At 45.8% G+C, this 539133-nt stretch overlaps 63 protein-coding genes, 5 long non-coding RNA genes, 1 other non-coding gene and 6 pseudogenes across 107 annotated transcripts; 37 read left to right on the top strand and 38 right to left on the bottom strand.

The window, feature by feature from the left end:
• Positions 1-36764: 36764 nt before the first annotated feature.
• Positions 36765-41035, bottom strand: LOC117836713 (uncharacterized). The gene is given in 3 exon segments (XM_034716190.2): positions 36765-37008; positions 37917-40459; positions 40462-41035. Coding segments are annotated over 2 exon segments (2469 nt in total). The 5' UTR covers positions 40589-41035; the 3' UTR covers positions 36765-37008; positions 37917-38117.
• An 18970-nt stretch (positions 41036-60005) lies between these two features.
• On the bottom strand, positions 60006-63184 carry LOC117835376 (protein AE7). Its single transcript, XM_072291075.1, has 6 exons — positions 62920-63184; positions 61990-62159; positions 61775-61875; positions 61581-61680; positions 60639-60684; positions 60006-60506 (listed from the first exon to the last, which is right to left on the bottom strand). Exons 2-6 carry the CDS (start codon positions 62116-62118, stop codon positions 60406-60408), a joined length of 477 nt encoding a protein of 158 aa, XP_072147176.1. The 5' UTR covers positions 62119-62159; positions 62920-63184; the 3' UTR covers positions 60006-60405.
• A 3036-nt stretch (positions 63185-66220) lies between these two features.
• Positions 66221-72276, top strand: LOC117839514 (uncharacterized; annotated as a pseudogene).
• Positions 72277-73317: 1041 nt separating this feature from the next.
• LOC117835346 (protein SWEETIE) lies at positions 73318-107320 on the top strand. 7 transcript variants are annotated; one of them, XM_072291224.1, is made up of 48 exons: positions 73324-73553; positions 73932-74139; positions 75899-76005; positions 76459-76695; positions 76790-76879; positions 76956-77043; positions 77403-77467; positions 77916-78020; positions 78467-78556; positions 78636-78716; positions 79618-79686; positions 80715-80840; positions 81868-81971; positions 83391-83523; positions 83615-83721; positions 83978-84094; positions 84173-84340; positions 86629-86715; positions 86957-87050; positions 87538-87606; positions 87705-87827; positions 87914-87985; positions 88070-88174; positions 89195-89283; positions 89757-89913; positions 90420-90569; positions 90712-90761; positions 90889-90988; positions 91061-91117; positions 91791-91858; positions 92941-93034; positions 95858-96081; positions 96210-96357; positions 96461-96529; positions 97421-97477; positions 97995-98081; positions 98204-98332; positions 98427-98627; positions 98709-99152; positions 99912-99965; positions 100724-100821; positions 101001-101094; positions 101180-101315; positions 105010-105320; positions 105406-105549; positions 105635-105799; positions 105895-106020; positions 106245-107320. In XM_072291224.1, the coding sequence occupies exons 1-48, from the start codon at positions 73389-73391 to the stop codon at positions 106926-106928; spliced, it is 6546 nt and encodes a 2181-aa protein (XP_072147325.1). In that variant the 5' UTR covers positions 73324-73388; the 3' UTR covers positions 106929-107320. The 7 variants fall into 7 exon arrangements, with proteins under 7 accessions (XP_034570601.1, XP_072147325.1, XP_034570597.1 ...); XM_034714706.2 differs by having other exon boundaries at positions 101177-101315; XM_034714709.2 differs by having other exon boundaries at positions 81865-81971; positions 101004-101094.
• Positions 107321-108795: 1475 nt separating this feature from the next.
• On the bottom strand, positions 108796-111633 carry LOC117835349 (protein TORNADO 2). Its single transcript, XM_072291230.1, has one exon. The coding sequence runs from the start codon at positions 109862-109864 to the stop codon at positions 109046-109048; it is 819 nt and encodes a 272-aa protein (XP_072147331.1). The 5' UTR covers positions 109865-111633; the 3' UTR covers positions 108796-109045.
• LOC117835840 (protein NRT1/ PTR FAMILY 7.3) lies at positions 110556-112858 on the top strand. Its single transcript, XM_072290569.1, has 4 exons — positions 110556-110561; positions 110634-110808; positions 111107-111324; positions 111413-112858. Exons 1-4 carry the CDS (start codon positions 110556-110558, stop codon positions 112856-112858), a joined length of 1845 nt encoding a protein of 614 aa, XP_072146670.1.
• Positions 112859-113407: 549 nt separating this feature from the next.
• On the top strand, positions 113408-114621 carry LOC140221510 (ribose-phosphate pyrophosphokinase 1-like). The gene has a single exon (XM_072291229.1). It carries the CDS (start codon positions 113408-113410, stop codon positions 114524-114526), a length of 1119 nt encoding a protein of 372 aa, XP_072147330.1. The 3' UTR covers positions 114527-114621.
• Positions 114544-117364, bottom strand: LOC117835348 (uncharacterized). 5 transcript variants are annotated; one of them, XM_034714711.2, is made up of 8 exons: positions 117089-117362; positions 116839-116966; positions 116424-116731; positions 116228-116342; positions 116073-116153; positions 115574-115711; positions 114904-114991; positions 114544-114819 (listed from the first exon to the last, which is right to left on the bottom strand). In XM_034714711.2, exons 1-8 carry the CDS (start codon positions 117321-117323, stop codon positions 114695-114697), a joined length of 1218 nt encoding a protein of 405 aa, XP_034570602.1. In that variant the 5' UTR covers positions 117324-117362; the 3' UTR covers positions 114544-114694. The 5 variants fall into 5 exon arrangements, with proteins under 5 accessions (XP_034570602.1, XP_072147329.1, XP_072147326.1 ...); XM_072291228.1 differs by lacking the exon at positions 114544-114819 and having other exon boundaries at positions 116073-116146; positions 116424-116569; positions 116660-116731; positions 117089-117363; XM_072291225.1 differs by lacking the exon at positions 114544-114819 and having other exon boundaries at positions 115574-115714; positions 116073-116146; positions 117089-117364.
• Positions 117365-117466: 102 nt separating this feature from the next.
• Positions 117467-118366, bottom strand: LOC117835350 (probable pterin-4-alpha-carbinolamine dehydratase, chloroplastic; annotated as a pseudogene).
• A 1188-nt stretch (positions 118367-119554) lies between these two features.
• On the top strand, positions 119555-127896 carry LOC117836804 (uncharacterized). Of its 2 annotated transcripts, none has more exons than XM_034716307.2 (5): positions 119555-120002; positions 120394-120492; positions 126591-126635; positions 127138-127275; positions 127351-127896. In XM_034716307.2, the coding sequence occupies exons 1-5, from the start codon at positions 119619-119621 to the stop codon at positions 127690-127692; spliced, it is 1008 nt and encodes a 335-aa protein (XP_034572198.1). In that variant the 5' UTR covers positions 119555-119618; the 3' UTR covers positions 127693-127896. The 2 variants fall into 2 exon arrangements, with proteins under 2 accessions (XP_034572198.1, XP_034572199.1); XM_034716308.2 differs by having other exon boundaries at positions 119654-120060.
• Positions 127839-132546, top strand: LOC117836803 (DNA repair endonuclease UVH1). 3 transcript variants are annotated; one of them, XR_011897325.1, is made up of 9 exons: positions 127839-128967; positions 129090-129319; positions 129407-129516; positions 129924-130073; positions 130247-131050; positions 131303-131413; positions 131504-131561; positions 131687-131764; positions 131844-131905. XR_011897325.1 is itself a non-coding variant. In XM_034716304.2 (9 exons), exons 1-9 carry the CDS (start codon positions 127985-127987, stop codon positions 132398-132400), a joined length of 3084 nt encoding a protein of 1027 aa, XP_034572195.1. In that variant the 5' UTR covers positions 127839-127984; the 3' UTR covers positions 132401-132546. The 3 variants fall into 3 exon arrangements, 2 of the variants coding, with proteins under 2 accessions (XP_034572195.1, XP_034572196.1); XM_034716304.2 differs by adding an exon at positions 132190-132546 and having other exon boundaries at positions 131504-131764; positions 131844-132067; XM_034716305.2 differs by lacking the exon at positions 130247-131050 and adding an exon at positions 132190-132546 and having other exon boundaries at positions 127974-128967; positions 131504-131764; positions 131844-132067.
• Positions 132547-135830: 3284 nt separating this feature from the next.
• LOC117837489 (uncharacterized) lies at positions 135831-148587 on the top strand. Its single transcript, XM_034717132.2, has 34 exons — positions 135831-136051; positions 136145-136229; positions 136330-136424; positions 136508-136986; positions 137074-137281; positions 137400-137729; positions 137931-138081; positions 138166-138303; positions 139167-139248; positions 139690-139958; positions 140039-140152; positions 140275-140516; positions 140670-140897; positions 140969-141121; positions 142481-142618; positions 142738-142968; positions 143068-143195; positions 143653-143773; positions 143969-144133; positions 144715-144862; positions 145011-145111; positions 145315-145464; positions 145738-145785; positions 145879-145986; positions 146104-146178; positions 146304-146354; positions 146426-146572; positions 146654-146784; positions 146972-147059; positions 147196-147255; positions 147327-147558; positions 147637-147788; positions 147872-147942; positions 148038-148587. The coding sequence occupies exons 1-34, from the start codon at positions 135887-135889 to the stop codon at positions 148408-148410; spliced, it is 5457 nt and encodes a 1818-aa protein (XP_034573023.1). The 5' UTR covers positions 135831-135886; the 3' UTR covers positions 148411-148587.
• LOC117837495 (oleosin 16 kDa) lies at positions 148516-149447 on the bottom strand. The gene has a single exon (XM_072290635.1). It carries the CDS (start codon positions 149104-149106, stop codon positions 148666-148668), a length of 441 nt encoding a protein of 146 aa, XP_072146736.1. The 5' UTR covers positions 149107-149447; the 3' UTR covers positions 148516-148665.
• Positions 149448-149610: 163 nt separating this feature from the next.
• On the top strand, positions 149611-157210 carry LOC117837490 (plasma membrane ATPase 1). 2 transcript variants are annotated; one of them, XM_034717134.2, is made up of 19 exons: positions 149611-150067; positions 150159-150278; positions 150402-150518; positions 150588-150725; positions 150807-150941; positions 151087-151266; positions 151497-151703; positions 151788-151907; positions 152488-152607; positions 153073-153195; positions 153687-153791; positions 153869-154013; positions 155217-155381; positions 155443-155681; positions 155786-155818; positions 155912-155993; positions 156093-156253; positions 156330-156542; positions 156657-157210. In XM_034717134.2, the coding sequence occupies exons 1-19, from the start codon at positions 150020-150022 to the stop codon at positions 157110-157112; spliced, it is 2907 nt and encodes a 968-aa protein (XP_034573025.1). In that variant the 5' UTR covers positions 149611-150019; the 3' UTR covers positions 157113-157210. The 2 variants fall into 2 exon arrangements, with proteins under 2 accessions (XP_034573025.1, XP_034573026.1); XM_034717135.2 differs by lacking the exon at positions 149611-150067 and having other exon boundaries at positions 150656-150725.
• On the bottom strand, positions 150280-154014 carry LOC117837497 (uncharacterized). The gene is made up of 3 exons (XR_004636367.2): positions 153876-154014; positions 151098-151154; positions 150280-150997 (listed from the first exon to the last, which is right to left on the bottom strand). It is a non-coding gene; the product is annotated as an uncharacterized lncRNA (long non-coding RNA).
• A 176-nt stretch (positions 157211-157386) lies between the features above and the next one.
• On the top strand, positions 157387-159559 carry LOC117837494 (deSI-like protein At4g17486). The gene is made up of 4 exons (XM_034717140.2): positions 157387-157867; positions 158146-158433; positions 158521-158601; positions 159009-159559. Exons 1-4 carry the CDS (start codon positions 157669-157671, stop codon positions 159143-159145), a joined length of 705 nt encoding a protein of 234 aa, XP_034573031.1. The 5' UTR covers positions 157387-157668; the 3' UTR covers positions 159146-159559.
• On the bottom strand, positions 159008-167505 carry LOC117837492 (hexose carrier protein HEX6). The gene is made up of 3 exons (XM_034717137.2): positions 167057-167505; positions 166211-166533; positions 159008-165231 (listed from the first exon to the last, which is right to left on the bottom strand). The coding sequence occupies exons 1-3, from the start codon at positions 167193-167195 to the stop codon at positions 164143-164145; spliced, it is 1551 nt and encodes a 516-aa protein (XP_034573028.1). The 5' UTR covers positions 167196-167505; the 3' UTR covers positions 159008-164142.
• LOC117837493 (uncharacterized) lies at positions 159943-163497 on the top strand. The gene is made up of 12 exons (XM_034717139.2): positions 159943-160077; positions 160160-160244; positions 160336-160387; positions 160483-160503; positions 160583-160636; positions 161064-161114; positions 161301-161363; positions 161604-161669; positions 161772-161810; positions 162419-162541; positions 162751-162843; positions 162916-163497. The coding sequence occupies exons 1-12, from the start codon at positions 159984-159986 to the stop codon at positions 163180-163182; spliced, it is 1008 nt and encodes a 335-aa protein (XP_034573030.1). The 5' UTR covers positions 159943-159983; the 3' UTR covers positions 163183-163497.
• Positions 167506-167661: 156 nt separating the features above from the next.
• LOC117837496 (uncharacterized) lies at positions 167662-169593 on the bottom strand. The gene is made up of 4 exons (XM_072290633.1): positions 169121-169593; positions 168636-168803; positions 168453-168561; positions 167662-168308 (listed from the first exon to the last, which is right to left on the bottom strand). Exons 1-4 carry the CDS (start codon positions 169571-169573, stop codon positions 168088-168090), a joined length of 951 nt encoding a protein of 316 aa, XP_072146734.1. The 5' UTR covers positions 169574-169593; the 3' UTR covers positions 167662-168087.
• Positions 169594-170318: 725 nt separating this feature from the next.
• On the bottom strand, positions 170319-172073 carry LOC140220129 (uncharacterized). The gene is made up of 3 exons (XM_072290632.1): positions 171538-172073; positions 170912-171396; positions 170319-170826 (listed from the first exon to the last, which is right to left on the bottom strand). The coding sequence occupies exons 1-3, from the start codon at positions 171926-171928 to the stop codon at positions 170509-170511; spliced, it is 1194 nt and encodes a 397-aa protein (XP_072146733.1). The 5' UTR covers positions 171929-172073; the 3' UTR covers positions 170319-170508.
• A 243-nt stretch (positions 172074-172316) lies between these two features.
• On the bottom strand, positions 172317-176276 carry LOC117837491 (uncharacterized). Its single transcript, XM_034717136.2, has 4 exons — positions 174818-176276; positions 173865-174008; positions 173634-173750; positions 172317-173190 (listed from the first exon to the last, which is right to left on the bottom strand). Exons 1-4 carry the CDS (start codon positions 176198-176200, stop codon positions 172570-172572), a joined length of 2265 nt encoding a protein of 754 aa, XP_034573027.1. The 5' UTR covers positions 176201-176276; the 3' UTR covers positions 172317-172569.
• A 5217-nt stretch (positions 176277-181493) lies between these two features.
• Positions 181494-182993, bottom strand: LOC117836983 (homeobox-leucine zipper protein ROC3). 2 transcript variants are annotated; one of them, XM_072290634.1, is made up of 3 exons: positions 182563-182993; positions 181972-182242; positions 181494-181880 (listed from the first exon to the last, which is right to left on the bottom strand). In XM_072290634.1, exons 2-3 carry the CDS (start codon positions 182143-182145, stop codon positions 181500-181502), a joined length of 555 nt encoding a protein of 184 aa, XP_072146735.1. In that variant the 5' UTR covers positions 182146-182242; positions 182563-182993; the 3' UTR covers positions 181494-181499. The 2 variants fall into 2 exon arrangements, with proteins under 2 accessions (XP_072146735.1, XP_034572403.1); XM_034716512.2 differs by having other exon boundaries at positions 181972-182993.
• A 20277-nt stretch (positions 182994-203270) lies between these two features.
• Positions 203271-208877, bottom strand: LOC117840993 (uncharacterized). Its single transcript, XM_034721550.2, has 11 exons — positions 208287-208877; positions 207853-207909; positions 207074-207139; positions 206601-206771; positions 206402-206521; positions 205778-205854; positions 205633-205688; positions 205443-205537; positions 205027-205335; positions 204674-204911; positions 203271-204569 (listed from the first exon to the last, which is right to left on the bottom strand). The coding sequence occupies exons 1-11, from the start codon at positions 208860-208862 to the stop codon at positions 203656-203658; spliced, it is 2679 nt and encodes an 892-aa protein (XP_034577441.2). The 5' UTR covers positions 208863-208877; the 3' UTR covers positions 203271-203655.
• A 1857-nt stretch (positions 208878-210734) lies between these two features.
• LOC117837712 (probable helicase CHR10) lies at positions 210735-218550 on the top strand. 3 transcript variants are annotated; one of them, XM_034717447.2, is made up of 17 exons: positions 210735-211049; positions 211127-211134; positions 211366-211444; positions 211544-211710; positions 211808-211933; positions 212694-212874; positions 213398-213533; positions 213625-213742; positions 214330-214419; positions 214737-214844; positions 214949-215149; positions 215323-215448; positions 215536-216221; positions 216722-216867; positions 217515-217673; positions 218034-218148; positions 218245-218550. In XM_034717447.2, the coding sequence occupies exons 1-17, from the start codon at positions 210869-210871 to the stop codon at positions 218315-218317; spliced, it is 2700 nt and encodes an 899-aa protein (XP_034573338.1). In that variant the 5' UTR covers positions 210735-210868; the 3' UTR covers positions 218318-218550. The 3 variants fall into 3 exon arrangements, with proteins under 3 accessions (XP_034573338.1, XP_034573340.1, XP_034573341.1); XM_034717449.2 differs by lacking the exon at positions 211127-211134 and having other exon boundaries at positions 210848-211049; XM_034717450.2 differs by lacking the exons at positions 210735-211049; positions 211127-211134; positions 211366-211444 and having other exon boundaries at positions 211644-211710; positions 211848-211933.
• Positions 218551-218763: 213 nt separating this feature from the next.
• On the bottom strand, positions 218764-220585 carry LOC117837716 (acidic endochitinase). Its single transcript, XM_034717455.2, has one exon. It carries the CDS (start codon positions 220052-220054, stop codon positions 219032-219034), a length of 1023 nt encoding a protein of 340 aa, XP_034573346.2. The 5' UTR covers positions 220055-220585; the 3' UTR covers positions 218764-219031.
• Positions 220586-220694: 109 nt separating this feature from the next.
• LOC117837718 (cell number regulator 6) lies at positions 220695-223352 on the top strand. Its single transcript, XM_034717458.2, has 4 exons — positions 220695-220905; positions 220967-221081; positions 222475-222740; positions 222854-223352. The coding sequence occupies exons 1-4, from the start codon at positions 220786-220788 to the stop codon at positions 223103-223105; spliced, it is 753 nt and encodes a 250-aa protein (XP_034573349.1). The 5' UTR covers positions 220695-220785; the 3' UTR covers positions 223106-223352.
• A 139-nt stretch (positions 223353-223491) lies between these two features.
• LOC117837714 (phosphatidylserine decarboxylase proenzyme 1, mitochondrial) lies at positions 223492-227211 on the top strand. 3 transcript variants are annotated; one of them, XR_011897308.1, is made up of 13 exons: positions 223492-223840; positions 223941-224032; positions 224264-224317; positions 224402-224467; positions 224574-224634; positions 225053-225162; positions 225258-225508; positions 226033-226139; positions 226209-226276; positions 226373-226450; positions 226520-226642; positions 226719-226960; positions 227073-227211. XR_011897308.1 is itself a non-coding variant. In XM_034717452.2 (12 exons), exons 1-12 carry the CDS (start codon positions 223528-223530, stop codon positions 226872-226874), a joined length of 1470 nt encoding a protein of 489 aa, XP_034573343.1. In that variant the 5' UTR covers positions 223492-223527; the 3' UTR covers positions 226875-227096. The 3 variants fall into 3 exon arrangements, 2 of the variants coding, with proteins under 2 accessions (XP_034573343.1, XP_034573342.1); XM_034717452.2 differs by having other exon boundaries at positions 224273-224317; positions 226719-227096; XM_034717451.2 differs by having other exon boundaries at positions 226719-227096.
• On the top strand, positions 227178-229342 carry LOC117837717 (formyltetrahydrofolate deformylase 1, mitochondrial). 2 transcript variants are annotated; one of them, XM_034717457.2, is made up of 7 exons: positions 227178-227312; positions 227385-227497; positions 227608-227832; positions 227936-228095; positions 228540-228638; positions 228721-228807; positions 229130-229342. In XM_034717457.2, the coding sequence occupies exons 1-7, from the start codon at positions 227211-227213 to the stop codon at positions 229274-229276; spliced, it is 933 nt and encodes a 310-aa protein (XP_034573348.1). In that variant the 5' UTR covers positions 227178-227210; the 3' UTR covers positions 229277-229342. The 2 variants fall into 2 exon arrangements, with proteins under 2 accessions (XP_034573348.1, XP_072147357.1); XM_072291256.1 differs by lacking the exon at positions 228721-228807.
• Positions 229343-229362: 20 nt separating this feature from the next.
• Positions 229363-232057, top strand: LOC117837715 (2-oxoglutarate-dependent dioxygenase 11). 3 transcript variants are annotated; one of them, XM_072291254.1, is made up of 4 exons: positions 229363-229796; positions 230552-230937; positions 231032-231607; positions 231679-232057. In XM_072291254.1, the coding sequence occupies exons 2-4, from the start codon at positions 230713-230715 to the stop codon at positions 231925-231927; spliced, it is 1050 nt and encodes a 349-aa protein (XP_072147355.1). In that variant the 5' UTR covers positions 229363-229796; positions 230552-230712; the 3' UTR covers positions 231928-232057. The 3 variants fall into 3 exon arrangements, with proteins under 3 accessions (XP_072147355.1, XP_072147354.1, XP_034573345.1); XM_072291253.1 differs by having other exon boundaries at positions 230393-230937; XM_034717454.2 differs by having other exon boundaries at positions 230272-230937.
• A 1741-nt stretch (positions 232058-233798) lies between these two features.
• Positions 233799-266513, bottom strand: LOC117837544 (uncharacterized). Of its 3 annotated transcripts, XR_004636370.2 has the most exons (16): positions 266118-266511; positions 265955-266028; positions 265732-265765; positions 265574-265632; positions 265284-265398; positions 265147-265184; positions 264892-264989; positions 264691-264746; positions 263601-263910; positions 263190-263305; positions 262841-262897; positions 262299-262364; positions 262090-262164; positions 261472-261640; positions 260864-260974; positions 233799-233978 (listed from the first exon to the last, which is right to left on the bottom strand). XR_004636370.2 is itself a non-coding variant. In XM_034717215.2 (14 exons), exons 1-14 carry the CDS (start codon positions 266346-266348, stop codon positions 261587-261589), a joined length of 1383 nt encoding a protein of 460 aa, XP_034573106.1. In that variant the 5' UTR covers positions 266349-266511; the 3' UTR covers positions 261365-261586. The 3 variants fall into 3 exon arrangements, 2 of the variants coding, with proteins under 2 accessions (XP_034573106.1, XP_034573107.1); XM_034717215.2 differs by lacking the exons at positions 233799-233978; positions 260864-260974 and having other exon boundaries at positions 261365-261640; XM_034717216.2 differs by lacking the exons at positions 233799-233978; positions 260864-260974; positions 261472-261640; ... (1 more) ...; positions 262299-262364; positions 262841-262897 and adding an exon at positions 262904-263081 and having other exon boundaries at positions 266118-266513.
• Positions 240677-261295, top strand: LOC117837543 (uncharacterized). The gene is made up of 51 exons (XM_034717213.2): positions 240677-240872; positions 241265-241565; positions 241651-241879; positions 241977-242316; positions 242401-242514; positions 242585-242713; positions 242790-242966; positions 243051-243239; positions 243423-243560; positions 243680-243802; positions 243890-244134; positions 244639-244742; positions 245569-245663; positions 245746-245982; positions 246176-246373; positions 246509-246608; positions 246703-246800; positions 246888-247033; positions 247122-247230; positions 247309-247455; positions 250039-250086; positions 250195-250323; positions 250413-250652; positions 250731-250874; positions 250960-251045; positions 251128-251233; positions 251307-251402; positions 251527-251679; positions 252043-252219; positions 252316-252551; positions 252632-252761; positions 252834-252947; positions 253452-253496; positions 253682-253759; positions 253869-253985; positions 254157-254283; positions 255080-255180; positions 255259-255387; positions 255491-255559; positions 256448-256594; positions 256669-256806; positions 257336-257383; positions 257471-257608; positions 257676-257737; positions 258879-259032; positions 259124-259315; positions 259406-259510; positions 259615-259746; positions 260192-260440; positions 260687-260788; positions 260878-261295. Exons 1-51 carry the CDS (start codon positions 240678-240680, stop codon positions 261013-261015), a joined length of 7344 nt encoding a protein of 2447 aa, XP_034573104.1. The 5' UTR covers position 240677; the 3' UTR covers positions 261016-261295.
• A 302-nt stretch (positions 266514-266815) lies between the features above and the next one.
• LOC117837545 (expansin-B8) lies at positions 266816-268052 on the bottom strand. Its single transcript, XM_034717217.2, has 2 exons — positions 267698-268052; positions 266816-267605 (listed from the first exon to the last, which is right to left on the bottom strand). The coding sequence occupies exons 1-2, from the start codon at positions 267867-267869 to the stop codon at positions 266968-266970; spliced, it is 810 nt and encodes a 269-aa protein (XP_034573108.1). The 5' UTR covers positions 267870-268052; the 3' UTR covers positions 266816-266967.
• Positions 268053-272867: 4815 nt separating this feature from the next.
• LOC117836230 (expansin-B7) lies at positions 272868-274974 on the top strand. Its single transcript, XM_034715618.2, has 3 exons — positions 272868-273404; positions 273502-273686; positions 274061-274974. Exons 1-3 carry the CDS (start codon positions 272970-272972, stop codon positions 274401-274403), a joined length of 963 nt encoding a protein of 320 aa, XP_034571509.1. The 5' UTR covers positions 272868-272969; the 3' UTR covers positions 274404-274974.
• A 3870-nt stretch (positions 274975-278844) lies between these two features.
• Positions 278845-281285, top strand: LOC117838538 (protein NRT1/ PTR FAMILY 6.3). Its single transcript, XM_034718601.2, has 2 exons — positions 278845-279801; positions 280349-281285. The coding sequence occupies exons 1-2, from the start codon at positions 278894-278896 to the stop codon at positions 281145-281147; spliced, it is 1707 nt and encodes a 568-aa protein (XP_034574492.1). The 5' UTR covers positions 278845-278893; the 3' UTR covers positions 281148-281285.
• Positions 281286-281530: 245 nt separating this feature from the next.
• Positions 281531-285455, bottom strand: LOC117838539 (oxysterol-binding protein-related protein 2A-like; annotated as a pseudogene).
• A 978-nt stretch (positions 285456-286433) lies between these two features.
• On the bottom strand, positions 286434-290214 carry LOC117838537 (uncharacterized). Of its 2 annotated transcripts, none has more exons than XM_034718598.2 (5): positions 289988-290214; positions 289721-289864; positions 289471-289581; positions 289028-289376; positions 286434-288245 (listed from the first exon to the last, which is right to left on the bottom strand). In XM_034718598.2, exons 2-5 carry the CDS (start codon positions 289832-289834, stop codon positions 286801-286803), a joined length of 2019 nt encoding a protein of 672 aa, XP_034574489.1. In that variant the 5' UTR covers positions 289835-289864; positions 289988-290214; the 3' UTR covers positions 286434-286800. The 2 variants fall into 2 exon arrangements, with proteins under 2 accessions (XP_034574489.1, XP_034574490.1); XM_034718599.2 differs by having other exon boundaries at positions 289721-289858.
• Positions 290215-297815: 7601 nt separating this feature from the next.
• TRNAG-GCC (transfer RNA glycine (anticodon GCC)) lies at positions 297816-297886 on the bottom strand. The gene has a single exon. It is a non-coding gene; the product is annotated as a tRNA-Gly (tRNA).
• Positions 297887-301335: 3449 nt separating this feature from the next.
• Positions 301336-302400, top strand: LOC117836448 (uncharacterized). The gene has a single exon (XM_072291115.1). The coding sequence runs from the start codon at positions 301405-301407 to the stop codon at positions 302107-302109; it is 705 nt and encodes a 234-aa protein (XP_072147216.1). The 5' UTR covers positions 301336-301404; the 3' UTR covers positions 302110-302400.
• Positions 302401-307869: 5469 nt separating this feature from the next.
• On the top strand, positions 307870-310454 carry LOC117836965 (scarecrow-like protein 6). Its single transcript, XM_034716494.2, has one exon. The coding sequence runs from the start codon at positions 308896-308898 to the stop codon at positions 310222-310224; it is 1329 nt and encodes a 442-aa protein (XP_034572385.1). The 5' UTR covers positions 307870-308895; the 3' UTR covers positions 310225-310454.
• Positions 310455-312251: 1797 nt separating this feature from the next.
• LOC117838835 (uncharacterized) lies at positions 312252-316394 on the bottom strand. The gene is made up of 10 exons (XM_034719007.2): positions 316239-316394; positions 314976-315950; positions 314205-314289; positions 314018-314113; positions 313762-313914; positions 313565-313672; positions 313106-313225; positions 312866-312991; positions 312663-312746; positions 312252-312575 (listed from the first exon to the last, which is right to left on the bottom strand). Exons 2-10 carry the CDS (start codon positions 315938-315940, stop codon positions 312450-312452), a joined length of 1863 nt encoding a protein of 620 aa, XP_034574898.1. The 5' UTR covers positions 315941-315950; positions 316239-316394; the 3' UTR covers positions 312252-312449.
• Positions 316395-316917: 523 nt separating this feature from the next.
• On the top strand, positions 316918-318731 carry LOC117837829 (tubulin beta-2 chain). Its single transcript, XM_034717604.2, has 3 exons — positions 316918-317419; positions 317501-317770; positions 317865-318731. The coding sequence occupies exons 1-3, from the start codon at positions 317026-317028 to the stop codon at positions 318545-318547; spliced, it is 1347 nt and encodes a 448-aa protein (XP_034573495.1). The 5' UTR covers positions 316918-317025; the 3' UTR covers positions 318548-318731.
• Positions 318732-323112: 4381 nt separating this feature from the next.
• On the bottom strand, positions 323113-323520 carry LOC140221251 (pentatricopeptide repeat-containing protein At2g34400-like). The gene has a single exon (XM_072290568.1). It carries the CDS (start codon positions 323518-323520, stop codon positions 323113-323115), a length of 408 nt encoding a protein of 135 aa, XP_072146669.1.
• A 453-nt stretch (positions 323521-323973) lies between these two features.
• On the top strand, positions 323974-325852 carry LOC117837830 (uncharacterized). The gene is made up of 2 exons (XR_011897156.1): positions 323974-324588; positions 324675-325852. It is a non-coding gene; the product is annotated as an uncharacterized lncRNA (long non-coding RNA).
• Positions 325853-326238: 386 nt separating this feature from the next.
• Positions 326239-330317, bottom strand: LOC117837828 (uncharacterized). Its single transcript, XM_034717602.2, has 5 exons — positions 329896-330317; positions 329685-329740; positions 328920-329042; positions 328680-328829; positions 326239-328181 (listed from the first exon to the last, which is right to left on the bottom strand). Exons 1-5 carry the CDS (start codon positions 330263-330265, stop codon positions 327219-327221), a joined length of 1662 nt encoding a protein of 553 aa, XP_034573493.1. The 5' UTR covers positions 330266-330317; the 3' UTR covers positions 326239-327218.
• A 1851-nt stretch (positions 330318-332168) lies between these two features.
• On the bottom strand, positions 332169-334956 carry LOC117837449 (voltage-dependent chloride channel 1, chloroplastic). The gene is made up of 4 exons (XM_034717077.2): positions 334224-334956; positions 333666-333833; positions 333359-333565; positions 332169-332716 (listed from the first exon to the last, which is right to left on the bottom strand). Exons 1-4 carry the CDS (start codon positions 334857-334859, stop codon positions 332513-332515), a joined length of 1215 nt encoding a protein of 404 aa, XP_034572968.1. The 5' UTR covers positions 334860-334956; the 3' UTR covers positions 332169-332512.
• Positions 334957-335513: 557 nt separating this feature from the next.
• LOC117837448 (mediator of RNA polymerase II transcription subunit 12) lies at positions 335514-347226 on the bottom strand. The gene is made up of 12 exons (XM_034717076.2): positions 346513-347226; positions 346094-346153; positions 345751-345856; positions 345477-345548; positions 344583-344636; positions 344346-344453; positions 343786-343935; positions 343350-343700; positions 340952-343254; positions 337559-340099; positions 336642-336960; positions 335514-336404 (listed from the first exon to the last, which is right to left on the bottom strand). Exons 1-12 carry the CDS (start codon positions 346620-346622, stop codon positions 335967-335969), a joined length of 6612 nt encoding a protein of 2203 aa, XP_034572967.1. The 5' UTR covers positions 346623-347226; the 3' UTR covers positions 335514-335966.
• Positions 347227-352830: 5604 nt separating this feature from the next.
• On the top strand, positions 352831-359145 carry LOC140221368 (uncharacterized). The gene is made up of 3 exons (XR_011897131.1): positions 352831-352991; positions 356548-358471; positions 358909-359145. It is a non-coding gene; the product is annotated as an uncharacterized lncRNA (long non-coding RNA).
• Positions 355341-360627, bottom strand: LOC140221363 (uncharacterized). 2 transcript variants are annotated; one of them, XM_072290896.1, is made up of 7 exons: positions 360403-360627; positions 359836-360007; positions 359346-359404; positions 357046-358588; positions 356854-356966; positions 356524-356767; positions 355341-356416 (listed from the first exon to the last, which is right to left on the bottom strand). In XM_072290896.1, the coding sequence occupies exons 2-7, from the start codon at positions 359990-359992 to the stop codon at positions 355869-355871; spliced, it is 2664 nt and encodes an 887-aa protein (XP_072146997.1). In that variant the 5' UTR covers positions 359993-360007; positions 360403-360627; the 3' UTR covers positions 355341-355868. The 2 variants fall into 2 exon arrangements, with proteins under 2 accessions (XP_072146997.1, XP_072146998.1); XM_072290897.1 differs by having other exon boundaries at positions 359836-360025; positions 360403-360541.
• Positions 360403-365565, bottom strand: LOC140221364 (protein PAIR1). Its single transcript, XM_072290898.1, has 11 exons — positions 365406-365565; positions 365073-365310; positions 364208-364358; positions 363972-364109; positions 363807-363859; positions 363519-363716; positions 363144-363203; positions 362668-363059; positions 361916-362090; positions 361735-361819; positions 360403-361643 (listed from the first exon to the last, which is right to left on the bottom strand). Exons 1-11 carry the CDS (start codon positions 365462-365464, stop codon positions 361513-361515), a joined length of 1680 nt encoding a protein of 559 aa, XP_072146999.1. The 5' UTR covers positions 365465-365565; the 3' UTR covers positions 360403-361512.
• Positions 365566-365770: 205 nt separating this feature from the next.
• LOC140221367 (small ribosomal subunit protein eS19-like) lies at positions 365771-367818 on the top strand. Its single transcript, XM_072290904.1, has 4 exons — positions 365771-365946; positions 367082-367172; positions 367265-367448; positions 367542-367818. The coding sequence occupies exons 1-4, from the start codon at positions 365857-365859 to the stop codon at positions 367612-367614; spliced, it is 438 nt and encodes a 145-aa protein (XP_072147005.1). The 5' UTR covers positions 365771-365856; the 3' UTR covers positions 367615-367818.
• Positions 367819-368347: 529 nt separating this feature from the next.
• On the bottom strand, positions 368348-373072 carry LOC140221365 (branched-chain-amino-acid aminotransferase 5, chloroplastic-like). 4 transcript variants are annotated; one of them, XM_072290901.1, is made up of 10 exons: positions 373007-373072; positions 371479-371567; positions 371167-371344; positions 370853-371029; positions 370615-370746; positions 370247-370345; positions 370039-370155; positions 369718-369813; positions 369378-369490; positions 368348-368759 (listed from the first exon to the last, which is right to left on the bottom strand). In XM_072290901.1, exons 1-10 carry the CDS (start codon positions 373046-373048, stop codon positions 368642-368644), a joined length of 1161 nt encoding a protein of 386 aa, XP_072147002.1. In that variant the 5' UTR covers positions 373049-373072; the 3' UTR covers positions 368348-368641. The 4 variants fall into 4 exon arrangements, with proteins under 4 accessions (XP_072147002.1, XP_072147003.1, XP_072147000.1 ...); XM_072290902.1 differs by having other exon boundaries at positions 371167-371341; XM_072290899.1 differs by lacking the exon at positions 373007-373072 and adding an exon at positions 372244-372559.
• Positions 373073-373934: 862 nt separating this feature from the next.
• Positions 373935-374964, top strand: LOC140221366 (expansin-B11-like). Its single transcript, XM_072290903.1, has one exon. It carries the CDS (start codon positions 373954-373956, stop codon positions 374758-374760), a length of 807 nt encoding a protein of 268 aa, XP_072147004.1. The 5' UTR covers positions 373935-373953; the 3' UTR covers positions 374761-374964.
• A 433-nt stretch (positions 374965-375397) lies between these two features.
• Positions 375398-377573, bottom strand: LOC140221250 (protein FAR1-RELATED SEQUENCE 5-like; annotated as a pseudogene).
• Positions 377574-378551: 978 nt separating this feature from the next.
• On the top strand, positions 378552-379685 carry LOC140221333 (expansin-B11-like). Its single transcript, XM_072290827.1, has one exon. It carries the CDS (start codon positions 378599-378601, stop codon positions 379403-379405), a length of 807 nt encoding a protein of 268 aa, XP_072146928.1. The 5' UTR covers positions 378552-378598; the 3' UTR covers positions 379406-379685.
• A 7261-nt stretch (positions 379686-386946) lies between these two features.
• LOC117866174 (tubulin-folding cofactor A) lies at positions 386947-389070 on the top strand. Its single transcript, XM_072290805.1, has 4 exons — positions 386947-387101; positions 387808-387961; positions 388647-388733; positions 388812-389070. The coding sequence occupies exons 2-4, from the start codon at positions 387809-387811 to the stop codon at positions 388908-388910; spliced, it is 339 nt and encodes a 112-aa protein (XP_072146906.1). The 5' UTR covers positions 386947-387101; position 387808; the 3' UTR covers positions 388911-389070.
• A 533-nt stretch (positions 389071-389603) lies between these two features.
• LOC140221321 (uncharacterized) lies at positions 389604-393849 on the bottom strand (annotated as a pseudogene).
• Positions 393850-400613: 6764 nt separating this feature from the next.
• On the bottom strand, positions 400614-401800 carry LOC140221331 (expansin-B11-like). The gene has a single exon (XM_072290823.1). It carries the CDS (start codon positions 401574-401576, stop codon positions 400770-400772), a length of 807 nt encoding a protein of 268 aa, XP_072146924.1. The 5' UTR covers positions 401577-401800; the 3' UTR covers positions 400614-400769.
• A 1405-nt stretch (positions 401801-403205) lies between these two features.
• Positions 403206-408180, top strand: LOC140221256 (branched-chain-amino-acid aminotransferase 5, chloroplastic-like). Of its 2 annotated transcripts, none has more exons than XM_072290575.1 (10): positions 403206-403362; positions 404968-405056; positions 405194-405368; positions 405506-405682; positions 405789-405920; positions 406190-406288; positions 406380-406496; positions 406723-406818; positions 407046-407158; positions 407778-408180. In XM_072290575.1, exons 1-10 carry the CDS (start codon positions 403321-403323, stop codon positions 407893-407895), a joined length of 1158 nt encoding a protein of 385 aa, XP_072146676.1. In that variant the 5' UTR covers positions 403206-403320; the 3' UTR covers positions 407896-408180. The 2 variants fall into 2 exon arrangements, with proteins under 2 accessions (XP_072146676.1, XP_072146675.1); XM_072290574.1 differs by having other exon boundaries at positions 405191-405368.
• Positions 408181-408719: 539 nt separating this feature from the next.
• LOC140221257 (SKP1-like protein 20) lies at positions 408720-413247 on the bottom strand. 2 transcript variants are annotated; one of them, XM_072290576.1, is made up of 10 exons: positions 413077-413247; positions 411988-412132; positions 411640-411864; positions 411353-411544; positions 411166-411276; positions 410984-411059; positions 410595-410695; positions 410366-410514; positions 409907-410025; positions 408720-409210 (listed from the first exon to the last, which is right to left on the bottom strand). In XM_072290576.1, the coding sequence occupies exons 2-10, from the start codon at positions 412021-412023 to the stop codon at positions 409194-409196; spliced, it is 1026 nt and encodes a 341-aa protein (XP_072146677.1). In that variant the 5' UTR covers positions 412024-412132; positions 413077-413247; the 3' UTR covers positions 408720-409193. The 2 variants fall into 2 exon arrangements, with proteins under 2 accessions (XP_072146677.1, XP_072146678.1); XM_072290577.1 differs by having other exon boundaries at positions 411640-411837.
• A 165-nt stretch (positions 413248-413412) lies between these two features.
• Positions 413413-418048, top strand: LOC140221254 (ATPase 9, plasma membrane-type-like). Its single transcript, XM_072290572.1, has 14 exons — positions 413413-413528; positions 413636-413761; positions 414118-415176; positions 415257-415388; positions 415512-415616; positions 415695-415812; positions 415911-416057; positions 416149-416387; positions 416496-416525; positions 416614-416695; positions 416787-416947; positions 417029-417202; positions 417431-417554; positions 417663-418048. The coding sequence occupies exons 1-14, from the start codon at positions 413493-413495 to the stop codon at positions 417800-417802; spliced, it is 2673 nt and encodes an 890-aa protein (XP_072146673.1). The 5' UTR covers positions 413413-413492; the 3' UTR covers positions 417803-418048.
• Positions 418049-420145: 2097 nt separating this feature from the next.
• LOC140221255 (silicon efflux transporter LSI2) lies at positions 420146-422538 on the bottom strand. The gene is made up of 2 exons (XM_072290573.1): positions 421162-422538; positions 420146-420793 (listed from the first exon to the last, which is right to left on the bottom strand). The coding sequence occupies exons 1-2, from the start codon at positions 422303-422305 to the stop codon at positions 420519-420521; spliced, it is 1419 nt and encodes a 472-aa protein (XP_072146674.1). The 5' UTR covers positions 422306-422538; the 3' UTR covers positions 420146-420518.
• Positions 422539-428809: 6271 nt separating this feature from the next.
• Positions 428810-436839, top strand: LOC117835882 (uncharacterized). Of its 3 annotated transcripts, none has more exons than XM_034715205.2 (9): positions 428810-429263; positions 429772-429969; positions 430123-430245; positions 430428-430465; positions 430567-430705; positions 431490-434681; positions 434759-434868; positions 435839-436082; positions 436208-436839. In XM_034715205.2, the coding sequence occupies exons 1-8, from the start codon at positions 429180-429182 to the stop codon at positions 436032-436034; spliced, it is 4080 nt and encodes a 1359-aa protein (XP_034571096.1). In that variant the 5' UTR covers positions 428810-429179; the 3' UTR covers positions 436035-436082; positions 436208-436839. The 3 variants fall into 3 exon arrangements, with proteins under 3 accessions (XP_034571096.1, XP_034571095.1, XP_034571094.1); XM_034715204.2 differs by having other exon boundaries at positions 430567-430741; positions 436193-436839; XM_034715203.2 differs by having other exon boundaries at positions 428811-429263; positions 430567-430741.
• A 6047-nt stretch (positions 436840-442886) lies between these two features.
• LOC117838461 (uncharacterized) lies at positions 442887-447470 on the top strand. Its single transcript, XM_034718503.2, has 7 exons — positions 442887-443722; positions 445278-445396; positions 445588-446103; positions 446194-446482; positions 446628-446796; positions 446899-446995; positions 447087-447470. Exons 1-7 carry the CDS (start codon positions 443087-443089, stop codon positions 447202-447204), a joined length of 1944 nt encoding a protein of 647 aa, XP_034574394.1. The 5' UTR covers positions 442887-443086; the 3' UTR covers positions 447205-447470.
• Positions 447471-447587: 117 nt separating this feature from the next.
• On the bottom strand, positions 447588-450761 carry LOC117838462 (uncharacterized). The gene is made up of 4 exons (XM_034718504.2): positions 450495-450761; positions 450292-450359; positions 449394-449515; positions 447588-448299 (listed from the first exon to the last, which is right to left on the bottom strand). Exons 1-4 carry the CDS (start codon positions 450604-450606, stop codon positions 447762-447764), a joined length of 840 nt encoding a protein of 279 aa, XP_034574395.1. The 5' UTR covers positions 450607-450761; the 3' UTR covers positions 447588-447761.
• Positions 450762-450861: 100 nt separating this feature from the next.
• On the top strand, positions 450862-452811 carry LOC117838463 (UPF0548 protein At2g17695). The gene is made up of 4 exons (XM_034718505.2): positions 450862-451020; positions 451695-452006; positions 452095-452302; positions 452384-452811. The coding sequence occupies exons 2-4, from the start codon at positions 451732-451734 to the stop codon at positions 452582-452584; spliced, it is 684 nt and encodes a 227-aa protein (XP_034574396.1). The 5' UTR covers positions 450862-451020; positions 451695-451731; the 3' UTR covers positions 452585-452811.
• Positions 452812-455026: 2215 nt separating this feature from the next.
• Positions 455027-456328, top strand: LOC117837688 (cyclin-dependent protein kinase inhibitor EL2). The gene has a single exon (XM_034717418.2). The coding sequence runs from the start codon at positions 455748-455750 to the stop codon at positions 456144-456146; it is 399 nt and encodes a 132-aa protein (XP_034573309.1). The 5' UTR covers positions 455027-455747; the 3' UTR covers positions 456147-456328.
• Positions 456329-456806: 478 nt separating this feature from the next.
• LOC117837686 (phosphoglucan phosphatase DSP4, amyloplastic) lies at positions 456807-462179 on the bottom strand. 3 transcript variants are annotated; one of them, XM_034717417.2, is made up of 15 exons: positions 461860-462026; positions 461713-461767; positions 461547-461591; positions 461269-461377; positions 460714-460790; positions 460564-460640; positions 459911-459991; positions 459516-459648; positions 458980-459039; positions 458656-458712; positions 458441-458536; positions 457697-457756; positions 457371-457478; positions 457147-457298; positions 456807-457065 (listed from the first exon to the last, which is right to left on the bottom strand). In XM_034717417.2, exons 1-14 carry the CDS (start codon positions 461883-461885, stop codon positions 457164-457166), a joined length of 1119 nt encoding a protein of 372 aa, XP_034573308.2. In that variant the 5' UTR covers positions 461886-462026; the 3' UTR covers positions 456807-457065; positions 457147-457163. The 3 variants fall into 3 exon arrangements, 2 of the variants coding, with proteins under 2 accessions (XP_034573308.2, XP_072146957.1); XM_072290856.1 differs by having other exon boundaries at positions 456807-457298; positions 461860-462027; XR_004636417.2 differs by lacking the exon at positions 456807-457065 and having other exon boundaries at positions 457237-457298; positions 457371-457474; positions 461860-462179.
• Positions 462180-463330: 1151 nt separating this feature from the next.
• On the top strand, positions 463331-466038 carry LOC117839174 (probable glucuronosyltransferase Os03g0107900). Its single transcript, XM_034719450.2, has 3 exons — positions 463331-464045; positions 464460-464704; positions 464912-466038. The coding sequence occupies exons 1-3, from the start codon at positions 463368-463370 to the stop codon at positions 465375-465377; spliced, it is 1389 nt and encodes a 462-aa protein (XP_034575341.1). The 5' UTR covers positions 463331-463367; the 3' UTR covers positions 465378-466038.
• A 650-nt stretch (positions 466039-466688) lies between these two features.
• LOC117839175 (arsenate reductase 2.2) lies at positions 466689-468266 on the bottom strand. Its single transcript, XM_034719451.2, has 2 exons — positions 467896-468266; positions 466689-467118 (listed from the first exon to the last, which is right to left on the bottom strand). The coding sequence occupies exons 1-2, from the start codon at positions 468118-468120 to the stop codon at positions 466948-466950; spliced, it is 396 nt and encodes a 131-aa protein (XP_034575342.1). The 5' UTR covers positions 468121-468266; the 3' UTR covers positions 466689-466947.
• Positions 468267-471799: 3533 nt separating this feature from the next.
• Positions 471800-477267, top strand: LOC117838821 (uncharacterized). Its single transcript, XM_034718995.2, has 13 exons — positions 471800-472266; positions 472644-472722; positions 472824-472913; positions 473690-473734; positions 473851-473889; positions 474181-474234; positions 474310-474384; positions 475056-475166; positions 475273-475406; positions 475524-475563; positions 475995-476057; positions 476137-476318; positions 476455-477267. Exons 1-13 carry the CDS (start codon positions 471896-471898, stop codon positions 476948-476950), a joined length of 1779 nt encoding a protein of 592 aa, XP_034574886.1. The 5' UTR covers positions 471800-471895; the 3' UTR covers positions 476951-477267.
• A 559-nt stretch (positions 477268-477826) lies between these two features.
• Positions 477827-479156, bottom strand: LOC117838822 (probable xyloglucan endotransglucosylase/hydrolase protein 32). The gene is made up of 3 exons (XM_034718997.2): positions 478829-479156; positions 478628-478728; positions 477827-478536 (listed from the first exon to the last, which is right to left on the bottom strand). The coding sequence occupies exons 1-3, from the start codon at positions 479058-479060 to the stop codon at positions 477967-477969; spliced, it is 903 nt and encodes a 300-aa protein (XP_034574888.1). The 5' UTR covers positions 479061-479156; the 3' UTR covers positions 477827-477966.
• Positions 479157-486892: 7736 nt separating this feature from the next.
• LOC117837325 (uncharacterized) lies at positions 486893-488001 on the top strand. Its single transcript, XR_004636310.2, has 4 exons — positions 486893-487122; positions 487218-487272; positions 487542-487605; positions 487741-488001. It is a non-coding gene; the product is annotated as an uncharacterized lncRNA (long non-coding RNA).
• A 7671-nt stretch (positions 488002-495672) lies between these two features.
• Positions 495673-498399, top strand: LOC117838166 (uncharacterized; annotated as a pseudogene).
• Positions 497788-500237, bottom strand: LOC117838163 (uncharacterized). Its single transcript, XM_034718081.1, has 4 exons — positions 499787-500237; positions 499165-499535; positions 498707-498994; positions 497788-498291 (listed from the first exon to the last, which is right to left on the bottom strand). Exons 1-4 carry the CDS (start codon positions 500039-500041, stop codon positions 498030-498032), a joined length of 1176 nt encoding a protein of 391 aa, XP_034573972.1. The 5' UTR covers positions 500042-500237; the 3' UTR covers positions 497788-498029.
• A 3435-nt stretch (positions 500238-503672) lies between these two features.
• On the bottom strand, positions 503673-507564 carry LOC117838164 (uncharacterized). 4 transcript variants are annotated; one of them, XR_011897229.1, is made up of 3 exons: positions 507066-507394; positions 506164-506505; positions 503673-506077 (listed from the first exon to the last, which is right to left on the bottom strand). It is a non-coding gene; the product is annotated as an uncharacterized lncRNA (long non-coding RNA). The 4 variants fall into 4 exon arrangements; XR_011897228.1 differs by having other exon boundaries at positions 503673-505660; positions 505919-506505; positions 507066-507254; XR_004636532.2 differs by having other exon boundaries at positions 503673-504302; positions 505229-506505; positions 507066-507246.
• Between the last annotated feature and the right edge of the window lie 31569 nt (positions 507565-539133).

Genomic DNA, 539133 nt, shown 5'->3' with positions numbered 1-539133 from the left:
TTTCTTGGCCGAAAACGGGTCCGGAGGTGATTTTCACGGCTTCGGACCATCCCCCACGTTTTCGACCCCGGTGGCCTGTGTGGCCGTTTTGGGGCTCCCGTGACATATAGCACACGTTTTCTTTGCCGAACACGGTCCGGAGGTCGTTTTTACGGCTTCGGACCATCCCCCACGTTTTCGACACCGGTTGCCCGTGTGGCCGGTTTAGAGCTCCCGTGACCTATAGCGCACATTTTCTTTGCTGAAAAGGGGTCCGGAGGCCGTTTTCACGGCTTCGGACCAGGCCCCTTGTATTCGACCCAGGTTGCCGGTGTGGCCGTTTTCGGGCTCCCATAACCTATAGCACACCTTTTCTGGGCCGAAAACGGGTCCGGAGGTCATTTTCACGGCTTTGTACCATCCCCCACGTTTTCGACCCCAGTAGCCCGTGTGGCCGTTTTGGGGCTCCCGTGACCTATAGCACACATTTTCTTGGCCGAACACGAGTTCGGAGGCCATTTTTACGGCTTCGGACCATCCCCCACGTTTTCGACACTGGTTGCCGGTGTGGCTATTTTCGGGCTCCCGTGACCTATAGCACACGTTTTCTTGGCCGAAAACGGGTCCGGAGGTGATTTTCACGGCTTCGGACCATCACCCATGTTTTCGACACCGGTTGCCCGTGTGGCCGTTTTGGGGCTCCCGTGACCTATAGCACACGTTTTCTTGGCAGAACACGGGTCGCGGAGGTAGCCCGTGTGGCATTTTTACGGCTTCGGACCATCCCCCATGTTTTCGACACTGGTTGCCGATGTGGCTATTTTCAGAGCTCCCGTGACCTATAGCACACGTTTTCTTTGCCGAAAACGGGTCCGGAGGTGATTTTCACGGCTTCGGACCATCGGCCCCGTTTTCGACCCAGGTTGCCTGTGTGGCCGTTTTCGGCTCCCGTAACCTATAGCACACCTTTTCTTGGCCGAAATCGGGTCCGGAGGTCATTTTTACGGCTTTGTACCATCCCCCACGTTTTCGACCCCGGTAGCCCGTGTGGCCGTTTTAGGGCTCCCGTGACCTATAGCACACGTTTTCTTGGCAGAAAACGGGTTCGGAGGCCATTTTTACGGCTTCGGACCAGGCCCCTTGTTTTCGACACTTGTTGCCGATGTGGCTATTTTCGGGCTCCCGTAACCTATAGCACACGTTTTCTTGGCCGAAAACGGGTCCGGAGGTCATTTTCACGGCTTCGGACCATCGCCCACGTTTTCGACCCCGGTGGCCTGTGTGGCCGTTTTGGGGCTCCCGTGACATATAGCACACGTTTTCTTGGCCGAACACGGGTCCGGAGGCCATTTTTACGGCTTCGGACCATCCCCCACGTTTTCGACACCGGTTGCCGGTGTGGCCGGTTTCGAGCTCCCGTGACCTATAGCACACGTTTTCTTTGCTGAAAAGGGGTCCGGAGGCCTTTTTCACGGCTTCGGACCAGGCCCCCTTGTTTTCCGAAAACGGGTCCGGAGGTCATTTTCACGGCTTCGGACCATCCCCCACGTTTTCGACCCCAGGTGGCCCGTGTGGCCGTTTTAGGGCTCCCGTGACCATATAGCACACGTTTTCTTGGTTGAAAATGGCTATTTTCGGGTCCGAGGCCTTTTTTCACGGCTTCGGACCATCGCCCACGTTTTCGACCCCGGTGGCCTGTGTGGCCGTTTTAGGGCTCCCGTGACATATAGCACACGTTTTCTTGGCTGAACACGGGTCCGGAGGCCTTTTTTACGGCTTCGGACCATCCCCCACGTTTTCGACCCCGGTTGCCCGTGTGGCCGGTTTAGAGCTCCCGTGACCTATAGCACACGTTTTCTTTGCTGAAAAGGGGTCCGGAGGCCTTTTTCACGGCTTCGGACAAGGCCCCTTGTTTTCGACCCACGTTGCCGGTGTGGCCGTTTTCGGGCTCCCGTAACCTATAGCACACCTTTTCTTGGCCGAAAACGGGTCCGGAGGTCATTTTCACGGCTTTGTACCATCCCCCACGTTTTCGACCCCGGTAGCCCGTGTGGCCGTTTTGGGGCTCCCGTGACCTATAGCACACATTTTCTTGGCCGAACACGAGTTCGGAGGCCATTTTTACGGCTTCGGACCATCCCCCATCGTTTTCGACACTGGTTGCCGATGTGGCTATTTTCGGGCTCCCGTGACCTATAGCACACGTTTTCTTGGCTGAAAACGGGTCCGGAGGTGATTTTCACGGCTTCGGACCATCGACCCACCTGTGTGGCCGTTTTTGGGCTCCCATATCCTATAGCACCCTGGTCCGAGGCCTTTTTTACGGCTTCAGACCATCCCCCACGTTTTTGACCCCGGTTGCCCGTGTGGCCCTCCCGTGACCTATAGCACACGTTTTCTTGGCCGAACACGGGTCCGGAGGCCTTTTTTACGGCTTCGGACCATCCCCCACGTTTTTGACACCGGTTGCCCGTGTGGCCGGTTTAGAGCTCCCGTGACCTATAGCACACGTTTTCTTTGCAGAAAAGGGGTCCGGAGGCCTTTTTCACGGCTTCGGACAAGGCCCCTTGTTTTCGACCCAGGTTGCCGGTGTGGCCGTTTTCGGGCTCCCGTAACATATAGCACACCTTTTCTTGGCCGAAAACAGGTCCGGAGGTCATTTTCACGGCTTTGTACCATCCCCCACGTTTTCGACCCCGGTAGCCCGTGTGGCCGTTTTGGGGCTCCCGTGACCTATAGCACACATTTTCTTGGCCGAACACGAGTTCGGACGCCATTTTTACGGCTTCGGACCATCCCCCACGTTTTCGACACTGGTTGCCGATGTGGCTATTTTCGGGCTCCCGTGACCTATAGCACACGTTTTCTTGGCCGAAAACGGGTCCGGAGGTGATTTTCACGGCTTCGGACCATCGCCCACGTTTTCGACCCCGGTGGCCTGTGTGGCCGTTTTGGGGCTCCCGTGACATATAGCACACGTTTTCTTGGCCGAACACGGGTCCGGAGGCCTTTTTTACGGCTTCGGACCATCCCCCACGTTTTCGACCCCGGTTGCCCGTGTGGCCGGTTTAGAGCTCCCGTGACCTATAGCACACGTTTTCTTTGCTGAAAAGGGGTCCGGAGGCCTTTTTCACGGCTTCGGACCAGGCCCCTTGTTTTCGACCCAGGTTGCCGGTGTGGCCGTTTTCGGGCTCCCGTAACCTATAGCACACCTTTTCTTGGCCGAAAACGGGTCCGGAGGTCATTTTCACGGCTTTGTACCATCCCCCACGTTTTCGACCCCGGTAGCCCGTGTGGCCGTTTTGGGGCTCCCGTGACCTATAGCACACATTTTCTTGGCCGAACACGAGTTCGGAGGCCATTTTTACGGCTTCGGACCATCCCCCACGTTTTCGACACTGGTTGCCGATGTGGCTATTTTCGGGCTCCCGTGACCTATAGCACACGTTTTCTTGGCCGAAAACGGGTCCGGAGGTGATTTTCACGGCTTCGGACCATCGCCCACGTTTTCGACCCCGGTGGCCTGTGTGGCCGTTTTGGGGCTCCCGTGACATATAGCACACGTTTTCTTGGCCGAACACGGGTCCGGAGGCCTTTTTTGCGGCTTCGGACCATCCCCCACGTTTTCGACACCGGTTGCCGGTGTGGCCGGTTTAGAGCTCCCGTGACCTATAGCACAAGTTTTCTTTGCTGAAAAGGGGTCCGGAGGCCTTTTTCACGGCTTCGGACCAGGCCCCTTGTTTTCGACCCAGGTTGCCGGTGTGGCCGTTTTCGGGCTCCCGTAACCTATAGCACACCTTTTCTTGGCCGAAAACGGGTCCGGAGGTCATTTTCACGGCTTTGTACCATCCCCCACGTTTTCGACCCCGGTAGCCCGTGTGGCCGTTTTGGGGCTCCCGTGACCTATAGCACACATTTTCTTGGCCGAACACGAGTTCGGAGGCCATTTTTACGGCTTCGGACCATCCCCCACGTTTTCGACACTTGTTGCTGATGTGGCTATTTTCGGGCTCCCGTGACCTATAGCACACGTTTTCTTGGCCGAAAACGGGTCCGGAGGTGATTTTCACGGCTTCGGACCATCGCCCACGTTTTTGACCCCAGTGGCCTGTGTGGCCGTTTTGGGGCTCCCGTGACATATAGCACACGTTTTCTTGGCCGAACACGGGTCCGGAGGCCTTTTTTACGGCTTCGGACCATTGCCCCCACCTATAGCACACGTTTTCTTGACACCCGGAGGCCTTGCTTCGGACCATCCCCCACGTGACCCCGGTGCCGGTTTAGAGCTCCCGTGACCTATAGCACACGTTTTCTTTGCTGAAAAGGGGTCCGGAGGCCTTTTTCACGGCTTCGGACCAGGCCCCTTTTTTTCGACCCAGGTTGCCGGTGTGGCCGTTTTCGGGCTCCCGTAACCTATAGCACACCTTTTCTTGGCCGAAAACGGGTCCGGAGGTCATTTTCGCGGCTTTGTACCATCCCCCACATTTTCGACCCCGGTAGCCCGTGTGGCCGTTTTGGGGCTCCCGTGACCTATAGCACACGTTTTCTTGGCCGAACACGGGTCCGGAGGCCATTTTTACGGCTTCGGACCATCCCCCACGTTTTCGACACTGGTTGCCGATGTGGCTATCTTCGAGCTCCCGTGACCTATAGCACACATTTTCTTGGCCGAAAACGGGTCCGGAGGTGATTTTCACGGCTTCGGACCATCGCCCACGTTTTCGACCCCGGTGGCCTGTGTGGCCGTTTTGGGGCTCCCGTGACATATAGCACACGTTTTCTTGGCCGAACACGGGTCCGGAGGCCATTTTTACGGCTTCGGACCATCCCCCACGTTTTCGACACCGGTTGGCCGTGTGGCCGGTTTAGAGCTCCCGTGACCTATAGCACACGTTTTCTTTGCTGAAAAGGGGTCCGGAGGCCTTTTTCACGGCTTCGGACCATTTTCGGGCCCCCTATAGCACACATTTTCGACCTAGGTTGCCGGTGTGGCCCCGGTAGCCCGTGTGGCCGTTTTCGGGCTCCCGGACCTATAGCACATTTTCTTGGCCGAAAACGTTCGGAGGCCATTTTTACGGCTTCCGACCATCGCCCACGTTTTCGGCCCCGGTGGCCTGTGTGGCCCTTTTCGGGCTCCCGTAACCTATAGCACACGTTTTCTGGGCCGAAAACGGGTCCGGAGGTCATTTTCACGTTTGTACGATCCCCCACATTTTCGACCCCGGTAGGCCGTGTGGCCGTTTTGGGGCTCCCGTGACCTATAGCACACATTTTCTTGGCCGAACACGAGTTCGGAGGCCATTTTTACGGCTTCGGACCATCCCCCACGTTTTCGACACTTGTTGCCGGTTGCTTGGTTTAGAGCGTGACCTATAGCACACGTGGCTACGGCTTTTCGGGCTCCCGTGACCTATAGCACACGTTTTCTTGGCCGAAAACGGGTCCGGAGGTGATTTTCACGGCTTCGGACCATCGCCCACGTTTTCGACCCCGGTGGCCTGTGTGGCCGTTTTGGGGCTCCCGTGACATATAGCACACGTTTTCTTGGCCGAACACGGGTCCGGAGGCCTTTTTTACGGCTTCGGACCATCCCCCACGTTTTCGACACCGGTTGCCGGTGTGGCCGGTTTAGAGCTCCCGTGACCTATACCACACGTTTTCTTTGCTGAAAAGGGGTCCGGAGGCCTTTTTCACGGCTTCGGACCAGGCCCCTTGTTTTCGACCCAGGTTGCCGGTGTGGCCGTTTTCGGGCTCCCGTAACCTATAGCACACCTTTTCTTGGCCGAAAACGGGTCCGGAGGTCATTTTCACGGCTTTGTACCATCCCCCACGTTTTCGACCCCAGTAGCCCGTGTGGCCGTTTTGGGGCTCCCGTGACTATAGCACACATTTTCTTGGCCGAACACGAGTTCGGAGGCCATTTTTACGGCTTCGGACCATCCCCCACGTTTTCAACACTGGTTGTCGATATGGCTATTTTCGGGCTCCCGTGACCTATAGCACACATTTTCTTGGCCGAAAACGGGTCCGGAGGTGATTTTCACGGCTTCGGACCATCGCCCACGTTTTCGACCCCGGTGGCCTGTGTGGCCGTTTTGGGGCTCCCGTGACATATATCACACGTTTTCTTGGCTGAACACGGGTCCGGAGGACTTTTTTACGGCTTCGGACCATCCCCCACGTTTTCGACACCGGTTGCCAGTGTGGTCGGTTTCGAGCTCCCGTGACCTATACCACAAGTTTTCATTGCTGAAAAGGGGTCCGGAGGCCTTTTTCACGGCTTCGGACAAGGCCCCTTGTTTTCGACCCACGTTGCCGGTATGGCCGTTTTCGGGCTCACGTAACCTATAGCACAACTTTTCTGGGCCGAAAACGGGTCCGGAGGTCATTTTCACGGCTTTGTACCATCCCCCATGTTTTCGACCCCGGTAGCCCGTGTGGCCGTTTTGGGCCTCCCGTGACCTATAGCACACATTTTCTTGGCCGAACACGAGTTCACAGGCCATTTTACGGCTTGTTGCCGATGTGGCTATTTTCAGGCTCCCGTGACCTATAGCACACGTTTTCTTGGCCGAAAACGGGTCCGGAGGTGATTTTCACGGCTTCGGACCATCGTCCACGTTTTCGACCCCGGTGGCCTGTGTGGCCGTTTTGGGGCTCCCGTGACATATAGCACACGTTTTCTTGGCCGAACACGGGTCCGGAGGCCTTTTTTACGGCTTCGAACCATCCCTCACGTTTTCGACACCGGTTGCCGGTGTGGCCGGTTTAGAGCTCCCATGACCTATACCACAAGTTTTCTTTGCTAAAAAGGGGTCCGGAGGCCTTTTTCACGGCTTCGGACCAGGCCCCTTGTTTTCGACCCAGGTTGCCGGTGTGGCCGTTTTTGGGCTCCCATATCCTATAGCACACCTTTTCTTGGCCGAACACGGGTCCGAGGCCTTTTTTACGGCTTCGGACCATCCCCCACGTTTTTGACCCCGGTAGCCCGTGTGGCCGGTTTATAGCTCCCGTGACCTATAGCACACGTTTTCTTGGCCGAACACGGGTCCGGAGGCCTTTTTTACGGCTTCGGACCATCCCCCACGTTTTTGACCCCGGTAGCCCGTGTGGCCGGTTTAGAGCTCCCGTGACCTATAGCACACGTTTTCTTTGCAGAAAAGGGGTCCGGAGGCCTTTTTCACGGCTTCGGACAAGGCCCCTTGTTTTCGACCCAGGTTGCCGGTGTGGCCGTTTTCGGGCTCCCGTAACATATAGCACACCTTTTCTTGGCCGAAAACAGGTCCGGAGGTCATTTCCACGGCTTTGTACCATCCCCCACGTTTTCGACCCCGGTAGCCCGTGTGGCCGTTTTGGGGCTCCCGTGACCTATAGCACACATTTTCTTGGCAGAACACGAGTTCGGAGGCCATTTTTACGGCTTCGGACCATCCCCCATGTTTTCGACACTGGTTGCCGATGTGGCTATTTTTGGGCTCCCGTGACCTATAGCACACGTTTTCTTGGCCGAAAACGGGTCCAGAGGTGATTTTCACGGCTTCGGACCATCACCCACGTTTTCGAATCCGGTGGCCTGTGTGGCCGTTTTGGGGCTGCCGTGACATATAGCACACGTTTTCTTGGCCGAACACGGGTCCGAGGCCTTTTTTACGGCTTCAGACCATCCCCCACGTTTTCGACACCGGTTGCCAGTGTGGCCGGTTTAGAGCTCCCGTGACCTATAGCACACGTTTTCTTTGCAGAAAAGGGGTCTGGAGGCCTTTTTCACGGCTTCGGACAAGGCCCCTTGTTTTCGACCCAGGTTGCCGGTGTGGCCGTTTTCGGGCTCCCGTAACATATAGCTCACCTTTTCTTGGTCGAAAACAGGTCCGGAGATCATTTTCACGGCTTCGTACCATCCCCCACGTTTTCGACCCCGGTAGCCCGTGTGGCCGTTTTGGGGCTCTCGTGACCTATAGCACACATTTTCTTGGCCGAACACGAGTTTGGACGCCATTTTTACGGCTTCGGACCATCCCCCACGTTTTCGACACTGGTTGCCGATGTGGCTATTTTCGGGCTCTCGTCACCTATATCAGACGTTTTCTTGGCCGAAAACGGGTCCGGAGGTGATTTTGACGGCTTCGGACCATCGCCCACGTTTTCGACCTCGGTGACCTGTGTGGCCGTTTTGGGGCTCCCGTGACATATAGCACACGTTTTCTTGGCCGAACACGGGTCCGGAGGCCTTTTTTGCGGCTTCGGACCATCCCCCACGTTTTCGACACCGGTTGCCGGTGTGGCCGGTTTAGAGCTCCCGTGACCTATACCATAAGTTTTCTTTGCTGAAAAGGGGTCCGGAGGCCTTTTTGACGGCTTCGGACCAGGCCCCTTGTTTTCGACCTAGGTTGCCGGTGTGGCCGTTTTTGGGCTCCCGTAACCTATAGTACACGTTTTCTTGGACGAAAACGGGACGGAGGTCATTTTCACGGCTTTGTACCATCCCCCACGTTTTCGACCCCAGTAGCCCATGTGGCCGTTTTGGGGCTCCCGTGACTGTAGCACACATTTTCTGGGCCGAACACGAGTTCGGAGGCCATTTTTACGGCTTCGGACCATCCCCCACGTTTTCGACACTTGTTGCTGATGTGGCTATTTTCGGGCTCCCGTGACCTATAGCACACGTTTTCTTTGCCGAAAACGGGTCCGGAGGTGATTTTCACGGCTTCGGACCATCGCCCACGTTTTTGACCCCAGTGGCCTGTGTGGCCGTTTTGGGGCTCCCGTGACATATAGCACACGTTTTCTTGGCCGAACACGGGTCCGGAGGCCTTTTTTACGGCTTCGGACCATCCCCCACGTTTTTGACACCGGTTGCCGGTGTGGCCGGTTTAGAGCTCCCGTGACCTATACCACAAGTTTTCATTGCTGAAAAGGGGTCCGGAGGCCTTTTTCACGGCTTCGGACCAGGCCCCTTTTTTTCGACCCAGGTTGTCGGTGTGGGCGTTTTCGGGCTCCCGTAACCTATAGCACACCTTTTCTTGGCCGAAAACGGGTTCGGAGGTCATTTTCGCGGCTTTGTACCATCCCCCACATTTTCGACCCCGTAACCCGTGTGGCCGTTTGTGGGCTCCCGTGACCTATAGCACACGTTTTCTTGGCCGAACACGGGTCCGGAGGCCATTTTTACGGCTTCGGACCATCCCACACGTTTTCGACACTGGTTGCCGATATGGCTATCTTCGAGCTCCCGTGACCTATAGCACACATTTTCTTGGCCGAAAACGGGTCCGGAGGTGATTTTCGGGTCCGGAGGTGATTTTCACGGCTTCGGACCGTCGCCCACGTTTTCGACCCCGGTGGCCTGTGTGGCCGTTTTGGGGCTCCCGTGACATATATCACACGTTTTCTTGGCCGAACACGGGTCTGGAGGCCATTTTTACGGCTTCGGACCATCCCCCACGTTTTCGACACCGGTTGGCGGTGTGGCCGGTTTAGAGCTCCCGTGACCTATAGCACACGTTTTCTTTGCTGAAAAGGGATCCGGAGGCCTTTTTCACATCTTCAGACTAGGCCCCTTGTTTTCGACCCAGGTTGCCAATGTGGCCATTTTCGGGCTACCGTAACCTATAGCACACATTTTCTTGACCGAGAACAGGTTCGGAGGTCATTTTCACGGCTTTGTACCATCCCCCACGTTTTCGACCCCGGTAGCCCGTGTGGCCGTTTTGGGGCTCCCGGACCTATTGCAAACATTGTCTTGGCCGAACATAAGTTCGGAGGCCATTTTTACGGCTTCCGACCATCGCCCACGTTTTCGGCCCCGGTGGCCTGTGTGGCCCTTTTCGGGCTCCCGTAACCTATAGCACACCTTTTCTGGGCCGAAAACGGGTCCGGAGGTCATTTTCACGGCTTTGTACGATCCCCCACATTTTCGACCCCGGTAGGCCGTGTGGCCGTTTTGGGGCTCCCGTGACCTATAGTACACATTTTCTTGGCCGAACACGAGTTCGGAGGCCATTTTTACGGCTTCGGACCATCCCCCACGTTTTCGACACTTGTTGCCGGTGTGCTTGGTTTAGAGCTCCCGTGACCTATAGCACACGTTTTCTTTTCTAGAAAAGGGGTCCGGAGGCCTTTTTCACGGCTTCGGACCAGGCCCCTTGTTTTCGACCCAGGTTGCCGGTGTGGCCGTTTTCGGGCTCCCGTAACCTATAGCACACCTTTTCTTGGCCGAAAACAGGTCCGGTGGTCATTTTCACGGCTTTGTAGAAACCCCCACATTTTCGACCCCGGTAGCCCGTGTGGCCGTTTTGGGGCTCCCGGACCTATAGCAAACATTTTCTTGGCCGAACACGAGTTCGGAGGCCATTTTTACGGCTTCGAACCATCCTTCATGTTTTCGACACTGGTTGCCGGTGTGGCTATTTTCGGGCTCCGGTGACCTATAGCACTCATTTTCTTGGCCGAGAACAGGTCCGGAGGTCATTTTCACGGCTTTGTACCATCCCCCACGTTTTCGACCCCAGTATCCCGTGTGGCCGTTTTGGGGCTCCCGGACCTATAGCAAACATTGTCTTGGCCAAACATGAGTTCGGAGGCCATTTTCACGGCTTTGTACCATCCCCCACGTTTTCGACCCCAGTAGCCCGTGTGGCCGTTTTGGGGCTCCCGTGACTGTAGCACACATTTTCTGGGCCGAACACGAGTTCGGAGGCCATTTTTACGGCTTCGGACCATCCCCCACGTTTTCGACACTTGTTGCCGATGTGGCTATTTTCGGGCTCCCGTGACCTATACCACACGTTTTCTTTGCCGAAAACGGGTCCGGAGGTGATTTTCACGGCTTCGGACCATCGCCCACGTTTTTGACCCCAGTGGCCTGTGTGGCCGTTTTGGGGCTCCCGTGACATATAGCACACGTTTTCTTGGCCGAACACGGGTCCGGAGGCCTTTTTTACGGCTTCGGACCATCCCCCACGTTTTTGACACCGGTTGCCGGTGTGGCCGGTTTAGAGCTCCCGTGACCTATACCACAAGTTTTCATTGCTGAAAAGGGGTCCGGAGGCCTTTTTCACGGCTTCGGACCAGGCCCCTTTTTTTCGACCCAGGTTGTCGGTGTGGGCGTTTTCGGGCTCCCGTAACCTATAGCACACCTTTTCTTGGCCGAAAACGGGTCCGGAGGTCATTTTCACGGCTTTGTACCATCCCCCACATTTTCGACCCCGGTAACCCGTGTGGCCGTATTGGAACTCCCGTGACCTATAGCACACGTTTTCTTGGCCGAAGACGAGTTCGGAGGCCATTTTTACGGCTTCGGACCATCCCCACGTTTTCGACACTGGTTGCCGGTGTGGCTATTTTCAGGCTCCCGTGACCTATAGCACACGTTTTCTTGGCCGAAAACGGGTCCGGAGGTGATTTTCATGGCTTCGGACCATCGCCCACGTTTTAGACCCCGGTGGCCTGTGTGGCCGTTTTGGGGCTCCCGTGACATATAGCACACGTTTTCTGGGCCGAACACGGGTCCGGAGGCCTGTTTACGGCTTCGAACCATCCCCCACGTTTTCGACACCGGTTGCCGGTGTGGCCGGTTTAGAGCTCCCATGACCTATAGCACACGTTTTCTTTTGTAGAAAAGGGGTCCGGAGGCCTTTTTCACGGCTTCAGACCAGGCCCCTTGTTTTCGACCCAGGTTGCCGGTGTGGCCGTTTTCAGGCTCCCGTAACCTATAGCACACCTTTTCTTGGCCGACAACGGGTTCGGAAGTCATTTTCACGGATTTGTACCATCCCCCACGTTTTGGACCCCGGTAGCCCGTGTGGCCGTTTTGGGTCTCCCGGACCTATAGCACACATTTTCTTGGCCGAACACGACTTCGGAGGCCATTTTTACGGCTTCGGACCATCCCCCATGTTTTCGACACTTGTTGCCGATATGGCTATTTTCGGGCTCCTGTGACCTATAGCACACGTTTTCTTGGCTGAAAACGGGTCCAGAGGTGATTTTCACGGCTTCGGACCATCGCCCATGTTTTCGACCCCGGTGGCCAGTGTGGCCGTTTTGTAGCACACGTTTTCTTGGCCGAACACGGGTCCAGAGGCCTTTTTTACGACTTCGGACGATCCCCCACATTTTCGACACCGGTGGCCCGTGGGGCCAGTTTAGAGCTCCCGTGACCTATAGCACACGTTTTCTTTGCTAAAAAGGGTCCGGAGGCCTTTTTCACGGCTTCGGACCAGGCCCCTTGTTTTCGACCCAGGTTGCCGGTGTGGCCGTTTTCGGGCTCCCGTAACCTATAGCTGTAACGACCGACCCCTAACCTTTCCCAGTTAGGTTTGATCTCAGCCCTTAACCTTAGTCAGCTGCTTTTTTGACCGCACCTAAGTGCTCAGTTTTTCCGCCAGTTCCGACCCCTGAGATCCGACCCCTTCCCGCTTCGTTCCTCTTCCGACCCCGGCGAGTTCAGCCCGCCGTCGGATCCGCAGATCTTCCTCACCCGTCCGATCTTTTTCCCCGGTGGACCCGCGAGATCTTTTTCCGGATCCCCGCGTCAGCCGCACTCGAGTTGCATGGCCGCTTCAGAGTCTTCCTGCCGTGTGGCTTGTCTTCTCCGACGCCATCGCCCAGTTTTGTCTCTGGCAAGCAACAGACTTGGTTCCCGCGCCCCTTTTCCCCAATGGCAGCGGAAGCCCTCTGCACCCTTTCTGTAGAACCTCGTCTCCCGCGCCCATCATCACGCCACAGATCCCGGCCCCAGAGCCCGATGTCGCCCGTCTTTTCCATCCCTTCCAGCAACAGTTGCGCCGCCCGGTCGTCGCTACACGACGATTCCCCCACCGCCAACCCCGACCGCGGCCGCGACAGTTCCTTTCCCCGCTCTGTTAGAAGCCGCCCGACAATCTATTGTTCCGCGCTCTCCCCCGCGCCGCGTCCGCTTGTCTTCCCACCTGTGCGCCCTCGATCCTAGCGCCGTTTAACCGGTCGCTTCTATCACCTCTTCCGCACGACGACGCCCGCTCTCCGCCAAATCCCAACCACCGGTCTACCCGCGCCTACGCCGCCCTGACGGTATAGCGCAATGATCGCTGGCGTCACCCCCGGAGTTCTGCCGCACCGCCCTGTTTGCTCAATCGCCGCCACGGCAGAGCACTCCATTGCTTCTCCCCGGCCTTCGCGCCGCTCCCCTTCTCTCTCTCCGCGACGTTTCCGTTCCTCTGCTCCAGCAGCTATAAAAGGAATGCCCCCGTCACCGGAGTTCCCTCCGCCTTTGTTGCCTTTAGCCTCCTCTAGCTCCCTGCTCAAGCTCCTAGCGCCACCCACCCAGTTCTTGAGAAGTTCTTCTTCCAGTTCCTTCTCAGTTCCTCCAAGTCACCCAGCAGCTCGCTCCTTTGTGCCATAGTAGAGCTCTCTTGTGATCCGCAAGAAGCAGCGCCGCCGGAGCCTCGCCAGTCTTAGTCCTTGTTCGAAGCTTTAGTCCCTCCGCCCAAGTCTGCCTCTTCCCGACCCCAAGCTTTCCTTTCAGGAAGAAGGTGAGTTGCCGACCCTAAGTCCGCTTCGCCCGACCCCTCCTATCCGCCCGACCCCAGTTCCGTCTCGTCCGACCCTTTCTGTTCCGCCGACCCTTGTCCGCCTCGTCCGAGGGCTTGGCTGTGATCTTTTTCTTCAACTCGAGGGTGTAGGTGTAAAACATGGGAACCCTTCAGCGCTTGCGTCTGAGGACCCCGGTTATCACATCCTCTAGTTCAAGGATCAGACCACCAGTTTTCCTTCCTACCCTCACCTGTGATCATCATCAGCTCTCTCGAACCACCATAACCTCCTGCTCTTTGTCGCAAGTTTCTGGACTCAGGCGAGCCAGTGTTGCTGTTTGAAATAAACGTTTAAGCTAACCCTTGCATTGCATTCGTGTAGAGCTGCACCTCACCGACGGCTTCTACGAGTTGCACCCGGCGCCAGAAGAAGAAGCTGTAGCCGAGTTCCTGCCCGCGGAAGCCGAAGTCGCCCCAGAAGTCGAGCAGTTCCCACCCCCTTTGCTTGCAGGCAAGCCCCGGTTGCATGAGAATCCTACGTGTTTTGCCAAACTTGCGCATGCCTTCCGTATAGCATGATTGTGCATTTACGTTTAGGAGTTGTGTGAAACCCTAGATGCACGACTTAGTAACCCTTGATATGAGCACTAGCTGTTGGACCGAGTAGCTGCATTGCTTAACTAGGAGACGGTAAAAGCCGAGTGATCTTCTGTCAAACGCGAGTTGTAGGAGTTGCATGTCTTACTCTCCTGTTACAACTATAAGGATGATGGACGGGGCAGGGTTTGGTAACTCTTTGGTGGTCGGATGGACGCCGCGTCTGTCTATGAAAACTGGTTAAGGCCCGATAGTGGTGGTGTTCGTGATCAAGTGTTTGAAAGTACTAGCCTTATACTTAGTATGGGATGAGAAAGCCTAGTACCTGATTGAACCTAGACGTGAGCGGTCGCCCCATTGTTCTTGGAACGGAGTTTCCCCTGCTGGTTGTCGCACGTGGTGGCAATGTGTGGTCACAGAACAGCAGAGGCCGGGTCTGTGGAACCTTGCACCAAAGGAAATGGGCCCGACACGGGTTAGGGGATTGATGGGGAAGGCCGACACAGGAAGCGACCTCCGGGTGCGCGGATGTCGTGGGGCTAGGTTCACCATGCATGGTTAAAGAACTCGAATCGATTCGTCTGCCTCTCACAGTCTGAGATTTCTTGATCACTATGTCACCCTGAGTAAATGAGGAATCTGATGATGGCAATGTTGTTGTTATATCTACACATCTTGTTTGGCTCTATGATTGCTTAGAATAGGTTGCACAACCTAGACTGGTAAGTGAACCTAGAACCGGAGCTAAAACTTGAAAATAAGGTTACTTAGTGCTTTTGGCAAACAAACCCCTCAGCCAAGAAGCCTTGCATGTCTAGTTGGAAGAGTAGCTGACTCCCCGGTTAAGTCTTGTTGAGCTTAGTAGCTCAGCCTTGTTGTGGCTCCTGTTTTTCAGGTGAAGTTGCAGTTCCCGACCCCTCCCTTGCTGGCGCTTGGCCACCCCAGCTCCCGCCAGGCTGGACGGTCGAGTGGGACCCCTCCTCGGACGGCGAGGAGAGGACTCAGTGATGTTCTGGTTGGCCTCGCCCGGACATCCGACCCCGACGAAGTCTTCCGCTAGTGTTTTCTCTGTCGTTTTCTTTGAACTTGTAAAACTCTGATGCAAATTTTTATGGCCGAACTAATCGAGTAAGACTTGCTTAACTCAGTGGACTTATAGCACACCTTTTCTTGGCCGAAAACGGGTCCGGAGGTCTTTTTCACGGCTTTGTACCATCCCCCACGGTTTCGACCCCGGTAGCCCGTGTGGCCGTTTTGGAGCTCCCGTGACCTATAGCACACATTTTCTTGGCCGAACACGAGTTTGGAGGCCATTTTTACGGCTTCGGACCATTCCCCACGTTTTCGACACTTGTTGTCGATGTGGTTATTTTCGGGCTCCCGTGACCTATAGCACACGTTTTCTTGGCCGAAAACGGGTCCGGAGTAGATTTTCACGGCTTCGGACCATCGCCCACGTTTTCGACCCCGGTGGCCTGTGTGGCCATTTTGGGGCTCCCGTGACATATAGCACACGTTTTCTGGGCCGAACACGAGTCCGGAGGCCTGTTTTTACGGCTTCGGACCATCCCCCACGTTTTCGACAGCGGTTGCCGGTGTGGCCGGTTTAGAGCTCCCATGACCTATAGCACACGTTTTCTTTTGTAGAAAAGGGGTCCGGAGGCCTTATTTACGGCTTCAAACCAGGCCCCTTGTTTTCGACCCAGGTTGCCGGTGTGGCCGTTTTCGGGCTCCCGTAACCTATAGCACACCTTTTCTTGGCCGAAAACGGGTCCGGAGGTCATTTTCACGGCTTTGTACCATCCCCCACGTTTTCGACCCCGGTAGCCCGTGTGGCCGTTTTGGGGCTCCCGTGACCTATAGCACACATTTTCTTGGCCGAACACGAGTTCGGAGGCCATTTTTACGGCTTCGGACCATCCCCCACGTTTTCGACACTGGTTGCCGGTGTGGCTATTTTCGGGCTCCCGTGACCTATAGCACACGTTTTCTTGGCCGAAAACGGGTCCGGAGGTGATTTTCACGGCTTCGGACCATCGCCCACGTTTTCGACCCCGGTGGCCTGTGTGGCCGTTTTGGGGCTCCCGTGACATATAGCACACGTTTTCTTGGCCGAACACGGGTCCGGAGGCCTTTTTTACGGCTTCGGACCATCCCCCACGTTTTCGACACCGGTTGCCGGTGTGGCCGGTTTAGAGCTCCCGTGACCTATAGCACACGTTTTCTTTGCTGAAAAGGGGTCCGGAGGCCTTTTTCACGGCTTCGGACCAGGCCCCTTGTTTTCGACCCAGGTTGCCGGTGTGGCCGTTTTCGGGCTCCCGTAACCTATAGCACACCTTTTCTTGGCCGAAAACGGGTCCGGAGGCCATTTTCACGGCTTTGTACCATCCCCCACGTTTTCGACCCCGGTACCCCGTGTGGCCGTTTTGGGGCTCCCGTGACCTATAGCACACATGTTTTCTTGGCCGAAAACGGGTTCGGAGGCCATTTTTACGGCTTCGGACCATCGCCCACGTTTTCGACCCTAGTTGCCAGTGTGGCCGTTTTCGGGCTCCCGTGACCTATAGCACACGTTTTCTTGGCCGAAAACAGGTCCGGAGGTTATTTTCACGGCTTCGGACCATCGCCCACGTTTTCAACCCCGGTGGCCGGTGTGGCCATTTTGGGGCTCCCGTGACCTATAGCACACATTTTCTTGGCCGAAAACGAGTCTGGAGGCCATTTTCACGGATTCGGACCATCCTCCACGTTTTCAACCCTGGTAGCCATTTTGGGGCTACCGTTTCTGGGCTGAAAACGGGTCTGAAGGCGAAAACGGGTTCACGGCATCGGCTTTGACCATCCCCCACGTTTTCGACCCCAGTGTCCCCTGTGGCCGTTTTGGGGCTCCCGTGACCTATAGCACACATTTTCTTGGCCGAACACGAGTTCGGAGGTCATTTTTACGGCTTCGGACCATCCCCCACGTTTTCGACACCGGTTGCCGGTGTGGCCGTTTTCGGGCTCCCGTGACCTATAGCACACGTTTTCTTGGCCGAAAACGGGTCCGGAGGTGATTTTCCGAGCTTCGGACCATATCCCACGTTTTCGACCCCGGTGGCCCGTGTGGCCGTTTTGTGGCTCCCGTGACATATAGCACACGTTTTCTTGGCCGAACACGGGTCCGGAGGCAATTTTCGCGGCTTCGGACCATCCCCCACGTTTTCGACCCCGGTGGCCCGTGTGGCCGTTTTGGGGCTCCCGTGACCTATAGCACACGTTTTCTTGGCCGAAAACGGGTCCGGAGGCCATTTTCACGGCTTCGGACCATCCCCCACGTTTTCGACACAGGTTGCTGGTGTGGCCGTTTTAGGGCTCCCGTGACCTATAGCACACGTTTTCTTTGCAGAAAACGGGTCGGGAGGTGATTTTCACGGCTTCGTACCATCCCCCTTGTTTTCGACCCAGGTTGCCGGTGTGGCCGTTTTCGGGCTCCCGTGACCTATAGCACACCTTTTCTTGGCCGAAAACGGGTCCGGAGGTCATTTTTACGGCTTCGGACCATCCCCCACGTTTTCGACCCCGGTGGCCCGTGTGGCCGTTTTGGGGCTCCCGTGACCTATAGCACACATTTTCTTGGCCGAACACGAGTTCGGAGGCCATTTTTACGGCTTCGGACCATCCCCCACGTTTTCGACACTGGTTGCCGGTGTGGCTATTTTCGGGCTCCCGTGACCTATAGCACACGTTTTCTTGGCCGAAAACGGGTCCGGAGGTGATTTTCACGGCTTCGGACCATCGCCCACGTTTTCGACCCCGGTGGCCTGTGTGGCCGTTTTGGGGCTCCCGTGACATATAGCACACGTTTTCTTGGCCGAACACGGGTCCGGAGGCCTTTTTACGGCTTCGGACCATCCCCCACGTTTTCGACACCGGTTGCCGGTGTGGCCGGTTTAGAGCTCCCGTGACCTATAGCACACGTTTTCTTTGCTAGAAAAGGGGTCCGGAGGCCTTTTTCACGGCTTCAGACCAGGCCCCTTGTTTTCGACCCAGGTTGCCGGTGTGGCCGTTTTCGGGCTCCCGTAACCTATAGCACACCTTTTCTTGGCCGAAAACGGGTCGGAGGTCATTTTCACGGCTTTGTACCATCCCCCACGTTTTCGACCCCGGTAGCCCGTGTGGCCGTTTTGGGGCTCCCGTGACCTATAGCACACATTTTCTTGGCCGAACACGACTTCGGAGGCCATTTTTACGGCTTCGGACCATCCCCCACGTTTTCGACACTTGTTGCCGATGTGGCTATTTTCGGGCTCCCGTGACCTATAGCACACGTTTTCTTGGCCGAAAATGGGTCCGGAGGTGATTTTCACGGCTTCGGACCATCGCCCACGTTTTCGACCCCGGTGGCCTGTGTGGCCGTTTTGGGGCTCCCGTGACATATAGCACACGTTTTCTTGGCCGAACACGGGTCCGGAGGCCTTTTTTACGGCTTCGGACCATCCCCCACGTTTTCGACACCGGTTGCCCATGTGGCCGGTTTAGAGCTCCCGTGACCTATAGCACACGTTTTCTTTGCTAAAAAGGGTCCGGAGGCCTTTTTCACGGCTTCGGACCAGGCCCCTTGTTTTCGACCCAGGTTGCCGGTGTGGCCGTTTTCGGGCTCCCGTAACCTATAGCACACCTTTTCTTGGCCGAAAACGGGTCCGGAGGTCATTTTCACGGCTTTGTACCATCCCCCACGTTTTCGACCCCGGTAGCCCGTGTGGCCGTTTTGGGGCTCCCGTGACCTATAGCACACATTTTCTTGGCCGAACACGAGTTCGGAGGCCATTTTTACGGCTTCGGACCATCCCCCACGTTTTCGACACTTGTTGCCGATGTGGCTATTTTCGGGCTCCCGTGACCTATAGCACACGTTTTCTTGGCCGAAAACGGGTCCGGAGGTGATTTTCACGGCTTCGGACCATCGCCCACGTTTTCGACCCCGGTGGCCTGTGTGGCCGTTTTGGGGCTCCCGTGACATATAGCACACGTTTTCTTGGCCGAACACGGGTCCGGAGGCCTTTTTTACGGCTTCGGACCATCCCCCACGTTTTCGACACCGGTTGCCGGTGTGGCCGGTTTAGAGCTCCCGTGACCTATAGCACACGTTTTCTTTGCTAGAAAAGGGGTCCGGAGGCCTTTTTCACGGCTTCGGACCAGGCCCCTTGTTTTCGACCCAGGTTGCCGGTGTGGCCGTTTTCGGGCTCCCGTAACCTATAGCACACCTTTTCTTGGCCGAAAACGGGTCCGGAGGTCATTTTCACGGCTTTGTACCATCCCCCACGTTTTCGACCCCGGTAGCCCGTGTGGCCGTTTTGGGGCTCCCGTGACCTATAGCACACATTTTCTTGGCCGAACACGAGTTCGGAGGCCATTTTTACGGCTTCGGACCATCCCCCACGTTTTCGACACTGGTTGCCGGTGTGGCTATTTTCGGGCTCCCGTGACCTATAGCACACGTTTTCTTGGCCGAAAACGGGTCCGGAGGTGATTTTCACGGCTTCGGACCATCGCCCACGTTTTCGACCCCGGTGGCCTGTGTGGCCGTTTTGGGGCTCCCGTGACATATAGCACACGTTTTCTTGGCCGAACACGGGTCCGGAGGCCTTTTTTACGGCTTCGGACCATCCCCCACGTTTTCGACACCGGTTGCCGGTGTGGCCGGTTTAGAGCTCCCGTGACCTATAGCACACGTTTTCTTTGCTGAAAAGGGGTCCGGAGGCCTTTTTCACGGCTTCGGACCAGGCCCCTTGTTTTCGACCCAGGTTGCCGGTGTGGCCGTTTTCGGGCTCCCGTAACCTATAGCACACCTTTTCTTGGCCGAAAACGGGTCCGGAGGTCATTTTCACGGCTTTGTACCATCCCCCACGTTTTCGACCCCGGTAGCCCGTGTGGCCGTTTTGGGGCTCCCGTGACCTATAGCACACATTTTCTTGGCCGAACACGAGTCCGGAGGCCATTTTCACGGCTTCGGACATCCCCCACGTTTTCGACACCGGTTGCCGATGTGGCCATTTAGGGCTCCGTCAATTATAGCACATGTTTTCTTCACCGAAAACGTGTCCGGAGGCGATTTTCACGGCTTCGTACCATCCCCCACGTTTTCGACCTCGGTGGCCGGTGTAGCCGTTTTAGGGCTACCGTGACCTATGGCACGCGTTTTCTTGGCCAAAAACTGGTCTGAAGGCGATTTTCACGGCTTCGGACCATCGCCCACGTTTTCGACCCCGGTGGCCCGTGTGGCCGTTTTGGGGCTCCCGTGACCTATAGCACACGTTTTCTTGGCCGAACACGGGTCCGGAGGCCATTTTTACGGCTTCGGACCATCCCCCACGTTTTCGACACCGGTTGCCGGTGTGGCCGGTTTAGGGCTCCCGTGACCTATAGCACACGTTTTCTTTGCTGAAAAGGGGTCCGGAGGCCTTTTTCACGGCTTCGGACCAGGCCCCTTGTTTTCGACCCAGGTTGCCGGTGTGGCCGTTTTCGGGCTCCCGTAACCTATAGCACACCTTTTCTTGGCCGAAAACGGGTCCGGAGGTCATTTTCACGGCTTTGTACCATCCCCCACGTTTTCGACCCCGGTAGCCCGTGTGGCCGTTTTGGGGCTCCCGTGACCTATAGCACACATTTTCTTGGCCGAAAACGGGTTCGGAGGCCATTTTTACGGCTTCGGACCATCGCCCACGTTTTCGACCCTAGTTGCCGATGTGGCCGTTTTCGGGCTCCCGTGACCTATAGCACACGTTTTCTTGGCCGAAAACAGGTCCGGAGGTTTTTCACGGCTTCGGACCATCGCCCCATTTTTCGACCCCGGTGGCCGGTGTGGCCATTTTGGGGCTCCCGTGACCTATAGCACACATTTTCCCGACCGAAAACGAGGTCTGGTGGCCATTTTTTACGGATTCGGACCATCCCCCACGTTTTCAACCCTGGTAGCCATTTTGGGGCTACCGCACACGTTTCTTTGCTGAAAACGGGTCCGAAGGCCTTTTCACGGCTTCGGACCAACCCCCACGTTTTCGACCCCAGTGCCCCTGTGGCCGTTTTAGGGCTCCCGTGACCTATAGCACACGTTTTCTTGGCCGAACACGAGTTCGGAGGCCATTTTTACGGCTTCGGACCATCCCCCACGTTTTCGACACCGGTTGCCGGTGTGGCCGTTTTCGGGCTCCCGTGACCTATAGCACACGTTTTCTTGGCCGAAAACGGGTCCGGAGGTCATTTTTACGGCTTCGGACCATCCCCACGTTTTCGACCCCGGTGGCCCGTGTGGCCGTTTTGGGGCTCCCGTGACCTATAGCACACGTTTTCTTGGCCGAACACGGGTCCGGAGGTGATTTTCACGGCTTCGGACCATCCCCCACGTTTTCGACCCCGGTGGCCCGTGTGGCCGTTTTGGGGCTCCCGTGACCTATAGCACACGTTTTCTTGGCCGAACATAGGGTCCGGAGGCCATTTTCACGGCTTCGGACCATCCCCCACGTTTTCGACACAGGTTGCCGGTGTGGCCGTTTTAGGGCTCCCGTGACCTATAGCACACGTTTTCTTTGCCGAAAAGGGTTCCGGAGGTGATTTTCACGGCTTCGTACCATCCCCCACGTTTTCGACCCAGGTTGCCGGTGTGGCCGTTTTGGGGCTCCCGTAACCTATAGCACACCTTTTCTTGGCCGAAAACGGGTCCGGAGGTCGATTTTTACGGCTTCGGACCATCCCCCACGTTTTCGACCCCGGTAGCCCGTGTGGCCGTTTTGGGGCTCCCGTGACCTATAGCACACATTTTCTTGGCCGAACACGAGTTCGGAGGCCATTTTTACGGCTTCGGACCATCCCCCACGTTTTCGACACTGGTTGCCGGTGTGGCTATTTTCGGGCTCCCGTGACCTATAGCACACGTTTTCTTGGCCGAAAACGGGTCCGGAGGTGATTTTCACGGCTTCGGACCATCGCCCACATTTTCGACCCCGGTGGCCTGTGTGGCCGTTTTGGGGCTCCCGTGACATATAGCACACGTTTTCTTGGCCGAACACGGGTCCGGAGGCCTTTTTTACGGCTTCGGACCATCCCCCACGTTTTCGACACCGGTTGCCCGTGTGGCCGGTTTAGAGCTCCCGTGACCTATAGCACACGTTTTCTTTGCTGAAAAGGGGTCCGGAGGCCTTTTTCACGGCTTCGGACCAGGCCCCTTGTTTTCGACCCAGGTTGCCGGTGTGGCCGTTTTCGGGCTCCCGTAACCTATAGCACACCTTTTCTTGGCCGAAAACGGGTCCGGAGGTCATTTTCACGGCTTTGTACCATCCCCCACGTTTTCGACCCCGGTAGCCCGTGTGGCCGTTTTGGGGCTCCCGTGACCTATAGCACACATTTTCTTGGCCGAACACGAGTTCGGAGGCCATTTTTACGGCTTCGGACCATCCCCCACGTTTTCGACACTTGTTGCCGATGTGGCTATTTTCGGGCTCCCGTGACCTATAGCACACGTTTTCTTGGCCGAAAACGGGTCCGGAGGTGATTTTCACGGCTTCGGACCATCGCCCACGTTTTCGACCCCGGTGGCCTGTGTGGCCGTTTTGGGGCTCCCGTGACATATAGCACACGTTTTCTTGGCCGAACACGGGTCCGGAGGCCTTTTTTACGGCTTCGGACCATCCCCCACGTTTTCGACACCGGTTGCCCGTGTGGCCGGTTTAGAGCTCCCGTGACCTATAGCACACGTTTTCTTTGCTGAAAAGGGGTCCGGAGGCCTTTTTCACGGCTTCGGACCAGGCCCCTTGTTTTCGACCCAGGTTGCCGGTGTGGCCGTTTTCGGGCTCCCGTAACCTATAGCACACCTTTTCTTGGCCGAAAACGGGTCCGGAGGTCATTTTCACGGCTTTGTACCATCCCCCACGTTTTCGACCCCGGTAGCCCGTGTGGCCGTTTTGGGGCTCCCGTGACCTATAGCACACATTTTCTTGGCCGAACACGAGTTCGGAGGCCATTTTTACGGCTTCGGACCATCCCCCACGTTTTCGACACTTGTTGCCGATGTGGCTATTTTCGGGCTCCCGTGACCTATAGCACACGTTTTCTTGGCCGAAAACGGGTCCGGAGGTGATTTTCACGGCTTCGGACCATCGCCCACGTTTTCGACCCCGGTGGCCTGTGTGGCCGTTTTGGGGCTCCCGTGACATATAGCACACGTTTTCTTGGCCGAACACGGGTCCGGAGGCCTTTTTTACGGCTTCGGACCATCCCCCACGTTTTCGACACCGGTTGCCGGTGTGGCCGGTTTAGAGCTCCCGTGACCTATAGCACACGTTTTCTTTGCTGAAAAGGGGTCCGGAGGCCTTTTTCACGGCTTCGGACCAGGCCCCTTGTTTTCGACCCAGGTTGCCGGTGTGGCCGTTTTCGGGCTCCCGTAACCTATAGCACACCTTTTCTTGGCCGAAAACGGGTCCGGAGGTCATTTTCACGGCTTTGTACCATCCCCCACGTTTTCGACCCCGGTAGCCCGTGTGGCCGTTTTGGGGCTCCCGTGACCTATAGCACACATTTTCTTGGCCGAACACGAGTTCGGAGGCCATTTTTACGGCTTCGGACCATCCCCCACGTTTTCGACACTGGTTGCCGATGTGGCTATTTTCGGGCTCCCGTGACCTATAGCACACGTTTTCTTGGCCGAAAACGGGTCCGGAGGTGATTTTCACGGCTTCGGACCATCGCCCACGTTTTCGACCCCGGTGGCCTGTGTGGCCGTTTTGGGGCTCCCGTGACATATAGCACACGTTTTCTTGGCCGAACACGGGTCCGGAGGCCTTTTTTACGGCTTCGGACCATCCCCCACGTTTTCGACACCGGTTGCCGGTGTGGCCGGTTTAGAGCTCCCGTGACCTATAGCACACGTTTTCTTTGCTGAAAAGGGGTCCGGAGGCCTTTTTCACGGCTTCGGACCAGGCCCCTTGTTTTCGACCCAGGTTGCCGGTGTGGCCGTTTTCGGGCTCCCGTAACCTATAGCACACCTTTTCTTGGCCGAAAATGGGTCCGGAGGTCATTTTCACGGCTTTGTACCATCCCCCACGTTTTCGACCCCGGTAGCCCGTGTGGCCGTTTTGGGGCTCCCGTGACCTATAGCACACATTTTCTTGGCCGAACACGAGTTCGGAGGCCATTTTTACGGCTTCGGACCATCCCCCACGTTTTCGACACTTGTTGCCGATGTGGCTATTTTCGGGCTCCCGTGACCTATAGCACACGTTTTCTTGGCCGAAAACGGGTCCGGAGGTGATTTTCACGGCTTCGTACCATCGCCCACGTTTTCGACCCCGGTGGCCGGTGTGGCCGTTTTGGGGCTCCCGTGACATATAGCACACGTTTTCTTGGCCGAACACGGGTCCGGAGGCATTTTTTACGGCTTCGGACCATCCCCCACGTTTTCGACCCCGGTGGCCCGTGTGGCCGGTTTGGGGCTCCCGTGACCTATAGCACACGTTTTCTTGGCCGAACATGGGTCCGGAGGCCTTTTTTACGGCTTCGGACCATCCCCCACGTTTTCGACACCGGTTGCCGGTGTGGCCGGTTTAGAGCTCCCGTGACCTATAGCACACGTTTTCTTTGCTGAAAAGGGGTCCGGAGGCCTTTTTCACGGCTTCGGACCAGGCCCCTTGTTTTCGACCCAGGTTGCCGGTGTGGCCGTTTTCGGGCTCCCGTAACCTATAGCACACCTTTTCTTGGCCGAAAACGGGTCCGGAGGTCATTTTCACGGCTTTGTACCATCCCCCACGTTTTCGACCCCGGTAGCCCGTGTGGCCGTTTTGGGGCTCCCGTGACCTATAGCACACATTTTCTTGGCCGAACACGAGTTCGGAGGCCATTTTTACGGCTTCGGACCATCCCCCACGTTTTCGACACTTGTTGCCGATGTGGCTATTTTCGGGCTCCCGTGACCTATAGCACACGTTTTCTTGGCCGAAAACGGGTCCGGAGGTGATTTTCACGGCTTCGGACCATCGCCCACGTTTTCGACCCCGGTGGCCGGTGTGGCCGTTTTGGGGCTCCCGTGACATATAGCACACGTTTTCTTGGCCGAACACGAGTCCGGAGGCCATTTTTTACGGCTTCGGACCATCCCCCACGTTTTCGACACCGGTTGTGTGGCCGGTTTAGAGCTCCCGTGACCTATAGCACACGTTTTCTTTGCTGAAAAGGGGTCCGAAGGCCTTTTTCACGGCTTCGGACCAGGCCCCTTGTTTTCGACCCAGGTTGCCGGTGTGGCCGTTTTCGGGCTCCCGTAACCTATAGCACACCTTTTCTTGGCCGAAAACGGTCCGGAGGTCATTTTCACGGCTTTGTACCATCCCCCACGTTTTCGACCCGGTAGCCCGTGTGGCCGTTTTAGGGCTCCCGTGACCTATAGCACACATTTTCTTGGCCGAAAACGAGTTCGGAGGCCATTTTTACGGCTTCGGACCATCCCCCACGTTTTCGACCCCGGTTGCCGTGTGGCCGTTTTCGGCTCCCGTGACCTATAGCACACGTTTTCTTGGCCGAAAACGGGTCCGGAGGCATTTTTTTCGGCTTCGGACCATCCCCACGTTTTCGACCCCGGTGGCCCGTGTGGCCGTTTTGGGGCTCCCGTGACCTATAGCACACGTTTTCTTGGCCGAACACGGGTCCGGAGGCCTTTTTTACGGCTTCGGACCATCCCCCACGTTTTCGACACCGGTTGCCCGGTGTGGCCGGTTTAGAGCTCCCGTGACCTATAGCACACGTTTTCTTTGCTGAAAACGGGTCCGGAGGCCTTTTTCACGGCTTCGGACCATCCCCCTTGTTTTCGACCCAGGTTGCCGGTGTGGCCGTTTTCGGGCTCCCGTAACCTATAGCACACCTTTTCTTGGCCGAAAACGGGTCCGGAGGTCATTTTCACGGCTTTGTACCATCCCCCACGTTTTCGACCCCGGTAGCCCGTGTGGCCGTTTTGGGGCTCCCGTGACCTATAGCACACATTTTCTTGGCCGAACACGAGTTCGGAGGCCATTTTTACGGCTTCGGACCATCCCCCACGTTTTCGACACTGGTTGCCGATGTGGCTATTTTCGGGCTCCCGTGACCTATAGCACACGTTTTCTTGGCCGAAAACGGGTCCGGAGGTGATTTTCACGGCTTCGGACCATCGCCCACGTTTTCGACCCCGGTGGCCTGTGTGGCCGTTTTGGGGCTCCCGTGACATATAGCACACGTTTTCTTGGCCGAACACGGGTCCGGAGGCCTTTTTTACGGCTTCGGACCATCCCCCACGTTTTCGACACCGGTTGCCCGTGTGGCCGGTTTAGAGCTCCCGTGACCTATAGCACACGTTTTCTTTGCTGAAAAGGGGTCCGGAGGCCTTTTTCACGGCTTCGGACCAGGCCCCTTGTTTTCGACCCAGGTTGCCGGTGTGGCCGTTTTCGGGCTCCCGTAACCTATAGCACACCTTTTCTTGGCCGAAAACGGGTCCGGAGGTCATTTTCACGGCTTTGTACCATCCCCCACGTTTTCGACCCCGGTAGCCCGTGTGGCCGTTTTGGGGCTCCCGTGACCTATAGCACACATTTTCTTGGCCGAACACGAGTTCGGAGGCCATTTTTACGGCTTCGGACCATCCCCCACGTTTTCGACACTTGTTGCCGATGTGGCTATTTTCGGGCTCCCGTGACCTATAGCACACGTTTTCTTGGCCGAAAATGGGTCCGGAGGTGATTTTCACGGCTTCGGACCATCGCCCACGTTTTCGACCCCGGTGGCCTGTGTGGCCGTTTTGGGGCTCCCGTGACATATAGCACACGTTTTCTTGGCCGAACACGGGTCCGGAGGCCTTTTTTACGGCTTCGGACCATCCCCCACGTTTTCGACACCGGTTGCCCGTGTGGCCGGTTTAGAGCTCCCGTGACCTATAGCACACGTTTTCTTTGCTGAAAAGGGGTCCGGAGGCCTTTTTCACGGCTTCGGACCAGGCCCCTTGTTTTCGACCCATGGTTGCCGGTGTGGCCGTTTTCGGGCTCCCGTAACCTATAGCACACCTTTTCTTGGCCGAAAACGGGTCCGGAGGTCATTTTCACGGCTTTGTACCATCCCCCACGTTTTCGACCCCGGTAGCCCGTGTGGCCGTTTTGGGGCTCCCGTGACCTATAGCACACATTTTCTTGGCCGAACACGAGTTCGGAGGCCATTTTTACGGCTTCGGACCATCCCCCACGTTTTCGACACTTGTTGCCGATGTGGCTATTTTCGGGCTCCCGTGACCTATAGCACACGTTTTCTTGGCCGAAAACGGGTCCGGAGGTGATTTTCACGGCTTCGGACCATCGCCCACGTTTTCGACCCCGGTGGCCTGTGTGGCCGTTTTGGGGCTCCCGTGACATATAGCACACGTTTTCTTGGCCGAACACGGGTCCGGAGGCCTTTTTTACGGCTTCGGACCATCCCCCACGTTTTCGACACCGGTTGCCGGTGTGGCCGGTTTAGAGCTCCCGTGACCTATAGCACACGTTTTCTTTGCTGAAAAGGGGTCCGGAGGCCTTTTTCACGGCTTCGGACCAGGCCCCTTGTTTTCGACCCAGGTTGCCGGTGTGGCCGTTTTCGGGCTCCCGTAACCTATAGCACACCTTTTCTTGGCCGAAAACGGGTCCGGAGGTCATTTTCACGGCTTTGTACCATCCCCCACGTTTTCGACCCCGGTAGCCCGTGTGGCCGTTTTGGGGCTCCCGTGACCTATAGCACACATTTTCTTGGCCGAACACGAGTTCGGAGGCCATTTTTACGGCTTCGGACCATCCCCCACGTTTTCGACACTTGTTGCCGATGTGGCTATTTTCGGGCTCCCGTGACCTATAGCACACGTTTTCTTGGCCGAAAACGGGTCCGGAGGTGATTTTCACGGCTTCGGACCATCGCCCACGTTTTCGACCCCGGTGGCCTGTGTGGCCGTTTTGGGGCTCCCGTGACATATAGCACACGTTTTCTTGGCCGAACACGGGTCCGGAGGCCTTTTTTACGGCTTCGGACCATCCCCCACGTTTTCGACACCGGTTGCCCGTGTGGCCGGTTTAGAGCTCCCGTGACCTATAGCACACGTTTTCTTTGCTGAAAAGGGGTCCGGAGGCCTTTTTCACGGCTTCGGACCAGGCCCCTTGTTTTCGACCCAGGTTGCCGGTGTGGCCGTTTTCGGGCTCCCGTAACCTATAGCACACCTTTTCTTGGCCGAAAACGGGTCCGGAGGTCATTTTCACGGCTTTGTACCATCCCCCACGTTTTCGACCCCGGTAGCCCGTGTGGCCGTTTTGGGGCTCCCGTGACCTATAGCACACATTTTCTTGGCCGAACACGAGTTCGGAGGCCATTTTTACGGCTTCGGACCATCCCCCACGTTTTCGACACTTGTTGCCGATGTGGCTATTTTCGGGCTCCCGTGACCTATAGCACACGTTTTCTTGGCCGAAAACGGGTCCGGAGGTCGATTTTCACGGCTTCGTACCATCCCCCACGTTTTCGACCTCGGTGGCCGGTGTGGCCGTTTTAGGGCTACCGTGACCTATGGCACGCGTTTTCTTGGCCGAAAACTGGTCTGAAGGCGATTTTCACGGCTTCGGACCATCGCCCACGTTTTCGACCCCGGTGGCCCGTGTGGCCGTTTTGGGGCTCCCGTGACCTATAGCACACGTTTTCTTGGCCGAACACGGGTCCGGAGGCCTTTTTTACGGCTTCGGACCATCCCCCACGTTTTCGACACCGGTTGCCGGTGTGGCCGGTTTAGAGCTCCCGTGACCTATAGCACACGTTTTCTTTGCTGAAAAGGGGTCCGGAGGCCTTTTTCACGGCTTCGGACCAGGCCCCTTGTTTTCGACCCAGGTTGCCGGTGTGGCCGTTTTCGGGCTCCCGTAACCTATAGCACACCTTTTCTTGGCCGAAAACGGGTCCGGAGGTCATTTTCACGGCTTTGTACCATCCCCCACGTTTTCGACCCCGGTAGCCCGTGTGGCCGTTTTGGGGCTCCCGTGACCTATAGCACACATTTTCTTGGCCGAACACGAGTTCGGAGGCCATTTTTACGGCTTCGGACCATCGCCCACGTTTTCGACCCTAGTTGCCGGTGTGGCCGTTTTCGGGCTCCCGTGACCTATAGCACACGTTTTCTTGGCCGAAAACGGGTCCGGAGGTGATTTTCACGGCTTCGGACCATCGCCCACGTTTTCGACCCCGGTGGCCGGTGTGGCCGTTCGGGGCTCCCGTGACCTATAGCACACATTTTCTTGGCCGAACACGAGTCTGGAGGCCATTTTTACGGATTCGGACCATCCCCCACGTTTTCAACCCCGGTGTGGCCATTTTAGGGTGACCTATAGCCGTTTCTTTGGCTGAAAACGGGTCTGACACGGCATCGGACCAACCCCCACGTTTTCGACCCCGGTGTCCCCTGTGGCCGTTTTAGGGCTCCCGTGACCTATAGCACACGTTTTCTTGGCCGAACACGAGTTCGGAGGCCATTTTTACGGCTTCGGACCATCCCCCACGTTTTCGACACCGGTTGCCGGTGTGGCCGTTTTAGGGCTCCCGTGACCTATAGCACACGTTTTCTTGGCCGAAAACGGGTCCGGAGGCCATTTTCACGGCTTCGGACCATCCCCCACGTTTTCGACCCCGGTGGCCCGTGTGGCCGTTTTGGGGCTCCCGTACCTATAGCACACGTTTTCTTGGCCGAACACGGGTCCGGAGGCCATTTTTACGGCTTCGGACCATCCCCCACGTTTTCGACCCCGGTGGCCCGTGTGGCTGTTTTGGGGCTCCCGTGACCTATAGCACACGTTTTCTTGGCCGAAAACAGGTCCGGAGGCCATTTTCACGGCTTCGGACCATCCCCCACGTTTTCGACACCGGTTGCCCGTGTGGCCGTTTTAGGGCTCCGTGACCTATAGCACACATTTTCTTGGCAGAAAACGGGTCCGGAGGCCTTTTTCACGGCTTCGGACCATCCCCCGTTTTTCGACCCAGGTGCCGGTGTGGCCGTTTTCGGGCTCCCGTAACCTATAGCACACCTTTTCTTGGCCGAAAACGGGTCTGGAGGTCATTTTCACGGCTTTGTACCATCCCCCACGTTTTCGACCCCGGTAGGCCCGTGTGGCCGTTTTGGGGCTCCCGTGACCTATAGCACACATTTTCTTGGCCGAACACGAGTTCGGAGGCCATTTTTACGGCTTCGGACCATCCCCCACGTTTTCGACACTGGTTGCCGGTGTGGCTATTTTCGGGCTCCCGTGACCTATAGCACACGTTTTCTTGGCCGAAAACGGGTCCGGAGGTGATTTTCATGGCTTCGGACCATCGCCCACGTTTTCGACCCCGGTGGCCTGTGTGGCCGTTTTGGGGCTCCCGTGACATATAGCACACGTTTTCTTGGCCGAACACGGGTCCGGAGGCCTGTTTTTACGGCTTCGGACCATCCCCCACGTTTTCGACACCGGTTGCCCGTGTGGCCGGTTTAGAGCTCCCGTGACCTATAGCACACGTTTTCTTTGCTAGAAAAGGGGTCCGGAGGCCTTTTTCACGGCTTCGGACCAGGCCCCTTGTTTTCGACCCAGGTTGCCGGTGTGGCCGTTTTCGGGCTCCCGTAACCTATAGCACACCTTTTCTTGGCCGAAAACGGGTCCGGAGGTCATTTTCACGGCTTTGTACCATCCCCCACGTTTTCGACCCCGGTAGCCCGTGTGGCCGTTTTGGGGCTCCCGTGACCTATAGCACACATTTTCTTGGCCGAACACGAGTTCGGAGGCCATTTTTACGGCTTCGGACCATCCCCCACGTTTTCGACACTTGTTGCCGATGTGGCTATTTTCGGGCTCCCGTGACCTATAGCACACGTTTTCTTGGCCGAAAACGGGTCCGGAGGTGATTTTCACGGCTTCGGACCATCGCCCACGTTTTCGACCCCGGTGGCCTGTGTGGCCGTTTTGGGGCTCCCGTGACATATAGCACACGTTTTCTTGGCCGAACACGGGTCCGGAGGCCTTTTTTACGGCTTCGGACCATCCCCCACGTTTTCGACACCGGTTGCCCGTGTGGCCGGTTTAGAGCTCCCGTGACCTATAGCACACGTTTTCTTTGCTAAAAAGGGGTCCGGAGGCCTTTTTCACGGCTTCGGACCAGGCCCCTTGTTTTCGACCCAGGTTGCCGGTGTGGCCGTTTTCGGGCTCCCGTAACCTATAGCACACCTTTTCTTGGCCGAAAACGGGTCCGGAGGTCATTTTCACGGCTTTGTACCATCCCCCACGTTTTCGACCCCGGTAGCCCGTGTGGCCGTTTTGGGGCTCCCGTGACCTATAGCACACATTTTCTTGGCCGAACACGAGTTCGGAGGCCATTTTTACGGCTTCGGACCATCCCCCACGTTTTCGACACTTGTTGCCGATGTGGCTATTTTCGGGCTCCCGTGACCTATAGCACACGTTTTCTTGGCCGAAAACGGGTCCGGAGGTGATTTTCACGGCTTCGGACCATCGCCCACGTTTTAGACCCCGGTGGCCTGTGTGGCCATTTTGGGGCTCCCGTGACATATAGCACACGTTTTCTTGGCCGAACACGGGTCCGGAGGCCTGTTTTACGGCTTCGGACCATCCCCCACGTTTTCGACACCGGTTGCCGGTGTGGCCGGTTTAGAGCTCCCGTGACCTATAGCACACGTTTTCTTTTGTAGAAAAGGGGTCCGGAGGCCTTTTTCACGGCTTCGGACCAGGCCCCTTGTTTTCGACCCAGGTTGCCGGTGTGGCCGTTTTCGGGCTCCCGTAACCTATAGCACACCTTTTCTTGGCCGAAAACGGGTCCGGAGGTCATTTTCACGGCTTTGTACCATCCCCCACATTTTCGACCCCGGTAGCCCGTGTGGCCGTTTTGGGGCTCCCGGACCTATAGCAAACATTTTCTTGGCCGAACGCGAGTTCGGAGGCCATTTTTACGGCTTCGGACCATCCCCTATGTTTTCGACACTGGTTGCCGGTGTGGCTATTTTCGGGCTCCCGTGACCTATAGCACACGTTTTCTTGGCCGAAAACGGGTCCGGAGGTGATTTTCACGGCTTCGGACCATCGCCCACGTTTTCGACCCCGGTGGCCTGTGTGGCCGTTTTGGGGCTCCCGTGACATATAGCACACGTTTTCTTGGCCGAACACGGGTCTGGAGGCCATTTTTACGGCTTTGGACCATCCCCCACGTTTTCGACACCGGTTGCCGGTGTGGCCGGTTTAGAGCTCCCGTGACCTATAGCACACGTTTTCTTTGCTGAAAAGGGGTCCGGAGGCCTTTTTCACGGCTTCGGACCAGGCCCCTTGTATTCGACCCAGGTTGCCGGTGTGGCCGTTTTCGAGCTCCCGTAACCTATAGCACACCTTTTCTGGGCCGAAAACGGGTCCGGAGGTCATTTTCACGGCTTTGTACCATCCCCCACGTTTTCGACCCCGGTAGCCCGTGTGGCCGTTTTGGGGCTCCCGTGACCTATAGCACACATTTTCTTGGCCGAACACGAGTCCGGAGGCCATTTTCACGGCTTTAGACCGTCCCCCACGTTTTCGACACCGGTTGCCGATGTGGCCATCTTAGGGCTCCGTCAATTATAGCACATGTTTTCTTCACCGAAAACGTGTCCGGAGGCGATTTTCACGGCTTCGTACCATCCCCCACGTTTTCGACCTCGGTGGCCGGTGTAGCCGTTTTAGGGCTACCGTGACCTATGGCACGCGTTTTCTTGGCCAAAAACTGGTCTGAAGGCGATTTTCACAGCTTCGGACCATCGCCCACGTTTTCGACCCCGGTGGCCCGTGTGGCCATTTTGGGGCTCCCGTGACCTATAGCACACGTTTTCTTCGCCGAACATGGGTCCAAAGGCCATTTTTACGGCTTCAGACCATCCCACACGTTTTCGACACCAGTTTCCGGTGTGGCCGGTTTAGGGCTCCCGTGACCTATAGCACACGTTTTCTTTGCTGAAAAGGGGTCCGGAGGCCATTTTCACGGCTTCGGACCAGGCCCCTCGTTTTCGACCCAGGTTGCCGGTGTGGCCGTTTTCGGGCTCCCGTAACCTATAGCACACCTTTTCTTGGCCGAAAACGGGTCCGGAGGCTATTTTCATGGCTTTGTACCATCCCCCACGTTTTCGACGTTGGTTACCGGTGTGGTCATTTTGGGGGTCTCGTGACCTATAGAAGATGTTTTCTTGGCCGAAAACGGGTTGTGAGGCCATTTTCACGGATTCGGACCATCGCCCACGTTTTTGACCCTAGTGGCCAGTGTGGCCGTTTTGGGGCTACCGTGACCTATGTCAAACGTTTTCTTGGCCGAAAATGGTTCCGGAGGTTATTTCACTGCTTCGGACCATCGCCACGTTTTCAACCCCGGTGGCCGGTGTGGCCATTTTGGGGCTCCCGTGACCTATAGCAGACATTTTCCCGACCGAAAACGAGTCTGGTGGCCATTTTCACGAATTCGGACCATCCTCCACGTTTTCGACCCTGGTAGCCATTTTGGGGCTACCGTTTCTGGGCTGAAAACGGGTCTGAAGGCGATTTTCACGGCATCGGACCAACCCCCACGTTTTCGACCCCAGTGTCCCCTGTGGCCGTTTTAGGGCTCCCGTGACCTATAGCACACGTTTTCTAGGCCGAACACGAGTTCGGAGGCCATTTTTAGGGCTTCGGGCTATCCCCCACGTTTTCGACACCGGTTGCCGGTGTGGCCGTTTTAGGGCTCCCGTGACCTATAGCACATGTTTTGTTCGCCGAAAACGGGTCCGGAGGCCATTTTCAGAGCTTCGGACCATATCCCACGTTTTCGACCCCGGTGGCCCATGTGGCCGTTTTGTGGCTCCCGTAATCTATAGCACACGTTTTCTTGGCCGAACACGGGTCCTGAGGCAATTTTCACAGCATCGGACCATATCCCACGTTTTCGACCCCGGTGGCCCGTGTGGCTGTTTTGGGGCTCCCGTGACCTATACCACACGTTTTCTTGGCCGAAAACAGGTTCGGAGGCCATTTTCACGGCTTGGGACCATCCCCCACGTTTTTGACACAGGTTGCTGGTGTGGCCGTTTTAGGGCTCCGTGACCTATAGCACATGTTTTCTTCGCAGCAAACGTGTCGGGAGGTGATTTTTACGGCTTCGTACTATCCCCCACGTTTTCGACCTCGGTGGCCGGTGTTGCCGTTTTGGGGCTACCGTGACCTATAGCACATGTTTTCTTCGCCGAAAACGGGTCTGGATGCGATTTTTACAGCTTCGGACGATCACCCACGTTTTCGACCCCGGTGGCCCGTTTGGCCGCTTTGGGGCTCCCTTGACCTATAGCACACATTTTCTTGGCCGAACACAAGTTCGGAGGCCATTTTTACGGCTTCGGACCATCCCCCACGTTTTTGACACTGGTTGCCGGTGTGGCTATTTTCAGGCTCCCGTGACCTATAGCACACGTTTTCTTGGCCGAAAACGGGTCCGGAGGTAATTTTCACGGCTTCGGACCATCGCCCACGTTTTCGATCCCGGTGGCCTGTGTGGTCGTATTGGGGCTCCCATGACATATAGCACATGTTTTCTTGGCCGAACACGGGTCCGGAAGCCTTTTTTACGGCTTCAGACCATCCCCACGTTTTCGAGACTGGTTCCGGTGTCGCCGTTTTCGGGCTCCCGTACCCTATAGCACACCTTTTCTTGGCCGAAACGGGTCCGGAGGTGATTTTCACAGCTTCGGACCATATCCCACGTTTTTGACCCCGATGGCCCGTGTGGCCGTTTTGGGGCTCCCGTGACCTATAGCACACGTTTTGTTGGCCGAACACGAGTTTGGAGACCATTTTTACGACTTCGGACCATCCCCCACGTTTTCGACACCGGTTGCCGGTGTGGCTATTTTAGGGCTCCCGTGACCTATAGCACATGTTTTCTTCGCCGAAAACGTGTCCGGAGGCGATTTTCACGGCTTCATACCATCCCCCACGTTTTCGACCTTGGTGGCTAGTGTAGCCGTTTTGGGGCTACCATGACCTATGGCACACGTTTTCTTGGCCGAAACGGGTCCGGAGGCGATGTTCACGGATTTGGACCATCTACCACATTTTCAACCTCGGTGGCTCGTGTGGCCGTTTTGGGGCTCCCGTGATCTATAGCACACGTTTTCTTGGCCGAAAACTGGTCCGGAGGCCATTTCCACGGTTTTGGACAATCCCCACGTTTTTGAGTTTGGTGGCCGGTGTAGCCACTTTGGGGCTAGCATGACCTATGGCACACGTTTTCTTGGCCAAAAACGGGTCTGGAGGCGATTTTCACAGCTTCGGACCATCGCCCACGTTTTCGACCCCGGTGGCCCGTGTGGCCGTTTTGGGGCTCCCGTGACCTATAGCACATGTTTTCTTGGCTGAACACGAGTTCGGAGGCCATTTTTAGGGTTTCGGGCTATACCCCATGTTTTCGCCATCGGTTGCCGGTGTGGCCGTTTTAGGGCTCCCGTGAACTATAGCACATGTTTTCTTGGCCGAAAACGGGTTCAGAGGCGATTTTCACAGCTTCGGACCATATCCCACGTTTTCGACCCCGGTGGCCCATGTGGCTGTTTTGGGGCTACCGTGACTTATGTCAGACGTTTTCTTGGTCGAAAACAGGTCCGGAGGCGATTTTCACAGCTTCGGCACCCACGTTTTCGACCCCGGTGGCCCGTGTGGCCGTTTTGTGGCTCCCGTGATCTATAGCACATGTTTTCTTGGCAGAGCACGGGTCCGGAGGCCATTTTGACTGATTCGGACCATCCCTAACGTTTTCGACACCGGTTACCGGTGTCGCCGTTTTAGGGCTCCCGTGACCGATAGCAAATGTTTTCTTGGCCGAGAACGGCTCCGGAGGCCATTTTCAAAGCTTCAGACTATCTACCACAGTTTTGACACCGGTTGCTGGTGTGGCCGTTTTCGGCCTATCGTGACCTATAGCACACGTTTTCTTGGGCGAAAACGGGTCCGGAGGCAATTTACACGGCTTCAGACCAGCCCCATGTTTTCGACCCAGGTGGCCCCAGTGGCCGTCCCGTGACCTATAGCACACGTTTTCTTGGCCGAAGACGAGTCTGGAAGCCATTTTTACTGTTTCGGACCATACCCCACGTTTTCGACCTCGGTGGTCGGTGTGGCCGTTTTGGGGCTCCCGTGTCCTACAGGAGATGTTTTCTTGGCCGAAAACGGGTCCTGAGGCCATTTTCACGGATTCGGATCATCCCCTATGTTTTCGACCCTGGTGGCCAGTGTGGCTGTTTTGGGACTATCGTGACCTATGTTTTGGGGCACACGTTTTCATGGCCGAAAACGGGTCCGGAGGCCATTTTCACGGCTTTAGACCATCCCTCACGTTTTCGACACTGGTTGCCAATGTGGCCATTTTAGGGCTCCCGTGAACTGTTTGCCATAGCACATCTTAATAGTGAGGGATACAGTCAGTAGTTCAGCATGGCCAGTATAACTCAGTATGGTCACTTGGTCAGCAACTATGTACACAAGTATGTGCAAAGTATAAATTATGTCTAAGCTAATATCCTACAGGGAGAAATACCTAGTTCTGAGTGATATGTGCAAGCAGCTCAATTTGCTTACCTGCAAGACAATCCAAGAGTACGATGGTATCTTAGAGAGAAACATAAGCAGGAAGCAAATGTGTCCAGATCAACAGCAGTATAGATGCTTGGATTTGGCTCAGCAAGGCATTTCAATGTTCTTGAGATCTAACAGTTGCAATCATAATTCCCTAGCAATCGATCACTATGTCATATCCCTGTGTTATTATGGGGGGCAGCCGGTGCACGTAGCTCCCACTTGCGCAGGGTCCGGGAAGGGTCTGACCACTTGGGTCTTTTGTACACAGCCTTTCCCTGTGTTATTATGGAACAGATGTAAATATTATTAAAATCAAGCCACTTTTACCTTGAAAATAAGTTTAGCAGTAGATCAATGTGCAGCTATATAATAAGAAAATTGTAGGATTGGATTGATAAGAAACCACTATTGAGAAATGAGGACAAACAGAGAATACGGAAACAATAGCATGAGAAGGAGAAAAGCTCCTCATAAAAAAGCTGTCCCAACAGGGCCAAGAAAAAAATTCTCATATATCTCCAGATATTGTATCTATTAACATATAGGCAGTTTCTATACGACAATGTTGTATAAAACAATGTTGTTGCTATGTGAGTGATAAGCAGACCACAGTAAAGAGATATCTATAGACTAGCATAATCAATGAATTAGAGAAATAGCAACGGCTAGAAGACATTGGGCAATTGGACAAGTAAAAAGTTAATAGCTTATACTGTAAATAGTGCATCTCAGTAAATGAAGGAATAGTTCCAAGCTACTAACATAAGACTATTAATTCATATGAAAATATTCTAGAAAATATCTATACATGCTTAAGTTCAAGATTTGGTCTGGAAGGCTGATCAAATATCCATACATTTTACCAGGCATCAAAAGAAAAACAAATGCACACTAGAACTTTAGATTGATTCAAATGGTCACTATCTAAACTATGAGGCAGCATCTGGCAGTACTTTTGCCTTTATGAAACAGACTTTCACTAATAGCAAAATACTAGTTGATATAATATACTTGCAGAATGGAAAACATTATTTGCTGGAAGACCAGGAAATTAAAATTATGCATAAAGCAGCATTACTTTGGTTGTCAGTTGTCATGAAATGTTTGGCAATAAGCAATGAATTTGTGACAAGCATTATCAAAAGTCAAAACTGAATAAATCTACGAATATCAAGATTAGTACCTCCAGGTAAGAGCTCAACTAAATATATTGTCTTGCTAGTTGGTAATACAGCAACCAGTCTTGTAATTCAGTGCTCAAGGAAATTGTCTCTTAGCAATAGAATAGATTGCTATGTTCCTCTCAGTACCCAGTTTCTGGAGTCAAAATTCAAATCACAGCTAGACCTTTTTCCAAAATCAAGGCAAAGCATAGTTCCGTGAGTCAAGAACCAGCAAATCTCTTCTCCAGTTTCTGTATAGACAGAAACTCCTCAGCATATAACTGTATAATCCTAGAGACTTCGCAGCTAACTGTGTCAACGGCATGCTGGTCTAATAACATCTTGCACCTAAAGATTGTCTCAAATTCATTCTTCTGAAATTCATTAGGAAGGATGCGCCCCCAGTTCCTCGGTTTTCCAACAAAACAGAAGCCATAAGGAAGTGAAAGGAAAGTAATAGGGTCTGACGAGTATCCTTTACTAACCATCTTATCTTTCAAGTCCAGTGCCTTCCCAAGCATATTATGCCTACAGAGGCTGAAGATAATAGCATTGTATGCTGAAATCCTTGGGTCCCATCCATCAGAAACCAATCCCTTGAACACATCTAACAGAGCATTCTTGTCATGCAACTTAACACTGTTGCTACAGTTTGAGTTGATGATCCAGGTCACACTGTTTGTGAGCCCATTAACTAAATAATTTGATGTGACATCATTAGGAGAGCAACGGTTAAGCAACATACGTTCAAAGTATGCAGCAGCTTTGCTTACTTTATCTTTCTTGAATAAACTACCAATTAGGATTGTATAGTGTATAACATTAGGAAGGAGACCTTCAGATTGCATATTTTCAAAAACAAATTCTGCAGTGTCTGTATCGCCAATCTTGCAATATCCACTTATTAATGATGAGTATGTAACAACATTTGGTTTGCATCTCCGCTTCATCATATCGCAAAGCAAACTCAGAGCTCCACTTATGTTGCCTTGTTTAGCACAGCCATCAATAAGCGTAGTATATGTAAACTCATCTGGAATGCAGCCAACCTTTTTCATGCTGCTCATGCATAGAATTGCCTCATCCGTCATTCCAAACTGACAATATCCTTTTACCATAGCATTGTAGCCAACAACATCAGGGCAGACTCCCTTTTGTTCCATGAATTCAAATATTTTCTTTGCGTCACTAATATTCCCACTCCTGATGAAACCATCAATCAACGTGGTATATACATATTTATCAGGCTGGACATTATGCTCAAGCATCTCTGCAAGAAGGTTCTTAGCTGCGGGAAGCATTTGTTTCTTGCATAAACCACTAATCAATACATTATATATGTTGACATCAGGCATCACCTGTCTCTCCATCATCTTATCCCTGACACTCAGGGCCTCAGTTACCTTCCCAGAAACAACAAGGCCATGAATTAGTGCTCCAAACGTGATGACATCAGGAGTATGCCCTCCTTCCATCATTTCCACGAGAAAATCTGATGCAACCGTCACATCTCCTCCGATGCAGAAGGCATGAATCAAAGGAGTGTAGCTATTTTGATTTGGCTCCAACTCTCTCCTAATGGCCTCTCTCAAAAGTTTCTCAGCCTCGTGAGCACGACCTTCTCGGCAAAAAGCTGATATCAAAGTATTAAACGTGACAACATCTGGATCACAACCGCTCGCAAACATTTGCTTCAGAACAACCATTGCCTGCGATGCTGAGTGGCGTTTGCACACAGCATCAATGACAGTGCTGTAAATCTGCACATTGGGGGACAATCCTCTCACCTTCATCTCGCCAAGCAAACCCCCAATCCTCTCCAAATCACCTTTCTGCCCGAGCCAGGTAATGATAACTCCATATGTCACCTCGGTCGGCAAGAATCCCTTCATCTCCATATCACCCAACAGCAACATTCCCCTCCGAATTTCCCCGCGCTGGCAATACCCATCGATCAGTACATTGTAGAACACGGGATGCGGAATGCACCCCGCTCCCCACCTAGCCTCAATCAGCTTCCTCCCTTCCTCCACCCGCCCTTCCAAGCACATCCCTCGCAACATCACGCAGGTGCTGTAGTCATCCGCGCCGCCCTCCTTGGCAAGCATTTCGTCGTACAGCTTCCGGGCGTCCTCCCAGCGCCGGCGCTGCACGAGGAGCCTGAGGAGGCGGTTGCAGTCTGCCGCCCTGGGAAGAGCGCCGTACAGCTCCCTGGCGCGCTGGCACATCTCGGCGGCCTTCCCGTCCATTCCGGCGTCGGCGTAGGCGGCTGCGAGCTCGCCGAGGCAGGCGAGCGTTGGCGCGGCCGCCACGACGCCGTCGCCCGCGCGGGACGACATGGACTTGAGCGTGGCCTCCGCGGCGTCGAAGCGGCCGGCGCGGGCGAGGAAGCGGAGCAGCGCGGAGTGGGCGAGAGGGGTGGCGGCGGGGCCTGGGAGCGAGTCATGGTGGTGGGTCTGGGACCAGGCGAGGAGCGCGAGCGCGAGGTCGGGGTCGGCGAGGGAGGAGACGGCGGCGGCGAGGCGCGCGTCCGAGAGCGGGGAGGGGAGGAGCGCGGCGAGGCCGGGTTAGTGGAGCGGGTGGTGAGGATGTGCTCGACGGAGGCCGCGAGGGCCGGGGTGATCGGAGGTGAGCTCGGGTTGCGGCGGCGGCGCGGGAGCGGGGTGATACGGGGCAGGAGCCTTCTTGACATCAAATCAAACGATGCGGTGGGCGGCGGCAAGCGGAACGCTTAAGGGCCTGTTTGGGCGTAAAGATTAGGTCGGATGTTTAGATCCTGATTAGAAATATTAAATATAATCTAATTACAAAACTAATTACACAGATGGAGTCTAATTTGCGAGACGAATCTATTAAACCTAATTAGTCCATGATTTGACAATGTGGTGCTACAGTAACCATTTGCTAATGATGGATTAATTAGGCTAAATAGATTCGTCTCGTGAATTAGTATAGGGGTTCTGCAGTTAGTTTTATAATTAGCTCGTGTTTAGTCCTCCTAATTAGCATCCGAATATCCGATGTGACCCCTCCTAAAGTTTAGTACCTTGTATCCAAACACCCCCTAATGCAGCATCCAAACCGTCAAGTGCGAAGAACTGGAACAGAGGCGCCAATTTCAAGTCTGTGTCTTTAACCACTCGGACATATCAAGCTTCTACTCTTCTTTTTGAAATATGCTCCTTTCGTCCCAGAATATATATCATTTTACGATTTATCAAAGTCAATATAACTCAAGTTTTTCACATCTCGAGAAAAAATGCAAGAAATGTCTGAGCTAAGATTGATCACAGATTGAGCAACATGATTAATTTACCGTGGAGTAGAACAATGTCAACAATCAACGCGGTGAGTTTTCTATTACGAGATGAATAACTAGGACGGCAGATGAATTTTTTCTTCCACTCGAAATAATCTGGAACCGGAAAGAGCGTACATGGAAACAATAGATTGTCCGAGAACAGACCCGAGCGCTCTCCCAGTTTAGTATATAGATGAGGGATACTCTTTCCAATTCAGGAGGCGTTTGTTTATTATTATGAGACAATAACTCACCATTTGAGTTAACCATGCTCACACAAGCACGGTGAATGTGCTTGGTGCAGCAAAGGCGAGTAAAACTACAGTACAATCACAACAAACACATGGACATGTGTGGAAACCATGTAGTCTGATTACATGTCAAAATGGTCTAACGGCATGACAGTTGTTTTCTGTAGTAGCCGTACACGTACTTCATGGCTTTAGTTCTTATAACCCAATGGAAATAAGTTTTAATGCTGAAACTGAACATGCGAAATTTAGGAGTGCAGCTCTGACTGAACAAGACAATCCTACATGAATAGGCGCTAGATCCTGAATCTGTCAAGCATATCTTCAATAGTTATGTTTTCCTGAAAAAGGCACAAGGACAAACATAAATAAAATAAGTGAAGAAAAAGCTGGGAGCCAAAGTTGAAGCTTACGTCGTCTTCAATGATCAGCCATTCTTTCAGTATTAGTTTGATTGTTTCAGTGGAAATAGCGAGCGAAATCTGCTCAAGCCAGCAAGCAATCACGCCAAAAACGCCACCACTGCAGATAATAGGACCTCCCGAGAAACCCCTTCGGTTGTACAACTTGTAGGAAATAGAAAAGGCATGATGTTGATATAAGTTAGTTGGCAACAAAGTGTAGACTAAAGAGTTAGAAACATACCTAATGGCACCAGGAGACACAGCAGGTTGACTTAATCCACAAATCACATAATCGGGGTTGCTGTAACCCACGGCAATGGCACACGTCCCAACTGGTAAGTCATCTCAAGCAACAAACTAACTGCACTTTCTTAGCCAATCCAATCACTTTAATTATAGTCAAGTTGACAAATGAATGCTTTTTTAAGTAACCTTATTCCAGACTTCTCCTCACCCATTCCCCTAAAAAAATATCTTCCTTCTCCTCACCTATTCCCTAAAAAATATCTTTCTTCTCCTCAACCATTCCCCTAAAAAATATCTTCCTTTTTTATATCAAAGCCAAGGCTTTTGGATCCATGAAGCCACCTCCATGAAGCACATGCTCGCAATAGATGAAAAAATCGAAGCCATACCTATCAAGTACAGTAGCATCAGTTCATTTTTTCCTCAACGAAGACTGTCACAACACTCTTCTTGCACCTATTACTTTCGCTAGAGTGGCAGGATCAGGATATGTATCCATTGTTAATGAATTGCAAAGGGAAAATAGTGATGATAAATGTACGCTGATATTTGTTTTCAGAAAATTTAGTTAACCTAAAAAAACCCAAACTCAAATGACACTCAAACAACAGAAAAAGAGTCGTATGAAGATGCGCATATATATGAAACTTCAGCTCCTGCACTTTCTTAGGCAATCTAGACAATTTAATTATAGCGACTTTGAGTGCCTTGCCTTTGGGTGACTTGCCTTTGTTGATTATCATGTTGTGAAGCTGGAGTGCCAGGATCATTCCGAATAACTTGAAGTAAAACCAAGAGCTGCAAGAGAAAATGAACGCAAACATTTCATAACTAATAACTTCCAAAAGAACCTACAACATCTGATAATTGTATAGTACACTTACTAATGAAATAAATAGTAAAACTAATAACTTCCAAAAGAACCTACCGATGAGGATATGCCCAAAATAATTTTGCCCAACCTTTCACGGTACAACAATAAGCTGAAATTATTTATCTCTGAACAGGTAAATTTGACGAAGAATAATATGCCAGCAAATTAGTACTTTATGGTCTGCGTAATATAGTACTCCCAAGTTGCAATGCTAAATGTTCTGTTTAGCTAGCTCGTAATCTGTATGAACAGTAGCAGCAGAAGTAATATATGTATATTCGGCCAGCTACCAACATGCAGAGTTCTGGGATGAGCAATAGTGGTCGGCAATCAAGAAACATACAGGACCTACTGACCACGATTAGGAACTAAATCCATCTGAATCTGAAACCATGTTTACATCACCAGATAACTCCACAACCAAAAAAAGGAAGACAGCTACTGAAGTCGACCAGCAACTGCGGTTGCTGCTCTCTCAGGTAGGCTGAAGCGCCTCCACCATTTGACGACAGATGTTATTATCTTGTGCTCTAAACTGATTAAATGACTCCTCAACTCTGGTAACACAGCTAACCATGGCATTGACTGCTGGCACATCTCCAGAGAACTGGTAGTGGATTACTACCCAGTTGGCAACCGAGCTGCATATATAAGATGAAATAAATTTATGTTTCTTATAAAATACAAAGTGTAGTAGCTCGAAGATATATTACCTAGTTTGGTAGACTTTTTTGGTCCACCCTATATCTGCCTGGCATTGATAACTGGTATAACGAATCCTCTCCAGCCCAAACTGAAAACAGTAGTACCAAATATAAGCAAATGTGAGGAAGAAGGAAACTGAAAAGTCAAATCGATCACATGCAATTACAAAATTACCAACCTGCTGTAACTGCGTTTTCGATTCCATTGGTATCCATCTGCTCCACCATCACTCACCACCCTGTCCCCATCATGGTTCAGATTCAGCCCCGGTGGTACATGGTAGAGAATCACTCCTTCTACAAAACATAATTAATGCGCAAGTTAAATGGACCTTCAAAGCAAATGTTTAACAGTTCAGGTATCTACCTTTAAGATCAAGCATCGGGGCATCCATAACATCAAAGTGAAGCCTATTCCTCATAATACACATATGTTCTTTCAGTGTTAAATCCTTAACAGCTTTAAATCTGACAGTAAACTTGTTGAAAGCTACATATGGAGAGAGAATATATTGCATCAGAATCACAGCTTCAGGAACAAAGACTAATTATAATCTAACTTCAGGATAGGAAATTCACCTTGTCTAGTTAAACCATGTATTTCATGGCCGTCGTATGGCTGGTCATTGGCGTTGACAGCCTGCTGGTTGTTGCCGACGACGTCGACAGCCTGCGGGTTGTTGCCGACGACGTTGACAGCCTGCAGGATGTCGGCGGTGGCCGGCGGGTCGGCGGCGGCCGGCGGGATAGGGTCGACCGCCGGCGAGTTCAGGTAGTTCTCGTTGTCGACAGCGGGCTCGTTGGGGCTCGACGAGGGCGCTGGTGGAAGCTCGACAGTGACCCGCGGGAGGCTGGCTTCAACTGGCAGGGGGTTGGTACTGCCTCTCAGGTGGCCAGAGTTCTGCTGTCGTCCAGGTAAGCCTTGCCTTTGAGTGCCTTGCCTTTGGGTGACTTGCCTTTGTTGAGGAAAGGTTGTTGTAGGAAGTCCCACCTAACCTTATCATATAGGCTTTCTCGAAATCAATTTAAGGATCACTCCATATTGCTTTCTTTCTATGTAATTCATGGATTGTTTCATGGAGAATAACTGCCCCTCCATTAAATTTCTACCCAATAGTTAGTATTTTTCATGGAGAATAACTGCCCCTCCATTAAATTTCTACCCAATAGAAAACAGGTTTGTGAGGGTCTAGTATTTTTCTTGGAAAATTGCTGATATTCTATTAGTTGCCACCTTGGTAAAATGTTTTGAAGCTAACGTTCAACAAACAGTTTGGTCTATATTGCTGAATTTGCTTCACTTCAATACCCTTTGGTAACAGCTATTGCCCCAAAATTTAGCCATCGAAAAGGTAAAGTCCCATTGTGAAAGTACTCAAAAAGAGCCATCAAGTACTCTTTCATTATGCTCCAAAAGCAATGGTATAAAATTCTAGAGGGAAACCATCAGGACCTGCTGCTTTATTATTTGCCATCTTAAATAATGCATCTCTCACCTCTTCCTCAGTAAATGTTGATGTTAACAACTCTTTTTTCAGCTCGGACCCTTGAGGGATATCCGGTCGAGACTAGGAGTAGCAGTAACTTAGTTCCTCGGCGAGTTCTTCGGTGAATATGGCTGCATCATCTCGACCTCTGGTTTGCTTGTAAGCACCGTTACTTATCGAGTTTTCTAGGCTTTGATTAATGGCGTATCGCTTTAATCTCGCCTAATTTACTTACCGATTATTGATTTTATCCTATCTCGTAAGGCTGTCGTGTGACAATTCAAAACTCATTCAAATGCTAATAACATGACGCTTAATTATGCACTAATGATGCTCATGATGGTCATGGTTATGCATTGATCATGTTTTAAATTTTGGGATCGTGACACCTAGGAGCTCTGCCTCGTTGACGGCGGCGAACCCCAAGAGCCTGACCTCGTCAGCGGCCTCCTTGGTGTGTGTCGTCTGCGAGCGGGACCGGCCGATGGGCTAGCGCGCTGGTGGAGACCAGCAGGGCGGGTGCTATGTCTGCGTGCGCCGCGAGCGCGGCGGCAAGCAGAGGCTAGGGCATGCTGCAAGTGCTGCAGCATGTTGGAGGCGATTGTTTTTTTTGACTTATCTATTTCTCATTTTTTCAATCAAATTCTGTCTTAGTCTTCTTCTTGTGTTTTTGGATGATTTCTTTCCCATTTTTCAGGCTGTTTATATTTTGATTATGTTTGTTTTTAGTACTGATTATTTTTCAGGCAGTTTATATTTTGTTTTTAGTACCTGATCCACCAGTGTCATATCCACAGGAGAGCCCATGATGGCCCAATACACATCGGACCGTTGATTTGCTGACCTGTTCGGTCTACATGTGAGTCGCTCAATCTCGGGCTAAAATGACCCGTGGGGCAGTAGAAGAGGCCCCCCCACAGTCATTCGCGACCTCAAACCGAAACCTGCCACCTCCCTCCTCCCCGCTTCAGCCACCACCACCAAGGCACCACTCTTCAGTCCAGCCGCCACACCTCCAACACTCGCCTCGTACCCGCACGGGCAAGGGCCTGCTGCTTTATTATTTGCCCTTTGAAATAATGCATCTCTCACCTGTTCCTCAGTAAAAGTTGATGTTAACAACTCTTTTTTCAGCTCGGACCCTTGAGGGACATCCAGATATCATCTACCTGAACTTCATCCGCGGTCACATGGTTTGTCTCGGTGGACCAAATAAGTTTTTTGTAATGAATTATTTTAGCTCTCCATCACCACAAAATTATCCCTTCTCATGTTCCAACCGATAAATACGAGTCTTTCCATGCCAAGGTGTATAGAGCAATTATACTTAGCGGCCATAAGTTGCCAAGGAAAATATTAGAGAGAATAATCTATTTGGCACTGAAAAAAAAAAAGTCTTCCGTATGTGGCACTTGGAAATTTGAACTTCCTTATCTGGCACCAAGTTGAAATTTCTTTCCGTAAATGGCACTGCTGTCCATTTGGGCCATCCATCCGTGAGTTGACTCTGTTGGCCATCTTAGTTTTTTTTTTCAGAAATACCAAAATGCCCCTCGCTTGGTCCCACGCGGCAGGTCTCCTGTTATAATCACAAATGGACAGACCAGTCCTTGACATGTCGGCATCGAACTCTTTGCCAACTTTGATCAGAGATTAAAATTATAATTTTTTATGGGTCTATAAAGGAGGTCACATAACTCGAAATTTAATTGTACCAACGCATATATAGTATAAAATTAAAGGTCGCATATACTTACAAGTAAATATTTTTGTTACTTGCAACGGGAGAAAAAAGTGTATCAAGGTTATATTTTAAATTTAATACATGCTTAATAGGACATTGCCAATTTGTTGCCAAGATTAGTTTATATTATGGATGTTATAGTCATTATAAAATAAATTATAACTTTAGCATTTTATAGAAAAGGTAAAACATAAATATACATATGTATCATGCTGGTCCTCGTTTCTCGTAAATATTTGACAGTTTTTTCCTCTCTCGACCCAATGTATGGGTATATTTGCTAGTCATGCACGTGGAGCGAGGATCCTGCACTCGTAGCAGTACTTTGTACCTCGTGTTTTAATGTTTTTATAGTTATCTATATCTAATAATAAAGAGGCAATACCTCGTGTTTTAGTGTTTTTATAGTTATCTATATCTAATAATAAAGAGGCAAAATTTCTGCATCTTTTTTTATCTAGCTCATTTTTTCGTCTGGCCCATTCTATTATAGCAAAAAAAAGAAAAAAACACGGCCCGCTCGCTCCATCCCTCTCCCCGCACGCCCTACACCCCTTTTTCCCGCACCGTTTGCCTGCTCCCGTCAGGCCCTCTCTGTGTGCTCACAGGCAACGCCTCCACCTAGGACTCTCACCCAACAATCCGAGTAGGCAAGACCAACACGGACCAGATCGAGACAAAAAATAGGATGGACCGGATCGAGACAAAAATCAAGACACCACGGAGGAACTCGGATATCAAATCAACCATAAATCGAATACAACATCTAGATCAAGAATTACATGTGCCCACACCTGATCGACAATAAATTGAATACTACGAGGCCCAAAATCAAAAAAAAGACTGATCGAGTCAAATCGGACGAAATCACGACGCAAGCACTAATACCATAGCCGTCCGAGTCCCAGCCATTGGAAATTCAAGAACAAAAAAAAGGCGATGCAGACTACCAACTCCGGATTTACATGGAAAATCAAGAAAAAAAGTGTGACCCCAGATCTTTGAAGCTTTGGAGAGCCACCATGGAGATGAGTTTCGACGGAAATGTCTCACGCGTGGGCAGCCAGAACCGCCATCGACTGGAACGCCTCGCGCTCGGGACGCCAGAGCCGCCGTCGCCTCCCACATGCGTGGGACTCCAGAGCCGCTGTCGCCTTCGACGCGCGTGAGCCGCTGGAACCTTGCTCGCGCGCAGGCCAGGACCGCTGGTGTCGCTGGGGCCGCTCTCGAGGCTCGCATGCTGTGGAGCGGTGGCCATCTCACGCATAGCAGCTGGGCGGAGGGGATAGGATAAGCGTGCACCTCCGTTCTCAGCCCAGATATGCGTGCACCTCCCTTCTCTGCTTGCCGTGAATCCATGGTTTCAGTGCGCCTCTCCTCCTCTTCGTCTTCTCTACGATTTGGGGCCATCAGCTCCAGTTTCTAGCCCCAGATTTGGGATCAACATGATGATTTTGTCATTCTGCTCTGTCTCGGCTTCCTGTTCTGATCCTTCGCTGCGTATTTCTGCTGCGGGGGACTCCATTGAACCAAGCAAACCTTCGCAGCCGGCGGGCGGGCCGCTGGGCAAAGCCTTCTGTCCAAGCGTAGAAAGAGCTCTTTTACTGTGGACAATACTACCGGTTGGTAGTATAGAGTATAAGTCCTTTTTTAGTATGGATAAAATTGTAATTAGCGCGGTATATATTATTCGGAGTATACTTTGTTCCGCCGGTCATTTTCCCGCACGCCAGTCCCCCGCGATCCATTCTTCACGCGCCGCCGGCCTCCCGTCGCCCGACGCCGCTCCGCCCCCGCCCGCACGCCACGCCGCCGGACTCCCGTCGCGGGGGCGCCGCTCCGCCACCTCCTGCACGCCGCCCCGACCCCGGCCGCACGCCGCGCCGCCGGACTCCCGTCGCGGGGGCGCCGCTCCGCCACCGCCTGCACGCCGCCCCGACCCGGGCCGCACGCCGCGCCGCCGTCTCCCGTCGCGGGCACCGCCGGCACGCCGCCCCGACCCCCCCCCCCCCCCCCCGACCCCGCCCGCACGCCGCGTCGCCGTCTCCCGTCGCGGTCACCGCCGGGACGCCGCGCCGCCGTCTCCCGACCCCGCCCAGACGCCGCGCCGCCACCTCCCGCACGTCGCCCCGTCCGTCGCGCCGTCACCGCTCGGCCACTGCCACCGCCGCCTCGCCGGCACCGCCCCACATGCCGCCACTCCCCCACGTCCCACATATCCAGTAACATTTCCAGGAGGTATTCATTTATGCATCTATGGAATTCTTTGTTAATTTTATTTACGAATAAGTGAAATATCATATTCATTGTTCCCTTAATAGGAATTTACAAGTTTCAGCTATTTCCTAGCCTACTGTAGAAAACTGAGTTTCATTGAACTTGTACTTATTTAAGCGAGAGAAATAGCAACAAAGCTTTAACTTACATAAAACCTAGCACTGCAAACTTTTATTAGAAGAGATTAGAGAGCTGTAGCAAATGGAACCACAACTGGTCTAAAGCTACCAGTCCCAATGAGGTTATCAGATGAAAAACCATTAGTTGCATGGGCCAATTCATGTGTTGTTCATCAATGACTGAGCTCTGTTGGTTTGTTTTTATTTTTTTATTCTCTCTGTATAATGAAGATAGTGCAAATTCTAAAATGCAACAAAAACACAACCACTGCATATGGCAACTATTATGGCAAGTTTTTGCAATGGCTTATTCCTTGAGTGGTTAGAGCAGGGTGGCAATTTCAGTTGGGGTTTACCACCACAAAGGCCATCATTTCCAGCATTGGTTAGGTCAGACGGTGTATTGCTTAGCTAATTGCTGCTGATTATTTTAATATTAACCTGCAATTGCAGATGTGGTAAGCTTTGTTAGTTAGGTTGGGATGAAGGACTTCAGTTCCGTCCTATGTTGATACGAAGGTATTATTTGAAATGGTTGAAATACCTGTAATTTTTTTTGTTGCAGGTTACCGTAATGGAGGCAGAAGGGTACGTTAGCCTGGAGGAAACTAAAGAATATAAGTGTATTGTAGATCAGACTTTTATGAGGGAGGAAGATTTCTATGAGTTTTACAATGATTATGCATACCATAAAGGGTTCAGTATCAGAAAGGGCAGAGTTAGGTACAAGACAGGCACCAAAGAGGTGATATGGAGAAGACTCATGTGCTCCTGTGAAGGATATAGATCTGTTAAGTACTTTGAAAGGATGGATCAAAAAAGACAGCCGCGTGCCCTCACCCGTTGTGGATGCACTGCTAGGCTTGATGTGGAGTGGAGTGAAAGTATTGGCACCTGGTATGTGAAGGACTTTGTGGATGTCCATACACATCCCCTTGCAAAATCAGAGCATGTTTTTGTTTTGCGGTCTCATCGAGGGCTTAATGATCCTCAGAAAGCGGAGGCAGTAGAACTGGGACTAGGTGGGCTGCGTCCATTTCAGATCATGGACGTAATGGAGGCCAGCCATGGTGGTCCATGGGAGACTGGATTTCTTTCGCAGGACTTGTACAATTTCTTTTCAAGGTACAAGAAGGGAAAGGTTGAAGGAAGCGATGTAGAATTTGTGTTGAATCATATGCGTCAGATGCAAGAGAAAGATCCGGAGTTCTTTTTCACATTTAGTGTGGATGCACAAGGCAGGTTGAAGAACCTATTTTGGTCAGATGCACAGTCGCAGATAGACTATGGTGTTTTTGGAGATGTCGTTGTATTCGACAGCACTTACCGAGTGAACCGGTACAATCTTCCGTTTGTCCCTTTTATAGGAGTTAACCATCATCGAAGCACAGTTGTCTTTGGCTGCGGTATTTTATCGGATGAAACTATCTTGTCATACGTGTGGCTCCTCGAGGCTTTACTGGAGGCAATGCACCAGAAGCATCCAAAATCCTTAATTACTGATGGGGACGCAGCGATGATGAGAGCTATTGAGATTGTCATGCCTGATGCAGATCACAGATTGTGCAGTTGGCACATAGAGCAGAACATGCTGAAACGGTTCCGTGGTTCGAAGCTCAAGGATTTCAGGAAGTTCATATACCATGCAATGGAGGAGGGTGAATTTGATAGGCTTTGGAGAGAGTTTAGAGGTACCCATAATATCAAAGAAGATAACCTATGGGTAAATAGGATGTACGAACTTAGAAGGAAGTGGGCTGCCACGTTCACAAGAGGGAGACATTTCTTGGGCATGCAAAGCAATCAGAGGAGCGAGAGTCTGAACTCAAGGCTTCACAACCATTTAGACCGAAAGATGTCCTTGGTTGATTTAATGGAGCATTACGAGTTTTGCCTATCACGCATTCGTCGGAATGAGATTGAGCTTGATGCGAGGGCTCTATGCTCTATCCCATTCACTAAGATTTCTGCTGATGTTCTTGAGAAAAGTGCTGCGCAGATCTTCACACCAACTATATTCCAGAAAGTGAGGTTCCAGATAAAAAAATCAAGTAATTGGTCGGTGACCGAGGTGACATTGCAGAATGGGTGTTTGAGGTATGAGGTTTCATTGCAAGGCAACAACAAGCGTTTGTTTCATGTGACTTGTACCTTTGGGTCATCGTTGGTTGATGCTAGATGCCATTGCCGGAAGCTGGAGCGGGAAGGAATTCCATGTGCTCATACTTTCTGTGTCATGAAGTATTCTCGTATAGAGAGCATCCCTCCTTGTTGTGTTTATGTGAGGTGGACTATGAATGCGAAGAGTGCTTTCCCAACGGAGATGCGTACCAATACGCATGTTTGGACTGAACAAATGGATCGTTACCATTCCCTTCGCTCAAAGGGCAATCGTGCTTTATTCAAAGTTTCTAGGAGCCAAGATGAGACGGATAGGGTAATGAAGTTACTTGATGATATTTTGAAAGAAGACACGCAGGAGCAAGGGATGGAAGAGGAAACCACATTTGGGCCATTGCCGGCTCATTTCTCAGCAGCCAACCAGCCTGGTGGCACCAAAGTACTTGATCCGGTGAAGATTGTTTCGAAAGGTGCTCCGCGATCCAACAAGAGGTGGAAGGCAAGCCATGAATTCTGGGGAACTTTTTGAAAATGTGCAGGTTAGATAGATAAATTTTTTATTTATGCCATTGGGCACGCAGGTGTTTGGTTTTTGTTTCCAGAGTTAGGATGTTTCATGTTCTACCTGCAACAGAAAGATGTGCACAGTAGCTAATTCATTCTGATGTTGTCTCTGGGCAGATTGTTAGCTCAAATTATTATTCTGTGCCTCTGTCTAGGGAGAGATGTGTGCTCCTAATTTGACTATTTGAGTGCCATTTTCAGGGGGAGGACTTGGATTTTGCTTTCGACAGTGTTTCTGCCTTCTCAGATAATGGGGAGAACCAGGATTACACTTTTTTGTCGGAAGAAAGTCTTGAAGACATCCGGTAGGCTATCTCATTTGATACTGGAACTAACTGATGAACTAGCATTCTGTGCACTGCTTTTGCAGAGCTTCACTTTCCTTACTCAACCCAGGCAAAAAACCAGATACAGTTTTTCTTATAAGAACTTGTTTTACTTTGGCTTGCCGTTTTATTTCTAGAGTTTTGTCTGCTTGAGTATGCTGTTTGTAGTTATAGGTAGTTCATTTCATTTTGCAAATGATCTATGGGGATTGGGGAATAGGTAACATTTGAGTATTTGAATAACATTGTTAGTCTGACTTGGCTTTGATATCGGACAGTTTAGTGAGTCATACAGCGAAAATATGACTAGGTTCCCTTCATATTAGAGTATATACTTGTCTTGTCAACTGTTTGTTTTGATCTCTCCATTTACCAAGGGTTTTCTTTTTATTCTTCTAGCGACTCAAAGCTTGGTCTTAGAGCTGAAGTTTCTGATTTGGAAAAGCAGCTTGCTTCTCTGGAATGGAAGCTTGATTTACTTACAGCACAAGCTAACACCATTACCCAGGGAAAGAAGTACCGCTCATCTGCAGCTAGTGGAACTCGAAGAAAGCAAACACAAAAGGTACTGTCTTCTAGAAGTTCAATGTTTGGTTATCCTTGGTAGATGAGATGAAAGGCCTAATATGAATGAGTTTAGCAGGGGGCTGTTAGCTTACATCAGCCGAAATGTGCATTGCATTATCCTTGTTGGGTTTTGAGGAGACAATTTTAGACAATGGTTTGACTTGGGCGATACAAGGATTCAGATTTAAGTATTTTGTTCTTTTGAAAAGAATATTAAATGTATATATTCTTGAACTCAGGATTTCTTATATGGGCAGAAACTTTGCTCTTCAATTGCTAGGATTATCTTAGTCGAGACCTTTTCTCAACATTATCAAAGTCCTTTATGCTTTAGCATGCACTTGTTCTTCTTAATCTACAGGTAAGCTCTTGAACTACTAAAAATGGTAGCTTTTGCTGTGTAAAATGTAGGTAATTACCACCGCGCTGAATATAGGTCCCATCTTTGCACTTCTGCTTGTTTGATCAATTAATACCCCATTTTAAGACCACCCATCTCGTCTTTTGATTACCGAGTCCAATGGTGCCTCTCAGGAGTTTTATTTTACTGAAAACTAATGCATGTGCTCATATTTGCTTTTCAGGAGGGTCAAATTGACTACGCCGAATTCGTAGCCATGATGCAAGGCAACAAAGTTGGACTTGGGTGGCAACCAATGTAAACCACTTTGAATGTAACCTTGAGAGATGCACCTCAAGTACACTGATGCATACATGATGTACAGATTTTGTTCTCTTTTGTTATTCATCATTTCTCCACATTCGTTTTGTTATCTGTTTCGTTCTGTTACAAGTTCTATTTTGTGGCCTTTTGTTCAAGAAGACTTGGAGATATGCCTATTTCAGCCAACTAGAGCCATTATAAAATTATTAGAGGTGAAGTTAAAATTTAGAGATTATAATATGTGGGCAAATGGTTTTACATTTTGTGATGTTTCGTTTGTCCCTTCTGCGCGCCCAAGATGATGTGCACTAGCAGTCAGTGATGGTAAGCAAATATTAGGTGAAGCGATATCAATGTCAGCATCAGTGTGCACATGTTCTGGAGCTCGTGGCTAGCTGTTCTTGTTTGTTGCCCCGAAGCTTGGGCACATGTGCGGCTTGTGTTTTTGTCTTGCTGTTGGCTCTTGCCAATTGCCAGCATGCTGGTTGCTTGCATCGCAGGTTGCAGCAGTTCTCGATCCTTGATGAATTCTTCTTCGTCGGCTTCTTCCTCAACAGGAACAGCAGCAGCAGCGCGACAGGAAGAGAAAGACCGAAGCAGATCATCTTGTGCTCAAATTCTTCAGGCCAGGCAGATCCACTACCAGGAGAAAGATCCCCGCAGCAGCTGAAACCCCATCATGTTCGTCGACATCGATCACATCATCTTGGCCGATCTGATCAGTTTCGCGCTACAGGACACACACGAGATCAAATTCAGGTCGTCCACAACCATGTTAAAGTACTTTCTCAAGGTATAAAATTATGACGTCCCAGAAATTCAGAACCGGCAGTCAATCTGACAATAGACCTTAACAGATATAGAACTCAATTTGAAAACTAACTCTATCCATCATCTCCAAAGATAATAAATTCAAATTACAGATATCCGAATAACCACACAGGACAAATTCCTATATAAATAAATACCCCCCATCTATCTCCATCTCCATCACGCCTCCATCTCCATCTCCTGACGTCTCCATCTCCATCCCCTCACGCCTGCATCTCCTCACGCCTCCATCTCCTGACGCCTCCATCTCAACATGGAGCAGAACCATACACCTGACGCACAACACAAGGAGCATGCCCCACCTGCGCGACTTGATCCAATTACACCTGCGCCATCCTATCCAGTAAGTTCAATCTTGCAGGAATCAAGGGCAGTGGTACAACATACAAATGTCGTGCTTGAGGCGACGGACACACATATAGGCAAGCCTGAAATCAACATAAAGGAGGATAAGGCACAACCAAAGCAAAAAACTACAGCAAGGAATCCATCGAATCGTCAAAAAAAACCCATCCAACAAACAAACATCCAGTATGAGTACAATATTGGCACAAAACGTCATCGACCCAACAAGAACAAGGAAAAGGAAGAGATCCCAGATGTTGCGATGTCTGATGAACCACTATCAACTGATAGCACGTCAAATGGTACTACTCCGTCCGAATTTCTTTGCCAATACATAGAAGATATTATTCATCTAACTATTATGTGCAGAGTATTTGATCAATGCAGATGAGTTGTCCACTGTCCAGTACATCAATTCAACATCACAGGATAAAGTTTTGGTTGATATTGGTTTTTACACAGCAACAAAGAAGGATCTAGAGTGCCTTCTCAACAGTGAAATGTTCCTGAACGATTCGGTTAGTATATCTCTACATAAAAATGTTCCTATTTCAACAATACAATCTAAAAAAGTTTAACTTGCAAGTGAAGGTTATGAATGCTTACATCCGAATACTAAAAGCAAAACCTAGTATCAACGAAAGGGAAGATGGATATGCCTATCTAGAGACAACTTACAATGCCAACATGATATGTGGGGATACCATCGCTTCATTGCGAAATAAAGAAGAAGGCAACTTCCGTTTATATCGGACATTAACTTATCTCAACAATGACATGGTACAGCTTGCATCCTGTTACATCTATAAATAGTTGATTTGGCGCAGGCAAACATCTAATGAAATAAGTTTTTTAGGTCTTCTTTCCAATCAACATTAAAGATTGTCATTGGTATTTGGTGGTCATCAATGGTCGTAAGGGTGTCGTTCAGGTACTTGACTCCAAGGGGACTGCCACTCGCCGGCCACAACTACATCAACTGGTGATACACTAATAATCTGATACCGACTACTTAATAACAAATTATAGATGATTACCTCAACCACTGATGATTCTATTGAACTCAGTTGCAAGGGTTGCAGAACCGTATGACACGCCTTGCAGACCTGCAATTGATCAAAGAACATAGGTGGAAGGACACCCAAGTCAAAGAATGGCCAGTCATTGAATGCATCAAAAAGACAATCCAGACTGACAAGTACAAGCACATCAACACCTGTCAATATACTCGGGTTCCCATAATTACTACTTCCTAACTTGTGTAAATACAAATAAACTCGCAGTGCATCGTGTGGACTATTCACGGTTAAATTCATGGAGCTTTGGACCGGAAACAAATTATCTTCCTTATTCACACAGGTAAGTTGAACAACAAAAATTCAGCAACCCAATCAATGCCCATCTTAGATTAAGGCTAACAGGCATTTGTATTTGTTATGTGCAGAAGGATATGACTAATTTCAGGCTCAAGCTAGCTGTCACATTGGTTAACTATGCCTGGAACAAAGTGAAGGGAAGTCCAGGATACAAAGCTACCGATGCCGAGGAGACATACACGAAGCAAGATAATGAAAAATAGATTACATTCCATTATTTCCGTGTTTCACTTCATTATCTATGATGATCGAGTATTCCAAACCAATCAAGTTATTTTCATTTCTATGTGCAGATCCCTAGTTTAGATGTTAATAGGAACATATCATATACCTCAAGGTAGTTTAACTTTTGTCAGGACACACCAACTGCCCTACAGGTCTTGAACAGCACCTATTTCCTCCCGGTCCTCACCATCTGCGCTATTTTTTTCAAAAAAAAAAGAACCATCAGAGGCGTTAAACAATTACACCTATTACCTGATTTAGCCAATTCTGAAAAATCATAATTGGATAAACAATCACCAGAGCTACTGTTAGTTTCAACATCACAGAGGTGCCTGCCTAAATCATGCTAGTGAATTCTTTCATTTCTTCATATTACTCAAGCATCTTTATTTAAGCAATCTTGCAGTGATTCAGAGCAGCACCAGTTCCTTTCCTAGAATCAGTAAGAAGCACAATAACCATACCTCGTCTGGATCGGGTACTTTGGGAAGAGCTCCGCGAGGATCCGGCACAGCTCACCGCGGTGCAGAGTCCGCTCGGCACAAACTGGAAAGGAGGGAGGAGGAGGAGGACAAGGAGGAGGAGGTGGCGGACTGGAAAGGGCTAGCGGCGGCGGCGGTGGTGGCAGCGAACTGGAAAGGAGGGAGGAGGACGAGGACTAGGACGAGGCGGCGGCGGACATGAAAGAGCTGGCGGCGGCGGTGGCCCAAGCGAGAACGACGGGAGGCGTCCAGACGGCGGGGGGCGTGCGGGAGGCGGCGGCGGCCGAGCGATAGGAGGAGGCCTGCGGCCTGGAAGATCCGGAGGCGAACCTTGCGGCGGGAGTCGGCGTGGAAAAGCCGGAGGCGGCGTGCGTGCGGGAAGACCCAGAGGAGGCGAGCATATGCTAAGCCGCGCCGCCACCCGCCGCCCGCCCGTAGTCGCCGCCGACCCTTGGAGTCTCCGGCGCCCGCCGCCGCGGAGTCGACGCCGCCCGCCGCCCGCCGCACGCCCGTAGTCGCCGCCGACCCTTGGAGTCTCCGGCGCCCGCCGCCGCGGAGTCGACGCCGCCCGCCGCCCGCCCGTAGTCGCCGCCGACCCTTGGAGTCTCCGGCGCCCGCCGCCGCGGAGTCGCCGCCGTCGCCCCAATTCAACCCTAGGTACCGCTCGCCCCCGCCCGCCGGAGTCTCCGCCAACCGCCGGATTCGCCGCTACCGCCGCCGGGGAGTCAGCGCCGCCGCCCCGTTGCAACCCTAGATGAGGCTGCGACGGATTGGAAATGAGGAGGCCCAGTGAGCAACCTCCGACTGATTGGAAATGAGGGAATAAAAAGAAATAACATTACAATTAACAAAGATTTCATTTGATCTATTACAACATTGCCACTTTACATCTTTCCAATAATACCCTTATACTACCTATACTACCCATGTATACTACCTATACTACAGTTTAAAGTTTGAGTAGTATACAATTAATCTCAACCGTTGGATCCTTCCATACGAGTCCTTTTCGAATAGTAGTATAAAGTAATATTGTCCACCGTAAAGGAGCTCTTCCAGAAATCACTAAAGTCAACAGCAAGGCCAACGTTTCTGATTGTGAACCTGTATAAGCAATTGTATGAAGATATCACAAAGAAACGTCAATATAGAACTGGAAAGGATATGATGATTTCAAACAAAAAATATATATTCATAACAATCATTGTTTTTAAACACATCCATCCAATTGATCACTACACTAAACTTGACTGAAATGCTACTCCAGATTACAAAGTACATTGATCATGTCAAATCTCTCTATGCTAAAATTCACATGTTTGCTGTTTACAAGGCTGGTTCAGTTTCGCATTCTTGCCATTGTAGAGTCCACCTTTGCATTCTCCTATCTTCAAGTAGCAGCATGCAAAATGCTTCTCAACATTCATGTGGAAAAGGAGAAATAATTCAGTTATGCTTAAAAATTAAGATAAGATTACTACCTCTATGGCATAGCTATAGCCAGAAACTGCAAATTGTATCTCATTTCTGAACTTGTCACTTGAGAATTGATCTACACATTGTAGATGAGACGTGTTCAGTACCAAATTTTTGTAGTCATGAAGGATGTACAATCTTGCCATTGAAGGTGTCGGTTGTGTCAGATTGATCATCTATTTTGGTAAACAATGGTGCTCAAACTGAACCAGCCAACCGAAGATATGAAAATGGCGTCCGGATGCGTGTTCGGCCATGAAATCGTGTGCTATAGGTCACGGTTAGCCCGAAAATGGCCACACCAACAACCGGGGTCGAAATTGAGTAGGGTGAATCGAACAGATGAAAATGGCCTCCAGACGGGTGTTCGGCCATGAAATCGTCTGCTATAGGCCACGGTTAGGCTGAAAACGTCCACACCACCAACGACGGTCGAAAATGTGGGGATGGACCGAAGACATGAAAATGGCCTTCGAACGCGTGTTCGGCCATGAAATTGTGTGCTATAGGTCACGGTTAGCCCGAAAACAGCCACACCGACAACCGGGATCGAAAACAAGGGGGATGCATCGAAGACATGAAAATGGCCTTCAGACGCGTGTTCGGCCATGAAATCGTGTGTTATAGGTCACGGTTAGCCTGAAAACGTTCGCACCACCAACGGGGGTCGAAAATGTGGGGATGGACCGAAGACATGAAAATGGCCTCCGGACGCGTGTTCGGCCATGAAATTGTGTGCTATAGGTCACGGTTAGCTCGAAAACGGCCACACCGACAACCGGGGTCGAAATTGAGTAGGGTGAATCGAACAGATGAAAATGGCCTCCAGACGGGTGTTCGGCCATGAAATCGTCTGCTATAGGCCACGGTTAGGCTGAAAACGTCCACACCACCAACGACGGTCGAAAATGTGGGGATGGACCGAAGACATGAAAATGGCCTTCGAACGCGTGTTCGGCCATGAAATTGTGTGCTATAGGTCACGGTTAGCCCGAAAACGGCCACACCGACAACCGGGATCGAAAACAAGGGGGATGCATCGAAGACATGAAAATGGCCTTCAGACGCGTGTTCGGCCATGAAATCGTGTGTTATAGGTCACGGTTAGCCTGAAAACGTTCGCACCACCAACGGGGGTCGAAAATGTGGGGATGGACCGAAGACATGAAAATGGCCTCCGGACGCGTGTTCGGCCATGAAATTGTGTGCTATAGGTCACGGTTAGCTCGAAAACGGCCACACCGACAACCGGGGTTGAAAACGAAGGGGACGAATCGAAGACATGAAAATGGCCTCCAGACGCGTGTTCGGCCATGAAATCGTGTGCTATAGGTCACGGTTAGCCTGAAAATGTCGACAACACCAACGGGGCTCGAAAACGTGGGGATGGACCAACCAACGGGGACTAACCCTGACCTATAGCACACAATTTCATGGCCGAAAACGAGTTCGGAGGCTATTTTCACGTGTTCGGTCCATCCAAACGTTTTCGACCCCGTTGGTGGTGTGGACATTTGATTCCGTCGGCTGCTTGTATTCCTGATATTTTCTCCGCTGCGAACTACTGAACTGGCAACACCCAGCCTGATTTCTTTTTTTTTATCGGGAGCGCGTACTCTGCTTGCGCTCCGTCCAGGTCCAGCGCCAAGCCGTCCAGGGAGCGTCAGTTCGTTCATACCAAATTCAAATATATATTATGCAATCCTCATTCAAACTCATATTCAATAGATAATTAATTCTGTAGATACTATGTATATATAATGGATAAATTGTATCCTACTTATATTCTACCCTTCCCATTTCCAATGGGTGTATATATTTTTACCCATACCTTCCCTATTTGTGTGGGTATACAGCCACAAAACGCCGTGGCACTGACAACACTGTGAAAGCTACAGCACAAGACCTGATTACATCATTTCCCCTTCACTCAGGGAGGTCACAAGCACCAAAACAGTCGGTAACAATATAATAACTGAAAGGGGCGGCGAAACAAAATTCATCCACACGTCCTGCAACAGCCAAGGGCATCCCAATTCTCAAAAGATAGGAATAAACTCCATGGGGCCATAAGCTTGTGTGGGTTCTGAACATTAACACCGTGGCGCCCAGATATGTCCGAGCCTCAGTCAAATGTTGGCGACAAGCACTCCTCCACCATGTCCAGTAGGTTTGGGTTTTCCAATGCAGCCGCGACGCGTTCCTTATCGTTTAGTTGCTTATTCACTGCGACAAAGAACAAATTTATACACTGAGATATTGAGACTGTAACACAGAAGCTTATTCACTGCGACACATTCTTTGTCATTCAGTTGCTTATTCTTAAAATACTGTAATGCAGAAGCTGAAGACATATACCAGCAGCTTCAGTTGAATGTGATCCAGGGGCTACCCTTATGTCCACCTACAAAAATTAGATTAAAAAACAACTAAATCATCTCATCAAATTACAAATTATAGATAGCAAACAGCAATATGCAAAAGAAAAAAGGAGCAATTTCCCTACTATGTTGACCAGGAAAAAAAACTAAGTTTCCTCATCGGTACATAAGATATGTACATGAGCTGGTAAATAGTCTACTTGACTACAGAGTGTACAACAGGCATGTACATGAGCTATACAAATTATATAACAATTTTATCAGTGACCAAATTTTATCCAACAAAGTTATAAGGGCATGCAGAATGGTGTACATTTCAGGAACATGTGCCACATCTGAAAACGCACCAAACAACAGTACTAATCCTTTCTGACAAAATACTACGTTTATTTACACATTACTAGGATGATCAGTGGGATGACTGGTGTCTCCTGATGGTGGGCGTGAAGATATGATCGTCAACAAGATGTGCTAATAGTAGCTCCCAGCTGCTGCCAGGGCACCAAGGGCAAGTGCACTGGCAGAAGGGTTTTGAGTAGGGTGAGGTAATGGATAATCTGATAGGAATTGACTGGTTTGGAGGTAACCAAATCTGGTAGTGAACACGGAGGGGAGCTCCTGAGGTTGGTGTTTAGCTGTTTTTTTAATGAAGTTAAGTCATGTAACGATGAAAAGAGTGTGGTGGTGTGAGCCCCAGCTTGGATCAAATCTGCTGTAAAACAGAATTGAAGCCTGATGATCCCTGTCGCAGTGCATACAGGCTGGGGAATCTTTTCCCTGGAACTCGAAAAAACTCACAGATTACTAGAACTTGATAAACAGGAGTACAAGACATAACGTCAGCATATCAAAACCTAATTGCTCTCGCAAATAATCGTAACAGAAATTCTTTGCCACAATGAATACACTGATATCATACCTTGTAACGAGGAGGGAGACTTCGTATGAGTTTTACGCGGATGCAAAGGCCAATAACAGTTGCCATGCTGCAGTGCTCCACTGTTGGGGTGAAAGTAACCCTGATGCAAAGCATATACAAGTTCTCAAGAGTGAGTTTCATAATAGCAATCCTGAATTGTAACATCCAAATCAACAAACCTTATGAGAACCTACCTGACATGATTACTTTCATCATTGAGTTCAATTGAGTCTTCAGTTACCACATTAAGCTGTTCCAATGAGTATGGGTGCTCTGGATCCTTTATATCTCTAATGTGATGTAAGAATGTTAAGGACAAAACAAAACGTCTAGAATATAAAACTTCAGATACATGGTATAAGAGAAAAATAAGGTTCACTACATTCATATTAGGGAAATCATAAAGAAGGATATCAAATATTTCCAGCTGGTCTATAGGCTCTACTGCATTTTCATCTGTGGTCTCTGGTGCTTGTCGTACACGCCTCTCTTTCTTCTCATGAATTACAGGGTTAGCATTTATCAACCCCATAACCATTTCCTCGAAGCACAATGCACTAACTTTAGACAAGACAAATCCTGCAAAGTCAAAAGGTATGAAAATGTTTTACGAACATTATATGTTATTTAAATTGCACAGACTAGTTAAATCTCACAAAACTGCCCATTGATAACTCAGTTTTCGAAATAGGAAGCAACAGCCTAGTTGTACTTAAATACTTGCAGCCTATGCAGCACGGATACGGATACGCGTATCGGTATCAGAAGGATACGGATACGCGGATACGGCAATTTCTTAAACAACCCAATACGCGGATACGTTTTAACTATTTTTTTAATAAATAAATAACAATGCATATTAAATTGCAAAATAGATGTTCAAATTCAACATAGAGACATTTAAGGTCTATTACACTGAGACTAACATGATAGCAGGTTCTAATTTAGGAGAGGATGGGAGCCTGGGACTGCAATCAATCAATATAAACTCATATCCAGATTCTGGAGATTGGCCAATTATCATCACGTTACCTCCTACTTGCAATCTATTCTCCAAGCAATTGTATTTGAACCAGTTAAGTATTGAAAAGAAAGGATAATCAACAACTGTGCAATAGCCAACATTATAAAGATCACACTGCCCCTGACCTTAATCCACCATCCATGCTTGCATGGGCCCTTATTCTGTAGACTATGGATTATACTTCCAAATTGCCTGGATACGCTACACAGAAAATGTAAATCTCTATGCACTTTACGGATGCTATGCTACCATTACTGGGAGGAACTCACGGTTCACGGGAGGCCTGCACTACCACTATCAGAGGAAGTCACGCACCTGAACAGGGGCTGGGGCTCCTTACGCCGGAGGCCGACGGGAGTAATCACGAGCGGACGGAGGCCGACGGGAGGCAGCCTGCGGCCGGCGGGAGGCGGCCTCGCGGCCCGTGGCCGCGGGAGGCGGACGGCGGCTGGCAGGAGGCGGCCTCACGGACGGCGGCCAGCGGACGACGGCCGACGAGAGGCGGAGGCGCTGCGTCAGCCGTCAGGTCGAGCGGGAGAATGCGACGATGCGCTGCGTGAGGCGGCTGCGCGTGGGAGAGCCGACGCCCGACGGGTCACGGGAGTAGGGCAGGAGGTGGGATGTGCTGTGATGTTGGGCCTCCTGGGCCGAATCCAGGCGCGGAAACGTTTCAAGTTTTCGGCCCATTTAATCGGGGATACGTGGATACGCCACGGATATGTATCCCCAGGTGGAGTATCCGTGTTTCGTAGCTTGCAGCTATGCGCACAACGGATATGATACGGATACGTGGATACGGCAATTTCCTAAAAAAAACCTGATACGCGGATACATTTACTATTTAAAAATAAAATAAAAAATAATAATGCATATTAAAATTTTAAAACTGATAACAATAAATCGTTGCAATTAACTACTTAAGTGTACTATTACTACAACACAGCAAGTCTCATTCTCAAGTCTCCTCAACTCTCAAATATAGTTGTCTCAAATTTAGAAAATTAATAAAAGGCTTGCAATTCATGCAGCAGCACTGCTCATATTTGGAGACGCCATCTACTGCATACAAGCAATGAAGCAACAAGAAGTCACTGCAGAAATAGAATAGATCGAGAATGGGGAGATATCGATTGAGCCGAAACGTTTCGGTTCCTTAGTTTCCGGCCCAATTAAGAATCCATGTTGACATCTACCACGGCATTTGAGATGATGGTGGTCGGAAGCGGATCCCTGACCTTGGCACGCGCCTCGCAAGCTGCCAACCAGAGGACACGGATCTCGTACCCTGGCACGCCGTTTGTTGCTCATGTGCAGAGAGAAGGCTGCAGCAGCTAGGGACGATATGCGCTGGGGAGGGGAGTAGCAGCGGGGAGGCATGGCCGCGTGGGGCGATTCGTGTGACATAAGGAGGAGAGGCCCCGATAGCGAACTCATCGCATGCGAGCAAAGGCCGCGAGAACGAGATATGGAGGGACGAGGGCGAAATCTGAGAGAGTATAGGGCGGCGGCGTGGTGGCCCTGGCGCCGGCCATGGTAGGGCAACGAGGTGGGCGTGGGCGTGGCCGGCCTCCGGGCGCCACGCGACTCCGCCGACATGAGCTGGGTGGACTCTCAGCGCACGGCGGCGCGCGCGTGGAGTGGACTCTGACGCCGTCGCAGGCTACAACGTCGAAGATTAGCATCGCGCCATTGTTGCTCTGCTTCGCTCCGCTGCCCGTCCTGGTAGCTCACGGCCACTGTGGCGAGGAGGGGTCACGGATGAGCGGGCGGAGCCACTGCGGCCCGCGAAGGTTCGTGATGGGCCTGATGGCGACTAAGCGGGTAGCAGACCCGAGCCAACCTGCCATCGGACGGTCTGAAACGAGCTGGACGCTTTGATGCTGGTGGATGGCGTAGATCAGTCCCAGGGTTTCTCGCTTGAATGGTTGCTAGAAGAGTTGGCAGGTGGTGATATGACTCCTTGTAATTACCGAACCTCTTCTCCAAGGCCAGCTGTTTTGCTCTTCAAGCCATGTCATAAGACATCTCGTAGCCATATCTATTCTGAATAGCAAGCATTATCCGACATGCCAACTTTTTCAACTATATATCTCGCCGTACATTACATTTGCCACGAATTCCGCCGTCATGTTCTTATGCTTGATCAGCGTTGTCTGCAGCAAGCAACTATGTGGTTGAACAATAGTGGCTATGAAGTACATTACATTTGCCACCGTCATGTTCTTATGCTTGATCAGCGTTGTCTGCAGCAAGCAACTATGTGGTTGAACAATAGTGGCTATGAAGTTAATTGCTCTCGATACGTGGCATATGACCATGAACACACCAAGTACGTACAACCTGGGGTCACACACTTAACGTCCCACGTCGTGGGGTTAGAAATAACTAACTTAAAGTACGGCTTCTTTTTCGAAAAATTAAGCCCACCGCCGAATTGCATACTGCAGACGAACTGTCTGACCTCGATCCTTGAATATATACTCCACGAATGATCCTTGACATGGATGCAATTTAGGCACCAACATACTAATCTTGAAACGATGCTGGGAGGGTGGAACACCCAAGTATTCATGTAGCCAGGCTAAAACTTGTTTCCGGCTATAATCTAGCGGCGAATTCAGTTCTTCCGGGTCAAACACCGGCGTGAAACTCGCTAAGGTCTACCCCATATCTGATTTCACCGTTGCCATGGTAAATTCTAAAAGAGACTAAATCGGTCGACATTCCTAGTCGCATCGTGCAAAGTATCGTATCAGTTAAAAGAAGTACCATCCAAAACTACTCTAACTAAACAAAATAAACTAAGGCCTCGTTTGGATCATTGGAATTGAATTCCATCATAATAATTATAATTTAGACACAAATTAATTAAGCTAATATAATTGTATGTGGAATATAGTTGTATATTATAGTTGGTGATATGGGAGAGATACTTATATGCTGCACTTCTACCATAGAGAAACGAGTCTAAGAGCGTGCTATAAGAATTGAATTCCATTCTAATAACCATAATCTATAGAATCAATTTCCATCTCCCACCCCATGAATTTAAGATAGGCTTATATATAAACTTTGGAAAGTTGTGGAATGCCACATTCCAACATAAATTAGCCTACTCCATTAAATAGATTCCAATTCTTTCCTACCAAACGGGGCCTAAAAGAAAACTAACCCTAACAGCAAACGACTAACTAAACTAGCCATAATCCAAAAGAATTATCCGAAACTAAACCATAACCCTAAATAAATTGAACCATAGAACCTAACTAAAAATAACTAACCCTAAATATCTAACTAAAAAAACTAATCTACAACTAAAACTAACCCTAAAACTAAACTAACTAACTAAACTAAACTAACTAAATATACTAAGTAATCTAACTAAACTAACTAAAAAACCAAAATCAAACTAAACTAACCCTAACCCTAACCTTAAAATTAACCCTAATCTACAACTACAAACTAAATATACTAATTAATCTAACCCTAACCAAATCTAGCTAATCTACAACTAAAACTAACAAAATCTAACTAAAGTAACTAAAAAACGAAATCTAAATTTACTTAAAAAAACCCTTACCTGTCGGCCCAAGGCCGGCCGAGGGCGAGCAGACGGCGCGACGTAGTCCAAAATCCTCTTTCCACTTCACATCCGCCGCTCCCACTCTCTCTCGCCCTCCTTTCCCTTCGCAGCCGCCACCGCTCCTCCTCCTCTCCCAACCCAGTAGCTGACCTATGGCGCATTTGCCCGGTGGGGGCGGGGGTGGGGGAGGCGGGGCGACGTCCTGCCGGTGGCGGATCCTCCGGTGAGAATTTTTTCCTCAAGCCACTACATTTTAATATGCGTTAGCTCAGCCCAATCCAGTGCTAGATTTTGGTTTTGAGTGTAGTTGTGGGCTGTGTCAACTTGATTACAGCTTTGGTTATGTGAGTTGGGGTTGTGCTCGTGGGAAGTTGTTTATCTGGCCAATGTAGGTCACTTTTTTTTTATCTTTGGAGGCTCTGCGTTCTTGTACAGTTACACCTAGGTCTTGTTTGGATGCAATTGAATTCACATCAAACCACCTGTGTTGTGGTGGATTGGAGTGGAACTTAAACTAAAGTCCACCCCAACACATGTGGATTGAGGTGAATACGACAACATCCAAACAAGGCCTAAGAGATTTTTAGTTTCCTTAATCCTGAGGACAAGCAGGATGAATGAATTGGTATATTGCTTTCTTCACCGTCTGAGTCCAAAATGCTACTATGTGTCCCATCCCATACCCTGTTCTATTTGAGCATTATCTTGCTGCTAAGTTGAGAACTAGGAGAACTGAGATTTGTTTTGGTAAGCTTCATTCCTGCATTTCACAAATCATGATGTTAATGAGCTTACTTAGTACATTCCCACACTGCAAGCGCTATGTGCGGCTTTAGGATTAAGCCACGAGAGCTGACTGGCTGCGTGTGCTTGATTGGTTCCGGTTTCAGCCATGAGAGGGCAAGAACACTATTTGCTCTCGATGGATTGGAGTAAGGTTGATGCGTAGCTTACATGCTAGATTTTGGTTTTGCGCGTAGCTGTGGGCTGTGTCAGCTTGATTATAGCTTTGGCTATGTGAGTTGGAGTTGTACTTGTGGGAAGTTGTTTATCCGCACAATGTACATCACTTGTTACACCATCTTGTGGGGCCTAATCCAACCCTGCGCCGATTGGCCTCCTTTTTTTCACGTTAAGCCTTCCAAAGCATTAGTCATATTCTTATTACTAAACTTATTTGAATGTGATCTTTTCTATAGGATGCTGTCAAGAAGATTTTTTTCACTGATGATGATGGTTCAGAAAGGTGGGAGACGTTGATGCAGTACGTCAAACCCGATGAAACAGCAAGGCTTGTTATGGAGATCCATGTGCCCGGGGATGAGAGAACCTACCTCAAGCGCTCTAATCGTGCGAGGCGGGGCACATCTGCTCTGGTTGCATGGTTCTGTCTACTTCATGATTCAGGATATTTTCTCGACGGTAACTTCACAGTCGAGGACTTTGGTATTGACCAATTGGGAAGTCTTAGAGGCAAGATGTCTCTGCTGGCGTTGCTCAAAAAGTTCACCGACACGGGGATCGTAGTGAAGGATATGGTGGTTGTTGTTGGCATTATCAAAACTGACATTCATTCAGATCCTCAAATCCCATCAGATTTGACTTACCTCCTAAAGCAACTAGCGAAACATAAGACAAGTTGTTCTCCTCTTGTACGAACCATGCCTCGCACGAGGAAGAGGATGTCAAATCTGCACTATTCCTCAAAATGTTCAATCGTTTGAAGGCCATGGAGGTAAGCAACCCAACAACTTATTGAAGAATCATAGAATAGCTGGGATTGATTCCTGATGTTCCTGGCTGGGTGGGCAGCGTGATGGCGAACAACCACCTCCATGCCGTTCTTCGATATAGACCGTGGAAGCCCAATAAACCCAAAACCTTGCGAAATGTCTTGATTGCATTTGTTGAGGCAGGAGTGCGTTATCCTGGAGATGTAGTTGGGCTTCTTGATTTTTGACAAAACGGTCATGCGCACTTAGAGACTGATTATTCTATTGATACAATTGGAAATCTTGAGCCTGGTCTGTTTGGAACATTGGAAGGTCGGAAGATGTGCAACCACCAGTAGCAGTAGCAGGCAGCAACACCACCACCACCACCACCACCACCAGCACCACCGGTACCACCACCAAAACCACCACCACCAGCAGCACCAGCACTGCATCTGCAGCTGCCGCCAATATTTTCGAGAAACTCATGGATTGCACTTATTGTTAATAATTTTCTGGTTGGTGCACAACTGTCTCTAGCTGCCGCTAGGGCTGGAGCAAGAGCAGCAGGAACCTATATCTCTACTGCAAATGTATTTGACTCGGTGGCGGAGTCCCAAGCAGCATTAGTTGCAGCAACATTGGCAGCAGCCACGCAGGGCGGAGTGGCACAGGCTGGCCCACCATCAATCATGTTCGATGCAAATGATATTGACCATATGTTTGATATCATGGCTCTGAATCTCTTAGTTGGCTTCCAGAGGATCATGTTGGTGGAAGGCGAGTGTTTCCGCTAAGGCGATGACACAAAAGTGCCAAAGTTAATTGACTAGACTTTCTTCAGTTTTAGCTGAGTAGATGGTAGTGTTGCTAAGTTAACTGCTTTTTGTTGGTGCATGCTGGAAAGCAGCACTTGGTGATGTATGATTGCCTGTGATGCGTTTGGTTGTAGTCCTGAATACCTAGGCGAACGAAACTGAGCGCCTGGCTCCGGCGTGAGTGTTGCCTGGCCTAATCGCCGTGATTAGCTAATGGACTAGAGTCACGTAGCGGCATCTTTTGGTCTTTACTGTTTTGCCTAGTTCATGTTGTTCTCTAACGAATTAGATGGACGTATTTTATTTCTTCCAAGGTTTGTGTGTGTATCTGTCTGTAGGTTGTTGTTACTTGTTTATTGCATTGCATGTTCTACAAACTGTTCAGCCAGAAAATCATGAAGAACCTGTTACCTGTTTCTTGATTAAGCACCACGCACGATTAGCCATCCTTTGAAATATAAAAATCCATCCTTTGAAATATAAAAATATCAGTCGGATACTTTGCAGTTCCTTTCCTTCATATTAGTAGCCATACAAATATAAGTGCCTTTTGACTTGAGTGATTCAAGTGGCTGTATTTTGGCTTCAACATGGTGCATTGATTTTTTTCTGCCACGTATGTTCCTTTCGTCCAAGGGCAAGAGGGGGCACCTAGCCACCACTCATAACATATTGCTTGTGGTTTTGCTAGTTGCTTGGCCCTTTGTCCTTTGATCATATCTGTGAGATGGTTCATTATTTGATTAGGGGTTACAAATTGGAACTTCTCCATTAGTTCATATGTTTGAGCCACTACACCATTAAGTCATACATATGCATTAGCTTTTTTTTTTTTTACATTTTCCTCTATTCTATCCTACCAACAGGCTGATTTTTATAATTTGGCTAAAGTAACCGATGACACTTACTCAGTGTGCACTGTAGATGCTGTCAGGTTTATTGTTGTTAGGTAATACATTTCACTTAGTTTATTTTTCCACATTTGAGGAGCATTTTTTGCATTATTCAATACTTTCTGTTCTTCATTGATACTTTACTCATAATATTTGGGTGATCGCTACAGTTATTCTAAATACTGATAGTAAAGGGAAACCACGGGAGAATGTTGCTTATGACCTTTTGCCTTTGTATTTTTTCTGTTTTCTTTCTTCCATTTTTATGTGCTATTCCGCTCGTTGTATTAACTAAGTTTATAAAGAAGCTTTTAAAAGTGTGGACTTGTTTTTACTGTATTCAATTCAATAACCAAATAGTTTATTACGATATGGTTTGTTTGTTCTGTTGTACCTATTTGCTCCTGAAAACCTGGAACTACTGTTAATTTCTCATGTAGTATATGTTGAAGAATGGTTTGGAGCTGACAATACAGACACTAACTTTTGGTAATAATGGAGTGTGGTAATGAATCTCTAATTGCTCACAATATAACCAGATACCTAATTCCAAGAACAAAGAAGTTAGCTAGTGGTGATATGCGATAAAGTTTTCATATAAACAACATTAAAATTGAAATTTGTGGTCTGCAAATAACACAGTTTTCCTTCTCCATATGTATTGTACTTAGAGCAACCAATCGTAGTGATTAAACATGGCCAATTTAACCCAATTCTCAAGCACTCAAATTATGCTATTTCACAAATTACTTGATCATCAAACTGTCCTTTTGTTTGTTTTAACATATACATTTACACTATATTCAGGTGTATGTTTGGGAGCCTTATTTGGATCCTGGTATTTTCCATAATCAGTCATATATATAATGTTGCTGATATTGAATCTCTGTTTCATTATCTGACAGATTTATGCTTGGAACTTCTGCAGAAAAACAGGGCAGGACCATATGTCTCCTATAAAGGTATCTTAGTCTGTCCTTTAAGTAACATGTTTAGGTATATGATCAATCAAAACATCCTAATTTTTTCTGTGTTCTTTTCTTTGAATTCAGATGCATATCAGCATATGGCAGAAGGTTCTTTTGGTGCTTTGTCTGCTCCATGCTCCAATGTCTCCATAACTTGTGATTTTGCAAGGACTTATCTTTATTTTGGAATTTCAAGAAGACATTATATTACATATTTTATGTTCCACTGAGTTGGTGCAATCCACAAACTAGTCATGAAGCTATTTTTCTGACACATTTCATGTACTAGTGTTGGTTGATAGATATCTTTTCTCATGAATTCTGGAGCTAATATACTTTTAGTTTTGCGGTGTTTTGCTATCAGCTTTTTCTTTGTTTGCTATTTTGTTTCATATTTATATCAATTGTATTGTGTTTTATACATTTCTAATATATTGATTTCCTCTAAACAGAAAGGAACCGGTGCCAGCAACCTGGGTGCAATGAGGTTGTCGATGGAAGGGTAGTGTACTGCAAAACTCACAGCAGAGAGTTGTCATGCCAACAGTGAGTCACCTCGAGAGCGGATTGGGGAGCTCAGGTTTATCAGTGCCCCTGTTAATGACAGCCAGTTTAAGGGATCTGTTTCCATTGCAGTGCCATGCACTGAGCAAGAGTTACACGTCAAGCATGAAGGGAATGATGGAGGTAAACTAAAGGATAATTCTGGGGTCAGACTGCACAATTTGTCTTCTCTGGGGCAGGCATGCTTTGCAAGAAGGAAAACTGCAACAAGCAAGCACATGAGAACTCAATCTACTGTAAATTGCATAGCAAGGGCTGCATGGTACGAGAGGTGCACATGGAGGCACACCTTTGTGCATTGGGCATGGAGGTGCCCTCAATGCCCAAATGCAGCATGTGGTCAAGGACTCAAGGCTGTAGTGACCACTGTGCGAGGCATGATGGTGGTAATATAAGAGATGTAAATTTGTAGGGTGTGCAAAAGGGCGCACAAGGGAACACCGATTACTGCAAAGACATGGTGGGGGAAGGCGGTGCAAATTCCAAGGAGTGCACAGGGATGGACAGATTAAGCATGGTGGGGGCATGTTCCAAGGATGTGGTACAAGCGCAAAATGGGGAACTGATTTCTGCTCCGTCCACAGGAAGAGCTTGTTGGGCGGTGACAATGCCATCCCTGAAGCCTAAAATGGCGGCGAAGCCGTCTGAGAGCTCCCAAGAGAATGTCACAATAGCAGCTATTGCTGGTAACAGCACGCAACACATGAGTGTTCTTCTCATAGCTACCCCTGTAGTAACCATGACATATTAGCCAAGGGTGTGACAGTGACGGGGCAAGCTGCAATAGCGCCCGCGCAGATAGTGGCGCCGCTGTCCATCAAATCACAAACACCATCTGGATCAGTGGCTGCCGCAGTAGAGAGAGATGGTGGCAGTGTATAATTTGGGAGGCTTGGAGACACCTTACCCAAATAGTTCTCTGATTATTGCTTTCTAGACTGAGAAGAAACCTCGAAACTTTAGGAGGGTTGCAATTTGACGTCAACTGACTCTCCTTTCTCATTTGTAAATTTGTAATGCGAATCTCTAGTACGTTGTTCTTGTGTATGTTCTCTTGTGCCTTGTAGCGTGGAAACGGTCAGGGGACCATTTGTAACTTTGGACAATAAACAATAATATTGTGTCATTGCCTAATTTCGCAGGTCCGGTTGAACTTTTTAAGCAATAATCCTTGTTTTGCTTGTTAGGATGCAAAAAGGTCCATTTGTAATCATATATACATTATGTTTGTTTTTGAGAAGAGTTTGATCATATAGAAATGGTGGTTGTCTGAACTCTTTTAAATTTCCATTCCTGACTCTGATTAGAAGAGGCAGGTTCTATCTTGCTTGTTGCCAGGGCTGGATCGGAACAGTCGTGAAGCCTGCTGGGCCGTATAAGGATTGGCAACCAATAGGCCAGGCGCGGTATCAGGAACAACGACATCAGAGGAAGGAGGGGGAGGTTTGTCCTGATTCATTTGGTAGAAAGAATCTAGAAAAAAAAAAGTTCCGATTCACCACGTCACCCGCGCCGCCCCCTCCCTCCCGGCCAGCAGCCTCACCCGCGCCACCTCCCTTCCTCCCGGCGGCCGGCGCACCCTCCCGCCTCCCGGAGACCTGGAGTCCCGGCACCCCCCTGCGACGGCCGACCTCCCGCGGCGCCGCATCCCCACTCGGAGTCCGGCGCGCCCTCCCGAGTTGCTGATTTTTTTGAAGCCGGAGTTGGTCGGTTAGTGCAACTCCAGGAGTACCTTAAAAAATTCTTCCCCAAAACTATGTATTGGGGTTCTCCTAAAAAATTTCCCCCAAAAACATATCAATCCACAGCAGATCGCTAATAAATTGCCCCTAATATTTCAAAACAGGCCATGTCATCGTATTGGGCCCATCAGAAGAGACGCGCAGGCGTGTGGGAATCAGGAATGAGTCAACGCTAAAATATACGTGATGGCAGGCTGTTTTTTAGCGTCGTTAAAAAATTAAGAAATGTTTGGGTGGACTGTTGGAGTTTATTTTTTCTCCTTTTCTTCCTAAAAAATATTGAATTAAGATTAGCATACTTTGGAGTTGCTCTTAGTTCGGACCGAAACCGAACACCGATTTTTTGTTGGAACAACCGATCGGTGCCGGCTTTTCGGGGAACCGAAGAAGCGAGGAATCGGTTCGTTTCGGTTCGGCCGAATGCCCAGGGCTACTCGTGTAGATCTCGCTTGAACAAGACGACCCCCAAACGCCCGTCACGAGCTCCCGCCCCCACCCCTCACCATGGCGAAAGGCGGCGGCGGGGAGCCCATACCTCTGTCGCGGTTCGGCGCGCTGGTGGCGCAGCTCGAGTCCGTGGTGGCATCGGCGAAGCAGAAGCCCCCCGACGCGCTCCTCTGCTTCGACCTCCTCTCCGAGCTCTCCTCCGCCATCGACGAGGCCTCCAAGGTCCGCCCCTCCCCTGCTGACTTCATTCACTAGCGCGCAGATCCTCGCGTTAGAGCAATGCGTGCGCCTGTACGTCTGCTGATGTCGCTGTGCTTGTGCGGGTTCCTACCCATCGGATCTCTAGCGAGTTGCAAATGGTGTTGCTCTGCTGTGATCTGCCCGAATTGGCTCACTAGCTCGTTGGTAGTTTCTGCGCTTGTCCTTGCATAGCACTAGTGATCTCCACTCTAGCAACTTGTTCTGGTCTTGTGGTTGGGTTTAGCTGTGGTTGAAGTGGTAACAGAAGAACAGACTTACACATGCAGCGATCGTGATTTGAACAGAAGACTGGCTGGGTAACACTGATGCTAAGTCGTGTGTTTTGGTGGTGCTATGCAGGAGACCATACAACTTTGGCAAAGGAAATGCGAGGATGCTCTCCAATCCTTGCTTGTCCTTGGGGCCCGGCGCCCTGTTCGGCGCTTGGCATCATCAGCGATGGGCAGAATAATCGAGAAAGGCGATGCGATATCCGTATACTCAAGGGCGAGTACCTTGCAGGGGTGGTTGGTAGATACGAAAAGAGCGGAGCCCATGGCATGTGCAGGTTAGGAATTGCAATTTTTCTTTCTAGATTTCTTGTTTGAATTGTTATGCATCTTTTAGAAATTCATTTATTCTGCATTGTATTAACGACGAAGTGAAATCGTATCAGATCAGTCTACTGATCTTGCAAAAAGAGCATGTACAATGCAGTAATGCACTCCTACAATGCATCGGGTTGCGGGTTGTGGCCAACCGGTCATGGACCACCCGGGTTTGAAGCCGCTGCAGCCATTCTATTTGCTTTTGCAGCCAATGAGTTCACAGCTTCCAAAATGCCTCCTCTCAAAGCTGTAAGAACTTTAGCTCAATTTGCCTAGTGAAGATGATAGCTTGATTTTCTCACTTAAGCTGCAACCATTCAAGCCTTCACAATCTCCCCTGCTTTACTCAGTTGAAAAAAAATTGGCAGAGAAGTGAATATTTTGGGAAGTCCAAGAAAAAAATTGATAGGTAGCATCGTTTTTGAAAATACAATGTTTTTTTCTCTTTCTAAACATGATTAGCACAGAAGGGACCATGTAGCACAGTAGGGTGGTATTGTGGTAAGACTACTGCTAAAGGTTGAGAAAGATCATGGATGATAAGAAAAAAAATGAAGAAAGAATTGACTTTGATGCAAGAGGAAAAACTAACACTTCACTTATCAGACAATGCTAAACTTTGTGTGCGCTTATATGATTCATCTGTATATATTTTCTGGATTAAGCTATCCTTAATAGGCTCAAAGTTTCAAACTTTAGTCATGAATACACAAATCTGCATGGACCTGTACCCTTTGGCCCTTATTCTATGAGCCTAACTGAAAGCAGTGGAGATCAGTGGATGTTCAAAGTTGTCCTTGAGGAAATAACTTCCATTCTAGTAAATTCACAACTCTTTGTTGAAATAAGGCATGGACAAACTCAAAGACAGAGGTGCACTCCTGTTCCTCTCAACTCGCTTTGGTTAGAATTAAAGATTAAGGCCATGGGCCTGTTCGCTTCAGCTTATAAGCCGGCTGAAAAGCTGAAACGGCTGATTTGTTGTGAGAGGAAAACACTGTTTGGTGGCTGATAAGCCGGCTGAATAAGCTGAAGCGAACACTGTTTGGATCCAAGGGCTAAAGTTTAGAACAGGAGGGCTGATTGGTCGGCTAAACTTTAGCCAAGTTCCAAAAGGGCGTAAAAGCATTAGCTAGGAGAAGTGAGCTAATGGGAACTAGTAGCTTGGGAAAAGGCCAAACCAACCTTAACTTTCAGGGGGATTTTTGCTTTCCACAGCTTCTTGTTTATATAGCCACCATCATTCCAGAATCCAGAATAGATGGTGATAGACCGATTTCAGAGTGAAAGTTCCTTTTTATCCCAAACCTGAAAGAGATATTGTGGCGAGGAATGATTAGATTGATTATACGGGAGCACAGGCTACAACCCTTGACACGCCTGGGCCGGCGGCGCCCACAGGCGGGCTGCCAGCCGGCCTATAAACACAACAGGGGCCGCAGGCCCATTAGTACTAATACATTCTAACAAAACCCATTCAGGTTTTTCTTCTTCATGACTCAAGGCACAGGCTGAGACTAAGTCCATTAGTCTTGTCTGCTGAAACAGCACCCGCATGGAGTAACGCATTTTCTTCTTACATGTGTTGTACAAGGAGATGCTGATTTCTCAATTTCTTTGAGGCCAGACTATAGTGCTGCAAACTATCTCATGATCACCTTATTCGATTTTATTTTTTGTTCTTTTTTAATTTAATAGAAGCCAATGATTTCCAAGCAGGTGCAGCACAATGTCTGGGAGAAATTTACCGTTTATTTGGGCGCAAGATTACAGCAGGGCTGATCGAGACATCAAGCATTGTAGCCAAACTTATGAAGTATCATGAGGTTGTATGCTTTTCCTGCAATTCAGTTACTGTTCTTTACTTCCTCATTTTTGCGTCTTCTTTAGTTAATCTAACTGTTCTCGATTCTTTGTTCTTCATGTGCATTTTTCCAGAATTTGTTTTGCAATACATCATTTGGATTTAGATATATGGAAATTTTTTAATTGAATATCAAGAACAGTGGTTTCTATAAGATGGGAAATTGGTGCAATAGGTTACCTGTCGATTTCTTGTTCAATGCTTTCTTTCTAATCTCTTAAGAACCTCTGATGCTTGTAGCTTGTGATGTCCAGCCTTGCTTTCTTTCTAATCTCTAAGGATCTCTGATGCTCTCAAGCTATTGCTTGTGATGTCCAGCCTTCTCCATTTTGATGAATATGTCATGGACTCAGGGTCCTATTCATTCTCTACTAGTAAAAGAAATTCTGACAGTGCTCTCAAACAAAAATGTCAGGACTTCGTGAGACAAGATGCTCTTCTCTTGCTTGAAAATGCATTGGAAGGCTCTGGTGGTGGTGGTGGTGCTGCAGCTTACCAGGATGCTTTTCGTATCATCATGCGAGGAGGTGTAAGTGATAGATCGTTCATTGTCAGAGTAGTGGCAGCACGATGCATGAAGGCATTTGCTAATATTGGTGGGCCTGGGTTGGGGATGGCTGAATTTGATACTTCAATGTCTTACTGTGTCAAGGTATTGTTTATTTCCCTTCTTTCCCATGTTTACTGCAACTCAGCTTGCTAAAAACCATGCTGTACCTGTTCCTTTTATTGATCGTTTATCACAGGGTTTGGAAGATAGTGTATCTTCAGTTAGAGATTCATTTGCTGAAGCACTTGGTGCATTACTTGCTCTTTCAGTGAACCCAGATGCCCAGGTAATTGTGTAATCTTTTCACATTTTTTAAACTTTTTTATTTTTTTATGGTTTATATATATGAGTGTATTTGATAGGTGAAGAAAGGAGGGAAAAAGCAAACTGCTTCTGCAAAAAAATTTGAAGATGGTGTGCAGAAGCATTTGATTGTGCCATTTGTCAAAGGTAAAACAAAATTCTGTCCTACTCGTGCATGATCAAATACATCTAACTACATGAATGTAGTATTGTAGTTCCATGAAAAGGAATTTTTACATTTTGATTATCATTCTTGAATGAAAATTTTAAAATTTCTTGTGTTAGGAAAACTCAGAAATGACAAATTCCGGGCTTTTATGTTTTTTCTTTTTAACTTTTCCATGCGCCTTCCTATCTGCACTTTCCTTGTTGCTTGTGATTAAGATGAACGATGTTGCAAATGTAAGTTTAGGGATTGTTCATTCATTGCTCAAGTTAGCTTCGATGTTTAACACATGTCCAATCTTATGTGCACTGAGCCAGTGTTTCTCGATTTCAAATTACAGCAAATGGGGCTAATGCAAAAAAACTCCGGATTGGTTTGGCTTTGTCATGGAGATTCTTTCTGCAAGTAAGTTTTGTTCAGAAATAGTTGAGCTAAACTAGGAAGTACGAAAGATAACAAGAGCAAATGACACTAGATAATTACTAATTAGTAACATGGCACAGTTTGTGCTCGAAGAGCACTATAGTGAGCTATTTGATTGTATACAGTATTATGCAAGCAAAAGCAAAATAACACTTTACTATTAGTTATTATGTATGCGCAGAGATATGACAACATAGACACTGTTTTGTTTTATTTCTTTATCCGTTCTATATGATAATTCTAAATGAATTGCATTACTTGTATTCCTTATCCATTACATGCATCTTTGAAAGAGTCCTCTTAACTGCAAGTGTTGCTTCTGATCATTGTATAAATTCTCATGTTTTAATGTGTCTAGATTGGTTACTTGCTTTTATGATGTATTGGCGTTTCATTTTGCTCCTTTATTTACAATGGTTATGTGGCACAGATGATGCATATGAAGTATGGCACCCCAGATAGTGAACTCCAAAACTATGCCATACAAGCGATGGAAATTCTCCAAGGGAATTATTCTCCTGATCCACATGCACTGGTATCCTCTTTTGTTGATCTAAGGTTTCTTGAACTGGTTACTGGCATCCTATTATTTAGTTCGAATGGATTATGCATGGCACCCAAGTGAAAACATTTTTCATCATTAGAAGAGAATTGTGGAAATAGCAGGTTCACGCCTCTAGCATTAGTATTGGATTAGGAAATTTAGTTTATTGAGGAGAAAATATATCAGACACAAGGAAGGAAATTTTATTGCACGATGATAGTATACAATTTAAGAATTGTGCTATGCGTACGATGGGTTTGTACGACCCATGCACGCCCGCACACAACCCACCACTTGCAGGTCTTATCAGCAGCTCATGTGGCTCAAGGCAAAAAGACAGGATCTGTTTAATTGTACATGGGGTTTGGACACAGTGGTCATATGCATACCATCTTCCAAAATTTGAGGGTTCTGATCGCTCATTATGTAACTACCAGGCATGTGTTCTGTATGTTCTCCGAGTTGGTGTCGCGGATCAGATGACTGAGCCGGCACAACGTGAATTTTTGGTATTTCTTGGAAGAAAGGTATGGCAGATTCCTTCTTGTCATAAACTGTTAAGAAATATTTGAGGTTACTACTTTACATAATGCAATTTTGTTACAGCTGGAGTCTTCAAACTACACAGCTCCAATGAGAGTGGCAACATTACGGATTTTGTCTTACCTTTTGAGAAGCTTGGGTGAGGTATTTGCGGTTACATAGCATTATTTCTTTGTTTTGTATGTCCCTTGTTTATTGCCACCTCCATCAGGAAGAACTTGAGCAGTGTAAGGAACACAGTGGGGTAACTGTTGACATGGGTGGTTGAGTTACAGGACCCTGGTGGGTTGGAGGGGGGGGGGGGGTGCAACATTGTATGGACGTGGTGGGTTTTGGGAGGGAGGGCCAGATATAACTTCTTGCTTGCCTTCAAATACATTGTCTCACTTTCTTTAAACCAAATCTTAGATCTATCATCTATCTCTGATCCATCTTGGGGCCACTATGGGAAAAGATTAAAAAAAGTAGGAATAGGACAGGGATCTCTTGCCAATTTGTGATGCATGGTGCATGCTCACAGGATCTGGAAAGTTCAGGTGCTGTTTTGGATCATTGGATGTACTATCAAAATGCTGAAGGAAAATTTCATGAGTGAAGAGAATTGTAGAGAGGAAAAAGTAAAGTTGCTTTGGACTTAACAAAAGAACTCCAACATGTGGTTTGAGCTCATATTTGGAATCCGACTGGCACCGTAGGAAGAATTTTTATACGATTCACCTTTTACAGAATTCCTTCAGGGACCCTTTGTTCCTGAACCCCTGTTATTTCTAACTTATGTTTCCATTCAGTCTAACTCGTTTGAATGAACTTAGAAACAAATGGAAGATTAACTGGGTTATCTCTAAGATGGGTGTGGTGTGGCTATGGGCATGCACCTGAGCCTGTGTAGGTGCGCCCCCATGACAATTACTGAAGTATACCTGGTGCATTTCCAAATAAATTTAGGACATCTTTATGTTTTATTTGCACTCAGGAAAATGTTCAAATTCTTTCTGGTTAACTTTTGCACTAATGCTATGAATACATGGTATTTGTTTTTTTGCAGGTTCCAGTTGAATTCAAGGATGTTCTTGATAACACAGTTGTTGCAGCATTATCTCATTCCTCAGCTCATGTATGTTGTTCACACAATCTCTGTTATAGCACTTGCTGTGGAACTATCATATTTGTTCAGCAAATACACACTATATTAGACTAAATAATCATGATAGATATATACTGTTGAATTGTGCCTTTTCAACTCAGCACGGGTAGGCTAAAGCAACTGTTTACTCCCTCGTTTTTTGTTTGATTGACAAAGTGAACCTTGAACACAGACCAAGGCAATGATTTGTTTTTAACTTTTTGATCAAACTGCCCCTTTTTGTACAGCACATAAAGCAGATCATGAAATAGGCAGCATGGTGAGAAGTTCAAAATTCCTGGCTGAGAACATGCCGCGTACCACAGTATTAGGAAAAAATTTTCCACTGATGTAGGCCGTTGGGGTGCTGGGCTGGGACAGCTGGGTTAAATTTGGAAATTCTGTATTGCGACCATGCCTTGACAAGCATTTGCGTACAAAATTTTTGGTGAAAACTGTCAACTATACAAAATGGAGGGAGTAGTTTCATAGGCACATGAGAAACTTGATTAATTGCCATACTGTAATCTATCTTGAATGTATTTTACTTTTTCAAATGGTATAAACCGGTGATGATGAAAAGATTATGCAAACAATTCTTTACTAGTAGCACCCTGTTCCCTGTAATGAAAACCCATAGTTTAGCACCCTTACAAAGTTTACATTAATTTCTTAAAGCTCATTTCAGGATTTGTTTTGTTTATCAGTTCCTACAGAGAAACACTTGCTATGCATCTAACCTTAGTGGATGATGAGGCAAATTGAATGCAAATTTGTCTTTCATTATTTTCTGTAGCATTTGTTTCGTGTTAATGACTTGAAAGTTGGATGCATTGGTTATCACTTTTGGTGCAGCCTGATTTGATGTACCTGGGGGTGTTCTTTTTGTGCATTTGATTTCCTGAAAGGACAACTTGAAACTCCATGCTGCATTGTTTTTGTTAATTATGTTATCATTTTTTCTTGTTCTGTTTTATGAAGCTGTTGGTCGACCCTGATTTCTTCTTAACCTTGTATAGGTCCGCGTGGAGGCAGCTTTAACATTGCGTGCTTTAGCAGAGGTTGATCCTACATGTGTAGGTGGTTTAGTTTCATATGGTGTTACAACATTGCATGCTCTTAGAGAGACTGTATCATTTGATAAGGTATAGTTTTACTTCCTATCAATGACATGGCTATCCTGGCCATTGCTATACTTTTGGTTTAATCTTTGCTGTGTTAAAGCTTGTATTAGGGGATATATTGAGGGTGCAACATGATCGGCTATATTTTTCAGAATTTATAAAACAACTATCGATCTTAAAATGGCTGAAGTTAATCACAGCCAGTCAGTGGCTGAGCTTGGCTAGAATTGCAGAGGGGGCCAAACTAAAAGAAGCATGCTTTTCTTTTCATATTTTTATCGAGTGGCATTATTTGCTTTCTTAAGAAATTCGAAAGAGGGGACATGGCTCCTTTTGGCCTAGCTTATGCTTCGCTACTGGTGCCAGAACTATGTTTTGCAGTTGAAGTTAGAACAAGTTCAAACTCCTAGTAACTGCATCTCTTATGCAGTTTCACAGTCATGTTTGGTTGTCTCAAAAATAGCAAAAATTGGTGCACAATACAGCAGAAGACTTGACGGCAGGTCGATTTGAACTACCCTTATATTTTTATTTTTCTTTCTATATTCGTGGGAAACAAACTATTGGCAGTACAAGCAGAAGTGATTGACCGGGTCGTGTACTGTTGTCTTGCTCAAGTTACTTCCTCAGAGGTCATTGCATACGCTCATTGACCTAGTTATTTACTTACAATTCCTATGTGGATGAACTGGCACTAGCTGTATACTCCCTCCATCCCATGAAGAGTGCAATCCTATTTTTTCTCAGACAGATTAGTAGGGGCATGAAAAGACTCTCACGCCCTCATTTGTTGGCCGCATGCAGTTAATTTTGGCATGCAAATCAGATCTAACCACTTAATTAGGCAGGTAGTTGGGCTTCAATTCCTAGGATTGCATTCTTTTGTGTGATTTTTTTTTCAAATACTAGGATTGCACTCTTTATGGGACGGAGGGAGTAACATATTGGGTTTATCTTATGAGTTGTTTGTTCGTTGTTGTATTTGCTATGTTTTCATGATACAGTTTTGATTTAACCTTTACTCTCCTGACAAATTTGTCTATAGCAGGGCAAAAATTTGAACGTTGAGCTCGACTCCCTACACGGACAGGCTACTGTGTTAGCTGCTCTTGTTGCGATCTCGCCGAAATTGCTTCTTGGTTATCCTGCGAGGTTCACCTCACTAGACTTCACAATGCTTGGTTTAATCCCTGATTGTAAATTTAAACATTCACATTCTGAAAATGGTTGGAATCTAATCTGACAACATCTTGGAAGCATATTTCCGGAGATCATGAAATTCAAAGAAAATCTATTGAAATGATCCTGGCAGCCTGGCAGGACCATAGTCGAAAATATATGTTTGACCAAATAGTATATCGGGAATCATGCCATTAGTATTGCGTCAGCCTGTCGACACCATGTCAAAAGGAACTTCCCTGCAGCAGACCACGACTAGCCTGATGTATTCCTGTTTATGCATCTAGTTCCTGAGTTTTACTTTCCGTGGTTGAGACTCAATTGGCAACTAACCTTGTGATTCTTGTGAAGACTAGACAAGCACTAGATAAAAGCAACAATCTGAAGCTTGAATTATGCATTTGGCATGCAAAAGAAAACATGCATGGCTGTATCCTGTAGGTTTGTACCATTATAATGGATGCCATATATAAGTTACAATTGTCGTGCATAGTTGGATATGTATGTAGGTGTGCCCATGTTGATGCAACCTTACTGGGTATAACGATTGCTAGTATGGGTATTTGACATTGTCAACAGTGCTTGAATCATGTGACCCCATGCAAGAGCTAGAAGATTGTGTGCATTTTGAAGTCTTCGTGACAGATAATCTTATTTTTGTTGTTCACTGAATTATTCTTTTTTGAATGGAACTGATGTTTCAGAAAGTACGAGGAGCTAGGTAGGTGGTCAGGCTCCGCGTATGCATTCCTAGGCAGTAGTACCTTTTCAGTTCCATTCTAATTAGAGGAATATGACATACTTAAACAAAAAAGTTGACATTGTTATGTATACATGAGTTGCATGACCATAGTTCATCTTCCTCCATCTCCAATTTGTCCCCATTCTATTTAGATCAACCCCTAAACCATTCCAGGTGAAAGAATGCCTAGTGCTAGACGAGGCGGTGCTGCTCCACCTAGTGTTTTTTTAGAAAGGCAAAATGGGTAAAAAAGTAATTTCGATTCCTGCAGGATGCACTGCCTCTTAAAGACAGAAAAAGAGGAGGGAAAGATGGTAGTATAGGGAACTTGCTTTTGTATTCTTATCAGAAGTGAATCCCTCAACATTTCAGTTGGTGTTTTATGAGAAATCTTTGCAACCTAAACACAACCAGTGTGAAAATCTTAGTCACTAGGCAAGAGTGGAAATAATTTATTATTCTTTCCATTCTTCCAGATCATTCTTTCTTCTTCCCACATGACTCTGGGTTGGTTTTGCAGTAGAATGAGCTGCAGTTTGAAACATAATGGAACAATTCCTTGTTCTGAGATATAAATATGCTTTAACTTTTCCTTTAATGATTTGACCTCATGTATTTGTGCCTTATTTTGATGTTTGAATGTCATGTAGGCTGCCAAAGTCAGTACTTGAATTGTCCAAAAAAATGCTGAATGGTTTCAGTCGAAATCCAGTGGCTGCTATTGCAGAGCGTGAAGCTGGGTGGTTGCTTTTGGCTTCTCTTCTAGCATCCATGCCAAAAGAGGTAAGAGTTCAGAGATACTTTGTAATGTATGTTAAACAGGTAGGTATTTAATAATGATGACTCTATCTGTTATACATGACTCCGCATGCAGGAGCTGGAAGACCAGGTCTTTGATGTTCTTTTGCTATGGGCTGGTCCTTTTACTGGAAATCCTGAATCGTACCTTCGTCATATACAGGATTGGGCATCAGAACTGCGGTAAGTGTCATCAACTGCGTATGGATTCTATTAGCATCATTGCATGTTTTTCTTGAGCAATTTCATTTTTTATCTTCCTTGGATTCCCATACTATATTACGGATTCCGCCTAAACATTAGGCAGTTTACACAAGGCAAATAGAATGACCACACAGAACAAAATTTGCACAGGACAACATCATATATGGCTTATTGCAACCATTTTATTTCTCTTCAATTGATGGTAGTTACTAACTTTTTAGTATATCTGCTGCAGGGTTCTGTCAGTTGCAATCGAGGCGCTTACTGCCTTCATAAGAAGTTTTGTTTATCCAACTATCACAACTGTTGATGGTGGAATCTTGCTTAATCCCGTACTGGCCTACCTCGGTGGGTGCGTAAACATTTACTGGTGAATCTCTATTCTGATTTGTATATTCTGGATGCTTAAGTCTGAACTTATAACATTCAGAGCTCTGTCGCTCATATCTTCGTTGAGATCGAAACAACTGCCCGATGTAAAGTCTGCACTGGATCTATTTGCAACTAGAACATTGATGGCATATCAGTCCCTTTCCAATCCATTGGTATATAAATCCGAGCACCAGCAGATGCTTGAGCTATGCTCAAGTCCATTCTGGTTAGTCAACCTCTTTGATTGCATTGTTAGTCTTTAGATTTGACACATTATTATGCATTGATGTGGTGAAATTGTTAATTATAGTGAACATTTTACCTGTTTTTCATCAAACAAAATTTGAAACCCTCTTGTGATTGTTTGGAAAAATTCTAGTCTAAGCCATTGTTTTTGTGCATAATTCTAGTCTATGTATTTTATAATGCACTAATTAGTTCTAGAACGCACTGCACATTCTTAAGGCATCGTTTCGGTGTCAAGGCAGTCAAGGGTGATGCCATGCCTGATGCCTCACCTTATCTATGCTGTGAGAGGAGAATGGGAAGGACCACAAAGCTGCAGTTGCAAACTTGCAGTCTCCGTCCCTGTTGCTGCTGAAGTCTAGGGTCTTGGTGGCGGATCTGCTAGATAGCTACATGGTGTGTTGACCTGCCCTGGGCAACATTGGAAAGAGGTCAGGCAATGTTGGGAGGCAGGTGAAGAGGTGCGGCACCATTGGAGGACTGGTGCTGCTTGTTAAGAAGTAGAGATGAGGCTGACACATCATTCAATCTGTTGAACTGGAAGCATCCGTGGTGGCGCTATATGACGAACTTGTCATTGTGTGTGTGTTGGAAACTCCAGGCTTTAGGTTTACTTGATTGTCTTGGGCCAGTTGGGCTGATGGCAAGGCTCATAATTCAAGGAGGCTCAATTAGGCACCACAGGCAGCATGCAGTCATGCACAGGTACAGCAGCAGCCAATTACGTCTCTGGTATCCCTCGCACGCTGCACTTCATGAGTGTGCGATTCCTTGTATGGCTTTGTGCTGGTGTCCGCCATATTGCTTGGGCATCCATGTGGTGCCCAAGCACTTCACCTTGCCTTTCCACCTTAACAACCATGATTAGCATATTTGAAGGTATTGCTTGCTTGTTGTATCTATATGCATGTAAAATTGTGATGATTTGGTATTGCACATGCATGCTTACTAATTACAACTAGTTTAAATTACCAATCTTCACTGGTTTAAGTAACCTCTATGTGGCAGTAATCATTATTGCGGTTTAATTGAATAAGCTTATGATGTGGCGTGGCTTGATGGGTGTTCTGAGAAGGGAACGGAGAAGTAGATGGGATTCTGGAAGTGAACAGAGAGGATAGCGGTAGAGCAAAGGCGATTGGTCACCCTCGATCACCAGAATGGAGCTTTCTCCAGTCATGGCTGGTGGCTTTTGTGTTGGAGTATTAGTGAATTGCCCACCTTTCCCTACCAGCTTAAGCTATTGAGTTGAACTGGTTGGTGCATACAACTCAATATGGTATCAGGGCCAGAGGTCTCGAGTTCGAATCCTGGCGGGTGTGATTATATAAGATAATTGCAGCCCACTCCAATTTCCACGTATGCGGCCTAAGGGAGCCTGCCCGTGAGGGGGAGTGTTGAGTATAAGTGAATTGCCCACCTTTCCCTATCAGCTTAAGCTTTTAGGTTGAATTGGTTGGTGCATACAACTCAATACTTTGACCTGATAGGTAACTCTGGGAGTTTATTCTTTGATAAAATCTTAAACAAGCACTACAGCGGCCTTTATAGATTAGGTGTCCAACAGCAAGGCAACAAACCTGATAACAATTCTATCTCAATCAACTAACCAAGTTAACAAGAAGCTAACTTGTCTTCCTTTGGTTGCAACCTTCCTTAGCAAGCAGACCGGTTACTCCTTGGCTGTCCCTTGAGCACTGCACTGCCACAGTGTCACTGGTACTTCTTGCCCACAAATGTGTCCACAACAACTTAGTAGGTGTGTTGAGAGGAACAACTGCAGGTAGTCAGGTTAATGGGTCATGTTTCACATAAACAAAACATACAGCAGGGGTTTGAATCAACAAACTTAGATATTTGGACCTTTATGATGCAATTTTGCCTCGTTCTCCCAAGAAGTTTGAGATTAGTGTGCTTGGAAATTTCTTTGTGCCTGCATTACAGTGGTCTTAGGTTCCGTTCTCAAAATTTCTGCTACTCCTTGTGAGGCTTTTTCTTTTTTATATATTCAGATGCACTTCTCATCTAAACTTAGCTGTACGAATCTCATCTAAACTTAGCTGTACGAAATCTTGGCATGATAGGCATCTCTGCATGATTGTCTCTTTGATAGTCCTTTTCTTGTTTAAATGCATAAGATTGGAGCTCGCTTGCATGACTTTAATCTTATAAAATTTTTCAGTTAGCATTAACTTTTGTCACCCCATTCTTGAATGTTGTATTACCTGCCTTTTGTTATGTGTATAACATTATGGTTGATGGAACTAGTGATCCTTCTGGATGGGAAGAAAGCTCATGCTTGAAGTTTTTGTTGGATAAGAGAGATGCTTCGCTGGGCCCATGGATACCTGGAAGGTATTTCTCAAATATGGGTTTGTGCTATTGTCTACTCCTTCCATCCCAAATTATAGGTCGTTTTGGCTTTTCTAGATGCTTAGATTTTACTATGCATCTAGATATACATTATGTCTAGATACATAGCAAAGACTATGTATATAGAAAAGCCAAAATGACTTGCAATTTGAAACAGAGGGAGTAGAAAATTATCTGGTCTTCTTTTGCATTTTTGAATTTCGATGGACTTTTTGGCTAACAGGGATTCGTTTGAGGATGAATTACGTGCTTTTGATGGTGGTGCTGATGGGTTTCTACCATGCGTGTGGGATGATGAAATCAGCAACTTTCCTCAGGTAGCTGTCTTCTTATATTTTGGCTGAGAAATGGTACCCTTACACCAGGCCAACTCTGAACTAGCGTGAACTGTATTTAGCCTTAATGACTAGGATTGATGCTGTGCACGTAAGGTTCCCCCCCTTCAGTTTACCTTTGTCTATTTTAAGAAAAATGCACCTCAAATAACCTTCATATTTGCAAAATGAGTGTACACTACCATTCTGAAAAGGAACAGTATGTACTTGGTGATATCACAAAGAAGTGTGGTGGTTAGAAAATAACATCTTCTCTGAGGATGGCAAGGGAGCCCTAGGAATGTCATTTCCATAGAGATGCCATTATTCCAACTTGCACAATCATTATGATAGAACTAGGAATTTGATTAATCGTGTCGTTTAGTATAGTCTATAGTTATGCTTCCTATAGTTGAACACTTATCCATGTGATTTTCAATAGTCAGGTGCAGATTCTGAATAATGTATGGTTCTTTTTTCTTATATGAAGCCAGAATCGGTTCGCAAAATGCTTGTCAACCAGATGCTTCTCTGTTATGGTTCCATCTTTGCATGTCAGGTGCAATCTTAACTCTGGGATCCAATCACGTTTTTATTAGAAATTCTCCCACTGCTGGATGGTTCTCTATAATTTTATGTTAACACATTCACTGACAGGAAAACGCTGTCAAGATAAGGCTTTTGAACAATCTTGACCAGTGCCTGAAGTCTGGGAAGAAGTACCCATGGTTTACGTGTCTTATTACAAATGCATGTGTTGCTATATTATCAGGGTTGAAGGTATTTATTGTATTTATTATTTGTTCTGCCCTCTAACAATATAATCTATTCCCTTACTTTCCAACATTGTACATGCTGTGCTCCAGGAATTCCTGACTTTACGTGGTGCTCAATCATTGCCAATCGAAATATTAAGTATGATCCAGTCCATATTCAAGGTACTTTGATACAATATTTGGCAACTTGTAATTTAAATTTCCCACCTTTTTTATTTTTCAACTTTAACATGATTGCTGCTTCAGGCCATTTTAGGAGAGACTGAAATTTCTACAGCACAGCGGCGAGCAGCATGCGAGGGCCTTGGTTTATTAGCACGAGTTGGGAATGATATCTTCACTGCAAGGATGGTTTGTTCCTTTATTACGTTTTTATATTCATTTTAAAAGATTTTCAGTGTCAATATCTAATTCCCTTACATCTATCTCTCTAATATGATAGAAAATATTGATCTTTTACATCGTCTCTAGAATTTTGATGTTTCCATTTTGTTCTCAAGATTAGAGTTCCATAAAAACTCCGTCCTGTTTGCCAATCCAATTGCTGGTTTACTAGTTGGACCACTGGTTCAAAGAATAGACAAGAATGTCCAAAATTTCTAGAAGTTTACAGCAACACTTGAAAGAAATGTTGATATGACGAGCAGAACTTGCTCAAGACACTTGGACATGAGGTTGCATATTTGATTTCCATATGCCCCCTACTTCTCAGAGCTTTTTGGCTACTCCCTAACTGTCCAGAAGCCCAGCGCGATTTCCAGCACACGCACGTGCCTCTGTTTGGACAATACCAGCTTTTAGCCAGCTTTTACATGCAACTGGAAGGTCCAACATAGAAACTAGATTGGATTAGGTTCTGGTTAAGGGCAAAATCACAAAGTTAAAAAAAACAAGTGTAAAAACACAATTGCACTTCAAAGTAGGGGAAAGAACACCAAAAAACCTTTTTCTTAAAACCTCTGCTGTTGTCTGGTTCTTAAAACCTTCGCCGATACACATGCACAGCAGTTATTTCTTTTTTATAATAAATTTACATTGTTGTAGTATGCGTGATTTAGTACCAGTGCATGTTCTATAGAGTGGAGATTCTAAAAAGTGCAATTCTTTTTTTTCCTAGCGTGTTCTATGTAGAGTAGAAATTCATGAGATTGCAATCCAGCGAATTCTTTCCTTTGTCGTCTCAATTTTTTTTAAAGTTTGAGCAAACCTTTTATGCTTTTGTCTTGTGTAATTTACACACTCTTTTATACCAATACAGTAAATTTGTACTCCTCATGACTCATCTGTAGCAGATGGTACATTTATTTTTCTCCCCTGATAGACTGCCCAATTTCTTCTTGCTAGTGATGGAAGTAATTTTTCATTTGCTAGGCCCGCTCTCTTCTTGGAGAACTGGTAACAGCAACAGATCTGAGCTATACAGCTTCGGTTGCATTTTCACTGGGCTGCATCCATCGAAGGTAAATTGTCGGTGTCTGAAGAGATCTCTTTATTGTATTAATTTTGAACCTCCCTAAAGTAGCCGTTAATAATCTCTATTGGCTGCAGGTGTAATTTGTCCATTTGTTTCTCTTTGATAATCCATTCATCATTTTCTGTTGTTGACTTTGTCAATTATGTCCTACTGTTGACATAGACTGACAACTAAATTTACTTTCTTGGAAATGAAGCTGAGTATTTTTAACATACTTGATGAAATTTGTCCCAAGTTTCTTGTTTCCTTTCCAAGCTGAGCCCGATAATCTTACATACCGTTAGTTTTATAACCATTTATCTGTGGTTCAACATATTTCCTCCTGACCTATACGGCTTTCTTTAGTTTGTAACCATGATATAACAAATTATGTTCATTCCACCATTTGTCTAATATAATGACAGTTTTGTGCCTGCTTGGCATGTTGATATTGCACTTACGTACGTTTTGTGGATGCAGTGCTGGAGGAATGGCATTATCTACTCTGGTTACCCCAACTGTGAGCTCACTATCTCATTTGAGTAAAAGCTCTAATTCCAACCTGCAGTTGTGGTCGCTACATGCTCTTCTTTTAACCATTGAAGCTGCTGGCTTGTCTTATGTCTCCCAAGTTCAGGTATTGTACCCCTAAAATAAGTTATGGTAAATTGCAGCATTGTTTTTTGTAAGTTTTACAAACATTAGTTTTCTGAAACAGTGCTTTGTGTAACCTCGACATTTATAAATGTTTGGAAGTAATAGTATATATACTGGACAGAAGGGTTCCGGTACTGTTTTTATAACCACCTTAATTCCTAGTTTATCTGACTACCATGTCAAGCGTCAGATAATCATCCTATGATATCTTCCCTTAATTTCCTACGGATTTTTGGTGTACTTTCTTTTACTAAGGGGGAGTGGGGACGCCATAGATACTTAATCAGAAGGCATCCTTCCATGAAACTAAAAGAAGCACACATCTTTTGTGCTTTTGGCAGAAGATAGATTGGAAAATCATTATCTTGGAATATGTTCTTCACACCACTTTTGTTTTCTTACTTGGTTGCAACAAGCTTGATAAATCATGTCCTTGTACTGCTGATTGCAAATTTGTAATAGATGTTTTGATATCATGTTACACAGGGGACACTTTTCCTTGCTATGGAGATTCTTCTCTTGGAAGAAAATGGATACGGGGATCTTAGACAGGGAATTGGCCATCTTATTAATGCAATTGTTGCAGTTCTTGGTCCGGAGCTTGCCCCTGGTAGCACATTCTTTTCACGTTGCAAGGTTAGACTATTTTTATGTAACCTCATTCAAGAAGAAAAAGACCCAACCTACTTTTCCAAAGTATCCTGTATTCAACTATTTTTCTCCTTTTCATCTCTAAAGAAGCTAGTTCATGTAACTCATTTTTTTACCCCAATTTCAGTCTGTCATTGCAGAGATAAGTTCCTCAAATGAAATGGCTACACTCTTAGAGTATGTATTGAGTATAAACAACTTGCCTTTTTATTTAACAAGCTGCTTGTTAGGACAGGCCAAATTAATTAGTAATCTTGAATGCATTTTCTGTAATATTTGACATGAAATCTAATGAAACTTGCAGGTCAGTTAGATTTGCTCAGCAGCTTGTTCTTTTTGCTTCTCAAGCCGTTCCCGTGCACTCCCATGTTCAAGGTCTTATTCCGACGCTTTACTCAAGACAGGTAGATGCTGCTGCTGCTATTTGCTTTCTTATTAGCATTTCCCCTCTGAAGTGGCATATTTTTTTTTTACAGCCAAGCCTTAGGTATTTAGCAGTGTCCACACTGCGTCACCTGATCGAAAGGGATCCGGTAAGGCCTGCAAATTGAGATGTTTTATTGTAGTACTTCAGTTCAAATTCCTAGCAGTTGTTTCTATTAGTTGGCATATTCTCAAGCTGCTTACTTCTACAAAGTCAAGCTTAGTGCGATGCCTCTTTTGTCTCCTTAAATTCTATTTTCCTTAATGACTATTGCAAAAATTATAGACAATTTTCTTCTTCCCTAAAGTTAACATGTTTTTCTCAACAAATTTTACCTTTTTCTACGGCATTAAATTTATGTATGACTCTACAGTGCGTATTGAAAAAAAGACTTGAGTTCTTTTAGTTTCTTTCAAATCTGATTGCATGATCATATATTCTTAAAGTTCAGACATATGATGAAATGGTCTAACTGTTGGAAACTTGGAAATTTTGTTGTAAAAATTGGCTTGATTCGTTGCAAACAATGTTTGCAAATGATGCAAAGACTGGATGTTGCGATGGTTGCTGCAACATTCAGTCCTCACAACATTTGTGAATACCATTTGCAAGAAATCAAACCAATGTTTGCAAACAAATTTCAAAGTTTCCAACATTTAGCCCATTATCGCCGGATATGTCCCCATTTTAAATGCTTTATTTGACTGCATTTTTCTGTTTTTGAAGTTTTTCATGCAACTACAAGTTGCTTATCTTATTTATCGCTGAATCTTCTTTGACAGGCTGCAATGATCGACGAGAACATTGAAGAGAATCTGTTCAGTATGCTTGATGAAGAGACAGATTCTGAGTATGTTATTTTATTTGCATATATGATATATACTCCAATCATTAAATCCATTCAAATATCTACGCGGTCTCCAATGTGATACTTTGACTAGCAATGTCTATAAAAATATATTATCATAAATGGAAAGAGTTATATATAATGATAATATTTTTTCGTAATGAATCTAGTAATGCCAATCTTGTGTTATCAATCTATATAAATTTATGATATTGAGTCAAATAAAAGAATGCTTAGAACAAACCTAGATGGACTTATGTAGATCAGTGAAAGTATATTATTTGCCTAATGGTGGATAATGGTATTCAGTTCTTCAAGTGTTTGTTGTTTCCAGGTGCCCACTTAGCATTACTTGGCATTTGCAATGTTATATTTACATTTAGGTGCCTTAGGGCAAACCTTTTATATTGCTGTTTCTCAGATATATTACCGTGCTCTGATTCATTAGACATAGGTTTGCTGTCATAGTTTGTTTTTCCAAACTTGGGGGCTGGTGTGTCACATTGAGAACAGTACCATCATGGTACATTGGATCCCATCTGTAGTTCCGTTGAACCATTGGTATTGTGTGTTGTGCCACTTGTAATTCAATTGTTGTATGTGACCGAATTGCTGATACACACCTTCGGTTTAAGAGTCGTATTTAAATCATTATTTTGAAGGAAATGTTTTTGTTTCTTTGTACATTTGATAGTTTGTATCCTATTTAACATGTTTTTCACCTGTCATTACCATATCTCCTATCCGCCCATTCCAAAATGTAAAAGGTTTTAGTTGGTCCTAAGTCAAACTTCTCTAACTTTGATCCAAGTTTATAAACAAACATATTAATGTCTACATTACCGAATAAATGCACTATCAAGACATATTTTACGGTAGATTTTATGAAACTAATTTGATGTTGTGGATATTGGTGCATTTTTTAATAAACTTGATCAAAGTTACAGAAGTTTTACTTAGGACAAAACTCAAGATATCTTACATTTTGGAATGGAGTATTAGCATTAATTTAATTTCCAGCTCAATTTACTTTGTGAAAAGTTATGAATTGTGAAATGCTAATCACTAAATATTCAACTGTTCAGAATAGCGATGTTGGTTCGTTCAACTATTATTCGCTTATTGTATACATCATGTCCTCTACGTCCATCGCGTTGGCTGACAGTTCTACGAAATATGGTATGTTTAGTACATATTTTGCTTTTAAAATTTGTATCTCCTAGTGTAACTCCTAGTGATTTCCATGTGTTATTTCCTGCCACAGAGGCAGAGATACAGGATACCAGAAACCAAAAAATTATGCAATTACGAGTTCCAGTTATTAATTTCGTAGGTATTAACATGAACAAATTGATGTGAAGCTGTATTCATGTTCCTATCGTAAATTTTTCATGCTATTTTATTTGGATTGTTGTAAATAGCAAGCTATTTAATTCCAGCATCTCTGTTCTGCACATGATTCTCCATCTTTACATTTGCACTGGTTAATTTATACATGGTCTATTAACTATGATCAATTGACCAAGTAGAAGGTCAAGTTAAAAAGGGTCTGAACTCCATCATCAGTCTTGGTGCTTGGTCAATTTGGAACCATCGAAATTGATTTGTTTTTGACGGGATTTATCCAAGCCTAAATGTAGTTCTGTCAATTGTGAGAGAAGAGATGCATCTGTGGAGTTTTGCTGGGCTAGAGGAGTTTCTCATCTCCTCGCCCTGGCACCTTTGACGGTTTAGCTTAGTGCTAGTTAGGGTCTGGTCTTTCCCTCTGTTTTTTTTTCCTGTAATACGCAGGAGAGCTGCGTATCATTGCATTAAGATAGGAGAAAGAGGCTGAAATAGCCATACAAACGCCCACCACACACCCATCCTGGGACTTAAATTACATACGCGTCCGATTTAGTATGAGGCGACCACCCCTAACCAACCACCGCTGCTAACCATCAGATCGAGCAGCGGCCAGACTACTAAGGCCTTTTGGGCATCCAGTGATCAGCTTCATCCTGTGCAAGGAGAAGCACCTGATCCATTTTGGGCAAGGCACCATTAAAAACTATATCATTCCTCATCTTCCAAAGGATCCAAAGCCCCTATCACGACCAGCGAGTTAAATCCCTGCCCAGCTTCCTTGTTGAACATGCCACTCGCTTGTTGCCACCAATCATAAAACCCAGCTGAGGTAGACTGAGGAGCAAGATCAGAGAGTCCAAAACGGCGCAGCAGCTGATGCCAGAATTGCCGGGAGAAAACACATGTACACAGGATGTGCTGAATTGTTTCATCCTCCTGGTCGCAAAAGGGGCAATGTTCAGGATGGGGAAGGCCGCGTCTAGCAAGTCTATCGGCTGTCCAACAGCTATTATGTGCAACTAACCAGAGGAAAAATTTGTACTTCCTTGGAGCCCAAGTGCTCCAGATAAGTTTGCTTGGTTCAAAATGAATTGCTCCCTGGAAGAAAGCCTCATATGCAATTTTCCTGAAGACTCGAACTTCCATTTGTGCACATCATCAGCCTCTGGTCGAAGCATTACCTCTTGCACCAAGTCCCAAATATCCAAGAATTCTGATAAGACAGCAACCGAGTAATGGCCTTGGACATCCTCCAGCCACTGATTATCAAGTAAGGCTTCCTGAACAGCACGCCTTTTGGCCCGCCTTTTTGGTACACTTGCGAACAGATGAGGAGCCAGAAGCTCAATAGAGCATCCGTTCAGCCATCTGTCTGTCCAGAACTTAGTGTTTGCCCCATTACCAACTTCTGTAAACACGGCTGAAGTGAAAAGAGACTGCACACCCATGAATTGTGACTGGGAAAGCTGTCCAAGGCTTATCAGGCTCAGTTTTACTCAGCCACAACCAACAAACCCTGAGAGCCCAACCAAATCTCTGTAGGTCTAAAATGCCCAAGCCTCCTAACTCCTTTGGTCGACTAACCTTGGACCAAACAATCAAGCAATGTCCTCCATTGGCCTCCTTCCTGCCTCTCCACAGGAAATTACGATGAAACTTATCCACCGCCTTTAGGCACCATGGAGGAAGCTCCAAGGCAGTGGCAAAATAGACCAGTACAGAGGTGAGAACTGATTGCACATATGTAGCTCGACCAGCCCTACTCATCAATTCTTTCCCTCTGGTAACAGGTGATTAGTTCTTTTGCAAGATGAGGGTTTTTTCTGCTCAGGTTTTTTCCTTAATATAAAAAAGGGAAAAGTCCAAATTACTCCCTTCAAGTATAGTGAAAGTCCAGATAACCCCCTAAACTATGTTTTTGTTCAACTTACCCCCTAAACTATGCTATTTGGTTCAACTTACCCCATAATGCAATTTGTCATTTTTGTTTCTCCATACATGAGTTTTAATTTGAGACTTTGCAGAGTGGTAGTGGACATCATAATCTATATTAAAAAAATGTTTTATGAATTTTTCATCATTAGTTTTTGTATAATAATTTTGTATCTCAAGGATAAAGTTTATTATTAAATATCCTACCCTATCAAAATAATGATAAAAATTTAATGATATATTTTTTTAACATGTCTAATAATGTCTGCTATCATCTTGCAAAATTTGAACTTAAGACTCCACTTGTTCATGGAGAAACAAAAAGGACATTGTGTTTAGGGGTAAATTGAACCAAATGGCATAGTTTAGGGGGTAAACTGAACCAAAAAATACTTTAGGGGGTTATTCGGACTTTGTTTATACTTGGGAATAATTTGGACTTTTTTCCTATAAAAAACCTGGCTTTACCTTGGGTTTCTCAAACCCCTATTCTTCTTAATATATTGGTATGCAGCTCTCCTGCGTTTTAGAGAAAAAAGACCAAAGACTTTTAGAATAATATCCCTCTTGAATTTATTCGAATTCGGAATTGCATACTGATACTTTCTGTGTGCTGCTGACGTTTGGAGCTTAAATAAGGCATCTAGTTTACACAATGATCGTTATATCAATACATGATTAGTGCAGTGGAAATTTTGATTTGGATTTTTTTATGACACTTAGGTACTTGCTACATCAATTACAAGAAACACAGGTGAAGTTCTGTCCAGTTCTGGACAGAATCCCACTGATAGTACATCTGAGAATGATGTATACTACGGAGAAGATGAAGACAACATGATTTCCAGCTCAAAACAGGAGCAAGTCCACCGGGCTGCTTCTATATCCAGCCAGTTTCCTCAAAGGAATAAGCACCTCAGATATCGCACCAGGGTTTTTGCGGCAGAGTATGTTTGCTATTTTTGATTTTCTATCTATTTATGCAGTTCTTTTTTTTTTTGCTTCAATCAAGTCCAATTTATGTCCATTTTCTCACTTACTATTGTTGCAATGATTTCCTTTTATGTGAAAACAGATGCGTTAGCCATGTACCAATCGCAGTTGGAGCAGAACCAGCTCATTTTGACCTCTTGTTGGCAAGGAGCGCAATAGCTAAAGGGACTTATTTGTCAAATGATTGGCTAGTGCTTAAGCTACAAGAGCTGGTCTCACTTTCATATCAGGTTTAGACATAAATCAGATTTTATATTCTGACAGTAAAACTAATTGGAGTTAATTTCTATCAAATTTACCAACTTTTAGCTGACAACTACCTCTGGGTGGCAGATAAGTACTGGACAATTTGAAGGAATGCAACCAATAGGTGTCAAACTTTTGTGTTTGATTATGGACAAGGTATGCCAGCTATTTTGAGATTCTGGCCTGGAGATAAATACATATTCTAGTTTGTACTGTGATTTTAATCAGTCATGCTTGTTAACATCAGGCAAACATCTGAAACTTGCATCAGGGCTTAAATAATTGGTTGCTTAGATGGCTTCTCAATAAAGCATTCATATTGACATTTCAAATGAGACGAACATGTAGTAAATAGTTTGGTGAGGTTTATTATTTCCTTGTTCTGCAATTTTAGGCTCCTGATTAAACACAAGCGATGAATAGAGGTCTCTACTATTCAACTTACAAGTCCATCTTTTTTGTCGAGGAGGAAACCAAATACATACGTTTGAGGTTATCTGATTAGCTACCGAAGTGATGTGATCATGCTAAAGTTTCATTGCCTATTTCAGCTAATTTGTACTTTAGATGTACTCCCAATGAAAACAAGTTCTTGTCTTGTGTATTTGACCAAAATATATCTTTTAGAGTATTTATATTGGTTATATGAAAACGATGAGTAGATGCATCGTAAAAAAAATACTTTTTATAATCTTATATTGTTAGGCTTGTAGAAATATATTGTGTTAAGATCTAATTGTCATATTTGCATCTCCGAGACCATAGAAATTAAGGTTCCTTGAGAAGTGGGAGTATTACTATTTCAGATCATGAGTTTATGAGTTCTTAATTGATAAATTGTTTATTTTATGCCTGTTTGCATGCACATATGCGGCCGGGCCATCTATGCTATACAGTTGTTATTCACCCAATTGACTTTATTTGTTGCTTTGTTTTCTTTTCTTGATAGGCATGGTATTTTTGTCAGACTGGCCTAGCATGTCTGCCAAATATTCTCATATCTGCTGTTAAAAATTATATCATGACTATTTTTTTTGTTTTTTATAGTTTGGCATGGCAGTGGATCCTGAATTTCCTGGGCATATCTTGTTGGAACAATTTCAGGTGATTCTCAGATCTTAATTCCTTTTAAGAAAAAAAAAACTGTTGCTGATATGGCAGGGAACTGGGAGTTTATTAATCTGAAAGCGCGGCTAACAATGGCAAGATTAAGCCTACTTTGCAACCCGAGGAGGCTCTGAACTCCTGGGGCTCATTTCTTGCTTGCTGAACTCAAAAGTCTCTATGGCTTATATATTGCCGAACCTAACCAAACAATGCTAGCAACCAAGATAAAAATGACCACAAACGATGCTAACCACCCTGCCGCTAACAAACTCAATCTATCCTCATCCTGCATAGCTGTTGCTGGCTTCTTGTTGTGCCTCTGTTGCTGCTAGGTGCGCGTAATAAAGTCATCGACAACAGATGCCTTGGTGTGTGATTATGTATCTGCATGATCGATAATAAAAGTAGCCTGAGGCTTCTTATGTATACTGATAAATCTAGCTGTATAGGTACTGTTTGATCATTTAAAGGAACCATTATTTCTGATGCAACTCATGTTTGTTATGATGTGCAGGCCCAACTTGTTTCTGCTGTTAGAACGGCCATAAGTACTGCATCCGGCCCACTTCTTTTGGAGGCTGGACTTGAACTTGCTACTAGGGTTTGTATCAGAAGAAAAACGAAATTCCTGTTTAGTTATTATCAGTGTCCCTCCCTCTAATCACACTGCAAGTATTTACTATACTCTGTCATTGATAAGCATTTATGTTTAAAAAAAAACAGGTTATGACAAGCAGCGTAATTGGTGGGGACAGAGTGGCTCTTAATCGCTTGTTTTCTCTGATATCACGGCCGTTAAGTGACATAGAGGGCCTATTTTATCCATCTTTTGCTGACTGGGTTGTGTGCAAGGTATTTTATTTCTCCTAAATTGATGCATTTATCCACTTTGTCTTAGATGTCAGTTAGTGTCCCCAGTATCTAACCTAGATTGTGTATGTGACAGATAAAAGTTCGCCTTCTAACTGCCCATGCAGCAGTCAAGTGTTACACCTATCAATTCTTGAGAATGAAGGAAAATGCTCCTGATGAATACCAGCAGTTGGCACCTTCACTAGTTAACAGCTCAACTCTATTAGGAAAATACTGGATTGGAGTCCTCAAGGATTATGTTTCAATAAGCTTTGGCTTGCACTCAAAAATCAATGTAAGACAGTCAATCATGCTTCAACAATTCATTCCGAGAATTATAATTATCTAATGATTTATATTCTATTCTCTTTTCCAGTACAAGCCATTCCTTGATGGGATTCAGTCACTATTAGTCTCATCCAAGGTGCAGAAGTATCTTGAAGAAGTTTGGGCATTAATTCTTCAAGCAACAGCTCTTGATGCTGCGCCTATGGAATTTGACATGAATAAGTCTGATGGTTTACTTGAACAGACATTTATATCTGGGCATTGTATGGTCAAATTGGATAGAACTGAATTCGAGTTTCTTTGGGGGTTATCTATCCTTGTGCTATTTCATGCACGCCAATCAGTGGAGAATAGTACTTTGAAGATCAGTCTTGACTTTAGGCACGACAAAAACTTTGGGGGATTTATTGTTCATGGACTAGATGATAAAAAACCATGTGATCAGGTCTTACCTGTGTTGCTGTCCCTCACAACAGAAGTCTTTTTCAGCAACAATTTCCTTTCAGTGGATATTTGCCAGGAACTCCTCCAGGTCAGTTTGAAAGCTGTTATATTCATTGTTTCCTAAGTTGTAAGGCTTCCTGAGTCCTATTTAATAAATAACTATATGTAGCATCGGACATTAATTTACATTCTAAAATTATACATATGATTTTCATATTTCTATTGTAAATATCTTCAAAGGTATTAATGAGCAAGCTTTTTAAATTAGACTGGATGTATGCCCAAAACAGCATGTATTTGTGACCAGAGGTGGTAGTTTCTACTCCCTCCGTCCCAGGGTATAGATAGTTTTAGACTTAGACAAATTAAGGAGAGCGATTAAAGGTTGAAATTGCCTTTCATTTATCCTGTCCCGCAACATCGTGATTACTGGTCCCTGTCAAATGGATTTGCTTGCAACCAAATTAAACCTGCATCGCAGCATGCAGATACGGATAAATGGGAAGGGTACTATTGACAATTCATAGCTCATAACACCACTGGAAACTCTGATAAATTTTGAACGCTAAAACTAACTATATTTTTGGGATGGAGGGAGTATTTATGGACATGGAAATGCAAATGATGAGTTGACATATATAAGTGTGAGATGTGGTACCACAGTGTTTGCCTAAACGGTAAACTCGTGTAAACAACTGTTTACTCAAAATCGAATATATATGGACTAGATATTCATTCGTATCTTATCCGACACAGCTGACACTATCCTTCTGTATATATCTGACCGTATCCGATCCATTTGCACCATTATTCATATATTGAGAAGACATTTTTTTTGTCAATGCAGGCTCTTACATATGCTGATTGCTCAAGTGCTCCTATCATCCGTCTGTTCACTCAGGTAAAAGTCATTCTGGTGATAATTACTCGCAGCCCATGTCAGATTAATCAATCACATTTCAGTGCTAACCTTTTTAAAAGAAAAGGAGGCAACATAGTGCAAGAATTTTTTTGCATGAAAATGTTTATGGTTCCAAAACTTGTGGCAACTGGCTAATTAGACTTTATGGTCTGAGTTGGTATATTTAATATGCTGGGCATAGTTTGTTTGATTTAGAGTATGTTTGAGGATACTTGTTATCTGTGCTTGGATAAGGTTGAGGAGACATAATGAAACATGTGAAATATGCATCATAAATAGAAGATATAAAATTGAAACATGGATAATATTGGCACCTTTTGTTTTACATGGGAACATGAAACTTTTGTTTTAACCATAATTTCTGTGAGTTGAAAGTTGACATCATCTGCTAGGGCTTATATTCTTTTTGTTAGCATGCTGACATTTTTTCTCTACACAACATTTTGGTTCTCTCTTACACGCACCTAGTTTGGCTCGAACTAGCAACAACTAATTCCAATAGGAAAGTTTGAGCTGCAGTGCTCTAGCATCCAATGGTGATTAAGTCTTATTGTTATTATTACTCTAACAAGATTAACATATTTGTGATTATTGATCTGGTACCATTCCTTTTGCATCTGGGTTAGCACTTAGCAGTATTTTTAGCTTCATTGCATGTTTTTTAGCAAGCAAAATGCTTTATTGCATGTTGCTTATTTGTAATGAGACTACCAACTAACTTTTGTTTCACCATGAAGATTATCAGGCTCTGCCCTGATAGCTTTTTTGAGGTTGAAGCCTTTGTCTCCGCTGCATTAGAGTTATTCTCTCGGTATCTCAGCATGATACTTCAATGGTAATTCTTGCCACATTGTAGTTCATTTGAAACTTTTTTGCTAAATGTTCATCATTTCAAACTTCCTTGCTGCAATGTAGATAGATCCAGAATCAGTGCGGTCTTCTACTTTTAACCATTTGTTTGTTCCTTAATAAATGCAATATTGGCAATGAGTTTTGTATTTGTTATCGCTGCAGTAGGGGTGGGAGTTCTCAGAAGCATCCAAGTAATACTTTGATTTCTGAGTTGTCTATTGCAAGTGAGACGATGGCTTGTCGAATGAAAGGAGAGGTAATGATAGGCCCTGGTTATGTCTAGTGCAAAATTTCCTTGATACTTTCATTTATGGAATCTAATAGCCTGTCTCATCTAGCAGCACCTGTGGAAGTTGATGATATTACTGGTATCCACATCACAACAATCATTTCAACAAGTGTCAACTAATTTATGCTTGTCAAATATAATCTCTTTCCTTCAAAATATCTTGCCTTTGATGAGGAAATGTTTTACAGGTACCATCTTTTGTTTTTTCTTGATTTTCTTGTTATTCTCCAAACATATTCACTTGTCGTGATCCACTTATCTTTATGAGAAAATTTTGCCATTGTCCTTAAACCTGTTGTTTTTTTCCTCGTAGAAGAATGAACTTGTCTATTGTTATTGGCAATTGGTTGTAGGCTAATCTGTCCTTCCCTTAGGATTTGGTAAACTGGTAATAGTATGACAATAGGTGTTTATGTGTTCCCATCCCCTAAAAGCCAAAAAATTACTCAGAAACCTGCAACAGCTCTAGAACCATTTGGAATGTGTTTGCTTTACTTATGAAAACAGTAAACAAAAATTAATGATATTGTAAAGGACTAACAAAATTGATTTGCTCACATTTTTCCTTGAATACGCAGGAAAGCTGCTCAATGCTCATCATTGCATTAAGAAGAAATTTACATAGAGTACAACACACATGCACCCTGGCAAATTGCTCACAAAGTCTACCATAACTTAACCCACCCGATTCTTTTCTTGTAGTGTCCATTTCTCCACTTTAACACAGATGAGCACAAAGATGACCTTCTTCACTAATTTTTAAGGTTATCATTTTCAGTGTTCCTATTAAATTTTGTACTTCAAGGTTTGATTGGAACAAAAAATATTCAATAAAAAGGAATGTTGATTCTGGTTGGCCTCTTAAGCACTAGTAACAATTCGGCTCATCCATAAGTTGCTGCCCCATTATTACCCCACGACTCCTATGTGTAGCTAATGTTTGAAGTTGAAGGATCAAAAGGGACCCTAAAATGTAAAAAAGTACTTCCTCCTTCCCAAAAAGAATGCAGTTCCTTTCTTCTACTATTAATATAATGATACACAATTCTCCTGTGTGTTCGAGAGAAAAAAAGAATTCAGTCCTAGGATTTTTTAAGACAAATTGGTAGTAAAAGAAACGATCTTGGTGCCCCTAATTATTTGTGTTAATTGTGATTGAAAGTCATTCACATGCACCTTGGAAAGAAAAGAAAACAAACAATTGAATGTGCATGCATCTTAAGAAGGGAAAAAAGCCAATTAATTGCCCGTGCACCTTGGAAAGGAAATAAAAACAGGCAATTAAATGTGCATGCACAATAGAAAAGTTTGTCCACAAGCTAGGATCACATTCTTTTTGGGACAAAATTTGAATGCCCGGATTGCATTTTTTTTTTTTGGGACGGAGGGAGTACCTTAGAAGGTTATACCTGTTAGAATATATTTGGTAGTTGTAGATATATGTATCGTAAACTGCCACATGTATCCGGGGAGCCTTGCCCCCTAAGTCTCTGTACTCGGTCAAGGCCTCAATGCAATACAATACATCTGTTATACGCAATCTATTCCTCCTACACTACCTAGAAAATTGATGGACTAAAAAATAACTCTTCCCTTATGAACATGAAACAATAATGAGTAAATGGCATCCACCATACAACAACTTGTAGTATCACTTTAGTCTAACAAGTTGCAAAACATGCAAATAGATGCATGAACTTGTCAAATGTGTGCATGTATGGTCACATATACACCACATAGATGTATTTTGCCACTATGTCATGTGACGTGGATATATAGTTTTATGCATATAACCCCTATCTTTGTCTCCCTTCTTATGTAAGTCTTTATGCGCGCAGTTTTTGTTGCTTTGATATTGGTGGGTGCAATTTATTTGTTTTAGTCTAACAATCATGTGGAGGACGTGCGCATCAGGGTTTAGTAGGTGACCTGATTGGCCGCTTGAAGACAATGAAGTTTATATTAGTCGTACACGACCAACAAATTTCACTGAAATAATCAGTATGTATACAACCTGAATAATTTAGCATACGAAATTCACTTCAACTATGAACGAATGTGCTCCGATAAACATGGGATAATCCATTTCATCTGTGAATAAATCTGCAAGCCATGAACAAAATGAACCAAACAAGAATTGGGTAATCTAGAGTTAAACATGAATAATTAGATGGTGTCCATTTACTTTGGGACCAATTAGATGGTGTCCATTTACAACAGGATACCCCAGACCAATATCTCTGGAAGCTGACCCAATCTGCTATATACACCAGCAAGTCTGCATATGAAGCCTTCTTCATTGGCTCTATAAAGTTTATCCCATGGAAAAGAATTTGGAGAAGTTGGGCCCCTTTACGCTGTAAATTCTTTGTTTGGCTGGCCATTAAACAGAGGCTTTGGACTACTGACCGGCTGGACAGTAGGAGCCTGCAGCACCCCCCAGCATGCCTGTTCTGTGACCAAGCGCAGGAAACAGCCCCCCACTTGCTGTTATCCTGCGTTTTTACCAGACAAATATGGTCTTTGGTCTTCTCACATCTGAATCTGGTAGTTGATGTGCTGGCTAACTCTTCTAGCTTCTCAGCTTGGTGGGGCAAAGTAATTAGAGCTGCACCAAAAGAGTGGCGCGAGGGTTTAAATTCTCTCATCATTTTGGTGGCATTGGAGATTTGGAAGCATAGAAATTCCTGTGTGTTTGAAGGTGCTCTCCCTAACTCCCAGGTGCTCCTGCAGGGTATAACAAATGAAAACACTCTGTGGTGCTTGGCTGGAGCTTCTAAACTCAGAGAGTTGCTTGCTAGGTCGCTTGCACCAGTAGCTTAGGCTTGGTGCTTGTTGGTCTTGTTTTTTCTGTTTTGTGTGGCGCTCCAGTGATTTTCTTGTGGGGTGTGGTGTGTGTAGTGTTTTGTGAGTATTGGGGTGTGTTTGGTACTTAGTTTGGGGGCTCCCCCCCTCTCTATGTACTTTCTTTTCTCTCTTAATGAAATGACACGCAGCTCTCCTGCGTAGCTCGAGAAAAAACATGAATAATTCATCAAAAATATTGATAGTCCGGTTGAAATGAAAATCTATGAAGAACTACTGACACAGCAAGAGGGAAGCGAGGTTGCGGCGTCCATGGAGGCAGGGGCCACGGACCCACGGTCACAGGGTGTAGGCAGCTGTGCACCAAAATCCGGTGCCGGTACGTGTACATCGGAGACACCATCATAGCAGCAGGTCCGTCCAAATCCATGTGTGGTGGCCAGTAATAAGGTGTTGTAATGGCCGTCGGCAGGGAGGGAAAATGGATTGGGCGATGACACTCTTCGGACTTGAAAAAGCGAAAGGGCAGAAGAGCTCAGATGAAGCCAGAGAACAGTTGTATCTGTAAAAAATGGGATTGAACATAGCGGACTTATTTGCATAAAACCAAACAAACATTGGGGGGTGGGGGGTGGGGGCTAGTTTGCATAAAACCAACCAGTGGTGCCGTGTCGTGTCAATAAATCAGTATACCAAGCGTATTTCGACCATATATGATCGTATATGACAACTTGACGTATCTATTTGCACGTTTTGCAACTTGTTAGACTAAAATGATACAATATTACAAGTTGTTGTATGGTGGACGCAATTTACTCAACAATAATTGTTAAGTATTGGCTCCCCATTTGTTTTGTAGAAAGAGCTGAATGAGATGGTGTGCACATGCATCCTAAAGTTGTCTTAGGAGCTTTGGTTAGCCTAGTGGCATACTTCTGTACTGAGTGTGATAAAAGTATCTCATTGCTTGAAAATAAGATTTCTGATTCTTAGAAAATTTGTGGACTAAAAATTAACTCTTCCCTTATGAACATGAAACAATAATTGTTAAGTATTGTCTCCTCAATTGTTTTGTAGAAAGAGCTGAATCAGATGGTGTGCACATGCATCCTAAAGTTGTCTTAGGAGCTTCAGTTAGCCTAGTGGCATACTTCTGTACAGAGTGTGATAAAAGGATCTCATTGCTTGAAAATAAGATTTCTGATTCCTACAAGCTGTTGGCAAAGATACTACTTTTTTGCTTGGGAGAAGCCATTGTTTTTGCAAAACTTGTTCATGAGATTGGATATCTAAGTGAAAATGGAAGTAGCAATGATGTGATCGGTTGGAGCAGCTTCAGGCAGTGTATACAGGTTATTCAGGGTTCACTTCATAGTACCAACATACAGGTAGATAACTGTCTTTGCTTATTATTGGCTACCAGAATATCATTCTTTGCTAGTGGTTAGTTATGAAGTTGTTTTCACTAAACAGGTGCACCTGCTGGGTTTGCATGTACTGAGAAGCTATGCACAGAAGGAGCTAACTGAAGGTTCAGAATCACAGAAAGATTCTTTCATGATGTTGCTTACGGAATTGCTGGGAGATGTGTTTTTGGTAATGCAGACTACATTGAAGGTACTATATGGAATATTATTAATAATAAGGTTGTAAAATTTTCTGCAAAATAGGGCAGTGTTATCTGATGTAGTTGTTACTCCAGGAATGTTCAAATAAAGAATCTGTCGGTGTTATTGATGAATGCTCGAAACTTCTTTTCCTCTTCCACACACTAGCACAATCAAAGAAATACCAACAAGATGCTACAACTCTTCTGCTGGAGGCCTTACTAATGGTTTTCTCTCTCTCCAGTGATACTGTTTCACAGGTAAAATTTGAAAAAACTTTTTCATCTAATTGTGACCCGAAAATATAATGTTCAGTTTGGTTTTGTTTATCCTTTTCTATGACATTCTGTTTCAGGAACTTGCTGAAGTAAACATCATTTCCAGGAAGTTGTTCTCGCATTTTATTCAGATTCCATCTGTTGCTATACAGATCAAGGATATAATGCTTTCTGCACCACCTGAAAGGAGACAACAGCTTCAGGTATCACCCCTTACTGTGTGCTGTTTTTCTTTTTGAAGGAATTTAGTATGTGGTGATTGTACATACATGTATCAACGCATGCTGGTTTGTTTTAGGCTTGATGTTCATGATCTTAAGAATTTGTCAATGCCATCCATCCTCTGTACATCTGTTTCTGAACTCCTATATTCATGATATTGCTTCCTTAGCGCCTTGAAATACCTAATAATCTTTGCATATTGTAGGACATGGTCCGAGCTTCAGTCAGTCAAGGCCAGATAACGGTGCCAATGAATATGAGTGCACGCTCAGAGCAGAATGTCCAGGATACTAACAACAATAACCCTGGGTCCACAGCTGACTCCACACCTGAGGGTTCTGAGTGTTGTGTAACTCAAGGGAAGGATGAAAAGGAAGTTGATGATGATGACTGGGATGATGATTGGGATGCTTTCCAGTCTCTTCCTGCAACTGCTGCCAATGATGCTGTTGATTCTGGCGAGAATTCTTCTGCAAGTAGTCATCATAAACAGACCCCTCCTGAAAATACTAGTCAAGGTATTATTGATGAGGACATCACAGCTGGTGCTATGGAAGACAGAACTTGCAGCAAGGAACTTGAGGAGCCCTCTGATTTGCAATGCTCAAGTACTGAACAACAGGCAAACTATGAATTTGCAGCAGCATCCCATGAAGATCATGTCGAACTTGAAAGACATCCAACGGTTGATTGCGAAGAGCCATTGGCTCATATTGAGATGGCAGATGAACTGCTGCACGTTCATGAAGACGCTGATGAAGCAAGTGAAGATCTCAAAGGTATCTCTACGGAGGATGAGTCGAACAACAGCAGCGACATTTCATTGAGGGTTGACGGCAAGCTTGTGAAGGATGAGAGCAGAGAAGAGCATCCTGTCGACCTCTCATGATGCTGGCATACCAGATAGCATGCCTGAAAACATGACGAGCGGGAGTGAAGGAAATGAGCATCCTGTGGATGTGGTCACTAATCCAGAACCATCTCAGGATGGAAGGTCAGATTTGATGTCATAACTAGGATAAACTTGTGACCAACCTTGTGAAAAACTGCAGGAGAGATGTACTCAGGAAATAATATAAAGATTTGGATCCTTGTATATGTGCCTTGATTGTACTTCTGAAGTATGAGTGTGCACTTCTGTAGTCTGGAATATTTGTTTGCACCGATATGTAGCCATGTATGACCTCATGTTTGTGTTGGGTTGCATGTTGTAAATTTTGGGACAGAACATTCCTTCGACATGTACATACTTATAAAATGTCTGATGTTTTGCGTTGAGCACCTGATGATTCATCATGTACTTGCATTCATGATGCAACTTAGGCTAGCCATAGTACTTTGTGCTCCTTTTTGTTTTTTAAAGCCACAGTTTGACTCGTGGTTCTAATGCCACACTTTGACATTTGACCTTTGATATTGGCGTTACGCGAAAGTGCTTACAACTATGACTTCAGCTATTCCGAATATGTAGGGCGCGACTTAGGTGTCGCTGCAGGCGACAAAATTTTCATTTGTCGCTGGATGCTGATCACACCTCAAAATGAAGAGCAACTATTAACACATAGATGTAATGATGTGCATGGTCCGTACACTCGTGAGAGGAATAATAGAAAAGGTAGTTTGCTGACATCATCCAAATGCATGGGTTTTAGATTAAAAAATTTATAAATTTTAAACCATGATCCAAATCAAATTCTAATTGTAAAATAATGTACGATAAGATCTCTAAAATAAGACTACAATTACTCACTATACTTGGATGGTAATTTTTTACGAATATTTTAACTATACTTGGATGGTAATTTTTTACGAATATTTTTTTTATGAAGCTTGAACATATTTTATTTCTTCGAACAAATACTTGAATGAATAATAAGAGGAGCAAATGATTTTATTCTCAAAAAAATAATTTCACATAGTGAACAAATTCTATTTTCACGCTGCTGCTGGTGCTGCTGCTCGTGGTTCCACATTTTCAGACCTTCCAATGTTGCAAACAAACCAACCTCAAGATTTTCGATTGTATCAATAGAATAATCAGTCTCTAAGTGCGCATGATCGTTTCGTTGAAAATCAAGAAGCCTAACTACATCTCCAGGATATCGCCCTCCTGCCTCAACAAATGCAATCAAGATATTTTCCAAGGTTCTGGGTTTATTAGGCTTCCATCCCGCTGCCCAGCCAGCCAGTAACATCAGGAATCAGTCCCAGCTGTTGTATGATTCTTCCATAAGTTGTTGTGTTGCTTACCTCCATGGCCTTCAAACGATTGAATATTTTGAGGAATAGTGCATATTTGACATCCTCTTCCTCGTGCGAGGCATGATTCATGACAAGATGAGAACAACTTGTCTTATGTTTCACTAGTTGCTTTAGGAGGTGAGTCAAATCTGATGGACGGGATTTGAAGATATGAATGAATGTCAGTTTTGACAATGCCAGCAACAACCACCATATCCTTCACTACGATCCCCGTGTCTTAAGCAAGGCCAGCAGAGCAGGGGCGAAGCTAGAGCATGGACAACCTAGTGCACACATAGAAAATATCCTTGAGCGATATGACTATACTTTGGAATCCACATTCTCCATTCCTACCTTGTTCATCAGCAACACGCTCACATGAATTTGATCTGATAAACCCAGCAACCTTGGCAACATTTAAATTGTCCAGAGCTGCATCTACTTCATCCAATATGAAGAAGGGTGATGCATGGCCTGAAACTGAAAATTGCCACAAAACTTTGTGACACCTGATCGAGACGAAGCATCAGTAGATTTTCTTTTTCCTTAAGGCCTGAGAGGTAGGTCCAATGTAAGGGGGTAGCGCGGATCTAAATTGAGCGAGACCCTCATTTTGGTGTCTACTTTATGAGTTTTCGAGGCGGTGAAGGTGAAAGAACTTTCCTACAATACAAGAAATAAAATAAAAATACTAACATAAAGAATCAAAATAAAACATCAAATACTTGTTCCTTGATCAGCTCGCACCACAAAACGAAATAGACTTTATGTGTATCCCTGCCTGTAGCGGCGGAAGAGCTCGTCGGTCTTTGCGGTGCGGAAGGCGTAGCAGCCCATGGCGTAGACGGCGAGGAGCGCGGCAGCGTCGACGGCGAGGATGATGTCGGCGCGGCGCCACTCCCTGCGCAGGTTCTGGAGCAGGCCGGCCTTGCAGGAGGCGCAGGAGTAGCAGAACTTGGCCTGCTCGTTGCTCCAGGCGGCGCAGTCGGGGTCGGCGGCGGCGCTGATGGGGCTGATCCAGTAGGTCGGGGTGACGAAGGTGTAGCCGCACCTGGTGGGGGGCTTGCAGCAGCCCGACTGCAGAGGGCTGAGCCAGGCGGCCGTGAAGAAGCCCTGCGGCGTGTCGTAGGAGGAGGTCTGGTTGAGGTCGGAGCAGGTGGGCGTGGCGGCCAGGCAGGCCTTGATCCGGTCCCAGCGGCCTGGCGCGTCCAGGCGGCGTCGCAGCCAGCCCGAGTAGTCGTCGAGGTCGTACTCGAGGAAGGCCCGGCCGGGAACCGGGCGGCCTGAGGAGCCGGCGGTGACCGCGAAGACGAAGACGGCGAGGCCGGCGAGCGCGAGGACGAGGGCGAGCATGGCGACGAGGTAGGCGAGGAGGAGCCAGGGGAGGCGCCAGAAGGCCCCCACGAAGCCCGCGAGGCCGACGGCGAGGACGGCGACGCCGAGGGCGACGACGGGCCACTGGAGGATCTGGACGCAGGCGTTGTCGGCCTGCGTCGAGAGCCAGATGCCGGCGGCGATGACGGGGATGGAGAGCAGCGCGGCAACGAGGTTGATGGCGGCGACGCCCATGTGGTTGAGAGCCATTTGGTCGTCGTTGGCGTGCGTGCGATCTCATTGAGTTAGTTGTCGAGCATATATGCTCTGCATCCACATCCTCCTCCTCCTCCTCCCATCTCATTCTCATCGCACTGCCTTTATGCGTTGCTTCCTCTGCAATTCATTCCATCCCTCCTCCCTTGTGCTTTTAGTTTTCAAAAAATGCACCCAGCTGCTGCTGCCTGCTTCCGCTTCCGCTTGGGCTCCCAAGTCCCATGGGCTGGGCTGGAATTGGGATTGATACATGGTGCCATGAGCAGCAGCAGCCAGCAGGCAGGCAGGCAGGAGAGAAGAGAGAGATTGGTGTCTTGTGCCTGCGGACGATGATAAAGGCATGCATGGCTGGCTATTGGCCATATAGGCAGCCAGCCGCAGGCAGGATTCCATTCCAGAAGGATGCGGTTGCAGGCCAAGGATTCATTGAAGGACATATACTGAAACCCAAGCAATTAATACGACTGCACCCACGACCACGTTGCACGCGGCGCAGGCCTCCTGGCTTCTTCTTCTTCTTCTTCTTAACAAACACCTACCACCCTGCCCGCAAATGCAGAAGCAAAACAAAACAAACAGCATGGTGGGTGCTCCTCTGACCTGCTAGAGTACGTCGCTGGACATCTTCTCAAGAACAAGCTAGCTAGCTAGCAAGAGAGGATCGGAGATCGATTTCATTTGCAGGATGGCTGTAAGTGGCATATATACTGCCTTTCAACTCCATCCATCCATGCATCTCTCATCAATAATGTGCTGCGTGTAGGAGGGTCCCTGCACGCCGACTGCTGAGCTACCTCTGCAGCAGGGTCAGCACGATGAGCATGGCTGTGCCGCCGCCGCTGCAAGGGCGGCGACGCAGGATGGCTCCGTGAATTGGAGCGGCAAGCCCTGCCTGAGAGACAGATCAGGAGGATGGTTTGCCGGCTTCCTCATGCTGGGTATGTAGTCCTCTTCTTAATGAAGTTTTCCTTTGATGATGAGAGGTTAATTCAGCAGTTTTACTATTTATCTTAGCTTCTTCATCAATGAGTAGTTTTACTTTTACATGCCTTCTTGTACGTCATTGGTCTAATTTCTACAGTATAGTAATTATATATTACAAGCTATATGTGTAAGAGTGCAGTATACTATTTTAATTACTTTACAGAGTGTGTTCTTTAAATTAAGTCAAAATATACTACTGCATATAGTTGAATTGTATAAAGACGATGGATGCATATGAATTGTGACGAGCAGCGAACCAGGCGCTTGTGACGTTCGCCGTCAACTGCGTGGGGAACAACCTGGTGACGTTCATGGCGGTGGTGATGAGGCTGGAGAACGCCGACGCCGCCAACAAGGCCAACAACTGGGCCGGCACCACCTACGTCTTCTCCATCGTCGGGGCGCTCGTCAGCGACTCATCCTGGGGAAGATACAAGGCCTGCACCATCTTCCAGATAATCTTCCTCGCCGTGAGCTATCCATCTTTCTTTGGATTTGGATCTCTTTTTCTTTCTTTCTTTCTTTCTCCATCTCCATCATATCCAAATCCAATGCCAGGGATTGGTTGAGCTTTCCATAGCATCCCATGTGTTCCTGGCGAGATCCTGCGACTTCGCACACGGAGAGGGGAGGCAAGAACACTGCAAGCCACCCACAAGAGCCCAGTCGCTCGTCTTCTACATCTCCATATACCAGATCGCCCTGGGGAACGGGGCCTACCAGCCCGCCGTCACCACCTTCGGCGCTGACCAGTTCGACGAGACCGACGCCGGCGAAAGCAAGTCCAAGTCTGCCTTCTTCGGCTACTTCTTCGTCGCCAACAACCTCGGCGGCGTGCTCGCCGTCACCGCGATGGCGTACCTGGAGGACAGGGGGCACTGGGCCCTGGCCTTCTGGATCGCAACCGCCGCAGCGCTCGTCGGCGTCGTCCTCTTCGCCTTGGGAACCCTGAGGTACAGGCACTTCCTGCCCAGTGGCAACGCCATCGTCAGCGTCTGCCAGGTCACCATTGCAGCGATAAAGAAGAGGCACGTCAAGGCTCCGCAGCAAGCACAGGATCTGTACGAGGAGCCGCCTGAGGCTACCGGTGATAGCGAAACTACTAAGAAGCTGTATAATGGACAAGGCAGGAAGATGATGCTGCACACACCGGAATTCAGGTGCCTGGACAAGGCAGCGGTGGTTACTCAAGTGGAGCCGCTGCCGGCGGGTGGTCACCACCAGCAGCAGGGCCCATGGAGCCTCTGCACGGTCACTCAAGTGGAAGAACTCAAGTGCATCCTGCGGCTTGCTCCGATATGGCTCTGCAGCATCCTCTTCTCCACCTCCTACTCGCAGATGTCATCCGTGTTCATCGAGCAGGCGCAGGCCATGGACGGCTCCCTCTGGAAGCTGGAGATCCCTGCTGCCGCGATGAACGTGTTCGAGATCCTGGGCGTGACGGCCTTCGTCTTCATCTACAGCTTCTGCATCGTCAAGATCATGTCCAAGGTGTGGCGAGAGCCTACCGAGCTCGAGAGGATGGGCATCGGGCTCGTGATCTCGACGCTAGCCATGATCACGTCCGGCGTGGTGGAGCAGCAGAGGCTGAAGCATGCGACGGGGGAGGCGTCCAGCTCCCTGACCATCCTCTGGCAGATCCCCCAGTACGTGCTCATCGGAGCGTCCGAGGTGTTCATGTATGTCACCATGACGGAGTTCTTCAACGACCAGCTCCCCGAGGGCCTGAGGAGCCTCGGCAGCGCCATGAGCGTGGCCTCCATGTCGGCCGGGAACTTTGTGAGCAGCCTTCTGGTCACCGTGGTGATGGCCGTCACCTCCAAAGGCGGGCGACCTGGGTGGATACCTCAAGACCTCAACCATGGCCGTGTGGACTTGTTCTTCTTTGTCATAGCGGCGCTCAACGCCATTGATCTGCTTGCGTACGTGGTGTTTGCCAGGAGGTACAGACCTGCTCCGCCGATGAAACCTGCAGCAGCTGCAGATGAAAACGGTGCCGAGTAGTCCAGCCAATATAAGCTGATGATGAAATTAATGGCAAATACTTACTTACTATACATGATGAATGCAGTCAGGTGATCGAGTAGGGTTTAGGGTAGTGGTGGTCATGCTGCTTAATTTCTAGGCAGGCAGATAATTAAAAATACACTGCTCTGTAGTCTGACTCCTCCTCCGTGTTTTTTTATAATAATAATAATTATTATTATTATTATTATTATTATTATTATTATTATTATTATTATTATTATAACTACTACTACTAGTAGTAGGAGAAATGCATGTACTTGATCGGCAGGCCGGGTTGAGAGAATTACATGGGCTGCCTGAGGTGGTTGGGCGGGCCATGGACGGCGAGGGAAAAGGCCCACTAAGAAAACAAGCAGCCTGTGTTGTTGTCTTCATGCCTTGTCGTCCTCTCCTCTCCTCTTCTTATCCGGATGGGAGGGAAAGCAAATTAAAGCAAAAGCGATTGCTGCTGGTTGATCCTCCTCAGTCGGCCGGCGATCGAGCTGATCGTCAATCCCATTCCTTCCCAGCAGTCAGGGTGTCGTCATGGCCATGGCCGCCGGCGCAGCCTGCTGCGCCTGCCCGTCGCCATCCACCTCGCTTTCCCACCGTCCTATGCGGCGGCGCATGGTCGTCGCTTGCAGCAGCAGCATGTTCTACGACAGCTCTCTTTTGTCGCCGCTGCCGCAGTTCGCAGCCGCAGTCCCGTCCCGCGGCGGTGGCGGCCGGCTGCGCATCTTCTCCGGGAGCGCCAACCCCGTGCTGGCGCAGGAGATCGCTTGCTACCTGGGGATGGAGCTCGGCCGGGTGAAGATCAAGCGGTTCGCCGACGGCGAGATCTACGTGCAGCTACAGGAGAGCGTGCGCGGGTGCGACGTGTTCCTGGTGCAGCCGACGTGCCCGCCGGCGAACGAGAACCTCATGGAGCTCCTCATCATGATCGACGCCTGCCGGCGAGCCTCCGCCAAGACCATCACCGCCGTCATCCCCTACTTCGGCTACGCCCGCGCCGACCGCAAGATGCAGGGCCGCGAGTCCATCGCTGCCAAGCTCGTGGCCAACCTCATCACCGAGGCCGGCGCCCACCGCGTGCTGGCCTGCGACCTCCACTCCGGCCAGTCCATCGGCTACTTCGACATCCCCGTCGACCACGTCCACGGCCAGCCCGTCATCCTCGACTACCTGGCCAGCAAGACCATCCGCCCCAGCGACGTCGTGGTCGTGTCGCCGGATGTCGGAGGGGTGGCCAGGGCGCGCGCCTTCGCCAAGAAGCTCTCGGATGCGCCCCTGGCCATCGTCGACAAGAGGCGGCAAGGCCACAACCAGGCCGAGGTGGTCAACCTCATCGGCGACGTCAGGGGCAAGGTGGCCATCATGGTGGACGACATGATCGACACCGCCGGCACCATCACCAAGGGCGCCCAGCTGCTGCACGACGAGGGCGCCCGCGCCGTGTACGCCTGCAGCACCCACGCCGTGCTCAGCCCCCCGGCGCTGGAGAGGCTCTCCGGCGGCCTCTTCCAGGAGGTGATCATCACTAACACCGTGCCGGTGGTGCAGCACCAGAGCTTCCCCCAGCTCACCGTCCTCTCCGTCGCCAACCTCCTCGGCGAGACCATCTGGCGGGTTCACGACGACTGCTCCGTCAGCAGCATCTTCCAGTGATTACTCAAATACTCAGATTGTAGGTCGTTTTAGCTTTTCTAGATGCATAAATTTTAGTATGCATAATTAATAATCCACAGGTGCAATCTTCCCAATCTTACTTGTTAGTTGAGCTATCTATTCGTGTTGTGCTTGCAATAACAGCATGCGCATATGAATTGAATCAACCTAGGTAATTAGGCCCTGCTCCCTCACCTCACCCACGCAGGCACTCATTTCGTCCGCAAGTTTTATGGCTTCCACTCTTGCGCCTTGCACCTTCTTTTTAATCTTTCCACTAAGTGATCCAGTAGCTGCAAAGGTCGGCACAAAACAAACTCCAGTGAGCAAACCAGAATACGCAGCCGAGAAGGCAACAACAGGAACTGTGTTGGTACCTTGCCACTCATAAACAACTTTTGACTCCCCCTTAATCACCTTTGGATATTGATCGATGCGAGAATCTTCTAGTATCAGTTCTTCAACCTATGTCAAAGCACAAATGAGAAATTGCTACATATAGATGGTAAACGTTTAGAGGCTCATTAATGTATATTCTTTCAACAACAAATGCTTATAAATATGGCAACTCTGTGGACTAGTATCTGGCCAATAACAAAGAAGCACGTGCTACAGGTATACCAAACAGCATTTTTTTTTCACTGGCATCAACAGAGAAATTGAGTATCCTGAATAAGCTGCAGCAAAGAGCATTCTTCTCTTTCAAACTACTTCAAATATTCAAAACTATGAGATTCAAACCATAATTTCATACTGCCATCCAAGAAACATAGGATTGATAATTCATCTCTGCACATCAAATTGTAAGCTAAATGTTGCAAGTAATTACATTTAATAGCATAATCTATTATCTGAAGTATGGCAGGTAGTCCATACATTGCTTGGAGTACAGGCAAGCACTGTCATGTCCGTTTTGTGTCTTTAACAACCAACTTTTGTAAAGTCGTAACAACTATATATGGTAGCCCAAAATAACTTGATTAACACCAACCAAGATAACTTAAAATCTACATGATTATGTGGTGAAGTGCATTGCAAAATAACTACCTTCTTCCACAAGAAAGCATTCTTTCTCTCTCGAGGAACCAGCAGATGATCTCTCAGCCAAGAGGCAACCACCCAAGGTTCACAATTGGAGTAGGAAGTCTTCGCATTTATGGCATTATCTTCAAGGATTTCACACACCTACTGAACGGCACCAGAAGGCCCAAGAAGGAGTTACACTTGAGAAGCGGACAAGGTGGAAATGGTTGGTAAGTTGCATACAAAAATAATGCTAATTTTGCTGCTATCCCAAACAAATTTTCCAGAAAACAATACAAATAGCTATATAATATAAACATGTTATACTTTTTTAGTTCATTGATCCAAGTAGACTCAATTTGCCATAGTAGTTAAATGCCGTCATCCATGTGATATATGGCAAAATATACTTTCATTACATCAATTAAACACCAAAGGAACCAGTGTGATGCAAATCTGAGCAGGAGTTAACATTTCACTGATAGACACTTGAACAAAGGAAGTGGGGAACGAAACATCATACCTGCTCATATATTTGCTCAGCTCTATTAGATAATGCACGTCTCCAGTAAATGATCCACAGTATCCAGAGCAGTGCTGCAAACTTGGGTTCAATCATCACTTGAGCTGTCTATGAACAAGCTTTTCATGCTTAGGAGAGTAATGCCAAAAGCATACCAGGATACAAATGGTTGTCACAAAGATCACATTTCTAGAGATCCATTGACGAATTTGACAAGTCAGGGGCATATGACGCTCAGCGACCAGCTCAGGGCATTTAAATGCTTCAGCTCTAAAGGAAAAAAAATTAACTATAGGTCATGCAACCTAGCAGGTATTTCCTGTCAGGGACAAAAGTGACAAGATAGCATACTTGTTGGAAGTAAATGTTGTCTCGAAAAATCCCTGAGCACTCTCCAGCACCCTAGCTTTCACAAGTTGAATGCCATCCTCGGTTAAGCCAGCAGGATTCTTTGAGAAGAGCTCATCAATTATATCTGAGACGTCATGCTTGTGAAACTGGAATTGAGGAAATATAGGGTTATGTAGCAGAGAAGAAATATGCATGTAGCAGTAGTAAATTGAAGAGAATCGCGTTGTGAAATAGACCAAGATTTTGGTGGGCTGGCCGCATAAAGCACGAGCATGCTGATCGCAGATCCTCAGGTGCAGCAACTCTGACTAAATTTGTAGAGAACAACACAGGTAGAGCGTGGGCATAAGTAGCGGTGTGGCATGGCAAGCGCAGGCAAGGAAGAAAGAGAGAGGCAGGTGCTTCAGTGCAGTACAATCTTGGTAGCTGTTTGGCTGAGGAGTCCATCCTCTACGCACGATGCGCCGTATCTCTTGAATCCCTGGACGCACTCCAGCTGACCGCCCACACACCGGCCGTTCTGGGGGCAAGGTTGACACGAATCTGCGCAGGGGAATTGGGTGATTATTGGTCACTGGTACTCTTCTACTTTTGTAGTACTGCAGTATACTAGTGAGCGAGGAGAGCAGGGAGTAGTGCCAAGAAGAAGGTGGAGGTCCCCGTACCGTCGGCGTAGTCATACTCATCGGGCGCTCGGAGGGAGTCGCAGAAGGGCTCCGGGCGGCGGTTGAGCCGGCTGCAGACCGCTGCGGCTGCGGCGGCTATGGTGAGGACGGCGAGCAGGCGGAGGAGGTCCTCCCTGGTGGGGAAGAGACCGGGAGGGGGCTCGCCGGCGCCCCTCCGCCTGGTGCTGCTGGCGCTCGGGAGGGGGGCCGGCCGCCGCGGCGAACGCGACGGCATCGTTGTCTCGTCGTCGTCGTCTGCCCCTTGTGGAAGGGCAGCCAGCCCATCTGGATAGATGAGGAAGAAGAGGTTGCCGGGCCCATATCCGGCCCATGAAGAAGAGGAAGGCCCATAGCAGCAATACTCCAGCAACAGCAGAATTGAAATGGAGGAGGAATTCCAAAATTTTCCATTTTCGTATGAATCGGCCGTACAATTCAAACATTACTACAAATTAATAATAAAATTCATCCAAATTCATGCCCAGACTCTCTTCTTGAGGATAAGATCGAGGGTCTTGACTTTGTCTATCATGGCGGTGAGGATGTAGTCGTTGATGGTGAGGCTGTCGCCAGCGGCGGAGGGCGTGGAGAGCTCGGCCCTCACCTGCAGCTGCTGGTTGGTCATGGGGGCCTCGAGGAGCAGCGCTGTCAGGGGCGTGGCCGGCGCCGTCGAGTGCGGCGTTGATGTTGGCGATGAGCTCCTGGCTGCAGGGCTCGTCGCGCACCTTCCAGACGCATTGCAGCCGCGCGGGCTGCCGCTGGTCGTCCTGCTCGTCGGAGAGGAGCAGCCTCCAGTCGACGACCTTAAGGAGGAACCCGCGCACATCGTCGAGGGAGAGGGGCTCTGCGCCTGGCTGCAGCAGCAGGCGGGCTAGTGACAGCGCCGACAACGTCGGGATAAGGATCTGGTGGAGGGTGTCCACGTTCCCCAGCACCTTCTCTCCGAACTTGCTCTCGATCTCCTCCGGGAAGGGATCGCGCGCCCCGAAGTCGCTTAGTATGTCAGCCATCGCCATCACCCTGTTGTCGTTCCGACCACCACGCTGCAGCGCCACCCTACTACTTCGAGAGCTGCAGGTGCTGCCGGCGGCTGCAACTACTACTACCGGCAGTGACACGAGGGACAGCGAGAGCGCCGTGGTTTTTCGTTTTCATTTTTTTTTCTTGTGGGATGGGAACGGAATGGAATGGATGGATGAATTGCGCTGAGCCACCAGCGCCTCCTGCTTTCTCTTATCGCTCCACCTTGTGGTCCTCTTCCTCGCTTCTAGTCTCTTCTTCTCCTTCTTTCATGCAATTTGTCCACTGATTATGGAAACACGGTGGGCAGAGTGGCAGGTTAACCCTAGGGAACGCAGTCCTCTCGTCGATCCCGGTACTACATGACTTGTTTCGGTTTGTCTAGTCAGAATACTTTCTGAACCAAGAGATGCAAATTGACATAGAGTATGCTGTCTGACCGCTAGATTTGAAATAACACAAATTCCAATATGAAAAATTCATGTCACAGAATTTGATGGTAGCATGGCACATCATAATAAAATAGCTCTTTGCTTAGCAAACTAGGAACACCGTAAGATCAAAATATCGTCAGCCTTGAGACCATATAGATGATAGCAGATGAATGAGGCACCAGATAATTATTGATCCATCAATTGTTTTGCAAAAAAATTAGGTATATAGTTAAAATCTTGCATATAACATATTGATCAGATAATTCAAAGATACGTAAGGCAGAAAGGGCGGCGCCTGGACAGGGAGACAGAGCAGCGGCGATAGGCCGAGAGGGCAGCACTAGGACGGCGGAGGGGTAGTGGCGCCCGGAGGCAGGGGGTGATGGGGAGGCGATGCGGTCTGGACGGGGAGGATGGGGAGGAGCAGTGACGGTGGCGCTCGTCGCCAGGATGGGTGAGTCGCAGGGGTGGGAGAGGCGCAGGGGCGATGTCGTGACGGCACTCGCGAGAGGCACGGGGGAGATGTGTCCGGACCCTCGAGGTGGGGAGGGCTCACCCCGTGGAAAACGGAGGGATAGGGTTGGGCTCCCTTGTCGGACAGACTCCCAAATGCTAGGGAATTTTGGTCCGGGCCGAATTGCGGCGCGAAGGCCTAGCCCAGAGAAAATTTCGAGATTCACTCGGGGATTGGGCCTTCCAAGCTAGCCCTTAATGAATCTTTTGGGTCCGGCTAACTTCCACCACCGACTAAGGAGATGACACGTTGGACTCACATGTCAGTGAGTGGAGAGGGATAGTTGGACAGGGATAATTTCGACCGTACGGTTATATGCACAATATCTGTATGTCTGCATGTCTGCTGGTGGACCATAATGGCACATCTCAAATAACATCAAAATTGTAATGACATCCTGTAATGTAAACATTAGTGGTGTGCATCATGCATAAAAAAATAGAAAATTATAATGGCACAAATCAAAGTGTCAACGGCTGGACGACTACGAAGCGACACTCGGCGGCGTCGCCTGATTGTGGATTCTGAATTTGTGATCCCGACCTGTGAAGCAAGCGCAGCGATGCCAGCTCCTCCCACTCTCCCCCTCACCCGCCGCCCATCCGACGCCCGACGGCGCGGCCGCCTGCTCCTTTTTCTCATCACCCTTGTCGCGGTCTCCGCCGCCGCAGCCCTCGCCTACCTTTCCTTCCCCTCCGCTGCGCCGACACCGCCCCCGGCACCGTCTTCCACTGTGCGGGCCGATGCCGATTGCTGCAGGGGTATGGAGGGGCTCGAGCTCTGGGGTCCGGCCGTCAAGTGGGGCTCTAACCACCGCTTGCCCTCCGCTGCCGCCTGCTGCGCATCCTGCAAGGCCATGTGCCCCCATCCCGAGGGCGGCGCCTGCCGCTGCGACTCGTGGGTCTTCTGCGGGGACGAGCGCAGATGCAAGGACAGGTTGGGGGAGGTCAGTCCATCCGTCTCACATTCTCAGTTCCCCTTCTTCATCTACCCATCTGTCGGAGGTAGCCAAGCATTCCTCTAGATTTATTCGTCCTCCTATTTGTGCAAAGTGCTTGTTTTTTCCGTAAAAAGATTAATCATCGATCTAGCACGCTACTCGTATTAGCTACGCCTCTTGCTTTCAGTTCCACCCCCGATCCTTCAAAGGCCTTTCATTTCTTTCCTTCTGTATACCTAAAATCTGAAAATTCCACGCAGTGATATCTGTAATATACATCGCAGGGATTCAATGCACTTACTGTCGCAACTGTGTTACTCCATTGCATTTTATTTTGAGCTGAACCTAGGTTCTCTCTTGGATTCATTAGCTTCTTTACTGCGCATTTGAAATGCAGTGCTGGCTGAAGAAACAAAAGGACGTGATGGCTCCTGCTGTTGTTGCAAGGGGAGAGGACGTCATGTGGACTTCTGGTCTAGTCTTTGGAAAAGGAGAGGTTGGTTTCGTGCCATCTCTTTCAGTTACCTAGTTGGTTGTTCAATTTTTGAGGAGCATTCTTTGAGCTACCTGAACATGTTTAATTTCCCAGTTTGACAGGCTAACTTCTTCAGGTGTTCCAATTTAACTTAGAAACCATTTATCAGGCTGCCCATAACATGTCTTGAGATGTTTGTTGGCTTGGCTCCTTGTGTGGTGTATATACTGTGCATAGAGAATCAAAGATGGGCATGGTTGAACCCTGCAGCCAACCATAATGGACCCAGCGATCCATGCGAGGTGTACAAGAGCATTAGTCAATCCATTCAGTTATCTGCTGACCCCCCGGTGCCCCTATGGTTTTAAGGGGTCAACCCCCATGCACTTCGGTTTACTCATTTGGATTGACAGTGTGGTACTCATGGTCGCTGTTGGTCACCTCGCTGTCATCATCCAGCTCCCCATCCTGTAGTCTGTAAAAACTGGGATTGCTGACGGAAGGAAATTGACAAGAAAGAATGAAGCAAAATCAAGAGGATGAATGGGGCGCCATGTCAAATTGTCTGTGGAATCAAGAGGTTGGATCGATCCGCATGATCCACATGGCCTTTAGGTTCCGAACCACTGGCCCTCGTATTTATTAGAGGATAAATCTTATCTATTGGGCTAACCCTAGTGGGTAGCTATATAGCAGTCATACATGGGCCTTATTGGGCCATAATACACACATACACCAACACTCCCCCGCAGTCTGAACTACCGACGCAGCGGAGTTGCAGACTGGACATGAAAAGAAAGGCACACACACAAGCCCCCCCACAGACGCAACTAGCCACAGGTGATGTTGAGGCTGGAGCGAAACTCGGTGAAGGCGGGTGACGGGAGGCCCTTGGTGAAGATGTCAGCAAACTGAGAGGTGGTCGGGACGTGGAGGACCCGAACATCTCCGATGGCGACCCGATCCCGGACGAAGTGAAGGTCAATCTCCACATGCTTGGTCCGCTGGTGCTGAACAGGGTTGGTGGAGAGGTACACCGCACTGACGTTGTCGCAGTAGACAAGAGTGCTCCGGGAAGAAGGGGTGTGGAGCTCGGCAAGGAGCTGCCGAAGCCATGATGCCTCGGCTACGCCGTTAGCGACAGCGCGGTACTCCGCCTCGGCACTGGAGCGGGAGACCACCGGCTGACGCTTGGACGACCAGGACACCAGGTTGCCGCCCAAAAAGACGGCGTAGCCGGAGGTAGAGCGCCGAGTGTCCGGACACCCGGCCCAGTCAGCGTCGGTGTAGACAACGAGCTCAGTGGAGGGAGACCTGTGAAAGAGGAGGCCGTAGTCCACAGAGCCCCGGAGGTAACGGAGTAGGCGCTTGAGAGCAGTGAGATGGGGCTCCCTGGGATCATGCATGTGGAGACAAATCTGTTGAACCGCATAAGTGATATCCGGCCTGGTGAAAGTGAGGTACTGAAGGGCCCCAGCCAGACTCCGGTACGCAGTAGCATCTGTCACAGGAGTGCCGTCGGCCTCTGACAACTTGGCCTGAGTGTCAACTGGAGTGGAGCAGGGCTTGCAGTCAGTCATCCCAGCTCGCTCCAGGATATCAAGAGTATACTGCCGCTGGTGAAGAAAGAGGCCAGCCGGACGAGGCTCGACGGTGACCCCAAGAAAGTGATGGAGCACACCCAGATCCTTCATAGCAAACTCCTGCTGAAGTGAGGTGATGATCCGCCGTAGAAGGGACGAACTGGAGGCAGTGAGGACAATGTCATCAACATAGAGCAGCAGATAAGCAGTCTCCGCACCATGGTGATAGATAAACAGTGAAGTATCGGACTTGGCCTCCACAAAACCCAGCGTCAGTAGGTAGGTAGCAAACCGCGAATACCAAGCTCGAGGGGCCTGCTTGAGGCCATAAAGTGACTTGTTGAGCCGGCAGACCATATCAGGCCGAGAAGAGTCAACAAACCCCGCTGGCTGGCTGCAGTAAACAGTCTCGGTCAGAGTACCGTGCAGGAAGGCGTTCTTGACGTCGAGCTGATGCACGGGCCAGGAGCGGGAGAGAGCCAGTGAGAGAACAGTTCGGACAGTAGCTGGCTTGACCACCGGACTGAACGTCTCGTCGTAGTCGACACCAGGGCGCTGAGTGAAACCCCGGAGAACCCAGCGAGCCTTGTACCGCTCGAGGGTACCATCAGCCCGCCGCTTGTGTGTCCAGATCCACTTGCCGGTGACGACGTTGGAGCCAGGCGGACGGGGCACCAGATCCCAAGTCTGGTTGGCGAGGAGCGCCGCGTACTCCTCTTCCATCGCGCGGCGCCAGTGAGGATCCGACAGGGCGCCGCGGACGGAGGAGGGTACAGGAGAAACCTGCGGCGCGCTGGGCATCGCTGAAAGAGCCTGGGGCTGCAGGGTACCAGCCGCAAGGCGCGTCACCATAGGGTGAACGTGACGCGGGTGCCGGTGTAGGAGAGGCGGATGGTACACCGACGGCGCGACACGGGCAGTCGGGGCCGGCGGAGGTGGTGGTGGTGTAGGCGTCGCCGGCGGAGAAGAGTCCACCGGCGATGACTGAGGCGGCGACGGCGGTGGCGGGGCCGACTGCAGGTCCAGGGGAGCCGACCGCGCCCGGCGCTGGTAGACGCGCACGGGCTGCGCAAACCGGACAGCAGGTGCTGCGGGCGGTGCCACCGGTCCCGCGCAGGGCGAAGGGGTAGAAGCAGCACCAGAGACCGGCACCGTCGGACCCGCGCTGGGCGCAGGGTCAGGGACAGCACCGGTGGACGTCGAGCCCGAGGAGAACCACGGCGGAGCAGTACCTGCAGGACACAACAGTAGCGGTGGCTGGTCCACTGGGTCAGTGGGAAACAGGGAGGAGAGATCAGGGTCGGAGGTGGAAGGAGGTGGGGAGGTGGTGGAGTAAGGGAAGACGGACTCGTCAAACACCACGTGGCGAGAGATGAGGACCCGCCGAGAGGAGATGTCAAAGCAACGGTACCCCTTGTGATCCGGGGAGTACCCGAGGAAGACGCACTGAGTCGAACGGGGAGCCAGCTTATGAGGAGCGGTGGCAGCGGTGTTAGGATAACACGCACACCCGAAGACCCGAAGGTGATCGTAGCGGGGGGAGGTACCGAAGAGAGCGTGGTGTGGAGTGGGAGCGGGGCAGGCAACGGAAGGTAGTCGGTTAAGGAGATAGGTGGAGGTGTGAAGACTCTCAGCCCAGAAGGGGGCAGGGAGAGAAGACTGGAACAGAAGAGAGCGCATGGTGTCGTTCGTGGTACGAATCATGCGTTCAGCCTTACCGTTCTGGGAGGAGGTATAGGGACATGACATGCGGAGGTGCACGCCGTGAGAGAGGAAGAAGGCACGGGAGGTGGTGTTATCAAACTCGCGGCCGTTGTCACATTGGACGGCCTTGATGGTGAGACCGAACTGAGTGGACACCCAAGCGAAGAAGTGGAGAAGCGTGGGGAAAGTATCAGACTTGGCACGCAAGGGAAAAGTCCAAGAATAATGAGAGAAATCATCAACCACAACAAGATAGTACTTATAGCCAGAAAGGCTCAGAACAGGCGATGTCCATAGATCGCAATGTACAAGATCAAACACATGGGTCGCATGTGAAGAGGAGGTAGAAAAAGGAAGTCGAACTTGACGGCCCAGTTGGCACGCCTGACACAGGTGCTCATCATGAGCCCGAGTACATGGTATGTCGGAACTACGACTAAGCTGTGTCAGGACAGCACGGCCAGGATGACCAAGACGCCGGTGCCATGTAGTGGAAGAAGCTGTGGCGGCAAAAGCGGCTGAAGAAGCGGAGGGCGAAGCAGAAGAAGTGGACGCAGGAAATCGGAGGGAGTAAAGGGGCCCGGTGCTGTCACATCGGAGAAGAGGTCGCCGGGTAGCCAAATCCTTCACAGTAAGACCAGAGGAGTCAAATTCAACAGAACAGGAATTGTCAGTGGTAAAACGGCGAATAGAAAGAAGGTTGTGAACCATGGAGGGAGCAACAAGAACATCAGAAACCCGAAAAGAACCGGGAGTGTGAGCGGTACCCACGGAGGTGACAGGAAGACAAGAGCCATTTGCGACCATGATGGACGAAGGGTGGGAGGAAGAAGGAGGGTGAACGGAAGAGAGTATACCAGGGTCGGGTGTAGTATGGAAAGTGGCACCCGAGTCGGCGATTCAGTCCTGACCGACTGGAGGAGTCAGGGCCATGGTGCCGAAGGAGCGTGCCAAGGCTGTCGGGTCCCACCCGACAGGCCCAGGCGAGGCCCCGGGAGGAGGAGCCCACGGCGACGCAAACGGAGCAGCCGGGACAGTGCCAGCGAGCATGGCGGTCGGTGGACGAGGCTCGCCTCCGGTGGCCTGGAAGGGCCACATAGAGATGCGCCCTGACCATGGGTTGGCAAAGGACGGCCAGGGAGAGCCCCGTGGAGGCGTCGGTGTGCCCGCCGGTGTGCCCCCACCGCGCCCCCCACCGCGGCGACGGCGGCCGCCACGGCCCCCCCACCCCCGCTCGGCCCAGGAGGAGGAGGACCAAGAAGGGACGACGGTGGCGAAGCGGAGGGTCGTGGCGGTGGAGTCACAGCAAGAGCGGTCGAGGAAGACGCGGAGCCCGGCGCAGGAAGGGGACCCAGGCTGGATGCCCTGAGTAAGCTCCTCCATGACAAGATCATCCCGGACCTGTAGGAAGGTGGGGAAGGGCCGCTGTCGGGTGATCCAGGTGCGGAGGTGGGCGTAGCGCTCGTTGAGGCCGCGAAGAACGTTGAGAACCAAGATCCGGTCCTCCACGGCCCAGCCAAGGTCCCCGAGGGAGTCCGCCATGGTCTTCATCTTCCGGCAGAACTCGCCAACGGAGAGGTCGCCCTGGACGAAGGTGCGGAAGCTCGCATCGAGACGAAGGGCCCGGGCTTCGGCGTTGCCCAGGAACTGGCCCTCGAGCGCCAGCCAGGCCCGGCGGGCGGTGGTGTCGGGGGTGCCGCGGACGAGATCGTGGAGGTCGAGGGAGATGGTCCCCAGGATCCACGACAGGACGATGCTGTCGAGGCGAACCCACGCAGCTGTCCGGGCCGCAGGGAAGGTGTCGGTGAGGACATGGTCGTCGAGGGCGTAGCGGCGGAGAATGAGCAGCACCATATCCCGCCAGCGGGCGTAGGAGGGCGACTCAGGGTCGAGGACGACGGGGACCAAGCTCTTGATGTTCTGAACACCCCCGGCCTGGTAGTGGAGCTGCGCGACGAGTGGATCGGCTGGGTCGGTCCAGGCTACCACAGGCGGACGGGGAGCACCGGAGCCGGAGGAGGTGGCCGTGCTGTCGTGGGACATCGTGAGGAGCTGCTCCGCCTCGGCGATCCGACGGGCCAAGACGTCGGCCGCATCCCGCTCCTGCTCCCAGGCCAGGGCTGCCGCGCGCAGGCGAGCCTGTCCCTCGGCAGCAGCAGCGCGGGCAGCGACGAGGGCCGCCGCGAGGTTCACATCTGGAGGTGGTAGAGGAGGCGGGGCGGGGAAAGGGAGGCGAGCGTGCCCCCCCCCCCTGCGCCCACTGGAGCACCAGAACCACCCGCAGCCCCTGCCACCCCCGTTGGAAAAACAGGGGCAGCAGGAGGCAGCGGGTGTAGGGCGGCGGCGGCGGCGGCGGCCCCGCCCGCACGCCCCCCGGCGCCCGCGCGGAGGGCCACGGCGGCGGCGGCGGCGGGATCCGCCTCGGCGGGATCCCCGCCCGCACGCCCGCCCGCGCGGCGAGCCGCGGCGGCGGCGGCGGCGGCGGCCAGGCACAGGTAAACCCTAACCCTAACCTAGGCTGATACCATATTAGAGGATAAATCTTATCTATTGGGCTAACCCTAGTGGGTAGCTATATAGTAGTCATACATGGGCCTTATTGGGCCATAATACACACATACACCAACAGTATTTCCTAGGTTGGACCGTTGATCCATTGAGCACATTTTTTTAGGATCGGGACGAAGATCCATTGGGTCGACCCGCCCCACACCAAGCTATTCTTGCTGCAGCTGTATTTGCTTGTTGACATATGCTTCAAAAGAAAAAGAGAAAAGAGAGTTCTTTTTTTCACTACTCACGTGATTAATGGAAGGAATCATTTTGCTGCAGGGAATTGTGGAGCTAGAAACAAATATTGGAACACTTCATATTCAAGTAAGCGTCCTTTGTCCCTACAACAGGACAAGAATATTTTGGTATACTTAACTGCTGTGGGAATCATTTTTAGGTCATGAGGTGTAGGGAGATAGTTAAGCTGTTTACTTTCCATTTTCACAAAAATCCATATGCTAAAGTGTGGTAAAGCTTATCAGAGTGTTCTATGTGCTACATGAATTTTCTAGAGAGAGGGTGGCATGGCTGGGCTGGCCATCTTGCTAAAAGTAGTAGATTTGCGAATTTAACTTGCTTATGAGGTGAAGGCCAAGCACATGTAACAACTTCATACTAAGGCAGTTGCAAATAAGTATCTTGAGCTTCCTGCATGCTGTTCTGGGATAGTATAGTGCTATTTCTACCTTCATGATTTCCATTGGATTTGAACAAAAGCTGATATTGTTTGTGGTTTACCAGAAATAAATTATCCGTAAGTGTGTTTTCCAGTGCAGATTTGCTGATGTATACTGTACTCTGCCTTCTATACTTGTTATGCATCCAGTTGCTTCCTGGTTGCGCACCCCGTTCCGTGGACTACTTCATCGAGCTCTTGGGCTTGCGCAACTGTGCTGGGTGCAGATTTTATCGCGCAGAAGGACGCGGGAATGTCTGGGATGCAAAAGGCAATCATGAAAGAAATGTACGCCTTGTATGACGTTTGGCCTGCTGGTACTAATTGATTCCTGATGATTGATCTTTTTATGTACAATCATAGGCTGCATTTGGTCCCCCGTATGCGTTGCTTCAAGGGACCCTGGAAGTTGATGGTGTGCCCTTCAAGGGCATAGCAAGAGAAGCATGCCCAGCCGTGAAAAGAGGGTCCATTGCCTGGGTTGGGCCAGGGCCGGAGTTCCTGATCAGCTTGGCAAACCATGAGGAGTGGAAGGACGCCTATACCGTGTTTGGCCACGTGCTGCCGGAGGACATGGGGATCGCTGAGGAGATGGCACTGCTGCCGTCGAGCACGGACGTGTGGAGCAATGTAACGGTGAAGGTGCTGAGAGATCCCGTCTACTTCAAGGTGAAGAGGAGTAGCCATGCTAGTTCTTCTGTCTAGGTGAGAGGCATATTTCTTCCATCAGGTCAGGGGGGCAGATAGATTGTGTATCCAAAAGCTAAAGCAGATGATCACATTATTATTATTGTGTAGCCAAAATCTAAAGCAGATGATCACATTATTATTATTGTGTAGCCAAAAGCTAAAGCAGATTTATATATAAATTACTGTAGAAGGAATGCAATTTGATTTTTGATCTGAGCAGTGAGCGCTCTTGAAGTCTTTGATGTCTGTTGCCGACTGGGCTTTGTTTGGGACGATGACCATGGTGGGCTCCGGTTGACGGGGCGAGATGGCCCACGGCCCATTTGAGGACAAGCCCAGCATCATATCGGCGTCATCGCCGACGCCGTGGTCCGCGGAGGGAGAAAGGCAATCGCGGTTTGGCAGGGCGGCGGCGATGCTTGCGTTCGAGGAGCAGGTGGTGGCGGACCTGGTGGAGGACCCCAACGGCGGGCTCGTGGTTCTCTCCTCGGGCTTCCCGCTCGCCTCCCTCGCCGCCGCCCTCCTCCTCCAGCTACACCTGCACCATCGCCCCGGCGACGCGGCGGGGGGAGGAGGATGCCTCCTCGTCCTCTCCGCCCCGGACCCCCTCAAGGCCCGGATCCTCCGCCGCCTCCAAGACAGGCTTCAGGTCCTCGACGTGCCCCCCGACCTCCCCGCCCAGCAGCGCGCCTCCCTTTATGCTTCTGGCGCCGCCCTCTTCCTCTCCCCGCGCGCTCTCGCCGCCGACCTCCTCACCTCCCGCCTCCACCCCTCCCACGTCCGGGCCCTCCTCCTCCTCTCCGCCCACCGCTCCTCCGATACCTCCTCCGACTCCTTCATCGCCCGCCTCCTCCGCCAACGCCATCTTCTCCCCGTCTACGCCTTCTCTGACCGCCCCCACGCCATGGTAGCCGGCTTCTCCAAGGCCGAGCGTGCCATGAAGAGCCTCTACGTCCGGCGTCTCCACCTCTGGCCCCGCTTCCACGTCCTCGCCGCCGCAGACCTGGAGCGCGCTCCGCCCGACGTGGTCGACGTCCGCGTCCCCATGACCCCTGCCATGAGGGGCATCCAGGCCGCCGTCCTTGCTGCCATGGACGCCTGCCTCAAGGAGCTCAGGCGCACCAACAAGGTGGATGTCGAGGACCTCACCGTTGACAAGGGCCTTTTCAAGTCATTCGACGAGATCGTCAGGAGGCAGCTCGACCCCATCTGGCACACTCTCGGCAAGAAGACAAAGCAGCTTGTGGCTGACCTCAGGACGCTACGCAAGCTGCTCGATTACCTCGTCAGGTACCTTATTTCATGTTTATGCTAAGGATGACTCCACAGAGTTCTCAGTGATAAGAATTACACAAGTTCTAGTTCCAAAGGAAAATTAGGCTCCCTCTTTACGTTCTCTAGCCGATGTGTAGGTATGATGCAGTTACATACTTGAAGTACCTTGACACGCTGAGAGTATCAGAAGGTGTTCGATCAGTTTGGATACTTGCTGACTCAAGCCACAAGATATTTGAGCTTGCAAAAAGGCGTGTTTACCAGGTTGTGAGAGCAGACGGTATAAAAGTTAGCACAGATAAAAAGGGCACACCAACAAAGAAGAGGAAAGTGGCACACAATAGTACCGATAAGGGAAAAGAATATGGTAGTGGCTCTTTGTCCCTTCATTTGCATGATAAAGCTATGTTTTTTGGAAGAATTTTAGTGTTAATATATGACCTGTTTACTGCAGAAAACGAGGACTCCACTGCAGATAAGCACAACACTCAGAAGGTTAATGCTGATGCGGGCATCGTATTGGATGAGGTTTTGGAGGAGGCACCAAAATGGAAAGTGTTACAGGTCAGTGACTCAGTTTTTGTTTGTCAGTTTTCTTTCAGGCAGCCTGCAGCACTAATTACTCACTCATACGTTACACAGAACTGTCTTTTCCAATCCATTTGGCAAGCGCCGTTGCATTTTATTTTTATTTTTTTGCTAAACTTGGCACATTTACATTACACAAGATCTGTTATTTACAACCTAGCTGACAAAAATATTTGGATTTTTCTAAACTCGGTACATGTAGCATGTATTGCTTCTGTCTCCAGTTATTCTTTGTTGTGCTAAATGTAAATATTAACTATGCTCTACTTCATTTGTTTTATTCTTGTAGCAGCTTCACCCTTAGCTATCAGATAGTACCCATTCATCAGCGAGACAATTATTTTTGGTTCTGTTCAATTGCTTTAGCTGATAGGTTTTTGCAGGAATTGTTGCAAGAGATAGCAGAAGAACAGACGAAGGGAGATGGTGAGAATGCACAAGCTGAAGATGAAAGTGGCATAGTTTTGGTAACATGTAAAGATGAGCGCACATGCTTTCAGCTGCAAGAATGCATATCAAAAGGCCCCCATAAGGTAGGAGTTCAGTCTTAAATGAAGCCAGCATCAATCTATAAATCACTACTCTATTTCTATTAACCTGCCATCTTATTAGCTGTGCACACATGTCTTCCATCCTAAATGCAAGTTTCTTTCTGAGTTTATGAAGAGCAATAAATTCTTTGCAATATCGACTTCTTTTCAATAAGGTTATGCGAGAAGAGTGGGAGAAGTATTTGCTTGGGAAAGCTGAGCTGCATGGATTACAGAAAAAGAACAAGAAAAAATCTGAGCAACCGAAAGGGTTTGGTGTCCTCGATGGGGAAGTTCAAATGGGGCCTAGTGAGAGTGCAGGCCCCGTTAGCATTAGCAAGCTTGAAACTAATGCCTTACTTGCAGCTGCTTCTGAATTAAGAAATGTAACTAAGGAAGCTGATGTCAAGGATGGTTCAAATGTCAGCTGCAGTAAAAGGAGGTTGGTAAAGGAAAAAGCAAAGGGAAAATCAAAGAAAACCACTGAAAAGAGACAAGCCAGCAATAGAAAAAATAAAAGTAAGGGGGGAAATGACAATGACCAAGGTACTGCTCTGGAGGTGGAAGGTCAATCAGGCAAAACCGATGAACATGCCGATATCGATGCTTCCAAGGTGTCCACAGATGCTTCCGTGTCATCCTCTACTGCTGGCGATGCCTGTAATTATTCATCTGATTTCAGAGGCTTGACAAATGGCAATCCACTACCTCCTGTGCAATTTCATGCCCTAGACGGTGACCAGCACATACTTGATGTATGGAAGCCATCTATTATCATTGTTTACCATCCAGATATAACCTTTGTTAGAGAAATTGAAGTATACAAGGCAGAAAACCCATCAAGGAAGTTAAAAGTTTACTTTCTTTTTTATGAAGATTCTACCGAGGTGCAAAAATTTGAATCTAGCATTCGCCGGGAAAATGAAGCATTTGAATCTTTGATAAGACAGAAGTCCCTAATGATGATACCTGTTGATCAGGTGGTGTTTCTCTGTCACTAAACTTTTAATTTCAGTCTGACCTTAGCAAAGTGGTTACTTTATGAATGATACCGCACAATGCTTAATCAAATGGATTTTGCACTTATTAATTACTAATTTACATATGGGTTCATATGCTCTGAGATCCTGTACTTGTTTTAGCTCAATCAGCTAGGCATGGGCAAAATTGCTGCCTTTGCCTGGAGTTCCATATTTTTCTGACACGAAACACATCCATCCACTTATTTTCAGGATGGCCGTTGTATTGGACCAACTCTTGCAAATGAGCCAGATCCTCTTTTGAGCCAGAATTCAATTACAAGAAAGGCAGGTGGTAAAAAGACACCAGAGAAGGAGATGCAGGTGATACTTATGATCATTTTGTTAATGGGCAGACGATATGTTGTGTTTTTATTTGCTTATTGCTAATATTTTATTGTTGCATTTTTCTAGGTTATTGTAGACATGAGAGAGTTCATGAGCAGTCTTCCCAATGTACTACACCAGAAAGGTATTCGTATAGTGCCGGTTACCCTTGAAGTTGGTGACTATGTTCTTTCTCCTCTGATCTGTGTTGAACGAAAAAGTATCGCGGACTTGTTCCAAAGCTTTGCTTCTGGTCGTCTGTACAATCAGGTTGATACCATGGCACGTTACTACAAGATCCCAGTTCTTCTTATAGAGTTTTCGCAAGATAAGAGTTTTTCCTTTCAGGTATCCCACCCCTCCCCTAGCAGTGAAAAATGATGATATAGCTTCAGTGTGCTAACTGACCTGCTCATTCTGTTTACAGTCTGCAAGTGAGATTGGGGATGATGTCTCTCCGACAAACATAATATCGAAGCTTTCATTGCTAGTGCTGCATTTTCCTCGGCTTCGGATAGTCTGGTCACGCAGCTTGCATGCTACCGTGGAAATATTTGTATCACTTAAAACAAACCAGGATGAACCTGATGAGAAAAAGGCCATTAGAGTTGGCGTGCCATCTGAGGATGGGATTGTGGAGGACGATGTGAGGTAAGTTGCGTCCTGTAGGCAACCAGAAGTTGGGAGTAGTAGCCCAAATGTTGCTAAAGCACAGCAACAGCAAAATATGGCTAAAGCAAAGATGTCTTTTTCTTTTCTTTTCTGGTCACCAGGGCTGAAAATTACAACACGTCAGCCATCGAGTTCCTAAGAAGGCTTCCTGGGGTGACGGATTCGAACTATAGAGCAATCATGGATGGATGCAATAGCTTGGCCGAGCTTGCCCTGCTTCCAGTAGAAGAGCTGACGGGGCTAATGGGCAGTCAGAAAGGAGCAAGGACGCTCAAGGAGTTTCTCGATGCCAAGTGCCCAACTATGCTGTAGCATATTTCCCTGTAAGACGCAGCTTGTGATGGACAATTCTTCGATGATTTTAGTTATCTTGCTGCCGATGCTGTGTGTATTGTGTTTTTAGATCAGTTATTGAACACTACAAATCCATAAGCTGTATGTACATGCTCCTTTTTTTATTTGATGGTGAAGGACGGACGGGCGATCAAAGAGGGGTGAATTCGAAAACAAGGCTATATCTCAATTGCCAACCAAAGACACATCACTCCTAATCGCTAAGATGAAGTAAATCAACTCGTGACAAGCTCACCCTAGGAACGACTAATCGCTAAGATGAAACAAGTCAACTCGTGACAAGCTCACCCTAGGAACGATTAGAAAAATTTAAAGCATAGCAGAAGCAAAGCAAAGCGAGGCACTGCACTCTCATCGTAAAGCTGCATGATTCATCGTAAAGCTACATGAAGCAACTTTTAAAGCAAAGCTAACTGGCTATTGATCAAGCAATGATTGCCTAATTATTTCTCCCATAGCATGAAAGTGAGGTACCACGTTCACAAGTAAACAAGCCAAGCAGATGCTGCCGAACCTGCGCAAGCTGCTGGTCCGCGGGTATAGTTGTCCATTTGGCCCGTGGCCTGTGGGCCAGCCCACGACACGGCATTTTGGCTCGGCCCAGGCATGGCACGGCACGGCAGCCTTGCAGGCCGGCCCAGCCCGGCCTACACCACGGGCCGTGCCTGGACCACTGCCTCAGCCCGTGGGCTGGCTCGAGCACGGCACGGCCTATTTAGCCACAGGCCAGCAATAGTCGACCCGGCCTATTTAGGCCCGTTCGGCCCGTCTCATATAAAAGCCAGCCTCCTATTCTCAAACCCTATTTGCCTCATCCCCAGTTCCCCACCCCACCGACCGCCGCCTCCCCGACCCCCGCTCCCTCGCGTCGCGCGACTCGCGATTCGCGCTCCGTCGCGCCTCCGCCCTTCCCTCCACCTCCCCCACTCCCACGCGCAACCCGGTGCCCCTAGATCCTCCGCTGCCGTCTCGCCGGTGGATTGTCGCGGCCTCCGCCGCCTCCCTCTGCCCCCGGCGGCTCGGCCGGCCGATGCGCGACCTCGCCTCCCCGTGCCCCTGGATCCGGTGGCCCCTCCACCTCCCTCCATCGCCATCTTGCCGATGGCCCCTCCGCCTCCCTCCGCCGCTTCCCCGCGTCGGTGCCGTGCCGCGGGAAGGAGGAGCCGGTGCCGTGCCGCGGGTCGGGCACGAGCACGGCCAGGCCGCTAAGTCCCGTCGGGCCAGCGGGCCGACACGGCCCGCCTAAGAAGAAGGCGGCAGGGCGGGCCTGGGTTGCTCCTTCGGCACGTGGGCCGGCACAGCCCGGCACGATTACTATACGTGCCTATACAGGTCGGGCCTAAACAGGCCGGGCCGGGCCGCCCATTTGGCCATCTATATCCACGGGTGACTTCCTAACAACAAGGTAAATTTCTAAAATCAACCCACATGCCTCTCTTCTAGAATTGCCAGATCCATATAGCCAAGAGAGATGCCATTGGACCTAGGAACAACACTAGGAGCTCTTGACACCTAGCGGAAGCAAGCACGGAAAGGGCTAAAGAGAAAACAAAAGCTTCAGAGTAAAACCAAAACCACAGGAACTGGGAATATTCCCATAACCGGAGGAGAATCTTCCAAAACTGGACTTTCCTCTTTTCAAAATCGGAACCTCTGATTTTGCCCAAACAGCTGGTAGGAGCTTCGAGAAAAATGGCAAAACTCGATCAAACGAACTCCAAAAATCACGAAATTTGGACCATAGCTTTCCAAAACCGTCAAGACTCTATTCCCAAGATATCTCCCCAAAATAAGAAACTTCCTATTTTTCCCTGCACGGGTCAAGATTCAAAGAAAATGAAAACTCGATCAAATGACATCCAAACTTCACGAAATTTTAGCCAAAGAAGAAGTGAGTCTTTGCTCAAAAGATCTCCTAAAAAGATCAATACTTCACCTTGAATTTCATGATTTTCATCAAGAACACAAGAGAAGGGGAATTTCAGTGAATCCAAATCCGGACCAAATTATTGAGGAATTTGAGGGGGAATCACAATAAGGTTGCTCACAAGGATCCCAACAACAAAACCTCCCAAAAAATCTCACGGGATTTCAAGCCAAGCACGAAGAACAAGAAATCCCCAAAAATGCCTCCGAAAGTACCGAAAAAGATAAATTTCAAATTCAAATAGGATAAAATAAGTGAGCACGAAATTGATCTTTGGATTACACAATCATGTTCGGTTACAATCCACTCCTAGCCTACTCAAGCTTTGGATGGTAAAAAGATCAAATTAAAGATCCTCTCATCTCTCTCTCACCCAAAGCTCTCACAAACAAATGAGAAGCTCACCACCAAAGAGCTCAAGAGATGTGGCTGCCCCAATAGACCTCTCCACAAATATATAGGCATCCGTAAAATGACCAGAGTATCCTTACATGAAGCATACAACTCAAATACCCTATGGTAAAACCGTCCAACTTTTTATCAGCACATCGGACAGATCCGATGCCTTCACGAATTCGTTTCGCCTCGACGCAAGCTTCACGATGGTGCCATGCATCCTCCAACTCGACGCTGTCCGACCACACCGGACTCACCCCCCGATTTTGAGAGCAAACCGGTCCAACCCTCTTGCGTACCTCGCAGGCGTGACTCACTCCCGATTTTGAGGTCAAACCGGTCAAACCCTCTTGCACGCTGCACACAACGTGACTCATTGATGTCACGTGCCCAGCCACCGCTAAGCTTTCGACACCTCCAAGTCTTTTTTTCCCCGCTCCCGGACCGCCTACTCAACTCGCCTCTGTCCCGCTTTGACTCAACCAATGCCGTCTTCATTCCAATGTACTCTTCCTCTTCCGTGCACCATGTGGATCATCCATGACTCCACCCGGACTTCTTGAGTTCCTTAGTCCAACCCAACTCGTGTCCACCCTTCACAACCCTAGTACATCAGCTTGAACCTTTCACTTGACCTTCACCTCATGCCGTCAACCGCTATGTCGCATCCTATACCTACACATCACAAGCCAAGAGACAACACATGATATGTTTTGCACACAACACACACAACACAACACCTCCGGTGAGCCGTTAGCATAATCAAGTATATATATGATATATAGCATATATGACAACCAATAAAACCTCAAATTATACAATCAATCACACATCATAAATAGATCAATGCACTTCTGGGCTCTAAGACGGAGAAAATGTGCATAGTATTTCTCCGGTATACAGAATGGCTATGATTCGTGAAAAACTGGAATCTCGTGGGCCAAAGCCCAAGGTTATTACGGGCTTTGAGGGCCCATCTCTACTGAGAAAATCTGGCCCAGAAACTCCGAACCCCTTTTCCTTTGCTATAGTAGGGTTTTTGGTTGTCCCCTCTCCCCCTCCCTCCCCCTCCCCCGCTGTTGTCTCCGGGCTCCGGCCGGCCATCCGCCTCCGCCTCCGCCATGGCGTCTCCTCCCGAGCGTGCAGTGGCCGCCCTCGAGAGCTGCTTCCGCGCCCTCCCGGCGGACGCCGTCCCCGCCGTAGTCGACTGCGTCCTCGCCTCCTCCGCCTCGACCTCCCCCGCCCAGCTCTTCCACGCGCTCCTCCGTTCCCCAGCTTCCTCCGAGGTTGGTTGGTTGTGGTTGTTTGCTGCTGCCCTCTTTTACCCCATCTCAATCCAGATTCAAAGAATTTACGGTTCTTCTTTTCCTCCCAAGCAGCAGCAGCAGGGTCTCCAAGCCCAGTCCGACCGTCATGCCTCCATCTCCCACGCCGCTGCGCTCCGCCATTTGCTCGCGCGATTCGGTCACCACCCCTCCCTTTGCTTGCCTCCTTCCCCTCTTGATTCATAGACTCGTGACAAGTAGAGTCAGAGTCTAATTTCTCGCTTCGTTTCGGCTTTCAGACAACCCTCCTAAGGCTAAGGATGCTATGCGCTTGCTGCTGTGGAGGGTCTTCCTGCCACTGCTCAGGGATACCATCGAATCCAACCTTCACCAGGTGCGTGCTCCTAATCTATTCCCCACTTGAATTAGTTAGTCATGTCTAGTCCCCACTAGCTTATGTATGCTGTGTTGCCTTAGGTGGTTGCGTTGATGTGCGATGCAATCTCCGACACTGGATCCTGGGACCTGCTAGGAGCTACCATAGTACCATTCTGCATACGATCATCTGTTGTTGCCATGGGCTTGTCCGCAGGTCATGACTCCATGCTTTACCACAGTATAACAGAAGCAGATTTTGCTGGGGATAGTCTGACCCCAATGCTAACTCTCTCCAAGGCGAGCAGTGTGTTAGCATCGTTGCTGCGGGACATATTGGAGAGAAGAAGGACCGTCCTCAGCGTGGGCCCACTTAATTCTCAGGAAGTTGCTGTTGATCTAGATGCGTTGGTGCAGAATTTGACATGGGACCTCTCCACGTTGGTATTCAAGATGTTTGCACATGGTCAAGAGTATCGATCTTGTGCCACCCGCACCCTTCTGCAGCCTCTGCTCATCTCACTTGCTGATATTCCCTGTGTCACTGTAATGCTTGGTGCAGTCCAGCATAAGCTATCCAGGTTGCTCTAACTCTCTGTGGTCAGGCAGCTATATGTGACCAGATGTTAATCTAAATTGTCCCTTCTCAATTTATCTCTGGCCTGCAGGTTTGGTTTCCTAGAACGTATATGGGATTCCTGTATTTCTCTATTTTCTTTGGGGCGTGGCGAGCGTTTGGATGCATACAATGTACTATCTTTATACTTGTCAACACTCAAATTGGGTCATCAAGTCGCCATCTTGGGAGCTGACAAGCTCCAGGAATTTGACCTTAGTAATGTCAGTGAATTTTGGAACCAGCTGCGCAAGGGACTGGTGAGACTTTCTGTGGCGTGGCATTTGTCTTAGTTACACAAACTCAAATTTGAATGCCTGCTAGAAAATTGCTAGCCAATTTCATGTTGCAGTGACATCTGTACCTTCCACAAACCAGGTTGACAAGGATTCTTTCGTGAGGAAACAGGCCTTCTACGTCTTGACAATATCACTTAGCATCTTTACCTCTTCTTCTCTAAATGATGGAAACCACCATTGCTCCAGCAAGAGATTAGCTGCTTTGCCTGCTCAAACCAAATCAAATACTGCGACAACAAAAAGAGAAAGGTGGGCTAGCAAAGAAGCTAAGTCCCTAGGCGTTAGACAGACGGATCAATCAGATGAACGCTGTTCAAATGGTCAAGGTCGGTGGAAGGTCTTCTTGTTACTCTATGAGATGCTCCAAGAGTATGGGACACATTTAGTTGAAGCAGCCTGGATGCACCAGGTTAGTTGATTTCCTTACGTTTCTCTTATCAAAAGCTGTCAACATTATGTTATGTTTTATTATAGCACTCCTAAATTTGAGTGCAATATAGCCAAGTATTCTGTCAATATTAGGGTAGCACAGCGATATAGTAATTGGTAATAAAGTTTATTTTGGCATACTATTCACTATTGGGCTAATATGTCCAAAATTTATGTTCAGGTGATGCTTCTGTTTGAGTCTACACCACAGACTGACTATTTAAATCACACCTCCCATGGAGCCTTTCATGCTCAGATGGAATCTTGGGAGGGAATTTTGCACTGGATGACAGTTTTGTGGGAGCGTGGGTTCACTCACGATAATCCTCAAGGTGAGTACTGATGTGTAATTATGTGAAAAGCATGTATATTTAGAATGCTGTCCCATGGTCTGCCTGCATGAATGTGTTTTGCAGTGAGATGCCTAGTTATGCAATCCTTTTTGGATATTTCATGGGAACACTACAAGGTTTGCGCTCAGATAATCCCAAGAGGTTTTGTGCTCGGTTCTCTGATACGTGGTTTGAATGATGTAGTTCACCACAAGGATTTCGGTTAGTGTTATTCATTTTTACACTACTTCAATATAACATGCTTGATTCTGCTCTGAAAGAAACAAAGCTATTTTATTTTATTGTCAGATATGTTTTTGAAAAGCTATTATGTTAACCTCCCTTTTAGTATCTGTTTTGAAAATTCTGTAGTTGTACAAAAATATTCTTGAACTCTAAGGGCTTTCCAGAATCATTGTACCCCCTTTGTAAACATAGCGATGGGTGTAGCAAATTTCAAACAATATGCCAACTGTAAATGAAATAGATAAAATTACCCAAAAAGCTCTCATTGCTTCATTGATGTAAGTTGTTAACCCTTTGCAGCAAATATGACTTGTTAGTTAATGAAAATTTTCTCTGTGGTTAGTCAATGAGTAAAACTTCAATTGATATCTAGGGTTATTTTGTTTACACATATGGTGTACTACAAAAGAAAATTAAACCGACAGTTCTCTTTTCATTTGTGTCTCAGTGAATAGATCTTAGAATTGTGGTGTAAGCTTATGTGCATATGCTGGGGCAGCAGGTACTTTGTATTTGTGTCTCCAAGGATTATTTATGTTGTTTGACCACGTACATGGTACTCAGTCTTTGGTTTGTTTTCAGGGGCCATATGCAGCTGAGCTATTTTTTTTTAACCTTAGTCGACATTTCACTTTATGTCTTTGTTTTCTGAAACAATGATAAGTCGTTGAATGGCTCTGTTAAATACACCCCACCTGCTGTTGTTTAGTGAGTCTTGTTGCTCACAGGATTGTTGTTCTAGTCTTTTAGCTTGCTTTCCTATTCATTGTTGTTGTTTATGGCACTGTTCAATAGTGCATTCTTTTTAATACTGAGCTATCTTCTTAAAATACTTTTAGGCGTTGGTGGTATCTATGATTCAAAAACCATAAAAGGCGCAGAGAGCTTTTTCAGCACTTATGCCCAGAACCTGACAAGACGGTAACTAGTGCCTTTTTATCCCGTTCAGTGTTTTGATCCTTTTGACTTCGGAACTGATTTTCATTGTTCGAAAGACGAAAGCTATGCATTTTCTGTTACCATTTAGAGTCTTCACATCTGTTGAAAGGTGTTTATGCACATGGTGTACTACAAAAGATAATTGAACTGATGGGTCTTTTTGCTTTCGTGTCTTAATAAAGATCTCTTTGTCAGTGTATATGTGTATTGCTTTTTCAGCACTATGGCAGTGGAAGATGTTGCGTAAATGGTTTAACCTATTTGCACCTGGGCTGCGAGGACTATGTATTTGTGTCTCCAGGACTATTTATGTTGTTTGACCACATACATGTTACTCAGCCTTAGTCTGGTTTGTTTTCAATAGCTGAGTTCGTGGGAGTTTTCTACTAACCGACTTCAGTTGTATGCATGTATTCTTTACAGTGATCGTATTCATCTTGTTTGGAGCCTGGCATCTGCTGCTAAGCATGATTCATTTGGCCGAGCAGGGCTAATGACTCTTGCGTCATGTGTTGCTTCATGCACATGTCAGTCAGATATAAATGATGTGCCATGCGCTACCCCTTGGAAAGAAGCGTCAAAATGTGATGGGGATGTACCTACAGAAGTTAGGTCTGAAGATTTATTAGATGCCTTGTGGATTCTTAGTGAGAGGAGTAAACAGCACTTTAATCCAAAGTATCGTCTGAAAGGTTCTACATCTCTGTCTCATTGAGGAATTTTGATAAGGGATGATGGTACATAGACAACTTGTTAACTTGAAGTCATGTAGTTTGTGAGCAGGTTATCAAAGTTGCAACATCGCTGATAAATGCTGCTGAAGTTCCTCTTAACCAACTTCTGCATTTCATTTCTACAATACCTCGAGAGTTCACTGATTATTTTGGTATGCAAATGGGAGAAATGGAGGATTCCTTTTGTACACAGTATATTTTTTAATATTACCATCATATTATAATATAGTGCTGTGGAATCCTTGGCTCTTACTGCTGTTGTATATCCTTGTAGGACCATTGAGAGTGATAGTTCAGGAATGGTTTGTTCAGAAGAAAGAATGTTCTCCTGGTAACACTTTGTTGAGCAAGCTTCTTGATTTCCCTACCACATTCGTGAAGCACAGCAAACAGGATCAAGGTTCAAATTTGTTTGACGATGAGGACGTGAATGCATGGGAAGCTGAAGCAAGGAGGTGGGCCAGAACTCTTCTTCTTGTAACCTCAGACGTGCAACATTTGAAGCGAATTCTAGGGGTTTGTTTTGCTTATCACTTGCTTCTAAAGTTGTAGAATTATAGGAGCTATTGTGCTCAGATCTGGAACTTGAAGTTATATGCAACATATTTTTCTGTTGCCTTCTTGTTTGTTTCAGTTTATCTTTGGTTCAAAAGGTAATTTTCATTGTAGTTTATAGAGGCACATGGCTACAAGCTTTCACAGCAAAGCCCTGTTGGAGACTGCGTTCCCATAAAGTTTTTCATCATCCTTTTGAGCTTCATTGAGGAACTTGAGGCAAGGCAGAAAAAACTTGTTTGCCAGAATAAAACCATCTTGAAAGGAGGTTCAGATAGAGCAAATGGATTAGAACTCCATGATCTCAACAAAAAGCTTGCAGAATCATTGTCTCTAGTTTTGGTAATCCTCTTTTTCTTCAAACTGTCACTGATGGCTCTTTGTGACAGCCTTTTAATAGTTACCATGCTTAGGAAACCATGGTGGTCTTCAGCAAGCTATCTTGCTCAGTTTTCTGGTTGAAGAATATAGAGAACATGGATTTGCCATATTCTGTTAAAGGAAAACTTGGAGGCCCAAGTCAGCGTCGTTTGGCTACCTCAATAACCTCTTCAGTATTGCAGGGTGTATGTTCCTTCCTGATATTTTGTGTTTACTGTATTTTAAAGCTTCCATTTGGCATGTTTCATATTACTTTTCATTTATACTTCATTACTGCTGTCTTGATTAAGTAGCAAGTAAAATGAAAAAACTCGACCGGCGGGGGAAAGACCGCCCCCATGGCATTGCACTAAGAAAGAACTCTCAGCCAAGCCGGTCGAGAAAACCCCCGAACCCTAGCTTCACCCTATAAGGCTGCACCTTAACCTAGGCTGACCACGACCCACTGGGTTGGCGACCACTACAACTACCCCTGGTAGGAGGGGCCCAAACCAACCCCATGTGCCGCAGTTTTTTTTTTCCACCAGTATTTGAACCCTGGTTGGTGTCTCCCTCAACTGGGGAGCTTACCAATACACTACAAGAGTGTTGGCAGTGGCAAGTAAACTAAGAAGAGAGTTCCCTACTTTCTGCTTGTATGAACGACGACTTGCTGCGTCCTACAACAATTTCTTGTTTGCCGTCTTTTCTTCAATTTTGGGCCAGTCTAATGTTGGTTAAAGTTAAAGCAGTCACAATTGTGAATAATTTGGACTCTTGACTGTTAGAAGCTAGCTTTTTCACTGGCATCCTATCTGCGATAAGAAATAGGATCTGTGGGCTGTTCTGGTAGATAGTGTACAGGTATCCCTTATATTGCGGGAACAGAAAAGATAAGCATGCTAAGGATGGAAACATTTTTCTTTTCATAGTTTGTAATGACACAATCAATTTCTATTTTCAATAGTAACCTTTGTTATTTCCTTTCCCCCACTTTGTCATTTTTTCAGAATTTTCTCATATTTTTACTCTTGACATAGGATGAGTATGAACATGAAACTTTGTACATTCATAGAGTACTATTCCAGACCTTTTCTTTTGGTAATTGTCTTGTTTAATTCTCTCATGAGGGTTAACTTGGCTATCATATCCATCCTTAAGGTTGGCAACTGAGAGATCACAGGATGAAATCCTGGGAAATCAGCAACAAATCTACTGCACATGTAGATAGTGAGGTTCCAACTGTGGCATTTAGACACAAAACTAGGGTGACACTCTGTTGAACTAGCCACAAGTTGGCATTCGCAATTCTTGTGTTGGTTTAGTGCACAAATCAAAATCAGTTGCAGGTCGCATCCTAAATGGTGATTGCATTTAATATCTTCCATATAATAGGGTGGCATACTTTACCTGTTTTGGAGGTTTAGAGCAGAAACCAAAATCAGTTGTAGGTCAACAGTGATTGCATTTAATGTCTTCTCTAGGTTGGCATACTTTACCTGTTTTGAAGTGCATCTCACCATTTAATTGCCTAGGTTTGACAAATTTCCATATCATATTCACAGATTTGGTCAATGAGGTGTATTAGTTCTGTTGCCTCATGGTGTAACCATTACAACTCTGGTGATTCTTTTTTCCCCACATTTTCCTTTCTCTGGGACTTCTATTGGAAAGTTATTGAACACTCCACTAATGCCACTGAGGTGTGTTGCTATTGTTAATAAATATTTTACTTAATCATTCTTCTTAATGCCTTTATGTTAACTTTCTTTATGTAAGTTCTTATGCCAAAACTCTCTATTTCGGTTTTTTCCTGCACAAGACCGGAGCTGAACTTCACTTGGCAGCTTATGAAGCTCTAGCCTATGTTCTAGAAGCTCTATCTACTGCTCGCAATTCTCAATATCTGGATTTGGTGGAAACAGAGCAAACAAATCAAGCCAGAAAATTTTCATTGGATATTTCTGTCACCACTTTCCTTAACAACATCAACCGTCTCCTTACGGATGGAATTCTGACACGTAGCAGACGAGCTGTTCTAATGACTTGGAAGGTTAGAATAACCTTTTGTAGTGTCATCAGTGTGCATCACTCAACTTCTGTTGATAAATAAGCCAATTTGGATGGCTCCTAATTGTTGATTTTCATTTAGTGGCTTTGTGTAGACTCCCTGCTATCCATTTCGTGCTGCTTTAGTGACAATAAATCCAAGCTGAAGAGATTGGATCCTTTATTTTCATATTCAACCCTCCGATGCATCTTTCTTGATGTTATCGAAAGGTGAGCAGAGTATGGCTTTGTTAGAATTTTGTTCTGTAGTTGCTTATTTACATTAATTAAGATAAGCAAGCAGTGGTACTGTTGCCTTATATGGCGTGCAATAACATTTCACTACGTCATTCCTGTTTATTTGGGGTAGCCTTTCATTGTTCAAAGTTTTAGCTTTTTTACAAGTTGTTTTATTAGCTTGATTAAAATCTTTGCTGCTTTCCTATGTTGATTGGATACCATTTTGTTCATCCTTAGAACATTGAAATCAATACCAGGTTATTTAAAGGGGCTACTAAAATTGCTATTACAGATGACTGAATTGAATTTTTCTAATACAAATTGGTGCTGTGCTTTAACATGGTTATAAGCTTATTATTCTTTGTTTTCCTTTTCTAGCTTCAACTTAGACTCTGTGCTGTGACATCATTTCACTCTCAACTTTGTTCTCTTTTCTTAATCTTTGCAGCCTTGAGAATGCTGGTGAAAATTCTGTCTTATCCATCCTGAGATGTGTGAGATCTGTTTTGGGACTCTTACACTCGAGCATGGACAATAGAAATTTTACATCTATAGGCATCAGTTATGAGGTATCCATTGGTATCTTTTGTATTCTGTGTTGTTTATTCCATTAAGTGCTGCGGCTCACAGTCTACCACTAGAGGCTAGCTTGAAAACTTTATGGTTGGTGTTAGTTTTTTTTTTCTTTAGAAAATTTATATTCGGCTTATTCAATTGCAGTGATTATGCAGTGGGCATTAATATTTTGATCTTTGTTTACCCAGACGATGATGCAATTAGCAAAGTCCTCCTGGATCTTGCACCTTAGTTGCAACAAACGACGAGTGGCGCCAATTGCTGCACTGCTATCTGCAATATTGCACCCTGCTATCTTTTGTAAATTGGAAATGCACCAGACAAATGAAGAAGGGCCAGGCCCTTTAAAATGGGTCAGTTGCCACATATTGTCTCTATCACCTTTTACTACTTTGGGTGCAACATGCTCTTCTTGTTCTTTAGCTGAGTAGTCAGAATAAATGCCATCTGCTGATACTGCTGCTTTGTGTGCTTTTGTTGCCAGTTCAGCTAAGTCTGCATTTTGGATTTTAGGTGCATGCATACAGTGTTAACTTATCTGATGATAAGCATTCTCTTCTTATGATTAGATTTATGCATAAGTAGAATGAACTAAGATCACTATTGTGGTGCTGAAATGCTGAATAGCAAAGAGAGAAATATAGTTCATTCATACGAAATGGTAATATGATAATACATAAATTCTAGTAATATGGTGAATATGGTTACTTCTGTTTCATATAGTGTAGTGTTGGATAGCTGATGTGCACTAAACTTGTTATTTTGACCATCTGAAATAAGGAAAATTCTTTCTTCTTACTATCCAGAATCTGTATGTACACTAAGTGGCATCTTAGTGTACTTCACTTGGAAAGTTATAGTTATGAAGACTTCTTTAGCACCAAGCTTTTCTTGTGATACAAGTGATGCAATTAACTCATTTACTTCTTTTCAGTTTATTGAGAATCTTCTTAATGAAGGTTCAAAAAGTCCTCGAACTATTCGCCTAGCAGCTTTGCATTTGAGTGGTCTTTGGTTGATGTACCCGGAAACTCTTAGATTTTATATGGATGAACTGAAGCAACTTTCATTATATGGATCTGGTATACTATTTCAATTCTCTCCTATAATTCCTTTATGAGTATTTTCTCCTTTCCTTCTGTTATTAATTTCCTTCTAATAAAGCAAGGCAATATGCCTGTTGTCTATTATAGTATCCATTCCAATCAGTAATTGGTGTATATTGAACAGTGGCATTTGATGAAGATTTTGAAGCTGAACTCTCTGAAAACCATGAAGCAAAATTTGAGGTTTCAATGCTATCACAAAGTCCTGATCGTGAATTCACAGAGGTAAGTTCATTTGAAATTACCATTTTAGGTATTGGCAATCCTGATTTGGTTACCTTCGGAATAAACATTCCTATGTAATGGAGTAGGGCACAATGAAACCTACTGAACCTTCTGTTTATTTTGTTTCTTTTAAGCATCACCGATGAATGAGCTGTTTTATCATTATTGTTTGTCATATAATATGATTGGCAATGCTATTGCAGGTGTTCATTAATACAGAATTATATGCTCGCGTTTCAGTTGCTGTTCTCTTTCATCAGCTTTGGAAACAGATCAAAGAAAAGAATATATCGGGAACTGAAGAAGCTCTTCAATCTGGCAAACTATTTCTTCTAAAACTTCTGGACTCAGCGGTACTGTTTTTGTGTTTTCATATTCATAGCGTATGAACGTTTTTATATATAACCATAGCTTTTTATCTCGGACAATGCTGCCTGAAGTTGATATTCTCGGGCCACCATCTTGTATTTGACAGTTAGTGTGGTATCATCTTCTTGAACTTGATTAAACTTTAATGTGGCATGGCCCTATACTGGTTTAGCACCTTATAAGACTAAATCCTTAGAGTTGCCTGATGCTGCAAATTTGACTTGCCTTGTTTTGCCATTTGCACTTTTCTCCAACAGGTGCATGACAAGGATCTTTCAAAAGAACTCTACAAGAAATACAGCAGTGTGAGTCTTTTAGTATATGTGAAATTCAGGTGGTTTTACTGTTGAGATCTTTGAAATCTTGTATCATGTTTCTATAATCTTCACATTTACCAGGTACATAGGCGTAAAGTTCGTGTGTGGCAGATGATATGTGTTTTATCGCACTATGTAGAAGACGATATAGTTGGAGAAGTGATATTGAGCACTCACACCTGTCTTTATGTAAGAATTTTCTCAATGTTTATGCATGCTTGTATCTGTGGATTCTTAATTTACTGGTGATGCATTGTTATGTCTTGCATTACATTTAGTGAAAGTTTGATTTGTATGCTTGTGCAGAGAAATAATCTGCCCGCTGTCCGGCAGTACTTGGAGACATTTGCTATCCTCTTATACTTAAAATTTCCAACATTGGTGAGAGATCCCTTCATGCTATGGTTCTAGAAACTAATGCACACTTTTAAAAATGTCTGTACAATCTTATGTCCACAACTCTTCTTTTTTTGGTAACTGTTGATGTTTCTGATGAACCATTGCAGGCAAAGGAACAACTTATTCCTATTTTTCATGACAAAGGGATGCGACAACAGGTGAACATTTTAGCCTGATCCTCAGGCATCTTTGTACCTTGATTCGTTTATTTATCTATCTCCTCCTGCAGGCACTGTCGTCTTATGTTTTTATAGTAGCAAATGTGATTCTTCATTCAAGGCAGCTGTCCGTCCAGAGAAACCACCTAAATCAACTGCTTCCTCCGATACTGCCGTTCTTAACATCCCATCACCACAGTTTACGTTGTTTTACTCAGGTAATGGAAATTCATTGAAATGTGTTTTTTTTCTAGAGTGCCACGTTGGTTTAATCATCTGAAGATCTATTCTGTTTGCAGCTACTTGTCCATTCAGTGCTATCAAGGTTGTGGCCTACTCTATATCTCGAAACTTCAGAAGATGTAATCTTTGAGAGGAGGTGCTTTCAAGAATTGAAAGATTATCTGGCAGAAAATTCTGACTGTGTGAGGTACAGCTACACATAGGTTTTTCTTTTATGATTGTGTACTTAGCTATGCTGTCCTGACACTACCAATTTATGAGTTAGTTTGGGTTCTGAACCTAGGTCTTGTTTCTTATAACTAATGATCTCAATTTATATGCTAATTTTTCCAATTGTTCCCTGAATGTCCATAATTCCTTTCTCGTGATTTCAGGCTCAGAGTTTCAATTGAAGGTTTCCTTGATGTTTTTGATCCCAATGCTTCTGGGACTCCGTCGGGGATATTTAGCACTCGCCCTGAGGTTCATGATATTCTTTGCTCATTATTAGCACGTGTTAGGAGTACAATTTTAAGACAAATTTTGGGACCATTATGGTTTTTTAAGGCACTGAATGATTCACCCTGATAAAATTTTGAGTATCCTGTTGCTTGTGTAGGTGTCTGAATTTGAGTGTGTTCCTGTGTCAGTGATGGAGCGTGTGATTGAATTCCTGAACGTAAGCACTTGAACCTGGCGTGTTAAAACTTTTCTACCATGGAAGAGCAAGTTAAAACTCTGCTATTTCAGGATGTGAGAGAGGACTTGAGACATGCTATGGCAAAAGATACAGTAACAATCAAGAATGAGGGTCTCGCGGTGGAAGGGCACGGCGACGAGGATAAAAGTGGTGAGAAAGTGTCTGTGTTGTTACAACCTGGTTGTCAAGATGCACTGGACTTCCAGAAGAAAATAACGCCTCGCAGGGACTCTGAGCAAGCATTGAACTTGAACGCCAGGGACCACTCAAGATTAATTTCCGGTATGCAAACTGTGCCGTGTTGCTCATTCCTTTCTCCTACATACATAGTCACATGTCTATCGCCTGTGCTGATCGCAGAGATTGAGGAAGATGACCAGCTTTTCAACCTAGCACTAGAAGCAAGATTGCACGCTGCGGAAACGATCAAGCAAAGCCAGCAAGAACTGATTGTAGTGGCATCACTGGTAGACCGCATACCTAACCTTGCGGGTCTGACAAGAACATGCGAGGTACGGTTGCCATTCTGTGGTTCCTTCCTTGGGCGGTGTATTCTGTGGTCCGGTTGGTTGATTCTGTTGTGCTTGCTTGGCAGGTCTTCAGAGCAGCTGGCTTGGTTGTTGCCGACAAGAGCATTCTTCTGGACAAGCAGTTCCAACTGATCAGGTCCGGTTGGCCAGCTTGATTGTTTGTTGCGGCTAATCCCGGTCATTGGTCAGCCTCCTTACCTTAACCTACCTGTGCTGGCAATGGCATTGCAGTGTGACTGCTGAGAAATGGCTGCCCATCACGGAGCTCCCGGTGGACAGCGTGAAGGCGTACCTGGAGAGGAAGCGGGCCCAGGGGTACTCGGTGATCGGGCTGGAGCAGACGGCCCACAGCAGGCCCCTGGACCGGTTCGAGTTCCCCCGGCGGACGGTGCTGGTGCTGGGCCGGGAGAAGGAAGGCATCCCCGTGGACATCATCCACATCCTGGACGCGTGCGTGGAGATACCGCAGCTGGGCGTGGTGAGGTCGCTCAACGTCCACGTCAGCGGCGCCATCGCCGTGTGGGAGTACACGCGCCAACACAGCCAGCAGCCACGTCCGTCCTCGAGTGTTTTGACTCTACTGAATGCTGATGCCACGTCATGATCATCATCTGGGCCAAACATTCTGAATACTGCATGAACTGCAATGCAGTTACCTGTTTTGTTTTAGGTACTTGCCTTGCTCTGGGAATCAGTAAATGTCCCTTTGCCTTGTAACTGGTGACACGGGCACTCATATAGGTACTAATTATTAATAATTATTGCTGACAAGATTACATCACCACCTAGTAAAGCACTTGAACTGGACTGGTATGCATTATTATATTATTGCTGGTACATGCAACTAAACTGGCGTGTATCAGTGCGCGCGCGCCTGCTCGATGCGGTGGTGCGCCCAGTCCTTGCTGGAGAGCTGCTGCTGATCCGGCGCCGTCTGCAGGTGGCGGTACATCCACGCCAGCACGCCGACCGCCGCCGCGCCGAACCCTCCCGACGACACGAAGCCCGCCGTGAGCAGCGCCAACGTGATGGCCGCCGGCACCAGCACGGGGCTGAAGATCACCAGCAGCGGCGTCGCCACGATCAGCGCCAGCACCGTGCCCGTCAGCGCCAGCCCCGACAGCAGCAGCATGGACAAGGCCGCCGTGCCCGCGGCCAGCGCCTTGGCCACCGCCGCGGCCGCGGACTGCTGCTGCTGCTGCTGCCGCTGGCCCTGGCCGGGGCCGGGGCCGTGGCCGTGGCCGCTGTAGTCGTCCTCGCCATAGAGGCCCCTCGTGTAGCGCTCACCGACGGCGGTCATAGTTTGTTACAGCTGCAACGATCAAACAAACAAGCTACACACGCAGTATATATAGCAAAGCAGAAGGCATCAGTCAGAGAGAGAGAGAGAGAGAGAAGCCTACGTGGAGACATGCTAGGAGGCCGCGCGGACAAGTGGAGGGTACGTGGCGACGGCCTCGCTCCGCATGGAGTCCCCGATGCCTCAATGCCTGCCACGTATCTTCTCCCTCTCTCTCTGTGCAGCCACCGCACAGGGTTGCTAATTCATATCAATTCCCAGGGCCCACGAGGTGGGAGTTGGGCTTGCTTGGTTACGGCCCATTAACTTTCTCCTAATAATGTATCTTTTGCAAAGAAAACCCTCTTATATAGTGTATTTGTTGACGGAGATCTCTGTATGGTCCTGGCATCATCAAATTAGCAGTCAGCTAAGCCAGTTATTAATTGCATCATGAGTGATAGATTACGATGATGGTTTGTTGACCTGACCGCCGGCCGTCATCGTCGTCGTCGTCTTCCTCGCGTCGGCCCTTCGCTGCTTTGCTTGTCGTGGGAAGGGAAGGGAAGGGAAGGCGACGGTACGGTCCACTCCAGTCCGTCCGTCCGTACCTTCCTCCTCTCCAATCCATTCCCTCCCCCCACCACCACATTTTTTTCTTTTCATAATACAGTAATATAATCTATCCAAGGAGAGAGGAAGGGGCGGGAGACGGCGAGACCAAGGAATCGATCGCCGGCGACGGCGGGACCTAGAGGGAGGCAGGCAGCAAAGCCAAATCCACCTCGATGGAGCCGAGCCCGATGGCCAATGGCGGAGCTGCGCACGCCCCACTCCTCTCGATCGTCGCCATCCACCTCCCGCATCCTTATATTCCCCGTCGCCGCCTACCTCCATTCCATCGAATCGAATCCCAACTGATTACTTCTCCGCAATGGAGGCCAACGGCATGGACGCCATCAGCAACGAAACCGTGGACCTGGTGCGTTTTGTTCGACTCCCTTGCCTCCCTTCCATCGTCGGATTATCACTAACAACGCTAATTAACTGCATTGTTAATTACTCCATTGCAGGAGCACATCCCCGTGGAGGAGGTCTTCGAGCATCTCAAATGCACGCGCGAGGGCCTCACCGCCGACGCCGCCCAGCAGAGGATCGACGTCTTCGGCTACAACAAGCTGGAAGAGAAGCAGGTAGGGAAATTCGTTTCTTTATTCATTCATTCATACATACATACGCTTCTACCGGTAGTGGGTAGTGGCAAACAAGACCACAACCTCGCTATTCGTTCATAAAAAAAATCATTGATGTTGCAGGAAAGCAAAGTGCTCAAGTTCCTGGGCTTCATGTGGAACCCCCTTTCCTGGGTCATGGAGGCAGCAGCCATAATGGCTATCGCCCTTGCTCATGGAGGAACGGATGATAGGGGCAAGGTAAAAAAAAACATTCATCACCGCACAATTTGCCATCCCTCTTTCCCATTCTAATCTATCTTCACGCAGAAAATGAGCATAGACTACCATGACTTTATTGGAATTATGCTGCTGCTCATTATCAATTCCACCATCAGCTTCATAGAGGAAAACAACGCTGGCAATGCTGCTGCTGCACTTATGGCCCGCCTCGCCCCAAAAGCTAAGGTAGACCATACCTACTGCTCTCTTCTTTCTTTCCCACCTTCTTCTAAATACCACCTTTTCATCTTGTTTCATCCTTTCTAGGTTCTACGTGATGGAACCTGGAGTGAAATGGATGCATCTTTGCTGGTTCCTGGTGACATAATCAGCATTAAACTTGGAGACATCATTCCAGCAGATGCGCGTCTTCTCGAGGGAGATCCACTAAAAATTGATCAGGTCTTTCTTGTTCTCAGTCTCTTCCTCTCTGCATGCTGCATTGCCCTACAGCTTTTCTGCTAAAAACGAATTATTCTCATATAGTGAGCATCATTCTGGTATAAAGTACGAACCAATGATGAAACCGTAAAGGGTTACTTTGCAGTCTGCACTTACGGGAGAGTCGCTACCAGTAACCAAGCACCCTGGTGATGGAATCTACTCTGGTTCAACCTGTAAGCAAGGTGAAATAGAAGCAGTTGTTATTGCCACTGGAATCCATACTTTCTTTGGAAAAGCAGCCCATCTAGTTGAATCAACTAATCATGTTGGGCACTTTCAGAAGGTCAGTCTTCAGCAACCAGTGTCTCTATGTTTAGTCTATCTTATTTTTTATCGACCAATGACCATTGTGAGAACCTATTTTCACCAAATCTATCCAGTTTCAGTTCTATTTTGCATCTTATCCTGTTAATTTTTCCCTGTATCATTGGGTTACTTCACTACAGCTGATTATTTGATTTATTTTGATTGCCGAATATGTGATCTTGGCTGTATTTCATGGGTGCCTTTTAGGTTCTGACATCAATAGGAAACTTCTGTATTTGCTCAATTGCTGCTGGAATGACTATCGAGTTAATTGTGATGTACGCTATTCATGCAAGAAGGTACCGTCAGATCGTTGATAACCTTCTTGTCCTTCTTATTGGAGGAATTCCCATTGCCATGCCTACGGTTCTTTCTGTCACTATGGCTATTGGATCACACAAACTAGCTCAGCAGGTTTGATCAATGTTCTCTGGTGGAAAATTAGCTGGGCAACTGAGTTCTTTAAAGTGACCTTTTCTCCCCTTTGTTTTTTTGCAGGGTGCTATTACCAAGAGGATGACTGCCATAGAAGAAATGGCTGGAATGGATGTCCTTTGTAGTGACAAAACAGGAACACTGACACTCAACAAACTAAGTGTTGACAAGAATTTAATTGAGGTTATATCACCTGAATCTTGTGCTACTTAAAATGGTTTTAGTTGTTCTCTTAATTTAATGGTGACATGCCAAGGAGAAAAAAGCAAGGATTTGCAACTAGCAAACTTCGCTAATGGTTCTTGCTGTTCTTTGCCATATGTATTCAAACAGAAGCAGATCCAAGCTCGTTATGACTTGTTCATGCATTGATCACCTGCCAAGTTCTCATTTTCATATACATTCTCTCTTTGTTTTCCTTCCATTTGCGAAGAAAGTTAAAGAAATGAAGCATCTTCACACGGTTTCAACTCTGAAATGGTTCCTCTAAAAACAGTCGAACAACCTAAGAGGAAGTAGGAGTCACTGTAAATAAGAAGAAATATCCTTGGGAATTTGAGTCAAAGAGGACTCGTACCTGGGATAGTGGGGGTGTACATCCACACCTGCCACCAACTGAAATAGTGCCTCTTAAGCTGTGCGCGCAAATTAATTCGGTCTTATTTGCTGTTGTACCATAGCTGTGAGCACATTGGCAGTTCTTCACTTTTTTTCCATGCTAATATTAAGACACTGATTGCTAAAACATGGAACATTTCTGTAGGTTATTGCTAGAGGCAGGGAAAAGGATGACGTTGTCTTAATGGCTGCAAGGGCTTCTAGACTAGAGAATCAAGATGCTATAGATTTTGCTATTGTTTCGATGTTGCCAGATCCAAAAGAGGTAGAAAACTCTCCTCTCTTATATTTTTTTAATAATTTATGTGTGTTCGGATGATTGTTGGCTTTTTTCATCACTCAAGATAGGGAAGGAGCTAAACACTCAAGCGCTGCCATATATACGATTCACAAAATGGTTGCATATCATTTCAAGTGTATTTAAGTTTTAGAATTTTGGCTCCACATATTCTAGGACAACATCTAATTTGGAGAAGAGGTATTAGCTGTACGTTCAATTTCTTGCCCTGGTATTAGGATCTAGCAACTACTGATAACGCATGATTTCACAGCTGGAGGTAGCATCAATTATGAACAAGCATTTCTGAGTTTTACAGCTCATAACACTTGCATTCATAAGTTTCCATGTGTAACAGGTCAATAAAAAGCCATCTAACGAGCAATGTTGTTGGCATCCCTTGTTTCTTCTTAATTTCATTTACCTATTTTATTCTCTTCTGACTAATGCTAGGCACGTGCCGGCATTCAAGAAGTCCATTTCCTCCCATTCAATCCAACTGACAAGAGGACAGCACTTACATACTTAGACGCTGGGGGTAAAATGCACAGGGTTAGCAAAGGTGCTCCTGAACAGGTATATATATTACATAATTTAATTCTTTCAATAACAATATAATACCTGAAAAAAAGTGTAGAAACCATAATTTGTATACAGTTTAAAGTCTACAGTAGCCAAATATGGTAATCTATACTTTGCAACTTGAATTCATGGTTAGATACTTAGATGACTTGTGCATGAAACTTACTACTGCTACAGAAAAAAAGCAAATGGAAGAATGTAGACTCATTCGTCACATTTTGCTTGCTTATAAGACATATGTGGATGTCTTTGGTACTAACTGAATTGATGAATTTGCAGTCCTAGTCTGTCTGTATCTAATTTCCCCCAGTCAATGTAGTTTTCTGCATGTTTTCATATAGGGCTGAATGTTTTTCTTGTTCCTTTTTGGTTCACCTCGTTGTGCTTTCTTCGTATTTTCTTGATAAAAAATGAATGCTATTTGTGACTGGCGCTCGCATTATTTTTACTGTAATGTACTTATATCCCATCAAATGGTCTTGCAGATTCTGAATCTAGCATCGAACAAGGCTGAGATTGAAAGGAAGGTTCATCATGCTATTGCTAATTACGCAGAGAGAGGGCTACGATCGCTTGCCGTTTCATATCAGGTGGTAAATTGCTAGTATGCTACAGCATGCTTGTCCATATACAGAACGAAAACTAACTAAATTCCTTCGTCGTTCAGGAAGTACCTGAAGGGACCAAGGAAAGTCCTGGTGGACCTTGGCAATTTGTTGGTCTTCTCCCGCTCTTTGACCCTCCCCGTCATGATAGTGCTGAAACCATACGCAGAGCTCTTGACCTTGGAGTCAGTGTGAAAATGATTACAGGTGCCTCTTTTTATGCACCATTCAGTGCGTGTTAGGGTAGTCCCAACCCATAGATTTCTATGGGTGGTGTCCATGCTGCCATGTCATCAAAACATTTCACATAGAAACTATCCCTCCAACCCATCGTCTCTTCACGTGGGCCCGTAATAATTACTGCCACACTTTTCTCCTCCGTTTGCTGCACTTGCATCCACGCACTTTCTCACTGTTCTCAGTCCCAGCGAGCCGGCAGGCGGTGGCGAAGCTCATGCAGGCCGGCGGAGATGGGAGTGGCCGCGGAGCGATGGCCGTGAGTTGCGGCGCTGGCCCTCTGCGCATCCCCGTGAGGAGCTCCAGCAGGATCAGAATAGCAGATGCATGGAGCCGCTCTTGCAGGTTCCTGTGTGCAGCGAACTCCAACACCAGCATGTGCATACGCATCAAACAAATCCAACCTTTTTGGCACAATGTCTCTTGAATAGAAGCGAGCTCAAGGAAAAGCAGAGAAGATCAGGCACGGGGGCTCGCCGTGGGTGGCCTGCTGTGAGCTGGGCAGGCAGCCTTGACGCGCAGGCGAAGTGGAGCTCAATCCCAATGGGGGAGATGCCAATTTTAGCAGAGATGAGCTCCCGTCCTATCCTATTCCTCTTCTCTTCCCACCGTTGGCGACGGAGTGGAGGCCCGGCGGCGGCCAGCCTCCCGCGAGTGGCGGAGCTGCGGCCCTACCGCGGTCGGCCGTGGGCGGTGGCGCGAGTGCCTGGCCTCCATGGCCAACCTCGAGCGGGCGGCGGAGCAGGGGCCTGGCCTCCATGGCCAGCCTCGGCTCGGGGCCATCGTCACGGGCGGCATCAGGGAGGACGGCGGGGTGGCAGCTCCTCAGGCGGAGCAGCGGCGGCGGGCGCATGTGCTTCACCATGGAAACGGGGTGCTTGCCCCCAACGCCAAAACAACGATTTCTTGGATCCTCATTGCGCGTGTAGACGTGATTTCTCAGGAAGGAAACCGTTTCCTTCTCTTTCTTCATCAACTTCCTTGCCATGTCACCAAATTGCTTATGAGGCAGTCTAATAAATTCCTTGCCATGTCAGCAGCTGGGAGAAGTCAATTATAATTCTTTACTGTATCTAGACATTCCACAAATTTACCTTTAGTTCTAAAAAGGATATTAGGATATTATCTAGAGATTGTGATATTTTTCCTGCATTTCCGCCTAAACATTTTCAGGTGATCAGTTGGCTATAGCTAAGGAGACTGGCCGGAGGCTAGGAATGGGCACAAACATGTATCCTTCTTCATCATTGCTGGGTGACAAAAAGGAAGGTGACATAGCAGTCCTACCAGTGGACGAGTTGATTGAGCAAGCGGATGGGTTTGCCGGAGTTTTTCCAGGTGAGGGCTGACTGTCTACTGCATCATTGTGTTCCTCCATCTAATTAGTTTCCTTTCACAGAGCACAAATACGAGATTGTGCAGAGGCTGCAAGCTAGAAAGCACATATGCGGGATGACTGGAGATGGAGTTAATGATGCACCTGCTCTGAAGATAGCAGATATTGGAATTGCTGTGGCGGATGCTACTGATGCTGCTCGAGGTGCCTCTGACATAGTTCTGACAGAACCTGGATTGAGTGTGATCATCAGTGCAGTACTAACTAGTCGGGCAATTTTCCAAAGAATGAAAAATTATACTGTAAGCTTACCATTAAAATGCATGTACCGCATTTCTGACTTGCTATCATGCTATCGTTGTGATAAAAAGGGGTGCTGACTGACGTGTCTCGTTTCTGTTTGCAGATATATGCTGTGTCTATAACAATACGTATTGTGGTAAGTTGTTTTGCCTACCATACACACAACACAACCTAGTGTACACTTTGACATTCATCAAATCATCTGCTGTTTATGTTGTTGTCGGTGCAGCTTGGGTTTTTGCTCTTGGCATGCTTTTGGAAGTTTGACTTCCCTCCGATGCTGGTTCTTGTGATAGCGATTCTTAATGATGGTATTAAGACGAATAATGCTGATCTGTCTGCTGCTTTCCTACATTGTATATATATGTAAGAGATAGTTGCTGAGTTGTTGTTATGCCTGGGTTGGTCAGGAACCATCATGACTATATCGAAGGACAAGGTGAGGCCATCTCCCCACCCGGACAGCTGGAAGCTAGCGGAGATATTTGCGACGGGAGTGATCATTGGGGCTTACTTAGCTGTGACGACGGTGCTCTTCTTCTGGGCAGTTTATAAGACGGAGTTCTTCGTGGTAGGTGCTCTTCTTCCTCAGTCGTGCCGACGTCGTAATTTGCAGAAATTAAAATCGATTTGTAATTCCCATGCAGAGGCTTTTCCACGTCAGAAGTCTGAACATCAACAAGCTGGACAGTAAGGATATAAATGCGGTCGCCGACAACACGGAGAGGCTGGCCTCCGCGGTGTACCTTCAGGTGAGCACCATCAGCCAGGCGCTGATATTCGTGACCCGGTCCAGGGGGTGGTCTTTCCTGGAGAGGCCGGGGATGCTGCTGATGGGCGCCTTCGTCGTAGCGCAGCTGGTGAGCTTTCTGGTCTCTGGTGATGATCATGCATTGATGCTTGATGCATTGCATTGCAGCAGATGAATCATCATATGAATGAACCACCACATGTATATATGTATATATATGCAGATCGCCTCAGTGCTTGCTGCCATGGTTAGCTGGGAGGTTGCCGGCATCAAGGGCATCGGGTGGGGGTGGACGGGCGCCATCTGGGTGTACAACATCGCCGTGTACCTGCTGCTGGACCCCATCAAGTTCGCCGTGCGTTATGGGCTGAGCGGCAAGGCCTGGGGCCTGGTGCTCGACAACAAGGTGGCCTTCACGAGCCGCAAGGACTTTGGGAAGGAGGCCCGCGAGGCGGCCTGGGCCCACGAGCAGCGCACCCTGCACGGCCTGCAGACTGCTACTGCTACCACCACCAGCGAGCAGCAGCAGCAGCTGGGCCAGATGGCTGAGGAGGCCCGCCGGCGCGCCGAGCTCGCCCGGCTCCGGGAGCTCCACACGCTCAAGGGGAAGGTGGAGTCGGTGGTGAAGCTCAAAGGCCTGGACCTGGACGACATCAACAACCAGCACTACACCGTCTAGTAGTAGTAGACTAGGGGCCTTGATGCTGAACATTTGATAATGATTTGTCTTTTCTTTTTGCCATAATAATAACAAAGAAATGTTTTTTCTCTGCCCTATTATTTTTTCCAAAAAAGATTACATGTGCATCTGCTACAGACAGGAAGAAATGTTTGGATGGTATTATTTTTTCCAAAAAAAAAATGAGTCAATGATGGCTGCTTGGCCTGGCCGCGACGGGACGGCAAGGGCAGGAGCGGGCCGGGCCGGGCCCGCGGGAGGAGAGAGGGACAGCCCAATTCAAACTCTATCCTTCTCTCTCTCTCTCTCGTCGTCGTGTCCCCGTCCCGTTCCGTCGCTGGCTGCTGTTGTTGGTGGTGTTGCTCGGCTGCCTCCGCTGCCTGAGACGAGAGCGAGGCGGAGAGGGTGGGGGACAGGGCGGCCGGCCGGCGGCGGCGGCTGATTCTGCTCGAGATCGAGCAGGAGGAGCTGCTCCTGAATTTGCTGCTGCTGGTGGTGGTGGTGCCAGATCTGCCTTCCTCTCCCGCGGCAGCGCCATCTTCTGCGGGCGGGAGCCATGCGGGTGCTGCCGGCGTCCTGGTCCTCCTCATCCGCCAAGGCCACCACCACCAGCAGCAACACCACCGAGGGCGAGGAGCCTCCTCGTCCTCCTACGGTGGGGGCGGCCGCGGTGTACCTCAACATCTACGACATCTCCCCTCTCAACCACTACCTCTACTGGTTCGGGCTCGGCATCTTCCACTCGGGGATCGAAGGTAAACCTTGAGTCCTTGTCCTTGACTTTCACCGCTCTACCATAGTATGTACTGTACTCCTTCCCAATTGTTGTATGTACTGTACCCACCCCCAATTATTATATGCCTGCCTGCCTGCCGTTATTAGTAACTACCATCATTTCTCACAAGGAGGACACACAAGCTGAAATTCACATAATTCGTCGTCCAACTACTTGCATCACCATGTGCTGGGTTTTCTTCTCTTGTTCCTGTCCTGGCAAAGTCAAATAGACTCACCAACCAGCATCATTTGGCAGTGCATGGCATGGAGTATGGCTTTGGAGCTCACGAATACCCAACCAGCGGAGTCTTCCAAGTAGAACCCAAAAGCTGTCCTGGCTTTATCTTCAGACGCTCAGTGTGCGTCGGCACAACTGATTTGTCCCGTTCGCAAGTCCGCACCTGCATAGAGGATCTCGCAGAGGATTACCATGGAGACACTTATCATTTGATTGTCAAGAACTGCAATCATTTTACGGCTGATGCCTGCCAGCGTCTGACTGGGAAGCCAGTGCCTGGATGGGTCAATCGACTCGCCAGATTAGGTCACATTTCTTCCACAACAAACCGACTCATAATCTCTCTCATCCTTGATGATGCTGATTGTCAACTGCTTCGTTTTGGAACTGCAGGTTCCTTCTTCAATTGCGTATTGCCCGAGAGCATCAAGGTTTCAGCAGTCACAAATGCAAATGGGCATCCTGATTTTTCTGGTACTCTGCCTACACCCCGGTTTATCATTTCTCACATTCACATGGTTGGAATTGGACCTTACAACACATATGCCACTTGGTCAAAGATTGTTATAGCAATGTCTTAGCTGCTCCTGCGAACTGCATTGCATAAGTTGCTGCATGAACAAGTTATCTTCCTTTTTTTCCATCTTTGGTGGAAGATAATGAACCGAGTTACCAACATATAATCTTCAACACGTTGAAATGAAATACTGAAGGTGTGCATAAAAGTCGGTCTAGTCTCTATATGCTTCATCCATCTTCCGGTTCTCAACATGAGCTTTCGATGCTCATTACTCGGCTACTCTGAATCACATACATGACCCCCTGAAATCCAGCACTGCTCCTGAAATTGGATGGGTCTTTGTTTGTTGCTATTGCTGCAGATGATGGCTTGGGGTCTAACGCGTCGATCGTTGAGGGAAGCGATGAAGATGACTTAGACCAACTTCTAAGAACACCAAACAGCGACGTTGTATCTTCAAGAGACAAGACATTAACTCCTGGCAGGGATAGCTTCTAATTGACTTCCTCTATTCTCTGTTGATAGCAAGCATTGCCTTCTGGGTTGTCTGCTGAGGATCAGAGGCAGGTGCTTTGGTGGTGATCGCCTGCTGTCAAAGCTTCAGACCTTATTGATTGATTGGTTGATGTTGCTGTTATCAGTTCATGTAGTAGATATAGTAGGGTATAATGTGATGATATTGTGTTTGTGATATCTTGTGGCGAAGGCCAAGTTAACCAGCATATCATGTGTTGTGCGCGTGTGGGGTATATGCTGTAGTAACTTAGTGAGAATGGTGTGGCATACTGTCTTGAGTAGTGAGGTCATCCCTTTTCTTTGACTTTGTACGGTGATGGTGTGTGTGAGTGATTTCTTGTGTACAAAAATTAGTTGATGGAGGTTGAAATGGTTTTCCAGATGTGTTTATATCTACTTACTTCTGTATGTGTTCGTTGAGTGCCCGGATCCATCAGAATTCAGAATTGTCCCTCGCAATCTACTTTACTGATGTACTGTATATGATCTTGCATGTAATTGGGAGGGTTTCTCCTGAAACGGCTCCACCTCCACTCAAGTTAAAATTGGTGAAGTTAAAAATAGTAGCTCGACTTACAAAACAACTTCACGCTACAGCCGCTGAAATAAAATAAGCCCTCCCAACTGCAGCAGACATATCGAGTATTTTTAGCGGGTGAAAAGACTGCAGGATATTTAAATAAAGCATTCTTATTTTATTTATTTAGCAATCATCGAAGGTCCTCGCGTGTCTCGTTGGGTCACTGCTGTGTGGACCCACCTACCGCCTGGTTGCTTGTCAAGGTGGGAGAGGGAGATTCAGCTTGGCCGACGGCGAAGAATGGCGATGCAGAGAGCCGCCACGGCCCTCCTCCTCCTCCTTCCTCTCCTCGCGGCGGCGGGGACATCCACCCTGCCCTTCATCGTCCTGCACGGTAGGGACCCTCTCCTCTCCTCTCCTCTGCAACAGCATATCTGCATATCCATCCTGCCCACGGATTGCCACTTGAATCGCAGGGATTGGGGACCAGTGCGCCAACCATGGCGTCGCTCACTTCACAAAACTTCTCGCCGAATGGTCCGGCTCCGACGGCCACTGCCTGTACTCTACTGTTTGCTCGCTAAAACTCTCGCCGAATAGGTCTAGCATACTATAACGAGATACGACTGACTGCCCTCCCTTTTCCCCCCAGAGAAATCGGGAGCGGAACATGGGACTCTTGGGTCATGCCGCTTCAACAGCAGGTCCTCTTCCTCTTTTATCTTCGGGTTCTTCATTTTCTTCTTGTTGTTAAATGTTTCTAGGTTCACTAACAGATTCGCCTGTTTCCTATCCGCAGGCTGATATCATCTGCAACAAGGTGTCTTATCACTATCCAGAATGCCATCTTCCGCTGTTTGATGAGTTGTTAATCACCACTGCCACTTTGATTTCTCCAGGTCAAGGAAATGGAACAACTGAAAAGCGGCTACAACATAGTTGGTCTGTCTCAGGTATGCTAATGTGCTGCTGTCTCGTTTCCAGTTTCAGGCCATTCCTTCCCTTTAAGTACCCAACACATCTCATATTTTCTCTACCATTACATGATGTTGTTATCCCGTTACTGCATCATCTAAGTAAAAAATTCACAGCACATACTGGCTACAGTTACATGCTTGTATATATAAACATTTTAGTTTTGGTTTTCACTGACAAATACTTTCATTGTGCTATAGTTCATTTTGTTTTGCATAGTATTGAAGGAACATAAACCGGTTGCAAACAAGTACTCCCTTTGTTACCGCCTCACCGGTGAGAGGGAGGGAATCCGGGAATGAGGGATTAATTTTTTCGCTAATTTTCATTACTTTTTTCTTTAATTCTTGCTCTAGTTGGTGTAGCTAATACACTAAAACCCTACCTCTTTTTGTGTCCTTGCAGGGGAATTTGATTGGTCGAGCAGTAGTTGAGTATTGTGATGATGGACCACCAGTGAGTATTCCTAAAATAGTAATATAAAAGTACAAATAAAATGAATGCAGTTCAAATTCTATTTTGTTTAACCTCCATCAACCTAATATAGGTAATTTGGAGGATGCTTAGATTGTCTTGTATGCACTTTAGTCGCTACCAATTTCCTATGCAATATGTTATGATTCCTGATCCTACTACCAACAGGTCAAGAATTTCATCTCTCTTGGAGGTCCTCATGCTGGTACCGCTTCAGTGCCGCTTTGTGGTGTAAGTTGATCTCATTATCTCAAATTAATATGCAGTTTGTTATGTCAAGTTTTGACTAATAAATCGATGACATAGTGACAAATTCGTGTAATGATAGATGGTTGAATACAGTTAGTAAAAATTAAAGAAAATATACTGGCTCAGATTAATGCCATTAATATTTAGATGTACCTATGTTTTAAAAAAGTTTGAATATTCTATGGCAGCTCGTATAATTCAGTGACATCTGTATATTTGCAGTCTGGAATTTTTTGCATTATTGTCGATGCTCTGATTAAATTAGAGATCTACTCGGACTATGTTCAGGTTCGTATATCTTGGCTTTAAGCAAACTGGATTTTTGTCATGGTGACCACTTTAAATATTTATATTTTTTTTCTGAGTAACTTGATACATGGTGAATTACAGGCACATCTTGCACCTAGCGGTTACCTCAAAATCCCAACTGTGAGTATTATGTGCCTCTTGGGCATATCTCTGATAATGAGGAATGCTCTTTTTATGTTGTTTGGTTGACATGTTACTCTATTGTTGGACTTAAGGATGTATTTTTGACTTGCTTATTGTATTGATCAGTCTACTGGTACTGCACACTGTATGGGGCTGGAAGTAAGCACATTTATAGGCCACTCACTATACATGTTGTTCTTAGTGGCAGAGGCCCCCCCGTTCCGCCTCCGGAGCTATGGGGGTGACTCGACTCTCAAGGATAAACTGGTGTTTGACTAATTAGTTGGTGCATCAATGAAGATGCTTACGAAGGCGACAGAATAGCAAGCTATGTAATGCTGAATAATTAGTTTGGTTATTTTCTTTTATAATTGATTAACTTGAGATTTATAGCCATGTGGTAAGCCTGTTAAGTTGTTCTATTCTGCTCCTCACTTTTAATTTTTTTTTAGGTGATTATATTTTGCTTTAAGGGTAAAAGTTTTGATGATTCACAAATATAAACAGAGATTGAGGGTTAATTGATCAGATTACTGGAAGTAAAATTGGGGCTGTGTTTGATGAGAATGTTTTGGGTGAATGAAGTAACTAAAACTGTTTTTCAGGATATGGCAGATTATTTGAAGAGTTGCAGGTTTCTTCCAAAACTTAACAATGAAATTCCAGATGGAAGAAATGCTACCTACAAGGAAAGGTTCAGCAGCCTGGAGAATTTGGTACTGATCATGGTAAGCTTGGCATGGTCCAAAATTGATTCTGATGATGAAGTTCCAGGATAGTAGCAGCTTTCTGTGCTTATGGTGGCAGGAAGTAGGTATAAAACCATAGTTGGAAGTAGATGGCAGCATAGCGCAGCAGGAAGCACTGTTTATTATCTACTGTACTTTAGATCCCTTGATGTACCTTATCTTGAATGTTTTTGCTTCTTTTTTTTCAGTTTGAGAATGATGCAGTCTTGATACCTCGAGAAACCGCATGGTTTGGTTACTACCCTGATGGAGCCTTTGATCCAATTTTACCACCTCAGAAGGTAGAAGTGATGCATGTGATTTGATGAGATTGGAGGCGTGTCCATGCTTACGATGGCAGGCTGTTTGTGCAGACAAAGCTGTATGAGGAAGATTGGATTGGTTTGAAGACACTGGATGAAGCAGGGCGAGTAAAATTTGTCTCCGTGGCAGGGGGGCACCTGGGTATCTCCAAAGGTGACATGAAGAAGTACATCGTGCCTTACCTGGTGGACAGGTCATCATCAGAGAAGACCCAGAGCGTTTCTGACTTGCTAGGTGCGGCTTGGCACAGCACCAGGGAAGCATTGGGGCTGACGGAGGGCGACGATGAAATGCTTTACTCGCGGGCAGCATTGTGATGGATCATACTCATACTTAAGGTTCTTTGGCTCTTTGCTCTGCTCCAATAAGTGTATAGTATATGATGGACTTTGTATTCGGGTGCAGTCCAGTAGTGGATTCGAAATGTTACTACCATTTGGCATTAGGTCCTCATGATTGATAGGATCACTGCAACGGTTCCATGTATGATTGATAGGAAGTATTGTTATCTGTAAGTAATATATATATAATATAAAGGTGCGGAAACAAACAACTATTGGGCTGGATGTGCTGCTGGTCTCACCCAGCCCAATAGGCCGTGCAAGTACTGGGCTATGTGGGCTCGGAATTTTGATCTGGACCCCCACAGCACTGTTTGTGTTTGGGAGACTGGGCGAGGGGAGGAGGACCTGTAAAGCACAACCACTCCACCCTACCCTACTGATGAATTGAATTGGCCACCTCCGTTTCTGCTTGTGTTTGTACTGCCCCCCTCCCTCCGGCCTCTGCAAACTCAGCACCCTTGTGATTTGCAGCACCTGATCGTCTTTCCTGTTCCTTAATTGTAGACACATAGTCTATGAACTAAAAAAGTCAAAACAACCTGCAATTTGGGATGGAGTAGCACGTTATTAGGTTGGTTGGTTCCATTTCCATGAACAAGCAAGCAACCCTTTTGTCTTCATGAAGCATGCCATGTCTGCAGGTAAACCATGCTCGCCGGTTTCCTGGATGGATTGGCCTGCATGTGTAGTTATTAGCTACTATATTTTGTGAAGCACTGAAGTTCATATTACTTTGGTATAATTCTGGAAGCCCCTTACATGTTACATAATGCCAGAAGCATCAGATTAGGAGACTAATGCAGTTACTAGTTAGGATACAATTTGTGCAGCTATACAATATACTTTGATCATGCATGCATATTTATACTAATCAAAATGGTGTACCATTTCTGCAGGTTTCACCAAAAAGATTTGACCCCAAAAGAAAAGTCACTATGTGGTGGACAAAGCTATGCTTCCTGCCTCTCTCTCTTCCTCTTCCTCCCCTACAATCCTTTTCCAAAACCAGTGCCTCCTCCAGACCTGCTCCATTTGCTCCATTGGCAGCTGTTTTGTCTCTGGCAGGAAGAAGTATACGAAGACTGTCATCACGCACACCCATCCGCCAAAGAGAAAGAATGTCCCAAACTTGAGATGACATAACATTGCGAGGAAGGTCTGGCCAATCACAAATGTCACCAAGAAGATTACAGCAATGACAATACTCTGCCCGGCTGACCTGATCTCCAGTGGGCAAATCTCGGTTGGGACCAAGTAGGTCAGAGGTCCCCATGACCATGCAAAGCCTGCAACGAACACACACATGATGATCAAGACTAGGTATGCATACTCCTTTTCCATCCCTCCATGGTCCTTGAACTTTGCAGCTAGGACTGCCCCTACCATGATCTGTGACAAGATCATCTGAACGCCACCTACTAGAAAGAGCTTCCTACGCCCAAACCTGTCAACGACGACCATTGCGACAATGTTAGCAACTGTTGCACAGATGCGTGTGACGACCGCTGACATGAGGGATGCGCTCTCCTTGAGCCCGATGGTCCGGAACATGACCGGCGCATAGAAGTTGATGACGTTGATTCCAGTGACCTGGTTGAAGAAAGGAATCAAAAGTGCTATGACAAGCTGCGGCCTGTACTTCCTCTTGAATATGTTCCGGAGTGGATGTCTTATTGTCCTCGAGATATTGCTAGCAGAGACCAAATCATCAAGCTCTTTCTGGATTCTAGTTGTGCCACGTAGCCTCTGGAGCAGGATCTTTGCCTCGTCAATGTTGCCATCCCGTTGGATTATGAAGCTGGGTGTCTCAGGCAGGAAGATTGCGCCAATGGTTAGGAATGCAGCTGGCACAGCTGCCAAGGAGAGAGAGATTCTCCAGCCCCATCCATCTGCAATTTTCTCGACTCCGTAGTTGATGAGGTTGGCGATAAGGATGCCAATGCTTATGCAGAGCTCGAAGCCATTGCTGATGGCTCCACGGTACTGCGGTGGCGCCATTTCTGATAGATACAGTGGAATTGACTGCAAAAGGATATTGCCATATATATCAAGTTAATTTTCAGTATTGCTTTTATTTCCAAGTTTGATATATATACTCTCCTTAACATATACTTTGAGCGAGCATGAATGTCCCTTGCACATTACGAATCTGGAAAGGTTAGATGATATAAAGTGCCTGGGGAATCTGCATGTTTTGTTTCTTTTTGCAAAAGCAGGTGTGAAAATCCTATTTCGGTGAATCCCTTTTTATCTGCTCTATAGGCGTATAACTGTAGCAGATTGGAATCCTGATCTAGTTTGTTACTTTCTTGCTGTCCAGTATATCTGTTCTTCATTACCATATAATAGGAGTAGAAATATTTTGTTCACTTCAATTCTTTCTTTTCTGTAAAAAGGCAATTACAGTCTTCATCTTTACGAAATCATTAATTCGCTCAGGCCGCATGAAGAGTTGAACCTTGACTTAGTGGACTGTGTTTTCAATGCTAGCGATGCCCATGAAAAAAGACCGCTCACTTGACTTTGGCTTTAGAATTTGAAGCCTTTTCTTTTTATTTTATTTTTTTCTCTTCCTTGGGGTAATACATTAAAGGAACCCCATGAATGTGGGTAGGTTTGGGCCACTTGCCGATCTTGACAAGGACAGAAGAGAAGAGGAGCTATTTGCATTGGTTGTGGCTGGCTGGCGTGAAGTAGTGATGAGGTACTCACACTAGTTGAGAAGTAGTAAAAGGACTGAACTCCACCCATCTAATTCCGGGTGTTCATGCGACCTCTTAACTTACCTAGTGTTACTTTAAAAAAAAAACTTATCATTATTGTGATTAATTATGTGCATGTACAGGAATTGTGTATGCAAACCCAGCATCATTATTATGTGTATATCGCTGTCTTCCTCTTAATGCTAAAATGTCCTGCCTTGTCCTGTGGGTGTGCGGATTATCACGTTCCATGGCCAGGCAGGATATATGCAACGAGCGAGAGAATTCCTGTTACCAACCTGGTTGGTGAAGCCGAGTCCTATGCCGAGGAGGATCCTGTTGAGGAGCAGCATGTAGACGTTGACGGCTGCCCCGCCGAAGACGGAGCCGGCGATGAAGACGCTGCCGCCGATGAGTATGGAGGCGCGCCGGCCGAACCTCCTTGTGACGGAGGAGGCGAAGAGCGTGGCGACGAGGCCGGCGACGTAGAGGGAGGAGGTGAAGACGGTGAGGAGCTCGCTGTCGAAGCGACAGTAGTTGCTCACCTTCTTGTCCCCTCTCATCTGGTGGTACACGTCCGGGAAGAACTTGCTGAGGAAGGACTCCATGGAGGTAACCCCACCTGGCAGTGGCACTTGGTTACTTGTTTTGACTCTTGAGCAATAACAAATAAAATAGAAAAAGAAGATACATCCAGACCGAGCCAGGCATGCATGCTGCATGAATCAACTACTGCTAAGCATCCAGGAAACACAGCTGCTGCTGCAGTACAGTGAACTAGTGAAGCATCCATCAATCATGCATTGCTTATGTAACTGACTCGTACTATACCCTATAGTGGTCGTGTCGGTTGGGTTTTCCAGCTTGAATTGAATTCAGCTCTTCATTTCCATCCATCCATCTCTGATTCGGTTGTTGTGGAGCGTGAGCTGTTCCTTGTTACGACCATCAAAATTAATACTAGTTGCTGTTGGACTGGATGGATCTACCCATGAGTACTCTGAAGCTTAGATTAATTGGATGGTGAAAACCGAAAGAAAAATCCCATTGCATAAGATTAATTGGATTTCTTCCTTTGCAGCTTAGATTGAATTGCTTGCAAGCGACAAGATGGAACACAAGAGGAGAGAATGCAAGCAAGCAACCTGAGATGCCGAGGTCGTAGCCGAAGAGGATGCCGCCGCTGCCGGCGACGATGCAGGAGAGCACCACGAAGGAGGTGACCCGGCCGCTGTAGCCGGCGCCGGCGGGGCCTTCAGCGAAGCCGCCACCTCCGATGGCCATGTCTCAACTCTCAAGCTCTCTTCTCCGCTGCTGCCCTGCCCGGCCGGTCTCACTACTCACTCACTACAGCTGCCTGTGCCTGTGTCTGTCTATCAAAACAAAAGATGAAGAGATGGATGGATATGGTTGTTATGGGCGCTCTATTTATTGGCCATCCTTTCCTTGGCAGTGGGCGCAGTGGCAAATGCCCATGGTCTCTCAAACTATCCTTACATGAATTTACCAAATTTTGATAGGAACTTGACTTGCCCAAAGTAAAAGCATATGCGCCTGGACAGAGCATCAAAGCTAGCCACACAGAGAAAAGGCCTAGCGTCAAAATCGTCACGACTTTGTTTCTCTTTCACAAAGCAAGCAAAGCAACAAATCATTCATCAAAGAAAGAAAGCCACAAAGGATGGATGGAATGCGACTCTGAATGCCACCAAGGTCAAGTCAGATGGAATGCCTAGCTTTGGCTTGCCGCTCAACACATAACATATGCTTCCTTCCTGCAGTACCATCTATGCAGATCCAAACAAAGACAGACAGACAGACACATCGGAGATGCAGACACAAAGCACTGCATTATCACAAAACTAAAGGCAAAGGGGGGGAAAAAACACTGCATCTCTCCCTTTCCCTCTCCATCTAGAAGACGGGACTTGGGAATTCCTGTCTCCTTTTCCTTTATGCTCGCACACCCGTCATACATACACAGCCATGACATGTGTATTAAGGAAATCCACCTGCTACTTAACAAAGTTCTACAGTTTGTCTAATCATTATTCCCTGCATTGCTGCTGTAAGAAACGAAACAAGCAAGCCTAAGTTAGCTAGAATCGTCATGTATGTAGAAAGAAAGACCAGGCGTGCAAACTAAAACCGGGACAGCTCCAGTCCTGCTCATTGCTCAGCCAACAAACCAGCTCTCCGGCACTGGGGCGTACTGTATGCCTGTGGTGCCGCTCTTGGTCAGGACCTTGAAGCTGTCTGCGGTGAAGCCTTCACCCCCCTGCTCATCACCAGGCTTCATGGCTACCTGCCTTTCGAGAACCGAGTATGCACAGTACTCCACGTCGTAGATCTCCAGCCCCATCTCGAAGTAGGACACGGATGCCCCGACACCCTCACCTGCAACAGGATGGCCACAACCACAGCATGATCAGATTCAGAACTGGATGTACAACAGCGGTGCAAGGATCCAGACTAGGAAAAGATCCAGCACCTTCTTGTCAGGAACACTTACAAGGCTAGTATGCACTGTTGGATACTCACCGTGTGTCACTAGGAGTAGGTTTTCATTAGGATATTTGTCAGCAAGAGCCTTGATGACACTTGCATATCTGCTTCTTGCCTCCATGATGAACTCTTCCCACTTTGGTACCTGCAGCCCAAAGATTGCCTACATTTGAACAATGGACTATGGACATGGATGGATGCCACTACAAGATCAGTTACCTCCGGGTAGATCGGCTCCGCGGAATGGTCAATGGTCCCGGCCGGAAAGACGGCCTCAAGCTCTGGCAAGTCGGGAAACCACTTTTTGACGCCGGGAGCCACCTTGCCAACAATACCGCCCATTGCTTGAGTATTCATCATCTCGGACAATCCATACTCAATAGACACCTGAAAGATGGAAAAGACAGATTCAGAATGCAGGTACCCTTCCTTCAAGATGGAATTCCAGCAGGCATTGCATTGCATTGCATTGTTGTGAGCAAGTTGATGAAAACAACAAATTCATTTCTCTGAATAGGAAGCAGTAACAAAGAGCATGAGGATTTGTTAGGAACAACAGTGAGTGCAAGTTAAACGGGCAATTTTGTTCATCCTCCACGGCAATCGATCGGTTGCACAACACAATGGCCTCAGTATACCGGGGAAAAAACAAAAGGAATCGGTTGCAAAGAAAGAAAGAAAGAAAGAAAGAAAGGTACCGGTACCTTGAGGCGTGAGGTGTCGAGGGGCACGTTTGCGGCGTCCTCGATGGCGAGCAGCGCGGCGTCGTCGGGGACGGCGCATAGCGCGGCGACTGCCCGCTCGGCGGTCTGTCGGCATCGCAGGAATGGGGAGACGAGTACCCGGTGGACGGCCCACCCGCCGGCGGTGGCGGCGGCCCTGATGCGCTTGCCGACGGTCCAGGCGCGGAGGAGGCCGGCGTCGGTGAGCGGCGGGTCCCAGGGGCGCGGCTTGTTGGCGGGCCAGATGGGCTCGGCCTGGTCGAGGCGATCGCCGTGGCGCATGACGACGACGCGCTGCATCCTCTTCCCCCACTCCCTCTGCGTGATCCGGATTGCGGAGGCGGGAGGAGGCGGCGGATGGGGTCGGGGGTCGTCGTCGGGGGAGGACGCGCACGCGCGGCAGCAACAGAGGAAACAACTGAGGACGCAACGCATCGCTGGCTCCGGCTCTCACATGCGGTTTTGAGTAATTAAGTTTAATAGATTTGTCCTGCGAATTAACCTGCAATTATTTTGTAATTAATCTATATTTAATACTTTTAATTAGTATCTAAATATTCGACGTGACAGGAACTGAACACCCTAGATACTATACAATCTTTGTTCTAAGTCGATTTGACCATAAACATAGGATTGGTATTACTAGATTGGTTATAAAAAAAAGCAATGGAAAACAATTTATAATATGTAACGGTAGATATTGCTTGTGGAAGTATTGTATTAGAGACCGTATTTATGCCTAATAATACACCTGTATTAGAATTCCTTTCCTTTGCTTGTTGTGGACTAGCTCGAGTCGATGCATCTGCCTGTGGTTTGCTTTGGTCTTTTCCTGGTATCACTGCACCAGAAGTTGCAGAAGCACTAGCGCGCTGGATGAGGCTTGAAGAGAGTGATCGTTCAATCTAATTTGCTTATCGCTGATCCAAAAAGTGAATTCTTTTGTTGCATATATCAAATTATTAACGAAGAACTTTGTTTCGTTTTCGTTTGTTCATGTAAGCCGTAGTGCTAATGAGGTGGCTCATTTGCTTGCTAGGGCATGTGAGTGTGTTGCTTTCTCGATCTTCAAGCGGTGCATTCCTGATTGTATCCAAGATGTTGTAATCTCTTAGTGTTTATGTTAAATGAATGAGCCAGCTTGATCTTAAAAAAAAACATTCCAAAATGATGCCAGAGATGGCAACAGCACCAACAACTGTACTGTATCACCTTGTTACTAGCGAGCACCATCAACAGAAAGTCTCTCTTCTCATGGCACAACAACACAAAGGCACGGCTAACTTATTCATTGGGAGAAATTAACAGACTTGAACCTATGCATCAACAGATCAAACCAGCAGCATACAAACATCACCATTTCTGTAGGCCTAGCTATCCGAATCCGGGATGAGTACTATGGACCCCGATGTCTTCCTGGCCTCCAGATCTGCATGGGCTCGGGCCGCTTCCGACAACGGATAGGTGTGGTTGACGCGGACGCGCAGCACCCCATTGGCAACATTGGCAAACACCTCGCCAGCAGACTCCAGCAGCTCATCGCGGGTAGCAGTGTAATGCATCAGGCTGGGCCGAGTGAGGAACAGGGACTTGGAAGCAAGGTCGCTCATTGGAATCGGGTCAGGCTTGCCGGACGATTGCCCAAAGGACACCATGAAGCCGCGCGATGCCAGGCACTCAACAGAAGCCTGCGCCATAACAAATCATTAATATCATTGGGTATTTAATCTGTCATGGCAATGAGAGTTAGCTGTATAGTGGTGGTAGTAGTACCTTGTATGTATCCTTGCCAACAGAATCATAGACCACGTTGACACCTTTTCCGGATGTAATCTCCTTGACTCTTGTGGTGACATCCTCGTTGGTGTAGATTATGACATGGTGGCATCCATCCTGAGTTGCCTGAGCCGCTTTCTCTTCATTAGAGACAGTGCCGATGACGGTGGCACCGAGCGCGTTTGCCCATTGACAAAGGAGTGAGCCAACTCCACCAGCAGCAGCGTGTACCAGGACAGTGTGGCCACTTTGAACCTTGAACACGCGGCGAAGCAGGACATGTGCGGTCATTCCCTTGAGCATCACCGAGGCTGCTTGCTTGTGATCAACTGAAGGCGGCACGGGGACGGCGACACTGGCTGGAAGGATTTGCTCCTGGGCATAGGATCCCATGGGGTTGCCAGCGTAGGCAACAACATCCCCAACTTTTCTACCAGTGAGGCCAGGCCCAACTGCAGTGACGACGCCAACAGCTTCCATGCCTAGGTTGTGTTCGTGTGGGAATCGATCGAATTGTTATATACTCTACTAGGTATGTACGTTGGTTGGTTTCCTTGATGAATTCAAAGCGGCTAACAATGGATGATGGGGTTGCAGCAGGAAAGGAAGGAACAATAGAGTACCTGGTGTGAAGGGCATGGCGGGCGCGGCGTAGACCCCCTTCCGGAAGTAGACGTCGATGAAGTTGACGCCGATGGCGGTGGTCCTGATGCGGATCTCGCCTTCCTTGGGGTCCCCGACCTCCACCTCCTCCCATCTCATCACCTCGGGGCCGCCGAGCTCATGGACCCTGATGGCCTTGGCCTTGGCCGCCATGGGGATGCGGATGGGGATGGGGATGGGGTCGCGGTCGAGGGAGCAGCAGCTGAGACGGAGGCGAGAAGAGGAGGGGAGTGGCGGCAGGAGGAGGAGGATGCGTCGCCGCCGGGTGGAAGGGGAGGAGCAGCAAGCCCAAGCCCAAGCCCAAGCCCAAGTAGTGGTGGTGACGGTGCAGGAGGTGCCGGCCGTCGCCATCGCTACACGTCTCTCTTCTCACTCTCTCTCTCTCTCTGCCACGACTGCTAACTAGTAGGATCTGCAAGAAAAACATGCCACCAAGCAGTCCCTCTTCTTCCGTGGGCCATTGCCCCCTCGGCCCGCAATTCGCAAGTGGGCCGACCGCCCACAACGGCAACGGAGGAGGGAGATGTGGTTTCGACATGGCTCTAGCTTTTTTGCGAAAACAAAAAAACCAAGCTCATTCATGCTGCATGCTTCCACTACCCAAAAGGTTAAAACCACCAATCGTCTCTGCAGTGATGATGGACAAGCTTTGCAGTATCACGTACCACACCAACCGCAGCAGGCCTTTCTTGCTTTCACATTGCCCATCACCACATAGCCAACGCAACCACCAGCAAACTAACCTTTTGTCACTCGCTTCTCCCTCTTTCACAGCTTTCTTCCAAACCCTCTAGGTACCATATCATACAGTACAGCGCAGTGCTGGTTAATTACACGCAGCATCAGCGTCTCTCTTTTACACTCATGGCAATAGAGCAGCAACGTCCTGTACAGCACACCAACAACACGATGAACAGCTACACTTTTCCTTCATGAATAATGCCGCCTCTACAGCATAACCTGTTGGTATCAAAACTTCCACTGGATGACCATCAACCTGAAGCATTCCTTGTTACAGCCACCACGGCATACAGCACAACAGCAGCCGGCAGCAGCTTTTTCGAAGCAAACACTCTTAGATTGATCTTCACCCTGTGTGACCTCATGAACTTCAGCAATGCTTGCCCCACAACAGCTATCACTGAACATAAAGCAACAACAGCCATTCTGGCAGCATCCTTCGGCCCGCCCACTGTGTTCACTTCATTGCCATCAAAACGAATGTAGGTGGCGCTAGCAGTGGCAGGGCTATCATCAGCATCACCACAGTCAAGCCCAAGGGCACCGTTCAGCCAATCAGAAAGGCGGATCAGAATCCTTGCAAGCCAGGCCACTTCCGTCTCTGAGATGGGCCTTCTCATCCACTCGCCTCTGTATTTAACATCAGCCCATGAACTCTTCCCGGAACTGGGATGCTTAGGTGTGAATACTTCCCCACGCATCTGCTGCTGTTGATTATGTAATTCCTCCAGTGAGGTATTCCCGTGAATTCTTTCAACCTGGCCCTGGAAGACTCTTTTCATCTGGGACTTGATAGAATCCAATGTCTGGAGAGCTTGCTGTGTGTCACCTGACAGACGTAGTATCTCTGACTCTGCTCGGATCAGAAGCAGCTTCATAAAAAATGAAAATTGCATGTCAGTACTCAGTTCACGAATTACAAAAATACACACATACAATGAGCATACAAGCTAAATTCAGCATGCACTCACACAAGCAAGCGAAAGAAAGGAGGGATACTGTTTGGAGCACTTTTATGACATGCACAAATGATGTTAAATAAACTGGCAGAAGATTGAGCTGAAGATTCCTCAAGGTATATTATGCTAACCATATAGTTCAGTAACTTATTCAACACTACACTTGCTAAGGTAGACCAAGACTATTTTGTTCACGCAGAAAACTTTCACAAGTATATTTTGGGTAATCAAATATGTATATCTAAACAGCCGTACCAATTACATACTGAGCCAGGTCTCATAAAAGGCAACCTACTGAGCCAAAAATTGGAAGCAAGCCTGTCAAACAGATGAAACATGCCAATTCTATGATGTACCTGAAGAAGATTATAAGCACCGTTCTCATCATAACTAAAAAGCCTTAGATCAGAGTTCCAATGCTCATGCAAGAATGACCCATCTGCATCAGTTTCTGACAAACCATCCTCCCAGTCCTGATAGAATGTCATACCAACAATTAGGGTGGCAATTTCACTGAGGACTCATTCGCATTATCAACATTTTGGCACCATTCAAATGGCAATTGACTATATAATAATATGCCCTACCTTTAGCTGTTCACGGATAGATGGCACATACTTCAGTACATCATCATATGGTGGGGATGACTCAACTAGTCCAGTATGATAAGAAACATCTACTTTGCGCAGAAGGTCCAATAGCTCGGGAGAGGAACTCAAGACTTCCAATACCTAGATAACACGAGCAATTATGTAATGCACATACAGTATTTATTTATAAAGGTCATTAGAAATAGCTGACATCCTTTATTTGACTCATCCACCCATCGGTTTAATTGACAAATGCATCTGGCAAGCATTTTATTTAGAAAAAATCGTATTATACATAGCCACATTAAGCATATGGTGATGAATTATATCCCACCAAGGACCTGATAACTTCAAGAGTTCCAAGACATGTTAGGCATAGCAAGACATCTCTGTTTTAAGAACTTAAGCATAGAGTTGAATAGAAACTTGAAAGATGCAAGATATATCATGAGTACGATTTCACAGGTTACATTAGCTTCACATATAAATGGGCGTAGCAGAAACTAGAAAATTAGAAAGGTTGTAGATCAGAAATTACTATGGAGCATCAGCTAACAAATTGATAAAGGTGCTGCAAATTGATATTTTTTCAGTTCCAGTTTGTCCACATACAACAAAATATACATCTAGAAGATAGAAGTGCCAGTAAGTAGCAAGCAAAATGTATGATTTGTGTTTACATTTTCAGCCTTTAGAGATAGTAAAGACTACAAAATACCCAAGGTTTCACTTTCTGCCTCATATACTTTGCTATAAAAATCTAACCCACAAGAGTACACATAGAGTACATTACAATGAACTCATAATCATGAACCATTTACATTGTTTTAATGGCTGCCAGTGTTCAGCTTAACAATCCCCAGTGAGTAAGCAAGGCACACAGGAAGCATCGGACATTAAGGCTGACCATAGGTATAATATGAGTAGCAAAAGTAAAGCCCAGGACTAACCTTGTACACCATTAGAAGCACTGAGGCAACATCAGAATGGATAAACTTGTGAGCAAACCCCAGGAGATGCACAACCATGGAGCTGTAGAACAAGTAATTTGAAAGAACATATGTCTTCCACAATGAACTGTATACCATGTTGGACTTTTGCAGCTCCTGCTCCTTCCCTGCTTGCTGCTTGCCATAACCATCCAGCTCCTCCTGGGTAACCTTCCATGGCTCCATATATGCCAACCACACGGAGAAGACTTGCATTGCATTTTTTATCGCAGCACCAACGGGGCAGAATAAAAATGTTCTTAGCACAAAGCGATACAGAGGCCTCTGTATCAACGGATTCCAAAAGGCAGCCTGTGTATCCAAGACGCCACTCCACACTGGTATTCCTTCAGACAGCATGCGTGCATCCCCATCCACTAATATGTGGCCATCACAGCAGTTGAGGTACATCACAAGCAGCTTGACTGCATCACCCAGACCTGGTGATGGTGGGCGCTCACTCAACTCAGCACGAGCACGAGAAGGTAGCCGCAGGCCCAGCGCCTGGCAAGCCTGCACGGGCAGTGGCGAGAAGTCATCCCCGACAAGCCAGAACTGGACAAGGGTGTGGAGCAAGAACTCAGCCCGCGCGAATGACTCGGCAGCATCGACGCCATCGTTGGCTGTCCGGTGGAGCAGCGTGCCGGCCCCAACCACCATCCGACCCGGTGGTGTGCGTGCTGGCACGAAGTGGGTGAGGTAGGCGTAGAGCAGCTTGAGGTACAGCGAGCTCTCGGGCTTGTGGCCTGGCTTGCGGATGGCCGTGGTGGCGAGGTTAGAGACCCAGCTCTCGAGGCGGGAGCGCGACCTGAGCCCTGGATTGGAGGTGGAGGCAGATGCAGCGGGGGCGGCAGGGGATGCGGAGGAGACGGGGTAGTAGGCGAACCAGAAGAGGTAGTACTCCAAGACGGAGAGGTGGAGCTCGGAGGCGACGCGGGCGGAGAGAAGCGGCGAGGCGGGGTGGGTGGGGGCGGGGGAAGCGAGCGCGAGGCGGAGCCAGTCGGGGAGGCGCTCGTTGGGGAAGACGAAGCGGATGAGGGCGAGGCGGTCCGCTGCGGCAGCGGCGGCGAGGAGCGGGCCGGAGGGGGCGAGGAGGGAGAGGAGGAGGTCGGCGAGGGCGGGGTCGGCGGCGGCGAGGTCGATGAAGGAGGCGGAGGAGGGGGAGGAAACGAAGAGGCGGTACAGCAGGGAGGGGAAGGCGTCGGCGAAGAAGGCGCGCGGGTGGTCGGCGGCGTGGCGGGCGAGGTAGTCGAGGACTCGGGATGTGGCGGCGGCGGCGGCCGGGGGCGTGGCGGCGTCGAGGACGGCGGCGGCGAGGGAGGAGGCGTCAGCCCCAGGCGGCATGGCGGCGGCGACGACTAGGGTTTTGGGATTCCGGGGAGGCTTTTTTTTTTTTTTTTCTCCCTGTCTCTTGATTGATGAGATTTCTTCCGGCGGAAATGGCGCTCGCTCGGCCTCCTCCCTCCCCTCCCTTCGAATTCATTCATCGGCCGCAGGGCTGAGGAGAGAGGCCGCAGGGCTGGCTCGCTGCCCGGTGGGGTCACTGCCTCCACGCGTCTGGATTCGGCCGGCCACGTGGCTCTTCTTCCCCGCCCGCCGCGCGGCGCGTGAGACTTTCCTTGGGCCGGGCGGGAACAATTGAGCCCACAACAAGCAGCCCACATATTCAGGAGAGAAACCTAACCAGCCACCGTGTAGTCTTCCCTACAGTAGATCACGAGCGACTCCCAGGCGAGTTCCAATTTCCAGCGTCGATTCCTTCTCGTCTCCGGAGGCCACCTTGGCGCCGGAGACGGGGAGCAGTCGCGGAATCGATGGCCATCGTATATACCCTTATTTTTTAGCTTTTGTTTGGGTTAGGGTTGGAGACTTTCCTAACCTTCTTCGGCGTAGGCTATGTCAATAGCGGGCAGGTTCTAGTGGTGGTTCATGAGCGGGACAAGCACAATAACAGTATCATCCGCAGGAGCTTTGGCATCGACTAATTTTTCTTCATTTTCTTCTTATGCGTCGATGCTCCAATCTTCTGTACATTTTTTTTTGTCTGTGGCTTTTTTGTTAAAGGCGACGCCGAATCCATAACCTACAACATGGTTGTTGTTCGAAAGAGACTCGATGCTTTTATCGGTAGCGTGTTCACCAAGATTCTATCCCTCTAAGGAGGTTTCCCTTGGAGGTTAAGAATCCACTTGCTCCTATATGCGAGCTAGTGTTCTTGATCCCCTTTGTGGAATTGTTGCTTATTGGCGGAGCTTGCCGGTGCGTCTGTTTCCGGTGAAAGTGGAGTTTGCCCGGGACGTTCAACGGTTGAAAAGCACGATGTGCTACTGATGGGCTTAATATTTGAAAACTCTTCGATGAATCAGGAATCGGCCGGAAGCTTCATTCTAGGTCATCTTCTTCATGCAGGAGACACAGGAGAACCAGGTTGCGGCAGCGAAGGTTGGCGACGACGACGGGCACCGGATGCTCTGTAATGGACTTATGTGTAATTTTATCTTTTTTAGAGGTACCTGTGTAATTTTATCTTCTTTTAGAGGTACCAGGAGCTTGATGTAAAAGTGATGTATCGATAAAAATTCAACCCTTTCTTAAAAAGAGAGAAACCCAATGGGAAGATCCTCCTTCCATGTTCTTCCCCGGGCAGCTCCCCACTCCTACTGCCTCCTCCACCACCCCGTCCGATTGCTGCCGCGCCACCCGCCCACTATCCACCACTGCCCTCCACCCCTCCCATCGTAACCTGAAGCTTGTCGTCGCGCCCGCCACCAACCACGGGCTGCTGACCATCTTGCCCGGCCGGCGGCGCTCCCGCACTGTCTCGCCCTCAGCCGCTAGTCGTATCGCCACCGCTACCGAGCCTACCGTCACCCCCCCTCGACCTTCTCCTCTAATGCCAACAGTCATTTGGAGCCCCACCCCTTAGAAAATTGAAACCCTAAATCATCGTAGCCTTGATCACCACCCGCGGCTGCCAGCAAGCCTAGCCACTCCCGTCCACCTCCCACCCCTCCGTTTTGAAGGCGGGCCGCGCGGGGGTGATAGGAGTGAAGCGCGGTGTCAAGGAGGTGCGTGGAGGAGGAAGACTAAACAGATTGGACGGTCATAAGGATGTGCACGAATCTTAAAAGCATTTGCGATAACTAATCTTCTTAAAAAAAAGAAAAGGAGAGAAACCCAAACAGGAACAGCCGTCGTCGTGCTCCTCCTCCGCACCGGGATGACAGTGGGGCACACCCGTCCATGTCAGCTCCAACAAACTGCATTGAGCTCGTTCGGTGGGCTTCAGCTGCGGCTTTGGGCTTCTTCCGGCTTGGCTTTTCAGCCCAGCCGTTCGGTGGGCTTCACGGTGAAGCCGTATTCCAACGTCTTCCACTGACGCGGTCATCCAATTCCTCTCGCCTCCCGTCCCCATCCACTTCCCACATACGTTGCAGCTCTCTCTCGCTCCCTTTCCGCCGCCGCCGCTCCCTCCGCTCCCCCGCTCCGTTGCTTGCGCCCGCTCTCCGCCGCCAGCCGACCCTCGGCTCGCCCGCTCCGTCGCGCTCGCCCACGCGAAGCCGCCGTCCCTCCCGCTTCTCCTCGCCCCCTCCGTCGGTCGCGGTCCTCCGGATCCGTCACCGCCGCTCCCTCCGGATCCGTTGCTGCGGCTCCCTCCGCACGCCCGGTCGCTCGCTTGCGCCCGGTCTCCGGCGCCTCGCCCGCTCCGTCGCGCGGATATCGCCCCCTCCGTCGGTCGCGGTCGCTCCTGAGCCGCCGCCGCCGCTCCCTCCGCTCAAAAGCTCCCTCGGTCGCGCCCGTCCTCCGCCGCCGGCTAGCCGTCGCGTGCAAGGACCTTCTCCCAGTCCGTCGCCCCCTCGCTCCCCTTCGCTCACAGGTATGGCTGCTCCCCCATCGGATTAAGCTTCGTGAGGCTTGTTTTACATCAACAAAAGATGTGTAAATTTATCCTCCAATAAAGCCCATGTTCTGTACTTATCATTATGATGACTTGATGAGATATTGTTTTATCTTCTTCTTTCCTAAACTTTAAATGAAATCAGTAGTGCTAGATTGATAATCTATCTTCAAGAAGCTACTTGACATGTCTTTTGATCTATGCATAGTGCAGCCTGTGTAATTATGGTTTAGCCTTCAGATTCAAACCACGGTAATGCCTTAACCTGATTCATATCAGTAAGATCATACCCAGATGAATTTACTGATTGAATAATGGAGACAGTGGAGATGTTGTGGTTTGTTGTCTATTATTACATATTAGGAACTTTATATAGAAAATCAGAGTCTGGATGCCGCGACAATTGTTACTGACTTAGGCAAGCAGACAATTGTTACTGACTTAGGCTCAGTAACAATTTCAAGAGTAGCTATTTGTGATTGTGGCCAGAAAGTTAGCAAAATGGACTCTGCATTTTAGGAATACTAAAATGCTCTATTTGTTTGTGGTTTGTACATGAACGTCCTTATGTTCTGACTATGTTAGATAATAAACTACCTACTGCAACATTCTAGCATGGCATGCTTACTTCTACATTTTTATTGCATATCACTCTTACTGTAATTGTCAAATGGAACTAGTGTATCAATTTAAATTCAGGATAACTCATTGGAATGATGAAATTTGCACATCAAAACCGTGCCAGCTTTCTTTTGTACTCGTGATTGTACTTTCAACCTTCTGGATTATGTTGACCGTATGTTTTTGGTTTTCTCACCTTCCAGGCGACTGATACAAGGCTACTAGGAGGCCAACTGCGAGGAAGTATCAACGGTGCCCACACTGGCATCATCATCGACTGGGTCCTGCTCTCCCCCCCCCATGTGCCCGTACAATTTCCGCCACAAGCGCGCCAAGACACCTGCTAAGGCAAGTAACATATCCAGTAATTTTACATTGCTTAGTTGTACGCAGCTCCTGGTTATTCGTAGCTCGGTGCCATATAATTGCAGCTCCTGTGTACTCAGATGAATAACCGTGCCAGCTGGGATGAGGGCACGACGAAAACTTTGCTGGACTTGTGCATTGCTCAGAAGAACCAGTTCAACTGGAGCAACAAATGCCTCACTAAGTTGGGATGGAGGAATGTGTACTCAGGCTTCAGGGCACAAACTGGGTTGCATTTGGGCAGCAAGCAGCTCTAGAACAAGCTCAACAACTTGAGGAGGGCATTCCTCACCTGGCTGTCCTTGCAAAACAAATCTGGTTTAGGGCGCGACACACAAACTGGTGGTGTGTCTGCTGATGCCACCTATTGGGAGGAGGACGCAGAGGTACGTCCTATGCCTGGCCCCTAAGTTACTCGGCATCTTATCTGTACTGTTATGTTTGTGACCTTGATCATTTACTGTTGCTTCAACATTGCAGGACACCACTGGTGGTGGTGCCCAGGCGAGGTCCCAATCGAGTTCTGTTAAGCCTCCACCTTTCCTCGACGAATTATTTGAGTTGTTTGGCCATGAACCCCAAGACAGGGGCACCTTGCTGACGGGCGGAGGTATTCGTGAGGCGACACCTAGCGTGGGGACTGAGGGTAATACAGCAGACTTGGAGCAGGACCCCCCCTGCTAGTAGTGCTCGTGCCATGTCCAAACGGCCGGTCCGGGAATTCTTTGTGGACAGTCCTACGAAAAAAGAAGTGACAACTTGGAGCAGTACATCAGGGAGCTATCTGAGAGTGTGGCAAAGAGGAGCCTGCAACGTGCACACCGTACCCATGACCAAATGGTTCATTGTATGCAACTCCTAAAAGAAGATGGTATACAGGAGGGGTCTCCGCTTCACTGCCAGGCTATGTATTTATGTACTAAGAGCGCGGAGTATCGGTCGATGTTCATGGAGATGACAACGAAAGAGGACCGAATGAGCTGGATACAATTCTACTGGGACATGACCAACAAGAAGTGATTGTGCCATGACTTTGTTTAATTGTAGTGATGTGTAGTGATGGGTTTCGAAATTAATGTTTGCACTTGTGTTGGAACAGTAATGTTAGCTTCTGTAACATGTCCTGATCGTTGAACCTTTCTTTTTAGTGCTAGTTCAGTTCCTTTGAAGTTTGTTGCCATCCATGCTCAGCAATTTATTTGAAGTTAAATTGAATCAGTTCTTTGTGTTACGTTCCTTTCATTACTATCTGTTAAGTTTTACCTATAAGTTTTGTAGGTAAGTTCCTTTCAAGTTAAATTCCTTTCAAGTTGGATCAAAACTCTTTGTACCTTGTCTCATTTTACAGAACTTTGTTTACCTTGTCTCATTTTAAAGTGCTTTGAAGATATTCGGAATTTTGATGTCTGTTGTGTTTAACTTTTGGACAAGTAATTCAAGTATGAGTAGTGCAGAGGAACAAAACAGTGACACCGGCAGCGACAGCAGCTCTGTGTTCGATCTGAAGTGTTTAGGAGGAGCTGTAGCTGGACGGAACCCGCCAGTTGATCTGCCACGCATGACGGGACGGCAATGGGTTGAGCTGAACCTTCAGGACAGGCCGCGGTGCTTCGATAATTTTTGTATGTATCCCGACACTTTCCTTCAGTTGCATGATATGTTGGTTAGCAATCATGGATTGAAAACGTCGCAAGGGGTAGAATCTGTTGAGGCTTTAGCTATGTTCGTGTGGGCGTGTGCGACACAGCAGGCTTGCCGTCAAATTAGAGAAAGATTTGACCGGAGTTTGGACACAGTTAGTAGGAAGATGGCGCATGTGGCAAATGTAATTCGTTTGCCCAGAAAATCATCGCTCCAAAGGATCCCGCGTACTCTAAGGTGAATCATAAGCTGAACCAATATGCACCGTTTTTTGATAGGTGCATAGGTGCTCTCATGAGTCCCGTGTGGATTCCAGTACTGGACGAGGCCCCCGTGCTGCGGCTTCTGCTCGGGCCGGTCGTCGTCCACGTCGGCGAAGCTGAGGAGGCCGTCCAGGTGGCCGCTGCCGGAGCCGCCGCTGAGCTCCATGTCCATCTCCAGCTCCATGTCCTCGTCCTTAGCCGCCTGGAGCGCGCCCATCATGCCGCCCTCCTCCTTCTGCACACATGAATGCGTAGTAGTACCATTTCATCAGACACAGAGAAAGAACAACCCACGCACGCACAAGAAGAACAAACGGAGCACTTACAGGTAGTATTAGGGAGGCGGTGGTGGTGGAGAAGTGGTGGAACGGCATGGCGGCGGCGGAGGAGGACATGAAGCCGGCGAGCGCGCCAGGGTTGGGGATGAAGAGCGCGTCCGCCGAGGATGAGGCCCCGGCCATGGCCGCCATCGAGGACAGGACCTGGCAGTCCCCAAACATCCTTCCTTCCTTCCTGGCTCGACCGGCAGACGAACCGATGAATGAAGAATCCCTCCTCCTTCTCCTCCTGCTCTCGTCGTGCGGCCCGTCTGGTGATCTTGCGTCCCAAACAGAAGCAGCAAGTAGTAATTAAAATCCAAGGCGAAGCATGGCAGGGCGAGTACAGGGGGAGAGGAGGAGGATTTAGCGGGGCGTACAGGAAAGGGAAAGGTTTGGGGGGGAAGGGAGAAGAGAGGGGGATCGGAATGGAGGGGGCGAAGGCGATGGGAGTGAAAGGGCAAGGGGAGGGAGGGGATGGGGGCGGGACAAGGGCGGGCGGAGTAAATGGCGGCAGTAAATACCCTGTCGGTTGTTCTGTGCCTCGGCGTACCCCCTGCTTCCTCCCCCTCCCCCCTCGCCCAAGCTCGCTCGGCTCACCTACGCACTCACGCAAGGTTGAAGACGAACGATGGCGAGGTGGATCGATCGCCTTCTCCTTCTCCTGCCTTTGCCCCTGTGCTCTCGTCTTCCCCTCGCAGCAGTCGCAGCAGCCGGCGCAGCGAGGGAGACGACGACAGGGGAAGCGAGGCAGCAGCGGCGGAGGAGACGGCGCGGTTACTTGTTGGTGTGCTGTGCACTGTGCCTGTCCGTGCGTGACGCGACCTCCCCCCGCTTTGACCTCTTATTCCGCCTCGCCTTCCGCGTGACGCGCCCCCGCTGACCTCGCGGCCCCCACCCGCCGGTCCCGGCCGGAGCCCCACGTGGCAGCGACGGTGCCCGCGCCTCCCTGGGCAGGCCAGGCCCCACCCGCGGGCCCCGCGTGTCACCCACCCGTAGAGACTAGAGCGAGGAGGAGGAGCGCGCAGGCGGGCGGGCAGGCGCAGCGCCAGAGAGCGTATCGTGGGCGGGTGGTACAAATAAATGCGGTAATTAGGGAGTGGGATTACAGCAGCGCGCCGGTGTGAACTGAACTCGCCGTCCCGTTCCGTTGCGTTGCGTGCTTGACTAGCCAAGCCAGACTGCCAGAGGGAGAGAGACTGACGAAAGGCGTCAACAAAAGTCAACAGCCCTCTCCCCCTCTGTCCCGTCCGCCTGGCTGCTGCTGCTCCGGCATGCGCGCGGCCTCGTAGAACGGGCCCCCCCCTTTGGCGCGCGATCGCTGTCCGTCCGATCTGGGCCGAGAGCGCGAGATCGGGCCCGTCATCGTGGAGAAAGCGCGTTACGGCGGGGGCGGGCATGGCGCGCATGTGCGTGGTCTTCCTCAGCCTGTTGCAGCGCGCTGGCTGGGCTAGCCGTGTGGCCTGTGGCGCTAGGCCCTGGCCGTGCTTAGCGCCCCCTGCCTGCGGCGTACGAGCGCGCATCCATGCATGCGTGTCGCGCGCCATCAGATCACAGGGCGTACGCGTGCCACGCGGATTTGGCACAGTAATGGCGCCGGGGGAGGATCAGCACGTACAGCGAGATTGCGGCTAAAGCAACCGATCACACCAAATCTTCTCTTCTTATTCCCTTCGAACGCTGGTAGGCGGCGAACGTGATCACCGGAGATATCGATCAGAAATCAGGATGGTCAGCGTCTTCTTTTGGTCCTGTTGGACGCCAATGTCTGTGGCGGCCATCGCGGCATCGCCGGCGAGCTTCTTGGCGGCGGCGATGGTGTTTCCTGCAGGCGGTCGTGTGTCGTGCTGGCAATGACGTGTAGGTGTGCCGTGTGCGTGCCTCTTCTAGGGTGCGTTTGGATGGGAGACAATGTAGGACGGGACGGTCCTGTTCCAGTTTTCTGGGATGGGATGATCCCATTTCATGTCTGGTTGAATGGAATGGGTTCGTCCTAATTTTTTGTTTGGTTGGAGAGATTGCAACAGACGGGATGAGCACTGTTTTCTCCTTCCGTTAGACACCGTTTGTGGGTCCCACTCGTCATACTAACAACGTCTTCTTCCTCCTCCCTGCGCCACGCTGGCCTCCCTGCTCGCCTCCGCTGCCCCTGGGTCACGCCCGCGTCCGCCCCCTGATCCACCCCGCCGCCCCCCGATCCACCCCGCCGCCACCCCTGGCATGCCCGCACCACCCCTGCTCCACCCCGTCGCCTCCTGATCCTCCCAGGCGCGCCCGCCTCCGACCATATCCGCCCCGGCCGCACCCGCTTGCGCCCGCGTCCGCCCCGACCGCACCCGCCTGCGCCCGCGTCCGCCCCGGCCGCGCCCGCCTCCACCGGCGTCCGCGCCATCCGTCCCGGCCGCGCCCCCGTCTGTCCCGGCCGCGCCGGCGTCCGCCCCGTCCGTCCTGGCCGCACCGGCGTCCGCCCCGTCCGTCCCGGCCACGCCCGCCTCCGCCCGCGTCCGCCGGTGTCCGCCCCGGCCGCCCCGGCCGCGCCCGCCTCCGCCCGCGTCCGCCCCGGCCGCGCTCGCCTCCACCTGCGGGAGCCCCAGCCGCGCCCGTCTCCGCCCGTAGAAGCTCCCGCCGCGGGAGCTCTGGCCGCGGGAGCTCCGGCCGCACCCGTCTTCGCCCGCTGGATCTTCGGCCACGGCCCCATCCGCGGGAGCTCCGGCCGCGGCCACATCTTGCCGCGCCCGCCCTGGCCGCGGGAGCTCCGACCGCGCCCGCGAAGAAACGGCGTTGACGGAGATGAAGTGGGACGCCCCCGTCCGCTCATTTTGGAGGGACGGGGGTATCCCGCATATAGAGAGAATATTCTCTTCTAGGGATGTCTCCGTCCCACCTGTCCTCCAACCAAACGCGGGAGGAAGTGGGATCGTCCCGTTCCGTCCCACTTCGTCCTTGGAACAAAACGCACCATTAAGGATTGGGTTGTAATTGGCTTCTATGATAAGGGCACTCTTTTTAATATAGTATATGGTTATTATAAAAAATCAAAATAGTTCCTTGAAAACAATTCAAAAAATACAGCATTGACGTGGCCTACGATAAGATCTGCACGGAAAAAAAAGAAAGCATGCAATGCCGGAAATCCATTTATGTGTGAAAGCTTAAGATCCCATTTGATAGGGCGTCAGTTTTTCCACTTTGATTTATCAGGTACAACTAGTCTGCGATTGAGCAACCAATGCACCATATCGCACCAAATCTTCGCTTCCAGCATTCTCTTCGACGCTGGTAGGCAGCGACCGAGATCACCGCGATATCAAAATGCCATTGTCTTTTTATCCTAAACAGATAGGGACGGAATCAGGATGAACACCTCGGGGGACTAAATAGTAGAGATTAAGGGCTAGATCTAGAAATTAATGGTGATTTGAGGCTTTATCTATAGTGTTTTACAGGTAAAATCAGGCTGTGGGGGGGGGGGGGGGGGCCCGGATAGCGATGCCCCTGCAATAAAATTAAAGAGTGCACATTCCATGCTTAAGCATTAAGCATGCACGGGAGGAAAAACCAAAAGTGGTCGATGCTTGGAGCCGTTTCAGCGTGAAAGCTAAGAGTTTCACCATGGATGACCAACGAGGCAATGACTAGTAGTACCAAAGGAAAGGAAAAATATATATGCAGTTTCCATTTTAGGCCTATATATGCAAATTCTTTGCTTTTCTCTCTCTTTATTTATGCATCTTTGAGGGTTCTGGGATGATCGTGCACGTTTACCGTAGGACGATTAAGGTGTGGTTTGGTGCTAAATGTGGGTGGAAACTGGAAACCCCTTGATTTGATTCATCAATCCGATCAGACAACGTTGTCGTACAACGTTGTCGTTGCCCTCTTTGAAGGTATGGTGTTTTTGCACAACATACTCCGTTCAAAAGTTTCTTCTAGATTAGACAATGGCTTCGTGTCCAATGTCGTTGTCCTCTTTGAGGGTATTGTTTTCGAGTCATATACTTGTACCTTCTCATTGCAGCGGTGCCTAATATAGGAATGAGGTTATGGATTCTTGTAAGCAATTTTTTTTTTGTGCGGACGGAACTTTGATGTTAGGCTGTTCGGCTGACTAAGAGGTCGATGTATATATATTGCCTTCAAGCTAGTGGGCATTCCATTGGCATTATTTGGCCCCGTTCTTCTCCCTGACTCCCTTCATATATTGCAGGGCGATGGCGAGTGAACAAAGCTCATGAAACCCAAATATAATGAGAAGGGCCGTGGTGCATAGCTCCTGAATACGTGCTTGTAGCTCGTCCAAGAGATTCGACATTTTGAGCCATTTCGTCATGACTTAGTCCATATATGGGCAAATTCTTCTGTTGTCGTACCAACCACAACTGCGACAGATTGATCGACATCATTGACATGGATAAATTTAAGAAAAGTGATATACTAAACCAATATTTTAGAAGTACGATACTAGACTAATGCTGTGGCTTCCTTTCACAAATATTTTGGATCTCATTAACTCTTTAGCAGCGCATGCATACATACATACATATATAGAGAGAGCGTGAGTATGAGTATACTCTATGGCTGGCCATAAAATAGTTATTCTATAGCTACACCACCTGGCTGCCAGTGTGCACTCCCCACCTCCGTTCCGGCTAGAGGGCGAGCCAGCCGAGCGTCCAGGCTAGGAGCCAGGTCATCACGCAATGGGTGCCAGATTGGGAGGAGTAATCAACAGTAAAAAATAAATTTCTGATAATTCTAGATTTCAACTAGATTATCGTGCTAATCAAAACATGTCTCCGTCCAGTAAACATGCAAGTGCAGCTTACATGAATTTTTTTGAGTTACGAGAATCTGTCTTGTATCTGAATTACTAGAATATCTATTTTGGATTTTTCAAAAAAAATAATAGCCGCTTTTGCTAACTTTGTAGATCCAACAACCGATTTATAAGAATCTGTTAACGAACAACCGAAAGGGGGTCTTCCAGTTTTATCTCCGCCAGCCCCGGACAGATTAATTGCGTATTAATCGCCTTAAACATCCAACGCCTACTTTATTCAACGGACTGCTGACCACTTCAACGACAAAGATCGCCTAAGTGCTCGGGGGCTGCGGGTACCGTACTCGTTGATCAGTTTTTTCTTTTCCCAAGATCTCCAAGGGTAAAATGGATAAAAGCTGGTTTGACCCTAATCCTGACTCTTCGACTCAACCTAAGGCTCGGGGGCTACTCCATATGGAGTGCGATTGACATCGCACCACCATATAAAATTACTCGGGACAGAAACAACTCAAAGAAGCAGAAAGAGTACCTTCCAGCCACGCGACAATACTCGAGCACTTCAGCCTGCAACCTCTACGACTAAGCTACTCGGATAGTGCCCGCAGTGCCCAAGACTGTGGCGCACGACTACAAAGTACTCGGGGGCTTGTCGGGCATACACCCTAGGTCCACGAGTAGGCCTTGGACGGCCCACCAAGGGATGTACTCGGATAAGATCAGAACAAGGATGGGCGTATCCTACTCGGACTAGTCTTGTATGTTTATGGAAAACTACTCAGGCCATTACCCAGTAGAACTCTGTAATAGTACCCGACTAGAACTCAGACTTGTAACCCTGCCCTCCCGCGTATATAAGGCCGGGCAGGGACACCCCGCCCCCTCGAACAAGACGCAACTCAATACAAACCAACACACAGGACGTAGGGTGTTACGCGATCTAGCGGCCCGAACCTATCTAAAACGTGTTCCCTGCGTCACCATTGATTCCTTGATTCTCGACGACCCTTACCGCATAAAAGACCACCTAGGGTACCCCCTAGGCGGGTTGCTGGTCTAAAACACCGACAGGAACCTCACACGAAATGAAATGTACATGAAATCACCTTAGTTACATATACGTAAGGGTATATACATGAAATCATACAATAACATGAATCCCACAAAGTCCGGAATGTTTATATGAATTTCAACAAATTAGTAGTACTTTGTAAGAATTTCTACCAAATTTCTACTAATTTCTACATATTTATTGGAATTTCTACAAAATTTCTACTAATGCCTAATAATTTTACAATAATATGAATCCCACAAAGTCCAGAATGTTTATACAAATTTCAAAAAATTAGTAGTACTTTTGTAAGAATTTCTACCAAATTTCTACATATTTATTGGAATTTCTACAAAATTTCTACTAATGCCTAATAATTTTACAATAACATGAATCCCACAAAGTCCGGAATATTTATACAAATTTCAACAAATTAGTAGTAATTTGTAAGAATTTCTACCAAATTTGTACTAATTTCTATATATTTATTGGAATTTCTAGCAAATTACTACTAATTCCTACTAATTTGAATGAATTTCTACAAAATTTATCAACTGATTTTCTACTAATTTTTTATCTAATCTACAAATATCTATTGATTTTCTAACTAATCTACTAATATCTATTCATTTTCTAACTAAAAAATAAAAAAGGTGGCGACGAGGTGGCCGGGGCGGCGGGACAGCGGCAGCTGGGGGGGCGGGACGGCGGCAACTGGGGGGCCGGGACGGAGCGAGGTGGCCGCAGTAACAATGGGCGGAGGCAGTCGGCGACGAGGGACGGAGGCGGCGCGCGCGACAGAGGCGGCGACGAGGCGCCGTGATGGACGAGGGTGCGGCGGCGACAAAGGATGTGGTGTGGACGGAGGCGACGACGAGGCCCCGCGATGGAGGCGGCCGGCGGCGACAAGGTCGATGGGGCGTGACAGAGGAGGATCGGAGGTGGGCCGGGGCGATGGAGGAGGAGGCGGTCAGGTCGCGGGCAAGGCGGTCGGGCAGCGGAACGACGATGGCCAGGGCGATGGGCAACGAGGACGACGGCGGCCGGCGAGGGAGGCAGATGGGCGGCGACGGAGCAGGCGGGAGGGCGCGGGATCTTGGCGGCGGTGAAAATTTGGCTAAGTGCCCTAACTGGTGTGGGGTGGGGGTAGAAGAGTCTATAGTGGGTTTTATCCCCCTTCCCTTTTATCCCGGTTCATAATTGAACCCGGGACTAAAGGTCTTTTTGTCCCTGGTGCCAACACCAACTGGGACAAAAGGGCCCCCCCTTTTATCCCAGTTGCTAACTGTAACCGGGATAAAAGGGTACGTCCTCGGCCAGAAACGAAGACTACCCTTTTATCCTGGTTGCAGTTGTCAACCGGGATAAATGGGGGGTCTTTTGTCCCAGTTGGTGTTGGCATCCAAGACAAAAGGGACGGCCTTTGATCCCGGTTGCTTTTGGCAACAGGGATAAAAGGTCCGTTTGTCCCGGTTTCTATTGGCACCCGGGACAAAAGGACCTTTTCTCACACTTTCATCTCCCGCCTGTTTTTTGGAAAAGGATTTTATTTATGTTTTCACTGCATTTCAGGATGCAAAAACAAAAAACTTCACATATTTTGAACATGCAAAAATATATTTAATTAGCAAGTATATTGACAATAAGTGTGAATTAGTCATTAATTCTATACCAGTTCGTTTAGCCTCTAAAATAATTATTTTACTGCTGTTGGCGCTAGAAATCGGTCAACCGAATTCCAGCAACCAACACACGACCCGGGAGAATCTGCTTAGCTCCTGTTCGGGTGAATGCCCTGGTGCGGTTCGCGTGGCGTGCCAGCCAATCTGACCTATTGATTGGCAAGGAAAAACACGTGTCAGGTCCAGAAATCTCGATCGGCTGAGTTTCCGATCTTGAGAGAGTTAATCAGCGAATCGGCCGATTTACTGTAATGATGAAATCGGCTATTAAACAGCCTGATTTCTGTAGCCTTGCAGACGGGAAATCGCTAAAATAATCGGCACAAAGCTATGATAACAACACCAGGAATAGATCTAATCGGCAATAAATAAATTTAACAATAGAAAATAGAGAGAGCCGACACTACTGATCCCTAGCTGGATAACTGGTGATAAAGACTAGAAAAACAGGTAGAAACCTATGAATCTAGCAAATATCGATAACTAGTGAATAAATCTAAACGAAACAACAGTGATACGCCCGGAGTTAAAGCGTAGATATTACTCGATAATCGGAACTTACAGAATCGACCGGAGATCAAGATGATGTAGCCTTGCCAACCCGCACGAACTCGTGGAAAAGAGAAAAGCAATAGCGAAGTCGCTTAAAAGTAAGTACGAGGAAAAAAGTAGCTTGTTGTATTGATTGGTTGATGATTACAGATTTCCAAAGGTAGCTATTTATAGCCCCGTACAGATAACTTCTTAACCGACTAGAATTCTATCCCTAATTCAAACAGAAAACAAATATCTACAAGCACAATTCGTGCTAAGTTAGTTACTCCACGCTTCGTGGGCCGGTTTCCACCTTATTCTTCTATCCCTTTCCAAGCCCGTACAGGCCCAATTAGCCCATCTTCCAAATCGGCCTATTCCTTATCGGCAAAAGATTACTGATTGGGACCCTGGTGCATTCGACCCAAAGCGAGACAAAAGTCACCAGCCGATCTCGCACTATAGCACTATTTGGCCGATTCCCAACTGCGCTTCTCCGATTTCCCTTCTTCTTGGCGCCGATTCTTCTAGTGACGAAATCTGGCGTCAACACATGCCCCCCAGTTTCGGAGTAAAACATAGTCTTTTACTTTGAAATTCTTTATAACCTCCATTCCGAAACGGCCGCAGTGAAAATATCCTTCCGTTTCGCGGTCTTCTAGCTGATCATTGCAATTTTTTCGAAACGAGCGCCCACGACAGCCACTACCCCCGAAAAACTCGAAACGTCGGCGCGGTAAAAATTCCATTTTTACCCCCCTTCAGGCATCCTTTAAATAGCGCCTCACCCGCAACTCATCTTCAAGCTCACGTCTCTTTTCCCAGCGCGCGCGCACTCTTCCTCTTTCAACACATTTTCCCTTGCCGCCGAAGCTTTCTAGCTCCACCTCCTGTTACTTCTTCCCTCTTCTCTTCCAATGGCGGCTCCTTCCGGCAGTTCTCCCGCACGCGATGCCCCAGAGGTAGCGCCTCCGGTGGTGATGGCGACAACCGTCACTCCTTCCACAGATGAAGGAGCTTCATCAGAGATCCCAACGGCGATCCCCATCGCGGCCCCGTCATCCGCATCCACATCGGCGACCACACCGATCACTCAAAACTTTATCCCAGAGGTAAATACCGAATCCTTCCTCTATCGGCAATGTATTCACCTTAGATCTGTTTCTTACTTTTCCACACTCCCTTTCTTTTTAGGCGGTTAGGCATAGAATTACTATTCACCTTACGGGAAGTCCTGGCCTTGTTTGTCTCGGTCCCATGGGAGACCCAGATCCAATAGATCTTATAAATTCAGAAACCGACCGGATACCCTTCAAACGGTCTGATATGAACTTAGATCACTGGGTGGGTACTTTCAGATCCTGGCCGAATGAAACTCCAGGTTGGAGGGAGTGGTACCAACGAATGGCCGCATCAAGGAGCGTCTCATGGGACGAGCTCAAAATCGGCCAGTGCATCAATCTTTCCTTATCTCAAATGGAGAAAAATGAGCCGTTAGTGATGGCGGATTCTTATTTCTGGTCTGATGCACTTAATGCATTCTTATTTGGGCACGGTCCTATGACTCCCACACTGGCCGATGTGGTCCTGTTGACCGGCCTTGACATATCCTCCCCGGACACACCCTTCCGCCTTTTGACCACAACATCACATCGGCTGGACACAAGGGGAATCGGCGGTTGGAAGGGTTTTATCAGAAGTAATAAGAGGACCGGGGCCGTTGAGAACAGGGAGCACACGGCTTTCCTGATGATGTGGCTAGAAAAGCACTTCTTTTGCGGAAGAGCCGCCGGCCCAACAACCAACACCCAAGCCTTAGCTGAGGCACTGTCCAGAGGAGACCAAGTCCCCCTCGGGAAACATCTCCTAGGGGCTGTGTACCACATGCTTCATCAAATCGGCATAAGATTATCCAAGGGAGAGCCGATCGGCAATCAGGGCGGGCCTTGGTGGTTCGTCAATCTGCGGTTAAATCTTTACATGAGCAGAATCACCCAGCAGCCAGTGGACCATATGACATTCCCAAAAATTGAATCGGCGGAGGACCCCACCGAACGTCGCCGATGCATGTCCTTTGGTGAAGCGGCGTCAGCTTTTCCAGGTTGCGCGTATTCCGCTACAAAGGTAGCTGGGTACTTTCGATGCTTCTATAATGGATTTAATGAAGACGCAACCATTTGGTTTCCGTATCAGCGGGACAACCCAGTCTTTGAGCTCCCTACCTGCTTCGATTCGGCTTCTGGCCGATTTGATGAAGATCTTTATGAAGGGCTGATCAAACCAGGACTCCTACCGGCCAACTTCTTCTCAGGGAAGGATGCCCCTACGTACGAATTCTACAACCCGTCTGCTGCAGCACGACAATTCGGCATGGGTCAACTGCCAATTCAAGTGTATTTTGCTGGCCGAATCAAGTTTAGAGATGAGCTCACATCTGGCCTGGATTACGGTCGGTTGCGAGACCGAATTCCGGACTCCAGTACAATTAACTTGAATGACTGGCTATTAGTTCCATTTGCCGTTCAGCCGTTCAAACTCTGGTGGGCCGATTGGAAGCAATTTCTCTTCTGCAACTCAGCATCGGCATACTGCAATCTTCTGGACCCGGCCAACATTGACCCAAACGCCGAGGTACTTCTCATAGCCGATTTTTATTCTTCTTAACATGATTGAGTACTAATGATTTTATTATTTCTTTAGGCTGAGAATCGGGCCCCTCCAACGCACAGCCGCAGCGGACGGTTAATAGAGAGCCATCCATACACTACTTATCCTCTTATCGGCTATAACGCCCCGTCCGTTGACGTGATCGCTGGCCGGTCGAAGCAGGTTCATAAGAGGACCACCAAGAAAACCAGTCGTCGAGTCCGGGCTCGTACGGATTTGGCGGATCCTCCTGTGCTTGTATCGGCAGAAACTTCGACCGCACCACCTTCTCAGGTCATTCAAAGTGCCGATAGTCAAGTCATTACGCAAGCTGGGGCGGCCGCCGCGCCGTTGCCGTTGGAAGCTATACAGGTAAGCCTAAGCCTTACTGTCCCCGATTGTAATTCTGTTATTAATCCTTCTTAACCTTAGTCTACACAGAGCACTCCTATGGAAGCACAACAATCGGCAGCAGCTCAACCAACCATCGTCACGCCCTCTCTCCCATCTTTTGAGGTATAGTGCTTATCTTACCGATTTCCTGCGGGTATTCGCGTAATGTACTTATTCAATCCTCTGACACAGGCCATCGGCACACCGAGCGCTTCTCGACCACCGATCTCTTCTCAGGGGGCTGGTCCAAGCACTGCGTCGATTGTCGTGGAGTCCTCTTCATCCGATGAACCCATGGCGCAGGCTACTGAGCAAGGCACGACGGCTTTACAAGTGCAGCATGAGGAAATTCGCTTCAAAATGGTAAGTTCCTAACTCAGCTTTCACCCAGCCGATTTGTTCTGATTCCCCGCCGACTCATCCTTTTTCCTTATTTTCCTCAGGAACAAGACTCCCCTGATAACAGCCTCTTCTCCTTCGCGGTTGCACTTTCCGATGACGAAGAAGTTGCTTCCCGCCAAGTCGCTCTAAGCTTCGTTCCTGATGACGTCCGAGCTAAACTTACCAATATCCGATCCCTCCTTCAGGGGGACATCGGCCGATTAGTAGAAGATGCTTCATCGATTCGGCAGCTCTTCAGTGACGTCAGCGGACGAGTACCAGAGGAGGCGGAAGAGGCTTTGGCGCCGGCGGCCTTCATCGAGTCCATGAGGATCCCAGTCTATAGGGCCCTTCGCCACATGGCCGATCGCGCAAAACTGGCTAAGACTCGTGAAGATGAAAACGCTTTCAAGCGTCAGGCTCAAGAAGCGCATCGGCGTATCCATGTTCTAGAAGATTTCCGCCCGGCGATCATCGGTGAGATAGACCGCCTCAAACGTCGAAGGGCGGAGCTTGCCAAGGAGATGGAGCAAGTGACTAAAGCAATCAGTGCCGAAGAGAGTAAACTTCAAGAGCTGCCCTCTGTTATTGCCGATTTGACACGGGAGAGGCAGCAACTTGCTCATGAGGCCTTAAGACTTCATCGCAGCGCATCGGAGGTCCCTGGATCGGCGGAAGAAGACCAACAGGTTCTTGACTCTGCCGATCAGATCCGGCGTCGGGCCATCACGGCTATCGATACCCTTCTGGGTAATCTGTAAAACACTGACCGTTTTGTACGAACATTTACTATCTTCTTTGACCGTCCCTCGCGATGCCCTTTCTATTTACTGCCTTCTTATTACCGATGGGACGTGGCCTCACCAGATTTCCACGCATTTTTTCCCATAAATATCGACCTCGGCGCCTACTCCCGATAGTATTAACTTGGCTCTCATTTCACTTCTCTTCTTCTTCTCATCGGCGCGACTGCTTCGTCATGGCTTCACCGTCCTCTTCTTCTGTTAACCAGGTGAAGCCCTGACCTTTACCTTCCCTTAGATCTTAGGAAAAGAATGTTTCTTCTTATCCCTTCTTTGTTTCAGCCTCAACGTCTCAGCCCGGAGCTCGTGCGCGCCATCGAGTGCATCCACTCTGAGGACCCATTGTCATCGGAGGACAAGGCGCTGATCCTGGCTCACCGAGAGGAACTCCAAGACCACATTACTGCAGAAGCTCGTGCGGTCTTGGATTCCGTGGTGAGTGAAGGTAATCGCCGATCTCCAACCGTCAGGGGCCGTCGCCGTGACGAACCTGGAGATGACGTCACCTCGGCAGCCCGCACGATCCTGGACTTTATGGAGAGGAACGGCGGCCAGCGACCTCCCACCGATAGGAACCGTCTGCTTCCTCGGCCAATCGTCCTTGCGGCGGCAGAGGCCTCGCGCCTCCGTGTCGTGAACGAGTTGGAGCGGAATGGGAAGGCGTCCCAGAAGAAGAACAACTAGTTTGTTTTTTGTATTTTTTGTTCTAAGGGCGACTGAATGTTTTGTCGGCCATGTAACTCGTCGCCCGTACCGAATAAATGTAATCGGCCGATCCGGTCGACTATGTGTTTGAACCGATTCGTATCGGCTATGTGTGATTGTGTTACGGTCGATTTCTCACGCTCCGACCCATATACTAGGGTAGTACCTTTTCAAGTACCTTCCATTTAGAGCTCTGGTAAACTCTTCTCCTTCCATTGTCTCCAAAATATAAGCGTTTTCTGGAGCGCATCTGCCGATTTTATACGGCCCTTCCCAGGTAGGGGACCATTTTCCGAATTTAGGATCTTTCGACCCGATCGACAACACTAATTTCCATACCAAGTCTCCGTAGGAAAACTGTTTGACTTTGACCTTCTTATCGTACCACCTGGCTACTCTCTTTTTATTTTCTTCAATGCTTATCAGGGCCCTCAATCGTTGGCTAGCCAAATCGTCAAGTTCCCTTTTCATAAGTGATGAGTAATCGTCGGCCGATAACTGGTCCTGGAGCGAAATGCGTCTCGATCCTGCCCTTGATTCCCACGGTAGTACCGCATCGTGACCGTACACCAACTGGTAGGGAGACAATTTGGTAGCCCCGTGACAAGCCATCCTGTACGCCCACAGGGCCTCAGTCAAACATAGATGCCACTTCTTTGGCTGTTCTTCGATTTTCCTTTTGATCAACTTGATTATTCCTTTGTTGGAGGATTCTGCTTGACCATTGGCTTGGGCGTAATACGGAGAAGAATTTAACAATTTGATTCTCATATCGGTCGTAAACTCCTCAAATTCCCCCGATGTGAACATTGTTCCTTGATCGGTTGTTATAGTCTGAGGGATACCGAATCGGTAGACGATGTGGTCCCTTACGAAGTCGGCCATGATAGTCGATGTCACGGCTCTCAACGGGACTGCCTCCACCCATTTGGTGAAGTAATCAGTAGCCACCAGAATAAATTTGTGCCCCTTGCTTGACGGTGGGTAAATTTGGCCGATAAGATCTATTCCCCATCCCCTGAACGGCCACGGCTTGATGATGGGATTCATGGCCGATGCGGGTGCACGTTGGACATTTCCAAACTTTTGACATTCCTGACAACCCTTATAATATTTGAAACAGTGTTCGAGGATCGTAGGCCAATAGTACCCGTTGTTCCTGATCATCCACTTCATCTTATGTGCCGACTGGTGTGCTCCACATACACCTTCATGGATTTCTCCCATTAGAGTCTTGGCCTCTTCTGTCCCAAGGCATTTAAGAAGGACTCCGTCAATCGTTCGGTAGAACAGATCGTCTTCGAGCAGTACGTATTTGGTGGCATGAAAGCGTACTCGTCGCTCCACCTTTTTAGACGGATCCTTCAGGTAATCGGCAATTTCTTTACGCCAGTCGTCGGCTGCGAGTTCTAAAGCCATAGCGCCCAGAATCGGCCGATACCCAGATGCGTGCTGGGCGAGTTTGTTTGCTTCTTCGTTGCGGTCCCTTGGAACGTGCTCGATTACTGCCGATCTGAATTCTTTTAAGAGCTGTAAGCAATCTTCGTAATAAATTCTTAATACGTCATCTTTGCATTCAGCCCTTCCAGTCAGTTGATCCACAATAAGCATAGAATCTCCAAAGATCTCAACAGAATCGGCCTTGACTTCTCTCAATAATTGTAACCCTTTTAATATAGCTCTGTACTCCGCTTGATTGTTAGTAGCGGCGGTTTCTATCGGTAGAGAAAAATCATAGCTTGCCCCCCGAGGCGATATGAGAACGATGCCGATTCCTGATCCGACCCCGCACGACGACCCGTCGAAAAATAATTGCCAAGGCGCCAGTTCCACGAGGGCGATCTCCGGTCCACAGTGCTGGGCGACGAAATCGGCCATGACTTGACCTTTGACGGCTTTTGCCGATTCATACCGCAGGTCAAATTCTGATAGAGCCAAGATCCATTTCCCGATTCGTCCTTTCAATATCGGCAGTGATAGCATGTATTTTACTACGTCATCTTTGCATACGACTACACATTCTGCTGTCAGTAGATAGTGCCTGAGTTTTGTGCATGAGAAGTAAAGACACAAGCACAAACGCTCTACTGGAGGATATCTTGTTTCAGCATCCAGGAGTCTTCTACTGACGTAATAAATTACCCGCTCTTTGCCTTCAAACTCTTGGACTAGAGCCAATCCAATAGCTTTTTCATCGGCTGACAAATACAGTTTAAACGGCTTACCAGTTTGAGGGGGAACCAAGACTGGCGGTGAGATTAAGTATCGCTTGATATCTTCTAAGCTGGGAAATTCCCGCCCATTTTCTTGGTTTCCCATATTAAGCTGGGAAATTCCCATCGGTTATTCCTATATATGGGCCAGCCATTAGCAATCCCCCACCAGCCCACCTTCCATTGACCCAGCCCATCCCTTCATCCCCCGCTCAGCCGCTCCCCTTGGCCTGCGTATATAAAGTGAAAAACCTAACCCTCTCTCACTCACTCCCTAGTCCGCAGTCCCTCGATGCCCCTCGTGCCTTCCTCTTTGGCTGGCGGCCGCCACCCCATCTGGCACTCGCCATGCCACCACCCTGTCTGCCACTACGCCATCCCATCCTCCACTCCGCGCCACCAGTCCACCACCCGCCATGCCGCCACCTGGTCCACCACTCTGCCAGCCCGCAACCCCATCTGTGACTCCTACCTCTACGGCACCAGCTCGCCACCCCATCCATGGCTTCTCTCCTACGGCACACCGGACGCTGCCACCCGGCTACTTCCTCAGCAAGAGACGGCGACGCACGGTTGAGCAAGGATGCCTCCGCCCAGAGGAGCTCCTTCTGCCTCTGGCTCGGGCACTAACATTCGCCTCTTCGTGGAGCCACCATCAGTGCCGCTAGCAACATCTTTACCACCAAATGTCAATGCCAGCACCCTTGCTCCGACTGCAACTCCAGGTATGTACATCAATACATGTAGTTTAGTAGGTTTGTAGATCTAGACATGTAGTGATGTAGGATTGTAGGCAGTAGATCTGTTGTTCATCAATGATTCAATGGGAATGTTTTGTTATAGTTAGAAAAATGGGTTCTTTGTTGTGCTAGATCAATGCCTCAATCACAATCAGCGGTACTGTTTTGTTCAAGATTAGAGAAATAGACTCTTTTTATTTGAAATTTTGTTGCAATTACTAGTTTAGTTTTTGTTAATTACGCTTTTTGTGATGGATACAACAGTATACACATTCCATTCATTGGCTTAAATTTAAATGGAACCTCTTCATACTTGTGATTAGAGAAAGGGACTTTTTTCAATGCTTGTTAGAATGGAAGCAATGTCTAGTTACTACATTGATATCAATGCCTCTTATTCTAATGTTGAACAAATTTGTCTCTTCGCAGGAATGGCAGGATGTAAAAGGTCTTGGTCTGTAAGTGGAAGCCCTAGTTAGGGTTTAGTTGTGTCGTCTACAAGTGCAACACGAACACCTGCATCAAGTCCAACAACTTGTGGTTCTATGCAAGGTCAAGCTTATGGGATGCCAACTATGGTTGTGACTGGTGGTAGTGGTGTTTGTGCAAGTGGCAGGAGTGCTGGTGCTGTGGCAGGTTGCAGTGGTACTGGTGTTGTTGTAGGTGGCAGTGGTGCTGTTGTAGGTGGCAGTGGTACTGTGAAGGGGCAGCAGCAGCTCAAAGCAGAAAAGGATCATGGAAAGGATCTCACTGTTATTGAACCATACAGGTATGATGAAGAAGCTAGTTTGAAAAAGTTTTACTTGGCAATTGTGATGCATGAATACCCTTTCAACATAGTTGAGCATGAATATTTCGTTGAGTTCATCAAATCTCTGCGTCCTAGATTTCCTATAAAGTCACGTGTTACAATCAGGAAAGAAATTATGAATACGTACTTGAAAGAAAAGGAGAAGTTGTATGGATATTTCAAAACTGTCCAATGCCATTTTAGTGCCACTATGGATATGTGGACTTCTAACCAAAACAAGGGATACATGTGTGTCATGGTGCATTGGATAGATGATGAGTGGTGCATTCAGAAAAGGATTGTCAATTTCTTCCATGTTGAAGGGTGACATACTGGTGCTAGGTTGTCTGAGATTTTTACTGAGGTCATGGTTAAATGGTACATTGAGAAGAGATTGTTTGCCTTGACTTTGGACAATGCAGCAGCAAATGAAGTAGCAATCAAACATATCATTGCTGATGTCAAGATGGATGGTAATGCATCACTAGTATGTGATGGTTTGTTCTTTCATGTGAGATGTGCTTGTCATATTCTGAACTTGGTTGCTAGGGATGGTTTGAATGTAATTGCACATACAATTGACAACATTAGAGCACTTGTTCTAGCTGTTAAAGGATCCCCCTTGCAGTGGGAGGAACTCATGAAGAGAGCTACTGAGTGTGGGTTGGATACAACTAAGGGCCTCTCTCTTTATGCTGCAACAAGATGGAATTCAACCTATTTGATGTTGCGTGATGCCTTATACTACAAGGCAACATTCATAAGGCTTAAGTCATTAGATCGTCGGAGGTATGAAAAGATCTCTCCATCTTCTAGTGAATGGGCCAAGGCATACAAACTTTTTCAATGCCTTAAGAAATTCTATGACCTCACAGAATTGTTCTCTGGTACTTTATATCCAACTACAAATTTATTCTATAGAGGGTTTTGTGATATAAAGCTTTTACTAGATGATTGGTGCACTAGTCTAGATCTGACTATTATGAAATGGCATCTTCTATGAGTAAGAAGTTTCAAAAATATTGGAAGAAGTCCTCTACTACCCTTGCTGTTGCATACTTCCTAGATCCTAAGTACAAAAAGGGCTTGTAGAATTCTACTTGAAGAAGTTTCATGGTTTTGGATATCGAGTCCATCTTGATGAATTTTATGATGCCCTTAAGAAATTGTATCAATTCTATGTAACTTATGCACCATCTTCTTCAAAAACTAAGAGTGGAGTAGATCAACCTACAAAACCTAGTGATATATCATATTTGCTAGTGGACCATGAAGATGATGAACTAGAAAATTTCTTGTATGAATCAAGTGGATCTGATATTGATAACTTAAATGATCTGGACAAGTACATGGTTGATCCACCTTTGAGGATTAGTGGAAAGTTTGATATTTTGTCTTGGTGGAAGAACCAGAAAGATGAGTATCCTGTCCTTTCCCAAATTGCACGGGACCTCCTGGCAGTTCAAGTCTGTATTGTTGCTTCTAAATCCACATTTAGTGCTGGTGGTCGTGTAATTGATCCGTTCCGAAGCCGTCTTGATCTAGAAATAGTTGAAACTTTGATACGCACCGAGGACTGGGTCGCTGCTTCAAGAAAGGGTACATTTATCTTGTTGTCCTTAATTTTCTATAACAAAATTGATCATATGTCTTGACTGTGCTAATATATGTTTTGTTGTCCTTCAATTTCAGATAGGAGAGTTGGTTCCATTATGGGTGCCCTAAAAGTTCTTGATGCCATTGCTACAAAATTGGCGCGTGAGGTACATATTTGCAAGTTCTATTATTGTAAAATGAGTTCATATTATTTTTTTCAAAAGATTTTGTCATTACAACTTCACTAGTTAATTGTTTTGCCTCATTGTCTATCTTGTTAACTAGGAGGATGAAGTTGCTGATAGTGATGAGGAGGTGAAGGGGTTCAATTGAAGGGATTTGGAGTTTGAATTGCAAGACATGTATGTAGTTGCTGTTGGTGAATTGTTGTGACTTGTGACTAATGCAATTGGAGTTGGGACCTTTCTTTTGGCTGCCTACTTGATGTATGGACCTACGGAGTTGGTGTATGGACCATGGATCACTGTATCAGACTATGTTATGTTGGCTGCTACTATTAGCCGATCATTTAGTTATGGACCTTGGTTTTATGTCGTCATGTCGATTTATGAACTTGAACGGTTGCACCTGAACTATCGTATGATTTATGAATGTCATGTATGAACTGTTGTGTTGTTTATATCTGTTGTCTGGTTATGATTGGATATGCCTCATTGTATGGGGGCATGCTTCATGTATCTGTATCATTTATGTTGAGCTAAGTGTTTCGAGTGGTTACAAGGATCGATGTTCCCGGTCCGTATTATTGGTTTCCGATTGTTATTGACATGTTCCCATTCGAATTACTTTGTTTCTGACAGCTTGAATTACCCGTTATCATTTTTCTGACCAGCTTTCCGATTTCATCTTCGATTTCGTATAAAAAAATCTAATATCAAAACTGGTTAGAGGGTTTTCTCATCCGTTCCCGATTGTTTTAGTCACACCTTATTGAGAGATTTCATTGTTTGAGTCCCAATCTGCATGTCTTTTGTTATTTGATACCCAATTTGCAAACCTTTTGAAATTTAACACTACGATATGAGAATTCTTAATTTCAGGTGCTTCTTCTTATTTTCCTTCTTTTCCTTCCCTTTAATTTATCTTTTCCTATCCATGTCCGCCTCTTCTGCCTGCGTCCTCCCATCTCACCATCAGGCGAATGAAGTGGATCAACCTCTTTTTGGCGGGCCAAACACTTTTTCTCGCTGGTCGAGCTTTCTAAAAAAAGCGATGCGAGAGCGTATTCTCTTATCTAATCTTCCTCCCTTCGCTCCCCCCATCGTAGATGGTTCAGCCACACCTGGTGCCACGAAATGATTGAGAACTGCAACGGGTCGAAATGCATTTTGTACTTTGTATTAAAAAAGTATTGCATGACCGAATAATTCAAGGAGGGGCGCACAGCGGGGAGGGTCCTTTTTAGTAGATGACTCGTCGGGCCGAGCGGGACTTCTTTCGTAAAAAGAACTTGAATAATTTAGTTTTTCTGAAGGAGTCATCATTTTCTATTAGGTAGTCCAATCAAGATCTGATTACCACGGCTTCCTCTCCCCTATAAATTGGACAGGATCGAGAGACCAATCTGCGAACCGACGAGACCGATCCTGTGCAGTCAAGCCGCCCTAGCTCGCTCGAGTGTCTGCAGAGACCGCATCGAGCCGAAGCGCGGCGATGGGATCCGTGCTGTCCTCCACCTACGCCGCGCTGTGTTCCTTCGTCGGCGCGCTGCTTGACAAGGTGGAGATGTGGCGGATGATGGCTGCTTACCCGCATCTGCGCGCCGAGGAGCGGGAGAATCTTCTGCGTTGGTTCAGGGACCAAGACGCGGAGGAAGACGCGCGTGACGCTGCTGCCAGGTACTTACCTATCGTCTTCTTCTCTGATTAGGAGTGCAATTGCTTGCAAAGCTAGTGAATCTTAGTATGTTTATTATGGTAATACGAACACGTTTTGATTGATATCCTCTCTATATTCAGGTTGAGAGGTCGTGATCTGAGGCCGACCCGGCGCTGCAATTACAAGCATCCGTGCAAGGGTTGATGCTGACAAGAACAAGGTGGCAAAAAATGTTTAATTGAGGGGAGATAGACGTATTATATTAGCTGCAAGTGTTTTTGTTCGTGTGATCTGTGTTCCTATCGTACCATGATTAAAACATTAGTTTGATGTTGCCTTTTTGTTCTTTAATTTCTTCTGTTCCTAGGCTTCGGGCCTCTATCATTTGTACATCATATTTTCCACACATCTATAGGAGTCTGAAATCAATCTTGATCTCGCTGGCAACCACCTTTTGGGTTCGTATTGTCGGCTTGTATTTTGCCAAGTGATTGGCAAAAAAAATAGCAAAGAGTTAGAACTATGTTTCCTGCCATACCAATCCTTATCAACCCCTATGCAACCGAACAAGGCTGGAAGATCGCAAGATCGGCGGAAGATGCGGGAACGGAGCAGCAAGAATATTTCTTCTATAAACAAAATAGTAGATGGATCCCAACAACAGCAGTATTGTAGCTGAATGCAATTATATCACTGTATGGGTGTATGTGTTCTTCTCACGAAAATATTAGTATTAGTATTGCCAAGAACAGCAGTAACCTAAGATAAGAGAAAGTACTCACCACAGGAGTAAACAATCCAAATTGATCTCTCAAACAAAATGAGAGGGTAGCAGGATAATATAGTGGACTTACAGAAGTAGTAATCCAGAGCAAGCACCCAGAAGAGCAGTCTGTTCATGAGGCTTGCTTGGATCATGGCATTTGGCTGGCCTAGAGAATTCAAAACTACTTGTTTCCCTATTTTACCCTTTGTGCATAATCAACATAAATGTGTGTGTATACATACATACATACATACATACATATATATATATATATATATATATATATATGTATATGTATATATATATATATATATGTATATGTATATATGTATGTATATATATTTCTTGTATCTGCAATGAAATCCACCCACGCCATGAAAAGTGCAGTCTACTATGATCGAACAGGGATCTGTATTAAGCTGCATGAACATTATACTACTTCAACAGAGTTACAGAGCAAGCTGTTAGACAATAAAGTTATCTCAAGAAGCTAGTACTTAACAGAATGTGATCACAATTTACAAAAGAATCAATTATCTCAGGAAGCAGTAGTTATGAGAATGTGATCACAATTCACAAAAGAATCAATGTACCAAGTCGGGACTTTACAATGGAGCAGCGCAGCTACAGATCATCCTATTGGCACCAGCAGTTTGTGCCATCAGAAGAAGTATACACAAGTATACGCCTATCTATCTCGTCAGTGTATGCCTAATTCTCCATCTACCTCTTTCACTTAGTAATGCTCATCATACTCACAGGCAGCAGTCGGACTCAGTTTCCCCGAGCAGTGTGTTGATTTGGGTTCTCACTTCTCACCTGATTTCTCACCACTGCAGCTACCTCCCTTGTCTTGACTTGGTCAGGCTCTCTACCTCTTGTTAGAAGTCGCTGTCCGGGACTATAGCTGCCCTGGCGGTGCTCTGGTCCATGTCGCAACTTATTGTCCAGCAGAAAAACATCTTGCTGCCTAGGCTTGTAGAACCTGTCAAGCTCACGGCATCTGATCCACGTCATAAGCTTCTTCTCCAAAGTGACCATACTATGGGTGACATAGGCTGATACACTATGCTCTTCCCTTTTCTTCTTCCTGCGTAACTTATGAAGTTCAACAGGTTCTGGTATCAAAGGCAGGTAAAACTCCTCTAATGCTGCAAATGATATCCATCTGAGAGGACCATCTTCAGCATGATTGTCCATAACTCGTATGTGCAGTTCTTCCCTTTGAGGGTCATACTTGTAGCCAAAGCACACAACAGCGTGGTAGGCGCCAGAATTAGGAAACCTATACTCCATTGGTGTTCGTCTATAAACAATGTCACCAATGGCTCTGTCATAATCATCAAGTTCTGCCCATAGTATTCCAATTACGGGACCATGTGCACAGATAAGCCTCATTAACTGAAAGCCACCAATATCATGCAAACAATGATAACCACTTATTGGTAGCTTGATATTATTAGGCACGCGTTCAGTTAGCACACCGCCTTTTTGAGCAATCGCCTTCAGAATCTCACGAATATCAGCCCCATCTTCGCGGTTCCAAATTCCACGCTTGGAGCAAGCCTTTTTAAGTTCTGCAGGGACCTTTGCTTTGAAAGTAAAAGATCCTCTGCCATTTACCCTCTCAAAAGCAAGCCTGTGTTGTGCTTCGATGCACATCGTGCATGATGCAATTGTGCAGCTTGCTGACGCGTAGAAGCAACGCATTTGTTCAGTCATTAGCCATGTATCTAAGAGCGACATCAATATGGGGTTAACTGGAAACAAAAGCAAGTTTAGTGGAACTTACCATCCTCATTAAGGATTGGCTTTCCCATTACAGATATCCAACTGAATTCAGAAGGCGGCGTTGGCCGTTGTCGTTTGCCAAAGCAGCCTGCAATCCAGCTGAGAACTGAATTGCGGACAGATAGGAAACCCAACCAGCCAATTCTTACTGCAGCACAGATGGTGCATGAAATAGATCCATCCCGAGGAGGTGGGAGCTCTAGAGCCTGTACTGCTTTGGCCTTAAAGCTTCTCTTAAACTCCAAGAATGCAAGAAAACAAAGAATTTGAAATTTAATTGAATCAGCGGGACAAATGTAACCAAAGTCAAATAAATGCAACAGTCTAATCAGTGGCTAGACATGGACTCTGTACCTTTGTTTTCTCCTGATGAAAGTTCTCAATAATAGCATCCGGGCTGGGGAAGAAGATGTTGCATTGCAGGTTCGTGTATAGCATGGTCAGTTGAGGAACTTTGTGATCAAGGGGTACTTGATGATGACGACGTGGCGAACACGTGCTTCCTGGCATGGTGTCTTGGGAGCCTTCGCCAGTGTAGAGGTCTTGACCAAATTCTTGAAACAGATACTCCACCCGCAGCGGCACCCGAAGTGCGTTGACAAGTGCTGTTATCTGAATATGATCTGTGAGGACCCTCGACTGTATAACTTCGACAAAGCACCACTGTTTTTAAAGAGGTAATGTCAGGTTTTCTCAAACAGATGCATTAGCAATTCAGATTCAGAACGAAGTAGTGCAAGAACCCAAGGGAAAGTAGTGGCGATACTTACATCTGTGAGAATGTTGACCTCACGGATAAGTGGTTCGAACTCGTCACTGTGCGAGGATATCCAGATAGCTGCTACCAATCCGAGGAAAGCGAAGACTGACCAACAAAATGTGATGTGTTGGAATATTGAGTTATGATAGAAGTGGAGGAAGGAAATCTTGGTACACAGGGGGGAGGGGCTTTTTACTCACTGTCGTTCGTCTTGTCATAGCTGTTGAAGTACTGAAGAAGTTTCTTTTTGCGGTAGCTGAAAAAGGGCAAATGTTCAGTTAACTACGTGAAATTCATTGGCAGAAAAACTCTGATGGAATTGCAGAAAATAAAACATATTAGAACCTGTTAGTTGTTTGTACGTGCTTCCATCTGCTGTGTCTCTTCCATCTCATTACTTTCTTTATCAGCTTCTTAAATTCCTAAAAGAATCAGATAATCAGATAAACACTATATATTGCAATAATACTTACACAATACTGACCGTTTATAGCAAGGTATGAACAGATATGAACATCATAAGACTCATCTTTGAAGCTTCTACCAGTAAACAACAACTGTTAAGATATTAGTTGAGAAAGACAAGATTATATAAGCAAGTAGGTAAAATTAAACATTTATGATCTGATGATCAGATGACCACACAAAGCAGCCCTTTAATGTCTCTAATTTTATCTCATTATTGCTGTTCTGTGAAAGTAAACTTATCTCAACATGTATTCCTATTAGCATTAGATTGTTACATTTTCAATAAATTTAAATTCGAAGATATGTCAACAGGGTGTAAAATGCTGATGGCATGTAACTATGCCACTACTGTGAAACAATGGTGCACATCCTGCAAATGATGAAAGAAAAAAAAGGAAAGTGAGAGGCCAGATCCAGCTTGTAGCTTGATATAACTTGAAGAAAATCATCTGTTAACATGTTTATCTCAGAAATAACAAATGTGAAGAAACGCGAGCTTACTTTGTGGCTTCTGGAAAATTCGGAGGCCCACCCAAGGCGCTCATGTTGCCTAGCCACTTCTTTAACAGCAACAAGAAGACGATGTTCCTCATGTGTATCCTGCCTATCAAGAACTTGCTCCTGTTTTTCAGTGACACAAATCGGAGTGTGAACCACTAAACATGAATCGTATTCTAAGGAAAGGGGGGAGGGACATTACGAGGTAGGAAAATATGAAGCTCCTGTAGAAACACTCTCCATCTCCACGCACTGGCCTAAATTCAGAATAGGTGCGACGAAGGTTCAGTGCATTTGAATGAAATTCCACTCCTCGTCCAGCAACCATTTCAAGGAGCCTGTAATGCCTAATGACGTCGAACATAGGGATTGTCTGCACAAACAGAAGAACAAAGGAATTCAAATCAAAATGATCTGAACCAGGAAGCAACAGATCTTAAAAGGAATTTTAATTTGTTATGTTGTCAGGTTTCCACATTATAAGAAAAGCTTAAGCCACTAGAAAAATGTAATGTCTTCGCTGATACCGACTGGTTGTTGTTCAGTGAAGAAAAAAAGAGAGCATATACCACATTTCCTAAGTTCAATAGAAATTCAAAGACAATTAGGTCCAATTGCCATCCAATGCGAATACTATCAATTAGAAGAGGCGCATAAATAGTATAGGAGTCAAACCTCGTAGTTCACATCGGGATTCGCTATTCTGGAATTTAGGTCGGAGATTCCTATCCTGTCCAAAAACTTTTCAACAGAAAATGGGTTAAAATTCACAATTTCTGCCAGAACTAGCAGCAACAGTGAATAATTAATGACAAGATGAAACATTTTGCACAAGGAAACAATTGAAAGGCAATGCGACTTTTTAAAATGGTACTACAGAAATTTCAAAGAAATTTATCTGAAAATTGTCTATATTGCTAATGATACTGTAACTTCAGACTGTTAGACCATTCATCAACACTAAATCATGTATACTTGGCTTCAAGTTGACTTGTTGTCTTACCAACACGGCAACCAGGATATTGCCCTCAATATACCATTACATTTTGTCGTAAAATGAAGAATAAGCCAAACACTGGCCGTTAATTAAATCAATGCAGGTAATAACACCTTAGAGTTTTTAGAGATTTTAGAACACATCACAACAACATCATTTATTTTCTTGAAATTCCATATCAGATCACAAGAGGGCCTATGAGTAACCAACAATCATCTAATCTGGGATGGACAGAAACTGAATTCAGTAGCATTTGCCCATGCTTTTATCTCTACCCTCTGATCCTACACCATTTTGTACATGATTTCTTGCCACAATTAACTTTATCATCTCAAGATTTCATATTGGAAGACAGAGAGATCCCAACCCCACATCTCAAACACAAATTGTTACAAGACTGCTCGCACCAGCCACCAATTACAAGTAAAAATGTAAGAAATATACAGTCATGTAATACCTTTCTCCAGATCGATCCCTTGTAATAATTTTCAGGCCATATTGTTGCTGACTTCACCTGTTCCAGAATTAACATCGAAGTCAAATATTCCAACAAGGGAGCAGAAAAAAGAAAACCAAAACTTATCCAGTCTTGTCACCTATTCACATTTATGCTTTGGGGCTTCCATGCCAGTTTCAGACATTAAACTAAACAGTGCAAGAAGAGTTGAATACAACAGCGCAAGAACGCGCACCTACATAGTCACTGAAAGATCGTTGCTAGTGCAAGAAGAACAGAAAGACAAAGTCCCCAATCTCGGATGCCACACAATTCCTTGGCTCCAGCCACTAAATCCTCCCCAAGGTCCTCAAGAACGGTAGGATTCGATTTCCCAAATCACAAGCAAGCAGGAATCACTCAAGAACGCAGTCGAAAGATCCAAGAAACCGCACCTGCTCCTGTTGCATCGCCGTTCCCTCCGGCTCGTCTTCCTGGTCAATATCCGCGTTCGCCTTGCTCTCCTCCAACAGCTCGTCGAGCACCTCCTTCATATACATTCGCCCTTCCCTCATATCCTTCCACTTAGCCCTCACCTCCATGCCGCTCTTCACCACCTCCGCGTCGGACATCGGCTTCTTACCTTTCGATTTCGAGGCGCGGACGGCGCGGGGCGGGAGTGGGGGCTTGCCGGTCGCGGACTTCGGCTCCCTTGCTCTCGAGACGGAGGGGGCCAGGGGCGGGAGTGGGGGCTTGCCGCCCGCGTAGCGCCGGCAGGAAGGAGCCCCGATCCCCGTGCCTTTCCGCTGGGCCGCAGCCGCTGCCTCCGCGGCGGTGGCAGCGAAGGAATTCCGGCCTCCGGCTTCCGGTGACCCATGGGCCCGTTCTTGGAGGCGCTCGGAGGGCGGAGCGGGGGGAGGCGGCTCTGCGGCCGCGGCGGTGGCGGTGGCGGTGGCGGCGTTGGACTCCTCGCTCTCGACCGGTTCTTCGGTTTGGTTGCCTTCTTGGTTCTTTCCTGAACCGGAGGCCATCCCGGCGGGAAAAGCCTGACGAAAGTCGGGGCGGAGGGACTGCTTCGCGAATTCTGGGAGAACGAAGGGGGCGGAGTGGGAATACGTGGAAGGCGTCGTTGTTAATTCAGGAGAGCCTGGGAGCTATTTATGAGGATGGAAATTAGCCCTTGTTTACTTGCGAATTTGGGAGGTGCTAAATTACTGTAGCAACACGGTAGCGTTTCGTTTGTATTTGTGAATTATTGTCCAAACATTGACTAATTAGGCTCAAAAGATTCGTCTCACAAAGTACAACAAAACTGTGCAATTATTTTTTAATTTCATCTACATTTAGTACTCCATACATGTACCGCAAGTTTGATGTAATGGGGAATCTTCTTTTTGCATAGTGCCAAAGTTGGGAGTTGGGAGTGAAGTAAACAAGGGGGCTGGAGTCGGTGGATGTGCAACGGAGGGTGAAGGGTGACGTGGTTTTCCGTTCTTGGCTGTTTCGTGGTCGGTTAATTGCGCTTGTTATGAAAAAGAAAATAGAGGTAAAATGTAGTGTTCATAGTACATACCCTACATACAATGGATACATATAGGTCACAAAAAATATGTCATGTAAGTTGATGAGTAGGTTGTTAGATGATGTATAAGATAGGAAAATTCTAGGTGTTGCAATGCACACTCTCCGACAATGCATGCTCACATGGGACGACTAAGTTAATATAACTCGAAATGCTATCTTTCTTATCTCTTTTTTTATAAACGCACTACAGTTGTTGCCTTGATGCATGGATGAACGCAAGCGTTAAGGATTGGGCTCACTTTTTTCCCCCTCTGTTGATATTTTTGGACATACAAATGTAATTAGTCAAATTTTATGGGCATAAAGAAGAGAACCATAGAATCAGGCATGTTATATCCTTGAAGGTAAAATTGCGTTGGAAATACGTTGGAGATATGTCATTTAATAGAGATACGTTGGAAATTTGGAATATAGCATGTCAACGTTTTGTAATCAAGTAGGAAGGTTTTTGATTCACGACTCCAAAATTAGAGATATATAAAATTTCAAATATGTTATTTTTAAGTGTTTAAAATACGAGTAATAGCCAAATCTGCCTGCGAGAAGAGGTCTAGCATTGAGCCGTGGCGATCCTTCCCGTTCAGCGCCTCCACAGGCCCACAGGCTCGCTCCTCCCACGGTCCCACCTCATCGGCTAGCCCTTTCGGCCTCTCCTACCTACCTCCTCTAATCTCGCCGCCGGCCTCCACACCCCGATTCGGTCACCACTCACCAGGGATTGGAACGAAGGACTAATCCAATCAGAATCGGAATCCAAAAAGCGGACTGCAGCAGCGTGGTTTCTTGAGCCTTCTCCGATGGCTTCCTTTCCCCTATAAATTGGACATGATAGAGAGAGATCAATCTGCAAATAGACGAGACCGATCCTGTTCCGTTGCGCGATCGCTCGCTCGCTCGAGTGTTTGCAGAGACCGGATCGAGCTGAACCACGGCGATGGGATCCGTGCTGTCCTCCGCCTATGCCGCGCTGTGTTCCTCCGTCGGTGTGCTGCTTGACAAGGCGGAGAAGAGGCGGCTGATGGCTGCTCACCCGCAACTGCGCAACATGCCGGCCGACGAGTGGGAGGGTGTGCTGCGGTGGTTCAGGGAGCAAGACGCGCGTGACGCTGCTACCAGGTACTTGCCTCTCGTCGTCTTCTGTTTACGGGCTTTGACCTCTAGTATTTGTTCATACGTCTCCTATAGTATGACCGAATGAGCGTAAAAATTTGATCTTAATTTCAGACACCGCTTAGTGACCTTTGGGTTTAGGCTATTCTTAGTGGGGGTTTCATAGGAGTTTCATTCTCATTTAATGATGAGTCCGTGAGGAATAATCCGCGCGCGGCAGGGCTATTCGTCGGCGCACGCGCAGACCTGTTGACTCGCCGGCCGGAGTCGGACGTGGGCGCGTCCGCTTCTCCGTCCATTTTTTTTTTCACTTTCCCGCTCCTGGCAGGCAGGCAACGCCCCCATGCCAACCTCCTACGAGCGCCGCCTGCTCGCGGCCGCCGACCTCGTCCACTCCGCCGACGCGCAGGATCAAGGGACCCGCCTCCCCGACCTCGGCGTCGCGGCGGACCTCAAGCCCCACCAGGTCGATGGCGTTGCCTGGCTCATCCGCCGCTACCGCCTCGGCGTCAACGTCGTCCTCGGTACGTCCTCCAGGATCCCCTCAATCTCCTTCCGTTTGCCGACCTCCAGCGCTAATCTCTCGCCGTATCGCTCGCAGGTGATGAGGTGAGCTTTCCACTGCCGACTCTTTGAGCATTTTGTTTGCCTGCTGCGTGGTCTGTTTTCTATTATATTCCATTCATTTTCTACCGCGTGCTCAGTGTATGCTTGCCTATTAATCTCCTTGATTAAACCTTGTTTATGTGCCAACCAAATGTTGGCCCCCTTACATTCGACCCTCCAACCATATTAACTCATGTGACTGAATTTTAATTTACGGGTCTTGAACATGGGCAGATGGGGCTTGGCAAGACCCTACAAGCAATTTCTCTGCTGAGCCACCTCAAGGTTCAGCGTATAGCACCTGGACCATTCTGTGCGTACACATCTCCCTGATTTTCTTTTTCATTGATCCCCTTAACAGCTCACCACACCTGCTACTTGCATTTCTGATCCAGTTACGTCATCCTTGCAGTGGTGCTATGTCCTCTAAGTGTCACAGATGGCTGGCTCTCAGAATTCAGTAAATTCTGTCCTTCCTTGAGGGTCCTGCAGTATGTTGGCGATAAGGTGCACCGTCGTGACCTCCGGAGAACCTTGTTTGAACTTGTGCAGAGAGCTTCCACATCATCTCACTCTAATGTACGCTATTCTGTCTTTTCTGGGTTCAATCTTCTATAGGTGTATGTGTATCCCATCAATACTTGCGATGTCTTTTTTTCTTTTCTGCACGTAACAGGAATTATCATTTGATGTGCTCATGACAACATATGACATAGCCTTGATGGATCAAGATTTTCTTTCACAAATTCCCTGGCACTATGCAATTATTGATGAGGCCCAACGTCTAAAAAATCCATCCAGTGTAAGTGGCCATTTTATTTATGTAGTTCTTTTGAATTCAGGGTTTGACTGGTTCCTTACCGTTACTGCTGCTTTTGCCACCAAGCACCTCTTGGTACTACTGCTAAGCTACACAGGATGTACCTGCCCTCGTATTTGTGCATTATGTGATGTTTTCAGTTTTGATTCAGTAGCACGGAAGCTCAGACTTTCAGTACTGTTTGGGAAAAGAAACATCTTCACTTTCGAGCGGTGTATTGGTAGAGCATAATGACAGAGGTGAATTGGGCACTGTGACTAAGAGAAAACTAAAGAATAGCTATGACTTGGTGGCGCCAAGTGGAAATATTCATATTTCACTAGCAGTTTGTGGACTTCAGGTTCAGCTGATTAGTTACAACCTGTGTTGAGCTTGAGAGGGCTGCAACCATAAAATTGCTCAAAAAACAACCCCCTTCATTTCCATTACTTGTAACGAGAATATCAGAGTTTAGTTACATTGCCAGATAAAGGAAGCAGAGGAAAGAGCAGACACCCCCTAGGAGTTCTAACCTTATTCAAGCTAAAATCCTAGGTGCAATTCTGCATTTTTATTGGTTCGTTGAGCTTGTAATCCAAGCATTGGTGTTAAAAGGAATTAGATTAATAGGTGTGCATGTGTCAAATACTCAAATGCTATATGTTACACCCTTTTCCTTTTCTCCTTTTGGTTACGATCAATTAAAATACACATATATTTTGTAACAAACCTTCCAAGTTTAACTCAGAAAGTTCTTTGCCAGGTACTGTATAATGTCCTTGAGCAACGCTTCATCATGCCAAGACGTCTACTACTAACAGGCACTCCTATCCAGAACAACCTTTCTGAATTATGGGCGTTGATGCACTTTTGTTTGCCTTCAATATTTGGAAAGCTAGATGAGTTCCTTTCCACCTTCAAGGAAGCAGGGGACTCATTAACAGGTATTACTTTCAAATTCTAGAGGGGCGCATTTTAGCATATGTCAATTGCCAGGTACCTTTTGTGCTGAACAACAGTGCATTTGTGCACTCTTGCTATGAACACTATATTCTCCATGTAGCTTATGCGCTGGTTTGTTTTCCTTATGCAGTCTGTTCTATTGCTAAAATTTTGCACAGTTTATTCATGATTCGTGTTGTATCACATTTGTGTCGGTGAATTGCTGTTGGATGCTTAATGTTTTTACCCTTTGGTCTAGTCATTCTCTTAACAGAAGCATACAACCAGAGCATGCCTTTTCATTCAGTTGGTTGATTGACAACCCTCTCCATGGCAATCAAAACTTCTAGTGCTTTTACAAATGTTGTAATCTATTTTGTACATCACTCGATTGTCTCTACCATTTCTTCATCATTCTTTCTTTCATGTTGGTGTGCTTCAAACAGAGCGTGTTTCTTTTGGGCTCTGCATTGAAAATGCTTCCTTTTGGATTTCAGGATCATTGATATCTTGTTTCTGAAACAGGTTCCGAAGCTAATAAAGCAAACAGACAATTCAAGATTATTAAACACATACTCAAAGCATTTATGCTACGCAGGACAAAAGCTTTACTAATCGAGAGAGGAATTCTGGCGCTGCCTGCACTAACTGAGCTAACAGTGTCTGGTTCTTTGCTTCAGGAGAATATTTTCCCCTTTTGTTGTGCCCTTGTCCTCTTTATTTTCTTAATCTATTTTGAATCGATTTTACAGGATGGTGCCATTGACACAGTTACAAAAAAAGCTTTACATGTCGGTGTTGCGGAAAGAACTGCAAACACTTCTTTCAATTACTGGAGGATCGTCTCGCCACCAGTCTTTGCAAAACATTGTAATTGTTTCTGTCCCATGTTACGTCTTCTCGTGAACAAGCATTTTATATCTTCTGCTTTGCAATAATAATCAATTTCATTGTTTGTTTTCCTCAGTATCTCTGTTCACGTTTTGCACCTGTGCTATACTGCTATGCAAGTTCATTTTCGTTACCTCATTGGCTGTTTCTCACTTGATTATTTACTAGTGTGCATGTAGCAAAAAGGAAAGTATTTTGAGTTGTGAGTCATTTGACACATCATTGTTCCTACTCCTCTCAAAAGTTTCTTAACATAACAAAAACAAATAAGAAGTTTTTATTTCCCAGTGCAAGTGTTGATTTTTTCAGTTCATATCAGTGTTCCAGGGAGGCAGCAGCTGAAATGACTCAATTAAATGAGAAACAATAAAGTACAGGATATTGTTGAAAAGATTGAGAAGGAGCACAGCTAACTACCAGCCCCCTCCAAGACAACAGCCTTTTCTTTTGTTATCTCATGCTTTTAAAGTTATACCATTTTAACTCTATCTCGCTTTTTAGAGATTATGCATAAAATTTCCCAGTAAATTTATTGTTCATCTCTTGTTTTTCTAAACTCTCCTCAGGTTATACAGCTGAGGAAAGCTTGCAGTCACCCATATCTGTTCAGTGGCATTGAACCTGAGCCTTATGTGGAAGGGGAGCATTTAGTTCAGGTTAGTCTGCTTCATATGTGAAATTAAATGCTAAGAGCCTATTTACCTTGGAAAATTGGGTAAATAGGAAACCTGGTTAAAACAATAGACATGGTGTGGAATGAACCAAGCCAGTCGCATGTACTAGACATGCAGGATGGGTTGCAAACCTGCCATAACCTGGGAAACCCGGCCCACGAACAGGGCTAGTCTCAGGTCACAGCAGGAGGATGACTAAGTAGGGCCGCTTGAGCCAGCAGGTTCAAGGGAGGTAAACAGACTGTGGGGGAATCTGAAGACATAGTTATTAAATTATATTCTATGGTCATCTTGTTCAGGTTAGTGGAAAGCTCATTGTGCTGGATCTTGTTCTGAAGAAGCTCCATGAGCTAGGACATCGTGTTTTGTTATTTGCTCAGATGACCCAAACACTGGACATTCTTCAGGTTTTCTTCTTCCCAGTCACGCTAATACAATAAATGACTTATTTGTCTTAATACTTATGCATACATTTCATTGTAACTTATGTTTTGTATTATCACTTAAATAGGATTTTCTGGAGCTGCGCAATTACACTTATGAGCGCCTGGATGGTTCAGTACGTGCTGAGGAACGGTTTGCAGCAATAAGAAATTTCAGTTCTCAATCTACCAAAGGTCTTATGAGAGATGATGGTCAGAGTGGAGCTTTTGTTTTCATGATATCAACTAGAGCAGGGGGTGTGGGGCTTAATCTCATTGGTGCCGATACTGTGAGTGTGATTGAACTTGATAACATAGCTAATCTTATGGTTTACCCTCTAAATCTATTAATATTTATTATTTTAAATAAGTACGTTCTTAGTACCAATAAGACAGTTGGTAATGATGACCATACGACCTTTCTGAATATATTTTCCATGACCATTGAGATGATTGGCTGTAGGTTATCTTTTATGAACAAGACTGGAATCCTCAAGCTGACAAACAGGCCCTACAACGCGCCCACCGCATTGGACAGTTAAATCATGTGTTGTCAATAAATTTGGTGTCAGAGCGCACAATTGAAGAGGTAAAGCTTACTAGTGGAGCCCTAATGCTTTATTTTTAAGTTGCTTCTGAAGTTCTGAGTTTCTTATCCATTTTTAATTGACAACAGGTCATAATGCGAAGAGCCGAGAGAAAACTTAAGCTTAGCCACAATGTTATTGGAGAAGAGGATAGAACTGATGTGAAGGGTGGAGATATGGGAAATGAAGCTAGTGACATGAGATCAATTATCTTTGGCTTGCATCTGTTTGATCCTGCAGATACAACCACAGATACGATCAATGAGGACACAACTTCTGAGACAATCAGTGTGGAGAAACTGGCAAAGTTGAAAACAATGTCTGAAAAGGTTGTCATGATGCGTAGCCATGAACCTTCAGAAAAGGATGAACGCGCATTTGAAATCAACCCAAATTTGGCTGATGGCAGTGGAACTGTGATTAGAAGGGCTTCTGATTCTATTAGTGTTGACCCCGGGCTTGATGAATCTGCATACCTATCCTGGTTCAAGAAGTTCAAAGAGGCTTCGCATTCAATTGAAGATGCCGCAGCTGAACTTGGAAGGCAAAGAGCAGCGCCTGAAGAAAAGCTCTTGAAACGTGAAGTTAACAAGAAAAAAGTAGAAGAAAAGAGATTGGCCAAATGGGAGACTATGGGTTACAAGACACTAGCGGTTAAGGAGCCTGATATCACAGCAAGCCAGAATATTTCAGACTCAGGATCCGTCCAGCTTGTGTATGGAGATTGTACTAATCCTTCAAAAGTTTGCCCTGCAAAGCCTGCCATCATATTCAGGTACTAATTTCCAGGAAGAAAGATAATATGATTATGAAAGGCTATTACTGGCGTGTTCGGCAGTGCTGGCTGCACAGCTGCAGCGCTGCAGCCAGCATTCAACACAGCAGAGCTAGCGCGCTGAGCTGCTGCAGCAGCAGCACTGCAGCTGTGCAGCCAGCACTACCGAACAGGCCGTACTTCTTCCAATAAATCTTTAACTAATTAATAGTTAATATATTATGTACCATAATTACTCTGTACGGCTGTGTGCACCCTTCGATGTCGGGACTAGGATATTTTTCTTTTTTCCTGTTATCTTACTGTTAGTATAGTACTACTTGTCGAAAAGATTAAGCCTCTCCTGTATCAAGTTTTCAACTACTTATTTTAAGCAGTTCAGTATCTTATTATAAACAACAGAACATTGAAAAATGTTCAGCATCTTTTATATCCAAGTCCTTCAACATTTGCCAGTTTTCCTCTGAACAAAATCTAAATATATTGCAATGCTGTCACAGTTGCATAGATAATTCTGGGACATGGGGGCATGGAGGAATGTTTGATGCTTTGACTAGGCTCTCAACATGCATTCCAGATGCTTATCACCGTGCTTCTGAGTTCGATGACCTCCACATGGGAGATCTTCACTTGATTTACCTTGATGGTTAGTTTTTCTATCACTAGCTCGACCAATTTTGATTACTTTTGTGTGCACTGCATATCATTTTTGTACCACTCTGATGAATTAAGTGTCATATATTTACATGTATGAAATTCTCTTACCATACTTAACTGCTAAATGTAAGGCCGAAACTATCGTCGGCACTATGATGATCTTGCTCAAAGCACTTCAATTCATTTGCTATGCCCATTTGGCCCAGAAGAAGTAGCATGGTAGGAGGATCAGTACCATGTGTAGTGTTGAGACAGGTTGATGGAACATATAAACACATGCATTCTGAACATAGCACCTCCAATTAATCCTTCTACAAAAGGGGAGCAGAAACGGGGGGCGGGGGGGGGGGGGTGACCTTCATATATATAGCCAATATGGCTTGGTATACAAGGAATACATTCATGTATACATGGAAAGCATATAAACAGCTATACAATCTCTAATACTCCCAACCCATTCATATGCAATAGAAATTTTTTGCATGTTGGTGATGTGTCAAAAGGCCCATCAAATGTTGTGGGTGCATCAAATTCTCCAGCTTCTATTTACTAAACGTTCACCCTCTATTATTTTATAGATTTTTTTCATGCTGACCTTGCCTATATGTTTTCATTTCATTTGTATCCCTACCGCAGAAGCCAACTGCACCCGGAGTTTGGATGCGCCTTTATGGGTGGCACTAGCTATTGTTCAGTCTTACAATCCGAGACGTAAAGTACCGAGAAGTGAAATCTCCATGCCTGATTTAGAGCTCTGTTTATCGAAAGCTGCCTCATCAGCTGCTCAGCGTTCTGGTAGTGTTCCCTTTTGGTTCCTTATTTAGAAATCTAGAGCATGTTTTTGAACTATCCAAACACTACCCATCTCTTTGCCAATTCATGCCAGTTGTCAATGTGCTTATTGCTTTAAGTAATATCTACACGCTAAACATCCAGTTTAGGTAAATGTCCATAACCATCGGTGGAGGTTCTTTAAATTATAAATTATAGAAACATGTTTGTATAGCTGTTGTAATCACTTCCACTCCTTTGAAGCTACACTCTCCCTCCTCTCCCACATACCCCCAACTCCTGTTTTTCTTTTGCATTGAACACAATATGATCTATCTCTTTAGCTACCATCAGGCTTAGTTACTCCATTTATTTTCTCTGAAGCGGTTATCCACATGCCCCGAATTGGTTACCAAGGTGGCTCCCAACGATCAGAATGGTATACCATAGAACGCCTTCTCAGGAAATACTCATCTCTCCATGGAATCGACATTTTCGTGTATGTGATGCCACTTCAGATTTTTTTTCTTTTATGAGTTCTCCGTTGATGTACTTGTTGCTAATGAATAACTTGCTACCTTTTTTCCTTCAACAGGTACTACTTTCAGCGTTCATCCAGGCAACAGACGGATTCTGCTGACGCTTCTGCTGGAAGCAGCTCAAGCTAGGCGTAGGGATGTTTCTGTAGCCCACTAGAGGAATCAGGGAATATTAGCTAGCTGCAATTTATCTTATCTTTTGTTTGCCCCTGTTTTATAGCTTAGTAACTATAGCTTTTGTTTGAGTAGATGAGGTAGATGAATTATGTTTTAGGGTTTTGCCTCTTTAGCTAAGAGGTATATGTACTATTATGATGTAAGGAAAACTTCAACTTCCGTTCCTTTTGTTTATTTGGCATTTATATTCCTTGTGAAATCTTAGCAGACTAGGCTTGGAATCAAGTTGTGACATGTGATTTTGTTTCTTTAATTGATGAAGAACTTGAAAAGGTAAACTTCTTCGCATACCTTTTATTTTCTTTTTTACATATCTGATCAGCGGACCATCTGTACGTTTTAGGCGCGGCAAGGCTATCTCAATGGACCCCCAACCCCAGGCACAAGGTACTACTACTTACTAGTTCTTCCTAGTTGATTGCCATTCATCTTGATTGAAGCTCAGCAGAACATATATAGCCATTAGCCGGGATGGGTGGTAGAAGTATCTTTTTATTTCAGTAGAATATAGAATTTTGCATGCACACATACTGACAATGACTATATATGGCAGGCAAACCATATACATATATGAATTACAACAACGTACTCAGCACACGCGCACACACATATGAATTCTCATATGTATACATTCGGAATGAAATGGTGCAGCAGATGAGATGGGAATCAGACGGAGTTCTTGATGGCGGAGCTGTAGCCATCCTGGTCATCGTAGAACTTGGACCAGAGCATGACTCCACCGTACTTGGTGGAGTTGTTGATGGCCGGAAGCACCTGCGACTTGAGGCTGTCCACCGGTATGAAGCCGCTTCCCGCAGCATCCGGTGCGGCCGGCAGGCCGAGGAAGAGGTACGTGGCGTTGATCCCTGCCGTCCACTGGTTCCAGGAGTCGATGAGGTTGGCGGTGCTCCCCGGCGTGTACTGGCAAGGCGGGTTGTTGTAGAACTGAACCCAGACATAGTCGAAGAGACCTGTGTCAAGGGCTTTGCCGACCCACTGGTCCGGGAATGGGCACTGCGGCGCTGCTGACAGGTACACCTTCTTCTTGCCCTTGGCATTGCCGTAGGATTTGAGGTACGCCGCGAGGGCTCCGTAGTGGTCTGGGTTCCCTCCCTCGATGTCGAAGTCGACGCCGTCGAGCACGGCGTCGCCGAGAGGCCTCCTTTGGGAGTGGCCACCCAGGAAGTTGTTCCAGATGTACTGCGCGAGCTGGAGGGCGTCCTGCTGGGAGTCTAGCGAGTAGCCTCCTGCGCCGCCGCCGATGGAGAGCATGACCTTTACGCCCTTGGACTGGCAGAAGGTGATGTCGGCGGAGAGGTTGGTGCAGGCATTGGAGTAGGGGTCGCAGTGGCCTGCGAGGTTGAGCTGTGGGGTGCTCTGGCCGGAGCCGAAGCTGCAGAGGAAGGCGATGTTGACGAAGGCGTAGTTGCCGGTGGCGCAGGTCTGGGCCAGGGTGCCCTCGTTGCCGTTCTGGCCCCAGTAGATGGCAATGCCGCCCCTGCTCTGGCTCTGGCTCTGGCTCCGGCTCCCGTGGGGAGCAAGAGCAAGCAAGACGACCACCAACAAGAGGCGGGCAATGAGCTTAGTGCTACTAGGGGATAAGCAGCTTGCCATGGCTCTCCTTCCTTTCCTTTCCCTTAAGTAAGTAGAGTAATTAGGTTGTTTGGAGTTTGGTATTGCTGGGATCATCGTCGATATGCTCGCTTAATTATATAGAGAAGAGAGCGGGTTCAAGTAAACATATAAACTGAAACACCCTCGACTGTACGCCTACGTAGTAGTTGCCATCGTCTGCTGTTTGCCACGGTACGCTGCTAGTTTTCGTTTCATTCATTTTGCCCCCCACAGCTCCCTCCCTCTACCTATGCTGTCATTTTCTAGCTGTCACGAATGTTTTCTTCGATCCCCAGCGGGAGGAATTTCCTAGGATTTATAATTTCTCAGGATTTATTCAGGAACTACGGTGACCTCCGCATATGCTGGGAGCTGGCCATCTCTTTAAAGCAAGCATGTGTGTGTGAGTATAAAACATAGATTTTAGCTTGCGCAAGGGGTGGTTGTGTGCTGTGTGCGTTTATGTGTAAAGTGCAGATACTACATCTGGGTAAGAATGGGTAAGACAGACAAGAAAAAAAATACAATATTAAAGTGCCCCCTTTTAATATAATATAACAAAAATAAAACGAATAATAGAGTGAGCCGTGAGTTCAAAAAAAATAAATAAATAAACGCATTCATCCAAATATAATAATGTTAATGCGAAGCGCCATGCATGTTTCTCCTTTCTACCCAAATGATTTTGTGGCCCACGGGCCGGGTCGGTCCAAACTCCTCCAAATCTCATTCCCATCTGACGATCTCCGACTGACTTCATATTCTCGTCGTCGTCGTCGATCTCGGATAGTCAGGCGGTGGCGGCCATGGCGGAGGACGCCACCAGCAGCCACCCGTCTCGCTACGTCAAGCTCACCAAGGACCAGGACGCCCCCACCGAGGACATCCGCCCCGGCGAGCTCAACCAGCCAGTCCACGTCCCGCAGGTCCGTCCCTTCACATCTCTTCTCCCTCCGATCTGAATCTGATCCCCTCTCCCTCCACCAGCTCGAAGGCCGGAGGTGCAGCGAGTGCGGCCAGGTCCTGCCCGAGAGCTACGAACCGCCCGCCGACGAGCCCTGGACTACCGGAATCTTCGGATGCACCGACGACCCCGAAACCTGTAATATAATTTCTCTACTATATCGTCTCGTCTGTTGCATCCTGTTACTCAACAACTGGGTCGGTCTTCTTCACCACGGCAGCAGGGGTGCGCATCACACCGGGCTAGCCTGCCTGCCCTTGATCTGCCAGATTTCAGTCTAATCACCATTACTCAAAATTTGCATCATCATCATGTGTTTGTCGGTAGTTGGAGGCCTTCGACGATGGATGGATGAAAAGTGAGTGGGTTCCCGTAGATCCATTGATGTCATCTCTGGTACATGAGTTGTTGCTTCAAGGAAGTTCAAGGGGAGGAAGCCCTTTCCTGTCTTGCTTCCTTTTGCCCTCCATTTCTTTTTCATGTGGGAAATTAGCACCAGGCACGCATCACTGGACATTCCCCGTTTGCAAAATATTCAGTCCGAAATGTCTGCTTCCCACATTCATGTTTATATAACTTGATGTTTCCACACTCCATGCAAAAACAGCAACCCTTTAAAATGTCGAATTTTGTACCTGCTGTCCGGATTTATATCACACTGACTTCCTACTATTGATCTTACAATCGTAGTTAAATTATTGCCGCCCTAGGACATGATACGTTGACCTTAAGAATGTAGAGAGCTAACAATGATATGTTACCTTGCTGTGTCCCTATTGCAAAGAAATACTTAAGATTCTGTTTGTTCCACCGTTTAGTGTGGATATTTCTCTCTGTTTTTTTTTGGTTGCTATGATCATTGGATCCCTGTTCCATGCTTTGCCAATGTGCAAAGACCGCACCGGAAATAAGGGGTGCTAGTTGGTGATTAATCGTTGGTCAAGCACTATGCCAATGTTGAGTCTGACTGAAAAGTAGTGCTTCGTAGCTGAGAACGGTCATGGTACTATGGATTCTGTTCATGTTCCAGAATGTTTCCGTCGCATATGGCACGAAGTCCGGGGTACATCGGTGCGCAATACTCGATTTTTTTTAAAAAAAGCATCCCTTTGCTTGACTTGTTGGTGTTGACCTTCTTGGCTCATGCATGTTACTTTTTACGGATGCAGTCTCATAGAGTTTATGGCCAGAGAAAAATTATCTAGTTCCTGTGCTTCTTTTTAATTCCTTTATCTATATATTTACTTTCAGGAAGCTTTGCCTTAGGTTAAACTTCTCTTCCTTTGCCATTCTCCTTATTCTTCACTGGATAGTTTCTCTGTCTGTCAGTCCGTGTGAAGTGCATAATCAATGAAATGCTCGAGTTTGGATAATTGAGCAGTCGGAGATCAACATCCAATTTGTGGCATTGTGCTTCATTTCTCTCTATGCCCATTTACATGAGTGGCTATGTCTGGAATGCTTGTTTGAGAAGAGGGTATCTGGTGAAACAGTATTTAACTGTCAAATTGTCTGTTTATTGTGACACTAGGCCGAACTGGATTGTTTTGTCCTTGCGTGCTGTTTGGACGCAACGTTGAGGCTCTTAGAGAGGACATCCCATGGACAACTCCTTGCGTCTGCCATGCTGTGTTTGTGGAAGGAGGGATCACGCTGGCAATTCTGACAGCAATATTTCATGGTGCGGATCCAAGGGCATCATTTCTGATTGGAGAAGGTTTGGTGTTTAGTTGGTGGTTATGTGCTACGTACACTGGCATTTTCCGTCAAGAACTTCAGAGGAAATACCACCTTAAGGTGCAATTTGTTCACTGCTTTCCTTGTTACGATGTGCACATGTTTTACCTAGCCTCTTTTGGTCTTTGAATGCCTTTTTGTTGGTTGACATTTGTTGTTGTGTTTTGTTCCAGAACTCTCCGTGCGACCCATGCATGGTCCACTGCTGCTTGCACTGGTGTGCAAACTGCCAGGAGCATCGCGAGAGGAGGGGTCGGCTCGCAGAGAACAATGCTGTGCCCATGACGGTTGTGAACCCACCTCCAGTGCAAGAGATGAGCATGTCAGAGAACCGTGCTCCTGCGGTCCCGGAGAATGGAGCAGCGAATGCCGAGCATGAAGCAGCAAAGACCGAGCATGATGACATTGAGGTCATCCCTCTGTAGGTGTACTAGGATCAGGAGTACTAGGATGGGTAGCGTGAAACTGATCCGAGTGAGCATGTGGTTAATTTCTTATGAATGTGAGGACCCAAGGAAGTTGGTGATAACAGAGGAGTTGATCCAGCTATTGGTTCTGTACTCTCTCAAATTAATGTATACTGGACGGACTAGTTTTATTTTGAGCACCTGTGCTGCTCGTGCATAGGTTAATCGAATCCAAGAGCTAGCCGCCTGTGCTGCTCGTGCCTAAGTTTAGCTTTGAACATCTAACATTTTATTTTACATTACAGGAAAGCATGCTGATGCATATATGATATAAAATATACATGTTTACCTTCCTTGGATTGTTGGTGCACAAAGCTTTGGGATATCGGCATGGTGATTGTCTGATGCATCGATGGTGATCCATCTGCTCTGTTTATGTAATGCTGGGTTTGTCAGAACTGATGGACTTCTGCTGCACTATCTATCACGTTCTGACATTCACTTCCATCCACACACCATTTTCTCACCTGCGACGGCGACGGCGACGGCGACGGCGACCTACAGCCGTGGTACAAGGCAAGGAAAGAGAATCGATTTCGTTTGGGGGAAAGAGCGGCATGAGGTTTAGGGTTCGGCGCCCTCCATCTCCATGGCCGCCGCCGCCGCCGCCGCTCCATCTCCTCGCCTCAGCCCGCCACCGCAACCGCCCTCCCTCTCGCCGCATCCACGCCGCCAACTCCGGCGACTCCCAAGGTTTTGGTTTCTCTTCTCTCCACCCCTTATCTGTGGATCTCACATCGCACTGCCACTCTTCAGACAAAGAAAGATTCCAACTCCGTATTTTGTTTGCCAGGCAAAGGTAAATTCCTTCTACCTGGTGCAACAGCGGCAGTTCTTGTCATGCTTGGCGCTCTACATGCGAGGCGCATGTACGACGACAACAAAGTAAGCCATGCATCGCAGGTTTTACTTTTACTACAATTACTATTTACTACTAATCACAATGCTCCACCAATATTTAACTGTCGCGCTACAATTCCCTAAACAAATATTACCAGCACACGGCTACTCTGTAAGATTTGCACTGTTTCTTGGCTTTCATCTCTACCATGACCTAGTTACAAACTAATAATGATGGTATCTTGTTCTCATATCCATGATCCCTGTTCATGCAAGGTTGTCCAGAGAAAGGAGAAAGGAATTGAACCAGAATTTTCGCCAGATTTTAAGGTGCCCCTACTCTAGTTAGCACATCGACCTGTCATCCATGTACATTGCCTTCTGATTGCAGAATGGTGTCATTTTTCAATACAGGCTTCATTTTTTAGGCTTCTGCCATTGCGTTCCATGTCACGTTTCTGGGGATCCTTGATGGAAGTGGTTCGGATTCTTGAACCCATACAACCTCGCTCTTGAATTCAACCAATACAACCTGCTGTGATCTTTTCCTGGTTACTCTTCCATAGCTTTGCCCCTTGTGTTGTAGGATGTCCCAGTTTTCATGCGCCCCACCATTTACAAAACATGGGCTAGAGCATTTCACTCTGGTATGTCTTCGCCTTTTAACCCCATGCTTTCTTACTTGCGTCAAATTTCACCTGCCAAATTTATTTACGAGACTATAGCTAGCTTGTGCTTAAAACCATCATCTGCGCTAATACGCATTCTTGTACACTCAAAACTAATGATAGATACAGTTCCTCCCTTGATGTATCATGCAATGCTACTGTGTTCCAAGTTCCACTGAGCATCACAGTGTACGTATAGCCATGTAAATGCTTACTGCTCTGATGTTCTGTGATGAATTACTGGTTCTTAGAGGCACACTGTTGATTGAAAAAATCCATTTGCTTACATATTTTCATATTTTCTGTACCTGTGTAAACTTTATATATAGTTGTTATCACTTCTTTCGAAAACTTTGGCGGTGATTTGGAATGAAACGTTAATTCCTGAATATTGTAGATTTGCAAGAAGTTGCTCTTCCTCTAGAAGAATATCCTTCTTTACAGGCGTTCTTCATCCGCAGTCTCAAAGAAGGAGCAAGACCCGTTGATCCAGATCCAAACTGTCTGGTAACTGGTAACAAGATAGTGATTCTGTATAACCATTAGTCTGATATGGTGATGGGTGAAGGCTGATCTCTATATGTGTTCAATTGTACCATTAGGTGAGTCCTGTGGATGGTAAAGTTTTGAGGCTTGGAGAGCTAAGGGGTCCAGGAACCATGATTGAACAAGTGAAAGGCTTTTCTTATTCTGTTTCTTCTCTTCTTGGTACGAGTTCATCCCTTCACGATGCTGCAGAGGAAGAACTTTCCAGGGAGCGCATAGAGCAAAGTACACCTGAGAATTCAAATGCAAAATCGTGGTGGCGAGTATCAGTTGCTTCACCTAAACTACGGGATCAAACAGTTTTGAGGTATTTATACAATAAAGGGTTTAGTATTATGAAATCCAAGACAACTGCATAAGTTAGTGACCAAGGTCACATCGCTTAATGTATGATCCCATACCATGCAACCACTCAAATAACACTTTTTCACTTGGAATTAACTTTTTTATGCAATGTATATGTGCTTGTGGGATCACATCTACATCTGAACGTTTGGAATAGCAATATGAAATTGCAAGTATTTATGGTGTGCTGTTCTGATCTGTGACATTAGGGCACGATATGTCTTCTGCAATGATGTTGTAAAATTTCACCTTTCACAATACCATGAGTTGAGATGTTTGAGAATTGAGACCGGCAATTTTCTTATCCTTCCCCTGGAGGCGACTATAACCTACAGAAACTTTTCTGCTACTGCCTAGATTCTATCATGAAAACTTTGCACTTGTTTTGTGTGGCTCTGTTCCTTTTCAAGTTGCAGTGACTGTATAATGCCTCTCAACATATTCATTAAAAATTTGCTAGTATTGATCTTGACTTGTCCTTGGCAGTCCGAAGAAAGGCATCTTTTATTGTGTCATCTATTTACACCCTGGTGACTATCATCGAGTTCATTCCCCTGTTGATTGGAATATTTTAAAACGTCGGCATTTCTCAGGTTTGTCCATACCTACCGAGCTTTGTGGTAACTCAGTGTAGGAGTGATGCAAATGTAGTGTATCTGCAGGCCATCTTTTCCCCCAGAATGAACGTGCCGTACGGACCATCAGGAACCTGTATGTTGAGAATGAAAGGGTAACTTGTCTGAACTGTTTTAGCTTCATACATGAGCCAGAAATAGGATTTGGCTCAGTGGCACTGCCTTTGTGAACCTGTTGCTGTGAATGGCAGGTAGTGCTTGAAGGGCGATGGAAAGAAGGCTTTGTTGCACTCGCAGCTATTGGCGCTACTAATGTTGGATCTATCAGGGTAACTTGTGATGGTGTCAAAATGAATGGCAGCTGGCGAATGAATTTGTGAGGAATGCTGTTTATGCAGGTAAATCTGGAACCAGAGCTGAGGACGAATAGGGCAGTGTCAATGATGGTCCACTCCCTGGCTGCTGAGGAGCGTGTTTATGAACCTGAAGGCACTGGTGTGGTGGTTAAGAAGGGGGAGGAGGTACCTTGTTTGAGCTGCGACTGCAGATGCTTGCGGTAAATGGAAGAGCGATGGTGATGTTTGTTTGTGTTTGCAGATAGCAGGATTTAAGATGGGGTCAACGGTGGTGTTGGTGTTTGAAGCCCCATCGAGGGAGGTGTCCTCAGCTTCAGCAGACTTCAGCTTCTGCGTTAGGGCTGGCGACAAGGTGAGGGTGGGAGAAGCTATTGGGCGGTGGAGTGATGAATCGTAGCAGCGAGCATTTCGTGCTAAGAGCCCGGCTATGTTTTGGGCTCTGAATGTATGCAGATGGCTGGAAAAGCTTTCTAGTGCAAGGAGGTAAAATCTTTGGAGGGAGGGGACGTTGTCCGGAACTCCTGATTCAGGAGGCGCTCTTCTGTATTTTTTTTTTAACGTGGACCACCTATTTTTTTCATCGTGAAATGAATAGACAAATGAATGTTTGACATCGACACATCTGGATGCCAAAGCCAAAGCAACCGAGTAAGGTGGGGTGGGGGTGCGGTCCACGGCCGAATCCACCAACCGCATCATCTCATCTGAATATCTGATTCTGCCATGCCATGCCATGCCTCGTCCTTTTGGAGACAGACAGATGATGTCCTCGGCGCGCCGGCCGCTCTCCGCCGCCGCCGGCAACCTCCTCGGCATCCATCTCTTCCAGTGCCCCGTACGTGGTCGTCCCTCGTCTCCTTTCCGCCATAATTAATTAATTAATTATTCCATTTGGTTGGTCGCCCAGGACGCCGTCGGCATCGTCGCCAAGGTGTCCGAGTGCATCGCCTCCCGCGGCGGCAACATCCACAGAGTCGACGTCTTCGTCCCCGACGACAAGCCCGTCTTCTACTCCCGCAGGTCTCCTCTCCATCACTCCCTCCCATTCTTTCTATCATCTATATATGTAGCTCCTGCAGCACCATCACCATGCAATACATCTCAAACACATGTCCATGTATTGATGGTAGTGAGTTCACCTACAACCCGAGGCTCTGGCCGCGTGATGACCTGCGCAAGGATTTCCTCAATTTGTCATGCTGCTTCGGCGCACAAAGGTCCACCGTACGAGTACCTGACCTTGACCCCAAATACAAGATCGCAGTCCTCGCTTCAAAGCAGGACCATTGCTTGTTTGATTTGTTGCACAGATGGCAAGAAGGCAGGCTTCCAGTTGACATTAACTGTGTCATAAGGTGAAGGCGATGTATTTGCTTCCTATCAAAAGAAACGTCACTCCTCTCCTCTCAGTCACACATACTATATGCTTCCACTTTGATATCTTTCATTCTCCTGCAGCAACCATGATAGACCGCAAGACAATCATGTGCGGCGCTTTCTTCAGAGGCATGCAATTCCATACTACTACTTACCCACCACGCCTGGGAACAAAAGGGAGCAAGAGATACTAGAATTGATTCAGGGCACAGATTTTGTTGTGCTGGCAAGATATATGCAGGTAAAATATAGGTCATCTTTTCTTTTTCCTTTTCTCTTCTTAGAGATGCCAAAAATGGGAAACAAATAAAATATGTGTTAGCATGGCATTAACCACTTAAATATTCTCTGTTTTTTGAGGCGCGATACTAAAGGCTACCTTACTCTTCGTGTTAGGACTCCCAGTGTGTTCCATTTAACTCTATTCGTCTCCAAACTGATACATGAGAACCTTCCCTACCTACCGGTACAAGCCTGGCATTTTGCCTCCCCTCTAAACAAATATTCACTAGATCCATAAATGAGGCTATGCATGTTTCAACATTGTATCACTATTCTTTTCATCTCTATGGGCTGTGTGATAATCCAGTCTCTCAATTAGGTGCATAGACTTTACAAGGTTAACATTATGCGGACTTCTGTCACCTATATATATCTGTGAGTGACACATCGTTTTTCCTCGCAGATTATGTCGGAAAGCTTTTTAAAAGCATATGGTAAAGATATTATTAATATTCATCATGGGCTTCTTCCCTCATTTAAGGGAGGCCATCCTTCCAGACAGGTACCAAAATTATCAGATTTGATCTGTGAGCCTAATTTGAAATCTCTCTTTTATGAAAACGTGAATAAGTATCATCTTTTAGGCCTTCAATGCTGGGGTGAAGTTGATTGGGGCAACCAGCCATTTTGTCACTCCCGAACTTGATGCTGGGCCAATCATTGAACAGATGGTATTTGTACTTTCCACGCAACAGTTAACCCAAGTGTTGGATTGATAGATCACATGATTTAAAATTGGTGGCAAACTGTGTGATGCATCCTAGCCTTTGTTTATGTTAATGTGGCAAACAGATAATTAATTAGCATTGGCCTTCATTGAACCCTACTATCATGCTTGACCACTTTCACATCAGAATTGTGCACCATATGTTGTGTAGCGAAGATTACTCACACACGAGAAATTATACTAAACCAATGTGCTTTTAATATTGACGGTTTCCAATAGGTGGTTGAAATTTTAGTTTCTTTGTCTTGTTTTTTGCTGTTATGTAGGTTGAGAGAGTTTCTCACAGAGACACACTGCAGAGTTTTGTTGTGAAGTCTGAGAATCTTGAGAAGCAGTGCCTAGCAGAGGCTATTAAGTCATACTGCGAGCTTCGTGTCCTACCATATGAACTGAAGAAAACTGTTGTATTCTAATTTTTCTTATGGATTGGCATTGTATTAATTTTCCCAAAGCAAGCAATAAACGATTCATTTTTTCTATTTATATTTCCACAGTCACTTCCTAGCTTTTTTTTTTTGTGATTGTGCATGTCTTACTCTAGTTTGATATGATGAGCATACTTGAGCAGTAGCAACGTATTAATGTATTATTCATTGGACACTTGTTCCCGGTAAGTATGTATAAAAGTGCATGACAAGAAAATAGTTTATAGTTGCCGCATACACTTACACTTATAAGGCAAAGCAACAGCATGTCTCCTGCAAATTTTGATTGACATACTAACTGGATCAAGTGAGTTTAAATGGTAAGCCCCTATCTGATTGGCTACATCAACTTGCTGAAGGAGGTTGTGCCCTAGATGATCAGCGACATCGACTCAGTATGTCCTGAATTACACAGAGCTGTGCTGATGGATGGAAACCATGCCGAGAAGGAGACGGACAGGCACCCTCCTCTTCACATGCCGCAACCGTGACTGCGACTGAGCACCAGGTATGTCTTTGTCTTGTTTAATTTGTTCGTTCCTCCCTTCTTTGATACCCCAGGCCCCTATTACTGCTATTTGAAATGCCAGTTGCCCTTCCCCAAAATTATAGGGTGCTAATGCCATGCCCACAAGCTACCAAAAATATATATATTAAAAGAAAAAGGCACCAAAGCGGTTGTTATGCCTGATTTTTCTTAGTCACTGCACGCCGGCTGTTTTGTCTGATGTTGCTGCATCGCACTTGTCCTCTTTTGAATAATATAAAAAAGAAGGCTCATATCCACTATCACTCCACTCATCCTAAATTATAATATTCGTTTAGTTCACCAACTCAGTGCTGCTTGTGTTCTCTAATTGTACCATCCATCATGCATACTTATATAACTCGCTCATAAGTCTTGCTTCACTTGCCTTGCAAATCTTTCGTTGGATTAGGTGTTCCATTCATGATTGATTTTGCTATTTTTTTCTTCTTTGCAGCAATAAGTTTCTTGACTCATGAGCGAGCTGATGCATGTTTTGAGTTATGATGTGGCATCCACAACAGAAATTTCTTTTATTTCATCGATTAAGGGTTGGCTGCACTTCTAACCCATCCCAGGGCACCACATTCTTCTTGGCTCGTGTTGGATTTGTAGCGGTGGCGGAGAAGGATTGGAACTTGGAGTTGTCTTCTTTCTTTGTTTTTCTAAAAGGAAGCGACTGAACTTCACATGCCAGCGTCTGTGAAAAGTACCTGAGAGCTCGCCTATTCTTGCAGCTTAATGACTGACTGAAGCTGCAGGACCCACGCGTCAGTGGCTGCGAACAGTACCTGAGGCCAGCAAGTTTAATATAGTAGAGTAGTTGATGTCGATGCAAGCATCGATCGAGTTGGCTTCTCAGGCTGACAACTCAAAGTGAAAGAAGATAGGAAGAGAGATGGAGTCTCTCCCTGTGCCGAGCGTGCAAGCAATGGTGGCGGCCACCGGTGGAGCCCATGTGCCGCCGAGGTATCTCCGGCCAGAGGTGGCTGCAGATGCTGTCGCTGGCGACGGTGAGGCCGCGATACCCATCATTGACTTTGAGAGGCTGCTTCACCCGGAGGTTTGTCGTGATGAATCTGCACGCCTCCATACGGCCTGCCAGGAGTGGGGCTTCTTCCAGGTCTGGTATATATACTCTGGTTGGTTGCTGTTAATTTCTTTGCTTTCCTGAACATTTAAGCTAGCTGGATGATGCATGCAATTGGCGTCTGCAGCTCATAAACCACGATGTTCCGGATGATGTCATCGAGGGGATGAAGGCGAATGTTGAAGGATTCTTTGGGTTGCCTGCAGAAACAAAGAAGCAGGTTGCTCAGGAACGAGGGCAGCTGGAGGGTTACGGTCAACTGTTCGTGGTCTCGGAGGATCAGAAGCTGGACTGGGCTGACATCCTTTACCTGAATACGCAGCCGCCTCAGCACAGGAACATGAGATTCTGGCCTGACAAGCCCGGCACCTTCAGATCGACGCTGGACGCGTATTCGGCTGCTGTGAATAATGTGGCAGATCGCCTGCTGGGTATCATGTCCACCAACTTGGGTCTGCAACCGGAGGCGATTGCTAGCAAATGCGTCGGCGGAATACAGTCAATGAGAATGAACTACTATCCTCCATGCGCCGAGGCGGACAAAGTTGTGGGCTTCTCGCCCCACTCGGACGCTGATCTCCTCACCCTCGTCCTGCAAGTGAACCAGGTTCAAGGTCTGCAGGTAAAGCGGGACGATGGCAGCTGGGTTCCCGTGCGGCCTCTCCAGGGCGCTTTTGTTGTCAACGTGGGAGACATTCTTCAGGTATCCGTATGAGAGATCTTCACAACCAATTAGATTATTACTGAAAATAAAAATGCATGAAATCTGTGCAGATCTTCACAAACGGAAGGTACCGGAGCATCGAGCACCGGGCTGTGATCAACACGGAGAGAGCGCGGCTGTCCGTTGCGGCATTCCACTCTCCGAGCATCCACGCGACGATAGGCCCTCTGAGAGAGCTCGTCACTGACCAGGAGCCGGAGATAGTGATGTACAAGACGGTGGACCACGAGAGCTTCATGAGGCTCTTCTTCTCCGCCAAGTTGGAGGGCAAGAGCTTCTTGCAACGGATGAAGCTCTAGACACAGCTAGCTAGCAGATGCTTTAATTTTCTTCTTGCATTGCTTGTTGCTTGGCTTTCCATCCATACAATTATATTTTTGCTTGTCATGACTTCATTTGTGCATTTCGTAATTTGTTGTTTTCACGTCACTTGAGTATATTGATCCTTCTTAATCCAATCATTATTCACCCATAAACAATTTGTTATCACTTGGCCATAATCTTTTTAAACATCTTGACTTTGCTAGCACAGGGTAGCTTTCAAATACTCTACAGGGGAAGGGGCTCCCCGTTGCCGGATTGTGTACGGTATTCTACTGTCGACGCTTACTTTGTAGGCTGATCGAACACACCCTTGGATCAAAATGCCAAGCCATGAATTAATCTTCCTTATCGTTTAGGAGCAGGGGATGTATGATTCGCCAAACGTTGCAACATGTGCACTGGGAAACGTATCGCTTGTAATTTACCTCCATAGTCATCCATTAGTAATGCTATTGGAGTCTAGCTACTGAACTTTTAAAAAGTTTAAGAGTTTTCTATACATACACATTGTGGTCACTCATGCAATTGCTACAGCCCCAAAATAACAAATAGTCCATAGATGAAATAAAAACTTAATGATCGCAATGTGCTTCATGGCTGAGAAGCTTTTGTTTAGCCGTGCTCTGGGTCATAAGAAAGCTTTGCCTTTGCCAAAAAGAAAGAATAATGGTGGGCGCAAGAAACCCTATTTTGTGCATTATTTAGTAAAGCATGCACAACTTTTATATATATACTTGAATTTTGGGTATTTTTTGAAAGGATAATTTTAACCTGACATGGACAATCAAATTGTAACTGTCACACCAAGTTTTAAAACAAAATGAAGTGCTACCTATATGTATGCTAGGATCTAGTGTCATACATATAGTAACATCATTAGTGAATAACAGCAAACAATATCATGTAAACAAAAAGAGTTATCAGAGATATACAGCTTAATCATGGAAACAGAGGCTCCAAACTTCGCAGGCAATCGACTGGGGGTTGCGTACGCCTAGATTTCAGCACCATCCTAACAACAACTTCATAGCAGCTTCTTCTTCCGAGCAACGTTGATTATAGCAAGGGTAAGCACATGTCGTACTCAGCAAGTGTGGGGAAAATATGAATGCAAGGCTTGAACAAGGAAAGGCTGATAGGTTTATTGCATTAAGCATTTTTATTACCAACCCACAATTAATAGAAATATAAGCCATAAGTATGTGGTAGAAACATAACCATAACATAAACCACATTTTAAGTCCATCTTCAAGTTCATTAATCATGTGAGGGTCTAGGCCGCTCTTAAACCGTGAGCACGGCTGATCGATCAGTTTTATACACTCTGCAGAGGTCGTACATATTTACCCACAAGTCGCGTAAAAGTTCAGAAGAACTTTAGACCCAACCATATTGTGTTGATCAGGCACTCATCACACTATCGAGGTGTGACTGCATAGAGATGCTACAAGGCCTTTACAAAGATTCTCTGATAAGAAGTAGCCCGCTAAGGTTTCCGGATCAGTAGCAGAGCATAAACCTCTCTCAAGACTACGAAACTACCATAGAGTAGATCAGTCAGAGGGTCAGGCTATACCCCATCTACCACCGCCCCTCTTGCCATTTCGGTAAGACCACTCCAAACTAGAGTCTCTAATTAATTAGCCAAGAACCAGAGCTCATTAGTTCTTGTGGTTGCACTATTTTCCTAGGTGGTCGCTTCATGAGTATAGTGATCTTGTATTAATGAAAGATATATTATAAATAAAATAAGTTTAATCATTGAGTTCATTAAAACCACCATAACCCAAGTATAGCAGCTAAGCATAGCTACCCAATAGAAAGATAAACCCAAGTTGACAAGGAATGATAAAAAGTAGACAAACCTTAATAGGATCCATCAATATTAAATGCAAGCGTATACAATAGTGATTTAAATATAGTTATCGGGACAAAAGCACAAGGACACACTTGCCTTTCTCCAAAGATATAGCTGCTCATATTATCTTCAGCTCTTGTTCTTCAAAGCTCTCGAATGACGTTCCTTCTACTCGCTCAATCATCGGGCACAAGCATACGAAGCAAACAAATAAGTACAACCAAGAACAGTACACCAATCAAAAGAAAAGTTTTAAAAGAATGCACTAAAGGATATGGCTCACAAGGATGTAAGAAAGACTAGAAACAACGCTATGGTTGAAAAGACAAAGCTATCGAGTGGTTTGGATTGTAAAAGAAAAGATAAGAGCTACATGCTTCATTTATTTTAGCTGAGAAAAACAATGTAAAGATATTTCAGAGAAATACCTTTAGTTGGATTTAAGCAAGTTATATTTATATATGAAAAGACGATGTAAAACTTAGGCAAATTTTATTTAGAAATATTTATGTACAAGTTATACAAATAAAACATTTAAATTGGAAATAAAGTATATATAAACATCTAAGCGTATAACTTTGTATTTCGAGTTCAACTAAGCAAATTATATTAAAAACATATTTATATTTACTTTAGTCAAATTAACATTTAATAAAGAAAACCCGAGATATAACCTATGTAGCTTTTATTCATAAAACAAATTAATAATCATTAATTAAATTGAGTTTAATTATGAAAATGCCGAGGTGTAGCTCTAATTAGATTTTAATTGGAAGAGTTGTTTAAATAATTATTAGTCAAATTAACATTAGTATGAAAACACGAGGTTAAACTCTAATTATATTTTAATTAGAAAAACAACTATGTAAGTACTTAATCATATTTAATATTTAAAAGAAATTACAAAACAGGGAATATGATTGGAATTGCTTCTAACACGTAGTTTAAGTTGAATCAACACAACAAGAACCGATTAAAACAGAAAAAATGTAAAATCTATGAGCTAAACAAGCTGCAGGGGTCTAATTGTGATTAAGCCTAGGCAACAGGGGCTAGCAAAGAAGACCTGCAAGACACACAAACAGTGCTCGGAAAAGAGGTAAATCTCGGGGTCAGCTTGTTAAAGAATAAGGCTATATGGCTAGGACTGGTTTGTAAAGATCTGGAAAGGTCTAGGGGTTTTTATGGGAAACTCGCAAGACACAAGAATTAAGATAAAGATTAAAGGAGTTCTTAGGGCCTATGCGTAAAAGCTCAAAGAGCTTCAATGGCCGGTGGATGGAGCTCCTGGTTGCCAAAATCGGCGGCGCTCCGGGCAATAATGGGCTCTGCCGAGGCGGGGAAAATGGAGAGGAGTTCGAGGGGATCTTGTTGAGATGCTCACTTGCAACGGAGGTGGTCGGGATTGGCTGGATTTGGCCGCGGCTGGCAACGAAGCTTGGATGGCGGGGCGGCTCGGCCTTCATGTGGTAGCGGCGCTCCGATGGGGGAATTGACGATGAGGACCAGCGGGACGGCTATGGCTAGGCGTCGCAGGACTCCAAGCATGAGCAGCTCGCTCCGACGACGAAGTTAAACGGCGCCGATGGGATACTCCGATGGACAACAACCAACGGCGATAGTGTCCGTGTTTAAACCCAGCAACCTACCGAGGGGGGTGCTCGAGGTAGTGTTTTGGTTAGCGGGGCTCGTCGAGATCAGGAATTCGAAGGTAAACACAGACACACGATTTAGATAAGTTTGGACCGCTAGATTGCGTAATACCCTATGTCCTGTGTGTTGGTTGGATTGAATTGCTTTAGCGGGGTTCCCTGCCTCGCCTTATATTGCCAAAGACAGGGTTACAGGTCAGTTGGTTACAAGAATACTAGTCAAATACGACTAGAGGAATTCTACTCTTATAACAACGAGTACTTTCCTAATCCTCGACTAGTTACTGTCTTTCCATGTAGACTACACCGTCCTGCGCTATGATCTCCATATCAGATGCATCTTGGTGTCCAGTCCCATATTTAGGACTATTCAAACCTTCTGGTGGATCCATAGATGTATGTACGACAAGCTCTCGAGTACTTTTTAGATAAATGCAACAGTTCCGAGTACTTTTGCAAACTTCATCGACTAGTTTTGGTGCTCTTTGAGCACTTCATCTGGTTGAATCTTCAAAGGTACCCAAAAACTACCATGCGACTAGAATGCACTCAAGCCTTATTTAACTCAATCTCGTATCCTTCCACCTTGGATTTTATATGGAAGTGCAACGAAAGTCGCAGTCCACATGGAGTAGCCCCCGAGCCTTAGGTTGAATAGAAGAATCAGGCTGATGGTGAATCTATAATTTGCATCACTTTCCCCTTAAAACTCGGAGGAAAAAACTTTTTTGTCGATGGACACATGGCACACAGCCCCTAAGCCCTTAGCTGACTAGTTTGGTAGGTATAAGGGTCAACCTTTGATCAACATGACCATCTCTAGAAAGAGATCTTATCTTCTCCTAAAATAAAGGTAACTGCCAATCAGGTGTCCAAAATTTTGGGATCCTTTAAATCGAAATCCCTTCATTTGCGCCGTTGTTACCGTGCTGCTGTGATAAATAAAGGAGGAAGTTATCCCTTCTGTGTTACCCTTGCCATTCGCCTTTCCAACTTTCACACTTTAGCCCTAGCGCCGTTGCCACTATTCGATCTTTGAAGACTAGCGCCGTCGTCCCCCCACCAAGCAGCCACCGAGCGTATGCGACAGAAGAAGCTCGTGACATCAAGGATGGGTAGCAAAGCTGCTACATCCAAATAAGATAATGGTGAGAAGAAGAAGACATCTGACAAGAAGAAAGAGCCGCAGTTGCCGGCGTCAAGTACAAGAAAATCAATCAGATCGCGCCGCCAAATCCCGTTCGTGCTTGGAAGTGGTTAAATCTGAAGGAGGAGGATATCAAGGCGCTCGTAGCTGCCAATTTACTCCAAGTTTAGGACTTCATCAACTGGCGATCTGCATATGGCAACGTCTGTCCTTTGGAGAATTATCCCGACGAGACAGTAATTTTTGCCCACTTCATCGAGCAAGGCCTTACATTGCCATCTTCAGATTTCTTACGGGGTTTACTGCATTTTTATAAATTGAAATTGAAGTTGGTTCATCTGAACCCTAATGGTATTCTCCATGTTGCAATCTTCGTTCATTTTTGCGAAGCTTTTTTGGGTTCAGGCCGCACTTTCAATTATTCCGAAAGTTTTTTTTGTGTGAAGCCACAACCCTCGAGGGAACACAGGCTGTTGGTTGTAGGTGTCAGAATTCAGATGCGGGAGATAGCAAGCGGCCAGTATATGGATTACAAGTTGATAGACTCCAATGTCGCGTGGAAGTAAAAGTGGTGCTACATTGGCAACCATGATCCGAAACTACCCAAGCTGACAAGACATGTATTTATACAGGTTCGGGCTGCCACAGTAGCGTAATACCCTATATCCTATTTGGGGTGTTGTATATTGCACCCTGTGCTTGGATGTTATTTGGTGTTGAGAATTTGGTCCTTTGTTGTGGTTATACGAGGTCTTAGCCTACCGATCTAGAGACCCCTGCCCTACTTTATATACTCAAGAGGACGAGATTACAAATCGGTTACAAGGTAGGAGTCCTAGTAGGATTACATGGTATGAGTCCTAGTGGGATTACAGAGGAATCCTAGTAGGAGTCCATCTTCTTCCTTCCTTGCGAATACTGGGGATCTATTCCCGACAAGCCCCCGAGTGTTTCATAGTCGAATGCAGCAGCCTTCAAGTACTTTTAAGATCCTCACCGAGTAGTTTTGATATTTTTTAACTACTTTGTCTAGCTGAATCTTTAAAGTTTCTCAAAGCTACCATGAGGGTATGGTGTGCTCAAGCCCGTGATCGTCTTGATTTCATAATCTTCATTTTTGGAATGTGATATGTAGAGCAGCGGAAGTCGCACTCTATATGGAGTAGCCCCTGAGCCTTAGATTGAATCGAAGAATCAGGCTGAGGGTCAAAAAAATCTTGAATCTTTTTTCTTCGTCTTGAAAAAACAACGACTGGGTGTAGCTAATCACTCTTCGAACCTTGGAATGATTAATTAATCAATTCGAGGGTCTTTAGTCTTCACGCCAGTCGCCTTTCGAGTAGTCATTTGGCGTCCTACCTCCTAACTTATGCGCTAGGTGAGCCGTAGGAGCCACATCGAGTAGTTATTTGGTGCTTAGCCCCAAGCTTGGAAGCTAGATGAGCCAGTGGAGATATTCCGAGATTAAAAAAGTGACTTAGCTTGATTCGTGGACGATTGTCGATGAAGCTGTGTCGATTGTTGATGAAGCTAACTAGTCGGAGTCGATTCCGACTAGTTGTTGATCATGTGAAACTCGCCCTGTTTTCTAGTCGAGACGAGTAGTCGAAGTAGACCGTCCTCGACTAGTTTTCTAGTCGAGATGATTAGTCGAAGTAGTCATCGACGACTTGATGCGGCCAGACGTTGGGATAGCAGTGCTCGCGTATATCTTCTACGTACGTTAGGCTATGATTTTGAGGTCTTGTGGTAGCCTTGCATGTGTGTGTAGCACAAATCCCTCAAAATTGCTTTTCACCGAGAATAGTCGGAGCTGATTATTTGCGTCAATCCGCGCGTGACTGTAATAGATCTTTGTCATCTTGGGAATTATGGCGTGGGTCCCTCGGTCTGCTTGATCTCCCAACTCAATTCAGATTTGCCTCTGCCTTGATCGATGAGCCATATGCAGCAGCCTGCGGTGGAAACCAACTCGATCTTCGATTGAAACGCAGAGCGCATCAATTCTGTCTCACCGTAGATTTGTCTGTTCGGAACTTCGACTCGACGACTTGGTTCTTGTCGAGTAGATTGATCTTGATAACGAGGTTCTTCAAACTCGCCTGATGATCTCGACGATCACCCCTACCTGGTGCGCCAGATGTCAGTGTTTTATACCTGACAACCTACCGAGGGGTATCCCGATGTTGTAGATTGGTTGGTGGGGAATCGTCGGACCTGGAACTCGAAGGTAAAACACAGACTTCTTGATGGCTTCCCTTATGTCTTGGGTAAATCGTCGTAGGCGTTATCTTTTTGGTGTACCTTTTGGATTCATGTTGAGTGAGAGCTCGATCAGTTCCTTGAGCACCCCCGGCATGTCTGCCGGTTTCCACGTGATGATGTCTCGGTTGGCCTGGAGAAAGCTGATGAGCGTGCTTTCCTATTTAGAATCCAGCCCTGTGCTGGTCAGAGCTGTTTTGGAGCTATCACCAGTCTCAAGTTTAATGGCTTTAACGTCTACTACACTTGTCTCCTCCTCCTAGATTTGAAGAAGTCTGTGAAGCCGCTCGCGTGTTTACGCGGGAAGTCATGAGAGGTGATGACCAAGAGGAGGAGGTAGTCGAGTCCTCCAGTGGCACTAGTTATGATGCCGCGGATGAAGCCAGGGCTAAGCCGTCTGCTAAGGCTGGGTCTTTATCTGCGGTGAAGAAATGCTCTGTAGCAGATGAGCTTGAAGCTGCAATCCCTCCGCCACCGAAAAAAAGAGGATCGTCATTGCGAAACGGGGCGTGAAAAAATTTGTATCAGTAGCTGATGTGCCTCCCAAGATAATTATTTATGAGGAAGGACAAGATCCTGAGTATCATGTACTCTCAAAAGGTGTTTTCAGTATCACCACCGTGTCTACTCAGGATGACACTGGTGGTTTGCAGGTACTCGAAGAGGTGACCGAAGCGGAAAAAGCGGCTGCTGTGGCCGCTCAAAACAAGTCGCCAATCACCGAGGAGCTAATTGATATTGATGATGATCCAGAGCCTCAAGATGTTGTTCAGGATGATGCACAGGTAGTAAACCTCAATGTTGTGGATACAACTCAAGCAGCAGAGCGAAGTTCAAGGCTGGCCAAGATCCTCTTGTGGATGTGCAGGCCCCACTGAAAGCGCTGTCTCCATCTGTCAAGCCATTGCGATTGTTTGGTGAACCCACGTTAAAGTTGAGGAGATCGTCAAAGTAATCTTTTTTCTCCTTTCGAGTATTTATTGTAACTTTTTGTTGCTAAAGTTTTGTCAAAAACAAATCTAAAACAAATATCCAAAAAATGCTAGATAATGTTAGATAACAAATATCCAAAAAGTGCGAAAACAAATCTAAAAATGCTAGATAATGTTTTTAAAGAACAAAAAAAATCTAGAAAATGCTAAAAATTTGAGGAAAATTTCTAGAGATAGTTTGGGACACGTGGACTCTAAATAAAATACTTGAAGCTCATGAAAAGGATTATAGAGCCTTCTATAAATAGATTTATCTCTAGGAAAATAAGAATAAATTAGAGAAAAATCTGAAAATTTCTCAGAGGAATTTAATTATCGTCTGAATGCATTTTTGAAACTTTTGCACTCATGAAACACCAGAATGCAACACACATAGAAATATTATATTTAATTAAAAAAACAAACAATTGTTTTTCATATACTAGATTTCCTATCAAGAAAAATAAATGTCAGAGAATTTTTAAAATTATGGGAGAATTATTGTTTAATTGTGTTTTCCAATCACATCCTGAAATCCAAAAATTTTAAGGTGTAACAATAACTTTCACTATTCCAACATGTGAAAAATCGTTATTTACCTTTTCAATGGATAAATTGTATATTTTTGTCTTTCAAAATAGAAAATCGATCCACGGTTATTTAGCTGCACTATGTTTTCATAGTTCTATAGTTTAAAGGAGTTTTTTTCCTACAATTATTGTATAGATAAAAATTATATTAAAAAAATGTTGAAGTAAAAGAAGAAAAATTATTTTTTTCACGTATATATAAAGTATATATATGACGGTGGAGTTAGAACTGGGTCCGCCGCCACATGGGCAAAGGCAGATCCTTCCCGTCTGTACAGCACTCCCCCGAGGGCCAAGGCCCCAAACCCCTCTCGTCCCCTCGCCCCTTGGCCGCCGGCGAGATGATCCCCCTAACTCCCGATGTCGCCGCGGAGCTCCGCCTCCTGCTGGGTGACGCCACCGACTCCAACTTCGACTCCATTCGGCGCGAGCTCTGCCAGGTACGCGTCCCCTCTCCTCTATTTGTCGCTTCCCAGTCTGGATCCGCGGGGTTCAGTTCCTTCCAGCCAATGCTGCCTCGCACGTCTCCTTGCGGATTGCGAGCAATTCCGTCTCTGCGCTAGGTTAGGCTAGGGTTGCGTTTAGCGTTAAGATTGTCGAATCCTGGGACTTGTTAGAGTGCAGGCCACAAGTTTACTGCAAACAAGTGGTTTTTGGTGTCATTCTGTAACTCTCTCTGAACGTTCGTTAGCTGTGGTAACGTGACTTCAAGAATCTAATTTATTTTACTGCCTTTCTGTAAAATACATCTGTTTGCTTACTTGCTGACTACGATATGTTTCTTTTTTGCCCTCAGCATGTCTTAGTTCTAACTTACTTTCCCACCTTTCAGTTGGTTGACTGCGGCCTGGATGGATGCATCTTGGTGCTCCAAGTCTGTTTGAATCAAAGGTTGCTGACTGCTGGGGAGGTCAAGAACCTCCAGTCGCAACAGAATCTTTTATCTGATGTTTTCAGATATTGTTTGGATAAAACATACTTCAGCACCTGTTTTTGCGAGGCGCTCAAGACGACAGCACTTCCTGATGGTTTTCTTGAAACCTTGTCAAATCTGCTGGAACTCTCAGCTGCTGAGAAAGTTGGTTTCGGACTTGCGCTGTTGGATTCTGAGTATTCAGAGATAAAGCTGAAAGGTATGCATTTCCGTGCTTGCCTGGTGATGTCATATCTTCTTCTCTTATTTTTCAGATGGTCATTGACATTGCCTCTCTTTTCCAGGGCAACGGTTTTCAAGGGCTCAAATTGAAGAGCTGTGCTCAAACCCTAACCAATCTGTATCAAATGACCAAATCCATGAAATTGCTGTGTTTCTGCATCAGTCTGATGGCCTGTCGAAGCATATGGATACTTTTAATAACTTTATATCTTTACTAAAAGTCACGGAAAGGCCATTTTTTGCACCTGTCGCAAATAGGGAACGTGATAGTGAATCAACAAATCCTTCAAGGTATTCAGTTTTCCACTATTAAAACAATCTGAATATTTTCACTTCCTCATTCCCATGTGTTCACAAATGATCCCCCCTTCTTTCCTGTGCCATGTAGACATTTGGAGATGTACTTTGGTAGCACAGATGTTGATTTTGAGTTGCTTCTCTCTGAAATTGGGAAAGAAATAGGCATGGCTGACATTGTAACCGAGTTGGGTTATGGATGTACTGTTGACAGTACTCACTGTAAGGAAATACTTTCTGTTTTTGAGCCTCTTGATGATCTTGCAATATCTAAGTTGCTTGGAGCTGTTGTTGGCACTCATAAGGTTCTTGGAGAGGCCCATAACACATATGCAACATTTGTATCTGCTATTCATAACAGCCACACGAACGACTCACCTCAGCTTACTAAATGGAACACAGATGTTCTTGTGGATTCAATCAATGAACTCGTGAGCTATTGACCTCTTGCTTTTCCATTGTTTTTTCCAAAGTTCGCTCAGCACCCTCACACTATAGCTGTCTTTCCCATGCAGGCCCCAAGTACAAACTGGGTGCGTGTAATGGAATATCTTGATCATGATGGCTTCAATATACCTGATGAAGCAGCCTTTTATCTATTGATGTCTATATATGCGCGTGCCTGCAAGGTATGCATATAAACATTTCTATTTTGGAAAATCAACTATTTGACTGATAAATTGATTGGATTTTGTACAGGATCCCTTTCCGCTTCATGCTGTTTGTGGGTCATTGTGGAAGAATGCAGCAGGCCAGATATCTCTTTTAAAGCATGCGGTTTCTGCTCCAACTGATACATTTACATTTGCACATTCTTCCAGGCAACTGGTACTATTGACAACATCTGCCCTCACTCTTGATAAACTCTACGCATTTCACACCTAACAGTTGTAATTTACTGCAGGCATTTCCAGACTTGGCAGGTCCTAGTCAAGGTAATCATGCATGGTTCTGCCTTGACCTTCTAGAGGTTTTATGCCAACTTGCTGAAGTTGGATATACTGTGTCTGTACGATCAATGCTTGAGTATCCACTTGAGCATTGCCCAGACCTCCTACTTGTTGGTGTTAGCAACATCAATGTATGGATTTCTAATCCTGCCTAACGAAGTGACTCTAATTTCATTTTATTTTACTAGTGTTAAGTTCCCCTTGTTGCTTTGCAGACCGTGTATAATCTCCTCCAGTATGAAGTACTATCCTGTGTATTTCCTTCTCTACTGAAGGACACAACAAAGGGCAGTGTGGTGAATTATCTTTGGCATACAAACCCATACCTCACACTTCGAGGGTTTGTAGCTCATTGTGATCCAGATTATTTGCTAAGAATTGTTGATGTGTGCCATGACTTGAAGGTTTGTAATAAATCTTTATTTTTCTAAAACTGTATTGTATCAAAATTATCCACATGCTTCCAGTAACATCTTTTCAATGTTTGTTATTGGCACCATGCCAAACTATGATTTCAATGCTGTAGCATTCCAATGTTTGCCAAATTAAACTTTTTTTTCATTCAACTCTTGTTCCACTGGAAACAGATTCTATCTGCTGTCCTTGATTCTACTCCATTTGCATTTTCCATTAAATTGGCTGCTGCTGCCTCGAGGAAAGACTACAGCTATCTTGAGAAATGGCTGACAGAAAAGTTATCTGTATACAGGAAAGGTTTTCTTGAGGTAATATGCATATCTATTCTCCTACATCCATTGCGGGGTTGAATTCTCATAGCATAGTGCCCATTTATTTTCAATGCTCAATAGTGCCTACTTGGCTACTTAACACTTTCTACTTTCAGGAATGTGTTAATTTTCTGAAAGGAATTATGAGCAACACAGATTATATCTTAGTGGCTACGACACAACAACCTCGAGCTATTGTTACAAACTTATATTGGGAGTCTTGTCCTGTCTTCATAAAGGTTTGAATGGTTATTTTGTTTTATTGTCATTCTGTTTGCCTTTTTTTTTTGTTTGTCAATATGGACACATGTGATGCACATTTTCAGGTTCTCCAGTCTCACTCTGGGCATCTCTTATCCGCCGAACTATTGGATGAACTAAGGAAACTTTATGCTCTATACGAATCGAGGAATCCTGGTTCTGTTGTAAGAGAGCTCGCTAATTCACAGGGAGGATCAGATGACATTGAAGTAGAGGCTAATACGTACTTTCACCAGATGTTCTCTGGACAGATAAGCACTGATTCTATGATACAAATGCTTGTTCGCTTCAAAGAATCTTCAGATAAGAGGTGCATATGAGCTAACACTGGAATATAATTTGGACTGGGTTTTTGTTGCTTTTCTGACTCACCGTGTGGTTCATGCAATTACTTCACAATGCTGCAAAGACTTGTTGATTGAAATTGGTTTGGATCAACTTATATACTGAAGAAGATATATACTCAACAATTTAGTTGAACTGAGTGCTAAAATTACAGTCATGGCCTCCTTGAAACTTTGTTTTTCGTTTTTTTGTACTATGCTCCATTAATCTATTTAAGGCATGGTCTATAGACATTATTCATTTCAAATTGGGGTAGTACTGTTGGAGGATCCCATTGTTTTCAACGTAAACTTAAGATGGCATAACTAATTTGAATGCCTATTTTCCCCCTCCAAAGTTGCTGCCTAATTAGTACTAACTGTTCATTTTTTTCAATAATCTTTGTAAAGCTGAGTCTTCCTGTAGAATTTTTCTCACATTGGTGTGTGTCTAGCTGTTCATTGTATTATCTGAATGCCATTAATGACAGGGAGGTATCAATTTTCAATTGTATGATCTCGAATCTTTTTGAAGAATATAAATTTTTTCCCAAGTATCCTGATAAGCAGCTTAAGATAGCAGCTGTTCTGTTTGGTAAGCGCATCTTTACTTTGCTTGGCCTTCATAAACCCTTTATTGCATATAATTGTGCCCTGATGTTACTTTTTTCATGCAACACTATTTCCAGTTCGTTGACAGGTTAACTTGTGTTCTAAATTTAGGCTCTTACGGAATAAAGCTCTTGTTTTATGATCCAGTGTGATAGTTATTCTACTTCACGATTAGTATCACTCACTTCAGGAAATTCCAACTGAAATGAGATTTCTTTTTTTGCTATGTTTTCCATGATTGATGGAAAATTTGTAGATTGTATGTCTATAATGTCTTTCTTTGTCTTATATCTTCAGTTGCCCGTATAATATTCCACGGTTCCATAGAATGTTCATTTGCACTCTCATGAAAAATGAAGTTAGTCTTATGGTAGTCTATGTCTAAAAAGTGTGCCAAGTGATAAGTTTGAAACTAAAGCATGACCGGTAGTTTTTTCTCTTGCAAGTAGTTTAGGGGTAGGCAAGATAATTCTAGAGTCTTACTTGACCAATCTTTTACTGCCTTGAAAAGTAAAATCCTCCATTTTGTTGGTGGTTGGTGTACCTATTCGTGAGGCTAGAACCTATGTATGTTGGCTTTGTATGAGGTCTGGTTTTTGCTTGTTCGTTGGGAGTTTTATAATGTAGCCCACGTACTCGCCAGTTGTGGTGCTGAGTCTGAAGATTGACCATCACCTGTGGGTTGATTGCGATTTTGTACCTGGTCAGTCGACCAGTGATTTGGCTGTGCTATTTGGCTAATGTAATGGAATGTTGTTTCTCTAAAAAAACTGTCCATTTCTCTAATGCAATTCTATTTCTGAAAATAGGATCTCTTATCAAACATCAACTTGTGGCTCACGTTGCACTTGGAATTGCTCTGCGTGGTGTCCTTGATGCCTTGCGCAAATCTGTTGATTCAAAGGTTTTCTAGGACCTCTCATATTCTTTTACATCTCCGTTCACTGATCCTTAAAACACGGTGTTGATGATGTTATTGTTTGCAGATGTTTATGTTTGGTACAGCAGCACTGGAGCAGTTTATGGACCGCGTCATAGAGTGGCCACAATACTGTAATCATATATTGCAGATTTCGCATCTTCGTGGAACACATTCTGAAATGGTTTCTGCTATTGAGAGAGCCCTTGCCAAAATTTCGTCAAGTCAAAACGAGCCAAATGTCAGCAATCTGCTTTCTGCAGAGCAGCATGTTTCTGGTTCATCATCCACTGAAGGCATAGAGGTAACTTTATCACAAAGGTTTTAGAAAAGGGAACTACATCTTGGTGGTTACCTTTGAATTTGAACTGAAGGGCTCTTGCAATAGGTTTCCATTTTGCTAGCAATTTACGATGTTGGTAGTTTGTCACATGCTGACTGATCAATGTTGTCAACTGTCATCTTTTTTTTTCCTAAATGACATTGAATTTATTTAGGTGCCTGAATCATCATGGCTGATGGGTACAACCCCAGCTCAACTAGGAAGGCCTATTCCTTCATTTCCTTTGCAACATAGGCAGCATGGTCTTCTTGGGGAGAGGTCTAAGGTTTCTATGAGTTCGCAGAACAAGAGCATTTTATCCACTCAACCTTCCCTCCCTTCATCATCTGCTGATTCAGCTATTAACCCAAAGGTATCAGGAAATTTTCATGTGCATGCCTCCTAGTTTATGACAGCAAGACAAGGCACTTAGATGCAGTGCCTGTTTCCCTTCCTTTCAGTAATATTTGTATTTGAGACTTATTCTTTCACGTTCCTTCCCACGTAGGCAACTGTTCCACCCTCTTTACTAGCTTCACCTCATCAGTCTACCAGTGTGTCAACGAGTGTGCATACTACTGGATTCCTGCGTTCTCGAAGTACCTCAGGTGCCTTGCTACCTTAATGCATTCATGGTTACATCAGTTACTTAAGCTTTGTACCTCTAATTTACATCTACATGGTTATGCCTGCCTTTTTTAGGATTGCCTAGGCAACCTTCATACACTAGTGGATTTGGAGCTGCTTTAAATATTGAGACACTTGTTGCAGCAGCGGAACAAAGAGAGACACCAATTGAGGTTGGTTTTCTTATTTTATTTTCTGTTAGTGGGAGTGGGGTAATACATAACCTGTGCTGCGCTAATTGACTTTTCCTCTTAACCTAGACACCTCCATCTGAAGTTCAGGATAAGATTCTTTTTATGATCAACAATATATCTACCTCAAACATGGAAGCTAAGGCAAAGGAGTTTAATGAGGTCCTACAGGAACAGTATTATCCTTGGTTTGCACAATACATGGTCATGAAAAGGTATCATACTAATAGTCTCCCTTCCCTATTTCTTCCCAATATTTATTGTATAGATTTGACAATGCTGAGCCATACAACATCTTGGCAGGGCAAGCATTGAACCAAATTTTCATGACCTGTATTTGAAGTTCTTTGATAAAGTAAACTCCAAATCCTTGAATAAGGAAATACTGAAAGCTACATATGAGAACTGCAAGGTTTGTGTTCACTCCAACTTGTCTACCCTGTTCTTTGAGGTAACAATTTTGTTTAAACTTGACACTTTTTTGCTGCAGGTCTTGTTAAGATCAGACCTTATCAAATCTAGTTCTGAGGAGCGTTCCTTGCTAAAAAACTTAGGCAGCTGGTTGGGAAAGTTCACCATTGGTAGGAACCAGGCACTAAGGGCTAAGGAGATTGACCCAAAATCTCTTATTGTGGAGGTACTGCTTCTGTATTAGACTCCTGAGTATTTTATATTTGGGAAAATTGTGCATTTGCCACTGCTCTTGTTGGCCCAAAATGATCTTTTCCATTAACCACAGCCACAAAGGTAGCTTGGGGTACATATTTATAGCCAACCTTGGGTAGGTGGCTTACAAGCTAAGCAAAGCATCTAAAGAGCATCTAAGCATCTAAAGAGCATCTAAAGCAGTAATTGGTGATAAGGTGCACGTAGGCACGAACCACCCACAGATACAAGTGCTCACAGGCACTAAATGCACACAGGCACTACTAATACATTATTCTATCACCATCAGGACTTAACTCTAACAGCTCTAAGCACTGAATTGGAATTTGCCATTATAAAAATGTGAATTGCAAATATACTACTGAATTGCATCTTTGTTCCTTTCGTTTGCCGCTACATCCTTCTCCCACAAAAAAATCGTTAGATTAAAGCACCAAAATAAATTGAGGAAATGAAAAACGGAAATTGGAAGGACACCATAAGACAATACTGGTCATGCCTATATATTGTTCTCTCATCAGGCCTTCATCGATGGAATCGCACAGAACACATCTCCCTCGAACTCATTTTCAGGCATGATCCCAGATTCTCAAGTCCTGCATCCCCCATCCCAAATTCAGGGGAAATCATTTCAAACCGGTTAGGGTGCGTTTGGTTGCGAGGACGAAGTGGGACGGGACGGGACGATCCCACTTCGTCCCGCGTTTGGTTGGAGGACAGGTGGGACGGGGACATTCCTACGAGGGAATATACCCTCCAGATGCGGGATGCCCCCGTCCCACCAAAACGAGCGGACGGGGGCATCCCACTTCGCCCCCGTCACGCGCCGTCTGTCCACGCGGGCGGGCGCGGGCGGGCGCGGGCGAGCGCCGGCGGCCGCGGGCGGCGGCCGGCGGGCGAGCGGGCGGCGGCCGGCGGGCGAGCGGGCGCGGGCGGGCGCGGGCGGCGGCCGGCGGGCGAGCGGGCGCGGGCGGCGGCCGGCGAGCGGGCACGGGCGGCGGCTGGCGAGCGGGCACGAGCGGCGGCCGGCGAGCGGGCGCGGGCGGCGGCCGGCGGGCGAGCGGGCGCGGCCGGCGGGCGAGCGGGCGCGGCTGGCGGGCGCGGGCGGCGGCCGGCGGGCGCGGGCGGGCGCCGGCGAGCGGGCACGGGCGGGCGGCCGGCGGGCGCAAGCTCCACCGCGGCCGGCCGGTGGAGGAAGAAAATACCTGTTAGTATGACAGGTGGGTCCCACGAACGGTGTTAACAGGACGGTGCTCGTCCCGTCTATAGCGATCTCTCCAACCAAACAAAAAATGGGATCATCCCATCCCATTCAACCAAACAAGAAATGGGATCATCCCATCCCGAAAAACTGGAACGGGACCGTCCCGTTCTACATTGTCTCCCAACCAAACGCACCCTTACAGTTGGGGTAGGTGACAGCTGCAGCACTCCATTATAGCTGGGAGGTGCTGCAGCAAATCGGAATGTGGGGCGTGATGGCCGATGTCGGTGGCCGCTCAGGCGTGACTGATGGTGGCAGCGGCAGTGGCTGGGGAGCATCGGGCAGTTGCTCAAGCGTGACGAGAGTGGGTGAATCAGCTCGGCTGCGAGTGGACGGTTGGTATTTGCCTAGATGCAGGAGAAGCATCAGGGGAACAGCCAGTGAGTCCAGAAGTGGCAGATAAGCTGCCATGGCCTGTTCTCTGTGTTGGGATCCATCTGAACATGGATCGTATTCTTTTATTTGCATACCAACTTTGGCTTGCCCCCAGTGTCATGAGTCATGATAAACCGAGCCACGGCAGTGATGAGCACGATGAGGGTGGCACACTTGCTGGCGGGCTGAGCAGAGGCTTGTCCAGCTTGAGCCCATGAGCAGGCGGGCATTGGACGTGAAGGAGCGACATGGGCAGAAGCTGGTGCAGGACGTCCACTGGTGTAGTTGAAGGGTGACAGGACTATGGGACGAAGAGTGGAGGGGAAGAGGGTTGGGGGTGATAGAGTGAGGTATTCGTGTCCAGTAAACAATGTTAGATAGGTCTGCTAGTCTAATAGCAAGTTTGATGGTTCAAACTTCAAAGCCTATTCTAGTGGCAAATATGCAGTTAGACTTTTTTTAGTGGCAAATTCACAACGTTTCGAACTGGTGGAAAATATGTCAGTATGCCTCTTTTGCCCAAATTAGGGTTGAGGGGTGATCGAGTGGGGTATGTGTCCAGTAGATGCTGTTAGCTATGTATGTTTTTCCAATGGCAAGTTTGATGGGTCAAAGCCTATTCTAGTGGCAAATCTGCGGTTAAATGTTTTTTAGTGGCAAATTCACATCGTATGAACTGGTGGCAAATATGTGATTGGCCCTTAACATTTCTGTGTGTTTAGCATGCCTTTTCCACCCAAATTAAAACCCCATGGTTTAATTTTTTTTATTGGTTCAATTTCCCTTCGGCAGTCTAATGCCACCATTTTATTTAGCTGGTATTTCTAATCCTCTTGTATTTATGTGCTTCTTGAAAGCTCACTTCAGTATATTTGTATTTGTCTGATTATAAACTTTTGAAATTTTGTTCTTCAGGCTTACGAGAAAGGATTGATGATTGCAGTCATACCATTCACTTCAAAGGTGTCCATTCACACTTTTTTTAAGTTTCTATAAGACTTATAATCTGAATTAAACTGACCCAAAGAAATTCCAGTTGTTAGCACATCGTGACCATTACTTGCTCTGCAGATTCTTGAACCTTGCCAGTCAAGTATCGCATATCGTCCTCCAAATCCCTGGACCATGGGAATTTTAAGTCTACTTGCAGAGATTTATAATCTACCAAACCTCAAAATGAATCTGAAATTTGATATTGAGGTTTGCATTCCCTTCTTAAAATTTTTTGTAACAGTCCCGTGTCTGCTCTTGTTACCTTTGCTAACTGTCATTCTTTTTGGAGATTGTAGGTTCTCTTTAAGAACCTTACTGTGGACATAAAAGATGTTAAACCAACTTCCCTGCTTAAAGATCGAGTGCGCGAAGTTGAGGGAAATCCGGATTTTTCAAATAAAGATGTTGCTGCAACTCAAACCCCTGTGGTTTCAGAAGTCTCTTCGGGGACCATCTCTTCACTAACTCATGTGGAACTGCAGCCTGAGATCAATATCACATCCCGTGCTATAAGTCTTCCAAATGTGCTGAATCAGGTTGGGTTTGAACTCCTTTATCAATATGATGGAGGTACACTCTTCTGCTATTATATTTGGAATATCTTTTGTTCGCAGTATGCTGCCCCTGTACGTGTGCCTCCAACCAGCACAGTGGAAGATGAAAACGTTGCTCTGATGATGCCTGAGCAACCTTCACTGGCCCAGGTTTCGCCAGCACAAACACAATCACCATCACCATCTCTGTTCTCTGTTAATCAGGTTTGCCTTAACATTTTAACTGCTGTTGTCTATCGAGACAATTAACTCATGCTATATCATTGTTTTTTTTAATTTGGTTATGTAGCTTATGGCGGTGATTCCACGTGATGAGATACACTTCAAAATAAATCCAAAGCTTGGCTCGCTTGGTCCACAATTGCAGTATAGCAAGTATGATTCTCAGTTGCTGAAAGGAATTTGTCATATGTCATTTGAACTTCTTTTGTTGATAGCTGATAAATTTCTTATGTAGAATTATGGATTTAGCTTTGGATAAGGCTAACAGGGAGATAATACAGCCTGTGATTCAAAGAAGTGTGACAATAGCAAGCCGAACTACAAAAGAACTTATTGTGAAGGTTACTTTCTGGCCTGCTTTGGTTTAAGGTGTTGTTAGTACTGTGATATCGTTGACACATATATTTCCTGAAGGATTATGCACTGGAGTCTGATAACAATACGATAACTCGTTCTGCGCATTTGATGGTCGGGACTTTAGCTGGAAGGCTGGCACATGTTACTTGCAAGGTACTTTTGCCTAAGGCCTTTAAGACTATGTTGCTACAATGTCTGCTTGTTGATTTTATTAGCCCTTAACTTTTGGATCTGTTGAACACAACATATAATTGTGTTTCCTTTTTCTCTGCTGCAGGAACCTCTTCGTGTCGCCCTATATTCCCATCTTCGAAATCTCATTCAGAACCTTATGAGTGGCAGTGAAACTATTGAGCAACTTATTCACATGCTAGTCAACGACAATCTGGATCTCGGCTGTGCCATTATTGAGTCTGTGGCAACACGTCAGGTAGCACCTTGACAATTCTAATTCTGCAGCGCTACACATAGACCTTTAATTTTTACTTTTCCTGCAACAGATTTGAAACTGTAAGGTTCTCAGATGGTTCTTAAAATTCCAACTTAGCTGTCGGTCTTCTGTAATTGCTTTAAGTTAACAATTTAAGTCCTAACATCTAACAATGATTACTCATAAAGATAAATTACAAGTTAACATGTACTCATTATTACCTACCTCTTCTTTCTATCTGATCATCATTGGTCATGGTGATGTGGACCTGTTATTTAGAGAAGTATATGCTTTTGATAATGGATAAGCAGATGATTCCCTTGTTACTTCCCCTGGTCCTCATGACTAACATACTTTTCTCAGGCTGTTGAAGTGATTGATGGAGAAATAGCGCAGTCATTTTCTCAACAAAAGAAACAAAGAGAGGCAACTGGTCCTGCATATTATGATACTTATGCTCAAGGGCTATTTGATCGGATCCCTGAAGCACTACGTCCTAAGCCTGGACATCTATCTGCTACCCAACAGAGAGTGTATGAGGTGTAGCAGCAAACCATAAACTCCTGAATTGAAATTATGCCATGATGTTTCTTTGTTGGACACATGATTATCTTCATCTTACTCTTTTCTTTTCAGGACTTTGTTCACGTGTGGCATGGCCATGGTCAAAATGTTGGTGCTACAAGTTCTGGTCCATCTGGTGCTGCTACTGTGTCAAGCACTCTTGGTGTACCTCGAGCTTACAGTCCAAATTCAATGTCGACAACCTCCAGTAAATTTTCAACTGTTCAAATGGGTTCACTAACATCTTTAACTCAGCCAACAGAACTGGTGTCTGAGGAATCAGTTCCTGGTATTGCACAATTTTCGAGGTACACATGCTTTGGCTGTATCTGTGACCCTTTTTTTCTTTGCTTGTTTTGGATTGATTAATATCTTGTGTCTCCCATAGTGTTGCTCCTGCCCAAGTTGCAGCAAGCCATTCTTCTGTCCTACTTGGTGGAACCTTTGGTGCTGCATCCACATTTTCTCCTTTGGCATCTAATGACCCTCCTGTTGGTGGAACAACAGTCACAACCAATGTAATTTTCCTGTTGACTTCATGTCCATGTTACCATATATTATCTTCTGAGACCTATGTAACCCTCTGCCAGGAAATAAGTGGTATGGTGCCACTTACATCTGCTGCAGACCACCTGGGATCTATTTTACCTGAACCTTTGAATACAGGGGATGCTTTGGAGAAATACCAACAGGTTGCACAAAAGGTACTGATATTATGGTTCGTGCTCGTCAGAGAGATCCTCTTGTGATTATGTTTTTATCAAAATGATTGTGGCAATCACTAATTAGAAATGGACATGCTTTTGGTTTTTCAGTCCTCATAATTTACTCACTGCTTCCAATGGATCATCTTAATAAAGGATGTGCTAGTTTCATGTTGGCATCTCATAATTTCTCTTCCAAAACATTAGGGGAGCAAGATCTGTAACTTTTGGTCTGGTGGTGCCCAAATTTGATTGCATTTGATTGCACGTTTCCCGATTTTGAAGATCATATGTTCTTGTTCTGTTATTTTGTCTTCTACCAAGTAGTTCTTGTCACAAATGCCTTTTTGTGCATCAATTGTTTTTTGTTTCATTTATGTGCTGGTTCAACCCTACTTTGCTATGCCAGCTTTTTTATGCTTTGCCTGTAATCTCCTGTGCATGTTTTGTCTTTTTGCGTGGGTAACCTATTGATAGACTAATATGTGTACTATTTCCCTCCAGTTGGAAGCCTTGATCACCAATAATGGCAAAGATGTGGAAATTGAGGTCAGACAATCCTTCATTTATACTGCTCCCGTACATCAATATTTCTTGTAGGATTCAGTTCCTATTTACTTAGTAAAGTTTGGCATGCAAGTATGCTAGAGCCTGGTCTCTCCTATATGTATTTTCTGCCAATAGGCAACTTTTTCTCCTTATCTAATGATGGCTAATGCAATATTTGTATTCAGTCTGTTATTGCGGCAGTTCCAGATATCTTACTCAGGTGTGTTAGCCGGGATGAGGCTGCATTAGCTGTTGCGCAGAAGGTAATCCATCTGTTTTGATTATTGTATGTATTGCTCAGTTGTCTGTTCTTTGGGACTTGTCTTTTTGACTGTTTTGACAACAAGCTAGTTTTGGTGCCTTTTGTCCCAGGTTTTCAGAAGTTTGTATGATAACGCTTCAAATAGTGCGTATGTCACATGGCTTCTAGCGACCTTAGTTGCGATAAGAGATGTCTGCAAGCTTGTTGTCAAAGAGTTAACAAGCTGGGTATGATTCTGATATTCAGCCTTTGTATTCCATCCGTTTCACCTTCTTTATCTTTCTTTATTTTCTCTGCTGTAGTTACTTTTGTGTATTACACCATTGGCTGATTTGGTTTATGGTTAACATTGAAAACGTTCTTACATTGATGCATTCGAGGTCATTGTCTTTATTCAGGTAATCTATTCCGATGAAGAGAAGAAGTTTAACATTGAAATCATATTTGGCCTTATTCGTTCTGAGTTGCTGAATCTTGGGGAGTACAATGTTCATTTGGCAAAGCTGATTGATGGTGGAAGAAATAGTATGTTAAGATGTGAACTACCCTATTTTCTTTTTATTTACGTTTTATACTTGTGCACATTTATTAAGAAAATCCACACAGGATAGGTACAAAGTTTCATTGCACCTGTTAATGTAACACACACCATTGAACTTGTTTATCTCTTGCGTCCCATTGTGCCAAGTTACGGTTGGATTATATGATCAAGTAAATGGTAGTGACACGTTAACTGAGATTGAGGCATTCAGGAAGATGTAGGTACGCCTCTTCTTGAAATCCCATAGCATAAACTCCTAAACATCAAACAGTAAGACTGAAGGGAGAATAAGATGTTGAATTCACTCTTCAAGCTGCATCTTTGACAATTAAAGTTCTGGTATAACGTTGTCAATGTATTACAAACTAGTTTGTACAAGAAAAACTGGCTTAAAAGTGTAACACCGGACATGAAAATGTATTTCACCATTCTTCCATTTAAACTAACTGGTTTATATGAATCTTACAATATGGGAATCATAAGGTGCAGGTTGCAAATAAATCAATATCTTGTTTGTGTTTTCAAATATGTGTGCCAAAAAAAAGTTACTAGTGAAAAGCATAATTTTCCCTTGGCCTAGCATACTTGCTCACTGGATATAAGTCTTAGTGATGCCTATTTAACCCTCTGAACTAGCGTAATTGTTCTACATTTTGGGCTCATGTAAACCAGATAAAGCCTTTGGACTGGATTAACACTGGGCTTTTCTTTTTGTTTTTTTAATGAGATGACTCTTGTTTTTCACTTAGTTGGATTTAACCTTTTTTTTGTCATCCTCAGAAATTGCAACGGAATTCGCAATGTCACTTGTCCAAACATTGATTACTCAAGATTCTGTTAGCATCTCAGAGCTTTACAATGTTGTTGATGCGCTATCGAAGGTATGCATAATTGACCTGGTCTTTATTTTCTTTTGGTGTTACCCATGGACCAGCTCCGGCAGTAATGTTGGTTTGCAGCTTGCAAGGAGACCAGGTTCACCTGAATCGTTGCAACAATTGATTGAGACTGCAAGGAATAATGTGAACACTACTGCTGGTTTTGTTGTTGGGAAGGATGAAAAGGTCAGACTGTCGAAAGATAAAAAGGTTAATGATCCAATCTCTCAAATATCACTCTTACCCACAGCATGAATATTCCTCAATATCTTCTGTTCTCAAACGAGTGCCGTATTATTCAATTGACTGGTAGGTTCTAACAACCCGAGCAAACAAAGAGGAAAGCACTGCTAATGAAACTACAATGGTTGATCCAAACCAGGTTTGGCTGACATGTTGGAACTACTTATTCAGATCCATACCATGAATCCTACAATTTACAAGAACCTTAGCCTGATTTACATGAATCTATTCTCTTTGTTTTCAACTTGTGCTCTACATTTAGATGCTTAGTTCTGTTTCGGTTTTCCTCTAGTTCAGTTTTGCATATTTTTTGTATGGGATCAGAATTCCAGAGTATTGTACCCATGAGTCTTTTTGTTTGGTTTGATAAGTATAGAAATAACACTTTTGAATGGATCTTGGTCTGTTCCCTTTTCTACTGCTAGCATGTGCCTTATCATGATTGTGCTCACATGTTAAAAAAAAAAAGAACTCAACCGGCAGGGGAAAGATCGCCCCCACGGCACTGCACTAAGAAAGAAATCTCAGCCAAGCCGGACGAGATAGTTCAACAAGGGGGAGATAGTAAGATGTATAGGGCTTTCATTACCTGTATTTTTGTGTGATGCTGGCTCAAGTCATTCTCACAATTGTACCCTGACTTGCTAAATTGTCTGTGTTTTCTTAATTATAACTATAATCTTGTGTGTTTGGTTTGTTATAGATGGTTTCTTTATGGTCTTGGATTTCTCTCCAGTCACAAATACCAATGATTCCAAACTTTGGTTGCATATTACTTTTTATGTGAGTTTAGATATTTGATGAAAAGGATTGCAAGTAGATTTGTCTCAAAATGTAGTTTTATAGAAGTATACTTTTGCTACGTTTTATAAAAAATAGTAACAAAAAAGTACTAGTTGTGTTTTGGAGATTGTGTTGATGTCCAAAACACACTTATTTATGACTGGATGGAGTATATCAATTGCAATAATGAATCTATAGACTGTGTGTGTTAATTAATCTGTTGAATTTTTTTGATGTGCTGTAGGTTGCAATCCTGTTTTCTGAGTGGTGTCAGATGTGTGATCATCTAAGTGCTAGTGATGTGGCATACAGTCGTTTTGTCACACAGTTGCAGCAGGATGGCCTGCTGAATGGAGATGATATATCTGAACGCTTCTTCCGTATTCTCACGGTGATGAATCTACCTTTGTACCAGATTTCATGGTATAGTTTGCCATACTCAGATACTTATTTTGAATAATTCAGGAACTTGCTGTTACACACTCTCTAGTCTCAGAGCAGATCGTTGCCCCGGGTGGATCATCCCAGCAATCACCACAGTTACCCCAAATTTCATACTTCTCCATTGATTCATATGCAAAGCTTGTCGTCATGATGCTCAAGGTATCTAAAAGGATTTTCCATGTGTTACATATAACTTTTGGAGTGCAGATTTCTAGTGTTGAGGTCATTAGGGCCAGGCATCATAATTGCTGAAAAACGTAAAATGTATTTTGGCTGTTGAAGTTTGTTTTCATGAGAGACTGGCATTTAACTGTCTGAGGGTATCAGGACGTGACTAACCATATTGGATCAGACTGCAGAGTTTGGATCCGTGCATTCTGTTATGAAAGTTCTATTTCATTTTTTTTTTGTTCTGCTGTTGATGTTTGTGTACATAGCAGAATGATTGATAATAATGTTAAATCTATCCTATTCTATTTTGCTGCATCATCATGGTACCTGGGGTCACATTGTGAGTTGTTGGTTGAGCTGGGTATCATTTGAACTTTATCTGGTAGGGATCTCTATGTTGTGTAATTAGCAATCGATTTTCTCTAAAAATGTAATGCCATATTGTAAGCTGTAGTTATTGCTTTATGGGGTAGTGGAATTCAAGTGATATAATTGCTTGCTTGTTGATTGTCTTCAGTACTCTCCACTGGAAATATCATCGAATAAAGGCAATATACTTTCCAAGGTTAGTTTCTACATATTGGTTATGGCCTTCGAGTATATATGTATTGGTAGTTCACAAAGTAAGTATCTTTCAACTTGTCTTGTCCAGATTCTATCTGTTACAGTGAGGACCATTCAGAAAGAAGCTGAAGAAAAGAAAGCTTCATTTAATCCTCGGCCATACTTTCGGTTGTTTATAAATTGGCTTTATGACCTTACTACTTCAGATGCCCACCATGAATTTCAGGTATGCATCTTAAACTATGTAGTTTTATGCCTTGATTTTACCATATGTAATATATCATTGGCAACAGGTTTTGTCTGCATTTGCAAACGCATTCCACCTACTACAACCCTTGAGAGTTCCTGCCTGGAGGTCTGTCCATCACCTTTGGTCTACTTATCAATTTTGCCTTTCTACATATCTTCAATTCTTCATTCTGTCATCTATGTGTGATGCTTCAAAAGCATGAGCTGAAGGAAGCAACTCGCGATTACATTGTTATACAATCGGTTGTCATCCATAGCACGTGCTGTATTGAAGCAGTAACGTCCTGGCAGCCAATAAAATATTTGTTGTAGGAACTGAGTTTACGTCATTTGATCTGGATTGTGGACTGGTATCAGATGTGTAACTTGCAAAACTAAATATACTTAATTTTTTACTCCTGTTTGCAGAAGGTCCAACCCTTATATCTTTGCTACTCACACTGCTCTGATGATGAGTGGAAATTGCTTCACCTATGCAACTCAATGTGCATGTGCATTTTGTAAACATCCTTTTGTTATATCAAAGAGGGTTAGGATATAGGTGAGCCTAGCTCAGTTGGTTGAATGTGCGGATGTACGCTCAGACCACTCATGTTCGATTCCTCGTCGAGGCAGATTTAGGTGCCTATTTTCTTCTTAGTAAAGCCACCTAGTTCCTCCTAGGTTGGTCTAAGAAAAAGGGTTAGAATAATCCAGAATTTAGTAAAACCATTACTGCTGAATAGTTGAGCATATGACCCAACATGTGCCTAACAGATGCATCAAGATAGGGACCATCCTAAGTCTGTTATGTCGGTTGTGTAATGTTTTGAGTACACTTTTTATAACCGTGCATTTTGTTGAAAGCTAATAAATACATTGGCTGGTTTAGATGTATGGTTGTACTTGACTTGTTCTTAAATAGTTGTACTCAAAGCATTTTCCTTTCTATATTGTGCAATCTTTGTAATGACAAGGGATGCTTCTGTTTGTTCCCATCTAAGACCAGGGAACCTCTAGCCCTGAACTTTTTTTTTCTTGCACCATGAAGTCAATCTGATTTTTCTTTCCATCTACTTGGTGTTCTCTTTTATCACTAGGTATGATTTGTAATAGGCATACAAGTAGCTGGTTCTTGCTGTTGCTACTGCTTTAATATTGGCTAGAACTATTCCATTGAATAGATGCTGTGTTTGATATTCTATATTTATCTGATTAGCTGTGTTTGATATTCTGTATTTATCTGATTAAAATTATCTTTGCTGTAGCTTTGCTTGGCTTGAGTTGGTGAGTCACAGGAGCTTCATGCCAAAACTGCTGACGTGCAATTTGCAGAAAGGTTGGCCGTTATTCCAGCGTCTACTTGTTGATCTTTTCAAATTCATGGAGCCGTATCTAAGAAATGCTGAAATTCCAGATCCAGTAAGTTCCATATTCTTGTATTCATTACTGCATGTCTGATTTAATCAACAATAATGCTTCAATTCTCATATCATATGTACTTCTTTTTTAGGTGAACATTTTATACAAAGGAACTATGAGAGTTCTGCTTGTACTGCTGCATGACTTTCCTGAATTTCTTTGTGATTATCACTTCAGTTTCTGTGATGTGATTCCTGCAAGTTGCATTCAAATGCGCAATGTCATTCTTAGTGCTTTTCCACGCAACATGAGACTTCCAGATCCTTCTACTCCAAATCTAAAGGTACATGTATCTGTGGATCAATGATTTCTTTGTCTCTTAACTTCAAGTGGGCATAATTTTTGTTGGTTTCTTTTTCCCCGCCTTGTACAGATTGATTTGCTGGCTGAAATTTCCATAGCTCCACGAATCATGTCAGATGTTGATAGTGCCCTCAAATCAAAGCAGTTGAAGACTGAGGTGGATGAGTATCTCAAGGTCAAACAATTTTCCTTGCTATTGTCTTTTGTGTGAATTTTAACCGCTATTCCACATCTCTATTCATGGCTAACATGCATGCTGTTGTTGCATTGATATTACAGAGACCGGAAGGCTCTTCCTTCCTAAGTGACCTGAATAAAAAATTGCTGATGCCTCAGAATGAAGCAGCTGTTGCTGGGATGCACTACAATGTGCCTCTTATCAATTCACTTGTTCTTTATGTTGGCATCCAAGTGAGTTTTTTTTTCCCACTCAGCATTCTCATCAGAAAGAATACACGTTATGCAAAGTGGCATTGATGGGCTGATGGCATTTCCGAAGGATGAAAGTTTGCTGCATGCTTTCCAGCAAGAGATAAATCCAAAAGTGGATTACCTCATCTTGTTTGCTCTTTGTGGCTATAGTTCGCTCAAGTAAAGATCCAAACTTGCACTAGGCTCTGAGTACCTAGTCAAAGCATCTCTCCTGCCAGCTACATATTTGCAATATCTAGCTATGCTTTCGCTAAGGTCCTTGTATCTTACAGCATATAGATGGCAGAACCTGTATTTGTTCTGTTTCTCTGCTGGAAATTGCATTAATGGTGCACTTTATTTTGTTCAGTTTGTTTGTGTCTTGCTCTGCAATTTTTTTTAATATGGTCTGCATCCCTAACCTCGTACTCGGATCAACATATAGGCTGTGCAACAACTGCAACTCAACAAGGCCATTGCATCTGCATCAGTACAGCAGATTAACCATACGCCTCTGATGGACATTTTCCAGATTGAAACAGCTACTGAGATGTTCAAAAATCTTGTAACAAGCTTGGATACAGAGGGCCGCTACCTTCTTTTGAATGCAATCGCTAACCAACTGCGCTACCCAAATAACCATACACACTACTTCTCCTTCATTATTCTGTATCTATTTGCCGAGGCTACCCAGGTATTGCAAGATGTTCCTTGTTATCTTTGACACCTTTTGTTCAATGTTGTGTATTGTGCTCATGAGCTCATGAGGCTACCCAGGTATTGTAAGATGTTCCTTGCTATCTGACACCTTTTGTTCAATGTTGTGTATTGTGCTCATGAGCTCATCAGACACCCGCTATGTGGTGCTTGATTCATTTCTTGTAAGGAGCTGCTGTTTACTTTACATAGCCATTGATGTCTACGCAATGTGATTTTGCAGGAAATTGTCCAGGAGCAAATAACGAGGGTTCTTCTGGAACGTCTAATAGTGAATCGCCCCCATCCTTGGGGGTTACTTGTTACTTTCATCGAATTGATAAAGGTAACTGGCGTGCTTGTTGTGTGTGCTTGATTAAAATATTGAAAACACTGGACTGGAGCACTAAACGTACCGTACCTCTCTTGTGTTAGAATCCGCGTTACAACTTTTGGAACCGACCTTTTACACACTGCGCACCTGAGATGGAGAGACTGTTTGAGTCGGTGTCAAGGTCCTGCGCCGGAAAAGCTGCAGACGAAGGAATCAGTGTTCAGGAATCGGTGTTGTAAACTGGCATGGTACCAAGGCTGAACAGATCATCTTGGTAAATGCATCTTATACTCTTTCCTCAAAAAAGAAGTGAATTATAGTCCTCGTTCTGCCTAGCAGCAACAACATTACTTGCCAGATGCTTTACCCGGTAGACTTTTCTCAGTGGATTGGTAGACTTGTTCATTCGTGTAAATAAGGATGCCGGTGATGTTGGCAAACAAGATTATTTTTGCAGCGGTTACTTCGTGTTTGTCGTATTTAGTAATGAATGTGCTGCAAGTATCAGTATTTAGCTGATATCAAGGGTAGTCGGAAGCACTCGATGGTAAATGTCTTGCTTTCTTTAAGTGTTTCTACCCAGTGCAGTGCAGGGAAAGTGCTTCTCTTTGCATGAATAACAGTCACCAGGATTCAAATTTTATGTTGTCGAATACGGAATACAAATGAGGATTGACTATCAGTACATCACGCACCGCTGCTGCAGCGATTTGTCCTTGGCAGCACAACAGATCAAGTCAGCCAGATTGATTTGAACAAAATGCCTCCATATTTAAGGGGAATCAGGTGCTGCCTCCCATGTGATCAATTTCACCCTTGATTGCAGCTTTCTGAACATGCAGCCAAAAGACCTCGCTCGATACACTGCCAAGGGAAATCAAATGCCAAAAAGAAAAAATACATCATCTTTTGTATAAGCAAATCATAAAATACATCATTTTTCATTTGGCAACTTGACGAGAAAGGAATAATTCTAGATAGAGATTCTAGTCTCACAGATAATTGATGTACTTTGGCTATCCAAAGTCAAACATTCCAAACTTTGATTACAAAGTCTTGTGTTGAGCTTTGATATTTAAAAATGACATGAAGTGGCTTCATAATAGTAGTCAAAGTTGTATTTTGGAGATGTCCAAAATGTCACTTATTTGTGACTGGGAGTGGTACATTGCATTACACAAATATGAAGGAGCTGGACCTTCACCCAGAGACATTACAACTTAAGGAAATTACCATCAAGTTACTAAGGGGAAACAATTGGGATAATGTCTGGCAAGAAAGTATAGCAGGTTATGTTTGTTATTTCTAGGTACCTGAAGAAGATAGCTGTGAAGCCAATCCAACGTTTGAGGAAACGAATTTGCTGATATGTCAACAATGGTCAATCCCTGAACAAGATTTTTTTTTATATATAAAAAAGCTTAGAAACACACACTCTAACACCGGACAAAATACATCAGATACATTAAATGATAACACAACAATTTAAAACGTACCACCCTGTTGATCAAGAAAAACTTACCTGTGACTCAAAAGAACAAAGGTAGTCCTGAATAAGCTTAAGGTTGTTTATAAGTTTTCGATGATCCTGAGTAACATCAGAAAATAGCATCAAGTAACATTCAGATACTACTTGCATGAGGTAACCAACTTGAAGGTAGGTCCAACAAATTCATCACTTAATAGGAATAATTGTATCATGCATCATATACACTTATCCCCATAGGAAGACCCATATAACTTCCAAGGTGCAACCTTGTGAGACAGCTGGACACCCTTCAGAATCATAGAATACCTATGACTAAGCTTGGTGACTGCAAGTGCCGGTAAGACTTCATACACGCATTGCAGATAAATAACCACTGGCTGCATGCAATATGATATTAGCTGGCAGGTAGGTATCACCATTGACCATTCACCGTGCAACATTTCCTCCCATGAAAAACAACTACCATTTAATGTCAATTACAATTTCTTTTCAGCATATCGGTTGCACAACAATTTCAAAGAAATAACAGTTTGTCAATTGCATGTGTACCAGAGCTTCCATAGAGGTGTAGATACCTGAGGAAGGCAATTATCTCTGAAAGCTCTAGTGGCTATCCATTCCTCTAACAATGCCTGAACACAGTAATAAAGCAAATGAGAATAGGAGCTTAAACATGAATCAAAAATCCATGTAATGAGAGTGTAGAAGCGATCCATGATAAATATGGCCCACAAATCAGCAGCTCCCATTCAAAAGGTGTGCCCAGCCAACGGACTTTTGCCCTCGCGATTCCCAAAAAAGGCCAGTAACATTAACCTTTAAGCATTTACATGGGCGGTTCTTAATCCTCTTATGTATTCAATACAACTTGTATTTCAAAGACAATAAAAACCAAAAGCATGCTAAACCAATGAGAGAACAGACCTTGTGATCAAAGTCAGACATCCTCAGCACAATTGGAACAACTATCGGTTCAGCAGCAGGTTTATCTTTCTTGGCAGTGTTATTCTTCGGTTGGCCCAAATCTTTGTGCCCATCACCTACAAGGCATAGATAGCAGTGGTTTCTTCTGAGTGCACCAGCAAAGGTCACAAATCACCTGGCAGTGCAGTAATGTAAAAATTTTGGAGGTACTTAAGATTTTGTTCTTTGCTTCTTTATTTTCATTGTCCTATTTGGCATGCCCCCACACTTCAAAGAAAGAGTATGCTTGCCTTATACTAGTCTTGTAAATTTGATACTTGAGCGCTCAAGTGTGCTTTAAACTTGTTGCAAATGAAGACAAATTGACCACATACAAATAAAAAAATCAATGCCACTTTCCTTTTTACTTACTTTCATCTTTGGGATTTTTTTCTTGAGAATACACAGAATCATGAGTACTAGTTTTGTGGCTCTCAGCATAAGATAGCCCTTCACTGATTCTACCTTCCTCCAGTATGCATTCCTTGCTTTTGACAAAATTTTCATTTTCTGTTGTGGGACTCATTCTGTTCTCGGCTAGTCCATTTTTGGATTGATGTTCTGTCTTCCTTGCTGCAGAGATGCCTGAATTTTCAGAATCCGGTACCGTTTTCTCTGTCCTGGAATTATCATCTCTCTTTTCCTCATCCATAAGATAAATGCTTGGATCCAAATGTATTCCCTGCAGTGAGATACAATCTAATATAAGGTTGATTTATGTATACATATGGTCCCGTATTAAAATGTGTATGTTGTAGATCATGTGTCTACCTTTGAATCCCAATCCAGGTATTAAGAAAAGGAAATGCCAATTACAAATTAAATTTACAATTTATTAGATAGGCAACGCCTGGTTCCAAACAAATAGAAACACTAGGTCACTAAAAAGACAAAATATTAGTATGTAGAAAGGACCTATGCAGCACAAACATACCACCAGACTTTGTAAATGCATTAAACACATATAGTGCTTGGAGATGTCTGGTCCAATTGATTCACCTACGTCCAAAGTTTAGGTGGCAACATGGTCCTGCCATCACTACAACGAATTGCATGCAATTGCCATGTTGTACAAATAGTCATATGCACAAGAGCACTCACAGAACAAGACATATGCAGGTATGCTCTAATCTACCTAGCACAACCATGTATCTAAGCCTCCATACTGATATCAACATTACATAATTCTCTTTTCTAGATATTATTTCTGGATAATCATGCTCTCATGTGCACATTAACCGTGTCAAAAAAAATTCCTTTTTGGAACAAAAAATCTAGATATAGTATTTGCATGTCTTGAACCTTCTATCCATCCATGCTTGCCTCCATGAAACACTGATGAGAACAAAGGACAAGGAGAAAGGTACAGGAGATCATAGTATGGTGGGGTGGTCTTTTGTGTGGTAGGCTTGGAGAAACACATGAATGTAATATTGAAATTTATCCTGACACAAGGCAGTACCTCAATAATAATTGGCTTCCCATCTTTCATGGCCTTCTTCAAATCGCCAGCCAAACCTAGAAGAAGGTAGTAGGAAGTACGGGCCAAAATTATAAGGTAACCAAGAGAAATCAATGAAGTGATTATAGCTGTTTTGCTCAGATAAAGTGTCCATGATATTTGCAGAACAGAGTACCTTTTATTTCATAAAACACTGCATACCTTTGCGTACAACTCTGCATTCTCTGCAGAATTCAGTGATAAGCTCTTCGGGAGAGTCAAAATCACGAGCCCAAACGGGAACAGAAGTAAGTGGTGCACTGCATGTGTTAATCATATTAGAAATTTATAAGCCCAAATTCAAATCACGAGTGATCCACAAATCTTTGGAAAGAGGAGGAACCAAGGGCAGTGCAGAACTTAGATAATTGCATTTTTTTTCCCCCTTGAACGGCCAAAAAAGAAGATGTTACTTACTCTGTTGATGTCCGCAGCAACTCATACACCATGTCTGTCTGCGTGTTGTAGCCAGTAAAATTGGTAGTCAAGATGAACAAGGGTAGAGAAACAAAGCATACGAGATGTGAGTGATGAAGTGGCGAAGATAACTAAACCTGCAGAACATTAGGCAAATTGAGCCTCTGAGCAAGTTGCGTAGCGATTGTTGATTTTCCAGTACAGGCAGTTCCACACACCAAGATTACTAGTGGTACTCTTTGATGATGGAACCTGCATGCAGTCAGGGATGAGCACAGCAGAAACACATTGTTTGAGTGCCACTGAAGTAAGAGAGAAGAAGAGTTTGCTAAAGTACTAGGCCTAGCACGAATATACCAGAAGCATAAACATTATCAACTACTGCTCTGCAATAGACAAACAGAAGGTGTTTTTCCCAGCAGAGTACCTTGTCATCATTTTATAGCGATTTATATAGTCCTCACCGTATCCGCGTTTCTCCATAAGCTGTGGAAGAAGGGAAGAAAAGTTGCCTGATCAGTCGAGAAAGTAGCATGCAGCAGGTATTATTCCCCAGAAGCAGGAGGGAATAGGAAGGCACCTAACCTTGAATAGATTAGCCTCTAGATCACTCTGGGAACTGCAAAATGATGAAATCCAGGAGTTAAAAAGGTAGTGTGTGTATACAAAGATTATTCGACAGGATGAAAACAGGATAGATGGTGGGGAGGGGGATGCAAGAACAGCACGCATAGAGTAATCTTGAGCGTGCAGCAGAATGAGAAGGTGATGAATAAGGATGAAAATAAGAAAGAGTGGTAGTCCATACACATCAAGCAGGCTGTTGTCGACAAGCAGCTTCTTGAGCTCAAGGGCTATCTTGATGGCGACATGATTAGGAATCTGTATGTAGGCAGAGTATGTTAGAAAAAAAAACAAAATGGGATGGATTGATCGATATATAGAAACAGGAAATGAAGAAAAGATAGTACCTTTGTGACGGTGAGCATCCTGCTGAGGAGGAACCTGGAGAGGACGTAGTAGTGGTCGGCGTTGTCGCCGAGCCAGACCTTGACCTTGACGAAGTCGTACTTGGAGGAGGCGTTGCGGGAGGGGAGCGGCTGCGGCTGCGCGGCGGAGGAAGCGGCGGCATCAGCGCGGTCGGGCGGCGGGTCGGGATCGGCGAAGGCGGGTGCTGGTGCTTGGCCCAGCTGCTGCTGCATCGGGTTCGGATCGGAGAATGGGGTGGGGATCAGGGATGGACGCGATGCGACGGAGGATCGAATCGGAGAGGAAGGAGGAGAAAGAGGAGGAGGAAGAAGAATCTGCTGCGTTGCGTTGGCGTTGCTCTGCCCCTGCCGTCGTTGTTTGCCGCTCGAACCTCACCACCTGGCTGGGCTGCGGGCCTTTTGTGCGCGGCGGGGGCTGGGCCTGGGCCGGTCACCTTGGAATCTTTTTTGTAGCTTATCAAGTGCATGCTGTTGTCAGTCAATTATATTGTTGTTGGTTGCTGGCTTGCTGCAGAACAAACAATGCAGTCAAGTCTGCTAGGCTCCAAGAACACAGGCAGAGTTGCAGAGGGCACATGAGCCACACAGGGACTACTCTAGTCTGCAGGGAGCAACTGGCTTCTAGTGTAGTACCTTGATGATCAAATTTGTATTTTTCGATTGAGGACAGATCCATTCCATTGCATTGGTAGTTAAATAGAGTCTTAAGTATTGTAGATACATACATGCATACATACACTCCATCCATGGCAGTAATATAAGTAAGTAATAATTATTAGTACAGATGATCGACGAACGCAAGATGCAATCCAACAACTAATCGTGGAATCGATCAGGAGTACTGGACGAATGATCTGTAGAATGTGTTTGGCCTCCAGTTGACGGGGATGACGTCTCGCGCCACCAGCGTCTTGCCGGAGTCGCTGCGCAGGCGGATGGAGAATGGCGGCCGCAGGCGGTGGTTGGAGTCGAGGCGCCAGATGGAGCCCCACGACTCGCGCATCGCCGTCCACCGTCCGCCGCCGCCCCGACGAGATGATTCCATGAGGTCCACCTGCACGACGTCGCCGTCGCCGTTCTCGTACTCGACGAGCACGGCGAAGTAGACCTGTGTGGAGCCCTCCTCGACGTGGAAGCCGACCTTGAGGCCGGGGAACTCGCAGGGCACTCTGGCGAACTGGATGTCGATGATGCCGGCTCGCCGGAGGTCTTCGTTGCGGCCGGGCTTGGCCAGCTTGCCGAAGGCGGTGCCGCTGAGGTCGAAGTGGTATGGCGCCGCCGGCACGGGGAAGTAGTTCATGTCGGTGATGACCACCGTCTCGGTGCGGCCGGAGCAGGCGGGGTGCTTGGAGCACCTGATCTTGTAGCAGGACCCGCATCCCTTGCCGTCGCGGAACAGCGGCTGGTTGCCGCAGGACGTCATCGACATGAACGGGTACTCGTTCACCTTCTTGAAACCGCAAGCGCCGCCTGCATGTTTCATTTGTAGAGATGAACCTCTAGTGGTACTGGAATGGAACGGAATGAATGCAACCAGCAAGTGCAATGCAAGAGATACCTACCGTTGTCGTAGGGCCCGGCGCCGTTGGGCTGGCCGTACCAGGTGGCCCTGGCGTTGCCCCACTGCATCTGCATCAAGCTGCTGCTGCTGCTGTCGTTGTAGCTCACGGAGGAGGCGGCGGCGGCGGCGGCCTGAAGCAGAAGCAGGAGGGAGATTGATGACAACACCCCCATTGTTTCCAGCTACGACCGACCTGAGAGCTGCCTGCTTGGATCGGATCGATTGAGCTAGCTAGCTAGTAGCAACTACTCTCTATCTCTACTTGTTGGTACGGAACGGTGATGGATCCGTCTCGGAGGGGTAGCTACCTATTTGTATATATATTATATGTAATAAAGCTGATGGCTGCACATGGCTTTGATGGATCCATCGATTAAATAAGCAATGCATGGGCTTAACTTGCATTCACCTTTAATTTTACTTGCTGGAGCATCTTGTGCTTGTTTAACAACAATTTAGCTACACATACTGCTGCATCAGCATACAGCATAGCAGTTGCAGGGCCTGAAACCTTGGGAATCAGAACATAGGCGCAGTGGACTTACTCAGATTCTTACACTACAGCAGGCAGCAGGCCCATTCCTAACAACAATTTAGGAATTACTAACCAAGTAATAAGCATGCATCTATCACTCTGTCCATACTGCTTTTAAAGCCTAATGGAGATTGATAAGGAGACGCAGAGCACGTGTCGTGGTCTAATTAAGATGCATGCATGGGATCAATCAGTGGAGATGCATGTATACAAATGAAATATATGAAGAAGATTGGGGCCGGGCATATGCATGTGGGTTGGATTGGATTATAGTCTTGCGCGGCGGACTCCATCTAACATAACATGATGCATGCCTGTTGCCTGGGACTGATATAGATCGACATGAGTCTTCTCTCTGCACGCAGGGCCATCAGCATGCATGTGGTAGATAGAGCTTAGGCTTTCTTTCTTTCTCTTTTTTATAAGGATAGAGCTTAGGTTAGGTAGGCGCATGCATGGATCCATCAGGATCAGCAATATTTTTTTTTTTGAAGTAATGCAGGAGCGTTGCAGTCTCACTTAACAAGGAAGCAAGCCGGGGATACATACATAAAAAAATAAAGACTCACTCGACAACACATTAGAAAATAGCTAGGAGAGCTGAGGCCTACCACAGGCCGCTACTCGCAGCAACACCTCCTCTTTAACTAAGCTAAACACCTGGACAGGACAGCAGTGAGGCACTTGCGCGAAAATCCTACGATTCCAGATGTCGTTTCAGGCTGTGATCATGCATGAGGACTGCAGCGACTGATCTCTGTTTCCTGAAGCTGAGAGGCTCTAATAAAGTGCTGGACCACCAGTTTTGTACATTGTCCTCATCTATACTTGGACTCTGAAAGTTGAGATTGGTCCAATTGGACACCAAGTGCCATACTTGTCTAGCAAAACAGCTCCTGGTCATGCACACAGCGGGCAAACCGTTCCTGATCATTAGCTTATCAGCAGTTAGAATTTTGGAGTGTACAGCGTATGAGCAACCAAGCACAGAATTTATGCTTGCCTTCCGCATGTATGCGCACGCCACAAGGATATATCGGCCATCAAAAATATTGTGCATCCCATAAAGCTGGACTCGATAAGCAGATTTTGCAGTTCGTCGCCAACGTCAGTGACAAACCAGTGAATTCGGCCATCTGATAAACCTCTAGTCCTCCATTTGTGATTGGTGTGGTCTTCTCTAACTGAATCATTCTTTCGCCATGCAAGCTTGTAAAGTAAAGAGAAGCCACAAGAAACTCCTACGTAATCTGTCAATCTTCTTAGTAGCCCATTTCTTCGAAGCAAAAACTGTTAAGAAATAAATTGGCACCGTACCGAGGTATATAACCAACCACATGCGTACGCATGCCATGATCATATCGATCGATAATGTATATTATTATATACTAGGCCGGCAGGAATGGCCTTGATAGAAGGATGAGGAAGGTCAGGATCCGAATCCGATAGCTTGTAAAGAGAAGGTAGCCCATAACCACCACTTTCAGGCCCATAGTCATTGCGAAGTTATGGGATGTTTAGATCTTTAGTCCGGACTAAAATTCATATCACATCGAATATTCGAAGGCTAATTACACATATGAAGGCTAATTCCCAAGACGAACCTATCCAGCCTAATTAATCCATCATTAGCACATGTTTACTGTAGCACCACATTGTCAAATCATGAACTAATTAGGCTTAATAGATTCGTCTCGCAAATTAGCCTCCATCTGTGCAATTAGTTTTGTAATTAGTCTATATTTAATACTTCTAATTAGTATCTAAACATTTGACGTGACAGGAATTTTAGGACCCACTAGAGAACCAAACGGGCCTTAGTTATACTGGACGAGTAAGAGCATTGCAAAATTTGAACGGAAATTAAGGAATTTTTTTCGGAAGAGGTGCTCGTATTCTTTTATTTGCATGCCATGACTGTCCTATCAGATACTCAAAATAATGTCGGTCTTCCTTGTTGTTTGCCAGGCCCCGTACATTGGGCGGCGCAAATCCACTAAGCAACAATTAGCCCGTACCACCCTAAACAACAATTAGCGAGTGTTTGGGTCCCACTGTCACATTAAATGTTTGGACACTAATTAGGAGTATTAAACATAGGCTAATTACAAAACCAATTTCACAACCCCTAGGCTAAACTATTAAACCTAATTAGTTCATAATTTGACAATATGGTGCTACAGTAAACATTCGCTAATGATGGATTAATTAGGCTTAATAGATTCGTCTCGCGATTTAGCCTAGGGGTTCTCCAGTTAGTTTTGTAATTAGTTCATATTTAGTCCTCCTAATTAGCATCCAAATATCCAATGTGACACGGACTAAACTTTAGCTTCAGGATCCAAACATCCCCTTAGTCCACCCGTAACACATTATTCTTGCCGCGAGGGAAGCACAGGGTGGTCTGGAATGGCAGGTGACGGTGCCAGAGGGCGCGTCGGTGACGGTGGAGCACGAGGCAGCCGGAGTTCTACATCGTCTTTTTATATATAAATATAACTTTCTTTCTCTAAAATATATTTACATTGTTTTATTTATTAAAATATACGAAGTAGGTAGGTTTTTATGTTTTTTTTATAATTCAAATCTCTCGATAGCTTTATCTTTTTAACCATAATTTTGTTCCTAGCGTTTCTTGCGTTCGTGTGACCTTAGATTTGAGCCTTAGTACGTTCTTCTAAAGCTTTTCTTTTTGGTTTAGCGTTTTTAGTTGTACTTGTTTGTTTGCTTGTATGTTTGTGTCGATGATTGCTTCGAGTAGAAGTATCACTGTTCGAAAGATTTGAAGATTAAGAGTTTCAAGAAAGCAAGAGCTGAAGAGAACTGTAAGAGTAACTATTCTTTAGAGAAAGGCAAGTATCCCTAACCATACTTCTATCTATACTTATTTTATAAGAATACCATGTATTAATTGGAACATGGAGCGACCACCCAGGAAACAGTACAACCATAAGACCAACATGCTCTGATCTTGCCTAATTAATTAGAGACTCTGGTTTGTGGTGGTCTTACCGAAAGGGCAAGAGGGGGTCTTGTGATAGGGTATAGCTCGGCTCTTTTGAGTAGTATTCTCTTTGTAGATACTCACCTTAGGGGAGGGTTATGCACACGTAACTGTCGAAACCTTAGCGGACCACTACCTACTAGGGAATCTTTGTAAAGGTCTCGTAACGTCCCTATGCAGTCACACCTTGGTAGTATGATAAGTGCCTACTTTTGCACAGCATGGTTGGATCCAAAATTCTTTTGAACTTTTACACGACTTATGGTGAAAGTGTACAACCTTTGCAGAAAGTAAAACTGGTATATTAGCCGTGCTCACGGTCAAGAGCGGTCTGGATCCTCACATGATTAATAAACTTGAAGATAGACTTAAATCATTATTTTGGTTATTTCTTATGGCCTTACTGAGTACCAACCATAAGTGTACCCACCCTTGCTTACTGCTGCTCAGAAGAGGAAGATGTGTGAAGTTATTCTGAAGATGATGCTGAGTTCTAGGCGTACGCAACCCCCAGTCGATTGCCTGTGAAGTTTGGAGCCTTCGTTTTCAGGAATAAGTTGTATCTATGATAGACTCGTAAATCTTTATTTATATATATTTATGTGATACTGTTATTGTTATTCACTAATGATGTTACTGTATATATAGGTACCACTTGATTTTGTTTTAAAACCGGATTTGACAGAAAGTGCGACTTAGCGTGAGCCCGCGAGGTATTAATGGCTATGGTAACTACATTGTGAAGTATAACTACATTTTTTTATTTTGTATTTGCACAAGCGCCTCGTAAACTTAGGTACCGGCCTGTTGTTTGCCAAATTGAAGGTGTGAAATGGATTAAGCATTCGTTGTTGTAGGCTGGCTGGCTCTAGCATGCTTGGTTGCTCGTGACCACAGGGCAAGGCAAGGGCAAAGGCGGCATGCAAGCTGGTGGGGTCGCTCCAGCCGCATGTGACGACCCATGGATCCATATCATCAGCTGGGCTTCCTGGCCATGCATCACCCCATGAATGAGCAGCAGCTAGCAACAGATGAGGAAGGTTTCAAAGTTATTGCTCTTGCAAGAACAGGATTATTGCTCTCGATCGCTAGCTCCGTGTTCAGGAAGGACTGACTGATGATCAGGCCGGAGATGAGAAGCCGATGGATCGGACTAGGCGGCTGAATTAATTAGAGGAAACGACGATGGATCCTGTAATGTGTGATGGCATCCATCAGCTAGCTGTGTTCCTTGTTTGTTGTCGCATCAGCTTTCTGTGTTCCTTGGCACTACGTACTACATGACTAGTACGTCTCAGTGCTAGTAATAAATAGTAATGGCTGCGTAGCTTAATTTAATAGACACGGATTAATGTTTGTGGCCTGCAGTGCAGGCAGCTAGCTGATGATAGATCGATCGATGAAGCACGCATGAGTCAAGTAGTAGTACATGCTCGTGACCCCCGGGCGGGCAGGATGACATGTATGGGAGGGCAACAGGCCAAGCAGCAGGTCGATCAAGGGCACAAGCAGCCAGGCGCATGTGAAGTGAGCGAGTGGCCACCCGTGGGCGATGGACGATGGACGACGACGCCTCCCGTGCCCCACTCGATCTGATGATGATCCAACAAGCTAGCTAATATAAGGCGGCCTGTAAATGAGCCTGCTATAAATACATCTTGGTATCGACCGGCCAGGCCAATCCTCCATCATCATCATCATCATCATCATCATCTCATCCCAATACATACCAGCATGGCCTCCTCCTACAAGCAGAAGCAGCGTGCCGTCGCGGCCGCGCTGCTCTTCCTGCTGGTGGCTCACGCCAGCTGCTCCACCAAGCAGCACAAGAGCAGCAAGCAGCATAAGGCCCACGCCGCCCCTATTCCAACGACGCCGCCGGCGACGGCTCCAACAACGACCCCTCCTCCACCATCGAGTTACTCCAGTCCTCCCAGCGGCGGCGGCTACCCGCCGGCCAACAACGGCAGCGGCGCCGACTCAGGTAGTGCTGGGGGGTGGCTGAACGCCCGCGCGACGTGGTACGGCGCCCCCAACGGCGCCGGCCCCGACGACAACGGCGGCGCCTGCGGGTTCAAGGGCGTCAACATGCCGCCCTTCTCGGCCATGACATCCTGCGGGAACGAGCCACTCTTCAAGGACGGCAAAGGATGCGGATCATGCTACCAGGTAGCTAGCTACTTGAATTGCTCCTCCAATTGAGAATTGCCATTGCCAGGACGCAACATCCATCGATCGATCCTAACATTGCGTTAATATTGCAAAGATCCGGTGCTTGGCCCACCCTGCTTGCTCCGGCATCCCCGAGACGGTGATCATCACAGACATGAACTACTACCCGGTGGCCCCCTACCACTTCGACCTCAGCGGCACGGCCTTCGGCGCCATGGCCAAGGACGACCGCAACGACGAGCTCAGGCACGCGGGAATCATCGACATTCAGTTCAAAAGGTATATTGATTTTATATTTATTTAATTTGCCGTCCGTTACGGCAGGCAACATACATATCCGTGCTTTGCTAGCTGTGGGGACGCTTTCTCATCCTTTTGCTTCGCGCATGCACACACAAAGCATGCAAAAGTGCATTATATTCTTCCTTTTTGCATACATACTCCTACTACCTTTTTCGATCCTTTTTGCATACTACTTAAAGTAGATGAGATAATAATAGGTGTGCATGCATGCCAGGCCATTAACTAACTAACTCACTCACTAACTAACTAACTAACTAACTAACTACAATATGCATGCAATGCATGGGCCCAATGCAAAAATCTAATTGAAAGCAGGGGATTTGGATGTGACACACATACACTTACTGCAGGGTTGCTTGCCAGTACCCTGGTCTGACGGTTACGTTCCACATCGAGCGCGGTTCCAACCCCAACTACCTGGCGGTGCTGGTGGAGTACTCCAACGGCGACGGCGACGTGGTGCAGGTGGACCTGATGGAGTCGCGGGCCGAGGACGGGGAGCCCACGGGCGTGTGGGAGCCCATGCGCGAGTCCTGGGGGTCCATCTGGCGGATGGACACGCGGCGACCGCTGCAGGGGCCCTTCTCGCTGCGGGTCACCAACGAGTCCGGCAAGACGCTGGTGGCGGACAACGTCATCCCGGCGGACTGGCAGCCAGACAACGTCTACAGCTCCATCGTCCAGTTCGACTAGCTAGCTAGCTTATATATATCTTATTATTATTATTTGTTGTTATATATATATATATATTATTATAGGGAGAGAGTCGGAGGCGTCCATATACATGATGGGAATATGGGATGGAACATGCTGGAACAACCTAGATAGAGGCCGGCCGGCCGGGCCCCTTTAATTTGGCTTTTTTTGTTGTCACCTTCAGCCCGTGCTCTCCCCTCCTGTTTATTAATTTGGTCTTTTCCCAAGACCTCGAGTGGCTGTTGGCGAGGGTGTTCGCCTAGCCCTCCTAGGTTTGATCCTTGGGATCGGACCTAGGTATTTTACCAGGGTTTTTCCCAATTACGCTAAGGATTAATCTTAAGTTTGCTGGAGTACACGCACGCGTGCGCGGTTCCAGGTGTGACTTGACTTGTATGATACCGCATGTTTCTTTCTGGAGGTTTAGGCCTCCCAATCTCTTCCACAATGTGTATGGACACGCACGTGTGTGTACATGTGGTGTGAGTGTGAAGTGTGTTAGTTGTGTGCGTCCTTGTTGTACCTTAAAAAAATTAATTTGTGTGCTCGATCTGCTTTCTTCACTGTCTGGATACTGGATTCATCGTTGTTGGATGCTAGCTAGCTTCTTTTGCACCACGCCACTCATCACGGGCTTTTGTTTCGTTTCGCCGGCCTACAGCTCATTCAGCCGTTGTCATTCCTCCGAGTCCCACCCTACCAAGGCATGCAGCTTTATCACGGGCTTTTGGTAGTGAACCTTCCAATCGAAATGGAAGGTATATGGATCATCAATCAATCAGAATTAATATACATAGTGCTGGCTGTGCCGCCTTTAATTAATTTTCATTCCAACCCCCAACGAGCGAGCGAAAGATAGTGCTTTTTTTCACGCGTGCATTTCAATCTTCTATTCTTTGTGGTGGTTGTACTTAGGGTTTTATTCGTTGGACTCCAGCAAACAGTGCAGTAGCATGTTATGTTAGCTATTCTATTTCTGGGCGGCCATGCATCACAGGACATGACGCTTATTCTATATCTACCACTTACCAGCATAGATTCCTTCATTAGTGTGCATGGGAGCAACACTTTTTAATTAACTTGACCCGATCCTCATTTTGCATACACACACACACCCGCGCCACGCTTGCAACTTGGTATGATTATTTTGACCAGATGCAAACAATACACAAAGTTATAACTAGTTGCAACTCTGTTGTAGTTCGAGTTGCAATTGATGGTACATAGATATGCAACTCGCTTAAATGATAAAAAAAAATATATTCATATTAGATCTAGTTTTGTTAAGAATATTCTTTTGAGACAGATGGAACAAACAGTTTGTCAATCGGGGTTACGGTTTAGGAGAAAATTTGTTTCAAATATTCGAACCAACAAAAGATTCCATCCATGCATGCATGCAGTCTGCTGGGATTTGTATGCTAGGTGGCTTTACTTGGTATGTGAAAAATACAAATTAACAAAGGAAGTACTCACCGCATGTTTAGTTGGGTGCGCTGATTGCTCCAACCTAATGCGCCCACCGGCCTTGGTGCATTCTACGTACAGGATGCACCAGGTGTATTATAGCAAAACGGTGTGTGCGACATGGATTAGTTATTGGATTATTAATCATTCGCATGCAGGTAGACGCCCCGGATTATCTGGCGTCGCTAGCTTAATTAGCTGACGGTAATTGTCATCGGTGGTCGCAGCACCAAGCAATTGTAGCATCCAGCATCGGATTTCAATGAATGCTACGACTACATACATGGGCCAGCCCACCAAGCTTAAAACGACGAATACACAGGCGGCCACTTAGCTTGCTTGTTGAATGTGTAGCATCATCGTATCTTGCTTGAGATGTGGTGAACCAACCATGTGTTGGAAAGCGCACTGCAGATTTTGTAAGGCCCACCTTGGCCTTGATGGGGACAAGATGACTTGTCTTTAACAAGGGCAAATTTGTCTTTTCACAGTTCCTTAGTCCATAAGGAGATATTTTATTGGTTCCAGTGTCTTGTGGCAAACAGTCCTTCGGCAAAGACAAGAATGAACCATGTCCTGTGGCTAATGCCGCATTTCTACCATGTCCAGGAGCAAAATTTCCCTTGTACATACAAGGAGCAGTTAACTGCCGATCGAGGATGCGCACGTACAGCTGGCCCTAGCTATAGTCAGCCGTTACAATGTAGTACAGGTTGACCGACTAGACTATTTTACTTGCTAACAGTAACGGTACGGTACATGTGTAGGCATATGCCGGTTTCGTTCGATCCGTTGGTGTCATCGTCGAGCCAGCCATATACATACATACATACTGTGTACTACATGCATGCATGTATGGACATCTCCTCCTCGAATAAGACGATATCGTATTGATCATTTGCAGTAAGGATCTCAACTTTCATGGAATAAACCCGCAGTCCAAATTTTGAAGAAAGAGGAGCTCGAGTGAAAAAAGGAGGGAACGGAGCGGGTTATTGCTGATCTCATTTGTGTCATTGCTGCCATACTGAAGCTGCCTTGCTTATGCTTGATGACCATGAAAAATGGTTGCCAGCCAGCCAGCCACTCCATTTTCTGGTGAATGTTCAGTGAAAGCTTGCTGGACTTCCCTTCCTCACTTCAAATTGATTTTATTTGCTTCAGATTCACAACGTGCATCCTAATTTTGTAGGTGAACCCTGGCTCTGTGTTGTTGACGAGCCAAGCCCCTAAGTTTATAAATTGAACTCCGATTTGCTAGGATGTTGTGTTCAATGCAGTTATTTCTTTAGTTAAAAAAAATCAGCTTACAGATAGTAGCAGCAGCAGCTTGTGGCATCATTGTAAACACACAGACTGCTAATAAGCACGAATTGGTTGGGTGTTTCTGTCTATATACTCAACACAGCAATATAACACATTGGATAGTGTTTCCTGCAATTTGTACAAGTGGAATCGAGTAAAAATAAAACACAATAAAATAAAATAAGACAGAGTAGTGACAATTAAGCATATTTGAAATAAGATGCTACATTAATATTTAAACACATTGGATAGCGTTCTTAGACCCAATAGCATCTGAAAGCCTGAAACAAACCGGCTGGGCTATATTTGATGGGTTCCAGGCTGTTCATCTGGATCAACATCCGTAAGCTCTTGTTGACCCAAAGATGAAAATCTGAAACGAGGACGCTTGCTGGCGGGATCTGTTTAAGTGAACAGCAATGCCAACAAAACTGAGCTTCAATGTCATCTTAGAGAATTCTCTTGAACGAATCTTTAACGGGAAGGAAAATTCCTGCATTGCGCTTGAACCGTCAGCTTTATGTTGGGTGGATTGGCTGTTTTGCTTATTTGTGTGTGATTGAGTGTGACTTTGTTCAAGAGAATTCACTTGTCTGAACAATGCCTGAATGCTGATGTCGTTGACGTTCCAGGAGCACCTGGAGTCCTGGAGCAGCAAATATTGGTGGCAAATGCCAATTGCAATGCCAGCGATGCCGTTACAGATGATTCTTTCGAGTCGTTGTCGATGAGGAAAGAGACAGTTGAATTGTCACCAGGCACGCCGCCCGCCTCGGCCGGGGGAGAGGGAGGAGAAGTCGGGGGAGAGGGAGTGGGGGCTGACCGGATCCGGTGGAGGAAAGGAGAGGGAGGAGAGGAGGTGGGGCCGAAGGGAGGAGGAGAGGAGGCCCGTGGGCGTTGGAATTAAAGAGGAGGTCTGGGCGCTGGAATTAAGGAGAGGTAGGAGAGAAAGTGGGGCGCGCGCATTGTGTGTGCAGGTACGGGGGACGTTTTGTCCAAGTTGGAAACGCCAATTGATTTAGTCCCGGTTGGTAGTTGCAATCGGGACAAAACGCCCCTCCAAATTCCCGAGGGCCACTGGCCTTTACAACCGGGACTAAAGGGGTTCTTTAGTCCCGATTGATGTTACCCATCGGGACTAAAGAGCCCTCCGTTGGTAGCCATCGGAGGCTAATTTAACTCTCTCGCTTGAATAAAAAATGTTTTAATTTAATGGGTATTTGAGCTGAAGGAAATAATTAAGTTAAATTCTTTTGGTTTTCTATTAAATGTGTAGAAATCCAAGTGGAATAAAAATTTAGTGATGGAAATAAAAAATATCATTAGTTTAAAAAATACAATTAATTTTTTATCTACCAACGCACGGGTATTTTTTTTTCTAGTTAAGGATCCTATACGTTCCCTAAGCAACAAACAAGCTAGCTTCTAGCTAGCTGTGACCGGAAAACACTAGGTAGTAGCTAATATAATTAAATTAGTATAATACTATCTATATATCATTACTTTTTTTTACATACAAGAAAGTCCGTATATATAATTTGGCAACAACGTACTTATATTAACGACAGATGCATCGAGCTGCGGCCGCGTGTCCAAATGGAATTCTACTACTCCGATCCTACTATGAGAGTATGTGTCAAGCAGGCTATGGCTATGGCTATTGGCTATATATATGAATAAATAAGCTCAGCAGCTAGCTACCAGGAGAGGAGCCAATGCAAGCCGCAATGGCGGCGCAGCAGCAGCCAAAGACGACGATGGTGGACGCTTGGGACTACAAGGGCCGCCCCGCCGTCCGCTCCTCCTCCGGCGGCTGGTTCTCCGCCGCCATGATCCTGGGCGTGGAGCTCAACGAGCGCCTCACCACGCTGGGCATCGCCGTCAACCTCGTCACCTACCTCACCGCCACCATGCACCTCGGCAGCGCCGCCTCCGCCAACGCCGTCACCAACTTCCTCGGCGCATCCTTCATGCTCTGCCTCGTCGGCGGCTACGTCGCCGACACCTACCTCGGGAGGTACCTCACCATCGCCATCTCCACCGCCGTCCAGGCCACGGGCATGGCAATCCTCACCGTCTCGACGGCGGCCCCGGGCCTCCGCCCGCCGGCGTGCGCCAGCAGCAGCTGCGTGCCGGCCAACGGGAAGCAGCTGGGCGTGCTGTACCTGGGCCTGTACCTGACGGCGCTGGGCACGGGGGGGCTCAAGTCCAGCGTCTCCGGCTTCGGCTCCGACCAGTTCGACGAGACCGACCCCGGCGAGCGCGGCCGCATGGCGCGCTTCTTCAGCTGGTTCTTCTTCTTCATCAGCATCGGGTCGCTGCTGGCCGTCACGGTGCTCGTGTACGTGCAGGACCACCTCGGGCGGCGCTGGGGCTACGGCGCCTGCGTGGCCGCCATCCTCCTGGGGCTCCTCGTCTTCCTCGCCGGCACCACCAGGTACCGCTTCAAGAAGCTGGTGAGGAGCCCGCTGACGCAGATCGCCGCCGTCACCGCCGCGGCCTGGAGGAAGCGCGCGCTGCCGCTGCCGCCCGACCCCGCCCAGCTCTACGACGTCGACGACGCCGCCGCCGCGGGAGAGGACGTCAAGGGAAAGCAAAAGATGCCGCACACCAAGCAATGCAGGTAACTCATTATTCATTCATCGTGTACTATATATTTAGATAGCAATAGCATGCATTTGCATCTACTATGGATGTCGATAGATCCATATATATAGGTACTTTTTTGTATATACATAGGAGGAGAATTCCATGCGAATATTAAACTAGCAATTCAGGGGCAGGCAGCTAGGCTCCCAAAAAATACTTTGGCCATGTGATATTTGGTTTGCTTTTGGGTTCAGTCGAGTCGGTGATGGATGCCCAATCACATGGAGTCTTTGAGCTTTAGCTTGCATCGGTAAAAGGTAAAGTCGTTTGGAATTTGTTGCAATGCAATGTGCAGGGCATGTTATCTGTTCTTGTCACTGCTACTACTGCATATGCTTTAGGGCTTGCTTCACGTGCCTAGCTGCTCACGCATCAATCAATCAATCCACTGACTGCTGCCGAATGCTCTTGCTGTTGAGTACTAATTACATACATTGTTAGAATGTCAGTTAGTGTAATTTATGTTTTCATTATTAATTTATAGTAAGTCTACACAACGTAACATGAATGATGGTATATAGGTTCCTTGAGCGGGCGGCGATCGTGGAGCCATCGCCGGCGTGCACGCTGACGGACGTGGAGGAGGTGAAGCAGGTGCTGCGGATGCTCCCCGTCTGGGCCACCACGATCCCCTTCTGGACTGTTTACGCCCAGATGACCACCTTCTCCGTCGCCCAGGCGCAGGCCATGGACCGCCGCCTTGGATCCTCCTTCCAGGTCCCCGCCGGCTCCCTCACCGTCTTCCTCGTCGCCTCCATACTCCTCGCCGTCCCAGTCTACGACCGCCTCGTCGTGCCGCTCGCCCGCCGCCTCACCGCCAACCCGCACGGCCTCTCCCCGCTCCAGCGAATCTCCGTCGGCCTCCTCTTCTCCACCCTCGCCATGGCCGCCGCCGCGCTCACCGAGCGCCACCGCCGGGACGCATCACTCGCCGGCGCCACGCCCTCCGTCTTCCTGCTCGTGCCGCAGTTCTTCCTCGTCGGCGCCGGCGAGGCCTTCACCTACATCGGCCAGCTCGACTTCTTCCTGCGCGAGTGCCCCAGGGGCATGAAGACCATGAGCACCGGCCTCTTCCTCAGCACCCTCTCGCTCGGCTGCTTCCTCAGCACCGCCATCGTCACCGCCGTCCACGCCGTCACCACCTCCGCCGGACGCCGCCCGTGGCTCACCGACGACCTCGACCAGGGCAGCCTCCACCGCTTCTACTGGCTGCTCGCCGCCATCGGCGCAGCCAACCTGCTCGCCTTCGTCGCCGTCGCCAGAGGATACGTCTACAAGCAGGAGAAGCTCGCCGACGATGACGTCGCCGTCCATGCGTGACGGCTGACTGAGATCAGCACTAGTAGCTAGGCACACCCAGAATGGAAGCTACCTGCATCTGCATCATTATATTTGCGAGCGAGCGAGGTTAAGGCACCTCCCATCCATCGCATCAATAAAAAAGCGTTTTCACCTTCAGTTAGTTTTACCTGTATCCAAGCATTGCATGACAACATATGAAGCATGCCCAGCAGAAATATCCTCATGATTTCAGCGTTAGAATGACACAGTCATTCGAAGCTATTAGCGTAAGTAAGTCGTGTTGGTTCATAGATATTATTATGTCATCTAGATATAAGTGTAGGTGACTGAAAATGTAGACGAACCAATTCCAATTAGAGAAAACAAACATTCGAAAAACATCATATAAGAAAATTCTTAATTCAGTCGAACATGCACATGAAAATGCGAAGAAAGAAATATGTTGCCTTGTCTCCGGCCAGTTGCAACTTATCAGCGTTAGCCTTGTCGTACTCACCATTCTCTAGATGCCGCTGATCTGGTTTGAGCCTAAACAATTTACAGTTTCGTGCTTTAGGAGTGGAGCTAAGAGAAAAAATAACAATGATGGAAGAGCATATGCCAGTTCTACCAGAGTCAGCTCGATCGTTTAGAGTTATTGCAAATGATGACAAATTATATCGAGTGGGATTTCATTTTTCTGCCACAACAGAGTGGCTGGCACCTGCATTCAGGCCTGATGTACTGCAGTTTACTTGCAAGGCATCATTAGTGTTGCAACCTTGGCATCATTAATATCCTTAACGAATCCTTGAACCTTGCATACAGCTATATCTTAGTAAGATCCATGCAAATGTTTCGCAAGGAGATATATGGCTGCACTATGGGAACTATATATTAGTCATACATCATTTTTTTTTAAACGTAAAGGGGCAGGAGCACTGCCATATCATATTAGGAGAGAGATGAGTGAACCGTTTACATAAATAAGATTACATGATGAAATATAAACTCCGATCTCATAGCTCTAAGATGCACTATGCTGCTCCTAGTCGACACTCGGCGTGCCATAGGCCTTCTGTCGAAGTTGAATTTCTTCTTTGATAAAGAAGAAAACTTGCAACTCAGAGCACTGAATTCCATCGAAAATCCTCCTATTACGCTCTTTCCATAGATTCCATGCCGTGTAAATGAGAACTGCTGCTGTTGATCGTCTCTTTTCCTTCGTGGCTGCACTGATGGATGAACACCACCATGTCTGAAGCTCTGAACCGGCCAATGGAACAGTAACCATACCACTTGCCCAGTCACTGACCTTTTGCCAACCTGCAACGCGAATGGACATTGGAGACACAGATGTGTAGCAGTTTCAGGCTCCACCTGGCAAAGAGGGCAGACAGGGTTGCATGGCCAGTTTCGTGCAAGAAGCCTGTCAGCGGTTAAGATCCTATTTTGCAGCAGTAGCCAGGTGAAAAACCTGTGTTTGCCCTCAGTTTGCGCCCTCCAGATAGCTGTTGGTTGGAATGTGCAATAGGATCCTCTGAATTGAGCTAGATACGCTGTCTTGGCACTGTACTCTCCGTTTGCAGACCATCTCCAGGCAATTGCATCAGGCTGATCATTTAGAGTTATGTTCTGAACTGAGTCCCACAGTAAAAGAAACTCTTCCATTTCTGTAACTGAATTCATTCTCCAGAGCCCTCTAGTCCAATTGTGCTCAATGATCTCCTCATGGACTGTCTTATGCTTTCTCCACGCAAGATCGTAGAGATTTGGGGCGATGTCTCTTGGAGCCTTACCATCCAACCAGGAGGAATTCCAAAACTGCGTTGTGTGGCCATTGCCAATTGTAACTACTGTGCTGACTCTGAAGAGTTGTAGATCAACTTCATTAATTGGTGCATCGCTTGTAGCTGAAGTTCTATCCGATTCTCGCCACTGGTACCATACCCACCTTAGCCTCAGTGCTCGGCTAAAAAACTCCAGATTCAAGGGGCCCAATCCTCCTAGTTTCTTTGGCTTCAACATTGATCCATCTGACAAGGCAATGTCCTTCATTGGCTTCATCTGCTCCTTTCCAGAGGAAGTTCCTCCTAATTTTATCAATTTGCTTCATTGTCCATTTCTTTGGAGCAAACACAGTGAGGAAATATGTTGGGATTGCTGAGAGGACTGTGTTTACCAAAGTTAGTCTGCCTGCTTTATTGAGTAGCCTGCCTTTCCAAGTTGGTAACCTGGAGGCAACTTTATCGATCAATGGCTGTACATCTACTCGTCTTAGGACCCTTGTGTGTAAAGGCAACTCTAAATATGTGCATGGGAAGGATTTCACCGGGCACTGAAAGTTTTGCACCACTTCTTCCAAATTGAGGCCATTGCATTGGATAGGGTAAATTGCACTTTTAGTTCTGTTGGTGATGAGCCCAGAAGCCAGCCCAAAGTCATACATCATTTTACCTGGCGAGGATTGCGTTCAAGGAACAACTGCTGTTTGAATGTCAGCTTGCATGAATATCCTCTGTTCCCACTTATATCCATGGTCATTGCATGTGAAGAAACATGGTGGCAATTTATACTGGAAACGTGTGAATGTATTTCGTAGTCTGCTAGTCATGACATTAACAAAGGGTAAGCTATAATTACCTTACTCCATCATCGAATTCTAGCGTTAACACACCAACAGGATCCAGCTGGATTGTATGCCCCCAGAATTTGCTCTTTACATTGCTGTCTCCCCCAAAATTTCCAACATTTTCCTTCACAATGACAAGCCATGACCATTAGATGGTGACTTACCTGGTGCCAGAAATAGAGTAACATGAATACATGACTGGCTCCAGGAATAGTTTTTAACCCGAGGTCTAATACCAGAAACAGTTGACAAGAAACAGAGAGCGCTACTTCGGTTCTCGTTGAATTAAATCGCTTCCATGATTTATTTTTTTAAACTGAAATGCATTCAGAAACTAATCAATGCTTTGTGTGCTTGTTTTGAGCATGTCCTAGTTATCACACAAACTGTACGCTACATAATTCAGTTAATATTGCCAGTTCATTACTTTGTACCATGAGACCACGCATAACTCTTATGGTTTAACATAAACAAGAAAAGAGGGCTGACTTTTGAATTTTGATTAGTTCCTACAAGAAGAAAAGGAATTGACCTTTTCAGAGAAGAACCGGATTCCATTTTCAGGGTAATCAGCTTCATAGGTTTCTCCTAACAATGGATTGAAAGGTTTGCAGGGGCGTCCATCTGAGGAAGCATACCCGGAGACCGCAAATGCAGCAACATAAAGAATTCTCATCAAACTGTTCCCCTGAATTCAGAAGCATAGTAGAGAAATTACACACACGTCAAACATACTAAAGAAGATTTAGAATAAAGGCTCCAACTTCAGTTTATCAATTATCAAGTGGGAATTCATAGAAAGAGTAATACCTTTAGCCCACATTCATATGCACGATCTAACAAATAAGAATATTCCAATTCTTCAAAGCATTTTTGTAGAGATGATAATGGTTCATTAAAGTAAACAGGCAGACATACTCGTGTAAGATCTTTTCCAATATTGTCCTTGATCATGGACCAAAGGCCAACACCCTTTTCCTTCTCAACTGGCTCGGGCAACTTTGTGCGACGCTTGGAAGACAGCAACAAACACTTGCTGTTTCCCATATCAACCTTTGGTTTCACAAAATTATCAACAGACAGGCAGTTATCCTTGCCAGAATTTGAACTGTTCATCTTCAAGTCAGGACATGCAGCCGAACCACCGAAACTTTGCCTTGTATCATAGAAATGACAATCATCGTCATCCGACAATTCATCTAATTCCTGTTGCCCAACATCATCAGAAGATTCTGTATTGCTGTACTCTGATGAAAAGCTAACAGTTAGCACACATAATAGGACTCAACAAAACAGACCAGAAAATACAAAAGAGCAGCAAGCATGCTTATTTTTTAGACAAAATTAATTTCAATAAAAATGTTTTATAGAATAATAAAGCAAGATCAACCAACATGAGAAAGAAGAGAATTTTTAAAAATGAAGTACCGCTACATTTTCCATGTCCAGAGCAGGAATACTCCGATTTCATCAAGTGCGGATGGAGCACACTCACATTAGCAGTATCATCTGCATTTAGTACCTGAAAAGCACTATAGATCAGCATGAAGCCATGAAAAAAATGCAATAGCCAAGAAGGTGAATGTGCACACTAAGACACAATTTTCGTAGCAGTCAGTTTCCAATTGGTTGATTGTTCTGCAATGAGAACATGGCCGAAAGGAAAGAAATATAGATATGTTACTCAAAATCCTCATAGAACCCAAAAGGTCTTCATACTGCCTAAAATTTAGTTAGTATTTATCTCGCAGACTTGAAATCACTTACTATGCCTTGTCCTTTCTAGAAGGAAATTCAAAAAGTCCAAGTAGTTCTTTTCTCTTTTTTGCACGTGGTTAACTTTTTTTAGCAGTTTAACTTCTGAACAAGCAATGTTCATCAGGTTTACATAAAACTTAAAGGGGCAAATTGGGCACCAAATGCCTATGGCAATCAATATTAATCTATCAGTTGATCAATCACAAAAGGAGTGGGATAACATGGGTTTGCTAACGGGCATATCCCGCAAGAACGTTACCTCAAGCTGTTGTTGACTGCCAAGAAAGCTTAAATATTCTGTTCACAGTCTTTAATAATCTCTTCATCAAGGCCTTGCGCATGCATGCGATCTCTAAGCCTCTCTGTAGGAAATGATACATCATTCTGATCACATAATAAACCCCCGCAGGGAGAATATTCAGCACGCGCAGAAACAAGGGCTTCAATCCAAGCCACTCTGTCATTAGCAGAGTCCGTTCTCAGCTGCAGTGTCTTGGTGAATGAGGATATCTGGAGATATTTAAACGTGATGACATTAGCAATCCAAACGGAGAATGAATTGAAAGGAAAAGGATGCTCGTGGTCGGCCGAGCTAGCTTAAGCTAAACTGTCGGTTGAATTGAAAGGAAAAGAATGATGATTTCTAAACGTCAGTATATACTCACGTGTTGTTTTTCAGGACAATTTTTTTCCCCTGCAAAGCTAAGGATGATGAACCCGATCGAATTCCAAATAAGCAAGGAAATAGACAGCACAAGGACCAGACGTCAAGGCCCAGGCCCAGTGGCAAACAGATCGCTAACCTGCTGCTGACATACATCGTCACTGCTGCTCGGTCTTTCACTACCAATAAATGACAAGAACATCCTCTAAAATAAATGACAAGAACAAGAAAACACATCTGCGCTAGCTAGGTTATTTGAATTAAGCACATATGACAGGAACCCAACCTGCTTTGTATTATATATCTATTCTATATAAGCCATTCATCGCATTCGAATGCACATCCACCACCTCTATTTTATTTTGTTCTACACTAGTGGAGTACATGACAGGAAAAAAAAAAGAAAGAGGCCAGCTCTAGCTACCACATTCAAATTCAAATGTGCAGTGCAGCTCCTAATTCATACATCTACTGTCTTCAAGCTTGCAGATTAGTCAAAACAAATCTCTCCAATCAAATGCCTACTGATTCACCACCTTTAACTGCTTTCCGGCCGCCTCTGCTTACTACATACGCAGCAAATATTCACAACGCTATCTAGGTGTGCTTGTCCCTCTTCAAACTCCACTTCCTTTGCGCTACACATCGCGGTTCCATGCTGTAGAACAACGCCTTGACAATCTTGTTCGCGTTGGAGGAGTACCCCCGTCACCGAAGCTTCTTCTCGGCCGGGTTTTTCTCATCTCGTACCCTATGGCATGCAAGTCGTCACATATCTCGTGCCTTGCCAGAGACACAAGCCCGGGCAAGATCTCCCTTTGGAAATCTCTCAGCCCCCTCCCTCTCTTCAGCTTAATCCCGCAGGAAACACCATCCTTATCAGGTGGTCTCACTCCGATTGATTCCCCATCGTCTCTCATCATATCCTCCAGGCCCAGTATGCTCTCTTCGAAGGAATTCATCGAAGGTGCGGGTTCATGTCTTCCATCCCCACCATCTGTTTGGCTGTTGCTTCCATGGCTGTCTGTCATCCATGCAGAATTCGCCGTGAATATGGAAACAAGTGTATCAGCTGCCATAGCAGCACTTTTCTCATCCTCTCCCACCTCCGCGTCATGAATGCTGACAGCTTCAGGCAGAAGCGATACTCCAATATTTGATGATCTCAACCTTGGACTAGCATAGTCACGACCTTCCGGGATAAAGACACACCTGTCAGTTGTGATCCCACATCCTGGAGACTGTACATCCTCACCGGCCCTACTCTCAACCATGTGCTGGTCTCTAATAGTTGCACATTCAACAGAAGGAACATTTTGTCTAACCTCATTCTGAGTAGCATATTGGTTGGATGAGTTCTCTTCACTTCTATCATTATTTACAGGTTTGCTTCTGGCACAGGCAGTTGTTACCTTTGATGGAAAATCAATGATCTCAACCGTTACGTTTAAGTCAAAGTCTTCCACTGCATCATCGGATATTACTGTTATAGTCTCCTCTTGGAGCTCCCTATGCACAGCAATAGCCGGTTGTCCCATTAAATTGGTTGCTTGGCTGCCTCCTAACTTAGGTAAACCTAAAGAAGAATTATTTTCACCATTGGATAAGACTGAGGATACTGTCCGCGGTATTTCCATCCAACCCTGAGAATCCAATCCGGAAATCGTATGTTCTGCATGTTGATGATGGATATTTCTTATGGGAATTGGACTGCATTTTGAAGCTTCCACTAGGAGAGGCTTGTGGCTCTGAGTGGTATCACGAAATACACCTGCAGCCATCACTTCCATTGAGCTATATGGAGGAGAGATAGTTGTAACAACTGTTACGGAGGATCCCTTTGATGATCCGATGCTAGATTCACTTCCTTTGAGGAATGTTTTTCTTGAGTTGTTGCTAAAATCTCCAGAGTGTCTTGTAGCGGAACTGGCCACAAGAGAACACGACACTATGGAGGGTTCAGGGCAAATATTAGAATCATCTTCCTGGGCTACATTCAGGTCGATACACATGCGTCCAGAAACACCATCCTTTGCTCTCACAGGTGGAGGACTGTCTGGAGAATCACTAGAACCAGCTAAACCTGAAATATATAAGATTTGAAGAGTCAATCAAATACCTCATGAGAAGCTCACACCATCAACCCTAGCGAACAATAAACAATATACAGTGCGTGCGAAGAAGCTGAGAGCGCAGAAACAAATTCTTGCAACGACCAATTCGATTAATAGCATAGGGCAACTTACTAAGAGTTAAGAAATTGATGGCAGGCTCCTTTTAGGGAGACAAACAAATCAATATTGCTTCACGAATAAAGAAAATCATTATAATAAAGCTACAATTCTGCCATCGAATTATTTGAATCTCTGTACTGAAGTTTTAATTGGGAAATCGTCTGTAAACATCTGACATTTAGCCATGACAGACACCATTCCCATGTTTATGATATGACCAATTAGAGACAAACCCCAGGCATTATGGTTGTGGTTTACTCTATTCCAAATATAAACAGAACTGTTTGGAGAATAATTATCCATTGCATATCAAAGTTCTGATTAATACTTGCAGGTGTTAGAATGGGCAGAAGCAGAAAACATGCTAATCGTTGGCAAGTCAGGAGAAAGGAAAGAATCCAGTGCCGCTGCATAGAACTATCTAGGCTACACTAGTGTTGCAAAATTATTTTTCTGGGTTTCTAGGTTTCAGTGGACATTGTTTTTCATGTACATACATCAGTAGATAGTAATTATATGAATCCTAGCGGTACCGTTGCAAGAGCACTCAGACATTGGACACGTATGAAGAGAAGATAGTATGTCATCGACTAAAAAGTACAATACTCTTAAGCAGGGCAAGGAGACTGACCAGAAGTAATATACGGAGCACTGCATAATCGATCGCGCACCAATGGAGAGCTTTCAAGTGGGAGAGATTGTGAATTATTGAAAAGACCAACATTGTGGTTAGCGTAGCTGGTGAAGGCTGTGGAAGAAACAATCTCCACATCATCATCCAATGCTGCCGGTTTCTCTAAATCGATGAGACGGTGGTGAGTGGACCTCCCCTGTGCACTACAAGGGTTAGGTTTTCTTAGAATGGAACCCTTGACATCCAAATTCTCCCATGTGATCTCGTCGCGGCATCGGGGGGCTTGGTTGCCTAGGTCATGATAATGGCGGAAAACACCTGGATTGTGTGTGGCACCCAAATCCACCTGCAACGGCAAAACCTCATCTGCTATCACAAATTTGGATCGACTTGGGTAGCAAATGAATACTAGTAAAAAAGAAATCTTTGCGTGATCTGACCGTGTGAGAAGGATGGTGAGCATACGGCAGAGCATCGGAGGAGTGGTTCCGGAAGGGCGGCACATCCATGAGATTGTTCCTAGACCAATACAGGCTGTGCAAGTCCTTGACCTGCAACAAACACCGACCGACGCCGTCGCTCAGCAAAGTAATTACTACTAGCCTTTTGTCTTGACCCCCCTCCCTCTGCTTTGCACCCAACAAGGAAAGAGTAAAAAAAAAAAATCATGTGCTAGTGAGGGGAAGAGACCTGATCGCGGAAGAAGAGTTGTTGGCGGAGAGTTGAGCACCTGAGGTCGTCCTGGGCGGCGGGCTCCGGCGGCGGCGGCGGGCAGTTGAGATCCAAATCCATGACGGCCGCCATATATATATAATAGGTATCTATGTGCTGCGACTAAAAACCAAGTTGAGAAATCAGGGAGGCACCAAGAAATAATTGGAGAGGTAAATAGCATGGATTGGATTGGATTGGCTACAGGAATGAAAAGAAATGAGATTGATGGGAAGGAGAGCGTACAGCTGCAGCTGCAGCTGCTGCCTCCTGCTTCTGCCTGCAAGGGAGAGGGAGAGGGAGGGGAAGGGGGAGGGGAGCAGCAGGTCAGCTGCTAGTGCTCCTCCCTGCTGTGCTGTGCTACCCTTGGTTGGTCTCTGGTCTCCTCCTCCTCCTCCTCCTTTCTGCGGCCTCTTTTTCTTGTGTTTCCAGGGATGTTTTTGTTTTTCCCCCTCCAAGTCCAACCCTGACCGGAGCAGATTTCATTTCATTTTCTTGGTCGATCCATCTGTGGTGGTTCTGCCGGGCTGTCATTATTAGTGGTCAATTAAAGGACGTGGACCTTTCACGAAGGAATCACTTCCAAGGAATATGATGTGTTTTGGCATGTCCTTTTTATTTTTCGGTCTCTCTTTCTACTCTCAACACGTTATCAGTCACTTTGCTCTCCATCTAAAGCTAATCGCCCACTGCGATGTTGGCAAGAACATAAGAAATTTCTGCGCACTGCCTACTAGCAGTATCGTCTTCCATGTGAAGATGAAGGAACAATGCTGCACGACCATCATCATTAAAGACAATTTTTTTACCGAACTGCAGAAACATGAAGGAGCGAGAAAAAGAATCCAGACATCAAAATCGTACGCATTCATGATGTTGTTACCATTATTGTTGATGTGTTCTTCATGGAACTAGAGTTCTTTAATTTTCCCTGCACCAAACCCTTGGTCCGCGTGCTTCTTGTTCTTCTGCTGCATGGCTAGGGCGGAGGCTCTAGTCTCCATCGATCATGCAGATTTTTTATCAAATTGCATAGCACTTGTCGCGACCACTATCGGCAGCAGCAGAGTACACCACGGCTGGCTCTACCCACATGCATGTGGCAGCGGTGCCCGCTTGCCTGCATGTCCGGTGGGGGTTCACATCCTCCTTTAGTGCATCTGCAGCGGCAGACCCAGTCGTGGTCAAGGTAGTAGGGCCCATGGCACCCAGCCAACTTGGCTGCATCGCGGCCGTGGCGCAACACGTGGAGCCTAGCGGCGCTGGGTTTCTCCTCCGTGTCTTGAACGGCCGAAAGTAGCCTCACAACGCCATGGGGTCCAGCACCCGCAAGGTAGGTCGAAGCTAAGCAGGCTGCCTTACACATTTCAGCCTAACTTGATTTGCCTGCTCAAAATTTGAATAAAGCCTCCAGGCTTCTGCATTTACATGTTCAAAATATTCTATTCTACATGTTCTTTTTTAGTCCCTAGATTGTTATGTAAATATGTGCTGTCATGCACATTATCAGATATACCATCAGGTATTAGCACCCATGTAATAAGGATGCTAAATTTACTGCAGTAATTAAGCATCATCATGATCCGCAAATCTTTTATTGGTTTTAGAACAATCTTTACATGTGCAATTTATTGTTCGCATACTTAAATACTTAATTAATATTCTACATCATGTAGAAGATGATGCAAAATTATAATTTAATCATACAAATATGATTTTGGAACAACATAAGGTGATGCGACCTAGACACTGGCTGCTATAAGTTCTTAGCTAAGAATTTATTTGCCCAAAGACTGTACTTTTAGGCAGCAAATTTGCTCATCACTAAAAGGTCTACAACTTATGATGATTACCATCAACGTGTATATCCAAAATTTCATACAATGAAAATTTTGAATTTAATATGACTATCAAGTCATTTATTCCCACAGGAATATAAATAATGCTACACCAGTTGCATTGCCCATTGACATATACCTTAATTTTTCTTGCAAGAATTATCTTGCCTTCACTATTTTTGCATAATCATAACACCAACATGGTGATTACTCTCCAAATGACCTCCTAATATTACTAGTGTAACACATATGAGTGGAGTCTAAGGCATTTATTACAATCACGCAAGCTATGCCTATAGCAACGAGTTTCTTATCCGCTACTTCAAAGTTTACACCATTATGGTGCTTATCTTTTGATGTGTTAACTCACTAGTACATGATGATCGAGTCACACTTGATAATAGCAGCAATTTCATCACCTATGAAAGATGAGGTTGACACTTCTTGTAATTCAAGTCACATTTTGAATGTACAAAATTTTACATAGAATAATTCAAGACTCATCTTAAATTCAAAATTTAGGCATCAACTTTTTCTTAAATAAATAGCAAAAAAAGTGCAACAAATTTTGGTGACTATCTCCTATCACATATATACAGAGACTATATTTTAGCAATGATCATCAGATCATCTATTCTCACAAGAGTGAAGTCCAGAACATGTGCAATGAATTTTGCCACTTGTAAATTATAGAATAGTCCACTTATAATCAAGTATCAACTTGATTAAATAAATTTTGCACAACAATAATATTTCATGCTATATAATTTACTCCTCGAGTAAATTCATTAAAGTACATGATCAACTCATGTAAGATATGACTAATGTTTCCAACATGTAATTTTTTGAATTCGTATTGGATGGGATTTACTCTCCAGTATGGGCACTTGATATCAACAATATCATCGGGATACTTATGGCACCCATGTCATCATTGTTCCACCCTAATCAAAGTACCCAATCCATTATCAGCATTACCGCACATGCACCTTTGCATGTTACTATATTTTCTCCATTCAAATTTTACAAGTTTGAGTATCCAAAGGAGCAAGATACATTTATTCTTTGAACTCTCTATAAAGCTATCAACAAAGAATAGAACTTTCAGTTCATGAAATTTACAACACAATGGATCTCAAACATAAAATATCACTTTTCATAAAAGTAAACATAATGATAAATCTCACGTTTGTCTAAAGTGTGATTGTACATTTCATGTACACATTATTTCCAAATAAAATATTTGGTTCAACAATACCTCCACTTCTTTGGAGACAAGCGAATTTATGGGGATAAATTTAAAACTCATTTCAACAAATGGGACCTCTAAAAGTCTCCATATTATCCTAGAATTATCATTAGTGCAATATTATACTACTATGTGTATTATATTGTCCACCATTAATATCGTATATCTCGTACATGATATTTATTTGGGATCCAACCAGAAAGAAAAGGAATTTCATTAAGTGGATCACCACTATCACAATTACGGGAGATATATACTCTCCTTACGGATATTCAATTATTAATCGTAGATGCACTTATGTATTCTACAAATACCCCAATATGTTTTCATGACATCTCAACTTGGTACAATGGACATGGAAATTCAATATTCATAAAATTCCTTTCATATCATCTGTGATATTTTATATGTACATACATCAATCCTGTATAACATGTTGCGTATAAAATGATTTTTCAATTTTGGTTATATCAAGAATTGGCATGATAGCCATGGTCATTCTAACTCATGGATGATAAGAAAAATTATTATCAATTCTATTGGTCATAGCATACATTCCCAAAATCCTCAGATTTTGTGCACCACATGTGACACAAGGGAAATAATTTTAAGACCCTCTCACCTTAAAATTCCAAATAATAAGCCACTAAGTTTCTTGAACGCATTCAATATAACTTGGCCATATTCAGCCATTTATGGGCTATCTAGGCACTCTAAAGTGCTCATGAATGCATTTGCAAATAGTCCCAAATGTGTCCCTTAGTGGTCATAAGGCACCACAATTTTTACCAAATTAATTGCTCGAATTTTCAACTTAGAGCAAATTTTCCTGGATACAGGATCAAATCCATTCATATGTAATTATTTGGTTTTGGTAATTAAATCATTAAGTCCCTATGTTCATACCAATTATGGCTTAATTAAATCTCTTATCAAGATATCTCATTTGTATGACCATCCAAATAGAATTTAATTTATCAACATCAAGTTGGTAATGTGCGGATTTACACACCGCATAATCTAAATTCATAAAACTGCAATCATACGGCTCCCTCTGTTGCAGTTAGTACATGGGAACTTGGTCACACCCAAATATTTCCCATCTGCGTGTCGGATATATTTTGCACATACTTATATCACCACCTCAGCATACATCATGGCCATTAGGAACCCACACAAGGTATTATTCTCCATTATTCATATAATATCTTAGGTCTCTTTTAGGGATTTATACACAGCCCGTATGTTGACCACACTTTGAGGATAATTTAAGGCATTAGGGAGAGATTAATACCACACATAAAATGTCAGGAATCCAAAATGAATGTTACACAGAGAATATTTGAACCATAGTTCATAACACTTTTATTTGTAACACATTAAAATTGTCCTGCTAAATGCATTTACTTATCAAAAGTGTCATCTTATCCAATTCCTACAATTAATGTGCCAGAAAGAGTGAACATTTCTAAAAGAATCACTTAACTTCCAAATTAAAATAAGAGGGGGGAAGTATGGTCACTAGGGATATAGCTTATTACAAGCATCCGTGAAAATAGGGGAAGACATCCACCACGATAGTAAATGCAAATCAACAACATGCATGTTGTTAGACACTTTATGGTATTCAAAATCCAAATCCTATGAATGTTCAGCATTCAAAAGCCTAGTACATGTGCACATAAATTTATGCACTGGGTCATTGGAACACCCTAACTCTATCATTGTGAAAAATGAGATAAGAGTTCTAAAGGGTTAATTTTTCACATGCTATATTGGTTCCATTGAATTAATTATACAAAGATTACAAATTGTCGACATATGCTCATCAAAATTGCTATACACCTTAAACTAGATCCAGACCAAAAGTCCTAGGCAGAGTGTATCAACACTCAAATTGGGTCAAAACATAGGTGGTAATTATGGAGAATTTTCCTCGTTCACTGGTGAGAGGTATTTACCACAGTATTACCATCTTCTCACAAATGCATTCTTTATGAAAGTAAGGTGGTGAGATAATGAGAGATTGAAGCAATGGTTTCACGCAGAGACCAAGCAACATACCCTCATGGTATATGTGAAAATTATGTTCCCATATTTAATCATTGGCAGATCAAATAATTTTGATAGATATGGATATACAAGTCCTCGATGGACCTCACATTCTAAATCTAAATTGAATTAGTAACATATATTGTGTATTACTCAAGTCACTCCATGACTTGAAACAATCAAGTTGGTTGTGGTACAACTGACTAAGTGAGTATCTTCCATAGAAGGATTATTCCAATCATAATGATTGCATATGTGTGTTCACAAATAAATCCTAAATTGGATTTTCCATCATCTAACTACACAAACAAACAAGCAATCATTTTATGATGGAATTTGAGATGAAAATTTGGGTCAAACCAAACTATGCTTAAGTTTACAAGCTATGCATATATATATATATATATATATATATATATATATATTATATCAGTTTATCAATATTCAATTGATATGTATAACAATATTCAAATAATATTGGACAAGCATATCCATCAATACTTATGGTTATTTAGTCCCTAAAGATGGATCAATATCCATTTAGACCCTGGGATGGTAAACTTAGTGCCAACAAAAGTACTCATGTATTATACAAAATGCAACAGGTCTGATACTGCATTTGTAAATACATTGCTATAGTGCAAATTAGTGCAACTCTAACAACACCATACTGGTGGGAGTCCAAAAACGGATATCTACAGATATCTAAATGGTACTAAAAGATCTTTATTAATTTTAAGACATGACAAAGTGGGATACCAAGATACTAGCTTACTAATCTCCATATTGCCAGATCATAGACTGATATTGATAATAAAGTTTTCATGTGAGTCATCAAAATAGACTCTAATGGTAACTTCTATATATCATTCTAAACCATCACTTAAACATGTTCGACTTCACAAAATGATAAATAGTGATTCCATTGAATCATTAACATTATCTATAAATAATAATACAACTTGTATTGCTGGGATGAAACTAGGTTACATATGAGCAATATTTTTAACATGTTGCCCAAAATATTTTATCCTCATTTTTACAGAGTGAGGGAATAAACATCTTGCAAAATATACTCACTAATGTACTTATCCACCACTACATCATAGAATGGTGTTTATGGTAAGTGGTGAGTGGCAACTTAAATTTTGCAAGGCTCAAGGGAGACTCCCTAACCTATTGTCATATTGTACTCTTTTTCCTATATGAGTTTTTTCTCACAAAGATTTCTCATAAAAGGTTTTAATGAGACAATATCAGTACAAAAATTTATGTCATATCACCTATTTTCCCCACCGGGGTTTTCAAAGGTGGTATTCAAGACATATTATGTTATATCTTCTGTTTTCTCTACAAGAGTTTTTAAGGAGATATAAAAGATATACAATTCCTTCTCATATTTTCCATTGGGTTTTGGGGAAAGTGATTCAAATATAATCCTCAGATCATAATATTATTGATCTCAAGCTTACTTATGAATTTTCCTTTTCAAAGGTTTCTCGTGAGTTTGTAATGAGACAATAATCTAAATATGCTATATCATTTTCTCCTTACATTTTTCCCATTGGGTTTTAAAGGAGTTTTAGTGGCATATGGACATACAATTTGGTTTCTCCTCCATATTTTTCTATAGGATTTTTGGAGGAGTTTTTCCTATATGATAATCAAAGATGATTGAAAAAGAATTACATGAAACTTACGAGGAACTAATTGATTAAGGGGGAGTATTGTGAAATATATTATTAGTGATTAATTAATATTATAGATAAATTGTAGAGGATTTTTTATGAAGCGACCAATTCCCAAGAAATATGATGCTCTTTAGTCCTGTCATTTCGAAAGAGAATGCTCATATTTAGGCCCCGTTTTCTTCCACTTGACTTATTTTTAGCACGTGTCACATCGAATGTTTAGATACTAATTAGGAGTATTAAATGTAGACTATTTACAAAACCTATTACATAAGTGGAGGCTAAACGGCGAGACGAATCTATTAAGCCTAATTAGTCCATGATTTGATAATATGTTGCTACAGTAAATATTTGCTAATGATGGGTTAATTAGGCTTAATTAAGATTAAAAGATTCGTCTCGCCGTTTAACCTCCACTTATGTAATTGATTTTGTAAATAGTCTACGTTTAGTACTTCTAATTAGTATCTAAACATTCGATGTGACACGTGCTAAAAACTCCCTTCTACTCTCTCAACACTGTCTGTCTGCCTCGCTCAGCTGTCAGCTACTGCCTCTACTGCAGCAGCAGCAGCAGCTTTTCTCCTCTCTTTTGGAGTTGATGTTTCCGGACCGAGTCAGAGGAAAAAAAAAAGGGATTGATTGGGGTTGGCAAATGGGATTGATTCCTCGTAAACAATAGTAATACACTTTGTTGGAACTCTAAAAGCAATACTAATACTCTTGTCCACTGACGGAAGTAAAAGAATTGGAAGAGAAACTGTCCTTTTCATACCACAGGCACGGCCAATGCACACATCCCAACATTACCTGCATGTGGGGACACTGCTTCCTCGGCTGCTTATTATACAAGGTATGTTTTGAGTATTTAAAGCTATATATATATATATATATATATATATATATATATATATATATCATGAAATTCAATTATACGTACTAAGTATATTACACATATCAACGAGTAGCACATGTATTGACCAGCAATTCTATAAATTACCGAGACCTGCGTGTAGGGAGGTGCATCAATGATGAATGATGGCGATAGGGACACTAGATTAGTATTATTATTTATTTATTGCAGCTTCCAATACGCCTAGATACTTGAGTAATTACCAAAGCAATGCATAAGGAAAAAGGGCAGGCTGTTCATGGTCCCCTCGTCATGCATCAGAGCAGCCAGAAATCACGACATTCAAAAGGAAAACAAAAATATACCAACCAAGAAAAGAAACTAACTTTCGTGCACCAGCCGGGAATCGAACCCGGGTCTGTACCGTGGCAGGGTACTATTCTACCACTAGACCACTGGTGCGGGATGCGGCATGGGCCGTGCTGAAACAATCACACCTTCGGACGCACGCAACTTAGTCTCAAAGAAGGATCAAATATTATTGACCAGGCATATCATGTTTGAGCTCCCGGGCCTTTCCCGTCCGCTTTGTTTGCTAAGCATCATAGGTAGTTGGAAGCTGCGCTGCCTCCCTCTTCCACCGCCGTCGTCTGCCATTGACCATGGTGATGTTGGATCTGCCAGGATCAGCAGCTCGCACAAACACACAAACTCACGCGAGAGAGAAGAAGCACACAGAGAAGCTAGCTAGTTTGAAATGGACACACACGAACACAGACTCTTGCAGCGACGAACGCCCTTTTTTGGCTTTCTGTATTTCGACTCATTGAACAAACGATTACATGATCTTATAGACCCAGGCGATGACGTGACGCACCCATCGATCAACGTCCTGGTAGTCCAAGTCTCACACACACGACGCACGATCCACATGCACAACCGCCAACTGGTGCATGCCATGCCTCCACGATTCGCATGAGACGCGACCCTATCTTGATGCAGCTAACAACCTGAAGACTAACTCCACTAACACATGCACTAGCCAAACTAACAGGCTAATTCTATGCGCATGCGTTCTAGCGAAAAGACTCGCATGACATACATGCTAACTACACACAAGATTAATACTAACAGGTGAGTTATAGTCTGTGATCGGTAGGCTGCATAGAGGCTATCCATGCTTGTGTAATGCAGCTCGTCGGTGTTTGGTAGCCCGCATAGGAGGGATAGCCAAACTTAGCTGTGCAAAGGGTCCTGTACGGCTTGCATAATGCGTTTTCGGTTGTGCAAGCTAGCTTGGTAGAGCTCTGCGAGGCCACATTCGTGGGACCATCCTGGCCACCCGCCGGCCCATCCTGTGCAGCAACAAGACTGGTAGCGTGTTAGGGTTACCGCTCTCCTCCACGATGCCGTCGCCGGCCGCCGCCCGGCGGTACTCTCCGTTGAGGAGATCGCCAGCCTCGGCTGGATAGTGGAGAATCGCATCCACGGCGTCCGTCACCGCAATGGAGCGCCTCCAGGGGCAGCTGCCGGAGTCCGTTGCAGCTGACTACTACTGGCGGTGACGTTGCAGCTGCCGGAGTCCGACACCGCGAACACGTCCGCCGAGGCGCACGCGATGAAGTACAGCACCGCGAGCTGCAACGAGCGACAACAATGACAGGTTAACTCTTTCAATCGGTCGGCACCGGGATCAAATCAAGAAGTAATAATCAAATCAAGAAGTGATATGATGCTTGTTAGGACAAATTTAGTCTTTGTTCTTTACCTGCCAAGAGAAATTCTTGAACGGAGCGAGCTCGTCGATGGTGAGGACATGATGTCCACCTTGGTGACCAGAATCGGGTACAGCCGCGTCAGGAGTGAGATCGTCGGCGGTGAGGTACCTGCTCGACCCGCCGGCGGCGTGGCTCTCGGCAAAGGCCGGGTCGAGCTCGACCATGAGCTGCTTGTCCATCTCGATTTGCATCGCGCTCACCTTGCGCAGCCGCTGGAGGGGACCTCGGCGTGCTGGTGTACGACGGCTTCAGCGGTACGGTGGGGATTCGTTGCAGGCGCCGACACCAGCGCCGCCGGGGCAGACTAAAGGGAACTGGTGAGACGATCCAACATATGCAGCCCACCAAACATGCACATATCCAACATATGCGGCGTTTTGCTCTGGGAGCACGAGTCCTCGAGGCGACGACGAGGTTGTCTCATTTCATTTAATCATATCGTGTCCACGTTGGAAAAACTTGATGACGTGGAGGTACGTATACGACCTAATAAATGGCGTTGTACGTGCCCTAAAAATGGTACTAACCCCTGTGTGCGTGAGCGAGTGTGAGAGAGAGACAGACACTCAACGTCCAGGAAACGGTCCATAATATATCGTCTGCCAAGCTATATTTGTGGCCCTCCGTTTTTTCAATACATGACAAAGCAACAATATTTACTTACTCAATTAGTAAAGTAAAATAAGTACATCTACATTTATCAATTAAATGCACTTCATATTTATATTTATCAATTTATATGAACATTTACAAGGAAAAATAAAAAAATCAATTGTATCGTATACTATATTTAAGAATGAATGGAATGGAGCTAGTATACTACTACTAAGAAATAAAGAGCATGGGTGTGCGTGTGTGAAGTTTCCGATTTGCAGGCGCGTGCGTGCATCTGCATGCATGTAAAACCTTGGTAAGTGTGTTCCCCAGGAACAGTGCATCGTACATACGTCTATCTCGATGGATCTGCAGGGTACAGGATGTCGAGCTGCGATAGGCCATGTTTGGAACCGTGACCGGAGAAACGCTTCTGTATAGATATTGAAATAGCGCTGGTTTGAAAAGTAGGTCTGAACAATTCTGATGGATATGGTGGGAGAAGTGCGGCAGAAAAACCTGTAAAAAAGATACCATACCATGTGGTAGCATACGGATTGGAGTGTAGGGTGGCGTGCGTGCATGCATGCATACGTATGTGAAGTGAATTGAAGATGGCACCTTGAATTTAGTATAGTATAGTAAAGGCAGCTAGCTGCTGCATGCATGCGTTACTACGTACGTGTAGCTATGTTAGGGCGAGGGACGTGCACAGCGGTGGTTGCGGTGCATGCACTGGCCTGCTCGTTATTATATTATATTATATCTTTTTCTTGTCAATTAATAAGGTTGGACGTTTCCGATCCCTAGCAATCTATCACATGACACACACGGCAGCCCCACACTGTGCAGCTCGTGGGATGGATACAGTGCAGATGGAGTCATGTATCTGGAAAGTTTAGTTTGCAGCCAGATGCTTGTACTGTAGCTTGCATTGGTAGTACAAATTAACAATAAAGCGACGGATGATTGCATTGGAGGATCATCATATCATTATCATTATTGGAGTGGAGGCCGGCGCGGCGGGCAACCGAACAATGCAAGCAGCAGCATGTTACACAGTACAGCCGTCTTTCCAAAGGCACTATACACCTACTGCATGCATGCATGCCCGGCCTCTCTCATATTTCGTCTCCTTCCTCCCATATTCGCTTACTTGGTTGGTTAGAGAGGTCGAGTTCAAGTGGGTCACGCAATGCACATGCATGCATGCCGCTCCATGCAATGCAAGGCGGTAGCCGACACCCCTACCCTACCCTACTAGCTGGACTGCACCCCGCCATTCCTACTGCGGTATACGTGTGTGTATGCAGTATAATACATACATACATACATTCATTCATACGTCCGTACGTACGTACAGATGGATGCATGATCCGGCGGCCATGCATCAGATCTAGTACGTACTGTACTCCACTCCACCGCATGTCCGCATGCATGCTTTATTTTATTTTATTTTATTAATCTGACGAGCGGCAAAACAAATTGCTCTTGCTCCCCGGCCGACCCGCCCGGCCGCCTATAAATAGGACCCCAAACTCCACAGGGTTCCAGCACCACTAGTGCGGCAGAGAGATAGCAGAAGCACTAGCTAGCCCGCAAGCCACCATGGCGGCGAAGAAAGCCTCCGTGGTCGCCACGCTCCTGGCCCTCAACCTCCTCTTCTTCGCCTTCGCCGACGCCTGCGGCTGCAAGTGCGGCGCCTGTCCTAGCCCAGGCGGCGGTGGCGCCGGGGGAGGTGGTGGTGGTGGAGGCGGTGGGGGCGGCACCGGCGGGGGTGGGAGCGGTGGGGGAGGCGGCGGAGGATCCTCTGGTGGTGGAGGCGGCAGCGGAAGCGGTGGGGGCGGCACCGGCGGGGGCGGGAGCGGAGGGGGCGGCACCGGAGGGGGCGGCACCGGCGGGGGCGGCACCGGAGGGGGTGGCACCGGCGGGGGCGGCACCGGAGGCGGCGGGAGCGGAGGGGGCGGCACCGGCGGGGGCGGCACCGGAGGCGGCGGCACCGGCGGGGGCGGGAGCGGAGGCGGCGGCAGCGGAGGAGGCGGAGGCCAAGGTCGTAGGTGCCCCGTGGATGCCCTGAAGCTTGGTGTGTGCGCCAACGTGCTACAGGGGCTGATCAACGCGACCCTCGGGACGCCGCCGCGGACGCCGTGCTGCACGCTGATCCAGGGCCTGGCGGACCTTGAGGCGGCGGTGTGCCTGTGCACGGCCCTGCGCGCCAACGTGCTGGGCATCACCCTCAACCTGCCCATCAACCTCAGCCTCCTCGTGAACTACTGCGGCAGGCGCGTCCCCACCGGATTCCAGTGCTCCTGAATCGATCGATGCCTAGTAGCTAGCTACTTAATTATGGTCCGTCGTCGTCAATGGTTTGGTTGGTTGGTTGAATAAGCTAAGCTAGCGATCGTCCTTAATTTCTGTGATCCATCTATACAACGTCACACATATATACGCTGCGTGCCTAGCTAGCGCTACACGTATGGACGACGTACGGATGCGTCTGCTATATATATGTATGTATTCGTGTGTACGTCACTTGCTGTACGTATACGTGCCCTATATATTATTTCTGAATGAATGAAGATGCTTGTCGCCGCGTTGCACGGATACCAGCGAGATATAGCATACTACTACTGCATGCATGGAGTGTGTGCAATCGATCAACAACATAACCTTGCATTGTGTACCCACAAGATATTTGTTACAGCAGCTACAGCTACCATGTCTTCTTCCCACGAGATATTTCTCATGCATGTGCATGTTCTATGCTCTAGAACGATCTCTCTTACAATTAACTTTGACACATTATATTTAATTATTTACAGGATTACTAATTACGGTGCATGCAGTTATTAATGATCTGTATATAGTATAGCTGACTACGGCAAAGCAAGGTTATTAATTTTGCTCCTCCTTGTTTCTTTATTCAATCTAAAACATGCATGGCACCTCCGTCCTACGACCCTTGGCTGCATGCATGATATGCTCATGGATCGACATAATTCTGATGCGAGACTATGTATAAAGCTAAGGTTAATCAGGCACCCCAGCCTATCGCTAGCAGTGGTTTCAGAGTTGTTCATTCAACAGCTAGCTTATATTATAGCCATGCATCAGCTACCGCGTACTTTTCCCATCTTGCGATGATGATGCCTATTGCCTAGCGTGTGTGCACGTTGATCAATCTTGTCGATCAGCTTAACTAGACAGCTTAGCTTGTTGTTATATGTATTAACCACTACCACCTTCCTACCTACAGACTGCACTACTATGCTACTAGCAGGCATCTGGTGATGAATTATATTGAATGGCAATTAACTCTATTTCAATTTAGTTTTTACGGAACTGTGCATGATTATTATCGACCATGGATAGGCTCCACTCCATGAGGCAGGCAGGCAGCTGGAAAGGAGCCGCTTATTTTGTACACGCAGCCCGTGAAGCCTAGGGTTTTGTTGGCTTCCCCGGCCAGGCCACATGCCGACGCCGCCGAAGCGAAAGCAGCTAGCTAGCCGTGTGTATCTGTCGACATGGCTTGCATACCACGCCCACACTACTACTGCTGACACTGCACTGCACGCAGCAGTGATAGACGATAGATGCATGGATCGGAGTAGCTCTCCACCTGCTCCTGCTCCTGCTCCGTCCTGCATGATCTGATCGGATCTCTGCCATGCATCCTCCATATATCCGATCCACAGCTGCTTCGTCGTTCCATCTCCATCCATCTCATCTTTCATTTCATTCTCCTGTGCATGTGATGCTGCACAGACGTACTCCTATGTACTAGGACGACACAGGCTGCTTGTATTGTTTCCATCTTCAATAATTAAAATTTCTCCTCCATCAGATCAGCTACCTCTGCTGTTCGTCGATATGATTACTGACGGATCTCCACCACCTGCCCGCCCCGCCCCCAGTGCAGATATTATGTATGCCCACCCTAGCCTACCGACGATGACTCGTCTTTTATTTGCCCCTTCAACTTTCAACTTCCTTGTCACCTGTTTCAATTTTTTTTTAAAAAAAATGTCAGCTTTAGTTTCACCTTCTCAAAAGCAATCCAGTTTGTGCATGTAGATGTGTCAAAACAGAATAATTCGATCTTGCCATTACATACAATTAACAACTGTTTCACCGGCCGGCCGTGATATAAATTAAAGGTCCCCTGAAATTTTTTTATATTACATAATTATAAAGCAGCAGCAGAATAGCAACTTTACATTTTGAGGGACCAATGCAATGTACTAGCAGATACTAGCTAGGTAGCGGGACGCACACAAGTATATACTACACAGCTGTGTCTGTGTGCGTGGGGAATCGAAGAAAAAGAATAGTTAAGCTAGGTAGAGCCCACTGAAATCGCGCTCCACGATCTGGTTTTTCGCGACTCTGTTGTACAAGGTTTTGTGACTAATGCCCTGTTTTTTTTTGCAGCAGTAGCGGTTATTGCAATAGTAGTCGATTTTAGTTGCGATAGGGGACATGTTGTCACCAATTGTGTGGCGTTACGATTTAAATTTTGTTGGTTGCAATAAGATGTATATATCGCAACGAATATGTTTGCGTTGTAATTACGGCGACGTTACTGCAACGCCAGTTGTAATGGTTGCAAATAGATGTCCATGTCGCAACGAGTATAAATCGTTGCTATTAGTACTATCGTGTGTTGCAAAAGAATCTATGATATAGTTAGCAATGCAAAATGAGTTGTTGCGAATAGAATCTTAGATATAGCAACGCAAAACTATATTGTTGGAAAAGGCCCCGGCTGGCCGGTTAGTGTTGCAGCTAGCCGACCCATGGAAATGGAATGCAATGCAATCCAGCAAGTGGAACTGATCGAAGAGCGACGTCAAGACAGCATGCTCACGTACTCACTCATCTGGAAATATAATTTCAGACTTGCATGCAGTAGCTAGCTAGTTGAGGAGCACGCAAGCAGCACTGAAGCAAAGGTCGACGGCGGCGGCCTGAAGCAAAGGTCTGGTCGGCGAGGCCCTCCAGCACGCAGCGGGTCGGGCTCGCCGGCTCGGTTTTGAATTGATTCGATCGGGAGGTCATTGTCGTTGCCGGCTGCTGGTTAACTACATATTGTTGTCGATCTGTCGAGCGTACTGTGTCTGTACCTAACTAGCTATAGCTACTAACCCGGCTGGCCCTAAACAAATAACGTACGTACTGCAGCTAGATATAGTATAGCTTTACTGCTCATTCATACATATAGCTGCTAGCTTTTGTTAGTTGTATAGGTCGCACTGGCAGTGCCCCATTGGAATCGGAACCTAGCTGCTACCAGCTTGTGAACAAGGTAAGTGGGGGCTCAGCAGGCAGCTCCATCGATATGATCGACTTGTCCTAGCTCCGATCCTCTCAATAATCTCAATGCATTAGTTGTCATGGAGCAATTGGGCAGCACTGGGTAGCGATCGATGATGAGGGCCGGCCGGGCGAACTGACCATGCAACCCAAGCAATCTTAGGGGTATTCGGACCTTTAGTCCGGATTAAAATTCATGTCACATCGAATATTCGAAGACTAATTAGGAGGACCAAACATGAGCTAATTATAAAACTAATTACACAGATGGAGGCTAATTCCCGAGACGAATCTATTAAGCCTAATTAATTCATCATTAGCACATGTTTACTGTAGCACCACATTGTCAAATCATGGACTAATTAGGCTTAATAAATTTGTCTCGCAAATTAGCCTCTATCTGTGTAATTGATTTTGTAATTAGTCTATATTTAATACTTCTAATTAGTATCTAAACATTTGATGTGATAGGAATTTTAGGAGCTCCTAAAGGAACAAATGGGGCCTTAGCTGCTTAATTCTTCCCACAATAAGGCCATGCACCGCCGGGCCGTGTATGGTCCAGTTTGTTTCCGCTTACCTTAACCTCGTTTATCTAGGCAGCAGGTTTATCTGATAATCCTACTATCTTGAGAATCTTCCACTACTGGAAAACTGAGCATTCATCCCGAAGCTCAGTACTGGTTGCATTTTGATCCGTATTAATGTGAGCATTAGTACCAGGCATAACGGATAGTCCCCGATGAGCTCCCGTGAGCCCCATTAGTACTAAGTACCGAGTGGAGGTGCCACCCGATACTAAAGCCATCCGCTACCGCCACCTTATCCTCAACCCCTCCCCCCCGCCGCTACCGCTCCTTCTATCTCATCTTCTTCTCCTTTGCCGCCTCACACTTCCTCTCCTCTCTATCTCTCACACTTCCTCTCCTCTGCCTCCCCTCTCCTCCCCCCTCCGCTCGCCCCTCACCGGCAGTGAGGAGCAGCGGCGGTGACGATGGGCGGCGGGAGCGGTGGCGGGGCAGAGGGTGGAGGGCGGCAGGACGGGGTGGAGGGGCGGAGGCGGGGCGGGCAGATGGGCAGAGGTGGGGCAGGCGGAGGGCGGGGGGTGAAGGGGCGGCGGAGGGGCAGCGGGGGCGGAAGGCGGCGGCGGGGCGGCGGGAGGGGGGCGGGGGAGGCGGTGGGAGGGGCGCGGGGATTTTTCAAAGTGCATTTGGCCCCCTAAGTGGGTTTTAGTGTTGATGACATGCATGGTTAGGGGACTAATAATTTTATCAAGTGATTAACAGGTTTTAATTCTAAATAAGTGCAAAGGTGTATGAAAGAAATCTCAGGAAACCCCTAACTTCAAAGAAAGAACGGTGTTGAGCTCAAAACAAGACTCGTTCATAATTTCTAATTTTGAATTTGAGTATAGGAACGCCGTATGGACGCGAATGGATAGCTTGAATATGTTAAAGTGCTCAATTGAAGATGCTAACCACCCATTGAGAGACACAATTCACTCACTTGCACATCCTTTACCTCAGTTTTTCTATGAGTGTCGGAAGTTCTGACGGGGTGTTAGAAGTTCCGACACGAGTCGGCAGTATTCAGAAACTCCCAACTAGGATCCTCTGCCGATTTATTTTGAAAGTATCGGAAGTTCCGACACTCCATCGGAAGTTCCAATAATTAACCATCGGATGTTTGTTGAAACTCCCGATAATGGTCCTCTACCATTTGACTTAATTCCATCGGAATACCATTTGACTTAATTCCATCGGAAGTTCTGACAGGTACATAAATGTAACAGCTAGTTTTGGGGGCTCGGGTATAAATACCCCCCTCAGCCCCCCATTCATTGTTGCTGACACCCGAGCAAGAACACCTTTTTGAGCATTGAATGTTCCCTCCCCTCTCCCCTTTGAGCTAAATCTTTGAGAGTTTGAGCTAAGGTTTGGGTGAGAGCAAAATTGAGGGTGTGAGACTTGAGGTTTTGAGTGTGAGGTTCAACTTGTTCATCTCAAGAGCACTCCAAGCATCCTTGGTTTCGATTCGCATTTGTTACTCTTGAAGCTTGCTTTTAGATGGCTAGACGTCGCCTGCACGCTAGCTACCTCCCCTTCCTGATATGCAGCGCAAAGCTTCCAGTAGAAAGGACCGACGTTGAGGACCGGAGCTCGGCTGTGGATGGGTGGAGGAAGAGAGAAGCTCGAATGTGGAAGATAACATGCAACAAAAGGGGATAAGGTCCAAGTAATGATTTTTTATCGGGGTAGTAATCAATCCATTGCTGACACGCGGGGCACCTATTCACTAGGTTCCTATGTCAGTGGCTCATAAAAGCAACGATACAAGCTTTTATAGTAAAATTAACTCATCTGGGGTGATTTGCAATGAAAAAATAGTGCGCATAAATCTAAGCAAATAAGTAATCTAAGCATAAATCTATGGTTGTATCTATGTGGACCATATGTTAATGGTGGATGCAAACCTTAAAAAAATTTCCCTTTCTAAAATAGTAATTTGCATGTAAATTAGTGAACAACGTAGTATTTTACAAGTAATTTAAACATTAGCAGTCTCTCAGATCTTCAGGGACATTACAGACATTTCCTAGCAAACCACAGTTTTATAGCTGTTATAACCAAACGACTTTCAGCTTTCCCACAGCTCATAGCTCACAATAGCTTTTCTACAGCTCACAACACACAATAGCTTTTTCACGTCTCATAGCTCAGCCAAACACACCGTGTGCCTACGCCTCTCTTGGTTATGTGGTGTTTGGTCAACCAAAGCCAAATGAGCGGGCCGATCGATGAGGCCGGGGGGTAGGCTGACTCGACTTCATGTGCTTCCGTTGTTAGTTGAGGCCCACAATATTCGAGGCCCGCTGCCAACCATACGGGCCTCCCCACCGATCCTAGATTTTTTTAGCAACTAAAGTATATGAAAATTAGTAGCAAAAGTAAAAGTAAAATTAAGTAGGAGAATGTGTGGCCTAGCAATGGCTATGACGCTCCTTATATTATGACTCACAACGACCACCTCCAACCAATACTGCCCATCATAGCTAGTAGATCCATCTGTGTCGCACACCAGCATTCTCCAAAAACATTCTTCCAAGACCACCTTGAAGGTTCTTGTTGCAGGAGTAGAAATTTTCCTATGTTTTAGCCATATAGGAAAGTTTGCCGGACCAAAATAAAAAAAAGTCTCCTGGTCAACTCCTGTCTCCGTCTTCCTTCCTACTGAGGTAGTAGTGAGTCTGGTTGAATTCCGCCAAAGATAAATGTTGAGAGGTGTCTGCTGTGCCTTTTATGGACTCGTTTGGTATGGTTTAGGGGAGCTTCAACTTCGAGTTCATCTCGGTATCCATTCCGATTTCGTGCTACAGTGATACGCGGTGCTAAATAGAAGCCGAAGTCGGCTAAACGGTGCCAAAGGGGCCTATATATTTGGGACTAGCTAGCTAGAAAAGACGACGCAACAGCTCCAACCAACCAGCTCTTTTCCTCTCTCGAGGTCGTCGGAGAAGAAGACAACCACATCGCAATCTTATGCCCCTCGCCAGAGCCGGCAACTGCTACAACACCAGCTGCTGCTGCTACTCGTCGACGACGGCAACCGCCTCGGCCCCTTCCGGCGTCCACGCTGTCGTCTTCGCCCCTCGCCGACGTGGCGGCCCTCGCCAAGAGCGTCTCCCCGCCCGCGTGGCCGCCGGCCGGGGACGACGACGACGACGCTGCCGCCGCCGGGAAGGAGGACTGCTGGGTCCACCATCTCCCGCCCCTTGACAATGACATGCCGCTCGGCGCCGCAGAGGCCTGCTGCTGGGAGGCCCCCTGCGCCGCCGCGCAACCGCAGGAGGACAACACTTTCCTCCGGTGGATCATCGGCGGCGATGACGGGTCCTCGGCCGTCATGGACCACATCCCCGCCTCTTCCGCGCACCAGCCGCTGCCGTCGCTTCCGCCCTTGGATACGCCCCCGCCTCCGAATTTCGCCCTGAAACCCAACGCGGAGGCGGAGGCGGAGGCGGCCAACGACGACACAACAGCTGCCTTGGCGGTGGAGCAGCTCGCCGAGGCGGCCACACTTGCGGAAGCCGGTGACGTCCTCGGCGCCCGCGAGACATTATTGGCTATGGCGCCAGATATTGGAGCGCCGGGGACGCCATTACTCCGCTCTGCCTTGTACTTGAAGGACGCCCTTCGCGTTGCCCTCTCCGGCAGCAGCAGCAGCGCAAATCCAAACTCGGTCGTCCTCATCAAGAAGCTGGGCGCCTACAAGGCCTTCTCCGAGATCTCCCCCGTGCTCCAGTTCGCGCACTTCACCTGCGTCCAGGCCGTGCTCGACCACCTCGCTGCCGCCGCCTGCATCCATGTGCTCGACTTGGACATCGGCGTCGGCGACCAGTGGGCGTCGCTCATGCACGAGCTGGCCCGCCGCCGCCCCGGCGCCGCGCTCAAGGTCACCGCATTGGTGTCAGGCACGGCGTCGCTGGAGCTGCAGCTCGTGCATGACAACCTCTCCAGCTTCGCCGCCGAGACCCGCGTCCAGTTCCGATTCGCCGCCTTAAACCTCGACGCCGTGAACCCGGCTGAGCTCCTCGCCATTGCCGCCGGCGAGGGCGAGGCGATCGCCGTCCACCTTCCGGCCGGCTCGGTGCGCGGCCCCGTCCTTGAGCTCGTGAGGCGCCTCGGCGCCAAGCTCGTGGTGTCCGTCGACCGCGGCTGCGACCGCGGCGAGCTTCCCTTCGCCGCGCACCTGCTGCAGGCGTTCCAGTGGTGCGCGTCCATGCTCGAGTCCATGGACGCCGTCGTCGGCGCGGGCTCGGACGTGATCGAGCGCTTGGTGATCCAGCCGAGGGTCGAGAGCTGCGTGCTGAGGAGGTACCGCGCCGCCGCCAACGGCGAGAAGACGCCGCCGTGGCGGGCGATGCTGGCGTCGGCGGGGTTCGTGCCGGTGCCGGCGAGCAGCTTCGCGGAGGCGCAGGCGGATTCGCTGGTGAAGAAGGTGCCGGTGCGGGGCTTCCGCGTCCAGAAGCGCGGCGCCGGTGAGCTCGTCCTGCATTGGCAACGCGGGGAGCTGCTCTCCGTCTCCGCATGGAGGCTAACTAGTAGTAGTTAGGACTAATGATCCTAACAATGTTTACCAGCTAGTGTGTTTCATTTCATATCGTCTCAGATGGCTTTTCCTATGTATTATTCCCTGAAAACTGCCATTGTGGCATTTAATCATTAACTACCATATATCAGTATGCTGTTCATTTCAAATTCTGCGGAGTTCGTGGTCAGGTTCAAGTTGTAAAGCATGGACTGTATTCTGTAACAAGCAGATCATACCATTTCCTACCTGCATACTAGGCTTCTACACAGACTCATGATGATCTAGCAGTAAAAAATAATATACTATTTCAATGTTTCCTAAAGATTCTTGTTTTGAGTGGATAAGTGAGAGTTGCTCGCACTATACTTTTTTCTTAGGGAATTCGTTTGCATGACATGACATGACACTAGCTAAGTAGTTGTTTATCCTGACAGAATTTGTGGGTGCTGCAACATGAACCGAATCCTGTTTGTTCTGATGGGGATGCAGAGAATGGCAATCAGAATGTGAAGTGGCTGTGCTTTTACCTCAATGGTGGCAAGGATCTGCTGCTCCTCTCATCAGCATTTTGTTTGTGCGGCTAATCAAATTCGTCCACGTTGGGACGTAGTTAAAGGTGCCATGAATCGCAAAAGTAGATCAATTTTTCAAAGTTAAGAAGCCATCAGGGAATCGATTCGCGCACGAGAGATGATCTACAGCAGAGATGAAAGAGACTACTAGTGTTATGTGGGCACCGTCCTTGGAACCAATGTTATCAAATCGCTAGATTAATCCACAAATCGGACATCGATTAGGTAAACATTGCTTGTAAAAGGAACAACGAAAAAGATGGGGTTGTCTTGTGTCATGGTGATCGACTCTGAAAGGAAAAGGAACAGATTGTTATTGGTTCAACTGTCTAAAAAGGGACAGGTGTTATTACCACGATGCCCAAGAAGTAGGACACGCATCAGGCTTCAAGCTGACCAAGGGCTACTGACGGCAGCTGTAGGTGCAGTAAGAGAAGCCCAGATGTTTTTAATGGCTTGGTTTTGCTGACAAAAAGGAAGTCGAGAATGTACCTTTGACAAACAATGATGCTGTGGTTTATTTCGACGGACATAGCAGAGAAAACAAAACAAACTTTGGTTATGGTTACGCCAAGACAGGAAGAACCTTCCGTAAGCGACGTACGCCAACAAGAATATTAAGGGGCTTAGCTTGTGTATGATGTGATGCATGGCATTCGTCTGAAATATGACATGTTGATGATCCATGAAAGAAAAGAAATTAAACAAGAAATACTCGGCGGTGCGTTCCATTCCATAAACTATAAAGCATGCGGAGGAATATATACATGTATCTGTAAAGGAAAGATGGAACAGCTGCTGCTGCTGTGCTGTATCTACACTACTAAACCACATGTCTGCCGTAAGGCATCAAACAAATGAAAGAAAGAAAGAAAGAAAGGAGATGCTCTTTTACCTTGGCGACGAAGGTTTCTCCTATTTTAAGCACATAAATCTCTTCCATGTTTTCAGAGAGAGAGAGAGAGAGGGAGAGGGAATCTCAGGCGTAGAAAGAAGGAAAAAGCTTTAGACGACTATGAGGTAGCTAGGCTAAAGCTTTAGAATGTTTATCGTGTTTGATAGGGGTCCAGGCCACTAGCTACAACCGGGGGGAGAATGACCTGCATTCCTAGTTCCACGAGTGAAAAAGAAACAAAGCAGCAGCAGCTGAATACGAAAGATGCCTACAGCAGCAACCACACATGTTTTGACTTGTTCTAGTCCAGACTTTGCAAAAAGAAGCAGGAATGCATATGATCACCGGATCGGGCTGCAACTCAGTCCATGCATGGTCCAAACACACTGACGATGCTCTCTCTGAGCTGCAATTCCAAGCACAATGGTGCCCTTATATATTTCCTTGAGGCAGCCAATGTGCAGCCCAGCCCAGCTGCTCATTCATTCACGTTGCAAGCAGCTCGCTGGCTGGGCTGCGCTGGACGCCGAACGAAATCAAATCGCCTCCATGCAGCTTCCATCCCAGGGTCTTTCGAGGGGTAAAAAAACTTAACAACCATATCTCAATTCATATGTTGTATTATTGGAGCAATTACACATGACCAGGGTTGACACCAGGTTCGGTTTCTAAATAAAGAAAGATCCACGACCGTCCAACACGAACACGACAAGGTCACTGGGGATATAAAGATGAACAGACTTGTGCGGTACAGTACAGCTCAACACGATGCATTCCCTTCACTTCAGGAGGGTCTTAACGATGGACTTCACGTTCAGCTTCTTCAGGTCCGTGTAGGACTGGCCGCAGCCCACGAACATGACTGGAGCTCCAGATATATACACCATGGAAAGCGCTGCTCCAACCTGCATGTTTTCAAAGCTTGTATCAGAGCACCACAAACAGAATACCCATAAAATGTAATGATGAACAAAGAGTGTACAGGTTCAGACCTTATCGTCGATGGTGTCAAACTTGGTGAGCAGGATGCCATCAATCAATCTAGCAGTAGGAACGGCCGACAGGTCTGCTAATTTCTGTTTGACAAATAGAATTGTTCAGTACAGTTAGCGACGGAAGCCAAATTCCACAGGACTAATTCAATAGATAGGGCATAATTCAATAACATCCGCCTGTCTTGGAAACAAGAGCATACCTGGTTGAATTTAGTGAGCTGATCGACAGCATCATTCCCAACTAATGCTTCTCCAACAAACAACACCAAATCTGGGCTGTTAAGATTGATGAGCTTGGAGAGCGCCCTCATGAGTGGCTCATTATCCTGACAGATTCAGTTAGACAGAAAGTGACTGTCAGGGCAGCTTGAAACCAAAGGCTACATCTTCAGGTACAAACACAGAAGGATACTTGAAACAAAACCACTTGGCCTGCCTACCTGCATACGCCCAGCAGTGTCAACAAGAACTACGTCTGATTTGTTTCTGCTTGCTTCCTGAATAGCTTCCCTTGCTACAACGGCTGGATCTTTTTCGTAACCCTTCTCGAAAATGGGTATCTGCACACAATACCGTACCATCACATCAATCTCCATGTACGAATAATGCTTTCTAGGAGACAAAAGACGTAGCATAACTTAAAGACATAGCTCAATGCTACATCATAGAAACTAGTCAGATGGACACTGAGAAAGAGCCAAGGAAAGCTTTTCACAAAGAGGAGCAGTTACACAGGAATAAGGAAATAAACTCCAGAGAGACAAAGTTACAATTTGAAACTACTCTTTCATAAAAGTACCTGGAATAAACTTTCAAACGAAATCAGAGTTCATAAACTGATGACAATTGAAACAGGGCAGTGCAATCATTGGGTTTTTGGGTAGAACTTAGATCACTACCTGAAGCCTGCGTGCATGAGTTCGCAGCTGCTCAACAGCACCAGATCTGAAGGTGTCACATGCTGCAAGCGTTACACTGAGGTTATGCTGAAGAAGCCAATAAGCAACCTGCAAAGTTCAAATGAACACAAAATGAGTGAATTTCCCAAGGAAAGATCTCTTCTTTTCTTTTCCTGGTGGTGTCTGGAAATGCAAACCTTTGCAAGGTTGGTGGATTTGCCAACTCCATTCACCCCAACGAAAACAATGACATATGGCCTCCCACGCTCCTTGGCAGACTGTACATCCCTCAGTATGTCAATAGACCGCCTTGGGGTCAAAATGCGAACAAGAGCCTCCTCCATAGCTGTCTGCAGGAGTAACCATCAAATGAACCGAATTACCAACCTGTAGAATAGAATGTATTGATGGCATAAAAGATAAGATGTTTCGGTGAGAAGATGTGCTAAAAACCTGGACTGTAGATGATATTCTTGTGAACGATCCAAGCTTCTTGCCCTCAAGGCTAGCTGCAACAGATTCACAAAGCTTCTCTGCAATTTCCTCTGCCTGCATAAGTAAGACCACCTTCTTTATCCAAACAGAAAAGGCTAACTATTAATAAGTATAGCAAATAAACAACTACAGAATAGCCACATACCACGTTCTTCGTCATCAGCCTATCTTTAAGAGCTTTGAGCGCAGGTTGAAGATCAGCCTTCTCCAATACATTGTTACCAGCAATACTGAGCACAGCAAAGTACAATGTATTTCATTACATGATATGTACGCAGATTTGGAGATCATATGAAAGTTTTATAGGCATAATGCATAAGTCCAAGAAAACAAAGCCAGCAATTGAACTGTTAATGTGGTGCCAGAAGGTTTTAAAAAAATGAGAAAAGGCTGACGGATTGCAGGTTGGAAAAGACTAGCACTACATCATGATTGAGTATACGCTTTATTTCCTTATCATACCTACAAAATATCGCATAGGACTTCATCATACTCGGAAAGTGGCCATGGTCACACATCAGGCGCTCACATATCGAATGTCATGGTCAGCTATTAGAAAAATATTTCAATCTTTTTATCCACCAAGAGTTGTAGAAATATACGTGCTCAATCAATCCCACTCTAGCAATGGACATTCAAACAGAAGTAATTCAAAAGCATCACAAAATTAGACATCAAACCTCACAGAGAATGGTATTTTTGGCTGGATGGGATATATCCAGTGAATCTCACAAGCTAATTAAGAAAGCTACTAGTATGCTCTTCATTTCTCTTTTTAGGGCAAAAGCAGTATGTAGCTCAGATAATTTAGTAGCATGATTGTTGGTTCATGAAGCAAACAACAGCAAACTGTCCAGCCAAGTTAATTTTGTACTATTTCGGCTAATAGTATCGGTAAACGAATCGCATGGATTACCTCTGAAACATCGAGGAGAACCAGCCTTTCTTCTTTGGTCCATCTTCAACCTCCTCCTCCTCCTCACTGTCGCTGCTGAGATTGTCATCCTTATCCATCATGCTTTCTCCCTGGTTGACTACCACATGGTCTGTCACTTCATCCCCTCTCTCATCAGCTGGGTCTGTGAAATCCAGCTTCTTGTTGGAAGGTTTGTCATCCCACACCCTGTCTTGCTTCCCTTTCTTCTTTGTTTCAGGTTTAGTCAGCTTCTTGGCTGCGTTGTCAGCAGGAACATTTTTCCTATCGTTCTTCCGTAACTTTTGTAACTTACTTACATCAAAGGCCCCATTGTCTTTGGGGCCTCCATTCTCCTTGCCCTTAACAAGAGCAGGGCGGGCACCATTCTGGTGGCCGTTGAAGGTACCACCGTTTGCCAGAGCGTGCTGCTCCTTGCCGGAGTCCCCATCAGAGTCATCCTTCCCGGAGCGGCCGCCCTTCTTCCTGGCACCAGCCGCAACACCGCGCGAATCAGCACCGCGGCAGTTGGGACCGATCTTGTGGGAGGCGGGTGGGAGGGGACGGGACGAAATGGCCTGCTTAGACTTCTTCATCTCCTCCGCACGCGCTTCGGCCTCGAGATGGAGCTGGCGGAATACGTCGGTGAAGTCATCGTAGCCGGTGCGCTTGGGGTCGTAAATCTGGGAGAACTCCCTGCGGACGGCGGCCAGGAGGTCGTCTACGTAGAGGAGGTGGAGCATCTTCTGGTAGACGGCGACGAAGACGAGGCCGAGGTCATTGTGGAACGTCCACTTGAGGGCGTAGTTGTCCTGGGAGAAGCTGGCGTCGGCGGAGCGCTCCTCGAGGAGGCAGGAGCGGATGAGGGCGTCGATGGGCGAGCCCTTGAGGGCAGCGGCGCCGAGCGCCCTGCAGGACGACCAGAGGATGAGGCCGCCCCGCGTGAAGATGAGCAGCTCCTCCAACATGCCGGCGAACCTGCAAGCAATTCGTATGAACGAGATCGTCGAAATCGGGATCTGGCAGCTTGAGGCTCAGCGATCGAAGATTGGTGACAGATTAATTAATTAATTGACAAGGAGACAGATGAAGGGGGATCCAGATCGAACCCCGATCTAGAAGGGAGACCGAAATCGAGAGGATCCGCTTGCTGTTTGATTCGACATGGATCGGAGAGGGATTTACCTACCCTCCAGGTTGGGTTGGCAGGCGGGGGATCAAATCGAAATCGAAATCGAAGGAGGGGAAGTGGCGAATTGCTCGTACCTTGGGGTGCGGATGCGGACGGAGGGGGTCTTCTTCTCACGGAGGAAAGGACCAGAAGGGAGGGGAAAGATGAGCGCCCGATTTGTCTTGGACGTGGTTATATCTGGCAGCCGTGCCGTGCATGGGTCGGTCGGAGGCTTGGGAGGCTTGGTTGGTCAAATTCCGCGTGCCGACCTGCCACGCTTGACTCCATTATTTCGTGTGAGATTTTAGATTTCTGTCTGGTTTATAAACAATGTGGGCCAGAATCTAGACATGTAGGCCTTTGCTTGGGGTCAATATGGGCCAGGATCAATCCAAGCCCAGCAGCCTATGCTGGGTGGAGGACTGGGGGTGCCAAAGCTTGCCGAGGTCCTGCGCTGAGGAGCTGGAGGACAAAGAAAGAAATTTGGCAGTAGAAGAATAAAATCGTATAAAAATGAGCCCTCACCTCACCCGTTGGGTTGGATTTTTTTAAATAAAATCGTACAGTATAAAAATACAGCCCATGGCCAGCGACGAGTCTACTGGTACTGACCGTTAGGCCGGGGGACCAGGCTGGCAGTCACGCACGCACACTGCCCCAGGCACAAAACAAAAGGAAGCCGAAATTTCAAAATTCGAATTTCGTGATGACGCCGTCAGCCTCTGGTTCCGCTTCCAGCATTCGGCTATAAATGTAGGAGGCGGCACCCACCCCGCAACCCTAACGTCCTTCCCCCTTTTCATCTCCCAAATCTCAAATCCCCTTTCGCTCGCCGCCTCCCAAATCTCAAATCCATCCAGGAAGAAGGAGGAGGAGGAGAAGATGAGGGAGATCCTTCACATCCAGGGCGGGCAGTGCGGCAACCAGATCGGCGCCAAGTTCTGGGAGGTGGTCTGCGCCGAGCACGGCATCGACGCCACCGGCCGCTACGGCGGCGACTCCGACCTCCAGCTCGAGCGCGTCAACGTCTACTACAACGAGGCCTCCTGCGGCCGCTTCGTGCCCCGCGCCGTCCTCATGGACCTCGAGCCGGGGACCATGGACTCTGTGCGCTCCGGCCCCTACGGCAACATCTTCCGCCCGGACAACTTCGTCTTCGGCCAGTCGGGGGCCGGGAACAACTGGGCCAAGGGCCACTACACCGAGGGAGCCGAGCTCATCGACTCGGTGCTCGACGTCGTCAGGAAGGAGGCGGAGAACTGCGACTGCCTGCAAGGTACCATCGCTTTGTGTCTCTTCCAGATCTGCTACTAGATCTGCTGCTGCTGCTGCTGCTGTAATCTGGATCTCAATGCAGGGTTCCAGGTTTGCCACTCCCTGGGTGGCGGCACCGGCTCCGGCATGGGCACCCTCCTCATCTCCAAGATCCGCGAGGAGTACCCCGACCGGATGATGCTCACCTTCTCCGTCTTCCCGTCGCCCAAGGTCTCCGACACCGTCGTCGAGCCGTACAACGCGACGCTCTCCGTGCACCAGCTCGTCGAGAACGCCGACGAGTGCATGGTGCTGGACAACGAGGCGCTCTACGACATATGCTTCAGGACGCTCAAGCTCACAACGCCGAGCTGTGAGTAGCGCGCGCTGATTTGTTTTGTTATCATCTTGATGATTTCTTCTTGTGTTAATCTCATTGTGCTGATGCCAATGCACGGAATGCGCAGTCGGCGACCTCAACCACCTCATCTCCGCCACCATGAGCGGCGTCACCTGCTGCCTCCGCTTCCCCGGCCAGCTCAACTCCGACCTCCGCAAGCTGGCCGTCAACCTCATCCCGTTCCCGCGCCTCCACTTCTTCATGGTCGGCTTCGCGCCGCTCACCTCCCGCGGCTCCCAGCAGTACCGCGCCCTGACGGTCCCGGAGCTCACCCAGCAGATGTGGGACGCCAAGAACATGATGTGCGCCGCCGACCCCCGCCACGGCCGCTACCTCACCGCCTCCGCCATGTTCCGCGGCAAGATGAGCACCAAGGAGGTGGACGAGCAGATGCTCAACGTGCAGAACAAGAACTCCTCCTACTTCGTGGAGTGGATCCCCAACAACGTCAAGTCCACCGTCTGCGACATCCCGCCCACCGGCCTCAAGATGGCCTCCACCTTCATCGGCAACTCCACCTCCATCCAGGAGATGTTCCGCCGCGTGAGCGAGCAGTTCACCGCCATGTTCCGCAGGAAGGCCTTCCTGCACTGGTACACGGGCGAGGGCATGGACGAGATGGAGTTCACCGAGGCCGAGAGCAACATGAACGACCTCGTGTCCGAGTACCAGCAGTACCAGGACGCAACCGCCGACGAGGAGGGAGACTACGAGGAGGACGAGGAGGAACCAGAAGACCTCCAGGACTAAGCACCGCTACTAGCTGATCCATTCATGTGTGTTTGCTTGCTGCTGCTTCCTATTTAATCTTAATGCCTTGTGTTGTTTACTTCCTTGTTAATCTTATTAGTGCTTGTTAAAACAGGTAGGCAGAGGCAGGGCAGCACACGATGGTGTGTGCAATACTACCCTACCCTGCTGCTTTCAACTGTTATTTCTCATGTGTCTGACGATTAATTACTACTGTTAGGCAACTTCTTTACCATCCAAACCACTACCATTGGCAACAAGTTTCCGATAAATTAATTGGGTAATTTTTTTTTGCGAGTCACAATATTACCTGCACATTGGCCTTTGAACCAAAAGCAAAATGTCCTCCGAAGTACTTTTTTAAAAGTAAATAAATACTTTTCCCCGTCCCAAATTCTAGTTCGTTTTGAGGAAGTCCCTACTTATTTTTTTTATAATTTTTCATTTAAAACCCGTTTAATTCGCTCCCACGATAAGTTGAGCTCCGACCTTCTGGTTGGTACTCATGTGCTCAAAGCATTAAGCTAGAGATTCTTTCGCTGTTTTGGCATTTCTTGATTAACAATTTCCACTATATGTATATAGACATAAGCTATAGTGCATATCTAGATCTAGGTGCATAATAAAAGTTACGAATATAGAAATGCTAAAAATAGAGGAGGGAGTTTTTGTTAGAGACCCACTGTAAAGTTATATCATTTTCCTTACCTCCAAAGAAAAGACTCGGATCCTTGCTACGTTCGCAAGAGAAAATGGGAGATTGTGGCAGAAATAGATAGCATCTACGTTCGCCTGTGATGGACGGGAGTTGAGGCGGCCGGCGCCGCCGCGGCGCTATCGAGTGGAGGAGAGGCCGGAGAGCCAGATGCCCAGATGACGGAGGTGGAAGAGGGTTTATTTGCAAAATATTGGCGAGACCGCGCTGCCATCGGGGGCCGCCGAACTCCGCCGCCGCGTCCCTGAATGCCCGGACCATATTTTGTGCTGGCAGGCAGTGTTTGATCACAGAAAAGCAAGCTAGCTGTTCGCCTGTTCCAGTTCCAACAGGCCTAAACTGACAGCTGAAGCGTGTGACATGACGAGCAAAGGAATGCTTTTAGGAACCTTAAGTTGTCTCGCTTTCGTTCGATCAGAGTTCAGATTAATCACAGTTGATCCACGGAGTGACCCAAATCTGATGAACTGACCTTGATGCAGCTATAAAATTCCCGCCCAAAAAAGACTCGTTTTTTCTTTGATACCTGTTACTACTGGTACTAACCATTCTGCAAAACATTGATGTTTCTCCATCTAAAATGATGGTTACATAAGGAAGGTTACAGCTGAAGCACTAGAGCATTTGTTCAGAAACTTACGGGGAAAGTATATGTCACTCAACGTGTACATGCCAAAGGATTTGACTTGCCCTGCGGAAGCGAAGCGACAGACGAACTAAGAGTCAGATCCCCCTTCCTCCCTCGCTCCGGCGTCCCCGCCGCCGCTGCCGGAGAAGAGCGGAAGCCATGGTGCCGCCGACAGCTCCCTTGCCGGACAGCTCAAGGCTGCCGACGCATTGGCGACGGCGACATGGATCCAGACGACCGACGCATGAGCTTCCGAGCCTGAGCAGAGCAGCATTGCCATGGCGGCTACCCCCCTATCATATCAGGGTCTATCTCTCATGCCTTGATCCAGATGGATAGACACGAGTCGAGGAGGGAACGATATGGGCGCGCATCTGCTTCGACGGCATCTTCCATGGATATGCTTCACAGTTCACTCCACCTTCGTCCTGATGCTGCCTTTTCTCCTCCTTTCTCTCGTGCCGGCTACCCCCTATCAGATCAATTGTTCAACTGAATTCTTACAGTCTGCATAGCAGTGCACAGAACAGCATGCAGCTGCAGTTCACTAACGAAAATGGTAGTTGGCTATCGATGGATCAGAGCACGGTGCGGTTGCAGTGGCTATGGATGGTGCAGTGGCAGTGCAGGTGCAGGCCGATCGGTGAAGGCGAAGGAGGCTGCAGCAGGGAAGGATGAGATATGGAAGCGACAGGCGGTGAGCTGTGGGGGCCGTGCAGAGCCTGCGCGTGCGAGCTGAGCTCCGATCATCCATGGCTGCACCCTGCAGAGATGTCATGTCATGTCCCTGTGTTCTTGGACATGACCTGCTGTACATTTCTGTCGACATATCTGGGCTCAGCTGGCTAGCTGGTTGTTCAGTAAGCACAGCACAGCACAGCAGTGGGGACACGGACACCTTACCTGACTGCTTCTGCTTGCTGTTGCCGGTGAAAGCTATCTGAACCAAAACATGGCTGCCGGCACGAAGTAAAAGTACTGTCCTGAGCAGTTGCTCTCTATGCAGAGACATGCATTTCCCCGGTTCAGCAGGGAAGCATTCAGGCCATTTAGGGCCTCTTCTTCTTTGGTATTATAGCACATCGATCTTCTTACCCTGTCATACATAGCAGCCGATCGAGCGCATTCAGGTCTCTGCAGCTTTCGCTACATCCTAATCACACCTGCTTTCTCACTGTAACTGGATTCATGTTATGTAATTACCTAGTTGCTTTCAGTCTTATTAACTCTTCCAATGTAAAAATCTGTGCAGCCAAGAACCTCTTGCTTGCCACACTTTATGAGTTAGCATGCCTGATGATTTGTTTAAAAACCGTAAGGATAGATGCTAGTGCAGAGCTGACAATCCAGCTCTTGCTGTTTTTGTCCCTCTTGGGTGCTGACATTCTTGCATCTCAAACTACCTAGCTGGAGATGCAGAGGGAATGCCAAATCCTTTATTTTTCCTAATTTGGTGGTCCTACACTCTCAAAAAAGTTGTTTAGCCTAGTCTTCAACTTCAACAACTCAAAGACTATCTATTAAACACTGCTGCTGCTGCTACTCAATTCCTCGCAAATTCCGGGTGCTTCTTAAAGAAAACCTGAAATATCAGTTCAGAACAATTAGCTAGCACTCATGGCTGTTCGCTTTACTCAATTCAACTCAACACAATCAAGCCATATACCGGTACCTAAGCACATTTGTAAGCATCCTATCTATTTGGTATGAATTGAGGTCCAACTTTTATATCACAATAGAGATCAAGAGCGCAGGATTCTCGTAGGAACATCACTCTGCTGAGAATCCGCTCTGCGAGCTCTGTGCATTTGTTGAGAACCATATGTGCATTTGTTGCGACGAGATGATAGTTGCTACCTGACACGCACACCAATGCATGTTCTCCAGTACATTCCATGAAGCATCTTGAGAATTGTTACATGTACCTGCAAAATAAATAATTGAGAACCATTAAAGAAAATCAGTGGAACAGACAAAACACTGTATGTGCTATTTTCTAAAAGAAACTTGGCAAGACAATTGTTCTGACAATTGCAGAATATTCTCACTGATACAAGACAAGGATGCCATTCACTTGGCAAATGGTAAGAAAGAAAACCTTTTTAGGTTGGATTCAACATGCTGAACTGACTATACATATTAAACATATAGATTCCTCTCACACGAGAAATATTTATTTCGCACAAAACAATAATGATGGTCATCTTGTATACAAGCATAGTGCAGACAGTCACAGAACCATGGGATGGAGCTTAATGGCTCCTTTTCAAGATGAAGTACATTAAGGAGTCCAGATTCCACAAGTATTGAAGGAGAACCCTACAATTGATACATGCGCCAAATTCCTAAAGCAAGAAAACAAACTCCAGCAGCACAACTTTTCAGTATTCATTCAAGTTATTTGCAACAATCTACTGTCAACTTATGAACCAAATACATATTTGGTTACCACAAATACATTAATTGTATATCAGTTCTAAACTTTGTTAAATATCAACCGACTCCTCTGCTAGTAGGGAATCGGGTACGTAATACTCGCAGATGAAGCAATGAACACAAAGTAACACAAACCTAAGTAGCATAAGAACAGGAACACCAGTGCAGAAAGCAAATTCAGTACAACTGCAACAAGGATCCAGAAGTAGTGTCTCATCTCACCTTGTCCTGCAATATTAAGAGTCGTGGGTGGATTGAGCGAGCTCCATGGTGTAACTGGACTCTATTACCATCTTCGTGGAGGAACAAGCCGCTAGGTGGTGGAAGTAGCCCATAAAGGGGTTCCAAGACAGGAGACTCCATGCAACAATCAACCAGGCTAGGTGGTGGAAGTAGCCCATAAAGGGGTTCCAAGAGATAAAGCAGGAGACTCCATGTAACAATCATTTGCGCTTTATTAAACATCTTGAAAGCAAAGGCCGCATAATTTTCAATAACGATTCAATTTGCACGCTTCCAGTGATAGGACGTTGCAATTAGGCAGAGGGTATCATCTGTAGGGCTTCAATCTTTGGGATGCTTCTTTTTCATTTATTTTTACAGCATCGTGTCCCACCACATGGTAGGCTGCTATTTTTCGTTCTTCTGTTTCTTTTATTTCACAGTCTGTACTCTGATGTTCCCCCTTTCTCAATAAATTGGAGAGATCCTCCCTTTCGCTTCAAGAAGAAGAGGCAGCATGCTTCTGTTGCATGCTACACCAGATCAAGGTTTGGAACATATCCCTCAAATCATCTCATCTACCAGTATGTCCATAAGTTCATACATATCTTCCGCACCATGCTGTGGTTCAGCGCTTGCATAGAACTCAAGGACTTTGCCTTTAACCTCAACCCAGCTGCAACCTGGAGTCTTGCTGACACCCCTCTCCCTCATTAATCCTATCATCCTTGCTGAGTCATCCATTCTACCCAAGGTTGCGTATATTTTGGATGGCACCACGTAGTTCCAGGAGTTTGATGGCTCCAGCTCCATAATCCTATTGATGACCCTCTCACCAACCTCAACATTCTTGCATTTCCGACAAGCAGCAAGCAAAGCGCTCAACATCACAGCATCTGCCTTGCCGGGGATTTTCTCAGCAAAATCCCATGCTTCTTCCAAATGCCCAGCACGTGCCAACAAATCAACCATGCAGGAGTAGTGCTCAATCTTGGGTATGATCTTAAACACAGGTGTCAAGGAATTGAATAAAGAGCGACCATATTTAAGTAGTCCTGCGTGCACGCAAGCAGAAAGCACTCCTATGAATGTAATATCATCCGGCTCGAGTCCTATCTCATTTCTCATCAGTTCAAACTGCTGAATATCTGGAATTTTATTTTTTCCCTGGTGCCTGTGCACTCGGCAAGGCTAACTTGGCTTCGCCCCTGATCTAGCTCCGGCAGAATGGCAGAGGCCTGTTTGACCCTGAGCTTCAACTTGTTTCAGGCTCTGCCGCAGTATGGGATATACAACGACGTCAGAGTCTGCTAGAATTGCTTCAACAAAAAATTCTCGAGGTATCCATCCTCTTAACAGCTATCATGAGTTGGAATTTGATTTTGTACTCGCAGTCACTTATGTTTCGTTTAGAAGAAAGCAGGGTTGGGTATATATGTAACTTGCATTGTTCCACGATGTTGCAGCCAAGGACACGGGGTCAGCTGGGAGCATTTTCTGGAGCAGCTGATTCTTTTTCAGGGCTAAGTTTCGGTATGGAGGATGATTCGTCGCCTACAAAGAATTCAACAGTTCAGAGTACGGCACCCCTTACTGAGTGCAAATGTGGGATGCCATTGTGTATATGCGAAGCACCGAAGCCAGAACCTGCGCCTGTAAAGGTAGATGGCAATTTGTTTTAATTATGCTGACACATGTTGAGATTTGCATCAACCTAATGATCCTATGCTTCAGAATATTGGCACCATTCCCTCCTCAATCACACAATCGAACCCAAAACCCAAAAAGCCTGCTCGCCTTCGATATTCTCTGAAATCGCCTTTTTTTCCATCGCGGCCTTCCATCGCCGTTCTCCGTCGCCACCCGCCGCCAGACGCCCCGCTGCCGTCGCCGGATTCCGTCGCCACCACGGGAGGAGCGGGCCCCCTCCAGCTCGTGAGGATTTGAAGTTAGACAATCCATCATATGCACAGGAAGGCTTACGACAAGGATGACGGCGCCGCCGGCGCGCCTGAGAGCGCGGGCATCTTCACCACGGATGTAAGTCGTCCAGGCACGGTGAGCTGCTAACCGCGGATACAAGTCGTCTCACCGCGGATGCATGTTGTGTATGCATTTTTTTGCAGATTAACCAAGGTGGAAGATGACGCATGCTCTGTGTTTGTGTAAATGCCCAGCGAAGCTGAAAACCAGCTCCGTTCTTCCGTTTCTCTCTTCAGGTCTGCAGTATGAGTAGGAACCAGGAAAAGGGTTGAAAGCTGAAATCCTCTTGTGTCAAAAACCTGATTAGCGGTATGCATGGATCTCACAGTACAGGAGGTTCTTGTTCTTGCATGTGTCAAAAGATGCTGCCACAACTCTATTTTTCTATGTTTCTATTGCGGAGCCTTTAATTCATTTGTTTTCCAGATTTGTTGGTCCAGTGAGCTGAAATAGTTAATAGGAGCAAAGAGTAATCTACTGTTGCCAGTTAGCTAATGATAGGTTTGCTTTGAGTAGAGAGTTATCCTTACAGATTTCGAAGTATCAAGAAAGCTCTGTAAATTTCTCACAGTATTTACTGTTGTTCCTTTCATGATAATCGTTTACTAGTATAGGATGAATGCCAATATAGTTATTTGATTCTCGTTACAAAATATATTTATGCGATTCTCATTCCATATCTTGTGTTGAAGCATTGCCAGATAAAGTGTGCAAGCAAAGCAAATTATATTGTATCATGTTCATCCCTTTTTTTCTACCTCTCATATTGCTTCGTTTCCTATCGGTCACCACTCACCAGCAAGAAATTTTTATTTTCTATTCCTCCTATATATGGATCTGATAATTTTCTCTCTGTTTCCTACCTCTTATGTTCTTTCACAGGATCTAGTGACTCAGATATACCAATGAGTTACTCTAATTTCCTTCCTAGGAGATTAGCACAAATTTGCTCATCATCCGGCCGTCTTGGCTGCAGAATAGCACAGGACTGCAATCCTGACTATAAATCTGATCAAACTTGAGCTAGTTTGATCGGCACGGATCCCATAATTGCATTCTTTTGTGGACAAAGGAGGAAGTAGTTCCTAGTGAACCTTCTGGCTGCTATGTGGCTCCACACCTCAAGCTGTTGTAATCCCTAGGATTTCGAACTCTACCTATAAGGAAACAAATGTTGCCTAGGGTTTTCCAAAACTTCATAGGAAAATAAGCCTATTTCAGTAGTGAGAGAGATTACAGGTGGTGCAGAAGGAATGATGGCAATAGTTATTTCAGGGCATGTTTGGATACCACATGTTAAACTTTAACACCTGTCACATCAGATATTTAGACACTAATTAGGAGTATTAAACATAGACTAATTATAAAAACTAATTGCACCGATGGAGTGTAATTTGCGAGATGAATCTATTAAGACTGATTAATCCACGATTTGACAATGTAGTGCTACAGTAAACATGTGCTAATGACGGATTAATTAGACTTAATAGATTCCCCTCGCAAATTACACTCCATCGGTGCAATTAGTTTAATAATTACCTCATATTTAGTCCTTATAATTAACATCCGAATATTCGATGCGGCAAGTGTTAAACTTTAGCACACGGCAGTCCTGTACGTGATCTTGGAACAAAACGAAGCACCTCACACATCCCTGCACAAACAGCAAGCATTGCATGACCTGTCATGCATATCTTGGTTCATCGAGACGGCAGAAAGATATAGCTGATATATACATGCATAAAGGTACAGGAAGAAAGGAAACAGCACGTCAGACTGTAAACAGCCCAACATAAAACAGACCGGCCGCATATGTATCTGATGTTCCACAACTCAAACCAATGTAATCCCTATTTCCCTAATCCATAACGGCATATCCCCTAAATTATTTACAATTTTATTTCTTGTCTCACCGCTGCAACGTGTTTCTGAATTCTGGATTGGAGAGCTTGTGTTTGGATTGGTGGACGCCAGCATCAGCAGCAAGTCATCTTCAACTGTCAGATCACAAAAGTCCAGCTAGCAAATTCCATTGTCCTAGTATGTTTGCACACAACTCAAAAAGATTTCTGTTGCAACGGAGCCTTGTTACTGCTTTACTGCACCAGAGAAGGACCGTGATACGCTTCTCCTAGCCACGCTTGATTATAATCTAAGCGAATATTTTCTCGCTTCTTGTAGTTCAAATCTCTGAAGTGGCTTACCACATGAGCGAGAATTGGTGGAAATAAGCAAAGTGTTTGGCAGGATTCTCACTTATTTCCACCGATAAGCCGCATACAAGCGGAAACAAACGGGGCCAAGATTATGCCTTGCACAATCTCGTCTAATAACCTGCAACATCTCACCAACACCTGCCCCCTTGCAGATCATATCACTCAATTCAGCCCAGCATACCATTTGGCAATGCTCAACATACCGACACAGCTCACCACAAGTCTAACGCTATTAGCAATTGCTGTAACAGCTATAACCAACCGCACCACCATGGCACCATTCTCAATTGGGAGGCCTAACATTACAGTCTTCCTACAAAGAACCCAACTGCTTCTCAACTAAAAAACTTCCTACAAGTCCCAGAGATAATCTGGTGATTCGCAACAGCTTTGCTGTCTAACACATGTACTTCTCGATTCCCTTCGGAGGAAAAACATATTGCCGGTTGAGTTAAATCTCCTAAACTGTTGCTAAGTTAAGCCACCACCTCCAAGGGCTTCACATCCGTCTCGCCTTATTTCACCCTGTTCCACTACAGTGCAGGATGCATATTTTGGATTGGAGTCTTCGGCGGATGGAGTGCTCCCATCGTCAACAGTAACCTTAGAATTAGGGTAATGGGACCTTCCATCGCCAACAGAAACCGTAGAATTGGGGCAATTTGTGTTCAGGGTACCCTGAGAATTGCCCTTACTTATGCTCCCACCTCCTACTCCAACCTCGGAATCTGTGTTATTTGTGCTCCCATCGCCAACGGCAGCCAGAGACATATGTGCACTCCCATGGCCAACACTAGCCTGAAAATTGGCATTAACTGGGCTTCCGTCACCAACAGTGACATGAGAATTGGGCTTATGTGTGCTCCCATTGCCAACAGTATCCTGAGAATTGGAGTTACTTAAGCTTCTGTCGCCAATGGTAGCATGAGAATTGGGTTGATGTCTTCTCCAATGACCAACAGTAGCCTGAGAAGTAGCGTTACTTCTGTTTCCGTCACCAACAATGACATTAGAACTGGGTTGATGTGTGCTCCAAGTGCCGACAGTAATATGAGAACTGGGGTGATGTGCATGTGCACTTCCATCGCCAGCAGTAACTTGAGAATTGGGGTGATAAGTGCTCCCATCACCAATGGGAACATGAGAATTGGGGTCATGTTTGCTCCAACTGCCAGTGGCAACCTCAGAATTCAGGCAACGCATGCTACCAGTGCCAACGGCGACCTGAGAACTGGGGTAAGAAGGCGTGCAGCCACTGCCAGTTGCAGCATGAGAATTGGGGTAACGCATGACCCCGAAGCCAGTGCCAACCTGAGAATTGGGGTAATGTGTGACCCAATAGCCAGTGGCAAACTGAGAATTGGGGTAACCTGCATTGATGCCAGGTGTCTTGTTTGCCCGGAAAGCATCATTGTAAAAGCTTCCAACAATTGCCTGCAAGGTGTATGATAAGTTAGCTTTTTTCATGGGCCTTTGGTCGTCAATGGTAACCTCAAACAATAGGATCGTCATCTTCATCATATGTATTAGGAAAAAAAAGAAATAATATAAAAAGGAGGGGTTCAAAGGTACTCTAGACAGATACTAAGACTGCAAATAAAAGAATCATTAGCTCTAGGGATAACCAGAGCCAAGTCAGATAAGATGCTCCTTCTCCAGTTCCGCATTCTCAGATTTTTCAACTCCAAATATTAACTTAGCTATGATGATAGTTTATCACCTATATGTTTTATGGAGGCATGGAACATACAACATACATAGAAAAATGGAACAACTAAGAAACTAGAAATAAACAATCACAGAGATCCACATGATTCTTCCCATGATAAAACACAGAAGAATATTGAGCATAAAATAGCTGTCTGCAATAATTTCTATGGGTTGCTGTATCAAAGTATTGAGTAACTTAAAAGTCTGAACATCTGAATGTACCTGTATAGGTGTTGCAGCCACGAGAGGCCCAGCTACAACGCCACCGACCACAGAACAATCAGCACAAGCAAGGGTCACAGATAAGCACCCAAATCCAGGGCTATCAGATGTACAAATGGATCCGAACATGCGGATGATTTCTAAAGGACCCTGAAGAGAATATGAAAAAATGAATAATGTGGCATGGGAAAGGTTAAACTTTGGTCATGTAATCTATTTTAAGGGAGTAAAGGTTTAAACCTTATGATTTAAAATGACAGAAGAGTGTAGTAGATTTGCTTCCTGAACAACCCCAAGCACTGAGAGAACACAGACAGCCTTCCCGATTATTTTTGAGGCCCCCACAATCTTTGATATGATATCCTGTGCAACCATTTTCAGATAATCAAATTCCATAAATCTTTTTGATGGACAAAAAAAATTATAGCAACTACTCAGTGATCAACCCCATCTACAGACCCATGCAAAATTCGATGCGTGCATCATACATATAAAAGGCAACAGGATCAGTAAGGGCAGAACAGAGTTGGATTGATCAAGTCCACAGGATATCAAGATCCATTAGCCATGTCCCATTACCTAAGATACCAATTGCTGCAGATATGACCTGCATAGTGAAGTGCAATGGATGTGCTCAAAATTCCTATGCTCTTTACAGGAAAGGTGATACCAATGCAACAAGCTCAGGAAGCTGAGGCAGACCAATCCACTCAGCATTCCACAAGGCCCGATTCCATAGCCTTTCCATTCAGCAATCCCATAAATGTTAATTCGCAGGTACTCCCTCCGTTCCAAATCGTAGGTCGTTTTACCTTTTTTAGGTTCACACGTGTTTGTATGCATCTAGACATACGTTATATTTAGGTGCATACAAACATCTATGCACTTAGAAAAACCAAAACAACCTACAATTTGGAACGGAAGGAGCAGCTAACAAGATGACTGCAAAAGAAGAGAAGAGACCAAACTAGCAAAGAAGAGCCAGGTGAAGCAAGCATAGCATACCTCTCCCACATCTATTTTGAGCACGTGCGGCTGGAGCCCACCCAATTGGCCGTGCCCTGTCCACAACGACACACCAAAATTCAGCAAATTACTTTTTTTTTGAAATGAAATTCAGCAAATTACTGGGCGGAGAACAAATAAAGGCAGCCAAGTGGAAAAGACTTTTTTTTTGGAACATAAAGTGGAAAAGACCCGTCACAGGTAGCTTCACCGTGCGCAGCCGGAGTCGGCGGCGGTGCCGGAGTGAGGAGGAAGCCCGGCGGCGGGAGGAGGCGGTCGCAGTTACGCGGGCGCCCCCGCCGCCGTTTCTCCGGTATTATCTGTGGCGGCGGCGGAGGAGGAGGAGGAGGGGTAGGAGCGGCGGCGAGCGGTGGCGGCGGCGGGTCGAGGCGGGTGCGCATGGCCCGCACAATGGGGGAAGGCGCCCGGAGGCTGGGGAAACCGGAGGGCGACTCCATTGCTCGGCGTAAAAGTAAAACCCTAGCGGCGGAGGAACCGCCGGCGACGGTAGAGGGAAGACCGAGCGACGACGGCGACATGGCGGCGCCGCCCACCTCCTCCTCTTCTCTTTCCCTCTTCATTTTTATTTTCTATTTTTTTTCCCTTTGCTTCCTTAGGATTCCCTCCGTCCCACTATTCTATATACTCTTTTCGTTTCAAAAATACAAGTCATGATTTGACTTCACGCGAACTCGTTTTCGCTTTCCAAGAAACAACTTTAACTAAATATATATATAATATTAATATTTATGGTTCGTAATTAATATCATTGATAGATATTTGAATCTAATTTTTTAATAATTTATTTAGAGATACAAATGCAGTCAAACTTCCAGCACGGAAACCAACGGCAAGAAATATTTAGAGACGGAGGGAGTATATTTTATTTATTTTATATTGCAAAAAACGAGCACAATTTGTATCATGGTAGCGAACCGTTAAATGAATATTGGTAATACAGGCACAGCTTATAAAAATATAAAAATAAATGAAAAATATATATATATACTGCAAAGATTCTAGAATGGCACATGTGACGTGTTGTTAGGTGGCAATATAAATTTATTAGGATGTCGGCATATTTGACTAGCAATATTCTCTTGAGCTATTATTATTTTAAATAAAACTGAACTAGTAATGCCAACTTTGCATTAGCAACCTATGTAAAATTTTATTAGATATTTATAGTTAAAGTAAAAAAAAAACTTAAGATGAATCCTGATGGACTTGTATTTCTGACCGGAGGAAGCACTTAGCATTATTCATGGTAGAGATTAGCTATATAAGAATTGTTTGTCACTTAATTTGAAGCCGACATTTGCTGCTTTGTTGGTATGGGTGTTGCCGTGTTGGTAAGTAAGTGGCTTGAATCCATGGCCCGTTATGGCTGTCTGTGCAGTGGGCACCATAAGCTACCAGCTTGAGTTTCTGTCTTTCCCCGTCTCTATGATCCGAACTATTTAGTCTTTTTAATCAGTATTCTTCAAACATCTGATATGACTAGAACTAAAAAAATATCAAGACTCGGGAGGGAGCAAAGCAAAAGCCAGAGTGAGGGATCGAAAATGCACAGCAAACCTCACGGGGCACACAAAGCAAAGCAAAGCAATTGCTTGAGATGTCCACTAGCTCGTTAAGAAGACCTGCAACGATATTAAACTAGAACCTCCTAAGTACTATGCATAGGATACGGACACAAGATGCATGAATAATCGCGACAACGCCGAGCACTAGCACTAGCACTAGATTATATTAGGGATGGTTTGGTTCCTCGAGGTAAAATTTAGTCGTGTCACATTAAATATTCGGAGGCTAAGTAGGAGGATTAAATATGAGTTAATTATAAAACTAATTGTATAGATGGAGGCTAAATGGCAAGGCGAATCTATTAAACCTAATTAATCCATCATTAGCAAATGTTTATTGTAGCCGCACATTGTCAAATCATGGACTAATTAGGCTTAATAGATTTGTCTCACCGTTTAGCCTCCATTTGCGTAATGGGTTTTGTAAATAGTCTACATTTAATACTCCTAATTAGTATTTAAACATTTGATGTGACATGTGCTAAAAATAAACCGCTGGAACCAAACGTCCCCTTAGTTGCCCAAACTGTCAGCTCAGTTCCAACGCTCCTCCACTCTCAAAACCTCGATACTTACTCCCTCCATCCCTAAATATATGTCATTTTTTTAACTATATATATATATAAATATTAATATTTATGGTTCATAACTAATATCATCGGATAGATTATTTGAATCTAGTTTTTTAATAAATTTATTTGGAGATACAAATGGAGTCAAACTTTTTTAATAAATTTATTTGGAGATACAAATGGAGTCAAACTTCCGGCATGGAATTCAACGGCGACAACAAATATTTAGGGAAATAGGGGTGTATGTATGATGTACGTAGTCACATTTGAAATGCACAACACTACTAGTATGATATGATACATAGTACGTTGTTTCAAGTAAGAGATTGGTAATCACATATATCAGGTTAATATAAACATATCATACTATCTATGTACACAGGTAGGATATACAGACAGAATAATCTGCTCTACTCACAGAACCACACTACACTGCAGCAGTTCCTCACTTCATTCTAATTCAGCCCAGCTCATCTCATCTCAAGACCAGTCCCAGATTTTCCCCCAAGAAAACCATACACTCATGAGTGGATTATTGTACATATACAGGAGGTAGTGATGTAGACATACGGTACCAGGAAGAAACTGGGGCATTGGTATCATAGGATTGCCTCGATTGCTTGCAGTGTTGTCACCCAATTCAGTAGTAATTCACAGCTGATCTGCGTGCTCAATCAATCTTGGCTTCTTCTCTTTTGGAGCTAGGCCACCCATTGTCTGTGCGCCGGCTGCCCCCACGGCCCTTGGCCTTGCCAACTAGCCGTGTGTGAACCGAGCTCTGCACCGCTATCACATCCTTGATGCCGTCATGGAGCTGCTTGCATAGAGCATCAAGAGCTAGCATGGGGAACGGCTCCTCAATAAGAACACCAACCTGGAGAATGTAGGAGCGTTAGTGGCAGCCAAGAGACAGGGCGAGATACAGGGACACATAAGCATGTAACCAAGTATCCAACAATGGGCACGACAGGGCTGTGTCTAGGTGCGTGGGTTCAAGTGCGCTTCCTCTTTGTTATTTTGCACCATGGTGGTTGTCTGTGTGTTTCTTCAATGTTTATTTTTCTTTGGTCCATTGTGCTCTCGTGCTGGTCAAGCTCTGTTTGGCTTCATTGAGATTGTGTCTATAAACTGCTTTCTTCTTAAATCGAAAGGTGCTTAGGGACTCACGAAAAAAATGGGCACAACAGACCCACCGAGCACCCGAGTACGTATTGGATCTCTGAAGATTGATCTTACACTTGACAGAAACATCGATCCACTGCCTCCTAACATATATACGGATTGCCAAGACAACCCAAATTACTACTGCAGCTGTTCTTTACACACCCAAATATCATTGACAAGCTTATCCTCAAGTACTAGTTGGAGTGTATCGTGTCCACTGTTTCGAGAGATCCAGTGACATTAAAATTAAGGAACAATGCATGGCTGCAACTCTGATTTTTGCAATATGTGTGAACTGAAAGTAGAAATTCTGTTGTAAAAAAGAAGAAGAAATGAAAGCGTAGAAACTTACTTCCTCAATGCAGAAGAGTGACGCAGCACTGATAAAGGTAGCTGGGACAACAATCCATTTGCATTCAGCCCAGAGTATCACTGGGAGCGTAAGGTGCCAGAGAACAAGGAATCTGGAAGTGAGTCTGGTGTATGACACAGGAATAGGAATCCCAATGAGCTGTTCGCACACGCCGATTCCTTCAAGAAAACAAGACAGTTTAGACTCCTACAAAGCAAGAAAATAAATAGCATTAGGCTACCAAATAGACTGATGACTGATCCAGTTGCGCTGATTTTCGAGATAACAGTAGAGTAGAAATAGTTACCATAATGCCCCGCTTCTGTTGGTCGAGATCTAGCATCTGAAGACTTTGTGAGATGAACTCAATGATGCAACGGGGTCGGTGTTTGGATGCCAGAACAACATTGAGGTCATCTTCGGCGAGCAAGCCCTCAAGGTCCGTTTTCACGTCGGAGTCGCAAAGTATGTGACACTGAAACATTAGTTACAACGACACTCATTGCAGGAGGAACCAAGTTATTAATTAAGCATTGACAAATATTTAGATACTAATTAGGAGGATTAAACATGAGCTAATTATAAAACCAATAGCACGGATGGAGGCTAATTCGCAAGATGAATCTATTAAGCGTAATTAATTCATGATTAGCACATATTTACTGCAGCATCACACTGGCAAATCATGGATTAATTAGGCTTAATAGATTCGTCTTGCGAATTAGCCTCCATCCGTACAATTGGTTTTGTAATTAGTCTATGTTTAATAATAATTATTATCTAAATATTCGATATGACAGAGAATAAACTTTATTTATTTCCATGGGATGCAGCAGGCTACTCTGTGGGAAGCGCAGTAGCCTACCTTGAGCGCGACGGGGAAGGCGAGGATGTAGTTGAGGAGCGCGCGCCTGAGCGGCTCGTCGTCGGCGGCTGCAGCAGGAGGAGGTGAAGGATGCATTACCATCCCCGCGAGGTCCGCGGCGCCGGCGAGCACGCGCATCCAGGCCTTCCGGCCCTCGTCGAAGCGCGCGTAGGATGCCTCGGTGCGGAACACTAGGAGAAGCGCGAGCGCGGGCGCGGTGAGCTGGTAGGGGAGCGAGGACGCGGTGAGCGCGTGGTCCGGGAGGAGCGTGTTGTAGGTGGCGATGGCGGCGGCGAAGGCGGTGAACGCGGAGACGGGGGGCGCGAGGGAGAGGATGACGCGGGAGGAGAGCGAGGTGAGGAAGTGGCGCAGGTGGCGGCGGGAGCTGCGGTGCTCGCGCCAGGTGGCGTGGTCGTAGAGCGGGCGGCGGTCGCGGAGGCGGCGCTCCTGGGCGGCGTCGGCCCAGTCAGGCACCGCTGAGAGCAGGGACAGCAGAGGGTTGGTCGCCGGTTTGGAGGCGGGTGGTGGTGGGTCGGGGAAGCAGCGGGCCACGTGGAGGTGGCGCGCCGGGTGGTGGTGGTGGCCGCGGGGCGTGGCGGGGTGCTTGGGCGCCGGAGCCGGCGCCGGCGCCGCCATGGAGTCTGTGCTGGCCACGGGCTTCAGGCCATCGGCGGAGTTGGAGTCTGTGGCGGAGGAACGGATCGGGTCGTGCCGGATGCTGCCATGACAGACAGCTGGGGCAAATATTTTCAGCAAGGGAACGTGCACAAAATGCTCTGCCACAAAATTTGATCTTGTTTGCTTCTAGCGTATGCCCCCGATTTTGTTTCATCCAACGCGAGCGCTACAGCGGTTGACGCTAGCTGCCGCTATAACAGCTTTATACTAATTAGCGGGCTATAACAATGCTATACTGAGACTACAGCGAAGCTATTGCGGTTGAGCACAGATCTACACTAAATCCCATAACCAGACTAAATCTCATAACCAGGCTATTTTGTACATTGCATGGAAGGGATAGGATTGGAAGCATGGAATGACTATTCAGCTGTAAACATGTTCCTCCCTTCTCATATCCATATATAAGAAAATGTATGCATGTTGGAAACAAAATTAAGAGCCATAGTATAGTAGCCACCACATTGAGTGTATTTGATCATTTGTTTTTAATACACAAGTGTGACTATTTGTTGGAACAAAATTCTTATGTAACGCCCGTCGCCCTTCCTCTCTGTTTCTCCTCTAACCTAACTAGTTTGGTGGCAATCTTTTACACAGGAAACAGACGGCTAGCAACCAACTTTGTCTTACATTCCAAGGTCCAACCTCAACAGCCAAAGAATTAGCAATGATTGAGATCAAAAGAATATACTGTTTGAGCCCATTCACTACATTACATCTCAAACAAGAAAAACAAACATGACATTTTGCCTAAGATCTACTGCATATAACTACCTAATTCTGATAAGCTACACAAAGGCCCCCCAAATGGATGTCTTCTCAGGGCCATGCTTCCAGTAATGGATCAATGTGGTCTCCATTATGTACACAGTCGAGTCGCTCCGCCGCAGGCCCTAGACAGAAAAACCAGGGTGAGGATGTGGTATTCTACACCGAGGCCAACCTGTAAGACCACGGATTCCCCTCTGTGCTACAAAACTCCCTCCCTCCAACAATTTCTTCTCTCTGATGTTTGACTTGCACACAGCAGAAATGTGAGACACCATGACAATAGTACAGGTGTCAGCTGTCATCATCTAAAGACCCGATGTAGGTCAGTTCTGTCCTCCTCACCCTCACAGCACCCTTGAGCCAGCTGCACGCTTTCAGATTAGCAAGGTCACCCGTCACGCCACTCGGACCATTGCTTCCGGATGACGTGGAGGGACAGCTTGTGCCATCTTCGAGCAAAGTCCATGGATCTACCTCCATCTCCGGATCATGAGAAGGCAATACCGCCTTGCTTCTGCTCGAGACATTAGTAGGCACCCAACTCACAGAACTGCTTTTCTGCTGAGGACCTGCACCCAATATACAGCTCTGGAGTGGTGTTAATGCAGCCAACGACAACTGAGGAGGCTGGCATTGTATAGAAGGGTGCCGACATGGTGGCAGAATAGGCATGGCTGCTTGGATCCTCCGCCTGATAGTTTCAGGCAACTCCATGTGATCCAATGCAGACTGCAAGAGAGATTCGAAGTTAGAAATAGGCCTGCAAATCTCACCAATGGCTATATAACATACAGCAAAATAAAATAAGTACAAATCATCCAGTTTTAGCATATTGGGGAAAAGATTAAGTGCAGGCCAATTACTTGTAGCAAATGATAAAGGAAAAGAGAAGTTTGAGCAGACAGATGCAACTGCCTAAAAGAAAAACCTCTATAGCCATTTCTGAATTCAAGCAAACGAACTAACCTGCAAGCCCTCAGCTGCTTCATTATCAAATGCGGAGAAATCTCTTTGAGTCCTAATGGTCGACTTAGAGGCTGGCCTTGACTTCAGCCAACTTGGTTTGCAGCTGCCAAGCAGTGCATGGAGAACACATAAAAGCCTCTCAAAGAGACTTTCACCAGGGCGATCAAGCAGGACATCCAGGGGAGGCTCCAGCAAGGAATCCACTTCCCGCCTTAAAGCAATTGCATTGGTAGGAGGAAGGGGCAAATCAGCATCTTCATAAATCATGCGTGTCGCAAGCAGGCCCAGAATTGCAGAAGCAAGTGTATGCCTCATGCTCCTAGAATTTTCCATAGTAAGTAGATGTAAGAATAAGAGAGTGATCATTTGCTATCAAAAGGTACCTCAATATTCACCTTAGGAACAGCAATACACTAAAATATTGAAGGAAGCAACCAATCCATTGCCCAAAAAGGAAAATGGCTAATGAGAAGGAAAAAAAGACTACTTAACACATTGCTAATCTAGTAACTGCAGTACTCCATGCCAAGCTGATTGGATAACAGCCCATCAAACGGTCACTGATAAATTGTGTAGTACACAACATAACGGATAGAACAGTCACTGATAACCTGTGTAAACAACAGAGTGAAGCCTATATAGACATGATTATGTGCTGTAATATTCAGATGAACCCTTCTCTAGTATAAAAAAGTGCTGATTTTTTCATCATATATGCTAGGGATATCTCTGGCTTCTTGCATACTGCTAACTACATGCTTACAAAATACAAATGTGATCTATGAAAAAACGTTCAACAATGCCACGCAAAGCCGGAGTGTCTAAAATATATCTATGACAACCAGTATGTATGACTATCAAAATAACATGTAGGATCAAATGCCAAGGTCAACTATAAAGAGAACATGTAAACTCACCTGTCTGCCAAGATTACTGGAAGCAACCTAATAATGAATTGGAGTCGTAACCACAACGCAGCCCGCAGAGCAGATGCTGAAGGAGGACTTGGATCATTACCAACTGGAGCTCTTCTGCCAATATTTGGACTTCCACCACGAATTCCTTTACGACCACTGGATTTGCTTGATGGCATTTCATTTCCTGAAGGAACTGAACCAGCTTGTTTAGCACCATTTCGTGTTACTGCTTTGATATGATCACTAATAGTCCCCATCTGTTTGATCAAATCACCCGAAAGTATACCACGGATATCGGCAGAACTTCTGTCAATGCATGGCAATACTAATTCAGCAAGGGCTTTCTCAGTTAAATATTTATTTATAGATCTAATCCCTTCAAAACTTCTATCAACACTATGGGATGGAATCTTGACAGGCCTTTTAGCATCAACAGTGTCATCCACAACTTCACCTTCCTCAATTGATGTGACCTCCAACTTCCTTTTTGCAGTTTTACTAGCAATGACATCACTAAGCAAGCTGGACCAACCCCATGGTTTCCAAACTTGTGCCTTTGTTGAAAGCCCTTTTCGTTGGGCAATATGAACAAGCTGCTGTCTAGTTGACCTGCGCCCAAGAATAGCATCTTGCCCTTGTAAGATCCATTTTACATCCATGACAAGTGACTCCTGAAGCTTTCCAAGAAGGTGGACAACTTCTGAGTAGAGAGGAGCAGCATCAGGTCTAGCAAGTAGCCTTGACAGAATGACTTCAGTAAATCCCTTCTCACTATCAGAAAGGGCAAAACCCTCAGCATTAGGGGACAATGACCGAAGTGATTCAAGTGCTGTCTTGCCTGCTGCAACTTTTTCCATAAGAGCCTGTTCATCTAAAAGAAGCCTCATCTCAACCCATTGCCAATGGAACTTTGCAGGCTGAAGAGTATCAAGTAGTTGCATAAGCCTCTCTGAGAGCTTTAACTCATTATCTTTGGGATCACAAGGTTCTGAAGCACCATCCCCCTGAGTAGTCATTGGTGTGTTGCAATCAACGAGGGCATCCAGAAAAAGCCGGGCACGGAGAGGTACAAACGGCAATATTTTTGAATTCCTGTCAGGGCTATGACTTTCGAGCATTGCTGCAAACTCTGAATCACCAACATCAGACGCCAGAAGATTATACAGCTGATGTGTGTTACGGAAGCAGATCTCTCGAAAAGGCTGATGTCTGGTGATATCATTTATTGCGTTTGACAGAGACTGATAAAGCTGTGGATCTTCACGATTAAAAATATATCGCCTCCAAAGAACCATGGCAAAAATTGAGTAGGCTGGAGGAAAGATCACACTTAAAGGAAGAGTCTGCTGCAACCTTGAGAGTGCAAGAATGTACGATTCACCAAGAATGTCTGCAATAAGCCCATCGTAGACAGTTCTGCAGTTCCCCAATAGAATCCTAAACCAGTGTGCCGAAACTTCTGTGGAATTCTCCATCCTGAAAGTTCCAGCAGCACGGGATACACCGTTTGTACTCGTTTTCAAACCTCTTAGCAGCTGCAGAATGTCCAAACCATCTTTTATTTTTAGAGCAGCAACCATCCGCTCTAGGCTAACAGCTCCATGAACAACAGCCCCCACAACAAGAGCAGAAACAGCAGCAGCTACTTTTGCAGTCCTCCCAACAAATCCTTTCCCCGAGTTGCTGAGGTCACTTGTATGATTTCCATATGCATCATGGGTCTCAGGAGAAGGTTGAAACTGATTGCGCTGCATCTTTGCGGGAGCAAAAGCTGCTGTAACAGCTGCAGAAGCTTCAGCTGCCAAAGCAATTTCAAATACACGACTGAAGCGATCCCCAAGAGTGTCTTTCAGTAAGCAAAGAGAATTTATGTGGATACGCAAAGTGTGTCGAACAAAATTTAGCGAATTGCTCACAGAATTAACACCTTGATAGTTACCCCCTGCAAAATCCAAATGTTTCGCTATCACATGCCCTGCATTCACAACAACTGCAGAAACAGCAGAAGCAACTATTGAAAGATCTCCATCTGGATTTGCACCCCCATTTTGCCGGATACATTCTACTAAGCCGAAAACAATGTCATGAGAAATCTGATAACTATCTTCTTTCTCGAAAGAGGGTGGACTCTTGGGTGCTGGAAGAACTTTCTTTTCCTTTAAACTGCGTTGGACCTCATCAGCTTGCCTCTGTACTATCTCTTTCATATTCTGCATAAGTCTTGAACTCCTTCCATTCAACTTTTGGCGGACCTGCTCATCAATCTCCTCACCTGCTGAAACCCCCGAAGAAGAAACAAAATCACCATCAATTGATCGCCCATTATCAAGCTCAGCTAACAGTCGCTGGTCACATGTGGTCCTAAAGTTTTTCTCCCACCTGGCCACACTAGCCACATCTCTGTATTTCTTCAAAAAATATCGGACATAAGCAAAAGCTGCTGAACCAGGATGCCTGGCAGTTGCTGACACAGAATTTCTGTTCACTGAAGCACTTAGAACATCAGGCAAGATATCAGTGGCAAGAAGTATGTTCTCGTACCTGCAAGCATAGCATAATAAAGATATCAAAATTATATAACAGCATAAAAGTTCAACATGTTAGAAGATAGGAATGCAACCATAGCATTGATGGACAAAGAGCCTTGTCTAGCAGCTAACTGAAATCCCTCGCTGACAATTATCATTTTATTGCATATTAATCACGTAACATATGGCTTAACCACATCTATCTATGATTCAACATGTCAGGAATGTCCCTCTTTCCACCCTTTCACATGACCACATCATAAAAATCTACTAGGTGATGCACAAAGTTGGTCCTACTGTGTGCATATTTCCCCACACCTGGACTGCTTTATCTGAGCCCAAACAAAATAGCAAGGTAAATTTAAAAGTGTGATGGATATCAGATATGTTTTCCGTTTCTTTTAGACTGCTCATATTATAATCTGCACCACATTTTACACTGAAACATGACAACAAAGAGACATGATATCCCCTATTGGTAGTAAGTATAACTCCCTGCGCTTAGGGAGATATGTAAAGTTTCAGGAGTGATCAAACATCCTTAACTTTCACGGCTTATGAATACAACTGTTCAAAAATAGTACTGTTATATTTATAGTTAACTTCCACGGCTTATGTGTAGAACTGTTAAAAAATAGTACTGTTAGATTTACTATAATACTACCAGAACATAGTATTTTTAGTACTTTCTACTAAAGGTATTACTATGAAAAACGATGGTCCAAAATGCCTATCAGAAGTCATTTATTAACCAAAACATCATGTCCTTTTCTTGTTCCCTTGTCCATGACATGTTTCGCACTTGTCTAAACAAATCATTGCATGAAATCTTTTAGAAAATAATAGAACATCAGGACGAACATACCTAAGCAGAGATGAGAACACAAGTGCCTCGCTGACCTGACAAACTTGGTGTTCTCTGTTCCTCATATGCATAGAACTCCTCCCAGGTTGGCCTGAGGAACCCAAACCCCCACGAATTTTTGCCAGCAACCATACAAGGAACCTTGCACCAGAGACTAAATCACAGCATGTGTCCAGTACATAGAGAACTGACAGCAATTCCTCATCACCTAGCCTCCATTTGGATGCAGATTTATCATCAGGCTGTAAGGAAAGGGTGCTTATAGAATTTGTAGCTTTACTAGCTGTCATTTCGCTTCCTTCAACAAGTTGTCTTATTGATTTCAACAACCACAAAGAAACAGATCTTCTTTCAAGCAATCTAAGTCTTTTTAGTGACTTCCCAACTTCAGTCAGATTTGTCGTCCTCATGTGATCAAAATCTTTGACATTGTCACCATCCATATTAGGTTTATGGTGGGGACAGCTCAGCTTGCTTTCACAAACATGACTAGTAGATGCCCCCTGGCTACCTTCGATTCTAGCAGCTGCAAGCTGTGCAAGACTTTGTGTTTTACGAACCACTTTTGCCCTACCCCTAGAAGTTTGCTTAACCGACTTCTGTGCAGGTTCAACATTGAAAGATTCATGTAACTTTGTCCCCTTCCTAACCCACCAAATATCTTCCTCATCTGATTGAATCAATGGAAAGCCTTGGAATGGAGTGGCACCATCATCCAATTTCTGCCCCTTGGACCTCATGCAATCCTCGCATCCACTTTTTGCTTCTCCAGTTTCAACTTGCGAGAGGGTCGAAGTTGCTGATTCTTGAAAGCTTGTTTTGATTTGGCATGGTTCTGTCTCCACTGGGTGAGGATATGTAAAACTCAACAGGCTTGACACTAGGGCTTTTACATCTTCAACTTGTTCTGGCACCCTTCCATGCTTATCACCTCCTGATGCAACTGGAAGATCATTCTGCTTCCGAATGCAGGAACTTGAAGCATACTCACCTCTGCTACTTGCATAAAATGAGGGACCGCATGAAAGTTCTGAAAGAACAAGGCGACGCTCACTAGAGTATGTTGACATTATCTCATATAATTGCTGCTCTTCAGCAGTTCTAGTTTCCTCAAGAATATCAAATAAAGAAGATCCCGGAAGCTGCTTTAAAGTTCTGTGATGCCTCCTTTTTCTTTCAACATCCAACATTATGTCATTCTTGTCAGTAATTCCACTAATAATTAGCTGCCTGACATAAGCCTGAGGATAAAATATACCATTGCGGATAAGTTCTACAATGAGAACATCCACCCGTGTAAAACCTGCAGCACTGCTAACCTCATGCTGATCCAACCAACACACGATAATATCATGCAGTGGACCAGGGCTCTCAAAGATTCCGCTCGTATCCTTCTTCTCATCCAAATTATTTGTATTATTTCTCAGTCCAGAAGAATCATCCCCAGCAGCTACTGGTAAACAAGCATCATTCAACGAAGAACCTTTAACAATATTATTCATGGTAATGCGATTGCTACTCTTAGAACGAGACAAGTTATTCATCTCATCCATTTTATTCTTCAAGATAGACACTGCCACATGTACCTGAGACAAATCCCTTCTTCCTGTAAATTTTACATTCTGACAGGGAGATGCACGGCAATCACGGTAATCACATGTTGCCCATTCACAAAGGAAAAATATAGAACAGATTAGGGATAGCTCAACAGTCCCAATCCACATCAGAGAAGACTGCAAACAGGGGCTGACTTCTTTAATCCATCTCTCTTCCATTAACGCATCAGATAAATCATTAAAGAGTGAAGAGTATGCCACTGACAAATTTCCTGTCACAAGAGCTTTGTCCAAAGCCTGTACCACTTTGGCTGCACCACGCACTTGAAGATTAGGGTTGGCAACAGTTGCAAGATCAGACGCGCGTTTCTGAATTGAACAAACAGCATACCCACAGGACAAGTACCGATAAGCATCGCACCTCTTAGAACTAGCAATTCCACCACCACCAGTTATCTTCAACAAAGCACCTCTACCATATACATCAGGAACCACAAATGATGGAAGAGGAAAGCAATCCAAAGAAACAAATGTATCTGGCACTGCTAGTACCATGTATCGCAATAACTCTGCTATAACAGAAGAAACTGATGGCCTTTTTGGACTGTCAACGACTGAAGTGTCACTGAGACGTCTAACTAGTAGCTCCACGAACATGCGCACATATGTTTGTGAGAGGGTAATTGTGTCAACCAGACCAAGTACAATAGGCAAAAGAAGCTCTAAAACATCAATTGAATCTCTCTCCTGAACAAAGTAGATAAATAGATCAATAATTTCAACAGGTGAACAGAAACTGAAACATGAAATATCGTGTCGTTTGATCTGTCGAACAGAAGTACCTGAAGTTGGTTAGATAACCATTCGATAAGTACCGACGGAACAAGCAATTCTTCTGTGAGATGCCATTGGATGAGACGAACCATGTATCGCCATTTGAAGTGCACCAAGGGTTCTTCACCATCTCCACCAGCTGGGGATGCTTCAGTTTTCACTTTTATTTGATTGGTTCCAGCATTAAGTCCTGGTGATGACTGCTCTCTAAAGGATGGAGGTACAACAGTGCCCTCTTTCGAGCAAAATTCATCCAAAATCTGTTGTAAATATTCAACAACATCCTTTGTCCACTGATTAGATCGCTGATTATCAGAAGCACCTGCTGAGATACTGTTTGGTGTCGGTCGGGCCTGTAGCTATAATCAAATACAAATACATGCCGTCATAATGATGCTGCCATTTGGTAGTAAAGGATGAGATAGGTTACAAGAGCTTGCAAACCTGATTGAGGTATGTGACTTTCACAAACCATGTTGCTCTTAACAACGGGACATTATATCGAGTGAGAACTTCAAAAAGTGATTTCCTACGGTAACCATGAGGAACGTGCTCAGATAGTGAACGCAAACGCTTGTTTGGCTGGGCAAGAGCCTGCAAAGCAATGATGCATGTAAGAAAGGAGACTACTTAAGGTGAGCTGAGATCACAGCTGCAGCACCAGTGTAACAAAAGTAAAAGTAGCGTTCAGCACAATTAATTAATCTTCCAAGCTGCATGACTTCGAACCCATTCTGCAACTCTTATTGAGATTTGGTAGGGGAGGTGGAAAGGGCTAAGCTGCCCTTTATGCCAAGTAAAACAGTTCAAAATTTAAAATGTCAAAAATCAACACTAAGAACACATGTCTACCACTATCCAATATTCGAAAGGAAGAACAGCTAACTATCGAATCCAAGGCAAGCTTGAGAATTTGGAAATTCAGATAGGAATACATGAAATATTTATCGAGGTCCCATTAAACAGAACATTATTACAACGAATGACAGGTTAGTTTGCTTGACCTCAGCCCATTTTCTGCGTGTGTCCTCATTACATGGCCTTTGCTCCGGGTAAACTCCGGACTTGATTAATAGAGATCCAGAAAGAGGAACTCCGTAAACTTGGCCAGCCTATTGAAAAAGGAAGAGCATCATTTTTTTAGAGTTTGATACGATGTCAGGAGATAAGAAGGATCAACATTTTACAGGCACCAACACTAAAATAAATACACCAAACAAATACACTGATGTCACAAATACCTTTCTCTTTTGAGCACGAGATTCGTTGATAGCCCTTAACCGCTTCTTTAGTGCCTTCATGGACCAACAAACACCAAAAAAGTGTTAATTTGTAGCCTTAGCTCCGTAAAGCATACACCAAATAGACCCCAAAAAAAGGAAAGGGGAAGCAAAAAAGGTTTGTGGGAGAAAAACAATTACTAGACCTAATTCTAGGAAGGTTATATCCACTATCTTCCAGCATGAAGGACTTAACAAATCCCTTAGGAGGCACGATTCTATGCTTCATAACAACACATTAAGCAGGATGTGCAGCTTGTGAATGAAGAAAGATGAAAGACGGAACAAAATCAAATTTGAAGGCAGCCCCGACTCACAAAATTAAACCAAAAAATTAAAAAAATGTCAATAAATTAAAACTTAAGACAATGCTTCCTTGCAATCACTGCAGTATCATCCATTTCAAGCACTACAGCCTTAGTATGCTCACTTGTGCTTGTGTTAGAAACAAGAATCCCAATGGCCCAAACTAAGCTTTTCAGCTAAGAGTTTTTTTCCAGAGTACCACAGGTATAATTTTCCTACATGCATGTTTATACTGACTATGATCAGCTGGCATAAGCAAGCATTTCATCATTAAAAAAGGTTTGCTAACCACAGAAGCAGTCTACAGTTTGTTACAGGGCTGGTCAACTAAATTTAGTAAAAGGTATGCATAGTGTAATAAGACCTAGCATTTTCACATATGAAGCAAGAAACTATTGTCTCAATCATCTGTGAAGAGTATAAAATAGCACGATGAAAATTCAACCAATCATGAATTGATCCAAGATTAAATTACACAAATAGGTTTATTCATACTCGGAAAAGTTGTCTTATGAGCTAATTCAACAAATATAGGCAGACTTTCCTTACCTCCTTGCATTTAACGACAACATCTGGCTTGCAAAAGTGCGGGATCTGGCTCAGTACAATCTCTCTGGCTTCCTATCATGCCCAGGAAAAATTCAATTTCAGTTAATGTACAAGATTGTTGGAATATGTCCAAACTCTGGTAGTGAAAGCAAAGTTCAGATGCATAGAATAATGAATCAGAGTTTCTTAGTGGCTAAACTCCTAAAGCATTGTAGTGAAAAAAAAAGCATGATGTCCATAGTGAGTTGTTCACAACTTGTGTTTCCATACGCACCTCAATTCCTTCAACAGTCTCCTTATACCCTGCTTGCGCATACTCTTTGGTTAATGTCTCTTCAGGACAGTTTGGCGTTTGTGGATAGAAGTCAGGTGGCCCAAGCCTACAGAGAGTTATAATGTAGGGAGTACCACATAAGATCAAAGGAAACCATATTATTGGGCAAACCAACAAGCCTAAGCTATAAACGAACAATATGGAAATGTATTTTATAAGAAAAAATCATGTCAAAGCTGAAAGGAAGGACCAAAAAAGGAAGAGAATCATAACCAGCCAGAGTTAAGCACACAAATAAAAAAAGGTTAGCTCTCTCAGTGTTTGATCCAGAAGTCACACATACTTGTTATTAAGTGGCTCTTTGTCACACTTTAGCTTGTACGGAACTAGCTGCTGATGCCGCCTGAAAGACAGGGGTGTTAGGAAGCAAAAGAAATCAGGATTAACCATGGTGTGAACAAAATGCACAAGGAAGATATGAACAGTAATAGAATACTGAAAGAGAGGTCGCTACTACTTTCTATTAGGATTAAACATTTGTTGTGTTGGTAAGGCCGACAAGTCTAAGTAGGGCATGCGGGCAGTTTGTTCATGGGAGCCGGGAGAATGCAACGCGATGAAGAGCTACCTTTATTGCCTTATTTGAAAGCATAGGGCCTAGTCACTGAGCAACTACACCAAGCAAATAACTGACGCTAGCAATTACTATTTGAAATATTTAATAAAAACATGTGAATACATTGCGGGCAAATATGTAAATACCTGGAGCTGACGGGGTAGTTGGAGGAGAAGGGCGAGGGTTCCAACCTTGCAGTGTCCCTGCCGCCGCTAAAGCCAGCGCTATTGCCGGCGGCGCCCGTGTACCTTTGCATGGCCCCCAGCAGGTCACCTGCGCGGTGCCCCCAGCATGAGCACAGATCAGGGGTGTCCTCCCCCGGGTAAGAAAGAGTAGGACGAAGAGGTCTGGCGGCGGGTGAAGTGGAGTGGTTTCGAATCCAACCAAGGTGGATCGCAGCAGGGTTGAGGAGGTGAGGTCAGCGGGGAAGAAGAAGAATAGAATTCGAATAAAAAAAGCAGCGGGAAAGGAGCGACAGATCGCGGGGCGGCGAAACCCTAGGGGGAGGCGATTGGAGGGGGATCCGACCAGATTCGCGATCCGAAATCGACAAGTAGGGTTTAAGTGGCGGGAGGAGAAGGGAAGGTCACCTCGGGAGGAGAAAATGGCCTCGGTGGGGGAGCTAGGGTTTGGGGGGGCGGGCGGAGCGGATTGGGGGCTGGCGCCAGGGAGGAGAGTGGATCGGGGGGAGGTGGAGCGGAGGCGGCGACGGCAGCTCTGCTTGCTGCGTTGGCGGCTCTCCTCTCCGATGGAATGGTCGGATGCTGTGTGCTGCTGCTGCCTTGTCTTGCTCTCCTCTCCGCGCTGCTGCTGGGTGGGTCGGTCGGGGGACGAACGGGAAGGGGAGGGGGGCTCTTCAGCTAGCTCTTGGGAGGAAGAAACAAGGGGCAACCAGGCAAGCAGGGTCACAGGGTCAGGATGGATGGCTCGCTGCTCCGTTTGTCTCTCCGTCTGTCTCTTTTAACGGAACGGAACGGAAGAGGAGAAGCCAACCGGTTGACTCTTTTTCTATCTGCTGTGTGCCCCACGCCGTGATGTTTGTTGATCATCACCGCACCGAATAAACTCTTTTTGGGCAGCACGAGAGGGACCAGCTGGATATCCTTGCTGGAGATTTTCACGACATCCAGTTATACGTACGTCTATACAATCGAAAAAGTACGAACCGTTGTACGAATGTCCTTTTCATTACCATATAAGATGAATTGTATATATTAATTTAGATAAAAATAGATAGTTGATTTGAAGCTGCCACTTTAGCTATTTCTAGTACATTATATGGTGCTTAATTGAGATGCTTTACACTCTTTTTAGGTGACATATGTAAGCTTTTTCCTGCATATAGTACGGTGAAAAGTGGTGATCTCTTGTCAAAATATTGCCAGCTATATTCTAATTTTAGTTAAACGACATTGTACGCCATTTAGATAGGCACTTCATAATAGTGCCAATTAACACAAGGTACGTCTAACTGATTAATAATGCTCATTGAGAACACTAATTAATAATGCTCATTGGGAACACTAATGTCAATGTTTGACATTTTCTTGAAAGCATAAGTGGTCGTACTTAAACACATCACAGCAAAATTAACACAGCAACGTCCAATCAATCTGTCACATGTTGACGGCAGATAGCACGTCAATTTATGAACCGCAAACGCACGGATCGTCGTAGCTTTTTCCTTAGAGTATCCTAACCACCCAAGGTTTAACAATCCGTGGATCGGCAGCGAACTGACTTTGGTTTTTCATCTAATTTAACGGGTCTAATCCTAACATGAAGCATAAATTGCATATGAAGGGTAACCTTGATGTAAAGATTGATATCATGAATAAAGTTAGATTCACATATATATATATGATATAACACCACTGAGGATAGCAAGATCCTATCATCTTTTAATTGTAGTTCCAGCCAAAGTGGTAACCAATCTATGTAACACCTTGATAAAGAATCATCTCTCATAAAGGCGGCTCGCAAGCGGCCTACTTTCGGTCGTCACTGCGAGGTGCGTGTTGACGCCTCCAGTTTCCCAAAGCGTTACCTCAACGACTCCTACAATACTCGCCATTAATCCTACTCAACTTTACGCAATCATTCGGCCTTTTCTTCCCACGTGATGTCACCACGCAAGGGTAATCACACCGACTTCCTACGCACTACTAAGATATATCCGCAAGATATAGAATAATCACCACAACATCTATTCCTACTAAAGGCATATGGTAGCTACACATATAAAAATAAGTATGCATCATAGTAGATCAAAGTAAGCACAAGATTAGATTGATATCACCATCGTGTGCACATAAGCCTTGATTATCACAAGGTTCAGCTCCAGAACTCCACCATGGCTTTGTCGCGCAAAGATGACCATAGCGGTTAGGGTCTAGCCTAAACCATCTCCTAAACAACCTCAAAGACTTGCAGCGGCCCTCGGCTCCCTCTGGTGTGTGTCCCTCTATTCGTCGACTTCTGGTGGATGGATCTCCGTGCTCGACGAAATATTGGAGTATTTATAGTCTGGAGAGTGCGTGGTAGAAATTGGAAGGCGAGAGGAGCAAGGAAAGCCCCATGCCGATCGGCCTAGCCCTTCCTTTTATCCCCTCATGCCCAACTTCATTGCCAAGTCTCCTCTGATGTTTCGGAAGCTTATTTTTGTATGCATGTGGGCTTGGCACGTTGATAGCTTCGGGATGAGATTGATCTTTGATAACTTTCCAAATCTCTACTTGATTCTCTTTGATTCCTCTTTGAGCCCGAAGTGATCCTTATCATACCTTCACAAACTTAGCCCTTAAGTAATTTTGGAGGAGTGCTTGCCAAAAATAAGCGTCGGAGGAGGCTAGAAGACCCCTGGCCAATCGGCTTGGGCTTCACCAGGCCGATCATGGCCTTCGTCTTTGACAGGTTCGTTGCTCGTTCGGGGCTTTATCCAAAAATATACTTTTAGGTCCAATTTCCTGCAAAAATAGAATGTTCTCCAAATTACAATGCATATGCGAAAACGGGGTTATTTCAGATGCCAAGTGACAGATTAGTATAAGAATATATATGAAAACGCCACTTAAATGGCACTAAAAGTATGTCAATAACGAGCGTCAACACCACACTATCTAAAATATGTGATTATGTGAAGCAACCGACTAGATCAATAAACCCTGAAACACATGCAAGCACCTCTAATTGAAAAATAAGTCTATTGCAACATCAATGCGGTTAACAAGACAATATTTTGTCCAATAATATGTATAAAACATTTTGTCTTAGGCACAAAGAGTTATAATTAGAAAAACTTTTTTTCCATAATAAATCTATTAATGCCCATCTTAGTTCGTCAATCCAGATAAAATTCTAGATATTTGTAGTCAATATAAGAAATTTAATTTAGGATAATTTATGTACTCATATTCCTAACTGGTAGGTGACATGCCCGTTGATAACAACACGTCAGTGGTAACTTCATCAATCTTGAGGATTTGCTAGCTCAGTCTTTAGAAGGTGCTCATAGGGGTAGAGTTGCGTACGTGTATTCGTGCGTACGTGCAAGTGAACATCTGCATTTGTACTGTGTGATTTGCAAAAATATATTTCTGATCAGAGAAGAGAAGTACTAATAATAATCTTTAGAGAAGAGAAGTACTAATAATAATCTTTAGCCATGACATCGATTTCCTTAATGCAAAATACATAATTCCCCACGTGCCATAAAATGTAAGGGACACCGTACCAACTTTTTCTTTGACTAGTACGCACGCGGCACTTACCATTTCGATTCCAAACGAGGATCCAACAATATCTCTACTATAAAGAGTGAGCAAATTGAAAATAATTCCCATCCAAAGTTACACTCCCGTACCTCTCATAGAGGACCCACTTGTCAGGTTAGGAGGGTGATAAAAAGGTGTGACGAAGGATGGGAGGACGAAAAAACTGGATGATAGAAAATGATTTTGCTAAAAATCACTATTTTTTCTCACCTTTCTTTTCTCCTTACCCGCTCAAGCGTACCCACCCACGCGCCAATCACGTTCCTGATTTTTTGGCTGAGGTCTCCTTCCTTTTTCCATACTCTGGCGTTTCGTGACTCCATGATTTTCTTCGTGGTTTGCTTCCTTTTACATGCTGTTAATTGATCGGTAGCCTTCCTTTTGAGAGCTTTTAATTTAATTCAATTCCTATTTTTTTTCATGGTCTCCTTCCTTTTCCATACTTTGCCGTCCCGCAACTCCACAATTTTCTCCATGGTTTCCTTCCTTTTACATGCTCTTGATTGATTGGTAGCCTTTTGGGAGCCTTTAATTTAATTTCGCTCTTAATTTTTCTCCATGGTCTCCTTCCTTTTCCATGCTCTGCCGTCACGCGACTCCATAATTTTCTCAGTGGTTTCCTTCCTTTTACATGCTCTTGGTTGATTGGTAGCCTTCGTATTGGAAGCCCTCCTTTTGAGAGCCTTTAATTTAATTCCATTCCTAATTTTTCTCCATGATCTCCTTCCTTTTCCATGCTCTGCCATCCCACGACTCCAAGATTTTCTCCGTTGTTTCCTTCCTTTTACACACTCTTGATTGGTAGCCTTATTAAGAGCCTTCCTTTTGAGAGACTTTAATTTATATATAGGCACAATGATGGCAAGTTCTCTCCTACGTCCATGTCTCCTTCTTGCTTCATGTCCTCCTTCCACCGAGGGGATATCGCCAGACCTCCACGCCCTCATGTCGGAACTCAATCGGGATCAAAGGGCTACCGCTCCTTCCACTGAGGATTACTGCCGCACTTCCACGTCCTGGTGGTGGAACTACATGCTGGAACTCAAATGGTTGCCGACCCCTTTTGATCAATTCTGCAACTACCAGGTGAAGGAAGGCTGCTGTTGCAAGCTCACCATGGCAATTAGGTAAGGCCCTAAACCTTCATCTTCTTACTACTATATAAGGTAGTACTGCATGTTTGATCATGTAAGTTCACGACGTGTTGATTCCATATGTTCTTCGTCCTAGATCGCAATGAAATATTGTTAGATTGATAATCCATTATGTTTATGTACAACTTAAAAATATCTAGATATCTGAGAGTGATAATCCATGATGTTTTGAGTTCATGACATTGTCTCCATTATACATGAATCCGTAAATGCCCTATAACTTGTGTTTATGCGACTGACTTTTTGCCGTTACGTGTTATTCCATTATCATTGTATCATGTTATCCGTGTTGTTCTACAAATAATGATAAATTCTTTTTTTTACTTGCTGACAATATATACATCCATCGGATATTTCATTACATGATATCTGATCAACATGGGTCGTCGAGCTGTGCTTGGAGATGTGATGAACACACACTTAATTAAGCAGAGCATCGATCCGTCGTGTTAAGAGACCTAGAGAAGGTATCTAATCTTTGGTTGAATCCCAATGTTCTGGTTGCACATAACATATTAAGGAGACTTATCCATGTATCCTTTTGAGCGCAGGCGAAAATCTTAATGATATGCAAATATACCATTGGAGAAGAAGGCTGAGCGAAATGCAAAGAGAAGGGAAGATTATCAGCGTAAAAAGGCAGAGAGACAATCAAGCAATGGCGTGCTCGAAGTTCTTGGACAATTAGGCAGTGTCATGCATGAACCTCTGGAGAACCATCCTGTGATGAACCACCTAAGGCATTATCTTATACATTTGTTAAAAATTATGAGTTAGTATAGTTGGATCCGTAAGTTATGATATAGTTTTGTTTTACTTTTACAGAGATATCTCATGATATTGTATCGGGTGATGTTAGATCTTGCTTAGTATTGATGAAGTATTAGATTGAGAAGCAGTTTTAGTTTCTTCGGGGGAAAAAAGAGAAGCATTTTTAGTTTAAATGTAATAATTTGGCCACATGTCCGTTAGATCTTCTGCCCACTTAATAAATAAAAAAGCTTCCTTCCTTCATTTCACAACTAAATTTCTTTATCAACATTCGCAAAATTACATAAAGCAAGGGAGAAACGAGATTGTGATTGGTTAGATCTAATTTTATAGAAAGAACTAGCCCAAATTTATGGTAAATAGCAATAATTTAACATTCCAATCACCATAAAACCTAAGACAAAATCACACCCAAATTTGTAGAGCCACATTTAAAAAAAAATTAAATAAAGTATCAGATTACATTCCATGCACGGTAAAACCCAAGACATAACCACACCTAAACTTGTGGAGCCATGTTTAGAAATAAAAAATTAAATAAAGCAAGGGACAAATGAGATTGCGATGGAAGAATTATCAAAAATATGAAGAAGTATATAGTTAAGGTCCGTACGAGTCCGTTAGTTGATAAAGATAAATTGTTAATGTATCAACGGATTTCTATAATAATTATTTATCTTATTTTATTTATAAAAATTATTTATCATATTTTAATTATACATGCCACGTGCACCACTAGTATTAAGTTAAGTTCAAAAAATTCCCATCGCTTTGCCAAACTTGCGGAAACAAAAGATGATAAGATCTCCGCAGCCTGCCGCGTCTGATCGCTTCCAATTTGCTCCCGACCGCCGAGAGGCTAGGGCAGGACATTCGCTCTCTCCGCAAGCATTCCTTCCCCTCGCTCTCCATCAAATCAGGCATCAGGTATGGAAACATTCGATCAGCCATCGCGTCCCCCCAAATCTCTTTTTGGTTATGTACAGGGGATTCAGTAAATTTTGCCGATTAGAAAAAAGGGGCATCGGCGTGCAATTTCTTAGGGTCTAATAGTTGGACCGGCGCTCTCTTTCTTTTCTAAAGCAAATTGATAGCCACCAGTGCGTTGAATCTCATCATGCATACAAGAATTTCAGAAGACTAGGAAGTGGATCAGATGCTGAGGGTGCTGGGGGACGAGTAGGCCCCATACCCACTACCAAATAGATAGAGTGCATCAACCATTCAGCTTCCTTCCTCCTGGATCACCACTAGTGATCGACGCATTTAGTGACTGCTGGAGGGAAGCATCGTCACTGAGATTTTATTTTGTGCAATGACTGCGCTTTCTCTTTTCACAAATTCTACAAACTTAGTTATTACTCCCTCCATCCCAAATTACTATTCGTTTTGGTTTTTCTAGGTACATATCTTTTGTTACGTATCTAGACATAGTATATATCTATATGCATAGCAAAAGTTATGAATCTAGAAAAGCCAAAACGAATAGTAATTTGGGATGGAGGGAGTACAAATAAAAACGACACAGGCTATCGATTCCTTTTTTTTCTCGAACTACGCAGGAGAGCTGCGTGTCATTTCATTAAGAGAGAAAAGAAAGTACATAGAGAGGGGGAGAGCCCCCAGACTAAGTACCGAACACACCCCAACACTCACAAAACACTACACACACCACACCCCACGAGAAAATCATTGGAGCGCCACACAAAACAGAAAAAACAAGACCAAAAAGCACCAAACCTAAGCTACTGGTGCAAGCGACCTAGCAAGCAACTCTCTGAGTTTAGAAGCTCCAGCCAAGCACCACAGAGTGCTTTCATTTGTTATAGCCTGTAGGAGCACCTGGGAGTTAGGGAGAGCGCCTTCAAACACACAGGAATTTCTATGCTTCCAAATCTCCCATGCCACCAAAATGATGAGAGAATTTAAACCCTTGTGCCACTCTTTTGGTGCAGCTCTAATTACTTTGCCCCACCAAGCTGAGAAGCTAGAAGAGTTAGCCGGCACATCAACTACCAGATTCAGATGTGAGAAAACCAAAGACCATATTTGTCTGGTAAAAACGCAGGATAACAGCAATTGGGGGGCTATTTCCTGCGCTTGGTCACAGAACAGGCATGCCGGGGGGTGCTGCAGGCCCCTACTGGCCAGCCGGTCAGCAGTCCAAAGCCTCTGTTTAATGGCCAGCCAAACAAAGAATTTACAGCGGAAAGGGGCCCAACTTCTCCAAATTCTTTTCCATGGGATAAACTTTACAGAGCCAATGAAGAAGGCTTCATATGCAGACTTGCTGGTGTATATACCAGATTGGGTCAGCTTCCAAATATATTGGTCCGGGGTATCCTGTTGTAAATGGACACCATCTAATTGGTCCGAAAGTAGCAGGTACTCTATCAGGACCTCCACTGAGAGGCCTCCCCTCCTCTAATATCTGACACCCAGCGCCTATTGGAGAGGGCCTGTGCGACTGTTCTAGTTTTGACAATTCTCCTAGGAATAGTCTGGAACAGATTAGGAGCTATTTCAGCCATAGTTTTTCCTTCCAACCATCTATCTTTCCAGAAAAGAATTGTCTCCCCATTTCCCACCACTGAAACTACTGCCATGTTAAACAAGGCTTGAGCTTTCTGGGGCACCTGGATATGAAGACCAGCCCAAGGACGAGAAGGGTCTGTTTTTTGTGCCCAAAGCCATCTAATCCGCAAGGCCCAGCCAAAGGATTCAAGGTTGTGTATGCCCAGCCAAAGGATTCAAGGCTATCGATTCCTTTTTCATCTGTTACTCAAGAAAAAGATAGAGCATTTGTTATTCTAGTATATAGTATATAGGTACTGTTATCTTGTCTCGTCCTACAAAATCATGAACCAAATTTCCTGTTCGCACTGAATGTATATCACATGATTTGCTCTTTTGGACTAGAAAAGTAAAAGAATTCATATCACTACTTTCTGTTCATACCCAATGAATCATTTAGATTAAATCATCGCTTGTTTACAATTTATAGTCAGGAAAGACAAAAGTAACCGATCATTGCATCTTTCTAGCTGGAGACTCCAGTTCGATCCCCACTTTCGTGTGGATTGTTTCTGCTGATTTTTTTTTGGGGGTTGATACCTGGGTAGCTAGCCTTTATGTTGACGTTGCTAACCCATTATCCACACTCTAAAAACTGATAAGGAACGAAAGATGTAGTCCTTCAACTTTCACTCATTTAATTTTAAACTTTCCATTTACTAACCTGGACATGTGAAAGCTATTCAAGCAGACAAAATTCAATTATCATCTGAATTAACTGAAATGCATTCATTAATGAATTATGATAGTTACAACCAAACACACACCCTCTCTGTCTCACATGCTCACACACTCATTGTTTTCTTAACTTTGCCAAAAAAACAAGAATACACACAAGGGACACGATAAAACCCATAAGACTCCTCAGCAGCCACATGCTATAATGCTTTTGGCCCCCCAAAAACATGCCTTAATGGGTCGAAGCCATCAATCATGTATCTGTTGAAAGTTAATTACATCCATTTCTCGGGAAAATGTCACATAATAGCTGCCGCCGGCATATTTAAGAATGACTTATGCTGTACTTGGGCTCCTAAAGTGAAATACTCAAATTCACAAGCACATGTTCTTTTCTGCGGTCCTCCATGTTCAAATTACAGGATTTTGCCACAAAAAACTGGTTATTGTCAGTATGATATCTTCTATTTACGAGTTATGACTCTAGTTGTTGTAAGGCCAATATACAAGTAGTGTTAGGGAGACTTCAACGTTGACTAGGAGACTGAAGCTTCAAAGCCACAAATCATAAAGAACTTCTTCCAATAGTTCATCTAGTATGCAGTCCCATATTACTACAGTGATCTCTTCCCATTCTGATCGAAGATCCATCCAATTGCCACCTTCAAGGTCCATATTAACTAGCTGGTCTAATGTGCTTGGGAATTGATAATGGAGATGGCGCTCAACATGCTTATTGATTTCTGAGATAAGGTTTCCTCCCGTTGGAGGTCCCCTTATGTTGTATTTGAGAGAAGATAAGCTTGCAAGACTTCTAAAGTATATACCCTGGACTTCTGTCACAGCTTCACAAATGCAGTCAAAGAAAAGCTTAATATCATCTACTTGATTGCCTTGATGTAATTCCTCGAACAAGCAAGGGCTGATTAATTCATCTTCTAGATACCATACCTCTAAGTTCTGGTATGTGCATAATTCTGACAGCTCTAGCAATTCCTTTATGTAACCTAACCTGACATCCTTGTCCGCCCAGAAAACCCCATGGTCTGAACCATCCCCTGTGGTGTATTGTAGTCTCAAGATATCTTCGTGCAACTCACCTGCAGATCATTGGAGGACCAAAAGAAGTCATTTAGATTTTTTGAGCACTGATATTTTTAGTGTAAATGGAAATGCTAAGTCTAACTTTGAGTAAATTGAGTTATACATTTTATGATGTTTTCATTGTTAGGACTGTTGACATCTTCGTGGAAGAAAAAATCAAGAACAGATACAGGACTGGGTTGCTCTTGCTTTTCGTGGCTTCCATCAGGAGAAAATTGTGATATCAACTCGATTGGTGCACTTGATCGGGGAGTTGTGGGCTCTTGGCATTCTGTTGCATCATTCTCAGGGGAGCTTGAAACCATGCCAACATGCTCTTGTACTGGTTCTGCTACTTCCACCATATCCTTCAATTTAAAGTACACAAATTTATCAAATTAAGAAAAGCGACGGAAACAAGATCGAACAGATTTGAGAATCGGCTGGAACATACTTGCAATGGTTTATGTCTGCATTGCTCTACTGGGATGCGCCACGCACTTCCATTTTTTTCTAAGCAATCCAGTTTGTCAATTTCTTCCGTGCGCAGAGTGTTAGGTTCAACATCTGCAAATATTTTATCCTATATGACAACATAACCATGTGTTGTTCAACTATTTTGTTGACTATGGGAGCTTTTACTTACCGTCTTGTGTTGTTTCCTGACTATCTTCTTTGACCCAATGCCCATCCTGCTCATGCTGTGCTTCACATGCAACACTTTCTGAAATTTCTCCCGTTTGGCTTTCTTCTTTTGCAAGCTCTTCTCTCTTTGCCTTGTATATGGCATCAACGTTTGCTTCTTCAGGTGAAAGGTAAATGCAGTCTTTTGCCCTAGGGCTACTCCTAGGTGATGGTGTGCTGCATTGAGGGAGGGAAAGCATCCTTACCAAGGACCTTGAGATCCGAAGTGTGGGGTACTTGGCCATTTGACTTTTGTCCTTTAGAATCTCTGCTAGATGTTTCTTGGCCTCATCATAAAAGACAGATCCATCCTTTGATGATGTAATTATGTTACTGTTAATTTCGTTTGGTCCATCATTCCTTTGCTTTTGCCTACTGCTGGTTGAAGATCTAGAATCTTTTATTGCAGTAGATGAAAATTTCTCTTCTGAGGTCTGTTCAGTGAGCTGTCTGGTATCGTTTTTTATCGTGAAAGGTGAACTTTTGAACCAATGTTGATCTTTTTGGAGGCTATCTTCACACACCGAGGGTCTTCCTTTTCTAGCTTCACTAGTCACGATTGTGAATCTTCTCCTAACTTCCTTAATTGAAAATTTTGAACTTTCAGATGCACTTAATTCTGGATCTTGAGTTGAACTAGCAGACACAGCAGGTTCAATCCCTCCTATTGGATTTGGTTTCAGTATAACGATTTTTTTAATTGGCTGAGAAATATTGGTTCCTTCTGCAGAATGCCTTCTGTTTGGTCTTTCCTTCTTCCAGAAAGGGATATGCCTACTCCCTTTACCATGTGTCTTGGTGGCCAACTCAGGCTGACTCAGACTTTTAGTATCTTTGTTTGAGTTGTTATTCTCTGGTATTTGCACTAGCCTGGTCCCTATATGTCTGTTTTGGTGCCCTTGGACGCTCTCCAAAATATGTGAATTCGGCTTCTGTAGTATCTTCAAGAAAAGTTCAGTGTCTGAGCTTAGCATCTCGAGTGCATCTCTGAATTTTTTGGGTTGAGTTACACTGCTGCTACAAAGACGTTTGCCATCAACCATATCCTTTTCCTCACACTCAGGAGTTTGCTCATAAGCAAGACTGCAAGGAGCATTATCTAACTCATTAAGCTTTGTTTGGATTAAGACCTTCAGCTCTGAACATAGCTCACCCTTATTCTTGGAATTTTGATGTGGCTGCTCATCATGGCACCTATGGATTTGTCCTAAGAAATCTGCCACGGCAAATTCGAGTTCATTTTCTTCTGCTTCTTCCATGCAGTTGGAACCACTAGGATCCAAAGATCTTGCTGGGGCAGACATGGTGATGCTTGTGCTGTGATTTGGGTCTCCCTTTGATTTGCTGTTCTGCGTTGAACTTTTGTCCAGACAGACATCATGTCCCAGGTCAGCTAATATTCTTTGAACCTCATCATTTGGAACCTTCAACTGTTTTACCTTTCCTAGCTCGTCCTCCATAAGTCTTTTGACCGTTGGTTTGCTTGGACTGCATTCGTCCATGTTCTGAGAAGCATAAGAGCATCAGATCTATAATTATTCAAAATATATAAGCTGTGATATGCAGCATCAGCATTACAGAATGGGAATGCATACAATTATAGATTTATAGGTTACTTAGAAACTTGATGGAAGCTAGATAAGTTCCAATTCGATGCTTTATCATGCTAATGCACATGTGAAGCATGCCTGATTTTATTAGGCTACACTTTTGTGTGAAGTTTTGTTGTTTTAGTTAGAGGCAGTAATTTACAAGTCCAACAGATATAGGAACCAGTAAGTTAACTATTGCCGTCTTTTTTCCCTGCCGAGCGGTTCTTCTGCAGGTTTATATATGACCAAAGAGCAATCCCACCTGATACAAATAATATTCCGAAGCTTGAACCAAACCTCCTCTGCATCAAGAATGCATGGTGGTGGCACAATCCAAGTCCATAAATGAAGGGTATCGACTGATTCCTTCTACTGCTAAACAGAAACGTATCTGTGCGATCATTTAAGCATGCTTTTCTATTTAGCATAATAATATTAAAGTACACATATGCCTGAAGTAGCACTATTAATGCTAGCTGGAAGTTTGTTATGCAATGCAAGTAGCCCTATGGTCAAGAATGGCTATTTTCGTTGGACATGTGATGCATCTTGGCAGCATTAACAAAATCATTAAGCAGTCTATTGATCAGCCAACATTTGACTAGATGGTTTTTCACTCTCGAGAACGCAATAACACATCATGCTATAGATCTATATAAAGAAAACTTACAGCACCGTCTTCATCTATTTCGTCCAAGTCCCTGGAATTCTTTCTTGAGTGGCCTCTTCCTGCAATCATATTGGGTGCATCAGTAGAATTACAAACACCAAGAACCAGGTTTATAAATGTGATATTTTCCTCAAGTGTCTGAATATTTGCCAGGAATCCAGGCTAGTTTAGAGGGATTTATTGATTTTCTGGTAACATGAAAAGGAAAAAGAAACCTGGCAAGGGAGAATGTCATAAATTAAGCTCACATTGACATGCAGAGCATACTTACTGGCACAAGTTTAGCGAGCTGCCTAGTATAATGAATGAAACAAATGCGTATATCAGTTGGTATCTCTTACAGCTTTGGCCAGCAACATCATAACAAGAAGCTAGATTTTCTTGGGTAAATTTGCAGCAGTAGAACAACCTGATTGTCCTCACCCCCCCCCCTCCCCCCCCCCCCCCCCCCCCCCCCCCCCCCCCCGAAGAAGAGCAAGAGTTAGCATACCAGGAAAGCCACTGAAAGTGTGCCTTCTGCTGCCTTGCTTCCTGTCCAAGAGGAGCTTTGCATCATGTCGGGAATAGAAGATGCGGATGAGGCCTGACATGCAGCCTATACTGCTGTCCTGACGTCGTATGAGCCGTTTCTGACTCCTCTTCCCCATTTTTCTTTTCTTTTTCTGCAGCAAGTGAGGTCCCTGTTAGATTTGCAGGTAGATCAACAATTAAAAGTCATCATGCTACGATGGCATGGCCAGCCGAACTTGTGTTGTGAAAGCGGGGGAAACAAGCTTTGCAAGTCTGAAGGAGGAGGAAGTGATATTTGCAACACGCAAGGCAAGGTAAATGTGAGCAAGCAGTAAGCAGCCATGGCCGCGTAAATAAAATGTGCAAGTGTTGATGAATATAATTCAGCTGTGGTATTTATGGAAAATATGATCAAAACTGATGTGATGCTTGTAAAATCATGCGAGCTCAGCAGAAGGGGCATGTTATTACCGTTGAAGAGACGAGTAATAAATAACTCGAGAGAATGAAGAAGGAAAGGCATCAGGTAATAGGAGTTGGTGGTTACCTGATAAACCTGCCTAGTTGAGCTTGAACACCCGCCGGTAGAAGAGTTTGTTGGGCGGCGTGTGAAGAGAAGATCGATGGGGGACGACGGAAGGAGAGGAATCGGCTTCCTTTAATTTGTTGGTGGTTTCCTTTCCTCCTGCACAAGCAAGCAAGGCCGCCTGCTTTTGGTTTGCTTTCTCCCTCCTTCCCTCCCAGAGTGACTAAGTGAGTGTGTGTGTGTGTGCGCGAAGGAAGGAAGAAGGATGCTATTGCTATGGATCATGGAGCACATGGCTGCACAAGCAAAATGTATGCCGCTTTTTCCCCACCTCCATCCACCAAAAAGTGCGCAAGGCCCGGCCACAGCCTGTACGTCATGGTAATTGTTAGGAAATGCTTGCCTGCAGCGCGCGATAGATCTTGGTAAAACTAGTTTATAGTGAAAGTAACAGATGGTCGTCGGGTCCGGCCGCATTGGAATTGCACTGTTTCTGCGTGCCCCAGCCCCACAAGGCCAAGATTGCACTGCATTGCCAGCGTAAAAGGCAGCATTATTATGCCGACCATAGCCCACGCAGCAGCAGTAGCAGCAGCAGCGCGTACGCTGTCGAACAAAGGCAAAAGGGCAGCCTCCTCCTGTCCTGATGAGTGATGATCCTGGATATCGATCGCGTCCCGCCGTGCCGCAGCGCCTAGCCAACGCATCGCCGTCGCCGCCGCCGCCGCCGCAGCAACACACAACACACGCACACACCCCTTCTCTTCTGGCTGATGAGATCAGAGCAGGGCACGAGACCGGAGCTTGCTGCACTGCTCTCCAATCCATCTCATTGCCATGGCAGATACATATGTATATACGATCAAAAGGGGTAAGGTAAATCTCTATCCCATTGTTCACGAGCACCCATACAACACTGTCTGTCGGTGACACACCTCAATAGTGCATGCGCTGAGTTACATAAACAAACCAAGGGGAAAGGTAAAGAAGCACACCACACCACACCATACCACGCAACTCTGTCCATGGGCCTCAACTCGTCTTAATTTTTATCTACTTCTCTATATCATTATCTACTAAAACACTCCTTACTCACCGCCTCTGTATCGTTTGTCATGTCGTTGGATTACCTTATAAATTAGGCGAGGCGGCGGCAGGCACAATGACCTGCAGCATCTCTCTTCTCCGCCGCTTCCTGGCCCTCCGCAGGATCTGCTGGCTCTCTTCCGCGGCTTCCTTCATCAGGTCGCACTCCTTGTCACCTGCAGCACACAACCACACACGTCTTCCTTTCTTCAGCTAACTGCCCACCCAAAATGCAACTCCACCACCTCTCTGTCGTACACCAAATACCTGATTCTGAGGACTTGAGGATCACGCAGGAGACGCGACCTTCGCTGTCATCATCAGAGTCGATGATTATCAAGGCCGGCGGTGCCTGCGCGTTGCGTACTCACAAGCAAACCAACCGTCGTCAACATAAGGCTACTGCATCTCTTGGTTGCCAAAATACCACAAGTAATAATTCACTTACCTTCTTAGTTGCCACACTCCGGGTGACCTTTGTAGTTGGCACCTCTTCCTGTTTAGGTACCACCCTGCTTCTAGAACCACCGGTCAACCTTTGGGGAAGCGCTTTCATCTTTCCTTCTTCTACCTTCAACTTCGGATCTGCAACCTTTGCGGGGCAAGCCAAAGGTGCAGGATGCCTGCCGATAATAAGGAAGCCTAGTCACGGTACAGTCATCCAAACTAAGACACACAAAAACAAAATCAGTGCAAGTACATATTCAGAAAGCGGCAATCATGTTAGCAGCAAAACATCCAGTTTAACTGAAACTGCACTAGAAATCTTACTTGATGGAAATCAGTGCAACTGAAAAAAACAAATGCCATGCTAGTATGATGAAACTAACATTCATATGTGAAAATAATAAAACTGAAAAATCCATAGCTAATATAAAAAACAAACAAACAAATATTCCACTGCAGTAGCCTCTGAACATGCTGCCCTTTCAACACACAGACTGTTGCATTAACCAGATGCAATAAAAAAAGAAGAAGCAGCTCTTTTAATGAACATGCATCCAATGATGAATTTTCAATCAGCTTTCAGGTTATCATATAACAATATCTAAACCTTGTTTTTGAGGATATCAAGATTAGAGCAGTCAGTTTGCACTTTGATCAACCATTGAGAGAACTTCAAGTTTAATTCTCCATTCTACATGAATAAAATATTATCTAATAACTGGAATTTGTAAGAAACTGAGGTGAGAATATTACACTTTTGGTGCTGGTATTTTGTTCGTATAGGGCTGTCCACTTGCTACATGTATTTGGTTCATCTGGGACCTTCCATTTGCTGCTGGTCTCTGGCTCATCACAGGTCTTCCATTTGGTGCTGTTATTTGGCTCATCAGGGATCTTCCATCAGCTACTGATGTTTGGTTCATCAGAGTTTTCCCATTTGCTGCTGGTGTTTGGCTCACCAAGTGTCTTCCATTTGCTACTGCTGTTTGGCTCACCAAGCTTGCTGCTGGTGTTTGGTTCACCATGATTGCAACTGGTGTTTGGCTCACCCGGGTTGCTACTGGTGTTTGGTTCACCTGGGACCTTTCACTTACTAGTGGTAGTTGGTTCATCAGTGGCCTTCCATTGGTCATGCAGCTCTGGTCCTTCAGTAAGATGTAATAGATATAACTAAAAGAGGGGGATGCTGATGGAATTTTGAATTGCTTACTACAGTAATGGATACTTACTGTTGGCATTTGGATTGCAGCAGGCCTACTGTTGAGAGATCTGATAGCTCTAACAATCCCCTGCACAAAGAGGCGATGATCAGCCAGTTTAGACCAAACAGTGTCTCAGCAATGTTTCATGTTTCTTTGAGTACTCCAAGTGACAAGTGCATACGAGATTGACTGTGTGATTTAAATCATCTGCAAATTTGAGCTAATTTGTATGTTAATGTGAAACTGAACTGACATCTACTACGATAAGTGTGCAAGTTACAAACTAGGAAGTTGGTACAATAATTATTTGTGCGCACATGCCAACCATCAGAAGAACCCAAAAGAAAAAATGGAACTATTGGAGTCGTATCAAAACTAGAAGTGAAGAAACTTAAGGACTACCTCCATCTCTTTTGCAAAAATTCTGAAGATGTCACTTTGAAGTTGCCTTAAATCTATCTCTATTTGTTTCGGCCAGACTGAAAGGGTCGAGGATATCTCATCCAGTTTGCGGGAATGGGAGTTCAGAACACTCAGCTGATCAGCAATGCTTTTGGTGCTGCTCTCAAAAAGTGCTTTGAGATCATCTTGTCCCTTAAGCTGCAATGGCATGAATAACTAAGTCAAATTTTGTTGTCTGTGAAAATAAGATGCAGTAGGAGAAAGGACTGAAGCATCAATAATCCTTACAACTTTCTGCAGTGAATTGTCTAGGACAACAACCTTCTGCTGTATGCTTCCAGCTGAACATGACAAATGCATGCTTTCAGTGATGTGCCAGAACATACACAAAAGCTCATGAACAAAGAGAAACTCCTGCAGTATCAAATTCCGTTACCAGACAGGAGGACTTACAATCTAGTGATGCTTCCTTCATGGCTCTGTTTAACTGCATAACATCATTTTGCACCGAATCGAGTACCATCCCCATCTTATGCACCGAACTTGCCAGATGCTGAAATTTGCGCTCAACATCTTCACTAGGAACCTGACCTGTTAAAGTACTACTAGTCAGGCATAGAAATCAAAATAGGGTATGTAAATGAATGGGTAATCTGGATATAAAATGGCGTGAGGTCTTGAGGCTTTACATCTACTGTCAGGAGGAGAAGGATTCCATCGATGGACAGGGTTGCTTGATATTTTTGCCAGTTGCAGCTGAGATTCTTCTCGGACACAAGAAGCTGAGTTGACAGGCAACGAAGGCATCTTCTTTGATGAGTCATCATGTAACCCAAATCTCTGGTCACCAAGCAAAAGAAAATGGAGGTCAAAATTGTGCAAGAAATCATAATTATACATATTTGAATACTGGTGGTCTGCAGATAGAAACACAGGAGCTGTAAGTGAAATATGAGCAGCAAGAGCATTGTCACATTGGGCGCTAATCATGCCTTGAAGAATAAAGCAGAAGGGACCATTTGCATACTGGTGGAATCAAGAAGGGCATGGATTTCAAACAGACTCGCATGATTAAATCACAAATTTCAAACAGATTCACAGTCATAGACGGAGCTCAGGAGAGCTACTCCCAAAAAGCTTCAGTACATGAATGCAACAACTAGATGGCGAGATGGTGCTACCAGTACAGAGCAAACAGTTTGATTGATCGGAATCTATTTGACAGATAAATTATTGGAAACTGGACAATCTGCTTGCAGTGTGGTTCTGCATCCTACAAAATTTTGCAACTGAGGCCCAACTGATACGCCTGAAAAGCCCTCAAGCAGAACACATTTTGCGAATTCCTGTGACTTGCATCAATTTTAAGTGTTCCTTCCACACATCAATAAAGCACAGTTGAAGTAACCTGAAACTAATCCAACCTTCTGCAACTAGCACGACACTCACTGAATCCCAACCACAAATCACACTTGACGAACCCACCGATGAAGGAAAATCACCAATCGGCACACATGAGCAGAGAAGAGAGGGACGAATGGATGCGGACCGGACCTGATCGCGCGTGGGAGACGCGAGGTGGAGGCTGAGGAGGCTATCGTCGAGGGATCCCTGCGAGAGCTGCGACTGCGAGTGCAGGAGCGACGACCCGCCTCCGCTTCCCCCAACGCCCTGCGAGAAGGACTGCTGCGATAGCGGCTGCGAGCGCTGCTGCTGCTGCGACCCCGCCAGGGCCGCGGCGGAGGAACCCGACGCGCCCACCACGCCGGCGCCGCCGCTCCCTCCGGTCCTACTGAAAGCAGCAGAAACACAGCAGGAACCAACCGCATGTGAGAATCGCGGAAGCAGCCGCGGCGAGAGGGCAGGAAATTGGGCGGGGGATTTCACCGGGGAGGGAGGACGGAGATGGAGCCGAGGTCGCACGCCTTATTGATCTTAAGCTTCATGGCCTGCTCCCGTAGCGGGCACGAGCGAGGCGGCGGCGGACGTGGTGATCGCCGGCGAGGGAGGCGCAGGCGCTGCAAATTTGAATTCGCTGCTCCGTGCCTAGCTGGCCTTTGTAGACCGTATCTCCCACCCTGCCATGTGGGGCCGCCGTGTGCAAGGCATCCCATCATTCCTCTTTGACTTTTGTGTGCGGCGGCGACCGGCGGCAAACGCATGCTGGACTGGACCCTATTGGACTGACTCTTCTCGGCCCAACTCGGCCGGCCCATACCATCCCCCTTCCAGGGTTCCACAAAACCCTAGCCCCGAGCAGCCGCCAGCAGCCGCCCACCCCATCACCCCCCTGTCTCTCTCTCTCTCTACGTCCCTCTGCTGCGGCGGCGGCGGCAGGATGGCGGCTTCGACGGCGAGGACGGTGAAGGATGTCAACCCGCACGAGTTCGTCATGGCCTACTCCGCCCACCTCAAGCGCTCGGGCAAGGTAACGCTACCTGACTCGCCTTTCACTTCGTAGAATGGTCGCGCCCAACGACAGTCACCAGTGCTGATCTTGTGTGAGTGCATCGGATTGCCGTTGCCCGTGCAGTTTTAGGAGCAACCCTCTGATATGCTGGCTTCATCGCGTGGGTTGGTCTTTTGGTTATACCAGTAGCCAGTAGAGGGATTTCGCGTTTGGCTTACTCTTGTTGGGCTTATCAGCCATTAACCATCTGGGTGGTATTGCGAGCTATGATTTTTGTTGTAGGATGATTCTAAATATACATAAGACTCGAGTTATAGGGCCCATCGATCAGGGAAAGGTACTTACCTTAGACAATATGCTGTGTGACTTGTGGGCATTTGATCAGTAGATTGGAGCATGATTTGTTGAAGCACTAGATGTACCCCCCCCCCCTTTTTTTTTTATCTTGCTCAGATTTATTGGGGTGCCAGAGATGCTGCTCTGCTGGGTCTTTTGGGCCAATGCGGAGGGTCAACTTTTTCTGTTGTAGGTGTAGTTTATTCTGTTCAATTCTAGATGTTCTGTTGGAGGGAACCATTGATTGTATCTGCCTGTTTGTAAAGGGGGTCCTATTATCCATATACTTGAGATGAACGCATGTTTTGTGAATGCTTAAAATTCCCTGAGCACAACAGGACCCCTATGAGGTGATTTATTTTGTTTCTATTGATATCCATCAAAGATGGTCTGTTCTGTTCGAAAGGGGTGTTTCAGGATTTAAACCCTTGGGGTTTAGACAATTGGGTGCTTATAATTCAACAAGCATTTCCCTTCCAAACAGGCTGGAAATGGCTACGATATGGCTTTTTTGTTGGAATTATATAAAACATTTATTGTTTTAACATAACACTATTCTGCTCATTACGCTCAAGTGTTGCTACTACCAAGCTTTCTTTTTGTTTAGTTGGCTTTTAATTCAAAATCGTAGTTACAGTTTTTGTTGCTTCAAGAAACAAAGCTTATGTGTTATATTAGCAACCAATTAGATTATAGATGTGAGGTTGGGAGAATGTGTTTCTTCTCTTTTGCATTAGTTATCTGCTATGGATAATGACAATATTCCTGTGTTGCTATGTGGAATTTCTTAGAATTATGATGCTTTGTCTTCTGTTAGATGGAGCTTCCTGAGTGGGTTGACATTGTGAAGACTGCGAGGTTCAAGGAGCTCCCTCCTTATGACCCTGACTGGTACTACACCAGGGCTGGTGAGGAATCCTGTTCTCCCCTATATCATTTATGGACTTTAATATCCAGAATGTTGCACCTCAATCAGATTTCCAATTTTCTTCCCCTGCAGCCTCCATTGCAAGGAAGATCTACCTGAGGCAAGGCATTGGTGTGGGTGGCTTCCAGAAGATCTACGGTGGCCGCCAGAGGAATGGCTCCCGTCCACCACACTTCTGCAAGAGCAGTGGTGCCATTTCACGCAACATCCTGCAGCAATTGCAGAAGATGGGCATCATTGATGTTGATCCCAAGGGGTAACTGAAATGCTCTGTGCCTTATATTCTTGCTTGATTGTTTTTCCATAGTCATGGAAATGTGCTTATTGTTGTTTTGTTGTTGCCTTGCAGTGGACGGCTGATTACTTCCCAGGGAAGGCGTGATCTGGACCAAGTGGCTGGAAGGGTTGCTGTTGAAGCTTGAGCAGTCTCATCTTCTGTTTGAGTTATGTCTTGTTTGATGGTTGAGATGGCCGCTTTGAATTAGGTCTTGTGCTGCCTATTTTTGTTCAGAGAATTTAAAGTTTAATGCATAGCTATGGAGCAGCACTATATCTTCGCTGAATATCTAATGCAATATCAGAACTCCCGGAACCAAAGAAATTTGTTTGTGAAATGGTTGAGCTGAGATCCATGGTGCGTCTTCTTTTCGTACAGATCTAGTTCACTAATAGCGGCGTGGATTACTCCTCTCCCAATTTCGTTTGCTGGGTTTCAGGTTTTGAGTCCGGTCGGTGTTTACGGTTTCCTATCAACTTCAAAATTCTACTGTGATCCAAAGTATATTTTTGAAAAAGGAACAAATAAAGTATTTAGCTTGCGTGGTAATCTGAATTTGTTTCCTGAACCTGTAGATGCAAAAGAAAATGGAAACACAATCAAACCGCTTGATTACTCTGAAAACTGAGACGATGCCAACATACTTAACTCAGTACCAACATTTCTACCAGTGCCCTGCACGGAGCAAACATATCTGATTGCTGCAGCAGGCAACAGTTTGATTCTACCAGTGCTCTGTGCAAAGCAAACAGATCTGATTGCTCCAGCAGACAACAGTATGATGGCGATGTCCAAGACATTTTTAGCTTTCCCTTCAGATACCACAACATGTCAAGCCACAGCATCAACGAATCTGGATCTATTCTTACGTTACAAGATGCAAGGCAACGATTTTATTTTATTACTTTGAAGCAAAAGATAAGAAGGCAACACGAGTGATCAGTGTTCTTGTGGTCAGGAGCTCAGGGCTAGTAAGCAGTACATGATCTTACTGCTCTGTGCTCATACCACGAGGAAAGCAAGGAAAACAAATACAATACATACGCACTGTGTCTGTAATCTACAACAGGAACCCAATTCAGGAGCGCTCTGCAAAAACTAACAAGTAAATTATCACAACATCTAGCTGTAATGATCTGGAGATCCCTGCAGGCAATATCTATGACCCGCTACTAATTCAGTTGCACGGTCCAATCCATGAAGTCCTCCACAAGACCCATCTGGAGGCTTGTAAGAGACTTGTATAGCTGCTGAGATACGACACCGACTCCTTGGTTGCCATATTCTACCCTGCAAGTGAAGACCATGGGATTTCAGAGTCCAGCATTGCTACACATTACTCTCTCAAAAATGGATCTTCCATTTTCTACAAATCAACAACACAACAATCATGTCATATGTTCTGTAAGTATGCGAGCAGTGTTGAAATTGCTGTACATACGGCTTCAGTCATCCATCTCAGAAGACACATCACTGCCCCTCGCACTTAAAACTGAATTCCATGTATTTTGCTTTAAATAAAAACAGGGAAAAGAACCCCAGTCCAAATGGCATGCGGTGCTACATTGAAGGAACCCACGAAAGAAACTAACACCCACACAATGAAGAAACTATGTCAGGTAAAATCAAGGTACGAGCGGAAAACAAAAAAATTATATAAATCAATCACATCAATACTTAAATGATCAGAAAAACTAGTACAAGAAGTATTTACTAGTGGATGGGGAAAGGTGGTTTTGCTCATCATGTGTTTCAGCAGTAACATCTTGGTGCTATTGCAAGAATGGGGAAATGCCTTACTCAAGAAAATATGTTTAACAGTGTTTTCACAAAAAGGACAAACGGCTTGTTCATCGCACATGCATATTAAATACCAAATAAACCTGCAAGGCATAGTAGAATTGTCACCTTTTCCCCAGATATGTAATGCTCCCCACAGGTGACATCACAACAGCAGTTCCCGTGCAGAAAACTTCATCAGCGTTAAGCAATTCATCTACTGAGACTAGGCGCTCCTCAACCTTACAAGAAGCAAATTGCATTAGTTAAGAATACATAATATTACAGGCAGCATATGATGCCTACTTCACATATCCTTCTCCCTATGCTAATGAGTTACAGGCATGAAGTGTACGTGTGAAAACTATACATCTGAACAATTAAACTTTCAGCTACAACGCAACGCACTGGTAAGGCAGTCCTTCATTTCAAAGTTCCTGTGAATCCATGAGACTAATGAGCAATTTACCTTGAAGCCTTTGCTCTGAGCAACTTCAATTATACTTTTCCTGGTTATTCCAGGCAGTATTGTTCCTTTAATTGCAGGAGTAGAAATAACATTGTCCTGGTGAAAAAGACAAGAAAATAGGTCCATCATTCCATAGAATAGTATGTTTTATCAACCAAAGGATGTTTGATAGGTTAAGGAAAAAGTTGTGGATAACTAGAATGGTGATAAAAGAATATGGTTTTATCACTATCGTATGCTTTGAGCACTAAAACCTACTCTTAACAGCAGCTTGAGGAGATATACTGCCAAAGTAACAAGGGCAGGAGTGAAGGATCATACTTTCACAACAAAAATATTGCAGGAAGAGACTTCTTCAAGATATTTGTCATGAACAGCATCCAAATAAAGGACATCAGAATATCCTTTGCTCTTTGCAATCTTTTGAGCTTTCAATACCTACATAGTGATGACAAAATGTGCAATTAATTTACCAAACTGAAACTACTCTATATATATAATTTCAATAAGTGCTGATTCATAAAGTTACCGAGGCATAGTTTCCGATGGTTTTCACGCCTCCAGTTCCACCAGGGCTGGCACGGTGAAATTTGTCTTCAACAATCAAATTAATAGGAGACAGACCTTCCTGCACAATAAAGTTAAACAAAGTTAATTAACAAATAGACTGGCATTATGTTGAAAGAAACTGTTTTTGATGCATCACAGAGGATGAGTTCATATTCTAGGTGGTGCCGTGACAAGGAAATCTCATGACAAAATTACAATTTAAGGTATCCTTAACATGATTCACTGAGCAGGAAAGAACACTGGTTATCATGATTTACTCTAGGTCCATGAGTTTTTACATTTTGGATAAGTGCCACATAATTTAATGGTGGAGAACTCATCACGAACCTTGAAGTAATTCCCAACAGGGGACACAAAAATTATAAAGGTGTACTCAGGAGCAGGCGCAAGACCAAGAACAGCCCCGCTTCCCATTAGTAGTGGCCTAATATACAAGGAACCTTTACCAGTAGGAGGCACCTAGTTCAAGGGGGGAAATAAACACCATATGTTAGCGGAGGGGATAATGACTCGTTAAAATAACATGTGTTTGAATAGGCATAAAAACATAAAGAAAAGTACTAACCCATCTTTTATTTGCCAAAACAGTTTGCTTTACAGCATCAACGAATTGCTCAACAGTTGGAGCAGGCATGCACATCCTCTCTGCACCAGTTATCATCCTTGCAGCGTTCTCTTCCGGACGAAACAACAGGATGGACCCATCGGTTTTCCTATATGCTTTTAGGCCTTCAAACAATCCCTGCATACCAGAAATATCATTGCTTAAGCACACTCAGTACTGGCAGGTCTTCAAAGATATCTAATTGCCAGGTTATCATTGTTCCAGATTCCCAACCCACTGGACTAAGAAACAAGGTGGGATGACTCCTTACTAACCTGTCCATAATTTAAGACTCCAGCAGATGGGCTCACTGCTATAGGTCCAAATGGTAGGACTTCACCTTTGGAAAAGTTTCCATCAGGCCCACATTTTGCAACATACATAAAATCAGTCTCGACAAGGCCAAAGCCAAGGTTTTCCCAGTCGAAATCAACCACCTCAGATGTTTCCCTGCTAAGAGTTAAAGCATCAGTGCAGAGCTAAAAGTGACGAGCGCATGACCGGTACGAATTTAGCCGAACCACAACCATGCCAATGATGAAGTGCATGTTAGTAAGCGATATAGTTTGTAGCTCAGAGTTACATACATGTAGTTAGTTGCTGAAGAAGCCTGGCATTTTGTCACGCTAGGAACCTTGTAAGCGGGACTTGGCATTGAATAAATGTGGTTCTGGATCTGCAGATCAAGAAAAACATGAAAGAATCATCTATTAGAATCAGAAGGCCGGTGAAAGTAATCACAGTGGAAGTGATTGAAGTTGTCTCGATTCTTTGCTTGGCATCTTTACAAGGAACTACAAAAGTATGGTAAATATATCCATCTGAAGCAATCAAATGGGGATCGATTCCGATTCTCGGGCCAGGGAGGTAAAGCAAGATGGGGGTTTATCTGGAGGACCACACGCTAGGGAGTCTATGCAAATTCAGAGCAATATTTTATCCACTTTTCTTTCCTTTTTGATAGGTTATCCTCTTTTCTTAGGATTAAAAAAAAGGAGGGGTGGCCATAGCGCCATCCATGTAAAAAAGTGGTAAAAATAGGTGAAACAAACTATTAGTAAGGGAATCAGAGCACTATAATGCCATGGACCATGTTCATTTAGGTAGGCAATAAGTTTTGACGCACACTGCACTAGTAGCAATTGGTAAACAACAACCCACGGAAGAGAGAAGACCAAAGGTCCAAAAGCAATTGCTCTTTTGAAGGCCCGCACCTAACCATGTCTGAAACCGTTTTACGCAAGCTAGAAGCTCCCTACCTCTCCAATCATCTAAAGATGTGAACACACACACACACACATACACTACTGTAGCAGATCGTAATGTTAAGCCAAGTTTGGGAGCGGGGGGACCTTAAGGCACGGCGAGAGCGAGTGGCGCGTCAGCCATCTTGGGAGCGGCGGGGCGGCCGGGAGGGCGCCGCGGGAGGCGAGGCCGGGCTCCATGTCCTCTTGTAGCGCAAGCTCACGCAAGCGAAACCAAGCGTGCGGGGAGGCCGGAGGCGGAGGAGCGAATGCGGCGGCGGCGGCAGTCAATGCCAGAGGGCGGTTGAGTCGCCGTCTGAAACTCAATACAATAGCCTGGCGCGTGAGGTGTATGCCTGGTCCCACTCCGATTTGGACCCCACACCTCAGTCGCTTTGCTGCAAGCTCAGCGACAGCAAGCGAGCATGCCGGTTTCTGCCATGGACCCTCTGGCATGGCTTCTACCGGCTCCTCAACCTTTTGGTAAACAAAAATCAAACGCCCCAAGCCAGCAGTCAATGTTACAGTAGGAATTTTTGACGCGTAATGTCGTTGCGGTAGACACGTGATGATTTTGCAGCAGGTGAGATCCTCCGACCCTAAAACGGATGTTGCGGTGGAAATTTGTTGCATGTATTTTGGTATATTAGACATGAAAGGTGATGTTTTCAACAACTATTTTGGAATGTTGCAAAAAAAATATTTTGGATGTTTCAATAGTTGATTGCACCTTTCTAGTCCAATTAGCTAATTCTTTTTATTTTAATGTTTTTCTAAAATATATATACAACTATATATATTTTAATTTCCTTTAGTAAAATAATGCATATACATGTGGCGGAAATGAAATTCTTCAAGTAAAATAAAATACCTGATTGGTGGTGGCAGCATAGCAGGAGCCATTCTGCGCCATATATACTCCGTTAACCTGCAAGCTAATGTAGCTACCAATGCAATCTGATGTTGCTCGGCTCTCCTTATATAGCAGAGAGAGCATACATACTCTGGCCTTTTTTTTAACAACTAAAATAATAATAATTATAGCATGTGCCATCAGATCACCCACGTTTTGTTGATGTTGTCAGTGATCGATCTTTCAGCTAATAATAATTATAGTAATGGCCACCACTAAAATAATAATAATAATAATTTGCACGCGACAGATAATGTAATGTAAATCAGTCTAAACTAAACTTTGACCCGGAAAATAAATAAAGTTGATTTCAGATATCATATGACATTAATAATTATCTCGTGGGAAGATAACCTAACTAAACAAACCTCTGAAAGTTAAACAATACGCTGGTGGTGGAGTGCTGGTCTTTTGAAAGTTAAACAAACCTCTGAAAGTTAAACATTAATAGTATATGCATGCCCTTAATTTGAGAGGAAGGCATGCCCTATTTCTGTTGCTTTTGAATCAAATGTGAATCAAATATCATTCATTGATACGAAATTGCAGCCCATATTAAAGCCCGGCCCATATACCTGTGAATTAATTACTCACAGGCCGGCCCGGTCGATCCAAAATCCATATAGGCCCAGCACTGAAGCCGGTCAAGCCAACACCTCGTCACCACCATCTCTCGTCGGTGCTACGTCTAACTTTGGCAACACAAGCCCAGCGGTTGCATGCATGCGTCAAGAAGAACACCAAGGCCTTCGACCATGCATACGCACGCACGAAGAGCACCGACCGACATGGCCGGAGCGCCGCGCGTTGGTGGCCGGGCGGTGAGCATATAATACCCAGCAGCAGCGGCCTTGGCTCCCCACTCATCACAAGCAACGACATTTATCCAACAAGGATCATCGGAGATGGCCTCGACGATGTCGACGACGGTGATGGTGGCGGTGGTTGTGGCGTCGCTGGTTGGCGGCGCGGTGTGCGGCCCTCCCAAGGTCCCCCCCGGCAAGAACATCTCTGCGACGTGCGACGGCAAGTGGCTGGACGCCAAGGCGACGTGGTACGGCAAGGCGACGGGCGCCGGCCCCGACGACAATGGCGGCGCGTGCGGGTACAAGGACGTGAACAAGGCCCCCTTCAACAGCATGAACGCGTGCGGCAACTCCCCCATCTTCAAGGACGGCCTCGGCTGCGGCTCCTGCTACGAGATCAAGTGCGACAAGCCCGCCGAGTGCTCCGGCGAGCCCGTCATCGTCCACATCACGGACATGAACGACGAGCCCATCGCCGCCTACCACTTCGACCTCGCCGGCACCGCCTTCGGCGCCATGGCCAAGAAGGGCGAGGAGGAGAAGCTGCGCAAGGCCGGCATCATCGACATGCAGTTCCGCCGCGTCAAGTGCAAGTACCCCGCCGACACCAAGATCGCCTTCCACATCGAGAAGGGCTGCAACCCCAACTACTTCGCCCTCCTCGTCAAGTACGCCGCCGGCGACGGCGACATCGTCGCCGTCGACATCAAGGAGAAGGGCTCCGACGAGTTCGTGCCCCTCAAGCACTCCTGGGGCGCCATCTGGAGGATCGACAGCCCCAAGCCCATCAAGGGCCCCATCGCCGTCCGTCTCACCAGCGAGGGAGGAACCAAGCTCGAACAGGACGACGTCATCCCAGAAGGATGGAAGCCCGACACCGTCTACACCTCCAAGCTCCAGTTCTAATTCCTTTAATTATTTAATCCACCTCCACCAGTATATTTCCTTCCTTCCTTTTTTCTTTCTTTCTTTCTATCAGTCAGGAGGATCGGATGATCATCCATCCCTCCATCCTATCTTTCCCTCCCTTAATATATAATTCATAAATAAAGGAGGCGCGCAGCAGCAAAACACACCCTCATTTATCACATTTTACAATATTTCTCAGCCCGTTGCGTCTTCACCATGTAATAACAATCAACTTATCATGTATGGTTAATGATCAGTTTGAATGGATCTTTTATGTTTTTTTGCATGCTGGCAACCCAGGCTGCCTATCGAAATGGTACCATCGTTAAGATCCTGTATGATAGAATGATAGAATATGAAATTGTTTATAAAAAGTTACATGTAAGCAAATCAAATATGAAAAGTGAATATAATCTAAATCATATAACTTACGATAAATTGCTCTAGGTCAGCATCTTCACATCCTTCATATCTATTATTTGCTGCATTTATTGAATCTTGCCCTATATTCAAATATGAAGTTAAATACAAATGCAACAAAAAAGGAAAACATCCTAGAATGGGTAGGATCATTATCTTTCTTTCTACCACTTTTCTTTTTCTTCCCTTTATTCTTTTCAAGGGAGATGGTCCCTCATTTACTCTTTGGACCTTTTACCATCCGAGGAATTCTAAATGATATTTGACCTCTGAATGTGTTTGTAGCACAATCAATTGAAATTGGAGGAACCTCATTGGCTTTTTCTTGCATCTTGCTTAGAGAATTATCTGCTTTCAAATCCAAATTACCTATTGCATTCTCCAAATAATCAAGAAGTTATTTTGACCGTGAACACTTCAATGCAACGGATGTTGCCTTTCGTGAGATACGTGCAGCTTGGGTTTTCAAACTTTCCTTCTCAGATCCTTGTTTCTCAATATAGAATTCTCTCTTTGCATATTTTGTCCATCTGTTCAGTATATATTGTGATGGTAACACGAAAACATCGTTTACATTGAACACTCTGAGCGCATGCTTGCACAATATACCTATAAGATGTGGACGTCATATTTCAGCAATTTGTATTAGAAATTATACTATTGCAATTTAAACCTTTTATACATACCTATGGATTCGTACTTTTGGCAAGCACATGCAATGGTCAAATCTGCTTTGTTGAATACAACCGTTGCTCTATAGTCAGAGTATATATGTGTAACCATATATGTCAAAACTGAACCCTCGCTGGGTAACAATCTACAAGAAAATAAAAACTGTTCCTCGAATTCTTTCTCAAATTCTTTAAACATCCTCCTTGTATATGAATCGGCCGCGGTCTTCAATAAAGGGATGCAAGTAACTAGGCTCTTTCGACGTGATTGGAAATCTTCATCCAACTCATTTTCACGAAGACTAACAGAAACCTTCTCGTATTCTACAAGGAGCTCCGAAAGACCCAATTTTCTACGAAATCTTTTCTTGAATACATTATTCATACCTTCACTCCTTTGAGTGGAGTTCATATCAGCTGTAAATGAGTCACGATGCACAACAGCCCACTTTGCTCTCAAATCATATAGGTTTAACATCCATTCATTATCCTCAAGTTTGTAGTCACGCAACAATTCATCCCACTTCTTCTTGAAGTAAAACTCAGATCTGTCTTCATACACACATCTCTTAAAATCAGGAAGAAATTTCTCCGGATGCTCTTGAATTACATGACTGAGATGTTTAGCAGCATTTAAATAAATGTGCCATAAACAAAGACGATGGCTTATGTTTGGGAATACATAAGCAATTGCGCCCGCCATGGCCGCATCTTGATTAGTAAAAATTGTACTAGGATGCTTGCCTGACATTGCTGTTAGAAAGGTTTCAAATAGCCAAACAAAAGATTCAATAGTCTCATTAAACAATAATGCAGCCCCAAAAATAATTGTCTGCTTGTGATGGTTGGTTCCCAGTAGTGGAGCAAAAGGCAATTCAAACTTATTAGTCTGAAACGTGGTGTCGAAAGACACGACATCACCAAAACATGCGTAATCCATGATAGACTGACCATCTGCCCAAAATAAATTATCCATTCTACCATCTTCCTCATCTATTTCAATGGCATAAAAGAATGATGGATCCTCTATTTGCTTATTTTTCAAGTATTCCAACAATGTTTGTGCGTCATTGGATTCTAAATACTTCTTGCTCTGTCGACCAATCTCATTGTTGCAATCCATCCGTGTGAATGGCACTTTATCAACTCCTCCATAAAATTGTACCATAAACTCAAACACCTGGGCTGGCTTGATCCGCCGTCCCTCATTTGGTCAATTAGTTTCTTGTCTGCTTCTTCAACACTTCGTTGGGACCTCAGCTTCTGCCTTTTATTTGGACTAGCCAGGTAATGATTGTGATCAAGCACAACCTTATACACTGTCCACACCCCCTCCTTGCTAACACTAAATAGAACACGAGCATTGCAATCTGTCCTTGTAGTGTGTTTTGATGATTCTGTTTCTCCATGACCTTGATTACTGCAAACTATATGTTTGTGACAGATACTGCCATCTGCTCGGCGCTTTATGTCGCTCTTTCTAATACTGAACCCAATCTTGCCTGCATATGTGTTGTACATATCGTAAGCTTTCTCTTCGGATTCGAAAGACATTCCAACTTCAGGAACAATCAAAGTTTGTCCAACTTTATCAGCCACCTGTTATATAATGAGCGTAGAGTTAAAAGGTGCCTTAGAAAAATATGAAATATTATGATCTCACTTGAATTTTATTATTCAAGTTGCTTCAATTGCCTCATCTAGCGTTTCATTCACCATTGCTTCTGTGGTGATCGACTCGGTATTCTCTGTATTATGTGTGACCTAGCATGTGCTCACGCATGTAAATGTGCTCACGGATTAGAAATAGGCGGAGGACGTGTACAATCATCAAATAAAAAAAAAGCTAACTGTACCTGAGTTATCTGCTGATCATTCGCTCCAGGTTCTCCAAGGAAGATGGCATCTGATGAGCGTGTGTGTTCCTAGCTTCCTGCACTTGGGAATTATATGTAACATCATTATTCGCCTGTACAAGTATGGCTCATTAACGTTTGTATCTGCTAATTGTTGTTATGGAATGACCAAACGAAACGAATGAAAGAAACAATGGAGAGAGTAGTCGCCTTGGATCGGCAGTCGATGGGCATGGTGGTGCCGTTGACAGGGTAGTTGAAGAGGAAGCGGCAGGAGATGCACGTCCAGAACTGGAGCGAGGCGAAGATGCCCACCTTCCAAGTCGTACGTGCGCGCCTTCCACGACGGCGAGTGGGACGTGCCGGTGGAGGCGGTCGAGGAGGAGGCCGTGGGGACGAGTAGGAGGAACGGCAACTGATGTGATCACGAGATTACGCGAGCCGAGGACAACTGATCACCAGGATCGCGTCCACGGTGAGCGAGCCGAGCTGAGCCGCGGATAGAAAGTACCACGCGGACGGGCGCACCCGTCAATGAGCCAGCGACTATCGAGTCGAGCGAGGCTGCCTCCGTCCGATCCCACGCGGAGGGCATCGGGCGACTGCCGCAGTCCGTCTGCAGCCCGACTGACTGCATGCAACTTTTTTCCCATCTCTCGTCGGTGCTACGTCTAACTTTGGCAACACAAGCCCAGCGGTTGCATGCATGCGTCAAGAAGAACACCAAGGCCTTCGACCATGCATACGCACGCACGAAGAGCACCGACCGACATGGCCGGAGCGCCGCGCGTTGGTGGCCGGGCGGTGAGCATATAATACCCAGCAGCAGCGGCCTTGGCTCCCCACTCATCACAAGCAACGACATTTATCCAACAAGGATCATCGGAGATGGCCTCGACGATGTCGACGACGGTGATGGTGGCGGTGGTTGTGGCGTCGCTGGTTGGCGGCGCGGTGTGCGGCCCTCCCAAGGTCCCCCCCGGCAAGAACATCTCTGCGACGTGCGACGGCAAGTGGCTGGACGCCAAGGCGACGTGGTACGGCAAGGCGACGGGCGCCGGCCCCGACGACAACGGCGGCGCGTGCGGGTACAAGGACGTGAACAAGGCCCCCTTCAACAGCATGAACGCGTGCGGCAACTCCCCCATCTTCAAGGACGGCCTCGGCTGCGGCTCCTGCTACGAGATCAAGTGCGACAAGCCCGCCGAGTGCTCCGGCGAGCCCGTCATCGTCCACATCACGGACATGAACGACGAGCCCATCGCCGCCTACCACTTCGACCTCGCCGGCACCGCCTTCGGCGCCATGGCCAAGAAGGGCGAGGAGGAGAAGCTGCGCAAGGCCGGCATCATCGACATGCAGTTCCGCCGCGTCAAGTGCAAGTACCCCGCCGACACCAAGATCGCCTTCCACATCGAGAAGGGCTGCAACCCCAACTACTTCGCCCTCCTCGTCAAGTACGCCGCCGGCGACGGCGACATCGTCGCCGTCGACATCAAGGAGAAGGGCTCCGACGAGTTCGTGCCCCTCAAGCACTCCTGGGGCGCCATCTGGAGGATCGACAGCCCCAAGCCCATCAAGGGCCCCATCGCCGTCCGTCTCACCAGCGAGGGAGGAACCAAGCTCGAACAGGACGACGTCATCCCAGAAGGATGGAAGCCCGACACCGTCTACACCTCCAAGCTCCAGTTCTAATTCCTTTAATTATTTAATCCACCTCCACCAGTATATTTCCTTCCTTCTTTTTTCTTTCTTTCTTCCTATCAGTCAGGAGGATCGGATGATCATCCATCCCTCCATCCTATCTTTCCCCCCTTAATATATAATTCATAAATAAAGGAGGCGCGCAGCAGCAAAACACACCCTCATTTATCACATTTTACAATATTCCTCAGCCTGTTGCGTCTTCACCATGTAATAACAATCAACTTATCATGTATGGTTAATGATCAGTTTGAATGGATCTTTTATGTTTTTTTGCATGCTGGCGACCCGGGCTGCCTATCGAAATGTATTTCCATAGGCGGCACTTAAGCCAACCGTCTCTTAAAACAGAAACGCCTCTGGAATCCTTGTTTTTAGATGCGGTCCTCTAAGAGGACAGCCTCTTGAAATTAAATCGAATCATTCTCTGTGAACCCCTGTTTAGAGACCGGCCACATAAGCAACCACCTGTTTCGAGGTGTTTGATCTCCCCAACCACACTCTTCTCATGTGGAATTATGCAAAATAGAGGATGCGGTTCAGTAAATCCAGTGGGTGGACAGAGGGAGGCTCGGTCATGAGTATTTATCTTCAGGTAACCATTTGCCGAAAAAAATTCTAGATTTACTCACTTTCATTGAACTTGTATCAGGTAATTCATCAAGAAAATACAAAAATATTTATTGGGGGCAAGAACTGGATTGTGGATGATTTCTTTTCACTTACAAGAACCGCAACAATAATTGTTTCTTTAGTCACAACAAGTACTGTAGTATGCAATATTTTATATACTCAATTGAATCGCACAAATCACTACTCATTGGTCAAAATAATAATATAAGGACTTGTGGATTCAGCGACATGAATTTTATCTATATTATTTCCTTCGGTTACAAGAACCATAGCTTAATTGTTGCTTCAGTTACAAGAACCATGGCACTAATTGCTGCTTGGGTTGTAGGAATCATAGAAGGATATTTTGAAACACTTCATATACTCGTCATGTTATTGAGGATGCAAACTAATACTCATCAGGTGCAGATGGGCTTGTAGCCTGGTGGTATCTCTCCAAGGGTGGAGTCTCACCAGCGGGTGTTCGAACCTTTGTCCTGCAAGCCTCTAGGAGGCGTGGGGCAGAGCGGAGCGGTGGAGCGGGGGGCACGCGGGAGGGGCCGACGGAGGAGGAGGCGCGAGGTGAAGGAGGCTGGGGAAGAGTAGACGCGGGGAGGAAACCGAGGAAGAGGAGGCACATGGCGGAGTGGTGTGGGGCGGCTGGTGGCCAGCGGGCGCGGGTGGAGCGGGTGTGTAACGACCGACCCCTAAACCTTCCCAGAGTCTTGATCAGAGCCCTTGATCCTAGTCATCTACCTTGCTTTTTCCCGCATAGAGTGTTCAGCTATCCGCCTGGTCCCGACCCCTGAGATCCGACCCCTCTCCGCTTCGTTCCTCTCCCGACCCCGGCGAGCTCAGCCCACCGTCGGATCCTGCTAAGCATCCTCAAACGTCCGTTCTATCCACCGGTGGACCCGCAAGATCTTTCTCCCGGATCCTCCGCGACAGCCGCACTCGAGTTGCATGCCCGCCTCAGAGCCTTCCTGCCGCGTGGCTCGTCTTCTCCGACGCCCGCCGCTCAGTTTTGTCTCTGGCAAGCGACCGAGTGGGTTCTCGCGCCCCCTTTCCCAATGGCAGCGGAAGCCCTCTGCGCCCCTTTCTGCAGAGCCTCGCCTCCCGCGCCCATCATCACGCCGCCAGATCCCGGCCCCAGAGCCCGATGTCACCCGTCTTTTCCGTCCCTTCAGCCACAGTCGCGCCGCCGGGTCGTCGCTACACGACGATTCCTCCACCGCCAACCCCGACCGCGGCCGCGACAGCTCCTTTCCCCCGCTCTGTCAGAACCGCCCGACAATCTGTTGTTCCGCGCTCGCCCGCGCGCCCGCGTCCGCCTGTCTTCTCACCTGTGCGCCCTCGATTCTAGCGCCGTTAAACCGGTCGCTTCTATCAAATCTCCCACACGGCGACGCACGCTTTCCACCAAAACTCAACCACCAGTCTACCCGCTCCTACGCCGCCCTGACGACAGAACGCAATGATCGCTGGCGTCACCCCCGGAGTTCTGCACCACCGCCCTTTTCGCTCAATCGCCGTCACGGCAGAGCACTCCATTGCCTCTCCCCGGCCTTCGCGCCGCTCCCCTTCTCTCTCTCCCGCGCCGCTTCCTTTCCTCTGCTCCAGCATCTATAAAAGGAATGCTCCCATCGCCGAAGTTCCCTCCGCCCTTGTTGCCTTCAGCCTTCTCTCGCTCTCCGCTCAAGCTCATAGCGCCACCCACCAAGTTCTTGAGGAGTTCTCCTCTCAGCTTTCTCCCTTAGTTTTTCTCCAAAGCTTGCTCCTCCGTGCTGCGTAAACGCTCTCTTGTGATCCGCAAGAAGCAGCGCCGCCGCCGGAGCATTGCCGGTCTTAGCTTCTGTTCAAACCTTAGTCCCTCCGCCCAAGTCTGCCTCTTCCCGACCCCAAGCTTTCCTTTCAGGAAGAAGGTGAGTTGCCGACCCCAGTCCGCCTCGCTCGACCCCTCCTATCCGCCCGACCCCGGTTCCGTCTCGCTCGACCCTGTCTGTTCCGCCGACCCTTATCCGCCTCGCCCGAGGGCTTGGCTGTGATCTTTTTCTTCAACTCGAGGGTGTATGTGTAAAACTTGGGAACCCTTTAGTGCTTGTGTCTAAGGACCCCCAGTTTATCACATCCTCTAGTTCAAGGATCAGATCACTAGTTCTTTTCCTACCCTTACCTCTTGATCATCATCATCTCTCTTGAACCACCACAACCTCCTACTCTTTGTCGCAAGTTTCTGGGCTCAGGCGAGCTAGTGTTGCTGTTGAAATAACTATCTATGCTAACCCTTGCATTGCATTCGTGTAGAGCTGCACCTCGCCGACGGCTTCTACGAGCTTCACCCGGCGCCAGAAGAAGAAGCTGTAGCCGAGCTCCTGTGCTCCGAAGCCGAAGTCGCCCCCGAAGTCGAGCAGTTCCCGTCCTCCTTGCTTGAAGGCAAGCCCCGGTTGCATGAACATCCTACGTGTTTTGCCAGACTTGCGCATGTCTTCTGTAACATGCTTGTGCATTTACGTATAGGAGTTGTGTGAAACCCTAGATGCATGACTTAGTCATCCCAATGATCTAAGCACTAGCTGTTGGACCGAGTAGTTGCATTGCTTAACTAGAAGACGGTAAAAGTCGAGTGATTTCCTGTCGCTCGCGAGTTGTAGGAGCTGCATGTTTACTCTCCTGTTATAACTATAAGGACGATGGACGGGGCAGGGTTTGGTAACTCTTTGGTGGTCGGATGGTCGCCCCGTCTGTCTATGAAAACTTGCTAAGGCCCGACAGTGGTGGTGTTCGTGATCAAGTGTTTGAAAGTACTAGCCTCATACTTAGTATGGGATGAGGAAGCCTAGTACCAGATTGAACCTAGACGTGAGCGGTCGCCCCATTGTTCTTGGAACGGAGTTTCCCCTGCTAGTTGTCGCACGTGGTGGCAAGCGTGGTCACAGAACGGCAGAGGCCGGGTCTGTGGAACCTTGCACCAAAGGAAATGGGCCCGACACGGGTTAGGGGATTGATGGGGAAGGCCGACACAGGAAGTGACCTCCGGGTGCGCGGATGTCGTGAGGCTAGGTTCACCATGCATGGTTAAAGAACTCGAATCGATTCATCTGCCTCTCACAGTTTGAGATTGCTTGATCGCTATGTCACCCTGAGTAAATGAGGAATCTGATGATGGCAATGTTTGGTTGACATATCTACACATCTTGTTTGGCTCTATGATTGCTTAGAATAGGTTGCAAAACCTAGACCGGCTAATGAACTTAGAACTGGAGCTAAAACTTGGAAAATAAGGTTTTACTTAGTGCTTTTTGGCAAACAAACCCCTCAGCCATAAAGCCTTGCATGCCTAGAGGTGTGGAGTAGTTTTACTCCGATCGGTTAAGTCTTGTTGAGCTTAGTAGCTCAGCCTTGTTGTGGCTCCTGTTTTTCAGGTGAAGTTGCTGCGCCCGACCCCTCTCTGGCTGGTGCTTGGCCGCCCCAGCTCCCACCAGGCTGGACGGTCGAGTGGGATCCTTCCTCGGACGGCGAGGAGAGGAACCCGTGATATCCCGGTTGGCCTCACCAGGGATGTCCGACCCCGACGAAGTTTTCCGCTAGTGTTTTTCTCTGTTGTCTATCTTGAATCCTGTAAAACTCTAATGTTGGATTTTATGGCCGAACTAAATGGGTAAAAATTTGTTTAACTCAGTGGACTTGTTGTATTCTCTGTAACCACTCACCTTCGTGTGAGTTTGCTAAACTCGATCCTGTTTAAGTGGTTAAATCGGATGAAATCCGACGGCACTTCGTATTAACTCGGTTTAGGCAGGAGTGTCGCATGTTAGGCGGCTTAACCCTGCTTAATCAAGCTAATCCGAGGTGGTTCCGCCACAGGGTGGATGACCCGGGACTAAAGGACCCCCCTTTCATTTCAAAAACTACATCCCGGATGGTTTTTAGAGAGATTTGACCCCTACCAACAGGGACTAAAGCCGAGTTTTCTACCAGTGATCACCATGACGGCTAGTGCATGGTGGCCTATTGCAGAAGCAGGTGGTGATATGGAGGTTTTGGTGCAATGGAGAAGAGTGGGCGCATATGGTCGTTGCATTCAGGTTGCTGGTATGGTGACCTTTACTACCAGCATCAAAGGGGACGCTGCTGGCAAACAACCTACTATATATTTTTTACAAGAAATACTCTATACCTATTGTCGGATTTCTAGAAGACCACGCAAGGGTGCGTTGTTTAGAAAGAAAACTGATATTCATCGGGCAACGGTGTGCTTCGGTCAAAAAAAATATATATCAGGAACTAGTGCATCATTCATAAGAATTATATTAGAGATTATTACCTCAGTAACATGAATCCGAGAAATATGCAACATATATTTATACCCAATAGAACAACAAAAATGCTTATCATGCATATCGCTATATGACCATAGCATAGACCATTGACTTGCCTTCTGAAGATCGTGATTAGTCTACCGGTAGTTAGAAATATGAAAACAATGTCGATGAACTTATGTGCTACTTAAGGGCAGGATGGACGATTGGATGCATGGATATTTATGGTGAGAGAAATCCACACATCGAGGATGAATGAAGAGGTGGCACAAGGTGACAACGATCAACATATGTCATTCGCCAATAATAATCTGATGATGACCGGTAATTCCACACGAGCATCACGGTGGATGTCCGCGCCAACCACGAAGTAGATGGGTAAGGGTGCTAGTGATGAAGCGAGCACCTTGCCCCCAATCACAATCACTAGGGCGATCGAGGTGGGGTGCATCAATGTTGATGATGAAGGGACTCGAGCCCCTCGACATCGATCATCCATTGGTAGAGAACCCACCTTCCATCCACCCTTTTTTTCCAGTTTAAATTTGGCCCGTGACTAAAGGTTCACCAACCGGGACTAAAAGTCAGCCACTAGCGGGAGGCTCACCAACCGGGACTAAATAGCTCCTTTGGTTCTAGTTGTAAAGGCCAATGGTCTCGAGGGCGTTTTGTACTGGTTGGAAATTCCAACCGGGATAAAAGACCCCCCTTTTATCCCGGTTGGAATTCCCAACCGGGACAAAAAGCCCCTCCCCACCCACCACGGCCCCCTCCCTCTTCCTTATCTTTCTCTCCTCCTCCTCTCTCCCATTCTTCCCGGCACTTCTCTCCTTATCCTCTTTTTTTTCTCTCCTCCTCCTCTCCTTATCCTCTTCCTCTCTTTCTTTCCTCCTCCTCTCCTAAGCACTTCCAGACGAGCGGGCGCTGCCGCCCCTCCCCTTCCCTCTACTGCCCCTCCCTTTCCCCCTCTGCTCGCCCCTCACTGGCAGAGGGGGAAAGGGCATAGGATTAGGATCTGTAGTTAGTTAATTATAAAAAGGATTAAACGACGGAGCCAAGTTTTCCAGATTATTTCTTTTAGAAAATGTTTGGAACTTTGTTTCCTTCAACAAAGGGCACACCTTCCATTTAACAGTTGCATCTCTTATAGCACTCCTCTCATTTGCAGAGTTATTTTAAACCCATCACTTGACAGATCGCATGACCCTCGTGCCGACCACATCTTACATGCTCGGCACTGTTCAGGATCTGTAGTTAGTTAATTATAAAAAGGATTAAACGACGGAGCCAAGTTATTTGATATGGCTTGGTGCTGAGCTCGGAGCCTGAATGAATTGCTTGCTAGTGTTGTTCGGTCAATTAATGCCGTGAAAGGATATAGTGGAACTATGAGCAAAGATTTGGTGATCTCCATTGGAGAATTTATGTACAATCAACTTGTTGGTTCGGATGAGACAAGCAATGATGATGAAAAGTTTGCTACCCTGCCAGTTCTTTTTTCTCTAAGAGACCAGTGCAGATCTATATCTTCTAGGTACGTGCATGTTAACTGGGCATACTTTAGTATGTATTTAATATGTTATTACAAAAGCTCAATTATATTTTTATTGTAATGTAAAATATAAATATTTAAGCACGTGCGTGTCGCACGTGCATATTTACTAGTTTTATAAAAGAAATTATAGCTTTTCAAATTAAATTATGATTACATAAGAATAGTAAAATATATAAAAATAAAAAAATTATGGCATATTTACTAGTTTTTTAAAAAAATTATAGCTTTTCAAATTAAATTATGATTACATAAAATATATATATAAAAAAAATATAGCTTTTTTTAGGGAGGCAATAGGCTGCACGTTGAGGGACGCGTTGAGCAGGGCGAGTAAACCCTCTCCCCTCTCCCAGGCTTCTCTGTCGATTGACTGCCACACGCAAGCCGTAATGGCCACCCTCCTCTCCTCTCTCCGCCCTCCTCTCTCTCAGTCGCGGATTCGTATGCAGGTCACGTCGATCCTTCTCTTTTACTTTCTGACCACCCGAGTAATTGCTACTTATTCTGCGAGTTGCTAGCTGCTGGAAAATGAAGAGGAAGCAACCAGTGGGTATTCGACAGAGCGCCAAGTCACCGAAGGTATGTTTTCAATCTTGCCGGAATCTCGGCGAATCTGCTGCTGCTCGCCGTTTCAGAAGGGGGGGGGGGAATTGTTCTGTGGCCACTTATATATGATTTTGTATTAGAAATAGGGCCATCCCGCAAAATGCGGCAGGCAAGGCCATGTTGGTCAGTAGACAAGGAAGCTATAGTAGGTCGAGTTCTTAGTTCAACATTGAAGTAGGCATTTTCACGGGGATTGAAATGAAGTGAGTGCATTGCCTGCTAATATGAATTTTTTTATTGGAGTGAGTTCATCAACAGCTTGTTTTGGAGGAGAGTCGGGTATGGTTCAAGTTAATATCTAGTCAGCTATGGTTCAAGATATTGTTATTTTATTTTTAATTTAATTTCATTGAATTGTAATAGCATCTTTAATACTTCACGGGAAGACGTAAATTGTCAACCCGTAGACGCTTACGTCTCCGCATGGCGCAGGCGCACCCTCTCATCCATCCTTATTCCTTACAGGCGCAAATCCCCCTCCCCTGCGGCCCTACCGGCCAGAGTTCATCTCCACAGCCAGACTTGTCCTCTTCTCTCCTCCGACGATTCGTGCTTGTCCAACTGTGGTCGGTGGTGGTAGACGGCCGGCGACGAGGTGGGTCTTCCTGCTCCTGCTCCTCGTTCCTCTCTCGGATTGAGGCATGGTGGTGGCTCCACGAGAGATGCGGCGGCCAGGTTCTCGGAGCCTTCCGCGCGGCTGAGCATGGAGGCCGCGGCGGCGGCGCCGCATCTCCTGCACTGCGGCGGATTCGGCCGCGTCGCGCACCTCCCGGCGCTCCCCGGTCGCCGCCGCCGCCGAGGACAGTAGCTGCACTGCGTCCGCGCCGTCGCATCTCCTGCACTGCGGCGGCTTCGGCGTTAGTAAAGTCCTTAGATTTATTTCCGTGTCGAAGCTGCGCATAATGGCGGATTGGCGGGCACGTCTTTTTCCTTCACCTTTTTGTCATGTGATGTTTTATTTTAGCAACAGGGAAATAGGATTTAACTGATTTGCCTTTCAAATCGAAAGGTTTGGATCGTTTAGCTCTTGCATCCTGGTTTGTGTTGAATTAATAAATTTTTATGGCATTAAAGACTTTACTACCTTTTTATTGGAGGTACCATCTTCAATATTTAAACATAATTTATTAATCGTTTGTACTCTTATTTGTGTGATTTCAATGAGAATGTATGGCATGTGTACATGATCTTTTTTTACTACGAGTTTTGTCTCACATGTTTGCCCCACCTAAAATTTAGAGTGTGCTCTGCCATTGCGATGCTTCGAGTGCCTGATGCGCTTTCGCTTTCTTGCATTCTAGGATGGCCACCCTGAGGAACTTGAAGATCAAGACGTCGACGTGCAAGAGGATCGTCAAGGAGCTGCGCTCGTACGAGAAGGAGGTGGAGAAGGAGGCGGCCAAGACCGCCAACATGAAGGAGAACGGCGCCGATCCTTACGATCTCAAGCAGCAGGTGACGGGTCTTCTAATGCTCAAAGCTTTCTTCCTTTACTCGACCAAGTTATTGACCTCCTCCACCTGTGACCCTGCCCTAGTCATAGTGACAATGAGATCATACTATGTTGCGTTATTGAAGACTTAAAATACTTGTGGCTGGTTGTAATGTAATATGTTCAAAATGGTTCTTGTAGTAGTTGCATTGTCGCTGATCTTTGAATGAGCATCTAGTACTTCCGATTGCTGTGCGAATTAGTTCAGTTTAGTCCTGGAATAATGGCAAGGCTCATGAGTCAGAATTTTTGTCTTTCCACTGAGAGGAGATATTTCGTTTAATTAGAATGAAATATAAAATTATGTGTTGATCAAAGTATATGAGCATCCGATCTTGTTGAGGCTGTAAGGATAGGAGGATTAATTAACTGTTGACTGAACGCATTGCTTTTTCCCCCTTGTTCTTGGAAGGGACAAGATAATTCTATTTCCATCCTAGTATATCTTTTTTTGGCCTAGAATTGAAATCTGGCATTGACTGAATTCCCACTTCTCAGATGCATTATATTTGTCAGGCCACGCGAAGCCGCTAAAGTGATTTTTCCCGTCTACATGTGACTGCGACTGTGAATGGTCATTGTTGCAATTGTCTGATGGTCTGATCTCATAACTAACAAGTCACTGAAACTTGAACTTCACCTCTGCAGGAGAATGTTTTAGCTGAGTCGAGGATGATGGTTCCAGACTGCCACAAGCGACTTGAGACTGCTCTGGCAGACTTGAAAGCAACACTGGTACTCTAAAAATATCCACCTCCCTATCTAGAAATTGTGTGGCCTTGTCCATCCATTGCAACAATTGTTTTATTGCAGGCTGAACTGAAGGAGGCAAATGAACAAGGTGCTGAGATTGGAGAAGCTGAGAGTACTATCACGGAGGTCGAAGCTGTGGTCAAGCCAACAGAAGAATGAATTCTGAACTCACAGTTGCTGAACTATTAGCAAGCATCCGCTTTGCTCGTGTTGAGACCTTGTGAGCTCGCTAGTAAGATGTGTTTGATGTAAACTCATGTACCAGTATCTTGACTTGGAAATTCTACAGTTGGGCACGGAATTGTGTTTGCTGCTCTTATGTTGATGTGTTCTACGCGTCATTGTGGTGAGAGCACCTGCTTTTGATCGAACAGGAATGGCAGGGAAGGCCCTACTGAGATTTTTATATTATATTGAAAATAGAAAGAAAAAGGAAAAGGAAGGTTGTGTACACATGGTCGTAGACCAAAGAGAAACCCTAATACACGTGCTGTGAGAATTGCTCGGAAAATTTTCTGGAAGAGTCAGTCTGCACCGATTGTGTTGCCCTTGAACAAGTAGGGCAATGTCTCCATTTGAAGAGGGGAGACATACGATGCTTCCGTTCAATTCTCACTAGAAGATTAAATCTGTATGTAAGGAAAAAAAAAAGGCGAAAAACAAGGGTACCCAACACCATGTGCAGGACGGGACGCACATCAGAGTCAGAATTGTCGGTTAAACTTCGGTTAATTTGCATAGATAAAAATTATATACATCGTACTGCTGTACAATTTCCTATCATGTGTGTGTTGTTTGGGAGGATATAACTACTTGTAGTTTCCTGTTATAGAAAGAAAAGGAATCAAAACTTTACAAAAATGCCTCTCTGATCAACCGTCCATACTCGTGATGACAACCGGCTCAAGATATCGGGTAGGATCTTCGATGAGATGCCCGGCAACACAGGAAGAAGTTCTTGGACTACAGACACCATGTTCACGTCCTGCCATGTGCCAACGACAAAAATGATCAGAAACCTTTAACATCCATTCATTGTTGATACACAAAAATAAAAGGCAGAGCTTAGCATGCATACCCCATTCATGGTTGGAGTTGCAGTCCTAGATGTTAGGAACTTCACGACCTTCTCGACATTGTTCAAGATGACTCTGTCTTCCTCTGTGATTGTTGGAAGCAACCCTCTGGCCCTAACAGGAACCATGCTAAAAACAGGGGTCGCGTTTCCTATCCCGAAAGATACAGCAATCTGTATCAATTGCTCCCTTGAAACAGCATCAATGGCTTTGACGATCTGCAATGCAGAGAATAAGAAGGCTTTATATGTTAGAAGTTTTTTTTAAGCACATCTCTCCACATCTAGTAAATTCATGTGCCAAATACAAGTCCCGGTCCTTGCAACACGAGAGCTCACCTCATCAAGAATGAACTCCCGAAAGAAGTTCCCCCTCTCAGAGAGTAGAAAAGCAAGAGCTGCACGAGCTTTAACTGGCTGCTCAGGCTGGGCTATGGCCATTGGAAATATAGGAACCAAACAGGTGCTAGGTTGAGCTCCTATATCAGCCAGCTCAGCCATGTTTCCCTTCAAGTTCTCCCCACCCCCGCTCTTTGCTGCACGAATAAAATTCTCGAAAGCTTGCATAACATCAATGAACCTTTCTGCATCGAAAACACCAGTTTTGCCATACATTGTGTAACACAAGGCACTCCTTAGCCTTGGTGATTCATCTGTTAGTAGCCTCTGATATTATCAAATAAAATCACATATTAGCAATACAGAACCTTAAACCAAACTCCCATTAGAACATCTATGTGCCTCCTTCGTGTGTTTCTTTGATAAAAAATAAGGAAAATTTTAGTTGCAATTGCAACAGTGTCCATGTATAGAGTAGAAGCATATGGGAAGGATGTGCAGGTTGAATCAAAGGTTGAATGCCAACCTGTGCAATATATGGGTATGCTTCATCCACAATGGTGAATTCAGGATCTCCCACCAAAGCTATACCTTCTAATACTCCAATGGCTCTAATAATCAAAGCAAAATACGGAGGTATCCTGAATGGATAATCAAAAGTAATCTGTGCTAGATCCGCTGCCAATTCTTGAAAGTTAATATTTTTGGCACCGCCTTCTTCAAGTGCCTGATCAAAAACCTTGGCCAGTACAGGCAAGATTGAATCCAAGTTAACTCCCTCAGGGATGAAACCAAGCTTCACAAAGTCCTTAACAATTGCATCATAATCACGATGAATAAGGTGAGCAATTGCTTCAATCATTCCATACTTCTGATCATCTGTCAGTTTTGTTACAAGCCCTACAAAGGAAAATAATACAATTTTTCTTGGTTTTTCATAAGCACAAAATTTGGAAAGAGAAACATAGCAAAAGTAGGCTGATAGAAAAGCTAATGAAACAATTAATTATGTTTTAAATTCAGTCAGCAGAGTTCTTGCTAAAAAGGAATACAAACAGGCTATTAGATGATACCGAAAATGAGGTTTGCACTTGTCATGTTTTAATTTAGTGTATGCGGCGGTAGTTAGTAATGCAGAGTTACAGAAACTGCTTGAATGCATGTCATTGTACGAATAGTAAAGCATAGCCATCTACACCACATATTGGGTAGATGTATGGAACATTTGCTTACAGTTTAATTAGAGGCAATGCAAAATAGCATAGCTTTTTTAGTGGCAAAATAACATACATGGACATGAGAGTCATCTGTGGATTTTCTAACAAGTTGACTTACCAAAATCAAGAATAGCCAGCTTTCCATCAGGTGTTCTAATCATATTGCCTGGATGTGGATCAGCATGGAAGAATCCAGTATCAAGCAACTGCAAATAACAATAATATAACATGAAACATGATTGGAGCAAATAACATGATTGACAAACTAACCTGGGAATAGTATGAATCAGATGTACAAAAAATGATTGACAAACTAACCTGTTTCAGGTAGCATATGACTCCAACACTGACCAATTATCCAACATCATCCTCTGTACTTTGTGACAGCTTCTCTCCCTCTATCCATTGTGTGGTAAGAACTTTCCTAGATGTGTACTTATGGTATGTCTTTGGGACAACAACCTGAAATATCGTTGAATAAATTGTAAATTCACAAGTGGACATATTGATAGTGAAATTAACATATACATGATGTATTCAGTAACACTATAAAGTGACAAACCATATTGTTACAAGCATGACCTCCTAGAAGGCAAATATAAAGCAATTACCTGTGGCAGATCTTCTTTCATCATTTCAGCAAAGTAGGTGCCATTTTCCCCTTCATTTACATAATCAAGTTCTTCAAAAAATCGAGCAGCCCACTCGTCTACCAGGCCAACAACATCAATGGAGACCTGACAGCATTGGGCAGTGTTTCAGTTCATTTTAACAAAGGCAATCTCCTCCTATACTACTCAAGCAGATGAAAATCTATACCTGTGGAAATCTCCTGAGTACCAAACCCAAGTTTCTAATGATGAATAAATCGATGGTGACAGTCTCAAGTACAAATGGTCTCTGCACTTTGACAGCTACCAATTCTCCGGTTTCTTTCAAGCGTCCTTTATATACCTGTTTAAGCCAGGAACAGCAATTAGTGCAGCACAAAGAGGATGCCAAGTTCTTTAGTATAATTACCTGCAGCAATTGGGGAGGGGGGATAACTCAGAGTAGATTGCTTGCCAAGGCTGACCAAGCTCTTCTTCAAGAAGAGTCATTGCTATATCATCCGGGAATGAAGGAACCTTGACATAGCAGTAGAAAGCCCAATTAACAAATAGGTATGTGTTACATGTCATAGCAAGGGAAATATAATGAATTTAAAAATAGAAATATTTACCTTATCACATAATTTCTGCAACTCAATCATCGCTGCTGGTGACAGAATGTCTGGCCGTATACTTAGCACTTGTCCAAGCTTGATGTAAGCAGGACCCAGAGATGTAACAATTTCCCTCAGTTCAATAGCGCGGGCTACTTCATTCTGCGGATGAACATTTGACAGCAACAGAAGAATATATAGTGATAAGCAAACGCATTTACATGGTTTTAGGGAAGGCAACACAGCTGCAGGAATATGATGGCTACCTCCTTGAGTTTCTTGTTAATAAGATCGGATATGAGATTGGAGATGAAACCACCAGCAACCGACAGCAACTGCACAACTCGAGTGGCGACAGCTCTTGGACGGTTACCCCAGTAGGCTGATATGATTTCTGGGTTATACACAAGTGGCAGCCCCTCATTGTTGTCCGCAGTTTCTACCTTGAACCAAGGAAGAAAACAACAGAATTCAGTAACAACCTACTGTGTACTAATTTTCTGCTGGAAGTGATTCTGTTCTGTGATCGGGTAAAGACAAGAGCACTCTGTGTGAGAGGTTAATGGAAGTGGATCAAAGGGGTTGCAATTCGGACCTCCACGAGGCGAAGGCAGACATTGTCGTCGGCGAACTGCTCGTCCCGGAGGTTCTGGACGCGGAGGCCACGCATGAGCGTGGCGAGCTGCTCGTCCTGCTCCATCTGCTTGCGCACGCGCTGGATCTCCTTGGACACCCCTCCGAACCTCTGCGCCATTCACAGGCAAGCAAACATGTCAGCGAGGTCACAGCGACAACAGTGAAGGGGAAAGCAGCAACGTTGGAGTGGCTCGAACTTACGGTGCTGGAGAGATCATTACGGGTCCTGGGGCGAGAGGAGGAGGAGGTGGTGGACGGTTTCGGCTCCGTGGCGACGGCGCGGACGCAGTGGAGCTACCGTCCTCGGCGGCGGAGGCGACCGGGGAGCGCCGGGAGGTGCGCGACGCGGCCGAAGCCGCCGCAGTGCAGGAGATGCAGCGCCGCCGCCGCGGCCTCCATGCTCAGCCGCGCGGAAGGCTCCGAGAACCTGGCCGCCGCGTCTCTCGTGGAGCCACCACCAGCCTCAATCCGAGAGAGGAACGAGGAGCATGAGCAGGAAGACCCACCTCGTCGCCGGCCGTCTACCACCACCGACCACAGTTGGACAAGCACGAATCGTCGGAGGAGAGAAGAGGACAAGTCTGGCTGTGGAGATGAACTCTGGCCGGTAGGGCCGCAGGGGAGGGGGATTTGCGCCTGTAAGGAATAAGGATGGATGAGAGGGTGCGCCTGCGCCATGCGGAGACGTAAACGCCTACGGGTTGACAATTTACGCCTTCCCGCGAAGTATTAAAGATGCTATTACAATTCAATGAAATTAAATTAAAAAGAAAATAACAAAATGGATGTCTGCGCCGCTAGTAGCTGGGGCAACTGCCCCATCGTGCCATAGAGGGCGCTCCGTCTCTCAAGCATCGAGATCCGAAAAGTTGAATGATGAGGATAACCCTAGGAGACAGAATCTAAAATAGATACAGTACTTGCTCATCGTGAGATCGGATCACGGAGGATGTGAAGATTTAAACTGTGAGGTCAGAAAGATGATGACCTATGTATCTTTGGATTCTTCTCGGCAACGTCTCGCGGTGACGGTGGCGGCGGTGTGCTGCTACTGACGCGGCGGAAAGAGCGGTTGGGAGGTGAGCAACGCCGGTTGGTCAGTCACACCGTGGGTGTCAATGAAACAAATTGCCTCAGCTGTCGGCCCAGTCATCATCGATTGTTCCCCACTCTTTCTTGGCTCATCTCGACCTAAATATAATACGGGCCGGACAACCACGTCTTCTTAAGCCTCCTGGGTCAAGTTATTGTTGAAGCCAAACTCATGGGTCAGATCTGCGCTAAACTGCCATTTCTTCTCTCGTCATCGTCTCCCTCGTCAGCGTCTCCGAGAATCCGTCCACGGCCGCGCTGCTTCAGCTCCTCTCCCCGACGAGGTGTCCAGTCCAGCTCTGATATCCCATGCCTTCTCAAGTTGCTATTGATGCTAAGAAATCTGCTAGTAATTCTGAGGATCCAGTGACGTCCCTGGGTGATGGTTCTCCAAAGTTATTCCTCTCTAGTGACCATATTGGGCATCCAGTGACCCCCTCCAGGGACACTGCTTCTGCATCGCCATATGCTATTCTTTCCTCCCGTCTTTCCGCTATAGATGTGACGAAAATTCCTGCTTCTGCAGCACATGTCCTTTCAGTCATAAGGGAGAGAGCTTCATCTACCAAGAAAAAAGGCGGTAAGATTTCTGCAGTTGAATTGCCAGATACTTGCAAAGAACTTTATGAGATGTTTATTGAGGCTGGGGCAAAGAGAAATATGACAGAGCAAGAGAAAGAGCAACAGCCAGGGACAGAGCAAGAGAAAGAGCAACAGCCAGGGACAGAGAAAGAGCAACAGTCACGGACAGAGAAAGAGGGAGAGACACTGCAGGTGACAGAGAATAATAAAGAGACACTGCAGGGGAATGTACAAAACATTCGCAAATCCAGGAGGAGGAGGACCATACTGCTAACCAGGAGGACCAATCCGCGAAACATTTACAATCCGTATGCATCTCCACCGCTATTCAATAAACGCAATATGCCGACAAAAGATATAGTCAATGAGGTCATCAGTCATTTGTGTTCCAGCATGACTTCAACTGAAGAGTAAGTATCTCAATCTGAAGACTTGCCATGTTGTATTTACTTGTCAATAAGACCCTTAATAAGATTTACCTTACTATGTGTTGAATTTTGTCGATAGAGATGCATTGATATGTATCAAAGGGGTGACCATCCCTACTCATATACTGCCGAGTTCTTGACCAATGACAAGATCAGTGTGGACATCATAAGAGCATTTCTAATATGCTTCAGATCTGATGTCAGTCCTGGAACAAGATTCTTTTTCCTGCCACAATCGTTGGTAAGTCATTACCCATAATTCTTTTTTTCCCTCTTTACCGGTGATTTACCCTGATAGTAAAAATGCAAGTTACCCATTTTGTTTTCCTACAAGTGCAGGAGTCTATTGAGGGTGGGGCATTAGAAAGAGATCTTTCTGAAGCTCCGTCTCGGGATGGGAAGTCCATAGTAGGGGTGAAGACTCGGCTGGTAAGTGTCTTCCATGTGTTTATGTGTATGGATGTCTATGTGTATGTAGGTTAACAAGTTTGTTTTTACAGATATTTGTCCCTGTGATCGCCGGTGATGACCGTATGTTTGTCTTTTGTTACAATTCAAGTCACAAAAAGTTTGAGTTTCTAAGTTGCAACAATTCTAGTGAATCCTAGTCTGAAGGGCGATGCCATTTGCATGACCATCTTTGACAAACTAGAATCTGCCATAGGGAAGCTATCCTGCAGCAGAAAGAACTGTCATGTTCATTGGTCTTCTCATATGGATAAGATATCTGATGGCAGTCTATTGGCCTTATTATTTATGGAGTTCTTCACTGGTGAACGGAATTGGCTAGAGGATGGTATGAACTCCTCAGACTATAAAGGTACGGTTGTGCGTTACCTTTTATACCACAAATTAAACGAAGTGCCCCTGCCCAAGGAGTTCCCTCAGGCGCTGCCCAAGGAGTCTAATGAGCCGCTTAACAATATGCCGGTAAGACCTTTTTAACTATTCATCTATTTGTCTATATTTGTACACTTGTATAAGTGTTTTACTTTTCTTGCATTCTTGCATAGAGGTATCCTAAGGGTCTTTTTCAATAAGAGGGCAATAGTTCAGCAGGCTCCTAAGGCAAATACAAGGAGGCGAACGGCAAAGTAGAAAAAGAATGCAAAGAGCAACGGCTGTGGAACCCTTTTGTCTGCCTATATGTATATATACTTATATAGTACGGAGTATAACCTTTATAAGTACCAAACGATGCGCAACATGGTTGGATTAATTAATTACTACTACGAATAGACTTCTCTCCATTCTAAAATTAAATAATTTTAAAATAATATTGTGTTTGTTTGCATATTCTGCAAGGGTAAACAGGGTTGCCAGGACCAGGATCAGTTTGGTCTTAACCGGATGAACTAGCCTTAATCGGATTCAATGTCCTTAACCGGACTGTATGTCCTTAATTGGATGCACTAGCCTTAACCAGAGACAATGGCCTTAACCGGGTTCAATGCCCTTAACCGGCTTCAATGGCCTTAACCGGACTGTATGTCCTTAACTGGAGTCAACGTCCTTAACCCGAGGCAGTGTCCTTAACCAGCTTCGTAGCCAGTAAAACCAATCTATGTTCGAACAGAACCAAACACATTCCCATCTAACCCTAGTAGCGGCGAGCGGGGACAGGCGCAGGGCAGGCCGGTGCAGCCAAGGCGGCGAGCGGTGACCGGCGCAGCCAGTCGCAGGGCAGGCCGGCGCAGCCAAGGCGGCGAGCGGTGACAGGCGCAGTCGCTGGCGCAGGCGTGGCGGCGAGCGGCATACTGCAAGCTCCAATCAATCCCTCCGAATTGGTAAGAAAATTTTGCTTAATTGGCATCCCTCCAATCAACATATTACATGGATTACAGGGATCTCATGCCTGAGTCTCATGCCTTTCTCAAAAGATGTTGCTGGAGGCTTTTATTGGATCACAAGCAGTGATTGGGTTGTTGGTCCTTGTACACCCTCAGAAGCTCAAATTCAAAGCTTTTGTTTCGGTACAAACATTCCTTGCCCCGTTGGTCTGCTTGTTTAAATCAAAGATCATTATAGGGTATATTTTTTATCTAGTTATGCCTTTGTATCAGAGAATATGAGTTTACTAATCTGTTTATCTAAATATATCTTGTTATTCCTTTGTATCAGAATGCTAAAATCAATGGAAAAAGGAGGGAGCACAAATTTACTGGATATGGAAACAGACATGTTCCTGGTAGGTCATATGGTTGCAATTTTGGTTGATTTGTTAATTACTCTTATATTAGCTGCAAACAACTATGGACTGTGCATGATGCAATCTAATTTTTGTTTATCTCTGTAGCTGCAAACAACGTTTGGACTACAATTGGTGACCATTCTGATTTATCTGGGCAAACCCCTTTTCTCAAAAAGGTAAAATTATGGATATGTCTAGTTATTGAGAAAATTATCATGGACACTATCACTTAGCTGTTTTTTTTTGTTTATATCAGTAATGGACATAGTGTCAGCCACCAGTATCAATCCTATAGCTATGGAATTCCATCGGGGGTGATTATGAATGATTTGTCTGAGTTCAGAGCCAGACTTGATGAACTTGAGAAGGAGACCGCACTTGCTTTTCTTGCAGCAGTGTCTGTAGACCATCAAATCACTGAAATTGAAAAGCGTCGCATGGTTCAATCTGTTATGCCTGTATGCTTTTTCTTCACCATTTTCTTATTTATTATATTTTATATATGTCGATTAGCTACTTACCTATGGACCTAACAGTTATTTTCTGGACGTCATGAAGATTTTGGGCACTGAAGTTGCCACTTAATTTTTAGGTAAGTTAAATGGACACATTTCTTTGCATTGATGAGCTTCTACAGTGAGCTTAATTTTTATTGATGACCACTGAATTTTTATTTGTTATGTGTTGTACTCCGATGGTTATTGTTGTTATTTACAGAGCATGGTGATTTTTCACCGTGAATGTTCCAGGTCTTCTTGAGCTATGTAGAACTCTCACATGAGTTTCAAATTGTGTTTGTTGTTGTAATAAACTTTCTACCGCTCTTAATGTATTACCACTTGTATGCACTCTCCATAATATGGTGTTGTTGTAATAAACTCTCTAGTGCTCTTAATGTGTTAGCACTTGTATGCACTCTCCATCGTGTGCCACAAGTATAATATGGCTAGTTGAGTATTAGCACTTTCAGATGTGCTACTGGTGTGCCACAAGTAAACAGGCTGTACAAATTCTCCATCGTGTGTGACTCTTCATCTATTACTTTTCGTTTACCTTTTCCCATATTCTATATATCAAAACCAGACGCAATAGGACAATGCTGAGTCATCTGCCCACTGGTTCTTGTCAATTTCATGTATGTTTGGATTTTGTTCAAAGGTGTGATGGTTACTCTACTTCGTAGATCCCCATTCAAATTAATAGTAGATTCTCATAAACATTGAGGACATAAAAAGGTTAAACCTCGAGAGAGATGCTGTAGAGAATGAGGCGTCTAATATGAAAATAACCCTGTTTACACTTTTACCCTGTTTGGTTTACCCTGCTTACCCTTTCAAACTTTTATCCTTTTACCCTTATCCACTTTCACACCGTTTACCCTGTTTATCCTTTCAAGTACCATTTCAACCCTGTTTACCCTTTATACCTCTTTGACCCCGTTTTACCCTTTCACCCTTTTACCATTTCAACCCTTTTACCCTGTTCACCTTTTTTTACCTTGTTTACCCTTCTACCCTGTTACCCTGTTTGGTTTATCCTGTTTACCCTTTCACCCTTCACACCACAGGGTAAAAGGGTGAACAACAAGAGTAAAAGGGTAAATAGGGTGAACAAAGGGTGAAAGGATCAACAGGGTAAACGGGGTAAATGTGTGAAAGGGTAAACAGGGTAAAAGGGTAAACCTCGAGAGAGATGCTGTAGAGAATGAGGCGTCTAATATGAAAATAAGAGCAGAGGTGCTCACAAAGGAGTTGGATGAGGAGAAAGATAAAGGGTCCCAAAGATAAACCCCCTCTCTACTCTTTTTTATACCGATTGATTAGGGTTTAGGGTCGCCCTAGCTAAACCTTTATCTAGTATATAACAATTATTCATGGATACGACTTACAATCTCGAGGTAAAAGCAAAGTATTGTATACGAGGGTTAAAGGGTAAACAGGGTTGAAATGGTAAAAGGTTGAAAGGGTAAAAGGGTAAAGAGGGTTAAAGGGTAAACTGGGTTGAAATGGTAAAAGGGTGAAAGGATAAACAGGGTAAACAGGTGATAGTGGGTAAGGGTAAAAGGGTAAAGATGGGTAAACAGGGTAAAAATGTGAAAGATTAAAAGGGTAAAAGTTTGAAAGGGTAAATAGGGTAAAAGTGGTGTGAAGGGTGAAAGGGTAAACAGGGTAAACCAAACAGGGTAACAGGGTAGAAGGGTAAACAAGGTAAAAAAGGTGAACAGGGTAAAAGTGTAAATAGGGTAAAAGGGTAAAGAGGGATAAAGGGTAAACATGGTTGAAATTGTAAAAGGGTAAACGGATAAAAAATGTCAAAGGTAAACACGGATGGACCTCTCCATTCTAAAATTAAATAATTCTTTAAAAAAGTTTGACAAGTACTACTTGTTATCCAAAATAAAGCAGTAGAGTTATTATTGAAAATAAATTTTCCACAATGTTATTTCTAGATTTGTTTAAAATAAAAAGATTAAAAAAAATCCTCAGGTGAAGGAACCGGCTGGGCCGGGCCGGCTGCCTGCCACGCGGGTGTTGACTCGCGGGAGCGGGGAGGGCTCAAATGTCTTTTCCACCCGCCGCACCGGGCACAGACTACACAGCTCTCTGCCTCTCTTCTCTCTCGCTCTGCTCGAGGTTGTCACATCGCCATTGCTACCGGCTACTAGCACCTTGCCATCTGTTACTAAGCTTTCACTCCTCTCTTCTCCTTCACCATCTCGCGTCCGCTGAAATCAGCTAGGGAGTGGAAGGACTTGGAGCGTGTCGGAGTGGAAGGAGCGCGTCTCTGTCCGACGGTCGGTGCGCGATGGAGCGCAGGCGGACTCTCCGACTTTCGAACAGGTTTCTCTCCTCTTAGAGGACCGCATCTAAAAACAAGGATTCCAGAGGCGTTTCTGTTTTAAGAGACGGTTGGCTTAAGTGCCGCCTATGGAAATACATTTCGATAGACAGCCCGGGTCGCCAGCATGCAAAAAAACATAAAAGATCCATTCAAACTGATCATTAACCATACATGATAAGTTGATTGTTATTACATGGTGAAGACGCAACAGGCTAAGGAATATTGTAAAATGTGATAAATGAGGGTGTGTTTTGCTGCTGCGCGCCTCCTTTATTTATGAATTATATATTAAGGGGGGAAAGATAGGATGGAGGGATGGATGATCATCCGATCCTCCTGACTGATAGAAAGAAAGAAAGAAAAAAGGAAGGAAGGAAATATACTGGTGGAGGTGGATTAAATAATTAAAGGAATTAGAACTGGAGCTTGGAGGTGTAGACGGTGTCGGGCTTCCATCCTTCTGGGATGACGTCGTCCTGTTCGAGCTTGGTTCCTCCCTCGCTGGTGAGACGGACGGCGATGGGGCCCTTGATGGGCTTGGGGCTGTCGATCCTCCAGATGGCGCCCCAGGAGTGCTTGAGGGGCACGAACTCGTCGGAGCCCTTCTCCTTGATGTCGACGGCGACGATGTCGCCGTCGCCGGCGGCGTACTTGACGAGGAGGGCGAAGTAGTTGGGGTTGCAGCCCTTCTCGATGTGGAAGGCGATCTTGGTGTCGGCGGGGTACTTGCACTTGACGCGGCGGAACTGCATGTCGATGATGCCGGCCTTGCGCAGCTTCTCCTCCTCGCCCTTCTTGGCCATGGCGCCGAAGGCGGTGCCGGCGAGGTCGAAGTGGTAGGCGGCGATGGGCTCGTCGTTCATGTCCGTGATGTGGACGATGACGGGCTCGCCGGAGCACTCGGCGGGCTTGTCGCACTTGATCTCGTAGCAGGAGCCGCAGCCGAGGCCGTCCTTGAAGATGGGGGAGTTGCCGCACGCGTTCATGCTGTTGAAGGGGGCCTTGTTCACGTCCTTGTACCCGCACGCGCCGCCGTTGTCGTCGGGGCCGGCGCCCGTCGCCTTGCCGTACCACGTCGCCTTGGCGTCCAGCCACTTGCCGTCGCACGTCGCAGAGATGTTCTTGCCGGGGGGGACCTTGGGAGGGCCGCACACCGCGCCGCCAACCAGCGACGCCACAACCACCGCCACCATCACCGTCGTCGACGTCGTCGAGGCCATCTCCGATGATCCTTGTTGGATAAATGTCGTTGCTTGTGATGAGTGGGGAGCCAAGGCCGCTGCTGCTGGGTATTATATGCTCACCGCCCGGCCACCAACGCGCGGCGCTCCGGCCATGTCGGTCGGTGCTCTTCGTGCGTGCGTATGCATGGTCGAAGGCCTTGTTGTTCTTCTGGACGCATGCATGCAACCGCTGGGCTTGTGTTGCCAAAGTTAGACGTAGCACCGACGAGAGATGGTGGTGACGAGGTGTTGGCTTTACCGGCTTCAGTGCTGGGCCTATATGGATTTTGGATCGACCGGGCCGGCCTGTGAGTAATTAATTCACAGGTATATGGGCCGTGCTTTAATATGGGCTGCAATTTCGTATCAATGAATGATATTTGATTCACATTTCGGAGTCGTTCGTGTTTGATAGTATGTGCTATACTTTAGCAGTGTCATATCGGAATGTTCGGATACTAATTAGAAGAACTAAACATGAGCTAATTATAAAACTAATTGCAGAATCTCTGGGCTAATTTGCAAGACGAATCTATTAAGCCTAATTAATCCATCATCAAATAGTTACTGTAAAACCACATTATCAAATCATGAACTAATTAGGATTAATAGATTCATCTCGCGAATTAGACTCCATCTGTGCAATTATTTTTATAATTAGCCTATCTTTAATATACTTCTAATTAGTATCAAATATCAGATGTGACATGTGCTAAACTTTAGCTGAGGTATAGTCCATCTTATTCTTCAATCATCAATCGTATGAAAAAGCAACGGAGATAGAACGTGCCTTCCTCTCAAATTAAGGGGAAAGCAAAAGACCAGCTCTACAGCAGCAAGCATATACTATTAATTACTTCAACCGAAAGTTGAGAAGAAGGTGGCAGCAACCGAATAATCTGTGGCTCGTATTGTTTAACTTTCAGAGATTTTTTTAGTTAGGTTACTTCCCACGAGATAATTATTAATGTTATATGATCTCTGAACACATACATTCTCTTTTGTAGATCATGGCATCTTGCACGTTATAATTATTCATTTCCGCGTCTTTCTAGACACATCATAACTTTTTTGATATGTATTTAGAAAACCTAAAACTAATAGTATATTAGGACGAATCAAAGGAAGTATATATGAAGAGATACTAATATATAATTTATATGACACGATTAATTATTGTACATTGTGACACATTAATTAGAGACCGACGATGCATAACATAACACGTTATTTGCATCTGGCTTATGCGCGTAATGTACAGTAATATTTCTTTTATCTTTTATTATAAAAAAAGGAATCAACTTTATTTATTTTCCGGGTCAAAGTCTTAGAGAGGAATAAGTGGTAGCCAAGAGTCATGCATAGCTAGTTTAGTTTAGACTGATTTACATTACATTATCTGTCGCGTGCAAATTATTATTATTATTTTAGTGGTGGCCATTACTATAATTATTATTAGCTGCAAGATCGATCACTGACAACATCAACGCGTCTAGTTAGTTAAGTAAGTCGTCCACCGTACCACGCACAAAACGTTGGTGATCTGATGGCCTTTCCCACTGTTGTCTTTTGTTAAAAAAAGGCCAGAGTATGTATGCTCTCTCTGCTATATAAGGAAGGCCTTTCCCATTGCTGCGATGATATAAGAGAGCTGAGCAACATCAGATTAGTAGCTACATCAGCCACCTAAGCTAACGGAGTATTGTGTTTTTGCTTTAGCTTGCAAGTTAACGGAGTATATATGGCGCAGAATGGCCCCTGCTATGCTGCCACCACCAATCAGGTACTTGCGCACTCTGAAGAATTTCATTTCGGCCACATGTATATGCATATATACTAAAGGATTATTACAAACTGTTGTCACCATCGAGAGGGAAATTAAAATATGATTTGGATTATGATTGATCAACCAAATACTCCTTCGTACTCCTTCCTATCACACTGCATGTCACCCGAGCCTCTCCAATGTGTGGTTCTTAGCTGGTCCTATGTTTTTCTCTCTCTTATGGAACCAGGTCCTATACACTGTGAAGCTGATTCAATATGGAACCAAGTTCCATATAGAACCAGGTCCCATGCAATATAATATAGGGAAAATGGGAGAGAGAAGAGAGAGATGGAGGGCTGCGGGTCCCATATTCATAGATTTAACCTGATTCTATACATTGGAGCTAATACAACATGTGACATCAAATCATTGCTGGGTCCCACCTTAGAACCAGGGGTGCACCTATACATTGCTGGTGCCCTAAGATCACTTTACACTGCATTATATTATTACTTCCCATGTGCTAAGCACCTAGAGTTCTTCATTAATGCGGTGAGGGATATGTAGTCTCGAGTTTTTTTAGCACTCTCTCGTTTTGCGTGTGCAGTATGTATAGAACTTTTGTACTTCGCCCATCGGGCATTCCTCCGCTTTTTTAATATAGGAGAGCTGGCTCGTTTAAAAAAAAATATTATTACTTCCTAAAGTAATTAATTATCTATTTGTTTGTGTCTATGAAAAAGACACGAAACGTAAACACGGTTTTCAGTCTTGAAGCTCAAGCTGTATCTCTCTAAGATTTAGCTTCATTATTTGTTTTCCTTTAACTCTATATGCTATGTCCAAAGGGAAAAATAAGGGACGCGACACTTACTGGGGTGGTGTTTGGCACCCAGCTGTCTTCTTTTTCTTTTTTTACATATTTGTGGTGTAATGAAGTTGAGTTAAATCGGAAGCCGATGAAACTTCTTCTTTTTTTACTTTTCTCATCAACGCTCCGTTGCAACGGTGAAAATGAACTTCTGCAACATTAGAAACTACAAACTATCGTACGCAACACTAAAAAGACGTGTATAAATAAATGGTCTTTCTCCCGATTCGATGATAGAAAATTTCCTCCATAACATGATAGATGACACCATGTTCCATGCATGCAACATCCACGGTGAGCGACATCATGTAGAAACAAAGTTTGCAACATAAGACTTCACTTTTGCAACATTTAAAAAGTATAGTCGGGACATTTTAAAAATACTATTGCAACATTAATAAAGTATTTTTTTATAAAATACATTAAAATAAAAGGAATTAGTTAATTGGACTAGAAATTGAAACATCCAAAAGACTCCCTAGCGTGGATAAAATATTGCTCTGAATTTGCATAGACTCCCTAGCGTGGTCCTCCAGATAAACCCCCATCTTGCTTTACCTCACTGGCCCGAGAATCGGAATCGATCCCCATTTGATTGCTTCAGATGGATATATCTACCATACTTTTGTAGTTCCTTGTAAAGATGCCAAGCAAAGAATCGAGACAACTTCAATCGCTTCCACTGTGATTACTTTCACCGGCCTTCTGATTCTAATAGATGATTCTTTCATGTTTTTCTTGATCTGCAGATCCAGAACCACATTTATTCAATGCCGAGTCCCGCTTACAAGGTTCCTAGCGTGACAAAATGCCAGGCTTCTTCAGCAACTAACTACATGTATGTAACTCTGAGCTACAAACTATATCGCTTACTAACATGCACTTCATCATTGGCATGGTTGTGGTTCGGCTAAATTCGTACCGGTCATGCGCTCGTCACTTTTAGGTCTGCACTGATGCTTTAACTCTTAGCAGGGAAACATCTGAGGTGGTTGATTTCGACTGGGAAAACCTTGGCTTTGGCCTTGTCGAGACTGATTTTATGTATGTTGCAAAATGTGGGCCTGATGGAAACTTTTCCAAAGGTGAAGTCCTACCATTTGGACCTGTAGCAGTGAGCCCATCTGCTGGAGTCTTAAATTATGGACAGGTTAGTAAGGAGTCATCCCACCTTGTTTCTTAGTCCAGTGGGTTGGGAATCTGGAACAATGATAACCTGGCAATTAGATATCTTTGAAGACCTGCCAGTACTGAGTGTGCTTAAGCAATGATATTTCTGGTATGCAGGGATTGTTTGAAGGCCTAAAAGCATATAGGAAAACCGATGGGTCCATCCTGTTGTTTCGTCCGGAAGAGAACGCTGCAAGGATGATAACTGGTGCAGAGAGGATGTGCATGCCTGCTCCAACTGTTGAGCAATTCGTTGATGCTGTAAAGCAAACTGTTTTGGCAAATAAAAGATGGGTTAGTACTTTTCTTTATGTTTTTATGCCTATTCAAACACATGTTATTTTAATGAGTCATTATCCCCTCCGCTAACATATGGTGTTTATTTCCCCCCTTGAACTAGGTGCCTCCTACTGGTAAAGGTTCCTTGTATATTAGGCCACTACTAATAGGAAGTGGGGCTGTTCTTGGTCTTGCGCCTGCTCCTGAGTACACCTTTATAATTTTTGTGTCCCCTGTTGGGAATTACTTCAAGGTTCGTGATGAGTTCTCCACCATTAAATTATGTGGCACTTATCCAAAATGTAAAAACTCATGGACCTAGAGTAAATCATGATAACCAGTGTTCTTTCCTGCTCAGTGAACCATGTTAAGGATACCTTAAATTGTAATTTTGTCATGAGATTTCCTTGTCACAGCACCACCTAGAATATGAACTCATCCTCTGTGATGCGTCGAAAACAGTTTCTTTCAACATAATGCCAGTCTATTTGTTAATTAACTTTGTTTAACTTTATTGTGCAGGAAGGTCTGTCTCCTATTAATTTGATTGTTGAAGACAAATTTCACCGTGCCAGCCCTGGTGGAACTGGAGGCGTGAAAACCATCGGAAACTATGCCTCGGTAACTTTATGAATCAGCACTTATTGAAATTATATATATAGAGCAGTTTCAGTTTGGTAAATTAATTGCACATTTTGTCATCACTATCTAGGTATTGAAAGCTCAAAAGATTGCAAAGAGCAAAGGATATTCTGATGTCCTTTATTTGGATGCTGTTCATGACAAATTTCTTGAAGAAGTCTCTTCCTGCAATATTTTTGTTGTGAAAGTATGATCCTTCACTCCTGCCCTTGTTACTTTGGCAGTATATCTCCTTCAAGCTGCTGTTAAGAGTAGGTTTTAGTGCTCAAAGCATACGATAGTGATAAAACCATATTCTTTTATCACCATTCTAGTTATCCACAACTTTTTCCTTAACCTGTGAAACATCCTTTGGTTGATAAAACATACTATTCTATGGAATGATGGACCTATTTTCTTGTCTTTTTCACCAGGACAATGTTATTTCTACTCCTGCAATTAAAGGAACAATACTGCCTGGAATAACCAGGAAAAGTATAATTGAAGTTGCTCAGAGCAAAGGCTTCAAGGTAAATTGCTCATTAGTCTCATGGATTCACAGGAACTTTGAAATGAAGGACTGCCTTACCAGTGCGTTGCGTTGTAGCTGAAAGTTTAATTGTTCAGATGTATAGTTTTCACACGTACACTTCATGCCTGTAACTCATTAGCATAGGGAGAAGGATATGTGAAGTAGGCATCATATGCTGCCTGTAATATTATGTATTCTTAACTAATGCAATTTGCTTCTTGTAAGGTTGAGGAGCGCCTAGTCTCAGTAGATGAATTGCTTAACGCTGATGAAGTTTTCTGCACGGGAACTGCTGTTGTGGTGTCACCTGTGGGGAGCATTACATATCTGGGGAAAAGGTGACAATTCTACTATGCCTTGCAGGTTTATTTGGTATTTAATATGCATGTGCGATGAACAAGCCGTTTGTCCTTTTTGTGAAAACACTGTTAAACATATTTTCTTGAGTAAGGCATTTCCCCGTTCTTGCAATAGCACCAAGATGTTACTGCTGAAACACATGATGAGCAAAACCACCTTTCCCCATCCACTAGTAAATACTTCTTGTACTAGTTTTTCTGATCATTTAAGTATTGATGTGATTGATTTATATAATTTTTTTTGTTTTCCGCTCGTACCTTGATTTTACCTGACATAGTTTCTTCATTGTGTGGGAGTTAGTTTCTTTCGTGGGTTCCTTCAATGTAGCACCGCATGCCATTTGGACTGGGGTTCTTTTCTCTGTTTTTATTTAAAGCAAAATACATGGAATTCAGTTTTAAGTGCGAGGGGCAGTGATGTGTCTTCTGAGATGGATGACTGAAGCCGTATGTACAGCAATTTCAACACTGCTTGCATACTTACAGAACATATGACATGATTGTTGTGTTGTTGATTTGTAGAAAATGGAAGATCCATTTTTGAGAGAGTAATGTGTAGCAATGCTGGACTCTGAAATCCCATGGTCTTCACTTGCAGGGTAGAATATGGCAACCAAGGAGCCGGAGTCGTATCTCAGCAGCTATACAAGTCTCTTACAAGCCTCCAGATGGGTCTCGTGGAGGACTTTATGGATTGGACCGTGCAACTGAATTAGTAGCGGGTCACAGATATTGCCTGCGGGGATCTCCAGAGCTAGATGTTGTGATAATTTACCTGTTATTTTTGCAGAGCGCTCCTGAATTGGGTTCCTGTTGTAGATTACAGACACGGTGCGTATGTACTGTATTTGTTTTCCTTGCTTTCCTCGTGGTATGAGCACAGAGCAGTAAGATCATGTACTGCTTACTAGCCCTGAGCTCCTGGCCACAAGAACACTAATCACTCGTGTTGCCTTCTTATCTTTTGTTTCAAAGTAATAAAATAAAATCGTGGTCTTGCATCTTGTAACGTAAGAATAGAATCGTGGCCTTCTTATCTTTAATCATCAGTAGTGTATAAAGTGTATAAACAGCCGCAGTACTCATGTGCACTGTAGCTGCGAACGCCGCGGCAGGTGGAAGGCTTCATCAAGGAGGAGATTGGGCTTCGCCGCCGTGCTTGTAGCAGCCCAGATGTATCTTAATTTTCCTTTTAATGCCTAATATGTTGTCTCGAGCATTGAGTATCTTAGGTTATTTATGTAATCAAGCACTTGTAATACTGGAACTTCCCCTCTTTCTTTCTGATATGACAGTGCTCCTGCCTAAACAGTAAAAAGAAAAAGGAGTTACAATAAAAGTTTCGAGTAGATTGCTTACAAAAAGTGCTTTAATTACACTTAATTTTCTTGACTTAAAATGCCATGATTTGTCTAAAACTGCCTATCAAAGCGTCACCTTCTAAACCGTATTCGATAATATTCTAATCGCCGTACATTCTGAATAAGACGAATAGCTGGTTTGCTTTCAAATGTAGATCATGCATGACAACTAGTCACAGTAGAGGTAAAAAGTTGTGTATTCCAACCCAGCTTAGGTCAGGTCACCAACCGAACATCGCCGCATTTTTATGTGCACCACACAATAGAGTGAATCAACATAATTTCACGGATATCTGTAACAGCTCCAACCGCTATCACCACTCTCTTTCTCTATTAAGGAAAATTGGCAACACAGCAGCAAAGGAAAAATTGAGTCAACGGCAGACCTCTAACCATCCCTCCCCAAAGAAACAACCCTGTCCTTTTCCTTTGAGTCTAAACCTAGCTATGCTTCATCCTGACTTGGTGACCCCCTGCTGCCCCAGCAAATGGACTAGGGAAACAGACACACATGTCCGCACGCTTGGTTACCAGATATCAAAGGTTTCTCAACACTCAGGTGCCAGGTGGCCAGTTTGGTCTTTAGCTCTCCTCCAAGCTGCATGTCCACAAATCTCCTCTGCTTCCGTCTTTTGATCCTGCCAGCTTAACACTCACCTGTGATTGAATCCTGAAAGTAGCCAAACAAAATTAAATATGTCAACAGGCTTCCCCGAAAAGAGAGTTTGGGCACTTCAATCGCAGGATAAAACAGAAGTCCTAAGCTCCCTACTCTAGTTTTTAATGTACCCTACCCTTCAAATAAACAATACCCAGCCAAGCTCAGTATGTTCAGACCATACAAACATCAAAAAGTAAACAGTGTTGTACTGCTAAAATCCTTTGGACTGAATGGACCATATTTCAAATGTTGCTATATGAATAGGATCATCTAACAAATTAGCAAAATGACCTCATCACCGCTTCCAAGTTGACCATCTACTGGAATGAGGTTAAGCCTAGAGTGTGGTGATCTTGGTTTAGGTAAGAGAGTCTTCTTTGTACTGAATCAAGAACTGGGTGAGAGAAACAGGCTACTGAATACAGGATACTATTCCGGTGAAACAAACCCTTAACACAAAAGATGCAGCCCTGGAGCCAACAATGTTAAGCTAATACTAACACTGCTAACTGCCAATCCTTGCAAAAGTGGCACTGCTAACTTCTCAACAGCAGGACACATGCAAATCATAGACATGTCTTTTTTTTCCTGGCTATAATGTTTGACACGGCCTGCATCTCTCTGATAGATCACCCTCTCCCTAGGGTTTTTCACTACTATAATACCAGGATTCTCATCAAGAAAATTATATACAGAAAAACTTACCGGGAAATCTCTGCAGAGAACCATTACCACCGATATGTGACTCAATCCTTCTGTCCTGTCCCAAATGCATTCTTTCAGGCCAAACTGAATTCAACCTCCTCGCGAAGTCCTCGACTTCTCTGCTTGTAAAAACAAAGCCTATCATTCTTCCAGACCATGGCAATGTGCCTAGAGCAAACAATGAGCGCAAGCAGCAATGCAAGTACTAGCTGAAATTGATTATCACGTATTACAGTATTTGCAGACTCAAGTACTTCACATCTCAGTATTTTTTAAGAATTTACTATTTAAGTCAAGGCTACATGTTCTATGAATTAAGAAACAAACTAGTAGGCACAAAATAGAGCTCACTATAAAGTTAACAATTCCAAAGACAAGAATGAGTTGATACAGCAAAACAAAAACAAAGCTAAGAAAGAGTCTACATCCATGCGCCCATGAGATATCTCATATTCTCACCTATCAAGCTCTTCTTTCATTGCAGGATCAAGTCCATCATCGAGGTCAGCATCTTCAAAGGGGTCCTCAACATCATCTTGCATATCTGGACTTTGGCATGGAAGTCTAGAAATATTGCCACCATCCACTTTGCATGGAGTCACATGCTCCTAAAATACCCAGATAGATCATGTAAAACTACATATTCTATACAGAATACACATCAACAAAAAAAGACAGGAAACCTTACCTTATTTACAGGTTCAGAGTCAGCTTTTGGGGGATTCTTAGCTTGATCCTTCCTTCTTTTATTCTTTTTCTTACTCTTGGCAGTTTTCCCACCTCCAGAACCTGTCAGATGATTAAACGGGAGATAAGAATATTTTTATTTAAAAAATTCATGGGAACAAGTTGATATGTTGCATGTTTTTGCAGTTTTTGAACTTTGGCTCAACTTGAGACTATGGCAAAAATTGACCACAGTAACAGTTTGTCAATATTACAACAAAACAGAACCACAGGACGTAACAGAAGCCAAAATCAGGCCCCTCAGATCTAAGTCATCAATAGAATTTCGGGACCAAATGGTGAACAGAATAACATAAGCTATATAGTTAATATAACTCACTGTAATTATACCTCCATCCCCATTTATAAAACAAAGTAACTCATCCAAAGATCTCTCATCCTTTTGCTCTTCTTGTACTTGAACATCCTGAAATAAAGTGAACTTCAGATTCTAACACAAAACATGAATACTGCCACCAGGTGAAGCTAGAAAACACCGTTGAACACAACATGCAAAATCCAATCATAATTACCTTTAGCTTCTGGCGCTCTTGGAGCTCTTTCCGCTTCTTTGCATACAATCGGTTCAATAAGCGAATCCTAGGATCATCATTTATATTTTTTAGAGGCTCCAATTTCTCTTCCTGAGTGCATGCAAGCTTAGACAATAAGTATTGAATGAGTCAATATCTAACCTAAAACTACAAAAGGCACTCTCACCTCTGTTAAGTCATCTGGTAAATGGAAAATGTCACGAATTTCCTCGGGTGTTTTCCCTTCAATTATTCGAGCAAGAGCTCGACTAGTAAGATCAACAAGTGGCTTTAACTGCAGACTGTCTGCTGCTGAAGTCAATTCACAGAGTCTTTCTGTGTCTATCCTAACAAATTTTTCATCAAAGGACTTCCGCTCCTGTAGAGTAAAAGGAAAATCGTACTAAGATATATGGGAGTACATGTAGACTCAACCAGATGAGATCTGCAAGAAAACTAAAAGTTACAGCATACCTTGTTTGAGCGCCCAGGGACCTGATGAAACCGACAATAGTCAAGAATCAAACTCAAACTAGCTGGATTAACTCTTTCCGGGAGAGCAATAGCATGATTTTTGGATGAGCCTGTGCCATTTTTTACTATTTCCCGACATATCATGGGGCAGAACATCGCAACCTCCTCCTCCACTTGCTGTATGGAACCATCAAAACACTGAAGCCAAATATAAGTCTTCAACGCCTGCTAAGAGTTCAACAATACGCTCAAGGTAGGCTGAGGTTAACAGCACAAGATTGAAAAGCAGCTCTTTCCCCAAATGACATCAAAAGGAGTTGCAGTTAAGAAATGCACAGGGTGGCGTACCTCTGGTTTTATTACTGCTAACTCGGTCTCGGACATTGTGATAATAGCAGAGTTGAATATGGATGAGAATTTACAAGAAACTCCTTTCTAGGTATACCACCATCAGTTGATCCAGTGCCCAGCAAGTAAATAAGCAAAAATTACCCTGTAGAAGAAATCAGGGCATCCCAGAATTATCTTGTTTGCCATCAGATCAAAGAATGATGCTTATTTGCAACTTGGAAAAACAGATTAAACTTTGGCTTCAACGGCACAGTTCAGTGGAATACTGTTACCAGTCAACCTACAGTAGAGATGCATGAATGAAGGGATTTTGCCAATAGCATGGGGTCAATGAACAGTCACAATGAAACAAAGGGTGACATCCGACATGAGGGCAGAAAATGTAAGAAATGACTGAACATGCAGAACAAATAATTTTGACTACATACTTTATGGTGCATACCACTTGGACTGAAGTTGCAAGTGCTAGCAATCACAAAATGTTGATGAACAGAATGTTCAGTTTAAAAATACAGAGAGAGCAGAGACAGTTTGCAATCAATGGGTACATTGAACCACATGGAGCTGGGAAGATCAATGTTATGCATTATCAGAAGAATAAAGCTTTTATCCTGAATTAATAATTACCAATGATGAGAAAGGAGGAAATAGTCTTGGCACCCTATCAACTACCATGACAGATGATCCCAACCCCAAACATGAATGGCGAGTTGGCGACCAACGAGATGGGTACCCAGCAACCAAATATGACAGGCCATACAAAAATTCAAGGTCCCAATCACCAGGAATTGCTCGGCAAAGGTAACGAAAATTCCCGAACCTTGACAGCCCACAGCCGCGGTTTCTTCTAGCCATTCGCCCGCAGGGCAGGCAAACAGGAGAGAGACGGCAGCACGTAATCACAACCCCGGGGCAGCGAAATGGGTTGGGTTAAACCCTAACTGAAGGTTGAGGCGGCGGGGGCAAACCCTACCCGGATTGCCCGTCCGGAAGTGCACCCGGGACGGCGAGGCCGACCAAAACCCTAGCCCCGACAATCGGTCGCGCGGTAAACGCAGGCAGGAAGGGATGGGTTTAGGGGCTTACTTCCGGCGGGCGCGAACGGAATGAGGCAGGCGCTCCCAGAAGAGGGAGACGAGGAGAGGTGAGGCTTCTCCGGCGGCGGCGGCGGCGGCCGGCGGCGAGGAAAGGTGTGGTTTTTTGGTTGGTGGGCGTCCGCCAGCGGTTTCAGTTTTTCTTTGGTGTTGAGGGAAGGAAGACGGCGGCGTCCTCTTCCTTATCTATCCGCGCATGGCGCCTTGGGCCCATTCTTACTTGGGCTGCAACGAAGAATGGGAGACTTGCTGGGCTTTTTCTCTCTTGGGACGGGCGGGCCTGGGCTTGAGAACTGGGCCTTGAGTTGTTTTGTCTGGTGTGCCTTGGAGGAGTAACGACGACGGAAGGGAAGGAAGGGAAGTGTGGTTGGGATTGGCGAGGGGAAACGGAACTGCGGATTCGCCGGAATGGCGTCGCCGGAGGACAAGGCCATGGCGGAGCTCGTGAGTACCCTCCGCCCTGCTCGTCACCTTTAATTTCTCGTGATTGCGGTTGGGTGTTGGGCGCGATCGGTGGAGCAGCGCGATGTGATTGTGATTGTGCAATGCAGGAGACGCTGGAGGAGGAGGAGGTGCTGCGGCGGCTAGGCACGGGAGAGGAGGCGGGCCTCGCCGAGAGTGAGGCGGCGCGCCGTCTCCGCCTTCACGGCCCCAACGTCGTCGTCCTCTCTCACCACGTACGTGCCCTGCGTCTCGATCCCTCCTCCTCCACCAACATTTAATTGCTGCTTCCAATTCCCCACCCTGCAGCTGCACTGCTCTCACTATGTATATAATCTGCTCGTAATTGATTCATTTCTATTGCTACTTCCGGGATGATTCGGTTTGTAACTTTATAATATCCCAGTTTCGACGGTTCTGCAAATGGTTAACTCAAGCCCAGTAAATTGCATAGACAATGCCACACTAGTTCATTTGATTGGAGTATTATATGCTACCATGCTTGCTACATATATAGTTCACAAAATGAAAACAAAATATCCCATCATGATTACCTTGGTCTGTGACGTCAAAATTGAAACTGCTACTGCAGGAGGGCACCATGCTTCAGAAGTTCCTGAGCGGGCTCTTCTCGCTATGGGGATGGGATCATGTCTTCCCCAAGTACAACAACATGGTCCGGATCATACTTAACTCCATGTCATGGGTTACTGTGCTGATTACAGTTGCATCTCTTACCGTCACCTCTGCTGGCCAAAGATCATGCCAGCTAGCCATCATAATTTTCATACTAGCTACAAGCCTCACAGCATGCTTTACTGCAAAGCTTGTTTTGAAGTATGCTAAGGCTCCACTGGAGGCCAAAGCTCATGCGCCAAGGGCCAAGGTTCTCAGAGATGGGAGGTGGAGAGACGTGCATGCAGCAAATCTGGTCCCTGGGGATATCATATTTCTCAAGGTTGGGGACATTGTCCCCGCCAATGCTCGTGTCCTCCGATTTGAGAAAATCGACACAATGACTTGCTGGGCCAAAAGGTCTGTCGATTGTGCGCATGGCTTCCTCATATACTATGCTTGGACTGTTTCCTGTGGCCAAGGAACTGCTGTTGTCATCGCAACTGGCCATGGCATCCCTAGAAGCACACTGCGACTCTATCCACAACGCTATGCTCGACCTGGCCAGCTTAAAGAGGGGGTCATGGTTGCTGGCTGCTTCTGTGTTTCCCTGTTACTTGTTGGCACTATTGCCGAGATGGTGTTCAGTTTTTTGTTCCGAAAACAAAACCGCAAAGGCATGCTGCACAACAACCATTTTATGCTATTGATTGGTGGAATTCCAATGGCAATGCCTGCTGTCCTCTACCTGGCATTGGCACTGGGATCTCTGAGACTTTGTTTCCTGGGGATTGCTAGTCTAGGGACAGTTGCAGTCGAAGATCTGGCAAGTATGGATGTGATTCTGTTCAACATGACCGGTACTTTAACATGTAATAAACCCTGTTTTGCACGGGACAAGATTGAGTTATTTGCAGATGGCGTCAATAAAGACCGTGCCATTATTTTAGCTGCACGAGCATCAAGATCTCAGCATGAGTTGTACATCGAACCATTTGACGCAGCTATTATAAGCCTCCTTGATGATCCAGAACAGGTAAAATTTCTCTTACTAGCAGAGTTTTAATCCATCTGTGCGCTCCGTTTGAATAGACAAGATGCATATCATACTTGTAGGCATGGTCGGGTATTCAAGTCTTAGAGAACCATGCCCGTTTCTTTGTTGCGCTGAAGCTGATGTTCTTGACTACATACATTGATGATGGCAATGGCTCCAAGTGCTGTGTATTCAAAGGTGATCCTGCGAAGGCAAGTCGCCGTTACAATTTCAAACATGCCAACACGCTCACATGGACAGATATGCATGCATGCAGTTGAATCTATTTTGTTCACAGATCCTGTTTCTTAGTCATTATTGTTGTTGTGCTATAGGTTGCTCACCAATGTGGCTGCAGCAAAGCAGTTAAAGAGAAAATAAGCACAATAATGGATGAACTTGCTCTTGATGGATATCAGGCCATAGCTGTAGGACATCAGGTAGGCGATTGAATTTCACATTAGCATGCTTCAACTTGCAAAATTATGATCTTTATAATTTCTTTTGTTTTCCTCCAGGTAGACTCATGTTGGGAGTTTATTGGCCTTCTTCCTTACAGAGATGACCTTAGAAGAGATAGTGCTGAAGCTGTCGAGAGCCTTATCGATCTGGGTTTGGATATAAGGGTCCTCACAGGTGGTCATTCTGATGTGCACATCTTATTTTTTAGATTTTAGCTATTGCCATTTGCTCTAATAGACAAGTCTTCATCAGAAATGTTGTTCTCTCTTCAGAAAGCCCATTGTCAACCACAAAGCAAGTTTGTGGAAAGCTTGGAAAACTAGGCATCAATGTAGTACCCGCCCATTCAGTGTTCGAATTAGAGCGCAATAACAGAGAAGTCCATTTAAATATCAATGGGATCTCTGATCTCTTTCCAGGTCTATCCTTGTCTTCTATGTCCTCCTGGCGGAGTTTGTTTCTACAAGAAGTTCTTGCTTACCATTCTACTATCTTGATTTGTTAGTGCAGAAGACAAAAGTGATATAGTAAGAAGGCTAAGAAATTTCGGTTATCGTTGTGCCATGGTTGGGTATGAATTTCTTGATCATGATGCCATAGGAGAAAGCCATATTGGAATTTCAGTTGTTGATGCAGCTGATTACACAAAGAGTGAATCTGATCTTGTTTTGACTAAGCCTGCCCTGGTACCTGTTTCTTCAGCTGTGCAGATCAGTAGGAAGATTTGTCAAATGATAAAGAGCTACACCGTAGGTCAATAGGTCATTCTGATGCATATAGATGCTTGATTACTCACAATATATTTTGTATCTAGATATGAATGGATACTCACTTGCAGTATGATGTTTTTTCTGCAGATATACACCGTTTCATCAACAGTCCATCTAGTGAGTTCAATTATGATTAATTTTAATAATCCTTCTTACGTATATGGTTCCGTAAGGCTAACTCCAAGCTTTAATTCTAATAATGAAGTTTGGTGTCCGTATCATATTTCATTTCTGGAACTTCGACATGTCAAGTATCCTGGCCTTGGTGATTGCCTCTTGTAATTACTGTGAGTATCAGTTGCAAAAAGCCGCAACCTTTCTTTGCAGTACATATTATTTCTTTACTTACTTTTTCCTCGTTTCTGTTTTTATTTCCAGTCACATCCCTTGCAATGTTATTGGAAAGGGTGGAATTGAACAAGTCACCAGATAGATGGAGAGTTCAGAAAAGCATTGCAAGTGGTGCTGCTTTTGGAAGCTACATAGTTCTTAGTACAGCCATTTTTTACAGGGTTGCAAGAACTGCAGACTCTTTTTCAGTGAGCACTTTTCCTTCTGATGAAAGATAACTTCTTTTGGCTTTAAGGTGGTGATGAGCTGATTATTTAGTACTTGGACAGTGTAAATTCAAAGGCAAATCACTGATGGGCACTGATGAGGAAATCGGAGCTGCTTTATTCCTTCAGATGAGCATAGTGAACCAGGCTATTGCACTTTTTGTTCATTCTGATGATTGCTGCCTCATCAGATGTCCTGGGCCTTTTGTCACATTTGCCTTTTTTGCTTCCCAGATGGTAAGTGGTCGTTTCCTTTTATTTGCTTTATTGTGAAATCCTTGGTTTCTGCATGTTTTCTTTTGGTTAGCACCATGAGTTAGTACTGGGTTTGTGTCTAACAACAATGTTCTAACAATTACAGATGTCCGTAGTTGGATTCATACTGTCAAGAAAGTAGAAGATAGTGAAATTTAGTACTTTACGTTTATATGCTCAAGAACTATTAAATCAGTTTTTTCCTTTCAGGTGGCAACCCATAAAGCTGTTTATGGCGACTTGAATTTTGCACTAGCAAAGGGCGTCGGCTATTTCAGGGCTGGATTGATATGGTTATACAACTTAGTCCTGCTTTTGACCCTTGTTTTAATTTGTAAGTTGCTGGATTGAACGCTAGAGTTTGCATATTAAATTTTATTTTACATGTTCCTTTACTTATCTTTTAATTTGCAGAAAGCATAAATTTACTGTTATTTGACAGGTCGCAAATGGAGACACTCAAAGATGACTAGTGAAAAATTGTTGGCAATATGCATGCGATCAGCCATCCTACACATAGTTCTTCTTTGGTTTTCGTACGTGATACTTGATGTTAGGGTACAACAGCCGGTCTTCAGTTAGATCAAAGACATTGTCATGGTTGGAGTGTATCTCGAGTAAATAAATATATGCCGTAAGATTTTCCATCTGACCGACCCTTCATGATTCAGAACTTACAGTTGTGGAGTCACTATGTTATGTTAGTAAGGTTAAATTTCTTTTTTTTGCTTGAGCTACAGAATGCTCATTGATTTACTCTATGCTAGAACAGTTAAGGGGCAATATTTGCGCAAGAGAAATATATGGTGCCCTTTCTTCTAGAACAAATACAGACACACAGTGCCCTGAAGCTCAAAATCGAGAATACTAACTTTTGGATCATTGTTTTACACTTGTGACAGATTGACTGAACATGAAGAAACTATCTTGTCAATTCCTAACATTTTACTTCTTCTTTTCTATGTAGTTCCATTTTTTCCATGTATAGTTGGCTCTACTTGACATTCTATTTGTTAGTATAGCTTCTTTTTTCAGATTTCAACCCTTCCAGATTTTTTTAGATCAACTCATCTACCATATTGAGCTGAATGGATATTATCTCCAGCACTAGACCAATAATGAAAATTGAAGGCCTAAAAGTCAAACTTTTTCATGAGTGTGGATGGGTGAAAAATTGACAAATCAGCGGCTCATAGCTGGCTTAAATCTACGCAATTTTTTTTGTTATGAAATGTGCAATCTTATTATTTATGACAGTATGAAATGCTCAAGATAAGCTAGTGATCTCCTGTAAAATGCTCTAAAGAAAGTATGAGGATAATGTTTCATTGACCTCCGAATTGTTACTCAGGTAATCGCATCCGCTAATAGTATTGTGACACAATCTTCAAGCCTTCTATGAATGCTATAACTGTCAAGAGATGTTTAAATATCTTATCTTCATAGATTGGAAAATTAGTTATTAGTGTTTACAGTGGCAATCGAGCAGGTCATGCATGACCTAGGTAGCTGCTGGAGAGTCTCCGAGAACTGCTATGCATGTGCATCAATTGGTTCCTGCCTCAGTAGTTTTATGGTGGTGCAGTTAGCATGGCTCACGATCACATTGGCAGGTGAGTTTCCAGCGTCACCCTTACACATGTTATTATTTTGCAAATATCTATACGTATGCAAAATGTGTTGTCGCATGCAGAAGGCCGCTGCTCATGAAAATTTAAAGTATTACGCAAATATTTATGCAGTGGAGAAATGTGTTGTCGGATGCAGGCTAAGTCCATTCCAATAGCAAAGTTCCCATTTCGTAGAGGACAACAGCAATGTTGCATCATCCTTGAAAGCATAGGTATCTGAATTTATAAATGTGTTGTCGGATGGCCATTGGAGTAGAAAGTAACAACGTTTGCATCATCCTGTGAATTATAGCAGAGGGGTAGTTAGGAAGATATCAAGTTATGTATATATATAGTACGTAGAAACTAACTTTGGATTGGTTAGGAGATTCCTGTCATAAAAGGTAAACTAAATGCTGCTTTTAGTTGACCTTTCCCCCTGTATCGATGCCAGTGAGAAGCATACATGAGATATTTTTGGCATGTGGTCTATACCTTTTTCTTTTGAAATGTTTTATTCTGAGAGAATAAGACTTCTGAGTTGAGTTGCAAATATCAAGCCTGAAAACATAAAGGCACACATGACAACAAGTACAGGATATTTCTAACCGGCCATACATCTGCATAACAATACACTTGCCATTATATAGAGGGTCAGATAGAGACGTCAGCTTTTTAGTCATAAATTAGAGGGTCAGAATTCACATACTGTTATTTTAGCAACATCAACATACTAGCTTGACCAGCATCATCTCTAGTAAGCTGCTTAATGAAGAACATCTGTATATGATGCGTCCTGCATATGGTAGACTCATCTCCCTTCTTTTAGTAGGCATAGGAAAAACAAAACAAATATTTATGCTCTACTTTTTTAGCATACATTAATATTAGGTGAATTATGGGGCTAGCTGATGGATGGATTCAAAAAGAAGAAGGTGAAATATGTCGATGCAGCGCATCACAACTGGTATATGTGCATGGTATTGCACTTAATTTGCAGATAGTTCTGCGATCAGTCTCTGTTCTAAGATGAGTGGCCTGAACTTAGTTAATTTGCAGAGAACGACTGTCCCCTTTAAAAAAAGGCAGTGAGATTGAGAAAGAGATTGAATCATATACCAATCCTCAATAGGACAGAGGACCTGGTTCCAGAATTCTTGGTTTCAAACTCCAACTGCTACCAGCACCTTCTTTTTTTTTTGCCCAATGCCAACAAGTATAATGCAGTATGGGCGGTGGCTGAATGATTAATTAATTATATTCCAACCAATCATGAGATAGAAGCTGCCAAATGGCCATTTCCTTTTCAACCAGGTAATTAGAAAGACAACTGATATTGATAGTCAAGACCACATGCATATTCTTCATGCAGGCAGGCAGACAGTGCACTGCTTAGAACACTACCTTGCGTTTTTCCTGGAAGATTTACCATTGGTTATCTATCACTGCCTCTCGCTCCACAATCGTAATAACTGTCCGGAGCTGAGAGTTAAGTGAAACTCTTTGGAGCCATTACACACCACATATACGCAACTAGTAACAGCACTGTACGTACAATTATACTCGCAAGTATACGCCACGCTAGCTGCTAACAACATACGCATGCAGGCCAGGAATAATGCAGAATGAGGCGTCGTTGATGGTGGCTAGCTGACGACGGCCGGCGGTCGGCAGGATTATTAACGTAACTAGACGTTGATCTTTCCGATGAGGGGGATGCCGACGGCGGTGACGATGAGGGTGGAGGGCACGCCGAAGACGATGTGGTTCCAGAAGGTGAGGTCGTAAGCGTTGCGCTGCGCCCGGCGTGCCTGCTCGCACACGATCAGGTTCGCTGCCGAACCCAGCAGAGAGAGGTTGCCCGCCACCGTGCTCACCCACGCCAGCAGCAGCCACGACCTGATCACTGCCGCCGGCGAGATCAGCGCCGCCGCGGAGGCCACCTCGCCGCCCATCAGCAGCACTGCACCGACAACCGGGTTACATCACGGCAGGTAACATCAGGTCACATCACAACTCCAAAGAAAAAAAATAAAATTATTCCATGCATACGTGCACTAAGCTAGATACCGGTGATCCTGTCATCAAAAGAAAATTAGTGCTCATCTACCTAGCTCGCTCGCTCGATCTTATTAGTAAATATAATAGCCTGCTAGCTGTTAAGATTCTAACTAAAGAACGACGATGCATGCGTGTCAGCGTCATGATCAGCCTTTAGCATTTTTTTGTCTTTGGCTTTGAATATGTTCCCTTTCTAGCTACTGGGTAGTGGCACACGTACTTGAATGCATGCTGGCTACGTGTATAGTACAGTAGCGACGTAGTACGTACCTGTTGGGACGTTGGAGGCGAGGTTGGAGAGGAGGAGGATGATGATGGAGAGCACGGAGATGCCGCCGACGCTGTTGACCTTGGAGTAGGGCGCCATGAAGTTCCAGATGGCCCCTGGCAGCCCCGTCTTGTTGAACCCGCTCACGGTGATGAACATGCCCGAGAAGAAGACGAGCAGCGAGTAGGACACCTTGTCAAGGCACGGCTCGGCGTCGCGGAAGTCCACGACGACCAGGGCGATGGCGGTGGTGATGGCGGTCCACGACATGTTGAGGCCGACCATGTAGGCGATGACCATGCCGACGGTGACGATGTAGGCGAAGCTCTTGAGGAAGAGCTTCCTGCGCTGCTCCGTGCACTGCATGAACCAGGGGTGCTTGGTGGAGATGTCCTCCGTCATGAGCGGCGAGCTGTATCCTCCGCCGTTGGTCAGCTTGGCTGGGGAAGGGGTCTTTGACGCCATGCCCTCCTCGACGGCCTCCATCTGCTTGCCGTCGGAGACGAGGTCGGGGCTGGTCCCCTCGAGGTCCTTCCAGTACATGCAGAGGAGCATGACCATGTTGACGGCCATGCCAGCGAGCATGGCGGGCAGGATGCCCAGGAGGAACTTGGGGAAGGAGATCTTGCTGTTGAAGGCAATCACAAGATTCTGAGGATTCCCAATGGGCGTGGCGCTGGAGCCGATGTTGGCGCTGGAAGCGAGCGCGAGCAGGAAGGGCTTGGCTGGCAGGTTGCGCTCGGCGGCGAGCTCGAGCACGAACTCGGTGAGGACGACACAGCAGGTGTCGTTGGTGAAGAGGGCGCTGGCGAGCGCGGTGACGATGCAGACGCGGCAGAGCAGGTCACGGCCTCCCTGGCTCTTCCAGGCGAGCAGCGTGCCCAGGTGCTTGAACATGCCGGCGTTCTTGAGGTAGGTGCCCACCACCATGGTGGCGAAGAGCAGGCCCAGGATGGGCAGGTCCACGGAGGCGTACGCGTCGTCGGGGCTGATGACGTGGAAGATGATCATGAGCACGGCGCTGAGCAGGGCCCCCGCCGTGCGGCCGATGGGCATGAAGGGCACCGACGGGAACACCGCCAGCACCCAGAACACGCCGAAGGCGACCGACCCCAGAACCACCTTGGACACCGACGCCAGAGCCATCGTCTAGTAGTCTCTTTCTGAGCTTCAAGAGCTTGTTGGAGGACGATCTCTGACTCGATCTGAGCGTCTGTGCTAGCCAGCAGCAGCTCTCCTAGCTAGTCACTACTATCTGTCTATAAATCGTTATGTATGTAGCTAGCTAGTCACAGCTCTCAGGTATATTGCTCTGCTTGGCAAGTGATAGATGGACGATGGGCAGTGATCGAGTGCTGCTGCGGATGGGCGAGCCTTCTCGATCGCGGCTATAAATAGAAGCAGCCGTTCGATGGAGGTCGTCATCCGATGTCATGTATATGGTGACATCATGCATATATGCATGCTCATCATGCATGTACATCAAATAAAGCAGCAAGGCCTGAGAGTCAAATTAGCATCACAGCTAAGGGGGCTATATAGCTTTTTTAGGGTAAAAAATGCAAAGTAGTAAGCTGCTGATGCGTTGGTCGGTAAGGTAACATCCAGCAATATATATATAAATATGCTAGCTTGTTCCTTAATTAGCAATGCAAGCGAACGATGGAGCAGTTAAGCTCGCGTTGTTAATCAAATGCACTCTTAGGCCCTCTTTGGCACGGCTTATTTCGGCTTTAGCTTCATCAATTTGCGTGAAGCCGTTTTGTAAGCCGGGACTAAAATGAACGGGAAGCCGGGTGAAGCCAATTTTTTTTCCTCACCGGTTTTGGCTTCACCGGTGAAGCTGTTTTGGGATGAGCCATGCCAAAGAGGACCTTAATTGCACTGCCACTAGCTTTCGGGCTCACGCGTCACTGCTGCATGCTCTTATTAAAGCAAGTTGCCCATCGATCCATCGATTGCTTTACTTATTATTATAGCACGCAGACTATCAACTTCACACGGGTCCAGCATTATTATTACTATATATAGCTAGTATATATATATTGTCGATAAGTTATTGATGACATGGTTAGGGCCGTATGGAGAGCCGATACTTGCAGGCGATTGGCCCAGCCGTATCTGCAGCAGAATAAACTAGACTGATGTGTCGATTGATCCGGCCGTGTGGACCTCCCCAACCTTATACAACATTTCATTTCACGGCCGGATGATGTCTGCCTTTCTGGCCAATATAGGACAAGCACAGCATATGTATAGTATGTTCTATGTCTAGCTACCTCATGGCTGAAATTAGAATCCATAAAGTTTCGACTGCATATATCTTCCACTTTATTATTATGCAAACCGGCCGCTGCTTAATTAATTCAGGCTCTCAACAGTGTCAACAGATTCTTATCTCCTCCTCATTTTGACAGCTGGAAGAACAAGACGAGCTCATTAACAAATACATTTACTTGGCAGTTGTGTCGACATTCTGTTGGACTTTATCGATTGGACTATAAGAAATTCATTAATTCAAGCTTTTAGACCTGGAGGATATATAGTGTGCTCAAGGTGTTTGCTCAGTCCGAGTGCACTCATGCAGTACTCGAAGTAGGGCATGCGGTACGGTGGCACCACGAGGGCCACTAGCTCAAGACCAAAGGTGAACTACTATGCTTTTTTATCCATACAAATAACTTCTCTTCCATTTTTAGCCAACCGGCCTTTTGATTGAAACTGATGTTGATCATCTCCTCCATCTGGAAAGAAGTGCACTTAGCTTTTGAGCACAATTGTTTGCTAAACTAAACACAACTCGACAATTCTTTATGTGAAGAAAATATAATAAACAGGTGCTAAAAAAATTCCAAATTAGCGGTGTGAATTACACTGTATATATATGATCTGCACCCGGACTACTTGTGCTCACCAATCGCCATTGCATCCATTTGATATTAACTATAGCTACATAAGTTTGCAACTAGTCTTGGTAGCAGTTACTGATTACAAAAGATATGTGTCATTAAAGGAACCATAGTTTACAGTCAAGTTGCCAGTAAGGAAATGCAACATGAGAGAGCTGAGCCAAAGAAATATCTGCACACACCAAGTAGCCAGGAGAATGAATCTTTGACAAAAAAAAAATAGTACTACTGACTACTTGTTACAACCTTCGCTGTTACATAGGCATGGTTCTATAAATTCCCAATTTCTCTATCTAAAATTACCCCATTATTTTCATGCCACTTAAGAAAATAACTACAGCCAGATCCATCATTCAAAAGTAATATCGGCACGTCGTCTTGGTCCTTTTGGGCGAGGAAAAATATAAATTGATTGGTTAAGACATGAGTCGTTGATAGATCATTTTCATCTCTATGCATCTAGCTAGCATATGTGGTATTTGTCATTTAACAGTGCAAATAATATGTTTTTTTAAACGAATCAGGCATGAGAGTTGCCGATTATATTGAAAAAGAAGGTGAAGTCCAGACAGGACGAAAACAACAAAAAGAAAAAACAACGCAAACACCGACAGGTTGGATTGAGTCATCAACGCATGCCGCACCATACCCTCACGCGCAACTCAACTCTACAACACATCGGCCAGTTGGATTGGGACATCAACACGCACCGAACTCAACACCTTGGCAACATAACCGAAGCCTTACCGCAGCCCGTACCACCATACACACGGTCAAGAAGTCATTGAAACCTCCCAGCGTAAGCAACAGAACCGAAGCCTTACCACAGCCCGTACCACCATACACACGGTCAAGAAGTCATTGAAACCTCCCAGCGTAACCTAGCGTCACACTCAAGGTGATAGTACCGAATCCGGACCTCTCGCAGGCTGCCTCGCAGTCGCCGCCACGATAACACAACGCGCGGAGGCCTCGCCACATCCGCCGTTGGACTCTGCCTCTCTCTCGTCGCCTCGAAGAGACACCGCGCGCAGGGGCCTCGCCACGCCCGCCGCAGTACTGCACGTCACGGATCCATTTCTTTTGTCGCTGTCAGAGTGTTGAGCGATATTGCCCCGCTCCCCACAGTGCAAATAATCTATCGCTGCTGGCAAATGCTACAATTGATGTAGTATACCTGGACTTGATTAATTAGTGGAACTATTGTAGCCGACATTACTTATTGACATCTGAAACCAGTAAAAGAAGAAGAAGAAATATTTTTTTTAAAAAAATTGCGGATCCGGCAGAGATTGCTGGACTTGTATTAATTAATAGAGAAGAGAGAGGAAGAAATATTGACATCTGACAATTACAGAGCACTGCTGGGGCGCCATCCTACGAACGCGAGGTCAGTGGGTAGCTATCCCAGGTGCCGATGGTTAACTGGCGGAAAGCTCGTCGTTGAATGTGGCGAACGATCACAGCCGGTGATATGCAGCGAGAGTTAGCTCCGTGATTGAACATATGATGATGATCATGTCGTAGAATTGGTGATTGAATGTAAACAACCTGCTTGCGTGCTAGCTGATGGATGGGCATTGGACGGACATGTAGCTAGGCGTGACACACGGTACCGTTTGGGGTGAGGAATGCTCTGATCCACGAGGTTGCTACGTACTACCTGCTCTGATTTAACCTGACTGGGGCTAAAAACAATCGATAGATCGTCCATATATGCACGTTGAGTTCCATCGATAGTCAGTTTTAGTGCTTGCATCGTCATATCTATGACTCTGCTGGCGCTTGGCGGCTGTCTCTTGTTTGCGTTGCTATTACAGAAAAAGAAACTAGCTAATAGCCTTTATTTATTAGCTAGGCTAGGCATCGTATATATGTCATTTTTATTCACACTCGTACAGGTAGAATCAATTTCTTTAGCATGGCTCCATCATATCATATCATATTTTTCAGGTGACGGCCGGGCAATAATCTTGCATTGTTCGATCTTGTTAATTCCAAAACCCTCCCTCCCTCAATCAATTCGTCCTCATGGTCATGGACCATCCAAAAAAAAAAAAACGGACTTTCTTTGACTTGCATATTGTAGATTTGACTACGATAGATGGCCCATGGGCCGAGGCCCGCACAGCACATGCTTCTTCAACTTCTGTAGCACTTCTGTAAAAAAGAAGGGCTGTCGATGGGCGTGAGCAGATGGCCCATTTATAATTGGATGGCCTCCTTGCTCTTGCATTATTGCGTTGCAGTCTGGCTATCTCACCTGCCGTATGTCTAATGGACTTGCAAATCAATATAATAAGCAGCACTTGACTTGAACCCAATGCATGCAATGCAAATCAAATCCAAGGCAGGTGGATGCATGCGTTGGCTGACGCCGACGCTCCAACGGAAGCAACCAAGCAAGGAGAAGGGGTTGGGCCAGGCCCGCAAAAAGGCCCGGCACCCGGCCGACGATTCGGAGCACGGCCCTGCATGCATTGCTTTACTGGAGTATGTTTGTGCCAACAGTTGGATCCAACGACTCCGTGAATGAATTAAGATAAAACTCCTTTTCTTTCTATTGACTTCATTTAATTATATCACGATACACTGTATTTTTACAACAAAACAATCACCTATTTTTAATAAAAAGGAATTGAGCTTTTCATGCCTACTATATCATATCCCTGGTATGGAAGATTAAAAAGGACCATCGTTGAAGAGCATGCAAGCAGGTAGACTGCAAAGAGAGGTCCTTTATTTCTCGTATTTTCTGCATGCCCAAAGCACACCGGATACGTGTCGCTAAGCTTTACTCCTCTACTTTGAGATCGTGCTTTCGCTCAACCACCGCGCCCCTAGCATATGGATGACGTGCCCGAGCTTTCCAACATACACGTAATACGTAGCCTTTTTAGTTCTTATTTCTGAGTCTATCTTATTCTTCTTTGCTTCTCTCACTTCCTTTTACTTTTTTTTTTAAAAGTGCCATGAACGGCATGCCGTACTCAGGGGCAGATGGAGGGAAGAAAAATTTAGATAGGGCTGAACAGCAATACATTGTAAATTTGATGTCTACTCTTTCCATCCACAAATTTGAGGAATTGTGAGATTTTTGAGGAACTTAAGTAGAGAGGAAAAGGATGCATATATATACTCTTAACATGCACCGAATGACAATGACACCATCATTTCCAGGTAACCAATATCATACATGACAACCTTAAATCTTTGTCAATTATGGTGAATTAGGTCATTAGTCCCTATATTTGTGGAGAAACTGTAAATTTCTAAAGCCCTTATATTCATAGAAAGAGGAATACCTTTTATCAGGCTCGAGCATTTTAGGCTCGGTCCAAACCCGCGGGGTTTTGGCCCCACCCACGCTTGTCAGCGAAAAATTCGGACTGGTCCAAATTCATCCAGGCAATTTATTTCATCTATTTTTCTATAGAAAAGAACGGAAAACCCGATCATGGCCTTTTTTTAACCCAAAATAAATTGATTTTTTTTTGGCCCGGGTCGACAAATGCTCCAATCTATCTTTTATTACGGAGGAGTGAAAACGCATGCATGCAACAGATGGACAGGCGTGTGATGACCACAACGGTATATACAGTATATGTAGCACATGCACTTCATTGTTGGATTGATCGACCGTCGGGCCCCATGGGATTATTGACGACCTTTTAATATTTATTTATTTATTTATTTATTTATTTTTGGAGCTGAGCAGCAACGTAGGTAGTACTACCCGTACATAGCACAGTGCTGTAATGTTCCAGCGCTTCCATCTCGAATCTCGATCGTATATTAGCACATGTGCAACTTGCATAGATCGAGAATATTCTTCTTCTTGTGCTTGCTTGCGCTGCTGCTCGGTGCACCGGCCAATAGATCATCAGGTGTTTAATTTGAGTTGGTTTATTATGAGAATTGTCTATTGATATATAATTAACCACTTTACTACTGCTCCTTCTCTTTCAAATTGTAGGTTATAAATATTGTAACGAGGGCTAGCTGGACAATGGCATATGTGGTTGGGCATGCAATAATGCAATAAATGAAAGAGCTTTAATTTAATTTGCTTCATCTGAAGAAAGGGGAAATTAACAAAAGATAAGAGTACAACCAAGGCAACAACTCGATCGGAGCCGGTACCAACAACCGAGGAGGGATCGGATTATCTGCATTTATTTGATGAGACGACCTCGATCGCAAATTAAGAAAACAATGATGTGGATGCTGAGATTGGAAGGTATCCATTGACAGTGGTGAAAGCTGTGGGTTAAGTACAAGCAGGGAGAGGGGGAGAGAGTGAAGGCAACGAGCGAGCAAGCAGCTAAGCAAGCCGGCCGGCCTAGCGCGTGCATCTCCGCTGCAGGCGGCAGGCGGGCGGTAGAATACAATGGGCATGGCCTCACCCGACGACGACGGCGACGTGCTCGCCGATGGATGGGCTGCGCAACTGGACAACCGGGATCGCAAAGCACGAGGCGACCTCCTGTCCTTTCCTGCGCCTTGCCTCCGTTTATATGCATGTAAACCGTTGCTATCTTTAACTAATAATTTAATCAATAATTCTTTTAATGATGTAATGGATTTGTAATTTAACCAATTAATTGGGAGTAAATGGAGGGAGTAAAAATAAATGGAGGGAGCAGTAGGAGCAGTAGTAGTTAATTAATTGGGTAATTAGGAGACCGGCAGGCGCCAGCAAGGAGCAGAGCAGAGTAGCAGACTGGAGACCGGAGAGGGCGGGGGTGGGGGGAAAAAGGTGGGATTTTTCGCTCTCCCTCCCTCTTGCATTCCCACTCCTCCAATCCGATCCCTCGTTGGCTGCTTTGCCACTGCCAGCAGCCAGCAGCCAGGGAGGGGAGGACCCAGGACCCAGGTGCAGGTGAGAGGAGGCGACGTGGGGGACGGGATCCCTGTTTTCTTTCCCCGCTTCCTAAGATTCCTCTTCTTCCCCCTTTTCCTGTACTGCGCCGCAATGATTTGCGCCGCCGTACGCCTCCCGCCGTCGCCTGCACCGGCGACCTGACCACCCAATCTCCGGGTTCAGTCCGCCGGAAAAGAGGGTGGGGAGGGATTCTTCCGGCTGGAGCCACCGACTACCAAGAACCAAGATGTTCAAGCTGCATCGCCACCGCTCCTCCGACCGCGCCGGCGAGCGCTACGACTTCAGATTCTCCAACTTCCGCGCCGTCCAGGTCCGTCGTCTATCTATCCCCTGCCCCCGCTCTGCTCTGCTCTAGCTTCCGCTTCCTTCTGTGTGCTGTCTGCCCCGCTACTAAATACTGTATGACTGTAATCTGCTTTGCTTGCGGGATTCCTAGTGCGCCGCCCAGTCCGATGCGAATATACTGTATCCTCCGTCCGGTGCGGGTGCCAAAATTTCTCAACTCTGCTCCTCGCCTGCACCGCTTCAGCATTAACCTTTCATCCATGTTACTAGTTAGTAGTCGTCAGCCTTACTGACGTACCTCAAACCAGCAGTCCAGCACTAAAAGAGATTGGGGAAACTATAACGCGTTACTCAACCTCATATGCAATCGCATTGGTCACCGTCTTAATTTCCTTGGAAATTCACTTCGTCACTTGTACTATGTACTATTGCCCTACTGCAAATCTGCTTTTGTGTTTCATATGCATTTTCCGCTGATGTATGTGCTACACGTGCTCACTGTTGTTAACCTCTTGTCCATTTCTGTTTCACAGGTCCCTTCAGTATCGGACAGGCTCTTCCTTTCAATAGTCTCCGTGGATTCTGGAAAAACAATTGCAAAGTCCAGTAAAGCAGCTTCTCGAAGTGGAATATGCCAATGGCCCGACACCATATTGGAACCAATATGGTTTTCCAAGGATGAAGTCTCCAAAGAGTATGAAGAGTGCCAATACAAGATTATTGTTTCCGTGGTATGGAATACGTACGGATATTTTGCCAATTTACCTATGCCTGGACCCTGGACATCAAGTTTCTGTTTCAATCTCAATACCTACCTTCAGTCTTTCCTATTCCTGTTGCCAAGCTATGCCATTGTGCCGCTACCAACTTCTATCATGTTGCAGGGATCAACGAAATCTGGCATTCTTGGGGAGATTTTTCTAAACCTGTCTAATTTTCTGAATTTGGTGGACCCAACTGCTATCTCCTTGCCACTGAAGAGATGCAACTCCGGAACAGTTTTACAGGTGTGATTGAGTTATTTACATCTTTTCGTTTCAAAGGCTATCTGCGTGTTGCTTACATGATTTGATAGCCATAAAAATGCTGGTATTCTTTTCTCCACCCACTGCTCAAGACCTACTGTCACGTAAGTGCCTGTTTCATGGTTACTACATATGTTGACGCCCAATTTTTTTATCACCTGCAGCTTAAGGTTCAATGTCTTGGCACAAAGTCTAAGCTGAGGTAACTAAACCGACGCTTCAGTATTTCATTCTTGGCAAATTTTATTTGGTTTTTGCTTCCCCCAAATCTCGAATCTTAGCAATCCTCCCATTTCTCTGTAGTGGTGTCAGATCATTGAGAGACATGTCTCCCCGTCTTGAGGACCGTAGTCCCACACCAACCAACGATGACATGGACAACAGGTCAGATTGCTCGGATAGTATGTTCAACAGGGGGGTTCGTTCTTCATCAGAAAATCATGTGGGTACAACTTATCAAGATGAACCTGGAAACAGGGTATGCTATCGTTTCAAACAATTTGCTCTGTCCCAAGTTTTTCCCATCCATCATGATTTCTCATTAGCCTGTTCCTGATACCTTGAGATCTAGCAAATTTTCACTGAATTTGTTAATAATACGAATGACAACAGAACTCTTAGGTGCCATTGCTATGGGTCTAACCTTGTGGTTAGAAGTTAGAACACCCCATTTTGATGTTTAGATGGCAGACTCTGGATGGAATAAAATAAAGAACCCATCCACGGATCTTTTCCTCCAAGCTGCTAACTGATGAAATCCTTTGCATTTAGTCATTACCCAAAATCTTAATTGTTTCAGTTGTTGCCATCACGCATAAAAGTTACCACAAGTTCTAAACACTACTCAATGATTTATTCATAAATCTAGGAATGACATATATAATTCGCTACTGATCAGCTTACCACAAAAGTCATACTATAAACCACACGAGTACAACTATGTGCAGATGATCCCATCCTCCACAAAGGTTCCTCCATGGCACATGACACTCCAATGTGGAACATGGCGAACCTATAATCATTACCATCAGCAATAAAATCCTTGTAAAGATATATGTATTTTTTTGCATGGGAACTCTTGCAGGCTCCACAAATTTGGATATGTTCTTTTTATATGTGGACTACAATTTCACCATCAACGATTAACAATTACTTTGGTTAGATGTCATGCTATATCAGAGTATTATGTGTTCATGCCAATTACTTGTCATCATTTTTGTTTTCAGGAAACAAGTTTCTCAGCATCAGGGTCCCACCGGAGTTCTAATTCTGGAGATAGTACTGCAGATAGAACAAACTTCTCTCCTAGAGACAACTCTAATGGAGGACTTTATGTGGGAAGGCAGGATTCTGCTAGTTCCCATGCTAGTTATGTTAGTGCTGGCCGCGGTGATGATGGATTTAGATCCAACAATTCATCTTTCAGTTCTCGGGCTTCAGGTCCAACTATGTTACAAGGGAGTACTCCAAAAACATTTGGAAATGGCCTTTCTCAGTTATCTATGGGGGCATCTGACTCATCTAAAGATCTTCTCGAAGCTGCTGAAGAAACAATCGAGGAACTCCGTGATGAGGCAAAAATGTGGGAACGGCATTCTCGTAAGTTGAAGGCTGATCTAGAGTTGCTGAAGAAGGAGTGTTCTGAAAAATCAAAGCAACAGGCTGAGCTAGCAGTTGAGCTGTCTGCTGCACAAGCTGAACGGGATTCTTATAGGCATGAAATTGAAGAATTAAAGTCATCCTTACAAGATGTAAACACACGACAAACTATTACAGGAATACCGAAACGTGCAGACTGGATAGACCTGCAGAAGGAACTTGAAGAGGAGGTGAAGTATCTGAAGGAGTCAAATGCCGACTTAACCATACAAGTAAACAGGACTCAAGAGGCAAATATTGAGCTTCTTTCTATTCTTCAGGAACTTGAGGAGACCATAGAAGAACAAAGAGTAGAAATATCTAAGATTTCAAAGGTCAAGCAGACTGCTGATCCTGAAAATGGGTTGTTGGTCAAAGAGGACACGGAGTGGGCTAAGAAACTATCAATAAAAGAGGATGAAATCAAAATGCTGAGGGAGAAATTGGATCGTGCTCTCAATGTTGGAAATGCAGGTGGTGCAGGTTCCAATGCCGTTTATCTTGAATTGGAGAAAGAAAATGAAATTTTAAGGGCTAAAATACAAGAGCTTGAGAAGGACTGTTCTGAGCTAACAGATGAAAATTTGGAGCTTATATATAAGCTGAAAGAAAATGGGATGACAAAAGGGCAGGTTCCTCACATTTCAAACAACAATGAGCTGCAATTTGAAAAGCTTACATCACGGATACATCAACTGGAGGAGGAACTTAGGAACAAGGAAATGTTAAGAGATGGCAGTTTTTTTGAGGCATCAATGTCTAATGCAGACGAATTACAGAGAAAATGTGCTGACCTTGAGCTGAAGCTGCTAAAGTTTAGGTCTCAAACCTGTGAGCTAGAAGAAAAGTTCCAAAAAAGCCAAGAGGATTTGGAACAAAGAAATATCGAGTTGTCTGAGCTGAGAAGGAAGATTAATGGTTTCCATTCTACAGAACCGGAAGCTAGCGAATCTGGTGGTACACAAAAGTACCAGTATAGAACAGCAGATCTAGAGGATATTGAATCTGAGAAAGATACGCTGAAGGCGAGGTTTGAAATGCAACTACAGGAAAATGAAAACCTGCGGCGTTCCAAGGTTGAAATGGAAAATTTTATTTCTGAAATTCAGGCAGAGAAGAGTCAGCTTGAGGAACGCCTGTCCGCATCACTTAAAGAAAGCAGCATCACTTCAAAATGCTTGGACGAAGTGCGGCAAGATATCCTTGTGCTTTCCAGCAGCATAGATTCCCATGTTTCGGCTAATAAGGTTCTTCAAAGGAATGTCATTGAGCTAGAGAGCTGCAAAGCTGAACTAGAGTTGCATATTTCGGAGCTGGAACAGGAAAACATAGAGCTGTCAGAACGGATATCTGGACTGGAAGCACAATTGACTTACCTGACAAATGAGAAGGAATCAAGCGAGCTGCAGATACATGACTCCAAAGCTCTTATCGTCAATCTCAAAGATAAAGTAGAGTGCCAGCAATCAGAGATGGAAAGTCAGAGGCTCGAATTTAAGCAGAAACAACAAGAATCTCAAAGAAGATTGTCAGAAGCACAGGATGACTCTGAAGTTCTGAGAAGATCTAATTCTAAACTGCAATCTACGGTTGAGAGCCTTATTGAAGAGTGCAGTTCTCTTCAGAATCTAATTGCTGATCTGAAGAAGCAGAAGTTGGAATTGCATGGACATCTTACACAAAAAGAGCAGGAACTGGATGAGTCGAAAAAAAGGAACTTTGATTTTAGCAAAACAGTGGAATTCCTTGAGGCAAAGCTTTCTGCACTGCAGAAGGACATTTCTTCTAAAGAGCAGTCTTTGTTGTCAGAACTGGAGAGTATATTCCAGGAGCACACGGAACAAGAAGAAAGAATTAATCGCGCGCAGTTCATGCTGAACAAGATCGAAAATGAAAAGACTCTTGAAGTAGAGAATCTTGAGAGAGAGGTCATCAGCCTCACTGCACGGGTCTCCTCCACACACGAGGAACGAGAAAATGCCACACTGGATGCTATTCGAGAGGTATCTGTCCTGCGAGCAGACAAGGCTAAACTTGAGGCCAATCTCCAAGATGTCAGTGCACAATTGAGACATTATGAGTCTCAACTGGAAGACCTGCGTAAGGAGTCCAAAAATAAAATTAAAGGGTTAGTCGATTCCCTTAATGCCTCCAAGCAGAGTGAGGAAATGTTGACAGCAGATGCTGAACATATGAAAAAGTTAATGGAAGCTGCTAAATCCAACGAAGATATGTTGAGGAAGACTTCTAATGAACTAGAACTGAAGCTTAAATCTAGTGATTATGAGAAACAGCAAATGCTGGAAGAAATATCTGGTCTGAATCTGCAGGTCCAGAAGATAATGAATCTTCAAGATGAGGTTTTCAAACTTCAGAGCTCTCTTGATGAGGCTAAGTTCGAAAAAGGAAAACTGGAGGAGCTTCTGCGCTCGGTGACTGAGGATTGTGAAGAACTAAAAGCACAGAAGGCTATGCTAACAGATAAGGTTTCTGACATGCAGGAGACTTTGAAAAATGGTGAAGAAGAAAGAAGAAGCAGAATAGCTATGCACGCAAAGCTCTTGAGGTTGGAGAGTGATCTATCAGCATCGGAAGCATCACATGTACATGAAGCAGAATTAAAGAACGAGCTTAGTAGGATCAAGAGATCAAATAGCGAGTACCAGAGGAAGTTGCAATCTCTTGAGCAGGAAAATGAGGATCTCGCCAGGAGAGTTCAAGTTATGGAAAAGGGGTTTGAGAAAATGTCCCACATTAAAGAAGAGAATCTTGGAATGCAGGTTAGCCATATAAAGTACTTACTTTGATGATTAAACAATTCCACCTTATTGATGTTTCTATCTGCTTGTGCCTGTAGGAGATTGGAGGAGATGATCAGGCAGACATTCAGTCCAAAATTCAGTTGCTGGAAACTAAGCTTGCAGAGGCGTTGGAGGAAAATAAGTTGTACAGAGCTCAACAAAAGAGGTACGTACACCTTCCATTGCAAGCTTAAATGTGTTCTTTGTGATGTTCACTATACATAGAGTGATAGAATTGATATTAGTAGCTATTATGTCCTGTTTTGTTATGACTAAAAACTAATTCGTCAATCCAGAAGACTATAATGAACCGAAGCGCTGGCAACTATGTGTCATGAAAGTGCCTTTTATGTATGTATTTTCCATTTAACCTTAAAATTAAGAGACTTTTTGCAGTCCATCAAGAGTTACCACAAATTATAGCATGGGAGGTGCCAAATTTGGTTATAATTTTGACACCTTATAGTACTTCTTGATGGACCATAAAAAGTCTACTTTAAAATTTTTTTTGGCAACCCTGCAATACACTAATAGAGTATATATAAAAGATAAGCTCATTAATGGGTAGGCAATGGTCAGGAAAGGACCATCTTATTCTTATGGCAAATTCTAGACAAATGCTTTTATTTTCTGTCTGATGTAAGATTGAGTAATCTGCTGTGCTTGGCCATATGTTTGCGTAGTCTGTTGTGCATTGCCTTGTGACTTGAGAGTAATTGTACACATCACATGGAAAATCTTGAATGAGCTCAGGGGGTGCTTGGATCCCTTGTCACACCTTGCTTTGCTTAGCTGGGCAAGAAAAGCAGCGTTCGGTTCCTCAGCAAGCTCTCCCTGGAGTCTGTGCCGACAAGCTTTCAGCTTGCTTCCGCGGGAGAGCTGTTCCCGCTCGCCTGGGCCGGCAAGGCGAGGCTCGCTTGCAAGGGCAAGGCGAGGCAACCCTTGCCGAGGAACCGAGCACGCCCTTAGTGTCACACATTGCTGGAGTAACAGAAATCTTGAAGTCAGTTACTTTTATTATGCAATAATTTATTTATCTTATTAGTTTGGGATATTATCCATGGCACTGAACATGGGGAATTAGTCCTATAGTTTTCTGTCAGCTTTTAACTAAGAAGATTTTTTTTTATGTACAGTCCGATGCCTGAGGGGCAATCTGCTGGTGGAGATGGTAATGATGGTCACACTGATAGGGTTTTGCAACTGGAAGGAGAGCTGAGAGATATGAAGGAGCGGCTACTCAACATGAGCTTGCAGTATGCAGAAGTTGAGGCTCAGAGGGAACGATTAGTGATGGAACTTAAAGCTACGAAGAAAGGGCGATGGTTTTAGCGTGATGGGGAACTATGGCCTGCCGTAACCTTGAGACTGACAACACAGGTACTGCGTTTAATTACTACACTGACTGCGCACAGTTTCGAGTGACACCTCTTAAAAAGATTGCATCGCTCACTGGCACCTCTTTTCACCCGCTGCTAAGTCTTAAAAAGATTCTGATTCCACAGATGGACACCATCAAGCCCTGTTATGTCCGTGCGGTAACAATGCGACATTCGTGTCGGATTATCATGTGAGAATGGACGGGTAAGTGCAGAGCCAAACGCCATGTACACTGGACTTGGTAGCTGGTGTTGGAGGATGCGCACCAAGACAGTAAAGGTCTCCGTGATAGGGTGAACTGAGCCTGTGACTGCCCACCCCTTGAGGATGCGGCCCCTACACTATGAGCTAGCCTGCTTGCTATGATATGGTGGTCTCATTTTAACCTATTGATATTTATTTGTAATGGCATGCCTTTTTTTTTCTTTGTCTGGTATATACACCAGTTTGTGATGGAGTTGACTGGGAGGGTGATGGTCAGTTGTTGATATGGTTACTCGGATGACCCTCCTTCCGTTTTACATGACGATTAAGTCAACCTGAATGAATTGTTAATAAATGTAGTTAGTTTTTTTTCTTGGTGAGACCAGTGTAGAGGATGGGTTAGTACTTACTGCTAGTACAGTCATTATATATTACATATTCTCTATCACACATTCTGTTGTAGTCTTGAGTGTACAACAATATAGCTCCTGTGAGGCTGCTGTAACTGTTCACAGCGAATGCGAATATGGATAATATTTAAGTTTGCCGTTAAGTACTTTTTTGTACTTTATATGATTATATGTATATCCCAAGCTAATCTCAGTTGCTTCCAAGAAGTGATTATATGAGGAGAGCATGCAGCAATTGACATCTCCAAGGCTGCAGTGCATGATTACGCTTACGCCCACTTGTAAGAGATATACTGTAGTATTTTAGTAGGTGCCTGGGGAATGGCCGGGGATTTTATTTACTTTATATTTCCCCAGGCCGGCCGGATGATCGCGATGTACATAGGCAATCGATCGTGCTGTTTGTTAACACGTAGCCAACTTATTCACCACATGATTAATTACACTATCATCAGTTGAAAGCTAAAGATACTCCCTCCGTTTCAAATTGCAGGTCGTTTTAGTTTTTCTAAATTTATAGGTATTATCATGCATCAAGACATACACTATATCTGGATGCATAATAATATTTATGAATCTAGAAAAATCAAAACAACCTACAATTTGGAACGAAGAAGCTTGTAATAAGGTCCAGAAAGAGAGGTGCAGTCTGCAAGCCCTCCGATATGATATCCCGTCCCTCTTGGATCACTCGCTTCATCACTTTACACTCTGCCAAGCAAACCATACAATTGCATATAGCACTAGTCTAGAGTGAGCAAATGGGAATGGGTTGGGTTGGCCTCGAGTGTCACTGAAATAGAGGGAGGGAGCGAGGCAGCGGATCATCTCGATCCATCGTCCTCCATCTCCTCGTAACTTGGATCCTCCATGAAATCGTAGGTCATGTAAGGTGGCCAGGGGGACAAGAGCCTCTTTAACATAATCGATCCATTTCCATGTAATGTAAACACCCAAAAACAACGCCTCCAGTGTTTCCTCCTGCCTGTCTGCTCTGCTGCTCTCTCTGGAGTCCAAGAGTTGATAATGATGGTAGATTGATAAACTCCTCTACTTTTACTTTTCTCAGCTAATTAATAATTAATGATCCATGATTAGTGAGTCGGCATGCATGCATTATTACATTCATGCGGCCGCAACCACAAACAGCATTGGATACCAAAATAACAATGCATGGTGCACTGAGAAACAACAATCACTAAAGGACACAGAGGTGGATTGGATGATACGGTCATGTTTCCTGCTTCCTGATAGCAACGAGACACACCTTCATGATGAGGCTCAGGGTATATATAGCACCGCACACCACTATGTGGTACAGTGTAATGTAACCAACAGCATGCAGTACAGTACTGATGAGGTGATGGCATGCATCGATGGATCAGCTAGCTAGCCAGCCCATGCACGCACGTTACGTTCATTCTATTATTTAATTTCTCACCGACGACGTGATACGAGACACATGCATACAGATATATATATAGGACAAGATAGAAATTTGTGGAAGGACGATTAATTGAACAGAACGATCCCTATGCAACTGGCTTACTTCTACCCCTCTGTTCCAAATCGCAAGCCGTTTTAGCTTTTTTTTTAATGCATAGATATTGTTGCAACAATATTTATGCATTTAGAAAAGTCGAAACGACCTACGACGATTTGGAACGGAGGGAGTATTGTTTATTTATACTAGTCCATCGGCTCGTGCTTGATGTTTAGTTAGCTCAAATGTAACTAATTTGATTACGGAAGGTAACGAATCCTATTACATATGTTTGGTTGTGGTGGTTTATAATCAATTAACACTATAATCGAATCTCTTGCCTAAATAATATCTATACAAGCTTGTTACCCCTACTCCTCCACCGTAATCAGATATTAACACCCACACCGTAATCTGATCACGTTACTATAGTGCAACCAAATAAAGAGGGTAATCACCCATTCTGCCGTCAAATACACTGATTCTTTTTACGTTTACGTTACCTTAGACCATGCATTATCATCAATGACTCGGAGCCGGAGGAGCATCAATCGATCACTTAGTGATGAGATCGATCGATCAGAGCACACGCATGGGCATGACCAATTGCTAGGTCTTGCTCCCTGCTGGAGTGGAAGAATGAATCAAGTCATGGGAGGTAGGCAACATGCAGGCAGTGGCTCTCCAGACTACTCGATCCCGGATTTGGCGGCTACGCCACGGAAGATAGCGAGCGATCCATCGGCGGGGAGGAATCATCGATGCATGATAGGTGAGTGAATTTATTTTATTTTATTAATTACCAGTTAGCACCAAAGCGTGACAGAGACCGACGACATGCGTACGTGCACGCATGCGATCGATTTGCCTCCTCCAGTCCGATAGATCCGTGTAAACCGCGAAGAGTGTCCCTTTATATTTATCCTAAGTTAAAATATTTTAATTTTAATCAAGTTTACGATGAAGAGTATCAATATTTATAACATTAAATAGGTAGCTATGATAATATATTTCATAACGAATGAGACTTGTTAGACATCAAAAGCATTGATATATTGTATATAAATTTGGTCAAACCTAAGATGGTTTGACTTAGGACAAAACTAAAGGGGCACTCTTTATGGGACGAAGGGAGTATGCATATATATGTCGAATATGTGGCGTAGGTTGAAAGAAGAAAGCATACTTTTGACACGTGTAGGCAAAACCCTATCTCACCCGGGTGACGTGGCTCGACAACATGGATGACCACCTGCAACAGAGGGATGAGATTTAATTTGAAACCAAAAGTACACACTAATAGTTGGAGGACTAAATTGATCCAATTAAAAGACGATAATTGAGGGGCGAAATGTCTATTTATATTATTAGCAATAAACGCTCAGACGCTGAGTCGATATACAGGTAGTATGCACATGTGGTTCAACGAATAACGTTCCATGCATCATGCGTGTGCAGTACTCCTACATTATATATAGTCGGCGAGGATGGATGGGTATGTACACGCACACATACTGTACAGCTAGTAGTACATGGGATCATGTGCACAGAGACGGACAAATCAAAACCCACCATATGTCAATCTTCTACGCGGATAGATCTCTGTGCTGTTATTCCTCCAAGAATTGGAAAGCTAGCATTCCCTCGGCAGTGGCGGAGCCAGCCATGGTCCTAGGGAGCTCTTCTTCTTCCTCCTTTCTCCTTAAAAATTAAGGGGAGACTCAAGGCGGGCTCCATTGTTTTTGGCTGCTGGCCGGCTCTGCCACTGGCCGTCGGATACAGGCGCCCATGCCCAAGCTGGCCAAGCATTCCAGTGGCAAAGAATATAATGAACCAAATTAAAGAGAGTCTAGGGGGGAAAGATAAGTGCGCACAAAGTTGGTACTCGGAGCGTGGCTAGATATAACCCTGTAAGTATTACTAGTACCCAAGAATCAAGCAAGGGGCGAGACATACATTTAGAATGTCACTTTCAAGTATGTCAAATATATTGTTGGTATCGATTATGTTCATTGTCGTAGATGTAAAATTTTATCTAAAAGAAAATCGAGTTTTAGGTCGTCTTTTCATGGATTACCAATTCTGTATCCTGATCACTTTGAAGAAATGAAATGTTCAGGTGGGCTCTCTTGACTCCCGTTGACTCTTAAAAAAAAGTTGTTTCATGGATTGACACCTCTTGTCCGAGGTATGCTTTTATTTGCTTTGCAGTATTTCCACGTGTCTTTTTTTTATTTTGGGATGCACCAAATCTGTATCGCAATTTTTTTTCACTATATGAGGCCAACAGAGGCGCCCATCGGTGCCACCGTGGCAGCCTAAGACGGGAGCTCTTATAGCTTGTGGAAGCTGGTTAAACTTTATGGCTTTAAGGCCCATTAAGCTTAATATAGAAGTTTAAATCAATAATTCAATATATTATATTCAATATTTTATGAGAGTAGGAACAACATTTAGAAATGGCAAATTCAACATTTTGTAAAAGACCAAATTCAACATTTTGTAAAAGACGGTTCAACATTTCGTTAAAAATACTAGATTTAACATTTTTTCTGAGCTAGTTCAACATTTGCAACAAATAGTGTGTGTGTATATATATTCAATAATTTTTTTAAAAAATCAACATTTCTAAACAAAATTCTTCTTCTTCTTCATGACGGGTGTTTAAATCCGGTAACCCATCGAGGGGATACCCGAGATAGTGTTTTGGTTAGTGGGGCTCGTCGAGATCAGAAATTCGAAGGTAAACACAAACACACGATTTAGACGGTTTGGGCCGCTAGATTGCGTAATACCTTATGTCCTGTGTATTGGTTAGATTGAATCGCTTTCGAGGGGGTCTCTGCCTCGCCTTATATTGTCGGGGGCAAGGTTACATGTCGGTTGGTTACAATAATACTATTTGAATACGACTAGAGAAGTTCTACTCTTATTAGAATGAGTACTTTCCTAATCCTTGACCTGTTCCTGTCTTTCCATGTAGACTACGCCATCCTACGTTATGGTCTCTATGTCAGATGTGTCTCGGTATCCAGCTCCATATTTAGGACTGTCCAAACCTTCTGGGGGTGCTACGACAATGGTGGAGATGTCAGGAATGGTGGGCAGCATCGGCGGAGCATGTGGATGGCGGCGGTGCGTGGGAATGACGCACGCAATGGCGGCGTGTACGGCCGCAGAGCAGAGAGGCATTGACGCGCGGCCGCACAGATCAGAGGCAGTGGCGGTGTGCGGGTCGGCAGAGGCCACATGTGACGTCAGCGCGTGGGGGCTTGGTCGCGGAGCATGCGGGCACGACACACATGACGGTAGCGGTGCGCGGCCCACGGGCGGTAGATCACAGGGACTATGGTGGCAGGCTGCAAGGGTCGGCTGCTTGCGGGGGCTTGGCAGCGGAGCACGCAAGCGTCGGCGGCGCGCGGAGGGAGCGGCGGGGCCGGTGACGTGCTGGTGGAGGCGCGCTTAAGAAAGTAAGGTAGCGTTTGGTTACTGGGTCGACGTGGGTGTAAACGGGTTCGACCCACGTCATCCCACGTTTGGTTCAAAGAGGACGTGTGTTGGATCCAACTCACGTAGGAATATTCTCCTCAGATCTAGGTCAAGATTGTCTGCCCAAAACGAGCGGACCATCTCGACCCACTTCGACGGTGTCTTTCTCCGTCCGCGCGCGGGTGAGGGAAGCGACGAGAACGAGCGCCAGGGGGAGCTCCGCCGCCGCTGGCCGAGCTCGATCCCCGCCGCCGCTGGTGAGCTCGATCCCCGCCGCCACCGGGCGTGGGAGAGGGAGGAGCGGGGGCCGGCGGGAGCAGGAGGAGAGGGGGCCGGCCGTCGGCAGGAGAGGGAGGAGCGGAGGCCGGCAGGAGAGGGTGCTGGAGGGAGAGGGAGGAGAGGGGGCCGACGGGAGCTGGAGGAGAGTGGGCCAGCTGTCGGCGGGAGAGGGAGGAGCGGGAGGAGAGGGGGCCGACGGGAGCTGGAGGAGAGTGGGCCAGCTGTCGGCGGGAGAGGAGGAGAGAGGGGGCTGGTGGGAGCGGAGGAGAGAGGGAGGATTGGGGAAGGAGTAAAAAAATAAAGAGGATGACACGTGGGACCCGCAGCTGACAGGTGGGATCTGCTACTAACAGTGTTAAAATGTCATCCATCCTATCCCTCTTGAACCCTCCAACCAAACAAAAGACTGGATCCAACCTATCCCTCTTCATCCTTCTCATCCAAATACGAATTGGGTTCACTCCAACCTACAAAATTAGGTTGGCTCCGACCCAACCCACATCGTTTCAAAACCAAACACATGCTAACTTTCCGAAGGCATATCGTCCTAAGAAGCATGCGCGCAGGACTACTCTTGCATCCGTATGAATTGTCATTGCTGTGAGTGTAAAGTTGTCTTGTTAGATTGTCCGTAAAAGACTGGAAAAATGCAGAGGTGAAAAGACAAATGCATCAAGACAATTTATCAGAAACAGAGAGGAAAAACATCCCGGCAACTTATGTATGTACAGTTTGTCCTCCCTCCATCCTAAATTATCATTCGTTTTAGCTTTTCTAGATATAATAATATATAACTGGAAAAAAACATTAATCTGGGACGGAGGGCGGTCGATCATTAGGACCATAATCGGACGGTTCAAGATTCAATGACTGTACACTAAACAGTGTCAGGAGATTTGGTAGCCACCCATCATTATCCATCCTACCTTTGATATTAGTCCCTCCTCCTCCTCTTCTTCCTCCGCCTCGGGATCTGCTCTCTTCTCTTCTCTTCTCCCAAGCTCAGCTCGGCTTCCTCCTCTGCTCCCCCGCCAGCAAGGAATGCTACCACCACCCCGTCCCCAGCTCCTCCTCCGCCTCTACTTATACACTTCCTCTCCCTCCCGCCCTGAACTGACAGCGACGCATTAGCATCTGGCATGCTGCGCCCTCGAGCTGAGTCGTCTGGCGTTCCGTCGCCGAGCGGCCTCTCCATGGACGACGACGTCCACGCCAAGACCCGGTCCTGCGCCGGCGGCGAGACCTCGGCCGCCGCGGCGTCCAGGATCATCGCCCAATGGGCCGCGCGGCGCCGCCAGGCGTGCGAGCAGATGGTGCTCACCACGCTGGACCTGGACCGCCGAGACCGCGAGTCGGAGCTCCTCGCGCTCGCGCGCCTCCACGCCGTCTCGATGCTCGACGCCTCCTTCCTTCACGGCGGAGACGGTGGCGGCAGGCGGCGCGCGCGGTCGCCGGAGCGCGCTCTGGTTAGGCGGATCGCCAGGGAGTGGGCGGGCGGGGCCGCCGCCAGCGAGGGCGCGGCGCGGGGGCGGGGCGAGGAGTGGCTGGGCGAGACGGAGCGCGAGCGGGTGCGCTCCGTCCGGGAGCGCGTCCGCATGGCCACCGCCCAGCAGCAGCAGGGCGTCGGCGGCGACCAGGGGGGATCCACCACTCGGGATCGCCGGCTGGCGCGCGCCGACGTTGTGAGGCGCATGGCAATGGAGCGACAGCGTGAGCTGCAGGGCCTCTCCGAGCACCGTGCCGTCTCCGCATTCGCTCACCGCGGCCGCATTCAGGTCGAAGCCACAACCCCTCTAGCATTAGATTTGTTCATTTTTTCTTCTCTGTCTCCAATACATTTGTTCCAACTTAATTGCAACAACGACTTGCAAGAGGGCATTGCTTTTGGCCCATGTACGCCAGTTGGCTGATGAGATGCAGTTCACGCTACTAGAAAAAACGGTTCTAACGGTTGGAAACCCTCTAGTACCGACTAATATATCCTAATTGAGTTATTGGTAGTTAGCAGTAGCATTAAACTATATACGGATGGTTACATTTAGTTGCATGCTTCTCAACTAGTATGTGCTAAAAAAAAAATCCTTCAGAAAAAAGGTTGCTAAAGTGATGCAGTAACAATCACTGAGAAAGTTCGCCTGGGCACCTTTTTGGCAAATCATCACTTCATGTACTTGCTTCATGCCTGTAACTCACTTTGGAAACCTGCTCCAAATATCTAGCGGTCCTGTGCAGTGCTAAGGTTTAGCACTCTCAAATGGAAAAAATACTGGCGGTGCCGGTGGAGCTCCTCCGCCTCCAGCAGCCGCCGTGCCGCCGCCTCCGACACTGGCGGCTACTGGTGCTGGTGCGCGGCCACGCCCACCGGCATGGCTGGGGGCGGGGGAACCACCGAGGGGCGCGGGCCCAGGGTGGGCTCCACGCCGGCGGAGAGGTCGAACGACGACGTTAAGAGGAACGGTATCGTCGTCGAGTGGAACTGCATCCCTGGCGCACCGGCCTAGCGGGTGGTGGCGGCGGGGGGCCTCCCTCCCCGCTCCTCCCTCGTGCCCCCTCCAGATTCGCATGCCGGCGGAGGAGGCATGGCTGGGCGGAGGCGGCGGGGTCGGGCGGAGGAGGCGGGGCCGGCGGAGGCGGCGGAGCCGGGCGGAGGAGGCCGGCGGCGGGGGTGTGGCGGGGAGGAGAGAGAGAGGGAGGAGAGAGGGGTGAACGATGGAAAATTACGGACAGTGGACAACTTTTAGCAGGTTTAGCACCTTTTAGCACCCATTGAAGGTGTTAAACTTTAGCACACACCTTTGAGCATTCTTGTTTGGGAACCCATGTGCTAAAAGGGGGCTAAAAATGGAGTGCTAAAGTTTAACAACCCCTTTCCAAACATCCCCTAAGTTGAACAGCGTGCTCTAGTTGCTGTGCTGCAAATAGTACCTATCACACACACACACATGACAGTAGCTAGCTTGTTCCTTGTTCCTTTGTTATGATAGTGGGCAGCAGAGGGATATCTAAGAATGAAGTATAGACGTAGGATTGTGTTGCATCCAAGTGCAAGTATAGCATCATGGTAGAAAAGCTGGCTAAGTAGCTACAGTATTCCTTATGAGATACAATATCAAGTTCATAAAGTTTAAGCCATCTCTTATCTGTGAGTTCAGAAGCAACCACTAGAACATGTGGTGCTGATTGACATCATTGTTTCACTACTGTATTCTTTCTGAAGATTGTCAGGCTGCCGGCGACTAGAATCGCCCCATAATCTCTATTTAGTCTTGTCTTGAATTGTCCTCTAGAGTATTTCGTTCATTGGATTGATAGCTATATATTGTCTTTCAGTCTTTTCTCCGAGGTAGATTCTTTCGTAACGGGAGGCCTATGAACGATGAGAGACCAAACTCTATGGCAGCCACAGAATTAGGACAGCTTAGACAGAGGCATCCTGTCTCTAGATTGAGGTATGGCTTCCTTTGCCTAGTATGGCATCCTCATTGTTGGTCTTCCTGTCTTGGCCTTCCCATGATGGATCCCAATAGAAAAATTAGAAGGAAAAAAACGATCTTTTCAAGTAGCCAAATTAAGGAACACAATTTTTGTTTGCCACATGACACTTTTTGCTTCATCTAATATTACTGTTTCTCATTTCCAGTACCAATGTACCATTGAGAAGTGATGGTGTAATACTTCAGGTTGTAAGTGATGATAACCATCATATAGAGAATGCAGCTCATTATTATCAAATCCAGACAAATCGATCAATGGAAGATGAAGCTGTGCATGTCGAAAGCACTGTACCTGGCAGTAACAGTGTTCCGCAAGATGATTTTTCCCAAGAACAAATACAACAATCTGAGAAGCATTCAGATTCGCGGTCCTCAGAGCTGGATAGTGAGCAATCTGTGTCTACCTCCTCATCGACTGCATCTGGCAACAGCATGCAGCAAGAAGCTGAAACTGATTTGCCATGGTCAAGGGATATTTCTGTCACTGAGGCCGATGGACATGACAGCGCCTTCCTACATAGAGACGAGGAATGGCATGTCATCGAATCTCAGGAAGAGGAACCACAGTGGCAGTTAAGCCGGAGTTTCAATTCTACCAGGAATAGGTTTAGTCCACCTGAAGATGATGTCTATGGAGTTGAGCTCAGAGAACTCTTAAGCAGGTATTTAATCTGTAGCACAAATTCGTGAAATTAAAATTTTTGTCCTTAAGGCAAAATGCTCATCAGATATATAACTCCTTGTGTTTGTAGGCGAAGCGTGTCGAACCTTCTTAGCAGCGGCTTCCGTGAAAGTCTGGACCAGCTCATTCAGTCTTATGTTCAGAGGCAAGAACATGATCCTCACGATTGGGATTTCGAAGAAGGGCAGAGACCAAGCACTGGTTTACTCAACGAGGATCCTATCGAGATCAGGATCGACGAACCAACTCGGGTTGGGAGTGAGACTGCACCCCAGCCTTCGACTGTGTTATCTGATCAGGCGGTTCAATGGCAGCAATATCATAACTGGAGCCAGCAAACCATGCATCGCTCTGAACTTGTGAGTCATCCATCCCATTCTCACTGTGGTGCAAAGTCTGTACTTAGGTCTTTTGCATATAGACACTAAAATAAGTTACAATTCTGAATATCCATGCATTACTGCATCTAAGTATATTGTTAAAAGAAGAGTATGTGTGTGGTAGGAGTGGGACGCCATCCATGTTTTGCGAGATGAGCTGAGTGGAGTACAGAGAGGAATGAGCAGCATGCAGCAGATGCTGGAAGCGTGCATGGAGATGCAGATAGAGTTGCAGCGCTCCATCAAACAAGAAGTTTCTGCTGCTCTGAACCGATCACCGTTAACCATGCAAGGTGTGTATGTATATGTGTGTGTGTTACTCTTTTCCTTCCATTCTCTGCTCTCAACAGAATGATCGAAGAAGCTTTATTTCCATGGAATTTGTGAGTGTACAGATGAAGAAACGTTAGAGGATGGATCACAATGGAATCTAGCAAGGAAAGGGACCTGCTGCATCTGCTGTGATAATCAGATTGACTCGCTTCTTTACAGGTCCCTACTTATCTGCATTTTCATCAGCTGTAATAAGTACAATGAACAACAATTCATTTTTAACATATATCTTTCTTGCTCGTACTGTCAGATGTGGGCATATGTGCACCTGCTCAAAGTGCGCAAGCGAGCTACTCCACGGGGTCGGCAAATGCCCGCTGTGCCGTGCGCCTATAGTTGAGGTCATCCGAGCCTACTGCATACTGTAATTGTAACAGGAATTTATAGGAAGACAGAGGTGGTTAATTTGATGAGGCTCTCTTCAGTTTTGAGTTTGACTGCAGCAGCAGCTGTATCTTAGTTCTTAGGGATGGTAACCATATCTGAAACCTGTATTCTGCGTAGTTTCTGTAGCCTCCATGCTAATGTGCTCTAATCCAGTAGCAGCGAGATGAAATAAAGTGATCCATGGGATCATCAACAGTGTTGTACTATCTATGTTCAGAGTTAAAGTTCCTTCCGTTTGTATGGATCAGCCTCTGGAGCCACTGAAAAGAGTAAGTTCAGATAATCAGATATGCAATGCGACTACGCAACCATGATGTTTCAAGTATCGTGCAGTTTTGACTTGAAATCAAGGAACGCAACGCAATGGAATCATGTTATGTACATATATTAGGCGCTCTCCTCGTGTGCTGTGCATGCGGGAGATACATACAGAAAAGCAGCAGACTTGTACAGGTAAGGCAGGCAATACAAGATAGATCATTCTTCCTCAATTCAATGAGAGGATTTCACGCTTCTCGCTAATAATGGGTCCAGTTGCTCACTCATTAAACACAAGTAATACAGCATCTGGCAGTGAAGCCCCAAATACCTGGGCCAGCGCCACCTTCTGCCTCTTGTTCAGCCTAGAAAATTCTCGGCCCCTGCGGGTGCCGCCATTCAGTAGCTTGCGCCCATCATCTACTGCTTTCCTTGTCAGGGAGCACAACTGCCCCGAGGCTTCTGCTGTAACAGCGCCATCAGCTTCGGCTTCCCCCTCATCTGCTCCCCAGTCCAACTCGTCGTCATCAGTCATGCCCTTTGATGCCTCACCATGGGCTTCACGGTTTCCATCTTTGGTGAGCTCGCAGTCTGTGTCGCTGCTCCCACCCCACCATTTCATAGTTTCACAGGGCAAGCCAGATGATGGGAATCCGTACTTGAAATCATCCATGTAGCCAGGGATCGCTTTGGTTTGGCTACCATGGGCCAAACTTGGTGATGCATTTTGTTTACCTGCTGGGGGCGAAACCGAAACTTGTCCTGCCTTCGAACTGCCCTGTTGAGATTTTGCAGCTCCTTGGGAAGTGCTCGATGACCTATTAGCATGCACAGTCCAATACAAGTGTTCAACGAGTGATGCAATTTGTTTCTTCAGTATAAAACGTATCATCATATGATCCATGAACGGTGCAGATGTACTAGTCGGGCAAAAAAGTGGGGAGCACAAAAAAAAAATCAACAATACATGAAGCGCTGTTTCTAGATTGGAAAGCTCTGGACAGGTGAGTGGTCTGGTCATCATCAGGATCTAACTGGTAACCACCATAGCATACCACTACCACACACTGTCCAAGCCCTAAGAAAGCATATGGGCAGTAGAAAGCTGAATCACAAACCATTACAAAACACACTGTATGCAATGCAAAGTTATGTTTTCCAGTTGACATCCATATGCACAGTCATCCCCTGCCTCAAGTGCCCACAGCACAATGTGTTGATTGACTAATCAAGGCCAAAAGTAATAAGCGCTCGCGTCTTCTCCATTTCACACACCTGCTCTCCTCTGCTCTGCTCCTAGCCGCCTCCACCTCCTGTCCTCCTTATAAACAGAACAGGTCGGTCTCCGCGTTGCTCGCACGCACCAGCAATCGATTCGCCCTGCCTTCCTTGTTTACCTCCTCCGCTCAGCGGCAGCTGCTTCCTTGTCAGCTCACCAGCTACCTGCTCTGCTCCACCTGCACCTAGCTTTGCTTTGCTTGCTTACTTAGGATTCTTTTAGGATCCCCAGCAGGCAAAGGCATGTCGGCGTCGCCCGAGTTCTACAAGCCCGCCGCCCCCGCGGCCTTCACGTCGCCCTGCGCCTCGCCGCTCCCAGCCCCAGCCGGAAATCTAAAAACTTAACTTATGCTGATGCGTCAAGTGTGACACAGAATTACTTGTCTACAGTGCACTTCAGGAAAAACTTTTTCAACAGTACTTCAATATATTGCATAGGTTTCTATTTTAAAATGTACTACCAAGTGGCGTCAAACGCGTCAGCTGCATGAACCTACTTAAGCTTTGCAGAGCACGGGAGGATTGAAAAGGAGAGAGCTTTAGTTTCCTTTTTTCCAGGAGAGAAGAATGCACAGGCAGCTAAATTGTATGAATTGTAACAATATCGAGGCCTCAAGGGAAAAGCATTACTCACACTATTGATGAACCAGATGGGCTCAAAGCCTTTTGTTTTGCAATTTTTGACAACTCAAGAAGTTCCTTGGCTTTCTCTCTTTCAGGACCTTTTGTGTCGTCACCAGCTTTCCCAGAAACAAGCTGCAAGTATGATGATTTTTCAAGTAAAATTACAAATGACAAGACGGAGTCAGAAACACAAACAAAACAATGTTAGGAGATATCCCTTAATACTTATTAAAAGTTGTAAGGAGCGAGACAAATTTTTGTAGAGAAGTTACACATTAATGTACATGGGATTTCAACTTATCCTCAGATGAGACTATCATATGCGGCAGTGAATCTTGTACATGAGGAACGGGTATGGTGTTGTTCTATGCACGTGCCACATATGTTTCAGAAATAGAGATCAAACACTTGTCAACCATGACTGAGAAGTGGAATCCTTGGTTGCCTCAAACAGGAAGATTTTTTTGAGAAGTGGAAGAGTTGGCTTAGGGCTCTGACTCCTGAGCACCTGCTAGCTCCTTAAATTTATCTCAACTAATTGCTCTTCTAGGCTCGTATACAGGTAGGATGGAATGGAGGGACCTGGAGAAGATACTTGGATTGGGGTTTGGTAAAGATAAATTAAAGGGTAGTGCTTTTGTGAAGACAGATCAGCTGTTAATATTGTTGGAGAAAGCTGGTTAATCCAGATCCAGAACTTGCCAATTGCATATTGGGACGGTACATATATATGGGCAACGCATGTAGTGCAAGTAGAAAAGTGCACCAAAAAAATTACAGGCAAATAGCGTTTTCCTCTTGACTCTTGTTACTGCCCAGAGAGAGGGTATGTTTATCATAACTTAAGAGCATAGTATAATGCAATGGGATAGTATAAAGTGAAGCACGAGGTGTAGGAAAATGTTCACCTTTCGATATGGCCACCTAACAATCCCGTGGGAGCGGCATATCCTCTTCAGGACACTGGTGCAGACTCCTGCATTAAGAATTTAAGATGAGACGAGCAGGCACCAGGCAGGGCGAGTCGTGAGTGGGATGGAACTGTGGAAGATGGAAGCAGAGCGCGCGCGCGCGAGAGAGAAAGACAGAGAGGGACAGAGAGGGACCATACCGAGGATGGAGGCCGCCTCGGCGATGGGGAGGGAGAATAGCTTGGAGATCTCCTCGTAGGACAGCGAGACCTTGGTAGGCTTGGGCTGCTGAACCTGGGCGTTGGAGGCCATCCGCGAATCGAAATATCGAACGGGGAAGGAGGAGGCGGCGGCGGCGGCGGCGGCGGCGGAGAGCACGGCGGTGGCCAACGGATCCGACTTCGCTCGGTGGTTGGCTTCGATGTGTCTGGCTGGAATTGGGGAGGGAGAGGACGAGCCGTCCAGAATCCTGGGCCAGGCCCAACTAAGCTGCTCTATAGTTGGGCCCGGCAGATATGGCCCATCTGAGCCAGCACCTCCTCGCTCTCCCTCCCCCTCCTCCTGAGTCCTCACCCACCACGCAGCGCCGGCGGCGGCCACGACGCCATCTCCATCCACATCGTCCTCGCCCCGCCCGCTTCTCTCATCCCAACCCTGTTCGCGGCGGCCGGGCCGCCGGAGTTTTCAATCTCCAACGACACACCGGCGACCCTTCCCCGGTTCTAGGTACGGCACCTACTTCAACTCGACTCCTTCCCCCTTGCCTGTCTCACTAGCTTAGCTTGATTTACTGAATTTGGGTTTGATGGGAGTAGCCGTGCCCTGACCTTCTTGTCAGCTCGCCTCGCGTGTTCAGTTTAATTTCAGAAAATCCTGCCTGAAATTTGCCAAGAAGCAACCCCGTATGTACCCATCGGTCAAACCAAACCACAGCAGTAATAATGCACTAGCTGTGACCCAACGATGATACCCACCCGGCCAATTTTGTCCTCTATCTGCTGTAAGGTTTGTTTGTGGAGCTTCCCTCCTAATGTGTCGTTTATCCCGTCTGTAGTCTGAGCTGATCGGTGATCACTATCTGCCTTGGACTTTTGCTTCACCATTATCTGTGCCCATTTCTGTGAGCTAAAGCATATGGCGCTACTACATAGTACACTTGCTACCATCATGTGCCCAAGCCTAATTCATAGCGTCTCAAGGTTGAGTCGGCGCTCATCTGAATTGTTTTCGGCTCCTGCCCACCAAGATCTATGAGTTGAAGAGAGCATAGAACCATTTTTCCCCCCCGAGATATTTATGCCAGGACCTGCAATGATCTCACATTCTTGCACCTTGGAAAAATTGAGTACAACCAGTACCTGCCCATGATGACTAATCTCCCTAAAACACAATCCTTTCAGCCAGGATAAGGCGCGGAGCTCGGTGCTGCAAGAACTCATGGCGTGGGGAGGTCTGTTCTTGAGCTTAGGTCGCCCCACAAAGGAGCAGCAGAAGTCCTGCCTCGCAGAGGCCGGTGGCTTCAACTACGACGCAGCTCTCCATGGCGCGACACGCCCAAAACCAGCATCGACCTCGACCTCAGAAGCTGCTGCTGCTGACACAAGCGACAAGGCTCTTACGGAGCGCGGCTTCTTTGTGAACCGATCGCGTGTTCTGATCGGCTCAGGTGCGGACACCTTCCTCCACGCCAAATCCGCCCTCCTCTCTTGGAGGTAAAGTTACGAAAGCCTGAAGCAGAACATTTTTATTCTATTATATGCTCGATCGTCTAAGCTTTCCAGGAGCTGCTGCTTTTGCTAGGCACCTGGCACTGGGTTGGGCGAATGTGGAGCCTGACACGCCGGTGAAGGTGGGAACGAGGTTCTGCATCTGCTACAGGGAGCTGATGCCCTGGGTGATGCTGCCGCTGCAGATCGCCTATGTGAGCGACGGCGATGGAAGATCATCCGACAAGTCCAAGGGCACCATGTTTGCGTTCGGTAGCGGCACCCTACAAGGCCATCTGCTGGTAACCGATTCTTCCTCTCAGGCCACAGATGAACAGATGATGAGATGAACAGATGACAGCAGCAGATTGAGATTGTTGCAGGCCGGGGAGGAGCGGTTCTCGGTGGAGGTGGACGAGGAGTATCGGGTGTGGTACGAGGTGGTGTCCTTCTCCAAGCCTGCACACGTCCTGGCCACGCTCTGCTACCCGTACGTGCAGCTGAGGCAGAAGCATTTCGCGCACCGGTCAGGGCAGGCGCTCATCACCCATGTGGCCACCGCCTCCACCTCAGCACCCAACTAGTACCAGTCGATGATGTGCTTGCGCCAAGTGTGGCAGCATCATGTAGAGACTTGTTGTAATAATAGGTTGGCTTGTTTGGATCTCATCGGCACTATAGAGATGAAGCTACAAAAATTCCCCATGTCATCCAACCACTACTATTTGGATGGGGGGATGGACATTATTTATTAGGGGTACAATTATCATAATCCATGAGATCTAAATGGTCAGGATCCATGTTCTTACTATCCCGCCCACCATTCATTGCACTATTCAGATCGTTTTATAATCCCTACTCATCAGATCCAAACAGATCCTTAATCATGTACTCGATTTTGTCTTAACAAAAACATAACTCATTCCACACCATAGTTCGTATAGTTTAGTTTCTCATTGCTGGACTAGGTATAGGAACGCTCCCTACATGTGCAGTGCAGGTGAGAAAAGGGGAGGAGAAAAGAGAGTCCTCAAAAAATGACGAGGACGATGTTTCTTTTTGGGCTAAAAGGTAGAAAACGAAAAGGTTGGGATGAGGGTGAGACTAACAAAGTTGATGCATGCATATCCACCCAATATATTTGGGCCTGTCTACGGCATGCTGTGGGTACACTCGATTTTTATGTCTCGTAGGATCTCACATAGGTGGCTTAGATCAATCCTTCTCTCTCCTTCTGATCTCTTTAGCATCTTCCTCCTCCGCACGCCCAGAGAGGCCAACACCCGCAGGCCGCAGTCTTGGCGGGGCGTACGCCGGCTCGCCCCCGCGCTCCACCGCCTCCCTACCTGGCTCTAGCGGCGGCGACCCCGCTGGAGCCGCCGCCCTGCGCCATGACCCCACACGAAACTCTCTCGGCCCCTATCCCAACCATCTTCTTCAGAAAATCCGGTAGTGTTCCCCCGCCGCCCACGGCTCCCCTCCCAGCTTCAGCGGCGAAACGCCGCCACCCACCGCCGCCGCCGACGCTAATCGATTGAAGCTCAACGCCCCTGTTGCCTCCACCGCCCAACCGGGGGTCCACCGTTGCCCGGCAGGCGGCGCTTGTCGGTGTTTAAACCCGTCAAACTACCAAGGAGGGTGCCTGAGGCAGTATTTTGGTTAATGGGTCGAGATCAGAAACTCGAAGGTAAATGTAAGGTAGTGTTTTGGTTAATGGGGCTCGTCGAGATCAAAAACTCAAAGGTAAACGCAGACACACGATTTAGACAGGTTCGGACCGCTAGATTACGTAATACCCTACGTCCTGGGTGTTGGTTGGATTGAATTGCTTTGAGGAGGTCCCTGCCTCACCTCATATTGTCGGGAGCAGGGTTACAGGTCGGTTGGTTGCAAGAATAATAGTCGGATACGACTAGAGGAGTTCTACCCTTATTATTACGAGTACTTTTTCTAATCCTCGACTAGTTTCTTTCTTTCCATGTAGACTACACCGTCCTGCGTCATAGTCTCCATGTTAGATGCGTCTCGGTGTCCAGCTCATATTAGGACTGTCCAAACCTTCTGGTGGGCTCATAAATATATATACGACAGCGTCCTCGTCACCGTCTCTCCCGCCACCACCGCCTGCTACCCTGCCACCGGGAGCTCCCTCTGGGTCCACCGAGCACCGGTAAGCCCCCTCCCCCAAACCCCCTGACCCTAAAAAGCTCACCGGAGTTGACGAAGAAGGGGAAGAGAAGGGAAGAGAAAAAAATGTGTAAGGAAAGATAAAACACTCTTGTGATACAGCGATTCCCATATAATTTGTTGTGGACGACGAGGATCGGCTACCTTGTCGCTTTTCAGAAAGGGAAGAATAATGATCCTGCTGCCTTACTGATAAATAAAGAAAGATAAGAAGATGATGAGGAGACGTGTCAGGTGAGGTCAGGATGAGGTGACATGACTCACGCTGCTGCTGCTGAATGCTGATGATGATTGGTTAACAAAGCAGCAGTCTCAGGTGAGCAGGCGTCCACGTCTTCTCCTCTCTCGTCTCTGGCCCGCGCCCGGCCAGGATCCATCCCATTCTCATCCTGAGCTGAGATCATGCCATATGCCAATGCCGTTGCCAGGCTAATTTGTCAGATTATCTATTTATTTACTGGAAAAAGAATTAGTTAGATTATTTAAAAGGATAATGGATGTGACACTAGTAGGGTAGGGTATGACGGACTGATATTTCTTTAGTAGCATTTGAAATGGAAAAGTGAACCGTACTCGTGCCTAAAACGTGGCGGAATCAAAAGCCCTGCAGGACACCCAACGGAGAAAAAGAAAAAAAAACATGGTACATTGCAGAAATGCAGCGTGCAGGGGATGATACCCCACGGCAACGGCAGTGCATGATTGGCGTCGTCCGTGTCCGCTTGCGATGCATGCATCATATATTTTTGGGTGGGGGGATGAACGCGGCGGCGGCGGCTCTGTCTCCTCCTGTGAAAATAGCTCTGGTTTTAGCTTTTTCTGATTCTAACTTGTCTAGTTGAAAAACGTTCGGTTGTTTCCAGATGAGATAGAATGGGTTCAAAGTCCATTACGCCCTTATCCCTTTTTTCTTCTTTATTTTTTTCTCTTTCCTTCCATTTTTTTCTTTTTTTATCGTTTCCTTTCTTTTTTCCCCTCCGTTGTTTTTCTTTTTTTCTCTCCCTAATAACTATTTCTACCTTATCCTTATCTGGTTGACGGGTCCTCCGTTATCCCGTTCTTCTCCTCTCCGCCGCCCCATTCCGTCCTCGTCACGCTGCGAGCGGCAAATGGCTCCAGCAACGAGCGGAGCTCCGCTCCAGCCTCGGCCGTGCTGCTCCAACAGTGCCCCGCCGCGCCCCTCCCTCGTCTTGCTCTGGCCCCGCAGCGCAGTGACCAGTGAGTGGGAGGAACGGAACACCTGCCTTCCCCTCTCCTTCCTTGCTCCCATCGGTTCGGTTCCGTTCCTTCCACCGCACGGCGCTCGTGTCTTCTCCATTTCACACCTGCTCTCCTCTGCTCTGCTCCTAGCCGCCTCCACCTCCTGTCCTCCTTATAAACAGAACAGGTCGGTCTCCGCGTCGCTCGCACGCACCAGCAATTGATTCGCCCTGCCTTCCTTGTTTACCTCCTCCGCTCAGCGGCAGCTGCTTCCTTGTCAGCTCACCAGCTACCTGCTCTGCTCCACCTGCACCTAGCTTTGCTTTGCTTATTCTTTTAGGATCCCCAGCAGGCAAAGGCATGTCGGCGTCGCCCGAGTTCTACAAGCCCGCCGCCCCCGCGGCCTTCACGTCGCCCTGCGCCTCGCCGCTCCCAGCCCCAGCCGGATTTGTTGGATTCGGAGCCGACGACTACTACAGCTGCCGGACGCCGACGGGCAGCGGCATCACCTACCTCAAGGAGCCCACCACGTGCCCGCCGGCGCCCAGGAAGCCTCCGGCGCCCCTGTGCAAGAAGCGCCTCTTCCACTTGCAGCAGACGCCGGAGGTCCCCCTCATCAGCGTGAGCCTCGACGAGCTGGAGCGCACCTTCCGCCCGCACCACCCACCACCAAAGGCCGACAAAAGACGCCGCTCCCTCCGCCACCCAAAACAGCAGCAGCACCGCACCTTGGATAGTAGTACTAGTGTGTCTAATTAGGAGGAAGGACCATGATCCATACTTGTCGTTGTTGTTGTTACAAGCAAAACAATGTGCTAGTAGTAGTTAGTACCCGCCAGTGTCTAAATTGTATGCTGCTCTAGCAGTAGCACCAACTGTTGTAAATCAAACTTTACTTGTGCTGTAAAATTTCGACAAACATCTTGCTGTTCGTTTACTTATTTCCTTTTTTCTGAATGCTGCTCCATGTTTTGCCGCTTCATTCAGATCAGAGGGATTGCCGATTTATTTGCTATACTGGAGCTAGCATACTGCTACAGTATGTGGAAAGCAAGGTTGGCCTGGGTCGCTAGGAATCGGACCAGGAGGCCCCGCCGAGGACTGACTGGTCACCGATGGCTGGCTTGGCTCCTACCCTACCTGAATCTGAATGAAAATGAATAGAATAGCTGCCATCCGACTTTGACCTTCCTTCCACAGCAAGCTCAACCACGACTTTGACATTTGACTCAACCACATTCATCCATCACGCGTCGTTCTCCTCTTTCGGTGCGCCTACGCAGGACAGCAAAGCCACCAAAGCCTTTCCGTCAGATGCCTTGCATTTGCAAATCTCAAACTGATTCGTCACAGATGGACGGACATAGAGAGTCCCGTCCCGTCTCAGGGGAACCAACAATCACAGGATGACAAAGGAAAAACAAAGAACAAAAGCTACATTCAATTTATTCAGGACCATACGCTACTTATTTTATGCTGGTGACTTTACAAATACTTATTTTCTATGCGGTCGCAACGGTGTCAACAACACAGATTGCTCCTTCTATGCACAATGAGCCCATTTCCACGGTTAAGCTACTATTGACAGCGGACAACAACAATTTTTTCCCCCGGGAAGGTCCATCGCCTCTTCATTGTGTTGTTCCCTGACGCCAAAGCCGGACCCAGCCACTAGCTTCTGCAGTTTATGTCAATACTTAGTACACTGCTATCTAACTCCAATGAACTTGTTCACACACAAGCACATAGAAATGCGAACCATCTCAACTGGACCTCCTATTGCTCAGCCTCCACGTATTGTTCCAAGTACTCTCTGATCATCAGCCTTTCCTCATCCGTAAGATCAGGGTTTGGGCCCGTCAAACGCTCCCTTAGTTCCTTCTCTTCATCACTCGTACCGTCCCTTGAGACCTGCACACAAGCCGCAATCTCAACTACGATATCTGATTCAACACCGTCCGCAGATTCTGGAAAGAATCTCACCTGGACAAAGTTGTTCACATGGCCGTCGGCATTCGGTTTGGTTATATTCTCATGCTCATTGCACAGCCAGTTGCCATCCACTATGTATTTGTATTCATACCGTCCTTCCTTCAGGAAACAGAGACCCAAAAGTTGTGAGATACAGCCATATGGGAAGTGTAAAGCTAACTGCTACATTTTTGTATATGGCAAGCAGTATTTTCTTTTAAAAAAACTGCAGTCATCCTCTATGCCTCCAAAAAGTCCAGTATCACTAGTACAACTTAGGATGGGATGGCCACAGCTATATTTCAATATAACTTTGTGATTAAAAAAATTATACTCACGGGCAACTCTTTCTCAAGAAACCAAGCTCCTTTCTCCTTATCATATGTCAAAGGAATTCTCTGCAAGGATGAAGCGCAAATCAATTAGACACTTAAGCATGGGATTAACTAAGAAAAACTAATTAAGATGTAGATGGTCTTGTTTAACCATCATAGCCCCCAGAGAATGTGAGGGGGCAATCATATTTGATCTATCAAAATCAGACTGTGAAACACAATTTGTGCAAGCTGATAGCAGATGGTACTGCTTATGTATCACTATTCTCTGTAATTGATGGCTCAACAGGCAAATTAGCGAGTGTATGTGATAAGATGTGAATAATCTTTTATTGGTTTTATTGTACCCGGCTGCTACGAAACGCTAACTATGGAATGCATGCAGCAAAATGAAGAATATCTGAAACCAAAATTGTTTGTCATAAATGGTTGTAACCTGCTAGCATTGTTGACAACCTGACACCCATGTACAAGTAGCTTTGTTGTCAGTACTCAGTAGTTTCCTTTTCAAATTTATGCTAATTAAATCGTGTCAATCTTAAGTATTAGCCAGGACAAGGGTCTTCCTGTTTTAGACATTGTTTCTGAGCTACAATTGCTGAAACTTAAGCCTATTAAGCAACGTTAAAATAGATATGTCCCTAATCTATTAAGCAGCTTGAACAAAGGTCTTATTCCTATTCAGCTGTCAAATGGAAATTCTTTTAACACCCAACATGTAATAAGATAAGTGAAGGGAAAACATACCTGACCCCAGCCAATGTCGAGCCCAGAAATTTCAACAGAAGACGAAGTATCATCTTCCCATTTCAAAGTGATTGTATTTTTGGATAATCCCGTCAGCTAAATAATAAGACAGTTATCGCTTAGCAGAAAAAAAATCTGTGGCTCGCCACAATATGTGGGCACATTAATCTCCCCATCATAACAACCACTGAGAGAACAGTACAGCATTCACTTACAATGTCAGCAGTTGCCAACTTAATGGCTTCCAACTTTGGAAAGGAAGCTCTTTTGCTCTACCAAAAAAAAAATTTAAAGGCTGATAAATTAACAGAACATGCAAAATAACCATGTGGTAACAGAACCAAGCCTATCAACATAAATTTACTGTAGAGAACAGATGAGCAGGACCAACAAAATTCACACAAATAGTCAATCATGGAGGTTGGTTTTCCAGTGCACATATAATAGGCATATTTATCTTTTTTTTCCTACCAAAATTTTGAACATCCGATCCGACAAATGTAAGTAGTTAAAAGTTGTATCAACTAGTTATGAATTACCTGAAGTAGCTGATGTCCTTCATTAAGACTGTACCCAAGAATCCAGAACATATAAGCGAGCTGAAATTTTACAAGTGCTCAGAGAGTCAGAGTTACAAATGAAAGCTATCAAATACCACTGCTCAAGACTGGAAAACATCAAATTGTAGCCAATGATGTTCAAGTACCATTTTCTAATTCAGTTGCATAACTTGAAATGAGAAACTAGAATCTTCAAGTTAGTGGAGACATGTTGAGGTTATTAAAGTGCTACAAAGCTGCACATTGCAGCACTTGTCTGTATGTCAGTGCACAATAGAATGATTTCTGTTTTTGTCTAGGCATAATTTTGCAATTTTGGTGGGTTGCTATTTAGTACTCTTCCAAGCCATAAGCATGGTTTTCTTAAAAAGTTTTTTTTGTTCAATATAGTTAAGTGCAACATAAGAAAAATAATGAAAACCTACCGCAGCACAACTCTAGAGAAACAAAAGGACTTGGTAAAACACAGCAAGTTGTGTCGGGAAACAAAAAGAAACAGGGCTCCATGAACCTACTGCCACAGCAGGAGCTCTTCCAAGTCCAGCAGTGCAATGAATATATGTTACGCCACCATTACAGTTGACAAGCTTGTGCAATTTGCTAACCACAGCAGGAAGCCTCAATCGCAAATCAAAAGCATCAAAATCCCTGGCGTAGTTAAACATTAGACCAGTTCAAATATGCACAGTAAAGACGACAGAAAAACAGAAATAAAAATTGGCAGTGCCATTTGATGGAAATACAAATTCTCTAATTCCTCATGAAACTATACATCTTGTAGACTTTACTATGGCCACTACACCAGTTCCTCAAGAGGAAACGGACTTAAACTATGCCAATGATGTTCGCAAAAAGTTCTTAGCCCCAAACTTCCAAATATGAAATAACAGTACTATTGCTGTTTGGGTACCTAATTTCAGCACGGCAGTGCTCAATATCTTTGAATTGTAGACAATAATCTTGAATGGCACGGATGTTGACTCCAAAATATCTGAACAAGTTGGTTGGTAAAGGAAAGAAGATATATTCCCGGAACGGAAGCATTATATGGCAGTGGAACAACAAAAAACTATTTCATTAAAATAACAAACGGACTTTTGGAAGATGTCTTGTGCTGCATACAAAATTAGACTACTGGGACAGAAGCTCATTTTCATAGAGAATGGCAACTAAGCATAAAAAGGAAGTACCCCTAGCAGTTTCTCAGTTCTAATCAGAGGTGGCATCCAATAATTCATAGCAAATTACAAAGACTGAGAGACTGTTTTCTTGTCTTTGTTGCTGAAATGGAGGGATTAACTTTACAGCCACTGAATTGGGGATTTTTTTTCCATTCTTATGTTGTGTCAATTACCTGTATCACTGACATGTGGGACCATCTGACTCGTAGAAAGTGGACCACGATGGCAAATCATGAGCCACTCATATCATAAGGTAAATTTAGTAAGTAAGCTGTCTGGTTTAGTAAATTTGAGCTCTCAAATGCAAATCATATTGATTTTTTCAAATCAAAAGAATTGTATAGGTAAGCTGATTATGCATTAAAAAATATTGATAGGATACTCAAGATCCGAATCCTGCTGCAAGCAGAATATAGTTTTGACACCAATCTTCCGAAGCTTATCAACATCAAGAGGACTCTGCACACAAATGCAGATAATTAGACAGAGGTATGAAGAGATATTTGTATCTAAAATAGGTTGGGATGAGAACCTGTAAGCAGGAGCCTACAATCAAGTCTGGGCGTATGAAATTGTAGTTCATCCCGAGCTCATGTCTGTATGTCAACGCTATAAAGGAAAACATTTCAGAAATGTTAATAGACCAAACTTACTAAAAGCACAATGTAATCACAAAAAGTAGATGGCAAGCACAATGTTAAAGCATCAAGGGGCGATACTTTTGTTGGAGGAACAACACTACATGTGAAAGAACTAGAGCACCCTTGCAAGAGCAAGTTTTGGCACACTGGACAGTGGGAAGTTAGATATGCAGGAAGTGTATAGGTGAAACAACTATTCGCAATGAGTACAAGTCCATGAAGTGGACTAAAGGAAAATGTCAAACTAGAATGGAGAGTGCGTGTTTGTTTCAAATGGTCTGATCACACTGATAGCTCACACTGCGATTGTGACACTGATATGACTCTAGGAAATCTTTTATTTTCTGGCTATCAATGCATCAGATTAGCCATTAATTTGCCCCACATCTGATAACATTACAAGTAACATAGAAGCGGACATGCATTAGGACGATGATTCTGTTTACCTGCTCCCATAGCCTGTGTCATGTTAGTGCTGTACACTTCAGACTTCTCCGTGCCCACCTCCACTGCACTGCTCTCGGCACCAGAAGTGGACGCCCCAGGTGGCTGCATCTGCCAACCAACCCGCAACATTCAACAGTTGAGCGTCACGAAATGATACCCGCAGTTACAGTAACAGTAATCGGTGATTCAGACGTTACAATCTCTATTCTCTACCCAGCCAGCATAAGAATCCCGTCGAAATCGAATCAGAAATGACAGAAGTGGTGTTAACGCTTACAGTTTTGACGGTGTTTGATCGGCGACTCCCGCCACGAACCATCGCCTAATCGCCCAAAAAAAAATTAAAAAAAAAAATCAGAACGACCAAATCAGAAAAAAGAAAAACAGAAATCCACGGTGGGTAAAATAAAAACTCCACGAATGGATTGGATTCGAGGCATCACCAGATTGAGCGGAGAGGGCCGCCTCATGGATCTGGATCCTACGATTGGAGGCTCCCTGAGCAAAATGAGGCAAAACGAAGGAAACCCATGAGCAGGCGAGGCATTACCGGGGACGAATCGAAGCGGATCGAGGAGGGGGCAGCTTACTTGAGCAGGTTCTGGAGGCAGTTCATGGCTTCCCACCGCTCGTGCGCCCGGAACGGCGAGGAGGCGGAGGCGACGCGGGTAAAAATATCTGGCGAGCTCGCTCCCCACTCGCAGGCAGCGGTGGACGGAGAGGGGAGGGACGACGGGGACGGCCGGGGCGAGGAGGTGGGGAATAGTATCTGCGCAGCGTGCACCCGGTCTATTAGGCCCTGTCGTGTGGCCGCGGCCCCTCCTCGCTCAACGCCTTCTGCGGGGGCTGAGCTGCGACGGTCTATAGACTGCGTCCACGCGGGACGCCGGACCATGGGGTCCCATGACGTGGACCGCTGTGGTTTGGCTTTGGCTAAATCGAGTGGGCCCAGGTTTAGCCTTTTTGACCCGTTCTCCCCAGCGTGAAAGCGATCGGACGCCGACGGGTCAAGCACGTCCGCAGCATCGGACGGTTCAGAACTCCACACGCAGCAGCAGATCGATCGTCCCTTTTGTTGTGGATCACGTCTGGCTGCTTCTTGTTTTTCCGGCACGATGTGGTGCTGGGCTGCTGGCTGCTCGTGCTCGCCCCTTTATTTGCAGCTCCTCCTCTCATCTCATATCCTTCCAGATCGTATGCTCAGCTTGTCGGTATTTTATTAGCCAGAAGAGAGAAGAGATCTAAAACTAAAATATTGTATACTCAAAAGACATTATCCATCTCTAGAGTTGAGTGCAGTGGCTTAAATCAGTTCTGTGGATTTGATATGGAATTTTGTCATCTCTTATATCGCATAATATTTTAAGATGTTGCTTATCCGTGTGTTTTGGAAGTGCATGTCCAGGGGGTTTATAAAAAAATTGATGAAAACATGTACATTTCTCTTCGAATGTGCTAAAATTGCCGTGGAAGGAGGTGTCTATTTACATGCAAACATACTTGAAATTTTGAAAATATTATACTTTTATCTTTTGAACATTTTTAAAAAAATGATTCATGGATTCAAATGCATCGTTCGAAATTTCTCACACAAAGCCAGTGGTAGTTATTTTTCCTCAAAACCTAACCAAAAAGTGTAGAAAGATTTTACACCCCATACATCTACTGGGATATTGTTACGCTTGCGCACTGAGCTTCTCTTCTCCAACACTAACTTTGGTAACTTCACTTAATCCCTCCCACGGCCAGGAAGATGCACCAAATCAGTTGCTGGAGAGCACCAACAAATTCCTTGGCACATCTTCTTTAATTAAATTATTTGAAAAAAAGAGGAATGAATCCAACGGTCCAGGATTCCTGTCACATCGGATATTTAGATACTAAAAGTATTAAATACAGGTTAATTACAAAACCAATTGCATAACCACGGCTTATGCAATTAGTTTTATAATTAATTCACACTTAGTTCTTCTAATTGGTATTAAATATCCGATGTGATTTAAATTAAAATTAGTTTATGGATCCAAACACCGCTGATATAAAGGAAGGGAGGGAGAAGGAAGAGGGGAAAGGTTTGCTCTGCCAAGTTGAGTTGAGCATGCTCTGCTCTGTCTCTGGTCATCACCAAACACCAACTCATGACGCCCCAAAGCTGAGAGCACAGCCTCAGCAGCTGTTGTGTCAGCTCCGCCCGCGCCCCTCCGCCATGAGAGATCCCAAGCCGAGGAGAAGCCAGGCAGCTCCCACCCTCGCCGGCAAGCTGCGCAAGCACTCCACCTGGCTCCTTCTCCTGCTGTGGTTCGCCCTCTCCCTCTACCTCTTCATCTCCGCCACGCCGTCCGCCACCGCGCCGCTCCGGCGCTCCGCCTTCCTCCGTTCCAAGGCCCGCGCCCTCTCAGCCACCACCGCCGGCGCCGCGCCCCCCGTCCGGATCTACGTCTACGACCTCCCCGCCCGCTTCAACCGCGACTGGGTGGCCGCCGACGCGCGGTGCGCGCGCCACCTCTTCGCCGCCGAGGTGGCGGTGCACGAGGCACTGCTGGCCTACGCCGGCCGCGCCGCGCGACCCGAGGACGCCGACCTCTTCTTCGTGCCCGTCTACGTCTCCTGCAACTTCTCCACGCCCAACGGCTTCCCCTCGCTGTCGCACGCGCGGGGGCTGCTCGCCGAGGCCGTCGACCTCGTCCGCAGCCAGATGCCGTACTGGAATCGCTCCGCCGGAGCCGACCACGTCTTCGTCGCCTCCCATGACTTCGGCGCCTGCTTCCATCCCATGGTCAGTGACTTCTTCTGTATGGATTCGTTTGTTGCGGTGGTTGCGTGATGTGCTCGCGCACCTAAATTTATTGCGTGCAAATAGGAGATTGTAGGAAGCAAGTTACCAGCTGCTTGCTCGCTGGCTTGTAAATGCCATAGACCAGCTGCCATTCGTCTTTGGGATCGATCACTACGGATTTTGGAATGCAGCTTACCTAGTTCTGAATCCTAAACCGATACTGATTGAGTTCATTCAATTCTTGCCAAATTGAGCATATGCCATCTAATTTCTCACCCCAAATTTATGGAATTCATCTTGTGCTATCACGATGGAACTCAGTTTGCAATTTAATTCAACAAACACAGCTTGTCATCTCTGCTTATTTAAGGGAACTGGCTGTTCCACTAAACAAAATTTCTTCTTTTTAACTAGGAGGATGTAGCCATTGCCGATGGCATACCGGCGTTCCTGAAGAGGTCCATCCTGCTACAGACATTTGGTGTTCAGGGCCATCACGTATGTCAGGAGGTGGAGCATGTGGTCATCCCACCTCATGTGCCACCGGAGGTGTCTCGTGAGCTACCGGAGCCGGAGAAGATGCAGAGGGACATTTTTGCCTTCTTCAGGGGCAAGATGGAGCTGCACCCCAAGAACATTAGTGGCCGCTTCTACAGCAAGTAAGCATACACCGCAAACACTTCTCTTTTAGTCGCCTCATCTAGCATTTATCCCATAATGACTTGTAAGGGAATTGATTTTAGGGTCATTCCTAGGTTCTGCCCCATTATCCACAATAGTTCAATTTTCATCAATACTTGTACATATGAATAGCAATATCTTGAACATAAACTGAATATGACTTTAATACCTTCTCCTTATAACAGGAAGGTGAGGACTGAGCTACTTCAACATTATGGTCGCAATCACAAGTTTTACCTTAAGAGAAAGCGGTTCGACAACTACCGATCAGAAATGGCTCGGTCACTGTTCTGCCTCTGCCCGCTGGGATGGGCCCCATGGAGTCCTCGGCTTGTGGAATCAGTCCTTCTCGGCTGCATACCCGTCATAATTGCTGATAACATACGGCTTCCGTTCCCTTCTGTCCTTCGGTGGCCAGAGATCTCATTGCAGGTCGCCGAGAAGGACATAGCCAGTCTTGAGATGGTGCTCGACCATGTTGTGGCGACCAATTTGACCACAATACAGAAGAACTTGTGGGATCCAGTGAAGCGGAAGGCACTGGTTTTCAACCATCCAATGGAAGTGGGAGATGCTACATGGCAAGTGTTGAGGGAGCTTGAGGTTTTGCTAGACCAGTCTCAGAGGAGGTATGTTGGATCCTGGAGGTGAAGACCAGAGAGGATCCGTTTGTCTAATCTGTTGCAGCTGTGCAACTATTGTACATGACCACATGCCACCCAACTGGCAACATCGACAGCCAGTCGAGACTTGAGCCTGAGATCTACTTCTGACATAGATTTTTCTCGCCAGAAATTCAGAATACGAATCTCAAACCAGAGGTCCACTTCTGATGTTTTTATTCTCGCCAGAAATTCAGAATATGAATCTCAACCAGAGTTCTATTTCTTATGGATTTTTCTCGCCAGAAATTCAGAATACCAATCTCATATGAGAGATCTGGACCTTCATTAGTCAATGGGGATGCTAGCTCAACCTGCATTGGCTGGTTGCCTGGTTGGTGCCTGACTAGAGATCCCAATCTCGGGGTGACAAGTTGACCAACTCTGTGTGTATAGGGAAATTGTTTACTCATTTGTTTATTCTTTGAGAAGTGGGAAGAGCCTGCTTTTCTTGCCATAGGAAGAACATGTTCATGTATTTTCTGGTTGTACACTTGTAGAGTTGCTGGGCTGTTCCAACTACTAGTATTATGCTAGTTAAATTCTTGTAAATGGAAGGGTGCCCAAGAATGTATTGGTGATTGAACTATAACCAGAAGCAATCTGCTATTGGAAGCCAGTGAAACATGGCCAGGATCTATTCTTTGCAATTTTCAGCAGCGATTGTCTTGTTCACAGGGAAAAATTATGCTGTGGCCATTTTAACTTTCTGAATTCAACACAAATAAGTATCAGAACTATGACAGAAAGATATGTTTTATTGTTCACCAATCCTTAGCCCGTTTATAACCATCTCAACAGCGCAAGTTTCGACAGTTCATATATACCACAACTCGAGAAATGGACACAGCAGAGAAAACTACACCTAAAGTCCAAACAAAAGCAACAACTAGATTTTTCTTGGGCTGTATTTGGAGCTTCCCTTCTAGAATTAAGTTCGATTCCACAGTATCAATAAGGCAGTAACTAAAGGAACACTTCGTCCATCAGCAGCCCATACTAGACATAAGAAAAAAATTGCTGCAACAGTATTTTGGAAACAGAGAAGAAAAATTGTGGCCAAAACAGTGTAGCAGGATAGCAGCACGCCTGAGCGAGTGAACATGTGCAGATTTACCCAGGTAAAAGGGATAATTTTTGCAAATATTTTTTCCCACATTGCTTTTGCAACAAGATTGAACAATAAAAAGGATATAAACTCTTTCATGAATGCCACAAAGATTAATCGAAAAAAAAACGTTTGTGATAAATGGTAGAAATATGCATGCATGTTGTGGAGAGTGAATAAAACTGCAGCCAGTAGACAAGATGTGAATGCCCATAGGTTGATGGAAGCAAAACATTACCAAGCATTCTAAATGCGGTTTACAGTTTACATGCCACAAATGACATTAACTGTTATTCACTGGAACAATTCACGCAGCGCCATTGTTGATCCACCCAATGGAGACATGACATCTTATCAATCTGTAGTATTCGTAAAGTATAAACTGGTAGCTTGTTGATAGCGTTCAATTTCTTGGAACGCATCGAGCAACATCTGCCATGAGTTAAAGTACTCAAGAGCATACACCCTTGCATGGAGTGTCCTTGCAGCGGCAAACGGGCCTCCCTGAAAGTTCCCATCCATTAAACCCACGTTCTAGGACCATGATGTTCTTTACCCCTGAATCTTCCTTGGCCTCTGATAGATAGTCATGGAACATCTGTGCACAGGATGGGCCCCGCACCTGCAGTTTGAGGGAACATGTTACATGAAAAATGAGCAGCAGTGACTCAAATTGAAAGGTGATTTTGTGATTGAAAAACACAGGTGATATAACATGTACTAGAATTCAGGAGGAAGAATGAATATGTGGTGTGTTTCTCTTGATTTCCCTTTGTGACTGACATTGCAGTTGGTGGATCACCACAATCAAGTCTATTACCAAGGAGGGTTTTTTCCTTTTTCCAATCAAAATGAGGCACCGAAACCTATGGTTATGTTGACCATATAAATCACTGAAATTTTTTAATTTAGCCTCCTCATGATTTGTCTAAGTACAACTATCTGCTGCCCCCTTATGCATTTTTTTCTTGCACCGCCCCTGAAAGCGGGAACCAATTAAGGGTATAATAAAGCTAACCTTGATATATATTCTGCAACTGCGAACAGGGTTGGAATTACAGTAAACATGTCAAATTGAAACCTGATGAAAGCTGTGCCCTTCGTTAGCTTTCTTTCACGAAGTTCCCCATATATGCTATCTAACTTTGGGGAATGCAGCGCTAAGGCCTTGAACCGCGACCACGTCAACATGACGACCAACTCGAGGGAGGGAGGCAGTGAGCGACTACATGGCACGAAACATTTTGAGAGCCACGAGAGCAGGGAAACTAACTAGATCCACTTCCCCAGCACCTTCCCATCTTCTTTTGAACTCGTCACCAAGTTGCGAGCAAGCTGCTGCATACATAAACGGAGAAACAGGGGGTGCAGCGGAGGAAGAGAAGGGAGGGAGCTTCACCTTGCTGAGTGCGCAGTGGAAGACAAGGGTCTCCTTGGCCCCGGTCGCCTGGGCGAGGTCGGGCATCCGCTCCGTGAAGGTGTCGCTGGCGTAGTGGTGGGAGCCGGCGATGTGGCCGTCGTAGCTCCTCTCCTCGTCCCTGACGTCGACGATGGCGACGCGGGGATCGCGGGCCATGGACACCAGCTGCGCCGCCGACACGTAGGACACGCCCCTCCGAGCCATTGTCCGGCCGCCGGAACTGGGGAACCCCCGGCGCCGGAGGAGATTGGGGGGCGGCGTCGCGGCGAAGGGAAGGGAAAGGGAGGGGGAGGTTCTTGGTTGGCAATATTTTTTTACACATGCCCCCCCTGGAGCGACGTTGTGTTTTTCAGCGTAAGATTTAGTTGGGCCGGGCCACAGATTGTTTTTCAACCCTAGCGCTTCCCTCTGACCGAACCTGGGTGGGTGGGCTCCCAACCGGGAGACGCACCACTGTGCTACAAGTGCGGAGAAGGGCCCACCACGGAGCATCTCTGCGACGACTGCAGCCATCACCAGGTTCTGCTCAACGGAATGCAGAGATAGCTCGACAGAATGTAGAGGTAGCGAGTGACCATGGTGTTCGCTGTGATGATTCCTCTCGTCATGGGCGCTCTGTTCTACTTTAGTATCTTCTGAAAAACAAAAAAAAAATTTGAACGTTCTAAAAAACAAATTCATCTGTCTTTACTCCATACATGGTCCTTTATCATGTTAGAGTGCGCACTAAAGTCCACGACAACAGGATTTTAGGCTTTACTCAACCCAAAAGATTAGCCCACCATCAATTTTCGATTTTGGTGAGCATGTTGTCATATGACAAAAACACCTGCCTCTCGCCTTTATAAATAAATTAAATTAAATTGAGGTATTGATATCATTTTCATAATCTTCATTGAAAATAAGAAATCAAGAAACGAGGACCAAAAAAATTAGAAAACAGAACATTTTGAGTAAGTCCAGCCCAGCAGCCCAGCCCGATGCCCACGCAGCAAAAGTCCCGAGGATCTTTTTCGTGGACAACGTCTGTGATTGTGTATTCATTATGGTATGATGAAGTTTTGGATTTGCAGTTCTCAGGGAATGTAGTCTTGGTTGCTCTACTTGCGTTGCGTGCTCCTGTCTCCGATACATCCGCGGTGATACATTGCATCCTCGAAGTGAATTGATGAACCGATGATACGCCACTCTTGAATAATAAAATGCTGCCTTTTATTGCATTGCTGAGCTATATCTGTATGTATTACCCACTTCCACAACTACTGGAGTAGTACTCTGTTAATCTCTCTGATTTCAGCCGTACGTAAGTACTTGCTTCATCTTGGCTGTAGCCGCAAGCTTCTGCAGTTGCTTGTTGGGACAGTCAGCTGCTTGTTTCTTTGCCTTGCATTGCCTTTGAAATTCAAACAAAACATATGAAAGATTGATCTGTTAGGGTACTAGTGCTACTAGGACTGAGATTCATTTCGTTTTGCCTGTTTGTGATGATGGATCCATCTGCTGGAATGCAGTTGCATCCCCTGTGGGCACGTCTATGGCAGATCCTGCCTGGAGGCATTGCTGGCTCGATGCGGGGGCACCGCAGCTAAGGTACCAAAAAATGCATGCTTTTTTTCCCCTACTTGTTCGCTCTTCATCAACTAGATCTAGTACTCATGAATATATCTTGGCATGCAGTGCCTTTCGTGCGCGAGAGAGTTCAAAGTCGAGGACATGCTCAACCTGTACCTGCGGCACACACGGAGGAGCAGATGATCAGGGACGACGCCACCCTTCAACAGGTTCACATTTTGTTTTCTTCATCAGCTTAATGAAATCAAGCTCACATGGGATGAATCGAGTAATAAATGCATTATGCAGGCAGCAAGAATGCAGGTTCCAACTGAAGGCCAACAAGAGGCGGCATGGCAGCAAACTGTGGCTGCCATGGCTGCAGAGGCTCATCAGAGAGCAGAGCTGGCTCGCAAGAGAGTTGGGCTAGCTCGGGAGATGGAGGAGGTAGCTCGAGCTCTCAAGATCGTAACTAATCTGCGGCGTACTATACCTCTTCCGGTGATATCTATGCACACTCACTTGCTGCATTTGTAGATCGAGCTAAGCTAGCGACCACTAACTAATTCAGCGCTAGTGTGCGTGCTTGATCGATGTAATCGCTTGGTAGGATCTGAAAATGTGATGCTATCGCTTGGTAGGATCTCTTAGTAGGCTAATGGTCTGAATTTTCGCATTTAAATACAGTTATCTGCTGCCTGGTTGGTGGAGTTTTGTTTATTTTCTATTCTTCATCCAAGAAATATATCAATCATGGACGAGCAGCTCAATTGGTCTTGAATGTGCTAGGCGAGAAGCTTATTAGCTTGCTGCCCAATTCAGTAAGCGGTCCCTGATGAGGCTGCTGCAATGGGGATGTGGTTGCCTTGATCAACCAAGGGATTGTTCAGCGGCGGCTTGGAATGTAAAAAGAATGGCATCTCCTCCTGCAGCGCCGCCTTTTTTTATCTGCTCGTCCTCGCTCACGGAGGCACACGGATGGCTGCGGCAAGAATTCGGATTATTCCGGGGCGAGGCTCGCCAATTTGATCGGGCTGCGGCGGCTCTGTTCTTTGCAAGGAGGACAGATGAGGGCAAATCCTCAATGGCCTGCTTTGAATCCGTGTGTAAGCAGCTGCGTGGCATGGCCTGCGCCGCCGGCGAAGCAAGCAGGTGCATGGCGGCAGTGAAGCAGGCAGGCCGTTGGCTGCAGCCGAGTTGCAGAGTTCAATATGTACATGCATCTGGACGGCACAAGATGAGGCCGCACCACAGCAGCAGCAGGAGGATCGGATCCTGATCCTCCCGCGATATATATGACGGACCGACGTGAGGCGGCGAGCGTGGCATGGAGTAACGTGGCGGAAGTTTGGAGGAAGCGGGCAGACGAGGCTCGGAGGAATCGGACTGCTAGGGAATTAGGCCTGTTTGGTTTCCGGCTTATTTTTAAAAAAATAAGCATCCGTCACATCAAATGTTTAGATAAATATTAAATGTAGATTATTTACAAAACCTATTACATAAGTGGAGGTTAAACGGTGAGACGAATCTATTAAGCCTAATTAATCCATGATTTGACAATGTGTTGCTACAGTAAATGTCGTTGTCGAGATTAGCGAATCAAAGACTACGGCAAGTAAATTTGTTTTATGCGCGTAAGGCTCGGATGGTTGCGTGCGAGGACACGGGGCTAGACTGGTTCGGGCAGGAATAGCCCTACGTCCAGTATGGGGACCAGTATGGGGAGCTGCTCATATTACTCACGCGGGGTCTGTAGAAGGGGTTACAAACGGGCGAGAGAGGGAGCTGATCCTAAGTCTCTTAGGTGTGCACTGATGCTCGTGAGAAGAGAGTGTGAGTTCAGTTGGCTTGAGAGTCCTCCTTATCTCGGGTCCCTGGACCTCCTTTTATAGCGCAGTGGGTCCGGGCCCTTATGACCGCTATTTAAGGAGCTTTAAGGAAGTCGTTAATATTTACCCTAACAGTAAATATTTGCTAATGATGGATTAATTAGGCTTAATAGATTCGTCTCGCCGTTTAGCCTCCACTTATGTAATAGGTTTTGTAAATAGTCTACATTTAATACTCCTAATCAGTATCTAAATATTCGATGTGACACGTGCTAAAAATAAGAAAATAACCAAACGCCCCGTTAGTTACCCAGCCAAGGAGAAGATGGTAAGCCATTGAGCTCACAAAGTGCAGGCTGAACTGGATGCGTGGATGACGGAAGTTGGGCCAAAAGTCCTGAGCACGACAGTTGTGGCCCATGAGTGTTGAGAATAGGCCCATATGGCCTTTCAGCTTCCGGGAGGTTCTCGTGTCTGATCCCGATTCCCACGACGACCCTTCCTGCCTCCGCCTCCTCGGCTCCTGAAAGTATCCGTTCCGTTCCCCTTGGTCCTTTCCTTTCGAACTCGTCTTCCCCATTCGCCTGCGCCGCCACACCATGCCGTCACGCTCCCGTGCCAGGGGGCGGACGCTGCAGCCGGTTGTGCTGGTCGATCAATTAGAGGGTGTCTTCGACGTCGACTACGGCGAAGCGGACCTGGAGGGGGGCGAGGGCGAGGAGGAGTCCGATGATGACGGAGGCTCGGAGGATGAGGACGGTGAAGGATCCAGCGACGACGACGATGAGGAGGAGGATGATGAGGAGGAAGAGGAGGAGCAGGAGAGGGAACAGTTTGTCGAGGGAGGGCCATCCGCCCGAGCTAGGGTTTCCGCGGTGGCGGCTGCCGACGCCGCGGCGGAGAGGGCGACCACGCCCACCTGCCCCGTCTGTATGGAGCCATGGACTTCCCAGGGCCCGCATCGGATCAGGTGAGCAACGCCGCCTTTTCATTCTCCCGCAATCTTTCTGTTTGTTTGTTCCCCATTGTGGACACATTCCTATCTCTGACAACAAACTTCATGACTTAATTGTTGCTGTGATGAAAATTCAAATTAATGACTAACTGTAGCTCATTCTTGATTCATCCACAGGACATGAACGGCTTGGCCATGTGTGTTTTTTCTTTTCCATTTCTAATAGGCCAACTCAACATTTTCTGAGAATGCAGAATTGCACATTAAAAAAAATGCTATTCACGGCAACGATTTCTTCAACTTGAATACGTGTTTCCTCATATCTGATTATCCTGTCTGCAATGGACAATGGATATGATCTGAAATGCCTAACTTTGTGCTACACCCTGTAGCTGTATCCCGTGCGGGCATGTCTACGGGAGATCTTGCTTAGAGAGGTGGTTGACCCAGCGTGGGAATCGAAGTGCAACGGTGTGTATGCTAGATGGCTACTTTAATTACTTTGGTGACGGTTCCCTCTCAAGGAGATATCATTCTCCATGATTTGAAGTTTTCCCTTCGTTGTATTTCAGTGCCCTCAGTGTAGCAAAAGGTTTAAACAGAAGGACATCATCAATCTCTATGCACCAGAGGTCACCGCTCCAAAAAATGAACTTGAAAAGGTTAGATCGGTTGTTTTACTTTTGGCAAAATAGGCAGTTTGGTCCCTGAACTTTACACCAAGGGTCAAGTTCGTCCTTCAACTTTCAAATCGGTCAATTTAGTCCTTCAACTTTCATTTTCGGGTCAAGCTCATCCTTGTGCTGATGTGGTGCTATATCTTAGTATGAGTCTAATGTGAAAAGTCCATTTTACCCTTGGCTCATGTAGATCAAATATGTATATGCTCATACTCCCTTGATACTTTTTAAACTAACATAAAATATAGTTTCTAAAAAATGTTTCTCGTACTTTTTAAAATCATGCATGTGCTCATATGAATCAAATTTTGACATGCAAAATGTATGTACTCATATTCTTTCATGGTATACGCAATTTAATGTATGTTCATACTCTTAAGTTGACATGTACTCGTATACTCGTGACATGGTATACATGCTCCATGTACGTATTCATACTCTCTTAGTAAATGTATCTATGCTCATACTTATATATTTTGGATAATACTGTTAGTTCCGGTGGAATGAGGAGAGGGAGAAGGAGCCAAGGGCAAAAGTGACTTTTCGCATTAGTTTCATGCTAATATAGAGCTCCATATCAGCACAAGGACATGTTTGATCCAAAAACAAAAGTTGAGGGACTAGATTGGCCATTCTGGAAGTTGAGGGACGAACTTGACCCTCGGTGCAAAGTTCAGGGACCGAAATGGCTATTTTGCCTTTACTTTTCCTCTAGAAGATTTCTTGAGCGTGGACTGAAGTTTGTTCCAACTCTCCAGGAAATTTCGTATTTGAGGGAGAGAAATGATTCCCTGGAGAATAAGGTGATTAGTTTCATTAAGGCATCTACCAGGCCATCCAGCTTCTAGCCTTACATTCCTTTTCATATCTGGAGGTTAGGATTGATAACTTTTCTAACTTGTGTGTTTTCTTGTCATAGGTTTTGCACCATGATAAATTGTTTGAGGAGATGACCAAGGTATGTCTACCCATCCTTGGCTGCTTGTTTCTCTATTCAAACTCTGAAGCAATCACACTTGTGTGAACCTGTAGTGCCATTACAAAAGGTGTTGTTCACAGAACTTATTTATACACATCCCTACCCAGCTTGCTTGGGACCAAAGGCTTCTTGTTGTTATTGTGATGTCGGATGTTTATCATTGTGAACCAAGACATCTCCTATAATGTGCTCTTTCTTTGTTGTCTGTCTCTGTGCCAGGAAAAATTGCAATAGTTGTCAATTTACCTAAAACTTACTGTCACCTTGCAGAGGCAGATTGTTCTGGAACAGGGAATAATAGATGCTGTTAGCTTAAAGAGACAGGTAATTTTAGTTAACTGGTCGTTGATTAACCGTCATGTGGTATAGCTCAAAGATTCTCTTTGTTCCTCTGTGAAGAAAGTGGCAGAGCATTCAGATAGAGCTGTACATCTGGAGCCATCTACCTCGGCCACTGTAAGCTTTTGCTCACAGGTATTTGCTATCAGCTGTAGACTTTATTTCAAACTAATTACGATCCTTAGTTTTAGCGTCCTATAACCTGTTTTTACTTTAGTCGTTAGTGTGCACTTCATGCTTTAACCATGATTCTTATCTTGTGTGTTTGCTGACCTGATCAATTACTTGGAAACACTGGAATTTTCGTTAGGCTGAGCTGATTACTTTTTACATTATTTGTTTACATGCTACAGTTTACATGTTGATTAAACGCATGGCAAGAATAACCTATCTCAGTTTTGCTACTTTCACTTGGAAGCAAGCTTTATTATTGCTGCCTCATACTGTTGTGATGTATTTTATACATGCATCCATTTGCCAGCACATGCTCAGAACACTTGCTCATGAAATATATCACTGAATATTAATTATCATGTCTCATGTATTTGTTGAGGTTTGACTTCATGGCTTTAAACTTTAAAGAGTAATTAAAGTATCTTGATGCAACTACAGTAAATAGTTACTAAAGTCAAGACTCATACTTCAGGGTATTTATAGAGCCAGCCCCCTTGGATTATCTAATTGTTTGATTTTTCCCTAATAATGCTATACAAATTGTTTGATTCCCGATTGTCGGTGATTCACTCATTTCTGTTTTCATCCCAAATTGAATTCCTGGCATTGGTTTAATTGTTAACCTTGTCCAGTATGAATTATTTTTGGATGGAGCTCGAGTCATCGGCATAGATGCATCTAACCAAATAATACTTGCTTCTGGGAGGGCAGCTGCTGTAGGTGCTGAACATGTTATTACCAAGGTATATAATTTAAATTCTACGCGATGCCAGATGAACTGTAGAACTTGTGCTTATCACCTTGGGATTTTACAACATTCCCTTTATTGTAAATTTTTTATGCCAACAGATTAGCATGGGTTCTGCTCATGAACCGTTCAAAGTCCACCTTCCTCCCAATACCAAAGCTATTAGGGATATGTGTATCCTTCCTGGTGGCTCTGCTATTTTTACATCAGTAGGAAGGAAGTTATCACTTTTCAGGTTTGTCTTGAATTTTGGGATAGTTATTGTTCCTGCTGTTCTTTTCCCAAATAATTGCTTGATATGTGTTCTACCATAGTTCTTTCTAACACTTCTCATGATGTATTTTGATACCAGCATGACAACAGACAGTGTCGTCCTTCAGTGTGATTTGCCGGTAATTATCTCACCTTGCTAATCTAAACACTTGCACAATGCTACTTTTTATTATACGAAGGTCCCTGTAAGATATATTGTTTGATACATTTTTATTTAACCTTTTTGGAATTTGGTAAATGAAAACATACATGGTGTTGATGGAGCTGGTCTAGTGCTACTTAGTTATTTTGTCACAATGAAACATACTACATCAATTATTTGACTCTCACGAGGCCTATACAATTTATGAGAGAATAAATATTGGTAGGGACTTCCCCCCTTTGATCTTTCCATTTTTTTAAAAAAAACTACAGTAGAGTATTTGGCAGTCTTGAATTTCCCCCCCACCTTGATGGAACCTTACTGGATGAGACTTTGGATAGGCAAATTAGGTGAAGCACATACATATATTCTACCTAATTTTACTCTCTGTGTCACTATACTGTGCAGGTCCCTGGTTGGTCATGTTCAGCAGATGTATCTAGTTCACGTCATATTTATGCTGGCTTGCAGGTTAATCTTTCAACATATCATCTTAAGCTCCTTATGATTTGCAATGTTTTAATTGAATCGATTTGTTTACATACTGCAGAACGGCATGCTTATGGTCTTTGATGTCCGTCAAACTACAAGACCCTTGCATTCTATAGTGGGGCTTTCTACGAATCCGATTCATACGCTCCACTCTGTCATTGATAATAATGGTTGCAGGAAGATTCTTTCAGCTTCCGCTGTAGGTCCCTGCATGTGGGATGCTGACGGCAATCAAAGCAGGTATCTGACACTGTTCGACAGCATAGAATCGTGTAGTTTGTACTGATGGCAATTAATTTTTATCTAGGAAGTGCATTTATGTTTTCAGGTCCATGAATTGTGGGTTCTCATCTTTGTTCTGTTGGTTATCTTTCAGGCCGCATTTGCTCACTGAGATGGACAGTCAGCGTATATGCATTTCCCTTGCATGTGCCCCTCCATCAAGCGATGTTTTGGTGGCTTCCTTCCGGCCCAAAGTTGAGGCATCAGAAGATGCTACTGCATCTCAGGTGTATCTATCACAGACGCCAACACGCCCCGTTGGTTCAGGAAAATTGGGGCATCATGCCCTTGTCAGGAGGACAGGTAATGCATCCTTCACCGAAGGCCCAACATGCTATGCCAACGTAAGTGAAGTACGCATGTCAAAATCAGCAATCATACCTTATGGAGACAATCAACATCTCTTCGCCTACGGGGATGAGTCGCTGCATGGGGTCCGGACGTGGCAACTACCTTCGTTTGCGATTCATGCCGATCTTTGCGCCCACCGGCAGCCAATCCTTGATTTAAGGTATGCGGAAAGCTCAGGTGGAGGGAGGTACCTTGGATGCTTAAGCGAGGAAAAGTTGGAGGTCTTCAAAATTAGTTAGCATGTCAGGGAGCATAGCTTTAGTGTACTTGATTAGCCTTTTGGTAGCTCGGCTCGGCAGTGATAGCTAACATAGTACTAGTTTGTACAGAAGAAAGTCTTTTGCTGTGTACAGGTGGTGTTTCTGAAAGGAGGAACGGCATCTTGTTTTACACTTGTATATGCTGAGCTGTTTCAGCAGCGCAGTTATAATTATTTTTTTCTGGTATGGCCAATCCACAGCTGATGCTTATCGGTGTTAAAGTTGTGAGGATTAGCCAAGTTGTGATGCAATTTTTAAGTTGGGGAAATGAAACATCAGGCTGGATTGGAAGTTAAGTTGGGTGATACTTGTGCCACTTAAATCAATTTGATCATGTACGGCAGTGCGTGTAAGAGAAGCAACAACAGAGGACCTCAGCAGCAACATGCAAGGATGGTGCTCAGTCCAAATTAATCCACAATCTTAATTAGCACATGTAGCTTTCACAAGCATGCTCCTCAATCTTAATTAGCACATGTAGCTTTCACAAGCATGCTCCTCTTTAGATAATGGAGTATAGATCTGCATCTGAAGATACAAACAGTCTAGTCACTTAACATAATTACTAGTAATTGCACGCCTCAAGCACTGGTGAACAAATTTCAGAATGGCAGGGCGGCGCTTCACTCGCACACCTCCTTTTGCCGCTCAGCTCTTCTTAGGTCTGCCACTGGGAAAGGTATGGACAAGTTCATTCTTGTTTATACCCAAATTTAAATATAAATTATCCAATTTTCACCCTCTCCGTTCTCACCCATATTCAATGGATAATTAATTTTGTACTAGGTACTATGTATATCCAATGGATAAATTGTCCTTTCCCTGTACCCTCCCCTCCCTATTTCTAATAATGGGTATATATATTTCTACCCATAATTTCCCTATTTGAGGTGGACGTGAATTTGGGTATGAATTATGGATATCCAGCGGCAACAGGCCTAGGCTCTCCTGCTGACTTGCTGTAGTACGTGTGGTAATCATGATGATGGCAGTCGCTAGCACTCGGGGTATAGCGCGCGGTCCTTGGTGTGATCCTGGCAGTAGTAGTAGACCATGGACCTGTGCTGCGCCCAGCGCATGGCGTCCTGTTGCTGCGAGCTGAGGCCGGTGCCCGCTGGCGACGCCGGCATGGGGCGGCAGGTCGACGGCGCGCCAACCTCGCAGCCGGCGGTCCTGAACCCCTGGAAGCGGGCCACGAAGGGCTGGTACGCGTAGTCCGCCCTGTAGCGGCCGCCATCGGTTGCCCAGTCGGAGGCGTCCCAGATGGAGCCGTACGCCCACATCTCCCGGTCCGGGAACGCGTCCCCGGCGTAGCGGCGCACGGGCACGTCGTCGACGAGGAAGACGATCTCGTCGGGGTTCCAGAGGATGGCGTAGTGGTGGAAGTCGGCGGCGGGGTCGAACCAGAGGTGGAAGCGCATCTCCCGGCCGACGAGGCGGGCGCCGTCGCCGGTGCCGCGCACGTACACGTTGGTCTGCAGCGTGTAGGGCTCGCCGGGGACCGTGCCCAGCAGCTCCATGTCGATCTCGTCGTGCTTCCCCGGGTAAAGCTCGTTGTTGGACAGCTGCATTGCATTGTTGTTGTTGTTACAACCACAATCACAATCTCATATTAAACCCATGCATAGAAGGAAAGTGAAGACGACGATGGCGTACGTAGAAGGCGGTGTTGACGCCGGCGGTGTAGCCCGGCTGCACCTTGATGGACGCGCCGAAGTAGCCGTTCCGGTACGACCGCTTCGACTTGAACCCGCTGCCTGCTCCCACCACAACACGCAGGCTTAATTACTATTTGGAATCGATCCATCAGCCTGCTGATACGATGCTAGTATTGGTATGCTGAGACAACGAACTGACCTGAGCTGCGGTCCATCAGCAGCGTGAGCGCCTTCTGGTCCTGGGACAGTGTCTGGTGCTGCGGGCCCCACAGGTTGACGTAGCCCTCCGAGAAGGCCATGGACCTCACCATGGAGCTCGGGTAGTAGCCGGGGGATGGCTGCGCCTGCGCCGCCGGTGGATGGAGGAGCACAATGGCAGGCAGCAGCAGCAGGCATGGTGCTACTAGGAGATTCTTCTTCTTGTCAGGCATCTTGTTGCTTCAATTCGAGCGAGAGCAGTTGCTTTGCAGGGCAATATGTTGCAAGATTGTTGAGGCGTTTGCGTGTGTGTTTTCCATCTGCTGCATGGGGGCCAATATATAGGAAGGAGTTCCAGCTAGGCCCAGGGACGAAGCGGTTGATATGGAGGTTGCACAGTTACGCACAGGTGGTGGTACGTACATGGAGATGAATGATGATCTATCTCAAATCTACATTTCAAGACCAACCAACAAGTACAGTAATGAATCCTCTCAAAAAGAAAACGCAAACAAATAAGGTACAGTAGTAATGAAAACTATTGATCTAACTACCACACAGACTCCTTTAATTTTAGATACCGACACAATGCAAGCATCAGCTAGCGTCCATGAATCAAATCGTACATATTGTAGGGGCTGACTGCATTATCGCGCGTCGTCAGACAGGAATGGTCCAGAAGCCAACACCATGTTTTCTGCATCTCTCTCATGCCATGATTTTGTAACCAACTTGTCAGCTGATGGTTAAGGACGACCTTAATCTTCACTCTGCTTTCGGTTGCTCGTACACCTCAACTTACCTACTTAATTTTCACCTTAATTTTCAATCAGAGAGGGAACGTAACGACGAAACACGCAGCATGCAAGCGCTTTTAGTTTGGTGACCGCCGATCGGACAAATGCGGTGATGGGCCGATAGATCGATGCAGCATCAGTTATTAGTTAGTTACACTTGCATATATTGCACATCACATCACATATCTTTGCGCATCCAATTTGGCCAATCATCGATCAGCCACTACCGCATGCAGTACCACCCGGCCGTCCTAGAGCTAAGCCATAGCATGCCTGCAGCGGTTAGCTAACTGAAGAATATGATCGATCTGTGTTGTGTGTGCACTCCTATACCTATAGCATGCTTTGGTGCGAGAGCTGACGCTTCAAACTCAAGCTACTACTCTGCACTCCTGAATGCGTTAGCATGTCGTCCTCACCATCACATGCATGCTTTGGTGTGTGAGTGCATGGCCTGACGGCAAAAGCAGAATTTTCGAAATGTTAAATATAAGTAAATTATTGTTTGTGTTTCTCCATAGTTTTTTTGTTATAACTTTGCGATGTTGGTGCATATATATATGTTTCCCAGTAAAAAAATGTGCTTGCATCTACTGCAACCTCTCTGAACTTTGATCTATGTTGAAAGAAGATGCAAATCAAACTGTGGCTACTACATGGCCTACGTCCTTGCTTGCAGGGTCCGTATAGTATAGTATAGTAGCTTTGTGTTGTGCCGTTGTTGCACATGCATGCGCCATGCAGATCATCAGCAGATGAGATGCGTGCAACCAACAGCTAACCGATTCTGAATTGCCAAATCAACCAACCCTGTACGGCACGCACACATGCTGATCCCCCTTTTCTTTCTAACTTTCTTCAATAATGATGAATGTAATCATGCATAATGCATGCATGGTTACTGTGTTTGACAACTGCCTTCATTCAGTTGTAGGTAGATATATAGTATAGGTTCCTGAAGCGCCACAGTGATACACACACACACACACACACACACACATGCTCCCTTATATTTGTGATTAAATGAAGAAATTAAAGTGGATTACTTGGGCAGCAAATATCAACTAAGAGGAGAGGATCTAGCTAGAGATGCCTTCGTCCTCTTGTGGTGCCTGCGTCCATCAATCGGTTGAAGATGCGCGGAAAAAAAGAAAGAAATTCAGAGGTTGATGAGAGTTAGGAGCCGACACAGGTGAGATGCCCTTCATCACTACCTAGTGGATGTGCTTCTATTCTACTGGGAGAAGCACACCAGACCTTGAGAAAAAAAACCTTTAATTATTATGATAAGCTAGCTAGGTGGGTCCTTGATTATTTATTATTCTTTCTGTTCACTCAGGAAAATGAATCAAGTGTTGGTTGAGCTGTCCCTAGCCTGATCGACGATGGATCCTACATACTGCTGATTAATCGTCAAACTCTCCCTGTTAGTAATTAAATTACTCTGGTAACTGTACTTAGATGCCTAGAGATTAATTAGCCCGCCCGCATGCATGCATGGTTGCTGAAAATTATTGCCGTAAGGCGTGCGGAAACCCATCTGTGGGTTTGAGTAGTCTTTAGTTAATTATCTATGTTATCTTTATTATTGATGCAAGATAAATTTGATTTATGTCATATTGTAATCGCAAACTTGTACCTCCTTAAATGAATCGGCAGTGCTCCTGCCTCCTTTAAAAAATATCCTTAATTGGTACAAAATTAAAACGACTTACGTTTTTGAAAAGCAGAGATAATCAATCATTTGTCTAGATGGCTTCAATGGCCGTTTTTCAGTTGATTGCATTATTGTTCATGCATGTTTACGTTATTGCATGCTTGGATCGGAGTACATGATGACACGCATGCATCTCCCAATAATAATCTCAGTCAAGGTTCAAGAAGTATTAATCATTCCTTCTTCACTGTTGGGTCGTCAATCAGTTGGCCATTTCCGTTTTCTCCACTGATCCGTCCGTCTAGCTGCTTGGTCTCACGTCAGTGTCTCATCCTGATTGCACCAGTGCATCTCCTGTCTTCTTCCTCTCGCTCTCCCTTGCTATTTTCTTCCCATCGTTTTTCCAAATCTGATGTGACCTGACGAGCATATATTTTTATCTATAGATGAATCAAAAAGCTCCTAGCCTCTTCCTTCACCATCCAAAGATAAAAACAACACAACCATTAAACTCAAAAACAATTATAAATGGGCAAACAGTAGAGCTTTTCCTTTTTTGGAATGGAGTAAGAGCGTGTATATTTTCATGGGTGGGCTTCGTCTCCTGGGCCGTTACAAGGCCTAAGTAAGATTGTCGCAAAGCCCAAGACAAGGGCCCAGCTGCCATCATTGCTGTGCAGCTGCAGGCTTGCCAGCAACATCGCAGCGACCGCATCTACTGCCACTGCCGCCTGCCGGCCGGGGTAGAGAAGATGGATGGAGGCAGTGAAGAGCCTTCTGAAGCCGCCTCCGCACCGCAGCGAGGCTGTCGATCGCTCTCCATGTGCTGCTGCTGCTGCAGATGTGCAGAGGGAGGGAGGGAGGAGAAGAAGGTGGAGAAGGCCGCCAAGCGCAACGACATCGGATCGGATCCCCCAAATGTCCGATTTCGAATCGGAGCGGTCGTGTGCGAGCGGGCAATTCTCCAACCATAGATCGATTTCACCGGCCAAATGTCGGATTCCTCCGTTTCCTTCTCCGGCGATCGAGTAATCAGGTCATGAATGGATTGGTGGCGGCCGGAATCGGCGACGAGCGAGAGGGAAATAAAGACGGATGGGCTTGGCCCAGCGGCGACGCTGCCGCATCAACCTCGACGTATCGAATCGTGACCGCAGCCTGCCGATCCAACGGTTCATAACACTCCAGGCATTGGGGGAACTCGCAATGGGGAAAATGGTTTTCCTCGCCGCATTGTGCACCTGCAGAGGTAAAATAATATAATTGACATGCATCTTTCTTTGGGCTTTTGCAATCTTATTAAGCGTTGTTCCATATGTGAAGCTCTTAATAAACATCTCACTTTGAACTTACACCATTGACCGTTGTGTAGAGAAGTGCTATAGCTAGGGGTGATAAAAGAGCCATCTAATTTAGCCTAACGGATTTAAGGATCGGGTTCAATAAGGACCACGCTATAAAATTATATGATTTTAAACTAAAAATAAATAGAGCTAAGTTGGATTGTGAAGAAGGCCCATAATACATTACCATCCCTAATAGTAGAGGCTGCATCCCTAATAGCAGAGGCTGCAGTTGCAGAACAAATGATTTTGCCTTTGCAGTTGCAGAACAGCAGGGACCAAATAAGGCAAATATTAACAAGAACCAAAGGTAACAAATCTCATCCAGCTAACGAACTTGGCTTAGCTAAAAATTAAAGCAAGCTAACAACGACATCTCCCTCTCCGTTCCTTGTTCTGCTTCTACTACTGGTCCATGGCCAATGTATAGCCTGTGCACATGTGGATGATAGCGTTGGCGCCGATGGGTCTTGCCAACAAAAGTAATAGTAGTTGGCCTGCTAATTAATACAATATAGTATATGTGCATGGCAAGCGTGACCAGAAAACGGGACTTGTATTTGTTGCTTGATAGCCAAAAAAGCGGTTGTTGTCTGAAAACTTGTCACATGGTGCTGCTGCTGCTGCATGGCCATGACAGTGCTTGATGATCCGCCAAATAGAGCAGTGGCTGTGGCCAGCCGACATATTGGTTCCTTGTGAGTCAGAATGGTCCTGATGGATGCCTTAATGGTCCTTATGACACTCCTGCATTTCATAGCGTGCTCATGAAATTGCATCCATTCCCTTCCTTGCTGCCAGATGAGCATCTCGATCCGAGGATCCTGCATTCGGAGGATTTCCCTCTGGTCTCTTATAACTCTCTTCCGCACTGTCCATTATTGTTATAGCATAGAGACATAGATAATGGTACTGCATGTAGACTGACTGTGATCTGTGAGAGATGTATTTGTATTTGCAATGTGCTATGGTAGTTCTAGATCATTAACTGTGCTTATCCTTAATCTGATAGTGATGTGTGAGGGCCTTGTTCCTTATTATTCTTGTCTTGTTTAGTTCAGCGACCTTTTATGTATGTGACATCTCAACAATTCTTTTTAACAGAGCATTATCAGACCCGGCCAACTTATTGGTTTGGACTTTACAGCCTTGTCATCTGCAGCACTAACGTTTGTTCTTCCTGGCAAGCATGCATGTCAATCATATGGGAGCCAAGAACAGACATCTGCATCTTATGCTATTGCCTGGGTGGCTGCCTGGAGCATCAAAACTTTGTGATCGAACTTTTGTAGAAAAAAATCGATGTATACAGCATAATCAGCGTGCAACAGTGGTATGGGCCTTGGGTCGGTCCAAAATCGTATTAGGGTACGGTGGTCCAATATCACTTCATATAGACCATCCCAATTCACAAAAGAGTGCTTCAATTCATGGTGATGGACTGACTGATGGTTCGCTACGAGCGAGATCATGCATGACAGCAGGGATCTTGTCCCTGTCAAATGGAAGCTAAAGGACCGTACCCTCAAATGACCATGCATCATCCTCAAGCTAGGGTCCATGCATGCAAAAGGGTTCCACATGCTCTGGACTATGAGTCTTCTATATAAGATGCAAAGAAGAGAGAAGATGACAAATCAAATTACCTTGGCCAATATGGTCGCCTTACGGTATCTATAACCCTGAAATTAATAATCAAATGGCAAATAATTAAGAACTTCATTCAGACATCCCTCAATAAACACTACGCCATAATCCATTTTTCCTGCTGGGCCAAATGGCATTGTGCTAGCAGGCCTAGCACCCGCCAACAATGGCTCTCTGTGCTGGCGGGTGCTCGCCTGCCAGCATAGACCGCTCAGTGCTGGCAGGTGGTTAGGTAGCCCGCCAGAACAGTGATTTTTGGAATAATAAAAAAAAGCACGGCCGGCTGTCGCCGCCCGCCCGGTCGCCTGTAGGCTGCTGCTGCCACGCCGGTAGGCCGCCGCTCCCGTCCCCGCCACCCATCGCTCCCGCGCCCGTCGCCGCTCCTGCGCCCTCCGCCACCTAGCCACCCGCGCCTAGGCCTCCACTCGCCGCCTGTGCCCAGCCCGTCGCTCGCCACCCGCCCACGCCCAGCCACGCCAGAGCCACCTCGGCCGGGGGAGAGGGAGGAGCCGGCCACCAGAGTGCTGCACCGTGCCGCGCCGCCCACCGCCCTCCTACCGCCGTGTCCTCCTATCGCTACTAGTGGCCCTTGGAAGATGGTGAGAGGAATGGATAAATATTGAGGAAGAGGGAAGTGATAGAAGGGGAGGGATTCAGGAAGAGGAGGTTTGGGCCAATGGGAGAGCTCGATTCTGGAGACACGGTTTGCTGACGTGGTGGAACATATTTTTTATATAACCTTATAACGAAGTTTTGGGCAGCTAAACAATTTTAAATGAAACATTTGTCAACTACAAAATTTTATATCTGACTGGTAATTATTTTTTTTTAAAAAAGGAAGATGTATTGGTCTCTCTTTTATTTCAAAAAGAAGGTGTTGTGCTTATTTGCTTAGTTATTCATTTGTTTCTTCTTTCTTTGGTGCAGTTGCAGCTCGGTGAGCTTATTTAGCCATGGACAGGGAGGTATCTCCGCCTCCTCCACCTTACACTACAGAGTGAGTTTTTTTTTAAAAAAAAATGGGGACCTGTTAGCTTTTGTTCGTTGTTGTATCATGTCCAAGGTATCAATGTTTGCACTCATCATAAATTCCAGATGCAGTTTTCCTAAATAAAGTTTTTTGAGTATGTGATGACTTGCCATTTTGAGCATCTTTTTATGGAATTGCCCTTCATTAAGCTTGAGAAGAGGAAAGAAGTTTATATTGCATTTTGAGCATTACTTACCTACTAATGCCAACTTGCCAAGTTGTTGAAGATCTTTTTGCATTCCCTTGTTAAACTAGTTGTGCTACATTGTCACTGATATGCATCTATTCATGTTAGTCCCTTCGTCTCATAATGTTTATCCAGTCCACATGCCCAGCCGGCGTACTGCTATTTGAGTAACATTTAGTGGAATCATATCAAACCTGCAGCCATTGCACAGATCAATTATTACATTTATCTAATGGTAAATGTCCAATTTAGTAAAATCTTGTACTTAGGTTTTGTGCTTCCTACATATGCGTACCAAACAAATATTATTAAGCTGAGGTGGTAATTTACACTATTTTAATGTGCGTCTGTGTTTCAGGGCATTTATCTTGTCTGTTCAGACTACCAAGCTGGTTAATGTTAGCTTGTTCATTGGTTTTGTGGATTTGCATGCCTACTGAATCATTTTTGTTCTCCATTTTCTTCATGAGTAGCCATTGAGTTTATTTCAAATTTTACTAATTCATTCCTTCATAGGCTGGATGTCTACATTTACGATTACCTGATCCAACGCAATCTGCTCGCAACTGCTGAAGCCTTTGTGAAAGAGACTGAATAAAGCCATTTGCAACTGATCCTCAGAGTAATTACCTTCATGACCATGATGTGCACTTATTATTCAAAATGGTTATCACCTTCACAGACATCCTCCCAAAATACCATTTTCATGTGCACTTAAGCTTCTGTTGTTGTCTTCATCCCCAACTCGTTAATTTTCTCGATGGGACTTAAAGAAATAATGGAATTTTGTCATGTAATTGATAACATCATTTTCCAATAGTTTTATTATTTTGACTCATTTCTTGATCCTTCCAGAAAAAGTGGCTTCGAGCATAGTTGCTTGTTTTAAGGAATACAATCGTTACCTAACAAATGGGTCTCTTCCCAATTCCCATTTTATATCTGAAATTATGATTATTGGTAATCATCTATAACAACAGCCATCTGTAAATTTCATCATCTGGTGTAGATATGCTTATTCTGAGCTACCCAAATATCTTACATAGAGCTAGATTACTTGCTCATTTTTTCGTGAAAGAAATATGTTCATTAATTATCCTCAAGTTAGTTACTATGATATCTCTTAATGGGACTATGTTTTTTTTATACATGTCAGAAATTGATATTCCTGGAGGATTCCTCTCTGATTGGTGGTCTATATTTTGGCCAACCTTCATTTCAAGTCCAGGTGATCCGGCATGCCCGGAAGTAAGTAATTAGCACCCCCTTGCCTGTTTTCTAATAGGATGTATCTGTGCACTGAAACAATATAGGCCCTTCTGAAGGAGTTTAGGATTGTGTTTTTTAAAAATAAAATATTGACAATTTCTCTAAAGTTTAACTTCTAACTTGATCCAGGGGCATGCACCAGAGCAAAAACCATTGGAGGTGGGCAACCACTTCAGTCAAGCAGAGGAGCAAATTCAGCAAAGTGCTGCTACTCTTGCCAATGCAAATAGATCAAATGATGGCATATTCAACCATACAATGCACCAGGATCCTGTTGCTGATTCACCCCAGATGAATTCTCAAGAGTTCCACCAACTCCCTGGTGTTGGCAGGATGGACCTAGTAAATTCACATGTCTATAAGAGGTAACACCTGTAGTTCTGCTAAATTTCCTTAATAAATTTCATCTACATTTCCATCATTCTCCAATTATATTCACAGTAATTATTTCTTACACCAGCACATACTATAGGACTGCCCCCAGGCATATGCCGCAACCGTATCAACAGCCACCTGTAAGTTTCTACAAATATTGCCTTTTATATTATACTGTTTTCTTTAGTTTCTTTCGTATGCTTTTCGTGAGGTTATGATTTATATTGTTGTGAAGTAAAACTAACACCGCATAGATATTGGACAGAATTTTTGTCGTGCTAATAAACATTGCTGCAGTATGTTGGGCAGAAGTTCTGTTATGCTAATAAACATTGCTCCAGTAAACATTCATACTTGTTATCGAAAAGCTGTATGATGTACATGGTGATCACTAAAGATTTCTTGCCAGTATGGAAAATGTGCAGATGACATGCTTGATTTATCAGGGGATGTTGTTACGAAGAAAACAATGGGTATTTTTTCTACATTTAAAGAATTATTGAAAGCACTAGTTTCTTTAAAAAGAATCAGATAAAGAAAACACCACATTCACCACTGTATATATATCCAAGAAATATAATGATATGAAGTACTTGGTACACATCCAGGAATCATCATCGAGGAAGTTTTAAGTCTGAAAGCCAGTAGCAAAAAGATTTTTTGCTGTGATTTTGCTTCAGATGGGGCATTGCTGGCTAGTGCTGGAGACGAAAACAAGGTAAAGTGTGCAATTTGAGTCATTGTGAATTGCAAAACTTTAGAATGGAGAATACTGACTGGTTGGCAGATCCTGCTTCTTTACTAATCTCTGAATATTTGTTTCATGGTAGGATTGCCCGTTCTTGTTTGGTATTTAAGCTTGCAAATACTGTCTGAGAAATTATATGGATTTTGATGTCCAACACATTCAATAATCCAATATTGGTTGCAGTTTATGAATTAATGAAATGAAGAAAGTGTTCATTGTTTATAAGAAGAAGGCTCCAAAAAAGCTCACGAAATTTTTTCATGTTAGGGGAATTAGGGAAATTTGTCATGTTATTACCTGCTGGTGCATTTAACATGTACTGTTGCATTTACACAGTAATTTCTTCTATCATTATAAACTTCTGTTACGAAACTTCTGTTAGGAGAGAGCAGGACGACGACGCCGAGGAGGAGATGGAGGTGGCGGGGGCTCAGGCCCGCGCGGTTCCCCTGATGCTCCGCCACCCTGCCTCCCTGCGGACTTCCGTCTCCGTTTCCTGCGCCGGCTCCCGCCGGAGCTGGGCGGCGGCGGAGGGGGACGAGACCCGCGGCTACGACAAGGTGCCAATGGACACCCCAGGAGCGTACCGCCTGGTGGACCGGGACACCGGCCGCAGCGTCATCGTGTGGGGCGGCACCGACGAGGTCGCCATGCCGTCCCCAGCGGTGCTCTCCAGGACCACCGACCGCCGCCCCCCCAGCAGAGGTTACACTACACTCACTCACACCCTTTGTTGAGAGCACCGCTTAATCCCAGGGCTCATGCTTCAATTGAGCATTTAGAATTCAAACAAACCACCTAGGCACTGATAAGGAGCGGCTGCCTTCTGCTGAGATCTACAACAAGCTCATGATTTCTGCCGGATCATCTCAGTCTCCGTTTGCCAAATTCATTTGGCGAAATAAGGCGCCTCCACGCATTCAGTTTTTCGGATGGCTGCTAATGCAACGGAGGATTCAGTGCCGAGCAAATCTTGCCAGAAGAATATCTTGGACGATCCTTCTTGTGAGCTGTGTGGACAATACGAAGACTGTGACCATATCATCTTTAATGCCGCTTCGCCTCCCATGTCTGGGACTCACTCGGATTCAACACAGACGGCGCCAATGTTACCCAGCTGATGGCTATTACCCGTCCGACAACACTGCCTGCCCGTCAATTCTCAGGATTCATATTGCTAATCTGCTGGATGCTTTGGAAGCATCGAAATGACTTGGTGTTCCAACGCTCCGCCCCGTCACACTCTAGATTTTGGCAACTATGCAGAGATGAAGCTCGCCTCTGGAGCCGAAGATAAAACAATCCCTGAAGCTCGCCTCTGGAGCCGAAGATTTAGAGCCGAAGATAAAACAATCCCTGAAGCTTGGTGCCTCCTCTTTAGTTCAATGTAGATCGCAGATTGTAAACAAAATGTTTTTCTCCCTTGATGAACTCCTAAGTTCTTTCTTCATCCATGCTGCCTCTGGTGCACTGAATTTTTCAGCTTTAGCGAATGCTGTTTGTTCGTTGGCGGTGTAACGGACATGAGCAGACGAGTTCCGATCTTGAGATTGCAAATAGGACACCCAGATCGATTGAAACTGTACCTTCCACCTACGTCCCTTTCCTTTCGCTGGTCCAACGTAGGTGTTGGCGCTAGAAATCACTGATCGAATTCCCAGCGTCGGACACGACCCGGGAGAATCTGCTTAGCTCCTGTTCGGGTGAAAGCCCTGGTGTGATTCGCGCGGCGTGCTAGCCAATCTGACCTGTTGATTGGCAAGGAAATAAACGTGTCAAATCCCAGAGGTTGCGATCGGCTAAGATTCCGATCTTGAAATAGCTTATCAGCAAATCGGCCGATTTACAGTAATAAGGAAACCGGCTATGAAGCAACCGATTACCAGGCAACGTTTATGAAGAAAACTACTAGAGTAATCTAAACAACGCTACAGTAGCAACACTAGGAACAGATCTAATCAGCTATACATGAAATAGGTAGATTAAACAACAAAGTACAAGAAAAGCCGAAAGTATCAATTCCTAGCTGGATAACTGGTGATAAAACTAGAACAACAGGTAAAACCTAGAATTCTAGTAAGTATCGATAACTGGTGAATAAATCTAAACAAAACGACAGCGATGCGCCCGAAGTTAAAGCTTAGAAATTACTCGATAAACGGAACTTACTAGATCGGTCGGAGGTCAAGTTGATGCAGCCCCGCCAACCCGTACGAACTCGTGGAAAGAAGAAAAGTATTGGCGAAGTCGCCTGCTTGAAAGTAAGTACGAGGAAAAAGTAGGTTGTTGTATTGAGTTGATTGTTCTTTACAGATCCATAAGGGTGGCTATTTATAGCCCCATACAAATGACTTCTTATCCGACTAGAACTCTATCCCTAAGTTTAAACAGAAAAACCTCTTATCCGACTAGAACTCTATCCCTAAATTTAAACAGAAAACGAATATTTACAAGTACGACTCGTACTACTTTCACACGCTTCATGGGCTGACCCCCTCTTCATCTTCATAATCTTTTTTAAGCCCACATCGGCCCAGCTATTCCAACCTTCTAATCGGCCGATCACCTCTTTGCCAAGGGGGTAACCGATCAGGACCCACATGTCAAGGGCTCAGACTCATCACGACCCTGGGGACTAAGGTCGGACGAGGCGGAGATCCTCCCTTGGGGGTCGGGCGCGTCCGATCTCAAGCCCCAGGGGTCGGGCGAGGCGGAGATCCTCCTTTGGGGGTCGGGCGCGTCCGATCCCAAGCCTCAGGGGTCGAGCGAGGTGGAGATCCTCCCTTGGGGGTCGGGCGCGTCTGATCCCAAGCCTCAGGGCTCGGGCGAGGCGGAACTCCAAGGATCAATCGGCCGATCTTCGACTGTAACATCAATTGGCCGATCCTTGACTCTAGCACCAATCGGCCGATTTCCAATCATCGCCCTTGTATCTCGTCGCATCTTCCGATCTCCTCTTCTCCTAACGCCGATTTTACACGTGTCAAAATCTGGCGTCAACAGTAGGACACTCGGCAAACTTTTTTTGAAAAAAAATTAAAAATTTCCAACAATTTCAAAAAAATACCAAATTTTCACACGAACCAATATATGTTATCTATTGACTATACAAAAAGTTTTGTAGTCAAACCAAACTCGATCGTCACTTCGACTCTAAATCTTATCTAATCCTCTCAAAGTTACTATTCTTCTTCTGAGATGTTTCGGTTTGTAATCATTGTACATGATGAAATGTGCAAAACCTTCTCAATTTTTTTTCCACAGCCTCCACGTATTATATCATCACATCATGACAAATCTCATGATTTTCAGACTTTGCTTGTTTTTTTACAATTTAAAAATACTACTACCACACGTTCATGGTCATGTTTCTTGAACAAGATGTTCAAAATTTCTTTTCATTTCATGGGTCAGGTCTCAAATTGGGCCAAATAACATAAATATCATTTTCCTACTCATTTTGTTCCATAATTCGAATCACTTGCAGTTCAAATTTGACTTATACCAAAAATTTCCTTGAAATGCAATTAATTAAATAAATATAGCAAATAAATCTAAAAATATACCAAATTTTAACATGGAGTACCACATGTTGTATGTGGGGAGTAGAAAAAATTTCATGGTGAAAAAAGGAAAAAAAATTATTTTTTTGCCGAGTGTCAAAAAAACACTCGGCAAAGCCCCTCTTTGCCGAGTATCTTTTTTGACACTCGGCAAACCTCCCTCTTTGCCGAGTGTTTTTTTGACACTCGGCAAAGAGGGTGGTTTACCGAGTGTTTTTTTGACACTCGGCAAAGCTCCGATTTGCCAAGTGTTTTTGGCTTAGCACTCGACGAAGAACTTCTTTGCCGAGTGCTCGAAAAAAAACACTCGTCAAAAAAAATACACTCGCAATTTTTAGCTTCCTCGTAGTGAAACCGGACATGCTCTGCAATAATAACCAACCGCTGCCTTTTATAATACGAAGTAAAAGAGGAACAGAGAAGTACATCCACCTCAATGGAAACTACGTCCCGTCCCTTTCCTTTCGCTGGTCCGACGGGAATTCATACTCCACGATAATAACCGACCGACAACCGGAAACCGTGTCCTACTCCGCTCCGCTGCCCTCCGTTCTCTCTTTTATAAATATCAGATCAGATCCACATCAACATCCTCCAAACCCTTTCCTTTGAGGGCTACGAAATCGATCGATGGCCGCCGCGCAAAGTCGAGCCATGGTGCTCGTGAACGACGTCCGGGTGGGGTACTTGATCTTCGAGTTCAACAACCTCAACCATCTCTTCGCCGGCGGACCCGCCGAAGAATTCCCACCGATTCTCAGCCTCCCCGAACCCGCCGCCCGGTTCAACCACGGCGTTGCCTGGGATTGCTTGACCATCGCCGTCTCCGGCAACCTCGTTGCCGCTGTCGCTGCCGATGACGCCCGGACTTTGCTCTGCGACACCGGCTCGCGCTCCATCTCCGCCGGACCGGACATGCTATCCAGCAAGCCCGCGATTGTACTTGTTCCCGTCGCAGGTATGTTCTTCGCCATGTCCCGCCTTCCGCACCGTGATCCCGAAGGTGCTCACCACTTCGAGCTTCTACTCCGCCTCCACGACACGGAGGAGGAGGAGGAGGAGGAGAACCGCCGGCGCTGGGCCTGGCTCCCCATCCCGGATCCACCACTCCTCTCCAGTCCAGAATGGTATTTCTCCGCATGTTTCGTCGCCGGCGCGCACATATGGGTCTCTATCTGCGGCGAAGGCACCTTCACCTTCGACACCGCGCGCCGCCGGTGGCACAAGGAAGGCACCTGGGAGCTGCCTGTCATGATGGGCCAGGCGATCTTGGTCCCTGATTTTCTGGGCGACAGCCGGCAGCTGCTCTTCGGCTTCTGCTCCAAAGAGGAAGGAGGCCACTTCTGCGCCGTTGACATGGAGGCCAGGCCGCCGGCGATCATCAAGTCCTGGCCGGAGGCCCGTTTCTCCAGGCTCGGATATCGCCCAGTCCTCGAAACCGCCAGCCTTGCTTACTTTGGAGGCGGCAGATTTTGCATTTCTATGCTCATCGATACCGGATATATATATAATTACAAACCTTTCGTGACCAACGACATGACCAACAACTTGGTCAGGCTAACACGCCAAGCTATCACCTTCAGCGCCGTCGAGGTCACCCCAGAACTGCAGTTGCTGATACGCAAAGATGAATGGTACTCCATGCCACTAGGCTCCACGCTCTGCTCTATGTATAACATATAAGATATTGTACCTTTTATTATTATTATTATTATTTATTATTATCGAAATCATGTGCAGTTAGCGTTTCCTTGGAAAATAAAATGTTCGGACGTGCCTCCATTCTTCTCTATCTAATAACCGATTATGAATGCATGTACATGAAGCTTAGAACTTGAGAGAATGTAATATGACTGCTAGCTAGTGCTATGATTGAACCTATCTTAGAAGAGCTCTAAGCTCTCTAAAATTGGGGACATGTACAAGTCCTCGGTCGGGCCAGCCCCGGTCGGATCTGCACGACGGTGTAGGAGAATCTGCACTGCAGGAAGTCCTCGGTCCCCTTCATGAACATCACCACCTTGTTCGACCCCCACCACCTTGTCCAGCGTCGCCCGCATCTTCGGGCCTAGCCCCGCAAGGCATTGCACCGACCGGCCGCGCACTCGCACCGAGAGCTGCGCGGGCCGGTCGAGGGTGAGGCCCTGAACCGCTGGCGGAGCGGTCCCACCTGTAAGGGCTACCAAACGGTGAAAAACAAACAGAACATGTACGAATGGCCTGCAAGGCAAAGAAGTTCAGAGCGGTGGCACTCGTAGGAGCTCATCTTTTTTAATGGCTTGTGTGTAATTGCTAACTTTTGTAATGGCACACAGGTAAATGCCTCTATTTCTAACTGTTGGAGGCGGTGGTCGAAAATCCGATTTCTTTTCAGATGAAAATTCCGATCGTTTTTGGAAAATGGAAAAAAAGACTGGACGCTAACAGATATTGATTTCCCTGGTACCTCTCCTTGCACAGGTACATGTAGGATTAGCGGGATTAACTGCATGTGCTTATTGTTCTAATGTCTAAGATAACTCCTTTTTTGCTTTAAATAAAACCCTATTTTCTAACCATTTTCCTTTTTTAGAAATCAAAATAGGAGTAAAAGAAAACGAAAAAGGTTTTCAAAACAAGAATAAAATAAAACGCCCCCTACCTAACCTGCCCCTATCTTATCAAACTCCTCTTTTCCCTCTATTTGTTTTTATGATTTGTAAAATAAAAATAAAGAACCCCCCTCCCCCAATTGGCCTAAAAGGCCCAGCCGGCATTCCAAACCCCAGCCCACCTAGCCAACTCCTTCTAACCCTAGTACGCTAACACCTCCCTCGATCCTGCACATCACCGCCTCTGCTCCATTGAGTGAGCGAGCACTGCAGCGCCGTCGAGATCACCCCAGAACTGCAGTTGCTTATACGCAAAGTTGAATGCTACTCCATGCCACCAGGCTCCACGCTATGCTCTATGTATAGCATATAAGATATTGTACCTTTTATTATTATTTATTATTATTATTATTATCGAAATCATGTGCAGTTAGCGTTTCCTTGGAAAATAAAATGTTCGGATGTGCCTCCATTCTTCTCTATCTGTTAACCGATTATGAATGCATGTATATGGAGCTTAGAACTTGAGAGAATGTAATATGACTGCTAGCTAGTGCTATGATTGAACCTATCTTAGAAGAGCTCTAAGCTCTCTAAAATTGGGGACATGTGGTTCCCCTCGGTTTAGGCCTACCTGTCGGCGTCTTGCTATGCTGCCTCCTCATGCCCCCCACAATTGAGTTGCGGATCAAATCGAGGTCGGTTTCCAACCAAACAGTAGATAGGAGGAGGTCATGATTTTGTTGCTTGAATCATTTTGTATTGTCCATATTGGCAAACAGGGTAGTTTTGGGTCATTAGCACAATGATTTTGTTAGGTAAAAACTTCACACAATTTAACACCCTGTATTGCTCACCCTAGTCATGGCTGTTTGGAGTGCCAAGGTCAAGTAATATGGTGTACATAGGTACTTACCTGTGGTAGATGTGTCACTGCTAGTGTTTTTTTTTTGGGTATTTTACAGTAACATTGTCATTCTGAACAATTACTAGTTCTAAGTGCTATTCAGGCACCTGCATTGGTACATACTGGGAGTACATTTATAGTTCTAAGTTTTCTTATTTCTTTCCATGTTCCTATAAATGATTGCTGTCACTTAAACTAGCTGGAGTAGTGCACATGTTCTTGAGTGACAACCTATTATTGTTGTCACCAAGTTCAGGTTCAGTACATCCTATTGCTTTCATTTCTTATACTCCTGAAAATGCTTTCATCTACTGCCAAACTGAAAATGCTTAATGGAGTAGTATTGGGAGTACTGCTTATTCTAATACTGGTAAGTACCTATACTCAGCTAACCTGTGTACTGTCAGTTCAGTTAACATGTCTACTTGCAAAATGAATAGACTGGTAGTAGGTTTTTTAGATGCTCAATGATCTCTGCAAAGCAGCATTTCACATTTATAAGCAAGCTATGCGCAGTTAACATGTCTACTGTCAGTTCAATTACTCCTGCATGTACTGTCATTTACACATGCTCAAAATGTTCTGCTCCATAATTTGAGGCTTCTCTTGTTCTTTTGTACTTCCAACAGTCTCTTTCTCTTGTTCTCTCGTACTCCGAGAACTTGAGGTGGAGATGGTTCAAGAACGAATATAGATATCGAGATTCTAAAATGAAATAAGTAAAGGAAATTATTGTGGCTAGAGGTGGAAGTAGCGGTGGAAGGAGGCGGAGGAGGAGCGCCGTCGGGAGGCGCGGGAGCTGCGGGCGGAGGTGGTGGTGCGGGATGACGCTCTGCAGAGGCTCGAGTCTAGGGTTCGTGCCCCATTCTCCCACTCTGGCGGCCTAGGCAGTAGTAGCTGTTATTGTTTTGCGGCCACTTAATAAACCATACATGATGTTTCACAATTTATATTCAAGGAATCATATGATAGTTCATCCTGATAGTTTTTTTTAATCCATGATGTGAGTTCTCCAATCTTCCCCTTGACTGTGATTAGCGTTTGTCTGTCTGTCAGGCTGTGAGTCGTTGCAGTTGTATTTTGCTGTGCAGGTCAAGTCCCTTGAAAATGACAATGAGCTGCTGGAGAGAAACGAAAAGGATTTGAAAGAGAACATGGAGAGGCTGCTTCAGTCAAGGGAGGAATTCATGAAACAGTATGACGCATGTGCTTTCTTTTTGTGAGCAGCTGCAATCTACTCTTGTGTACATTATGTACCGTGTATGGACTTCTGCAGATGTAATATGTACATTAATTTTGTGTGTACGAAGAGTATAGGCTTGAGTTCTAAACTGTTTATGAGGGCAAACTGACATTTGGCCCACGACCGTGTTTGATTGGCAGGACGTACTCTGCATGTTCTCTGCAATGGACCATCCAGATGAAGGATAAGCAGATTGCTGTGGTTTCAGAGAAGTTGAATTCGCATCTGGCTTTATTTAATTCAGCAGGAAAGGTTTGCTTCCGTAACACAAGTACTAGGTGATGTGGAATGTCTAGTTGGTGAGAAGGAAAATGTAGGTATGAACGCAAATGGAACTTTATTATTAGTAGTATTGTTTGACCAATCAAGTGCAGTGCTTGTGCATTAATGTCCCTTACGTTAGTATTCCAGTCTCTGAATTGAAGGGTAAGCCCTTGTTTACTTCCCTTCAAACTCCCAACTTTGACACTATGCAAAAAGAAGATTCCCCATCATATCAAACTTGCGGTACATGCATGGAGTACTAAATATAGACGAAATCAAAAACTAATTGCACAGTTTTGTTGTACTTTGCGAGACGAATCTTTTGAGCCTAATTAGTTAATATTTGGATAATAATTCACAAATACAAACGAAACGCTACAGTGTCGCATTTATGGCAAAATGCCAATTTAGCACCTCCCAAGTTGGGAAGTAAACAAGGGCTAAGGTCCAGAGGATTTCTCTACTCGAGAAAGATTTTGTTGGTACGGTGCCTTTTTGTATATGGCTTCAATTTCAGACTGTGGTCCTGTAGTGAACATGTTTACCATGCTTATGGAGAATCTTTGCGTAATCTGTATTCATTCTGGTATTTCATTATGTAGAGAAACTTAGTTTCTTGGGAGATAAAATTACTAGCTACCTGCTTGAACTACGAAATAGGGCGAGGATCATATATAAATTGAAGGAACAACTTGATGCTGAGAAGCTTAACAATAAATTTCATCCCCAACTAGAAGAAATCCATTTACTAGAATGAAATCATTGGGTATATTCATTCTTACTTTCTATTGATCCCATCAAGTTTGTTATTTTCCATTAACGTTGTTACCTTGAGATTTGATGAGATTATTGAGAGGTTGGCTTCCGATAAGCAGGTTGTTCTGTTAAGATGTTCATAGCTTTCCAATTGTCTCTGGAACTGCGAAAACTCAAATCTATTGGGTCTGTTCTTTATGCAGGCAATGCTTAAGGAGCTTCACAACATGGTAATCGCTCTAGGTAAATTTCAAGACATATTTAGCAGCATTGGGCGTGAGGTAAGACACAAATGTTATTTACTCATTTCTGCATCTCTTGTTACCAGTCTTGGTGTTCTTAGCTACTTCTCTTAATTTGCAACTAGGAAATGAAAAGTTCTTCACCACTTTCTGAATGTCAGGATAGACAATATTATGCAAATGAAGAGCAAGTAGAAAGGTAAGTGTCTCTACATTGGAATTTGCAACAAGCAAGTGGTATTTAGTTTAGCATTACATGCCATTAATATTGGATTTTGAAACAAATAGCATTCCAGGTAGTCAATGTGATCCACCCAATGAGCATAGGTTGATAATAGTAATTGATGAAGCAGGTAAATCTCTATTTTTAATGCTCTCTATCAAATTGTCATATACAGTACTATATAACAGACCTAATGTATAAATTCTGTAGTATCTATAACTACAAAACAAAACGTGCTTTCAGCCATGTACAGTACTATATAACAGACCTAATGTATAAATTCTGTAGTATCTACATAACTAACTACACCAGTGCTCTCCAATTACATTTTAATTCCACGGGAAGCTCTCCAATTACATTTTAATTCCAGGGGAAGAGGAAACTTGTTTTGAGGCAAGCTAGGTGGCCTACACGGTGGAGAGCCAACTGAAGAGACGCCAGTAAGTGCTCGGACATTATGTATAGAGAGTGGTTCATATCGGCTGGCTCAAAGCCCAGGCCGTGTGGCATCATTTTGTTGGCAGCATCCTGGAGGCAATGGCATGGAGCGTGCCTTTGCAACTTGAGCGGTTCAAGTGGAGTATACGTAGACTCCTTGCTTCTTTCGGAGTCATAGTCACCCCTGAAATGTTAATGAAATCCAGTGAGCCGTATTATCATAGGTTAAATGAAGCAGGTCCTCTATGCATAAGGAAAACTTCAATAAAAATAAAAAGGATATATGAGCATAGATATTACTCAGATTGTTAACTCGATAAAGGGCAGAGTAACAGTTAACAAACTTTTAAATGGTCTTATACAAGGGAATGTTCACATAGTATCAGATATTTCGAACTTTGCTAGTGAGCCCGTGACAAAAAACATCTAAAGAAAATTGGGCAAGTGATAATAACAGAAAAGACATAAATCAATCTCCTGGATGACTGAAAGGATGAAAATAGGGGAGTAAAACAGAATTGCAATTTAATAAACATATCTGGGTTCTCCAGGTTAGCTTGGTACCAAAGTAAACAAAACAAGATACTGTGTATTCATACCTCTCAATCACAGCTTGGACGTATGGATTGGATTCTGCTATGATTTTCCAATGTCTCGGGTACACGAGCTGCGTCATCACGTATCTGAAATTTAAAGGTTCAATCTTCCTCAGGATATCAACTGTGTATTGATATTCCTTCAGAAAGAGATGCCCTCTATTTTCCAGCGGCACTAGGCATGGGTGATATTGGATTGCCTCCGTCAATTTGAAGCAGTCCGGCTGACGCATAAGATAGAGCAAGTTGTGCACTTCGTCAGGTACAGACTCATGGCCAGGCAGATGCTTACTGATCAAATAGGCCAAAAAGATAGCAGTACATTAGAAACAGCAGCACACTGACTGAACATAATAGGCAAATAATAAACAGCACTAAAATACAAAAACAGCAGTAGGGCAAGAAAGAAACAGCAGCATGGTAAAATAGAAACAGCAGTAGGGCGAAAAAAGAAACAGTACCAAAGGATGGTCTCAAAGATTCCTGCCAAGGCAGACATTGCTGCATCACAAGTCCGATTATCAGGGTTCTGGTCAAAGTCTACGTTGGCAGTGAATCTGGGACGGCAATCAGGGCTTGTTAGAACAATGTTCTTGACAATTAAGTTTCTTGGACAGCAGCCAATGCCTATGACTTTCAGCAGCAACTGAATGCTGAGATACATTGTCTTCTGTGCATTAAGGTGAAGGTGTCTTGGGAGATACCCCACCATCTGGCCTTTGGGAACATTTCCAAGAAGGGGGCCACCATCGAGAGTACCCATGTACACATCCAAATAAACCCAGCGTTCGCTGTGGAGAATGTAGTCACGCAAGTTTGCAGGTTCCATGCCCTTCATCAAGAGAAGAAAAAAAAAACACAGGCAGAAATTCAGCACCTAAGAATAGGCAGAATTTGCCACGAATTTGTTGTAATTAAGATTGCCATTAAGTCTCAACCAAGATTGCCATGAATTAGGTGCTAAATTCTAAATCAAAATTTCCATGACACAGGAGGTAAAATGAATACAATCAACACGTCCTAAAGTCTAAAGCCTACGCAGAATTTAACAGGCTAATAAGGGATGGGATTTGAGTATCGTACCTGGAAAGACGCAAAGACTGTTAGTATCGATTCTTGAAAGAAGCTGTAGACGGACCGTAGGGAAAGGTACAGCCGGTACCCCGCGCAGATGCGGCCTGCGCGCTTGACGACTCCTGCTGGAGATCGCCTGAGCACGTGTATCCGAATAGGGTAGTCGGCGCAGTGGGCGCAAGCCGTGCGCGCGCGGATCCAATCTCCGACGCGGCCGACGAGGAATCCACCGCGCGCCTGGCGCGGGGCCTCGCCGGTGCGCATGGCCGACCGAGCGCCGACCCGCCCGAAGAAAAGTAACTGCAGGGCCCGGCCGGAGAAGAAGGTGGAGAGGCCGACGGCGGCGAGCCTCCCCGCGGCGGGGAGGCTCGCCGCCGGGGACAATATGGGGAGGCGCAGGGACAGGATAGGTGGGATTACCTGTTGTTTTCTGGATTGGATCTCTCTTCTCCTTGATCTGGTTTCCTAGGAAGGGTGACCTTCCCGTATTTGTAACCGTCGGAGGCGGCGGTCGAAAATAAAAAGAAAACAGTTTTGTAAAATAAAAATAAAGAAAAAAAAACTCCAATGGGCCTAAAAGGCCCGGCCGGCATCCCAAACCCCAGCCCACCTAGCCAACTCCTTCTAACCCTAGCATGGCATGGGTCCCGATCCCGCACATCACCGCCTCTGCTTGATCGAGTGAGCGAGCACTCTCGCGACTGCGCCGCCTTCGGGGGTGTTTGGATACGAGGTGTAAACTTTAACAGTGTCACGTCGGATGTTCGGATGCTAATTAGAAGAACTAAACATGAGCTAATTATAAAACCAATTGCAGAACCCTATGCTAATTCGCGAGACGAATCTATTAAGCCTAATTAATCCATCATTGGCAAATGGTTACTGTAGCACCACATTGTGAAATCATGGACTAATTAGGTTTAATAGATTCGTCTCGTGAATTACACTCCATCTGTGCAATTAGTTTTGTAATTAGCCTATGTTTAATACTCCTAATTAGCATCCAAACATCCGATGTGACGGGTGTTAAACTTTAACACCTTGTTGCCAAACAGGCCCGAATTCATCTATCGCCGCTCCGCTTCCCAAGAGGTCTGTTTTGGTGAGCTATGAGAGAGGGGTTCATCGTCTTTTTTGGAAAATGCAAAAAAAGACTAGATGCTTTCTTTTATTACACTAGTAACCAGTTAAGGTGCAGGCGCAATGCGCGTTTTGGCTAATGCAGATTCATCATAAATATGTTACATATCTTTTACCAATGAACGTTAAGAGAGCATCAGTACCTTAGTTATTCTGGTACATTAGAATTGGCAATCCAGTGCCACGTTGATCTATCTACGCTACATACTTTCTCAGATTCACATTGAAGTGACAAATTTTATACAAAATGCCGAACTATCCAATGTGGAAGCAAAAAATGGTAGTTATTGCTTGTATGGTCCTTCACAATTTCATTCGTGAGCATAATAGTGAGGATTCAGACTTTACTCGGTTTGATCGTGATCCTAATTTTGTCCCTACAATACCGCAACGGTACAATCGATTTGTGGTTCCATCGGATGGATCTACTTCAGAAGGCAGTGTCACTACAATGGATATTTTTCACGATGAGCTGGCCACCAATCTTGCTCTTGCTTGGAGGGTAGAATGTAATGAAGTAGTGAATTATTAAATTTATTTTCTATGTATGGACAATTAATTCGTGTATGAACAATTAATCAACTGCTCGGAAAAATGACTGGGCTTTTGTCCGGTCTTTATGGGTCTATGGATTCAACGGCCAGATATGACAGCAGGATGATCGCTGTTGCATACCTCCCCTGTAATTAGGAAAAATGAGAAAAAAAATGGAAAAACACCAAGAGCATTAGTGGACAATCCAACCAAAAATTCTATTTCTGGATTTGGAGCTGTTGTCTCCACGGTGAGAACATAGATCCACGCTGGAGCTGCTCTGTAGTGGAGCTGCTGTTTTTTTTTGAATATGGAGCTGCGTAGAGCTTTGCCAAACAGTCCCTAAAATATAAATATAATTTAACCGTGAGTATGTTTCATCCATTATCATAATTTCAGATTTTACAAGAACAAACCACATCTATTCACCTTTTCAACATAAACAAATTGCTAAATCAGAATCGCCTCAACTCCTTGGACTTAAAATCTCTACTCCTAAAAAAACAAAAGTAAGACTTTTTTCATACGTCTTTTCCTCTGCCTCCCTCGTCGTCCCGCGGTAAATTGATTCTCCGCTGTGCGGAACTTTGTAAGTCGACCTGAGATCATTTACTCCTAATTCTTAGATCTTGATTAGTTATGCAATATGCATTCAATGTACGGAGCTATGGCACTATGTAGACTGTACGTGCCGCTATTTTGGCAAATGGAGGTACCAGTCTGTCAAGCTTTTGGAAGAGTCGAAGTGGATATCCCAGTGGCTATGATACTGAATACTCAAAATGACGATCTTTACTTTGGTTGTAGCATGCCAATCGATCCTTGTCTGCCTAAGGTGTACTTGATCCCTCTTTGCTATCTTCTTATCTGCACATGTTTGTCATTTTTTTTAACTTGACAATGTTTTGGGGAGATCTATTTTCCTTCTATGAAACTTGCCAAAGTAATAGTTGGATGATGGCAGATGAGAAGGTCAGAATTTATAATACTCAACTACTTTACTTGCATATAAAGTTAATCTGTGCTAAAAAGTTTAGGTTTGATTTTCCAATCAGCTAGATATTGGTAGTACAGAGTACAGACTTGGCCAAGTGCTATATTTAGAAAGGAAAAAAAATTATCCGTGATTTTTCGATGACAGTAGCAATTCTTTTATCAATAACATGATTGGAAGGTATGGCATGGAGCACAAATATTGAATTTCCAGTTAATTGCTTTTGTGTAGAGCACAATTGGCTCTTGACTGCCCTTACTTTTTACTAAAGTAGCGCTTTTATTTGGTGCCCTATCTTTAGTTTAGTTCAGGTGTGCTCTCATAGACTTAGCTAGAAATCATTGGAGAAGCTTCCCTACCTCCATCACTTCCTCTTTGTTCAAACACATAATGAAACATTATTTAGTAAACCTGATAGTAATACGTGCCTCCTAATATGTTATTTCATTCTTGTGACAGGTCTGCTGGGAAAATAAAAGTTTCGATTTTAGATACTTGTGACTTCTTGCTACCTGGCACAACTTATAAATTTATTAGTAAGTATTAATGTTGTTAAATAGTAAGTAAATTATTCTCCTTGTAATTTTAGCTTTGTCAAATTGGTTGAGTTATTGTCATAATGATCTAAACCATATGCTTTCTTTGTCAAGGTAATGCTCTAGATTCTGCTGGTGGTGGCACTGGGTCCATGATAAGGTAGATGAAACTTTTCATTACTACATTGGTGTCAAAATTCTGAAATACACCACGAGGTCCTCGTACTGACTGTTTATGTGAACAAACTGTCTAAGATCTTAGAGTGAGTCAATGATTACACTGCATTGATCATTGAATATGAATTGCCCGTAGCAACGCACGGGCACGATCCTAGTACAAGAAATAAATAATATGGCATGTGCTAACGCGCGAACATGCCCGCGCACGCGCGACGCTGCTCCTCCACGTACGATGAGCATCCAACGGTGCGCAAAAAAGCCAGAAAAAAAAGGAAAAACCTAAGTTGCCATGGAAAAAAAAGAAAAATGCCCTGTCAACTCACATTTTTGTCCGTTCCGAGAGACTAACGAGGGCACGTTTTTTCTTTAGATTTTAGGAATGATATTGGAAATGACAGCATTGGAAGCGGTCTTCAACATGGTGAGACCTTGTACTGGCTGCGCAAATGGGAGAGGCAAACCTTAAAGAAAAAATGCCACACAAATAAACCAACAAGTAAAATAAGGAATATATCAAGATAAAAAAAATAAGGAATATATATTTGTATATTTCACGGATACAATAGCAGCCTCGGAGATAATTGAACCATGTCCTCAAACTATACTATAAAGGTGCCATTACAACTATACTGAATATATATATATAGGATTATACTATACAATACCCTGGGTACGGAATAATCTATTCCGTACCCGAGCCCATCCGTCAAATAATCTATATTTGTATACACATTGCCTCCAGAAAGTGAAAAAGAAATTAGCTTACTCCAACTTTGTACGAACAATGAATTGTTTCCTACTCCATGACATTAAGAATCTCCATTGCACATGATTCTTGGCGATGATGTACTGGAGCCTAGGCTTAACTGAAAGTCTGCACCCTTGCAAAGTTCTCATTTATTTTGATACTAAACACGAGACTTATAAGAAAAGGTGCTCCTAGATTTTTTTTCCCAATAGAATAAAATTTTTAATGTTGGGATGTAGATAAATAGAAATGTCTACTTGAATAAATGAGCATCAGCTCCAAAGCCGTGCATCGCAGCCTGCATCTTTAGCTCCACATACATCATTTCTCTGATCATCCCCGACATGCACAGCCGCTCCAGGTTTGACATCAAAAAGTTCACACCTCGCAGGCCTTCAAAAATATTGTTGGGTTTAGCTTTTCTGCCTCAACCAGTTGGTAGAGTATTGAGACAAAAAAAAAACATGAGCTTTAAATACAGAAAACTTGCTGGAAATAAGTAGATATTGGGCACAACTATCTCTGATCTGAAGCTTGCTACGGCTAAAACATGTGTCAATAAAATACATAAGACCTGATATCTAAGCTTGAAACCCTGGTTATCAGAACAACCAAAGTCACGTGAATAGAAAGTGTCACCTGAACACAAAATAAAATGGTGAAGTAAAAATGGACCCATAACATCAAATCTCCTGTTTCAACAAAATAAAATTTGTGCGTGGACAAAGCGCTATATATCCTCTTAACTTTTGTATTTGCACTCTTAACTTTCGTATTTGCAGGAAAGGATCTGAATAATACCAGCATACATTAGTAAATGAGATAATGAGTGACAAACAACCAGTATAATTTACCATGATTATGCAATTTGTCCATCAGTGCAAACACTTTTAGATACCCTGCGCTTCGTTCTAGAGGTAAGAAGCAGTTTGAAACTACTAAATACTATAAGATGGGCTCCCATAATTAAGAAATATATATAAGATGGGGAACACAGATCTCCATCAAATAAAAATTGGCAAATTTGGCAATGTTATATATATCAGAAGAGGGTGCTGAAGCTCCATACAGAGCATTTTTTGTGCTACCCAATTTGAATCAATAGTAAAGATAAGCATAAGAAAAATGATGTCACCAATTATAAATGTAAATTGTCAACACAATCAAATTAAGATTGGGTTGGGTAAACTTCTACCAGCAGGTTATGGTGTATTACTATCATAAGGATTCTTCTCCTAGCAATATACCATATACTGAGTCGGTTTGGTTCGTTATCTGTATCCGGAATGAAATACTTGAACAAAGTTCAGAGGTGGTACCAAGTATAGAAGTACAAAGATTGCAATTTTGTTACATTGCCCTCTGAATATCCAAAGTACCCTCATCAACACCCCCATCCAATGTTTACACGCTAGCTGCAACAGACAAAATTAGCAAGGCACCTACACTTTGTAGTTAGTACAAGAGAATCATGTTATAGAAAGGCCAGTATAACTGCAATAGAGCATATTTCTCTCAATTGTCAGTGAAATGTGCTTCGCTGAGATCCATGAGCGGTGAGAACAACGAACATATCAAATCCAAAGAGTAAAAGATTTTTTGGTATGTTGCAGAGAAAAACTGAATGCAGCCACTGGGACATTTTGTCAAGCACATTGTTGATTACCAGTAGAGATGATGAGGTCCACGTGCTGCCAGCGGCCGTGGAATTCACCCGGCGTGCATCCTTATCAACCTTGACACCTCACCAGCTGCAGAGCATTGAACTATGAAAACACTGAATAATCTCATTCAGAAGTCAGATACTTGAATATGATTAAGTTATATGCTCCTATAGAAGTGAACAGCCTGAATCAAAATGTTATGTGGTACCACTTAATGTTTTTCTGCATGAAGTGCTAATGATGCATATGGTAGTGATCAAAATTCTTAACTTCTGTAAAGAAGAATCTGAAGCTTTTTTCGAACAGAAAAGACATAAAGATGCGGAGAACAAAGGACTTTGGAACCTGACGGGAGCAATTTCGCGTGTCTGATGTCCATGAACCAGGAAGTTGTCTTGTAGGCCAGTAGGCTGCGTCGATTTCGTCTGCGGCTTCGGCATGCCGGCGTGCAGGGCGACCTACCATAGCGGTGGGCCAGTGCAGGCGACGTCCAGAGCGGCTTAGCTTCGGGAGGCAACTGCTATCATCCATCCACAACTGGAAACGAACAACATATACACAGGAAAAAAACTGAAGAGAGGAGGCCTAACCTTGCTCCTGCAGGCCGGCTTAGCTTCGGGAGGCAACTGCTGCAGGGGCGGGTGGTCAGAGCTCGGCGAGTGGGGCAGCAGCGGCATCCAGGCCGAGGCCAACGCGCGAGCGGGCGGCGGTGGCGGATCATGCCGGCATCTGACTGAACCTGGTCTGGTGGGGAGCGCGGCAGGCTGGTGAGGACCATGCCAGGCCGATGAGGAGCGCTGCGACCAACACGCCGGCGAGGCGTGGGGGCTGGCGGGGTGGTGAGGGAGAGGCGCCGATAGCACGGCGGGGCAGCGTGAGTGGCGGAGATTGAAATTGGGCCACGCCCGACCAAAACGCCGAAAGCCATTGGTCTGCACAAGAACAGTATAAGAAACTGTCAATTTAGCTTGTAAGAAGACAATACAAGGAAGAATAACTGCCCAGTAGTACAAAATACAGGCTTCACAACGACTACCACTTGTATGTCAAATGAAATAGAACATTTGAACGCTACTATATTTTGACAGGACTGAGAATGCATATTCAGACAAGAAGAAGCAAGTTTCTTTTCTGAAGCAAATTTTCATGGCATAGTAAAATTTCAACATAGGCTACAAAGGATAACAAGAAAGGTTGGTTTTTAACTCCCACTGGCCACAAGTTATTCAAATTTTGATGGCATAGTCAACTTACATAGTTATACACTAGATAGTTAAATGCAAAAGTGGATCATGCCATCACGTTTTAAACTCTCATCATACAAGAATAGAATGCGGAAAAAAGCTATTTCACATGTGAGCTAGATACCAACACCAAAGCAAATCATCCACCATTGCTTGCTTTGGAGTGGACTCAAATCCAACACAAGGTTGTGCTCTCTCTGTATAGCAGAATTAAGGAACGTGTTGTGTAAGTCGCCTTCGTATCATACCTCTTTGTACCATACATGGATGCTGAGGTTCAGCAGGATCACGTTGGTCAGGTGCTCAAACAGCTCCCTCCAATTTCCCTGCCAAGCAACACCAAGCAGATTAGAAAACAAAACAGAGCTGGTCCAAACTAGCTAGTGCAGAGGGGAAAAACACCATCATGGAGTGGTGGTTGAGAGCAGGTGAGGTGCCTTGCTCGGGGTGTCATCGTGGTCGGGATCCATGACGCCCAGGTCGACAAAGCTAGAGTACAAAAGCAGGCTTCACTACTACTTGTATGTCAGATAAAATAGAACATTTGAACAATATAATAATTTTCCGAACTGACAATATAGATTTGGACAAATAGAACCAAGTCTTCCATAGCATTGTTCTTTTCTGAAGCAAATTTGCATGGCCTAGTAAAAATTCAGATATAGACTAAAATAATATATGGTGAACAACAAAGCTCAGATTTTTAAGTCCCATTGGCCTGAAGTTATCTAAGGCTTCACGGCATATCGTCAATTTACATAGTTATACTACAGTAGATAGTTAAATGCAAAATGGACGCCTACGCTTCCCCAATAGCCATCAGCAGAAATTGATCTCAAATCTGGAATCGCTAGATTCATATTAAACAAGTAATATTTGAACAAAACTAATCTCAAAACTGCAAAGAAAACAAAATGGGTAGCAATAGCACGCTGGATTCAATATCCTGACCAGCTCGAGCTAGCTAATTTTGCACATCACGTCAATGTTTAGAACAAACCTAAGCATTTACTAAACGGTAGTACATTTGCACACTCATGCCCTCGAAATTACGGCCAAGAACCATGTCTTTGTACAACTCCAATGGCTCTTCCCGTGTCACAGCCTGCATAAAGCGAGATACTTGGAATTAAGAAGACAGATTTAACAATTGAAGTTATCAAGTTTTCTTAATATACAAACGTAGCTGGTTCTGAACATGAAAAGCTTCCAAAATTGGACAATTAAAGTTCTCAACATTTCACATACAAGAATAATTGGCACATTTCAGTTACAAGCTAGATGAAAATAGTGCTGCAATTCTGAAATTTCATGATCAAACCCTAAAGTGAACTTTTCAAGCATAATGGACTCAAATTATAGAATTCCCATTGGCTTCAAGCTTACATAGTTATACACTAGAGAGTTAAATGCATCATGCCATCATGGCAGTATGTTTTTGACTCTAATCATACAAGCATAGAATGTGAAAAAAGCTATTTGACAAATGAGCTAGACACCAACACCAGAACAAGGTTCCAGCACAGCTCATTGTCCCCAGGGCACGACAATACAACATTGAAAATAATTAACATCACCATCTATCTATGTAACAGAAAAAGGAGGTACCTTGGGGTTCCGATGTCAACAAGCCCCTGAATGGCGGCTTCGAGGTCGCAGCGGTGGGTATCGGGGGCGAGCCCCTGCACGACGTCGACACGCCCCACCCGGCCTACAGATCTGGCAAGTATGTTTTAGAATTAAAAATAGTGAACAGCCTGCTACACTTTCCCAATTGGAATAAAAAAGGCATCAACATAAGTTGATAGTAAAATGCACCATGATATCATGTGAGTATGTTTTTAACTCTCGTCGTACAAGCATACACGTCAGCTAGACACCAACACCAAAACAAGGGTCCAGCACACATCACAGTTTTCACGGCACGACACTACAACACTGAAACTACGGCGGCGGCGGCATGGTCGCCACGTTGGGACTCGGAGACGAGTTCCTGCACGACGTGGACTAGCCGCACTCGGCCTACAGATCCAGCAAATATCTGTTAGAATAACTACACTTTCCCAATTCGAATAAAAAGGAATCAACATAAATTGGTTGCAAACATGATGCCAGGTTCATATAAATCTCAAATCTGCAAATGAGAATGAAATGGATTCGATATTCTGACCACCTCAAGCTAGCTAATTGTGCACATAAGTCCAATGTTTAGAACAAACCTAGGTATTGACCTCTCTGGTTCTACATCTAGCTCACACAAATGGACACCCAAAAAGTTATTTCGACCCAAATCGAGGAATAATCTGATGCTACACAAGAAGCTATGACAGCAGGTCCAAAGTAAAGTATCAAAACCTAATCAACTCTACAGCAGCTATACTATTTGGATTGAAATCTACACGAATAATATTGATACGAGAGCACGCACATACACCGACTCAGTCCTAAATAATGTCATCTAAACAGCAGCTATACTGGGCGAGGCTGGGGCGGCACGCGCGATGGAGGAAGAAAGGGGATCGATCGAGGGAGGGAGAGGCTGGGAGGCGGTGGATTGGGAGAGAGCAGCAGGGGGTTTGGCTCGTGCGTGCACTCCTTTGCGTTTTCGGCCCGTTGGATGAGTGGGTGCGGACGACTCAGATCGCGTTCTCTGCGGCGATCCGATCCGCGGGAGGCGGGTTTGTGTGTTGTGATTGGCTCTCAGTTGGTATTCGTTGACGCGAGTCAGAACCGGAGGAGACAGGCTGCCCTGCATCACACATGCGCCTCCCAAGCCATCATACCCGTTGCACGCATCGGTATCGGCCGTGTTGGTGCATATAATAATGTGGCAATGCGTGTAAAAACGTATACTCCTACATGGAGTATGTGTAGCCGTGTAGGTAAATGTACGTGACCCAAGTGGAGCCACTTAGGGACTTTTAACACTTTTTTTATTACATTCCTATCCAAACAGATGTGTTAAAAGGGGTGTTAAAGTTAAAGAGGTGTTAAACTTGTTAAAAGTGGTCTATTCCCCGGTTGCCCCTCTCTCTCCTCTGCTGCCCCATCTTCCTCCCGCATTGCCCCATCGCATCTGTCCCGCCGCAAGCTCCTCCCGCCGGCCATCCTTCCCGACCGCCATCACCGCCCGCAGGTCCTCCCCTCCCGCCATCCTCACCAGCCGTTCCTTCGCTCCCGTTGCCTTCCCCTCCCCCCTTTCTCCCCTCCCGCCACCATCCCCATCCGCATCTCCTCCACTCCCGCCCTTCTTTGTTTCCTCCCCACGCCACCCCAGATCCATGGCATCCACGCCGCCCGGAGTGCGCCGCGTTGCCCTGAACCCTCAACCGGGGCTCATGGACGGCCACGGTGACGATGGGTTGCAAGACCTATTCTCCCAGGTGGATCCACCTCTCCTCGTCGGCGGGATCGACTTCTTCTCGTAGGCGGAATTTTCTGGAGCTCCTCATCACGGTTTGCAGTCCCTAGATCTCAACTCTCAGGCCAAAGAATTCCCCGACCTCAACTCATACTCCAAGATGCTTTGGGGAGAAGGAGCACCCCGGGGCCACGGCAGCCGTACCCTTGGCTTACGCGCACCTCGCAATGGAGGAAGAGGAGGAGGCGGCGGCGGCAGAGGAAGTGGTGGCGGAAGAGTCGGCGGCGGCAGCAGAGGCGCCGACGGCAACCGGGGAGGTGGCAGCAAAGGGCATGCAACAAGGTCTCTCTTTGTTGGTTCGTTGCCCGAGGGTGCTGCCGGCAGCGTAGGACGTCCCTGTGGCTGCGGAAGAGGTGCCGGTACCCATGGAGGAACATTCATTGCAAATGATGGAGCGCCTTTTGGTGGAGAGGATTGGGTTGATGCTGATGAAGAAACGGTGGTGCACATAATGTGGAAGTTGTATTCCCAGGCTCTAAGGTTTTTTCTTGAACTCATCTTCTTCTTCATGGTTGTCCCCGTGCCTGCTTAGTTTGTGATGGTTACAACTAGGAATTGGTTAGAATTTGATGGTTACAATTATGATTTGTCGTGCTTGAAATGTCATGCTTGAAACGGGTTGGTTCAGTTTGTTGGTCCAATATAAATAGGTTCAGTTTGTCATGCTTGAAAAGGTTTGATTTAGTTTGTCATGCTTCCAATATGAAATGGTTCAGTGTGTGATGGGTTTCTATGTTTCTGTTATGCACTAGATAAAAACTGACAAAGCACAATGGACAGAACCAAATACCCATCTGTTGTGTGATTTATGGGTTGAGCAAATTAGAGCAGGCAACTGCCACAAAGGCACCATGTCTGGAAGAGGTTACAAGATAATTATTGACAAATACTCCATGGTCACTGGTTTGAAACATGACAAGATGCAGCTTAGAAATAGAATTAATCAACTGAAAATTATGTATGGATTCTGGAAAGAACTTCAAAAGCAGAGTGGATTTGGAAGGAAGGCAGATGGTACTGTATCTGCCCTAGAATGGTGGTGGAAAGACAACACAAAGGTGAGGGGCATTCAGTACATTTGCATGCAGTTAGTAGTCCCTTTATTTGCATTCTTGTGTAAACTCAAAATCTATTTGCAGGAAAGATTTAGTGAATGTAAGAAATTACAGTATGGTGCTCCAGAGTATATTGATCAGCTAGAGGAAATATTTTATGATGTCGTAGTGGACGGATTTACCTCTTATCTGGTTGGATTTGATGGGGAAGAAGAACAAGATGGTGAAGATGTATAAGAAGAAGATGCATATGGTCTAGATGGGTTGTACCATGACTTTGAGGACAGCCTAGTGAGCAATAACAGCAGGAAGAGAGAAAGTAGCACAAACATAAGGTCCACTGCCATAAGTCCTTCCAAGAAATCCAAAAGTCCTTTGATTACAGCCATGACCAACCTAGTTGATAAAATGACTAATTCTGAATATACTAATGATAACATATTTGTGTACACATGGTTTTACAACTTAGACTTCATAAAGAAGGGTGGGGTTATTCTAGGATTGCTCAAGGTTCATTGGGAAAGTTATCCTGTTTCTAAATATTTTTCCGTATCTCTTCTGAAATTACCATCATTACCCTTATCATTACTTAATTTTCTCTCATCCATTTAATTAGGTTCATATTCCAAATTTTATTTCATTAACCAAACAGCAAGCTATGAAGCTACAAATTTAACAGAAACTTGGCTTTGTCATTACTAAGCTACTGCACAAAATTGAGATCCATTGGAGGTCCACAAAAATCATTAAAAATACTTTATTACCCTAAGGTAGCATGTACTTAATTATTTTTTAAAATAGAAACTGATAATGAATCTGGGGTTGACATTTTAACAGTGAGTTCCAGGGGTGAATTAGAGCCTTTGGTGAATTTTTCAAATTTTTTAGTGCAGGACATATATTTTCCATATATTCCTCTTGTTTATTCTTCTCTAAAAAGGAAAGTGGGTCTTATTAACCCTCAGACAGTGTTTTCATATTTTTTTTCATGTGAACTATACCTTAAGACTGAATTATTCCAACTAGGTTTACATTTTTCTCTTCTCTGGATTAAGTATTATGCAAAAAGATAATTTAAACCTTAGATTGCAATTATAAAACTAAAATAGAGACTTAAACATCTGAATTAGGTTCCAAATAATTTTTCCAAGCTTATATTCTCTGAGACAAGCACTTGAGAGTTGGATTCATCCTTTTAACATTTTTCTGTGATTTACTATGATTTAAATAGCTTAAACAAGGATTAAATTATATAACATTAATTCTAACAGTGACATGTGCCAAAATTATTTTTATCAGAAACCATACTTCATACTGAGTGTAGCAAAATTGATTTGATATTTTTCTGATTTTTCTACAATTTATGGTGCATTTTCAAAGTTCACTATATTTTCTGCCGAAAACAAAACAAAACCGACACAAACTTGCGATCTAGCCCTCACGTCTTTGGTTTAACCGCGCAAGGGTCCTTGATTCTTGTGCTAAGGCCCTTGGAAAAAGGTAAAAGACACAAGGGTGTCCCTAGCGGCGCGCATGGCGGCGGTCCGATCGAAATCCGGCGATGCGCCGACCAATCCTGAGCAAGAAGTTGCGGGGGAGGTGCGGGAGCTCACCGGGAGTCGATTGGTGGCAGTTGGGGGCACGGAGGAGGTTCGTTGGAGGCGGCATGACGCGGGGCGGATCTTGCGGCGCCCGCGGCGGTCCTTCCTGCGTTCCGGCGACGGCGGGGCTCCTCGCGGGCAACGAGCGGGCGCAAGAGCTTCACGAGGTGATGGCGAAGCAATTGGTGGCGACGGCGAGGCACTGCGGAGGTGGGAGCTCCGCGGAGAGGTTGCTCGGTAGCGCGCGAGCGAGACAGAGCAAGGGCGCGGCGAGCTTGCGAGAGGGGAAGGAGAGCGCGTGCGGGGCTGGCGAGCCATTTATAGGCGAGGCGAAGCTCCAGGGCCAGCGGATGGGACCGGAGGGGAGCTGCACGTGCTACTGTAACCATTAATGGTGGCGGAGCCATTGGCGCAGGCAGGGGCGCTGTAGGCGAGGAGCGCGGGATTGGGCGAGAGCCGGCGTGCGTGGCAATAACGGCTTTGCCGGGACGCGACACTAGCGATGGGGGGGAGTTGTCACAGCCGGGCATCGGTTGGCGGAGGCGGCGGCGTCGCGGGGGCACGAGCATAGAGCAGAGCAGCGGGCAGGACGCGCCCTCGGGCGAGGCGAGGCGGAGCAGAGGGCTGCAAGCGAGCGCGGTGCACGACTAGGCGTCGGGCGCTCGAGGTGTCGTCCTGTCGCGACCGGAGACCGGGCGACGGTGCTGCACCGGTGAGCGGGAGCCACGCGGCGAGCGACGGGTGGAGCGCAAGCGCGTGTGAGCTGAGCGTGCTCTGCCTCAGAGGGATTCACGGGATCGGGAGATGGGACGGTCTTCGAGCGCGATTTACTTCAGATTTTTGAACTGCGCGACATTAACTCCCTTTACAAAAGTTGCAGACCTAAGATCCAAGTTCAATTCTTGTATTTTGTGCGAGTTCAAAATCGCAGTAGATTTGAAGATAAAATGCTTCAAATTTGTGCTAGGGTTGACCATTTTAGCTGTGTTTGACTTCATTTTTGAAAACCTTTTGTGCAGATTTTGGTCTAACTCCAATAATCAAAGTTGTTAAGGGCTTGTAGCATTAAAACTTTCATATAAGGCTTGAGTCAAGTTTACATTAGAAAATTTAAGATAAAGAGCTCCAAAGTTGGGACTTTATCTGTTTTTCTTAATTTAGCACAGATTTGAATTTCGAGTTTTTGAAGGTCTTCTGCTCAGATTCAGACAAAATGCTAATTATAAAAGTTGTTAGGATTAGTGAGTTCTACAACTCTTAGTTGGGAAAATTTTTAAGTTCTCATACAAAAATTTGAATTAAGGCTTAAACACTCTATTAAGCTCTTGAGGACAAAGGTGTCTTTTTACTTGTATACTCAGCTGCTAATTGTTCTCTTATGCTCTAATGACCTTACTTAGGGTTAATCACGGTTTAATTAGTCTAGGTTGTTACAGTGTGGAGGTGGAGAGGTGCGATCATCATCCCAAATCTCCGCCAAGGGCCCCTCGCAGTGGTTGCGTCAAAGTTGGAGGCAAGGTGCCATCTGGAAAGCTCACGCATTGCAAGTTCATCATCTTCTCAAGTGATGACAAGGCACCGACGATGCATAGCAGAATGGGCATCGTCGCACCAATAAGGCGTTCAACAACGGTCCGCGGGATCAAGCGCAAGGGCTATGTGAAGAGGACGCCCGAGTACCCGCCGGCTGACTATGGAGGTGATAGCGAATGGGAGGACAACGATGAAGAAGAATATTATGAAGAAGAGGATTCCAACACGTTCTGGGACTGGGTTGTTTTTCGGAAGAAAAGAAAGGAGGAAGATGAATGCCGTCAAGACAAGGGCAAAGAGAAAGTCCTAGAAGACGACGGGCCAGAACCGGAGGAGCATGATCGTACATGTTGTACCACTTGCAAGAACAACATCCACTACCTCTTCGACACCATTGATGGCATCTAGCATAGATTGCAAGCTCTGGATCGGAAGGTTGAAGTCGATTATCGGTGTCACAAGGATGACTTCATGTTCTTGTAGAGGAATGTGAGGAAGCTCTTCGCGATGTGCGGCAATACAAGGAAGAACAGAGCTAATGGCGAAAGAATCAGCGAGGGTTTCGAATGCGAGGAGTGCGGGAGGTGTCACTAGGAATGTCCAAGTGTTTTTTTTTCAATGTTCCAGTTTCACATATCTAAAATTCTTGTGTGAGTGTCCACCGATGAACATAGTTTGTTTAATTTTTAACTAATATTTCAATCTTTGAATTGTTAGTTATACGTTATTTCAGTTTCAACAATCTCTTTTTCAGTTTCAACAATCTCTTTTTACCACGTGCGTGCTCATGTGCACGTCCACTATATTGATTAATTGTGGAAGGTATTATACACCCAGTTATTCAGTACTCCTCATCAGACCCTCTGATTCTAGCTTTCCTAATTCAATAATAATTCCCTAATATTGGATCCATTAATTTCTGGAAACAAAATTGCCGAAAGGACCACCGATCATTTGCGATCAGTTGCGTCGAGAGGGTCTTGATCCAGGGACGGCAATATTATAGTAACTATTTATTATTTCCTTGACTCCTGGGCCCGACAAACACCCGCGACAAGTCCCCTTCTTCCGGAATATCAACAGTGTTTCGTAGGAAACTGAACTGTCACTCCTTTCTCTTCCTCGAGTCCTCCATTGACACCGCAAGAAAACCCCAGTCCGGTCTGGACACCCTTTGCAACTGACGGCACAAATCCCACTCATTCTACACCAATGGCCTTCCTCAACATAGATCCTTCGCCGATGATGCTCCTGGGGTTCGAGAGGGTCCTAACCCAGGGACAGCAGCAGTTCGCGCACGTGGTTATGCTAAGAACAAGACCCAACAACGAGGACCTCGCCATCATCACTGTCTCCAATCTTCCCCCCGGTGATATTCCCTTCGACGAACTCCGTCACCTCATTTTGGAATTTCTGGTAGGTATATATGGTGTTGTGGTCTGGGAAGTTCAGTCATGCCCATTTGGTAGAGGTCAGGCATTTGTGCGTCTGGACCGACCCTCGGACAAGGATGCTTTGGTTCACCATAGTCCGCACTGGCATGAAGGGCTAGGTTTCAAGTTTGTCAATCACAACAGGAGGGCCAATGCTAGAAGGGTGCTTTTCAATAGAGAATGATGGCTCATGTTGATAGGATATCTAGTGGATAGTCACTCAACAGTAGAGATTGAGGACACAATCATGTCCTTTGGAAGGCTCATCTTGTGGTAGAGGGATAATGTACTTTCCAGAGTCATTATCAAAATAAGAACTACTAATTTGGTGGATATTCCACATTATCCAATAATGTCTGAAGGAGATGACATCGAGGGAGTATCCCTAACAGTTCAGTGTGAGATCATTCAACAGACCATGATGGGTGATCTTTTGATGGATGAAGACATTCCTCCTGGTGGTTTTGTTGATGACTTTATAGTCCCTGGCTTCCTGAGCCCCAATGAACTGTTGCCTCCTTTTCACCCTCCTGGGCCCCTCAACATCAACGTCAGCCCAGCATTGCCTGACCTGAATGCAAATCCTGATGAGGCCATGCCTGAAGCACACGCATGGCCAGTAGTTGATGAGGTCGTGCCTGAAGCACACGGATAGCCAGAAGTTGATGACGTAGCAGTTCAGGTGGAGAACCAGGAAGGAGAAGTTCAACAAGATGAACTGGACCTCCAGATCCAGGAGGCTGAAGAAGATCCAGTCCAGGACCTTCCAGTTCAGGGCACTGGAGAAGACCTCGATCAGCTTAATGGCATGCCCGTACCGGAGAATGCTATAGCCAATGTGGATGAGCCATGATAGGGTTCTCGAAGTGGCTGGGTTCATTTTTACTCTTGAATCAATAGAATGTGTATTTTTTATCATCTTTTTAACTCTAAATGATAGTTTCATGTTAATATTTATTGACACTTGTATGTAATCCTTTTTTTATCACGTGCATGTGCACATGCACTTCTACTAGTATATATAGTATATATAAAATGTGGACCGCTTTTGCCCATTTTTTTTTGTCCAACTTAATCTTATTGACAAGTGAGCCATTGTGGTAAATATAGTCAACTCGGTGTACTAGCAGGCCCGCCCGTGTTAGACTCCAACCAATTCAAGTTTATTTGTGCACGATCACCACACCGGCTAGGACTCGATCATGACACGACAGTACATGAGCACCAGGACTCGATCTGGCTAGCACAACATGCATGTACACCCAAGGAAAACGTACGTGCAACGAGTACTAGCAGTGTACGATGATCAAGACGGGCTCATCCACGAACTCCATCAGAGATGCTGTGTCGCAATTGGAGGAACAAAAAGGAAATCTGATGCTGTCCACGCAGATTCTTATTTTAAAGCCAGGGTACACAGCGTGACACGCTCGAGATCTATCGTACGTTTCTGCTGCGACCTCGATCAATAAGCTCTTGTTCACTTCCTACAAAACTCCCAACTTTGGCACTATGCAAAAAGAAGATTCCCCATCACATCAAACTTGCGGTACATGCATGGAGTACTAAATGTAGACGAAATCAAAAACTAATTGCACAATTTTATTGTACTTTGCGAGACGAATCTTTTGAGCCTAATTAGTCAATATTTGGACAATAATTCACAAATACAAACGAAACGCTACAGTGTTGCTACAGTAATTTAGCACCTCCCAAATTCGCAAAGTAAACAAGGGCTAAGGTACGTGGAACGTCGACGACCGGCGACATGGTGGGAGGCATCAAGGCGAGCGCCAACCATGTGGGCTGTCCTCGCCAAAAACGACCTCGGCGACAGCGAGAAGGCGGTGGCCATGGCCAGGAGTAGGAAACTTGACGACGGGGAGGCCAAGGACAAGCAGCAGCCCGCACGGTCGCATGGACAAGAAGGCGAGCAACAGGAAGTAGAAGAAGAAGCAGCCGGCGGTGGCCAACGGCGAGCATCAGAACCAGGAGGAGATGATGAAGGGTCCGGCGCCGGCGCCGGCCGTGAGCACAGAAGGGGAGGCCAATGACGACGACGGCAGCGGCTACAACTCAGATCAGTCCGGCAGCGACGAGGATGACGATGGCGGAGCGGCGGGTGGCAGCTGCTGCCGGGGGTTGCTCCGCGGGCTGTTTCGTACCGCCGTTTTCATGGTCTTGCTGTCGTCGCTTGTTTGGATGTATTTTTCACACAATTAGACCATGCACATCTGAAATCAATTCCATCATAAAGAAAAGGAATCGTGAGGAAAGATCAATCAAATATTGCAATACCAGGGCATCAGACCTTTGTTACTTAAAAATGGATGTAATGCAAGATCCACATTATTAACAACAAGAAAGTATACATGCTAGGCCACCAAAAGAGTGGTCCTAGGGTCATCGTTAGCCACAGTGCAGCAAATGCTGTAACAAAAGTGACATGGATAGAAGAGTGACAGTTCTCAACAGTCAAACTTATGACATTTGAAAGTACTCTGTTAGCAATACTAAATGCTAGGCCACCAATATTTTACTAGAATTGCATAGAAACATGATGCACATGGGCACTGAGATTTCCATACCTGCCTCAACTGATGAGACTTTGATAGTCCTTCTCTTAGGAATAAAAATTCTAGGACACCAATATATTTCTACGCACTGAGCAGCAACCTCTAAAGGGAAAAAAAGAAATAAGTAATTAAATTAATCGGGATGGTTAGCTAATCAGCTTCAGTACATAACAACAATCAAATTAGGAGGGATGCCTAGCACATATATCAATTGGACACAGAAAGATAAATAGGAGCAGGATGGTGACCGTCCCCCACTCTGAAAGGAGAAGCTTTTTCTCATTTAATCCCCTCTCTTCCCTTCTTTTTCCACCCGAGCTCCCCTCTCTTCAAAATTGGACTACGGGTATAGATATAGATAGAGAATTATACGAGCCGATGTGGTAGAACCCCTAACGCTATGTGGTTGCAGGTTTGACTCCCTCCCCCTGCAAATTCACTTTTATTTTATTTTATTTTCAGGCCAAAAGAAATGAAATATCTTTGCAAGGAATCAAACACACGACCTCATCCTCGAAGACCGAATGGCTAGCCACCGCGCTAATTTACAGCTGTTAACATAGACGTAGGTTCTTTTTCTTTATCGATACCAATCCTTAATTCACCGGACTTGGCTCCGATCTTGAGATTGCACACAGATCGATCGAAACTGTACCTTCCACCTACGTCCCTTTCCTTTCGCTGGTCCGACGGGAAGTTAGGTCCTGATTGGTTCACTACCAAAATTTTGGCATGCCAGGGATTTGGCAAGCCAATATTTTGACCATTGTTTGATTTGTTACTAAAATTTGGCAACCTCTCCCACTTATCTTACCAAAATATTGGCAAGTTTGTTGCCTAACTTTTAGCTTGGCAAAACTTTGGCATGCCAAAATTTGGCAACAAACCAAACAGGCTCTTTGGCAACAAATTTGTCAAAAAAAAATACTCGGCAAACCCCCCTCTTTGCCGAGTGTCTTTTTTGACACTCGGCAAACCTCCCTCTTTGCCGAGTGTTTTTTTTGACACTCGGCAAAGAGGGTGGTTTGCCGAGTGTTTTTTTTGACACTCGGCAAAGCCCTGATTTGCTGAGTGTTTTTGGCTTGGCACTCGGCGAAGAGCTTGTTTGCCGAGTGCTCGAAAAAAAACACTCGTCAAAAAAAATACACTCGCAATTTTTAGCTTCCCCGTAGTGAAACCGGACAGGCTCTCACGCTCCACAATAATAACCAACCGCTGCCTTTTAGGGCAAGTACATTGCTACACGTCAGCGGTCTCATAGGTCGTCTCATGCAGTGCCACGTAGGATTTTTGATGATGTGGAGGAGAGAGAGCGAGGAGAGAGAAAGAGGTCGTTGCTTCGCGAAAGAACCACCTCATGAGCTAAATTGTAGGACTACGAGACAACTTAACAACCATTGTACGAGTTATTATTGCCATGCAACTTATAATATTTTATTTTCTTATGCACAAATTAAGGAATTATATACCACTACCAGACAACTTATAGGACAATCCATTGTACAGGTTACCTGTTGAATCGTCTCAAGATTACGTGTCAATGCATGAGATCGCCTATTAAACGACACTAATGTACTTGCCCTTATAATACGAAGTAAAAGAGGAACAGAGAAGTACATCCACCTCAATGGAAACTACGTCCCGTCCCTTTCCTTTCGCTGGTCCGACGGGAATTCATACTCCACGATAATAACCGACCGACAACCGGAAACCGTGTCCTACTCCGCTCCGCTGCCCTCCGTTCTCTCTTTTATAAATATCAGATCAGATCCACATCAACATCCTCCAAACCCTTTCCTTTGAGGGCTACGAAATCGATCGATGGCCGCCGCGCAAAGTCGAGCCATGGTGCTCGTGAACGACGTCCGGGTGGGGTACTTGATCTTCGAGTTCAACAACCTCAACCATCTCTTCGCCGGCGGACCCGCCGAAGAATTCCCACCGATTCTCAGCCTCCCCGAACCCGCCGCCCGGTTCAACCACGGCGTTGCCTGGGATTGCTTGACCATCGCCGTCTCCGGCAACCTCGTTGCCGCTGTCGCTGCCGATGACGCCCGGACTTTGCTCTGCGACACCGGCTCGCGCTCCATCTCCGCCGGACCGGACATGCTATCCAGCAAGCCCGCGATTGTACTTGTTCCCGTCGCAGGTATGTTCTTCGCCATGTCCCGCCTTCCGCACCGTGATCCCGAAGGTGCTCACCACTTCGAGCTTCTACTCCGCCTCCACGACACGGAGGAGGAGGAGGAGGAGGAGAACCGCCGGCGCTGGGCCTGGCTCCCCATCCCGGATCCACCACTCCTCTCCAGTCCAGAATGGTATTTCTCCGCATGTTTCGTCGCCGGCGCGCACATATGGGTCTCTATCTGCGGCGAAGGCACCTTCACCTTCGACACCGCGCGCCGCCGGTGGCACAAGGAAGGCACCTGGGAGCTGCCTGTCATGATGGGCCAGGCGATCTTGGTCCCTGATTTTCTGGGCGACAGCCGGCAGCTGCTCTTCGGCTTCTGCTCCAAAGAGGAAGGAGGCCACTTCTGCGCCGTTGACATGGAGGCCAGGCCGCCGGCGATCATCAAGTCCTGGCCGGAGGCCCGTTTCTCCAGGCTCGGATATCGCCCAGTCCTCGAAACCGCCAGCCTTGCTTACTTTGGAGGCGGCAGATTTTGCATTTCTATGCTCATCGATACCGGATATATATATAATTACAAACCTTTCGTGACCAACGACATGACCAACAACTTGGTCAGGCTAACACGCCAAGCTATCACCTTCAGCGCCGTCGAGGTCACCCCAGAACTGCAGTTGCTGATACGCAAAGATGAATGGTACTCCATGCCACTAGGCTCCACGCTCTGCTCTATGTATAACATATAAGATATTGTACCTTTTATTATTATTATTATTATTTATTATTATCGAAATCATGTGCAGTTAGCGTTTCCTTGGAAAATAAAATGTTCGGACGTGCCTCCATTCTTCTCTATCTAATAACCGATTATGAATGCATGTACATGAAGCTTAGAACTTGAGAGAATGTAATATGACTGCTAGCTAGTGCTATGATTGAACCTATCTTAGAAGAGCTCTAAGCTCTCTAAAATTGGGGACATGTACAAGTCCTCGGTCGGGCCAGCCCCGGTCGGATCTGCACGACGGTGTAGGAGAATCTGCACTGCAGGAAGTCCTCGGTCCCCTTCATGAACATCACCACCTTGTTCGACCCCCACCACCTTGTCCAGCGTCGCCCGCATCTTCGGGCCTAGCCCCGCAAGGCATTGCACCGACCGGCCGCGCACTCGCACCGAGAGCTGCGCGGGCCGGTCGAGGGTGAGGCCCTGAACCGCTGGCGGAGCGGTCCCACCTGTAAGGGCTACCAAACGGTGAAAAACAAACAGAACATGTACGAATGGCCTGCAAGGCAAAGAAGTTCAGAGCGGTGGCACTCGTAGGAGCTCATCTTTTTTAATGGCTTGTGTGTAATTGCTAACTTTTGTAATGGCACACAGGTAAATGCCTCTATTTCTAACTGTTGGAGGCGGTGGTCGAAAATCCGATTTCTTTTCAGATGAAAATTCCGATCGTTTTTGGAAAATGGAAAAAAAGACTGGACGCTAACAGATATTGATTTCCCTGGTACCTCTCCTTGCACAGGTACATGTAGGATTAGCGGGATTAACTGCATGTGCTTATTGTTCTAATGTCTAAGATAACTCCTTTTTTGCTTTAAATAAAACCCTATTTTCTAACCATTTTCCTTTTTTGCATTTCTATGCTCATCGATACCGGATATATATATAATTACAAACCTTTCGTGACCAACAACATGACCAACTTGGTCAGGCTAACACGCCAAGCTATCACCTTCAGGGCCGTCGAGGTCACCCCGGAACTGCAGTTGCTGATACGCAAAGTTGAATACTACTCCATGCCACTAGGCTCCACGCTCTGCTCTATGTATAGCATATAAGATATTGTACCTTTTATTATTATTATTATTTATTATTATTATCGAAATCATGTGCAGTTAGCGTTTCCTTGGAAAATAAAATGTTCGGATGTGCCTCCATTCTTCTCTATCTAATAACCGATTATGAATGCATGTACATGAAGCTTAGAACTTGAGAGAATGTAATATGACTGCTAGCTAGTGCTACGATTGAACCTATCTTAGAAGAGCTCTAAGCTCTCTAGAATTGGGGACATGTGGTTCCCCTCGGTTTAGGCCTACCCGTCGGCGTCTTGCTATGCTGCCTCCTCGTGCCCCCCACAATTGAGTTGCGGATCAAATCGAGGTCGGTTTCCAACCAAACAGTAGATAGGAGGAGGTCATCATTTTGTTGCTTGAATCATTTTGTATTGTCCATATTGGCAAACAGGGTAGTTTTGGATCATTAGCACAATGGTTTTGTTAGATAAAAACTTCACACCACCTTGTGTAAATTTAACACCCTGTATTTCTCACCCTGGCCATGGTTGTTTCGAGTGCCAAGGTCAAGTAATATGGTGTACATAGGTACTTACCTGTGGTAGATGTGTCATTGCTAGTGTTTTTTTTGGGTATTTTGCAGTAACATTATCATTCTGAACAATTACTGGGAATTGTACTGCTATATGCTATTCAGGCACCTGATACATACTGGGAGTACATTTATAGTTCTAACTTTTCTTATTTCTTTCCATGTTCCTATAAATGATTGCTGTCACTTAAACTAGCTGGAGTAGTGCACATGTTCTTGAGTGACAACCTATTATTGCTGTCACCAAGTTCAGGTTCAGTACATCCTATTGCTTTCATTTCTTATACTCCTGAAAATGCTTTCATCTACTGCCAAACTGAAAATGCTTAATAGAGTAGTATTGGGAGTACTGCTTATTCTAATACTGGTAAGTACCTATACTCAGCTAACCTGTGTACTGTCAGTTCAGTTAACATGTCTACTTGCAAAATGAATAGACTGGTAGTAGTTTTTTTAGATGCTCAATGATCTTTGCAAAGCAGCATTTCACATTCATAAGCAAGCTATGCCCAGTTAACATGTGTACTGTCAGTTCAGTTACTCCTGCATGTACTGTCATTTACACATGCTTAAAATGTTCTGCTCCATAATTTGAGGCTTCAATTATTCTTTTGTACTTCCAGCAGTCTCTTTCTCTTGTTCTCTCGTACTCCGAGAACTTGAGGTGGAGATGGTTCAAGAACGAATATAGATACCGAGAAGTAAAGGAAATTATAAAATGACTTGTTACTATTAGCAGGTGCAAGGGCAATACAATTACAACTGATACTCCTAGTCCTAGATGGGTTGCATGGTCTAGATGGAGTTTCATTTGAGTTCAAATTTAGAGTACTTCAAATTTCTGTAACTGGCCACTTAGTCTACTTGGTACTGTAATATTCACCAGGTACTTGAAGTCCGGGTTCTTGCTGCATTCATCAGGTACCTAGAGGTGTTAATTATGTTGTATTCATTAAGTGTGAAATTGTCTAAATTTAATCATACCTATGAGAGTATCTTCCTGAAACGCATAGTATATCTTCTGATAAATTCCCCTTCCTTAGTCCTGTTTCTCTAAATTGGTGTGCAGCTGTGTGCGCTAGCATGTTTTACTACTAATACTATGGTCTCTCAACTGCTGCACGGTCAATAAGAGTACCAACACTTGTTGGAACAGTTTCTTTGTTACAGTTTTTCTATTGTTCCGAGTGGCTGGTGTTCACTTAATTTCTTGTCTTTCTATGGTAACATCCTGTTAAACACACAGTCTGCTAGAATACAGTGTCTAAAAACTAGTCTCTTGGTTATCAGAACATCAAAGGAGTTATCTGACCTGGAAAGGGAGCTGCAATCTACTCCACAGAACACACAGTCAACTCGAATTCATGGTCTTTCGAAGGGGTTCAGATCGATGCCTTGACTACAGAACCTGATGGTTCTGCAGAAGAGAACATGTCTACAGTTGAGAACCAGGAGCTTTCAGATATACAGAATTGGTATAATGATTTTTCCAACAGGCTCCATGTTTTCAGTGCCACATTGCTCTTCAGTGCCCACCTTTTCTTGGTTCATCAGATGCCTCCTAGGTTCTAATCGATTGCTTAAAAATGAAATTGATTCTTCTATTGTTTCTCTCACCAATTTCACAAATTATTGCCAAAGGCTGTGACTAAATGGATGCTCCAACAGAAAGAAAAGGTACTCCCTAAGCTATTGCCAGAGGCTGTGACTAAATGGATGCTCCAGGATAGAGCTAGGTGCTCATTGTCTTGCTGACTCTCATTTTCTACTCTGCTTTACACTTTTAATCGAATTGATCTTAAGCCAAATTTCTTATTGATCAGAGAGCTGCTTTGTATTGAACTTCCAAATTTTACACAGAAAGTATGCATATGCACCTATATGCCTCCTGTAACTATAGTCAGAATATACATGCATGATTTTTGGTACTCACGAGAGACTTTGAATTATCTGTCAATTACAGTTTCATATTCGGATACCTTTTTTTGCTGTAGCTGTCGGGCAAAGCAGGTCATGACGAATCGGTCCACATCAAGAGCAAGAAATTCCTCTACTGAAATGGGCAACACAAGCTTTCCTTCCTCTACTGAAGCGATCCACATCAGGAGCAAGAACAGAAACGCGCACCATCTGCTTCAGCGCGATGCGGTCGAAATTGCGGCGGCAAGGCAGGGTGCAGCTTCCTCTTGGCCGCGGCGGTGATGGTGACGAGCGCCACCTCCTCCTCGCCCTCAGACGGAGTCAGAGACCTCCTACTCGTCGACGACCTCCTTCCTTAGTGCTCGATGTGGTAGAGACTGCCTCCTCTTTTTCCATCCGTCTCCCATCACCAGCTAATACTTATTAATCTAATACTTCTAAAATGCCATTAAGGAACAAATGTTGATACACCAAACACATCATATCCTTGCATTATTTAGTCAAGGGAAAAGAACCTATATATACTGCCGCCCACTATGTGCAAAGCATGAAAAAAAAAACGCCAATGGCAGAAGATGGCGCGGCAAAACGCGCGAGGCCCTTCTAGCTAGTATCCTTCCCAACCCCAAGCTCCCTAGAGATAGGGAGCTCCATGTATTTCGTTTCTGGAATTCTCCACTTCCACCCAATCGCCGCATCTCGTTCTTCTACCCCCGTGAAGAACACCATGGCACTAGTACACAGCGACCCTAGGCTCGAAACCCCTATCGGCAACAGAGAATGGGTACGTTGCCCGGGACCTGTCGCTGCTGTGTAGGCAACGGATCGGAGGAAATAACCGTTACCTACGGGCACACCTTTGGAAACGGTATTCCAGTTTACTCCGTTGCCTTATGGTCGGGTTCATCAGTAACAGTTTATTTGTTACCACCCGTTGTTTGCACTTAGAGCTTTTCGTACGTGCAAACAAGCCACAAGTATTTTGACATTATTCGCATCACAAGCATAACACTAACACTATCGATCGATACACAATGACACCAATTCAAGACATAGTTATGGTTACACATCTTTGAAAATGTTATCAAGTCAAGCATGCATGAGTACGTATGATACTTCATCATCGAATTTTGACTACCTATGATACTTCCACATTAGCTTTTCGCTAACATGTCATACTACCTATGATACTTCCACAATGGAGATCCCAGGAACTTGCAGTTATCCTGACGGCTTGGTCTTTTGACTTGTCTCAGGATGCCGCATGCAAGAAGGTTGCTTTAGGATTGCTTACGTTCATCTTCGCTATCTGCCAATCTCCTCATCTAGCAGTATTAAAAAACATGCATGAATGTTAAACAGCATACTAAGAAAATCGTTGACATAGACAAGCATTACTAAATGATTTTGATCTATATGCAAGTACCTCGATCTGGTCCTGCACTATCGTCAGGCAAAAAGAGACTTGGGAGTTCCTGTAATCCTCCAAGTTCCCCAAAGCTAGTTAAGTAGTGTGACCAAAATAACTGAAATAAACCCCTGCTTTCATTATGTAAACATATCAGCTAAAATCAAAATCATAAGCTACATAGAACAATCAATAAATTAAACAGATTAACCTAAACATAGAGAACAGTGGCAATAACCTAAACACATTAATTTAAACATAATAATGGAAATAACGTTAAAATTACAATCACATTAACCAAAACTGAACAATAGCAATAACCTAAACAGAACAATAACATTTTTTTTTAAAACTTTGGCAGGAGCACTGCCTTTCATTTAAGAAGAGGAGAAATTTGAAAGTAGAAAGTAGCATTACATTTAGATTTAGATTACATTTGCATATAGGAAGAACTCACTGACAGAAACAATCAGTAAAGAAAGTAGAGAAAGGGGACTAGAAAGCAAGGAGTTCTTCTCTGATCAATGGGGTGCCCCATGCTTTCCTCCTGATGAAAATATCGCTCTGAATTAAACCTACTGCTTGGTCAGGTCTGGGCCTGGGCCTTGAGCCCAAAAACCAACGGCTGGGCCTTGAGCCCAAAGACTTACTTTCGGCCGGGCCTTGAGCCCAAAAACCAACGGCTGGGCTGCCGAATCGGCCCAGCATCCGCACCCGCTGCAATCTCCACCGTCCGTCGCATCGGATGGTCCACCGCGCCGAACGGGAAAACAAAACGGCGAGGGCCGTTGGTCAGTTTGTTGCCCCCAAACCAGGGCAACGTGGGATGGTAATTAGGTAGTTAACCCACTTGATCCTTTGACTAAGCCAAGATCAATTCCAACAACTACAAATTTGTACATAAGAAAACATTCTACCTTTCAAGAAACTAGTAGATAAAAAATAATAACATAATAAGATCTCATACACCGATCCATGGATGATATCCAATATGGAAAATGAATTAGAAGGAGCGTCAGTACGTAGATAGATGAAAGAAATTTCCAAACAGTAAACAATGCATTCTTTTCCAAAGCCAAGCATCGAGACTATGGATAGAGCCATACATGAACTGAAGCCTTACGCGTACAATCTTAAAACATACAGGAACTGAAGCCTTACCGCTCCACACACACACACACGGTAGATTCAAACTAACACCTCCTCGAAACTAAGATAAAGGATACTAATTACTCACACTGCTAAGTCTAACAGATACATAGGTTAAGCCTTAAGGAAGAACGAACTATCAGCGGCGGCGCCGTAACTGGGGACAATTGGCTTGAACGTGTCCGGTTCTATTGCACAGGGCGCATGCATCAGGGCTTACAAATGCCCTGTATGGATCATCTCGATCTCCGGTGCGCACGGGGCATTCTGTGGGCATGTGACCGTCAGTATTGCACACTGTGCAATGAGGCGGGTTGTAGGCGCTAGCGCAGTTCTGGTGACTGTGACCCATCCCTCCGCAATTGCGGCATGCCCTGCGGCCCGGGAGCCGGCTGCTACACTGTGGCTGGGAGTGGCCCGTCTGGCCACAGAAGCTGCAAATTTCGTGGCCCTGGCTGGTGCAGTCCTGAGCCATATGCCCGTTGCCTGCGCACTTGTAGCACGGCGAGTCGGGACAATGGGTCCTCGGATGGTTTCCGTGACACCCGCTGCAGTGCGGGCTAGGGCAGTTTCTGCGGATATGCCCCACTCCGTCGCAGAAATTGCAACCGACGACGACAGTCCCGATTTTGTGGGGGCAAGTCCACCGGGCATGCCCCATCTCGCCACACTTAAAGCACCAATTGACGCTAGGCGGCGGGCTGGTGCACTGATAAGCATCATGCCAAGCCCCTCCGCACAGCGTGCACCGGGGGGGACGCCCGGCCATGAAACAAGAGTTGGTGAGGGGTGGAGGAGGAGCAGTAGGTGACTGGTGGGAAACAAGAGAGGTGGTCGGGCAGGAAGTGAGCTCGAGGGGAATGTGGCCGATCTCAAAGCGACGGGGTCGGGTATTTATACTAGCTGACGAGATGGTATTGGCACAGCTGGTGCCCAAAACAAAAAAATCACCACGGTAAGGGCACGTACAACGGGGCTGTAAGCTCCGTCTCCGTAGCCTCCAAAATGCAAAAAAACCCCGCCGCTCAGCAGTAAAGGAGGAAAGAGAAGATGAGCGTCGCCTCACCACGCGACGGTCCGAGCTCGTGCTCCCAGGCCAAGACGCCGGCTCGCCGCGCGTTGTACGGAGGCGTTGCCTCGCTTCGTCACCTCGCGGATCCAGCTGCGCGCGAGAGAGAGGTGAAGATTGCCGAGCATTAAAACACTTGCAGACAACTAAACAGACAGCCTCTGTCTGTGGGTTGTACGTAGTGTCTGTTTACCCGTCTGTATTGTTGATCCCAATAACCTACAGACAGGAGGCTGTCTCACCGTTGTACATGCCCTAAAAGGACACCGACGCATTGCAATAAAGTCACAGATCGCACGAGGCCATTCCTCTGTATGTATGTCTGTGCAAGCATGTGATTCGTACGAACAGCAGTTCCGATAGCTTTGATGATACTGCTACTGCGCAGCAGAGCCACGCCTCTAGCTGTATGCGATAGACTTGCAGCGATACAATGCAATAAATCATTGTGGTCCAGCCAATAAAAATAACCCACTTTGGAGGTCGACCTACAGGGGCACCTCGCGATTTTTTTCTAAAAAAAATATCAAAGTTTCAAAAAATTAGAAAAGAATACCTGAATGTAGCCCAGAACACAAGGTATTTCGAGCTTAAAAATCTACATACTGATGGAATACATATTTGGCTACATCCAGGAATTGTTTTGGAATTTTTTGAAAATTTTAAATTCAAAATTTTGAAGGTAGAAAAAAGGGCCTAGCTGGAGCCCGTGCTCCAAATGGCCGCTCTCGTCCTGCCACACCATACAAAAGCAGATCGCATAGCTTTGGTGATATTTGTCGATGCTGCCTGCCTGTGTGGTCATCTCATCAGCACTACTGTAGCAGCTATAGTGGTGAGCAGCTATAGTGCCACACCATACAAAAGCATGCAGGCTACTGTTTGCGCACCGCACAGTCATAGTACGCAATAATGTAGCCGGGGTCATGCAGGCTCCACTTTTCCTGGCTAGACTGTAGTACTAATTAATGCACTGCATGCGTATGTACGACACAAGGGTGGCGAAGCATTCATGTACACCGGCCCCACACTTCTGGACACGCGCAGCTGCCAAGCATCACGAGGGCGAGCAGCGGTGGGGCGACGCGGCGCTCGACGTGAAGGCGCTGAGCGAGATGTACCTGCTCAGCACGTGCGACGTGCTCGTCACCAGCGGCTTCTCCACGTTCGGGTACGTCGCGCAGGGGCTCGCCGGGCGGCGGCCGTGGGTCATGGCGACTGGCTCAACGGCGGCGTGTCGGCGCTCATGGCGGAGGTCACGGCGAGCATCGGCTGCTACGTCGCCTCGGGCTACCGGAGACTGCTGGTGTCTTGCGACCGATGCCATTGCTTCTAATGCGACGAGGCTGCCCAGAAACTGCATGTGTTGATCAAAATGCTGCTAAAGTGGGAATGAACTGAAAGCTCATTTTGAAGGGTAACAGCGGAATGATTCATGCGTTGATGAAATGCTTCAAACGTTGGGATGAACTGTAAGCTCATTTTGACGGCTAGATGTTGGGTGTGAGGTTGCCGTGTACGATGCTCATGTCGTCTGGAGGTAGGCTTGGCCACGGGCTGTCATCCGCATCGCTCAGTCCACCGGCGTGTTCGGAGCGCGACCTGCAGCAATGCCATATTTATCACAGTACACAAGTTTCAGAGTTTCGGTTTCACACGCGTCAAAAGTGCAGAGTTTCAGTTCACGGGGACTCTTGTTTAGGCCTCCCCATTTTTCCCAACTTTGACACTATGCAAAAAGAAGATTACCCATCACATCAAACTTGCGGTACATGCATGAAGTAATAAATGTAGACGAAATCAAAAACTAATTTTACAGTTTTGTTGTACTTTGCGAGACGAATCTTTTGAGTCTAATTAGTCAATGTTTGGACAATAATTCACAAATACAAACGAAATGCTACAGTTGCGCATTTATGATAAAATGCAAACTTTGCTACTCCCAATTTGGAAACTAAACAAGGCCTACCCCTTGTTTACTTCACCCCCAACTCCCAACTTTGGCACTATGCAAAAAGAAGATTCCCCATCACATCAAACTTGCGGTACATGCATGGAGTACTAAATGTAGATGAAATTAAAAACTAATTGCACAGTTTTGTTGTACTTTGCGAGACGAATCTTTTGAGCCTAATTAGTCAATGTTTGGACAATAATTCACAAATACAAACGAAACGCTACAGTGTGCTACAGTGTCAGCACAGTAATTTGGCACCTCCCAATTTGACCAACTAAATAAGGCCGGCCCTTTTCCCCAACTTTGGCACTATGCAAAAAGAAGATTACCCATCACATCAAACTTGCGGTACATGTATGGAGTACTAAATGTAGATGAAATTAAAAAATAATTGACAATTTTGTTGTACTTTGCGAGACGAATCTTTTGAGCTAAATTAGTCAGTGTTTGAACAAGAATTCACAAATACAAACGAAATGCTACAGCTACACATTTATAGCAAAATACAAACTTTGTCACTTCCAATTTGGGAACTAAATAAGGCCCAGGCCGAAGTGGAAGGAATGACTAGCTGGCAGCAAATTTATCAAGAGATTTCGTAGAATCAAGTTAAGTAACGTTGATAATGTAGTGCTGAATGTTTAATCCTTGTGAGATTCTGTTGGTTCCCACCTCCTAAAATTTTAGGCTCCTAAAATATTTTATCAGCTTTTAATCCATGATCTAAAACGTTATATATCTTAAAACTAACTAAAAACAATAAATATTATGGTAAAATAATCATACTACCCTCACCATACCCTGTTCTTTCTTTGCCCACATCTCCCCTCCTCTCGCTTTCCTACACACGCACCCTCCTCCTGCCGGCGCCCCTCCCTCTCGGTGCCCCCACCGCCGGCGCCGCCCCCCTCCCCTCCTCCCGCCCAGTTGTTAGGAAACTCTGTCAGACACAATTGGTCCGGTACAAGGTGTCAGTTTCTTTCCGCACGTCGGCGAGATCAAGAAGTGTGGCGTGTTCACGGACTGGCTCATGGACGAGTTCTCAACGAGCTGCTCGGATCAGAGGAGCCCGCCGCCGGCGACAGGCAGTTTGTGCTCTGCAAGATCTACGTGTCCCCCAAGGCTGCTAAGAACTCCGCCACACGCCAAGAATCTCCGGCGTTACCGGAGGCTACCGGAGACCCGCCGGCGTGCAGCTCTTCATCAACCACGTCGGGCCCGCGCGGCTCGGCGACCTCGTCTTCTGTGAGCTGCCGGTGGCCTTGGACTTGGGGCGCCCTCTAGTCCAGGGCCAGGTGGAGCAGGCCGACGTGAGGTAGAACGCGCCGAGCAGGGCGGTACCAGGACGTGGGTGTGGAGGGGGCCACGTCGAGGGCGCCGTTGTCACAGACCTGGAGGCCGACGCGGGAGTGGATCCCGTCGAGGAGCGAGCCCAGGAGGCCGCCGAGACGGCCGGCCAGGCGCGCCTCCGAGATGCCGGGGGCGGGGGCGGCGGCGGTCCACCGCCGGACAGCGAGCGGATCGATCTGAGCACGAGCGAGACGGGGTCCTCGGCTCGGCGCAGCGCGGCCGGCCCCACCTGGCGCAGCCACTCGCGGTCCCGCACGTGGGCGGTGACGAACGGCGGAGCTCCCTGAAGTTCATCTGCTTGCACCTGAGCTCCAGCTCCGCCGCCGATGGGTCGCCGTGGTCCTTTCGCGTGCCTTATCCACGGTGGCGCGAGGACGTGGCGCACCACCACGTCGACAAAAATAGCAATTTTGTAGCTCCGTTTCATTCCTAATGGCAAATATGTAGAAGCCAACGCAAAAATAGCAAACCAATGAGCACTATCCCCTCACAGCTGATGCAGCTGCCAAGCATCACGAGCCACGCTCAGGAACAGCAGGCCCTGCTGCATTGCCCACACGCCACCGCGACTGCCCCGTTGCAGTTCTCTCCGTACGTGCCCCATTCCCGTTTCGATAAGGACTTTTGATGGCTCGTATATTATATCCTCAAGATGGTCGAGACCATCACCCGAGAGCTGTGTCCAATTCCGTCCACTCTCGCCCATGTACAGCCAATTAATCCACCTGTTCTTTATATTTTAGACATATTAACATTGTATACCTTCACACTTGACAACATTTTAATTCTAGCAAGCATGTGACATATATGATACAAGACAATGATGCAAAAACATTTTAATTCTAGCAAGCATGTGACATATATCATACAAGACAATGATGTTTTGCAGATACTTATTTTAAAAATGTATAAAATAATTTCTGAGTGCAACCAACTTAAGACTTAAGGCCTACATTATCAGTAAAACTGCAGTATAATATGTAAAGATTGTAGCAATTCTAGAATAGGGAGAACTTAATACTTGAATCTTTATAAGGCTGAAATTGCTTCACAGTTCACTTCGATCAGTATAATATGCAAAAGTTAAGGGAATTACAGATGCTTCCGGCACAAATTAAATTCAGTGGTGCATTCCGGACCAATTATATACCTGTCAGAAGAGAAAAATAGAGATCTGTCTATGCAAATTAAATCAAAGCACAACGAAAAATCCAAATATACTAATAACATGATTAATTTACTATACTTGTATGGTCGCCAATTTTGTCAGTGCAGATCAAATCCGAGAAATATTTGCCATTTTCTTCCTTCAACCCGGTAGCAAACTCATTGTCCTCTCCAAAGTAGCCATCCTTGGATGTTTCTCTAAAGGCCTGCTTCAGCAAGGGGAAATGAGAAACAAGGATAATTTAAGGCTTGGCGACCAAGAAGATCAATCACTCTTGTCTTCACAACAATATACATACCCTGTTGGTCCCATGAATCAAGTAGGGACTGTAAGGCAATTCATATCAATATGATTTGCTTCACGAAATAATAGAGAATTGTATCATCTGATGGCCAAGGACGAAATGCATGCAATTTATTTACCTGATGGAGCCCTTGAAATGACATCAGGACTTTATGCGACCATTGACGAGTCATTCTATTGCCTATTAGTACAAAGCACATTAGACTAAATGGAGAAGCCGTGCTCTGCTTATCTGATGGATGATGACGATCACAGTGTAAGATCACAACATGTGCAGCCTTGAAAATGGATTAAGAAGAGCATTGCTACAACACCTTGAAAATGACCGTACCCTCTAGGTTCCTGCCGCACCCCGTATCAGGCCTCCTCATTGACATTGAGCCTATTCGTAAATGAATGTTTGATTGTGTCCAATTCAGCTTGAGGAATCCATTCAGTATTAGCTACAGTTCAGTTTATTTTCTGAACCAACAGTAACACGCATGATAATTTCAGAAACACTCTGCATCCATCAGTATCTAAAATAGGTCTGTACCATCCATCACCCACTAATTGCAAACTACAAGTCTACATTTTCAAATAAATAACAGCTGTACAAGATTGATGCTTCATACGTCAAAGGCCTCTGATCCAGTTGTGGTTGATCAGATCTTCCTTCACCGATCTGTGCTTTCTCCATGCCAGCTTATATAAGTTCGGCGCGGGCGCAATATCTCTCGGAGCTTTCCCTTGCAACCAAGAGCTTTGCCAAAATTTTGCAGTGTTCCTATCGCTAATGGTGACCTGTGTGCTGACTCTGAACAACCGCCCGTCTAGTTCATCACCAGGGACATCAGTACCTACCCACAGCATAAAAGCCTGCATGTCTAGAAGTCGGTGGAGTAGTTACCATCTGTCAGTTAAGTCTTGTTGAGCGTTAGTTGCTCAGTCTTGCTTGTGGCATAACTTTTTCAGGTGATGAAAATAATCCGGTGAAGCATGAGCTTACTAAGCATATTGGTATGGATGTTTCTTATACACGATCACAGATTCAGGATGTGGTTATTGCTCTTCAGTATGTGCCTTCAGAGTTGCAACTGGCTGATTTATTTACAAAGGCACAGACCCGTGTTCAGCATATATTTTATCTCTCCAAACTCAGTATTTTTGACCCACCATGAGTTTGAGGGAGATGTTAGATGTATATGTACTGTTGGTATTTTACCTTTTCTATTAGAGGGTTTTGTGTATATTTCCCCCTCCCTATACCTATACACACACACACACACACACACACACACACATATATATATATATATATATATATATATATATATATATATATATATATATATATATATATATATATATGGGTCTACTGCCTTGTTACGAATATAAGTGATATTCCTAACGTAATCCACTCCCTCCATCCGTGGCCAAATCCCATGGAGCAATAACATTAGCCTAAACAGATTAACATAAACAGAACAATGTCAATAACCTAAACAGAACATATCAAATTAAAAAAATAATCATAGGTAAAAATAAACCTAGTTAATTCGCACAACGACCGGTCATAAACAAAGTTTTTTAACTTGGAGCAGGAAGGATATCGGCGCAGTCAACGTTGCAGTCCACCGGCGGAGAGGTGTCGATGAAGGTCAACGTCTCGAAGTGATTTCGACTTATGAAGGTCAACATCTCGTGGCGGGGAGTTCCAAGCGGTGGCGGCTCGGGTGTGCGAGGTGCGAGGGCCGGGCAGGCAGTGGCGTGGCCGCGGCGCAAGCGGTGGTGCAGCAGTGGCGGCGCGACATGCCAGACGACGGCGGTGCAGGGCGAGGAGAGGCGGCTGGCGACGCTGGGCGAGGCCACGAGGCAGCGGCGGCGCGGACCAGAGGGGTGGCTCAGGAGGAGCGGGCGGTGGTGGCTGTGCGGCAGGAGGCCTCGGGTGACGCAGATGAGGCCTTCCGGATGGCGTCAGGCGGCGGCGGCGGATGGGAAGCGGCGCTTGGGGTACGAAGGGAGGAAAAGAGAAGGATGATGGGAGATCACACGGTGTAATCCAATTTACCGCGGGGGAGGGGTGTTTGGGAGATAGGGACTAAACTTTAGCTCTGTCACATCGGATGTTCGGATGTTAATTAGGATGATTAAATATGAGCTAATTACAAAACTAATAGCAGAACCCCTAGGCTAAATCGCGAGACGAATCTATTAAGCCTAATTAATCCATCACTACCGAATGGTTACTGTAGCACCACATTGTCAAATCATGGACTAATTAGACTTAATAGATTCGTCTCACGATTTAGCCTAGGGATTGTGCAATTAGTTTTGTAATTAACGAATGATTAATACTCCTAATTAGTGTCCAAATATCTGATGAAGTCGAGCGGAGGATAAACGTGCCGTCGTTAGACTCTCGGAACGGACAAAAATGTGAGTTGACAGGGTATTTTTCTTTTTTTCCATGGCAACTTAGGTTTTTCCTTTTTTTTTCTGGCTTTTTTGCGCACCGTTGGATGCTCATCGTACGTGGAGGAGCAGCCTCGCGCGTGGGTGGGCACGTTCGCGCGTTAGCACATGCCATATCATTTATTTCTTGTATTTTATGTCCAAGCTCAAGGAGTTGAGGCGATTCTGATTTGGTAATTTATTTATGCCGAAAAAGGTGAATAGACGTGGTTTGTTCTTGTAAAATCTGAAATTACGAGAATGGATGAAACATACTCACGGTTAAATTATTTTTATATTTTACTGTAGAATGAACCTGAGAAAGTACGTGGCGTGGGTAGATCAATGTGACACTGGATTGCCGATTCTAATGTACGAGAATAATTAAGGTACTGATGTGCTCACTCACTTGATCGAGCAGAGGCAGTGATGTGCGGGATCGAGGGAGGCGTCGGGGTGGGGTGCGACGTGCTAGGGTTAGAAGGAGTTGGCTAGGTAGGCTAGGGTTTGGGATGTCGGCTGGGCCTTTTAGGCCAATTGGAGTTTTTTTTCTTTATTTTTATTTTACCCCTCTCCAATCTTCCCCCCGGTGACCGTCGCCCACTCTGAAAGGAGAAGCTTTTTCTCATTTAACTCCCTCTCTTCCCTTCTTTTTCCACCCGAGCTCCCCTCTCTTCAAAATTGGACTGCGGGTATAGATATAGACAGAAAATTATACGAGTCGATGTGGTAGAACCCCTAACGCTACGTGGTTGCAGGTTTGACTCCCTCCCCCTGCAAATTCACTTTTATTTTATTTTATTTTCAGGCCAAAAGAAATGAAATATCTTTGCAAGAATCAAACACACGACCTCATCCTCGAAGACCGAATGGCTAGCCACCGCGCTAATTTACAACTGTTAACATATACGTAGGTTCTTTTTCTTTATCGATACCAATCCTTAATTCACCGGACTTGGCTCCGATCTTGAGATTGCACACAGATCGATCGAAACTGTACCTTCCACCTACGTCCCATTCCTTTCGCTGGTCCGACGGGAAGTTAGGTCCTGATTGGTTCACTACCAAAATTTTGGCATGCCAGGGATTTGGCAAGCCAATATTTTGACCATTGTTTGATTTGTTACTAAAATTTGGCAACCTCTCCCACTTATCTTACCAAAATATTGGCAAGTTTGTTGCCCAACTTTTAGCTTCGCAAAACTTTGGCATGCCAAAATTTGGCAACAAACACTACGGGAGACAAGAACATTGCCGAGTGCCTGGGGCACTCGGCAAAGTCCCAAAAACACTCGGCAAACCCTTTGCCGAGTGTAACACTCGGCAGTGGGCACACGGCAAAAATCCTGCCGGCAAACAAACTTTGCCGAGTGTTTTTTGCCGGGCACCCGGCAAAACTTTTGCCGAGTGCCCAAAAAACACTCGGCAACAATTTCAGCAAAAAATAAAAAAAACAGTCGCTGGCCGCCGCCGCCACTGCCGGCCACCACCGCCACCGCCGCCGCCACTACCGGCCACCACGCCGCCACCGTCACTGGCCCAAGCCCTCCCTAGATCTCGCCGCCATCTCCCTCCACCTGGCCCACGCCACCATCTCCCTCCCCCTCCATGGATCTCACCGCGCCACCGCCGTCTCCCTCCCCCGGCCCGCACCGCCGTTGTCCCCTCCGTCCCTGCCCACGCGCGCCGCCGTCTCCCTCCCATGGCCCGCGCCGCCGCCGCCCCCTCCGCCCCTGCCCACGCGTGCTGCCGTCTCCCTCCCCCTCCCTGGATCTCGCCGTTGGGGGAGGGAGGGAGGGAGGGGCGGCCCCGGCCGCCGGATGTCGCCGGTGGGGAGGGGGCGGCCGAAGAGGGAGGGGGAGGGAGAAGGAGGGGGTCGGCGCCCGGATCTCGCTGGTGAGAGGGAGAAGGAGGGGGCCGCCGCCCGGATCTCGCCGAGGAGGGGCGCGGGGAGGGGGCGGCCGCCGGGGGAAGGAGTGACGGCCGGCCACCGCCGGATCCGTCCCCAGGAGGCCACCACGGCCCCGCCCACCATGGCCTCCGCCGGGGGGAAGGAGTGTGTGTAACAACTCTACCTAAATTAAGTGCTTTAACTCTAAACCAGTGAGAAATCCCTAAGTTAAGAAGTGAAATGACCTTTATAAACCTAAGAAGCTCTCTTTTGGAGTTTGTTTTAAAGCTTGAAATTCTTTATACAAACTTAAGTTTCTGCCCAAATAAGAGTTTTAAAACTTTTAAATTCCAACAACTTTTGTTAAAGGCACCTTGACTAATTCGGAGTGGAAAGGAGTCAAAAACAGCAACCAAAGACGGTTCTCCTACAGGACCTTAAAAATCTCTTAAGTCCTGGAATTCGAGTTTTCCTCCATCTTTGCAAGCTTTCATCTCCTGTTTTCCTATCTAAACTTGAGTCAGAGCCTTAATAGAAGTTGTAGTACCTCAAGAGTGTTCCAACTTTGTTACACTGACCTGGATCCAAATCGAACCCGAGCTTGTTCAAAATCCCGGTCAAAGTGAGGTAAACCAGTCAACTCACCCCGGCTGCTTAAAAATCCTAAGTCTGGAATCCCAGATTTTTGGCTAACCTTGGCCGGAAATATCTTTGAATCCTTTCACAATCTAAATCGACACCTTAAACAAAGTTTGAAGAACGAGCAGAGTTGGGCAAGTTTGTTTAAGGGAGTTTCGAGAGTTGTGTTGAAAGATTCGGAGAAGGATCGCTCCAAAGCTGGTCTGGCTTGCTGCCCGAAGGGAGCCTCGACGCCCGCGCGCCCGAGCATGTTCGCTCGCGCGCCGCGTGGCCGCCGGCCACCAGCAGCTCGCCGGCGCCCTATCACCAGCGCGACAGCGACCGGACGAGAGCCACAGCGCCCAACCCGCACCTGCGACAGGATGGAGCAAGCGCAGGGCTCGCCAATCGCCGGCCAAGCGCAAGTCGCCTTCCGCCTGCCACGGCTCTGCTCCGCCAACCCTGTTCCGCCCGTTCGCCGAGGAAGCTGAGATGCCCCCGACGTCCCGCGTCTCCGCCCGCTCGCCCAACCCCCACGGTAGCCTTTCCGCCTCGCCCGCCCGACAGACCGGAAGCCCCAGACGCGCGCCGCCCAAGGCCAATCGCCGCCGAAGACCACCCGGAGCTCCGCCTCCTCTGCCCAATGGCGTCGTCGGCCAATGGCCGCCTCGCTCGAGCACTCGCCGCTCCCGGCCTTATCCTTTCCCCACCGGAGCCCCGCCTCGACCCTCCACGCCACCCCGGCCCTATAAAAGGGAACCCCCTCACCGGCAATACCACCCCTTGCCACCGCCCACACCTGCGCCGCCGCTTTCTCCTCTGCACCCTGCTTTCTCCTCTGAGCCACCGCTTTCTTCCCGCGCCGCCGCTGAGCTTCCGTGGAGCTCACCCCCTTGCGCCACCCCCACACTCCG

Source organism: Setaria viridis, chromosome 9, assembly GCF_005286985.2.
Source record: "Setaria viridis chromosome 9, Setaria_viridis_v4.0, whole genome shotgun sequence".
Classification (NCBI taxonomy): domain Eukaryota; kingdom Viridiplantae; phylum Streptophyta; class Magnoliopsida; order Poales; family Poaceae; genus Setaria; species Setaria viridis.
Note: the sequence above shows the minus strand (reverse complement) of the source record. Positions and strands in the feature narration are given on the sequence as shown.

Coding starts and splice junctions, on each gene's coding strand:
- LOC117835376 (XM_072291075.1), bottom strand. CDS start 62,118: ATGGTTATGGGGTTGATAAATGCTAACCCTGTAATTCATGAGAAGAAA. Junction 61,876..61,989: donor AGCTGGAAATATTTGATATC/CTTCTTTATGAT, acceptor TTCTTACATCAC/ATTAGAGATATAAAGGATCC. Junction 60,685..61,580: donor GTCTCCCTCCTCGTTACAAG/GTATGATATCAG, acceptor TAATTTTTGTAG/GTGGACATAAGGGTAGCCCC.
- LOC117835346 (XM_034714704.2), top strand. CDS start 73,389: ATGGCGAAAGGCGGCGGCGGGGAGCCCATACCTCTGTCGCGGTTCGGC. Junction 90,989..91,060: donor CGACGCTTTACTCAAGACAG/GTAGATGCTGCT, acceptor TTTTTTTTACAG/CCAAGCCTTAGGTATTTAGC. Junction 96,082..96,209: donor ACCAGGGTTTTTGCGGCAGA/GTATGTTTGCTA, acceptor ATGTGAAAACAG/ATGCGTTAGCCATGTACCAA.
- LOC117835349 (XM_072291230.1), bottom strand. CDS start 109,864: ATGGCTCTCAACCACATGGGCGTCGCCGCCATCAACCTCGTTGCCGCG.
- LOC117835840 (XM_072290569.1), top strand. Junction 110,809..111,106: donor TGCCGGCTTCCTCATGCTGG/GTATGTAGTCCT, acceptor TGTGACGAGCAG/CGAACCAGGCGCTTGTGACG. Junction 111,325..111,412: donor TCCAGATAATCTTCCTCGCC/GTGAGCTATCCA, acceptor ATCCAATGCCAG/GGATTGGTTGAGCTTTCCAT.
- LOC140221510 (XM_072291229.1), top strand. CDS start 113,408: ATGGCCATGGCCGCCGGCGCAGCCTGCTGCGCCTGCCCGTCGCCATCC.
- LOC117835348 (XM_034714711.2), bottom strand. CDS start 117,323: ATGCCGTCGCGTTCGCCGCGGCGGCCGGCCCCCCTCCCGAGCGCCAGC. Junction 116,343..116,423: donor ACAACATTTACTTCCAACAA/GTATGCTATCTT, acceptor TTTTTCCTTTAG/AGCTGAAGCATTTAAATGCC. Junction 116,154..116,227: donor TGACAACCATTTGTATCCTG/GTATGCTTTTGG, acceptor ATTGAACCCAAG/TTTGCAGCACTGCTCTGGAT.
- LOC117836804 (XM_034716307.2), top strand. CDS start 119,619: ATGCCAGCTCCTCCCACTCTCCCCCTCACCCGCCGCCCATCCGACGCC. Junction 120,493..126,590: donor TAGTCTTTGGAAAAGGAGAG/GTTGGTTTCGTG, acceptor ATTTTGCTGCAG/GGAATTGTGGAGCTAGAAAC. Junction 126,636..127,137: donor TTGGAACACTTCATATTCAA/GTAAGCGTCCTT, acceptor TTATGCATCCAG/TTGCTTCCTGGTTGCGCACC.
- LOC117836803 (XM_034716304.2), top strand. CDS start 127,985: ATGGCCCACGGCCCATTTGAGGACAAGCCCAGCATCATATCGGCGTCA. Junction 129,320..129,406: donor CGATAAGGGAAAAGAATATG/GTAGTGGCTCTT, acceptor TGTTTACTGCAG/AAAACGAGGACTCCACTGCA. Junction 129,517..129,923: donor CAAAATGGAAAGTGTTACAG/GTCAGTGACTCA, acceptor AGGTTTTTGCAG/GAATTGTTGCAAGAGATAGC.
- LOC117837489 (XM_034717132.2), top strand. CDS start 135,887: ATGGCGTCTCCTCCCGAGCGTGCAGTGGCCGCCCTCGAGAGCTGCTTC. Junction 142,969..143,067: donor CTGTTCTAATGACTTGGAAG/GTTAGAATAACC, acceptor ATTTTCATTTAG/TGGCTTTGTGTAGACTCCCT. Junction 146,355..146,425: donor ACAAAGGGATGCGACAACAG/GTGAACATTTTA, acceptor CTCCTCCTGCAG/GCACTGTCGTCTTATGTTTT.
- LOC117837495 (XM_072290635.1), bottom strand. CDS start 149,106: ATGACCGCCGTCGGTGAGCGCTACACGAGGGGCCTCTATGGCGAGGAC.
- LOC117837490 (XM_034717134.2), top strand. CDS start 150,020: ATGGAGGCCAACGGCATGGACGCCATCAGCAACGAAACCGTGGACCTG. Junction 151,267..151,496: donor ATGTTGGGCACTTTCAGAAG/GTCAGTCTTCAG, acceptor GGTGCCTTTTAG/GTTCTGACATCAATAGGAAA. Junction 156,543..156,656: donor CCTTCGTCGTAGCGCAGCTG/GTGAGCTTTCTG, acceptor ATATATATGCAG/ATCGCCTCAGTGCTTGCTGC.
- LOC117837494 (XM_034717140.2), top strand. CDS start 157,669: ATGCGGGTGCTGCCGGCGTCCTGGTCCTCCTCATCCGCCAAGGCCACC. Junction 157,868..158,145: donor CTTCCACTCGGGGATCGAAG/GTAAACCTTGAG, acceptor ATCATTTGGCAG/TGCATGGCATGGAGTATGGC. Junction 158,434..158,520: donor CAATCGACTCGCCAGATTAG/GTCACATTTCTT, acceptor TTGGAACTGCAG/GTTCCTTCTTCAATTGCGTA.
- LOC117837493 (XM_034717139.2), top strand. CDS start 159,984: ATGGCGATGCAGAGAGCCGCCACGGCCCTCCTCCTCCTCCTTCCTCTC. Junction 160,078..160,159: donor GCCCTTCATCGTCCTGCACG/GTAGGGACCCTC, acceptor CTTGAATCGCAG/GGATTGGGGACCAGTGCGCC. Junction 161,811..162,418: donor GTTACCTCAAAATCCCAACT/GTGAGTATTATG, acceptor ACTGTTTTTCAG/GATATGGCAGATTATTTGAA.
- LOC117837492 (XM_034717137.2), bottom strand. CDS start 167,195: ATGGCCATCGGAGGTGGCGGCTTCGCTGAAGGCCCCGCCGGCGCCGGC. Junction 166,534..167,056: donor CTACGACCTCGGCATCTCAG/GTTGCTTGCTTG, acceptor TGCCACTGCCAG/GTGGGGTTACCTCCATGGAG. Junction 165,232..166,210: donor GACTCGGCTTCACCAACCAG/GTTGGTAACAGG, acceptor ATCCTTTTGCAG/TCAATTCCACTGTATCTATC.
- LOC117837496 (XM_072290633.1), bottom strand. CDS start 169,573: ATGCGTTGCGTCCTCAGTTGTTTCCTCTGTTGCTGCCGCGCGTGCGCG. Junction 168,804..169,120: donor TCGACACCTCACGCCTCAAG/GTACCGGTACCT, acceptor TCCATCTTTCAG/GTGTCTATTGAGTATGGATT. Junction 168,562..168,635: donor CGGAGCCGATCTACCCGGAG/GTAACTGATCTT, acceptor TTTGGGCTGCAG/GTACCAAAGTGGGAAGAGTT.
- LOC140220129 (XM_072290632.1), bottom strand. CDS start 171,928: ATGGCGACGGCCGGCACCTCCTGCACCGTCACCACCACTACTTGGGCT. Junction 171,397..171,537: donor CGCCATGCCCTTCACACCAG/GTACTCTATTGT, acceptor AACACAACCTAG/GCATGGAAGCTGTTGGCGTC. Junction 170,827..170,911: donor TTGGCAAGGATACATACAAG/GTACTACTACCA, acceptor GTTATGGCGCAG/GCTTCTGTTGAGTGCCTGGC.
- LOC117837491 (XM_034717136.2), bottom strand. CDS start 176,200: ATGCCGCCTGGGGCTGACGCCTCCTCCCTCGCCGCCGCCGTCCTCGAC. Junction 173,751..173,864: donor CTATCCGTGAACAGCTAAAG/GTAGGGCATATT, acceptor ACATTCTATCAG/GACTGGGAGGATGGTTTGTC. Junction 173,191..173,633: donor GTGCTTATAATCTTCTTCAG/GTACATCATAGA, acceptor TTTTTTATGAAG/CTGCTTCTGATCCGAGCAGA.
- LOC117836983 (XM_034716512.2), bottom strand. CDS start 182,145: ATGTTTGGGGACTGCCAGGTCCTGTCCTCGATGGCGGCCATGGCCGGG. Junction 181,881..181,971: donor CCGCCTCCCTAATACTACCT/GTAAGTGCTCCG, acceptor TCATGTGTGCAG/AAGGAGGAGGGCGGCATGAT.
- LOC117840993 (XM_034721550.2), bottom strand. CDS start 208,862: ATGGCCTCCGGTTCAGGAAAGAACCAAGAAGGCAACCAAACCGAAGAA. Junction 207,910..208,286: donor CGGCGATGCAACAGGAGCAG/GTGCGGTTTCTT, acceptor ATTCTGGAACAG/GTGAAGTCAGCAACAATATG. Junction 204,912..205,026: donor TTCATCAGGAGAAAACAAAG/GTACAGAGTCCA, acceptor GCATTCTTGGAG/TTTAAGAGAAGCTTTAAGGC.
- LOC117837712 (XM_034717447.2), top strand. CDS start 210,869: ATGCCAACCTCCTACGAGCGCCGCCTGCTCGCGGCCGCCGACCTCGTC. Junction 211,711..211,807: donor CCACATCATCTCACTCTAAT/GTACGCTATTCT, acceptor TGCACGTAACAG/GAATTATCATTTGATGTGCT. Junction 218,149..218,244: donor CATGGAATCGACATTTTCGT/GTATGTGATGCC, acceptor TTCCTTCAACAG/GTACTACTTTCAGCGTTCAT.
- LOC117837716 (XM_034717455.2), bottom strand. CDS start 220,054: ATGATCCCAGCAATACCAAACTCCAAACAACCTAATTACTCTACTTAC.
- LOC117837718 (XM_034717458.2), top strand. CDS start 220,786: ATGGCGGAGGACGCCACCAGCAGCCACCCGTCTCGCTACGTCAAGCTC. Junction 220,906..220,966: donor AGCCAGTCCACGTCCCGCAG/GTCCGTCCCTTC, acceptor TCCCTCCACCAG/CTCGAAGGCCGGAGGTGCAG. Junction 222,741..222,853: donor AGAGGAAATACCACCTTAAG/GTGCAATTTGTT, acceptor GTTTTGTTCCAG/AACTCTCCGTGCGACCCATG.
- LOC117837714 (XM_034717451.2), top strand. CDS start 223,528: ATGCTGGGTTTGTCAGAACTGATGGACTTCTGCTGCACTATCTATCAC. Junction 223,841..223,940: donor CAACTCCGGCGACTCCCAAG/GTTTTGGTTTCT, acceptor TTTGTTTGCCAG/GCAAAGGTAAATTCCTTCTA. Junction 224,635..225,052: donor GGCTAGAGCATTTCACTCTG/GTATGTCTTCGC, acceptor TGAATATTGTAG/ATTTGCAAGAAGTTGCTCTT.
- LOC117837717 (XM_034717457.2), top strand. CDS start 227,211: ATGCCTCGTCCTTTTGGAGACAGACAGATGATGTCCTCGGCGCGCCGG. Junction 227,313..227,384: donor TCCATCTCTTCCAGTGCCCC/GTACGTGGTCGT, acceptor TTGGTCGCCCAG/GACGCCGTCGGCATCGTCGC. Junction 228,096..228,539: donor TGCTGGCAAGATATATGCAG/GTAAAATATAGG, acceptor TTTTCCTCGCAG/ATTATGTCGGAAAGCTTTTT.
- LOC117837715 (XM_072291254.1), top strand. CDS start 230,713: ATGGAGTCTCTCCCTGTGCCGAGCGTGCAAGCAATGGTGGCGGCCACC. Junction 230,938..231,031: donor AGGAGTGGGGCTTCTTCCAG/GTCTGGTATATA, acceptor TGGCGTCTGCAG/CTCATAAACCACGATGTTCC. Junction 231,608..231,678: donor ACGTGGGAGACATTCTTCAG/GTATCCGTATGA, acceptor AAATCTGTGCAG/ATCTTCACAAACGGAAGGTA.
- LOC117837543 (XM_034717213.2), top strand. CDS start 240,678: ATGGGCAAAGGCAGATCCTTCCCGTCTGTACAGCACTCCCCCGAGGGC. Junction 251,046..251,127: donor CCACAATTGCAGTATAGCAA/GTATGATTCTCA, acceptor TTTCTTATGTAG/AATTATGGATTTAGCTTTGG. Junction 252,552..252,631: donor GGTATTGCACAATTTTCGAG/GTACACATGCTT, acceptor TGTCTCCCATAG/TGTTGCTCCTGCCCAAGTTG.
- LOC117837544 (XM_034717215.2), bottom strand. CDS start 266,348: ATGCAGCAGCAGCTGGGCCAAGCACCAGCACCCGCCTTCGCCGATCCC. Junction 264,990..265,146: donor TTGCTGCGGACATCAACAGA/GTAAGTAACATC, acceptor TAACACATGCAG/TGCACCACTTACTTCTGTTC. Junction 262,365..262,840: donor GAGATAATTGCCTTCCTCAG/GTATCTACACCT, acceptor GATGTTACTCAG/GATCATCGAAAACTTATAAA.
- LOC117837545 (XM_034717217.2), bottom strand. CDS start 267,869: ATGGGGGTGTTGTCATCAATCTCCCTCCTGCTTCTGCTTCAGGCCGCC. Junction 267,606..267,697: donor CGCCGGGCCCTACGACAACG/GTAGGTATCTCT, acceptor TGAAACATGCAG/GCGGCGCTTGCGGTTTCAAG.
- LOC117836230 (XM_034715618.2), top strand. CDS start 272,970: ATGGCCTCCTCCTACAAGCAGAAGCAGCGTGCCGTCGCGGCCGCGCTG. Junction 273,405..273,501: donor GATGCGGATCATGCTACCAG/GTAGCTAGCTAC, acceptor AATATTGCAAAG/ATCCGGTGCTTGGCCCACCC. Junction 273,687..274,060: donor ATCGACATTCAGTTCAAAAG/GTATATTGATTT, acceptor CACTTACTGCAG/GGTTGCTTGCCAGTACCCTG.
- LOC117838538 (XM_034718601.2), top strand. CDS start 278,894: ATGCAAGCCGCAATGGCGGCGCAGCAGCAGCCAAAGACGACGATGGTG. Junction 279,802..280,348: donor CCGCACACCAAGCAATGCAG/GTAACTCATTAT, acceptor GATGGTATATAG/GTTCCTTGAGCGGGCGGCGA.
- LOC117838537 (XM_034718598.2), bottom strand. CDS start 289,834: ATGGCGGCCGTCATGGATTTGGATCTCAACTGCCCGCCGCCGCCGCCG. Junction 289,582..289,720: donor AACTCTTCTTCCGCGATCAG/GTCTCTTCCCCT, acceptor TGTTTGTTGCAG/GTCAAGGACTTGCACAGCCT. Junction 288,246..289,027: donor TGCTCCGTATATTACTTCTG/GTCAGTCTCCTT, acceptor TATATATTTCAG/GTTTAGCTGGTTCTAGTGAT.
- LOC117836448 (XM_072291115.1), top strand. CDS start 301,405: ATGGCGGCGAAGAAAGCCTCCGTGGTCGCCACGCTCCTGGCCCTCAAC.
- LOC117836965 (XM_034716494.2), top strand. CDS start 308,896: ATGCCGCTCGGCGCCGCAGAGGCCTGCTGCTGGGAGGCCCCCTGCGCC.
- LOC117838835 (XM_034719007.2), bottom strand. CDS start 315,940: ATGTTGGAGGAGCTGCTCATCTTCACGCGGGGCGGCCTCATCCTCTGG. Junction 314,114..314,204: donor GGCTGATGACGAAGAACGTG/GTATGTGGCTAT, acceptor TTACTTATGCAG/GCAGAGGAAATTGCAGAGAA. Junction 312,747..312,865: donor AGCTCACTAAATTCAACCAG/GTATGCTCTTGT, acceptor TTTGTCAAACAG/AAATTAGCAGACCTGTCGGC.
- LOC117837829 (XM_034717604.2), top strand. CDS start 317,026: ATGAGGGAGATCCTTCACATCCAGGGCGGGCAGTGCGGCAACCAGATC. Junction 317,420..317,500: donor GAACTGCGACTGCCTGCAAG/GTACCATCGCTT, acceptor ATCTCAATGCAG/GGTTCCAGGTTTGCCACTCC. Junction 317,771..317,864: donor CAAGCTCACAACGCCGAGCT/GTGAGTAGCGCG, acceptor CGGAATGCGCAG/TCGGCGACCTCAACCACCTC.
- LOC140221251 (XM_072290568.1), bottom strand. CDS start 323,520: ATGGTTGATTTGTTGGCACGTGCTGGGCATTTGGAAGAAGCATGGGAT.
- LOC117837828 (XM_034717602.2), bottom strand. CDS start 330,265: ATGAAGAGGGAAAGAGAAGAGGAGGAGGTGGGCGGCGCCGCCATGTCG. Junction 329,741..329,895: donor GCCGACTCCGGCTGCGCACG/GTGAAGCTACCT, acceptor CGTTGTGGACAG/GGCACGGCCAATTGGGTGGG. Junction 328,182..328,679: donor TGGCTGCAACACCTATACAG/GTACATTCAGAT, acceptor TACACCTTGCAG/GCAATTGTTGGAAGCTTTTA.
- LOC117837449 (XM_034717077.2), bottom strand. CDS start 334,859: ATGGCGGCGCCGGCGCCGGCTCCGGCGCCCAAGCACCCCGCCACGCCC. Junction 333,566..333,665: donor AACAGAAGCGGGGCATTATG/GTAACTATTTCT, acceptor CTTGCTTTGTAG/GAGTCTAAACTGTCTTGTTT. Junction 332,717..333,358: donor CACTCTTCTGCATTGAGGAA/GTAAGTTTCTAC, acceptor TACATTCTCCAG/GTTGGTGTTCTTATTGAGGA.
- LOC117837448 (XM_034717076.2), bottom strand. CDS start 346,622: ATGCAAAGGTACACGGGCGCCGCCGGCAATAGCGCTGGCTTTAGCGGC. Junction 345,549..345,750: donor AGACTGTTGAAGGAATTGAG/GTGCGTATGGAA, acceptor TGGGCATGATAG/GAAGCCAGAGAGATTGTACT. Junction 336,961..337,558: donor CCAGTAATCTTGGCAGACAG/GTGAGTTTACAT, acceptor GGAAAATTCTAG/GAGCATGAGGCATACACTTG.
- LOC140221363 (XM_072290896.1), bottom strand. CDS start 359,992: ATGGGGAAGAGGAGTCAGAAACGGCTCATACGACGTCAGGACAGCAGT. Junction 358,589..359,345: donor AAATAGATGAAGACGGTGCT/GTAAGTTTTCTT, acceptor TATGCTTCTCAG/AACATGGACGAATGCAGTCC. Junction 356,967..357,045: donor TCAGGAAACAACACAAGACG/GTAAGTAAAAGC, acceptor AAATATTTGCAG/ATGTTGAACCTAACACTCTG.
- LOC140221364 (XM_072290898.1), bottom strand. CDS start 365,464: ATGAAGCTTAAGATCAATAAGGCGTGCGACCTCGGCTCCATCTCCGTC. Junction 364,110..364,207: donor TTCTCCTCCTGACAGTAGAT/GTAAAGCCTCAA, acceptor GTACTTTAACAG/GTCAGGTTCCTAGTGAAGAT. Junction 363,717..363,806: donor ACAATTCACTGCAGAAAGTT/GTAAGGATTATT, acceptor ATGCCATTGCAG/CTTAAGGGACAAGATGATCT.
- LOC140221367 (XM_072290904.1), top strand. CDS start 365,857: ATGGCGGCTTCGACGGCGAGGACGGTGAAGGATGTCAACCCGCACGAG. Junction 365,947..367,081: donor ACCTCAAGCGCTCGGGCAAG/GTAACGCTACCT, acceptor GTCTTCTGTTAG/ATGGAGCTTCCTGAGTGGGT. Junction 367,173..367,264: donor CTGGTACTACACCAGGGCTG/GTGAGGAATCCT, acceptor CTTCCCCTGCAG/CCTCCATTGCAAGGAAGATC.
- LOC140221365 (XM_072290899.1), bottom strand. CDS start 372,336: ATGGAGCCCGGCCTCGCCTCCCGCGGCGCCCTCCCGGCCGCCCCGCCG. Junction 370,747..370,852: donor TTTTGGCAAATAAAAGATGG/GTTAGTACTTTT, acceptor CCCTTGAACTAG/GTGCCTCCTACTGGTAAAGG. Junction 369,491..369,717: donor CTCAGAGCAAAGGCTTCAAG/GTAAATTGCTCA, acceptor GCTTCTTGTAAG/GTTGAGGAGCGCCTAGTCTC.
- LOC140221366 (XM_072290903.1), top strand. CDS start 373,954: ATGGCCTCGACGATGTCGACGACGGTGATGGTGGCGGTGGTTGTGGCG.
- LOC140221333 (XM_072290827.1), top strand. CDS start 378,599: ATGGCCTCGACGATGTCGACGACGGTGATGGTGGCGGTGGTTGTGGCG.
- LOC117866174 (XM_072290805.1), top strand. CDS start 387,809: ATGGCCACCCTGAGGAACTTGAAGATCAAGACGTCGACGTGCAAGAGG. Junction 387,962..388,646: donor CTTACGATCTCAAGCAGCAG/GTGACGGGTCTT, acceptor TCACCTCTGCAG/GAGAATGTTTTAGCTGAGTC. Junction 388,734..388,811: donor CAGACTTGAAAGCAACACTG/GTACTCTAAAAA, acceptor GTTTTATTGCAG/GCTGAACTGAAGGAGGCAAA.
- LOC140221331 (XM_072290823.1), bottom strand. CDS start 401,576: ATGGCCTCGACGACGTCGACGACGGTGATGGTGGCGGTGGTTGTGGCG.
- LOC140221256 (XM_072290574.1), top strand. CDS start 403,321: ATGGCGCAGAATGGCCCCTGCTATGCTGCCACCACCAATCAG. Junction 403,363..404,967: donor ATGCTGCCACCACCAATCAG/GTACTTGCGCAC, acceptor CTTGATCTGCAG/ATCCAGAACCACATTTATTC. Junction 405,683..405,788: donor TTTTGGCAAATAAAAGATGG/GTTAGTACTTTT, acceptor CCCTTGAACTAG/GTGCCTCCTACTGGTAAAGG.
- LOC140221257 (XM_072290576.1), bottom strand. CDS start 412,023: ATGTCCGAGACCGAGTTAGCAGTAATAAAACCAGAG. Junction 411,060..411,165: donor AAGAGCGCCAGAAGCTAAAG/GTAATTATGATT, acceptor ACTTTATTTCAG/GATGTTCAAGTACAAGAAGA. Junction 410,026..410,365: donor ATGAAAGAAGAGCTTGATAG/GTGAGAATATGA, acceptor TTTTACAAGCAG/AGAAGTCGAGGACTTCGCGA.
- LOC140221254 (XM_072290572.1), top strand. CDS start 413,493: ATGGCGTCGCCGGAGGACAAGGCCATGGCGGAGCTC. Junction 416,058..416,148: donor GATCTCTGATCTCTTTCCAG/GTCTATCCTTGT, acceptor TTGTTAGTGCAG/AAGACAAAAGTGATATAGTA. Junction 416,526..416,613: donor TTTCATCAACAGTCCATCTA/GTGAGTTCAATT, acceptor CTAATAATGAAG/TTTGGTGTCCGTATCATATT.
- LOC140221255 (XM_072290573.1), bottom strand. CDS start 422,305: ATGGCTCTGGCGTCGGTGTCCAAGGTGGTTCTGGGGTCGGTCGCCTTC. Junction 420,794..421,161: donor CGCCTCCAACGTCCCAACAG/GTACGTACTACG, acceptor TTGTCGGTGCAG/TGCTGCTGATGGGCGGCGAG.
- LOC117835882 (XM_034715204.2), top strand. CDS start 429,180: ATGTTCAAGCTGCATCGCCACCGCTCCTCCGACCGCGCCGGCGAGCGC. Junction 430,466..430,566: donor GGCACAAAGTCTAAGCTGAG/GTAACTAAACCG, acceptor ATTTCTCTGTAG/TGGTGTCAGATCATTGAGAG. Junction 430,742..431,489: donor AAGATGAACCTGGAAACAGG/GTATGCTATCGT, acceptor TTTTGTTTTCAG/GAAACAAGTTTCTCAGCATC.
- LOC117838461 (XM_034718503.2), top strand. CDS start 443,087: ATGCTGCGCCCTCGAGCTGAGTCGTCTGGCGTTCCGTCGCCGAGCGGC. Junction 443,723..445,277: donor CTCACCGCGGCCGCATTCAG/GTCGAAGCCACA, acceptor ATTGTCTTTCAG/TCTTTTCTCCGAGGTAGATT. Junction 445,397..445,587: donor CATCCTGTCTCTAGATTGAG/GTATGGCTTCCT, acceptor TCTCATTTCCAG/TACCAATGTACCATTGAGAA.
- LOC117838462 (XM_034718504.2), bottom strand. CDS start 450,606: ATGGCCTCCAACGCCCAGGTTCAGCAGCCCAAGCCTACCAAGGTCTCG. Junction 449,516..450,291: donor TTAGGTGGCCATATCGAAAG/GTGAACATTTTC, acceptor TCATACTTGCAG/CTTGTTTCTGGGAAAGCTGG. Junction 448,300..449,393: donor CCATCTGGTTCATCAATAGT/GTGAGTAATGCT, acceptor GCATGCTAATAG/GTCATCGAGCACTTCCCAAG.
- LOC117838463 (XM_034718505.2), top strand. CDS start 451,732: ATGGCGTGGGGAGGTCTGTTCTTGAGCTTAGGTCGCCCCACAAAGGAG. Junction 452,007..452,094: donor TCCGCCCTCCTCTCTTGGAG/GTAAAGTTACGA, acceptor TGCTTTTGCTAG/GCACCTGGCACTGGGTTGGG. Junction 452,303..452,383: donor CCCTACAAGGCCATCTGCTG/GTAACCGATTCT, acceptor AGATTGTTGCAG/GCCGGGGAGGAGCGGTTCTC.
- LOC117837688 (XM_034717418.2), top strand. CDS start 455,748: ATGTCGGCGTCGCCCGAGTTCTACAAGCCCGCCGCCCCCGCGGCCTTC.
- LOC117837686 (XM_072290856.1), bottom strand. CDS start 461,885: ATGAACTGCCTCCAGAACCTGCTCAA. Junction 461,768..461,859: donor TGCCTCCAGAACCTGCTCAA/GTAAGCTGCCCC, acceptor CATTTTGCTCAG/GGAGCCTCCAATCGTAGGAT. Junction 460,641..460,713: donor TTGTAGGCTCCTGCTTACAG/GTTCTCATCCCA, acceptor ATTTGTGTGCAG/AGTCCTCTTGATGTTGATAA.
- LOC117839174 (XM_034719450.2), top strand. CDS start 463,368: ATGCTCTGCTCTGTCTCTGGTCATCACCAAACACCAACTCATGACGCC. Junction 464,046..464,459: donor GCGCCTGCTTCCATCCCATG/GTCAGTGACTTC, acceptor CTTTTTAACTAG/GAGGATGTAGCCATTGCCGA. Junction 464,705..464,911: donor AGTGGCCGCTTCTACAGCAA/GTAAGCATACAC, acceptor TCCTTATAACAG/GAAGGTGAGGACTGAGCTAC.
- LOC117839175 (XM_034719451.2), bottom strand. CDS start 468,120: ATGGCTCGGAGGGGCGTGTCCTACGTGTCGGCGGCGCAGCTGGTGTCC. Junction 467,119..467,895: donor TCCACTGCGCACTCAGCAAG/GTGAAGCTCCCT, acceptor CTCAAACTGCAG/GTGCGGGGCCCATCCTGTGC.
- LOC117838821 (XM_034718995.2), top strand. CDS start 471,896: ATGCCGTCACGCTCCCGTGCCAGGGGGCGGACGCTGCAGCCGGTTGTG. Junction 472,914..473,689: donor CAAAAAATGAACTTGAAAAG/GTTAGATCGGTT, acceptor CCAACTCTCCAG/GAAATTTCGTATTTGAGGGA. Junction 473,735..473,850: donor ATGATTCCCTGGAGAATAAG/GTGATTAGTTTC, acceptor TTCTTGTCATAG/GTTTTGCACCATGATAAATT.
- LOC117838822 (XM_034718997.2), bottom strand. CDS start 479,060: ATGCCTGACAAGAAGAAGAATCTCCTAGTAGCACCATGCCTGCTGCTG. Junction 478,729..478,828: donor GCTGATGGACCGCAGCTCAG/GTCAGTTCGTTG, acceptor TGGTGGGAGCAG/GCAGCGGGTTCAAGTCGAAG. Junction 478,537..478,627: donor GCGTCAACACCGCCTTCTAC/GTACGCCATCGT, acceptor AATGCAATGCAG/CTGTCCAACAACGAGCTTTA.
- LOC117838163 (XM_034718081.1), bottom strand. CDS start 500,041: ATGCGCACCGGCGAGGCCCCGCGCCAGGCGCGCGGTGGATTCCTCGTC. Junction 498,995..499,164: donor ATCTTTGAGACCATCCTTTG/GTACTGTTTCTT, acceptor CTATTTGATCAG/TAAGCATCTGCCTGGCCATG. Junction 498,292..498,706: donor GTCCAAGCTGTGATTGAGAG/GTATGAATACAC, acceptor TTAACATTTCAG/GGGTGACTATGACTCCGAAA.